At 44.4% G+C, this 576,716-nt stretch overlaps 4 protein-coding genes and 1 long non-coding RNA gene across 27 annotated transcripts; 1 reads left to right on the top strand and 4 right to left on the bottom strand.

The window, feature by feature from the left end:
- Positions 1-27,529: 27,529 nt before the first annotated feature.
- Positions 27,530-49,104, bottom strand: LOC128351347 (uncharacterized). The gene is made up of 4 exons (XR_008319725.1): positions 49,010-49,104; positions 39,375-39,594; positions 28,049-28,109; positions 27,530-27,692 (listed from the first exon to the last, which is right to left on the bottom strand). It is a non-coding gene; the product is annotated as an uncharacterized LOC128351347 (long non-coding RNA).
- A 13,048-nt stretch (positions 49,105-62,152) lies between these two features.
- LOC128352249 (uncharacterized) lies at positions 62,153-67,247 on the bottom strand. Its single transcript, XM_053312667.1, has 2 exons — positions 66,778-67,247; positions 62,153-63,233 (listed from the first exon to the last, which is right to left on the bottom strand). The coding sequence occupies exons 1-2, from the start codon at positions 67,220-67,222 to the stop codon at positions 62,602-62,604; spliced, it is 1,077 nt and encodes a 358-aa protein (XP_053168642.1). The 5' UTR covers positions 67,223-67,247; the 3' UTR covers positions 62,153-62,601.
- Positions 67,248-159,929: 92,682 nt separating this feature from the next.
- SH2D4B (SH2 domain containing 4B) lies at positions 159,930-472,244 on the bottom strand. Of its 5 annotated transcripts, XM_053309718.1 has the most exons (9): positions 373,108-373,212; positions 370,274-370,445; positions 319,054-319,213; positions 309,484-309,631; positions 274,502-274,649; positions 255,212-255,422; positions 248,400-248,527; positions 172,199-172,419; positions 159,930-161,181 (listed from the first exon to the last, which is right to left on the bottom strand). In XM_053309718.1, exons 2-9 carry the CDS (start codon positions 370,428-370,430, stop codon positions 161,089-161,091), a joined length of 1,266 nt encoding a protein of 421 aa, XP_053165693.1. In that variant the 5' UTR covers positions 370,431-370,445; positions 373,108-373,212; the 3' UTR covers positions 159,930-161,088. The 5 variants fall into 5 exon arrangements, with proteins under 5 accessions (XP_053165693.1, XP_053165695.1, XP_053165692.1 ...); XM_053309720.1 differs by lacking the exons at positions 370,274-370,445; positions 373,108-373,212 and adding an exon at positions 472,117-472,244; XM_053309717.1 differs by lacking the exon at positions 373,108-373,212 and having other exon boundaries at positions 370,274-370,923.
- On the top strand, positions 329,385-487,659 carry LOC128350875 (rap1 GTPase-GDP dissociation stimulator 1-like). Of its 16 annotated transcripts, none has more exons than XM_053309705.1 (15): positions 378,710-378,732; positions 424,000-424,067; positions 438,808-438,918; positions 446,395-446,517; positions 447,531-447,656; positions 452,335-452,463; positions 455,871-455,996; positions 458,904-459,047; positions 465,664-465,795; positions 467,947-468,081; positions 472,153-472,278; positions 478,263-478,402; positions 481,807-481,933; positions 482,760-482,888; positions 487,429-487,659. In XM_053309705.1, the coding sequence occupies exons 2-15, from the start codon at positions 424,064-424,066 to the stop codon at positions 487,569-487,571; spliced, it is 1,695 nt and encodes a 564-aa protein (XP_053165680.1). In that variant the 5' UTR covers positions 378,710-378,732; positions 424,000-424,063; the 3' UTR covers positions 487,572-487,659. The 16 variants fall into 16 exon arrangements, with proteins under 16 accessions (XP_053165691.1, XP_053165680.1, XP_053165675.1 ...); XM_053309703.1 differs by lacking the exon at positions 378,710-378,732 and adding an exon at positions 382,208-382,248; XM_053309699.1 differs by lacking the exon at positions 378,710-378,732 and adding an exon at positions 392,733-392,773.
- A 9,485-nt stretch (positions 487,660-497,144) lies between these two features.
- Positions 497,145-567,204, bottom strand: TSPAN14 (tetraspanin 14). 4 transcript variants are annotated; one of them, XM_053308570.1, is made up of 9 exons: positions 566,873-567,204; positions 530,908-531,010; positions 516,700-516,750; positions 507,547-507,693; positions 505,518-505,688; positions 504,163-504,288; positions 503,911-503,955; positions 502,530-502,649; positions 497,145-498,026 (listed from the first exon to the last, which is right to left on the bottom strand). In XM_053308570.1, the coding sequence occupies exons 2-9, from the start codon at positions 530,986-530,988 to the stop codon at positions 497,955-497,957; spliced, it is 813 nt and encodes a 270-aa protein (XP_053164545.1). In that variant the 5' UTR covers positions 530,989-531,010; positions 566,873-567,204; the 3' UTR covers positions 497,145-497,954. The 4 variants fall into 4 exon arrangements, with proteins under 4 accessions (XP_053164545.1, XP_053164546.1, XP_053164548.1 ...); XM_053308571.1 differs by lacking the exon at positions 566,873-567,204 and adding an exon at positions 541,534-541,778; XM_053308573.1 differs by lacking the exon at positions 530,908-531,010 and having other exon boundaries at positions 566,873-567,198.
- Positions 567,205-576,716: the final 9,512 nt, after the last annotated feature.

Raw genomic sequence — 576,716 nt, 5'->3', positions numbered from 1 at the left:
AGAGCTCTATTTCAAGACCAGCAGAGTGGCCACCATTATGATGGGTGAGGAAGGATAGAAAGAAAATGCTTATATTGCAAGGAGTACAGTGGGGTAAAGTCTGTCTCTGTGTGATGCTCTGCTCTGAAAGACTCCTGTTCATAGGAACTGGGCCACTTAGTATCAGTCAGATAGGAGTAGTTGTGTCCACACTGCATCCTTGTCAGTGCAGTGTGTTACTTTTCCTCATAGGAGTAAATGGCATCCATTCACTGACATAAAAGAAGTAAAGAGGTTCCCCCAAAGACACCATTGCTTTAGAGTGTGCTGTCTCAGAGTCTGCAGTGGGTGGGTGTTACCTTGGGGTCCTGAGGGGGAAAGCTTGAGGAGCAACTCCTCACTTAGATTGAGGGGGCAATTTTCACTATTGTTATTGAAATTTGGAGGGGGGTTCTTTTGAAATTCCTCAGATATTTTACCAGAAGAGGAACCCCTAAACTTTACTTTAAATTTCAATGGCATGTAGTTGCAATAAAATAAAATAAAATAAAATAAAATAGCAGCATGTTTGGGGAATTGATAAATTAACAGCTCAGAATAATTTTTAAAGGGACCATCTCATACTGCCTGGGAGGAGGCAATGGTAAACCCCTGAATTCTACCAAAAGGAAAACCACAGGGATCTGTGGTCGCCAGGTCACACAACTCCCCTTCCAAGTTTAGCCCAGCTATATTCTTATCTTAGCTGTGGGGGGTGGGGGGAGAATAATCTTGGTTCTCAAACACCTTCTGTTTTGCTTTTTTCTATTTATGTGCACACAGAACATCAGTTCTTCCTTTCATACGCTCTTAACATTTCTTGAATTATCTCCCGCAATTGCTCACCTGGGAAACCAATGAAAGGGAAATAATGCCATTTTAATTGGTTTTTAATACTATTTATCCCCTTGGAAAGAGAGGTGTAAGCATCACATCACTCTAGAGCTCACTTCACCAGAAGCAAGTGCTAGTTCATGGAGCAGTGTAAGCACAGAAGAGAGAACAAGTAGTGCTCCACTCTGATGCTGTTCAACATCTTCCTTAATGACATGGATGAAGGAGTTGAGTGTATGGCCCACCAAGGTTTGTGGATGAGATCAACTCTGAAGGAATTGCAAGCATCCCACTGGATAAGGTTCAAATGGAAATGACAGGGTTAAATTGGAACACTGAAGTATTGTACAATAATATTCAGCAAATGTGAGTTGACGCACTGGGTAAGGAATCTAAAAAGAAGTATGAGCTGCTAGAGTGGCCGTTCTTCAGATTTAAGCCTCTCACCCATGGGTCTCTAGAAGTTCAAGCTCTGTAAAATGCTAGATGCATCACTAGGGTTGCCAACACTCCAGGACTGGCCTGGAGTCTCCAGGAATCAGCATCATTTTCCAGGTTACAATTGAAAGCTGTAAGGAGAGCTGGTCTTGTGATAGCAAGAACGACTTGTCCCCTTAGCTAAGCAGGATCCGCCCTGATTGCATATTAATGAGAGACTAGAAGTGTAAGCTCTATAAGATATTCCCCTTGGGTGATGGAGCCGCTTTGGGAAGAGCAGAAAGTTTCAAGTTCCCTCCCTGGCAGCATCTCCAAGATAGGGCTGAGAGAGGTTCCTTCCTGTAATCTTGGAGAAGCTGCTGCCAGTCTATGAAGTCAATACTGAGCTAGATAGACCAATGGCCTGAGTCGGTATATGGCAGCTTCCTATGTTCCTAAAGCAATCCTGGAACTTCAAATACGAATACAGATTCAAATACAGTGAATATTTACATTTTTGATACTGTGGGGAATATTGAGGGGAAAATATTCAAGAATAGCTTCAATTAGATTTGGCAACCCTAACCTTGGCTACTGTCCAGAAAAGCACACTTAAAAATGAATGCACATGTACACAAAATACCAGCACATTGCTTCCCTTCTAACCTCCCAGTATCTACCAAGCCTGATAGTAAATGTTGCTCAGTGTGTGCTGGAGCTCTCCTCAGATCAACTTAAAGTTTAAACAACCTTTTTTAAAAAAACAAGTAAATGCCTTCACAGCCTATCAGGTAATTCCAGAAACTTACTTATTGCAGAAATGTTCTACTGCCTGCCCATGAACACCAGTTACATTTCTAAACCGCTCCTTCCAAAGGCTCTGGGTGGTGTACAACAAGTTTTAAAAGACACAAACACCCCACCATTTAAAACACAATGCTCAAAACAATTAAAAAAATTAAAAAACAATTCAACCCCATTAAAATACTTTAAAAACCCATTTTAAAATCTTGGAACACCAGGCCAAACAGATAAGTATTTAGGGCTCTTTTAAAGGCCAACAGTGAGTCTAAACTGTGGATATCTTTCGGGAGTGCATTCCATAGGCCAGGAGCAGCTACGGAGAAGGCCCAGTTACAAGTTGCCACCCGAAGTAACTGGAGACCATTCTCTCCAGATGGCCTCAATGTGCGATGGGGATCATACAGAAGAAAGCACTCTCTAAGGTAGCCCAGACCCAAGCTGTTCAGGGCTTTAAAGGTATAATCAGCACTTTGTATTTTGCCCAGAAACATATCAACAGCCAGTTCAACTGTTTTAAAGCAGGCATAATATGGTCTCTCTGGGTTACCTCAGAGGTCAATCTGGCTGCCGCATTTTGAACTAACTGAAGTTTGCAGACTACATACAAAGGCAACCCCATGTAGAGTGCATTGCAATAGTCAAGCCTGGAGGTTATGCACCACTGTTTTGAGATCGTTCTCTTCAAGGAATGGATGCAGCTGTTGAATCAGCCGAAGTTGATAGCCTCCACCTGACATACTAGGGTAAGGTCTGGATCCAAGAGCACTCCCAAGCTGTGTACCTGTTCCTTCTGGGGGAGAGTAACCCCATCCAGCACAGGAAGATCTAACTCAACTTGTTACATCAGCATCCTGAAACAAAGAAGAAATCAGGGGCATAGCTGCAATTGAATGGGGGGTGGTAAATGTGCCTGAGCCCATGAGGGGTGGTAAAGGTGCCCACTGGCTGGGAAACAGCCTGCTTCGTGCTCTCCTATCCTGCCTCTTTGATTAATTGACCATCTGCTGGCTACTACTTGGAGTGTGAGGAGTGTGTGACATTGTTTGCATAGATGAGAAGGAAAAGGCATGCGGAGAATGCTTTGGCCACATTCACACATAGCACAAAAATTTAAATGGGGCAGATTTAAATTTAAATGGGGCAGAGATTGGAATTTGTGAACATCTGAATGTGTGCAACCATGGTTTCACAACAAGAGTGACCTGCGGTTTGCCTCCCCAAACTCTACTTTGAGCCACTCCATATGTAATGAATTGCGTTGCCCCAACCTGAGGTTTTGTGGTTGCAGTGTTACATCCTAACTCAGCCACCACCATAACTGCATGTTCATGCTCTTCCTCTAATCATAATCATAGAGAGGATGGCCCAGACCCACTCAGGATTCACCTGCTCCATGCCTGCAGCGTTTCTCACTGCCCACTTCTCTGAGCCCTTGCCCCACCCCCTATCTCCAATCTAAGAAATCCTGGCAATAGGGACACCACCATGTCACATCTCAAGCTTCCAAGCCTGTCAAATGGGAAAGTCTCATGGGGGCATGCCCTCTTCCCACTGTCTCTTGTTCCTCCCTCCTGGCAGTCAGGAGAGAAAGGGGATGGGATGGCAAGATGGGCACTATGGGCTTAGCTCTCCAAAAATGATCAAGATGTATGTTCACAAGCACATGCAGTCATGGTGGCAACATAAACAGGGCAACCCCATTATATCACTGGGACGGGAACACATGGCAGGGTGGTGATACCTGGAGTTGCGTTTAAAGGGCATCCCCAACCAGGAATTTGTGAATGGCTCTACTCTATTTTTTCAGAATGATGTTGTAAAAGGGGCCCCCAGCCCCTTCCCCTTGGGGGAAAGTGTGCAATCCCTGGACTTACTCATGAGAAGGGCCGGGCACCAGGATCAGCTTTGCCCCCAGTGAGAGGAGCAATTCCTCATATGTGATAAGGATGGATGCTGTTCTTGAGCAGACTGCTCACTCATAAGAGTGTAAGGCCATGGGGATACCCCTTCACAACTTATGAGAAGAACTGTCTGTGGGGACAGATGTGAGATGACATCCCTTCTCCCAAGGACTGCTCTCTCACAAGAGTGTCAGGCCATGGAAACATGCATGCAGGCTGGACGTCAGATGCCAGCCATCCTGGTTACTCTATACAAGAAAGCTGAAAGGATGGAGATGCCAGCAACAACTCTCTCTGTCTTGGTGACTGCCATCAAGAAGCAGTCAAAGCAGGCCCTTTGCCAGCCCATCTGCTCATTTGAACATATCTGACTTTACAAGAGGAGCAGTGCAATCGCTGTCAGATTAAGGGCTTGCATGACATTTAAAGGGATTTAAATGCCCTCTCCCTGCCGAGGGCTGGGCTGGTGGACCATTCCAAAAAGGCATGATCGTGCTCAGCATACCCCCTTTAAGATCGTGGCCAATGTCTGCCACCCTGGAGACATTCTGATGCTTTGCCCACAGTCTGGTGACAGGAGCACTACAGAGCTTGCTGGGATGTGGCCTTGGCGGACCAAGAAGAGTGAGTGGCTCCCCTGCCCTGAAACTGGAAGTTGCCAGGCTGTGGTTGGACATCTGTGATGTGATTCATGGATAGAAAAATTAATCGTGGTGTTGGCAACCTCCGGTTTTACGTTATGTGCAAATGTTGCCTTTGCTTTTACCATGTCCATATCATCTTTCAGCTGCAAAGATATGAGGGGAGAAAGCAGGAGACCCAAGGACCCATATTCTCTTCTTGTCCCCGGGCCCATTTCAACCTTGTTATGCCCCTGGAAGAAATCAGTTCTTAAGTTTTAGAAAAACCTCCCTGGCTGATCTCTTGGAGATTGCTATTACTCATCATAGGTGACTTGTTTTGCCCGGGATGGTGACTCCACTCTACTGGGTTTGCAGACAACTGGAGCTTACCTCTCCTGCGATTCCCTGTGGTAACCGATCTGCATATGCTGCAACACCAGTCTGAACCTGGGAAATTTGAATGAGAGTTAAGATCTATCCCCGATCCTGGTGTTTCCCAAGTCTGCCTACCCGGAGACATGGAGCATCAAAATCTCCTTTGGGTGCATCAAAAGCTTCCATGGAAAGGAGGAGGTTGCTCGGCAAAAGATCTATCATTAACCAGAGAGAGGATGGGGCAATTATCCTGTTGTGATCTTTTTATTAATGCCCCTTGCTTCAGAAGCCTGTGTAGGATAGGCTGTTGCAGAGTAAATGAATGCAGAATATGTCTAGTGGGCAGACATGCCGCATTGTGCCTCAGCAGGATGGCAGCTAAGGCAGCGATTCTTCATATAATAATTCAGTGAATTCCAAAACAGACAAGTGGTTCTTTTCATTTTGGAAATTTTGAAAGCAATGTTATCCTAAACATATTTCCAAGAAGTAAGCTCAATCAATTTCAGTGGAACTTACTCTCAGGTAAGTGTGCTTAGGCTCACATTCTATTTTATTTCTCTTTCCAAAGCATCGTGCCTCTAAAAGTAATTTATGAAATGCCTAGAGATCTCTTCCCTGGGATGACCTAGGAAAGGTGTCTTATTTCACAGTTTAATAGAATTCATCTAAGGTACAGGGTGAGTTACTGTTAGTGTTCCTTCCACTCCTAATATCTTGTGGGAGCGAATCCCCACTTATCACAGGCTTGCATCTTGACTTTTATGTGTTGGCTTTCTATAGGAGCTGATAGAACGATGCACTAGGCTGTGTGCTTTTCTTTTTAATTAGATTAAAATTTATGTTTTATTGTTCAGCAATTCTCCATCTCAGTTATGTAAGGGAGGTGGGAAACCAGTGTGGCAATTATTTATGTCTTACCATATGGTGGCAAATCACACTTCCTGTTGTTTAAGGAAGTGTTTTCTATTGTGACAAGAGTGTTTTAAGTTGGACTTTACTGAAACCAAGTGGAAGTGTGTGTGTGTGTGTGTGTGTGTGTGTGTGTGTGTGTGTGTGTGTGACATCAATCACTCCTATCCCTGGTGCATGGAACCCACACTACCGTCCCACAAAATCTGCATTAAAAACAGAGCGGGACTCACAAAATCACATCCCAGATAATTTTTTTCCTTAAGTTCTACTGAAAGTCATTGAGGTCATCTGAGGAGGTCTGTCTCCAGCTGCTGCCAACTCATTTGGTGGCTACACAGAGACAGGCCTTCTCGGTTGCTGCCCCGGGATTGTGGAATGCGCTCCCTGCTGAGATATGATCCTCCCCATCTCTGGCAATTTTTAAAAAAACACCTGAAGACCCATCTTTTCACCCAAGCTTTTTCAGCTTCCTAAATTTTGGGGGTTTTGATATCTGGTTTATTTTAAAATTCAAAACCCAATTTGGGGTTTTTTAATCACTGTAATTGTTTAATTGTTGTTTTAAAATGTTTTTAAATTGTTAATTGTTATGTTGTTTTTAAATTTGTTTTAGCTCTTTACTGTTTTAGTGGTTTGTTTTAATTGTAAACCACCCTGAGCCATTTTGGAAGGGTGGTATACAAATCCAATCCAATCCAATCCAATCCAATCCATCCATCCATCAATCAATCAATACATAGAGTTTATGTAACTTTGACCAACTAGTTTCATTAGTTTCAACAGAGCTTAGGCTCGCAAATAGCAGATGAAATGCAAAACCAATGTCTGGACTCTATTGCTTCAGACTGCAGGTGGGAGTTTATATGACTGAATGTTCCTCCATACAAAAGGGAACTCCCTCCAAGTAGAAAATTAGCATGTAAGGGAGAAGGCTAAGTTGGAAACCTTCTTTACACCAACTTTTCTATGTATGGAGATTTCTTATAGATGGCGGAACATTCCATCATGTGATTAATGCAATCCCTCCATTATTTATTTATTAAATTATAGAATTTAATCAGTAATTAATTCTGTCCAAGAGGAGAGAGAGAGGCTGCATTCACCCATAACATGAAACTGGAGGTGAAGAAAAACTGTATGACCAAAAGTGGGCAACTGCAGATTTGCCACAAAATAGACACAAGGTTTCAAAGAGATTTGCACCTTCAGTCTGTAGTGAGGTCTGCCACCTAGACCTCCAGTTCTGCAGTGCCAGTTTTACATCCAAATGACTGCCACCACCATCTGATTGCTTTGCTGCAGTCTCACTTTGCTTTGTTGACTGGCTGTGGTCCATATTAAGGCCCCCCCCCCTTCGAATATGGGACACAGCTGGCCAGAGCAGTCATTTGTGAGGGTTGATGAATGAGAAAAGTAGCTCTTGTCACTGCCTCTGCCATTCCTGGGAAGGATGGGTGGATGGAAGAGGCATTTGGGAGGGCAGGAGGAAGCCTGGGGGAAGGAGCTTCCTCCACCTCCTCCTCTGAAATGGACTGCTGCTGCCAGCCCGGACTCTCATGTGGGTGGGAGGAGGGATGGAGGAAGGAGTCCCTGCTGCCACGGCCACCCTAGCTACTGCTGCGGCCACTGACTGATTGGTGGCCTCTCTTCATTCCTCACTCTGTGCCACACAGTGGTGCTTTTTAAAAAGTAATTTTAAAGAAAGACTATTTACTTTCCCTCTGACACTTCCCCCAACATCCAAATTTGCTGCTCCGACAAATTTGCCGCCGTAGGCCAGTGCTTACTTTCACTCCTGTAACTACTTCCCTGAAAATCCTGCATGCCATTGATATGCCAACCGCAAACAGATTGCTGAGTGTCAGGTAGTTCACGTTGGGGGCCAGCTTGTACAGCATGGTGGTGAGGCACTTATGCACTGGCATGACATGGGACATGGTGGTCTCCTGGTGGAGGAGGATTGGCTCCATTTAGCTTGCAGGAAAGTTGAAGGTCTCTTTGGACATTCTGAAGCTGCCGATGGACCACTCTTCACCCCACTCTGAGACACCTTCCATGGACTTCCAGGTGTTGTCCTGCCTTTGCAGTACCCAACTCCATGGACCAGTCCTCCTTCAGAAGGTGTGCCAAGGAGGAGAGTGCCCCTGAACTACTTTGCACACTTGCAATGGCAGCTCTGGAGTGCACAATCAGCATGTTGCATCTTCTTGATACATCACAGAACTTCACAGCTTCCTGCAAGGCAGTGGCTGCCCATGCACTCCCCAAGCTTCCAATAACCCTCAGTAACTCCCTCCACTGCTGAGATCTATGTTTGGCTTCCTCCTCTATGCTGTGAAGAACCATCTCCACTGCACTGTGCACAGTCACACTGGGTGTTGTGCCCACCATTGCAAAACTGTTAATCTATGACTGGAAAGGAGGTGGGATTTGTCCGCACACAACCTGGAGACTTTACAATGTGCAGGTCCTTGGATGGGTGCCTCCTGTCTCATGGCCGTGGGTGGGCATGTGCGACCAACCACCTCCTTGCCTAGCATATTGCAATAGGATGTTTTCCTGAAGTGGAGGGAAATCACTTGGCAGATGCCCGTTGCACCTGTGGTGGGTGGGGATGTATTGCCCATTGTGAGTGCAGAACAGAGCTTCAAAGGAAACTGTTCTGGGGTGTGATGGGCTTCTGAGCACACCGCCTGCCCCTGGGGGGGTCATGAGCACCCACACAGTAAAATATTAGTCCTGGGGTTCTCCTTTTGGCCCATAAAATATTAACCTGGGGTGGGCGAGGTATTTTCTGGTAGCTGCTTCTCACAAGAGGGCCACTGAGACCACAGTATTGTTCTGCTGCAACCAAGTTACACCGGATGGCTTTGGTATCAAAATTAGGACACAGCTTTGCCCTGGTACCCCCAACAACTACCACCCTGTTTCTTGTTTGGGGAGGCATGGGCATTCACCAGGTATGTCCTGCAGCTGATGGTGGCCCACCTCACAAGTATTGTTAGAAGCACCAGGCCCTCATCTGGCAAGGCACCTGAAGGTTCTTCCACTACCCATTCCAGACAACACATCTTCAAAACTGTGTATGAACAGTTCCTCCAAGTGCTGCATGTCCAGCATTTTGCCTGGAGAGCTGCTTGTGCTGAGCGTGGCACTTTGCACGTGCTCCCACTCTAGCAGGGAACCCTAGCTCTTCTTGTCATAGTAGTGGGAAGGTATGAGGTGATCTATCGACTCTATTTGTATCTCATCATCATCCTCCCCTGAGTCCATGGAGTAGAACCCAGACTGGAGGGTCTGCCCTGTGGCATCCACAAATCACATGAGTACAGGCGCACTGCATTCTCTGACTTCCCTTGTCTGGCACTGTGCATCTGCTCCTAGCAGTGGTCCAGGGAGTCACGTCCCGCCTATCCAGGAGGACTGGTGCCAACTGGTAATAGTGGGACATGGTCCTCTGCTCCACACCTGACAGCTTGTTGTGGGTATAACCTCTTTGAATGTCTTTTTCAGGTGCTGGAGTCTCTCTTTGCACTGGACACCTGTGCATTGGTATCCCCTCTGTGCCATCTGCTGGGACATTGAATGTTGACCTGATTCTGCAGTTATGATTGCACACCTTCGGAGGTCCATAAGTCCATGGACACCCCTGTCTCTACATCTGTGGGTGTGTGTCACAAGCCTGTTCTCTTCACACGAGTGAGAAGGGGGATCATAGGCAGAACTGGGGGGAACTGGGTGGGCAGGCAGGGCACGTGCCCTAGGCGCCACTGAGGTGGGGGCGCCATGCCAGTTCCTGGCACCCCCACCCCATTGCCCACCTGCCCAGCCCCAGGGCCCCTCAGCCACTTGCCACCAGTTCCGGCCTAGAATCAGCAACGAGGCCTAGGATGAGAGAGGCCTGCAAACTGCAGATCATTCTCTCCCCACCTCTCAGCTGATCGGCGAGTGGGCGGGGCTTCCAGAGAGGCCTCCAAGTAGGCCTCCCTGAAGCCTGTACTCGGCAGGCCCCAAGGGAGGCAGGAAGCCAGGAAGGAGGCTGGCAGAGTTCCCTGCAGCAGACCCTCTGCCCAGACCATCCAGTACAGCCTTTGCCAGGTAGGCTGTGAATTCCTTTTTGTGGTTACCCACCGCCCCCAATATAAGGATCTGCTTGCCATCGGGCTTTGATATGGGGGGTGGGGCGAGAAGTCTCTGAATATTTAATTTAAAACAGACTGAAAAATGTGCTGGCTTTAAAAACAAAAACTATCTAAAAAGGCCTATAAGTGTGTTCTAGGCATTAAAAGTAGCACAAATATATAGTACTCAATGTATATCACTATATACTGTGAAGTGTGCATGTGTGTATTCAGTGAAATGTATTTCCAGGCAGCATACTTATATTGAAATATCAGACTTAAATCCTTGGGGGCCTGGGATGTGTGGAGGCCCTGGACTTTGAGGGGCTGGGGGCCCATTTTAAAATCTCATCTTGTCCCATTCCAACCTTGCTATGCCCCTGGTGGTCACTACACATGGGTTTCTGCACAACACCTGCACAGAAGAAACTTCCATGTAGAAAATGTTTCTCTTGTAAATTGACCCTGAATTTTCCATCCATGACTGGGATATTTGAGAGTTAGAGTCAATAATAAAAGAACAGCATACTGCTTGTGACAGGAAGGGGCAAATTACAATGGTTTCTTAGTCTGGCAGGGGCTGGCTTTGGCCCTGGCAGAACTTGGCTGTCTGCTCCTGTTGCAAATGCCTCTGTCTAGTGTGGCAAACTAATGTATCCTCCTCCCTCTTGGTTTCAAAGTAAGCACTGGTGTGGTGAATGCACATATACCCCATCATGAGCCAACAGTCATCATAAGACAAAGGCTGGCAGGAATCATTCACTGGTTTATAGACACCCACCACCACCACCACCACCACCACCACCTTCTTCTTCCCCTATTTTGCTAGTGGCTATTTGGGCAGGTGATCCTCTAGGACAAAGTTATGATTTTTAAAAAGAATGAGATGAGAAGGAGAAAATGACACTTGGAATCCTTGCATAACTCCTGACTGTTGTTCTAAGTCTTTTACAGAGATGGCTCATGTTTTCAGATTTTGATCAACAACCATGTCTAGATGGTACAGTGTTCCTTTTAAAAGGGATTTCCAGATATTGTTGACTACAAGTCCCATCATTCTTGCTTGGACAGGGGCGCAATTTCAGTGCTTGCCCTAGGTGCTATTTTCCCTAGTTACGCCTCTGAGGGGGATGGATGATGGCATCTGTCACATGCACACATGGTCAACACTGCAAGGGAGGGATGTGGTCAGAAACCTCAAGCATGCACAACAGTTGTGGTGTGGAGACCAGCCCTCAAGGCCTGTTTAAAAGTATCAACTTTGCTGTACCCATGAGAGTCTTAAATTGGGCATTGTTCAAACAAACAGCTGCAGGGCAGGAGAGAGCATCAAGGACACTCAGTGTGAACAGTGCTGAAAGATTCATGGCAGGTCTTCTGGAGGACAGGCCTGGCCATGCAAGCTGTGTAGGGAAATAAAGGAGCCATGTGGGATGCATATATTTGCCCTTTTATGGAACCAAGGCCTGGTTCTGGGCCATCCCCTTCCTCCTCATCCCATACACTGTCATTGGTGTTAACAAGTAACCTTTATGACCATAAAGGTTGAGAGGAGAGCTGGTCTTGTGGTAGCAAGCATGACTTGTCCCCATAGCTAAGCAGGGTCTGCCCTGGTTGCATATGAATGGGAGACTTGATGTGTGAGCACTGCAAGGTATTCCCCTCAGGGATGAAGCCGCTCTGGGAAGAGCATCTAGGTTCCTAGTTCCCTCAGAGAGATTCCTGCCTGCAACCTTGGAGAAGCCGCTGCCAGTCTGTGAAGACAATACTGAGCTAGGTAGACCAATGGTCTGACTCAGTATTTGGTAGGGGTGTGCATTTCGGGTTTTCGGTGATTCGGCTCGGGACCCTAGCCGAATCACCTTTGTTCTGTTCTGTGTCCGAATTTTGCTGACCCGAATCACCCCCGATTCGTTTCGGATTCGGATTTAATCCGAATCCGAATCCGAATCGATTCAGATCAGCAAAAAGGACTCTGGAGCCAAAAGAGTGGGGTGGGGTGGTAGTGCCTAATGGGTGTAGGCTACCACCCAAATTTCAGGGGGATGGGACAAAGGGCTGATTTTTTGTGATTTTTTGAAGTTTTTGTGTCTTTGGGGCAGATTGGGGGCAGAAAGCGTATCTGCCCCAAAAGAGTGGGGTGGGGTGGTAGTGCCTAATGGGTGTAGGCTGCCACCCCAATTTCAGGGGGGTGGGACAGAGGGCTGATTTTTTGTGAATTTCTTAAGTTTTTGTGTCTTTGGGGCAGATGGGGGGGCAGAAAGTGTATCTGCCCCAAAAGAGTGGGGTGGGGTGGTAGTGCCCAATGGGTTTAGGCTGCCACCCCAATTTCAGGGGGGTGGGACAGAGTGCTGATTTTTTGTGAATTTCTGAGGATTTTCTTGGGTGCAGCAGAGTGAGTGAATGATTCATTCATTCATGCAGCATATAGTACTCTCAACTCTAGATGACCCTAACACTCTCGCTTTTCTCTCACTTTCTCCTTAATTACTATGACGAGTATGGGAATGAATCAATCTAGCACTCTGCTCTGCTGCACCCAAGAAAACCCTCAGAAATTCACAAAAAATCAGCCCTCTATCCCACCCCCCTGAAATTGGGGTGGCAGCCTACACCCATTAGGCACTACCACCCCACCCCACTCTTTTGGGGCAGATACACTTTCTGCCCCCCCAGCTGCCCCAAAGACACAAAACCCTCAGAAATTCACAAAAAATCAGCCCTCTGTCCCACCCCCCTGAAATTGGGGTGGCAGCCTACACCCATTAGGCACTACCACCCCACCCCACTCTTTTGGGGCAGATACGCTTTCTGCCCCCAATCTGCCCCAAAGACACAAAAACTTCAAAAAATCACAAAAAATCAGCCCTTTGTCCCACCTCCCTGAAATTGGGGTGGCAGCCTACACCCATTAGGCACTACCACCCCACCCCACTCTTTTGGGGCAGATCCACTTTCTGTCCCCCCCATCTGCCCCAAAGACACAAAAACTTCAGTAATTCACCAAAAATCAGCCCTCTGTCCCTCCCACCCCCCTGAAATTGGGGTGGCAGCCTACACCCATTAGGCACTACCACCCCACCCCACTCTTTTGGGGCAGATCCACTTTCTGTCCCCCCCATCTGCCCCAAAGACACAAAAACTTCAGTAATTCACCAAAAATCAGCCCTCTGTCCCTCCCACCCCCCTGAAATTGGGGTGGCAGCCTACACCCATTAGGCACTACCACCCCACCCCACCCCACTCTGCTGCCCCATATCCCACTCTAAGTCCAGCAACAGTGCCCTGCCCTGAACCTCACCTCATCCAAACTTCTTTCGCCCACTACAGTCAACAGACAGGCACAGCCAGGAGGGAACACACATAGGACGCACGCAAGACAACAACACTCCGCAAGTGGAGCAGCAAGTCTTGGCATGTTGTTGTTGCCCCCTCCTCGCCCACACAGCTTTGAAGAGTAACGGATGATGATGGCAGATAAGAAGAGAATGGCAGCACGCACGTGTCTCTGGACATTTCTTTTCCTGTCTGACTCTGTGGCATGAGATCGCCGCATCTATGTATCGGCAAGCACAGTCCTCTCTAATAAAATGCTTGGTGTCCGTCCGTGGACGGACACCAAGCGTGCGTTCGTGCCTGGCCTGTTCTGGGCATGCCCAGAACAGGGCAAGGGAGGCACGAACGGCAGGACCCGGCGGCCATGTTGGGGCCGGGAGAAGGAGAAGTGGCCGCCGCCTACGCCAGGAGGAGAGTGCAGGAGAGGCGGTGGCGCAGCCGTGGCCACGGCCAGAGGTGGCGGTGGCCGCGACGGGGCAACTGGCGGCGGGAGTGTGGGTGAGGCGGCGGCGGGGCCAGAAGCGGCCGCCGCAAATAAAGGAGAGAGGCGCCGGGGGAAGAGGCGGCGGGGAAGCTGGCCGAGGTGGTGGCGGAGCCGCCGCCGAGGCCTGGCGCCGCCAGTAAAGCCGGGCGGGGGGGGGGAAACCTTGGGGCCCGATCCCACCATTCCCGTCCCCCCGCCAAATTACTAAGGGCCAAATTGGCCCTGAAAAATGCCGCCGCCGAACCGCCCTCCCAGCTGCCCGATCCCACCATTTGTACAGGAAAGAGGAGCTCGCCAGCAGAGCTCCTCTTTCTGCAAAGGCTCTTCTCAAACTGGCGCTTTGAGCGGAAAGGGCGTCCTTTCCGCTCAAAGCGCCAGTTTGAGAAGAGCCTTTGCAGAAAGAGGAGCTCTGCTGGCGAGCTCCTCTTTCCTGTACAAATGGTGGGATCGGGCAGCTGGGAGGGCGGTTCGGCGGCGGGGCCGAAAGCATTACTAGCGCCCGTTTTTCAACGGGCTAAAATTCACTTGTCTTCAAATAAAATGCTGTCAATCAACTCGCAAACATGACCCGATCTTCATTTGGAAACATAATGCAATGATGCATCTCCCCACACACATGCACAGGCACAGTGAATTGCACCTGTCCTGTCCTTTACCGGGCCCCACACGGACACACCACTCCACACCACATCACACAACAACACCACATACCACGAAGAGGTCTCTGCAACAAAGCAAGCTAGAATTTTTGCAGGCTTTTTCGGATTGCATCCCAATGCATGCCGCAGATACTGGGCAGAAAGACTGTGCAATCACATGATATGACATTACCACTAGTTCGGAGTCTAGAAGATGCCTTTATTCCCCTGTGTGTGTGCACTGTGCGGGTTTGCTGCTCAAGTCACTCACTCTCTGCAAGAGGGTTAGGGCTGAAAAGGGCTGTGTCGCCTCAGGTTGCAATGTGTGCTCTCTCTGTCTGCGTGAGACAGACATTTGTGTGAGGGCTGCACCAGCATCAAGCTCATCATTGGCAACACAGCTTTTCGGGGGGAGGGGAGGGGAGGTTGGGTGCATGTGTGTGTGTGTGTGCCGCTTCAGGCACAGCAGTAGTACTACTCCCATTGTGGCCAGAAAAAGCAGGCAGCAGCAGAGCAGACCATCTCACTCAGCGGCGGCGGCGACAACCTAATAGCTCAGGAGACCAAGGCAAACCACATATTTGGATTTGAACAGAGGAGAGCATGAAGAAAGAAGTAAACTAGACATCACCTGACAAGCAAGCCGAAATCAGAAATAATTACATCGCATTGAGAAAAGCAGCAGACAGACCTTTTTTAGATTACAGCTTCAATGCAATTGTTCATGGGAGGAAGCAATGATGACAGTTTTAGCAGGCAAGCAGGCTAGCAATTAGCGGCAAGCCCACTCAGTGACAGTGTGTGTGTGCCCCCCTCGCCAGGAGGCACAGGCCCATTGCACAGAGCCACTACTCTCCCCCAGGGATGTCCCTTCCAATCCTGACTGTGGCCCCCACACACGCACACGCAGCAGCCTGTCTCTGAGGTTGTGGATGGATGGTGCGCTGCCCTACGGCCCAGCCTTCAGCACTGGGCAAGTGGGTGCTCCCAGCATCAGGGGGGGGCCCACCACAGATTTCTTCTGCAGAGACAGCGACTACAGCTCCCATTGTCCCTAGTCTTGATGGTGGCCAGCCATCAGGACAGTGGGAAATGGGAGTTGTCGTCTCTCTCTGCCACATCTGTGGTAACCCCTCCCTCATGCTGGGAGCACTCACCTGGCAGTCCACCATCCCAGGCTGACAGTGCAGCGGTGCCTGTGTATGCATGCGTGTCTGGATGTGCCAGCAGCACGGGGCATGTTTTAGTGGCAGGGTGGGCTTAGAGGGATGGACTGTGACACATCTTCTGGCCGGGATGAACTGCCGTGGCGTGGGAGGCGCTACATAGGGGGGGTGACGCGAGTCACTCGCCCTCCACGGCCAGTTCGGGGTAGCCCAGCAGGGGGAGGTTGGCCTTCAAGAAGACGAGCTGCTCTACCAAATCAGCATCCAGGCGTGAGCGCAGAGGAGTCACCACGTCCCCGGCCATGGAGAACAACCTCTCGCTCGAGACGCTGGTTGGCGGGCAAGAGAGAAACCAGACAGCAACGGATGCCAAGTCCGGCCAGACTTTGCGACGCGTTGCCCAAAAGGGGAACGGCTCACTCTCCTCGTCTTCCGTCGCCTCCTCCAGGTACTGCAGAACAGTCTGCTCAGCACGGCTGGGGCGAGGGACAGGCTCCTCCCGTCTCCCAGGCATGAGACTAGCATAGCCCCTGAGCCACCGGGTGGTGGTTCGAGGTCGCACTGGCTGCTCTGCTGGTCCCAGTGCCGGAGAAACCACGCCGCTGGACTGGGAAGAAGTGGGGGTGGTGGCAGTGCTGCTGCTGCTGCTGCTGGGGGTGGGATGCGCAGTGCCAGCCTGCGACCAAGACCCCTCCTCCTGGTCGTCTGCTGCACCTATCCCTAGCCTCCTTTCCTCTTCACGCTTCACGTGTTCGACCAGGAGGCCCCTCCACCTGGGCAGCTCGCCAGGAGGCACAGCGCTGCCCTTCATCCTTGGGTCACAAATGCATGCCAGGACATGCCATGCAGATGCGGCCCATGGTGTCTTGAGCCGCTCAACTACCCCAGTCCTCAACCGACCTGCCAGGGCAATCGCAACCCCAGTGGTCAGAGTGGTCTGGAGATCGCTCATTGCCTTCTCCAGGAGAATAGCAGTGGGCAAAGCCAGGCTCAGCGTGGCGGTCTGAGTACACAAGTCGTTCGTTGCAGAATAGAACGGCTCTAGTACTAAGACCAGCTCGCGGATCACCGGCCAGTCATCATAGAGAGACTTGCACAGATCCAAGCAACCACGCGTCCCCAGGCTGTTGAGTGCTCCCTCTTGCTCATGCATGCGCCGGAGCAAGAGAAAGGTGGAGTTCCACCGGGTAAGAACATCCTGGGGGATTTGGTGTTCGGGCAGGCCCAGCTCGATCTGTCTGGCCTTGAGCTGGCGCCTTGCCTTTTCACTCCGGTGGAAGTGGCCCGCTACCTGGCGGCAACGCTCCACCAGGGCGGCCACGGGAGCAGCAGGATCCTGACCTAAACTACTGGAAGAGCCCCGAACACGCTGGTGCTCCTTGGCCTTCTTCGGCGCCTCCTTGAGGCCAAGCGCACCCTTCACTACGAGGTTCAAGGTGTGCGCAGCGCAAGCGATGTTCACACCGTAAACCCGCCTAGCAGCCTTGGTGATGTTGGCTGCGTTGTCCGTCACCATGAAGCCCCGGCGGAGGGTTGGCTCCCCGGCCAGCCACGCCCCCACCTGCCGCTCCATGACGGCAGCCAACTCATCTGAAGTGTGGTCTGTGTCCATCGCCTCCACATGCAACACTGCCCAAGAAGGCGTGCATGCATGGGAGGAGCTGGATACAGCACCAGCAGCGCCAGATGTCCCCTCACCCCCATGCCCCCACCAATGGGCTGTCAGGGACATGAAGGCAGTGTGCAGCCCACTGCGGCTAGTCCAGATATCCGCAGTGAAATGCACACTGGTGTTTGGCCCAGCTGCACGCAGCTTGGCCAACACGGCCCCCCTGCACGCACGGTACAGGGAGGGGACCACCCTCCTGCTGAAAGTGGTCCTTGAGGGGATCTTGTACTCCGGAGAAAGCAGCTGGAGCAGACGCCGGAAGCCGACATTGTCGACAATGGAGAACGGCTGGTCATCAAGAGCGATCATCTCACCAATGGCCCGAGTCACGAGATGAGGCTTTGGACGATCAGACCGCTTCCCAAGAGATTGCACCCACTGATGATCGGTCAGCTTTTCCTGCCTGTGGGCAGGAGCCGCTGGCCGCTTGCTACTGCTGCCACTACTACTGCTTCTGCTACCAGGTGAGGCACCGGGCCTACTGCCAGTGCCAGCAGAGGTCTCCACACCTGGGTGCCACCGACGCATGTGCGACCACAGCCCCGAGGTTGTGAAGTGCCTAGGGTCCTTGCCTCTGCTGACCAGTGCCTTGCAGTGGGTGCACACAGCATGGGTGGGATCACCAGGGCTAAGCTCAAAGTGATCCCAGACCACACTGCCAGACTCCCCAGCGACACGAGGTCGCTTTGTTGGTGGAACTTTTGCTGGTTCCTTCTCAGGCATACCACCACCAATGCCCTCAGCGCTGGCATGGGAAGGCCCAGGGGCAGGAGAAGATCTTCCCTCCTCCTGAGCCCCCTCAGATGCCAGACTGAGCCCCCCACCAACCCCCATAGTGACCGTTTGGGGGGTCCGCAAGGTGGATCTGGCTGGACTGCCAACCTCCTCCACCAGCACCACCTCCTCAGCTGCCACAGGAAGATCTTCTTCCCTGGCAATCTGGGAGCCCCCCCCCCCTAAATCCTGCCTGGACGCAGGCCCTGGCATAGGGCCAGGCTGACCCAAGAAGAAGTCAAGCCTGCGCGCCGAAGCAGGGCCGGGGGTGACTTGGGGAGTAGGCCCCTCTTGCCGCCCCCTGCCACGACCAGCTGTAGGGAAGACAAGCCTCCCACTTACTTGCGCCCTCCCTTTTCCTGCTGTCCTCCCAACCATTGCTTTTTAAAACTTTTTTAAAAATTTCAGAATGTGAAGAAGGGGTAGTTGTATCGAACGCACTCCACCACAGGGGAAAGTTACTCTCTCTGTGGTCTGAAAGTAGCACACAGTTACAAAAATGTTTCAAAAAATTATCTCTGTGTCAATTACACAGGCAAACAAGATGGAAAAGTAACTGTGGGCAGACTAGGCCCTTAAAAAATATTTCTGCAAAATACACAAAAGCAGCAACAGAAATATAAAGTTGCAGCACTACTAGGCCAGGCCACTCTTACAGTCTACTGCTACTCTACAGTTGGACCTCCTCCTAATAGCTAGCTACCGGGGAAGGTTACACACAATCCCTAGTTATTTAGAACCCTATTTATTTAAAACACTATTTAAAACCCAATCTTACAACTATCACAACACTTTAATACCCTATTTATTTGAAACACTATTTATTTAAAACCCAATCTTACAACTATCACAACACCTTGAAACCCTATTTATTTAAAACACTATTTATTTAAAACCCAATCTTACAACAACTATCACACAACACTTATAGAGAAAAGTGAAAACCCCAAAAACCTAAAAACAGGGAAAAATTAATAAACCCCAAGCGCACAGTTAAAGAATGGAACACTACAGATTAGAACGCCGTGCGTGACGTGCGTGTGTCTGTGTGTTGTGTGCGTGTGTAAAATATAAAATGGCTGGGCCAATCTCACTCAGGTGTAGGCTTCTCCAACGCCAGGTCTCTGGCGTCCACCTCTGAGGGTCTGGTCTGGTGGCTGGTCACACAGGTGGGCCTGGAGTGCAGGCAGGCAGGCAGGCAGCAGGCACAGGCAGCAGTGACTCTCCGCAGAAAAAAATTGCCCAAAAAAGTGGATTGGCAAAAAATAGGGTGGGGGGATTCAAAAGGAGAAAAAACACCCTCCTTTCCCACCAAGGGCTGCAGGCTGGCAATGCTTGCAGGCAGTCAGATGTTTAAAAAAAAAATCTAAAATCTATTCCTCTTCTTCTCTTCACAAAAAAGGATTAAAAAAAATGGGAAGAGGAGGTTTGCTCTGCAAGGAAGAGGTTTCCTTCCAATCCTTTCCTTAAAAAAAATCTCCCCCTCTTCTAGCCCCAACAAGGATTAAAAGATGAGCAGAGGGTTTGCCTCTGCAAGGCAGAGGTTTCTTAAAAAAAAAAAAAATCTCACCCTCTTTTAATCCAGAAAAGGATTTTAAAAAATGGGAAGAGGAGGTTTGCTCTGCAAGGAAGAGGTTTCCTTCCAATCCTTTCCTTAAAAATAATCTCCCCCTCTTCTAGCCCCAACAAGGATTAAAAAATGAGCAGAGGGTTTGCCTCTGCAAGGCAGAGGTTTCTTTTTTTTAAAAAAAATCTCACCCTCTTTTAATCCAAAAATGGATTAAAAATTGAAAAGTGGTTTGCCCCTGCAAGGAAGAGGTTTCCTTAGAAAAAAAAAATTCTCCCCCTCTTCTAGCCCCAACAAGGATTTAAAAATGAGCAGTGGGAAACCTCTGCAAGGCAGAGGTTTCTTTAAAAAAAAATTCCACCCTCTTCTCTCTTTATTTTAAAAATTGCTTAAATAAAGCAGAAAACCAACCAACAAGGCAGAGCACTGGCGTCAATGCAGAAAAACAGCACCCACAAAAATCCAAAATCAAAATGGAGGCAAGACTTACTAAGCAAGGCAGCAGATCTCTCTCTTGTGTCTCTTCTCCCACGCAAGGCAGCAGAAAGGAAGAAAATGGGTACTGGTGGCCCCTTAAATACCCTCCTGCAAAGCCCTCCAAAAATCACCCCCACCCTTGACCCTACCTCCACCTGTACCTGGCCAATGGGAGGGTGTGATTTACTATCCAAACCTTATTTGGTCATTTTCCTCTGCAGGTAGGAACTTTTATTTTCAATGGAGGTGAATGGGAAAATTTTTCTGCATTGAAGTCAATGGAGAAAAAAGGCGGGAAATTCAAAGAGCTGTCAGAATTAAAATGGAGGGGGAAGAAGAAGGCAATTCTGCAGCCACAAAATGGAGGCTGCAGACATGCCCACGGAGGTCCGAATCACCCGAATTTTTTTTCACGAAATCGGGGTGATTCGGATCGGGCACAGAAATTTTCGGAGGTGCGCAGGGGTGATTCGGATCGGCTCCGAATCACCCGAAATTCGTTGTTTCGGGCACAGAACGATCTGTGCCCGAAACGAAATGCACATCCCTAGTATTTGGCAGCTTCCTATGTTCCTATGTTCCCTATGTTCCTACCATAGAAAGGGTAATGGCAAGCAATGGCTCCTTGAAGGATGCCACTGAACAAACTGATCCTCCTCCACCACCGCTTGACCATCGCTTCCTCTCAACCATAGATTGACTCCCTTCCTCATTGCATCTGAAGGGATGGCTCCTGCATAGACCTGCATAACCCCTGCTAACTGGGCAAAGAGGCACCTCTTAAACGTAGTGATGCTTTTTATTTAGCAGGGGGAGAATAACTGGCCCTATCCACCTCCAGCACAGGACCTCCAGTGACTGTTGCCGGGTGTCTATCTTATGTTTCTTTTTAGCTTTTGAGCCCTTTGGGGACAGGGATCCCATCTTATTTATTATTTTTTCTCTATGTAAACCACTTTGGAAACTTTTGTTTAAAAGCAGTATATAAATATTTGTTGTTGTTCATAGAAGGGGCAGGCAGTGCTTTGCATTTATTCAAACCTGCTCCACCAAATAAAATCCACAGAAAACATCCCTTCTGCACCCCCATGTGATCCCCAAAATATCCACTGCCTGGCCACCAAAGTTGTATGTTTCCCCAGGATGCATTGGCAGATCATATTGATCCCCAGGTTCATGGCGACGTCACACATTATTGCCTTGGTCCAGTGGCACATTGGCCAGGTGTCACATTTGTTGAGTCTCGCAGACCAGCGTCACATAGCACAAATGCTATGGAAAGCAGGAGGAATGTAGGTGGGGAGGAGAGCAGCCTGCATTGAAATACACCAGCATGAGTGACCACCTAAGGAGGGGAGGTCAGGGCTCCAGAGGCCATAGAGATGTGAGTGCTGTATAATGCTCTTCATGATTTGTGCTACAAGGATTGCATGCTTTTTTTCATGGAGCATCACAGTGATGGATCTCTAGAGAACCTCTCCTGCTTTCACCATCTCAGTCTCACATTCCTTTCCTGCCAGGGAACACCCAAGTCCCAAAACAGCAGTAGACAGAGGACATCCGCCAATGTTTTTCTTTCCCTTTAAATGTGGGAACTGGAGGGATGGGGCATCCCTGTTGCCAAGCAGAGGTGGGCGGAAAAAAGAGATGGTGTGGGGCAGGACGTCAGCTCCAAGGGGCAGACAGCAAGAATTGTGTCCACCTTAGAACTGATGCATTTCTGGGCTTCTCTGAGCTGGCCTCTCAATGGTAGTGGAGCTTGTGCATGAGACCCCGAGACCCAGGTTTCAGTGCCAGCAGAATTCAGATGACACAATGCCACCTTCAAACCTGAAGTTTCAGCAGCAAACCTCACTACAAACTGAGGGTTCAAATTATGGTTTTGGGTCCAAAACCAACCCAAGGTTGGGTGATGAAGCCATGGTTTCATGCATTCGGACGACCACAAAATTGAACCAAAGACTTGTTCACCTCCAATTAGCCATTATGTCCAAAGGCAGCCAGAAAGAGAGTGAGTTTGCAGTCTAATGTGACACTCTTTCACTTTTAATTAAATTTCATTTCAATCTCACTAGAGGACAATTCACATAATTCCATGCAACCACCCCAAATGTCTTTGGGTACTTTCTACTTGTGTGGAAAAACATATTGCATGAACCAAAAGATTGGTTATAGAATAAGCTGCAATTACTGTAACCATTGAGACAATTTCCCTGGAAGATTTTAAAAAAAAGTTGTTAATAGAGATGGGTGAGCCACCCATGTCACATGGTGACTTGGACTTGGACATAAGCCACACGATTTCCTGTTTGGGTGGGAAGTGGTTGCTTATTTCTGAGACTATGCCAAATTAACACACATCCTATAAAGCCCAAATGCCACCAGTCTGGCCATTAAGTGGGTTTTAAAGAGAAGGGGGTTGAAGGCTGGGTTAGAGGATCCAATCTGCAATTGGGGAAGAGCTTGAACTGGAGATGAATTTGGATCTTGTTATGCTGAAGAAGTGATCACTGTAGTGAGCATTATTTGAGGTGAGTATTATAAGCCCCCCAAATTGTGTCTGAGTCCCAAATGAACAAGTCTTGACAAGATAAGAACATAAGAACAGCCCTGCTGGATCAGGCCCAAGACCTAGCAAGACCAGCAAACTGTTTCTCACAGTGGACCACCAGATGCCCACTGAGAAGCCCATAGGCAAGAGGTGAAGGCACGCCCTCTCTCCTGCTGTTGCTCCCTTGCAACTGGTATTCAGAGGCATGTTGCCTCTGAGTTGCAGGTAGCCTATCATCACCAAAGTGAAACAGCCATTGGTAGACTTGTCCACCATGAATATTTTAAGCCCCTTTTAAAGTCATCCAAGCTAGTGGCCATCACCACATCCCGTGGCAGAGAATTCCAGATGACCCCTGGCTCTAGTGTTGTGAGAGAGGGAGAAAAAATTATCTCTGTCCACCGCTCCATTCTATGCATAATTTTATACACCTCAGGTAAAGAGCCCCAGAGGCTGTAGCCTTGCCTCATAAGGAAGGTGCTCCAGGTCCCTGATCATCTTGGTTGCTCTCTTCTGCACTTTTTCCAGTTCTACAATGTGCTTCTTAAGTTATGATGACCAGAACTGTATGCAGTACTCCAAATGTGGCCGCACCATATATTTGTATAAAGGCATGATAATAATAGCATAGATTTGTACAAGGGCATGATAATAGCTTTTTTATTTCCAACCCCCTTCCTAATGATCCCTAGCATGGAATTGGCCTTTATCACAACTGCTGCACACTGAGTTGACACTTTCAACGAGCTGTCCACCACAACCCCAAGATGCCTCTCCTGGTCAGTCACCAACAGCTCAGATCCCATCAGTGTATATATGAAATTGGGTGGGTTTTTTTCCTCCAATATGCATCACTTTACACATGATTACATCGAACAACATTTGCCATATTGTCTCCCACTCACCCAGTTTGAAGAGATCAGTTTGGAGCTCCTCACAATCTTTTTGGATTTATAAATCCAAATTATGTTTTATAAATTTATAATTTATATTTATTTAAATAGTTTATTGTCATCTGCAAATTTGGCCACTTCGCTGTTTACCTCAACTTCTAGACTATTTATGAATAAGTTAAAGAGCACAGGTCCCAATACAGTTTCCTGGGGGACTCCACTTCTTACTTCCCTCCATTGTGAAAACTGTCCATTGATTCCTACCCTCTGTTTTCTGTCCTTCAACCAGTAACCAATCCACAATTGAACCTATCCCCTTATCCCATGACTGCTGCGTTTACTCAAGAGTCTTTGGTGATGAACATATTTAGTTCTGAACCAACTCTAATAGCTGAAGGGAAATAAGATAATGGAAATTTAGTTCTCAAGGGTTTTCTGCCTCCTCAAATTTAGCTCTGCTTACTGAGAAAATAAAAGAACAGATCTTTGCCAGGAAATTCTTTAAACATTTTTTATTTCATGAAGCCTAAATAGCAATGTCATAAAACCAACAAAAAAGGATCAGTAAGCTGACAGATTTCACTGGTGAAACATTACATTAAATTTGATAGGAACCCACAGCTGTGGTGCTGTCACCTTAAAATATGTACGCTCCTGCTTTCTAACTTCATCCATACAGGGGCAGACAGATTCTAGCAAAATTAAACTCTCCTGCTGCTCCCAAATGGTGTAGAATCTGGGGTTGATGTTATTTTAAAGAGCCTGGCTGCCATGTCTGATATTTGCAAACCTCACCTGAAATCAGCCAAGCCCTGTTTGTTCATAGGTACTATGCTAAATAATTCACAGCAAAGAGGCTAATATAAGCCAGCTATTTGAACATCAGCCATAAAAGCATAAAACAAGTTCTGTGCTTGCACATTGATACCCTCTGAAATGTACTGCATTTGCTTTAATCAAGGATGATTTTGACATTATTTATGTATTACTTGCTAATGTGCAAATGTGTTAAAGGTCTTCAAGAATCCAGTAGAGGGAAAGTAGATTTCTTTTATCTGAACAAAATTGAAGACAGACACACACTCGTTTTGGGAATAATATGGAATCTGCATATACTTAATTGTTTCATTCTGGACTGCACTAAATGTTGTCCAGTTTCAGTGATGAGTCTGAAAGCGATGCTTTTGGAAGGGAGGGAAGTACCATTTCATTGTGAGAAGATTCACCTTGCTCCCTTTGCTTCCCTTATCTATGGCTGTATTGAAACATTTTTTTCTTTAAATGACAGCTGCTGCTGCTTTCTATACTAATTACCTTGATGGTCTTAGTCAACTGGGGATAACTTAATGAATTGAATGATGTCACAAAGCTATGAAGCCAATCGAATTTGGTTATGGGATGATATCACTGAGCGAAAATATTGTTAACTGAGTGAGGGCCATGCTTCTTGAACAAGCAAATATTTTCAGAGCAATCATGAAAGAACTGCCAAATAGCGGAGTAGCAAGTTTCAACACTACTCAAAATGTTCATGAAAAGCAGTTAATATTGCCAGCTCCGCCATAGTTTGACTTCATTTATTTTTGTAGAACCAATGGTTGTTACAGAAGAAGAGACAGAACATATCCATAAAACATGGAGGCTGTTCACACGAGCAGCCTTACCTGGACTTGCTCAGCCCTACTCAGGTAGGGATGCTTGTGTGGAATGCCAGGATCAGTCCCGATCCTGGCACTCCTGCACGGGGTAGCCCAAACTGTTCACTCAGTCTTTTACCGAGGTAGAAGGGTGCATGTGCACCCTTCCATTGTAATCCCCAGCTGTGTGGCTGCTTGAGCTGCCTGCAGCCCAAGGAGCCATAGAGCCAGGCAGCTAGAGCTCCCAGCAGTGGGGAGACACCCCCCCCCCAATGCACCACAATCTTCCTGCAGTGCATTGTGGGATTTCTGGAGCCTGGGCTTTGTTTCCCCGGCCTCCAGATGGCTGTTCTGCTCCCATGTGAGCTGAGGGTCCAAAAGGAAGAGGAGGATCATCTGGGGGGGAAATAGGTGTGATCCTGCCTTCCCCTCACCCTCCCCAGCCCCACACTGTTAGGTCATGTGAACAACCTTATGATCTTAAAAGATACTCTCGATAGCTGTTGGCAAATTTCTCTCTAATTTTCTGGGCTGCAACTGCATAGAAGGCCATTTTATGTATTACACATTTATTCAGATCTAAGTGGATGTATGCATGTATGTATCTATATTTTTATACCACCCAAAACTTACACGTCTGGGTGGTTTATAACATGTTGAGCTGGAAACAAGATAAGAGCTGGAAACAAGATTTTTCGCTGGCAATCTTTCCTGGAAGTTACATACAGTGGGCAATATAACCTATAGTGCAGTGTCTTCTGTTTGTTGTTCAGAAATATACGAACACCTTTTTATGGGGACCTCTACATACTGGTACCTTTCTTCTAGGTAAGTCAATGACAGTGTCTGAAACTCAAGAGTTGTGAAGGTCTTATTCAGAGAGCAGAATACCAGGTCATAACAAATAAGTTTGCTGAACATGCTGTTTGTTTGCTTGCTTGCTTGCTTTATTATATTTGTACACTGCCCCAAACTTCCATCTCTGGGTGGTTTACAGCAAACAATACCACTGCAAAAACCACAGGCTGTAGATGCATTCCAGTTCTATTTGAATATTCCTTTGTGATTACTCATCTTCTAGATGGAAATACACTCTGATCTGATCCTAAGAACATATGCAATTAAAATACTCCATCCTGATCTCATTATGGATTATTATTTCTTTATCTTTTGCCATCTGTGTACACAGTGCTTTACAGAGTAAAAGAAACAAAAGACAGACTCCTGCTTTGAAGAGTTTAATACAGGAGTTAGAAAGGTAACAGAGGGAAGGGGGAAAAGAGGGAGACGCAAAGGTAAACCAAGCATATTTACAAGCAAATGCAGTTACAAAGTATGTTAAAAAGGTGGAATCAAAGGAGAACTTCTATAATAAAGGTCTTCCCATAGCTTGTTACTGAAATTACAAATGCTCTATCGTATCAATCCCTAATAATTGTCTTTGCATATTTGAAATGGTGACATGTTGTCCTTATTTGGTTTTGCTATATGTGTATCATATTTCTTATTAAGATTACACATTAAGATTTTCATATATGGAGGAGCTGAATGGTTGCAAAGAGTTTTGGCATGGTATAGCTGCTCAGCTTTTGCAAAGTTTCTCTTAATGGATCCCCCCCCCCAACACACACACACATACACCAGAAATCTCATCAATATCTGCACAAGTAAACCTGTAGCTAAGATCTGAATAAGGTACATAAGTTGAACTGTGGTGATCGTGAAGAGTTAGAGCTGGCAGATCAGATTAAGCATGTGTTTGCAATTGCCATGTGCTGATTGCAAATTCAACTGCTCACACACAAGGACAAGATTGTATCAAGCCAATGGAGACTTCTTATTCATTACTGACTTCTGTTTTAATTAGCGACATTTGAATGCAAGATTGAAGAGCTTGATATGCAGGGCTGAATCCATGAGGAAGAACAGGCTCCCTCCCTCCACCCTCCTGTTTAACCCTCCTTTTGCATCCAGATGGGAGTGTTGATGTGGGTTTTTTTGGCCACAGCTAACCAGTTCATAGAATCATGGAATTTTAGAGTTGGAAGAGACTTTGGAGACTTTCCAGTCCAACCCTCAGCTCAGCACAGGAAACAGTTACAGCATCCCTGACAGATAGCTGCCCAGCTTCTTTCTAAAGACTTTTAGGGAAAGAGAGCTCACCACTGCGCAAGGTAGGCCATTCCACTGTTGAACAACTCTGGCAGGTAGGAAATTATCTTGAATGTCTAACCTGAAACATCTTCCATATATATATATATATATATATATATATATATATATATATATATATATATATATACATACACACACACACACACACACACACACACACACACACACACACACACACACCCATCTGCTCCTCTTTCTATGGGGCAGCCATTTAGACATTTGAGGGCATCTGTCACATCTTCCCTTAGTCTTCTTTTCTCCAGGTTAAACTTATCCAGCAACTTCCACCATTCCTCCATATTAAGGATTCATCTGCACTATGGAGAAGATCACAGCCATCAGTGGAAAACCAGTGTATAACATCTTTGCAGAAGCAATAGAATCAACATCTGCTGCATTTTTTTCCTTTTACACCTTTATGCAGAACACCTGCAATCAGTCCACATTGGACAACTAAACACTTTTTATTTTGGAAAGTCTCAACACACAAGTTTTGTTTTTGTATTGAGAGCCACCCTGTAACCCACCCTGTGTAACCCACCCAAGAAGCCTACCCTGTAACCCACCCTGTGGCCTTGGGATAGCAAGGGGCATCAGTCTAAATAAATAGATAGATCTGATCATCATAGTTGTGGACAAGTTGGATCTTTGCCCTCTGTGTTGTGTTGCTTACCTTTTTTTACTGACCTTGATCCTCAGCTCTTCATGGTGACATTAAATGCATGAAGGATTTCCTGGAATAGAGAGAATGGCTGCATTCACACATAACGTGAAACCGGAGGTCCTTTCACCTCCAGTTTCTGAAGCTGTACATCTGAATGCAGGGGACCACAGTTTTGACCCAAAAATGGACCCATGGTTTCCTTCCCAAAACTGGAGTGAACCTAAGATTATCAGTAGGTTTTGCTGCCTCCAACTATGGTTACATGGTGCCAGCATTACATCCAAATGCTGGCACCACAGTTTCACCCCTCTGAAACTGGAGTTGAGGGTGGAAGCTCCTCCCTCACTTCAGCTCCTATTGGCTGTGTGAACTATCCTTCATGAAAGAAGAAAGCCTGCACAGCCAGTTCCCCCCTCCTCTCTTCAGTCAGTGAGACTGCAGAGAGGTAGCTCTCCATTTTGTCCAAATGTGGAGGGGAGGGGAGCACGGAACCACAGGTTCATTGGACCCACAGTTCTGCATTATATACTTACATACAGTATATATATAATATATACTGTATATATAATATATGCATTATATATACCCTGTATATAAGTATATACAGGAGCTCTGTATATACTTATATACAGAGCCCCTGGTGGCACAGTGGTAAAACTGCCGCCCTGTAACCAGAAGGTTACAAGTTCGATCCTGACCAGGGGCTCAAGTTTGACTCAGCCTTCCATCCTTCCGAGGTCAGTAAAATGAGTACCCAGAATGTTGGGCGCAATATGCTAAATCATTGTAAACCGCTTAGAGAGCTCCGGCTATAAAGCAGTATATAAATGTAAGTGCTATTGCTATTGCTATATACTAAGGTGGCAAATGTTATTGGAAGAGCCTTAGCAGCTTAGTTTCTGCAGTTCAGAAGGTGGGGAAAAGAGAAGATGAGAGATGGGTTAAGTATCCTCCTCCATCTCAACACTTCTCCCTTGCAAATTTCTTTCTCATCTAGTTGTTTTGCTAGAATATATACATACTGCTTTTCAACAACAAAAAAGTTATCAAAACAGTTTACATAGCAAAAGTTATGAGAAAGTGGTTCATAAGAACATAAGAACAGCCCTGCTGGATCAGGCTCAGGGCCCATCTAGTCCAGCATCCTGTTTCGCACAGTGGCCCACCAGATGCCGCTGGAAGCCACAGGCAGGAGTTGAGGGCGTGCCATTGCTCCTGCCATTGCTCCCCTGCAACTGGTACTCAGAGGCACACCCTTGAGGCTGGAGGTGGCCCACAGCCCTCTGACTAGTAGCCATTGATAGACCTCTCCTCCATGAAGTCATCCAAACCCCTCTTAAAGCCATCCAGGTTGTTGGCCGTCACCACATCCTGTGGCAGAGAGTTCCACAAGTGGATCACGCATTGTGTGAAAAAGTACTTCCTTTTGTTGGTCCTAGACCTCCTGGCAATCAATTTCATGGAGTGACCCCTGGTTCTAGTGTTGTGTGAGAGGGAAAAGAATCTCTCTCTCTCCACTTTCTCCACGCCATGCATGATTTTATAGACCTCTATCATGTCTCCCCACAGTCGTCTTTTTTCTAAACTAAAAAGCCCCAGGTGTTGTAGTCTTGCCTCGTAAGAAAGGTGCTCTAGGCCCCTGATCATCTTGGTTGCCCTCTTCTGTACCTTCTCCAGTTCAACAATGTCCTTTTTAAGATGTGGTGACCAGAATTGTACACAGTACTCCAAGTGTGGTTGCACCATAGTTTTGTATAAGGGCATTATAATGTTAGCCGTTTTATTTTCAATCCCCTTCCTAATGATCCCTAGCATGGAATTTGCCTTTTTCACAGCTGCCGCACATTGAATAGACACTTTCAACGAGCTGTCAACCACAACCCCAAGATCCCTTTCCTTGTCCGTCACTGACAGCTCAGATCCCATCAGCATATACTTGAAGTTGGGGTTTTTCGTCCCAATGTGCATCACTTTACACTTGCTAACATTGAACCGCATTTGCCATTTTGTCACCCACTCCCCCAGTTTGGAGAGATCCTTTTGGAGCTGCTCACAATCTGTTTTGGATTTCACCACCCGGAAGAGTTTGGTATCATCTGCAAATTTGGCCACATCGCTGCTTATCCCTGCTTATCCCTATCCTATCCATCGCTGCTTATCCCTATCCTAAAAGCACTCACAATGCAACACACACACACACACACCACCACCACCACCACCAGCAACAGACATTGTAAAAATGTTCTGCTGGGCTGAATAGGGATAGTTGCCCTCCCCCTGCTTAATAAAAGAAAGCCACCACTTTAAAATATTTACATGTATTTGCTTAGTTAGTAGGTGTTCTAGCATGAAAGACTGCAATCTAGAAAAACACAATTCAAAACTGGGGCCAAAAGTTGTTGCTAGAGAGTTATTCAGATTAGTTTATGTTTCCTTTTAAAGACTCTCATTATTGTCACACTGAAAAGCAATAGCCACATCACACGTCCCCTGTTATCAAGGGTACATTGATGTTTGACAGGTGTTTGCTGTTGCAAAGAGGGGCAGGAAACTTACACATCTTTGAACACTCAGAGCATATCTACCCCTACATCTGTTTTTACCAGCAACACTGAGATAAATAATCTTGGGGGTGGGGTGGTTTGCTGAAGGTACTGGGAATTCTTTGTAAGAGACCCCCAGCTCCTCACACAGAACTGCAGTTGCTAAAGTTATTTGGCAAGAGGGAGAGTGACTATAACACCATTTTAAATCAGTAGTGCAGATATGTCCTTAAAGGCAAATATGCATATGAAGAGTTGTCATTAGCTTTGACTTCCTGGCACATGTCTCCAGCATGTATGAGGATGGACATCTCCTCTTCCCATTTTATCTATTTACCAATCAATGTATCCACTATACTATGTGAAGCGGCTCACATAGAGTCTCAAAGGACCATGCCAATCCTTTCTTGGACCTCATGGGCAAAGCTATACCATACGCAATCCAAACATTAGTTTTATGTCTTACCGTACAAACCCTGATAATCCCTAACAGACATTTTACTGTAATCAAACCATACAAGCAGAAATTCCACAACGTGCTGTAAAGGCAAACAGTCTGCAAACCCACAGGATAATTTGTTTTAATGAGGAGGTGCTTAACATTCAAATCAAAATTGCCTATCAAAACAAACTTCCCACAGAGCCAATTATATGGAAGGGAAATGTACTCCATATAATAGGAGGGCAAAACTCAGTGCTGTGTGCAGCATGACCAGTAACCTGGAAAATTCACCTCTCACTAGACTTTTGTGTATCTGATCATTGATCATAAATAAAGTTTCTTCTTTACTTCTCACTAGTAAGACTAAATGCTGAACCTAAACTGAATTATGCAGGGCTCATAGACCCACCTGGCTGGAGATCTTGCCTACATTTTGGAAGAGCAAGCACATTACCCCCTGCCTGGAACATGTGTAAGGTAACATGATGTGTGTGCTCTATGCTCAAACATCCATACATGATCAAGCCACATTTGTGCAGCCCTTGCCTCCACATCTCTTACAACAATTAAAAAGGCAGTCAAGACATCACCCAGGCTTTTAATTAGATATTGTTTTAATTGTTTTTTTAATAGTTTTAATGTTTTAAATTTTGATCCATGAGAAGAGCATCTGTTGGGCTTGCGGAGAGAGTGGGCTTAGCCCGCTCTTCCTACAGATGAGCAGCCGCTTGTAGCTGGGCAGCCGGATTGGCCACCCACATGGCTGTCGGTTCCGTCATGGAACCGGCAGGGGCTGCGGGGATCGGGGGCCACGTGGCCTCTGGAAGTTCCAGGATGCCCTGCGTGAGCGCGTGGGGCATCCTGGAGAGATCCCTGAGCCCGGGAGGCTGCTTGCAACAGGTGGGGGTCTATTCATGTGTTGCCGTGTGCCGCAGTGACACATGAGCAACCAAATGAGGTTAACGGAGCGCTCGCTCCGTTAACCTCATTTAAGAGGAGGGGGAATTAGGTGGGCTAGCCACCTTGGGAGCACCGAGCTCACTTGCAAGCTCAGTGGTTCCCACGATCCCTGGAAAGCGGGCTATGCTCCCTTAGCCCGCTTTCCAGGGATCATGGGAATAGCCTCTTTTTTTGTTGTAAACCACCCAGAGACTTGGGTTTGGGGCGGCATTCTGGAACTACTTCCCACATTCTGGGACTACTCTATAATCTCAGAAACATGTCACTGAGGATCAGTGACATGTTTCCAATCTTCCAGAGCAGTTCTGGAGCATGGGGAGCACTCTGAACTCTTAGCCCTCTTCCACAACAGCATATGTGCTAGAAGCTCTGGAGAGTAGCGCTATTTTGAACACCCACATTTTTTTTCCTGTTGTGTTTTTAAAATTTCATCTTCTGCCTTCTTCCAAAGAGCTGAGGGTGGCATATGTGTTGCCCACCCCTTTAATTCACACAACACCCCTGTGGTGCATTTTAGTTTGAGGCAGATTTTGGCTGGTTCAAAGTCAACTAGTAATATTTATGAGTGAACACTGAGCAGGGATTGACGACATATTATTTATTATTTATTACCTTACTCATACCCTTACTTGTATCACTTCCTTCACGGAACTCAAGGCAGTGTGTGTTGGTGGGGGAGGGGGAGGGAGTTTTCTTATTTAATCCTCACAATATTCTATGAGGTAAGCTGAAATACAGTGATTAACCCAAAGGTTCACTAGTGAGCTTCAAGCAAGGACTGGAACCCCAGGTATTTGTTATGACATGCTGGTTTTGGCTTTCCCACCCCCTCCCCCATCTCCTAAATGTCACAAAAACACACAGTAAACAGCTGGGACCATTATCAGCTCCTTGAAGCATGTTAGTGTATATGAGGTTAGAAGAAATGTATCTGTTTCAGAAATACCTGTTTTAATGGTTAGTGGTTAGGGTCACGGGGGCGGGGGAGAGATTCCCCCTCCCCCTACTATCCTCCATTAAGTTCCAAATAGCCCAGTTTGGGCAGTTTTCGGCCCATTCCGGGCCTTATCTCCATGGCAGTGGCCATTTTGGAGGCCACCATGAATGCCAGTTGAAGTGCAGTATATAACTACTACTGTAGCAGTAGTCCTAGTAGCTGTACGAGAGCACATTTGCACAAGTGCATGCTTGCAATTTTGCAACATGTGTGTTGCATTGCACAGTATGTGGGCCATTGGTTTCATTTTGGAAACAAGCCCAGATCACTCAGAACTACAAAATCTGGGTAGAAATTCTGAAGAGAATTTCAGAAGTATGCCCCTTGAAGTGATAACACACTCTGGGTGCCTGCTGAGGTGAAACGAGGGACAACACAATGTAAATAAACACTGAGGTCCACATTCACCAGAGCTCTGCAAAGGAAAGTCACATCTGCCCTTTGCATGCACGTATGCCTACACCTCGGGGTTGCAAGCATAACAAGCTGATTCCTTTACTTCCACTTTTGATGTATTATGCAGTTCATCTCTTTTTTATTGTATTATGAAATAGCTGTAATTGCTCATGCACAGATGGACTGAGGTTTTGAATCGAGCAATGGTCTGCTCTGCTGAAAGTTTATGTCCTGCTTTCATTAGAGGAAAGGTCGGGAATTTCTATGGGGGCAGGAGCACAGGGGAGGTAGTTGTCCCAAGGTAGCTAGTGCTCATGCAAATCTGCGACTTTCTAAGAAGATCCGGGGGGGGGGGGGGAATCCCCAGTTGGCAACTGAAAATCAAACACAAATGGGCATTTATTATTGATGTTAAATGATGAAATCATTGCAGTGGAATAATGCATTACAGTTACTGAGATGCCCAATGAGTTGATATGTTTTAAATGGCAGAAATGAATACCTAAAGCATGTGGGATTCAGAGATGCCAGAGTAGGTTATAGCAACCGCAGTGCTAAACATTTTATATACAGAATATTCTGTGTATATACCCTCTTGTTAGAAACTGTCACACTTCTGCAGCTTCCATGTGCCAAGCCTGCCCACAGCAGCATGGTGGCATGACCTACCAGGTCCTACACAAGAGGAGAAGGGCTGGCAGTGGGCCCCGGTGGAGGATTGCTTGGAGGGCATGTCTGTCTTCGAGATCTCACAGGAGCCTGGGAGTAGGGATGTGTGAACCAGCTCAAGGTTGAGCCAGTTTGCCATTGACCTTGAGCCGAAACTACCACCACCCTCAAGCTGGGGGTTCTAAGTTTTTTAGGGGTTAAAAAAAAGTTTTAACCTGGGGCCGGGTCGGTGGTGGTGGCCACGATGGGTGTGTGTGTGTGTCTGACATCTCCCTCCCACCCACCAGCCTTCTCCTGCTCTAAAAAGGGCCAGTTCGGCCTGTTTTCAGGCCGTTCTGGATCTTCCTCTGGTGGTGGTGGCCATTTTGAAGGCTGCCACACATGCCCAATATCCCAGGCAATGCAGAGGTCCATTGGACATGCACAGCAGCCTCCAAAATGGCTACCGCCCTCAGAGGAACGGCCAGAATGGCCTCAAAATGGGCTGAACTGGCCCTTTTTAGAGTGAGAGAAGGCCAGTGGGGAAGGAGGAGATGGCAGACACACACACACCCTGTGGCCTCTGCTGACCCAAACCTGGCAGTTAGTCTGGGTTTGTTTTTTTAATTAAAACTTAGAACCACCAAACCTGCTCGAATTCGAGCCAAGCCAGGGGTATTTTGGGAGGGGGACACAAAACTGAACATGCCCAGTTCGTTTTGAGTCTAGACTGGACTCAAACTGAACTGGGCAAACTTCTTTTGTACACACCCCTACCCAGGAGCCCACGAAATGGGACCTCAGACTCTCATGAGACTTGCCAAGAGTGTGCAGAGGCATATAAAGCAGTGGTGATGATGAGACAGCCACGGAGGTGGTGAAGAATGGGGGAATCCTCACTGGGCTGTAAAAGAGAGAGAGAGAGAGAGAGAGAGAGAGAGATATCAGCTGAGCCCCACCCAGCCATGATAGAGGGAGGCAGGGGGAAAATGGTGACTTCCACTGCCCCACTCCCTCAATTCTCCATTGCCTGCTGGTCTGACAGCTCCTGGCACTCTCCCAAGGAGGAAGTTCCAACCCCAGTGGGGGCATCACAGAAACATTTATTATTTATTTATTGTTTGGCACATTGCTATACCACCTTATATGCAAATCTCTGGGTGGTTCACAATCAAAAAACACAAAAGCAATTAAAACATTAAATCAATTAAAATAATTTAAAATATAGATAAAAACTATGAAACTTAAAGCTTTAAAACTATAAATTAAAAGCCTGATTAAACAGGTATATTTTCAGATGTTTCTTTAAAACATCCAGAGAAGGGGAGGCTCTAATTCTGGTAGGAAGTGCATTCCAAAGTCCTGAAGCAACCCTAGAAAAGACCCGGTTTAAAGTCGCATCAACTGAGTTGGTAGTAACCACAACCGGACCTCTTCTGATGATCTTAATAGGCAGTGGAGTTCATAAACAAGAAGACATTTGCTTAACTATCTTGGGCCCAAGCCATTCAGGGCTTTATAGGTAATAACCACACTTTGTATTTCACCTGGGAACTTACTGGCAGCCAGTGTAGTTCTTTTAAAATGTGTGTAATCACTTCAGGTAGCTGAGAACCAGGAAACAGCTGAGAACCAGGATACTTAAGGAACTGTCTCTTACCACGTGAGCCTGCCTGTCCTTTCAGAGCAGCTGGTCAAGTCATCTTGTGTGTCTCCTGCCACCAACTGAAGTTTGGTTGGCAGGAATGCATGATAGGTCCTCCTCTGTTTCAGTGCCTAGGCTAGGTTTTGGAAGTCTCTGCCTCAGGAGATCCATCTGGTTCCCTCCTGGTGGCACTTGAAGATTTTCCTGTTCCAGGAGGCCTTTGACTTCATGGATGTCTGATTTGCTTTTGTCTGGGTCTCTGATTATTATAGCTTATTTTTACTGGCTCTCTTGTGTCTTTATTATTTATGTCACTACTGTTTTTGACTTCTGATGTACATCACCTTTGGTGTCTCTAATATGATATGGAAAGGTGGGACATACATATTTTAAAGAAATAATTATTATATCAACCAACAGCCAGACTAATGCAGCACCAGTGCTAATGTGGGGAGGTACGATTTCCACCTATCCCCCCTTCCCTCTTATGCCCATTGTGTCTTCCAAAAATATGTCCCAGAGTTGCACAGCCCACTGAAAGTTCCCAGTTTAGTGGAACTAGCTGCTGCAACATGTTTGCACTAGTGTTGCAGCATTAGTCAGAATATCAGCCAATCTCTTTTAGGTCCCATTGATTTCAAGGTGAGAGATAAACACATGCATAACTCTCTCCCATTGAAATATATGGACCCAAAGTGCTTGTCTCTGACTAGATCCTGATCTTTGGTAGTGGTTGTTAATACTAATTATTATGATGGTCATTGTTAATGAACAGCCTAATGTTACACTAAGTACATTGGCTTTTATCAAAATGAGCAATTAATATAAACTAGAAAATGTATCATCTTCCCAGCATCGTTACTTATACTAGCAGTGTCTTTGGTTTGTGCAATCTGGTAACAGGCCCCATGCGCATGTAATGGGAATCCAATTAAAGGGGCCAGAGGTTGCCTAACCTGTATGTCCGAAAGCATGAAACTCCGGTCCTGCACAGAGAACAACCCGAGGTTTTGCTCTCCAAACTCCTATTTGAACCCTTGGGTTGTAGTGAGTTTCACCATTCCTACCCAAGGTGAACAGTATGTCCAAATGCAGGCTGGGCTGTCTGAAAATGGAGTTGAGGGAGGAAGCTCCTCTCTCTCTCCAGCTGTGATTGGCTGTGTGGACTGTCCTTCATGGAAGAAAGAATCCCACACAGCCTGTTGCCCCTCCTCTCTGCAGTCTCCCTGACCACAGAGAGCTTCCTCTCCATTATGTCCAAATACAGACAGGAGAGCGGGGTGGGGTGACCCGCAGTTCTGCGTTACGTGTGAATGTGGCCATGGTCATTTTCCTCATTGGTCTGAATAGTAGCTTGACGGGACCATCGAAATTCATTCATTGTGGTAGGCAACTGTTTAGCAGCCTGACAACAGCATTGGTGTAGCATGGTGTCATATACAGAAAAGTGTGAAGGGCTGATCAAGAAGCAGTGTGTCTTGCGCACAAGCGTTTGAGCCAACTAGATTGCACTGAGCAAGCAATTTAGCAACACGTTATGTGTCTGAGACATTTTAATTTCTTGTTATTCTTTCAAGGGATTGTTTTGACCCTGAAGCAGTACGAGAAACGGACAAGATGGCTCCTGCTGTGATAATCCATATGATGTTAACAGACAGTGGCATGCAACCAAAATAGCTGGTAGTAAGGCAGAAAGAAACTTTTAATAATTGCTAAGATTGACACCATTTTTAAAATTCATGGCAAAGACTCTATAACCAACAGCTGCATTCAACAAGTGCAGCTTTCCCCTGGCATGAAGATACAGTGATAGGAAAAGTTGTACCTATTGGATTTTTCCAGTAATGTAGCTGTTAAAGGCACAGGGCCACTGTCAAAAAAGAAAATATTGCCATCCTAATAACTGTATTCTTTTCAAGCTAAGGGGAGGGGCGGGAAACACAGTTTACTTCTGCTGTATTGATTTTTCCATTAAAATGGGAAGTGTGATAGTAAATCGAACAGGAGACCTTTGACAAGCAGGGTCTTTCTTTATAGGCTCAAGAAAATAACTAATTCTTGTTGCCAAAAGAGGTGACATTATCATCACTAGACTGAAATCATTCACATCCCCGAAATTGCTGGATACACTTAACCTTAGCATAATAAGCTTTAGTCTAAGACAAGGATGGTCAGATTCTGTGTTCTTGGGGACCACTCTATTCTCCAGACAGCGATCCCTGAGCCAAAAGTGTATTTTGTCACACAACCAGAACTTGTGGTTGGGCTCTATAATATCGTTGGTGCCATCTAGCAGGAAGTGCTTGACATTTTTTTAAACAAAATATATTTTTATTGAAAATTTCTTCATAATATTATAACATTATACACAGTGCACCCTCCTACCCTCACTCTCCCTGTCAGAAAACAGGGAAAGCTGCCTCTCTGCAGTCAGCAAGACTGCAGAGAGGTGGGACTGCTGGCTGTGTGGGCTTCCTTTTTGACAGAAGGACAGCCGGCACAGCCACTTGGGCTGGTGTGAGGAAGGAGCTTCCTCCTTCAACTCTGGTTCCGTGGGGCCCCAACTGTGGTGCCAGCATTCAGATGTAACACTGGCACCACAAAACCAAAGCTAAGAGTGGCAAAACTGCACTCTGAGCTTCAGAGTGGAGTTTGGCAAGGAAAACCACAGGTCCCTTTTCGCCCTTAACTCCAGTTTACTGAATTTGGACATGCGGCTTCGGTAATTGGAGGTGAAGGGACCTCCAGTTTCCTAGCACATCCAAATTTGGTCATTGTCTCACAGTTGTGGGATATATGTGCTCAGGCATAGCTGGGACATTTCATATAAAATCCAAAGAGGTGTGGGACTGGGTCTCATGATCAGTGAGACCCAGTTTGGGGAGGTGAGTGGGGAGGGAGCCCTGATCAGCCACCCACATGATTGCCAGCTCCGTGATGGAGCCGGTGGGGGCTGGGGGCTCCAGCATGCCCTGCGCAAGCGTGTAGGGCATGCTGGCGAGACCCCTGAAGCCGGGAGGCAGCTTTCCGCCTCCCCTCCAGGGGTCTCCTCATGAGTAGCTGTGGCGCAGAGCCACACTGCTGCTACTCACGATCCAATAGCCCAGGTTTGCGGAGTGCTTGCTCTGCAAACCCGGGCTAAGGGGCAGGCTACTTGAGTGGGTTAGCCGCTCAAGAACCACCAGGCTCACAGCCGAGCCCGGTGGTTCTCACGATTGAAAAAAATTGGGCTAGTGGAGGCTAGCCCAGTTTTCTTCAATCGTGTGAATAGATCATAGAATATTAATGTGTGGACTTACTCTACCTCTTACAACATGGATTTCTTTAAAAATTACAATATAGGCTACATAATAATTAATACACAAATGCCAATTTTCACTAAAGAGATTAAATTTTCTCATCTTCCTTTCATCTGTCTCACAAAATGTGTTCATTTAATTATAATTGCATATGCCTTATTTTTTCCTCTTCCATCCTTCAGTTGTGAGAGTTCTGTATTCCCTCCAATGCATAGCATAACCACTGTTATCATGTATCACAACAGTGCTTAATGCCTTCTTATTTATAGGTTTGATATATCAATACAAATGTTAGAGGATAAGGAAATATTTCCATTTTAGTAATTTTGTATTGCTTTTAAAAATATTAAACCATAGCATATGGACACATCTACACTAGATGAAAATAGCAGGATGAGTGGATACCTTTAGTTCCACTCCATTATTGTTCTGCCTTTCCAATATCCCTTGGATTCCGCTCCATTTGCCTTCATTTCTCCTCCATTCGCAGGAACTGTGGATTTCAGAATGTCCATAATGGATTATGTGCCTGTACTCTCACACAGTATTTAAAAGGGGGTCCATTTCCTCCAAAGAGTACATTCTGAACACACTTGAAGCCTTCCGGCAGAAGCAGAACTGTGGTCTGTCAGGAAGAAAAACAATTAAAAATATCAAAATCCCAGGTATTGGGATTTGAAACAGGGGACTGTGGGAGGGCTAATTTTAAACTACACTGTTCTGATTTAAAATAGCCCCCAGAAGCAGCAATTTCTGCTACTGAGAGCTCTAGATCATTTGTTCTTTATAAAAAATAAAACCCACATGAATAAGGGTTTCCCCCCCCTCTATTGGCCATGGAGAAAGAGGAAAGTGTGGGGCGGGGGGAATCCCAGGTGTCAGAATAGATTTCTTTAATTGCCAATACCCAGGATTCTAAATGGGTATTTTCCCCTTCTTGTAGGTGCACAATTTTGCTTTTGTTATATATATATATATATATATATATATATATATATATATATATATAAAAAACACATATATACATATAAATCAAGACTTTAGAAAAAGATTTTATAATCACTTTTAATATATAAATGAAGTATACATTACGGAAACACAGTGTCTGGATCCTGGCATTGATTAACTTTTCAAACATATCTGGTAACTGAAACCAGAATATCTGGGCAGAATTTAGCAGAGGAGAATTCTATAAGCATCCCAAAGGAAAGATACCTGCCTCTTTTTGACATCTCCAGCATAGAGGGATACAACTACCTGCAATTTTATGTCATTATTGAGGGATTATATGACATTGAATCCTACACTGTATCTTAAATTTTAAAAATGTAACGGGTTCATACTATCTTCCCAGTTAATTTCTCAAACATCAACACATATGGAATGATCTAAATCATATGGAATGTTTCCTTTCACAATTATATTCCAACATTTTATAATTTTCTGATACTAAACTTCTTTTTTATTCCCAGATAATATAACTATTTCAAAAAGCAGTCAACTCCATAAATTAGAATTGTTTTCTTGGAATTTATATACCTTTTGTCTGCAGATGAGAACAGCATTCAGGTTCCACATCTTTTCTGACTTTTTCTTTTAAGTGAAAATGTGCCCCCCTTTTTAAAAAAAAATCTGGTCCCACAACTGGGAGCCAGATAAATTTGCTCTGGATTTTTGACTGGCTAGCTCTTATCTCAGGGTTGTAAAAGAAGGAGAATGCTATCCAGTGCTGTCCTTAATGGGGGTAGGGGGCTGGGGGGGGATCAGCATGTGCAGACTAGGGGTGTACAGGAATGGTTCAGCACTGAACCAGTTTACCTCAAACCAAGCCAGTTTGGAGGTTTGATTGCAGACCAAACCAAGGGCGGAACGGTTTGGTGCCAAATGGGCAGCCAGGTGGTGGGGTGGTGAGAGAGGAATTTAAAGGGTCTGCTTGCCCAACAAGCGCACTGCCCATGCCACTGTTCACCCACCTGGTGCAGCCCATAGCTAAAGCATGCACAATCCTCCCTCATTTGCCAAGCCAACTGTTCGGAGGAGGCTCAGTTCTGGTGTCTGCACGTGTGTGAGTAATTCGCTGTGCTGGGGGGTCGAGCGGTTAGGGTGAGTGCTTTATGGGTAAGCACACCCACATTCACTCCTCTCTCACCACCACCCCTTCAACAAGAACAACAAGAACAAATATTTATACACCGCTTTTCAACAAAGGTTGTCAAAGTGGTTTACATAGAGAAATAACAAACAAATAAATAAGATAGTTCCCTGTCCCCTAAGGGCTCACAATCTAAAAAGAACCATAAAATAGACACCAGCAACAGTCACTGAAGGTACTCTGCTGGGGGTGGATAGGGCCAGTTACTCTCCCCCTGCTAAATAAAGAGAAACACCACGGTAAAAGGTGCCTCTTTGCCTAGTTAGAAGGGGTTCACAGGAGCCAGGGTCCTGCACCCTCACCGGATTCCACTTTACAAGTATTAACCACTGAACCACCAAACCGGTTCGGCAGTATGTGGTTTGGCTCAAATTCTATTTGAATTCAAGCCAAACCATGATTTTTGTTTGTTTGTGTACATCCCTAGTGCAGGGCCGCATGGAGAGGTGGTTGTGGGGCGGAGTGCATGTGCAACCCCAGATGATTGAGAGGAGAAGTCTCCTCCCCAGGGACAGTCCAGGGGTCAGGGGCTCAACAGGCAAAGTCCACTTAGGCGCCCTCATCTGCCCCATCACATGCCCGGGTGCCCCACCACCACCTCATCACCCGCCCAGGCACCCTTCTGGCCATAGCAGGTGGTGGGCCGGAGGGTGGGTTCTGAGCAGGCATCAGGGAGTACATGCCTGCCCTGCTTACCACCACCACCACCTTTACAGGCAGCCTCTGAGCCTGGTGTCAAAGGTTTATCCGAGTCCGGGGACACCTCCTTCGAGTGGCAGCTGCTCAGGGGACAGGGTTCAGGAGGACCCCAGACCCCTTGCATTCACTCCGCCACCTGCCCCAACCACCCAATGCAGCCGAGCACCCAGCAGCAGCAGTGTGGCTGCCGCTTGGAGGAGGAATGCGAGCCAGGACTGAGAGGAACTTTTAGCACCCTCCTCTAGGAGGAGGGAGCACCCAGAGTTCCTTCAAGTCCTGGGCCCAGCCCACACATGCATTTTCTGAGTGGCAGCCACTCCTGAGAAAGAGAGAAAGTGTGTGCAGCCACAGGTGGGGAGAGGAGGACAGAGTGCATGTGCAGCTCATGCAGGGCCTGCCAGCCATGCGCCTCCTCCAAGCAGCAGATGCCCTGCTGCTGCTAGGCTGTGGGCGGTGTGGGGGTGGGCAAATGTGCATACTGGGCTTGGGGAAGCACAGGGCTGGGGGCAAACGCCCTGGTTGTCCCGCCCAAAGGATAGGCCTGATGTTATCTTGATAGAATCCAATTCTGTAGCTCTAAGATTATGTAAATTGTAGGGTTCACATAATTCTTCTGCCTGATGTCATAATGAAATCATTAATAGTCAGCTCCTTAGGACCTGAGGAGCCATATGCCTCAGAAGCAATGTGTTGCCATGATCCCTGCTAACTGGATAGGTACCTATCCAGTCCCAGTGCAGCATCTCTCCAGTGGTGGATGCTTGTGTCTGTTGCTGTTGATGTTGTTGTTGTGAACCCTTGGCAGAGAAAGAGTCTTCATGTGTTTTTTTCCTATCTAAACTGCTTTGAGAACTTTTTTTGCTTAAAAGTGGTGTATAAGTAAATACTACTACTAGTGATGTGGATGGACCGGTCCGGAGGCCATTCTACAGGCTTCCGGACTGTTCTGAGCATGGGGCAGTTTGCGGTTTGAGCGGACTGGGGTGGGGGTTCCTTTAAGGGCGGGGGAGGGTGTACTTACCCCTCCCACTGCTTTCCCCCCACTGGTGCACCTTTTTTTGTTAGCAAATGGGGCGGCAGGATACCTCCCTGCCGCCCCTTCCCCCTTTCAGCTGCAAAAGGCTTCAGGAAGCCTTTGCATATGCGCACATTGCACGTGTGTCACGTCTCTGTGATGTGCGCGCGCACATCATGCAGAGACATGGCACGTGCATGCATGTCATGGAGACGTGACATGCACGCGTGACGTGCGCATGCGCAAAAGGCTTCCTGAAGCCTTTTGCAGCTGAGAGGCAGAAGGGGCGGCAGGGAGGTATCCTGCCGCCCCAATTGCTAACAAAAAAAGGCGCGCCGGTGGAGGAAAAGCAGCGGGAGGGGTAAGTACACCCTCCTCCTGCCCTTAAAGGAACCCCCACCCCAGTGCCAGACCGCAGCTCTGCAGTTCCGTGCACATCTCTAACTACTACTACTACTTTGGTGGCAGTGGAGGCAAGAGCAGAGCTGGGGCGGCAGTAGTCTCGGTAGTGCACACCTGGAGAGTGACTAGCAATGCCTGGTGCAGACTGATGATGTAACTGGCCTGTAATCCCATTATGATGACTAGTTGGCATTCTCTGGCTAACTCTACCCACTTGTGACCACCCTGCCCCCAAACACATACATCCAAACAATGCTTTCTAAATCTATTATTCATTCATTCATTTAAAATATCTATACCCCACCCCTCCAGTACACTACTGGTCGGGCTGGTTCACAAAAGAAAATAGATACCATGTAAATAAAACTGATAACATCAAACAAATTAAGTAAATAAGTTAGAAGTCAAGGTAAACCCACAATCTGAATTAAGTTTCAAGTTAAATATTATCTTAATAGCTAAACATTAAGAATTATAAAAACTAAGAATGAAAGACCATAGAACCTCAATCTAAAGACAAAATGACCTCATTCTGGTCAATAAGCAGCTAAGCACTGCTTTCAACCTCATCCCATCCTTTTACATCACCACTGGAATTGGACGGAATTTGCCACAAGTGAGAAGTATGCCCTGGGTTAGAACAGCATCTTACCTGTTCCTTTTGTCCTAGACAATAGCACAGACCCCAGTCTAGGGGATGCTTTCAATTCATGTAGGGCACTGTGCTACCCTAGTCCAAAAGGACAACCCATCACAGAGATTTCTGCTGAGGCCCCAGAGTCAACCTCCCACTTTATACTGTCAACAAAAGGAATCAGAGTGAGGCACAGAAGCTACCTCCGCTGGCTATCCTTGAAATAAACAAAAAGCTAAAGTGTTACTACAAATGTTCAGGGTTACTTTTCTTGGCTTTTGTGGATCTAAACTAGACCTTTCCTATTACTTACATAAATGCCAACTTACAACTATAAAATTCAATAATAACCTGCCTGTATGTCTGTCAGGAAAATAATAGCTATTTGGCTATACTTGTTACTATCTGGTATTTTTCTGAATGACAAATTCATTTGTTGCTGTCAAATAAACCCACTAGTCCTTCTGCTGCATTTTAAGTCAGTCAACATGGCAGCTAAAGAAAGAAATTCCAAAAACATTTTTGTGGGGGGATCTTAACATTTTGCCAAGGGTTTCTTCTTCTTTTGCATTAAAAAAAACTAATTCTGCCTGATCCCTACTGCTTCTTAAGGCCTTCTTCTGCATGATCCCCACCACTTACTAAGTTTATCTAGAGAGGTATGCCATCAGTTACTGCTGGTTTGTCTGGTCGTGACTCAGGGCTGGGCCTTCTCTGTAGCCGATTCTGGTGTTGGAATGTGCTTCCAGTTGAAATAAAAGTCCTTATCTTAAAAACAGAATTTAAGCCAGGAAATTAGTTGCTTTTAATTGTTGTAGCTGTTTTAAATGTTTAACTTCTTTTTAATTGCCTTTAGTTGTAAACCACCTGGAGGTGTTTTGTTTTGTTTTAATCTGATGCTACAGAAATGTAATGAATGAATGAATGAATGAAGATGAGTATAGTATACTCATAGTAGGAGCTGCCTTATACTAAATCAAAGTAATCCATCTGCTTCAGTCCTAGAATTAGGTATGTTTTATTGGTAAAACAGATTTGTAGTAATGATCATCTGCATTATAGTGCAGCAAGGGGTTTAGTAGTTAGTAATGGTAAACCCTTTTTCAGTGATTGGCTAAGCTTCCCTAATGCAACTGGCTCAGATGTCATGCAAGGAGCCTCCTGTCTAAGCAGACACAGAGGATCTGTGCCGACTAAGGATGGGTACTTGCACCACTGCTACTAACCCCAATATTCCCAATAGGAATAGCAACAAGAGGGCGAGATCACACTCCGTAGTATTCACAGAACATCCATTCCTTTGCAAGTTGTACAGGCAGAGTTTAAAGTAGGGGTGTGCACCAACCATTTGATGTAGAATCAATTCACATCAAACTGGGCTCGTTCGGCGGTTCGGTCACAAACTAAACCAGGGCCTGTTCAGTCCATGATTGAACCAGACCAAGCTCGGTTCGATGAGAACTGGTTCTGCATCAAGGGGGAATGGGGAAGCGGTGAGAAAGATTGCTTAAGTCTCTTACCTAGCTCGCTGCCACTCCCCGGCACTCCCTGCCCCCATCCAGAGCAGATTCACAGACTACCCATGCAGTGGCAGTGCAATTTCAGCCTCCATGCTGGAAGTGTGTCGCTGCCATGCAGGCAGCTTGTGTTTTATGAGTGATCCAGCTGGCAGTTTGGCTGGGGATGGGGGCAGGGAGCGGCGGAGAGCAGCGGTGAGCCAGATAAGAGACTTAACCTTTTTTGCTGCTCTCCCACCCCTTTACTAGTAAAACGGAATCTTCACTGGATTTCTTTTTACAAGTATTACTGCCCAAACCACTGAACCAGTTTGATTGAACAGACTAGACTGGCCAGGTCAGTTCAACTGAACTGGTTTGGCACAACAGTTTGGTTCGAATTTATTTGAATTTGAACCAAACTGCATTTTTTGCTTCGTGCACATCCCTAACTTAAAGTGCCACAGATGCAGTGAGCACACCTGTCGCTTAGACAGGTGGCTCACTGTTCAGGATGTGAGCCCCTGAGAAGCAAAGCAGGAAGAGGAGATGCTCTGTCATTGTCCAAGATGGCCAGATCCTAGGGAGAGGTAGGGCAGGGAGAAAGGCCTAGAAAGGGAAGAGCAGAAGCATGAGCCTAGGAAAGCAGGAAGTCAACAAGCCAAGCGAAGCAAGGGGAAGAGAAAAATAGTAAGTGCAGGTGGTCTGGAGGAATGAGGCAAAGATGACAAAAGGTGGGTAGAGACATGTGAGCAGAAAAGGAAAACAGAGAGAGAATGAAAGGAGAGGGGATCTGCAATGCAGAGGTAAGAAACATCCAAAACATTGGATCCAAGCCTCTAATAGGCTAATAGTGGAAATAGAAAAAGAAAAAAATGAGATAGATAGATAGATAGATAGATAGATAGATAGATAGATAGATAGATAGATAGATAGACTATCATTTTTTTCTGTTTTAAAAAATACTAGCTGACCCTGCACAGAGCATCTGTGCGTGCACTGAGCCTGTGGCATCCCACCACCACAACTTCCTCACTCGTTCTCGCTGCACAACTCCCTCGCTCGTTCTCACTGCCCCCACAACTCCTGCGCTCGTTCTCGCTGCCCCCACAACTCCCTCGCTCACTCTCACCACACCCCACAACTCCCTCGCTCACTCTCGCCACCCCCCACAAGTCTCTCGCTTGCGCTCTCTGTCCTCCATCTTTCTATCTCTGTCTCGCAGTCCTTGCTTCCGCCTCCCACTGCCAGGGACTGTCGCCCGCTCGCCTGACAGCCTCCAAGCTCCCTCCTCCCTCCCGCTTCACAGCACAGCTCAGCCAATCGTCTGCCGCCCGCAGCCTCCAGAAACCAACTGTCCATCTCCTGAAGCCACCCCTAGCCTCCGAGCTCCCTGCTGCTTCACAGCGCCCCGAACCCACTGTCAAACTGCTTTCCAGCCATCCCACAAAACTCCATGATGCTCCTGGACTCTCTCCCCCTCTGTCAGCCAATCGCCTCCTTTCTACCACATCCCCACGCATGGCCCATCTTGGATAATTAATAATATAGATAATATACTGTATTTCACCTCTCATCTTACTCCAAACCCCTGTTGGGATGTCTCTCTGGTAAGAGACACCCTTCTATTACACCAGAGTTCCCAGAGGCAAAACACAGCGGAGTCTGCCCAGGCATGCGTGTTTGCTGAGAACAAAAGAAACTCAGAGCCAGTTCATAGTTTCAAATCAATATGAGTCTTCTTTATTGGAGAACTCAATTCCAGATAGGAAAGTGGAGAGATAGGATCTTTAATCTAGCTAGCTAGCTGCATGCAGAGAGATGCTGTTTGCCTCTCTGCACACATGGTGCAGAGAGAGGCAAGCGTGTGTGTTAGAGGGAGGAAGGAAGGAAGGAAGTCCCTGAGAGTAGCAATCTACATATCAAAGGGATAGTGTCAGAGCAGTAGAGCAGAGGAATGACCAATGTCTTGACCCCTCTAGCCCTCTGACTCACTAGTCTGTCCCCCTCTGTCATTGAGGCATGAGGCAGCGCAGAGTCCTTCACTTCCAACAACCCCCAGCTTCTGGTTTCTGAGCCTCCCATCTGATACTTGCCCAACATTTTTCACCAATTTGTGACCAACATTTGAAGTTGGGTAGAGAATGTCAAGCGAATGTCAGGAGGAAAGCTTGGGAACCAGAGCTTGGAGGATTTGGAACAAGCACTCCCTGGGAACCGGATTTTGTTAAGGTCATCTCAACCTGCTCTATAAGTCAATGTTGGATAGATCATACATCATAATACATTTCCAATCTTTAACCAGTGGTCTGAGGCTCCCCCCCACCCAAACCCTTATTCATTTTATATCCTAATTCAGTATTATTGCCCAAGGAGCCAGGAGTTTGCAAACCATTGATTTCTTTTTCTGAGCTAAAATTTGGATTTCAGTAGTATTTCCTGGCACTCCAAAAAGCTCAGACCATTTCTCCCCCACACAGATCTTTTTCATTTGTGATATTCAGTGCAGGATCACCTAAAATTAGAGCAGTGACCAAATCTCACATACAATAAAAAAGAGATGAATTTGGATGGCCCCACTGTGGAGAAATATCTGCAGGCATCTCAAGGGAAGTTATGATAATGGTTAAGTAAAATCAATGAAATTTCATTGCAGTGGTAGTGGTGAGCTCTCTCATCTTTAGTTGTTAACACATTTTGCGTGAAGTGAAATGGGAAGTGAAATTCAAGGGCCTTGTTTAGAATAAAATGTGTGTAGGAATCCAAAGGGAAATTAAAAGAATTTTGCTAAATTTCTTAGGGTGGGGGCAGGGAGATGGTGATTTACACATCTCTATCTAAAATGAAATACTGAAGTCGTGCCAAGCAGCAAATGTTTGCTTTGACCTATCAGAAAACATGGGTGATCAAACCTTTATTTGTTGTGGGAACACTTAGGGAGAACTTCGGGAATGGAAGTTCAAGGATGGGAAGGAAAACCTCCCTTTGTTTCAAATTGCTATGTTTTGTATCAATAGAGGGGGGGAAACCTGTCAACATCAGTTTTGTAATGTTTATTTTTGCCACTGCTGCTGGCTTTTGTCATGCAAATACTAATCTTGTAGGGAAATGTCAGCCCATGCATCTTTTATACAGACTTGATTTATTTCATGTAATAGAGAGTAACTTGTCATTGTGTTAAAAATTAAATGTGTTTTTTAGGCAATGCACAGGCTTATGCAATATTCTTAAAGGAGCACAGTCAGTGTTGGGATGTACAATTATACCAATGATTTGTTCTCTCTTTCTCAACGTATCCCCACTGCCTTTGGTAAGTAACTGAGGGGGAAAGTCCCTGACTCATGAGGGTAAAGTCCAGAACAGCTCCAGTTCTGGAACCTGGGCTGAAGATCCCAATGGATTTCTGATGCATTTTATTTATTTATTTATTTATAATATGTATACCCTGCCCACTATTGCTCGGGGTGGCTCACAACATTAATAAAATAGATACAATGTAAAATAAAAGATCAATGAAGCTAAACAAGTTAAAACACTAGGCTAAAACCATAGATAAAATTACTTTTAAAAAATAAATATTTCAAATTAAAAGTTATTAATAAAAGGCTAAATACTGAGAACTATAAAAACTAAAGAACCTACTAGATATACGGAGCGGAGTTCCAAGACAGAGTCCAGAAGTTTTTGCCACATTTAAGGGTTGGAGCTCAGCACTGCTCCCTCTAAGAGGGATTCCCAGATGTTGTTGATTACAACTCCCAGCATGCCCAGCTGCAGTAGCCTTGGACTGGGGATTCTGGGAGTTGTAGTCAACAACTTCTGGGAATCCCTGTTAGAGGGAAAACTGAAGACCAGTATAAAATTTATCTATAATTATGGTATAAAGATTGAAGGCAATGGAGAATGACCCTAGGCCCATTCAGCACTTGTATGATGAGTGTATAGTGTACGCAGGTACAGATCTGTACACAGGTACAGACATTCACATGTTATTCTGAACTCAGGTACAGCAGTACACTTCCTATCTGTACCATGCATTTGAAGGGCCTGTATCTAGGTTCACTTTTAAAATGAACACAGGTACAGTCTTTCACACAAACACATCTGTACACTCATACAGCATAATGTCTGAATCTGGCTCCTCTCTCTTGCTTTTCTGCCAATGTCATGGCTGATTAGGGATATGAATTCACGTCCCCCTGGTCCACATTCACAACATCATCTCTCGTATCCTCAAGATAGTTTCCCAAGTGCTGTGTGGGACAATTCCACCGTTGTTTCGATTTTGCAAGGTTTTTGTAGCCCTTCAAAAATCTGCAAAACCTGCTTGACCACAGATGACAGCAGGACCAGAGCAATTAGTGTGTTAACACCACATGAAATTATGCCTATATCATACCACTTTCAATTCTGTTAAATACTACTGTCTGTCTCCAGACTTTATACGGTGATCAGTCAAGGCGGCTGTCATCCTCAGCCAGTCGTGGCTCCATGAATAAGAAGCAGCTAATAATGAATGCTTAGGAGATCTTAATATAGCAACTCTCATATTAACTGTGAGTTCCTTAGGGAGAGCAACTGCTGCTGAGCCTGGACAGGGATTCTCACTGTCCTTGACACCAAATGGGGAATGTCAGTTTCCTCCATCATAAGGCAACTTTTAACCATCTCTTTAGCTTCCTTCATATATACACATACAGTGGCATGCTACAACACTAGGTACTTTGGATGAGTTAAATAAACCTTTGGGCCAATTATGTTGCATGAGTCTTTCCATCCAATCAGCTCTCACCCATCAAGTGCTGATCTGACAAAAAAAAACCACACACACACACACCACAACTGGCCCTGCCCAAATGATCACCTCATATGCCTTTCCTAGTGGTGTGTAAACTAGTCATTTAATAAAAAATACCTCAAATAAGTTGCCACAAAAATATTGAGATCCTTCACACAACTGGGCAGGTGGGGTAGCAAGTGGGGAGAGAGGCTGGTTAAACTCACCTTCCCCCAAGACAAGCACTCACATATTCCTGGGAGCATGGACTGCACTCCCAGATGATCAGCATGGGAGTTCTGGAGGCTGGGACAACATGTCCCAGCCTCCAGAAATCCCACAATGCACTGCTCATTGAGGCTCTAGGCACCCATCTCTATGTGCAGTTGAGCTGGAAGCAGCCTGAGCTTGCACACAAGTAGCAAGCCCAGGTTAAGGGAGCACTTGCCTGGCTAAAAAGCCAGGGTTGTTGGCACTGCCCTGCCAAGATCGGGCCTGATCCCAGGAGTTCTCACAGGCAGCCTAACCCAGCTGGGCTTTCCTAGCCTGGGTTCGGCTATGCGTGAGAAAAGCTTCAATAGGTTTTTCAGACGTAGAACAGGCATCCTGATCAACATATCCAAAGCTTACTGAAACTGAAATGGAAGAAGGCCACATTTAGAGATGCCAAGTTTACTCAAAGTGACATGCAAAAATGCACAAAACTGGATCTCTGTTGGTTCAGTTCCCAGGGCATGGACTGAAGACACATGATACAGCCACTTTGCTGAATCTAAGCAGATCTAGACCTGGTCAGTGCATAGAAGACCAGCAGGGAGTCCATTGTACTCTGCTTGAGTTCCATGATGGCAGAAAGATGTGACAGAAATAAAGAAATAAAATCACTTAAACATACTTTAGATTAAATTAAAGGTGAAAAAACACTTACTGACTGTGTCTGTGCATAACATGCTATCTCCAACTATTTACTCTGGAAATGGACAAAATCACTGAGAAAGCAGTTGTGTAATGGTCTCTAACTTGAGTTTTTTCATTATACTTCAAATCCGCAGCAGATTGCAGAAAGTTGTATGAGCATCAGCTGAACTCTCTTCTAATACCTTTGGTTCCACATACAGTCAAGTGAATTTGTCCCACAAGTTGGTGCGGAGCTTTTAAAGTAAAATGGACCCACAAGAAAACTTGAAATAATCTGTTTTTGTTTGAAGATACAAATGGAAAATCAATGCAACAAAACCATGGAACTATCTATTGTTGGAATAGGGGAACTATCCTATTCTTCAGTGTCATCATTCAAAGTTAGTGTAGGCCAGGGCTGCTCAACTTTGGCCCTCCTGCAGATGTTGGCCTACAGTTCCCAAAATCCCTGGCTATTGGTCACTGTGGCTGGGGATTATGGGAGTTGCAGTTCAAAAATAGCTGGGGGCCCTAAGTTTACCAGACCTGATGTAGGCACAACTGTGACATTGTGTATATACAGATGTGCATTCCAGGGCATGTTTACAGCATGGACAAAGTACTTACCTTTCTGCAATCTATTTTGCTTTTGTAGCCAGTGACCTCAGAGACAGATTGAGGTACAGGCTGCAAGTCTGTACTGGTATGAACTGACCATCAGCTATTTCCCAATCCCTTCTCACAGGCAGGATCAATGTGTTGCCATGCCAGATCTTAACTTAGTAACAGAACTATAAGTTATTCTTGGCTGCACCTGATGTGGGCAGAAATGACCAAAGTTACGCTGATATTGTATTTTGTGTCACTTTTCCCAAGAAAAGCTTTGTACCAAAGAACATCAACAGTATCTGAAGGCATCTTGAATGATAGTAGTATGGGTGCAAATCATTTTCCATCCATCTTTCAGGGCTACTTTTAGTTGAGTGGAATGAAATTATGATTGTGCATGTGATTGAACTTTATAAGTGAGTGGGGATTTCTGCTTGGGTATCATATATTCCGTTTCAGCCTCATGCCACAAATATACGTGTGCAAGGTTGCAGAAAATGCATCTGAAAAAGTCAGACAAGCAATCATCACAATACTGTATTTCACTTCCCAACTTCCAGATTTAACCCTCTCCACCAGAGAAGTGTATCTTCCCCCTTGATTGCTGTACACATTATGGAACTGCACAACTCCAAGAGGCCTTGAACTGCAAAAAAGGCTTCTAATTCTGCAGGATCAAAGGCTGCTTCAGTAATGAAAAAGCAAACACTGAGTAATTTTTCTGGCTGCCAGTCTTGTTAGATGATTTTATACATTGCTTGAAGCTCCTGAATTACTTTGTTTAGAATGACATGGCAACTTGTGATTAGATAGCACATTTACTGTTTGAATAGGATGAGCTTCAGAAAAAAAGGCCAACAGCGGCGTTCCAAATTCCAATAGAGTCTGGCACGCTTCATTGCTCCTGAGCATCTCTGAAGTAAAGCACTATAGTTAAGCTTTTGCTTGGCATGAAGGGCTAAAATTCTCAAGAAGAATAGGAAGGGAATTATCATCCAGGCCCCCAACTATTCACATTATTTCAGCTTTGTCCTCTATGACAGAACCCACTTTTGAAGAAAGAAAGAAAGAAAGAAAGAAAGAAAGAAAGAAAGAAAGAAAGAAAGAAAGAAAGAAAGAAAGAAAGTTCCTCATCTTAAACTATTTTCAAGAATGAATGTGTGATTTTTAAAAGCAACAACATATATTTGTTCCCTTTTTATTCTGACACTCCATGATATCTCCTCCTCCTCAATGTTATCCCTCACAGCAACTTTTCAAGATAGGCTAGGTTGAGAAATAATAACTGATTCATGGTCCCCCAGTGAGCTTCATGGCTGACTATGGATGGCAGCTCAAATTGCCCCAGTAGAAGTTTAACATCCTAGACAGAATGCCACACTGGCTTTCTGATACTTAGCATTTATATGGCACTTCGGAGTGTTCCAAGTGTTCCACATACACAGGCTGCCTTTGGACATAACACCAAACCGCAGGCAACCATGCCAGAGGTTTGGTTGTGGTTGTCCAAATGTGTGAAACTGTGGTTTCGTCACAAAAGCGACTCAACATTTTTGACCCCAAACTGTAATCTGAACCTTTGATTTGTAGTGAGTTTTGCTGCTGAAACCTCAGGTTTGAAGACAGCATTGTGTTTTCCTAATTCTGTCACCTACGGCATTGTAGCCCTATGACCTGTGCATCATAGCCATGTGAGTCTGGAAGGGTTGTGTGGAGAGAGGAAGGTGTGCACTGCAAGTTTGTTTGTTTGTATGTATGTTTGTTTATCAGTCATAATTTTATACCTCCTGATATGTATATCTCTAGGCAGTGGCCTCAAGAGTGGGATATAAACTATCAACTTTAAACCAGTGAAATATTTAAGTGAGGTATCTCTTCTAAATTTAGGCGTGCTCTTACTTTAGCACGTCTTAATGCACTACCTACGGCGGTTCTTGACGGCAGGTTTGGAGGGATACCTTTTTCCTCCCAACTGTGCCCTTGTGGCACTGGGGCCAAAGAAACCACTTCACATATTATCCTGTATTGTGTTTTCTGTAAGGATATTCCCTTAAATTTAATTTCCCCTGTACTGGAAAATCTCCCTGGACATCCCAATTACTTTTATTTAAATTTTTTATTAGCAAACACCAATAAGGAGATTATTTTCAGAATGGATAAGTTTTGTTATATTGTTTGTAAAATTCGTTCTGAGTCTATGTAACTGTATTCTTTTACTGGTCAATGACTGAAATAAAAATTTGTCTGTCTATCTATCTCTAGGTGGTGTACAAAATTTAAAATAATTAAAAGTCACAAATTAAAATACATGACAATAAAAACAATAGAATAAAAATATTATTATTAACCAGAAATACCAGGAGCCCCACATCAGTGGAGCCCTCTATAGTTAGATGGGCTAACTCATGAGAGTGTAGTCCAATGAAGACCTGAAGCTCATGGAGCCTCTGGTCCTCCCCAGTGGACTGGCCCTCTCATGAGAGGGCTAATTCCTGGATGGCAAGCCGACATGGGGCAGGAGTGTATTGTGGCTTCCTGGCCTGCTTAGCTCTGGTCTACCATTCCAAAAACATCCTTTGACACAGTGGACCAAACCCCAGGATCCTTTGCCTGCCCTCATGTACATGTTACTTCCTAGGAAGTCATCATGTCCCCTTCCAGGAGTATCAGGAAACTAGTGCCACTCTCCTTCCCCTGGTACCAGTAATTGTACTTGTGCAAGATTGTGTGGCTGCTGAGCCCTTGCAAGAGCAGTGGTGCAAGTGGTGTGAGGAACAGGTTTAAATGCCCTTTCCCTGCTGAGGGTGGCCGATCAATACCAAAAAGGCACAATTGCACTGGGCACGTCCCCTCAAGGACCATGGCCATTGGTCACCACTGTACTGATGTCCTGATGCCGTGCCCACAGTCCAGCGATGCAAGCACTATAGAGCTTGCTTGGATGCAGCCTCAGTGGACCAGGAAGACGGGGGATCTGCTCTGCCCACAAGCCAGAGACTGTGAGACTGCCGCTCAATGATCATCTAGGGGAAGATTCCCAGGCTCACACAGATTAACCACAGGTTCGTCTACCTGAGGTTTCATGCTCAGTCAGAAGGTGGCCACTATCTTGTTGCAGTTCATACAGCAACCCTGTAAGGTAGGTCGGTCAATATAATTATCACCACTTCACAGACAGGGGGGATTGAAGCAGAGAGTGAAAGTGGCTTTGGTATAGAGTAATGGGAGGGCAGGGGCTGGCAGGAAAGACACATGTACTTGACCGTGATTTAATGTAAGTAGGGATGGGAGGGGCTTGAATAGATTTGAGAGATCAGGTTGTCTGAGTTATATACAGACAGCTGAGTGTCTGTGAGTTTTTCATTCAAATGACAAAAATGGGAATGCTTTGGTGGAAAGTTGTTCTGAGGTTTTAAAAATAACTACTTTATTGTAAGCCATTAAGGGACTAGAAGGGCAACAACAGGGCAGGTATAAGGGTAAAAATTCCTAATGTGGCCACTATATCATCATATTGGCAAATTACTGGTATCGAGGTCTGAAAAACAGAAAAAGCCAGAGCTGGTCTATTAAAGAATTTTTGTATTGACCTCACTCCTGAATCCTATTCATAAGTTATGTTCAACACAGGTACAGATCTGTATAATAGCAAGCTTTTCAAACATTATTTCGAGCACAGGCTATCACATCCTGTCTGCACTATGCATTTGAGGGGCCAGCTTCACATTTAAAATGATGCAGCTCCAGTCATTCACACAAAAACAAGTGCGAGTGTACAGAAATCTGTACACTTGTACAACATCATGGTGGAATAGGGCTATGGAGTCACCCAGTTCTAATCAGGACCTGCTGGAGGCTGACCTGCGCAAACCAACCAGATCCCATCCAGATTCACCTTACAGATTTTGCCCAATTCCATCCATGAACCATTTCCAAGATTCTGGCAAGCTTCAGCTCTGCTTTGCAGCTCTCACCCTGGCTTCCAGCCACACCAAGTATAGTCCCAAAGGGCAGCTCTAGGTTTTTGGGGTGTCCTGCAGTGAACTCCCCTCCTACCTGGTTGGGCCCTGAGAGTCACTTCATCACCATAAGAGGATGATGGCCACAGAGGGGGTCTCAAGTATCCTCAGTGGGCACTGGGCCCTCAGCAGTTGTCCGGTGATGCCGAATACTGACACTAGCCCTGAAACTGTGGCTCTACCTCAGCCTCAGTCTCTAGCTCTGAACAGAAGGGCAGTATTACTGTAAGTCAGAAGTTTGCTACCATATCTAGAAATCCGATATGAGATCGGTAAAGAATAAACCTGATAGTCATATGACCCTAAGCACTGAAGATCGAACAGAACCCAGATGATTGCATTAACCTCCTTTAAGCCTTCGTACCCGGACGAGGCACTGTCATTGCTGGTATGAGGGGAATAACTCTGTCTCTTTTGGCTTGTGTATATGGCTGTTGATGGGTAAAGATACTGAAAGTCCAGGAATCAAGAGATGTTAGGTTATTATGAGACTGTAAAGAGCAGCGAGTAAGACAGTAAACCACTGGGCTTTTTTGTTTTTATAACTGATTCATGTGATTCTGTTAAGGAAATCAATGCGACTTCCCACTTTTTTTTTTAGTAGAATAACATTTCTCAACCCATCCTAGCCCACAGAATTACATATGATACATTAGCCAGTGAGAATTTATGCAAGCCCAAAAGACAGACAGACAGATACCCATCTCCAAGTTAGTGTGACCAGGAAACAGAACTTATGGTAGAGCTATGCAAAAGGTTGCAGCTAGACAGATAGTTCAGACTTCATGGTTTGCATTAAGTTGTATGCAACAAAATAAATGTGTTGTAGTAGCACAGTGTGGAAATGCTTGACTAACAAGCAGAAGGTTGTCAGTTCAAATCCCCACTGGTACTATATCTGTAATCAGCAATATAGGAAGATGCTGAAAGGCACCATATCATACTGCGCAGGAGGAGGCAATGGTAAATCCCTCCTGTATTCTACCAAAGAAAACCACAGGGATCTGTGGGCGCCAGGAGTCAAAATCGACTTGACAGCCTACTTTTTACCTAATCAACACTACTGTTGAAATCTGCTTCCCCCTCCCTCAAAAAAATAAAATAAAACTGGGATCAGAAGGAGCCCTTTCTCTATCACCACTCCACCTTTCCAAATGATGGACATTCTCATTGTCATTTTTCCCCCCTGATACATATTCTGTGGACATTTCTCTCACTGCTGTTTTAACCATCTGAAATAGCAGTAAACCTCAGCTGCCCTTTATCTGCCATAAAAGAGGTCTCGAAGTCCCAGAGAATTCATTGGCCTACAATTTCAGCTACTCAAGGAGCCAATTCAGATGATACTTTATCCATTGGCCTAACAATAAATGATATGGCCCTGGGCGCACTCTAAGCGTGCATATCCTTCCCCAGTTTCTAGGGTGCCAGGTACCATTTGTTAATCACATGGTGGGGGTTGTTTGTCCAAACCACCCTCTCCACACACTAGAAATAGACACACATAGAGCAGCAGTTCAGATGAACCACTACTCCCATATAATTAGGGAAGGGCACCCCAGTGTGTCCATGTTGTTATAGCATGTGGCTGGGCCAGCAGACAAAGTATCATTTATACCAGCTCAAGGTTTCCAGATTGACCTCTTACTCCATACAGTGGTCCTTCTAATTTTTTTCATCTCTGTGCAAAATGAGTTTTGTTCTCAGTGGCAGTATCAAGGCAGTGTGTGCACCTGCATTTAGAATGGGGCCTTCCTGAGCAAGATCTAAATTGAACTGACCAGACATCCCAAAACTTGTGAGTGCACACACCCGTGCGCACGCCTTAGAGGGATCAGTGACTCCATAACTTTTCATCTGGGTTCTGTGATGGGGCTAGACCTGTTATAAATCTGAGCCTCCATTTCAGATGACTGATACGATAGTGGCTTCTCTAAGTAGCCTGATCATTAACAAATGGGAAGAAGGGCGTTAAAAGAGGACAGTGTTAGTGCTGTGATGAATAAAAAATTGGGGGTTAGCATGAGTTTTTCAGAAGGCCCAAAATGCCCACTGGGGGTAGATGGGTGGTCTGAGATGTACTTAATTTTCATGGTTGTTTCCAGCCTCTGTGTTTTCCCTCTCAGCTCGTTGAGGTACGATTTTTTAATGCTTCTCAGTGTGATCCCAGCCAATCAGGGAACTTGTCATAAACCTTGATGATGGATTGAGCTATATGCTGACACAGTATAGAATAAATTAAGCCCTCACATTGAATGAAGGGAAGAAAGGGAATGCATCAATCCAGTGATGAGACAAGTGGGCCAAAGAGCCCATTCCACCTGCATTGGTAGTTTCATTGCTCACCAGTGCAGCGTATGAAAACAGAGGATCGCCTGGTCTCAATTTCCCTCCTGTCCACATGAACACTTTTGTACCTTTCACACACACCCTTGAAAAACAGCTGTAAGAAGGATTATTTGGCAGGGGGAAGAGACATGTTTTGCAAAACTCAGTCCCTACTTTCAGCTCAACATGAGAGGGTATTTAGAGGCCTTGCACTACTGTAATAGCAGCTCACAGTGTATGAAGTTCACAAGAAATGTGAAATCTATACATTTACAGGGAGCCTCAGTAGGGATGTCAGGCATTCTGGCAGCTAGGGATCTAGGATGCTACTGACAGCATACACAGCAGTATTCCAAGCACAAGGAGCCCTTCTGCAATGTGCTTCCAGGGTAAAGACATCCCTTCTGAGGAAAGCACCCTGGAAAAATATATATTTCAGTATACCTGCCATGTAGGTCGCTGCTGTTTCAGTGTTCCATGAACCAGGAAGGGATGGAGGCATCACACACAGAAATGCTTCCTGGCTGTTGTTATCGTTGTTGTTGTTGTTGTTGTTGTTGTCATTGTCATTGTTGTTGTCATTCTTGTTGTCACTGCTGCTTCTGTTGCTGCTGCTATTGGTGTTGCTGCTTCTAGATAAGTTTGGAGTGAGGGCATGCTTTCATCTCTTGCCTGTGGGCTTGCCAGAGGCATATCATGGGCCACTGTGTGAAACAGGATGATGGATTCGATAGGTTTAGCAGGGCTGTTCTTATGTTCTTATGGAAGGAATTCATGGGACATGGGGAACAAAATGGGAAGTGGAGAAACATGTTCAGGTCCTTTTGTGCTACAACAGAAGGTCCTGTTGGCTTTCTCTGTGGTTGCCTCGGGGCTCTGGAATGCACTCCATGTCAAAATAAGAGCTTCTCCATCTCTGGCTGTTTTTTTTAAAAAAAAAACCTTTAAGACACACCTCTATTCTCAGACTTTTAATTAATTGATTAATTTCAAATGGCTTGTTACATATAGTGAAATTGTTTACATTATTTTATACTGGTTTATATTTGTTGTATTTTAACATGTACACCGCCTAGGGTTGCACATCAGACAGTATATAAATATGATAAATAAATAAATAAAGTGTGTTATTCAGGAGTACATACAATGGAGTTTCCAAATTCTGGAACTGGGTGTGGAGGAAAAAATACCTATTTTCTGCTACTGGGAAGGAAGCTTATAGCTGACTCTGAACTGGGAAAATATCCCATTCTGAATTGAGTTGAGGAGGGTTAGCTAGTCAGAGCTAGAAGGCCTGGAGTTATGCCCCTATTTCAGGCAGAGCCTGATAGTGAAGAGTTAGCCTAGGCTGCCTTTGAACATAATGCCAAACCGGAGGCGAGTGAGTCAGAGGTTCACTTCCATGGTTGTCCAAATGTGTGAAACCATGGTTACATCACAAAATCAATCCGAAGTTTCACTCCCCAAACTGTGAATTGAACCTTCAGTTTGTAGTGAGTTTTTGCTGCTTATACCTCAGATTTGAAGGTGGCATGTCATCCAAATTCTGCTGCTGTCGTAATCTGGGTTTTGTGTTGTGGTGGCTGGCAAAACTATAGGGAGGGTGGCTTAGACCAGCCCAGAAATGCACCAGCACTATGCTTGCTGAGCTTCTCGCTGGCCACCTCTCCAAGCACTTGCCCCTGACCAGAGGGATAATCCATCACCACATCCCAAGTTTCAAAGCATGTCAAAGGCAAAAGCTGCATCAATGAATGCCCGATCCCCATTGTGTCCCATATCCCCCCCTTTGGCAATCTGCAGGAAAAGGGGATGGGATGACAAGATGGGCATGTTGGGGAGAGGCCTCTACAAATAAAGTATAAAGTGATGGGAAAGTATTTTCACAAGCACGTTGAGTCCTGGTTGCACCATGAGCCAGGCAACCTGGTTGTTTCCTGGCAAAGAAAACACATGCCAGGGGGATGATACCTGGAGTTTGTGTTGAAAGGCAGTCCCTGGAATTCCTGAGTGACTCTGCTCTATTTTTTGTACAAATTAATAGACAAAGGGCAGCCCAGCCCCTTGGGTGCAAGTATGGCATTAGTCATGAGAAGACCCAACCACCTGGAGCATTATTCAATCCGATCACAGGAGAGATTCTTCCTATGTGATGATGACGGGTAATGCTACAAATTGGACCACTCTCTCATGGGAGTGAAAGGCAATGGACCCACACATGTGCACCAGAGGGCTGTCACTCCCTGGCCTGTTGTTAGATCTATGCAAGCTCCAGGGAAGCGTACCACACCAACACTTTTCCAGGTTGCGGCAACTGGTGGACGGCAGGAGTCAAAGTGCTCACTATGGCAGTCTGGTCACCCTTTGCATGTATGTATGTTTATTTTTGCCCATCACAGCATCTTGGCTTGCCAGGGATCACTGAAAATAGGGCTCCCCTCACCTGTGATTCCCCACAGCATCCGATCTACATAACGCTGTAATGCTGGTCCAAGCCCAGTAATTTTGAATGTATACTAGGAGCCATCACCAATTGTGCCAGACTCAGCCCACAGGGAAGCAGCTGAACACATGGAGCGGCCCAGACTCCTTGGGAGTCCATAGGGGTTGAGTGCAGAGGGGATGGGAAGGTGAGGAGCAGGAGTTCTATTTTTTAACAGTTATACCAAGGGCCACACATCAAAAGGGGCCCCTATAGCTGGATGGGCTATCCCCTGACCCAAAGCTCATGGAGCCTCTGGTCAACCCTAGTGGACTGGCCTTATCATGAGAGGACTAAGCCTTGGCTGGCAAACTGACACAGGGGCAGGTGTGTCTGTCTGTCTGTCTGTCTGTCTGTCATTAGAAGAGCATCCTTTGCCACAGTGGGCCAGACCCCAGGATCCTTTGCCTGCCCTCATATACATATTCCTTCCTAGGAAGCCATTGTGATCCCTTCCTGGAGTAGCAGAAAAATAGTGCCCCTCTCCACCCCACCCCACCCCCCATTACCAGTAATCATGGTTGTGCTAGATTGGCTGTGGGGCTCTTGCAAGGCTGGCAGCACAAGTGTTGTGGGGAAAGGGGTTTAAATGCCATTTTAAAGGGTTTAAATGACCTTTATGCTGAGGGCAGGTGATCCATGCCAAAAAGTCACAATCGTGCTAGGCATGCCCACTTGCAGATCATGGCCAATGTCTGCCACCCTGCTGATGTGCTGACCCAAACTCCGTCACACTTGTGTCTGGCAACACGAGTGCTACGGAGTTTGCCAGGACGAGGCCTCAGTGAACCAGAGAGATGGAGGGGCTCCTCTGCCCTGAAACTGGAGGTTGCCCAGCCCAGGTTGGAAGATGATCTGTGGCATGATTCCCGGATTCAATGATTAACCGCAGATTCATCAACCTGTGGTCTTGTGTTATATGTGAAGGTGGCCCTAGTGAAAGTAACAGCATAAACTGTGGTTCCACCCTCCCCCCACCCCCACACCTGCCATTTTCTCTTTGTGTAAACTGGTTGCTTAGCTGTGGCTGTGCAGAGACTTAATATGTGCAAAATGCCTGGGAGATACAGGCTGTGATTGTCACAACCACCTTTGGGAATCTCATCTTACAAGTATCACATCCCTGCTAAGTGCATGATTATTTCCCACCTGCTAGAGAACTGCTTTAGGCAAAATGACCTTTCATAGGAAACAGAGCTTGCTCATGTTGTCTTTCCCTCTCAGTGTGTGTGTGTGTGTGTGTGTGTGTGTGTGTGTGTGTGTGTGTGCAGCTGTTTTGTGATTGAATTATATATCTCTAATGAGATATGTGCAAAATATTTTCCTATATATTGTAGAACAATTATCTAAATTATTGCTGTGCATTATCTGCATGCTCAGCTTCCACAAACAAAGACATCTCTCTAAGCGTTTATACAGATTAGCAGAGGTCCAATGAGTTCTACCTGTTGCAGGACTGTACCACTTCATACAACACATAGAGGATCAAATATCTAAAGATTCTCTCACTTACAATATTTCTGCACACAATAAATTAGCATATCAAAGAGAAGCTTCTAGGTTAGCTTTTTCATAAAGTATTCATTTTCTATGGCTGTATTCTCACAGTTACAGAGATCCTGGTTCAAGCGTTTACCAGGATTGCTAAGCCCTGCAAAGCTGGTTGTACCCAGACCCCAGCCCAAGAAGACACAGAGACATTTTTTAATGGGAGAAACGGGCCACGCTTTATTAATATAACAACATTTGTGGCGGACTGGAAACAAGGTGATTAATCACCAACATAAAAACAGTGCGGGCACCTAGGCGTGGGCTAGGATTCAAAACGTCCTACCCATCGCCTGCAAGGGCGACACACCCTGGCTCAGGAAAGAGGCAGGTAGCTCCCGCCCAATTCCTTCAAAGCCAACCACCCCTTTTAGAAGAGGGGATCTGGACAGCTTCAGATCTTTACCTCCCCGGACCGCACAGCCCAAAGGTAGGTGAAGTCCTGAAGCAGGTTTCTTGGCAATGTAATTCTTCCCGTGCCGCACAGGCCACAAGGAAGCAATTGACCAATCCACCTTAAAATGTCCAAGGGTGCTCACCGAAATCTAGACCTCCTTACCCACAGCCCGCACTGTTACCGCCACCCAGGAAGGTTAGCCCTCGCTTGACCTTCCTGCCCCACCCCCTCCAAACCTACAGCAAGCACTTCCCGGATATTATGCAGATACAAATCACAACCTTTCTCAGACAGGTGGACCCCGTCAGGGCGGAATAACTCGGGAAAGCGAGCAGCTATATCTGGCTGCCGCACCACAGACCCCCCGGCCGCCAAAACCACTTTACCTATTGCGGCTGAAATCTTCCTGCGTGCCTTTTCCAAGCTAAGGCAAGAATGAGCACCCCGCCACACCCTGCGCTGGAGCCAATTAACCCATATTATGCGCACGCCAGGCATCCAGCTGCGCAAAATAGACAAATCCGAGGAGGCTTGCTGAAGGATGGCGAGGCCAGGCCGCCGGCCCAAATCATTCTCCCCTAAATGAAGAACCAGGATGTCGGGAATGGGAAACCTATCTAAATGCTCCCTCAATGCTGGAAGCAACTGATTCCAGAGCATGCCCCTCATGCCCAACCAATAAACTGAAGCCTTGCTTCCTAAACCCAACTGGGATCCCCAGCGGGTGGTGCTGGCCCGCTTGAAAGCCCAGAAGACCAACGAATGGCCACACATCAGGACTCGGACCGGGACCGCCGCCCCGCCAGCACCTGCCAAAAGAAAGCAACAGGTCAGTAGAGCCCACACCTGTCCGCTGTCAGCGCACATAACGCCTGACCGCCACGGACCTCCAACGTCCAATCCTCTGAACTTCGACCTCCTGAAGCCCCATACGTGTAGCGGTGGTGGCCGCACCAATACGAAATGAATGTAGAGTAAGCCCCTGAAGCGCAACCCCCGCGGCCAACAGAGCCTTCCTCACCACCGCCAAGAATTGATACTGCGTCAGAGGAGTCTGATTGCTGTGGGTAAAAAGACATCCCCCCGAAAAGGGGCCCAGCCCAGCGTACTGCCTCAGGGCCACCACGGGGCATACATTGATATTCCCGGCCGCCGCGAGGCGAACCGTCTGGCCTCTGCCCCTCTGATCCGTCTTGGAGCGACGAAGGAGCAAACGCACCTCCCCGTCACCGAACGATAAATCAGAATATTGCAAGCAGCGGTCCCTGGGGGAAGACCCGCTGCGGGGAAGCAACTCCCCTGGACGGAAGGCCCCAAAAAAGGCAACCAACAGTGCAGCCCTAAACAGCGACACCTCCCATGGGCCAGAGCAGCACCCCACTAGGTGGCCCAGCGTTGAAGCCACCAACTCCAGAGTAAAAGGGCGTCTGGGGTCCCTAGTCCTCGGCTCCCCCCTAGCCCAACCCTCCAACATGCGCCGCACCCGCGGGTCGGAGGAGGAATCACCAACCCCACGAACCTGGGCTTCAAAAGCTAACGCGGCAAGATAGCCCCCCAAAGTGGATACCGCACGCCCCGCCCTGCGGAGGAAGACCAAAAACTGCTGAAGTTGCTCTACAGGGACCGGCCACACCTCCGCCAAACCTTCAGTCTTTCGAAAAAGAGAGAAAGCCTCAAGCTTGGCTGTGTAGCTCACTCTGGTGCTAGGCGCCAGAGATGCCGCTATGGCCCGCTGTGCCTCCGCCTGCCAAGTTCCCACAGAAAAGCTGGCATGGGTTCCGGGTGAAGGGCGGCCTCGGGCGCTAACGCTCTGAACCTGTTTAACTGAAAACGAGACAAAGCGTCAGCTATGTCATTCCGGATACCCGGAACATGGCGGGACCGGAAAAGGATGTTAGCCCGCAGACACTGCAATACCAATGCCCTAACCAAAACCATGACCCTCGGGGACTGGGAAGTCTGACTATTGACAATCTGAACAACTGCCAGATTGTCACACCAAAACACAACTGAGGAGTTGGCAAACTCAGCGGACCAAATATGCACGGCCACCACAATTGGAAAGAGCTCTAGGAAAGTCAGGTCCCGGGAAACCCCCTGCCTGAACCAGTCCTCGGGCCACCTGGCGGAACACCAACGTCCCCTGAAATAAACCCCGAAACCTATTCCACCTGCAGCGTCAGAGTGGACCTGCAGGTCGGTTTCCAGAAGTCTAACATCCCGCCAGAAAGACACCCCATTAAAATCAGTGAGAAATGCTTCCCAAAGAGCCAGGTCGGCCCGGGCACCCTCCGTAATTTGTACTCTGTGATGGGGAGCCCTAACGCCCACAGTCAGGTCGCATAACTGGCGCAAAAAGGCCCGGCCCGGAGCCACCACTTTGCAGGCAAAATTGAGGTGACCCAAAACAACCTGGAGATCCCTAAGGGAGACCTTACGGGCGCGACCAAGGGACCTAACCATGTCCAATAAAACCCGCAGCTTGGCCTGAGGCAGCCTGGAGCAACCGGCAACAGTGTCCAACTCAATCCCCAAAAAGGCGAGGCACGTGACCGGCCCCTCCGTCTTATCCCGTGCCAAAGGGACACCTAGCCGGTCTGTTAGCTCCATGAAGGAGCGAAGTAAATGGTGGCACTCCCTCGAATTCCCCCTGCCTGTAAAAAGAAAATCATCTAAAAAATGAGCCGTGTAGGGAAGACCCGCCTGGCGCCTAACTGCCCACTCCAAAAAGGAGCTGAATGTTTCGAATGCTGCGCAGGAAATCGAGCAGCCCATAGGCAAAGCCCTATCAAAATAAAATTGGCCAGCAAATGCAAACCCCAGCAGCTCGAAGTCATTTGGATGTACCGGCAACAGGCGAAAGGCGGATTCAATATCACACTTCGCCAAAAGGGCCCCGGGGCCCCTACCCCTGACCACTTCCACGGCCTCATCAAATGAGGTATAACGTACAGAGCATAAGCTATCAGGGATGCCATCATTTACTGAGGACCCCCTGGGATGAGAAAGGTGGTGAATCAACCTAAATTCACCAGGAACCTTTTTAGGGACCACCCCTAATGGGGAGACCCTAAGGCTGGGGAAGGGGAGACTGGCAAAAGGCCCCATCACCCTGCCCGCAGCCACCTCCTTACCAATTTTCCTAACAACGACTTCCTCCTTACCAACCACTGATCTCAGATTGCGAGAACTGCCTAATCCCCTCCGGGCCGAAGAGGGAATTCTGAAACCATCCCGGAAGCCACATAACAAATAAGAAGCTGCTGACTGGTCAGGATAGTCCAGCAACAGCTGCTCAAGCACCTTCACCTTGATAGGGCTAGGACCCTTTATTCGGAGCGGGTGGAGGAGGGCCACCCTTTTTACTGCTCCCCTGCCTATACTTAGCCCCGGAACCCCCAAACTTGGCCCTGGGGCAGGAGGAACTGGGGTGCCTCGCCCCACAGACCCCGCAGGCATGCTTAAACCGACAAGGGGAACGGGAGCACTTGCCATTGGAGTTAAACTCCCAGCAAACAAGGTGGGGTTGAACCCACTGTTGCCCAGGACTCCCTGAGGGCAAAACCCCCGATGGTTTAGAAAGCAAATGCCCACTGTCAGACCTATCTCCCTCTATGGGCCGGGCTGGAGACATAGTAACCAGCCACAACTCCTGCAACGGAGCATCCCAGGGCAATGTGGGGTCAAGGGCAGCCCTCATTCTAAAACTCTCATCGTACCGTACCCAGGAAGATCCAGCAAAGTCGGAGACCGCCCTGTGAATTATATCCATGTATTTTAACAGGGCAGGGCCCCTTGCGGGCTGGGCTTGGACAATAACCCCCATATAAATCGTGAAGCCAGAAAGCCAATTATTCCAAGTCTTTTCGACCGGCTTTCTCTTGGTGGCTTCGTGCTCCTTACAAGATTCCCCCTCTTTATGCTTAACCTCAGGTTCCCTGAACAACAAGCTAAAAATGTCCACATATTCACCTTTAAGGATTTTTTCTTTTGTAGAAGGGAGTAAGTGATCCCCTAACGGGAGGCCCATGCTACCATAGGGCGCATGCTGAGGTGACGGCAGAATCCCCATCGGATAATAACCCGCCTGCACCCCCGTGGCAGATCCAGCAGAGGAGGCCACCCCCGGGAGTGGGAGCGACCCGCTGGAGGGCCGGTTGCCCAACCAGACCTGCTCCGCAGCGCCTTGTAAGCCTGCAATAACTCCAGGAAAAACCGGCGGGGAACCCGCCACCCAAGGTTGTGTATATGGGGGCCAGTAAGAAGCTGGGCCCCATCCACCCATGGCAGGCATCGTCCAGGGACAAAGCCACTGGCCGGTGACGCCGGGCGGTGTAGGTGCTGCAGGCTCACCCTGGGCCAAAGGAGTAGCCGTATCCACTGGAGGCTGAACAACTGGTGCCGCAGGCGGAGGTAGCAATGGTGAAGGCGACTCCGGAACTGGAGACTCAGGTTCAGGAAGCGGTAACGCAGGAGCAGAAGGGCCCGGTCCAGCAGGGTTCAGCCCTTCTTCCAGCGCAGCCAGCCTACTAGAGAGAGAAGTTAGCAGCTGGCTTTTCACAGAACCCCTGGTCCTCCGAGGGACCTTAGGAGGAGGCACCCCCCCCACACCTGAAGGACCCGCACCTTTGTCGGAGGGGGCTGCTTTTGCTTTCTCTAAAGCTTCCATCCTATTAATTAACCCCCGTATCAGAGTCATCTCCTCCTCCTCCTCCTCCGAGGAGGACTGCGGGGGAGCAGGCCTCTTGGGCTGCTTAACAGGGCGCCCCCCTTTCTTGCCCTTGGCCTTCCCCGGCATACTGCCTCCAAATAGTGGGATTCCAAAAGGGGTTGGAGAAAGAAAAAAAAGGGAAAAAAAAGCGCCAACCACACACAGAATGAAGGTAGCAAGGATATAGAACAAAAGCCAAGCCCTTGTCCTGAATCAAAAACAATACTCAATCCTATCCAGGAAAGCACCAGAGCCCCCCACCCAAGGAGAAGGCTTGAAAAGGCCTTTTGACTCTCAACCAGGCCAGGCCCACCAGGGCACCGATGAGCACAAACACCCACCTGCTACCCACCAAACAAATAAAAGAATGTTGGCATCAAAAGTAGTGCTCCAGGGAACGGAAAAGGGGCCGCTGCCCAGCCACCCAGGCTGATGGAAACCCCCCAAATACCCCACAAACCAAAAGGGCAAACGCCCAGAAGGAGAACCACGCCCAGGAAGCCGAGTGCCGACGCCGCGCTGAAGAGGCCCAAAGACGCTGCTGCTGCAGCTGCAACCCAGCCGGGAGCAGTCCCGGGAGTACCCCCCTACCAGCGGGGCCACCGCTGACACTATGGCCCCCTCGACGGAACGCCGCCGAATGCCGCCTCGCCCGCTTGTCGGGCGCACCCCCCCAACTAAGGCCTTCGAGGAAGGAGCTCCCGGACTGAGCTCCTTCCTAATCGGAAACAAACAGCCGACTGAGAGGCCAGAGCGGGGAAACGCTCGGCCTCTCAGCAAGCCCCGCCCACCACGAGCCAGCCAACCAATCAGGCTTCTTCTTGGGCTTGTGAATCCCGGGCTGGGACAAACACCCTCCCACTTGCACGAGGCAAGGGGAGGGGGATTCTGAGGATGCAGATTTCCCCGGCAATCCTGATCAACCTGCTGTGAATGAATGAATAGCTTTATTACAATCATTGATCAGATGTAGATCAGACTGCTGTGTTTAAACCACATTTAATCGAGATAGATAACCAGGATCAGATCCTGGCTAGCTATCCTGGTTAAATATGATTGTGAGAAGGCAGCTATAACAAGTTTTTCTTTTCTATGCTGAGGAGCCACTATTCAATGATGGGGAGCTGTTAGATGAGTCCTTTCTTCAGTCCTTCAATTGTAGAATGGAATGCCAAGCAACAGATTCCTCATGTGAAACTTCCGCTCACCTATTTTAGCTCACAGTTTGAAATCACTGCCACTGTTCTTCATTCAAAAGTACATCTCAGATTACTGTACATCTTATTGGGGTCAAGCATGTATTATTGGAGAGCATTATCCCTATTGTTGTACATCAGTTTGCACATCCAGTCTCCACTTTTTTTCTCAGAACTGAGAAGAGTTTCTCAGAACTCAGAACTTAAAATTATCATGATATTAAGGTTACACTGACATGTCAAAGCTGTGAAATATGACGTCCCTCCCAAGGAGAAACACTTGAAAACCTTCAAGTTAAGCCAAACAGGTTTCTATAAGACAAGTGCAATTTTTTAGAGGTCCTGGCATGTCCCTATCAAATTTCCTTCCTGTTCAGGACATGTATCTGCAATAATTAATGTGTGGAACTGGAAGATCATTTATAGTTACAGAATCTCTATACATAACAACAAGATTATGAGCAGGGACACCTCTCCTGCTATCTGAGATTGGAAGCCAGCAAGAGTCCAGAGCAAAGGTACTGTAGGTGCAAACCATTAGAGATCAGAACAACCATGAAGGAATGGTGTCCAGGTGCAGCACAACATCCTAAAAAGGATGTGGGATGGGGTTGATCTAAAGTGGTTTGATTAGCTGTCCCCAATGACTAGTGAAGCTATAAAGACTAGAGGCCTCCAAGGTGGATAGAGGGGGATGGGTCCCCACTGAGAGGACTCTGACTCTGAGAGGAACACAATCAGGGAAGAGTGCACCCCAGATAAGGAAGCCAAGCAAGTAAATCTGCCTCAAGCTGCTACTAGATCTGCTACTAGATCTCATGCCCAGCAGATCCCTTTATGCTACAGACTGAAGATAGCCCCGATCCTGAAACCAATGAGGCAACTGCAGGAAAGGGCTACAGACTGGAGGGGAGTAAAACTTCGTAATATTAATTATTGTTGTTATTGTTGTTATTCTGCTTTTCAACCAAAAAATTTCTCAAAATGATTTGGCTAGCAAAAAGAATGGGGGAAATTTAGAGTATTTCAGGATTCCCTCCATGGAGAAACTGAAATTCAAAAAGGGTTTCAGAATTCCTCCCAAGGAGAAATTTTGGGAAATTTTCTCTGGTTTCTCCACAACACTAGGGGAGATGCTATGCCAGGCTGAATAGGGACAAATGTTCTCACCCCACTAAGTATAAGACAGCCACAACTTTAAAGGGTGCTCTTTGCCTAATTAGCAGGCAATATACTTGTATTTCCCACAGTGGCTCAGATACAGCCCAAGTGGGGCAATTTTGTGCACACATAAGAGAATGCTTGCACAACTGCAAGCACATGGTGTTTCAACGTACACAGCAATTTGCACTGTATGTGAGCCACTAAAACTCACCTGCAGCCATTTTCCTGTTTCCACTGAATTTATTGAGCCTCTCTGCCATGAAACCTGAGCACTCCCTCCCTCCCACTTGTGGGGAAAAACCACAGGGATTCTGAGTTATACTGTCTCTGTGTGTGTGTGTGTGTGTGTGTGTGTGTGTGTGTGTGTGTGTGTACGCGCATGCACACACACACACACACACACACACACACACACACGTATGTGTTTCAGCAAGGCTTGCACAAGGCTTGCCTTATGAGATCTGAAGCTTTTCAGGGCCTAGTTTGAATTGGTATCTTTTTACATGTTCAGGACATTCTGACATGTTGTGGGCACTCTCCACAACCGTGATGCTGATATTTTCCCCCAGGAATGAGGTAGTGGTAATACCATGTAAGCAATTCTCCAGAGCACAGACTAACTACACCAGGCTAATCTTACTTTACATATTTGCTGTCCCACAAATACATGTCCGGCGAGATCGGCTGTCCTTACCTCTGAGGACGGAGTGGTGAGGGGGCCCAACGTGACAGGGATGGGTGGCATCTGGGGAGAAGTGAAGGAAAGACTGCCAATGGGCAGGGACTCGGCTCCAGTGGAGGAGGAGCAGAGCCCTGAAAAGGCCGAAGGGGAGGCGTGCAAGGATAACATCAGCAACACGCCTCCCAAAGGGAGGGGGTCTGAGCAGGAGGAGGGAGAAGGGGGAGAGGCATTGGCAACCGCTGTAAAGGGTAATCAATTACAGGGAATAAAGAGGGGCATTGGCCCTGTAATTGGGGGTGGGTGATGCATAGCCTGTGAGGAGGCATATAAGGAGCTGGCTGGGAATGAGAGGCTGGCTGGTGGAGAGTGTCAGGGCCCCCCGGAGAGGGGCAGACACAAGGAGCAAGCAGCCTGGGCCTGAGGAAGCACAGGATGCTGCTCAGTCCCCTCCCTGTCCCTGCTCTTGAGGCCGGTCCCAATAAGCATAGTCAGGCTGGGTAAAGGAGACAAGGACATGTAGCTGGACATACATGATTCATGTTGATCTTGAGGCTCGCTATCAGTTTATGACACACTATAAATTGAATTCTGCCCTTTAAACTGATGGGAATATAGCTGTACCATCCTGTGATGCTAACTGAGCAAAGTGGCACCTTTTAAAGTGGTGATTCTTTTATATTTAGTGTGTGTGGGGGGGGACAATTGGCCCTATCCAACAGCACCCCTCCAGTGGCTGTTGCTGGTATCTGCATTATGTTTCTTTTTAGACTGTGAGTCCTTTGGGGATGATGTTGAAGCTGGACTGGAGATACAACAACTTATACCAGGTCAGGAAAAATCACTAATAATGTATCCGAATGTAACATCTGCCTGCAGTGATGAGCCGAACAGCCTCTCCATTCTCCACACCATTTGTGGGCCTTGTAGTGATTGTGTGGGATAGGGCTTAGAAATTGTGAAGCCACTTTGCAGGTCTTCATTTCCCACCCCCAAAAGCCCCCTCAAGGTAATATTGGGGGGAGGGACTCATGACAAGTCAATGGGAGCCAGCTGCTATGAAGAGTTTCACCACTACTGCTGCTGCCACTGTCACCAAAGAAGTAGCAAGGGAAGCTAAATAGGGAAAATAGGACAGACTCAAGCCACTAGCAACACACCTCCCCTGAATTTTCAAAGAACTTCTCAGCTCCATCCCCCAATTGCCCCAGTTTTGTGCCTCCCAGACTCCTCCCACATAAGTAATTTCAATTTGAAAGTTCTCCAGTGAGAACATTTGGCTCAGGTACTAGCCGTCATACAAAGTGAGTTGATATAAGGAGAAATCTTTCTTAATGCAGAGATTATAGATAATGCTGCTGCTGCTACTATTACTACTACTACTACTATGATGACGACAACGAATACATCAGTGAGAGGCACAAACCAGCTTCCATCCAAGTAGGTGGCATTACCACATAGCATGCAGGTTTACAGTGGGACAGCTTTATTCAGGGGAGGGTTGCTGCCTTACCCTTATACCTGATCTGCATGTAGAGAAGTAGCTCTCTGTATCACTAACTTTTCCTGGTGGCATCAGCAGCACTCTGAAGCCCACATGTTATGTTCAACACTCGTATGATGAGTGTACCGTATACACAAGTACAGATCTGTACATAGGTACAGAGATGAACATGTTATATTGAACACAGATACACCAGTACACTTACTATCTGTATCATGCATTTGAGGGGCCAATACCCAGATTCACTTTAAAAATGAACCCAGGTACAGTCATTCATACAAAAAACATGTACGAGTATACAGATATCTGTATACTCGTACAACATACTGTATTTACCTGAATCCAAGACTAGGTTTTCCAAGTTCTTTGATGTTAGGAATGGGGGAGATCGTCTTAAATTCAGAGTCCTGTTCCATTTGGGTAAATAGGTATAAGTTGCATTTAACCTCTATTTTTAAGGTGGTTGTCTTTAAATTCAATCATTGGCTCCTATTTGGATAAATATGGTAATGTCTGAATGGGATTACGAGCTAAAAACTAAACCGTCCCACATAACTTGGTGGATAATATCCCTATATACAGTAATAAAATTAAAGACCTATGTGCACATACTAGCTTATATCAGTTTTCTCTCATTTTAACTCTCGTAGCTTCCCACAAGAATCATGAACTCTCTTGCAGTCCCGTATCCATAGTGCCCCCCACTGCCACCATGACATTTCTCGGGGTTTATGGGGAAAGTGAATAATTATTCAACCCATTTAAGTCTGTGCTGTAGATAAAACCTCAGCACTTCAGCTAACCTCTACAAAGCTGCATAGAGCTTTGGTCACCGTATCTTAAGAAGAACATTGTAGAACTGGGAAAGGTGCAGAAGAGGCCAACCAAGATGATCAGGGGCCTGGAACACCTTACATATGAGGCTAGGCTACAGCATCTGGGGCTCTTTTTTCTAAGGTAAAGACAAAAGCTGTCGCCTCTTTTCTGAGGAGTCTAAGGGGAGACATCATTGAGGTGTGTAAAATGATGCACAGAGTGGAGAGGGTAGACAGAGAGAAATTTTTCTCCCTCTCTCACAACACTAGAACCGGGGGCCACCCCACAAAACTGAAGCTTGGGAAATTTAGGACTGACAAGAGGAAGTACTTTTTCACACAGTGCATAATTAATCTATAGAATTCTTTGCCATGGGATGTGGTGATGGCCACCAGCTTGGAGTGGGGTTAGACAGATTCATGGAGGACAGGTCTATCAATGGCTACTAGTCTGGTGGCTGTGGGGCATCTCTAGCCTCAGAGGCACGATGCCTCTCAATACCAGTTGCAGGGGAGCAACAGTGGGAGAGAGGGCATGCACACACCTCTTGTCTGTAGGCTCCCCAGAGGCATCTGGTGGGCCACCATGTGAAACAGGATGCTGGACTAGACAGGCCTTGGGCCCGATCCAGCAGGGCTGTTTTTATGTTCTTATGTAAACATGTCCAAGAACTTAATAATGAAGAGTTAGGGGGGAGTTTCATCCTCATCTTGTTCCTAAGAAAATGATGACACATCCTGCATCTGAGTACAAACTGCCATTTCTGTACAAAGATTAATCATGGAAAATACCAGCAGAATTCATGTTTGCAAATTGGGTGGGGGGACCCCTAGCTAATGAGAAGCAAATTGGCCAGAGCCAGTTAAGCAGTGGCATTCCCTTTTAATGTTCCAGCTGCCATCCTTTCTTAAAGCAGTGCAGCTGTATCACATAATGACCTGCAATTTGTAAAATGGGTGTTTATTATTTTTCTTCTTCTTTTAATTTAATAAGGTATCTCTTGTAATAAAATGGTCTGCAGGGAAGGTTAGCTCAATTGCACCACCCGCTGGGACAAAAGTACATGGCATTCTAGCTTCACTTGGACTCAGACAGCCATTCATTCATCTATGTGGAATGTCTCGTTTTACACCATCTGTGTGCTTTGTCACTGTTGTTCTTCTCTCCTAATCTTGCTTTGCATTGCGCACACAGCACAAATTAAAAGAGCTCATCTCTCAGTCATTTGTATTGCTGCACGGCTCCAAAAAAGAGAGCACAAAGAGAAGAGGACGATGCCTACAAAATGTGCTTGGATTTGGGAATGAACAAGGAGAGGAGTCCGGCTTCTATAGAAGAGTTCATCATCCTTTTGTTTTGCTTTTTAACCTTCCTCACATTACAAAGAAGTGATCTAACTGCATTTTTTATTTATTGGCAAGAAGGCCTCCCTTTCTGGCTTCTGTCATCTCCTATTAGTAAACATCAATGGCTCCAGGAATATGCTGTCTCTTCCGTCACCGCAACCCACAGAATCAAGCCATTTGAGAGACAGAAAGAGTGAGCTGTAGTGTGGAGAGAGCAAAAGAAAGGAAGGGAAGCAGACGCCGCTAAGAGAGTTCCCCCTGTCAAGCTCAGAAAATTGAAATGACCGCAAGATGTGCTGAATAGAAAGATCTTGCCTGCTCCACAGACATTGCTGTTTTCATGTCAAAAGAGCTTGTCCCTCCAAACACCATCCGGCTTCCAAGCTGTCTTAAAATATATCTTTCTAATCTTCATGGCACAAAACATCCAAACTACGAAAGGCCAGATTGCAAGGTCACAGAAGTGGGGGCAGTGAGCTTTGAAGATAAATCCTGCATTAAGGGGAAAGGTTGAAGAGCTTCATCTTCCTGTGATCCACCTGTTTTCTCTCAGTTATTTTGCAGTGAAACCCCCACATCTTCCAAGAGCAGCATGCACAGAAGTGTCTCTATTTAACTTGTATTTATTTCTCAAATGGGCCAAGACAGCTTTCTGTATGAAATATTCTGGGTAATAATGACATTTATTCAATTTTTTAAAAGACCAATGAAAGATGAAAGCCAGATACAGAGAAGCATCTTGTCAAAACAGGCTCCGGATTGTAGCAGCACTGTGGTAATATCTCTTTGATAGGCATTGCTAGACTGTGAGGGAAACCCTTTTCTGAAATAGCTCGTTGATTTAAAATATAAATAATTTTGCCTGATGGTGAAAAGAATGTAATGAGGAGGTGAGCTATATCTTTGCGGGGGGGGGGGGAGTCCCACAGGATAGGTACCAAATAAAAGGCAATCTGGAAGTGGACTTGCAAATAACTGGAGTCTGCCGAGGGTCTGGACCTAGTTATGCTCAGCATTCTGTAAGTCCTTGAACAAATTAATAATATCATTAGTGCATATCATGCCATGCAAACCTTTGAGCAGTATGTAGCTGCCATTCTCACACTACTTGCAGAATCATCTAAGGGACTGCAAGGCAGGGGAGAATATAGGCTGCTTGGGTGTTTTTTACACAGCAGGCTTTATTGCAGCTTCACTGTGAGGCTTTAGTGTGAGTCCAGATTTGCCCAAAAAAGCCTATGCATTTTTTTTACCCTGAATCAGGGATGTACATATAATTGATTAGATGGGTTCAAATAAACCGGGCCCACCAGCTCCTGAGAGCCCCCCAGCTCTATCCCTCCCTATTTTCTTCATTATCTCCCTCACTCTGAGGGGCCTCTGGGGAGAGGGGCAAAAACAGGCCCCCTCTCCCCTAGCTACGCCCATGCCGTGGATTAGTATTGGGCTACACTAATGCACAATGAAAAGCTGGACTCAGGTGTGAAGTGCTCCCCGATAGCTTACAGGGACTATGGGGTAAATCTGGCCAATATATGAACACACATCCTCCATTCTGGAGGAGATGCAAGCTAAAATCCATTCCTTAAATGCCTGCCTATGGGCAGTAATGGGCTGGATGAGGGACAATAAATTGAAGCTGAATCCAAGCAAGACGGAGGTGCTCATTGTGAGGGATTGGAATTTGAGAGATGAGTTAGAGCTTCCTGTGCTGGATGGGGTTACACTCCCACAGAAGAAACACGTACACAGCTTGGGAGCGCTCTTGGATCCAGGCCTTACCCTGGTATTTCAAGTGGAGGCTATGGCCCGGAGCACTGCTGATTCAACAGCTGTGTCCATTCCTTGAAGAGAATGATCTCAAAACAGTGGTGCATCAGCTGGTAACCTCCAGGCTTGACTATTGCAATGCGTTCTACATGGGGCTACCTTTGAACATAGTTCAGAAACTTCTACTGGTTCAAAATGTGGCTGCCAGACTAGAGAGACCATGTTATGCCTGTCCTCAAATAATTGCACTGGCTGCCAATATGTTTCTGGGAAAAATACAAAGTGCTGGTTATCACCTTAAAGCCCTGAATGGCTTAGGTCCGAATTACCTTAGAGAGTGCCTTCTTCTGTATGATCCCCACTGCATGTTGAGGTCATCTGGAGAAGTCTGCCTCTGGTTACCACTAGTACGTCTGATGGTGACTCTGAACTGGGTCTTCTCTGTAGCTGCTCCTGGCAGATATCCATAGTTTGGGCTCATTGTTGGCTTTCAAGAGAGCCCTAAAAACTTATTTGTTTGGTCTGGCCTTCCAAGATTTTTAAATTGCTCTTAAATATTTTTAACTGGTTTTAAAGTGTTTGGAACTGTAGATAGATAGATAGATAGATAGATAGATAGATAGATAGATAGATAGATAGATAGATAGATAGATAGAAGCCCTGTGTGAAAAGTGCCCTGGAGACTCAGGAAGGATGCCTGTCAGCACATACCCTATAAAATTAATGGAAACTGATCTATATATTCTATAGAATTAATGGAATCTTATCCCATGAGCTGCAACCTTGCAGCTCACAGGATCGCTGGCCATCACGCTTATGGTGCCATGCCTAACAACAAACAGCACCATGAGCATGATTCAGACAAACAGCACCAGAAGCATAATCATCAGGTAGGGGACAGTGAGTGACAGGGAAGTTGGAACTTCTTCCCTGCTTTCCCCCTGGAGAGGGCTATAGTTTATTGTTGCTGCTGAGCCTTTTAAGATTAGTGCGCTGTCTCTAACAATGACGGTCCATGAGAGAGAAGGGTCTGCTCCAGACCTGTTCCTGATCTGTTTATGTTTGTATGTATGTATGCATGTATGTATTTGTTTGTTTGATTTATATCTTGCTGTATGCATTGGCTCAGAGTGGCTCACAACATTTTTTTTAAAAGCCCTGTCCCAAACGGGCTCACAGTCTTAAAAAACAAACAAAATAACATAAATAAAAAAAATAAAAAGAGCTCAGTTCCAAGTGTCTTAAGCTGCTGTGTCTTAAGCTCTGAGCAGGAGGGAGGAAGATATCCATTCCTAAATTGCTCCTCCTCTTCAGCAACAGCAACAACTACCAGTGGTGACCATTGACATGTGACCACCCCAGCCAGATTCTAGCAAGTGAAGAGTACTTTAAAGAGGGAGGGGAAAGCAGCAAAAATCACACACACACTGATATGCTGCTGGACTGCAGAGGAAAGATGACATTCAACTAGTTTCGGAGCTCCTTGCATCCCTGCAGAGCTCCGTATGTTGCTGGAGCGCTGAGTGGAGTGTCAGCCATTATTTACAAATCGAGGACAAGAAAGAATTGAAGTCAGAAACTGCAGAGTCTTCCAGTAAGGAATCAATTAGCTTCAGTATTTCTCAGCAGGAGAGCCTCCGCTATTTTGTTTAAAATCTGGGTATTAAACCTACAGTAGCCATTCGATGAATGTAGATTTGTTTGTTTAGTTTTTATAGAAATATATAAAAATGGTATGTGGGAGGAGAATCCATTGTTTGTATGGGAGTGAATCTTATTAGGGGCAAATAACTTTCATTCTGTACTCCTAATGTGTACTTACCTGGGATTAAGTCCAGTTGGACACAATAAGAACAGCCCGGCTGGATCAAACCCAAGGCCTATCTAGTGTTTTTAAAAATCCTCACAGCCATGCAGGCAGATCTCCGTTCCCATTTCTCTGTGTAGTACGTGAGCCACTGTACACAGATTGTATGTGCATTGAACATAACATGAACATAGGGCTTTATTCTCCACATAAATGTGTACCCAGGTACAGATGTGCTATACCCATGGAAAGCATAATGTATGAGCAGGCTTCTAGTTCTTGTAAATTCAGAAATAAGAGATAAAATGTGTGGACAGTATTATGCCCAATTGTTTAGGGAGAAACAAGTCTGCTCTTGCCTTCCATTATTCTAGCTAATGAGGGAAATCACAGTTCTCGTTGACATGGAAGAGACACAGTGACATCCTGCTTAGTTTCTCTGTTGCATATGTGACAAAGAAGAAGAAAACAGCACCATTTCTGACCCCTTCCATGTCAATCAGAGCACTGAGGAATGCAGGGATAGTTTTTGCTAACTTATGTGCCCTTCTCAGATTTTCTGCTTCCAAGACTTGAATTGGCTTCTAAAAATAAATCAGTTCTGAGGAAAAATATTTCACGCCTGCTTGTAAAATTCCAAGTTAGTCTAGTTTTATAGGTGACTAAAAAGGCATGTGGATACTAATCTCACAATTTTTCCACTTTCCTGTTTCCAAATCCCACTGTCCCACCCATTATGAACCAGATTCTAAAAGGGCAGGGGTGACAACAGGGGAACGAACAAGAACACAGGCACACACACACACCCCATACTTAGACATTCTGCTTGCACATTAATTGAATGAATACAAAGCCATCTACTGCTAAAAGAACAGAATCAGAGAGAGCAGGAGGACATAACAGCTTGCTGTGGCTCTCCCCAACAAGATGTGCTATTTTCTGAGAAGAAACCATGAGCAAATCCTGGCATCAGCAAACCGTCAGGTAGAAAGGTGTTTCCTCTGATCACTCCCAAACTTTTTGAGGTAGTTGCCAGGAGCAGACTCAAAACAACTGGTAGGCAATGCAACAATTAATGTGTTTGATTAACATAACATGCAAACTGGGCTGCCAGATTTGAGGAACTATTACATGGCAACCTTACATACCGGCCATAATTTGCCCAGAAGCCCCTAGACTCTGGAATGCACCAGCAACATCATCAGCATACCAGTGCCTGCCTATTCATAATTAATTCAATTTGATGTCCAAATTAATTGCAAATTTCAGCCATCCCAATTAATGCTCTGTTGGTATTGGGTATGTTCTTGTGGTTTTGAATTTAATCCATCCTTGGTTCCCTGGGGCGAATGAAACTAGAATAATCTTTGAGGAGAATACTATATTTCTTCAATGTACAGAGCAAGTAATTTCTACTGAACTTTGCCAAACTCCTGCCGTGCTGTTACTGTGATCATAAACACTGAGTGACCTAATGAGGACAGGAAGTATCAGGAAATGCTGTGCAAGTCACAGCTTTGAGAAGCTTATGCTGATCTCCTGAATGTTAGCATCTGACAAAGGTTATGGGAGATTGTTTTAATGTGGTTGTGCCATTTCAAATAAGTAAAAGAACACTCCCCCCGATCTGATCATATCCCCTTCACCTGCCTGCCTCCCATTTTTCTCCTTAACAAATAAACAACCCATAATATAAAATAAACAGAAAAGGGCAGCTAATCTGGCAGCAGAAACAATGAAATACCAAGGGGATAGCAAAAATGATTCCTTCTGTACAAATCCCAGTTTGAGTGATTAATAAATTCTGCTAACCTATCATTCCTCTTTTAGCTTCAAGGGGAAAACATTATGTTTTTAAAGTCTTGGCCTGAAATCTGTTGTGTGGCATTATAGATGCTGAAGCTTACATGCTCAGCATTATAAGTAGAAAGACAAGTTGCTCCTAAGCTGATGCTGAAATTAGAAGTTGCTGGGGCTGTGTTCCTACAAAAGAAAGTAAACACTCTCCCATCCACTTTCAGACATGCAGAAGAGCTGCCTCTCTGCAGTCAGTGAAACTGCAGAGAGGTGGGGGAGCTGGCTGTGTGGGCTTCATTCGTGGCAGAAGGACAGCCTGCGCAGCCAATCAGGCCAGAGTGAGGGAGGAGCTCCCTCCCTCAACTCTGGCTCTGTGGTACCAGTGTTCAGACATAACACTGGCATCACAGAACTGGAGTTGGAGGAACCCAAATTCCACTCTGAACCGATGGTTCACTCTGAACCAAAACTGCGGATCCATTCTCCCCTTCAATTCTGGATCCCCAGATTCAGATGTGCATCCAAGGAAACCAGAGGTGAAGGGACCTCTGGCTTCCTGTTACATCTGAATTTGGGTGCTTCTTTAAATGACATATGTCTAAGTTGCGTGCAACAGCTCCTGCTTTTCTCCATGTGACTCCAAATGGAATTTTGTGATCTGGCCAAACATCCCTCTGTGTTGTGCTTTCTAGAGAGGAAATTGCTCTCTTTCTGTGATAGACAGAGACATCTTGGGAAGGACTTAAAATGGATTGTGTTGTGGGGATGTTCCTGTAAGGTCCTCTGCTTTTTAAAATGACACTACCTACTCTCTTGCGGCATCTTATGCCTGGAACTCTCTCCCAGAATGCCTAAGTAGTGCTACCACTTCCTCTTCCTTCAAATCTCACCTCAGAAGGCACCTTTTCCCTGAAGCCTTTGGCTTAACCCTTTAGTCATCACCCCTTACAGAAATGAGGCCTTATGTATAACTGCATTCACAGGTATTCTTCCCAATGCCCTTGCCTGTCTTTCCTCTCTTCCCTTCTTTCTGTTCACTTTGTTGACCCTGTTCACTGTTGAAATTTAGACTCCAGAGGGCAAGCACTTCTATTTTGTTGATGATATTCTGCTACCATAGTGTACATTGATAGTGCTATATATGTAAATTATGGGAAGGAGCCATAGCTCAGTGGAAGAGCTTGACATGCAGAAGATCCCTGGTCCAATCTGTGGCATCTCTAGGTAGGGCTGGCCTATTGGGTCTGATTGGGCTTCCTTCTCAGTCAAGTTCAACCCAAAGTGAAGCACATTCACTTCAGGCCTAACTAGGTCAAAACTAGAGCTGAATCTGGCTGAATCACCTTAGGCTGAATTGGCATGCAATGCATTGTACATCCCCCACCAAACCCTACACTTACTTGGCAAACATTATTATTATTTAACATATTTTATTTCATTTATTTAACATATTTTATACCACCCCAAACACAAGTTCTCTGGGTGGTTTACAAGACAATAAAAACAACCAAAAAAGAGATTAACATATTTCAACAACGAAATTTAAAAAGTTAAAACTATTAAAACACAATTAAAACAATATCTAATTAAAAGCCTGCGTGAACACATGTCTTGATTGCTCTTTTAAAAGTTGTAAGAGATGGGGAGGCTATTATTTCAGCAGGAAGTGTGTTCCAAAGCCTCAGGGCAGCAATGGAGAAGGCCCATCCCTGAGTAGCCACCAGACGAGCCGGTGTCACCTGCAGACAGACCTCTCCAGATGATCTCAATGGGTGGTGTCATTCATAGCAAAGAAGACATTCTCTTAAATACCCAGGATATTTAAAACCTTTACAATCTCTTTCACTCCAACAGTGAGGGTGTGAGGGAATGGATATGGGTGCAGTCTCTGAAAAGGTGACATTTCCCAGGAGCATCCACACCTCTCCCAGGTTTGCAAAGGGAAAAGGTGGGAAAATATGAAAAGTGCTTTTGAAACAGAAGCGATGTTTGATAGCTGCTGCTCCCTTGCTCCGGGGAGTGAAGATTAAAGAGAGGACTACCCTGTAAATACAGGGGTCTGGGGACTTCATGTGACTCATGATTCAAACTAAAATTAAAGCAACCCCTTTGTTCTGGGGCACAATCAAATATAGGGGTGTGCACAAAACTGGAAAACCTGGTTCAGTTCAAATAGAACCGGACTCAAACTGGGCCTGGTCCAATTTTGTGCATGTCGAGTCGGGCCCCAGTCTGGCTCATGTCCAAACCGGTTTGGGCCTGGCTCAAGGGTGGAGAGATTTTTTAAAAAACTTACTGCCTCCAGCAGCCTTTGGGGTTACTGCTACAGCTGTGGGGTGGTTTCTGGTGGTTCTCTCCCCCCTGCTGGCCTCTCCCCGGTCTTAAAAGGGCTGTTTCAGTACATTTCAGGGCCTTTTCGGGCCTTTCTGCACTGGCGGGGGCCATTTTGGTGACTACCACACATGTGCAATGGCCATTTGCATTCCCAGGTCACTGTGTCACCAGGAGGAAGCCAGTAGGGGCAGGGGGAACCACTGGAGACACCTCCCACAGCTGCGGCAGCACCCCTGAAGGCCACCAAAGGTAGTATATTTTTTAAAATGTCTATCATAGAACTGCCTAACCAGTCCTGAGCTGGTCCGGGTGAATTCAGTTTGCCCTTGAGCCAATCCAGGCCTGGTCCAGCTTAAGGGCAAGCCCTCCAGCAGGGCCGGCTCAATGTAGAACTAGCTCAAGGGCAAGCCAGTAATCAAAGGATGAATACAAAAAACAGCAGATGAGGAATCGACGAGAAAAATGGCACAACAAACCATTGCATGGTCAGTTCTTTAATGACTGACATACAGTCGAAAGTCAACAATAGCACAGCATGGCAGTGGTTAAAGAAGGGGACACTGAAGAAAGAAATAGAAGGTCTCATTTTTGCAGCCCAGGAACAATCATTATGAACAAATGTTATAAAAGCAAAAATGGATAAGACCCAGAAAGACAGTAAGTGTTGGTTATGCAAGGAAGCTGATGAGACGGTTGAGCACATTTTATGTTGTAAGAAAATGGCACAGATTGATTATAAAGAAAGACACAATAAAGTTGCTGCAATGATCCACTAGAACCTTTGCAAGAATAACAAATTGCCGGCAAGCATCCAATTGAGAAGATCACAGAACATGAGGAGGCAAAAATCCTTTGGGATTTTAGAATACACACTGATAGGCATTTGGCGCACAATACTCCGGATCTGACAGTCATTGAGAAGAATCAGGTTCTGATAATTCATATTGCAATCCCAGGGGATAGACGAGTCGATGAAAAACAATTGGAAAAAATAACTAAATACAAGGAACTTCAGATTGAAATTGAGTGGCTCTGGAAAAAGAAAACAATACTGGTGCCAATAGTTGTTGATGCCCTTGGTGCAGTACCAAAAGAACTTGAACACCATCTTGACACCTTGGGCATCAATAAAATTACAACACAGCAACTACAGAAGGCCACATTACTTGGGACAGCACAAATACGACGATGTTATCTTTAATTCTTCTTTAGTTATCCTAGACCCTTGGAAATGGCCCAATAATTAAAGTAACAATTCCAGTCAATAACATCTGGTAGACTATGTGTAAATCATCATCATCATCATCATCATCATCATCATCATCCCCCAGTGAGGCACTACCTTGGCGTGTTTGTGGGGCTTGTGTGCTCTGAGGAAGGTGCGAGCTCTGCCAGAGGTCCAACCATACTGGACAGATCTCACCAGAGGATCCAGACAAAGAGTGCCTCTCCCATCAACAATATGGGGAGACGTAACTTTAATAAATCTGTACCGGATCGGTTGTCACCTGGGTCAACAAGGACCGCGCCAGGTGCTATAGTCCCTGGACATCTGGTGGCAAGTGGGCAACAGGACTCAGGATCTTCAGTTGAGCAACCAGGGCTGAAGACAGCAAAGTTACTGGAAGAAACGTCGCTTAACCGAAAAAAATATACGAAAAATGCCAACAAGGAAATAATGATCTGCTATTACAAGTCTAGTCCAACTAGAAGAGGTTATTTAAAAAGAATGTACCAAATTTGGAAAGAGATAACAACCAAGTTGGACCTGTAAAAAAAGAAAGTAGTGCATCACCTAAAGGGAAGATTAAATTAGAAAATAAAATCTCTAGGCTTAGATCAGATGCTAGTAAACTGAAAGATATGAAAGACAAGAAGCTGAAGAATGCCCCTCCCCTTGGCCTCATGCAGAGGGGAGGGGGATTTGTCCCAGCCTCTCTGCATGAGGCCCAAAAAAGATCTGATTGGTCAAGGGAGAGTTGGGGGCGGTGCTTGCGGCAGTTTGGAGGCCGGCTCCCGCCCAAGTCTTCAGTTCGGGCCAGGCATCGGATGGGGTAGGAGCTCCTTCATGGCGCTCCTACTCTTGCCTGAGGGCCCAGCGTTCGGCCAGCTTGGTGTGCCAGGCCGCGGCGGTGACGGTATGGGGTGGCGCGTTGGGGCTTTCGGTGGCAAGGCAGCCAGAGTCTCTTGGGGCATCGGCCCCATTGGAGCTATTTTCGCTGAGGCAGCAGCGTCCATCGGGGAGCGGAGAGGGCCGGGCATACGACGTGGGCCGGCGGCAGCATCAGTCGCTCCTGACATCGGAGGCAGTTTGGTCTGGGGCTTTGCCTCAGCACAGGGTGTGCTGGCGAGGTGTCACTGGGACTTTGTCTGGGTGGCAGCCATAGCTGGGAGGTTGCTGCTGGGGGTGGGCCTTTGGGTTTGCAGCCGCTCCTGACAGTGGGGGTTCTGGTTGGGTGGAGGCCTTAGCTGGGTGGTTGCTGATGGGATAGGCTTGCGTGCCTTGCATTGCTATCCAGGCTGAGGCCTGTGGGCTCCTTTCCTGGGTAGTGGGGAGGAGTATTTTATTGTCCCCACGGAGGTCTGTGGTCCCTTCCATGGTTTGCTGCCCACCAGGACTGGTTTAAGGGGTTGCATTTGAATTGTTACTATAAAAAGAAAAAAGAAAAAGAAAAGGGGGGAAAGGGGGTGGAGAGAGAGGAAGGAGAAGAGTGAAGCGGGGGACTAGGAAGTTGGGGGCAGCGATTTCTGTCGAGGCTGTTACATTCAAAGATGCCCAGAAAGGCCGGAGTATAGAAGGGTAGCAAGCCTGTTCGGCAGCCCAAGAGGCCTGCGTCCCCTCCCTCTTCATCAGAGGATGAAGATGAGGAGATGATTCTGATTCGGGGCTTGATCAACAGGATGGAGCCTTGGAGAAGGCCAGGGCGGTGCCCTCAGATAAAGCGGCGGGTCCTTCTTGTCTGCCAAAAAAGATTCCTAAACGCACTCATGGGGGAGCGCGAACGCAGTTACTAAAGTCTCTTTCTGATAGGCTTTGTGCTTTGGAGGAGGGGGGGGCACGCTTGGCCCAGTGCCACCTGCAGATCCCACTGTTCCAGTGGTTCCGGTTCCTGCGATGCCTGCTCCTTCACCTGTGATGTCCAGATGTCCCCTTGCCTGCGGATCCGAGTCCAGTGGAGTCTTCAGTGCCTGTGGTCCCGGGTGACCCCGCTACACCAACACCCCCTAGCGGTACTGGCCAGTGGCCTCCCTTACCCTGGCCGGTCCCTGCTTTGGGCGGATATAGTCCTGCCCATTATTGAGCACCTTACATGCAGCCATAGGGACCGGGGTTCACATCTGGGGCTCTTGGGTTCATGCCTAGTTCTCAGGGTGCTGCGGAGCAAGTCTGGTCGGGAGTTAGGCCCCCTCCCGGCCCAGCGGGGTTGGTTGGTTGGGGTGTGGCGGCAGCTGCCTCAACTTCAACTGCAGCCATGGGATTTTACCCCATGGGCATAGTACCATCCCAGCAGCATGACCCCTACGGTGCTATGGGGCTCCCATTAGGGGACCATTTGCTGCCTGCCACGAGGGAGAAGATTCTTAAAGGTGAATATATCGATATCTTTAGCCTTTTATTTAGGGAGCCCGAAGTAAAGCACAAGGAAGGGGAGTCATGAAAGGAGCATGAAGCCACTAAGCGAAAGCCAGTCAAGAAGACTTGGAATAACTGGCTTTCTGGCTTCACCGTATATATGGGAGTGATTTTGCAGGCCCAGCCGGCTAGGGGTCCGGCACTTAAGTATATGGACATTATTCACCAGGCTGTCTCCGACTTTGCAGGTTCATCTTGGATTAGGTATGACTAAAGTTTTCGCATGCGGGCAGCTTTAGACCACTCTCTTCCCTGGGACACACCCTTGCAGGAGCTGTGGCTGGTGATAATGTCCCCTGCTCGTCCTACTGACGGGGACAGGTCTGACAGCGGGCATCTGCTTTCCAAACCGCGTCTGGGAGCGTCTTCTATAACAGCGGGCCAGCAGTGGGTTCAACCCTGCCTGGTCTGCTGGGAGTACAACAACGGTGGCAGATGCTCTTGACCGGTCTGCCATTTCAGGCATTCATGTGGGCTCTGTGGTGCCAGGCACCGAGTTCTACCTGCCCCAGAGCAAAGCCAGGGGATTCGGGGGCAAAGTTTAGGGCAGGGGAAAGCAGTAAAGGGGGTCCCCCTCCCCCCACTTTGGGAAAAGGGGACCAGCCTGGTCAGGCTTGAGGTCCTTTGGAGCTTGTTGCAGGCATACCCATGCGTGGCAGCGGCGGCTTATTTATATTCTGGGTTTAAGGATGGATTTAGGATTCCGTCCTTATCTCGCCGCATGCCAATTATGTCCAATAATCTTCGGTCAGTGGTAGGTATGGAAGAGGTGGTACATAAGAAAATTTCTAAGGAAGTAGCTTTGGGAAGAGTTTGGGGGCCATTTGATAGCCCCCCCTTCCCAAAATTGTGGGTGTCTCCTTTGGGGGTAGTACCCAAGAAGGCACCCAGGGAATTTCGTTTGATCCACCATCTATCGCATCCCAAAGGGTCTTCCATCAATGGTGGGATCCCGGATGCCTTGTGTTCCGTGTGCTACACTTCATTTGATAAGGCGGTCCAGATGGTCCAGGACCGTGGGGTAGGGGCATTATTGGCCAAATGCGATATCAAGTCTGCCTTTTGCCTGCTGCCTGTTCGCCAAGCAGATTTTGATTTGTTAGGTTTCTTTTATGAAAGGAAATTCTATTTTGACCAGGCCCTTCCAATGGGTTGTTCTATTTCTTGTGCGGCCTTTGAAGCTTTTAGCACTTTCTTGGAATGGGCCTTGAGGTGTAGGATGGGCCTGAGTTCCTTGGCTCATTATTTAGATGATTTTCTTTTTGCTGGGAGAGGCAATTTTGCTGAATGCCTGCACTTGTTGCAGTCCTTTGTTCAGTTAGCGCAGGAGCTAGGAGTTCCCCTGGCCAAGGACAAGACAGAGGGCCCAGTCACCCGACTTTCTTTCCTGGGGATTGAGTTGGACACATTAGCTGGCTGCTCCCATTTGCCACTGGATAAATTGCAGGTCCTCGTGGGCCTGGTTTCGGCCCTTGGGCGTGCCCGTAAGGCTTCTTTGAGGGAGCTCCAGGTGGTCACGGGCCATCTTAACTTCACCTGCAGGGTTGTGGTCCCTGGGCGTGCTTTTCTCCGGCACCTTTGTAACCTTATGGAAGGACTCAAGGCCCCGCACCACAGGGTGCGCATCACTGAAGGGGTTAGAGCGGATCTCGCTGTATGGGAATCATTTCTTAGGGAGTATAATGGTGTTTCCTTTAGGAGATATGAGAAGCTCCTAGAGGCTGAGTTGCAGGTCCATTCGGACGCTGCTGGTGGGGTTGGTTTTGGCCTGTATTTCAGGGGTCGTTGGTGTGCCGCCCGGTGGCCAGCGGAGTGGGCAAGGTCAGGAGTCATCAGGGATTTGACTTTTCTAGAATTCTTCCTCCTGGCAGTAGCAGTCCACATTTGGGCCGTGGAGTTTTCCAACTCCACGGTCCAGTTCTGGTGCGACAACCAGGCAGTGGTGCATGTAGTTAACTCTCAGACCTCCCGTCTACACGAGTTATGGGGCTGCTGAGGCTGTTTGTCCTTCAATGCCTTAAAGCCAACATTTTGTTTGTAGCGTGCCATGTTCCAGGGCTTAAGAACGACATCGCTGATGCCCTGTCTCGCTTTCAGGTGGACAGGTTCAGGGAGCTAGCGCCAGAGTCAGCCCTACACCCGGAACCCATGCCGGCCACTCTGTGGCATCTTGGCAAGTAGAGGCACAGAGGGCTATAGCAGCTTCATTAGTGCCCAGCACGAGGGCGAGCTATGCTTCCAAGATAGCGGCCTTCGCATGCTTCAGGAGGAAGGAGGGCCTCAATGAGGTCTGGCCGGTGTCAGTTGTTCAGTTATTACAGTTTTTAGTCCAGTTGCGGGGTGCGGGACGGGCCGTGTCCACGTTAGAGTGGCTATGTTTCGGCGCTGTCCTTTGAGGATCAAGCCAGGGGGGTGGGGGATTGTACCGGTGACCCGAGGGTTCAGAGGATGCTGGAGGGTTGGTCCCGGGGATCTCCTCCAGTTAAGGATCGCAGGTGGCCATTCACACTGGACATGCTAGCAGTCCTGCGTGCGCAGCTCCTGGGGTGCTGCGCATCCCAGTGGGAAGTAAACCTTTTCCAAGCCGCTGCATTGGTGGCCATTTGGGGGGCCTTTAGGCCTGGGGAACTGTTACCTCGGAGTAAGGGCTCCCTTGGGGACCGGTGCTTGCAGTTTTCTGACCTGTCCTTGGGGTCGGGGGAGATGCGGGTTCTTTTGTGCTTCTCCAAGACTGACCAGCGTGGGAAGGGACACAACATATGACTTGTGGCGGCCAGCGATTCTACGCTTTGCCTGGTAGTGGCCTTGCGGCACTATGTGGAGATGGGTCCCTTTGCGGGGGGCCCCCTATTTGTTCATGAGAACGGGGACCCCCTGACTCAATACCAGTTCATGCCTATTCTAAGGAAGGCTTTGGCCACGGCAGGGGTCCCAACAATGGGTCTGACTCTACACTCCTTTTGCATTGGGGCTGCCACTACGGCTAGCCAATTGGGGTTCCAAGAGGATGAGGTGCAAAGAATTGGTCGTTGGAAGTCCAAGGCGGCACAGCACTATGTGCGCTAGTTGGAAAAATTGATGGAGAATGCTGACTTTGTTTGTTTTTTCGGCAGGTGCTGGCGGAGCAGCGGCTCCAGTTCATGTCCTTGTATGCGGCCACTCGTTGGTTTTCTGGGCATTCAAGAGGGCCAGCACCTCCCAGTGGGGCACCCAACTCAGTTTGGGATGTCAGGCCTCAGTTTACTGGTTGGGTATGCGGGGTAAGGTATGGAGCCAGTTGCTTCCTGCCATCTGGGACCACTTAGCTATCTTTCCTAAGCCTGATGTTCTTGTTGTTCACCTGGGTGAGAATGATTTGGGCAAGCGAACTGGCCTCTCTCTTATCCAACAAGCCTCCTCTGACGTTTCTACTCTCAAGGGTTGGCTTCCTGGCCTACGTATAGTGTGGGTCAGTTGGTTTCAGTGCAGGGTATGGTGGGGGGTACAGTGTGTCCGGGGGATAGAGCAGGCATGGCACAAGACCTTGGCTGCTATCGGCAGGCTGGTTGTTGCCAGCGGGGGAGTGGTTCTGGGTCAACCCGGTCTGTCAGCCTGTTTTCCTCAACTCTTTCACTCCGATGGGGTTCATTTGTCTGAGGCTGGATGTGATCTCTATTTCCAGAACATTCAGATGGGGCTTGTTGAGTTTTTGGAGGGGTGTGGGGCAGGGAGGTCAAGCTAGGCTAACCTCCCTGTGTGGCAGGAACAGTGCGGGCTGTGAGGTATCTTAAGGTAAGAAACATCGGTGAGCACCTTTGGACATTTAAAAGGTGGAATGGTCAATCGCTCCCTTGTGGTTTGTGCGACCCAGGGAGAATTGGAGGCCACAAAACCAGCTTCAGGGCTTCACTAACCCTTGGGCTGAGCAGTCAGGGGTGGGCGAAGGCCTAGAAGTGTCCAGGCCCTCTTACGAAAGGGGGTTGGCTTTGAAGGGGAGGGGTAGGTTCCTCCTGCCCATTTCCTGAGCCAGGGTGTGTCACCCTAAAAGGCTCAGGTAGGATAGTGGATTCCTTACCCGCCCTTAGTAGGCCCGCACTGTTGTTTGGTGGTGATTAATCACCCTGTTTTTACAGTTCACTATGCCTTGTTTGCTTAAATAAAGTTGTGGTCCTTTTCACCAAAAGAAATTATGTCTCTGTGTCTCTTTTGGGTCGGGGTCTGGGGACAATGAAAACACCAAAGAGTATCTGATCCAAAAATACCACTTAGATTCAAGGAAAATTAGAGAAGTCCTGGAAATAATAAAGCAGCAAATAACAGCAGTGTCAAAGAAGATTAGCAGATATGAAGCCAGAATTACACAACACAGGCAAAATCTCCAATTCCAGTCGAATCAGAGACGTTTCTATCAAAGCATAGAAGGAGAAACTGCAAGAAACGTAGAAACACCAAATCAAGAAGAAACAGTGTAGTTCTGGGGAAAATTATGGGACAATCCAATAGATTATAATAAAAAAGCAGGCTGGATGAAAGAGGTCAAAAAATGTAACCGACAAATGCAAGATCTAATAATAACACCAGAATTAATAAGTGAAAGAGCAAAGAAAATTAAAAATTGGACTGCACCAGGTGACAATGAACTGCATGGCTTTTGGCTTAAACACCTTACAAGCCTTCATAAAGAACTATCAAAACAGTTCAATCACATTTTGCAAGGAGGTGATAATGAACAATGGCTAACAATGGGGAAAACTCATCTCATAATGAAAGACCTTGCAAAAGGGGCACTTCCAGGTAATTATAGACCGATAACCTGCCTGCCAACCATGTTCAAATTATTAACTGGAACAAGAGCAGATGAAGTGATGCAACACTTATTAACTAACAAACAGTTCCAGTTGAACAGGAAGGAAATTGCCTGAACACCAGAGGCACAAAAGACCAGCTGCTGATTGACAAAATGATTTTAGAAAATTGCAAGAGAAGAAAAGCTAATCTAAGTGTTGCATGGATTGACTACAAGAATGCCTTTGATTCATTGCCTCACACATGGATACTAAAATGTTTAGAAACGACTGGTGTCAGCAAAAACATTCAGATATTTATTTTAAAAAAGCAATGAGCATGTGGAGTACACAGTTAACAATCAATTGTGAGACACTTGGACAGGATAGCATTAGAAGAGGCATTTTCTAAGGGGACTCACTATCCCCTCTGTTGTTTGTAATCGCCATGACCCCACTTTCACAGATACTAAACAAAACAGGCCTCGGATACCAAACATCTAAAACATCCAGTAAAATCAACCATCTGCTGTACATGGACAATCTGAAGTTGTATGGAGAGTCCCAGTCAGAAATTGAATCACTGCTAAACACTGTCCGTATATTCAGTAGCGCTATAGCAATGGAGTTTGGACTAGACAAGTGTGCTGCATTAATAATGAACAGAGGAAAAATAACAAAAACAGAAGAAATAGAACTGCCCAGTGGAAGCAAGATCAAGAACCTGGAAGAGAAAAAACATTACAAATACTTGGGCATTCTCCAGGCTGATAATATCGCACACAATGAAGTGAAAAGAAAAATTGGAAGTGAATACATAAGGAGAGTTAGAAAAATCCTAAAGTCCAAACTCAATGGCGAGAACACCATACAAGCCATAAACACCTGGGCTATACCTGTTATCAGATACACTGCAGGAATAATAGACTGGACCCAGGCAGAGCTAGAGACGCTAGGTCGTAAGACCAGGAAAATCATGACCATCAATCATGCTCTGCACCCCCGCAGTGATGTAGATAGGCTATACCTCCCACACAGCTCAGGTGGAAGAGGAATGCTGCAAGTCCATCAAACAGTAGAGGAGCAGAAAAGAGGCCTTGAAGAATATATCAAGGACAGTGAAGAAGATGCACTTCAAATGGATAATAACAAGAAACTATTGAAAGCCAATGAAACAAAGCAGGCCTACAAGAAAGAACAAGTCAAGAACCGAGCAGAAAAATGGAGAAATACACCACTGCATGGTCAATATTTGCACAATATAAGTGGAAAATCAGACATCACCAAGACCTGGCAATGGCTTAAGAATGGCAACTTGAAGAAAGAAACAGAGGGTTTAATACTGGCTGCACAAGAACAGGCACTAAGAACAAATGCAATAAAAGCAAAAGTAGAAAAGTTAACAACAAACAGCAAGTGCCGCCTTTGTAAAGAAGCAGATGAAACAGTGGACCACCTAATCAGCTGTTGTAAAAATATCGCACAGACTGACTACAAACAAAGACATTACAAGGTAGCAGGGATGATACACTGGAACATCTGCAAAAAATACAAGCTACCTGTAGCCAAAAATTGGTGGGACCACAAAATTGAAAAAGTGGTAGAAAATGAAGATGCAAAAATATTATGGGACTTCCGACTACAAACAGACAAACATCTGCCACACAGTACACCAGATATAACTGTAGTCGAGAAGAAAGAAAAACAAGTCAAAATAATCGACATAGCAATACCAGGGGATAGCAGAATAGAAGAAAAAGAAATAGAAAAAATCACAAAATACAAAGATCTACAAATTGAAATTGAAAGGCTGTGACAGAAGAAGACCAAAATAATCCCAGTAGTAACTGGCACCCTAGGTGCAATTCCAAAACACCTTGAGGAGCACCTCAACACCATAGGGGCCACAGAAATCATCATCAGTCCATTACAAAAAGCAACTTTACTGGGAACAGCCTATATTTTGTGACAATATCTATGATAATAATAACAACATTGATAATAAAATTCAGCCATCCCAGGTCCTTGGGAAGGACTCGATGTCTGGATAAAACAAACCAATCAATAACACCTGTCTGACTGTGTACACAAGAAATAATAATATATAAGTACAAGTATGTTAAAGCCACAACTTGTATGTTAAAAGTATGCAGCCCTAAAATGCTGGACATTTACATATTCTCAGTACCATATATTTATTTATTTATTTTTTGGCATTTGAGGGGAGAGAAGAACAGTAATTATTTTTTCAGTATATGAAAATGTGCAGCTCATTTGGTTTTACCTCATATGGAGCTGAGGAGTGATGGAAACCTAGTATAGAATTTTATTTTTTAAAATTTTATTGCTTCTTTTGTTCAGTGCCAGAGAACTGTCCTCCATCTTTATTTCATCTTTATCATTCAGAAAATGGAAAATCCAAGCATTCAAATGACTGCAAGAGCAAAGCAGTTCCCAAAGTGGCAAAAGATCACTCTGTGAAATGTCAGTGGATGAGGTAGTTGGCCTCACGGATTAACATGCAACATGCAATCTGCTGAATGAGTTCACATCTGGTGATAAAAGTTATAAAATCTTAAGAATGCAAATGCTGAGTTCCTCTCATTGACATGACCTCTCAACTAACTGTAGTGTTCATACAATCAGCTCTTTTAAAAGAGATTCCATCTGGAAAGTGGCCCTTTTGGCTGTCTAGAGAGTTTGTGTATTGTTCAGATAATAACAGCTTGTTACATGGCATGTAGTCTCCAGAGCATGGCATCTCTCACATGTTCAGTAATGGACACATTTATGCTAACTGTTTGTTTAATTTTTCAGGCCTGTACTTCTCTGTGTGATGAGGTCCTTTAACATTTTGTTCAGCTCACATAAAGATGGCTGGTTCCTCATGACTTAATAGGGGAGCAGTAGCAGTGTTGACAACCACAACGGATAAAATGCTGGCAGCAGAGCCTTACACAAAGAACAGAATGATTGAGTTATGTATCCTGTTAGAGGTAAAATATATGAAATAAATAAGCATGACAGGAGAATGTTGCCAAGTGAGCATAAGCAGAAGAAAGGGTATAACAAAGTGTTCATAGAATTGTGAGCCCCAGGATATGGCTTATGTTACATTTGTGAAGGCAGGAGTGCAGGCAGGCAGTAACTTGCGACACCAACAGAATGTGATTGTGCTTCCCACAGAGCTCAGCCTCTGGGAGACACAATCATATTGTGATTGTGCAGCAACTGCTTGCCTATATTTCTTGCCTCAGTCTGTTCATTTAAGGGAAGGAAAGCAAACAGACTACTTCTTCTGAACCATGGTGATCCTTAATCATGGATAATAGTTTTAAGTAAAGAGTTCCAATCCTACTTCCTCAATCATTGCTCCAGGATCTATCCCACTGGTTTCCAAATGTTCTATGGGGAACCTGTTTGAAGATGACCTGACTTCCAAAGGATCCCTATGTGTCTGCCAGGGAGCCCCTGTGTATTGCAGAGGATTCTGGGAATTATTCTAGTGTGGACACTCAGCAGGGGTGGCCCTTCCATGAGGCAAGGTGAGGCAGTCACTTCAGGCAGCAGATTATTGGGGTGCCAGTGAGGCAGCAAGATGCCCTCTTTCCCCCACTTTAAAAAAAAGGGGGGATAAGGAGGGTCTGTGCATGTAGGGTGGATCTGGTGCCATCCCTCCAGCATGCTGAGGCCCTCTGACATTCAGCATTCTGTCACTTCTGGCATTCAGTTCACACTTGCCATTGGCCAGATCTGTTAAGCTCATTTTCACTCCACAAGAACTGCGAGTGCACCTGTACCACACCCAGCATTCCTCTGAATTGCATGGGGGGAGATTGGCAATACTGCACAAGCTAGCTTTGTCCATTATTTCTGATCTTCTCATTGAAGAACCCACACACAATAAGCTTCCGAGGAAGCCTAGGATTCCATGGAACACAGTTTGAAAATTCCTGCTTATCAAGAGCTGCTTACCTTCTGTCTCTGAGTCTGAATATTATATGCTTTGATTCTAGCATTTTACTAGCAGCAAGGATAACTTACTCCTTTTCAGTGTTTTCATGGTGCATCGCCACAATTTCCCAACTCACTAACCACAAAATTAACCAGAGGGCTGTTGAGCATTATTAGTCCATAGGCATCATTCTGAATGATTACTCATATTGAATGGGTGCTCAGCAAGGTGTAAGAAACAAAATCTAAGGGACTGTAGCATGCTAAAGCAGACAACTGCCACTTTTTATATTAATTCAATACCAGGGATTTTATACACACACCATTTCCCATCTGTATTAAACACTAACATTATCTGCCAGGTTATACATTTTCTTTGCTCTTTTTTTTTTAATCCTCAGCAGTTAATTTTAAGAATATGAGATACCAATTTCAGCTCGATTCTTTGGGAATACGTTTTCCTGTTCACTACAGGAAAACAATTAATAAGATTCAAGGAGTTTATCTACACAGTCACAGAGGAGCCAAATTAACTGCATCTCTAATAATGAATTTTCTGGGTTGCTTTTTTTTTTTAATTGACTGAACTTGTATCAACAGAGACCACCTTTTTCAAAATAATTGCCAATACTCATATCTGCAGCATTAAAGCAAAGAGTTACACCTAATTTACAGACTCATTCCAAGCATACAGCCAGGGTGGTCGTTTTGGGGCAATCAGCGTTTCAGAAGTAATGCAAAGAGGTGGTGTGAGCTACACTGTATTGCGTAATCTGTTGATGTTCCTCTTCCTGTTTTTGTCACATGACATCTTGTACCTTGCTAAAGAGTGCACTTCTCTGGCTACCCTGAAGATAGGGTGCGGGGCCAGTGCCGATGTAACACTGCCAATAAGCTGCAGGGATAACTTGTAATGCTGCCATTAAGTTAATATTGCTCAGACATGATTAAACAGTCAGGTGGACCGTATGCTCTCTCCAACTCCTCTTCTGGGGCATACATTGGGCCCATTCACACATAACGTGGAACTGCAGGTCCAATGAACCTGCGGATCCACTTCCCACCCACCCCTGCTCTCCAGACTAAACAGACAGGAGGCTCTCTGCAGTCAGGGAGACTGCAGAGAGAGAGAGAGACTGCAGAGAGGAGGGATAATGTCAGGGTGACTGCAGAAAGGAGGAAGAACTAGCTGTGCGGGCTTTCTTCTTGCATGAAGGATAGTCTGCACAGCCAATCACAGCCAGAGAGAGGGAGGAACTTCCTCCCTCAACTCTGGTTTCAGCCAGTCCAGCCTGTAGTTCTGCATTTGGACATACTGCAGGCAGCTGGAAACCTTGAGTATGAGCAGAAAAACATTACAATCCAAGCTTTCAAACCGGAGTTTGGTTAGCAGATCTTCGGGTCACTCTCCATACAGGACCAGAGTTTCACACATTCAAACATTCAGGTTTGGCAACCTCTGGCCCTTCAACTCCGGTTTCCTGTTACACGTGAATGGGGCCATTCTCTCTCCTGAAGCCAAAGTGCAGTTAACCATGAGCTTTTCTAGACATTAGTTTACAGCGGGCTTTTTAAAGCTTCCACAGTAGTTACTCACAGGCTTTCAAAAGCAATAATGAAACACTGACTTTTATGTGCTGTTCAGCAGAAGGCACTGTGAAAATAGTGAGAAAGCTGTTCTCAGTGTGTGGCCAGAGTGCTGAAAAATGCTACAAGGGAGAACAACTATCTACAGAAGATGACACATTGGCGTGTGAGCAAGAGCCTGTGTGTAACTACTGTGGAAGCTTTTAAAAATCCACTATAACATCTGGAAAAGCTACCTTGCATCATCAATGATACCAACCAGAGCTAGGACTAACCAGAATTCCTGCTTAATCTAGCATTTGGAACGGCCTTCAAACTGATGGGAAGAACTCGTGCTGCAGGAGACATGGCATGACCCTGCTCTCCCAACCTTCTCCTGATTGCTTAGTCATCACTGCATTACATCTGCCCCAGTCATCTCCCTGCACTTCTTAATCACTATCCCACATTTTCCTTCTTTATTAATGCAGCTTCTCACATTCCTCTTTTCTGATTCCTCTGCTGAATTTTCACCATCTCCTAGCTGTTAGCTAGCCCAAAGGGGGAAACTGAAACATACCCAAGGCAACAAGAAATGCACCAAGTTGTGTTGCGCCATCAAATTAGCAGCAAATGGGTCACTTCAGATGGATTTGCCATGTTCAGTGCCACCCACATTATGCAATGTTATGATGACATTGTGAGGACATTATTTGAAATTCTGCCTTAGATAAGAAGAAAAATCTTAATAAAAAAGCATCAGACACAGGCCTTGATTTCACATAATTTTGGATTGGTATCTCCGAGCCCAGTGTGTTAGCCAGGGTGACCACAACACTGGCATGGTGACAGGGACAGGACTGGCATTAATACCTCAGAGCACAGACTATTCCTCCTGGATTCTGCTTTTCTACCTGGAAAGTGGAAACCTTAAGGGACAGCTTTCTAGAGTCTCATACTCTTTCTTTATGTGATAATGCCTAACTTCTTTCCAGCGCTGATGTGCTGATATTGGGGGTGCAATGGGAGCTTGGGTTGTGGGGTGCTGTTTGAAGGGACTCAGGATCTGAGGGTGCTGTTACATGGGACTCTTTCAGGTTTTGACCCCGTGTCAAGGCCAGGGGCTAGGTCCTCCCTCCTCAGAGTCACTGCTCCCATGTGGGGCATCATGAAAGAATGGGCCACGACACAACTCCACAAATGAGGTACACGACCATAACTACCGTTCAAACATGCCTGCATATTTGGTGACTGGACAATCTATGTGATCGTGGGTAAGAACATGCATTGATACAGTCAAGCGAGCACATAGGTGTATGTGAATTTGTATCTTTCAAAAGAATACAGAAGAAAACTCTGAGCATACCTGTGAAGTATTCAAGGATATATCGGTTATTAGGAATATTCTAACTGCTGAGCGGGAATATTCAGTCACAGACTGCTGAAAATTACAGGTGAAACTCGAAAAATTAGAATATCGTGCAAAAGTTCATTAATTTCAGTAATGCAAATTAAAAGGTGAAACTGATATATGAGATAGACGCATTACATGCAAAGCGAGATAAGTCAAGCCTTAATTTGTTATAATTGTGATGATCATGGCGTACAGCTCATGAGAACCCCAAATCCACAATCCCTGAAAATTAGAATATTACATGAAACCAATAAAACAAGGATTGTAAATAGAACAATATCGGACCTCTGAAAAGTATAAGCATGCATATATATTAAGTACTTGGTTTGGGCCCCTTTTGCAGCAATTACTGCCTCAATGCAGCGTGGCATGGATGCTATCAGCCTGTGGCACTGCTGAGGTGTTATGGAAGACCAGGATGCTTCAATAGCGGCCTTCAGCTCTTCTGCATTGTTTGGTCTCATGTCTCTCATCCTTCTCTTGGCAATGCCCCATAGATTCTCTATGGGGTTCAGGTCAGGCGAGTTTGCTGGCCAATCAAGCACAGTAATCCCATGGTCATTGAACCAGGTTTTGGTACTTTTGGCAGTGTGGGCAGGTGCCAAGTCCTGCTGGAAAATGAAGTCAGCATCCCCATACAGCTCGTCTGCGGAGGGAAGCATGAAGTGCTCCAAAATCTCCTGATAGACGGCTGCGCTGATCCTGGACTTAATGAAGCACAGTGGACCAACACCAGCAGATGACATGGCTCCCCAAATCAACACAGACTGTGGAAACTTCACACTAGACTTCAAGCATCTTGCATTGTGTGCCTCTCCATTCTTCCTCCAGACTCTGGGGCCTTGGTTTCCAAATGAGATGCAAAAGTTGCTCTTATCAGAAAAGAGGACTTTGAACCACTGAGCAACAGACCAGTTCTTTTTTTCTTGAGCCCAGGTAAGACGCTTCTGATGTTTTTGTTGTTCAGGAGCGGTTTGACAAGAGGAATACGACATTTAAAGCCCATGTCCAGGATCCGTCTGTGTGTGGTGGCTATTGATGCACTAACTCCAGCCTCAGTCCACTCCTTGTGAAAGTCCCCAACACTTTTGAATGGCCTTTTCCTGACAATCCTCTCCAGGCTGCAGTCATCCCTGCTGCTTGTGCACCTTTTTCTTCCACACTTTTCCCTTCCACATAACTTTCTATTGATGTGCTTTGATACAGCACTTTGGGAACATCCAACTTCTTTTGCAATTACCTTTTGAGGCTTTCCCTCATTATGGAGGGTGTCAATGATGGTTTTCTGCACAACTGTCAAGTCAGCAGTCTTTCCCATGATTGTGATTCCTAATGAACCAGACTGAGAGACCATTTAAAGGCTCAGGAACCCTTTGCAGGTGTCATGGATTGATTAGCTGATTGGAGTGGGACACCTGGAGCCTAGACTGTTGAACCTTTTCACAATATTCTAATTTTCTGGGATTGTGGATTTGGGGTTCTCATGAGCTGTACGCCATGATCATCACAATTATAACAAATTAAGGCTTGACTTATCTCGCTTTGCATGTAATGCGTCTATCTCATATATCAGTTTCACCTTTTAATTTGCATTACTGAAATTAATGAACTTTTGCACGATATTCTAATTTTTCGAGTTTCACCTGTAGTAAAGCTGCTCTATGGGAAGTAGCAGTTTTATCAGATTGGGAGAAAAACATCACAGAAAGTCTAGAGATAGAGGGGGCTTTGTCTTGGTTACATTGAAACTCTCAAGACTTGGTATAGTAGGCAGGCTGAACAGACATGGGAGTAAAAGACAGTAAAGCATGAATTCAGGAACATTTCACGCAAGGTCTAGGTGTAGAAATAGTAGTGTGCTGTTGGTGTGCAATGCAGGGCTGAGTTTTACATATTAATTCGTATGAACCATCAAATCATAGGCAACAAATCTCTCATATTTATATATATTCACTTGCTTAAAAAAAAATGTTAATCAAGCCCACAGTAGGGATGTGCATGCAGGCTCAATTCAAACCATGGTTTGAATCATACCAGCCTTGTTCGGGCAGTCTGAGTTTGATCCAGTACTGGATGGATGAGTTTCCTATTTTTCTCTGCCTCCAGAATAATCCTAGGAAGGAGAGTCCTGTCCCGGTTCCCAAAAGTTCTGTGGTTCAATACCGACCCTTCAGTATGGGAAATCTTTCTGCCCCCATTTTCACTCCTCATTTTCTTTGATCTTTTAATCCCTGTTAACTTGGCAAAGAGGCACCTTTTAATGTGGTGATTCTCTTTATTTAGCAGGGGGAGAATAACTGGCCCTATCCATCCCCAGCACAGTATCTCCAGTGACTGTTGCTGGTGTCTATCTTATGTTTCTTTTTAGATTGTGAGCCCTTTAGGGACAGGGATCCATCTTATTTATTTATTTATTATTCCTCTGTGTAAACTGCCCTGAGCCATTTTTGGAAGAGCGGTACAGAAATCAATCAATCAATCAATCAAACCTAGTAAAATTTATTTAGGTCTTTCTCCATTGTGTATCTTGTCATTTAATAAATTGCTTCCAATTTCCCATTATCTCATAATCTTGAAGCAGCTCTTTGGATCCTGGTTTATATATTTGTGTTAGAGCCATATTATCCTAAGCTATAGGTATGGTCCTAGAATAACAGCACTGGGCTTATTTGATGTTCCTCAGCTGATGTGCCACTGAGCTATGAAGGGGTTAGTGAGCATTTATGGTTTGACACTCACCCATGCTGTTTTGCCTAATTAATTCAGACCCACAAGCCTAAAGGAAAAAGAAGTTATTACGCCATTATTCACTCCAAATCATGCTTTATTGCCATTAGACAATTACATTAAAAATGGTAATTTTGGTGAAAAATCCATATTTCCTTACGTTAATTGATGAGACTCATCAATTCCAAGAAGTGATTGATTACCACTGCTTGGAGGTCTTGTTAACCAACCACATTGTTATTATATTTTTAATTTCTCCTGGCTATTTGTAAGAAAGCATATTCAACCCAAACAATAATTTGCCATCTAACACAGTGAAAATATTTACTGCAAATTAACTAAAAAGAATAACATTATAAAGCAAAAAATAGGATTCCCACAAAGAATTTTTTAAAGTTTAGCTGCTTAATTATGGGATAGGGGTGTGCACTGGACCACTTTTGGCAGTTGGATTCAAATCTGGACTGGATTTTAACTGACCCAGTCTGGTCTGATTCTAGGTTTGGTTGAACTGGGTCTGGACCGTTTGGCTATCAAACTGGGCCAAACTGATTGGTGGGCTGGTTCTCAGATATACTTGGAAAGAGGAATCTGGAGAGGATTCCCCTTTACAAGTAAAGGGGGCATTCCATATCCTAAAGGCCGGGGGAGAAGCAAGAGAAAGGGCACTCTGTACCTTAGCAGAGGCCACAGCAGAGGTGGCAGAGACATTGGTGGCGGCAGGGGCTCTTCCATGCCCCCTGCCAGCCTGGTTCAGGTCTCCATGTGTGTGTGGAGGCCCGAACCAAGCCACAACTGACCCGGGATGTCCTTCCGGAGGCTGGTGGGGGGATTGGAGAATCCCCTGCTGCCTGTGTCTCCACTGACAACAGCCTCTACTAAGGTACAGAGTACTCTTTCTCCCACCCATCCCCGGCCTTTAGGATAGGGAATGGCCCCTTTACTTGTAACGAGGAATCCTTGCTGGATTTCCCTTTACAAGTATATCCCTGAACCAGGCCGTGAACCATTTCTTAGAATAGGGGCCAGTCCAGTTCAAACTCCATCCAGCAACCCCCACCCCACACACTTTTTGGGGGCCATTCCAGTGCAAACGCTGATTGCCCAAACAAGGCTGGTTTGATTCAAACCACGTTTCAGATCAAGCCAGCTCACACATTGTGGGCTTGATTAACATATTTTTTTAAGCAAGTGAATATATAAATATGAGAGATTTGTTGCCCATGATTTGATGGCTCATGTAAAGCTCAGCTCTGCACTGCACACCAACGGCACACTACTATTTCTACCCCTAGACCCTATGTGAAATGCTCCTGAATTCATGTTTTACCTAAACAGTTGTAGTCATGTGACTAATAATGTGTTTGGAAAATGATTTGTGTTCCATATATTTAGGGAAAATAGCAACAACAACAATAACAACAGTTGTCTTTTTAATAGTAAATATTTTCTTTTCAAAAGTACCACTCCTATTTTAATATCAAGCAGACAACATGTTGAGAATGAACCATTTCTTCAAAAGTTCAGCTTTATAGTCACTGGAGTTCTCATCTTCCCAAACCCATTCCTTTCTCACAATATGTGGTCTTTCATCGCTGTTAACTTTGAAAGAAGTCATTTCAGACTTTGGAGAAATACTTTAATGGAATAAATAAGTAAGGCTACACATAAGGACTTCACACTAGTCAATGGGAGGGTGCCACATTTAAGTAGCAAGCATTGCTCAGTATGTTGTAAAAAGAGTATGACATTCAAGCTGCCATATATTTTATAGTCAGACACAGCCCCCTGTTTGTTTTTGATGATAGTGATATGATAATTACTTTTTTTCTGAAGCACTCATATGCCTAGGCACTGCTCAAAACAAATAGCTGGTTTATATTATTGTTGTTGTTGTTGTTGTTGTTTACATAGTCAGACAGGTGTTATTGACTGGTTTGTTTTATCCACACATCGAGTCCTTCCCAAGGACCTGGGATGGCTGTTGTTGTTGTTGTTGTTGTTATATTTACACGCAGTCTACCAGAAGTTATTGACTGGATTTGGTACTTTAAATATCGGGCCCTTTCCAAGGGATAACAAAAGAAGAATTAAAGATAGCGTCATAGTATTCTTGCTGTCCCAAGTAGTGTGGCCTTCTGTAGTTGATGTTGTTGTTGTTGTTGTTATCCTATTTGTGTGTGGGAAGGAGTCAAATTTTTATTTTAATATTATTTTATGTTCATTTTTATGTTGCATTTGGTGAGAAGGAAGGAAGGAAGGAAGGAAGGAAGGAAGGAAGGAAGGAAGGAAGGAATGAATCTTGGGAATTGTAGTTCAACTTAGAATTCATAGATATCCTTAGCATCTAACACAAATCCACAGTTCCAAGGTTTCCCTGAAAAAAGGGGACATGATATAGATCTGACGAACAGCTGGTCAAAGGAGATAATTAAAATTGCCAGCCAAATATCTGGAAGAGGGTGTTCCCATGACAAAAAGAAGGAAGAAGTAAGAGATAAAATTAGACATTTGGGCATAATAGGGAGATTTGCAAAAGGCAAATGGGCACAGAGTATGAGGTGAAAATTAAAGAGAAATAAGAGGAAGAAGTAGAGGTAACATTTGACCTAGTGACTTCCCACTCCCAGCCTCACACTCAACCATTTTACTACTGTAGTGATCAGCCACCCCTCCTGCTAAAGAGTTAACTGGAAGTGGACTCTGTCCTGGCTGACAGGCTGGTGAACTTCAGGACTCAGTCAATCAGCACACCAGGTGGGTGGGACCTAGAGAGCTGTTGGGAGGAAGAAGGCAGTTCTTTGTTAGAGAAGGACATGTGGCCAGGAAGGATGGCTGCAGGAAAATGATTCGGCAGGTCCTGGAAAGCCAGGAGGGCAGGAAGCTTGAATTCTCAAACAGTGTTTGTTAAGTTCAAGAAAATGAAGCCTGATCTTTGGCTTTGGAAGTTTAGGGCAGGAGAAAGTGGTTTAGTAAGACTTTGTGTTAGAGGTTATATTCCTTTTGTGTGTGTTTTGCATATTCCTGATACTGTTTTATTATAGTTTACCTACAACATAACTGAAATAAGAAACACTAGCCTATGCTCCATACACAGGGTGTAGCAAAAGACTCTATAAACATTTAAAATATGCCACCCCAACATCATTCACGGTGTTTTTGAAGTATTCTTGTATTTTTATCTGTAACTAAAAGCTGAGTAAACCTCAGGAAGAAGTAGTCTGTAGTACCTGAATAAAACTGTTTTGCTTTTTGCTCTTTTCTTTTACAAGCCTCTCCGAGTTGGTTTTTACTATAGTTCCTTGCAGAATATACACATGTCCAAAGTGTTGTGACTAGAAGTGTGCACGGAACTTCTCTGGGCAGTTCAGTTCAAGTCCGAATTGGACTCGAACCGAAGCACCCGGTCAACAAGCCAGTTCATTAGAATCAGCTAATGATTCATTTCATGCCATAGAACCAGGTTGACCTGGTTCAGCAGCCACTTTCCTAGTTCAACCAGCCATCACTGGCCCACCTCTTCCCCCTAAGAGCTATGGCACCACTGATAAGGTGACCTCCTCCCTGCCCCCTGCCTGCACTTTTTCAAACTCTTAGGGTTCCCCCAATGCTTGTAAAGGGGAATCCTTACCAGATTCCACTTTCCAAGCAATTAGAACTGGGCCAAACCAGTTTGATCCAAAGCTGGCCTGGTTCGGCTCAAAACTTGGACTGCCCCTCGCCCCTTTTGGAGGGCTAGTCTGATTTGAGCTTGAACCAGTAGGACCTGGCCAGTTCAACATAGAATCCGGTTCAAGTCCAGTTCACACACCCCTAGTTGTGCCTGACATAAGTGACAAAGAGGAAAGTCATTGAAGAAGGCCACACTCTTTTACTTTACACAGCCTTCATTATAATGGAACTTAGTAGTGATGCTAACAGAAGAGAATTAGAAATGCTTTGTTTTTAATAATGCGAAGAGTAAAGAATTTTTTCAGCACAAAAAAGTAGTTGCTGACATTGCCATTCTAGTTATATTCCTTGGTTCATATTTTCAAAAGAATGTGGCTTCAGGTACTAATATGTTTGGAACAATGAAAGATCTCTGAAATATATCAGAGCATGTCTTCCTTATTTGCAAATAGTTCCATATCTCATAACAGTGTATCGCACTTAATATAGTCATAGAATCAAGAAACTGGTTGAAAGACAGTTGGGTGCCGTTCTGGGCTGCTTCAGGCCATTGAGCCATTCTGGTCCATGGCAACTGAAGGTGTTCATCAAAGTGAGCAAAAGGAAATATTAAAGTGCTACAATATTCTTCTCCAGTGTCTGCAGCCCATCCCACTGTTTTGGGGATGCAGCTTTACAGTTTGGGTGCTGGTTTGGGCTGTATCAGGAAATTCTGCCATTCCAGTCCATTTTGGGAACTGAAGGGGTTAATAAAACTGTAATATTGGAAATATTTCTTCTCCAGTTTCTGTAACCCATTCCACTGTTTTGGGGATGCAGTTTGACAGTATGGGGGCTATTCCAGGCTGTTTCAGGCCGTTGTGCCATTCTGGTCCACCTTTGGCACTGAAAGCATTCATAAAAGTGCAAGACTGGAAATGTTTTGGTGCTGCAATACTCTTCTCCAGTGTCTGCTGTAGGGATGTGCAAAATGATTTGAGTTCGAAACAATTCCATCTTGAAACTTCCATTTCAATTTATTCAAGCTCAAAGCAAAACACACTTGAAATAAAGGGCCTGTTTCGAGCCATATGACTCTGTGGTCACCAGGAGTTGACACCGACTCAACAGCACAACCAACCAACCAACTTCAAGCTCAAACCAAAACAACCCTGTTTTGAGCTTAAATTGTCTTGAGTATTTCAAGTGCCATTTTGGAGGGCTGTTTTTCCCTTTCTGATTTTTTCTGGCACTGGCTTCCGATTCGCCTGCGAACTCCTTGCTTCTTGGTTGGCTTGTTATGATCCAAATCAAATGTGGTTTTGGGCAACAGAGGAGAGTTGGTCTTGTGCTAGCAAGCATGACTTGTCCCATTAACTAAAAAGGGTCCACGCTGGTTGCATATGAATGGGGGACTTGATGTGTGAGCATTCTCTTTTTCTGGTTTTGTTTTTGTTTTTCCTGCTTTAAAAAAAAGTTTGGTGGGTGGGTGCCTGACTGGTGTCCACCTATCCTAACCCAAGTTCTTGAGTCTTGGCCCGAGTGCCTTAGGTAGCAGCACTTGGCCAGACTCCAGCAGAAGACTGAGAGAATCTGCTGGGAGGTAAGCCCCCCTTGGTCACTGCTCAGGTCATTAGAAAACTTAGAAAGTTTTAAATAGGGCCTAGTTTAGGGAAGGGATTTTAGGTAGGCACAAGGACTATAGGACAGGAGGGAAGGGTAACTTAGTAGAGGCCACATTAATCCCCTTTCCCTTCCCTTTTCTTAGATTTACTCACTTGTTGCTTGCTCCACTCCAACCCCCCCCCCCCATAAAGCTTGCTTCTTCATATGGGGTGATTTAATTTTTCAAGCTTCTGTGTGTGCACTACAGAGCTAGAGACAGCACTGTGTGTGGCACACACGAAATAAATAGAGCACTCCTGACCCCACACCTCTTTTTAAAATACCTGCCTTAAAGGTGCTTCCTCACCCAACCCCCCATCAGAGCTATGGCTTCATTTTTTAAAACCCAAATATGTCTGGCAGGGTGTGAGGCCGAGCCAGGACCAAATTGCCAGGCAGAGGGAGAGGTGATGCTGCTGGTCGTCGTGGGTAATGGCAAAGGATCCTAGTCCCCAAATCATCCCCACTGCTGTGCTGCCATGCAGGCTTACCTTTCTGGAGGTGCCTGGTCCTGCAGTGCAGCTGTCTGTGGTGTCTGAGGTAGAATTAGTGGGGCGGTCCTCCCTTGTCAGGGGAGAAACTCTTCCCATGGCAGTGATGGATCACTCTCTCCATCCTCCCCAATCCCCATTAGCATTGTGACCCCCCCATCCCCTCCCCCTGACTGAGACTGAGGAGGAGCAGGAAGAAGTACTTCTGCTTCCTGGGCCTTCCCAGTCATAGACCAAGGGTGGCAGTGGTGTGCCTCCCAGAAGGAACCAGCAGCCCCAGTAGTACCACCACCACCAAAACGGTCCTCGACCAATGGCAGCATGTTGTGGGACCACTCTGAGCTCTGCCATGGTGACCTGATGCTGTTGGCATCCTCTATGGGGCACATGTCAGCAGGGAGAAGGACTCCAAGCATTTTATGACATCAAGGATGCTGCAGGACCTGCCGCGGCATCACCCATGGGGGCCTGTTCCTGCTGGCAGCAATAGGTCTAGTGTGCCTTCAGCTACAGGCCGCAAGGCACCTGCTTCTTCTCCCAAAGAAGGGAAGTTGCCTGTGTGGTGGGTACAGTCAGTGGGAAGGCGATCTGGTCTCCCAGAGTTTCATCTCATCACCCAGGCCATTACTAAGATGATGGCTTTCAATGACCAGCTATTCCAGGTGGTAGAGAATTTCAGCTTCTGCAAGCTGCTCCTACTCCAATTATAAAATACCCTCATGTACCACCTTCAGCAGGCAGGTGGGGCCCTCCCTATACCAGTCATGCAGGGAGGCCCAGTTCACACTGCTGCATGCAACAGAGCCTGACATCAGGATATACTTCACCGTGGATCTGTGGACCAGCTGCACTGGGAAGCATTCTGACTTTTTTCCCTGTCCCGCACGGCACACTGGTGGGGGTAGGAGAGTGAGGGGATCTGCTGGTGGTGGCATGGCCAGCACCTCCCATGCAGCAAAGCACAGGTGGGCTGTGCTGCATATGGAGGTGCTGGACACCAACCACAAGGCAGATGAGCTGTCGGTAGCCATGGATCACCAGGCAGAGTGATGGTGTCTGGGAAGCCAAACCTTTGCTGAGGGTTCATGGTGACCCACAATGCTGCAAACATAATGAGGGCAGCCAAATAGATTCATTTTGTGTCCATCCATTGTGTGGTGCACATTCTGAACCTGGTCCTTTAGGATGCACTTTACCTTCTGGGGTTGTAGCCAGGTGAGACATCTCCGCTGAGGGCACTGGGCACCAGTCTGCTGCTGCTACAGCTGTTCTTGTGGAGAGGTGCAGCAAGATAGCAGCTTTCTTCCACCAGAGCAAAAAGGGTAGGGATATGCTCAAGGAGTGGTAACTTGAGCTTGGCCTACCTGAACATCTGATCCCTCAGGCTCTTCTGACCCAGTGGAACTCCACCTTTCTCTTGCTCCAGGGTGTGAAAGAGCAAGAGCTGGACATCCACACCCTGGCAAAAAGTGTGGTTTGGAAGTGTGTGAGTTTTCCAACCATAAATGGGCACTCATTTCCAAGGTTGTCTTGGCACTTGAGCTGTTCTTTGTTGCCATGAATGACCTATGTGCCGAGACAGCAACACTGACCTAGGCTTTGCCTGCCACTCTTCTCCCTGAGAAGACGATGGGTGAACTCCAATCCATGCTGACCACTGAGGAAGCAATCACCTTGGCAGGTTGGCTAAGGATTGGAGTGCTGGATTAGCTCTTGGATTAGCTCAAACACAGGCAGGCAGGGATGCACTCTGGAAAAGAAGAGAAGAAGAAAAATTCTTCTCATAGTATGAATATAGAAACTTTGTTTCTTGTCAGACCATTGGTCCATCAGGCCATGACTGCTCTCTTTCCTTCTGTCTCTCTGTGGTAGGCAAGATTGATTTTTTTTCTCAGCACAGAGTATAATATATCATTGCTGCTATAACTATTTGATTTTGCTGGATCTCATATTGACCAAGGCTGAACTTGGGTGTCTGCCTGAGTTGTGTTTTGTTTTGTTTGTGAGATAGTGCTGTGGTGAGAAATGAATAGTGGCAGTGCAGTTCTCTCTCTATGTGTGTGTACTATTTTCTTGGTGATCGCTGTGAGATGAGCTCCATGTCTGACCCCAAGACTAACGTATGCTTTATTCACTGCTCTGGTCTGCTCTGCAATTTGCATTCTGCATTGCAAGGTTTACTCAGTCAAAATGTGGCTGAAGACATTGCTCTAGTTGAGCTTATGGATCTCCTTGCTGCTGCTAAGGGTGCTGCTGTGCTCTCTCAGATATGGCTGAGAGAGACTCCTTCCTGCAACGTTGGAGAAGCCGCTGCTATTCTGTGTAGACAATACTGAGCTAGATGGACCAATAGTCAGAGGCAGCTTCTTATGTTCCCATTGTTCATATTCTTATATGCTCACCTTTCCCCCAAGCAGTGAGAAGATCAGGAACAGTGCTACAGGTTTAATTTCCTTTGGATGAGAGAGCACTGGAGACTTAATGGTGTGTCTTCACAATATGTGTTTTATTTACAACTATGCAAGCAGAATCTTTTGGAAGCAAATGAGCTCCCACAGGAGGCAACAAAACTGCAGATCTTGCCTCAGGATTTCAAAGCAACAGCTTTGTGTATCACCACAACCCTCCCTTCCTTCCACCCTGGACTGCTTCTCCTGGAGTCAGATCTACCTCAAAAACTCCTGAATCACTTATGTTCTTTGAGTCCAGATTCAGTAGACAATGACTCCCTTACTCCGCACCATTGGAATGGAGGAGAGGTTGGTGTCAGCTGCAGGTTGAATTACATAGTTTTCAATGCATAGAAGCTGGCATTGATTTGCTGATTCACAATACTAACATTCTACACTATTTACCCCTATAGGAGTCAATAAATACCCCCGTTGTATTCTCAACTCTACATGTGTCTTTTTAATATCTGTTTATTTAAAACTATAGCTGTTTGGCATAGGGAACAGGCAATTAACCTGACAAAATGCTAGTCTGTAAAGCATCCATTTCCCCCCAAACCATATAAATCCTCTCATGCAGCCTCCTCCTTTTTAGGCAGCTACAAAACTCAGATTTGGGAGTCTCTCCTCTCCCCCTCTGCCTGCCTACATTACAGTTCCAGACTGCTTCTCCAGCTTCCATGTGAGCTTGTGGGCTGTATCCAATACTCCTATCTCAGTAGACACCAAGCATCTATGCTCACTGAAGAAACATGAGTAGCTACTGAGCAAGCTTCTTCAGGTATATCGACTGCCAGCAGTGTTAATGAACAAGCAATCGAACTGGAGGAACAAAGATGATCATATTTTCACTGCGCACACCAATACTGAATTTCCATTAAAGTTTGAAAACTTCAGTAAGTTTGGCCAGAGCTGAACTGGACCAAACCATGTGGAATCTATGCAGCAAAGATACATAGGAATGGAGGATGCTGCCTTACTTCCAGTCAGACCACTGGTCCATCTAGCTCAGTATTATCTAGAGCAGGGATGACCAGCCTGAGGCTTTCCAGTTGTTGTTGATTCCCATCATTTCCATCATGATTCCCATCATTCCCAGCTGCAGTAAACTGCTACTAGAAATGATGTGGGTTGTCCAACTACAGCTGGAGAGCCGCAAGTTGGCCACTCCTGACTAAGAGTTCTAAAGGTCAACACCAGCACTTTGTATTGGACTAAGAAAGTAATTGGAAGCCAATGGACCTCCTTCAGAATCACTGTTCCATGCTCCAGTCAGTAAGCAGACGTGCACTTTTTGGACTAGGTGAACACTTTTCAGAGGTGGATAGAGCACATTAGGGAAAGCTATAATTGGGAAGCTATCTAAGCTTGAATTATAATGGTTATACTGTTTTCCAGCAAGCAGCTGCTGCGTTTTGATCGTCATCAGTGCCTTCTTCCATTTTTCTCAAAGTGGCTCACCTAGAAAAAGGAATAATTTTTTTTTAAAAGTGGTTCCCTGTCCCCGAAGGGTTCACACTCTGAAAAGAAACACAAGATACACACCAGCAACAGCAAAAAGTATACCGTGCTGTCATTGAATAGGGCCAGTTGCTTACCCCCTGCTAGGGAGAAGAGACACTTTAAAAGGTGCCTCTTTGCCCAGTCAACAAGGGTTACAGCAGGCCTGCACAACTCAAATGACCTGGCGGGCCAAAACCAACCATGACTTGGTTCATGGGGGCCGAGGTCAATTCCCAGGGTGCTGATTATTAGAGTAACACTTAATATCAATCAATCAACCAATCAACTGAATTAAATTGAAATGAATTAAAAATGAATTTAAAATGAATTTAATCAATATTTAACTTTTGATGTTCTGGCAGGCCAAGATTGATTTAAATTAATATGAAATAAGTTGAATTAAAATTCATTCTAATAATATAAATATTATACAATCTGTACAAAATACATAATAAAATGCATTGTTCTTCCTTTCCACCTCTGTCAAATCATCACACAAAACATGGAACACTTTTAAGGGGGAAAAATGAGAACCTCTTCTCATAATTTTGGAAAAGAAGGGAGAAGGGGAAAGAAAGATGGAAAGGATGCAGCAGGAGGCTTGGCCTGAGAGAGAGAGAGAATGGAGCGGTCTTGGAGAGAGAGAGAGAGAGAGAGAGAGAGAGAGAGAGAGAGAGAGAATGGAGCAGTCTTGGAGAGAAAGAGAGAATGAAGCAGTCTGAGAGAGAGAGAGAGAGAGAGAGAGAGAATGGAGCAGTCTTGGTGGGAGAGAGAGAGAATGGAGCAGTCTTGGTGGGGGAGAGAGAGAGAGAGAAAATGGAGCAGTCTTGGTGGGTGAGAGAGGGAGAGAGAGAATGGCGCAGTCTTGGTGGGGGAGAGAGAGAGAGAGAGAGAGGCTTAAGAGACTTAACTGCGCAGGCGCGCCTTGCAGTTGGGAAGCAACACCGGGCCAAATAGCAGACCCGAGTGTCGCTCTGGTTTCTGCCGCTGTGTGCCACTGCTGCCGTGGGGGAGGGTAAGGAAGAACACCCGCACCCCCACAGCTATCTCCTCGGCCGTGCAGCGGCTGGAATTTTTTTTTGGGGGGGTGTTTTTTAAGCAGCAGGGGGAGGAAGAGGAAATAGCCCCGGGGGCCAGGAAAAAAGGCCTTGCGGGCCACATCCAGCCCCCGGGCCGCATGTTGTGCAGGCCTGGGTTACAGTAAGTCACCCAAGTGAAGTTGGTAAAAGGTGTTCCTAGCACCATGTAAGGTGAGCTTCCAGAAACAGAGTGGGGTCCAAGAGTCACCCCAAACCTAGGAATAGCTTGTAGAACTGGTACATCATTTTGGATAGAGGGCAGTTGAAAGTTTGGCCTTCAGCACACCTTCCTTGCCATTCCCTAATGAATAAATATAGGGCATCTGCACAGTTTTTCATCTCGTGATCCATTGTCTTCCACATTTTTTAGTCTGCGTTTCATGCATACCTCATATTTTAGGTTTTACCTGGCTTTAAAATAAATTTCTTGTAAGTTCCCCAGCAAATGAAATTACTGGCTGGAAAACTGCAATTTCATCTAGAGAGTTTTATTATGCTAATAAATGTCAGGATTCTCAAATAAAGGAATTGCTTTTTTTTTCCAGACTCCCAGAGAAATAATGAAAAACAGTCAGCCAACTCATAGAGTACCAGCAAGGAAAACCTCGACAATATATAACCAGAAAGAGCAGCCATATAATAGAGTAGAACTTAACTGAAGATAAATTTCAAAGGAAACAAAAGAAGATCATAGCAGGAGGAATTTAAAAGAGGAGAAGCCTTATAAGGGGCAAAAATGCACAGCCATCACCAACACCCTGAAGGCTGGGGAGCAAATAAGAAATGGAGGGGGGGTGTCTTTCTCTAAGCCTATAAGCATACCTTGTCAATTTGAGAAAACAGACAGGTCATTAAAAGGTAAACAGTGTGTGGTGTTGGGAATTCTCTCTGGTAGGAGAAACCCTTTTTCATTATAGCACAGTGCACAGAGGCACAACATAGCAGAATTTAGTTAGGCATGCGTGTATGCTGAGAGTAAAGTAACTTGGAGCCAGTTCATATTTTCAAATCAATATAAATGGTATTTATTAGAGAACTCCATTCTAGATAGGAAAGTGAGGAGTTAGGATATCTAATCTATCTATCTAGCTGGATGCAGATGGATTCGCATCTCTGCACACATGGTGCAGGGGAGAGGAGCTTGCATGTTACAAGGTAGAAGGAAGGGAAGAGGAAGTGCAAAGCAGGAAGTAAGTAAGTTAGTCCCTAAGAGTAGCAATCTGCATTCCAAAGGGATAGTGTCAGAGCAGTAGAGAAGAGATGACCATGTCTTGACCCTCTAGCCCTCTGACTCACTAGTCTGTCCTCCTCTGTCACTGAGACAAGAGACAGCACAAAGTCCTTCACTTCCAACATGTGGGAGGTGCATGAAGAGAAAAATAATTTTCCCAAGGTATGTGCATGTTTATCTGAGTTTTTAAAAGTTTTTATCTTGTCTCCACACTTATATTTATCTATCTATAGTATGTACAAAGCTGACTTACATTGAACGAGTGCATCTAACTCAGTATTTTCTGTTCTGACCAGCAGCAACTCCCCAGGGTCTGAAGCAGAATGTCTTTTTCAACCACTACCTGAGATCCTTTAGCTGGAAATACTGGGGACTCAACTTGGAATTAGGGATGTGCATGAATTGATGCTTTCGTTTTGATTTCTACTCAGATTGAAACACCCCCAATTTGTTTGGGGTCCAAATCTGACACACACACTCCAAATCACCCCAGATTCGATTTGTACCCGAATTTTCCAAATCTGAATCTGAATTGATTCGGATCAAAAAAAGGGTCCTAGGGCCAAATGAGTATGGGGGTGGTAGTGCTCAGTGGGTGAAAGCTACCACCCACATTTCCAAGGAATTGGGCAACGGGCTGATTTTAAAATGATTTTTGAAGTTGGCATGTCTTTGGGGCAGATTTGGAGCAGTTGGCACATCTTTGGGGCAGATTCAGAGCAGAAATGTGGTTTTGGGGCAGAAGAGTGGGTCAGATGGTAGTGCCCCAATGGGTGCCTGCTACCACCCAGATTTCAAAAAAAATCGGTGAAAGGGGTGATTTTTAAAGAATTTGTGAAATGTGTGCATCTTTAAGCTTTCCCCCCATAGGGAATAATGGGGATTTCAGCAGCTCCATATCTCCACTTGGGTGGCACTGGACTGGCCCAGAGTAAGTGGTGGTGTAGTGCAGGGATTCTCAACCTTGGATCCCCAGATGTTACTGGACTTCAGCTCCCATAATCCCCAGTCCTAGTGGCCTTTGGTTGGGGATAATGGGAGTTGAAGTCCAATAATATCTGGGGACCCAAGGCTGAGAACCCATGGTGTAGTAGTGCACATAGGGTGCCAACCACCCCCATACCCGCAAGCCCATGGGGTACTGGGTTTTGTTGTTTTTGAGGTGTTCTGAGAGTATATTATCTGGTAGCAAATGAGAGTGGATTCATTTTCAATGACATACAATGAATCCACTCTCATTTGCTACCAGATAAACTACACTCAGAACACCTCAGAAACAACAAACCCCAGTACCTCATGGGCTTGCAGGTATGGGGGTGGTTGGCATCCTATATACACTACACCACCACTTGCTCTGGGCCACCCCAGTCCCCCCCAATGGAGTTATGGGGCTGCTGAAATCTCCATTGTTCTCTATGGGGGGAAAGCTTGGACGCACAAACGTCACAAATACTTTAAAAATCACCTCTTTCACCAATTTCACCACCCAGAGTCTTCGGAGTGGGTGGTATATTAAATGTTTCTAATAAATAAATATTCCTTTGAAATCTGGATGGTAGCAGGCACCCATTGGGGCACTACCACCCGACCTACTCTTCTACCCCCAAAGCCCCCTTTCTGCCCTGAATCTTCCCCAAAGATGCACAAACTTTAGAAATTCTTTAAAAATCAACCCTTTGCCCAGTCACTCAGAAACCTGGATGGTAGCAGGCACCCATTGGGGCACTACCACCCGACCCACTGTGGCACTCCTAGGAGGCACCCAGAGGCAGAAATGAGCACTGTCTATCCCCATTGTCCCATACGGTGGATGCAACACACATCAACAACAGCAGAGCTTTGCAAAGAACAAAGTTTTCCAAAGGTCATGCACATCCACTGTGTCACACACTCACCACATCCATTGTGTCCCACCATCCCCCCAGAAATGCAATCGATCTACACACAACAGTGTGAAACAACAACAATGAAATGTACTGCCCCACATGCCCCCTGCCAATGCATGGTAACAGCAGCAGCCAGCAGCAAGCAAGCAAGCAAGCAAGCAAGCGTGATATCACAGATGCAGCAGACTAGGGCAGCAGACTAGGGCCAACAACAGCATCAGATGTGCCCTGCCCTCCCTCCCCCAAGCATTTTTCATCCACAAGCAACAGACAGAACTACATCTGTGGCACCCGGCTATAAAAGCGAGTTAAGTAAGGAAGGGTGCAAAACAACATTCTGCCAGTGGAACAGCGAGGTCCCCCCCCCCCCCACACACACACACCTTCACAAGTAGAAGAGTGATGATGACAACAATGGCACATATTTTGGGGGCACTTTTTTTTGACATTTCTGCAACAGATTGGGGCCTGTAGCACCAAGCACAACCTATTGTAGATGCAAGCAATCTAGTCTGAATAAAAATGATGATGATGCTGGAAGTCACAATATCACCCAATCTTCATTGCAAAGAAGTCCAGAGAGAGGGAGAAAGAGAGGGAGGGAGAGATCCTGTCCTGTGCCCATCCATGAGGTCCCCAAAATACAGGCACAACAACAGACCACCCAAGGCATTTGAATTGCATTATATATATATATATATATATATATATATATATATATATATATATATGTATATATGTATGTATATGTATATGTATATATGTATATGTATATATATATATATATATATATATATATGTGTGTGTGTGTGTGTGTGTGTGTGTGTGTGTGTGTGTGTGTATATATATATATATATATATATATATATATATATATATATATATACACACACTGCTAGACTTCAGATTATGTAGGGGGGAAGCATAGTGTGTGTGTGTGTGTGTGTGTGTGTGTGTGTGTGCGCGCGCGCTCTGTGAAACCGTTAGTGGGCTTAGGGTTAATTTTTGCCATGGCCTCGGAATGCTGCAGTTGGGGGTGGGGTGGGGGGTAAATGGGTAAATGGGTGCAGAGAGGAGGCTAGAGTCTGTGCTTTCCTGCCCACTCAGAGCCTGTAGGCTGCTGGGCAGAGAATATTAATAGTGATGTATTATAGGCACAGAGGGCTGAATGGGCACAGGACAGGGCTCTCTTTTTAAAAAAAATAATGCCAAAAACAATCTTTGGAAGGGGGGGGGGAGACAGATTTTTTTAAAAAAACCACGAGGCTGCGCTACCCTTCTAACCACTTACTAGTACTAGCTAATGAGGATCCCTCTAACACAGAAACCCTGTTTAAACCTATTCTAAACTAAACAACACACAACCTTTTAAATTCAATTGCAATGCCAAACCTCCCTCCAAACAGGAAAAAAACCCCAAGAATACAGAATTCCAGAGGGGTGTGTGTGTGTGAGAGGGATAGAGGGAGGGAAGGAGGGAAAATTGGTACACTCACTCCGTCTAGGGCTTCACCCATGTTGTGTGTCCAATTGTCCACTTCTGTGGTCTGGTCTCTGAGTCTACTCTTTCTTCTTCAATCTTCCCCTTCAGTCTTCAATTGGGGGGGGGGGGGGCAAAAGCCTGGAAAATCTGGGGAGGAAGTGGGTGGCTGGGGCTGGTAGCTGGCACAGACACAGCAGGTACATTCAGGCAGTGATTCTCTCAGCAGCAGGAAGGGGGTGAAAAAAGAATTCTCTTCTTCTCTGGAACAAAAAAACAAGCAATGCAGCAGGTATAATCCATTCCCAGGTTGGCATGCAGCAGCATGGGCAGGCAGGCAGGGCTCAGGCTGGTGAGGCAGAAGGCAATAGGTATGGCATGGCAAGGCAAAGCAAAGCAAAGCAAAGCAAAGGTCTCTCTCTCTCTTTCTTTTCCCATGAGGCAGAAAGGCAGAATGGTGGCTGCTGCCTCTTTAAATCTCATTGAAAATCCCTCCTTGAACTCCCCCCACCCTTGCCCCTTCTTCGACCCTTCCCCTGGCCAATGTGTGGTCAGTCAGGAGTGGCAAGAACCAAAAGAGCCAGTCTGCAACTAGGAGGGAATCATCAGCAGATCAACCCATGCTTTCGTCCACTGATCTGAAGCTTGGAAGGGTGGGAAATTCAAATAGACGTCAAACACAAAATGGAGACTACACAGAGATTGCCACAAAATGGAGGTCCGAAACAACAAAACATTTGGCTCTGAAATTTGGGCGACTTGTTTTGGAGCCGAATCTTTTGGGACTTGCAAAGGGGTGATTTGTTTTGTGCAAAAATAGCCCAAAACAGGCAGATTCGGGTACAGATTTTTCTGTACCCGAAACATTTTGCACATCCCTACTTGGAATATTACACCTATTAACTCTTAAAAAAAAAAAAAAACCTTTCAGTTTAAAATGAGGGTTCAGATGTCTAAAGTTTCCACTGGTGCATTAAAAAGGGTAGAAATCGCACATTAAAGCAGTCCCTTTAGTATCTCGTCCGTTCTGCTAGCTTTACAAATTGGACTCCATGCACTCATACTTTGCCCTGAGCTTTCAGCTTGAAATTGGGCTGCTGGGGAGGGATGTGTCCAGGCAGAAGTTCAACAAGGGCAGAGCTTGCTCAGTCACTTGCCACAGATGCATGATGAATGTCTGCCCGATGCATTGTGATTCCCACAGCATCTCACAAATGGGCTGCTAGAGGAATATGCCATCAATAGCATGCAATAGAGCTGCATTCTCATAGCATTCAATTGTGGTCTTCAAATAACTTTCTGGAGCAGGGCTGCTCAACTTCAGCTCTCCTGCAGATGTTGGCCTACAACTCCCATAATCCCTGGCTATTGGCCACTGTGGCTGGGGATTATGGGAGCTGTAGTCAAAAACATGGGGGGTGGGGTGGGGAGTTGAGCAGGCCTGGTCTAGAGGCACTGTCAAACCAGTGTGACGATAATTGCTCTCACCTTAGTCAAAAGTGGTGTCGTATCACGAGCAATTTCAGAGTGATGGATCAAGTCTTTCAACCCCCCCAAATAATCATATAGTAATAGCCTGTCTACAAATGAAATGGATTCAATATCCATAGCCATTTATTTTGCTTATTGATCTGTGGGACTCAGTGACACATTAATGACATATCTTTTGATTATGTTCAAGAACAAAACCAAACTGAGGCGGCATCTCTGATTGGAAGTGGAGGGATAGAAGAAATATTGAGCAAGAAGGGCAGCAGCAGCAGCCAGCTATCCCAATTAAAGTGAAGCATAGAAGGAGTGAAGCACAGTTCACAAATATTTTCAAGACCACCCCAAAATACCCTGAATTGTTGCTGTTATGAGGGAAAGAATGTGTCAGCATATACTGAGCAAGTGGGCAACATTCTCCATCTTCTTGTTCTGCACTGGCAGGCAAGGAAATGCAATTAAGGGCACAAAGCTAGTATGAACCGCAAACTGGTGATGGGTTTTTCTTAGAGGGAAATATCTGAAGGGAAACCAAAGTTTCTATACATTCTACAAGTTGGAGCTGGACTTCAGAATCAGTCTTAACAAATCAGTTGTAGTCTTCAATCTTGTTGAAATGCTCAGCCCCCGTCAGTTCATGCACCTACCTGTCCATTGCACTTTCATGTTCTTGATTGTCTGGGTTTATGATATTACAGCAGTGACCTTCAGATCCAGCTTTATAATTTACTATTCCAGTTATAGCTGCATTGTGTCAAAGGAGCTTTGCATGCTGTGGATTTCCATTAGAAGCCTTCCTGCCAATAATTCGGGTCAGCGAGGCTTCTGGGAATTGATTACAAGACACTTGATGTTCTTCTATTTTTACAAGAAAACAGACCCTAGTCATAAAGGAGAATGTGTTAATTCTTACAGGCATGGGCAATTCAATTAAAACTTGACTCCACCCTTCTTCACCCTCCATTTTTGGTGTGCATTCCACCTTTGTCCTGGGGTGAACCGTGCTACTCCTTGATGCCTTTAGTTTCACTGGCCCATCGCTGATTGCCTCTCTCCATTGAAACTGTAGGCAGCCTAGGCTGTCTGATACAGCAAAACAAGAAAACAAAACAAAACCCCAGTGCATGCTCCATCCTTGTCTTGGGTCTGACGCATTCCACTGCTTGCTCCTTTCTGCATCAGGCTGTGCTGGCTACAGTTTCCCCGGCTCTTTCCTCCCATTGTGATCATGTTCTTCACTCCAGCACCAAATTCTCCCTGCTGCAGGGGGTCGACTCTGCCACTCACCTGGCCACCAGCGGGGGATTGGCTCCGCCACTCAGTGGGCGTGGCTTCCGCGGAGCTGATCCCCCACTATAAGGAGTGGGCAGTGCACTATTACTCGAAGCAGCTTGCAGGTGCGGCCTGAGTGGAGGTCAGCACCTACTAATGTATGGCTAAAGGCACCTCTCGCTGCTCCTTAAGAGAGGGTAGCCCCTCCCTGCTGCTCAGCTGCCGCTGCCGACGATGGGCAAAGTGTTGGCACGTCAGTGGAGCAGCCGCGATTGGCCACAATGTCAAAGGGGATCTGCTGAGTGTAACCACGCATTTTGGGAGTGCTCCGCCCACCCTTGGCAGGGAAATGGCATTTAAATCCCTTTAAATGCCCTGTCATGCCATACCATGGCAGCACTTATTTTGGCAGTGATGCCACCAGTGGCCCCCCCAAAGCCCTGCACCTGCTAGTCCCTCACAAGCACACATTGGGGGTGTGTGTGTCTGGGGGCAGGATATTTCCTGGGGAGGGGAGGAGAGCATAGAGGAGGAGATATGTAGATGAGGGAGGGCAAAGGATGCTGGGGGGGTTCTGTCCCACTGTAACCTAGGATGATGTTGTGAGGGGTCACCCCAGCAACGCAGTCTCTCCAGACCCAATGGACATCCTGCTTCAGCAGCAGCTTACTGCTGGCGGGCTCACCCTCTCATGAGAGGGCCAGTTTTCTGGGGAGACCATGCAGCTGTGAGGGTGCTGGTCAACCCATGGACTGTGAGCTCATGGGTTGAGCCACCCTACCCACCCAAGGGCCCCCTGCTTGTATGGTGCCCTCAACTTTCAATGATAAACAATGCAACAGAACCTCTGCAAATCCCACCCTGCATTCCCTGTGTAGACTTGCACACACCCAACAACGCTCAGTGTGCCTTAGACTGGCCATGTGTGCAGACGGGGATAGACACTGGGAAAGACCTTTAAACCCATTTAGAATTCCAGGGCCTGGTCCAGCATTGTGCCATATGTAGATCTGCTAGCATGGAGAATCGTGGGAGAGGGGACCCCCCATTTCCCAGTTACCCTGGAACAGCGGTGTCACTGTTTTGGGGTGCAGGCAAGAGTGCACATGTCCACATGGGTGGAGAGACTGGCAGGGGGCACACGTTGACAGCAATTTGGTGGCAGTCACCAAGACAAGGAATGTAATCTCTGGGTTCCCATGGCTTTCCTCCACACAGCAACCTGGCTCGATATACAGCCCCAATGATATAGAGCCTGGCTTGACATAGCACCTCATGAGAAAGCAGGCTATGGGAGAAGGTGATGTTTTGCCATCAGGTGAGTTTTTGCTAGCCAATTCTCTCCCCTCCACTTTGCTGGTCCTTCTCATGAGTTGGAAGGGGATGTCCCCATGGCCTGGCATCCTCGTGTGTGAGTGGTTCATCCTGGGTTGGACAAATCTGCCTTCATAGCAGTTGTGCATTCTCCTAAGACTGGAGCACTAAGGACCCTGGTGACTAGCGTTGCTCATGAGTAAGCCTAGAGAGTACAGACCCACAAAAGGGAAAGGGGCTGCCCTCTTCCCCAACCTTTCCGTGAAAAAAATAGAACACGGCTGCTCCAGAATTCCTGCTTGGGGCTGCCTTTTAAACCCAGCCAGGAGCACCTGCCATCAACCATTTTCTCCCCTCCCAGTGATGGGGTGCTCTTCTCATGTTGGCTATCCCTCCCATGAATGGAGCTATCTACTGGGAGGAGCAAGGGATGTGTGCCCTAGGTCTCTCTCAGGACTGCACACTAACAGGACAATCTAATCCCTCCATAGGGGGCCCTACTTGTGGGGTGGGGAACCAATTCTCAATGGCCAAAGATTGAACTTTTGCTCTGCAACACCCCACTTCTCTGTTAAGCCTTGTGCATACCCATAGGGGATTTTGATGCCCCATGTGTCAGAGCCTGCCTACATGCACGGATGGGGGAGAGACCAGGTTCTGGGATGGACCTTGAAATCCATTCAGAATTCCCAGGCTCAGTCTGATGGTGCACTGTATGCAGATGTCCCAGTGTGGGGATTGGTGGGAGAGGGGAGCCCTGGTTTCCAGTGACCCCAGGACTGCAGGGTCACTGTTTTGGGGCACAGGTAAAGGTCCACATGGGCAGACAGGTTGACAGAGTGCACAGTTTAACAGATACTTGACAGCAGTTGCCAAGACTGGGATAGCACTCGCCGAAGTGCCCGTCTCCTTGGTTTTCCTCCACAGAGTATGCTTGCTTGGTTCAGAGCCCTGATGGCTGGAACTCTTGTGAGAGAGCAATCTGTGGGATAGTGGGTTGCAAGCATTCGGGTACAACCTAGGACATTTTAAATTAGTCTCCACAGATGGTCCTTCTCATGAGCAAGCCTAGGGACTGATAACCCCCAAGGAGAAGGTGCTGGGGCCCCCTTCCTCAAGCTTTCAATGGAAAAAAATTGAACATGGCTGCTGAATAATTCCTGCTTGAGTCTGCCTTTTAAACCCAACCACGTACACCCACCCCTTTCCAGTGCCATGATGGGGTGTCAGTGCTGTGACAAGGTACCCTGTTTATGTTCCTCTCCCAGTGGTGTGATGGGGTGCCCTGCTTATGTTGCCACTTGGAGTGTTTGTGTTTGTGCACATACATCACTGTGGCACCCTTTTGGGGGAGTGAAGCACTTAGTGCCAGTTCTATCATCCTGTCCCCTTTCCCTCCTGCTTGCCAGGTGGGGAGAGCAAGGGACAGACTGGAAAGAGGGAATGTCCTGGAGTGACTGTGCCGCTTGACAGGCTGGCAATTCTGGGTTGGGGTGTTGCAGCGCCCCTGTTGCTGGGCAACTCCATAGCTGCATAGGTGATAGGAGGGGTGAGGCTGAGAGGCAGCCAGAGAGATGTGCCACTGGCATAGAGCTGCCATATCCCTGGGAGGGTCTGCCCCACTGCCTCTATGATTGTGATTTGAAAATCGGTGTGAAACCATGGTTATGGTGGCATCCAGAGTTGGATGTAACACTTCACTGGCTGAACTGGAGATCTTGGCAACAAACCTTTGTGCCAAATGAATGTTCAATTTGGAGTTTAGCAAGCCAAACTGGAGATCGCTTTTGCGTGTTTGGAGGTAATGGAGTTCCTACCTCTGTCCTGTTTAACTCCGGTTTGGTGTTATGTATGAACCAGGCCTATGTGCCTGATTGGACATGGAAGACTGAGGCAACAGACCCACAACAATAAACCATGAATCTAGAACAAAACAGAACAAAGAAAAGGGACACGTCTTCAACTGGTATACATTAACTTCCCATTTCTTCATGTGCAGTTGAAATCCCCTCATTTTGAACCACCTGAGTCTCTGGAGATAGTCGCATCTGTGATATAAACAGACCTTTATATACTGATACACTGTAATGGCGTCTCCATGTACCATTGTGGCTTGAAAACTAATATATCTTTTTCTTCTGAGATTGTATAGTCTATCACATTTCAACTTTGCAGGATGGCGCAAAGTGGCTGCTATCATCCTGGGAGCAATTTTCTTTTCCCCCTTGCTCATTTTTATGTGCATGTATTCATTTGTATCATTTATGGGCCAGTGTATGTGCTTCACAGGTGGAGAAATATTTACATTCTTAGATCGTTTCTCTAAGGCTCAGACTTCCCACCCCAAGGATTTGGGTTAGTGCACCAAAATACTTCTGTATACATCTGGCTGGGCTGTCACATTTAAGAAGGCGCCTCTGAGGGATGGTCTGGGATTTTCCTGGACTGAGCCTTGCTTTGGGTGGAGATGAACTGCAAACTGCTTGGTCATCGTGATGTATAATTGATTTTCCACCCACCCCCCAGCTAAATTCTTACCATGCCTGCACTCTGTGAAAATCTCTTCTTCAAATATTTGCTTGCTTGTGTTGATTAGTCCTGCAGCTTATTTACATTGTGACCTATGGCTAATGCTGACTTTCCAGTAGGCCGGAGGCTTTTGCTAGCAAGCACTTCCTCTCTCTTGGCAGCTACTTCAATTGTTTCCAATTAAAGAAACTGTACGATGTGAGAAATATTATTTCAACAGTGAAGACTCAATTAATATGAAAACACTGAGCGTATTTTAAAGCCCAAGAGCTTTTTCACACATGGGACTGAAACTGTCTTTGAGCCGCTTGTAAGTTATTCAAATGGGTATTAGTAAGAAGGCAAAGAAAGTTTCGGAACAAGCCCATTTGGATGGGCATTGAGCTATTGGCCTGAGGAAAGTCATGTGAGGATTCAGATAGCATGCCACCACCAAACTCTGCAAAGAATTGCACAATGACCAGCCAGGAATCTTAACTTTGTACTAATAGGTAAGAAGAGGCCGGGCAATATTCTCTGATCCCTGTTGAGTTTCCAGGCATACTCAGTGGTTTGTGTGCCTAGGAGACCTGTTCTTGCTAGTTATGGACTGCCTTTGCCTTGCTCCCCTTCCTTCTTTACCTCACCCATGCCTCCCTTCAACTTCATAAGAGCCAGAACTGATAGAAAGGCATTTATTTCTAATATTTTTAGACACTTTTCAGCTTAAACTCTCAGAGCAGCATATAAAACAATACAATAAAAAGCAATACAACTCAACAAATAAAACATGGAGCAGAGCAGAAGATAAAAAGAAATTCCAGCAAGGAGGGGGCCCGAAAATATTTGGGCATTTGAGATTAGGGGGGAAATACCGCCTCACCTTGGCCCCCCGGCCTCCGAAGCATTTTTAAAAGGAGTGGGATTGAGAGAGAGCACTTTCTTCCTTGTCTTGGTTACCTTTCAGAAGGGGACTGAGCAATGAGAAGAAGTTGCTGTTAGGGTTGTGCATTTTGTTTTATTTTCTGTTTTGTTTTTGGCCCAAATCCGAAACACCCTCATTTTGTTCTTTGTTCAAAATCAGCCAATCTGAAACATCCCAATTTTGTTCTCTGTTCGAAATTGCAAAATCTGAATCTGAAATGTTTTGGATTTTAAAAAATGGCCGTGGGGGAAAACTATTGGGAGGGGGTGGTAGTGCTCAATGGGTGGAAGCTACCACCCAAATTTCAGAGGAATTGGGCAAAGGGCTGATTTTTGGTGAATTTTTGAAGTTAAAGATATTTTCCATAGGGAATAATGGAGGTTTCAGCAAAAATATAGTTTTCACGTTGGGGGGAAAGGGGTGGCTCAGAGGAGGGTGGGTGGTAGTGCCCAGTGGGGGCAAGGAAACTGCCAGAATTATTTCAAAGGAATTGGGCAGAGGGCTGATTTTTAAAGATTTAATGGAGTTTACGTGTCTTTAAGGTTCTTCCCCATAGGGAATGATGGAGGTTTCAGCAGCCCCATAACTGCACTTGGGGGGCACCTGGGTGGCCCAGAGTGAGTGGTCATGTAGAGCACATAGGGTGCCAAACACTCCCATGGGTTGCTAACCCATGGGGTACTGGGTTCTGTTGTTTCTCAGATGTTTTGCGTGTAGATTCTCTGGTAGCATATGAGAGTGGATTCATGGTTTGTTGTTGAAAATCTCATTTGCTACCTCAGAAGCAACACCTCAGAAGCAACAGAACCCAGCACCTCATGGGCTAGCAACCCAGTGTGTGTGTGTGGGGGTGTTGGCACCCTATGTGCACTACACCACTACTCGCTCTGGACCACCCCAATGCCCCCCAAGTGGAGTTATGGGCTGCTGAAACCTCCATTATTCCCTATGGGGAAAAATCTTAAAGACATACAAACTTCAACAAATCACAAATAATCAGCCCTTTGCCTAATTCCTTTGGAATCTGGGTTGTTGCAACCTGGCAGGCACCCATTGGGGCACTACCACCCAACCGACTCTTTTGCCCCTGAATCCATTCCCAGGCTGGCATGCAGTAGCCATAGCAGGCTGGAAGGCTGGGCTCAGGCTGGCAACAAGGCAGGCATAGGCAATGGCATGGCATCATGGCAACTTGAGGCATGCAGTGCTGCAAACTAGTTCTCGTTCTCGTTCTCGTTCTCTCTCTCTCTCTCTCTCTCTCTCTCTCTCTCTCTCTCCAATAAGGCAGAAAGGCAGAATAGCGACTACTAACTTGCTGAATGAATTGAAAACCCCTCCTTGAACTCCCCTTGCCCCTTCTTTGTCCCTTCCCCTGGCCTATGTGGTCTGTAAAGAGTGCAAGAGGGAAAAGTTCCAATGGGGAACAAGGAGGGAATTGTCAGCAGGTCAGCCCATTCTTTAGGTCACCGATCAGAAGGCTGGAAGGGCAGGAAATTCAAAGAGATGTCAAACACAAAATGGAGACTGACTCAGAGATCGCTACATAACGGAGGGCCGAAACAACAAAATATTTTGTAGCTGAAACAGGGACATTTTTTTTTTTTTGTATTCAAAACTTTTGGATCTGGAAAATGGATGTTTTGTTCTATCTACAAAACACCCGAAACAGGCTGTTTTGGGTACAAAACATTTTGTATCCGAAATGTTTTGCACATCCCTAGTTGTCATCAATCAGGTTTGACTTCTTAAAAACAAACCAACCACCTTGCAAAGGTCAGAACGGGAGTCCCCAGTCCAACTTTTGCAAGGCTTTGCAAGGCCTTTGTGTGTAGAGGGAAGGTTGCCAGCAGCCAGGTCTGTAGCCAGCCTAAAAATAAAATAAAATGGGTTTGTTGTTTGTTGTTGTTGTTGTTGTTGTTGTTGTTGTTGTTGTTGTTGTTGTTTTGCAGAAGTCAGGGGAGGCAGGTTATAAATTTTTCAGTGAAAACAGTGAGGCTGGGGAGGAAAGATAATTTTTTGGTGTGACAGTTACACACCATGCCACCAGCTGGCTATGGGCCTGCCAGCAGCCTCCCTCCTCATACTGAGCCCTTGCAAAGGCTTTATAAGGGTAGGATCTGGAGCTCCTAGCAGTCCGCAAAGGGGGAGAGAGAGAGAGAGAGAGAGAGAGAGAGAGAGAGAGAGAGAGAGAGAGAAGAAAAAATAAACAGAAAATAAGTTCTACATGGGAGTCTAAAATGAAAGTAGACTCACAAATAGTTGTTGACAGGCTTGCTCTTTCACAATTTGTTCTTGCTGTCCTTTTCCCACAGCTGAGTAATTGCAGATTTACATGCAGGAGACCGTATCTTTTTTTCTCAGGGTCGCACTGCCATGCATCCCACAAAAATAATTTACTGCTCTCCACCTCTTGTTTCTTCACTGACCGTCTAAGAATAGCTTTTAACCGTGATAACTGATGGTGCTGGGGGTGTGCCTGGCGGTTTGGGGGCAGCTATTACTGTAGTGATGGGGAATAGAAGAATTGGTGCTGGCAGAGCAGCTGGCCAGGGAAATCAGTAATTTAGAAACTTTTCCCACTTCCAACTGCTCTGTCAATTCTCAGGCCTTGGGGAGCAGCTCCAACGACCCTTCTGACCTGCTTCAAAAATGGCCCCTTGGTATACTGAGGAGCTGCAGGGGCTGAAGCGGTTGGGTAGGCGACTAGAGTGCAGGTGGAGGAGAACTCAGTTCGAATCTGACAGGATTCAACATGTGACCCATTTGAAGGCTTATGCGGTGGCAGTGCGCATGACAAAAAAGAGATTCTGGTCTGCGCGCATTGCGGCTGCAGGTTCACGCTCGGCGGAGCTATCCCGGGTGGTGAGGAGTTTGGTTTCTCCTCCTTCTACTTCCAATCAGTCCCCGGAGTTGTTCTGCTGTGATGCCTTTAATGGGTTCTTTGCGAATAAGATCTCCTGTATTCGGGCCGACTTGGACTCCACTATTTCTGCAAGGTCTATGGAGGAGGTGTCCAGCAATCCTTCTTGCAGTATTAGATTGGATCAGTTTCAATCTGTGACTCCTGAGGATGTGGACAAGCTGCTTGGGGTGTGCAGCCTACCACTTGTTCTCTGGATCCTTGCCCGACTTGGCTGCTTTTATCTAGCAGGGAGATTGTTGAAGGTGGCCTAGTTAATATCATAAATGCATCGCTGAGGGAGGGTAGGGTGTGCCCCTGCCTGAAGGAGGCCATGATTAGACCACTCTTAAAGAAGCCTTCCCTGGACCCCTTAGCGATGGACAGTTACAGGCCAATCTCCAATCTCCCTTGGTTGGGCAAAGTGATTAAGAGGGTGGTGGCCGACCAGCTCCAGGCAGTCTTGGAGGAAACTGATTATCTAGACCGATTTCAAACTAGATTTAGAGCTGGCTATGGGGTTGAGACAGCCTTGGTTGGCCTGATAGATGACCTTTACCGGGAATTCAACAGAGGGAGTGTGACTCTGATGGTTCTTCTCGGTCTCTTGATGGCGTTCGATACCATCGACCATGTTATCCTTCTGGATCGCCTGGGAGAGTTGGGGATAGGGGGCACTGCTTTGCAGTGGTTCCGTTCCTATCTCTCAGGTAGATTCCAGATGGTGGAGCTTGGTGACAGTTGCTCCTCAAAACAGGAGCTGTTATATGGAGTCCCCCAGGGCTCCATTCTGTCACCAATGCTTTTTAACATCTACATGAAACCGCTGGGTGAGGTCATCAGGAGGTTTGGTACTGGGTGTTATCAGTATGCTGATGACACTCAAATCTACTTCTCCTTTTTATCCTCAGGAAATGATACTCATTCTCTAAATGCCTGCCTACAGACAGTAATGGGCTGGATGAGGGATAACAAATTGAAGCTGAATCCAAGCAAGACGGAGGTGCTCATTGTGGAGGCTCAGAATCTGAGGGGTGAGTTAGATCTTCCTGTGCTGGATGGGGATTACACTCCCCCGAAGGAGCAGGTGTGCAGCTTGGGAGTACTCCTGGACCCAGGCCTCACCCTGGTATCTCAGGTGGAGGCCATGGCCAGGAGTGCTTTCCATCAGCTTCGGCTGATTTGACAGCTGCACCCATTCCTGGAAGAGGATGACCTCAAAACAGTGGTGCATCAGCTGGTAACCTCCCGGCTCAACTATTGCAATGTGCTCTACGTGGGGCTACTTTTGTACATAGTCCGGAAATTTCAGCTGGTTCAGAATGCGGCAGCCAGATTGGTCTCTGAGGCAACCCGGAGAGACCATATGATGCCTGTTTTGAAACAGCTACACTGGCTGCCGATATGTTTCCGGGCAAAATACAAAGTCCTGGTTATTACCCTTAAAGCCCTGAATGGCTTGGGCCCGAGATATCTTAGAGAGTGCCTTCTTTTACATGATCTCCACCACACATTAAGGTCATCTGAGGAGGTCTGTCTCCAGTTACCACCGGTTCGTTTGGTGGCGACTCAGAGGCGGGCCTTCTCTGTAGCTGCTCCCAGGCTGTGGAATGCACTCCCGGCAGAAATTCATAATCTTAATTCCTTATTTTCCTTTAAGAGAGCCCTTAAAACCCATCTGTTTGGCCTGGCCTTTCAGGGTTTTTAATTTGTTTTAACTGTTTTAATGTTTGCCCGGGTTCTCCAGGGTTTTTAGCAGTTTGAATGTTTTAATCAGTTTTATTCTGTTTTTATAGTTTTGATTTTAATTGTTAACTGTTTTTACTTGTTATTATTCTGTTGTAAAACGCCCTGAGCCATTTTGGAAGGGTGGTATATAAATCTCAGCAAAAGTGAGCCCCCCTTCTCACCAGTGGGTGGAGCAGCAGCAACTGCTGCCACTCCTGTTCCATGTGTTCAAAAAGCAGAGGGTGGGAAAGCTGGAGTGGCATAAATGCACATGGCGGAGGGAGCAAGATCTCTCTCCCCATCCTCACTCTCCTATACTCACTGAACCCAGGGGCGTAGCTAGGGGAGAGGGGGCCCGTGTTCATCCCTCTCCCTGGCAGCCCCCTAGAGTGAGGGAGACAATGAAGAAAATAGGGAAGGATGGAGCTGGAGGGCCCTCAGGAGCTGGGGGCCCATGTACTTTGAACCCTTTCGCTCAATTATAGCTACGCCCCCGACTGAACTTCTGAAAGAGCCTGCGTGTGTACAACCTCCCCCCTCAGCATGTGCATTCCTCATAAAGAGGAATGCACATGCACATGGAGAGGAGAGCTGGTCTTGTGGTAGCAAGCATGACTTGTCCCCATAGCTAAGCAGGTTCTGCCCTGGTTGCATGTGAATGGGAGACTTGATGTGTGACCACTGCAAGATGTTCCCCTCAGGAGATGAAGCCGCTCTGGGAAGAGCAGAAGGTTTCAAGTTCCCTCCCTGGCTTTTCCAAGATAGGGCTGAGAGAGATTCCTGCCTGCAACCTTGGAGAAGCCGCTGCCAGTCTGCGAAGACAATACTGAGCTAGATAGACCAATGGTCTGTCTCAGTATATGGCAGCTTCCTATGTTCCTATATTCCTATGTAAATGTGTGGAGTGTTCTGAAGAAGTTACTGAGCAGCATCCAGACATATTACCTAGCAGTACTATTCAGAAGTTGCTCTGCTTTATTTCATGGAGCAATTGAGTCTGGATGCTGCCCATTGTTTCCTATGGAGGCTGACTTCCTGTGGTTCTTATGTTAAGCTCTGCACTTGTTGCCAATGGTCTTGTTGACATCTTTACATTATGCAAAATTTATTTCTCCTTGGGGCTTCCTGAAATCACAAGGACTGACCAGACAACTAAACTGCTTGTTTGCTTTGCAAATGACAGTGACAACATACTAGTAAATGAATATTACACACACACACACACACACACACACACACACAACTCACCTCAGAGAACTCCCCACCTTCCAGCACGGCGGTAGAAGCAGCCATGGTTCTCTCCATTAGCTTCAACCACCAGCTTCCATTGCCCTGCTGAGGCTCCTCGTGAGGAGGATGGCTGAGCCGGGGCTTCCCATCTGGCCTGCAAGGATGGGGCCCCAGCCATCCTCCTTGCAAGGAGACTCAGTGGGGCGGCGGAGGCCAGCAGTTGATGTTGCTGCTCTTTCTTCAGCCCTCCCTCCACTGCTGCCCTCCTGCTTCTCCTCGGCAGAAGCTGCCCCTCCATCCACTGCTGAGCCCTCTTCCGTGCCTTCTCTCTCTCGCTGTTGTAGTCAGAACTCTCATGAGATGTGCCACGTACGTACCTCCCGAGATGTGCTATGAACGCCCTTAGGCTTATATATACAGATATTCTTTGCAGGTTCTGTCCATTTTATTGCTTCCTGTTCTGAGGTATTAGCTGCTGAGATGCCTTAGAAAGTTTTTGAACATCCCAACTTTTCAGATGTTTAAAAACACTAAGTGAACAGAAGGCCTAGGTATGGATGAGCCTGATAGTGAGAAGGAGAGCACAGAAATTAGGAGGCAGTGCTATCATGAGTGAATGGTGTGTAGGAGAGTGGCAATGTTTGACCAAAGGTCTATTTATATGGTATGTTCATCACTCATACAATGAGTGTACAGCATACACAGTACAGATCTGTACACAAGTACAGTTAATCACATGTTATGCTGAACGCAGGTACAGAAGTACACTTCCCACCTGTACCATGCATTTTAAGGGCCTGTATCCACTTTTATTATGAACCCAGGTACAGTCATTCACACAAACACATGTACAAGTGTGCAGACATCTGTACACTTGTACAGAATAAGGTCTGAATTGGACTTAGCTGTTCACTAATTCCAGGTGCTGGATTCACTTTAGCCCAATTCAGACATTATGCTGTATGAGTGTACAGATGTCTGCACACTTGTACATGTGTTTGTATGAATGACTGTACCTGAGTTCATTTTGAAAGTGAACCTGGATACAGCCCCTTCAAATGCAAGGTGCAGCTAGGACGTGTACTTCTGTACCTGCATTCAACATAACATGTGAATGACTGTACCTGTGTACAGATCTGAACCTGTGTATAGTGTACATTAATATGCGTGTTGAACATAACATGTGAATGGGCCTTTTAAGAGCCAAAAGAATCACCCCATTATTGCTTTCTTTGTCTCATCCCATCTGCCAAGGCAATTCCCATCATGAACCATAGGGAGGCCCAGGTAAGAGGATTCATGTAGGGCAATTTGCTGAGCGCCCCCTCCCCCAAGACCTGGAGCCAGCCCTATCTGCCAGGTACAGTTTACTGATAAACTATAAGCATCCTTTCTACCTCTACTGCTCACCCACGTTCCACCCTCTCAGTCTATTAAATATGAACCACATTCACAATGGTGAAAATTGCTACTGTAGCTGGCTAATATCCTGTTTGTAAATATAATACTGAGGAGCTGAACATTTCATTCTATTCCCTTTTCTTTTTTGTTATTGATTATCACTTGTATTGTCTTTTATACAGTTTTTAAAAAATCAGTGTCCTGTATTTCATATTATATCCACAACGAACAGATGCAAGTTTAATACTAGTGTGAGTTTTGCTTCAGTCTGGATTAATGCCCCTTTTCTTTATGAGATCCAGGTTTCAAAGTCAGGAAGCTGAAGGACCTTCAAATTATTTTATTGTGATTGCTTCCCTCGCCCCCTCTTTGTCTTGAAAACAATCCACAAGCTTTTAGGATTGGCTACAGCAATATTCATACAGGTTAATGAGTTTTGTTTAACGGTGTCATTGCCACAATAGAATTAAAATGGAAGCCAGGGCCAATAACTGGATAAAAAGCTACCTAGAAAATAAATAACTTCTTGGAAACCTTAATGTGTGAATCAAAGTCTGAAAATGTTGCTACGCAGCAGGGATTCAGACCAAACCAGAATCTCAATTCCACAACCAGTTCAATAGAGGTTTTTCAGTGAAGCAGAAATAAACCTGAATCTAAAATCTCTTGGTTGTGTTGAATTTGAAGCAGAACTGAACACACACAAAAAGCAGTTCAAAACAAGTGGTTAAATGATTTGGCACTTAGCTTTCAATTAATCATGGTTAATATCATCTCATACTGCACGGGAGGAGGCAATGGTAAACTCCTCCTGTATTCTACCAAAGAAAACCATAGGGCTCTGTAGGCACCAGGAGTCGAAATCAACTTGACGGCACACTTTACTTTATTATCCTGATTTTTACCCTGTTATATTATTTTGTTTGTAAAAGGAACATTTAATCAATTGAACAAGAAATTCTGATAAGAACTAATCTGTCTACATTCCTTTCACTATAATCTTAATTGATAATTACTATCTTCACAAGTTAGCCCACTTCCACCTCAAACATTCATGTGTCTGCCATCTTTAATTGGGGTGAATGACATCAGCACAAAATACACCATAGAGGTGTCTATACAACTGTACCAAATTTGGTTCAAATCAGTTCCCACTTCCACCTCAAATGCTCAAACGTCCACCATCCTAAATTGGAGTGGATGACATCACCATAAACTACAGCGTTGAGGTGTCCCTATCAGTGTTCCCTCTAACAGGGATCCCCAGATGCTGTTGACTACCGCTCCCAGAATCCCCAGCTGCAATGGCTTTTGCTTTGGGATTATGGGAGTTGTAGTCAACAACATCTGGGAATCTCTGTTCGAGGGAACACTAGTCCCTATATGTCCCTACAACTGCACCAGATTTGGTTCAAATCAGTTAGGTGGTTCACAAGTTAGCCCACTTGTGCCTCAAATGTTCACATGTCCACCATCTTGAACTGGTACATCACCACAAACTGTGCCATTGAGGTGTCCCTATGTATCCCATACAACTGTAGCAAATTTGGTTCAAAGTGGTTAGGCGGTTCACAAGTTAGCCCACTTATACCTCAAATGTTCAATCATCCACCATATTGAATTGGGGTGAATGACATAATCATAAACTACTGTTGAGGTGTCCCCATGTGTCCCTATAATTGTACCTAATTTGGTTCAAATTGGTCCAAGCATGAAGCTGATAGGGGCACACAGAGGGAGGGAGAGCTGGGTGATCTCATGAGCTTATTTTCCTTAAGGAAAATAGGCTACAAATTCATCAGTTTTAATAAATCATACTTTCCCCCTCATTAAATAGCTCTATCCATTTTGTAGGAAGATTTGGAATTACCCTATTCAGTAATTCCCAATTTGTGTGCCACGAGAAATAAATTCATTAAGTAATTAAGGTGTGCTCAAAGTCCTCCACCCACTCACTCTTTCTCTGTATGATTTGCTGTTCTGGTCTCACCACTTTCCAGTCAACAGCTATATCCTTAACAAGGACTATTCTCTTATGCTAGATAAGCTATCAGAAGTTTCTGGGAAACATGGAGCTAATTGTAACTGTGGGCAATGGGCAGGGGCAGACCATACCTCTACACATTCCTTGGCAGCTGACGAGGGCAACATTTTGTGGGATGTAGTACTGACATGTTGCTTACTGAGGCATGCCTCTCTTTTGCCCACATAGAGCTTCCTGTATTCAGAAAACTAGCATACCAAGAAGAAAAGCTAAGTACCGCCCTTTCTAATGTGTTAGTTTACTGGATGCATTGAGTTTTTAAATGGGTGAGCATGCAAAAATATAAATCCTCCCTGCCTTACCCCGCCTATAGAATGAACAGCAATAGAGCATGAACTCTCCCCTGTTGTACTTTGGCTGCTTTCTCCTATTTGGCACATTACCCAGAATGACCCATTTGACACATTCTGGATTGTACCACTTCAGTCATGTTCTCTCAATGGTATGGCAGCTGCAGTTGTGTCATTCCTTATTGTACAACTGATTGATTGATTGATTGATTGATTGATTGATTGAAGTGCCATCTTACTGACCACATAGATAGATTCTCTCCAGGATGATCTCTCTTCAACCTGGCCTAAGGTCTCTCAGTGGTGCATTCATTGCTCCTGTAATCGAGTCCATCCATCTTGCTGCTGGTCGTTCTCTACTTTTTCCTTCAACTTTCCCCAGCATTATGGACTTCTCAAGGGAGCTGGATCTTCGCATAATGTGCCCTAAGTATGACAGTTTGAGCCTGGCCATTTGTACCTCAAGTGAAAATTCTGGATTGATTTGTTCTAGGATCCATTTGTTTGTTTTCCTGGCTGTCCATGGTATCCTCAAAAGTCTTCTCCAGCACCAAAGCTCGAAAGTGTCAATGCTTTTTCTAGCTTGCTTCTTCAAAGTCCAGCTTTCGCATCCATAGAGTGTCATGGGAAAAATCATTGTCTGAACAATTCTAATCTCTGTAGGTGTAGACACTTCACAGCATCTAAATATCCTTTCCAAGGGCTTCACTGCTACCGTACCAAATGCTAGTCTGTGGTGTACTTCTTGACTGCTGGATCCTTTACTGTAGATGTTCCTACAAGCTATTAGGGATGTGCGAACCGGCTCGGATCTGAACCAGGGCGGTTCGGCGGTTCAGCAGTTAGGATACCAACCGAACCAGTCATCAGGTTCGGGCTGCAGGTTCGAATTCGAACCGAACCAAGTGTGGTTCGATTCAAACTGGTTCAGACCTGTTCGGATCGGTTCGGACACCCAAAAATTGGTACGATGGTAGCTGGCACCCAGGGGTACCTGTCACCCAAACCCCAAAGCAATCGGACACTCGTACAATTTTTTATGTACCCCATGGGGTACAGGGTTCTGTTGTTTCTGAGGTACTGAGTGTGGATTCTATGATAGGATATTAGAGTGGATTCATGGTGTCTCATTGAAAATCTCATTTGCTATCATAGAATCCACACTCAATACCTCAGAAACAACAGAACCCTGTACCCCATGGGTTAGAAACCCATGGGGGTGGTTAGCACCCTATGTGCACTACACCACCACTCGCTCTGGGCCACCGCAGCACCCCCCAAGTGCACTTATGGGGCTGCTGAAAGCTCCATTATAACTTATTATGAGGAAAAACCTTAAAGACGCGTAAACTTCAACAATTCCCCCAAAATCAGCCCTCTGCCCAAATCCTTTGAAAAAATTCAGGTAGCTTCCTTGCCCCTACCTGGCACTACCACCAACCCCACACTGCTCTAGGCCACCCCTTTGCCCCCGACGTGAAGCTATACATTTGCTGACACCTCCATGCTTCTTTATGGAGAAAAACCTTAAAGACGCGTAAACTTCAAAAATTACTTAAAAATCATCCCTTTGCCCAATTCCTTTCAAGTAATTCTGATAGCTTCCTTGCCCACCCTAGGAACTACCAGCCACCACACTCCACTCTACGACACCCCTTTTCCCCCGACATGAAGCTATACATTTGCTGCAATCCTAATTATTCTCTATGAGGAATTCAAAAATACTTTAACAATTCACCAATAATCAGAGGAGTGGAATTGCCTTGGACTAGGCACCCCTGTCTGTCTACCACCCACCCCGCATTTGTGCCCCTAGGTGCTCCACAATAGGGGGTATGGACTGGTTCGGGTTCCATTATACTCTATGAGAAAAATAATTAAAAATATTTCAAATATTCATAAAAAATCATAGGGGTGTCTGATTGGTTCAGGGTTTGCATGGTTGTTGGCACCCATGGGTGCTCCACAATAAGGAATAATGGGCTGGTTGGAGTCCCATTATATCCTATGAGAAAATAATAATAATAATATTCAAAAATTCATTAAAAATCGTACGAGTGTCCGATTGCTTTGGGGTTTGGGTGACAGGTACCCCTGGGTGCCAGCTACCATCCTACCAATTTTTTGGTGTCCTAACCAGTCTGAACCAGTTACCAGTTCAGATCCTAATTGAACCAGGGGGTGGTTCGAACAAAACCAAAACTGAACCACCCCCTCCTGGTTCGGACCCGGTTCGGATCCGAACCGAACCGGGCCAACTGGTTTTGTGCACATCCCTACAAGCTATCCACCACTTCAATATCTTCATTGTCAATTCTGAGGCTGGTTGCTGTACCCGTTGTCATTAGTTTAGTCTTCTTGACATTTAGTGGTAGTCACATTTCTTCACTGTGCTCCTTGACTTTCATTACTAGAGCTTGTAGATCATTTGCATTCTCAGCTATCAGAGTGGTGTCATCAGCATAGTGCAGGTTATTGATGTTTCTTCCTCCAACTTTAAAACCATGCTCATCTTCTTCCAGTCCAGCTTCTTTCAGTATATGTTCAGCATATGTTGAATAAATAAGGAGAAAGTATACAGCCTTGTCTTACTCCTTTGCCGATCTGGAACCAGTCTCTTTCACCATGTTCTATCTGGACTGTGGCTTCCTGTCCTGTGTATAGGTTTTTCTTGAGAACAATGAGATGTTCTGGGATGCCCATTTTCCTAAGGATATTCCACAGCTTGGCATGGTCAACACAATCGAAGGCTTTTCTGTAGTCAATAAAGCACATATTGACTTCTTTCTGGTATTCTTTGGCTTTCTCAGTTATCCAGCGTGCATCAGCAATGATGTCTGTTGTTCCTCAGCCTTTTCTGAAACCAGCTTGAACATCCGGCATTTCCCTTTCCACGTAGGGCTCTAATCTGCATTGGATGATCCTGATCATTATTTTGCTCGCATGTGAAATTAAGGATATTGTGCGATGGCTTGAGCAATCTGTTGTCATTATATTTATATACCACCTTTTATTTTAACAATCCAAAGGCATTGTACAAAACATTTAACACAATATAAGGCTACAAAACTTACACAATAATGAAATTAAATTGGAATATAAAAATACAAACTTAAAAAAATAAATACACAATATGACCATAAAATACAGAGCGTATGGAACACTAATTGTTACAGAAATTGACTCAAAAACATATGGTATCTCTTGTTGTTAAGAAAGGACTGTCTGCAGGGCTGGATTAACGTAGTAGCAAATTAGCATTTGCTACGGGCCCCGCGCTTTCAAGGGCCCCGCATGCTCTGCCTGCCTGCCTGCCCCTTCTTTCTGTTCTGTTGACTCTCAGTCTCCACACTGCATTGCATTGCCTGCTGCTGGCTGCCCATATATAGCCCAACTAATCTCCTGTTGGGACGGGACTCACGGGAGATGGAGGAGATGATGAGAAGAATCGGTGGCAGCACAGCTGCCAGCAGGCAGTGAGGAGGAGAGTTCATCCTGAGTTGGCTGCGAGGCGAGCGTCCGAGCGTCAGCCATCTGACCTTCTCATCTCTATTCTCTAATTCTAATTAGCTGCCAGTGCCAACCTGAGCCTCTTGCACACGCGCCTTCTTCACTCGCTTCTCAGGGCTGCTGGGGCTGTGTGCAGGCAGCCTTCCCGGCACGCGCATGCGCTCCCTCCTCAGGTTCCATTTCGCTGTCAGGGCTTCACACAAAACATGCCCCAACTCTGCAGCTACGTTTTCTATTGACTGAGGATGGGATTCCTCCTGACAAAATAAGCAACCCAAGAAAGACTACTCATCTGTGGCAATTGCAAATCAAGTCCATCACTAACGATACAGATGAGATCTAGTTTGACTGGGATATCCTTACGGAGAGAAGAGCCATCTATCTTCTTCGGCTCCCTGTGTGAGAGCTGCAGTAGACAGAGCTGGCCGCTCCCATTCGTGCCTTTCCAGGAAATTTCCCATTCCCAAGCACGAAAAGGAAAGCAGAACTCAAAAAGAATTCAAACGCCTCGCACAGACTGCCGGAGACAAAATGCAGCGTTCCTGCTGCCGCTACTCCCCGCCCCTCCATTCTCGTCTCCAGGCTGTCTCATCTCCTCCAGTCCAGTCCCAGTTCCTCTGAGTGATTCTAATTAGCTGGCTGCCTGCCTGCACTGCAGCCTGCCTTCGCTCTTCGCCCATGTGCTTCTCGTGGCTGGGGCTGGCTGATAGGTGCAGGTAGCCCAGCGCGCGCTCCCTCTCCTCATGCCTGAGGCACCGCCTGCACATGGCACTGGCAAAATCACTCTTCCCCCCTCTATTCAGCGACACACACTGAATCGCACGCACCACGTGCTTTCTTGTGATCACAGCTGCTCCGTGGGTGTGCGTGCTTCAGCTTCCCTCGCTCTCTCACGCGCAACACCTGTGACCACCAGTGACCAGCACCACACTTTATGCTCACAAGAGTGTGTGTGTACCCATTCCCGCAGGATGTGCTGCTGCTGCTGCTGCTGCTGCTGCTGCTGCTGCTGCTGAACCCACTATAACCACGAATCCAAAACCGGGGCTGCTGCGGGTCGGGCAGGTCAGGTATGTGTGTGGAGTGGGCCCGGGGAAAGAGACTCTCAGCCCTCCAGCTCCTGCCATGGCTGTCTCTGCACACTGAAGACTGAACATAAAAGGGGTGGGGGGAATGCATGTTTTGCAAAGTTTGTTGGCTGAGTGGGGGCATGGTAGGTGGCAGGGCTGGGGCGCTAGGCAAGATCAAGGGCAGAAATGCAGAGTGCTTGCTTGCTGCTTATATATTATATATTAGTCTTTTCCCCATCTCTCTCTCCCAAACGTATTCATCATTCTTATAAACACTGAAAGAAACTTAAGTTGCCCAATAGCTGCTCCATGCGTGGCGTGGGCGCTTCTCTGAGAGAACGTGTCTATCCTCCACTGCCCACCGCACCATTCCCGCAGGGTGCTGCTGAACCCACTAACCACCCCCACCCCAAAGCATATCCTTAGATCTGGGGCTGCTGCTGGGCTGGCCAGGTGGGGAAAAGAGCGTGCTGAGAAGTGGGCTCAGCCCTCCAGCTCCTCCTGCCAGCAGATTGAACACAAAAGCGGGGTGGGGGGGGGATGTTTTGCAAAGTTGGTTGGCTGGCTGAGTGGTGGGGGCATGGGGTGGTTGGTGGGGGCCCCTTCATAACATATGCTACAGGCCCTGCACTAGCTTAATCCGGCCTTGACTGTCTGATGCCTCTCCCACTATCCAAACTCTCCTTTACCAGCTTCAGCTATAACAATAGTTAGCATTTGTATAGTGCTTCGATGTTCAAAACATTTTGCATGTGTTATCTTCTTGTAATCCTTCCAACAGCCCAGTAAGGTTAGCATTATTATATCTGTATTGAAGTGGCCCATCCAGTTGCAGGGGAGTAACAGCAGGAGAGAGGGCATGCCCTCAACTCCTGACTGTGGCTTCCAGAAGCATCTGATGGGCCACTGTGTGAAACAAGATGCTGGACTAGATGGGCCTTGGGCCTGATCCAGCAGGGCTGTTCTTAGGTTCTTATGTTCTTATTTGGAGGGCTGAGATGGACAGTTTAGACAGTCTAGACAGTTTGTGGCAGAGGTGAGATTTAAATCATGATTCAAAGCCATTCTCTCAGGGCTAGTAGACATGAGCCAACTTGTGTTATTGAAAGTGCCCCCCCCCCTTTAAAAACCATGGGGGAGCTGTTTTCATGGGATCGTAGCACGTGGGGAGGGGGCCATTAACCCTTTCCATGTGCCATTTTCCCACTGAAAATCATTCCTTGAACCTGATATATGACCCTGAAGTGGCTGGTGGCAGCAAATAACTAATGGGGAGGAGAGGTTGGTGCAATGGGAAAGGATTGACCCATCCCTCTTCCCCATGCATCATGGGTCCCAATGAGAATTACAGCTCCCTGCCCCCAGTTGCAGGTTCTTTCTTTCTTTCTTTCTTTCTTTCTTTCTTTCTTTCTTTCTTTCCTTAAAAAAGGCACTTCTGGTAATAAGCATATCTAATAATAATAATAAGCATGTAATAAGCATGTACCAACTAATTCAAGTTGGCACACATTTATAGCCACTATGCTGCTTTAGCTCTCAATATGATGTAAAGAGTAAAGAGTAAAGGTAAAGTGTGCCATCAAGTGATTTCGACTCCTGGAGCCCACAGAGCCCTGTGGTTTTCTTTGGTAGAATACAGGAGGAGTTTACCATTGCCTCCTCCCGTGCAGTGTGAGATGATGCCTTTCAGCATCTTCCTATATCGCTGCTGCACTGCCCGATAGAGTAGCAGTGGGGATTCGAACCAGCAACCTTCTGCTTGTTAGTCAAGCTTTTCCCCACTGTGCCACTTAAGGTGACTCAATGTGACTTAACTATTATATATATGTTAGGAAACAATCTGGTGGTGTCAGAAGCATCCAGGGCATTTGACAATTCTGTCAGAGGAAATGATGAGCCATTTGATGTTATCCATGCCAACTTGACAGAGACAAGCTATACAGTATCAGAGGAAAAAATGTGGCAGGTTTGTGCACAAGTCACAACAAATGGCATCACACTGCAGCCAGTAATCAACGGTATCACCACAGGCCAGAGAGCAGGTCGCTGAGAAACTGCCCTGTAATTTTTAATTTAAAGCAGGCCTATCTAGGTTGATGGGGTTTTGTTTGAGGCCATAGATACATAATGGCCCTCCATTTGCTGGGCACAGATTCCAAAGATATGCCAGGCAGTCTGTCACATCAAGTCCAAATTGTCTGTAATCATGTGGTCTGGAAAATGGGATCAGGATTGTAAAAGGCTGACAAAGAAAGCTGTGGTTTCAGGTGCCAATCCTTATCTGGCATTGCTGAACTTCAGAGCACCACCCTGGGTACATGGACAGTCTTTGTCTGAAAACTGTTCCACAGGAAATTGAAAGCCTGAACCACAGCAGGCCTGGTTCAGTTGATGACAAGGATTTATAGGCATGTAAATTACAGGAAAAGTAAATGAAAGCTATGTTGTGTTACTAGCAAAGCTTTTCTGTTGGCTCCCAGGAGCCCCCTCATTAGTGTTTGAGTCTCCAGGCTTGGAGATCTCACACTGTATATGCTCAGGAGTCTCACAGCATTGTGAGCTCTCCATTTATACACATGAGGATAGGTCATTTAGTGACAGTGGGCCGGTCGCCCCTAGATTTGGCCCCTAACAAGCAACTTGTAAAGGGGAGCAGATCTCTCTCGCTATCCATTCAGTCATGTCCAACTCTCGGTCACTCTGTGGATCACTGCACTCCATGCCATCCTATCTCGTAGAGCTTCCTTTAAGTCCACCATGGTCATTCCAGTATCATTTTTTATAATATCCAGCCACCAAGTACAAGGCCGTCCCAGTCTCCTTCTCCCGCTGATCATTCCCAGCATAATTGTCTTTTCAAGTAAGTCAGCTCGCATGACATGATCAAAATATGTCAGTCTGTGTTTGGTAATCTTCGCTTCTAGCGATATTATTGGTTTAACTCGATCTAAAACTTCCTTATTTGTAATTCTCGCTGTCCATGGGATACGCAACAATCGCCCCCAGCACCACATCTCAAAAGCCTCCATCCTTCTCCTATCTGCCTTCTTCAAAGTCCAAGTTTCACAGCCATATGTGACTATTGGAAGTATCATTGCATTAACCAATCTGCATTTGGTTAGGAAACTAATATCTTTGCTCTTCCAAATTTTACTCATGCTGATCACTGCAGTTCTTCCAGCTGCTATACGCCTCCTGATCTCAGGGCTACAGTCACCACATTAATCAATTTTAGAGCCAAGAAAAATAAATTCCTTTACTACCTCAATTGCCTCATCATTGATCTTCACTCTGACTTCTGTATTTTGTGCAGGGAAGCAGATACGCACCCCTAATTCTAAGTAGACCCCAGAAGTTAACTGAAGCAGGTTTACTCTCTGTCAAGGCTACTCTGCACTCAGAGTGAACTGCCTTGTCTTCCCCCTCCTTCCACCAAAAGGATAACAGCCAGAGTATAGCTATAATTGAGCAGTTGGGTTCAAAGAACCCAGGCTCCCCAGCTCCTGAGGGGCCCCCAGCTCCACCCTCCCCTAATTTCTTCATTATCTCCCTCTCTCCGAGGGGCTGCTGGGGAGAGGGATGAACATGGGCCTCCTCTGCCCTAGATATGCCCCTGGATAACAGTCAGCTAATGGGCCAATTAGCTCAACAGGAAGAACATAGATAAAGCTTACATAGGTAAAATCCCCCCCCACACACACACACACACAAAGGATGTTGAGCAAGCTATACTCACCTAAGAGATGCACCCATCAAAAGCCCTGATTAGATTACTGGACTTTTCCATTTATGCAGATCCCCTGTCTCACGTCTATACATTCTGTTTTCATGACAGAAGCCTTGACATCCCTCAGCAATTCCCACATTGTTACACCCTGGAAATGTGATAAGCAACAATGCATTCCATGTAGGTGCATCCTGACATCTCTGTTCAGAAGAAAAGGGCAAAAGGAATTCTGCCCCATGATATGAATTTGGCTATATGAGCCAGTGTGCTCCTGCTCCCACTCATAGGATCCCATCTATTCTACATACATTGGAGTCACCATCCGTTTGGGCAATCTGCTGCTTGCACACCATTACTCCAGGCAGTGTTCAGCTTTTCACACCCCTCTTTATATCAGTCCTTTTGCTGATCAGGAACAGGGGAAGGGGCAGCAGGAAGGTACACTGCCACCCCAAATGTTTACAAAACTGGGAGCACTGGAGGGGGAAAGTGTCAGGAGGGGTAAGTAACCTCCTCCGCCCGTAAAGAGCTCCCCTCCCCAGTGCCAGACCATGGAGGTCCTTTCTGTGCACACCACTACTGGGTACTGAGGGTTAACTCTTTTAACCCTCTTTGCTACCACAAGACCAAGAGAACTGGTCTTGTGGTAGCAAGCATGAATGGTCCCCTTTGCTAAGCAGGGTCCACCCCAGTTTGCATTTGAATGGGAGATGACATGTGTGAACACTGTAAGATGCCCCAGAGGATGGGACTGCTCTGGGAAGAGAAGGTTCCAAGTTCCCTTCCTGGCATCTCTAGATAGGGCCGAGAGAGAGACCTGCCTGTTAACTACACAGAGCTGGTGCCAGTCTGTGTAGACAATACTGAGCTAGATGGACCAATGGTCTGACTCAGTATATGGCAGCTTCCTATGTTCTTATGCCATTTTCCTGATCTGAATCATCCCCTTGAAGCTGCTATTTGCCCTGCTGTTGAAAAATTATGGATACTCCAGTTTGTTGCTGGCAAACAGCAGCTTTGGGAGGCAATTTAGATTGTAAAATCAGCTGGGCAAAGGGTTTATCCCTCTCCACCCAATTGTGCAACCTCAGTTCAATGCAGGAGGCCCCCCACAAGCCTTTTTAAAAAAAGCCTTTTTAAAATTAAACCTATTTCATGGTCATCAGTGGGGATGCACACAAAATTTGCAAAAATCAATTTGAATTAGAATTGAATTAGTATTGATTCAATTTGGAACCATTGAATATAGTGAAATTTCATTCATATTGATTCAAATTCACCCAAATTCAAATCAAATTTGGGTTAATTCACTCAAATTCTATTTGCATTTGGGCAATTTGGGGTGTCTGGCCAATCACTTTCTATTCAAATCTGGGCAAATTCATATTGATTCAAATGAATTTCTACTTTATTCATTGGTTCCAAATAGAATTGATTCAAATTTGAATTGATTTGTGAAAATTTCATACACATCCCTAGCTTCAGAATGAAATCTGAGATAAATCATTATGGGAAAACAAAGATCCAGCAATCTGTCAGCTTTGTTTCTGGTTGATAAATCTTGAGAGATTAGGGTTACTCAAAGCACCACAGAAATAATTAACAGTAATACAGTGTGCAAAAGCATCAAGTACTAAAATGTATAATAAAATAAAAAGCATTGCAAAGCCTCATTAGTGAACTGTTAGGTGAAATATCTGTGCTATTTTGCATAATGAAGATGAAGGAACTATCACCTTAAAAGAAAACATATTTAAGCAGTATGGGGAATCCAGGCACACACACATATGACTTCACTACCAAGTATTTCATGCAAGAAAAACTATTTATTGCATTTTAGTTTTCTTCCTTTATATTATATCAAGGGAAAATCTAAATATCAGCTGTGCTTGCATAGGGATGTACAACCACCTCAACACATTTCTTTAGTCTTATTCCCTAGAAATCCTTTAGATGTTTTATCTGAGCAGAAACCTCCAAATTAACCTTGAAATTTGCTTTAAGTGGAATTCTGTGACAACTTGTTATTGACAAGAAGCAAATGAGAAGGTGCACCAGTATTGTGCCACAGAGTTAGATGTACCATAAAGTTAATCATCCACAATATGACGTGGTGATGCAGAGACCTGCTTTGAAACCATTCTGGATTAACTCAGAAAAAGGCAATCAGCCAGAAAAGCTGGCTCAGGGCAAGGTATATCTGTATCCTAAGACAAGTAAGCATTTATATTTTCTCCAGTTTTAGAAATCATTTATCCTTAAGTGGAGCACTGAATTGAATTGAAGAAGGCAACACAAATAGTGTCAACATCACTTTAGCTTTCATTTAACCATTGCATCCTCAGGTGTTATAATAACCTAAGCATTATAGGGTTAAATTTAGATGAATTATTATGGTGTGGAGCAAGACTCCATCTTGAGACTTTTCTTTCCATTTCCTTCCATTATCTGTCCATTGTTATTTCAACATTAAAGAGCATATTAGTTTGCCTGCATATTCCCATACCTTACCTTAACTTTAACTTTATTGTGGTCTGCAACCAGTATTGCCTGCACATACAGAGTAGCATCCACAGACAGAACAAAGACCTCCGTCTGGAACAGGAGAACCTACTCCAGGGCACATATTCTGGAGAAAGTACTCCTGTTCTAGACTGCTCCAGAGTCAGGACAAGTGTAGATGCTACCCACAGTAAAAGTGTTGTTTTTATATAGTCAAGTACTATACAAAACTACATTTTAATTAATTAATTGTTACTACTATTCAGCCTTATTGCCAAAGGTCCTGAAGCTGCTCACATTTGTCCCAAACTAATTCTAAACCCTCAGCTTATTTCACTTCCAACCTGATTTCTGTGGGGCATATGTCCAAATTATAAAGAGTGACAGAAATAAAATGGGCCTGGGTTTGTTATAATCCAAAAATAACAGCCAGATTCATCTTATTTGTGTAGAAACAGCATATATGTGTAGAAAGAGCATTGCAGTCTTACAAAGGAAATTGCTGGCTAGTTCCCATGGAATACTAGGAGGTGGCCAAAAATGCTTGTGCAGCTTTCTTTCTTATTCATTCAAATGTGTATTCTATTCTTTATTTTTAAAAGATGCGGGGGGACGACCCAATATTGCTATTGCAAGAAATATATATTACAATTCATCCTTTCAGAGCAACTGAAGTTGACTTGCTGTATAACCCTCAGCTCCTGGGATCTTCAGGGTAGCTGTCCTGAAATGAACTCTGCTCTGCTCTTTACTTTTGTTATGCAGGTAAGTCCCTTGGTAACAGAGGAAGTGAAACAGTGGCCGTCTTTACACATAACACCAAACTGGAGGTGAACGAGCCAGAGGTTCCATTTTGTGGTCATCCAAAACCACGGTTTCATCACAAAAGCAACCTGAGGTTTTCAAGCCAAAATCATAATCTGAACCTTCTGTTTGTAGTAAGTTTCACTGCTCCAAGTAGGGATGTGCATGAACCTGTTTGGAAGCCCTTTTACAGTTGGTGCAAAAGTGCATCGACCTTTTGCAGCAACTATCCTAATGACCACTAGGGGCATTGGGAATAGAGATAGTGAGTAATGGTCTCCCTAACTGTTCTACCTGTCTCTACTCTATGACCCCTGATCTGACTCTTCAGCACATCTTGTGCTGAGTCACAATCCTTCCTTTCTTCCTAGAGAGCAGATGGAAACATCTGTCTCTCCTTACCTATTCATTATGTAGTCCTTTAGATTAGGATTAGGACTTTCCTTTCCAAATGTACTTACCCAATAAATACTTAGTATTTAGTTCTACAAGAATCTCCATGTGTTTTCTCTAAAGAGCTGCAACAACGTAACCATCCTCTGCTACCTACTCTGAAACTGCTCTCTTCCTTTGTGCTCTGCTGTTTACCTACTGGGGTAAAATTAAGAACTCCCAAGAGGGATTTTTGCTGTGGCTGCTGGCAAAACAACAGAGAGGTTGGCTCAGGCCAGCCCAGAAATGCACCAGCTCTATGCCTGCAGAGCTTCTCACTGGCTGCATCTGTGATCACTTGCACCACTCCTCCAGCCGTTGCCCAGTAACAGGGAGACCACATTGCTGTGTCCTAAGCTTCAAAGCATGTCTAAGGGAAAAACCACACTGGGGGATGCCCACTTTCCACTGTGCCTCATGTTATCCTCTTCTGCAATCTGCAGGAAAAGGGGATTGGATGACAGGACAGGCACTTTGTGGAGAGGTCTCCTCAAATCAAGTGATGAAGAAACATTTGCAGAAGCACATGGAGTCCCGGTGGCACCATAAACCCGGCAACTTGGTTGTTTCCCAACAAAGATCATACATGCCAGGGGAGTGATACCCGAGGTTGAAAGACAGCCCCTCGAATTCTTGAGAGGCTCTGCTCTACTTTTTGTACAAATTAGTGGGGGAAGGGGGCCCAGCCCCTTTCCCTTGGGTGTAAGCATGCAGTCTCTGTCGTTACTCACAAGAAGAACCATTTTGGGGTACACCAAGATGATGTTTCAGGAACTGGATCACTAATAATATGTGATGACATCTCTTCTCTCAGGGACCACTCTCTCATGAGAGTGGCAGGCCATAGAGACACGGATGTGGGCTGGAGGGCTTTCACCCCTGGCCTGTTGCTAGATCTGTGCAAGCCCCAGGGAAGGGTAGCACTCCAACACCTTTCCAGGTTGCGGCAACTGGCGGACAACAGTACAACCACCCAGCTTGCCAGAGATACCTGAAAATAGGGGCTCCTCTCACCCATAATGACCTGCAGTGGCTGATCTGCATATGCTGCGATGGTAGTCTCAGCCTGGGAGTTTTGAATGGTGGTCCCAGCCCAGGAATTTTGTACTAGGAGCCATCCCTGATCTTGCCAGGCTGAGGCAGGAAATGGCCAGACCCAAGGAGTGGCCCGGATGCCTTGGGAGTCTGTAAGGGTTGAGTGTAGAGGGGAAGGCAAGGAGTATGAATTATATTTTTAAACAGATACACCAGGGGCCCTACATAGTGGGGGGGGGGCATATAGTTGGATGGCCTGACTCATGAGGACACAGTCTGATGGAGACCCAAAGCTCATGGAGCCTCTGGTCCTCCCTAATGGACTGGCCCTCTCATGAGAGGGCTAATTCCTGGCTAGCAAACCAACACAGTGGCAGGAGTGTTTGGGGGGTTCTTAGACTGCTTTGACCAGGTCTGCCATCACAAGAGCATCCTTTGTCACAGTGGACCAGATCCCAGGATCCTTTGCCTGCCCTCATAACCATATTCCCTCCTAGGAAGTCATGATGATCCCTTTCTGGAGTAACATAAAAATAGTGTCCCTCTCCATTCCCCCATGCACTACCAGTTATCATGCTTGTGTGGCAAGGCTCTTGCGAGGGCAGTGCTGCAAGTGGTGTGAGGGAAAAGGTTTCCTCACACCTTTTTCCTGCCAAACGTGGGCGGTCCATGCTGAAAAGGCACAATTGCTCTGAGCGTGCCACCTTGAAGACCGTGGCCAATGGCTGCCTCCTTGCTGACATGATGATGCCTTACCAACAATCTGACTACGCTAGTGCTACGGAGCTTGCTGAGATGCAGCCTTGGTGGATCAGGGAGAGGGAGGGTCTTCTCTGCCCTGAAACCAGAGTTTGCCTGACCTGAGTTGCAAGATCGTCTGCGTGACGATTCCCGGGTTCAAGAATTAAGCTCAGGTTCATCAACCCATGGCTTCACACTATATCCAAACGGGCCACTGAAGTGCAGTACAGAATTGAAAACTAACAGTGAGTTCACATTCACATATCAGTAGTATATAGCATTATTGTCAAAAGCAACCAAGCTGCTGTACATGATTAGTGGTCCAGTTGGATAGAGATCCATACCCAATAGGAATGTGTCCTTCCTCTGTAATGTTAAGAGAGATAATGATTTACATACCATGAAGTGAATGAAGGAAGACACACACACACACACACACACACACACAGCTGTAAGGGTGTGAAACACATACCTGTGTTACTGCATAGATAGGTTGGTTCCACTTCTAAGAACTATTGTTAAATCACACGCTATGCAAATACTTCTATTATTCCCAATGGAAGTGTCTTCTCAGCTTGCAATTGCATAGGAGCAGAACAGACCCACCTACTCAAAAACCCTGGTCTGTTTTTACATTTCCATCAGCAGTGCAGCTGGAGTCTGTTCCTGTCCCCTCTTCTCTGCGTGGTATGTAAGCCATTTTGACTTTGAATGTGCATCACTATAGGAATGCAAGTTCAGATGTACATGTAGGTGTATGTTCACAGATCCAGCAAGGAAACCATTGGAAAGGCAATTTCTATGAATAGATCTTCCTTGCTACATCAGGGCATATTTGCTTCCTTGGACTTCCTTTTCTCATATTTTTAAAACTCAAGTGAAATAAGGTAATAGTGGCACTAGTAATCTCTACAGTTAAGGTGAACATGGTAAATGAGTCCACACATGCAGTTAGCTGGAGAATGAGGTTAGTGTAAAATTCTGGGCCTGTTGAGATATGGCTGGCTGGGTTACAACAAAAGCAGATGGCAAAAAATGAGTGTAAAATCATATGAATCCTTCAGGAATCCTTCAGGAATAATGATCTACCCTTCCTTCTGCCGCTACCTGTGCCACCTGATTATGCTAGCCACAGTCTAAAATTCCTTGTTCTGGAGGATGTGCATGTAAATTAGGATTCACTAAGACATAAATTGGTTATGTCTGTAATGTCAAGTTTGAGTATGTTGGGTTTGGGTATGTCAAACATGAGCTCTGGCTGGAGAATCTTCCATTGACTTCTCTCAGATCAGATCACACACTTTGGGTGGTGTGGCTGAAGATAAATTTCCGACCTAACAAGAATCATGAAATGCAGAAATGTCATCCAAATCTTCCTTGTTCTGTAGGTGTTTTGAGCAATTTTGCTAGACTCAAGAGGCTCGTACTTTTCAGAGAAGTTTCCAAGAAGCATTTGTACTCTTCTGTGAATAAATGAACCCTTGAACTTTTGGAGATTAACCAGACTCTAATAAAAAATGTCCTTATATATTTTTTAATCTACTCTGGCAGAAGTATGGCATGAAGATGTTAAGTTCTTAATATCTCTTGGGAAAGCATCCAAATGTCAGGTTGTGCAGTATAGTCTCTTTCTTTGTAAAACACAGAAGCCTAGTATACAAAAAAGAATGTAATACAGACAGAGATCATTGTGGATTACAAGGCAGCTTCTGAAAATGTCAGCGGTAAATAGCCAGCAAATCCCTTTATTATCAATACCATGGCATTGATATACAGTAGAAAGGCATATATGATACTTGCAAATCCATATCACTGAAAACATTTTAGTCTGTAGCAATCCCATCATACCCAAGCAAAACAGAGTTCTAATACATGTGGGATCTGGGGCTTTATTAATAGCTGAGAAACTTGTATTAAGTTTCAGGGACTCCTGGTGTAGAAACGGACTTTATTTTAATTTAGTAAATTTGCCTTTCTTCTTCTTCTTTCCTTCTTTGAACATCCCCAAAAGAATTATAACCCCCTTTGGATTTTCTCACAATTGAGAAATGAACCCTGTAAGGACAGAATCAAACACTGAGGCTCTCTACATGAGCAGTGTGGAGAGCCTTACCGGGCTCTGTGGGGAGAGTGGGCTTAGACCGCTCTCCCTGCAGACGAGCAGGGAGCTGTCCCTGGGCAGCTGAATCGGCCATCCACACAACTACTGGCTCTGACACAGAACTGGTAATGGCAGTGGGGATCGGGGGCCGTCTGGCCCCCGAAAGTCCCAGGATGGCCCGCTCGAGGGTGCAGAGCATTCTGGGGAGACCCTTGAGGCCGGAAGGCTGCTTGTAGCCTTCCAGTCAGACATCTACTTGTGTGTGTTGCTGCAGCATGGAACCGTGCTGTGGCAGCACATGATCAGTAAAACGGGGTTAGCAGAGAGCGCACTCTGCTATCCTCATTTAAGGGTGGGGGACTTAAGTGGGCTAACCACCCGGAGTTGTACGGCTCCCAGCAGTTCCCACGACCGCAGGAAAGTGGGCTGGGCTCCCTTAGCCTGCTTTCCTGCAGTCGTGAGAATAGCCTCACTTTCTCCTTAGCTGGAAGTCTATGAAGCTATTCTCACGACCAGGGGAAATCGGGCTAAGGGAGCCTAGCTCGATTTTCCTTGGCCGTCTGCTGCCACGGGAGCCACATGGCTCCTGGGAGCAAATCACAAAAACCACCCCTCCCCTTAAATGAGGTAAGCGGAGTGAGCACTCCACTACCCCCATTTTGCTGATTGTGTATTGCTGTGGTGTGGCTCTGTGCCACAGCAACACATGAGGAGACCCCCGACGGGAGGCTGAAACAAGCCTCCCGGCCCCGAGGGTCTCTCCAGTATGCCCTGCGCACTTGTGACAGGGCCGGCAGTCGTGTGGGCGGCCGATCTGGCTGCCCAGGAATGGCACCCTGCCCGTGTGCAGGGAGAGTAGGCTAAGCCCTCTCTCCTTGCACTACCCCAAATGTTGCTTCACACCAATCATGCGACGCGCCTCCATGTCTTGAAGAGGCAAGTGTCCCACCCTGGCAGTTGCAACACAGGTGGCTATTGAGTCACAACTGCATTGCCCTGAATAGGGGGAAAGAGTTGGTCTTGTGGTAGTGAGCATTAATTGCTCCCTTTGCTAAGCAGGGTCAGCCCTGATTTGTGTTTGGCTTGGTGACTGCATGTGAATGTTGTCTGCTTTAAGGTATTCCCCATAGGAGATGGGGCCATAGCTCGTTGCTAGGACATCTGCTTGCATGCACAAGGTCCCAAGTTCGCTCCCTGGCATCTCCAGGTAGGACTGGGAAAGAATCCTGCCTGAAACCTCAAAGAGCCACTGCCAGTCAGTGTAGAAGGGTCTTGGACTAGAAGACTTTTGTGGATGCCTTCTCCCATATTTGTTTTGCTAGGTGCTTAACTGTGCTCAGTTGTGCTGTCTCCACAATTTTAGCATTTTGATATGAGATGTCTGCGTGCTATTTTTGACTTTGTTTTTATCTTTTAATTGAATTTTTAATGTCCTATAGGGCCCTTATTTAGGCCATACTGTGAGATATAAATACTTTCTCACTAGAGACTTAAAAGCAAGGATCTAAGATGAAATAACATGCCTTCCTTTGTGGAAGAGAAATAGGAAACAAGTACACTTGAGATATTTGTTGTGGGGGCTCTAGTAAAAAGATGACACCCTTTGCTGTTGTTGTTGCTGCTGCTGCTGCTTCTTTTTAATACTGCAGACATGGGTTTCAAAAGGCAACAGTTGCTCAAGAAAGCAGTTAAGAAGACACACTGCCTGTGTGTTCTTCTGCACAAGGATCTGTTATCCTAGTAACATTGCATGCGTGCAAGATGCACAACTGCACAAATGGCAGGGCTTAATGGGATTAAATCTTCTGTAATGTCATTCGCACAATTTTGGCATTTGCTTAGTTTGCACAACCTGTGTGCATGTAGCATTACTGGGCTGATGTAGCTTACGTGGTATGTCAGCAACTCTCTATTAAGTTAACTGACCTGGATCTCTTATGACTTCTAAGCCTGTAGAATAAGATTTTCAGGGGCTGACATATGAAACCTAGTATTTTCAAAATAAGACTATTGTATACATCTACAATGAGTACAATGGCTGACATGATACTCAGCATTTCATAAGAACATAAGAACAGCCCTGCTGCATCAGGCCCAAGGCCCATCTAGTCCAGCATCCTATTTCATACAGTGGCCCACCAGGAGCCTACAGGCAGGAGCTGAAAGCATGTCGTCTCTCTTGCTGTTACTCCCCTGCAACTGGTACTCAGAGGCATCCTGCCTTTGAGGCTGGAAGTGGCCTATAGCCCTCTGACTAGTAGTGATAGACCTCTCCTCCATGAAGTTATCCAAACCCCTCTTAAAGCCATCCAGGTTGCTGGCTGTCACCACATCTTGTGGCAGGGAATTTTACAAGTTGATTATGTGCTTCCGTTTGTTGCTCCTAAATTTCCTGGCAATCAATTTCATGGGATGCCCCCTGGTTCTAGTATTATGTGAGAGGGAGAAGAATTTCTCTCTATCTACTTTCTCCACACCATGCATGGATTTATAGACCTCTATCATGTCTCCCTGCAGTCATCTTTTTTCTAAACTAAATAGCCCCAGGTGTTGTAGCCTTGCCTCATAAGAAAGGTGCTCTAGGCTCCTGATCATCTTAGTTGCCCTCTTCTGCACCTTTTCCAGTTCTACAATGTCCTTTTTTAGATGGAGTGACCAGAATTGTACACAGTACTCCAGGTGTGGCTGCATCATCATTTTGTATAAGGGTATTATAATATTAGCAGTTTTATTTTCAGTCCCCTTCCTAATGATCCCTAGCATGGAATTGGCCTTTTTCACAGCTGCTGCAGACTGAGTCAACACTTTCAACGAGCTCTCCACCCCAACCCCAATATCTCTCTCTTGATCAGTCACCGGCAGCTCAAATCCCATCTATGTATACCTGAAGTTGGGGTTTTTCATCCCGATGTGCATCACTTTATACTTGCCAGTACTGAACCGCATTTGCCATTTTTTCGCCCTCACTCAGTTTGGAGAGATCCTTTTGGAGTGCCTCACAATCAGTTTTGAATTTAACTACCCGAAAGATTTTGGTATCATCTGCAAATCTGGCCACTTCACTGCTTACCCCTATTTCTAGATCATGTATTAATAAATTAAAAGCACAGGTCCCAGTCCAGATCCCTGGGGTGCCCACTTCTTACTTCCATCCATTGTGAAAACTCTCCATTTATCCCTACCCTCTGTTTCCTGTCCTTCAATCAGTTAGCAGTCCACACATGTATTTGTCCCCTTATCCCATGACTGCTAAGTTTTCTCAGGAGTCTTTGATGAGGAACTTTGTCACAAGCTTTTTGGAAGACCAGGTACACTGTGTCAACTGGATCACCTTGATCCACACACTTATTGACACTCTCAAAGAACTCCAAAAGGTTGGTGAGGCAAGATTTCCCTTTGCAGAATTTCGGACACGTAACACTGTGCTACAGGGCTGCTGCACAGTTCAAAGGCAGCATCGGGACTGTTCAGAATCGGTAGCTATGCAAGCAGTGCTCCCATCAATTTCCCCATTTTGGTACAATGGGGAAACTTGTGGAAGTGCTGCTTGTTCAGTTTCAGCAGCCCTGACCCTGAAGTGCTCTTGTGACACAGAGTTACACGTCTATAATGCTGAGCATCATGTCAGCCAGTATGTACACCCATTGTCAATTTTGCTTCTGCCATGATGGGGACATTGATTAACATCCTGACTAAAATATTCAACAGAAGTCCCATTGAAATTAGTAGGGCAAGATACTAATGACACCTGTTCTATTTAATAGTATTTAGCCAATTTTGTATCAGTTCTTTAAGCACAAATACTGTAGTGTCGAGCCAGCCAGCCAGTAGAGATATGTGCAAACAGGTTCAACAATTTGGGGTCGAACCGAAACACTGCCTGTTTGGTCCCCACCAGGCCATTTGAGGGGTTCGCATGTCATTTTTTAATTTAAAAAATTCATGACCCAGGCCACTCAGAGGCCCATTGCACATATATGGCGGGCTCCAAAATGGCTACTGCGAGGGGGAAAGGTCCAGAAAGGGCTGAAGAATGCCCAAACCAGTTGATTTTAGGCTTGAGGAAGGCCGGGGGGGACACCCTCCCGCAGCCTCAGATAAGCCACCAAAAGGTACTAAAAAAGTACTAAATTATTTTTAAAAAATCACTTGTGAACCCTCCTGAACTGAACTGAACTGAACTCGGAGGGGGGAAGGGTCAGGTGGGGGGAATGAACTGCCCTGGTCCTGTTCCATTCCAGTTCAGATTTCAAACATCCAGGCATCATATGGTTAACCCAGTTTTGCTGGGGTTTCTTCAAGGCCAGGTTCTAGCTGATGGTAATGGAGGCCCAGATGCAGTAAAGGAGAGGTTGCACTTGGCTGAGGGTAGAGCCAGGGAGATTTATAGGGCTAGGGAGAGGAGAAGAGGAATGGAGTTGGAGGGGCTGGGCTTGAGATAGAGCCTTAGGTGATCAAGCAGTGGTAGTGTTGATTCATGGAGCTTAGGAGACATTTCCATGTGAGAAGCTCTGGATACCAGGCCTCTTTTTGGTCAGGGTGGGAGCTGCAAGTGGAAGAACTGGCTCCTCTCTCTATGGATCAAACACAATTGTAACCCACAGACTGAGTGCACTGTACAACTTAATTGCTACATGTCTAAGTTCTACTTAAAGGGATATGAACTTCTGTAATATAGAGCGTTCCTCTTGGGTTCCAAGGACATCTGGTCAAACATAAAGACTGGCAGTGTTCAAGATGAATTTCTGCCATACCCTTCTGTGGCCAAACAAGTTGCTGAGCTCTGACACAGAAGGATGGGAAGCAGGTGCATAGCAAGGTTGGAGTGGGCCCAGAGACAAGATTTTAAAATCCCCCCCCCCACCCACTGAAGCTCAGCTCATGAAGTAAAGAAATCTTAAATGAGGCTGAATAGTGGTAACAAAAAATATAGTAAAATATAACCTATGTGCCACAATAGAACATCATCCTAAATGATTTTTTTAAAGGTTTTGTAAATTGTGGACGATGCAAGTCATTTAATGGTACTAGAGAAAGACACGCTGTTCTGATAGCTCCAGGTCTTAACACTCACATCAATTTCGGAGGATGAATACAACTGAAGAAAGCCCGGGCGGGTGCGCGGCTGGGAGAATCAGTCATGTGACTTGCCTCTGGGCTCCCCCACCAAGGCAGTGGGCCCCCAGACAACTGCCTCCCCTTGCCCTATTTTAGTTATGCCCCTGATGGGAAGAATGAAAGTTCAAGACTATGGCCACCTTTGGGCATAACACCAAACCAAATGCAGATGTTTGGGTTTGTGGTCATCCAAATGTGTGAAACTGTGGTTTCATCACCCAACCACGGCTCTGTTTTCAACCTCAAACCAGAATTTGAACCCTCAGTTTTTAGTGAATTTCACTGCTGAAACCTGAGTTGAGAAGGCAGCATTGTGTCATCCAAATTCTGGTGCCACTGTAACCTGGGTTTTGTGCACAAGCTCCTCCCGCCATCATAGAGAGTTTGGCTCAGAGCAACCCAGATACGTGTCAGCTCTAGGGCAGCCATGTTTCTCACTGGCCTCCTCTCAGAGCTGATGCCCTTTCCCGGCCATTTCCTTGCTGCTCCTGGCTGCTGTTTGACAACAGGGATGCCGCTTCCCAGCAGTTCCTGCATTTAAAGAGTCAGATCAGCATTGGGAAAAGTGCACTTTAAATTAAAGGAAAATAGATACACATGCAGGGAACCCTTCCAATGACCCCAAACCCCATTTAGCCTCATTCCTATTGCTTTTAGATGTTATCAGTGGAATTTGGTTTATTTGGTGGCAATGTAAACAGAGGTGGTGTTGGGAGAGCAGAATGAGGGACATGCCTGAGAATCCCGGAGGACGACATTGGTTGCCAGACCAGGTAAGGTCCAGGGCTAGCCTTCTGTTACTCCAGGAACATACCTTATTGACTTCCTAGAATGAGACATGTATATTAAGGCAGGCAAAGGATCCTGAGGTCTGGTTCACTGTAACCAAGGGTGCAACTAGGCTAGCAGTTCCAGGCAAAGCAATGAGAAGGATCCAACACACTCTCATCCTCATGCCAGCTTGCCTGCCAGGAGCAATAGCGTTCTCATGAGAGGGCCAGTCCACTAGAGGAAACAGAGACACCAATGTGTCCCAGCTCTCTGTTTGACTGCACTTCCATTAGGTAAACTTTACAATTATAAGAGAAGGTTTGCCATTGTGGAGATCCCATCACCTAACAATTAAACTCATATTCTGTACCTTCCCCCTTCCACCCCACCCTTCCAGACTTCAAAGTAGTCCAGACTGCTTCAGGTGTTTGAATGGTTTCAGGTTGCATTGGCAGACAAGGAGAGACTGGGTATTAATCCTATGTTGTTGTTGTTGTTGTTGTTGTTGTTGTTGTTGATTAATTCAGTTTTATACCACCCTTCCAAAAATGGCTCAGGGCGGTTTACACAGAGAAGTAATAAATAAATAAGATGGATCCCTGTCCTCAAAGGGCTCACAACCTAAAAGAAACATAAGACCGACACCAGCAACAGTCATTGGAGGGGTACTGTGCTGTGGGTAGATAGGGCCAGTTACTCTCCCTCTGCTAAATAAAGAAAATCACCATGTTAAAAGGTCAATCAATCAACCTTTATAACGTTTGTAGACCAGCATAAAATTACAAGTTAAAAGAAAGTGACACTAAGGGGGCTAATAAAAGGTACAAATTATATGTTACATGTTAAGAATAAAGGTGATTGCAAGTGCAATGCAAAATATCATGAATAGACTGAAAATAAAAGTAATTGCAATTTAAAAGAGATAAGCTAAAATAGATTAAAAATACATATATTAATACTAAAAAAATTAAAAACTGCTAAAAATAAAAGAATACTATATCTGTTATAGAAAATGCACAGAGAATATAAAATGGTAAAATCCAGTTTAAAAATTAAAAAGCAATAAAAACAATAAAAACAATAAGAGAGGAGGCAAGGGCAGGCCAACATCATCAGAAGTTGGATAAAGGCTAAAAGGGCTCACAGCCTATCATCCTCCTACGAATGCCGATCGCAGCCGCACAGTATCTGGCAACACTATATGTGATGGAAGGCTTCATGTCAGAGAGTAGCCAGAAGCTGTAGAATTGTCTCGTACATCCCGGGAACTTGTTTAACAATGGGAGCATGAGAGAAGCAGCAATGTCTCTATAAAATGAGTATTATAGGAGGTCATGCTCAGTAGTTTCAATTGGTCCTGAGCCACAGGGGCATAGTCGCTCAGCAAATGGGCTCCTTCTAAACTGGCCCTCTAGCACTGCTGAAGGGAGGCCATGGCAGTGAGCCAAGGTAAATGCCCTTCTGTGATTATAGGATCTCCAATTGGGTAAGATATGCTGCAGGAGAGGCAGTATATCTAAGTCCCTCACTGATGTAGAATATTGGGACACTATTGAGATCAGCTTGGCGCTCAATGTCCGTAATGCACTGCTTGATGGTTGCTTTTGCTTGATCATAGCCCATATTGAGCAGGGTTGGTGGGGAGGCCCAGGGTCACTAATTTTGCCTCGATTGACCAAGCCCAACTAGATTGGTAGTCATCGTGAAGGGTTAGGAGGGCAAGACCAATTGGGCAAAAGCAAAGTCAAAGCCAGTAGCAAGGAGTGGCCATCCACACCCTAGCCTCAATCTTGATCTGGCCTGTCTCCAGACGTAGAGTAGCATTGGAGACACATCTTGGTACACAGAACGCTGCCCTCAGGAACTTAGATTGTAAGCGTTCCAGAGTCACAATGTTGGGGAAAGGACCATTGAGCACCATAGAGGAGTTGTGCTAATGAATGGCTTTAAACAGTTCAAGAGCTGCAGGTAGATAGTGGCCTCCTCTAGTACGCATGAATTGAAGGATGACAGAGGAGCTTCTCTGAGCATTTGAGGCCACGTGTTCTCCATGGGCTTTTCTAGAGCCTCCAGATGGAAAAATTACTCCCAGGTACTTGAAATGAGCCATTTTGTTCGATCTTATGTCAATCCTCCAGGAGTGTTTCTTAGGTCTCCTAGCAAAAACCATGATTTTAGTTTTGTGATAATTAATTTCCAGGCAGTCTTCCTTGTGGTGCAATGTCAAGGCCCTCAGTGCTCTTCTAAGGCCAATGGGAGTTCTTGAGGGGATGGATGCATCATCCTTATATAGTAGGATGGCAATATGTCTCCCCTCCAGCTTTGGAGGGTGGAAATCTGTGTTGCTAAGCTGGCCCACCATTGAATTGATATAGAAATTGAATAAGATTGGGGCCAGAATGCATACTTGTTTGATGCCCTTCTGTGTTACAACAGCACTAGAGAGGTGACCAAGTGGGCTACATCTCATCTTGAGTGAAGTGTCTAGATGCAGGGTTCAAAGGAGAAAAAGCAGATGCCGGTCAATAGAGGAGGCCTCCAGCTTCTCCCATAATTTGCCATGTGAGATGGAGTCGAATGCTGCCTTAAGATCAATGAAGGCAGCATATAGGGAGGTCACCCTGAGGAAGAGTATTTCCCAATGACGTGCTGTAGTACTAGGCATTGAACAATGGTGGTGCATCCCTCCCTAAAGCCTGCTTGCTCCTCAGCAAGGGGATTTTCAATCCCTAAATTTCCCATCTAAGTGTCTTGCATATAGTTTGCTAATAGTATAGAGCAGACTGATGGGTCTATAATTGGTGGGGTCATCCCTCTTGCCCTTTTAAAATATGCGGACAATGATTGCTACCCCCCAATCTTTAGGGATTTGGCCATTCATGTCGATATAAGTGAAGAGCGAAGCCAGAAAGGGGGCCCACCATTCCAGATTGTTTTTGACAGCCTCCGGTGGAATAAGGTCCTCGCCTGGAGTGTTTCCCAGCCTTAGTTGGGTGACAAGACTGTGGATTTCTGAAATAGACACTGGAGCCCATGCTGGAGTGTCCTTAATGGCACTGGAGGAGCTTCTGCACGTTAAAAGGTGCCTCTTTGCCAAGTTCAATGCTAATTTCTGTTTGGCTTTGTTTAATGTTTTTGTGAATCATCCAGAGGTGGAAGCTTGGGGCAGGGTACAAATACTTTTTATTAACTAATAGACAGACAGACAGATAGATATAGATAGAGGTGGCTTTGCCCAGCACTGCTGTGAATGCAAACCAGCCACCGCAAGGCACTTCGGAACATGACACCCATGATTTCATATGGTGCTTGGCTAGCCAGGTGACTGAGCAGCAAAAGCAAGCATGGAGATGTGTTCAAGGGAGACCAGACTCCTTGAAATGGTGTTTTTATTCCCCCTGCCTTGGCAGTCACCAGGACTGTGAGGGCTGTTTCTGAGGGACTTTTCCCAGGGCTTTGGTGGAACTGTAAATTGGGCTGGGTGGTAAGAGCCCTCTAGCCCACATGTGTGTCTCTATGGCCAGACACTCTCATGAGTGTCTGCTCTGGAGCAGGATCAGTTATCGTTGCACAAGAAGAATCAGATATTTAGTCCTGCTCTAGATGGATGGTTCTTCTCTGAGGTTTGGTCATGACCAAGCATGCTTGCACACACAGGAAGGAGCTGGGGCCCCTATCAACCAGTACAAAAAATGGGGGGGGGGAGAATACCATATACCAAAGGGCCAAATCCTAAGTAATCTTAACTATTCCCAGCTGTCTCCTCCTATTCACCCATACATAAGAACTCATACATGGGATAGGGAAGGGGGGTCAAAACTGGCCATTGCCCGTAACTAGCTCATTCTGTGTACATGTGAAAAAAAGTAGAAGGAAAGCTTGTGCAGTCTATCTTTACAAAATACAAGTGACGAGAGGGGCCCAATCCTCTCTTCCCAGGGGAGGGAGGGGGGGCCACAAGACCCTTCCTCCCCAACTGTGGAAGACAGTTGTGCAAGTGGTGGAAGGAAAGGGTTAACATGTCTTTGCCCTGTTGAGGGCAAGCAAGCAATGCCGAAAAGGCATAATTGCACTGAACACACCCTGGGGCTATTCTCACGACCAGCAAAAATTGGGCTAGGAGAGCATAGCCTGATTTGTACTGGTTGTGTAAACCACTTAATTGGCCCTGCACTTAGCCGAGGTTGGCAGAGCAAGCGCTCCGCTAACCCCATCTTTGTGCTCGTGTGTTGCCGCGGTGCGGCTCCGTGGCAACTCACGAGTAGACCCCCAACTGGGAGGCTAAAAAGCAGCCTCCTGGCTCGGGGATCTCTCCAGTATGCCCTGCGTGCTTGCGCAGGGGATGCTGGAGCTTCTGGGGGCCACGAGGCCCCCAATCCTCCCAGCCCCCGCCGGCTCCATAACGGAGCTGGCAGTCATGTGGGTGGCCGGTTCGGCCACCTGGAGCAGACTGCCTGCTTGTGTGTGGGGAGAGCGGGCTCGCGGTCTCCCCGCTAACCCACTCCAGGCTCTTCTCACTGATCATGAGAAGAGCCTCCCTGTCTAACATTGTGGCCAATGGTTGTGGCTTCACTGGCATGCTTTGTCCACAATCTGGCAACACGAGCAGGATGTAGCTTGCTGGAATTCAGCCTGGGTGGACTAGGAAGAGGGAGGGGTTCCTCTGCCCAGAAGCCGGAGTTTGCCAAACCACCGTTAGTCAATCGTCTGGGGCATGATTCCTGGCTTTACAGAATAACCACAGTTTCATCTACCCGAGGTTTCACGCTATGTCCAAAAACACTCTATGTAAGATTTAAAACAAAACCCAAGTTTCAGATACCCTAAATTTCCCTGGAAATTTAAATACTGGAAAGGTGACTTCCTAACATGTACAGGGAAAGGAAACACAAGTAGGAACATAGGCAGGTGACTTACTCCATGTCAGACAATTGGTCCATCTTGTTTAGTATTGTCTACCCCAGACTGCACAACATAAGGCATGGGGGCCAGATCCGTCCTGCAGAGACTCTTGCTGGCCCCCAGGTAGGCATATCTTGCAGCAACAGCAGGAGCCGTTGGAACTCTTGGTCTTTCCCACTGAGGAGCAGCAGCTCAATGCAGTTGGCTACTTGAGTCCAGATGTCCCCTGCCCCTGGACTGGAGCCTACTGACACCATCCCACTTTCCCCTCACCTTTCTCTCAGACTCCAACCCTCTGCCCCTTCACTTTTATTAACATTTTAAATAATTAATTTTAATGTAATAATTAATGTGCTGAATATTGTCCTCAGCCCCAGCAAGGCATGGTTGGTTCCAGTTCAACCCTGGTCTACACTGACTAGGGTATCTCCAAGGTTTCTGGAAGGAAATGCCAAAGATTGTACCTGGGACCTTCTGCATGCAAAGCAGAAGCTCAACCACTAAGTTACTGCCCCATCCTCAAGAGATTCATGCATCCTGCCTTTTACCAAGTTGTGTCACCAGTTATGCCTTCTTGCAGAGAATATCACCTGACCACACATATTCTGGCAACTTCCCCAAAAGAATACTGTAATAAACTTCTAGTTTTCAGTTCAAGAATGATCACATCCCTTTCTGCTATAAGATGCATGAGATGTACCCACATCTGGAGCATGCCCATCTTACTGCAGAGCAGTTGTAGCTTCTTATTTGTGCTGCAGATGGTGTGTTTGTTTTATGATTTCTGTGTATAAGGGTTGTACTGTCCATAGAATGTTTTTATGGCTCTAAGTCACCTCCAGGGTTCTTTGAGTGCAAAGCGAGGGTAAAAATGAAAATAACTCCCTTTTATAGTCCAGTGGCAGACTCATTCAGCGTATCAAACAGTCATCACAGTTGTACCTTGTACCTGATCTTGGTACAAAATATCACCACAAGAACACACTAGGCCACCTAGACCTGAAATGGAAAATAGAGGGTTATGGGGAGAGATTTCCCCAGCTATATAAAACAAAACAAAACAAAAACCAATATGTTTCCATGTTTCAGCAGTATTTATTGTTCCTTATAAAAAGTTGGTAATGAGTGCAGCTTTAAACTTGATATGTTTTTACATCCTCCAGCATTTGCCAGATGACAAAAGGTAGGCTTCTTTATTTAAGGATTCAATCTAGCATGCAGTTAAGGATGCCTAAGGAAGTCCCTCTTTGCCATGAAAGAGCAGGCAAGCAGCCTGAGCAAGCCGCTTCCAGGGAGGAAAAGGAGGGTCTAATGGCTGGTACACCCTCTTCTTCAAGAACTTTGGAACCTATAGCTTCAGTGTGCCTTTCCCCATTCACATATGTACAAACTACACACAACAGCAGCAGACCATTGGTTTAATCCTGGATCTGCCCAAACCACATGTAGAGAAAGGGGCATGGGATCTGAATTTTAGAGAACAAAAGAAGCTTTCCACTGCCTGTGGCTTACCTCTGTGCAGTCTATCCTGAGACCAGGCAATTTTCTCCACAGCCAAGCTGAGAGCCTGGATGGGAGAAAAGTCTACAGCAATGGAAGTGGTAGGTGAAGTTTTCCTCACCCATCCACCCTTTTTGCTCCAAAAATCAGAAAACTGGACCTCCACCCCACCCTACCCCACCCACTCTCATACATACTCTAGGTGATCAGTGCAGCAGACCCAGATTGAAACAAATGGATGTGCTGCCATCATGTGTAGTTTGAAATTCAAAAAACACCTATTACTACATTTTCATAGCACAAACTATATATTTTGCAGCCATACATCTAGCTCCCAAATACTATAATTTGGAGAATTACAAAATTCATGCTATGCTAGCTAAATTGTTAGTTCTATCATCATTATCATCAATCATCTCCTTTGCTATTTGTTATTACTGTGAATCAATTGAAAAGTTATAATCTGATTCTTGATCATCAGCAGTGGTTTAGCTATATCTTGAAGTACAATGGTAAAGAAATTGTCTTCATGTTCTTCCAGGTTTGCTTTCCTAATGATAGAAATTACATGTGCAGATTAAATTTTGGATAGTCTACCTAAGCATTTTATTGATTAAAATGTGCTGGTCATTAGCTGATGACTATTGATACCTTATTTCTTAAGGCAGGGTTGTTTGACTAATTAGTTCTATTCTCCAGAAACATTTGCTACAGTCTTAATTTTAAAATGACAGTCATTCAAATAAAGGACTATAGTCAGGTGGATTCTTCATCTGGCTGCAAGGTTCCAGGAGTAACTCTCCACCAGAGGATGTGATTATTTCCTCCTAAAAAGATAAAATAAATTGCATCAACAATGCAAAAAGTGATCATGTTGGTTCTGACTATAAACTTCACTTCTAAGCACTAATGCACACTTATCAAGTCACACTGAATTAAGTGGGTCTTATTTGTGAGTAAACATTTATGCTCACTCTGTAAAAAACATTTTCTTTTGAGTGAGTTATGTTGGCTGCAATTAAACCTATGGGAGGGAAGGATACTAAAATGTTTTTATGTATGTTTGGGAAGGAAACTCGCATGATTAGGTTACTAGTCTGGTGGCTATAGGCCACCTCCAGCCTCAGAGGCAGGATGCCTCTAAATACCAGTTGCAGGGGAGCAACAGCAGGAGAGAGGGCATGCCTTAACCTCTTACTTGTGGGCTTCCCAGAGGCATATATTGGGCCACTGTGTGGAACAGGGTGCTGGACTAGATAAGCCTTGGGCCTGATCCAGCAGGGCTGTTCTTATGTTCTTATCTGTAAGGAGGAAGCCCCCAAATCCAGAGAATAGCTGAATGTCATGATCAGCTGACTTGTATACTTAGTTGTCACTGGACTTTGTTGTCAATGGATGGATAGATGGATAGATTTCAAACATCTGCACCCCCACCTGCAGTTTGAAATGGTACATTCCATCAGTGGACAGTCATCTAATCTGGACTGCTGATCATGTAGCTGAGTTCTTAATGTGCACATCAAAATTTCATGATGTATGGGTAGGAATATGCAAAAACTTTCAAACAAGATGCACCCCATGGCAAAGAGGCTTGAACCTGCTCATACACATGCTTTCACATTGTTTCTTTTCAGTTCTTGTGGGAAGGACAAATACACACTAGGAAATAGCAGTTTTTGTCTTTCTCCATCTAGGATGTGACCGTAACTGCTCATAAAGATATCAAAGAATTTATTATTAACCCATTCTCATTCATCTTCGACTTGGGTAGAGGATTCTTTTTCCTTTGCAAGACTCTCATCCATTTATGTAAGTTCCATTGCTGCATGCTTGCAGTTGATCATTTGTACCTGGCTCATCTGGTGCTTGTACATAAAATGTAATCATTAGAAACATTTTTAAAATGGATTTATTTTCTTCAGCCTTAGCTTGCAGGCCATTACTCATTGAAGAAATGATTTCTTGCCATGTCTGGCATATTAAGATTGCTCAAAGGAACTGAAAAGGGGGTTCCCCTTAATTTTGGGTGTTTTTTTTTTTTAAAAAATTACAAAACACAATGCCACCGATCAGAAAAACTCAGAGTTAAAAGTCAAATGGCATGACTTTTTGAAATCAATAGCAAAACTCTCATTGATTTTCATAGAGAAAGAGGAGGCTCTATAATCACAGCAGCAAGTGTACCAATGTGTAATTGGATCTCATGCTTAGCTCCAGGCTTGGCTCTATGAACATCTCATGTGGCAGTTATACACAGGAGAACATCCATGGCATGGGCGACCCATCTGGGACATGCATGCTTATAATGAACACATGAAGCTGTTGAATTTATACATGAAACTGCTGGGAGTGGTCATCCATGTATGGTCTGTGGTGTCATCAATATGCTGATGACACCAAACCTAAACCCCAGGTCAGGAGATACCAGGGAGATGATGGATGAACTGAACCAGTGTTTGAAGGCTGTTCTGAATTGGATGAAGGCAAACAAGCTGAAACTTAATCTAGATAAGATGGAAGTGCTCTAGGTTGGTAAACCCAATTATCCAAATGATGAGGTAAATCTGGTCATTGAAGGGGTTGCACTCCCCCTTAAAGACAAAGTTCACAACATGGGGGTTCTCTGGGACCAGATGCTCTCCTTGGAGGCACAGATGACGGCAGTGCTCAGGAGTGCCTTTTACCAGCTTTGGTTGGTACCCCAGCTGTGACCCTGTTTGGAGAAGTTGGACTTGACCTCAGTCACCCCACTTCAAACCTCAGGTTCAAGTGGGTTTGGGAGTTCAGGTTTTCTAAAGCAAGTAGATTAGAATAAGCCAAGATTGGTGGGTTTGGATGCTGACACCAGTTTGGGCATTTCCTATAATCTAGAAAGGAAGCAAGTAAATGTGCCCTGAGAGGAAGGCAAGGAAGGGGGTGCTCAGGCCAGTGAACTCTTGTTCTCCGCTCCTGAAAAGACCAACAGCCTGAGACAACAATGATTTTAATCTTATGTAATTTCTTTGTTCTTTAATATTGTAAACTGCTTTGGGTGCCTTTGTCAAATCAGAAAGGTGGTATAAAAATGCAGTAAGTAAGTAAGTAGATTACTTAGGGGAGTGCACACAGAGTTCAATGTTAACAGAGGTTCTGTACAACATATAAAACCACCCTAGTCATTATGTATTTCTATAAAACAACTTATTCATATTATTTAGTTTTTAAAGAATGGTTGCCTTCTTACTATTTTTGTCTGCCTTGTAAGTTTTATTTTTTCAAATAAAAATTGGATCTGATAGCTGGACTAAGTGAAATTTGTTCAGACACTCAGTTCTACTTTCAAAGAAGAGAGGACAAACTCTTGTCCATTGTATGTTTTCTGCTCACGGGCACAGGCCCTGAAATAGGGGCAATCTACACAAACTAAGAACTGGTGGGAAGCCTACAATACAGCTGTGTCTGTAGAGTTGCATGGAAGTGGGATGGCTACCAAAAGAGCCACTATGAAGATTGCTGGGAGTAGAACCACCAGAACTCTACTAGGGATGTGCATGAATCAAGTTTTGCTATTATCTTCAGACTCTAATCTGATCAGATTTGATTCACGTTGGATTCAATTCATTTTGAATTTGAATCAAGTCAACCCTCTTTTGAAGGTCCAGGGGGCACCAGGTGGGGTTGTGTGTAGGGCCCCATGAGTGCTACCTACCACCCAGATTTCAAGGCAGTGGGGCACTCCATTGATTTTTAATGGTGGTGAGTTTTTGGGTTTTTTTTAGTTTTTAGTGATTTTGTATATTTCCACCACAAGGAATAATGAGGATTCAAAACAGTCCCACTAGTCTCCATAGGTTGCACCAAGGTGGTCAAAAGTGGGTTTGGGGTAGGTCATATTGGGTGCTAACTACCCCCAACCAAAAAGGCAGTGGGGTACACCGATTATTTTTTAGGAATTTTTGAAGTGTTTAGATCTTTGGTGTGTTATGACTTTTTATCATAATGAATCCCTATGAAGATTCATTAAACACCAAAGAGTCTAAACCAGGCCTGCTCAACTTAGGCACCCCAGCTGCTTTTGACTACAACTCCCATAATCTCCAGCCACAGTGGCCAGTAGCCCAGGATTATGGGAGTTGTAGGCAAACATCTGCAGGAGGCCTGAATTTGAACACTCCTGGTCTAAACCATCGAAAGTTTCCTTTTTTAAAAAAACCTGAATACACCACTGCCTTGCGGGTTGGGGGTGGTTGGTACATGGGGTGCCACAAATCCCACCCCCCTTGCAAGCTAGTGGGGTATTCAGATCATTTTTTAGGAATTTTGAAGTGTTTAGACTCTTTGATGTGTAATGGATCCTCACAGAGATTCATTATGAGGAAAAGTCATAATACACCAAAGAGTCTAAACACTTCAAAAATTGAGCAGAATAGTGAATGCATGTTTTGCTCCATAACTCCACTTTCTACAAGGGCTAGAGCTTAGCTTTTTTGTTTTTTGTTTTTAATGAAAGCTGAGAATCTGGGAGAATGAATAAGGGAAACTCAAATCTCGAACTGATTCGAATCTGGGGAAGATTCAATTCGAGCTCAAATTTGGCCAGGGGTGACTGGACAGATTCATTTTGAGGCTGAATCACTTGAACTGACTGTATTTGAGTCAGATTGATTTGGCCTTGAAACAATTTGCACATCCCTACACTCTACCTACTGATCCAATAAGACAGCTTGCCTCTTTTCTGCTCTGCTTTACTCCCAAAGGATGCCCACCTTCCATGCTGGGAATCAGGGCTCTAATTGCAGTAAATGAAAAACCAGTTATCTTATACATCTGGGTTCACATCCAAATATAATAAGCGGATTGAGGGCCTGTGCAAACATCTAGTGTGTGGGGTGCACTTTTCTTTTTCCCACCTGACATGCCAATGCCTAATCATGTGATGGGGCCATTTGAATGAATAATCCAAACTGTCCTCAATGCACACTTTTACTACTACTTTAAAACAGTATTAAAACTGTGCATTGAAAGGAGTGTTCGCACAAACTGCCCACACAACATGCCATTAAAGTGTGGTGTGCTGGATGTTGAGAAGATGTGTTCTCCAACACTGCTTCCCCACATGTTGAATTGGGCCAGTTGGAGGATAATCCATATCAGTCCACAGAAGACTTTTTCTGAAACTAACCAGAGAAATTAAATAAATAAATAAAACCTAACAGAACTAGGGCATATGTTTGCACCACAGACAAAGTGGTCATTCACAAAATCAAAAATTGTACCCTCTCTAGGCTTGGGAGCTGTGTGTACTCCCAATTTTTGGATATACAGTATGGAAGCAAGGTAAGAGGGAAACCTGAATAGATATGATTTTCCTCCTATCTTGCTTCTGCACAACCAAAAATTGGGAGCACACACAGCTCCTAAACCTGGGTAGAACAGAGTTTTTGATTCGGTGAATGACTTCAAAGTGGGTAAATACTCATTGGACAAATTCAGACATAACATGAAACCAGAGTTAAATGGGGCAGAGGTTGGAACTCCATTAAGTCCGAATTCGTGCAACTGTGGTTTTGAGCCTAAAGCGACCTGCAATTTGGCTTGCAAACACTATTTTGGTTTGGTCTCCCACAATTCCCTGAGCCGGCAGATCTCCATTCAGAACAATGCTGGACTGAACCTGGGGATTTTGAATGGGAGAAAAATCCGTCCCCACACTTGGTGTCCTCCCATCCACACACGTGGCCAGGCTCTGATATATGGAACTTCAAAATCTCTGACATGCAAGGCTTCTCAAGGGAGGAGGAGATTAGACTGAAAAAGTTCTACCTTTTACCAGAGAGAGTGGGAGCCCCCTTTGTTCAGTTAGCTCAGCTTGTACGTGCATAGTCTGACAAAAGACCTAGAATTTACAACCCCATGAGCCTCCCTAGTAGACTGGCCTTCTCATGAGAGGAATAGCCGAGCAGGAGTGTGGTTTAGTCCTCATGCACTTCTATGCTGGGGTGATCCCATAAGAACATAAGAACAGCCCTGTTGGATCAGGCCCAAGGCCCATCTAGTCCAGCATCCTGTTTCACACTGTGGCCCACCAACATCAAGGGATCCTATCCCTTGCAAGAGCATTCTAGATCATGACAGGATGGACCCCTGAGACCATTTGCCTTCTCTCATATACATATCCCCTCCTAGGAACTTTACATTTTCCCTTTGCTTTCCGAAATGAAAGGGAAATAGTGCCCCCCAGCCCTGAAATCGCACTTGTGTGGGACTATTTTGGTGCAGGGCTCTTAGGAGAAGAAGTGCTGTCATGGCATGGCATTTAAAGGGATTAAAAAGCCTGTTCCATGCTGAGGGCAGGAGGACCTCTCCAAATATGCACAATTGCGCTCAGCATGCCCCCTTCAAGATCGTAGCCAATCATGGCCTCTCTGCTGACATGCTGATGCTTTGCCCACAATCTGGCTGTAGAGCTTGCTGGGATAGACCTCAGCGCCCGAGCAGCAGGGAGTGACTCCCTTCTCCTGTAACCGGAGTTTGCTGGAGTGTGGTTGAATGAACATCGGCGATGCAGTTTTACAGTTAAAAATGGAAATCACAGATACACCAACCTCCAGTTTCATGTTACATGTGAATATTACCATTCTCCTTCTCCAATAAACTTTGAACTGATATTCTGGGGCAAGACATCTAGGGATCCCTGCTAGAAGGTTAGTGCTAGCAGTGATTGTTCCATTTAGGAGTAAAATTGCAGCTCTGATCCAGCAAGATGGACTACACACATATACACACAAACACAAACACAAACACATACACACACCTTTGTACATCAGCCTTGGTATGCACAGAGTCCAACATGTGTGTGTATTGGGGGTGTGTGAAATCTACATGCAGAAATCACATATCTGCATATGAACTGACTTCACTGCATCAGGAGGACAACTGCCCGTATTGCTTTGCTTTCTACACTGCAGTTAAATGCACATGACTGTTTTTGGTTTTGAAACAAAAAAGCAGAGTATAAAATAAGATCTAGACTGGCTGGTGCCTGTACCATTGTGGTCTTCTATCATTACTAGAGCTGGCTCTGACATATTCAGTATTTGTTCTTACAGTGCACTCAGATTGAAAAGGCACCAGCATCAATGGCTGGGGAGATAAGGAAGAGGCAGTATCCCAAGATGACACTGTTAAAACCGTTTCCCATCTGACCACAGACAATTAAGCGAAAACTACCTGCTCACTTCAGGGGCAAAGCAAGTCCTCTAACAAGCTTGTCATAGCTGCAGCCATTGATTTTTCTCATCAGGGGACATCCCAATCTATTTTATTTTGAATGTCAGAGGCTAATGGACGTTTTGCTTCTGACAGGTGTCCCTGTGCTTCCTCCCATGATGGATGGGCTTTTCTTGTGCTCTTATTGCCTATGATGAGCAATCAGGGAGCAAGAGAAATAGAAAACTTTGAGTTCAAGCTGGACATCTCTGGAGAAACAAGTGGGTACTGAAGTTGTTGCTGCCTCTGCATCTGGTACTCCATAACTGAGCTCCACAGGACTTTGTAGGTGGTTCTGTAACTAGTGTATAGCCCGTGATTCTACAGGAGTGCAGAATCTAGTTTTGGGGCACAGAATTCAGCTTCCCAGCCACCTCAATCTTCATTCAAAAACACCAGTTTCTAGTCCTTATGGTGGTGATTAGGAGTTTGAAAATGTGTGGTCAACAACACCTGCTGAAACATCTGCTCAGAAGCTGGGGTGGGGAACTGGAAATGATTTCTAGAGATGGTCCTGTGGTAGCAAACATGACTTATCCCCTTAGTTAAGCAGGGTCCACCCTGGTTGCATATGAATGGGAGACTTGATGTGTGAGCACTGTAAGATATTCCCCTCAGGGAATGGAGCCGCTCTGGGAAGAGCAGAAGGTTCCAAATTGCATCTCCAAGATAGGGCTGAGAGAGATTCCTGCCTGCAAACTTGGAAAAGCTGCTGCCAGTCTGTGTAGACAATACTGAGCTAGATGGATCTATGGTCTGACTCAGTATATGGCAGCTTCCTATGTTCCTATGAATTCAGAGCCCTCATAGCTGTTTTCCCTCCCCCTTCACTAAGAAAGCCAGTGGAGGAAAGAATGCAAAACCATTTAAGGATACAGAATAAATTATGAAAGAAACAGAGAAGTTATTTAAATTTACTTTCAATTTACGCAATTTCTATAGGTTGGATAATTCAGTCTTTCTTGCATACTACCTCTTCCCCTCCCTTTTCTCCCATATGAACGATACCCAAATGGAAAATTTCTCTGTAGGCATTGCAGGTAACTGAGTCCCCACCTTGTAAGGCAAAGGGGAATGGATTCCGTGAGCAGCTGCAAAAGTTGTTTCAATGATCACTTTTGAAAGTTTTGGCTGAAGGCCTCTGACCAGCTTTACAAAGTGTCTTTATATATAATGCCTGCCTCAAGGGGTCAGGACATGACCCATGTTTCCCAGGGTGCTGCCTTCCCCATCCCAGCCAACTTTGACAGGGTTGATTCTGGCTCCCAACTGGGGGCCAGCTGAGATGAGCCTCACATGAATGCCCACAAGCCACTGTCCAAATTCTGTGAGGTTCTTTTGTACACATATAGCTCTGTGTGAGTTACCCCAATCTCTTCAGTGTTTGACAATGTTACACATGCAGTTTGTACATGGTACATTCCTGAAACAGAGCTTCTTGGCCACACCATGAAGCCTGATCCTATGCACATTTACTTGGATGTAATATCTCATGGTATTCAATGGGGCTTCCCCTCCAAAATGCATAGGATCACAGTCTGATCCCCATATAGCTCAGTGGTAGAACACTGAGCCACTTTTCATGTACAATGTCCCAGGTTCAGTCCCTGACATCTTCAGAAGACCTTCTAGAAGAAAGGCCAGGGAAGATCTCGGAGTGTTCTACCAATCAAAGCAGACAAACTAGGCGAGATGGACCATGGCCTGACTATTAGGCAGTTTCATATAACTGTTCTGAAACTTAAGTGGAGAGGAGATATGGCTCAGTCTTAAAATGCATGACTTGCAAGCATAAGTTTCCAAATTCAATCCCCAGCAGTTCTAGTTCAAAGATCACAGGTAACCAGAATGAGAAAGATCTTGGCCTGAGGACTTGAAGAGAGTAATTTCGAGTTTGATTAGGCAATAATTGGGCAATAATTTCCATTTAATATACTACTCTTCACTTAATAGGGGTGTACATTGAATCGGAATAATAACTGCATCCAGTTTGATACAGCCCCTATCAGAAACATTTTGTATCATAATTGTTTTTGATGCAAAACTGCTAATGTTGGTACCACCCAAAACAACATTTTCTGTTTTGTATCTGACACAAAACAGATACTTGTATCTGTTTTGACTAGTATCAAGTTGCATCAGAGGATTAGATGGCTGTTTTCATGCTTTTCTTTGTTGTTTATGGTCCACCCAAAACCTTTTTCTTTTTGAATCTGGTGATATGCCATATATTGAACACACCGAGGGGAGGAAGGAGACAATTATGTGATTGACATCTCTAGCTGCACATTGCTTCAGTGCCTCCTCAGACTTGCAGGAGGTCAAAGCATGCTGCAATTGGTTCATTTGTGTTGCTGTTCTCTTCAAATCACAGTGCTTGAGGGTAGGGATGCAGAAATAATATATTATCATTAGGAGATTTTGACTGCCTGCCTGGCTCTTCCACTTCACTACACAAAGTACCAGCAATACAGGTCTCTTCTGTGTTCTTACTTCAGCACATCCCCCCAGGTCTTAGTTTAGCCATTATGAGGGGCTTTGCTGCTACTACCAGGAGCTTGATGCATCCCTCTCTGACTGCACAAAAAACTTGGCACCTATCTTCCTGTAACTTGGTGATCTAAATAATGTTCTCTCCAGTGTTCCCTCTAACAGAAAATCCAAGATGTTCCTGACTACAACTCCCATTATCCTCGGCCAAAGCCCACTGCAACTAGGGATTCTAGGAGCTGTAGTCAACAACATCTGGGATTCCCTCTTACAGGGAACACTGGTTCTCTATTTTTTCCCATCTATGTGTGGAATGAGTTTTGTTCTGGATGGCAGGATCAAGGCAGTGTGTGCACATGTTCATTTAGAATGAGGCCTTCCTGATTCAACCTGAGCGGGATCTAAAATTAACTGAGTGCACATCAAAAAACTTGTGGGTGTGCATACACATGCAAGCCTTCGTGGGAACACTGGAACTAAGTCCATGCAGAAGCAAAGAATCCAAGCAAAGCAGAAAAGTGAAAAGTGGGCACCTCCTTCTTGGAAACCCTAGCACATATCAGCCTAAACTTTGGAGGACAAAAACTTCTCAGAAGGAGCTACCAAAGCCCCCAAGCATCCAAGCAAAGCAAAGACCCAAGCATCTAAGCAAAGAAGAAATGTGAAAGGGGGAGGTGAGCCCGATTCTTAGAAACCTTGGCTCTTCTGCATGGAAGTGGGGTGGTATCAAGCCCTAACAAGGGTTCACCATCAACTCTAAGAAAGGTCTACCAACTCTTAGAATGGTACATTCCATTCTGACTTAACAATAATATATTTTATTATATATATTATTATAGATGTTTATATAATATATAATTATTGACATTTCAATGATTTCCCATTATTTCCATTGACCATTATACCCTATGGGATGATGCATCAACCCAATAATGATGCATCGAACAATTCAATTGGGGCTGGTATAATTAACAAATTAACAATTCAATAATCACTTGCATATTAATTGAACTGGATCCAATAATTTCATTCACACACAGCCCTACCACGTCATGATCCCAAGGCAGTTTACAGAAGTAGTGAAACATTGAAAAAGAACTGTAAAGTCACAATAACAGAAATATATATCCTGAAAGCAGAAGGTCAAAACAGCAATCAAGGGCATAGTAATGTCACAAGTATTAGCTAAGATGATACAATGGTTTTGCTCAGTATAAAGCAACTGCATTTGTTCAGATTTATACCAGAGCACTTGATTCGGGGTGGGGTGAGGTTATTTAATGTGTAGACTACTTAGGAGGCACAACTCCTAAAAAGTTTGAACACACATTTTCCAGGAAAAGTGTGAGCTTCTTCCCCTATTCAGACCTTAATACCTGCACCTTACAACTCAGAAAGCAGTCCTAGCATTACATGCATGGTTGCAGTAGGAAACAGAGTAACTATGATTAATCGTGCCCTTTCCTTCCCCAGTCATGTTTTTTTCTTTGCCCTTTCCTCACCTGCTGTGGCAAAAACAGGACTTCAGGTGTGCCCCATGGCAGGTGAGGGGGAAAGTGGGAAACAGGTGGGAAGAGCTGTAGTATATTCATTCCCATTGCATTGGAACATTTAAAAGGGTTTTTGTTTTGTTTTTGGGAGCTTGTAAAGTGGCAGTCCTTAGAACCCCAGTCATGTGCATCTTTTGACTGGGATAAGAACTGGACTTTCAAACCATGGGACAGCATGCCCTGGAAAGGCACAAGCTACCAGAAAGGGCATGGGTGCTGAGACCCTGTGAAATTAACCTGAAAGGCTGAAAATCATTTTTATTTTAATTGCATTTAAAAATATCCCTAATAGATTAAGTGGTATAATAATTTTAAAAATCAAGTGTTATATTAGTTTGTTCCTGAGTTGAGTTCTACTTCTTGTTTCTTGTAATTTGTTTTTGTACATTTTTGCAAAACTTAAAAATAAAAAGTATAGAAAAAAATGTGTATACCATAATGCTTAGGCAAACCATTTCATTATTTTTTCCTAAGGTTTCACTTCGCTTTACATAATCCCTCTTTGAATTATTCATCTCTTAAATTCAGTGACTGATCTGTGCACAAGTAATAATACCTTGTGGAAATCAATAAGGTCCGTGAGTGTTGCATGCCGGTTGGGATCCACCCCTAAGAAACTGTAGAAATCTCCAGAAGCATCTACCAGGAAATGTTTAAAACCACTCTGATGGCGATAAGACAGGGCATATCCCCATATTTTTTCACTGACTCGCACTAGAAACGCTCCCTCAGATTTGTTCAGCAGCAGCTCTTCTGCCTCCTGGCGACTAATAATACCTGCCAAAAACCAGAGCAAAAAATAGTATTAAGCAGTTAATGATCCCTAGAAAATGTGAAAATCTAAGCATGATCTTTTAAATGGGGAGATTCAGTCATCAGATAAAGCAGGTTGCTGCCTACAAATGCTGATTAACACATCAACTTCATCTAAACACACACACACACCAACCATCTGTATGGCACCACTAGACATTTTGTCCTTGCACATCACCTTTGGCTTCTGACCCTTTAGAATATCAGGCCAGGGCCATGGGCAGCCACGCCTGAATCTTGACTGGGTATGGGGCATGGGGAGGTATGTTTTCAAGTTCAGAGACTCAAGGTCAGAAATTCAGGAGGCAGAAGGTCTTGCTCTGCAAAGCAAAAGAGCAAAAGGCCAGACTCCTTCTGGCCAACCCAGAGTCTTCATACTGCCTGCCAATCACACAGACTGGTGTTGAATGCCCTGTTGTGCCTGAACAGCAGGGCTGTGAATCACATTGACCCAATAACTGGGCCTGAGGCAATTCAAACCCTATTGGAGGAATCTGCACTGGAAAAAGATTTGGATGAAAAATCCCTCCAATATTGGCAAGCCATTTGATACACTATTGCATCATATTGGTATTGTATCAATTAGTATCAGAGGTTGGCGCTTACATGTACTGAAAAGATAGCTTCCTTACTGTACTGGAGCCACTCAACTACAGGGTGGGGCTTTCCTGGACTGAAGAGAAGGCAGCTTTGGTTGCCTTCTGGACAGCATTTAAAATCTCCATCTTTCCTTGCCTGGTCCTACCATATAATGTGGCAGGAAAGGAGGCAGCATCATGACACTGCATCCTTCCTCATGCAGTACTGGCCATAGCAGGCAGGAGGGAGGGTGGGTAATGGGGAGCATGCACCTGCCCTTGCTACCCACCGCTTGGTGGTGGTGGTGGGAGGAGGATGGATGGACAGGTGATGAGGAGCACCCGCCCACTCACTCACACCCGCTGCTGTGAAAACTGTGGCTGGAGGTGGTAGCAAGGAGGGTGGGCAAGAGGATAGGTGTTCCATTTGCCTGCCCACCCCTTGCCCACTGTGGCAGGAGTGTAGTGGGAAGCACGCGAGCAGGCTTTGCCTGAGGTATCCCTGAGCCTTGGGCCAGCCCTGGATGTGACAGTAGTTGAGATCTGGCCAAGAATAGGTTTTGTGCACAGTCCTGCTGAAGAGAGTTCCAAGGCTTGATCTCTTGCAGACCAGCATCAGGTTTCTGGTCCAAACCCAGGAGACCCTGCTATAATGTTTTCAGTGTTTTCTTTCCAACATGCTAACAGCACAGAAGTGGTATAGTTGTTAGAGTGCTGGACTAGGACCAGGGAGACCCGAGTTCAAATCCCCATTCAACCATGAAACTAGCTGGGTGGCTCAGAGCCAGTCACTTCTCTCTCAGCCTAACCTACTTCACTTGACAGGGTTGTTGTGAAAGAGAAACTCAAGTATGTAGTACACCGCTCTGGGCTCCTTGGAGGAAGAGGGAGATATAAATGTAAATCATCATCATCATCATCATCATCATCATCATCATCATCATCATCGCTAGAGATGCTAGATCATAAGACCAGGAAAATAATGACCATCAATCATGCTCTGCACCCCCGCAGTGATATAGATAGGCTATACATCCCTCACATCTCAGGTGGAAGAGGAATGCTGCAAGTCCATCAAACAGTAGAGGAGGAGAAAAGAGGCCTTGAAGAATATATAAAGGACAGTGAAGAAAATGCACTTAAAATGGTCAATAACGTGAAACTATTCAACACCAATGAAACAAAGCAGGCCTACAATAAAGAACAAGCCAAGAACCGAGCAGAAAAATGGAAAACTAAGCCAATGCATGGTCAATATTTGCACAATATAAGTGGAAAATCAGACATCACCAAGACCTGGCAATGGCTTAAGAATGGCAACTTGAAGAAAGAAACAGAGGGTTTAATACTGGCTGCACAAGAACAGGCACTAAGAACAAATGCAATAAGAGCAAAAGTAGAAAAGTCAACAACAAACAGCAAGTGACACCTTTGTAAAGAAGCAGAAGAAACCGTGGACCACCTAATCAGCTGTTGTAAAAAGATCGCACAGACTGACTACAAACAAAGGCATGACAAGATAGCAGGGAAGATACACTGGAACATCTGCAAAAAATACAAGCTACCTGTAGCCAAACATTGGTGGGACCATAAAATTGAAAAAGTTGAAGAAACTGAAGATGTAAAAATATTATGGAACTTCCGACTACAAACAAACATCTGCCACATGATACACCAGATATAACTATAGTCGAGAAGAAAGAAAAACAAGTTAAAATAATTGACATAGCAATACCAGGGGATAGCAGAATAGAAGAAAAAGAAATAGAAAAAATCACAAAATACAAAGATCTACAAATTGAAATTGAAAGGCTGTGGCAGAAAAAGACTAAAATAATCCCAGTGGTAATTGGCACCCTGGGTGCAGTTCAAAAAGACCTTGAAGAGCACCTCAACACCATAGGGGCCACAGAAATCACCATCAACCAATTACAAAAAGCAACTTTACTGGGAACAGCCTATATTCTGCGACGATATCCATAACAACAGCAACAACATTGACAATAAAATTCAGCCATCCCAGGTCCTTGGGAAGGACTCAATGTCTGGATAAAACAAACCAGTCAATAACACCTGTCTGACTGTGTAAATAAATATTTAAATAAATAAATAATTCTGACATTGCTGCTTGTGCCCCAACAGAGGCAGGAATAAAGAGATCCAAATTATGAATATACTATATCAAGCAAACTCTTGGAAAATCAGGGCCTCCAGAAAAGTGCATTCAGCATCACTAGCAAAACAGCAATATCAAGCATCAGATTAGTTCAAATTGTCTTTTCCACCACCACTACCAGACAAACATAACTAGTCTTCCACAAAGCATATAAATATGCAATTACTAGATGAAGAATCAGCCAAAACTGTTAATTATTAATTCATTCCACAAATGCAGAGGAAGTATCCAGATCTGCATAATTATGGTTGAATATTTGCAAGGCAGGCTGGAGCAGACTGCTTGAGAACCCTCATGCAATACTCATTGTGTGAAGCTGACTCATTAGATCCTAATACAATATGCCACGTGTCAAGAAGAATCATACTGGAAATAAGCTGTTTTTAAGGTGAGCGTTCAAGTCTCTGCCTGTTTGGCACCTTGACTTATCCCTCACTGAATATGCTAATAGAAGAACTGACTGTGCTTTACAGAACATTTCCTTTTACAGTTGCAGCCTCCTTTAGAAAACACAGATAGATTCAGTCTGTTTGTTCTCAACTAAGATTCTTGCATTGGGTGCCCAGGGTTCTGATTTGCAAGGGAGAAGTGTCCCCAGACTTCACAACTACCCTCCTCCAACAAAAACTGAACCAAGGGAGAGTATGGGACATGGATATGGAGTGTGTAATGCTGGGGGTAGGTCAACCCAAGGTGCTCCTGATCCCTATCCAACAAACCACAGTATACCTATTTCGGTAATGCCTGAAGAAGATGGCATCTTCTGCACATTAGATCTGTATTGTATTTATATAAAATGTTATTTATTATATTTGTATTCAGACTTTCCTTCAAGGGACTCTTTCCCCAATTTATTATCCTAATAAACTCAAAGGATACTTTAGAATGGAAAGCCGTAGTCACACATTATGCTGTACATCCATTCATCTCAAAAGCAAAACTGAATGTAAGACCCCTCAAATGCAGGGTGCAGATAGGAACTATACTACTCTACATATGTTTGACAGAACATGTGAATAGTTGCACATGGTTGCAGTTCTATATGCGAGTACCCTGTACACAGATTGTACATGTGCAGAACGTAATAAGGCTGTTCTCATGAGCTGCTTAACCCAGGCTAAGGCAGCCCAGTGTTCATGTGGAGTATCAGGATCACTCCCAATTCCAGGCTCCCAACCAGCCTAACACTGATTCCCCCCGCCCCCGACTCTTAGATGAGGTTAAGGGCGTGAGTGCCCTTACCGAGCAGACACTGAGATGGGTGCCTTGAGCGCTTGTCTGATGGAGGAATCCCCCAATGCACCGGGCTTGGCTCGCAGTGCATTGTGGGATTCCCAGAGGCCAGGACACATTGTCCTGGCCTCAGGCAAGCCGCACTGCTCCAGGGAGCGCCACTTGTGTATGCAGTCAAGCTATGTGGCCAGGCAGGCAAGGAGATCGTCTAGGGGGAAGGTAAGTACAGTACAGCCATTTCCCCTGCCCTCCCTGCCTTCCAGTCATGTGAATAGCCTTAATGTGTGGATCTGAACATAGCAACCGGTCTAAGGGTGTTTAGGGAAATTCATGGCTGATGTGGAGGCCTTGAACTTGAGCTTCCCCAGCTCAAAGCCAACACTCTACTCCCTATACTACACTGACCCTCTTATGTTCTTAGCGACATTATTCTTCTGTAGTTTCCTTTGGGGTTGACATGATTAGAACAAACACCATTCCGTGTGAGTTGCAGATGGGAACCTTCATGTACCACAGGAATGTGGAGTTGACTGTATAGTCAAAAATCTGTTTGCTTCATTCCAAACAAGCTGTTCACCTGCTCCCAACTCCCACCACTGGAGGAAGAGCACTGCAAGCTTCAGCAAAGTCTCTCTTCCTTGCCAGAGCATTTTTTTGCTCCCAAGCACCGATGCTGTTTCATAGGTGAGAAATGATGCATAGCTGATGGCAGCATTTTCATTTGCTTTAATTTTCTTCCTTCCCCCCAAAGTTGTAATGAATTCTCAGGCAGCTGGTTTCGCCTTTTGATTTCTTTTTTGCTGTCCTGATACTGTCAACAGTTTGGAGAATGCCTCTTGCCCTCTCAGTTTTCTCCTCTCAGCCCTCCCCACTCTATTTTAGTTTTTGTCTACCATTCATTTGCTTAGCGTGTGTTAATTAGAGCAATGGAAATCCTCATCCTTCTCACTTCAAAAAATACCATACTGTTCTCATGACAACAAGAAGGCAAACAGAGAGAGGAAAAAACTCACCAAAGCATTGCCCCGCACTTCAGGATATTTACTGAGAATTCAACAACATCTGGGAACTCCCGCTTGGATGTTTGAAATCATCTGAATTAAAGTCAAGTAATTTAGCTTTCCCTGCCCCCCTCTCTGTTTCCTGTGGCTACTGTTCTGAATCACCAATGCCTTTATTTGTTATTTAGGATATTATATCTGTGGAGATCTGCAATATTGACCTTTTCTCTTCCATTGTTCCCACCAGTTCCACATATCCTCTCTCATACCTTTTTTGCTTTGCAAAAGGTACACATAGGAACATATGCACAGCTGGTTTAAAAATGAGGAAGAGTATGCCTTGAACAGGAGTATGGCCCTGTTCGGGCATGCCAAACCAGAGGTAAATGTGCCAGAGGTTGGAGTTTGGGATTGTTTGAAAGTGTGAAGCCATGGTTTCATCTCCCAACCATGGCTTTGTTTTTGTTCCCAGACCTGAATCTGAACCCTCAGTTCAAGGAGTTAATATGATTCTGAACAGCTTTTGCCATCATGGACCAATCATGGTTCACAGGATGAGACACAGGCCAGCCATAACATTGGGCATCCTTGAGGGAACTCCCCAGAAGGGCTGCTTGGTGTATCAGCTTTTTAGGAATGCAGCCAACATTTACACATGCACCACCGAGTCCCCACTTTTTTTCCTGTAGGAGAATAATCCACATAATCTAATACAACTACCTTATTACCAAACTGGGATGCTTCTTTTGCACATGCAAGGCCACCAGATCCTCCTCCAATGACCAGGAGGTCATACTCACTTTTCCCTGAGAGGGTCTGCACTGTACCATTTTGCTGCTGAAAACTGATATTTTAAGGTGGCATTGGAATTGAATTCTGCCACCACTATAATCTAGATTTTGTGTGCAAGCTCCACCTGCTACCATCAAGAGGTTGGCTCAGAGCAGCCCAGAAATGTATCAGTTCTAGGGTGGTACATTTCTCATAGGCCAGCTCTTGGAGCTGGTGCCCTACCTTTGGCTGTCTCCTTTCTCGCTACTTGGCAACAGGGATGCTGCATCCATGGAGTTCATGCATTTAAAGGGACATAAATATATTGGGGAAACCCCACCTTCCCTTGCAAGTTTTGGACCTCGGGTGTTTCTCAGCAAGAAAAGGATGGTTGAACAAGATGGAGACAGGGAGAGAGGTCCCCCGCAATTCATCATTTTGGTGCTTTGTTACCAAAGTTGAACAATCATCTGCGGCATGATTCCTGGCTTCTGAGGTTAAGCACAGCTTTGTCTACCCAGGGTGTCACACTATGTCTAAATGGAGCCTGTCCTGTCTCATTTCATTTTTTGTCAATAAGCAGTATTTCCATTACAGTGTGCTTTCAATTGCCCCCCCCCCGCCCCACTTAACCAAATCCTTACCAAGGCACAAGAAGGAAGTGCATTAAAGCCCCCAAAGACTGGTTTATAAGACTCCAGCAAACTGTGAGGTCCCTGAGCTAGTCCTAGTGCACAGCTGACTGTTAGCCAGGAATCTCACTAACAAAGAACTGGCTGACCAGCAGTCATTACAATATTGTTACACAAACTCCCCACTTTCTGGAGTGAAGAAGGGCTTCAGAGTCACTACTCAGATTCTGGTTTGCTTTTGTACAACAGATTACTGAAAGCTTATGGTTTGTTTCTAATTTTTTGTTTATTTATTCATACTGTTGTATATAATGAGAGTATTAGGTGGAGTTGAACAGCACTGCACTCCAACAGGCAACAACAGATTACACCAGAACATCAGAGAGAGACTCTTGCATCCTAAGGTGCTTTCCATCCACCTTCAGCTCTGTCTGCCTCAACTTCTCCATTCAGTCTTTCTGAAACTCAGTGTTTTTCACCCCAAAACTGCTTATAATGTTTCAGATTGCTTCTTTGGTTCAATACACAAACCTAGCTGAAAGAGGCAAAGATGACTAGTATTTGCTGGTGGCTCAATCTTACATAACAATGACAACGAATTTACATATACTGCCACCCCATAATATAATATTTTCTGGGTGGCTCACAGAACAAAGCAAAAACAAAACCATGCAATTAAAACATACATATTAAAGCAATATTTTAAAAGATCAGAACGATGAACTTCAAAACTTTTTTTAAAAAAAGTCTGGGTGAATAAAAAGGCACCTAAAAGGTCACAATGATGGTACCCAACAAACCTCACTGAGGAGGTTATTACATAAATGGGTGCCACCACTGAAAAGGACCTCTCCCTTGTAGCCAGCCACCTCACCTCCTTTGGTGTGGGCACTCTGAGCAGGGTCTCCAAAGAGGATCTGAAAATCTGGGTAAGGACTTATGGGATTAAGGCACTCTTGCTTATCTTGCAGATGAATTTCCCATTAAGGAAGCACTTTGGACTAACATTAATTCTTTTGTCAAAAGTCAGATTCAGACTAGACATTGGGCTCTTCCAGATGGTGATTTATTCCAGCTTCGTGAAAATTCTGACAGGAGATGTAACAACACATCCAGATGACATTCAAGGACGTTGTAAAAGTTCTTACTGCCATCTGTTGACAATCCATGAAAAAGCCATGTCTTCTCAATACTGCATTCATTTTAACTTGAAAAGACATGGTTTCTTCATGGATTGTCATCAGATTGTGCTAAGAATTTATGTGACATCCTTGAACATCATCTGGAAATGTTGTTATATCTCTCATCAAAATTTGTCCTGAAGTTGGACTAATTACCAAATGGAAGAGCCCATTAGTCATAAATTCAGCTGCATGTGTTCACAGGTGACTGTACAGATGTACATATTTTCTGTGTGAATGACTATCTGTATTTTAAAAGTGAACCTTGATACAGGCCCTTCAAATGCAGGAAATGTACTACCATACATATGCTCGACATAATATGTGAATAACTATATGTGTATACAGATCTAAATGTGCATACATTGCACACATATTATATTATTTTACTTTATTGTTACATTTATATCCTGCTCTTCCTCCAAGGAGCCCGGAGCAGTGTACATGGTTATATTTATCCTCACAACAACCCTGTGAGGTAGCTTAGGCTGAGAGATACGTGACTGGCCCGGAGTAATCCAGTGAGTTGCATGGCAGAATGGGGACTAAACATAACATGTGAACAGGCAAAACCGTAGTGCCAGGCTCATTCACTTGACTTAAATCTTATGAAAATATAAAATATAATCCGACTTAAATCTTATAATAATATAAAAGAACTCTGAATAAGCTTTATTTCAGGACAGGCTAGCCTACACAGCTCTTTGCTCTGTATCCTAGCTCTGCTCATGAGTCTCCGTACCACGGCATCTTGCAATCGAAAAAATCATTCTGCTAACCTCGTTTTTGAGGAGGGCTACCTTGGCAGGCTAGCGACCATTGAACCATGAGGTTCACCTGTGAGCCGGGTGTTTCTCACGATGGGGGGAAACCAGCCTGGGCTCCCTTAGCCCGGTTTTTCCCCATCGTGAGAATAGCCTCTATATTTACCCTAATGTCACAATAGCACTTCAAAATATTACACGGTATCTGGAATGAGTTAACTGAGGAATTTGTTGCTTTCTTACAAGAGTGTTGCTCTCTTGGCCTTTCCCTTTAAAGATACTTTCACCCCCTTGAGTAAGTGGCAGAACCCAAACAGAGAAATTGTATCACGTTTGTATCCCACCCTTTTATGAAGAAGGTCAGGCAACCCCATGAGGGTTGTTGTGAGAATAAAATGTCTCTGAATCCCACTTGCAGGGGAGCAGTGGCAGCAGGGCAGGCATGCCTTCATCTCCTGGCTGTGGGCTCCCCAGAGGCATATGGTAGGCCACTGTGGAAAACAGGGTGCTGGACTAGATAGGCCTTGGGCTTGATCCAGCAAGGCTCTTCTTATGAGGTAAATTAGGTTGGAAGATAGGGATGCCAAGAGCTATCTAGTGAGAACTAAAACACATGATCAAGGAGTGTAATGTGGTGTAATTCAGCTATTCCATTTTAGACTGCAAGAGGGGTGGGGGTAGCATATGATTGAATGCTATCCCATTTTTATTTTATTTTTTTAAATCCTGCATATTCAAAACTAACAGGTCACAGAGAAGAAGACTTGTATCCTAGCCTTGTGTGTGACATGCTAGTTTTCTACATTTAAATTCTCTTTTAATATGCATAAGTATTGATCCTCCGGTGGAATGGTCCAGCCCAGAAAAACTCGCACCATGTGATTTCCTGACTCCAAGGTCCTTCATGCAACCAAAATATACCTAACTTCTCCCATATGATCTTCCTGGTCCTGTTGCTGTGCCGCACCGCCGTGCACACCATCACCGCTGCCGTGAGCGGTGCCGCATTCTGGAGGCCAGGGAAACGCTGCCTGGCCCCCAGAAATCCAGCAATGCACTGCACGAGGAGTGCGGTGCATTGGGTATTTCCCTCAAGCCGAGCACTCTAGGCACCCGACTCTGTGTCTGCTCGTGACCTTCTACCTGGATCATAGCCCAGGGGAAATTCCTGGGCTACCTGGCGGGGCAGCGTCAGGATTGTCCATGATCCCAATGCTTCACATGAGCAGCTCGTGTGAAAAGCCTTAAAGAATAATTTTGTTTTGCCTATATTTTAATGAAATAGCACATTGAAACAACAAGTGAAGGTTCATCCCCTCTGCTAGAGAGTGAGGGAGGGAGGGAGGGAGAGATCCTATTGTTAAACACTGCTCACCTAAGTAATATGGAAAACAATACTTTATCTCTCCCACACCCATGCCTAGCCAGTAGGCTCATTCACACAACCACCATTAGAGTAGGAGGACTGTGCACACTCCCTATTGGTGGTTGCATGGTAGGGCTGCTTGTGTGAACAGCTTCTCTGTGACTGGCTGTCAACATCTTGGCTGAATGGGTAGTTGAACCCAGATCTCCTTGGTTGAAGTTCAAGTCTCTATGAATTGTTGTAGCTATACATATCACAATACAAATATGAATACAATGAGTATTTCTATACCACTTTTCAAGAAAAGTTCCCAAAGTGGTTTACATAGATACAGTATAAGTAAAGTGGCTCCCTGTCCCCAAAGGGCTCATAATCTAAAAAAGAAACATAAGACAGACACTAGCAACAGCCACTGGAGGAATGCTGTGCTGGGGCTGGATAGGGCCAGTTGCTCTCCCCCTGCTAAATACAAGAGAACCACCACTTTTTAAAAGGTGCCTCTTTGCTCAGTTAGCATGAGATCTATTGTTTAACTTGAAGCAATTTTTAAAAATAGACATATTGAAAAACAGTGCAAAGTAAATTAAAGACAGCTGGCCCTGGAAACTAAACTGCTGTAGGGATTCACCATCTGCTGGTATTGCAGGTTGAACGCACAGACTCACTAGCAAGTTGTCACCATCTGCTGGTATTGCAGGTTGAACGCACAGACTCACTAGCAAGTTGTGCCAGACGTGCTTGTACTGCTGGTAGCAAAAGGACAATTTGCAGCTGGGAACAAGCAAGAAGGATGAATTGACATGAATAAAAAGTAAAAGGAAGCAATTCTCTTAGGCAGTGGAATATATAAATTAGAGAAAGTGCCCAGAAAAGATTGTTCTATGCTCAAGGATGGCTTAAATGCTTCTGAAAGTGTGAAGCAGATTTTCCAAGGTATACACGTGAGCAATTGACTACAAAGCAAACTCCTCTTACATACTCATAGAAAACATTTTATGTCTCTCTCAAAAGAGGCAACCTTTCCCTCATCCCACATCTTCCTCACATCCAATTAATATGATTTTGGTAGCTGTGTGGCCAGTTGCCAGAGAAAAGGCTCTTCAGAAGGAGTGCGGTTGGCAGAGGTGCACCTAGGTAATTTTGGAGCCTGGACCTAAAGGCCTTTGGAGGCCCCATACTGTGAGTTAAGTGTTATTTTTTTAACACATAGGTTCTTGAGGGCACAAACCACACCACCCAGGACAGCCTAAGGAAGATTTGGGGGGCCCCAGGGGATGTGGAGGTCCTGGACTTCGGCCCTGAGGTCCAGGGGTAAGAGCACATATGGCAGTTGGACAAGAGGGGAAGGAAAGCAGTAGGGCAAATGAACTTGCTGGAGGAGGAAAGGGACGTGCAGGAGGCAGAAGATAGGTGGGTTCTAGCTAGGAACATGGAACGTATCCAAGAAATGCCCCCTCCAAGGCAGGTTTGGACATGAACAAGACAGCACAGCATACTTCCTGAACTTGGGCTTGTGTCTTATCCAGAGCTCACTGTTGCTAATTCTTCTCTACCAGCTAGTAAATTCTCTTTGACAAATGAGTCAACTTCTCTTTGACTGATGACAAAACTGGAGGGAGAAACAAAACAGAAGGGGAGCTTTTCCTGATATTCTCCTTCTGCAGAGAGGGCCCCAAAATCCTATGCCCTGATGATAGCCTGGTTGCTTTCACACTAGCATCCTTTAGAGCTCTTGAGACATTGCTTCCTCACAATTAGCTAGATGTGGAATTAAACAAAGATTCCACATAGCACACTAATATAGTGCTATGTTAACCAGCAAAGCCTTTTCCCATTGCCAAGATCCTTCTATAATGTTTACTCACCAGTTAAATTGTACCCAGTAAAGGTCACTGACAACCTGAATGGAAATTTTACTGTTTATGGCTTCAGCCCATTTTATTGCTTCCTGTTGAGCAAAGCTATGGGATTAGTGATGAACAAGTCTGTTAATTACCTCTTGAACCACCAGAACATCAGTTTCTGTTCCTGTACGGGGGAAGTCTTTAATCACTAGTTTCCTCTCATTATTTTTCTTTTCTTTTTAAAAATAGAAGTAAAAGAATGAGAGGAAACTAGTAACTAACCCCCTCCCTAAGAACAGAAACTGACACTGGGAAACTTAAGAGAGACTATTCATTACTAGTCTGCCGTCCAGCTCAACAGGAACCTGCAAACAGGACATTTTTTAATTATGTCACACGTATTTCATTATGACACACAGTAATCCTGAAAAGCCTCAACAGCATTTTGCCTGACTACATTGGACAGGCTGGTGCTGGAATTGCATTTTATTCAAAAATAAATAAATAAATAAACAAACAAACAAACAAACAAACAAACAAACAAACAAACCTCTAATCAGGTCTGAAAAAACTTGGGAAAACAATGCAGAAAACACTGGAGTGCAACGGGCTGAGAACAACATCATCTGGATGCCCATGAAAAGTGAGTGAACATTGTGTGTGTCTCTTATGTTGAGGAAAAATTGAATAAAAATTATTGCAATAAAAGTGAGTGAACACTAGGGATGTGCGAACTGGTTCGGGGGATCAGGGGTTCGGTTTGGGGGTTCAAGGTCAACCCACCACCACCCCCGGTTCCATCCAGACTGGAACTGAACCCCCGCACCAGTTTGCAATTTTTTTAAAAATTAGAACCTCCTAGCCCCTGGGGGGGGGGTCCTAAAGGCCATGGGGAGTCCATGAATGTCCCCCTCCCCCCGCCAGCCTCATTTATCACTGCTGCAGCCCATAAAATAATCCTTTTTGGCTCATTCAGGCCTCTGTTATTCGGTGTGGAGGCCATTTTACCTGCTGCTGCACAGGTGCAAATGGCCTCTGTGAGGGCTGGCATGGCCCAGGCATGGGCTGGCATGGTGGCTCCGCCTCTAGCAATATCAGCCAATGACGCTGACTGGGAACAGAAAAACACAGGGAACCAACACAAGTAAGCCAGACCCAGCATTGCTGGGGTGGAGAACTTGATTTCAGGATGCCATTTTGGACAGCAGCTCTAGTTCCACCCTTTGATATCAGTAGTTCTTAGAATAGCATTATAGCCCTGTCCATCATATCTAATGTCTCAAACTTTCTATCCAGATGTGGGTTTTTTTTTAAAGAAACCTATAGGGATTTATCTGCCTTAATGATATTGAAATTCAGTAGGAGTTGTGTAGCAGACTCTCTCTGAGAATGAATTCTGTAGCTAAGGAATGTATTTTCTAGCAGCTTTCCTGCGAATTAGCTGTGCTACGCCCACTGCTGTGACATGCGGTTAATACCTTCATTGTCTCCTTGAACCTCTTACTCTATCTAGACTATCAAGTACTGTAAACCTTTTTCAAATTGCTGTCAAAATATTTTCCCTGCGCTCACTAACAAGCTGTGCTACACCAGAAAGGTAGGCCGCTCTATAACTTTGTCAGAGTACAGGGCTTGTAATGTGGAGCTGCAAATTAATATCTCTGAACTGTACTATTGGTTTCTTCCCTTTGCCCCCACCCCCACCCTGCCACCTTGTGTCCCATTTCAGTTTACACAAAATGGCAAAAGGCTCCAAACAAAGATCTCAAACTCATAATTTATGCCATTATACTGCTTGCTGACCAAACACAAAATAAAACCAGGGGCGGACTAACCCTTTTGCCGCCCGTAGGCTGCCAAGGATTTTCCACCCCCACCGCCACTGAGAGGAGGGTAGGGGTCGCCAGTGGTGAGGATGAAGCCCCCCTCCCACTTCTAAACGCCACCGCAGTGGCAGGGCTGCAGCCAGTGACCAGCATCTGCACAGCAGCGACTGCCAGCAGGGACAGGAAGCACCAGGGGATGAGAGGCAAGTCCCCTTTTCTCATTAAAATTCTGCTGCCGTGCAGTGGCTTAAAGCGGGGACTGGGAGGGAGGGTTGTATGTGGGGGGAGAGAGAAGTTCCGCTGCCATTTTACCTTAAAGCAGCTTCTTCCGCTGCCTGGACAAACTGATGAATGGCGAGGGAGAGGTCCGTCCAGCTCCCCTCCTCCCTCCCAAATGAGTGTATGCCCCAACCCCAAAGAAGACGTCTTCTTCGGACACTCATTTGTTTTAAAAAAATTTTTTTAAGAAACAACTTTTTCCCGCCCCAAGATCTGCAAATCTCCCAGAATTTGCCGCCATAGGCAATTGCCTCTATTGCCTCAGCGGCGATCCACCTATGAATAAAACACAGCCCACTTTTTAAGACTTCTGCATATATCCATCATGAACATGCTTATCCACCCCATTCTTTCAGTTGAAAATAGTGGTCCACTCTCTTAATGTTTCTCGTGATGATTCCTGCATTGCCTTGCTGATAGGTCTCCCCATTTCTCTCTCTAGCTACTTTTGTCTCTACTCAGCTTGGCTACTCAGCTCCTCTTATTCTGCATGTTACTCTATTCACTTCACTACTGTTCATTCATTCATTCTATTTATATACCAAACTTTACATTTGTCACATCTACTGCAGGAGTAGGCAGTCTTGCCTCACCCTGCTGTTGTTGAACTACAACTCCCATCATCCTCAATTCCCATAATCCCAGCTCCCATCATCCCATCATCCCCAGTCACAATTTAGTGTGTTAGATGATGGGAGAGCCAAGGTTGCCTACCCCTGTTCTACTGTATCTTGCTCTGTTCAAGTTTTGCCCACTCACTTTCAAGTGTCTCCACTATCCTGCTCCTTCCTAGCTATCTTCTTTTGGCTTCCCTTCTTCCTCATCCTCTGCACTGATTTCCCAGAAATCTTATTTTTAAGCACAAGGTTTCCACTTCTGTCTTTCATTTAGATGCAGTTTCTTGAGCTGGGCATTGCCATAAGAATGTGCTCTGCCTTGGACACTTTGCCCATCACCATCTTCAAGTAGTGATTAAAGTCTCATCTTTTTACTCAGGCCTTCCACATATGACTCTACTCCTTCCTTGCATGCCATACCACCACCACCCCTCTCTTTTGGATAGCAAGTTTGGGCTCTCAGCTTTTAATATGTGTAAGATGCTGCCTAGTCTCCTTGTACATGCCTAATAAATAAGATGTGTGCGTAATCTCATCCCCACATTACATGGCAGGAAACCAGGGTTTTGCCAATCCGTGCATATTAAACACAGGAACACAGCCAGCACAATGATAATTGTACCTGTACGATGCATATCTGCACACACGTTTCTGTTGCACTCACATTTAGCTTTTTTAGAAGAACACTTAAATGGCCAAACTCTGACTGGAAGAGCATGAGAGAGATTTTTCTTAAGATCTGTGTGTATTAGAGGCCAACATATATGAAGGGCCAAAGAGGGATTGGCCCTTGCCCTTTCTCCTCCCAGCTCACATTGGGACATGGGAGTACAGGAGCAGCAGCAGTAAGCAGCAAGCACATGATCTTCATGGTCGTATGCAGCTGTCTTACACCGAGTCAGACCATTAGTCCATCTAACTCACTATTGTCTATGGACTGGCAGTAGTTCTCCAAGTTTTCAGGCAGGGGTCTTCCCCATCTCTACCTGGAGGTTGAACCTGGGATCTCCTATATGTAAAACACAGCTTCTACCACTGAGCTTTGGGCCTTCACATTTTAGAAGAACACTTAGAAAACCACAGATTTACACCTAAAACTTCAATGTACAAATCATACTAATTACAAAATGAATGGACACATCCTCTCTGTCCCAACCTGCATGCTCATTCACATCTGAAAACAGATGGTGATGCTATATGAAAGACACAATGAATGAGAAACCTGGGTATTGCAAATAAGGAGGTACTTCTATATTTCTACAGTCTCAGAGATTTTCTTTAAAAACTAGCCCTAATAAAAGTAAATAAATTGCATAAATGAAAGTAAATGAATCACATGAATGGTCAGAAATTTGGGACAACTTCCTTGAACTATTCTTAAAATAAAGGCCCCTCTGATTTACCCACATCTACTGGTGCAACGGTGTGTGTCCCTTCTCCCCTTCCCTCCCTCCCTCCCCTTCTGCTCTTCTTCTCCCTCTCTCTCATTCCCTCTAACTCTCCTTTCTTTCCTCACCTTCCTCCAGCCAGTGCTGGTTCGGGGAGGGGAGGTCAGGCTCAAGGTGTGGGGGAAGGGATGCATGGGACTGGGAAAGATGTTTGTAAAATACAAAATGTCAAAAATAAATAAATAAATAAAAACCAGTCTAGAAACCAACTCAAAAAGTGTTTTGTTTTTTTTAAAAGGTTTGCAGAAGGCCTTAGATTATCAAGAGGTTGGAAAGAGTGGAGGCTGTAAGGGAGGTTAGTCCTTCTTTGTTAGTGTGTGTCATATAGGAGTCAAAAGGGTTGGGGTGTGTGAGTAGCATATGACAAGTTGTGACATTCACCAGCACAGCAGTGCATTAAGTGTGAACAACAAATATAAGCGCAGAAATAATGACATCCTTCTTGGACATAAAAGTCAGTTCTGGAGTTCTGCCACACTATAGCATAGCTAAGAAACAGAACCAAGGAGGCCAGCGATATGGAGATGAAGGTGCAGGGTGACCGGCTCAGTTCCCAGTGGCTCCTACTGACTGGAATCTTGACTAAGCTTCTAACAACAGCAATCCTCAGGGATGTGTTTCCACTATTATAGGGCTTTTGGAGAACAGGGTAGCTGCATATTTGTGCAAGGCCCTCTGCGGTCTGAAAGTGTGGCAGCTAGTACTGTGTGTATGCATACTGTGTTAGTCAGGATGTCAGCCACTGAGTTCTGTGAGACAAAATAGATGAACTACCATCTGAGGCACCACTGAGAGAGAGCAAAACCTGCCCTGCACCCTGACACTGGGATCACCAGAGGCAAGTTTAGCCTTCTCTCACCCCAGTGGTGAACCCAAGAGAATCCCTCTACTTTCTCTCATACAGATGAATAGCTGCTGGCAGCTGAAGAGTGGAGGGGGGGGGGAATAAGTGCTGGGGGGCATAGTTTGCCCATCAGTTAACAAAGCAACATAGGAAGCTGCTATATACTGAGTCAGAACTTTGGTCTATCTAGCTCAGTATTGTCTTCACAGACTGGCAGCGGCTTCTCCAAGGTTGCCGACAGGAGTCTTTTTCAACCCAATCTTGGAAAAGCCAGGGATGGCACTTGGAACCTTCTGCTCTTCCCAGAGTGGCTCCATCCCCTGAGGGGAGTATCTTACACAGTGATCACACATGTAGTCTCCCATTTATATGCAAGCAGGGTGGACCCTGCTTAGCTAAGGGGACAAGTCCTGCTTGTTACTGCAAGACCAGCTCTCAGCACAAGACAGGGTGACACCCCCCACTCCAGAAATGCACACACACCAACTGACAGGGATGCTGTGATGAGCCACAATAAGTCTCTTGCAAAGTCACCTTAACTCAGTGGGAGAGCATCTGCTTTGCATACAGAAGGTGCCAGGTTCAGTCCCTGGCATCTCTAGATAGGGCTGGGGAAGGCTCTTGCCTGAAACCCTGGTGACCCACTGCCAGTCAGTGTAGACAATACTTAGTGAGCTACATGTATCAATGGTCTAACTCGGCATAAGGCAGCTTCCTGTGCTCCTATACTCCACTCTACTCGCCACAATATATGTTCCTTCACTTATCACAATGATGGACATTTTACTAGTGCTAAGAATAAAGATTGAGTCCTTATATTTATTTCATTTGTGATCTACAGAAGCCTGAGGAAACAACTTGTGACAATTTCAGATGAGTGCAACTTCTATGCAAATAATTAGCCCCATAATGAATACCATTATGGACTTCAGCCCAAAGACATTTTGGAAAATGCAAATGGGAGTCACCCCCATTAATTAGCAAAGGAAACATACCCTCTGGGGAAGAGTCTTATGCAAGCTACGCTGAAATGAACAGGAGCTGCACAAGCTCCTATTCATTTCAATGTTGCTTGCACAAGATAACTTTCGAGTGGATTCGAGGCCCTGCAGGGTCAGGCCTGCAAGTAGTCTATTAGAGGTACCTTTAGTGAGTATGCAGTTCATAATAGGCCAAAAACAGAATCCAGAACAGCAAAAAGAAAGCAGATGGACTGGAAGCAGATACTTAGGATATGGGAGGTGGTCAGGTTCCAAAAGGAGGCAGGTGAAGTATAGCACCAGAGTCTGTGCGGTTGCTCAGAACCAAGGAACCATACCTGAGGCAAAAGCTCGAAGGCAGTTAGGGCTCTATTGGTGCCCCAAATCCCCTTGTCTGGCTGGAATAATGAGCTGCAGTACCCACTCTGGCCATTGTCTGGGTGGCACTGCAGCACAGCAAAGATCAAGCCAACAGTGCCCTCTGCCCGAGAGCTGTCCTGGGGGGTTAGGGAGTAAGGCTTTTGGGATCTCCTGCCAGAGCCCCTGGTTTGGGTCCCCTAGGCACCTTGCAGTTGTGTGTGGAGAGGAGAGCTGGTCTTGTGGTAGCAAGCATGACTTGTCCCCATAGCTAAGCAGGGTCTGCCCTGGTTGCATATGAATGGGAGACTTGATGTGTGAGCACAATAAGATATTCCCCTTAGGAGATGAAGCCGCTTGGGGAAGAGCAGAAGGTTTCAAGTTCCCTCCCTGGCTTCTCCAAGATAGGGCTGAGAGAGATTCCTGCCTGCAACCTTGGAGAAGCCGCTGCCAGTCTGTGAAGACAATAATGAGCTAGATAGACCAATGGTCTGACTCAGTAATAGACAGTTTCTTATGTTCCTATGTTCCTATGTTCCTGGGCCAGATCTGTGTGTCCCTCAGTCTCAGTCTGACTGCAGACAGTCACATCCCCTAGGAACATAGGAAGCTGCCATATACCAAGTCAGATGATTAGTTCATCTAGCTCAGGATTTTCTGCACAAACTGGCAGTGGCTTCTCCAAGGTTACAGGCAGGAGTCTCCCTCAGCCCTGTCTTGGAGATGCCAGGGAGGGAACTTGGGACCTTCTGCATGCAAGCATGCAGGTACTCTTTCCAGAGCAGCCCCATTCCCTAAGGGGAATATCTTACTGTGCTCACACATGTAGTCCTCCATTCAAATGAAAACCAGGGTAGACCCTGCTTAGCAAAGGGGACAATTCACGCTTGCTACCACAAGTCCTTAGTGTCACAAAATCTGACACCTGAGGCAGCCACTTTACCTTGCCTCACAGTAAGGCTGCCTCCGCATTTTGATGGGTTCTACATATGTCAAAACCACCTCATTGTAAGCGCTTAATGCCAAAGCATTAATAATACGTACTATTATTTGATTGATTGATTGATTTGATTTGATTTGATTTGATTTGATTTGATTTGATTTGATTTGTATACCACCCTTTCAAAATGGCTCAGGGCAGTTTACAATTAAAAACCAATCAATAAAACAATAAAGAGCCGGAACAAAAATTAAAAACAATATAATATCAATTAATTTAAAAAAATTTAAAACAAGAATTAAACAATTGCAGTAATTAAAACCCCTGAAACTGGGTTAAAATATTAAAACCGATTTTAAAACCCTGGAAAGCCAGGCCAAACAAATATGTTTGAAGGGCTCTCCTGAAGGCTAATAGAGAATTCAAATTACAGATTTCCACAAGGAGCACATTCCACAGCCCTGGAGCAGCTATAGAGAAGGCCCGCCTCTGAGTCACCAACAGACGAGCTGGTAGTAACTGAAGACGAACCTCCTCAGATGACCTTAATGTGCAGTGGGGATCATGCAGAAGAAGGCACTCTCTGAGGTAACTCGGGCCTAAGCTGTTCAAGGCTTTAAAGGTAATAACCAGCACTTTGTCTTTTGCCCAGAAACATATTGGCAGCCAGTGCAATTGTTTCAAAATAGGCATAATATGGTCTCTCCGGGTTACCCCAGAGACCAATCTGGCTGCCGCATTCTGAACTAATTGAAGTTTCCAAACTACGTACAAAAGGCAGCCCCACGTAGAGTGCATTGCAATAGTCAAGCCAGGAGGTTACCAGATGTTGCACCACTTTTTTGAGGTCATCCTCTTCGAGGAATGGGCGCAGCTGTCGAATCAGCCGAAGCTGATAGAAAGCACTCCTGGTCACGGCCTCCACCTGAGAAACCAGGGTGAGGCCTGGGTCTAGGAGTACTCCCAAGCTGCGCACCTGCTCCTTCTGGGGGAGTGTAACCCCATCCAGCCCAGGAAGATCTAAGTCACCCCTCAGATTCTGAGCCCCCACAATGAACACCTCTGTCTTTCTGGGATTCAGCTTGAATTTGCATTTAGAGAATGAGTGCCATTTCCTGAAGATGAAAAGGAGAAGTAGATTTGGGTGTCATCAGCATACTGATAATACCCAGCAGCTTGTCCACGTCATCAGGAGTGACAGATTGAAACTGATCCAACCTAACACTGCAAGAGGGATCACTGGATACCTCCCTCACAGACCCTGCAGAAATAGTGGAGTCCAAGTCAGCCCAAATACAGGAGATTTTATCTGCAAAGAACTCACTAAAAGCGTCACAGCAGAGGATCTCCGGGAGCTGATTTGGGGCAGAAGGAGCAGAAATGATACTCCTCACCACCTGGGATAACTCTGCTGGACGTGAACCCACAGACGCAATGACAGTAGATAATAGACAGTAGTAGATCTAATATCTAATATGTAGTAGATAGTAAATATCTAATAATATGTAGTCAAAGTTCCCAGTGAAATGGGGCTTGGTTCAAAAGTGGAACCACTAAGAATTACTACAATATAAATATGATTAAACAGTAGCATTGTTCCAATAGCATCGCAAAGCATTCTATACTTTCATCACTACAGCGGGGGAAAATCTAATTACTAACACACCGAAAATATAGCTTCATTTATTCAGCTCTTTCTTAAGCACCTATGTATTTCATCAGCATTCAGAGAGAAAATGGCATGTCATATTATGACTGGGAGAAAATGGCCTGGGAAAGGAAAAAGAAACATTGAAGTCTTAGCAACATTTTTAAAAGACAGAAAGAGATGACATTTACCTATATCTCACATTTCCTTTTAAAAACCTTAACAAATGGTTGTCATGATTATTTTGGATGTTCTCTTTTTGCAAAAAGGTTGTACATAATTTGTGCCAGTTGGATTAGATTTTACTGGAATAATGGAGCACAAGTATAGCGAGACATCTTATGGAGTTGAATACAAATTTCTTTGCAGTTATGCATTGCTATGGAATCCCTCCAAAAGGAGGCATTCTTGCATCAATATCCCACAGAACTGAATGGGAACTTCAAAATAACAAATACACTGATACAATATAGTGCAAAGGTTATAGTGGCTGCATGGCATATATCATTTCAAATGATAGTTAATCAGCAAAAGAGGTGCATGGATATATTATCCCTGTAGAAAGGGATCTTCAACTGGCACCCTATGGGCCCAAAGCAATGTTATCTGGCCCCTGGTGAGCCTATCCAATTTTAATTAAGATTTGTTAAACATTTTCTCACAGTTTCATTCTAAATTAACAGCAAATGTTTCAATGTGTGTGTGTGTGTGTGTGTGTGTGTGCGCTCTGGTGATAGCTGTGGCTCCGGCTGTGCTGTGCATGCATGGGGCGGGGCTAGGGGGGATTCGGCAGTGGCAGAACCCAGGCTGCCCCTGGCCTCCCCCCACACCTCGTCTTCCATCTTGGATCGTGGTGGATGGCATCATCACAAACTACACTATTGGGGCATCCCTACAGCTGTCGCTACAGGTGTCGTGGAATTTTGAGTGCAATGCTCCAACCATGCCTGAACTTCCATTATTGTGAAGCATCTTCTGACCTTCTGTAAGGTGATACTGATTTTATTAGAGAGAATGATCCCCATCCTACCCCCATCTCATTCTGTAAGGGGGCTGAGTTGTGCAGCAAAATCTACTTCTAGCCTCCCATATCAGTGCTGATCAGGGGCGTAACGAGGCTGGAGTGGGCCCGGAGACAAAATTTTAAGATGGGCCCCTCGCTGATACACACACACTCACTTCACATGTGACTTGCCTCTGGGGGGCCCCTCGAGGCGTGGGGCCCCCCAGGCAGCCGCCTCCCCTTGCCTAATGGTAGTTACACCCCTGGTGCTGATAGAAAACAGTGCACTCACCCATATACATAATTTTCCCACCTCTGCCCCTAGGGACTAGCAACTACCTTCAGAATTCCAGAGAACGGGTGGAACTAAACTTCTGCATTCCAACCATGATGAGATCCCCTAAAGGGAACAATTAATGTCCTTCAGTCATTTTACACAAACTGAACTGGTGTTTGGGTTTTAAAGTGCCCATGGGTCACTTTACTTAAGCATTCATCTAAAACTTTGAACGTAAGGCACATGTTTGGATGCATGTGTATCACACAAGCACATGGCATGAAAACAGGATTGTCTGTAGCTTCCCACTGAGAGTGAATGTGATGTTAAAGGGTTTAATGTAATGTAATGTGTGAACTGTTCCAGATGAGTCACTAGAGTTCAGATGGCATAAAGCTGAAAATAATGTTGAATTCTGAGTTGATCAAACTCCTTACAGCCTTTACATTAATTAAGGATGCCTAAATGAGTGGCTGGGGGCGGGGGAGCTACTGCATAAATCCTTCTGCAATAATACATATACCTAAGTGCTGAGGGACAGGAAATTTGCAAGTACTCTTGAATCTAAGAACCTGATACTGTAAAGTATAAGCATTGATGTATAAGCAGATGTTTAATGTGTAAATTATTTTTTTACTCAATCTGAATTGTCTGACATGCCCCAAAGGACTAAGAGATATTTACAGAAGGGACTTGGAAGACCATCTATGGATTATGGTGAAATTAATAAGCATGTGCAAGAATATCTCACTGCAAATTCTTGCTAACCATATTTGATGAAGTTTGTAGGAGAGGAAGGATTACAGGGGTTAAAATGCTAGGAAGAACAGAGGTACACTTAAAATTCAGACAAGTTTCAAAAAAGAGGATATTAAAGGCTGAGGCAACACATTACATTCACTACAAGATGCCAATCTCTGTGGTATGTTTCTCAGCCAAACAGCATTCATGGTGTGATCTTCGTATAGTGAGTTTCCCCATCCACTCTGTATCACTGGAGGCTGCTGGCAAGATGGGGAAGCATATCACTTGACAGCCTGAATCATGCAGTAAGTGATACTCAGAGTAATGGCCGAGAGGTAGAGATGCTACTGAATAGGCTTGTGCATTTCGATTCAGGTACAAAATGTTTTGTGCCCCAAAATGGCAATTTTGGAGGTTTTGTAACCAAAACAAAATCAAGAATTAAAAAACAGAGATTTTTGTTTCCAAATCGAAATGACTGTGTTTTGGACAGAATGCTTTGTCCTTCGGAAAACATTGCAATTCAAATTGACTTCTCTGACTCTCTCCACTCCAGCTGAGGCACTGAGTGATTAGCAGAAGACAAGATATGCAAAAAGCTTTTGAGCTTGAATGGTTTAGTTAAGTATGTATTGTATTCAGTGTGACTGAAATGCAAACTGACCTTGCAAAGGGATTTGGAAGACAGCATTTTGAGACAGAAATACCCAAATATCTTTGGGAGCTCAATGCTTACCAAAGTTTCCAAAGCTCTTGCTAATAGACATGGTATAAATTGTGTGGAGAAGCTTTTCGAGAAGCTGGTTAGGAAAGTTCTGAAATTACACAGGTTTTTCTTTCCAAAGGTTTAGAAAGAATCTCTTGACTTGTTCAGGACTCTTTTGAAGAACTATTTTGTTTTTCTCCTGATTTTTATGAGTTATAGTGGTGTCTAAGTTTTGTTGCCCAAGTTGAGCAGTCTAATGTAATTTAGGCCACAATGTAATTTGGTGGGACATGATGTCTAAGCCAGTGGTTCACAACTTTTGCCATTGCAGGGACTGGTCATTCACATGGGACTACAGGAGACAAAAGGAGGGGGGGGTGAATATCCCTGTCAATTTATTGGCATCCCCAGGAATCTTAGTTGCTTCTCTCTTTCTTGTAACCATGATCCATGGTTTTGCACTTTCTTAAATGCAGTGATGATAAATCTCAACAATTCTGAAGAGTAGGCTGACTTGTTTGGGCTACGGCTCACTCCACTTAAGTTAAATGAACATTTGAAGCTGTTCCATAGTACCAAGGCAGTTTTATTTTTATTTTTATTTTTATTTTTATTTTTATTTTTTACATTTTATATCCCGCTCTTCCTCCAAGGAGCCCAGAGCGATGTACTACATACTTAGGTTTCTCCTCACAACAACCCTGTGAAGTAGGTTAGGCTGAAAGAAGTGACTGGCCCAGAGTCACCCAGCTAGTATCATGGCTGAATGGGGATTTGAACTCGGGTCTCCCCGGTCCTAGTCCAGCATTCTAACCACTACACCACACCGGTTCATTGGTCTATCTTACTATCTCAAATGACCTGTGGTCACTGTTCCATGGGGAGGGAGTGTTTTTATTGAAAGATTGCTTGAATCCACAAATTGGTTGTGCTGCTGTGCTAGTGCCACAGGGACAGGCTCACGCCCGCTGCAAAATTCTCAAATAACTGTGCCAAAAAATTAAGTGTCATTGTTGTTCATCATTCTCTTCACTCTTTCAACTTGTTTATGTGGAGCTTCAGGGGCAAAACAGTGGGTTAGGTGGCAGTGCCCCAAGGGTGGTGCACCCAGATTCCAAATAGGGCAAAGGAGTGATTTCTTAGGAATTGTTGAGGTTTACATGTCTTTAAGATTTTTTTCCCATAGGGAATAGTGGAGGTTTCAGCAACCCCATAACTCCACCTGGAGGGCACTGGGATGGCCCGAAGCGAGTGGTGGTAGAGTGCACAGAGGGTGCCAACCACCCCCCTGGATTGCTAACCCATTGGGGTACTGGGCTTTGTTGTTTCTGAGGTGTTGAGTTTAGATTATCTGGTAGCAAATGAGATTTTTAATGAAAAACCATGAACCCACTCTCATATGCTACTAGAGAATCTACTCTTAGAACACCTCTAGAACAACAAAAACCTGTACTTCATGGGTTGGCAACCCATGTGGGTGGTTGTCACCAGGGACGTAGCAAGGTTGGAGTGGGCTCAGAGACAAGATTTTAAAATGGGCCACCCCCTCACTGAAGCTCAGCTCATGAAGTAAACAAATCTTAAATGAGGCTGAATAGTGGTAACAAAAAGCATAATAAAATCTATTCTAAATTGGTTTTTTTTTTTAAGGTTTTGTAAATTGTGGATGATGCAAGTCATTTAATAGTAACAGAGAAAGACATGCTGTTCTGGTAGTTCCAGGTCTTAACACACACATCAATTTCAGAGGATGAATACAACTGAAAGAAGCCCAGGCGGGTGCACAGCTGGGGGAGTCAGTCATGTGACTTGCCTCTGGGGGCCCCCCAAGGCAGTGGGCCCCCAGACAACTGTCTCCCCTAGCCCTATTATAGTTACGCCCCTGGTTGGCACCCTATGTGCACTACACCGCCACTTGCTCTGGGCCACCGCAGTGCCCCTCAAGTGGAGTTATGGGTCTGCAGAAACCTCCATTATACCCTACGAGGAAAATCTGAAAGACACGTAATTTCATTAATTCTTTATAAATCAGCCCTTTGCCAAATTCTGAAAAAATTGTGGTAGCTTCCTTGGACCAACTGGGCACTACCACCAACCACACTCCACTCAGGGCCACCCCTCTCCCCCCCTCCACATGAAACTATACTTTTCCTGAAACCTCCATCATTCCCTATGGGGAAAATCTGAAAGATGCGCAAAATTCAAAAATTAACCAAAAATCAGCAGTTTACCCAATTCCTTTGAAATTTTTGTGGTAGCTTCCACTCATTGGGCACTATAACTCCCACCCACTCTTTTGACCATGTGACCCATTTTTAATCTGAATTAATTCAGATTCAGATTCAGATTAATTTGGATACAAAACAAAACTGGGGTGATTCGGAAGGCTTAATTTTGGACAAAATACAAAATGGGGTTGATTTGGATTTGATACAAACTGAAACAGAAAAAATACAAAACATGCAAACCTACTACTGAATTCTAGCCCAGTTGGCACCAGGACTGGAAGTCTAGGTGCTGCTGGGGAAGAAGCCTATTCAGGATTGAATTCTGAGCCTTTTCCAAAAATAATGTCTCTGATGTTGCTAGTGGATAGTTAGGACTCAGTAGGTCTGATCTTGTATGCTCTGAGGGCTTCCCTTTCCCTACTCAAGGCCTCAGGATATGCACAGTGGCCTAGCAGTGCCAGGCCTCTTTGAACACCCAGAATAGTTTGGAGTATAAGCTCCAGTTTCCTCAATGCACTCCAGAGTTTAGGCCGATCTATACTCTCTGCCAAAACCTTTTAAAACAGAACCAAGGGGCTCTATTCATTCCAACTGAGAAATTTGTCACAGGATGCCAGTATTCATAGCAAACCTAATGTGTGGCCCCTGATGCAGCCTGTTATAGGAAAAACAACAGTAAATCCTGTGGCACTTTAAAGGCTAGCAATTATTTGGCGGCATGAACTTTATTATCCAACAACAACTTCCATCTGACAACACTTGAGGATGTTTCAACCAATGAATCATGCTATTGCCAATGAGAGCCATAGGCAGATGAGTTCCTCATTAAGGTGTCTCAGGAGTTTGTTGTTAAATTCGGGGATTCTCCTCGCCATGCAAATTAAAGAGACTTCAATTCTAAGCAATGGAGAGAATAATCTTTTGGCACATTTCGAACGCACAGAACAAGCGAGCAATGCTAGGTTTAATTTCACAGCTCTTTCTTAAGTGTGAAACCAGTTATTAACCTAAACTATGTGGCCTGTTGTGCATCTTGTGTTATTTTCCTTACAAGTGTGCATAAATATGTAATTTGTGATGCCACCTTTATTATGCTTTGTGTGAAGCTGTCAAAGCCTTTGTTCCAGATAATTAGTTTATCCAGAGGAAAGGAGGCCATTTTATTTCCTCTGCTCACACATTTGGATGCAAATGTTATACAGTTTGCTAATGCCTCCCCTTACTAATCTACATATGAAAATGTAATAATCAAGACAGGTTTTGAAGATAGCTGGTCTACACCTTAGCTAAGGAAACAATGTGGTATCCCTTTCTTTTGCTGCTCTGTGCTTTGAGTTCTCCCTGGGCTCTAGTCATTCTCCCTTCTTGTTTATGCAGACTTGCTTCAAGTATGGTATGAAGATAGCTGGGCATCATGTTTCGTGATTGCTAAGCAACCACAATTTGCTTCCCCCTCCCCCCGCCCCCGCAAGCAAAATAGCTTGGCATGAACTGCAACTGACAGCTAAGAGCAGCACTGGAAATACCTCTGAATTGCTTGCTACCTGCAGTGCAGGTATGCCAGGATTCTGGTGCTTCAACCAGGAACTTCAAAGATCTAAAGGTAGGCACCAGCCTGATGTCCTGCCAGAGGCAGTGCATGCTCTGAGCTCATCAGGTGAAGGAAGAAGCAGACTGCAAAACATCAGGCTTTGCTATTGATAGGTAGTAGCAAGTGCCTGGATTGGCCAAGCCTGGTATAAATACCAGGAGCTTGGTTCTTTGCCTGTGCCTGGACAACAAAGTAATATTTTGTGTTTGCTACACCTCAGACTCCAGCTTAGACCAAAATTGACCCTAGGACCCTGTGCTGGAAAGCCTACTCTTGAGATTTGGATTTGGGTACACCCACCCACAACCCTAGCTTTGCCCTGATAGAGTACTCCATATAAATATATTGTGTGCTTTTCATACATCGTTATGAAATTGGTATTTGTCAAAAAGCTCAAATCAGCTTCACATTTCTCCCCCATGTGAATATGCCACACACTCTAAATATTCTATGTTCTGCTGCCTGGAAACAACTGTGTGCCATGGGACTAATGAGTACATTATAAATTAGTTGATTACTTATTAAGGAGTACTCTTTTAAAAAGGAGAGAGAAAAGAATACATGCCTGAAGAAAGAAAGGCAAAAACTGAACAGTGTGCTCATTTCTTCTAAACAAATTATATTAAGTTATTCTGGGTATAAAATTACTCAAATTGCTATGGATGAAGGAATTGGATTCTTCTATGGAGTTCAATAATTGTGACTTCCAGCAGTTAGGTAAGAATGACTGAATGTGGCCCTGAGTAAACCGAGTACATCTTTTGCTTTGTTTTTGAAGAAGAAAATGGTAGTACGAGACTAAAATAGTTTAATATTCCCTATAAAAATGTCTAATTGTTTTAAACCCTGGCAGTAATGATGCCACCCTTTTTGACTGAGCACAGAAGTCATGCTTGAAACTGCATCATGAACAAGTAGATTGGATAGCTGTGATTTTAGCAGACCTGGAAAGCTGGGGGGGAAATACCTTGAACATGATATGGACATGCGTGCACTGCAATTTAAGCCCTGCAAAGCTATTATTGGGGTGTCATAACTGAAAAGGCTATTGGTGGCCCTCTTTTACATGATATTTGAAGCTTCTCCTATCAGCTGTGAAGCATCTCCCATTAAGAATGTGCATTGAACCGGCTGGCCCGGTTCGGTTCAAGTCTGGAATGGAATGGACTTGAACCCGACCAGGCCAGTTTGGTCCGGCACTCCCTCAAACCACCACCCCCCGGTTCAGTTTGGTCTGGTGGGGTTTGCAGACCATCTTAGATTTTTGATCTCTTTTTTTTCCTTATTCCCTCTCAGAGGAGTTCCTGGAGGCAGCGGGGAGGTCCACGGAGTTTCCCCCTCCCCCAGCTGGCCTTTGTTATGCCCCCCTCCGGCCAGTTCACCCGGTTCTTTGCCTGTTTAGGAGCTCTTCGTCCAGTTTTTGGCCTTCACGCGGTGACCATTTTGGAGGCTACGTGCCTGTGCACTTGGCTTCTGTGAGCCTCACAGAGGCTGTGTGCAGGTGTGTGGCCTCCAAAATGGCCACTGTGCCGCCAGGTAAGGCCGAAAATTGGCTGAAGAGCTGGGTGAACTGGCCAGAGGGGAGCATAACGAAGGCTGCTGGGGGAGGGGGAACCTCCATGGACACCCCTCCCGCTGAATCCAGGAATTGCCCCGAGGGGGAATAAAGCAAATAATAATTAAAACAAAAACAAAAAAACTAAAATGGTCTGTGAACATCCGGGTGTGTTTGTTCTGGGGTTGGACCGAACAAGGGGTAGTTTGGTTTGACCCTGAACTGTCGAACCAAACCTGTTCAACGTCGAGTGTGTTTGACATCAAACCTGTTTGCACACCCCTATCTCCCATCACAAGCTGAAGGACACTCGATACAGAGCTCTGAGATAGACTGTGAAGGCCAAATTAGACAATAAACCTGACACATGATTGGAGCCTATGCTTGATTTTTCAAATGTAAATAGCAGCTACACAAGACTTTGATCCAGAGCATAATTGTGATGTGGGAGGAAGTGAACTTTAACCCTTTGCCCTCCAAGATGCTGATCCAGATCATGGCCTTCCTGCACCTTAAAGACTAACACATTTATTATAGCATTAGGATAACTATTATTTCATTAAATGTAGGGAGAATTAAAGCGTTAGGATGTTACATAAAATTTCTCAGTGGAGGCAACCTCTCTATGGAACTGTTTCCCACAGGGAATCATGCCAAGCCAGCTGACTTTCAGTACTTAAAAAACTGATTTAAACAGTTTTGGAATTTATCCCTATGGAAGATATTGGTTTTAGATATAACATGAAAATACATATTCCCATGGTGAATCACCAGCAAATGGTACATTTCTATTCCAGTCCGAACAATGGTAGATCAAATAAAAAAGGACTTGGAAGACACATTTGGAGAATGAAATTATGTCTCCTCTTTACATCATTAAAACATACGAACAGCCCAGCTGGATCAGGCCCAAGGCCTATCTAGTCTAACATCCTGTTTCACACAGTGGCCCATCAGATACCTCTGAGAAGCCCACAGGCAAGAGCTAAGGGCATGCCCTCTCTCCTGCTGTTGCTCCCCTGCAACTGGTATTTAAAGGTGCCTTGCCTCTGAGGCTGGAGGTGGCCCATAGACACCAGACTAGCAGCCATTGATAGACCTGCCCTCCATAAATGTGTCTAAGCCCCTTTTAAAACCATCCAGGCTGGTGGCTGTCACTACATCTTGTGGCAGAAAATTCCATAGCTTAACTATGCGCAATGTGAAGATGTACTTCCTGTTCTCGGTCCTAAATTTCCTGACCTTCAGTTCAGTTCATCATCATCATCATCATCATCATCATCATCATCATCATTTCCATCACCACTACGCAGCATGATACTAATTTGTATTGCTTTCCTTGCCTGAATTTAATAATCTAGGCCTGGAATATTCAAAAGACCCCAGCAAGTCAAACTTAGTTTTCAACAGAATCTGTACCATTCATCTTTACTTATCAATTGCCTTAAAGTATTACTCCACACTGAACTAGGAAAGACAACCCTATCAGCTACAAGCCAAATGTATACAAAAACTATAGTTTTAACTCTTAAAAACTCAGAGAAGTTTTATCTAGGAAACCCCACTGAGATCAGTACAGTTCCAACATTTTTATTCTTGGAGACATACTAAAGAGTTATGAATGCATGCCTCAGTGGCTGACTCTTCACTCTGCAGTTACATTATTCCTCAGCAGTGTTCTACTATGATGGATTAACTCAAAGGAGTTTGTGTGTTCTGTGATATAACCTCAGTCACTACATACCCATGCATTGATCTTTTTCTTTCCCCCTACAAGGCCCAAGGGGAGATCATCCCTAAGGGATGTCATATGCCTTACTGTTGCTAGTGTGAGAAGTCCCACGAGTTTTTATCTCATTCCAGTAAATAAATTAGCAGATCGGGTGATTTTGAATTACAGCTATGTAATACTTTTGCTTGACTCAGGGCAGTTTACAACAAATAAAAACAATTTAAATCAATTAACAGTTAAAATCAAAAATAAATCAATTAAACAACTAAAATCATTTAAACATTAAAAACATTAACATTAAAATCATTTAAAACCAGCATTAAAATTTTAAACCATAAATCTAATTAAAATCTGGGGTGAATAAATGTGTCTTCAGTGCCTTTTTAAAAGTTGCCAGAGATGGGGAGGCTCACAGAGATCACATTCCAAAGTCCAGAGGCAGTAACGAAGAAGGCCCATTCCCGAGTAGCCACCAAATGAGTTGGCAGTAACTGCAAACAAACCTCTCCATATGATCTCAACAGGCAGTAGGGCTCATGGTGAAGAAAACTTTGTCTTAAATACCCAGGGCCTAAGCTGTTTAGGGCTTTATAGGTAATAACCAGCACCTTATATTATGCCCAGAAATGTATCAGCAGCCACTGTAATTCTTTCAACACAGGAGTGATATGGTCTCTCCTAGATGATCCAGAAACCAACCTGGCTGCTGCATTCTGGACCAACTGCACTTTCTGGACTATGTACAAATGCAGCCCCACATAGAGCACATTGCAGTGATCCAGCCTAGAGGTTACCAGCATATGTACCACTGTTCTGAGGTTGTTCATCTCAAGGAACAGATGCAGCTGGCATATCAGCCAAGACAGTCTCCACCCCACAGCCCACCTAAAAGCCAGTTTGAAATGGGTCTAGATAATCAGTTTCCTCCAATACCACCTGGAGCTGGGAGGCCACCACCTTCTCAATCACCTTGCCCAACCATGGAAGGTTGGAAACAGGCCTGTAGTTGCTTAACTCTGAGGGATCCAAGGCAGGCTTCTTCAGAAGTGGTCTAATGATTGCCTCCTTCAGACGAGGCGGCATCCTGCCCTACCTCATAGGAGCATTTATATTTTCTACCAGGCCCTCTGCAACAGCCTCCCTGCCGGACAGTATAAGCCATTTCAGGCAGTGATCAAGAGAACAGGTGGTTGGCTGCACCATTCCAAGCAACTTGTCTACATCCTCAGGAGTCACGAACTGTAATTGATCCAGGGTCATCACATAAGAGAAGCTGCTGGACACCTCGGCATCAGATTCTGTAACAATTGTGTACCGATTCAAGGGGGAAGGGTTGCACATTACCCCATGCACAACCCTGGACAATTCCACTGGACATGAACTTGCGGACACGATACAGGAGGAAAAGAATTGGTTCTATGCCGCACGTATCACCTGAGCATAGATCTTCAAATGCGCTCTATGTAATAATATGTCGGATTCAAGTTGAGTCTTTTTCTACTTGATCTCTAGTCGTCTAACTCACCCCTTCAGCACCCATTGTTTTTCTGTATACCAAGGGGCCAGTTTCGAAGTGGATCAGAGAGGACACTTAGGAGCAATCATGTCCACTGCATTGGTGAGTTGATTATTCCAATTCTCCAGAGTATTTATTTATTTATTTATTTATTTATCAAATTTGTACACTGCCCCAAACTTTTGTCTCTGGGTGGTTAAAAATAGCATAAAACAGTTAAAATATATACAAAAACTTAAAACAATTTAACAATTTAAAAATCACCTACAAATTAAAACTTTAAATTTTTTAAAGAACTAAAAAAGCTTGGGTGAAGAGGTGAGTTTTCAAATGCTTTTTAAAAATTGTCAGTGATTAGGAGGATCGTACCTCAGTGGAGTACATTCCACAGTCTTGGGGCAGCAACCAATAAAGCCCGTTCCCATCTGGCCACCAGCTGAGATGGCGGCAACTGGAGACGGATCTCTCTGGATGACCTCAATGGGTGGTGGGGCTCATAATGAAGATGTTCTCTTAGATACTCAGGGCCTAAGCCATTTAGGGCTTTATAAGTTATAACCAGCACTTTGTATTTTGCCCAGAAACCTACTGGCAGCCAGTGTAACTCTATCAACAAAGGAGTAATGTGGTCTCTCCGAGATGACCCAGAGACCAACCTGGCTGCCGCATTCTGTACCAACTGAAGCTTCCGGACTACGTACAAAGGCAGCCCTGCATAGAGCACATTGCAGAAGTCAAGTCTGGAGGTTACCGATATATGTACCACTGTTCTGAGGTTGTTCATCTCAAGAAATGGACGCAGCTGGCATATCAGCCGAACTGATAGAAAGCCCCTCTGACCACCACCTCAACCTGAGAAACCAGGGAGAGGTGTGGAAGCAAAAGTACTTCCAGACTGCGAACCTGTTCCTTTTGGGGAAGTGTGACCCCATCCAGAACAGGGAGATCAAAATCATCTCTGGAGTTCTGAGCCCGCACAATAAGTACCTCCGTCTTATCTGGATTCAGTTTATTCTCCCTCATCCAGCCCATTACTGCTTCCAGGCAAGCTTTTAGGGAAGTTATGCCATCTCCTGAAGAAGTTGACATGGAGAAGTAGATCTGGGTGTCATCAGCATACTGATAACACCCTGTACCAAATTCCCTGATGATCTCTCCCAGCAGTTTCATGTAGATGTTAAAGAGCATTGGAGAAAGTATGGAGCCTTGGGGGATGCCATACTTGAGCTCAGATTTTGAACAGCAACAATTTCCAATTGACACCATCTGGAATCTGTCCAAGAGGTAGGAGCAGAAACACTGTAAAACAGTGCCTCCCACCCCCAATACTCTCAGACGTTCCAGAAGGATACTATGGTCAATAGTATCAAAAACCGCCAAGAGATCCAAAAGGACCAACAGAGTCACACTTCCTCTGTCAATTCCCAATTGGATATCATCCATCAGGCCAACCAAGGCAGTCTCCACCCCATAGCCCGCCCGAAAGCCAGTTTGAAATGGGTCTAGATAATCATTTCCCTCCAAGACCGCCTGGAGCTGAGAGGCCACCACCCTCTCAATTACCTTGCCCAGTCATGATTGGTTGGAAACAGGCCTATAGTTGCTCAACTCTGAGGGATCTAATGCAGGTTTCTTAAGAAGAGGTCTAATAAGTGCCTCCTTAAGAAAAGGAGGCATCCTGCCCTCCCTCAGAGAAGAATTTATTATTTCTACCAGGCCTCCTACAACAACCTCCCTGCTAGATAGAGCAAGCCATGTTGGACAAGGGTCAAGAGAACAAGTGGTAGGCCTCACCATTCTGAGCAGCTTGTCCACATCCTCAGTAGTCACAAACGGAAACTGATCCAGTTGAACCACATAAGAGGAGTTGCTGGACAACTCCAGTTCAGACATAGAATTAATTTTGGATTCACCATCTAAGTCAGCCCAAATCCGAGAGATTTTATCTGCAAAAAATTCTTTAAACACATCACAGCAGGTAACTGATGGCTCCAAATTCTGATTCAAGGAAGGGTGAACACAAACTAGCCCCTAACAACTCTGAACAACTCTACTGGATGTGAACTCACAGATGCAATATGGGCAGAAAAGAACCGCATCTTTACCGCCCGTATTGCCTGAGCGTAGACCTTCAAATGTGCTCTATGTCGTAATCTGTCAGATTCGAGTTGAGTCTTTCTCCACTTGTGCTCCAGTCGCCTACCTTGCCGCTTCAGCCCCCGTAGATCTTCTGTATACCAAGGGGCCTGTTTTGAAGCGGTCAGAGGGGACGCTTAGGAGCAATCGTGTCTATTGCCCTGGTGAGCATGTTATTCCAATTTTGCACCACGGCATCAACAGGATCACCTGCAAAGCCAACATTAAATCCCACCAAGGCTTCTTGGAATCCTATTGGATCCAATAACCTCTTCAGGCGGCCCATTCTAATAGGCCCCTCACCCCTACAGAGATGGAAAGTGGTTGTAAGCCTAACCTTAACCAGATGGTGGTCTCTTCATGACAATGAGGAAATCACAGGAGTCCCCACTCTGGAGAATACCACCCTGATCAGAGTAAAAGGTCAGATCAAGTGTGTGACCTGCAGTGTGTATCAGTCTGGAGACCACTTGGGATAGGCCCATAGTTGTCATGGCCGCTATGAACTCCTGAGCCACCCCAGACAAACTGGTCTTGAAATGAACATTGAAGTCCCCCAGCACCAAAAGTCTTGGAGACTCCAACATTCCGCTGGTCAGCAAGGCAATCGGTACACCAACAGAAGTCCCAGTCTATCCCTGGTCCCCAAACGTCGGTAAACACATTCAATATGGTCAGATACTTCGACAGGGACCCTGGTAAGAGAGATGTTATAGACCACAGCCACTCCACCTCCCCGCCCACATCCCCTCACCTGCTCCTCTACAGAATACCCTGAAGGAAGAAGCTGGGAGCAAACTGGGCCACCAGCCTCCCCCAACCAAGTCTCGGTGATACACACCAGGTCAGCCCCTACATCCATGATCAAATCATGGATTATTTATTATTTTGGACCGACCTGACATTGCAGAGGAGCAAGGTAAGGCTATGTGGGTTGTTGGCAGTGCTCCCTGAGGTCAAAGAGCTGGCAGGACAGCCGTAAGGGGAGACAACTATTAAATTTCTGACTACCCTTCCCCTTGAACAGCCTGCTGACCTGCCAACGTTACTTCTTCTATTCCCCACCACCACCGGAATAGCTGCCACACATTCAACAAAGGCACCCCCGTCTCCCCATCTCTAGATGAACCCAGACACATTACAGGATTGTGTACTGACAGGATCACCAGTAGAGCCAACACTAAATCCTTCCAAAGCTTCTTGCAATCCTATTGGGTCCAATAACCTCCTCGGGCGGACCATCCGAATAGGCCCCTGAAACCTGAGGAGATGGTTCGTGGTCATGAGTCCAACCTTAACCAGATGATGGTCCATCCATGACAATGGGGATATCACAGGAGTCCCCACCCATGGAACACCACCCTGATCAGAGTGAAAGACCAGATCAAGCATGTGACCAGCAATATGGGTCAGTCCCGAGACCATTTGGGATAGGATCATAGTTGTCATGGCCGCTATGAACTTCTAAGCCGCCCTGGACAAACTGGTCCTGAAATGAACTTTGAAGTCGCCTAGCACTACAAGCCTGGGAGACTCCAATGCCAAGCCCGAGACCAAGTCCATCAGCTCAGTTAGGGACTCCGTCGAGCAGCGGGGTGACTATTCCCTTTGAATGAACCAATTCAAACCTTGAAATGTTTTAAAGAAGTTAGAATAAATGGAATATTCCCCAAAACAGAAGGATCTCACACCTTGTCCTAGACATTGTACTTGCTTGTACTCCAAGATCTATCTTTCAATTCAACTTGCAAAGCACATCATAAAATACATGCACTGAAACATACGTGATAATATTATAATATCCCTCCCCCCACATACACACACATCAAAAATTAATCGGTACTAGGGTGAACGATAATACTGATTAAAACAAATTTCTCTTTCACTTATAAAGAGAAAGTCTCTGACAACTTTTTAAAAGTCCTTAAAGACACATCTGTTCACACAGGCTTTTAATTTAATATTTATTATTATTATTATTTATTTTACATTTTATATCCGTTTTTCCTCCAAGGAACCCAGAGCGGTGTACTACATACATAAGTTTCTCTTTCACAACAACCCTGTGAAGTAGGTTAGGCTGAGAGAGAAGTGACTGGCCCAGAGTCACCCAGCTAGTAGAATGGCTGAATGGGGATTTGAACTCGGGTCTCCCAGGTCCTAGTCCAGCACTCTAGCCACTACGCTACGCTGGCTGTTTTAGAATTTTAAACTGTTGTAACATTTTAACTTTTTTAGCCTACCTTCCAGTATGCTTATGAGATCACCTGGCATTCTGTGTGTCTCTGTGTGTGTCCCGCACTATCAACTTTGCAACGCCTGGACCAATATGAACCAAATTGGGGGCAGTTGTAGGGAAACATAGAGACACTTCAATGGCATAGTTTGTGATGATGTCATCCACAAGTAGGCTAACTTGTGGACTGTCTAACCGATTTGAACCAAATCAGGTACCATTGTAGTGAGTGATACACAGGGACCCCTCAATGGTGGTGTTTGTGATTATGTCATCCAGCCCAATTCAAGATGGCAAATACATAAACTTTTGAGGTGCAAGTGGGCTAACTTTTGAAATGCCTAACTGATTTGAACCAAATTTGCTGCAGCTGTAGGGATGCCCCAGTGGTGTAATTTGTGATGATGCCATCCACCCTGATCCAAGATGGCAGACAAGGGGTGGGTGAGGCCAGCGGCAGCCCGGGTTCTGCCACTGCTGCATCCCCTAGCCCCGCCCCCTGCAAGTGCAGCACAACTGGAGCCACAACAATCACCATCACCTTCTAGTTCTTTACAGTTTGACTGTAGCCACTTACATAATAATTTCCCAGCATTCATTTTGATCAACATTTACAATTTTCACTTTTGTTAGCAATGTCCTCCAAACCCAGACACAGTTCTAAATGCTTCTAGTTATTTTTGTATAATGATATTATTTTGGCTTTAAAAGGCAGGGAGAGTCACTCCGACCTCACAGGCACAGCCCCTGAAGGGCAGGAGCCTGGGCTCTTTGAATCTGTCCACTCAACAGTGGCTCTGCCCCTGTGGCAGATGTGTGAATCTTTGAGGCACAAGTGCATTAACTTGGGGACTGTCTAACTGATTTGAACCAAATTTGGTACAGTTGTAGTGAGTGACACATAGAGACACTTTAGTGGTATAGTTTGTAATGATGTCATCCATCCTGATTCAAAATGGTGGACATGGAAACTTTTGAGGCACAAGAGATCTAACTTGTGGACTCGATTCGAACCAAATTTAGTCCAGTTGTAGAGATAGTGAAAGGAAAATAGGCAGATTAGTTCTTACTAGAACAACTTGTTTCTGTTGTAGTTGGTATTGTTTTACTGTGGGCCACCCAGGGATATGGGTTTTGGGTAGTATACAAATATGTTTGTTTAAGTAATTAATTAATTAATTAATTAACATTGGCTGAAATCCATATTAACACTGCACCAGTGCAACAAGCAAAGATGCATACACGCAGAAAGGTCATGTGACTGAACGGATACTCAGAATTACACAATCTCTTGCATTCTCAGTCCACTTGTGCAAGCATTGTGCCACACAACAAGGAAAGTGGATAGCTCCACATCATTCCCTGCAACATGTATGGACTTTATGAGGAAGACGCTCTAGAGCAGGAGGTACCCCACAGGCTTGCAAGCGCACCCTGTGACACCAGTGCAACACTAGTCTGGAATGTAAGCTCTCAACTTAACTGAACAGAACTAATGAGTGCAACATGTTTGCATTGTGCAGTGTTAGTCTGGATGCCAGCCTCTGGGCAGAAATCACATTTTGTGCTCTCTACAGAGCCTAAAATATTGTTGACATAAAACAGATGTTGAATAGTTACAGCAATTTTGCTTTTCATGATACTTATTATTAGAACATCTGAAGAGACATATATAATGAGATAACATTAGACAGATTTGTTAATCAGCCACAGAACCAGTGCTTTCAGGAGATGAGGACTATGTGACCAAGGAAACAGATCTTGTTTGTCATTAGCCAAAACAGGCAGAAATTTAGGAACATAGGAACATAAGAAGCTGCCATATACTAAGTCAGACCATTGGTCTATCTAGCTCAGTATTGTCTTCACAGACTGGCAGTGGCTTCTCCAAGGTTGCAGGTAGGAACCTCTCTCAGCCCTATCTTAGAGAAGCCAGAGAGGGAACTTGAAACTTTCTGCTCTTCCCAGAGTGGTTCCATCCCCTGAGGGAAATATCTTACAGTGCTCACACTTCTAGTCTCCCTTTCCTATGCAACCAGGGTGTATCCTGCTTAGCTAAGGGGACAAGTCATGCTTGCTACCACAAGACCAGCTCTCCTCTTTAATACAGTGTTCAATTTAATAGAGTATTCAAATATTTTATTCTCTACTTATTTAACAAGAACCTCTGTGTCTACACAATAGGTCTATTGTAGAAAACGATTCAGATTCTGTATCATATAAATGAATATTAATGTAACTAGGGGTAAAAAATCTTCTCATAAGAAACAAGCAGAATGATAAAGAGGAAGTTTTATCCATGTCCAGTTAAAACAAATTCCACATCTTCACTAATGTAAACTTGAAAGACTGGAATTTTCTTGGTGACCATTTTAAAAGAAGTAAGCAAAGAATAATGGCAAAGAAAGGGAGAACAGCAATCTACAAACAGCAGTTTTGCATGAGCAGAGGCTGATTAACATAGCCAGAGGCTGGTTTCCGTGCTGTACAAAAATGCATTTACAGTGCCAAACTATACATAACTATGAGTGTGATAAAAATGGAGTCTTCACATAAGAATAAGAGTAGTGTGTGCTGTATTTTTAAAAGGGTCCTTCTGTTCTAGCATTCTATCACCAAATGTGGCCAGCCAGAAGCTTATAGCACAGCTGAAATAGGGCATGGTGATCACATGATCTTTCCATTTGGTTTGTCTCCAGCATTCAGCACCCTACCTCTAATATGGGGGTTGCATTCAGCTGTCATGGCTAATTGCCATTGCTACTTACTCTCCCTTAATTTGTCTAATCTTTTAAAAAAATCAGAGCAAGAAGTTCACACAATCTCTTATGCTAAGGAATTCTATATCTTACATATGAGTTGTGTGAGGTACTGCTGTCTTATTGATTGATTTGATTTGATTTGATTTGATTTATATACCGCCCTTCCAAAAATGGCTCAAGGCGGTTTTTCTTCTTTTGTACCTGAATCCAATGACCAGTTATTTATTCAGGGAAGGGATATTATTGATTCAATTGTCTGTTTCATCTTTGTTTTGTGTTGACTTGTCAACAGAATTGAAATGTTTTGTTGACACAATTTCACTTATTCAGTGATAAATTTACTTGACATAATTTCAGTTATTCAGTGATGGAAGAATAACATTATTAGTCCATCTTCTGGGTATTGAATTGTCTAAAGGTTAATTGGGCAATCTGGTAGAAGACAAAATAGTACTGTATTTGACAAGTTACTAATTTAGTAGAAATACTGATAACATTTTTTTAACCCCTTACTGCTTTTCTGTTGGTGGCAACTTTATATTGGCCAGGTTCAGACGCTTAGGATAACTGCAGTTATAGCTGGCCGACGTTGTAACTGCAGTAAGCCCAAAAAAGCGAAACCTAACTGAGGCTGAAAGTTAACTCTGTTTTGCCTCTCCAAACTGCAATTGGAACCTTCAGTTTTCTCTAAGCTTTCCCACCGACAACTGCAGTTTTACCACCAAGGCATTACACCCAACTACTGATCCAGCTATAACCACAGTTTTGTGCCCATTTCCAAACTGCAGTCATAGAGGTGGTGGCACAGACTCACCCAAGGATGTGGCTGCTCCATGCTTTCAGCACTTCTTGCAGGCATCCTCTCAGAAAACCACCCCTCCTGTCATCCGTGCAGCTGTGGAGTTGCCAGGCTACAGGGATACTGCTGCACTCCATCCTGGACTGGCCAGCCTGTCAAACCACACAGCTGCTCAGGGGTACTCCTGATTACCACTCCATCCCTTGCTCTCCCCACCACCACCTGGTGAGGGCACAGGATGACTGGATGGACACTCAGTGCTTTGCTCTCCAAGAAGGGAGCAACTGTCATATAGGTTCACAAGCACAAACACTCCAAGAGTCAGCACAAGCAGAACACGCCATCATGGCATGGTGGGGGGTAAGTATAAAAGGCAGACCCAAGCAGGGAACCTGGAGCAGCCAAGTTCTATTTTTTTTACACAAAAAAGGTGGGGAAGGGGGGACAGCCCCTTCCCCAGGTGGGATATTTGCTCCCTAAGTCTTGCTCGTGAGAATAGCTGTCTGTGGGCACTAATTTGAAATTTACCAGATGGTTCTCTAGTTGCATGAGGTGGTACTCTTGATGTATACTGCACAATGCCCTATTATCCAACAGACCGCTCTCTCATGAGAGTGGCAGACTAAGAGGAGTGAGGGAGGATGCTCTATGCAGGAAAGATGCCTGGACATGCACTTGGGCAAGTGCTGTCCCGGTCTCGGTGACTGCTGTCAAATGCCGTTGTCAAACCTTGCACCTTGCCGGCCTGCACACCAATGTGTGGGTTTGTAGCACTGCAAGTAGCCCCAAACAGTGAGCTCACCGTCCTGGGCAGCTGGAAACCGGGGCTCTCCTTTTCCGGAAATCCCTGCACCAGGAGATCTGCATATGGTGCCATGCCAGGCTGGGCCCAGGAATTTTGACTGGGTGTAAGGGTCCATGCCACATCCCCATGTGCACTATCCATGCACATGCTTTGGGTGGGTGGGGTGCTAATGGCAGGCTTTGAAAGGCAGCCCCCCAGCAGGGATTCCAGAGCAGCCTAGTTCTATTATTTTCACAGAAAAGCTAGGCAAGTGGGGCCCAGCCCCTTCGTGCCCCCCCCCAAGCATACTCATGATCAAGACCGGTCAGCAGTGTCAGGCTTGGGTCAACTGAGATTCTTCTTCAAGGATCCAGCTACCTGACTCAGGGCTCACTGGCCAGGCTTGAGAGTAAAAGGTCATGGGGAAACCCCCAGACAACTCATGAGAAGGACCATTGCGGGGGTGGGGGAAAGAAATGCTCAGAGGAATCTGAAATGATACCAGATGGCAAAACATCTTCCTTTCCCAAACACCTCCCTCAGGCCATAGAGGCTCTGAATGGAGCCAGGTTGCTGTGAGCCTCAGGAAGACTGCTCTCCTTGTCTTGGGAACCGCATACAGGCTTCTGCGAAACCATGGCCCCTGCCAGCACGCCCGCCCATGTGTACATGTGCACCCTTGCTAGCACCCAGGAATGGCCACTCCACTGTCCTAGGGTAGCCAGAGAATGGGGGCTCCCCTCTCCCATGAATCCCCATGCTGACAGATCTCTATATGGTGCGACGACGGACTGGGATCCAGGAGTTTTTAATGGGTTTAAAGGTCCATCCTGGTGTCTACCCCTCCCCGCCTCACATGCCCAGGCAAGGACAAAGAGGACCTCTAGATGCCCTTTGGGTGCATGAAAAAGTCTGCACAGGGGAAGAGGACGGGGAGGTTTCTGGGAGATCTGTTCTAATTTTTACAAAGAAAGGGTGGGGAAGTAAGGCCTAGCCACTTCCCCGGGGGGATTACAACCCAGGCTTAGTAGTGAGCAGGACCAGAAGGATCAGAATCACTCCATGTTCTGGACCGAGTCAAGTCAAGTCAAGTTTTATTTACGGTCCTAGACCAAACGATCCATACATGCAAAAGACAAAACAAATTTATAAGAAAATCTATAGGTTCTCATTATACATCTTAAGAGCAATGTAACAAAATTTGGCTACAGAGTTAAAATTTAAAACATCCTCATCAGAGAGTAGAAATTTAACAAGTTGTTCAGCAGATTGATCCGGCTGTTTACAGACCAGAGGTAAAATTAAGTGTTCCCTCAATTGCCTATGAATTTTACAGGATAATAGAATATGCTCAATGGATTCTATTTCCCCACTGCCACATCTACAGAAGCGTTCTTCCAGGGGAACACCATTGTATCTCCCAGCTAATAATGCAGAGGGAAAAGAATTTGTTCTTGCCCTTGTAAATGCCCACCGGAATTTGCTGAGTGTAATATGGGATAAATAGTTTGCTGGTGAAAGATCCCATCTAGTTCTTACTGCTTTATAGAATTCTGTTAAAGAGGCCCGGTTATTTTGCAATTCAATATCTATCAAACTTGTTTGTCCACAAGTTGTTGTAGAATTAAGCAATGGTCCATCCTGGTGTCTACCCCTCCCCCCCCATCACATGCCCAGGCAAGGACAAAGAGGGCCTCTAGCTGCCCTTTGGGTGCATGAAAAAGTCTGCACAGGGGAAGAGGGCAGGGAGGTTTCTGGGAGATCTGTTCTAATTTTATTTATTTGTTTGTTTGTTTGTTTGTTTGTTTGTTTGTTTGTTTGTTTGTTTGATTAATATACCACCCTTACAAAATGGCTCAGGGCGGTTTACAATTAAAACAAACTTACAAAACAATGAAAAGCTAAAAACAAATTAAAAACAATAACACAACAACTAACAATTTAAAAACATTTTAAAACAAAAATTAAACATTGTCCCCAGACCCCAGCTCAAGAAGACACGTAGACTTAGTATGGAAGAAAAGGCCCACAACTTTGTTAAATATTACACAATGCATGGCAGACTGGAACACCAGGTGATTAATCACCCTTAGAGAACAGTGCGGGCCAATAGAAGCAGGTCAGAACTCTGAAGTCCTACCCAGCACCCTACTGGGCGACACACCCTGGCTCGGGAATGGGCAGGTACACCCCACCCAATTCCTTCAAAGCCAACCCCCCCTTCTGTAAGAGAGGATCTGGATACTTCTAGACATTCGTCCACCCCGGACCGCACAGCCCAAAGGTTGGAGAAGTCCTGAAGCAGGGTTCATGGCAATCATTCTCCCCATGCTGCACAGGCTACAAAGGAGCGATTAACCAATCACCCATTTGACATATCCAAGGGTACTCACCGATGTTCTAACCCTCAAATTACCACCCCGCCCGCACTGTTCCTGCCATTGTGGCCGACCTAACTCTAACTACGCACCCAGGACACAGAACGGAGTAGGCGAAAAAAAACCCAACAGTGGCCAATGCGTTGGGAGCAAAAAAATCCTACTCGGCCCCTTCAGGCGGCCAGTCTCTAGACCCGCTCTGTACCGGGGAGGGACAGACTTTCTTTACAAAGAAGGGTGGGGAAGTAAGGCCTAGACACTTCTCCGGGGGGATTAAAACCCAGGCTTACTCGTGAGCAGGACCAGAAGGATCAGAATCACTCCATGTTCTGGACCGATACTTTCTCTGTGTTGAGGGTGGCTACCAAAAACCGCTTGGACTACGCCCGCTCATGAGAGTGTCGGGCCATGGGTGCTCTAAGTAGAGCTGTGCTGATGTGTTTTGGGAAGCAGTGGGCAGGGGCATCCCAGAGACTGCTTTCCTGATCCCCAGGACCTCCGGAATGATACCGCAGGCCAGTCTGCAGCTGGCTTTGGGCCATTCTGTGAGTGCAGAAAGGCCCAATGCCGGCTGTAGACCGGCCCGCGCTGTCATTCAGGCAGCAGAAGGGAAGCTGGAAGGAGCTCTCATCACCCACCATCCCAGAGGTATCATTCCGGAGGCAGGAGGGGAGCTGAAAGGACCTCTCACTGCTGCCTCCACCATCTTCAGGCCTTTCTACATGCACAGTATGGCCCAAAGCCAGCTGCAGACCAGCACGTGCTATCATTCGGGCAGCACGAGGGGAGCTGGAAGGAGCTCTAACTGCCCCTCATCCCCATCTTGCATCTGCTGCACCAACTGCTGCTGCTTCTCGCTGTGCACAGCAGCTGTTTTTAAAGGTAAGAGGGGAACCTTTCCCCCACCACAGCTCTTGCCACCCGCCCCACAATGGCCGCTGCTGCCATCCTGCCACGCAACGCTGTAAAAAGATAAAGGGGGGAATATTCCCCTAGCCCCCTCCCCTTCAGCAGCCCTTTACATGTAAAGGGGAATCCTTCCCGGATTCCACTTGACAAGTATGTTCCATTGAGAATGTTCCATTTGGAATGTTGGGTTTGAAGTGTTCCGTATGGAATGTTCGGTTTGGAATGTTTCCTCCGGAATGTTCGGTTTGGAATGTACCCTCCGGCATATTCGGTTTGGAATGTTCCATCCGGAATGTTCCTTCCCTAATGTTCGTTCTGGAATGTTCCATCCGGAATGTTCAGTTTGGAATGTTCAGTATGGAATGCTCAGTTTGGAATGTTCCATCCGGAATATTCGGTTTGGAATGTTCCGTCCAGAATGTTCGTTTGGAATATTCAATATGAAATTTTCGGTTTGGAATGTTCATTTTGGAATGTTCCATTCGGAATGTTCCATCTGGAATGTTTATTTATTATGATTTATTTATTTAGCACATTTTTATACCGCCCTAACCCAAGGTTTCAGGGTGGTATGATCCGTTTGGGATGCTCCTTTCAGAATGTTCGGTTTGGAATGTTCATTTTGTAATGAGAGCCAGAGTGGTGTAGCAGTTAGAGTGCTGGACTAGGACCGGGGAGACCCCAGTTCAAATCCCTATTCAGCCATGAAACAAGCTGGGTGACTCTGGGCCAGTCACTTCTCTCTCAGCCTAACCTAATTCACAGGGTTGTTGTGAAAAAGAAACTCAAGTATGTAGTACACTGCTCTCGGCTCCCTGGAGGAAGAGCGGGATATAAATGTAAATAATGATGATGATGATGATGATGATGATGATGTTCCATTCCGAATGTTCCGTTTGGAATGTTCCATTCGGAACGTTCCATTTGGAATGTTCAGTTTGGAATGTTCGGGTTGGAATGTTCCATTCGTAATGTTCCTTTTGTTATGTTCCATTTGGAATATTCCATTTGGAACCTTAGGTTTGAATTGTTTCGTTTGGAATGTTCGGTTTGGAATGTTTCGTCCGGAATGTTCGGTTTGGAATGTTCCATTCGGAATGTTCCGTTTGGAATGTATCATGGGGGATGTTCCATGCGGAATGTTCTGTTAGCAATGTTCCATTCGGAATGTTCCATTCGGAATGTTCCATTCAGAATGTTCAGTTTGGATTGTTCTATTCGGAATGATACATACTGGAATATTCGGTTTGGAATACTCCGTGTGGAATGTTCCATGCAGAATGTATGGTTTGTAATGTTCCATTCGGAATGTTCCGTTTGGATTGTTCAGTTTGGAATGTTCCATACGGAACGTTCGGTTTGGAATTTTTGGGTTGGAATGTTCCATTCGTAATGTTCTGTTTGGAATCTTCCATTCAGAATGTTCCTTTTGGAATGCTGGGTTTGAATCGTTCCATTTGGAATGTTCCATGTGGAATGTTCCGTTTCAAATGTTCCATTTGGAATGTTGGGTTTGAAATATTCCATTTGGAATATTGAGTTTGAAATATTCCATTTGGAATGTTGCGTTTGGAATATTCCGTTTGGAAAGTTCCATTTGGAATGTTGGGTTTGAAATATTCCATTTGGAATATTGAGTTTGAAATATTCCATTTGGAATGTTGCGTTTGGAATATTCCGTTTGGAAAGTTCCATTTGGAATGTTGGGTTTGAAATATTCCATTTGGAATATTCAGTATGGAATGTTCGGTTTGGAATGTGCCTTTCGGAATGTTCCATTTGGAATATTGGGTTTGGAAAGTTCCATCCACAATGTTCGGTTTGGAATGTACCATCCGTAATATTTGATTTGGAACGTTCCATCCGGAATGTTCCTTCCGGAAGGTTCATTCTGGAATGTTCCATCCGGAATGTTCGGTTTGGAATGTTCTGTATGGAATGTTCAGATTGGAATGTTCAATCCGGAATATTCGGTTTGGAATGTTCCATCCAGAATATTCGGTTTGGAATATTTGGTATGGAATTTTGGGTTTCAAATTTTCAGTTTAGAATGTTCCAATCTGAAAGTTCTGTCCGGAATGTTCCATTAGTTATGATATGTTTGGGATGTTCCTTTTGGAATGTTTGGTTTGGAATGTTTGTTTTGGAATGTTCCATTCCTAATGTTCCGTTTGGAATGTTCCATTCGGAATGTACGGTTTGTAATGTTCCGTTTGGAATGTTCCATTCGGAATGTTCCGTTTGCAATGTTCCATGCAGAATGTTCCGTTTGCAATGTTTCATTTGGAATGTTCCATTTGCAATGTTTCATTTGGAATGTTCCGTTTGCAATGTTTCATTTGGAATGTTCCTTTTGCAATGTTCCATTTGGAATGTTCCGTTCGGAATGTTCCATTTGGAATGTTCCGTTTGAAATGTTCCATTTGGAATGTTCCATTCAGAATGTACGGTTCGTAATGTTCCGTTTGTAATGTTCCGTTTGGAATGTTCCAGTTGGAATGTTCCATTCAGAATGTTCCATTTGGAATGTTCAGTTTGGATTGTTCAGTTTAGAACGTTCCGTATGGATAATTTGGTTTGGAATGTTCGGGTTGTAATGTTCCATTCGGAATGTTCCTTCCAGAATGTTCCATTCAGTATGATCCGTTTGGGAAGTTCCTTTCGGAATGTTCCATTTGGAATGTTCATTTTGGATGTTCATTTTGGAATGTTATAGCAATAGCAATAGCACTTACATTTATATACCGCTCTATAGCCGGAGCTCTCTAAGCAGTTTACAATGTTTTAGCATATTGCCCCCAACATTCTGGGTACTCATTTTACTGACCTCGGAAGGATGGAAGGCTGAGTCAACCTTGAGCCCCTGGTCAGGATCGAACTTGTAACCTTCTGGTTACAGGGCAGCAGTTTTACCACTGCGCCACCAGGGGCTGGAATGTTCCATTCAGAATGTACAGTTTGTAATGTTCCGTTTGGAATGATCCATTCGGAATGTTCCATTTGGAAGGTTCCATTTGGAAGGTTCCATTTGGAATGTTCCATTCGGAATGTTCCATTAGGAATGTTCAGTTTGGATTGTTCAGTTTGGAACGTTCCGTATGGAATGTTCGGTTTGGAATGTCGGGTTGCAATGTTCCATTCGGAATGTTCCGTCTGGAATGTTGGGTTAGACATATTCCATTTGGAATATTAGGTTTGAAATATTCCATTAGGAATGTTCCGTCCGGAATGTTCAGAATGTTCTATTTGGAATGTTGGTTTTGAATTGTTCCGTTTGGAATGTTCGGTTTGCAATCTTCCCTCCTGAATATTCGGTTTGGAATGTTCCGTCCGGAATGTTCAGTTTGGAATTTTCAGTATGGAATTTTCAGTTTTGAATGTTCAGTTTGGAATGTTGCAATCGGAATGTTCCGTCCAAAATGTTCCATTCGGTATGATCCGTTTAAGACGTTCCTTTCTGAATGTTCTGTTTGGAATGTTCATTTTAGAATGTTCCATTGTGAAAGTTCCATTTGTAATGTTCCATTCGGAATGTTCTATTTGGAATGTTCCATTTGAAATGTTCCGTTTGGATTGTTCTATTTGGATTGTTCAGTTTGCAACGTTCCGTATGGAATGTTCGGTTTGGAATGTACCGTTTGTAATGTACCATTTGGAATGTTCCATTTGGAACGTTCCATTTGGAACGTTCCATTTGGAAAGTTCCATTCGGAATGTTCCATTTGGAATGTTCCATTCGGAATGTTCCATTTGGAATATTCAGTTTGGATTATTCAGTTTGGATTGTTCAGTTTGGAACGTTCCGTATGGAATGTACGGTTTGGAATGTTCGGGTTGTAATGTTCCATTCGGAATGTTCCATTTGGAATGTTGGGTTAGAAATATTCCATTTGGAATATTAGGTTTGAATTCTGAATGTTCCATCCGGAATATTCAGTTTGGAATGTTCCGTCCAGAATTTTCGGTTTGGAATATTCAGTATGGAATTTTCAATTTCGAATGTTCAGTTTGGAATGTTCCAATCAGAATGTTCTGTCCGGAATGTTCCATTCGGTATGATCCATTTCGAATGTTCCTTTCGGAATGTTCGGTTTGGAATGTTCATTTTGGAATTTTCCATTCCAAAAGTTCCGTTTGGAATGTTCCATTCGGAATGTATGGTTTGTTAAGTTCCGTTTGCAATGTTCCATTCGGAATGTTCCGTTTGGAATGGTCCATTTGGAATGGTCCATTTGGAATGTTCCATGCAGAATGTTCCTTTTGCAATGTTCCGTGCGGAATGTTCCATTTGGAACGTTCCATTCGGAATGTTCCATTTGGAATGTTCCATTCGGAGTGTTCCGTTTGGAATGTTCCGTATGGAATGTTTGGTTTGGAATTTTCCATTCGGAATGTTCGGTTTCAAGTGTTCCATCCGTCATGTTCGATAAGGAATATTCAATATGGAATATTCTGTTTGAAATGTTCCATTGGGAATGTTCGGGTTGTAATGTTCCATTCAAAATTTTCCATTTGGAATCTTCCACTCGGAATGTTCCGTTTGGAATGTTCCTTTTCGAATGTTCCATTCGGAATGTTCCGTTTGGAGTGTTGGGTTTGAAATATTCCATTTGGAATACTGGGTTTGAAATATTCCGTCGGGAATGTTCCATCCGGAATATTTGGAATATTCCATTTGGAATGTTGGTTTTGAATTGTTCCGTTTGGAATGTTCGGTTTGCAATCTTCCATCCGGAATATTCGGTTTGGAATGTTCCATCAGGAATGTTTGGTTTGGAATGTTCCGTTCGGAATGTTCGGTTTGAAATTTTCTGTTCAGAAAGTTCCATTCGGATTGCTCCATTTGGAATGTTCCATTCGGAATGTTCCATTCAGAATGTTCCTTTTGGAACATTCCTTTCGGAATGTTCCATTTGGAATGTTAAATTCACAATATTCGGTTTGTTATGTTCCATATGGAATATTCGGTTCGGAATGTTCCGTTCAGAATGTTCAGTTTGGAATATTCAGAATGGAATTTTCAGTTTCGAATGTTCCGTTTGGAATGTTCATTTTGGAATGTTCATTTTGGAATGTTTCATTCGAAATATTCCATTTGGAATATTGGGTTTGAAATATTCCGTTGGGAATGTTCCATCCGGAATGTTCGGAATATTCCATTTGGAATGTTGTTTTTGAATTGTTCCGTTTGGAATGTTCGTTTTGCAATCTTCCATCCGGAATGTTCGGATTGGAATGTTCGGTTCAGAATGTTCGGTTTGGAATGTTCTTTTTGGAGTGTTCCATTTGGAATGTTCCGTTTGTAATGTTGGGTTTGAAATGTTCCGTTTGGAATGTTACCTTCGGAATGTTCGGTTTGTAATGTTCCATCTGGAATATTCGGTTTGGAATGTTCCATCCAGAATGTTCGGTTTGGAATATTCAGTATAGAATTTTCAGTTTTGAATGTTCGGTTTGGAATGTTCCAATCGGAATGTTCCGTCCAAAATGTTCCATTCGGTATGATCCATTTGGGACGTTCCTTTCGAAATGTTCCATTTGGAATGTTCAAGTTGGAATGTTCCATTGTGAAAGTTCCATTTGGAATATTCCATTCAGAATGTACGGTTAGTAATGTTCCATTTGGAATGTTCCATTCAGAATGTACGGTTAGTAATGTTCCATTTGGAATGTTCCGTTTGGAATGTTCCGTTTGGAATGTTCCAATTGGAATGTTCCATTTGGAATGTTCAGTTTGGATTGTTCAGTGTGGAATTCTCAGTTTTGAATGTTCAGTTTGGAATGTTGCAATCGGAATGTTCCGTCAAAATGTTCCATTTGGTATGATCCGTTTGGGACGTTCCTTTCTGAATGTTCTCTTTGGAATGTTCATTTTAGAATGTTTCATTGTGAAAGTTCCATTTGGAATGTTCCATTCAGAATGTACGGTTCGTAATGTTCCGTTTGTAATGTTCCGTTTGTAATGCTCCATTTGGAATGTTCCGTTTGGATTGTTCAGTTTGGATTGTTCAGTTTGGATTGTTCAGTTTGGAACATTCTGTATGGAATATTCAGTTTGGAATGTTTCGGTTGTAATGTTCCAATTGGAATGTTCCGTCCAGAATGTTCCATTCGGTATGATCGGATTGGGAAGTTCCTTTCAGAATGTTCCATTCGGAATGTTCATTTTGGAATGTTCATTTTGGAATGTTTCATTCGAAATATTCCATTTGGAATATTGGGTTTGAAATATTCCGTTGGGAATGTTCCATCCGGAATGTTCGGAATATTCCATTTGGAATGTTGTTTTTGAATTGTTCCGTTTGGAATGTTCGTTTTGCAATCTTCCATCCGGAATGTTCGGATTGGAATGTTCGGTTCAGAATGTTCGGTTTGGAATGTTCTTTTTGGAATGTTCCATTTGGAATGTTCCGTTTGCAACGTTCCTTTCGGAATGTTCCGTTTGTAATGTTGGGTTTGAAATGTTCCATTTGGAATGTTACCTTCGGAATGTTCGGTTTGTAATGTTCCATCTGGAATATTCGGTTTGGAATGTTCCGTCCAGAATGTTCGGTTTGGAATATTCAGTATAGAATTTTCAGTTTCGAATGTTCATTTTGGAATGTTCCAATCAGAATGTTCCGTCCAAAATGTTCCATTCGGTATGATCCATTTGGGACGTTCCTTTCAGAATGTTCCATTTGGAATGTTCATTTTGGAATGTTCCATTGTGAAAGTTCCATTTGGAATGTTCCATTCAGAATGTACGGTTAGTAATGTTCCATTTGGAATGTTCCATTTGGAATGTTCAGTTTGGATTGTTCAGTATGGAATTCTAAGTTTTGAATGTTCAGTTTGGAATGTTGCAATCGGAATGTTCTGTCAAAATGTTCCATTCGGTATGATCAGTTTGGGACGTTCCTTTCTGAATGTTCTCTTTGGAATGTTCATTTTAGAATGTTTCATTGTGAAAGTTCCATTTGGAATGTTCCATTCAGAATATACGGTTCGTAATGTTCCGTTTGTAATGTTCCATTTGGAATGTTCCGTTTGGAATGTTCAGTTTGGATTGTTCAGTTTGGAACGTTCCGTATGGAATGTTCAGTTTGGAATGTTCGGGTTGTAATGTTCCAGTCGGAATGTTCCGTCCAGAATGTTCCATTCGGTATGATCCGATTGGGAAGTTCCTTTCAGAATGTCCCATTCGGAATGTTCATTTTGGAATGTTCCATTCGGAATGTTCCATTCAAAATGTACGGTTCCTAATGTCCCGTTTGGAATGTTCCATTTGGAAGGTTCCATTTGGAAGGTTCCATTCGGAATGTTCCATTCGGAATGTTCCATTTGAATGTTCAGTTAGGATTATTCAGTTTCGATTGTTCAATTTGGAACGTTCCATATGGAATGTACGGTTTGGAATGTTCGGGTTATAATGTTCCATTTGGAATGTTCCATTTGGAATGTTGGGTTAGAAATATTCAATTTGGAATATTAGGTTTGAAATATTCCGTTAGGAATGTTCCATTCGGAATGTTCGGAATGTTCTATTTGGAATGTTGGTTTTGAATTGTTCTGTTTGGTATGTTCGGTTTGCAATCTTCCATCCTGAATATTCGGTTTGGAATGTTCCGTCCGGAATGTTCGGTTTGTAATGTTCTGTTCGGAATGTTCCATTTGGAATGTTCCATCCGGAATATTCCGTTTGGAATGTTCTGTTCAGAATTTTCGGTTTGGAATATTCAGTATGGAATTTTCAGTTTCGACTGTTCAGTTTGGAATGTTCCAATAAGAATGTTCCGTCCGGAATCCTCCATTCAGTATGATACATTTGGAATGTTCCTTTCGGAATGTTCAGTTTGGAATGTTCATTTTGGAATGTTCCATTCCAAAAGTTCCGTTTGGAATGTTCCATTCGGAATGTATGGTTTGTAAAGTTCCATGTGCAATGTTCCATTTGGAATGTTCCATTTGGAATGTTCCATGCAGAATGTTCCGTTTGGAATGTTCCGTTCGGAATGTTCCATTTGGAACGTTCCATTCTGAATGTTCTGTTTGGAATGTTCTATTCGGAGTTTTCCGTTTGGAATGTTCCGTATGGAATGTTCCGTTTGGAATTTTCTGTTTGGAATTTTCTGTTTGGAATGTTCCATTTGGAATGTTCGGTTTCAAGTGTTCCATCCGTAATGTTCTGTTAGGAATATTCAGTATGGAATATTCGGTTTGAAATGTTCCGTTTGGAATGTTCGGGTTGGAATGTTTCATTCGAAATTTTCCATTTGGAATCTTCCACTCGGAATGTTCCGTTTGGAATGTTCCTTTTGGAATGTTCCATTCGGAATGTTCCGTTTGGAGTGTTGGGTTTGAAATATTCCATTTGGAATATTGGGTTTGAAATATTCCGTTGGGAATGTTCCGTCTGGAATATTCTGAATATTCCATTTGGAATGTTGGTTTTGAATTGTTCCATTAGGAATGTTCGGTTTGCAATCTTCCATCCAGAATATTCAGTTTGGAATGTTCGGTTTGGAATGTTCCATTTGGAATGTTCGGTTTGGAATGTTCTGTTCGGAATGTTCCATTCGGAATGTTCTATTTGGAATGTTGCATTCGGAATGTTCCTTTTGGAACGTTCCTTTCTGAATGTTCCATTTGGAATGTTGGGTTTGAAATGTTCTGTTTGGAATGTTACATTCGGAATGTTCGGTTTGGAATATTCAGTATGGAATTTTCCGTTTTGAATGTTCCATTTGGAATGTTCCATGCATAATGTTCCATTTGGAGTGTTGGGTTTGAAATATTCCATTTGGAATATTGGGTTTGAAATATTCCGTTGGGAATGTTCCGTCCAAAATGTTCGGAATGTTCCATTTGGAATGTTGGTTTTGAATTGTTCTGTTTGGTATGTTCGGTTTGCAATCTTCCATCCTGAATATTCAGTTTGGAATGTTCCGTCTGGAATGTTTGGTTTGGAATGTTCTGCTCGGAATGTTCCATTCAGAATGTTCCATCCATAATATTCGGTTTGGAATGTTCGGTTTGGAATGTTCCATTTGGAATGTTCGGTTTGGAATGTTCTGTTCGGAATGTTCCATTCGGAATGTTCCATTCGGAATGTTCCATTCGGAATGTTCCTTTTGGAACGTTCCTTTCGGAATGTTCCATTTGGAATGTTGGGTTTGAAATGTTCTGTTTGGAATGTTACATTCGGAATGTTCGGTTTGGAATATTCAGTATGGAATTTTCAGTTTTGAATGTTCCATTTGGAATGTTCCATGCAGAATGTTCCATTTGGAGTGTTGGGTTTGAAATATTCCATTTGGAATATTGGGTTTGAAATATTCCGTTGGGAATGTTCCGTCCAAAATGTTCGGAATGTTCCATTTGGAATGTTGGTTTTGAATTGTTCCATTTGGAATGTTCGGTTTGCAATCTTCCATCCGGAATATTTGGTTTGGAATGTTGTCTCAGGAATGTTTGGTTTGTAATTTTCTGTTTGGAATGTTCCATTCGGATAGTTCCGTTTGGAATGTTCCTTTCGGAATGTTCCATTTGGAATGTTACATTCAGAATGTTCGGTTTGGAATGTTCAATCCGGAATATTCGGTTTGGAATATTCAGTATGGAATTTTCAGTTTCGAATGTTCCGTTTGGAATGTTCCATTCGGAATGTTCTCTTTTGAGTGTTGGGTTTGAAATATTCCATTTGGAATATTGGGTTTGAAATATTCCGTTGGGAATGTTCCGTCCTGAATGTTCGGAATGTTCCATTCGGAATGTTCCATTCGGAATGTTCCATTTGAATGTTCAGTTAGGATTATTCAGTTTGGATTATTCAATTCGGAACGTTCCATATGGAATGTATGTTTTGGAATGTTCGGGTTATAATGTTCCATTTGGAATGTTCCATTTGGAATGTTGGGTTAGAAATATTCAATTTGGAATATTAGGTTTGAAATATTCCGTTAGGAATGTTCCGTCCGGAATGTTCAGAATGTTCTATTTGGAATGTTGGTTTTGAATTGTTCTGTTTGGTATGTTCGGTTTGCAATCTTCCATCCTGAATATTCAGTTTGGAATGTTCCGTCTGGAATGTTCGGTTTGGAATGTTCTGCTCGGAATGTTCCATTCGGAATGTTCCATCCATAATATTCGGTTTGGAATGTTCCGTCCAGAATTTTCGGTTTGGAATATTCAGTATGGAATTTTCAGTTTCGAATGTTCAGTTTGGAATGTTCCAATAAGAATGTTCCGTCCGGAATGTTCCATTCGGTATGATCCATTTGGAATGTTCCTTTTGAAATGTTCGGTTTTGAATGTTCATTTTGGAATGTTCCATTCCAAAAGTTCCGTTTGGAATGTTCCATTCGGAATGTATGGTTTGTAAAGTTCCATTCGGAAGGGAGCACTTAATTTTACCTCTGGTCTGTAAACAGACAGATCGATCTGCTGAGCAACTTGTTAAATTCTTACTTTCTGATGAAAATGTTTTAAATGTTAACTCCGTAGCCAAATTTTGTTATATTGCTTTTAATATGTATAATGAGAACCTATAGAGTTTTCTATAAATTGTTCTGCTGTTTGCATGCATGGATTGTTTGGTCTAGGACCGTAAATAAAACTTGACTTGACTTCCGTTTGGAATGTTCCATTCGGAATGTATGGTTTGTAAAGTTCCATTTGCAATGTTCGATTCGGAATGTTCCGTTCAGAATGTTCCATTTGGAATGTTCCATGCAGAATGTTCTGTTTGGAACGTTCCGTTTGGAATGTTCCATTCGGAGTTTTCCATTTGGAATGTTCCATATGGAATGTTCGGTTTGGAATTTTCGGTTTGGAATGTTCCATTCGGAATGTTCGGTTTCAAGTGTTCCATTCGTAATGTTCGTTTAGGAATATTCAGTATGGAATATTCGGTTTGAAATGTTCCGTTTGGAATGTTCCGTTTGGAATGCTCCTTTTGGAATGTTCCTTTTGGAATGTTCCATTTGGAATGTTCCGTTTGGAGTGTTGGGTTTGAAATATTCCATTTGGAATATTGGGTTTGAAATATTCCATTTGGAATATTGGGTTTGAAATATTCCGTTGGGAATGTTCCATCCAGAATACTTGGAATATTCCATTTGGAATGTTGGTTTTGAATTGTTCCGTTAGGAATGTTCGGTTTGCAATCTTCCATCGGGAATATTCGGTTTGGAATGTTCTGTCCGGAATGTTCGGTTTGGAATGTTCCGTTCGGAATGTTCCATTCGGAATGTTCCTTTTGGAACGTTCCTTTCAGAATGTTCCATTTGGAATGTTGGGTTTGAAATGTTCTGTTTGGAATGTTACATTCAGAATGTTCGGTTTGGAATGATCCATCCAGAATGTTCAGTTTGGAATATTCAGTATGGAATTTTCAGATTCAAATGTTCAGTTTGGAATGTTCCAATCGGAATGTTCCATCCAAAATATTCCATTCGGTATGATCCATTTGGGATGTTCCTTTCGGAATGTTGGGTTTCGAATGTTCCATTTGGAATGTCCCATGCGGAATGTTCCATTTCAAGTGTTGGGTTTGAAATATTCCATTTTGAATATTGGGTTTCAAATATTCCGTTGGGAATGTTCCGTTTGGAATGTTCGGAATGTTCCATTTGATATGTTGGTTTTGAATTGTTCCGTTTGGAATGTTCGGTTTGCAATCTTCCATCCGGAATATTCGGTTTGGAATGTTCCGTCCGGAATGTTCAGTTTGGAATGTTCAGTTTGGATTGTTCGGTTTGGAATGATCTATATGGAATGTTCAGTTTGGAATGTTCGGTTTGCAATCTTCCATCCGGAATGTTCGGTTAGGAATGTTCCGTCCGGAATTTTCGGGTTGGAATGTTCCATATGGAATGTTCATTTTGGAATGTTGGATTTGAATTGTCGCGTTTGGAATGTTCGGTTTGGATGTTACATTCAGAATGATCTGAAATGTTCGGTTTGGAATATTCAATATGGAATGTTCGGTTTGGAATGTCCCTTTCGGAATTTTCCATTTGGAATGTTGGGTTTGAAATGTTCCATTTGGAATGTTTCATTTGCAATGTTCCATTTGCAATGTTCCATTTGCAATGTTGGGTTTGAAATATTCCATTTGGAATATTGGGTTTCAAATATTCCGATGGGAATGTTCCATCCGGAATGTTTTGTTCGGAATGTACGGTTTGGAACGTTCCATCCGGAATGTTCCATTTGGAATGTTGTGTATGGAATGTTCGGTTTGGAATGTTCAGTTTGGAATGTTCCATTTGGAATATTGGGTTTGGAATGTTCCGTCCAGAATGTTCAGTTTGGAATGTACCATCCGTAATAGTCGATTTGGAATGTTCAATCCGGAATGTTCCAACCAGAAGGTTCGTTCTGGAATGTTCCATCCGGAATGTTCGGTTTGGAATGTTCAGTATGGAATGTTCGATTTGGAATGTTCCATCCGGAATGTTCCATCCAAAATATTCCATTCGGTATGATCCATTTGGGATGTTCCTTTCGGAATGTTGGGTTTCGAATGTTCCATTTGGAATGTCCCATGCGGAATGTTCCATTTCAAGTGTTGGGTTTGAAATATTCCATTTTGAATATTGGGTTTCAAATATTCCGTTGGGAATGTTCCGTTTGGAATGTTCGGAATGTTCCATTTGATATGTTGGTTTTGAATTGTTCCGTTTGGAATGTTCGGTTTGCAATCTTCCATCCGGAATATTCGGTTTGGAATGTTCCGTCCGGAATGTTCAGTTTGGAATGTTCAGTTTGGATTGTTCGGTTTGGAATGATCTATATGGAATGTTCAGTTTGGAATGTTCGGTTTGCAATCTTCCATCCGGAATGTTCGGTTAGGAATGTTCCGTCCGGAATATTCGGTTTGGAATTTTCGGGTTGGAATGTTCCATATGGAATGTTCATTTTGGAATGTTGGATTTGAATTGTCGCGTTTGGAATGTTCGGTTTGGATGTTACATTCAGAATGATCTGAAATGTTCGGTTTGGAATATTCAATATGGAATGTTCGGTTTGGAATGTCCCTTTCGGAATTTTCCATTTGGAATGTTGGGTTTGAAATGTTCCATTTGGAATGTTTCATTTGCAATGTTCCATTTGCAATGTTCCATTTGCAATGTTGGGTTTGAAATATTCCATTTGGAATATTGGGTTTCAAATATTCCGATGGGAATGTTCCATCCGGAATGTTTTGTTCGGAATGTACGGTTTGGAACGTTCCATCCGGAATGTTCCATTTGGAATGTTCTGTATGGAATGTTCGGTTTGGAATGTTCAGTTTGGAATGTTCCATTTGGAATATTGGGTTTGGAATGTTCTGTCCAGAATGTTCAGTTTGGAATGTACCATCCGTAATAGTCGATTTGGAATGTTCAATCCGGAATGTTCCAACCAGAAGGTTCGTTCTGGAATGTTCCATCCGGAATGTTCGGTTTGGAATGTTCAGTATGGAATGTTCGATTTGGAATGTTCCATCCGGAATGTTCGGTTTGGAATGTTCCGTCCAGAATGTTTGGTTTGGAATGTTCTGTCCGGAATGTTCGGTTTGCTATGTTCCGTCTGGAATGTTCAGTTCAGAATTTTCCATTCGGAATGTATGGTTTGGAATGTTCCGTTGTGAATGTTCCATTCGGAATGTTCCATTTGGAATGTTCCATTCGGAATGTTCCGTTTGGAATGTTCTGTTTGGAATGAGCTGGATGGGGGGGGCTCATCCCTTGAGCTGAATGTGGGGGGGAGGCTTGGTGTGCCAAGCCAAACCCCCCCCCACTTGTGAGCCAGCTCGAGGGCCATGTAAAGGGAAATCCGGCAAGGATTCCCCTTTGCAAGTAAAGGGCTTCAGCGAGGAGGGGGGGAGTTTCTCCTTTTATCTTTTAAAAAGTAACATGCAATTAATGTCAAAATTATGAGATGATCTTCCCAAATTCTTGTTGAAGTCATGGGAGCTAGGGTCTTGGCCTGATAGTCAGGAATATAACAGGTGAGCCTAGATCAGGACTGCACAATAAAGACCCGGGGGCTAGCAATGTGCACAATGGGCATGCGGTTCCACCTGTTCAAAGTTGGGGGGGAATAGTTTTAAGGATGGGGGAAGGTACACTTACCCACCCCATCCCCCCTGCACATCCCGCTCCAGCACTCTGTGTAAAAATAGTCCAGCAGGGCAGAAGCATACCTCCCTGCCACCCCATTGATCCCCTGACTGGAAGTGGCCAGAAGTGCCCAGCACACGTGTGCATGTCGTGGACGGGCACACACATGTCATGGATGGGCGGGCGCACATCACACACATGCACTACTAACACCTTCCCTCTTTCCTCTCACTCCTACCTCTGACTCCAACCCTCTGCCTTTAATAATTAAGTTAAATGTAACAATTAATGTGCTAAAATTAACCTTGGCCCCTGCACACCAAGTCATAGTTTATTCTGGCACACCAAGGCATCTGAGTTGTGCACCCCTGGTTTACAGCATGAAGGCTGGACTAAGTTAGGCACCAAGAATTTATCTTGAGTTGAAGATAGCTCTCCCTAGGGGTGACATCTATATCTTCATCATAAATATGTAAATCATACCATAAAAATATGAACCCAGGACCTTCCCCATGTTTTTACTTGGTGGCATCCAGATTAAAGAAGCATTGGTGTAGCGAATGGACAACATGCACTTTGGAGAAAGGGTAATTTTAATCACTCTCTTCTTCACTTTTAAGTAGACTGTGACCCCTGAAAATAGATCCCTGAGGATTCAAGTACATTTTTGGGAGGGCCCACTGTCCACTTTAGAGAGAAAGGGGGATCAACACAAACCAACTCTCCCTTGACACATGTGGATACCATCAGTGCATTAGTGCTTCCTTAGTATGGATGTTGCCTACTGCATATATAGCTCTACTGTGGCCAAAGCATCCTCTTTGTTGAATCAGAGGATCCATTTTGTACAGGTGAGACCCTCACATAGGCACATGTCAGTGCTGGAAGAGGCAGTCTTGGAATGGTGAGAAGCAATCCTTGTTTCCAAACTTTGAATTTTAATTAGAGGTTGCCAGGCTAGGCATCCAATCACCGAAGACAACAGAAGTCCATACAGTATTTCTTCATACAGAATCTCTCAAATCAAGTTTGCCCCTGATTGACTGGCTCATCATTTCCCCACCAGCTAGTATGGTCTCACCTACTCAGCACCCACAACCCTTCACTTAGCAATTAGCCTACCCTTGTTCTTTTCTCATCCCCAAAACTCCCTTTAAGAGCTTTTGTTGACTTGGTTTTGACCCTTAAAATTGCCTTTGGAATCCAGAGTTCTTCTGAGAGTAGGCTGTGGGCACACACGTTGTAACATCACCACCACCACCCCTGCCCTGGCTACCTTTTCCCTCAATTTCAGCTTCTGAGGCTTCTAATTGTTGTTGTTGTTGTTTATACAGATGTAGTATTATTATTTCTTGTTTACACAGTCAGACAGGTGTTAATGACTGGTTTGTTTTATCCAGACATTGAGTCCTTCCCAAGGACCTGGGATGGATGAATTTTATTATCAGTATTGTTCTTGTTGTTATTATAGATATGGTCGCAGAATATAGGCTGTTCCCAGTAAAGCTGCTTTTTGTAATTGGCTGGTGGTGATTTCTGCAGCCCCTATGGTGTTGAGGTGCTCTTCAGGGTCTTTTGGAATTGCACCTAGGGCGCCAATTACTACTGGGATTATTTTTAAGTTGAAGGACCCCTTCAGGGTCCTTCAGTCTACAAAATTCATTGCTCAAACTGAGCTACTCTCAGATTGCCTGTCCCCACTTTCCTGCCCTACTGCCCGCCTTTTGGACTGCCTGCCTGCTTCCCTCCTCAATCAGCACCTTGCCACCAGACTACTAGCCCAGTCTGACAGGAAGGAAAAAATGTCAGCAAAGCTTCAGACTCTAAACTGGCCTCCTTTTGTCCAACCTGTACTGATTCTGACCACAATACTAATTCAAAGCACTGATTTCAAACCTGCAAACCACTTAATCTGAATCATTAAATTCTGGCAACGCCATTGAGGGGGGAAATAGTTGTTTAAATTAGGTTATTAATTTTTTATGGTGCCCAGCTGGGGGTGGGGACTAAAATAACTAAAAATTATTTGTGGCTTACAATATTTCAAAAGAGCATCCACTATACTGTACTGTAATACCAATTATCCATACTGAATAGCATTACTGAAATATATTTTAAAATGCATTGGATAATACAATCTGTACTTAACTAGTAAAAGAGGAGTAAATGGATATTAAAACCAGAATATCATAATTAATTCTCTTAAGGCCACCCTAAGAAGGAAAGCCTTTGGTCCGTTTGACACGTTACATGACTGGAAACTCAGGGTTGTCACAAAGTGTATACTCAGCAGTAAGATGCAGCACCCAGCCTAATCAAATTATGATTTTACCTGTATGATGCATGCATCCACGCTTTACTTGTTTAGATGTAGGCTTGAAATGTCTTAGGTGCACACCTAAAATGTAATATGTGCAGAAGCCTTTCCATGAGGGAAATTGAGAACTCCATCTATTCTTTGAAATACTTTCAATCATATTGCAGTACTCAAATATATTGCATGCATTGTGATCTTTGATTATTTTAAATCTGTTCTGGATCAGGTGCTGTGAGTTTGATACTGGTCCAAAAATCCATCCCATGGTGAAAATTTTACAGTTCACAGAGACGTATCTTTTCTCTCACATTAAAGGCAAACAAATTAGAAATAAAAAATTTCTCTGGAAACTACTTTTCAATTAAAGATTAAAGAGCTCCAGGGAATTTGAACTGGTGTTCCCGTCTCTTCTAAATTGCTTCAGCTAAAGTGAGAACTTTCTAATTAACAAAGTTAACTTAATATTTGTCTAGTTGCTTCTGATGTATTTACATATTGATTTTATTTAATGGCTGCTGAAAACAGAGTTTGTCTTTTTAGCAATAAGGAAGTGATAATTAGGCAATGTTATGCTGGAATGAAGGAAAGCTGATGGGCAAGACAAGGCAAGGTTATAGAGCATCACAAGACTTGAGGCCCTGTTCAAGCCATCTTCTCATAGCTAAGAATTGAGTTCATCTCTTCCATCACTTGCATAACTTGTGTGGTTTCAGCACTGCCTTTGTTGCTCTGGTCGATAGACTATAGTGAGAGAAAGACAGGGCAAGTGTGACCCTGTTATTCTACTGGACCTCTCAGTAACTTATTGTGAACGGTTGAACTTAATAGCACTTACATTTATATACCGCTCTATAGCCAGAGCTCTCTAAGCGGTTTACAATGATTTAGCATATTGCCCCCCAACATTCTGGGTACTCATTTTACCGACCTCGGAAGGATGGAAGGCTGAGTCAACCTTGAGCCCCTGGTCAGGATCGAACTTGTAACCTTCTGGTTACAGGGCGGCAGTTTTACCACTGCGCCACCAGGGGCTCTCCATTTTGTGTTTAGTGGTGCTTATGTTGTATTTTTTTAAATGGCTGACTGGGAGAAAATAAAGCCCCCACCCCGTCTGTTAGTCAATTACAAACTAAGGTCAAAAGGTTACCACCGGAAATTGTAATCGAATGAAGAAATAAAACTTAAAGTCCTGACAGAAAAAGAACTAAGTGTGTCCCAGTTCATACGTAATGCCAGACCAGAGTTAAACGTGTTAGAGATTGGGACTCCAGTATGTCCAAACACAGAAAACCAGAGTTTTGCAGCAAAAGTGGCCTCCAGTTTGCCTCAGCAAACTCCAGTTCAAATCTTCAGTTTGCACAAAGGTTCGTCGCTGAGACCTGAGGTTTGGCGGCCAAGTCATTATGTCTGACTTCAGATGGCACCATAACCATGTTTTCCTGCCGATTCTAAACTACAATCATCAATCAAACTACTAGAGAACCAGCCCCACCCCTGCCATCCTCTTCTTTCAACTCCATTCTGCCAGCCAACAGTGATGCAAGCAGGGAACATTAAAAAGACACAACCCTCCTACTAGTGGAGCAAGGAGGTCACTGTGGTTGTTGCCACTGGACCATCAGCCTGTCCAGAGGTGGATGGAGCTCCCACAGAAGGGGTGGCATGCTGTTGCCCAGTCCCAAAGGTGCAGGTGGGCACCCTCCTCACTAGAGCTTGAAAATCAGTGATGGACCAATGGGGGGGTGGCCTGTGGTCATTCTATGGTCACTGGTGCAGCAGTGGCCAGTGCTGCTTGGCCATTGACCATGGTGGAAGATGGTGCAGCAGGACTGCTAACCCCTACATGGCTGAAAGAGCAGCCATCTGGCTGGCTCTTGGTCTCTTGTCTGGGATTGGTTGCCCGTTGCCCGCTGTGGCCCACTGTGACTTGGGATGACTCACTTTATATGACCTTTTACTATAGGTGAAACTGCAAATCATCATGGAAAGGGTGGCAATTATGCTGTCTCTCTCAATCCTGTGAGAGAAAGGAAGCATTCTTATTTACATTTACCATAGGCTTACATTTTCTTACCTGATCCCTCTGGACTACAAAAATGAATTCATGGTGTGTGGTGTGTGTGTGTGTGTGCGGATGCACATAGAATAGCTAATAGAAATCTACAAAAGGGAGTCTGCTTTATTTTCTAATCTGTTATCTCTCCATTGTAATGTCAGTAGATTAAGTATCACCTCCCACTGCTTCCTAAGTGACAACATTTTCCAGTCTGATCGCTCTACATATTTTTGTCTAATCACGTGCTCTCCCCTCATATGATTGCTGAGTGCAAGCAAACAACCCCACAGAGACCCCATATATTTTGCCTTGTCAATCCCCCAAAATATCATAATTCCAGAGAAGTTTTCAGACTGACATCTTCTGTGGCTTCCACCTAGAGGCTGAATCACTAATGACTGTAGTCTCAGTATTTTGTGTATCAAGGAGATGGGTCAGTAAAAAGGCTATTTGAAAAAGCGTCATCTGTAGGGTCAAAACTGTACCATAATGCCATGTCTGATTCTTTGAATTCTACACAAACATTGTGTTTGGGTCCAAATCCATGTAAACATGTTCCATACGGACGGATGCCAAACTAATGGATTAAGTATCAGACACCCATCTGCTAACCCATTTAAATTTATTTCAAAATAACTCTTCAATGGCTTTAGTACAGAATATAAAATTAATCTAAGAAAATATTACTTTGTGGATGCTGGAAAAGATATACTTAAGCTCATCTATTAAATGACCCAACATCATCATCATCATCATCATCATCATCATCATCATTTCTTGTTTGCACAGTCAAACAGGTGTTATTTACAGTTTTGTTTTATCCAGACATTGAGTCCTTCCTAAGGACCTGGGATGCCAGGATTTTATCAATATTGTTGTTATTATAGGTATCGTTGCAAAACGTAGGCTGTTCCCAGTAAAGTTGTTTACCTCGCTTGCAGCTCAGGTGGAAGAAGAATGCTGCAAGTCCATCAAACAGTAGAGGAGGAGAAAAGAGGCCTTGAAGAATATATAAAGGACAGTGAAGAAGATGCACTTCAAATGGTCGACCATGAGAAATTATTAAACACCAATGAAACAAAGCAGGCCTACAAGAAAGAACAAGTAAAGAACTGAGCTGAAAAATGGAAAAACATCATCAATACTTGTATGATATAACCGGAAAATCAAACATCACCAAAACCTGGCAGTGGCTCAAGACAAGTAAATTGAAGAAAGAAACAGAGGGTTTAATAATGGCTGCACAAGGACAGGCATTAAAAACAAATGCAATAAGAGCAAAAGTAGAAAAATCAACAACAAATAGCAAATGCCACCTCTGTAAAGAAGCAGATGAAACAGTAGACCACGTAATCAGCTGTTGTAAAAAGATCGCACAGACTGACTACAAACAAAGGCATGACAAGGTAGCATCAATGATACACTGGAACATCTGCAAAAAATACAGGCTACCTGCAGCCAAAAATTGGTGGGAGAAAATGAAGATGTAAAAATATTATGGGACTTTCGACTACAAACAGACAAACATTTGCCACACAATACACCAGATATAACTGTAGTCAAGAAGAAAGAAAAACAAATCAAAGAAATTGACATAGCAATACCAGGTACCAGAATAGAAGAAACAGAAACAGAAAAAATAAAATACAAAGATCTACAAACTGAAATTGAAAGACTGTGGCAGAAGACCAAAATAATCCCAGTAGTAATTGGTGCCCCAGGTGCAATTCCAAAAGACCTTGAAAAGCACCTCAACACCATAGGGGCCACAGAAATCGCTATTATTATTATTATTTCTTGTTTACACAGTCAGACAGGTGTTATTGACTGGTTTGTTTTATCCAGACATCGAGTTCTTCCCAAGGACCTGGGATGGCTGGATTTTATCATCAATACTGTTGGTTATTATAGATATTGTCGCAAAATAATAATAATAATAATAATAATAATAATAATAATAATAATAAATTCTATTTCTATACCGCATTTCCAAAAATGGCTAAGAATGGTTTACACAGAGAAATAATAAATAAATAAGATGGATCCCTGTCCCCAAAAGGCTCACAATCTAAATTGCAGAGGAATAGTAAGTAACCTTTTTATAATAAAGCAAATGTCATGAAATGGAGGCAGTGAATTATCATGCTTCCATCATATACTGGCAAGGCTTAAATGGGAGTTTGTTGTCTTACTTAAGATTAAATTCAAATTTTACATTAATACTGAAAACTTTCATTCCCTGGGCAACTTGGGCCCAACATGCAAGCCCTCCTTGTTAAAGCCTTCATCATTCTTCAGAAGGCAAGTCTCTCTCCACATCTGTGCCAACACCCTGTGCGATCACATTCCCCCCCCCTTTGAATCAGTTACAACTGCCCAATAAAGCAATTTTTTTCCATCCATCATCTACAGCCTTAAAATATAAGCACTTGATTCCCAGTTATACACAAAGCTAAGATGTACAGTGTATTGTGGAGGATTAGCAAAGCCGGTTTTCACATTAACAATTAGACCATCAGCATGAATTATTCAGCCCCATGACTCTCCGGTTTCAAAGCAATAGCAGCACTGGCCTTTTTTGCTTCCTTTCTCCTTGCCACATGCCCCAGCTCACATTACCTTACTTGGATGCTCTACTTTCTTCCTCCAAAAGGCTGTGGCTCTAAAACATTTACTCTGTTTACTAATAATGTCTTGGCGTAGACACTTCTTAACTACAGTGGCTCTAAAACAACAATCACAAGGTCTTCAAAGGACCGGACGGACTTAAACAATTATTAAAACCTAAAGTGGGGTGACATGCTGCATGAAGGATCAAATTATTGTAAGAACAGAGGAGGGAACAAAAACCACTCCCATGCCTTTCCAAGGGAGGTGAATTAGAGTTGATAAGGCAATCAGCTTTCATTGTACTACTGGACTGACTGACCAACCTTGAAGATGCCCATAATCATCTCCAGATAGACTTGTACACCAACAAACATTCAGCTATTACTGGAATAATTGTACAGCTACAGAGGCACTAGTTCTAGATGTATGCTGGCCATCAACCTTGGGTCGTTCATAGATTTATTGCTGTTAAAATCACACATGCCCAGCCTGAGTTAGGCTGCGTATGTGAAGTGCCAGGATCTGTGTGGATCACAGCACTCCCATCCACCTGACCCAGCTTTTTATCCCAGCCTTTAGCCAAGATTTAGGGCATGAGCCCTAACCCCAGTGCTGGGGCTGTGTGTGGGATATGTGAAGGTTTGTGTGGGATACATGGTGCCTGGGATATGTGGAGTAAGGTTCAAAACTGGTTCGACCTCAAAATGGCCCAGCCCTCCAAAAAGTAGGGGCCAGTCCAAGGTTGAGCCAAACAAGGCCTAAGGTTGCCATATCTCCCGGATTTCTGGGTAGTGCCTGGATTTTAATCAAGTCCCCAGCGCTCAGTTAGACAATTAGCTTGTCCGGATTCCCAGCTTTCATTTTTTATAAAAGCTTCTCTACCCTTGTAGAAGTGGAGTTATGGAGCAAAATGTGCGGTCACTATTCTGCTCAATCACTGGACTTTGAGTAAGGCAGGTAAAGTACAGGAGGCTGGCTTGGAGAGGTTCACAATAAGTAATCCCTGGAGTTGTTTGGCTTATGGCCGTAAATAAAATGATTGACCGAATCCCCTGAGGAATGTTGCCTTTGTTTTTTTATCAGCAGGCAACCTCTATGGGGCAGTTGAAAGGATAGCTTGATTTTGATGTAAATCACTGCCTACATGTGTATTGTAATGTTTAAGGCTTTTGGCTTTATAGTGCAATCCATTCTATGTATGCCTACTTGGAAGTACTATTGGTTTCAATCAGATTTTCTCTCAAGTAAGTGTGTATGGGATTGCAGATTTAACTGAAAAGCTCAGTGTATTTGTTTGTTTGTTCTATTGCTGCTGTTAATATCTCAAACTTTGTGTGATCTTCATTTATTTTCTATAGATATTGTTTTATTTTACGTGTTTTTAGCCTACTTTTCAGTAGGCTTATGAGATCACCCGGCATTCTCTCTGTGTGTCTGTGTGTCCCCCGCATCAACATCGCAATGCCTGGACCAATTTGAACCAAATCGGATACAGTTGTAGGGACACCTCAATGGCATAGTTTGTGATGATATCATCCACACTGATTCAAGATGGCAGATGCGTAAACTTTTGAGGTGCAAGTGGCCTAACTTGTGAACCGCTTAACCAATTTGAACCAAATTTGCTACAGCTATACAGGTATGCCTTAATGGCGTGGTGTGTGATGGTGTCATCCACTCCAATTCAAAATGGTGGCCACCTGAGGTGCAAGCAGGCTAATTTGTGAACCACCTAACCCATTTTGGGTACAGTTACAGTGAATGCCACACAGGGACACCTCAATGGAGTAGTTTATGATGATGTCATCCAACCCAATTCAAGATGGTGGACACATAAACTTTTAAGGTGCAAGTTGGCTAACTTGTGAACTGCTTAACCAATTTGAACCAAATTTGCTACAACTGTATGGACACATAGGGATGCCCCAATGGTGTAGTTTGTGGTGATGTCATCCACCCCGATCCAAGATGGTGGATGTGTAAACCTTTGAGGTTCAAGTGCACTAACTTGAGGACTGTCTAACCAATTTGAACCAAATTTGGTACAGTTGTAGTGAATGAAATACAGGGACACCTCAATGGTATAGTTTGTAATGCTGTCATCCACCCCAATTCAAGATGGTGGACACATTAACATTTGAGGTGCAAGAGGTCTAACTTGTGGACCTTGATTTGAACCACATTTAGTTCAGTTGTAGAGACAGTGAAAGGAAAGTAGACTGATTAGTTCTCACTAGAACAACTTGTTTAATTTTGCTTTAAGCCACCCTGAATTATCCTTGCCTCCAGCTCTTTGCCAGTCTATAGTCATTTTGGTGTTACATTTTAAGGACTTATCTCACAATGTAAATGGTGACTGTGCCCAGGCTTAAGCATGAAACTCATAATCCCTAGTGCCAGTTTTGTAGGGTCAATCACAGAATTCAGTGGTGATGAAAATGCACTCAGCACTGCTCCTCAGCATGAGATTTAATTTGGTATCTTCACCAATCTTATCTGGTATCTTCAAGTTCATCTATCTATCTATCTATCTATCTATCTATCTATCTATCTATCTATTTCTCCTGGGTGTGCCTTCAAATGTGCGTCCCGGCCGCCCAGCTGATTGGCTGGGCAGCGGAGGCACCTGATTGGCTGGTGCACCCAGGAGAATTGGCCACTGGGCGGCCACGGAGGCAAGGCGGCGGGCCCAGCCATGGAGGAGGTGCACCCAGGAGGATTGGTCGGCTGTGGAGGCAAGTGGCAGTGGTGTGCCCACACGGCCAAGAAAGTGAGGTGGCAGTGACACGCCCAGCGGAGCCCAGGTGGCAGCAGCATGCCCGGCCATGGAGGCCTGGTGGTGGCAGTGCACCCAGCTGCCGAGGCTAGACAGCGGCACTTACCGGCCCGAGGAGAGGCCACAACAAATGGACCCGGCAGCCAGGGGCGCTGGAGCCAAGCTGCTGGACCCCTCAGCTAGGGCCACAGCAAGGAAAGGGTGCCCGGGCCAGGCCAAGGAACAGCAGCACATGGGAAGAGCACAGGGGGTAAGGCCGCTTAGTGGCCATGTGCAAAGAGGGTCGGGAGAGAGAGCCAGTAGGGAGACACGTGACCCGGTTGACAGGCACGTGACTAAAGGGAACAGTTAACCAACAGTTGGCTGTCCACCGTATCTGCCACAGTAGAGATGGAGACTGAGGGACCTGATGAACAGATTGCTGAGCAAAAATGACCATGGTAGGGAAGGGGAAGGTGGGGGGGGGAGTGAAGTGCTGGGGTGGGGACAAAGCTAAGGAGAGCCAGACTGTGAGGAGAAACAATCACCAGACTCCCCCGACCCCCTTAAAAGTACTGAGTAAAAAAGGGGGGGCAACAGTAGCCTCACACAATACTCAAGTACTGTGTAAATCTAAAGCAGCTGACCTGCCCCCCCCCATGAATAAATAAAAAACCAGAGGGAGGGGGGAAGGTGAAACAATGGGGCAAGAGGGAGGGAGGAAAGTACTGTGTGATTCCACAGCAGCTTACCTGCCCACCAAAAAAATAATAATTAAAAAACACTGGGGCAAGACGTGGGGGGATGGAAGGCAAAACAATGGGGCAAGAGGAGGGTGGGATGGAAAGCAAGACACTGGGGCAAAAGGTGGAGGGGATGGAAAGCAAAACACTGGACTATGAAGGACAATAGTAGCCAGTCTGACAACCAAAAAACCACCCACCTAATAAATAAAAAACTAGCTGACCCGCACTGAGCATCTGTGCGCTCTTTGAGGTGAGAGTGGGGTGAGGTAAAATGTTCAGTGTGGGTGGGGGGGAGGGAGGGGGGAGGGCAAGAGAGAGTGGAGCAGGAGAGAGGGGGAGGGATGGCAGGAAGAAGAGGGAGGGATGGCAGGAGGGGGAGGGAGGGCAAGAGAGGGTGGGGCAGGAGGGGAGAAGGAGGGTGAGAGAGTAGAGCAGGAGGGAGGGGAAGGAGGAAAGAGAGATTTGGGCAGGAGGGAGGGGGAGGGGGGCAAGAGAGTAGGGCAGGAGGGAAGGGGGAACAGCCAACCCCAAAGAGCGCACAGATGTGGTGGCGGGCCTGGTTGTGGAGGCCAGAGGGGGTGGCCGGCCCGGCCCACCCATGAATGCAAAGCCCGGGGGGGGGGAGAAAGTGCAGGGGCAGAAGTGGCAGTGGGGAAGAGACACTGCTGGACCTGGAAGCGGAGACTGGGGCAGAAGGTGGGGGGGAAAGGTAACTGCCGGCCCCAAAGAGCGCACAGATGGTCTGTGTGGGGTTGGCTAGTAAGAATATTTATTCACCAACAAACAGCATATACAGGTAGTGGAAAATGGAATGGGGTGGTAGTCTGCAATTGCTGAGGAATCCATGACAGCACTACACAAATGGTTAACAACTGAATCTGTATATTAGAAAGTGCTGAGACATAAAGTGTTTAATGCTCAGGTAAATGGTCAGGTAAAGAGATCCTCCCCAACTATTGTTGGTAGATACCCAGAGCAAATACAAGTCAACTGGACAGTACATCCATTAATTTAAATAATCTGCATAACATGCAAATTATTTACAAGCTCTTTTGCATAATATGCAAATTAGAGCACCCCAATTTGGAGATCTTGAATATGGCAACCCAAACTGGTTGCCATATCGAACCAGTTCAGCCCAGTCTGACTGGTTCTTCATGCTTGCAAACTCATTGGAAAGGGAGTGTGTGGGGCAGGTGGGAGGTCACCTTAAGCTCCACCATGGCAGCAGCTCCTCAGTGGTGGACCGGCAATTATGGTAACTCCCCTAGGCCCCGCCAGCACTCAGTGCAGGCCAGTGGGGCCTGAAACTGGGCCTCTGCTGGCCCACAATGAGGAGGAAGTGTTAGCAGGGCCTAGGGGAGCCGCCACTGCTGGACCACCACCACCACCTCTGCCCTGCCGCCAAGGAGCCACCACTGCCATCATGTTGATTAAGGTGACTACCTGTCCACCCTTTTTAATCCTATAAGGTTCACACTTTGCTTGTAAAGGTGAATACAGTACAGATTACACTTTGCAAACATAAAGAATCGGTTTGACCAGTTGTAGAGCAGAACTGAAATACCAGCCAGTTCAAACGAACTGGCTCTTGGACTGGGTAGTTCAGTTCAAGTTCAGTTCAAACTCGAACCAAGCTGCCTGTAGCAGTTCCATGCAGACCCCTAATGTGGAGGCTGGGAGAACAAGTCCTGGTCTCCATTGATCTGTGCTGCATGGAGCAGCATGGATTGTCTGGGCTCCTGTCAGAGCACCAAAGAGTCGGCAAAAGATTGTCTGGAGGGAAGGAAGGTGAAACCCTGCCTTCCTCCCTGCCACACTCCCCTCCCCAGTGGGATAACTCTAGCAAACAACTTAAATTTAGAAAGACAGCTCCCTTGGTATAAATTTTATCATTTCAATACTGTTATTTTATTCTCAATATCTACTGTGTATAATGACTGACTTCATTTCAGATGACAAGAAATCATTGAGTTTGAGTTCTCCACCAATCTGCCCCCGCTGAACCTTATTGGGCCAGTTCAGATGATACTCCAACCAGCTATATCAGATTAAGACCCTGCAACTAGGTGGAAGTCTTCTCCTCTGCCACCAGTGCGCTGTCCTGCTACCACCTAATTGCAGGGGCTTAATCTGAACTGCCCACTGAGTGATTAGGCAGGCTGAGGGATGTGCTGTCTGAATAAGACCACTGTGAAGAACACAGATCTTTACAAATGCTTTCTGGGAACATCCAGCTGAACTACTAAACTGCAATTAAATGCTTATTTTTTAATTTTTGTTTTGGTCTTTTAAAAGAAGTGTTGGTGATTAGTGATATTTGATTCAAATATTCCCTCATTTCTAGATACTTTGGATGAATCCCTTTTCCCTGTTTTCCACAAAATATCTCTTGTTTAGAAAACTTGAGATATTTTACTCTGTTCTCAAGCAGTTTAAATAACCATAACTGAAATGAAGGCAGTATCATTAGTTTTAATTTCATCTCACAATTAGAACATACATTGTGATTCAGCTTTCTACCACTCAGAAACTTCATCTCCTTTTTTCTAGGTTCTAATTTGCTCAACATCCACATCTTTACATGGCCACTTGGGAATTGTAGTGTGGGTGTGATGGAAAGCAGTTTAGGCAACCCTCAATGTTCCCTTTCCTCTCCTCCTCCTGGAGAGGAGGTCCATCTCCAGTTACCACTGGTATGTCTGGTGGCAACTCAAAGGCAGGCCTTCTCTCTAGCTGCTCCTGGGCTGTGGAATGCACTCCCGGCAGAAATCCATAGTTTGAGTTCATCGTTGGCTTTCAGGAGAGCTCTTAAAACCTGTTTGGACTGGACTTCCAGGGTTTTTTTAATTGTTTAAAATGTTTTCATTGTTAATAGTTTTATGTTGTTTTTAAATTATTCTGTAATGATTGTTTTTAAAAGGATTGATTTGTGGGTTTTGTTTTTGTTGTTGTGCACCACCCAGAGCCATTTGGATGAGGCGGTATATAAATGTAATACATAATTAATAAATAAACAAATGCCAGGAGAATCAAATCTGTGGCAAAGAGGGAACCATCCATCCCCCAGCATCACAACTGATGGTCCACAGCTTCCTCATGGATGTACTCAACTACCTGCCAACTAGGGTGTTTGGCTCGGGCAGGAAGATTAGATCAGTGGGAATCATCCCCCACTCCCACCACAACTCAGAACAAGAAAATCCATCCACTGAATAAAGACATACAGGACAGGAGTCCAGACCCAAGAGACAAGTTTTTTGGGGGGTAGGGAGAACAACTTACCAAGATTCCTTGGAAAGGATGTAACATTAGGAACATATGTCTGGAATATAGGAAACCACCATATACCAAGTCTGACCACTGGTCCATCTAGCTCATTATTGTTTACTCAGACTGGCAGTGGCTTCTCCAAGGTTGCAGGCATTAATTATAAAATGTTGTTGTTGTTCAGGACTTTATTTTTGTTGTTCTTGTTTCCAAATAGCCTGGAAGGGACTAGCACATAATACCCTAGTGTACTATTTCCCAATAGTCATTTGTTTTTGTAAAGGTTGCCCTATTTACATGACATGAACACATGTGCTGCCCTTGAGGCATCAGCGACTTTTCCAAGCCAGGCCATTCTTCTGTAAATTATAGAAGAGATGCTGGAAATAAACTCAAAAACATCTTATAACTAATTGCACAGAAGTTGCAGATATTTAGGGGCAGGGTGCTCATTCTGCAATAAAACAAGTATTGGAAGCATCATGAGTGCAATCTTTGTGATCCTCATTATCATCCATAGCTATAGCTGAATGCAAGAGCACATGACTGGCTCAGAATGATCTGTAGTCAGATGGAGCTGCATGATCAGCCTCAAACAAATGTCAGGGTACCATTCAGTTGCTGGTTGAACTTCCTCACTAAGGTAATTTGGATCATGGAGTTTCTTAATTTTGGGATGTTTCCTGTTTTGCACAATTATTTTCTGGCACACTGTTTGTTTGTTTGTTTGATTTCTATAAATAAATATTTAATTATTTATTCAATATCCATTATCAGCCTTGTACATGGAAGTGATGAGTTTGTAACTGAGGCCACATTTGCACGTAACAGGAAACTGTAGATGAAGGAGCCTGAAGTTGAATTTCTTGTATGTCCGAATTAATGCAAACACAGTTCCGTCAGAAAAGTGACCCAAGAATTCCCTTCCCAAACTCCAATTGGAACCCTCAGGTTATAGTGAGTTTCGCTGCTCCTACCTGAGGTTTGTGTTCAGCAGCATTACGTCCGAAGGCAGAATGTGAGTTATAGCGAGTTGTAACCAGAGTTGAGGGAGGAAGCTCCTCCCTCATTCTGGCTGTGATTGGCTGTTGGGGCTGTCCTTTATGCCAGAAGGAAGCACACACAAACAGTTTCCCTACCCATGCAGCAAATTCTCAGAGACTGCAGTTTTGAATGTCTGCAAAGCACTCCTCCTGTAGTGGTAGGGGAGGGAAACCGTGGGTCTAGTGGACCTGTGGTTTCCCGCTACATGTGAATGCGACCTGAATTTACCTTTGAATTTATAATACACCAAAACCTTAGAGACTTAACTGTTACGGTATTGTTATGCATACTGAAACCTTTCTCTTCCACAGAAAAAAATTAGACAGAGGTTCTAAAAGCACGATTCTACTACAAACGTCCACAAACGTCCTCAACATGAATTCAGTGCTGAAAGGTTTAATTTGAGCCAGGACCCACTGGGAGCTGGTTTCAGGTCTTGTATGAAGGAATTTCTTGTGCTTTGCTTAGTCAGAGCAAGAAACAGTAAGCAATCGATAGAAGCTGAACATCTCAAGTGCTACTTAGAGCAGGATGATCAGCAGAAGCAGTCTCTGCTTTAAATCAAGTGCTTCACAAATCTCTTCACGCAGGGGACCACCCAGTGGTTTCATGAATGAGGGAACTTCACCCAGGACTTGCTGCCAATACTTTCTGCCCATGTTTCACTGGGATATAAGTAACCCTGCCCTTATGCAGAATGCACATTCACAAATGGAAGAAAACTAAGTCTGAGCTAAAGTTACCCACCAATTTTTGCCCTGCCCCCCAAATCCTCTCTTTTTAGCCATTCTGTAGCACTCTTTGTGAAGACATTTGTTCATATATTTATATTGCTCTCACTGCCCAATAATTCTTACTTGCCATCAGTGACACCATTGCACAGCCAGATTTGATTGGCTACATATAGGTGAGACATCATCCTGCTTAATGTCTGATCCTGAATGAGTGGGGTTACTCATGTGACTAACCCGGGAAAGGAGGAGCAGAGACATCTATAAATAACATCAAAGCAGTAGCAGCAGCCAAGAGATAAAACAGCACTAAAAGGGGCTGTGGGGGGGAAATGTGAATGTTGGTACAATCTAATTATTTTGAGGAGAAATTTTTGCTGCGTTGAAATGGTTTCTACCTGAAAACCAACATTGGTGAATATTTGGTGCAATTCTAAATAAAACTAAACATATGAGGATGCATTTTTAGAATTGGAGGCAGCCAGACTAAATTTCTCATGAGTAATCCCACTAAAACTAAAGGGATAAATTAGTCATAACTAACTTGGGGCTACTCATGAGTGAGTCAGTCTGGAGTCAGTCAATATTAATAGCATTCTGAAAATATTTCTGATTAAAATATATTTTTCCTATTCCAAAAATGTTGACTTTCTGTATAGGGATAGGTAGTAGATTTCTCTACATAATGGCTGGATGGTTTGCTTGTGATAACAATTTTCATTAGAATTAATGCAGTAAGACAACATTGAGATGACATCCTCCTCCATCAAATGATATTGAGGGCAACAGATACATTAAAAACTCCAAGATTTCTTATCTTGGATACAATAAGAATCCTTGTCTTAACTGAAGTAATACACTTCAGTTGTATGAACTGCAATACTAGGGCAAAACAAAAGCAATGAAGCAATCAGTGTACAAATTTCTGGGCCTTTGTGTAGCATTCTCTGAGTAATCTAAGTGCTTCACATCCATTATCTAAACAGTACAACAACCTATAAGATAGGCTATGATTATTATTAACGTCATCATCCACTTCATCATAAAAGGCAAGAGCCTGAAAATGTGATACAAATGCATTTGCCTAATGCTACCTAGTAAGTTCATGGTGGGCATGAGATAGAAATCTGAAGATTTGTTGGTTCTCAGCTCACACTTCCTGGGATGGTAAACCTGTGGCTGAGCAGTGTCATTACAGATTGCAGGTAAGGTGGAGTCATGAGTGTTGCTAGCAAAATGACTTTTTAAAAAATTCTTTCCACAGTCAGGGAGAAGGAGTCTTCCCTGCCCCCCCCCACAACACGCTAGATTTATTTGTGAAGAGACTATCTGTCTATCCTCTATAATAAAAGCCCTGGGTGTGCACCTGTGTCTCTGCGCCCGTGTCTTCCTCAGCCGTTCTGGGCATGCACGGAGCGCATGCCCAGAACGTCCGAGGAAGATACGGCCACAGGCACCAGGCGGCCATGTTGGCTGGATGGCTGGCCCGGCCACAGGAAGGCCGGAAGCGGCGGCCACGGGAACTGAGGGACTGCGGGGAGGGCAGAGGCGGCAGCAGCGGGTGGCACTCTTGGCGGCGGCAGCGGAACTCTCCGCCCGGCCACCCACAGCGATGGCGGCACTCTCCGCCCGGCCACCCAGCGGCCCGCAGTGCCGGCGGCACTCTCGGGCCCGGCCACCCAGCCACCCGCCTGCCCACCCGCCTGCCTGCCTGCCTGCCTGCCCGCCCGCGGCGGCGGCACTCTTTGAGGCGGAACTCTCCGCCCAGCCGCCCACAGCGACGGCGGCACTCTCGACCCAGCCACCCAGCCGCCCGCGGCGCCGGCGGCACTCTCGGGCCCAGCCACCCGCCTGCGGCGGCGGCACTCTTCTTGCGCCCATGAAGGCAACGGGCGTAATGACAATGTGGGAGGGAACCGGGCAGCGGGACTTTCCTGATCACCGGACTGAAGCAGGATGCTGAGAGGGAGGGGAGGGTGAGAGAGAGGGGTGGGAGGGGAAGAGAGGCAAGAGTGTGGGGCAGAAGGGAGGGAGAGAGAGTGGGGCAGGAGAGAGAAGGGAACAGCCAGCCCCAAAGAGCGAGCCGCAATAGCGGTCTACTAGCGCCCGTTAATTTAACGGGCTTAAATTCACTAGTATATATATATAGAGAGAGAGAGAGACAAAGAGAGAGAATGAATATTCCATCATGGGGGTCCACAATCTGAGCTGACAAAGTCCAGAAACAGGTTTACCACCTCAATGAGATCCAGGCCTTAGCCATCACTCTGCAACCCCAAATATCTAAAACCTTGATGACACACTTATCATATTATTTCATCTCATAGAAAGACAGTTCTGATTTGGGAGTTTAGGCTGAGCACATTTCATCTGTTCCAATTCCCTTCAGGAGAAAAACAAACCTCTTGAGAAACCCATCACACCCGCCTCCCCAAGAGCTCCATGAAAAAGCACTTCACACATGCCAATAAAGATCAGCTTTACCATGAAACCAAGGAGCAACAGTATTCGTATTCCTTTCAAATCCAGCACGCCGGGGCAGCTGCTCTTCTTTGAACCACTGAATTATGACTTCTTTGGAGAAAGGCCTTAGAGGCCGTTCCCAAGCTTTGCTGTATTAAAATAAAATAATAATTTGGGGTTAAAGCCATGCAGAGGTTGCTATGCAAGGAAAAACACTTGTACCAAGGTTACAAAATAAGAAAGGACTCTCCCCGTCTTTTTTAACAAGTCAAACAAGCAATGATTGAGTTGAGCTAATGAATGAGTAAGAGCTATTTCCTACCTTCAGCAGAACTTGTCCTCCAACCTTTGAGACAAAATAAAGCAGAAACTGAGTACTAAATCTAAACATGAGGTAAATAAGGGTCAGCAAACCCTCTGAGTCAAAGATATTTATAGTATCTCTTTTCAGAAATTTTGTATGTCTGGTTATTATTTTCTTAATGGTTGGCAAAAACATTATAGTTACGTTGTGGGTGTCACCAAAAATGGCCTCCCCAAGATGCGTGCCTGGTTGGTTTAGAAAACGCTTTAGAAAACACAGTGCTTGGTAAGGCTGGATTTTATTCTAGCAAGGAGTGGTAGCTCACATTTACTGAACTGTCATTTATTTTAACATCAACATAGATTATTGTTTACCAAATAGTAATTTACCATGGTCTGCACTGAAAGATATGGAAAGTTAGTCACCTAATATTCTGCTAAGAATGTGTAAAACCATGCAACACATCTGCATCTGATCAGAAATCCAAAGAAGCAGCTGGTTGATTAGATCTGCATCTCCGTAGGTAGAATATTACCAATATTAGCTCACCAAGTACTTACATGGTAAGTTACCACATAGTAAACTGTCAGCTGTATTCATCCTTATGCAAAGGAAAGAATTTTACTGTTCATAAAGATTTGCAATATGTAAAGTTTTGCAATTAGTTAGAAAACAACTAATCCACTCAAAAGTTTGTACTTGGTTTACATTTCTAGTTCTCCCTGCTCCAGCTAGGTGTTCATTAGTTTTGAATAACTTAGCCATAATTTTAGTTTTACCTATATTTCAATGAAATAACACATTGAAATAACATGTGAAGTTTCATCTCCTCTGAGAGAGAGAGAGAGAGAGAGAGAGAGACTATTACACACTGCTCTCCTAAATAATATGGAAAACACTGTTTTATCCCTTCCACCTCCATGCCTAGACCGTAGGCTGATTCACACAACCATTATTAGGGTAGGAGGAGTGCCTGCCCAAAGAAAGAGATGTGTGCATGCTCCCAATTGGTGGCCACATGTACCCAAACATCAAGGTAGGAGGTGGGGAGCATGATTGTGTGCAAGGTGGGAGCTGAGTTGGACATGCACACTCTACCTAGATTCCATCCCCAGCACTTTACCAAGGTGGATGAAAAGCTGTTCCATCCAGCTCGTGCCTCACAAACAATCATGGTCCCTGCCTCCTACCTTGATGTTTGGGTGCACACGACTGTCAATTGGGAGCGCTCATGGTTCTCCTACCCTAAAGGTAGGTCTTCTTGGTGTAAAGCACTAGCTAGGCCTGTTGAGCCTTACCATCACCTTGCAGAAAAGGGCCATGTATTCTGAGAACAGAACCAACTCCCCTTCCCTTGTAGCTATACACTGCAGAAGATCAGTGGTGATGATCAAGCTGCTTTCCAGGAAAGCTTCTCTGCCATTACTGATCTTCTCATTGAAGAACCTGTGACAATATCCAAGGAACCAAAACAGGTTCCTAGTGTGAAAATAAGTGATCAAGAGGCTCCAAACCAGAATGTTATGGTACAAGGCAGACCATCCACACATAATTTGGGGTGCCTTCATGGAAATTGTGAAGGGCACCATTTCCATATGAGCATGTTATGATAATAGAAATACTAAACAGCAATCCTCATATTCCATTGAGATAATTTTTTAAAACCTGCATTATTTAAGCGGACTTTTAGTCCTTACTGTCTTGTGTGAGAATGAAATCACATTCACTATCTAGCTCTGCACAAAAATCAAACTAACAATGCTACCTACGCTGACTCTTTGATCTGGGAACAATACCACTTAGATAAACAGGTCTAGAGATCTTCTCGGCCTCACTTGAGAATGAAGAAAGCATTCACAAGCTGAATTCAGCACTAAATGGCTCCACTAGAAGTTGAATTATATTCAGCTAGAAGTAGAAGTTGAATTATATTCAACAGTCCTTAAATTTATTGCTTTTATTAACATTTTTATGACTTTATTTCAGAGAAGCCTCCTTGATTTAAGTGGCTGGGAATAACAAAAATAATGAGAAGATTGCTTTGACAAGCGACTCACAAGCAAAACGTAGAAAATCTACTGTCTTTCTGAGAGTGCAGTTCTGATTTCCTAATCAAGCTGGGAATGCCAGCAACCATTAGAGGCAAGAGTCTGTATCAAAACACAGCAAGACAAAGAGATGGCTTGTCAAAGCAGAACACAAAACGCCAAGCAGGAAGGGACCAGGCTTCCTTTTGTCCTGCTGGGCTGCCAGACTTCACAAGAGCAATGGCTGACAATTGCAAGCCGTAGCATTAAAAATGAAAATACAAATCGACGCAAAGAGACTCGTTCTTACTTAGTGGAACTTTTCGATGGTTGTAGTTTAAAACAAAAAGCAGAAACTAACAGCATGTTCGGGTTCGCACTGGTTTGTTCATAATACCAAGACTAATTAATAATATCATATGGTGCCATGTAAACCCAGGAGGAGCCACTGATAAAACTTTGCCTAACTCCATCTGCTATGCTGGATTGTTTTTCACTGCTGGAAATCCACAGGATTTGCTAGACAGGCCAGGGATTAACAAAAATACATCAGAGAAGGCATTAATTTTGCCCAAAGAAAACTCAAAACTAATGCTGAAATTAATACTGGAGGGAAATTTCTGAAGCAAAGTATCCTAGTTCATATTTGGGGTTTTTTTTCGTGTTTTTAAAACAGAATTTAAAATCTTCTAATATATTTTTCATATTTGTATACCACCTGGGTGTACATAAAATTAAACAGAAAATTGAAAACATCCAGCAATAACACTTTTTTTAAAAAAAATTAAAATTTAACTAAAAGACTGAAGAAATTGATTGATTGATTGATTAAGTGCCATCAAGTCGGTGTCGACTCTTAGCGACCACATAGGTGTGTCTTAAGAAATTATCTTATCACCATTCACAATTACTGTATGAACATTGGGAGTTTTAGGGAACCAAGCTACAAAGTATTGAACTGTAGGGTACATGAGTTCTCAAGCCAAAGACTTCCGCAGGGAGACCCAGGTACCTTGCATCCTGCACTACCAGAACAACTTGCTAAAAAGAGGAAGTGGCTTCCATACCCATGGTAGGTAAACAGCAGAGCACTAAGGAAGAGAGCACACACTCCTGTTACAGAGTAGGTAGCAGAGGATGGTTTAGTTTCTCTTCCCCTGCTATATATAAGAGAATCACCATTTCCATAAGTGCTTCTTTGCTCTAACAGAGTTCCTGCAGGGAATGGATTGCATCCCAGGGGTTCTTTTCAAGGCTAGCCTTGTCATGAAATAGGATAATTCACATGGCAGATTTTGGCCAGCTCTCAGGGGCAGTGCAGCAGCTCCCATGAATGCCCTGCAGAGAAAAGAAGATCAAAGGGCACATTTTCTTTTCTTCTTCCCTTCCTACATCATGGAAGAGGAAGGGAGGAGGAGAGATCTGAAAGAAGGAAGATGCTGGAGATGTAATTCTAAAAAGGAAAAAAAGAGAAAGGAGGGAAGAGGGGGCGGCATTGTGCTCTGCTTCAGGCAGCAAAATGTCATTAGCTACCACTAATGGGACTTCATTGCCCTGGGATATTGTGATGGCCCAGAGCAAAATGCTTTTCAAAGGACTAGAAAAATACATAAAGACGAGGCCTGTTGGTGGCTGCTGCTAAGTGCAGCAGCCAGAAGCACAACTTCTGATAGTATATTCATATCTGATAATAAGATGCAGGGGCTTAAGCTTGGGGATCTATCATTCATTGACATTATGCCCTCGTTATGAGCTTCCCTGTGTATCTGAGCCATGGGAGCCGACTCCTGTGCCAAAACAGAAAGCTGAGCTGCTGCATGGATCTCCAGTCTGACCCACCACCATGAACCCCTGATGTTCAGTTCTGAAAGGTATGTTCAGAGCAACTCTGATAAATATGTTTCATATTCAAAGGCCAAACACACCTTTTTCTACTACATGAAGCACACATTCCTTATCCTTACATTTAAATTTCTCTGTGTTCATAGCCTAGTATGGCAGTTTCACAACCATCACTCTTTCCATTAGGGATATGCCCAGAGACGAAAGTTTGGGGCGGTGTACAAATGTTGTAATAATAATAATAATAATAATAATAATAATAATAAGAAGAAGAAGAAGAAGAAGAAGAAGAAGAAGAAGAAGAAGAAGAAGAAGCATTCCTTTTAGTTTGTTTTTTTTAATGGACCAAAACAGTCCTGTTCTGATCTTCTTTTTATGTGTTATTTAACTATTGCAGAGAGGTCCCAAATGAAACAAATTGCATATATGTCATTTGTTTCATTTGAGACTCACATGTGTTTTCATAAGGGGAGGGAAAGGTCTTACCTGTAGTATGTCATGGTGGTAGGCATTTGCTTATCTTTAAAACCCATTTAAATGTTAAGCAAGATGTCCTTTCAGAAGCTGCCCCCCCCCAAGACACACACAATACCCCACCCAGCATGTTTCCAGGGCATTCGGGGGTGGGGTATTATAGTTGCTAGTGAGATCCACCATGTTTTTGTGGCAGCCATCATTTCCCCCGCACAATTCCCCAGAAAGATACAATATTCCACAATATAAAGGGCATTATGGGGGAAAATAGCAGCCACTAAGAGGCAGCCACTGAATGGAGCTCTGCCACTGAAAGGAACTCCTTTTAAATTTCAAAATTATTCTCAAAAACACTACCATACTACCAGTAAATGTCCCCTTACAAAAATAATGGGGGTAACCAAAACAGGTAGCATTCATTATCCAACAAGTGTAATTTTAATGAATGAGTAACCAAATGAATGAGGGTTTTCATAATTTTTACGAAAAGGAATAACAAAATGAAACAAAAATCCCTTGCATACCTCTTTCACCCATCTCTATTCCATCAGCTACTTGAAGATATTGTGTCCTTTAAATTACTCCAGATGTTATTCCTTACTGCACTTCCTCCCAGAACATGGGCATGGCACCTCCTCTTCCTTTTCCTTCAGATCCAAACTCAAAATCTACCTTTTCTGTGACTCCCCTGCCTTAGGCGCTTAGTCCTAATCCTCAAGTAAAACAAAGCGGCTTAGCTGTCTGTGTCTGCATTCATCTATTGCAGGCCTGCTTAACTTAGCCCCCTCCCCACTGTACAAAGTATGTTGACAGTCTATATATAGAGAGGGGGGGCGGAATAAGTTTGGTTCTGCTTTTTATATTCTACAAAGACTGAAGACACAGCTATCTAAATTATATTTATCTAGCAAGGGAACTCTTGCAAAGAGCTCTAATTTGACTAGCCATTCAGCTTTTACAATGTTAATTTTGCTGATTGTCCCAAGTTAATCAATTTTCCGATCAGCTGCAATTGTACCAACTGAGAAAAACACTGAGAAGAAACTGACCCTATGTGAACAAAAGGAAGATAATAAAACAGTATAGACAGACATATTGTGTGGGGGGTGGGGGGCAGAGGTTCACCTAGATAATTTTGGAGTCTGGACCTAAAGGCTTTTGGAGGGCCCACCCCCACTACAAGTTAAGCATCATTTTTTTTAACTCATAGGGTCTTGAAGGCACAAACCACACCACACAGGACAGACTAAAGAGGATATTGGGGGTCCCAAGGGGTGTGGAGGCCCTGGGCTTTGGCCCCTAAGTCCAGGGATAAGAGCGCCTCTGGTGGAGGGCAGTACTCTACAGTTTGATCCTCCATGAGGGTCACCAAACAAGCTTAGGTATTATGGCAACTCCATGCTAGGTCTGTAATGTGTAGTGCTGCTTAACACATGTAGAGATACTGCATTGTATCAAGAATCTCAACACCAGCTCTAGCTGCAATGCCATGTGATGTTAATGTGGAGATGCTCCATGCATTGCTGAGACATGTAAGCAGTACACATTTCAACTAAAGGCACCATATTGATTGTATTTACCATGGCTAATGACACCAGAGCCACCTTGCAACGGCTAGTGACACCAGGGTCCCCTCTACTCAACATGTTTTTACCTACATGTTTCTACATGTTCAGACTACATTGGCCAGAAATATAGGATCACTTATATTTCTGGCCAAGACATTGGCCTGACACATTTAGGCTACAATCCTATGCACATTTACCTCAGAGTAAGCTCCATTAAATGCAGTGGGACTTCCTTCAGAGTACACATGCATAACATTGCGCTCTCAATGACTTCTGTTATAAACAATTAAATGGGTCTATTTCACTAGGTATGTGCATGTCAAAGGCACAGATCTCTCTGATTTCAAAAAATGAATTTTAAAATCTTCTGGATATTATTATTCTAGGTATTATCAGGTATCATAAAGTTACAAGAACAAATGCTCTTGAAATAAATTTTGTTGTTTTTAAATCACAATTTAATCTCAAGCATATCCAAGAGCAGTTCTTTAAACCTTGTTGAGAATCTTGCCGATCCTTCTCCACAACAAATCTGGAAGGGCACTTCTGGCAATGGCCTCCATCTGGGAGCTACAGCATGTACATCAGACCTGGGCCATCTTGTTAATGTAAACAAACCTGGTTGGTCCCACCATGGTCAAAGGTAGAACAGGACAGCCACTGGTCAGCTTTCCTTCTTGTTCAATATTCAGACCAGCTGCTTGGAAGAGGTTGCTTAGACCGGCCACTTTACCCTTTCGGATGGCTCGCAAGGATTGCCGCCGATACTCATCCCGAGCCCGGCGTGCTTTATGGCTCCTTTCTTCATCAGCAGCTTTTGAGCGACGTACTGTGGCAATGAAGAAGAAGATAATCAAAAGGATTACAGATCTTTACTCTTTCTGCACATCGGGGTATATAGTTCTTGAGAACTACCATGTTAGCACCCCAGAAAGTGGTACATCTACTACACATCATGTGCAACATAAGAACATAAGAACATGGTGTACCTAGGTATAGATCTATAAAAGTAAAGTGTGCAATCAAGTGGATTTCGACTCCTGGCTCACACAGATACCTGTAGTTTTCTTTACAGGAGAGGTATTTACCATTGCCTTCTCCCACACAGTATGAAATGAGCCTATATCGTTGCTGCCCAACATAGTAGCAGCAGGGATTCAAACCGGCTACCTTCTGCTTAGGAACATAGGAACATAGGAAACTGCCATATTCTGAGTCAGACCATTGGTCTATCTAGCTCAGTATTGTCTTCACAGACTGGCAGCAGCTTCTCCAAAGTTGCAGGCAGGAATCTCTCTCAGCCCTATCTTGGAGAAGCCAGGGAGGGAACTTGAAACCTTCTGCTCTTCCCAGAGCGGCTTCATCCCCTGAGGGGAATATCTTGCAGTGCTCACACATCAAGTCTCTCATTCATATGCAACCAGGGCAGACCCTGCTTAGCTATGGGGACAAGTCATGCTTGCTACCACAAGACCAGCTCTCCTCTCCTTGCTTGTTAGTCAAGCATTTCCCCACTGCGTCACTTAGACAGGTAAAATTATTCACACATTATGTTGAACACACATACAGCAGTACTATCAGTACTACGCAATTCAGGGGCCTGTATCCAGGTTTTCTTTTGAAATGAATGCCAGTTCAGCCATTCACACAAATACATGTACCTGTGTACAAACATAACACCTGAATGGGGCTTAAAACAAGGATGGAAGACCTGGACCTAGTAGCAAGAGGATATAACGTTCCATAGACGTGGTGAAAGTGTTACATTCCATAACATTTAGTCAGAATTTTGGCGCTATTCAGAATATAAGAAGCTAATTCAGAATGACATCCTCATCTCACATCACCTGCTTTGTTTTTATGTGTACAGACTTGTTTGCTTGTATAGTGTGGAGTGGGGTTGTGGATAGTAATAATAATTGTTTTTTTTTAAAAAACTTTCAAAAAGGGAGTTTCGTCCTTTGTTTGTAGGCCAGTGGCTGAAGTCTTTTCCATTCTTTTTCCTCATTTTAACACACTGAGGCTGGCTCACATATACAGCATCTTACTTTAGATATCTTTAAAGGCTTTGACCATTTACAATGGCCTTACTTAATTAAATTAGTTGAGAAATTACAAATGGGCACAGGATTTGTCAACATTATCAAACAATTTTATTGTAAATCTTCAACAATAATTTGCATGAATTCTTGCAATTCTAAACCCTTTAGTATATTTAGAGGCGCAAAACAAGGCTGTCCCCTTTCCCCTTTATTATTTATACTCTCTATCGAGCCTTTGGCTCAAGCCATCAGACATAACTAGATAATTAAGGCCTTATTATAAAAGATGTAGAGCATAAAATTAATCTATATGCAGATGATATTGCATTAATTTTGACGGACCCTTTGAGGTCTATCTTTGCCATACAGGAAGAGTTGGAAAGATTTGAACAAATTGCTGGTTTGAAAATAAATTTGACTAAGTCAGAGCTTTTGTGTTCCAGAATGGGTTCTAAATCTCAAGATTGTTTGGCAAAATCCTTAGGGGTTTCTAAAATTTCTAAAGTTATTCGATATTTAGGGGTATTTATATCAATGGATTTATCACAGCTTAGAAGACTGAATTATTCTCCAGTGATCAGTCAAATAAAAAGGAAAATTAGGAAATGGGAAGGTGATAGGCTGTCTTTGATAGATCGGATAGCTGCCACAAAGATGCATTTACCTCCAAGATTATTGTTTCTATTTCAGGTACTGCCAATTAAACTTTCAAAATCTACTATCGATAGATGGCAAAAGATTTTAAACCTTTTTATTTTTGCGGGGGAAAGATCTAGATTCCATAACAATGCATTATATAGGAAAGTACAACAGGGTGGTACCGAAGTTCCAAATTTAAAGGCCTACTAGGAAGCATTGCATCTTAGAGATATTCTGTGGTTAATAGTAGACCCGGAAGCTAAATACTGGGTGAAGATGGAGGTTCCTGAAGAACATCTCAGTAATATTAACAACTTAGTACTGATATTTGAATTTATTAAGAGTTCTAAATCTGTTCTAAATCTGTTTTTAAGAATCACTTTTAAGATCTGGAGGAAATGGCATAAAATCCCCCCTCCCATATTCCCCCTTGTTATCCATTTGTAGTCATCCTACATTTCCAGCTTTAGACTCACCCTCTCGATTTTTTGGTGTCTTTGGAGGTGTTGCAAATAGATTAAAGGATTTTTATTATTTGAATAAGCCAATTGATTTAGAACCAATTCGGGATAAGTTTATGAATAAGCATTACTCTTGGTTAAATTTTCTTCAGTTTCAGTCCTTTATTTTACATCCTGATATAGTTAAGCAGGCTAATAGGAATTTGACTATGTTTGAGGAATTAATATTAAAGGCTTCAGAAGTTTCTTAGGGATTTATTTCTAGATTATATGAGATTCTAATAATGCAAACATCTGATCCTTTAATTGTCCTTAAGTTGGCCCGGGAAAATGACCTACAACAAACTATTAGCGACTCACAATGGAATGGAATACTGAAATGGAAGCCGGTGTTTTCTACCTTTTCTCAAATTAGAGATAACTTTGTTAAGCTCTTTCACAGGTGGTATTTGACCTCTTCTAGATTATCCCACATTAATAAGAGTTTGTCCCTGCTGTGCTAGAATGGCTGTGGAAATAGGGGACCACTAGCCGACCCCACACAGAACATCTGTGTGCTCTTTGGGGCCGGTTGTTACCTCTTCCCCCCCACCTTCTGCCCTAGTCTCCGCTTCCGGGCCCAGCTGCCTTTCCTCCCCACCACCACTTCTGTCCCGTGCCCCACTTTCTTTCCCCTCTCCTGGGCCTTGCCTCCGCAGCCGGGCCCGCCTCCACCTCTGGCCTCTGCGGCCGGGCCTGCCGCTGCCACAGCAACCAATTCTCCTGGGTGCACCTCAGCCAATCAGGCGCGTCTACCACCCAGCCAATCAGCTGGGTGTTGGGACACACATTCCAAGGCACCCCCAGGAGAATTATATATATAGATACTTCCATCTATGGTGGTCTTGTCCCAGTATTTTCTGCTTTTGGACAGAGGTATTTTTAGACATGGGTAAAGTTACACAACAGAGGTTAGATATGAGACCAGAGTTGGCTCTATTAAATGTATTTTTGGGAGCTAATTTGGCATTATTGTCTAAGGATCTTATAGTTTTTATGTTAACTGTGGCTAGATTATCCATTGCACAATACTGGAAGTATAAAACCATGTCTCTGACATCCTGGTATCAGTCTATGTGGCATATTACCACATCTGAAAAACTGACCCATATTATTCATCTTCGAGCGGGTCAAGCTAATTCTAATGATTTTTTTCATGATATGGTCAGATTTTATTCTGTTCACAAATCAAGATAATTTTAGTCATTCTCCTCCAACTAATTATTTACATATCTGGAAGGATGGTTAATGAATTTCATTATGTATCAGTTTTACTATTCATGTTAATGTATTATCTTATTAAATAAAATTTTAAAAATCAGGGGGGGAAACACATATACAGCAGAATTGTTAACCAGAGTGCCTGAACTAGAGTACTGAAGTTAGGTCAGGGAGACACAAATTCAAATCCCTCATCAGTCAAGTAGCTCAAGGAGAGCTTGGGCAAGTCATTATTAAATGTAATTGATATATTGTTCTTATTGAACTATTGTAAGTTTGACTGGTTATTATTAGCCGCCCTGATTATTTTATAAAAAGGTGGGATATAATTATCATAAACAAACAAACTTTCAGTCTAATCTCACTCTCAAGGCTCTTGGGAGGTGAAAACTGGATGAATTTTGCATACCCTGTCTTCTGCCCCTAAAAGAATGGGTGGGGCACAAATCAGTTAGATAGATATGTAAACAAATCAAATTGTATCAGCGCAAGGGAGATGAGTGGGGGGGAGACAATGGTCTGGGGTGCACAATTGGCATAGGACACAGACATGCAGCATCATTCTATTATAACAGCAAAACATATTGGCAACTCTGACAGGATTTTCCAGCTCCAAATACTTTGATAAAGATATGAATGAATTCCTGCTGTACTGGGAATGAAGTTGAGCTAGTTGCTTCATTTGGGATAGATTATGAGATCTCCATATTTTATGGCCTCCTTTACTCTTCTGAAGAGCTGTGAGTCACAGACCCAAGGCTGGGTGTAGATTCTAAGAATGCCCCATGAATATGCATCTCAGTTTAATGATTTGCTCCAGCTGCTATCTTGTTAATAGTTTTTGGTCTGTGGCTAATTTAGGAACAACTTGCAATAAATATTCAAGATTCAAATGGTATTTGAGTGCAAACATTGCATGGTGTGTTTTTGTTCTGCAATTGAGCTTGGAAAATATGCAACATGTGATCAACCTGAGGAGCCCATGGCCAATATTCAAGCACTAGCAGAATGCCTATCATTAAGGCAGGTGGGGTGTGTGCAGAGGGAGGGCTTGCATGCTGCAGAGACTGGGAGGGAGAAGTGCACCCCTGAGACCTCTTTGCATAGGGATGATCACATGCTTCCCAGCAGAATTAGAGAGGGAGGGCAATCCAGTGACAAGTAGGGATGTGTAATTCATGGACGAATTGTGACGAATCGGGCGATTCTAGGATTTGTCCACAAATTGTCCTAAACGAAGGGGCTGATTCAAGTGTGAATTGAATCTCCCCTGATTCACCACAAATCAGTTTGCATGCTTAATGTCATGGTCACCATTTTGTCTCCATGTTTTTCAGTTGCTGATTGGCTTTCTGGCACTGGCCACTGATTGGTTTGAGATCTCCTTGCTCCTTGATTGGCTTGCTGTTATTCAATGAAAGGGGGAGGGGTGGTTCAAAAGAGAGACCCATTGCTTTTTGTGCCTCAGGAGAGGATCATCAAAGAGAAAGTGCAGTGGCACTGAGAGCAGATTGGTGGTGGTGGTGGTCTGGGCCTGTCTGGCCGCCACACTGTGAGTGAAGAAATAGCAGAGGTTTATCTGACTCAATTAAAAAAAATCTTTTAAATTTGCAGTCCCAAATGTTCTCCCCCCCCCCCAATCTTTTTTTTTAATTGTACCAGTGGCACCAGTGCTTTAAATGGGTGGTGCTTGGAATTTTATTTTATTATTCCTACCTAGCCCACCCCCAGTGTCTAATAACTGGGATGCTACATGTGCTGTTTCCTTTTCCTGATTATTCAAAATTGTACCAGCAGCCCAGTGGCTTAACTGAGTGCTGTTTATAATTTATTTTCTTAGTTGCTTCCCCCACCTTCATTTCTTGTAGCCAGCCCCCTTTAATCACTGGGATTCCCCACCCCCTAACCTTACTTAAATTGTACCAGTAGCCCCCAGGCTTCATCTGAGTGCTGCCTGAAATTTTATTCCATGTTTATTTGTTTTTTCTCAATAACTGGGGTTCTGTGATTGTTGTTGTTATTGTTGTCATTGTTGTTGTTATTACAGCCCTGATGCCACATTTGCTGCTGCTCTCTGTGTGCTGCCTGTGACTGGTGGATTAGTTTTTGGTTTTGGTAGAGTGGTCTGTAGTGCCCAGCCTGCCAGGCTCCTTCTGTTTACCTTTTTTCAGGTTGTTTTGTTTTGTTTTTATTGATTGGGTGGGTGGCTGCCTGACTGGTGCTCACCTACCCTACCCGCCCCCGGCCCAGCTGTTGAGTTCCAGTGTCTGCTTGGCCCAAAAGTGCCTCCGAGACACCTGGCAGACTCCAGCCAAAGACGCTGCTGGAAACCCCAGCCAAAGATGCCAGATATATGAGACCCCTCTCCCAACCTCAGTCAGGTTATTAGAACTTAATAGTTCTTTAAATAGGGCCTAATTTGGGGAAGGGAAGAATTAGGTGGCAGGACTGTAGGAGTGGGATAGAGAGATGCCACAGTAGTCCCCTGCCCCTTTTTGCCTTCGCTTCCCCATTGTTGCTCAGTCCCCTTTGTCACCCCCTCCCCCAAATAAAGCCTGCTTCTTTATTTGGGGGGATTTGATTTTTCTGGATTATGGGTGTGCACTACAGTGCTATAGATAGAACTATGTGTGGCACACAGACCATAAATAGACCACCCCAACCCCACACCCCCTTAAAGATGCTTCCCTCCCCCCATCGGTTAGGATTTAAATTTTTTTAAACCCTAAGATGTCTGAAATGGTGCAAAGCAGAACCAGGAGTAGAATGGCATGAAGAGGGAGGGGTGATGCTGGTTGTGGTGACGATGGCAAGAGAGACCTTCTCCCTGAGTCATCCCCATCACTGATGCGGTGCGCAGGCTCTCCTATCTGGAGGAGCCTGGCCCTGCAGCATAGTCACCTATGGAAGCTAAGGCAGAAGTAGTGGGGGAAGTTCTTCCCTGTCAGGGAAAAAGCTCTTCCCATGGCAGTGGAGGATGAGGTGTCATTGGCTGCTAACTCAGCCAGATTGCTCTCTCCAGCCTCCCCAATCCCCATTGGCAGTGCAAACCCACCCCCATTACTGAGGAGGAGAAGGATGAAGTCATTCCAGTTCAGCCCTGGACCAAGGGCAGTGATGGTGGTGGCCCCCAGAATGAACCAGCAGCCCTAGTACCACCACAACCAAAACAGTTCTGAAGTGAGAGCAGCATGGTGTGGGGACACTTTGAGCTCCATCACAGTCAACCACACCATGCTGTCTACAGCCACTGCAGTCTGCATTCTGCATTGCAAAGTGTACTCACTCAGTCAAAATGTGGCTGAAGATGTTCTAGCTGAGCTTATGGCTATGCTAGCGGGCTGCTAAGGGTGCTGCTGTGGCATCTATTGTAAGGAGTCATCATAATTGTGTGTGAGAGAGAGTGACTTATGATGTTACTGCTGTACAAGCATTGTGACTGGCCGTAGAGTCTTGGTCAACACAGAATCCACTGAACACAGAATCCATTCAACACAGTTTGGCAAAATGTGCTGTTCTTTTCTGTGTTGGGAGGGACTGTGTCCTGCTGTTTTGTAGTGTTGTTTATTTGCAAGACAGGGTTGCAAAATATGTGCACTCCGCTTGTTTCACCATAGGGAACAATTGGGAACTCGAATTGCCCCATTCAACACAGACACACATGCATGCCACTGCCATGGCTGATGATGAGATATGGACTGGTGCCCCTGACCCGTGTGGCAGGCTGTCAGCCGAGGCCCAGCACCAATATGAATCCATGGTGTTATCCAGACACAATAAGATCCCCACCATGTTATGCACAAGCCATATAATGAAGTGTATATAACAAATTAGTTTAATATAGTTGTATCATCTAAGATACACTCAACCTGAGAGAGAACCAAAGTTCAACCAAATATTACAATTGGAAATCACATTGGTGAAGCTAAATGTATTGAAGTTGAGCATTTGGCCTAGTGCAGTCAAGTTTATGGAATTTTCCTAAAACTATTCTCCACTTGACAAAGACCAAGATCAAAATGAGATCACCAAGTCACCACTATGGATTTTATGACTTGTTTGAAATAGACCATATTACTTTCAATACAATGGACTTCACTATTTCTCCACTGCAATACATTTAGCTTCATCATTGTGATTTCCAATTGTCATCTTTGATTGAACTTTTGTTCTATCTCAGGTTGAGAGTATTTTAGATGATAAAACTATGCTAAATTAATTTGTTATATAAATTATATGGCTTGTAATTAACATGGTGGGGATCTTATTGTTTCTTATTTGCTGGATATAAGATATCTCAGTATGCATTATTTATCTTTTGTTATCCAGACACAGGCAGGCCCTGCCTGCCTGCCTTGAGTTGTGGTTTGGTCTGTTTGTGGGATGGTGCTATTGGTGCCAAGAAATGGACAGTGGCTGCTCTGCTCTCTCACTCTTTCTCTGAAATATTTTTCTTGGTGATTACTGTGAGTCTGCATTGCAAGGTGTACTCACTCAGTCAAAATGTGACTGAAGACGTTGCTCTAGTTTGTGTTTGTTTGTTTGTTTGTTTAACATATTTCTATACCATCCAAAACTTGCATTTCTGGGTGGTTTACAATTAAAATCAATTAAACAATTAAACTCATTTAATCATTAAAATCATTAACATTAAAATCATTTAAAACCCAACATTAAAAGTATTAAAACTATAAATCTAATTAAAAGCTTTATAGTTGAGCTTATGGCTATGCTTGCTGGCTGCTAAGGTTGCTGCTGTGGCAGCTGTTGTAAGCAGTCATCATAAATATGTGTGAGAGAGCAACTTCTGCTGTTACTGTAGCTCAGGCACTGTGGCTGGCAGTGGATTCTGGGTCAGTGATTCTCTTTTGGCCATCTTTGGACTATGTATTTGGCAAAATGTGGTGTTGTGGTTTGTGTTGGGAGGGATGGTGTGTGCTTCTGTTCTGAAGTGTTTTGTTTTGTTTTGCAAGACAGGGTTGCAAAATGTGTGCATTCTGCTTGTTTTGTCCATAGGGAACAATTGGGAACTTCAATCATCCCACTGTGTCCCATGGGTAGGTCCTAGGGACACGAAAGTGGGTTGGGTGTTAGGGCATGACCCTACCTACCTACCACCTAACCCACAAAACAATCAGACAATTTTAAATAAATTTTAAACCCTAGACTTGAATGTATGGATCATGGGAACTGAAAGACAGCATCTGTTGGAGAAACGGAAAGAGCATAATATCATGGTGGTATATTTTTAAAAGAATCTCCAGCTCTTCTTCAGTTGGTCTCCTTTGCAATAATTTTTCCTCTTTCCCATATGTTTTCAAAAACACAGTGGCTTTTGACCATTGTGGCTACAGATGATGTAGTCCAACTCCATCTGAGGATCCAAGGTTGGGAACCCTTGATCTAGATAGACCTTGATTTGACCCAGGAAGGCAATGTTTGCATTTGCAATGAAGTACTGGTGTCCACGTTGAGAAATGTGCACTAAAGGGCTATATTTCAATTACCTATAGCAGAGTGGTGTTGTTATTTGTTTGGCTTCACTAAAGGAACCACGGCAGCGAATTAAGCTGAACACTAAAATTAGTAACGCATCGCCTATTGACTTGGCAATAAATAGCGATGGGATAATGAGATGAATCCTCATTCTGTTGGAAATTCCATCTACTAAATAAATTAGTAGTGTCATCAATATCATTGCAACATTCACCCTCCACAGCAGCTGCACTAGCAATGCGCTTCTTTGACCCCCAACCCCCAACCCCTGGCATTGCTGAGCACAGCAGTTGACTTGGTGGTGGCAAGACATGATGGGACCTGGCTCTGCTCCTAATGGATAATTTGGCTTCTGCAGTCAGCACATAATAGCAAAATGATGCTAACGCTGACATCTCCGCATCTCCCTGGCCTCTGAATCTGATGGAGAGAAGCCAGGCTAGCAGCATGACATACAGCTGAGAGGTGACATCAGGGCAGGATATGTGCATATTCTCTTGGCCTATGAGAAGGCATAAGGCTGAGATACAGAAGTACCAAGGGTATCATTTCAGTAGATGAGGAAAATTCACAGCAAGGCTCCAAGCATGCTCTTGGACCCTCAAGAATAAGTGTAAAAACAGTGCATTTTCAAAGCATTTGTAGTTATTCACTTTTTTATATCTCATAATAATTATAGTAATGTTATAACAAAGAAAAAAATCCTGTCCCCTCTTTTATTTATTTATTGTGGAAGCACTCCCTAGCTGAACTCTCTTATCTCACCAAATCCTCATGAAGCATGGGTGTTTGGTTTCACAACACATGCATGGGGGGGGGGGAGGGTATTCCACTTATTCAGAATGTCTTCCCTACTAGCACCTCCTCTAATATTAAAACTTTCAGTACCCACTTTCAATAGAAAGCCCAGTCCATGGTTCAATATAATGTAATAGCTTGACGCTAAGCGTCCTACCAAAGTGCTTACAGATATACATGTGGATGGGGGATCAGAATTGCACCTGCTGATTCTGCCCTGACTTCCAAACATTTGAGATCCCAGTTGCACAGGGACTTAGGCATATATGTTCTTGTTGAGCTATCTGTGTCCTGCAAAAATGGAGAATATAAATCACAGGTACAGAACCTACATGTATGTAGGTCTGTGCATATGGACTTCTATGCCAAATTGGACCTTAACTTCATAGAGCTTAGGACTGTGAGAGAGCAAGGCAAGTGAGAGGGGTCCCACCCTCCCCACCACATGTGCATCTTGTAGGGCTATTCATAGCATCAAACCAATAACCAGGTCCAAAGCAATACATGACTTGTCAGGTGTAAAGATGTGAACAAGACTGGTTTGCCCAGTTCGGTTCAAATCCAAACTAGAGTCAAAATGGTCCGGGCATGTTCAGTTACACACACACACACACACACACACACACACACACACACACACACACGTTTCCCCCAGTTCAGTTCAAATTCAAACTGGTTTGGGCCTAGTTTGGGGATTCTGGGTACCATTAATTTTTTTTTAAAAAAAAAAGTTTGACTTACCGCCAAGGGCTTTGGCTGCATCAGAGGGGTGCTGCTGCGGGGTGTCTCCAGTGGGCCCCCTCCCTCCACCATAATCTCCCTGGGACGTCATGGGCAGAATTGGCCCTGTTTGCCTACACAGTGGCGATTTGGGGGGCCACCGTGCATGCATGTGGGCCATTTCTGTTACTGGGTCACAGAAATGGTCACCATGTTCATAAACAGGGCTGAAACGGCCTGTGGAGACTCAGACAGAGGCCAGTGCGGGGGAGCTACTGGAGATCCCCCTGCGGTCACAGAAGCACACCCTGAGGCCACAGAAGTCCCCGGAAGCAGTAAGTCAAACTTTTCTTTTTCTTTTACAAAATTTAATGGCACCCAGAAACCCCGAACCTGGCCAGTTCAATTTGAGATCAAGCCCTTGAACTGAACTAGTTTGAGCTTGAACCAGCTCAAGATTGTGTCAGTTTGCGTATCCCTAGTCAGATAGTTCTTCACTGGAAACTACGCCAATGAAAAATTCCTCTGGTACCTGGAAGCCATTCAGTATAATACCACATTATATTGGCACTGTATAGAATAAGGTAGGGGGCTTATATTTATCAATGAGGAGTTGAGGTAGGGGGCTTACATTTAGTGCAGATCCAGCTTCTGTGATGAAATTAGCTACTCACAGCAGTGGGGTTTAAAATCCCCACCTTTCCTTGCCTGGTTTCGCTTTTGAATGCACCAGGAAAGGATACAATGTCATGATGTTGCATCCTGTTTCTGGTGCATTACCAGGGGAGGAGGGTGGCTGCACCTTATAGCTTAAAGGCACAGCCATTTTTACTCAGTAATGCACCAGGAAAAGGATGCAACACATAATGTGGATGAGACCAGACAAGGAAAGGCAGGGACTTCTTTTTTCAAGTCCAAAATGTTTAATTATTACAAAATGTTTTAAATGTTTTAATTGTTTTCTTTTGTTTCATCTTTGTTTTGAAGTGCTTAGAGCTATCCCTGTATTGAACACAAATAAATGTCAGTGGGGCCCGCACCTGTGCTGCAAAACATAGTTTTATTACAGCTTAGGCACTGCTACAGCCAATATCACAAGAGATACTTCTGGAGCCCTTTCTCACAACCCTGGGATCTATGGACACAGTTCCTCAGACTGAAGCCGCGAACACTGCCACTAGTGCTAACCGCACTTTCTTCTCCCTTCCACTTCCCCTTCTGCCCACTTCCTCTTTTGAAAATAAGACAAGGAACAGAAGGAAGAGAAGATGGTGTAGTGGCAGTAGTTCTCATACACCACTGGGTAAGAAGGGGGAGCAATTACACTGGTGAGCCACTGGGAAATGCAAGGGTATGCATGCACTGCTGGGTAGGGGGAGCTCTCTGGTGTGGCAAGGCACCACACAAGAGCGGATACCTTGCCAAACCTTCTCAGACACTGGGAGTGTTTGCAACAGCCCTGTGGGTGGAGTACGCACACTAGTGTACACATAGGCAGCAACTGCTCCCAAGCCCCAATCACATGTAGAGCGCAAATGCTGGGGGATAGTGTAGCCTGACTTTAACCCTAAACCATAGACAGTGAGAGATGCAAGGGCACCAACTCCCATCTCCCAAATCATTCTGGTAATGTGTACAGTGAGGGAAATAAGTATTTGATCCCCTGCTGTTTTTGTCCGTTTGCCCTCTGACACAGAAATGACCAGGCTATAATTGGAATGGTAGGTTTATTGTAGCTGTGAGAGACAGAATAACAACAAACAAACCCTCAAAAGCCCAGTGCCCAAAAGTCAGCGATGGATTTGCATTGTAGTGAGGGAAATATAGGGCAGGCTAGCCCAAGGGCCTGGGGGAAGAAGACAGAAGGAGAACAGCTTGGGTGGGGCACTGACTGACTGCTGTCTTTGCCCCTGCCCCACCTTTCCTCAGGTGTGTGTAACATCTCCTTGGGCTGCTGCTGGGGCTTTGGCTGCTGCTGCTGCTATATAGGGCAGGCTAGCCCAAGGGCCTGGGGGAAGAAGACAGAAGGAGAACAGCTTGGGTGGGGCACTGACTGACTGCTGTCTTTGCCCCTGCCCCACCTTTCCTCAGGTGTGTGTAACATCTCCTTGGGCTGCTGCTGGGGCTTTGGCTGCTGCTGCTGCTATATAGGGCAGGCTAGCCCAAGGGCGCGAGCCTCTTGGCGAGAGCACAAGGGCTCTCGTCCTTGTGGCTCTCTGCCGTGGGGCGAACTGCCTGAGGACCAGAAGATCTCTCTCCTTCCGCCCTGAAGAGCCATCTTCTCACAATTAAGAAGTCAGCAGGAGACTACGCAAGCCTGGTTTTGTTTTGTTTTTAATTAAGCCAAGAAGCCGTGGTGGGTTAGTCTGGGGAGATGTGTCTGGGGGAGCAAAAAAGTGGGTCTGGAGCGGGGGTGGCAATATCACAGGTAGCGGGCAGAGGGAGGTATGGCGGTGGGAGTTGGGCAGGCCATTACAGGGGAAAACGGTCCAGGCAATTGAGGCCTGTTCCTTTTTCCGGCCCTTCTCCCAACCCTCTGACCCTAGGGAGCTCTGGGAACACTCCTTCGAGGATTAGGGTGCTGCTGCTGAATGCCAGGTCAGTTAACGCAAAAACATCTCTCATTCACGATCTGATTGTGGATGAGCGTGCTGACCTGGTATGTGTGACGGAGACCTGGTTGGATGCGCTGGGCGGGGTCGGTCTCTCTCAGCTTTGTCCTCCAGGTTTCCAGATCGTGCAGCAGCCCCGCCTCGAGGGTCGGGGAGGAGGCGTTGCAGTCATCTTTCGAGAGACCCTCCCCGTTTCCAGGTGCCCGGTCAGGCAATCTCAGAATTTCGAGTGTTTGTCCTTGAGGGTGGGCCTCCGAGATAGGCTGGGGATTCTGTTGGTGTACCGACCACCCCGCTGCACTTCAGTCTCCCTACCTGAGCTGGCGGGGGTGGTCTCGGAGGTGGCCTTGGGTTCCTCCAGGCTTATTGTTTTGGGGGATTTCAATGTCCACGCTGAGGCCCCCCTAGTGGGTGCGGCTCAGGATTTCATGGCCTCCATGGCAACCATGGGCCTGTCTCAATTGGTATCGGGCCCTACCCACGTGGCGGGACACACTCTGGATCTGGTTTTTGCCGACCGGGAAATAAATGATCTGGAGGTGGGGGAATTTGAGATCACTCCCTTGTCATGGACAGATCATCACCTGGTGGGGTTTAGTTTGACTGCTCCGTCTGCCCTCTGCAGGGGTGGTGGGCCGATTAAGATGGTCCGCCCCCGGAGGCTTATGGATCCGCTTGGATTCCAGACGGCCCTCGGGGAGTTTCCAGTGTCCAGAGCTGGTGACCCTGTCGACGCCTTGGTTGATCTCTGGAATGGAGAGATGGCCCGGGCTGTTGACACGGTTGCCCCCAAGCGCCCTCTCCGGCTTAGTGAAGCCCGTTCCGCTCCTTGGTTTTCCTCGGAGCTTAGGGCGATGAAGCAACTCGGACGACGGCTGGAGCGACGCTGGAGGAAGAGTTGTCACGAATCCGATCGAACACGGGCTAGAACCCATTTTAGGGACTACGCCGTGGCGGTGGGGGCGGCGAAGAAACATTTTTTCTCCGCCTCCATTGCGTCTGCTCAGTGCAGGCAAACAGAGCTGTTTCGTGTGGTGAAAACATTGCTCCACACATCCCCCCGGACAATGGGGGAGGAGCCATCTACAGCTCTTTGTGATCGGTTTGCCTTTCACTTTGCAGATAAAGTCGCTTGCATCCGTGCTGACCTGGACTCCAGAGTTTTGGCAGTTCCGGCAGACGTGCCTTTGGTACCATCTGGTCCCGTTGTGTTGGATTCTTTTCGGTTGGTGCGGCCTGAGGATGTGGACAAGATCCTGGGCAGTGTGCGGGCGACTTCGTGCGCTCTTGACCCTTGCCCTTCATGGCTAATAAAAGCTGCCAGGGAGGGGACAGGCAGATGGCTGGAGGTGATGGTTAATGCTTCATTAAGGGAGGACAGGATGCCATCGTGCCTTAAGGAGGCGGTGGTAAGACCTCTATTAAAAAAGCCCTCCCTTGATCCCTCCAGCCTGGACAACTATAGACCTGTGTCTAACCTGCCCTTTTTGGGCAAGGTGATGGAGCGTGTGGTGGCGTCCCAGCTGCAGAGGGTCTTGGATGATACGGATTATCTGGACCCTTTTCAATCTGGCTTCCGCCCCGGGTATGGGACTGAGACTGCCTTGGTCGCTCTAGTGGATGACCTACGCCGGGAACTAGACAGGGGGAGTGCGTCCCTGTTGGTTCTGCTGGACCTCTCGGCGGCGTTCGATACCATCGACCATGGTATCCTTCTGGGCCGCCTCTCGAGTATGGGAATCGGAGGCACTGCGTTGCAGTGGTTCCGGTCCTTTCTTGAGGGGAGGGTCCAGAAGGTGGTGCTGGGGGACTACTGCTCGGCCCCGTGGCCGTTGGCCTGTGGGGTCCCGCAGGGTTCGGTCTTGTCCCCCATGCTGTTTAACATCTACATGAAGCCGCTGGGAGAGGTCATCCGGGGATTTGGACTGAGTTGTCAGCAATATGCGGATGACACTCAGCTCTATCTCTCCTTGTCATCTGATCCTAGGGAGGCGGTGGATGTCCTGAACCGGGGACTGGAGGCCGTGATGGGTTGGATGTGGGCTAACAAACTGAAATTGAATCCGGATAAGACGGAGGTGCTGTTGGTCAGTAGGAGAGCCAATCGGGATGTGGAGATTTTACCAGTTCTGGATGGGGTTGCACTCCCCTTGAAGGAGCAAGTACGCAGCTTGGGGGTACTACTGGACCCGGCTCTGCTCTTGGAAGCTCAGGTGGAGGCGGTGGCCAGGGGTGCCTTTGCACGGCTTCGGCTGGTGCGCCAGCTGCGTCCCTTTCTCGAGAAGGCAGATCTGGCCACAGTTACCCACGCCTTAGTCACGTCGCGGCTGGATTACTGTAACGCGCTCTACGTGGGGCTGCCCTTGAAGAATATCCGGAAACTGCAGCTAGTGCAAAACGCGGCAGCGAGGGTGTTATCCAGAGCTGCCCGTTGGGAACATATCACCCCCATTTTGAAAGAGCTGCACTGGCTACCGGTTCGTTTCCGGGTCCAATTCAAGGTGCTGGTTTTGACCTTTAAAGCCCTAAACGGTTTGGGCCCAGGGTATTTGAGGGACCGCCTGCTCCCAAGGGTTGCTGCCCGCTTGACGAGGACATCTGAGGGGGCCCTGCTCCGGGTGCCGACAATGAGAGAGGCCCGGCTGTCGTGCACTCGGGACAGGGCCTTCAATGTTGCTGCCCCCAGACTCTGGAATGCTCTCCCAGTGGTCATTCGCTCCTCGGACTCCATCATGGCTTTTAGAAAGCTTGTAAAGACTTGGCTTTTTACCCAGGCTTTTACATAATCGTTTTTACTGCTGCTTCTGGGTGTTTTTATTTCTTGTATTGTTTTATGCCTGTTTTTATATGTTTTTATACTCTTAGCATGTTGTTTTTATTGTGTTTTTATCATATGTTTTTAACTTTTGTAAACCGCCTTGGGGCTATATTTTAACGAAAGGCGGTATAAAAATGTAAAAATAAATAAATAAATAAAAATAAGTATTCGATCCCCTATCAACCAGCAAGATTTCAGGCTCCCAGGTGTCTTTTCACTATACGCAGGTGACGAGCTGAGATGAGGAACACCCTCTGTAAGGGAGTGCTCCTAATCCCAGCTTGTTACAGTACCTGTATAAAAGACACCTGTCCATAGAAGCAAGCAATCACTCAGCTTCCAAACTCACCACCATGCCCAAGACCAAAGAGCTGTCGAAGGATGTCAGGGACAAGGTTGTAGACCTGCACAAGGCTGGACTTGGCTACAAGACTATCGCCAAGCAGCTTGGTGAGAAGGTGACTACAGTTGGCACGATAACTCGCAAATGGAAGAAACACAAAACAACTGTCAATCTCCCTCAGTCTGGGGCTCCATGCAAGATCTCACCTCGTGGAGTTGCAATGATCATGAGAACGGTGACAAAGCAGCCCAGAACTACACAGGGGGAACTTGTCAATGATCTCAGGGCAGCTGGAACCATAGTCATCAAGAAAACAATTGGTAACACACTACGCTGCGAAGGACTGAAATCTTGCAGTGCCCGCAAGGTCCCCCTGCTCAAGGCAGCACATGTACAGGCCCGCCTGCAGTTTGCCAATGCACATCTGAATGATCCAGAGGAGAACTGGGCGAAAGTGTTGTGGTCAGATGAGACCAAAATCGAGCTCTTTGGCATCAACTCAACTCGCCGTGTGTGGAGGAGGAGGAATGCTGCCTATGAGCCCAAGAACACCATCCCCACCGTCAAACATGCAGGTGGACACATTATGCTTTGGGGGTGTTTTTCTGCTAAGGGGACAGGACACCTTCACCGCATCGAAGGGACGATGGACGGGACCATGTACCGTCAGATCTTGGGTGAGCACCTCCTTCCCTCAGCCAGGGCATTGAGAATGGGTCGTGGATGGGTATTCCAGCATGACAATGACCCAAAACACACAGCCAAGGCAACAAAGGAGTGGCTCAAGAAGAAGCACATGAAGGTCCTGGAGTGGCCCAGCCAGTCTCCAGACCTTAATCCCATAGAAAATCTGTGGAGGGAGCTGAAGGTTCGGGTTGCCAAACATCATCCTCGAAACCTTTCTGACTTGGAGAGGATCTGCAAAGAGGAGTGGGACAACATCCCTCCTGGGTTGTGTGCAAACCTGGTGGCCAACTACAAGAAACGTCTGACCTCTGTGATTGCCAACAAGGGTTTTGCCACCAAGTACTAAGACATCTTTTGTGAAGGGATCGAATACTTATTTCCCTCACTACAATGCAAATCCATCGCTGACTTTTGGGCACTGGGCTTTTGAGGGTTTGTTTGTTGTTATTCTGTCTCTTACAGCTACAATAAACCTACCATTCTAATTACAGCCTGGTCATTTCTGTGTCAGAGGGCAAATGGACAAAATCAGCAGGGGATAAAATACTTATTTCCCTCACTGTAGTTGGGGGTGGGGGGAACACAGTGACATCACTGTCTTTGCATTTCCCAACTTCCCACAAAGCAGCAGCCAATGAAGTATTGGGTTCCAATGAATGGGAACTGGAAAACACTAACATTATGTCATATCATATCACATGATTTTGAAGTATGGAGATAGGGCTGTAGCTCATTGGTAGAGCATCTGCTTTGCTCACAGAAGGTCCCAGGTTTAATCCCTGGCATCTCCAGTAGGGCTGGGGAAAACTCCTGCCTGAAAACTTGGAGATGCTGCTGCCAGTCAGGTAGACAATTCTGAGCTGGATGGACCAATGGTCTGTCTCAGTAAAAGGCAGCTTCCTACATTCCTAAGTACACTTGCGAGGGTAATACAGGTTGATGGTACCCAAGCCATATAACATGTAGTATGGACCAGAATGTGCCTTGCAAAGGATCAAAAACTCACTTCTCTCAAAGTAGAGAGATGCTGTGCTTTGCTATTTTTGACATCATAGTTACCAAATTTCTCCCCCCACCACAGGATTATAAAAACAGAAAACCCATTCCACTGCTATGTTGCTTGTCCCACCCACCTTAACAAATTCATAGTTCAAAAGAATAATATCTAAACAATAATATCAGATTTAAAACAATATTAAATTATTATTTCCCTTTTTTTCTGCTAATTTGTCCAGATTTTACTTTACCAGAAGTGTTAGAGGCCAGGTATACTCTTAGTTAATAGTTTTACACTTGTCACATGTAAAATTAATTTGGTGTGATGTAACTTGGTCTCATATGAATAGCAGGTCACAGACTTTGGGCTGTGGAAGGGTTTACCATTGCCATCTCCCGTGCAGTATGAGATTATGCCTTTCAGCATCTTCCTATATCGCTGTGGCCCGATATAGGTGTTTCCCATTGTCTGGGAAACGTACCAGCGGGGAGTCGAACTGGCAACCAGTTGCTCCCTAGGCAAGTCACTTCCGTGCTGTGTCATTAGGTGGCCTGTCTTGAATATTAAAGTAAAGGTAAAGTGTGCCGTTGAGTCGATGTTGACTCTGGCGATCACAGAGTCCTGTGGTTGTCTTTGGTAGAATACAGGAGGGGTTTGCCATTTCCATTTCCTGCGCAGTATGAGATTATGCCTTTCAGCATCTTCCTATATCACTAATATTACTGATGACCAAATTAAAAAGAAGGTTACAAACCACCAATATGGTTGATATTTCATCTCCACCATATCTGATCAACATCCTATGCATGCTGAGAAACTTTATAAAATACAATCAAAGGTACCTTTTCCCTTTTCAAGTTATTTAGAAAGGCATGACATCTCATCCCTCCATAAACCTGCTGTGTCTTGATAGCAGTGCTTTCATGAAAAGATGGCCCGGCTTACACATCATATGCCATAATGTTGCAGTTTAGACTGACTAAACCAAGAAATTGGTGTAACTTAAAATTCTGCTATAGGTGAAAGTTTACTCACGCTGTTCTTCCCATTCATGGTCTTCCTTTTCATTGTGTTGGCTATATTGATGCGCTTGCTTGAGGCTCAGGTAGAGCTCTTGAGCTCTCCGTCCTTCCTGTTCTCGTATCTGCTCTTCACCTCTTTGCCTCTCTTCTTCTTCCCTTTTCTAAACAAAAAAATTAGGAGAGCCTCACAGACAGGAAATATTTATTGTTAATTTTTATTTTACAAATTTTTATCCTGCCCTTCAAAAACAAGTATTTCTAAGGGGGCTCTCATTAAGAAAAACCAATACAATCATAAAACAACAAATATTGCATGAATAAAATAGTAGATCCATTTGCAGCACTAAAGCTAATATCAGCATAGATATAAACAGAATATAAACAAACCCCTGCTAACTGGGCCAATTCCTGTCAACTGGACATAGAGGCACCTTTTAAAGTGGCTTGCTTATATTTAGCAAGGGGAGAGAAATCCAGCATAACATCCTCCCTAATGGATGTTGCTGGTGTCTCTTTTATAATTTAAGACTGAGAGCCCTTTTGGGAAAGAAAACATTTTCTTAAACATTTTGGTATGCAAACTACTTTGAGAATGTTATGTTAAACAGCAGTATATAAATATTGTAAAATAATAGCATAATACTGATGATGGTGGTGGTGATGATGATGGTGATGGTGGTGGTGGTGGAGTGCAATTAGTGGCTATCAAGAAATTCAGAAAAGCTCTAATGGATGCTCTGATAGGTGTGAGTTGATAACCCATGCTACAAATGGGTACCTAGAACAAAAGCAGCTGTAGCCCCTGGTTCAAGTTCCCCTCAACCATAAACTTACTAAGTAGTCCCTGAATCAAGTTAATGGAAACCTCTAGGTTGGACTACTATAATGAACTCTATATGGGATTGTCTGTGAAGGATATTTAGAAGCTTTAATAGGCTCAGCATGCAGCAAGCCCACTCTCCCTTCACATGAGCACCAGCAGAGCCATGGGCGGCCAGGTTAGCTGCCCACACAATTACCAGTTCCGTCACAGAGCTGGTAAGGCCTGCGGGGATCGGGAGCCGTCTGGCCCCCGGAAATCCAAGGATCTTGGGGAGACCTCCAAGACCCAGAGGCTTGTTTTAGACTCCCAGCGGGGGTCCCCTCACAGGTTGCCGCAGCATGGAGCCACACTGTGGCAACTCACAATCACCAAAATGAGGTTAGTAGAGCACTTGCTCCACTAAACTCATTTAAGGCGGGAACTTAAGCGGGCTAACCGCCAGGAGCCTCAAGGTTCCCGGCAGTACCCGTGACCACAGGAAACTGGGCTGGCCTCCCTTAGCCCGCTTTCCTGCGGTTATGAGAATAGCCTCAATAGCTGTGCAGAAAGAGCTGCACTGGATCCCAATAAGTTTCTGCATGCAATTAAAAGTGCTGGTTTTAATCTTTAAACCCCTAAGTAGCCTGGGCAGGAGTGTAGCCATGATTGATTGAGTGGGGCACTGTTTTATGGGGGCCACCTGGGGGTCCCCTTGCTCCACTAGGCATCCAGCCAGCAAACAAAGCACTTGCTGGCTGGGAGAGGCCGTTGGGCAGCGTATCCATGGCCTGATGCCAGTAACGACCCCTAATGTCAGCATGTTGGTGTGCTTCTAATTCCACTACTTCAAGGGGAGTAGCCCATTGGCCTCTCTCAGCCAGGAAGCACTTTGTTCACTGGCTTGGTGTTTGCTTTCTCTCCCTCTCTCTGAGCAAAGGAAAGAGAAAAAGCACCCATTTGGTGAACAAAGTGCTCACTGACTGCGAGAGACTGAATAGCCATGCATCTATGCTAGATGTCATCCACACCCCTTGTTCTGCATGCTGACACACTGAGTCAAGGGCGTGGCTGGTGTCAGGGGCCCATTTTTGAGGCTAGCTATTCCAGGGCTGCATCCAACTTTCCTATGCCAGTGGGCCTTGGTTCAGGATACATCTCTGAGTTCAGTAGTAGAGCATATGCTTTATTTGCATAAGGACCTGTGTTAGAGTTGCAAATAGGCCTGTGCTTTGGACAGGGGTGAAGAAATGATGGCTCAGTTTATCAGCCAGACAAAATATTTTACTCATCAAGCTATGTTGGTACACTGCTCATCAGGACATTTTTCACTCATCAGGCATCATTTTTCACTCGTCACAGACTAGTAGATCTCTGCAGCCCTGGCACTGGAAATACTGTATATCAGAATGATATCGGTGATATCAGATACAATCGGAAATAATACTGATCTGATATTTAGAGGCCAATATCAGATTGGAGTTAGCTGATAAGATTACAGAAATATAAAGAAATAAGTCAGCAAATATCATAAAAAACAGTCAGCAAATCAGAAAACAAAATAGTGGCAGAAATTTAAAATGGCATCTACAACTTTCGGCAGTTCCAGACATTTCCCCCTCTAATTGCCATCTACCTGCCTGCCTTCCCACCTGTGTATTTGTAAATTTTTATTTAGGCAACTTAATTTGCTTACCAAAGTAAAAAGAAACTGGTAGATTCTCAGATGTGACATCACGTCCCCTGTGATTCTCAGATGGTATATCATTTTTCTGCCACAATTCTCAGATGTGAGTACAATTTCCAGATTGCTTTTAAAAATTAATCAAAAACCAATTGATGGGAAGATTTAATTTAAATTAATTACACAGATTCCTGCCACCCTCCACTATGTGTCTGCCACATTTTAGAACTTGTTGTCCAGCACGTTTCCCCCACAGATTTTTTTAAAATTCTCTCATAGACCTCTATGGGATTTCTACCAATATTTCAATTGGATTTCTGATCAGGCTTCTGAACAACCCTGCATTGGATCCCTCGGAGTTAAGCAACTACAGTCCTGTCTCCAACCTTCCATAGCTGGGCAAGGTAATTGAGAGGGTGATGGCCTCCCAACTCTAGATGGAGGAAACTAATTATCTAGACCCATTTCAGACTGGCTATTGAGCAGGTTATGGGGTGGAGACTGCCTAGGTAGGCCTGATGGATGATCTCCAATTGGGAATTGACAAAGGACGTGTGACTCTGTTGGTCCTTTTGGGCCACTTGGCGGCTTTCAATATTATCTACCATAGTATCCTTCTGGAGCGTCTGAGGGGGTTGGGAGTGGGAGGCACTGCTTTGCAGGGGTTCCACTCCTACCTCTCGGGCAGGTTCCAGATGATGTCCCTTGGAGACTGTTGTTATTCAAAATCTGAACTTCAAATTTTCTACATGTGTTAATTGTAGCAATCTGTTGCAGCCACCATTACTGCTCAAACTCACATTTTGTATTTAAGAGTCTCCTCTTCCTGTGCAACATTACATAATGGTCTTCTGGTCAGTTACCTTCACTTATGGCCAAGTCCACAATTTGCACTTCCTCATTCTTTTGTGCACAACCAAAACCAACCAATAAATTGCACTGTTTTATTAAAGTCAACAGTATTTGCTTGAGAGAGAGAGAGAGAGAATGGAAGTAACATTATTTAGAAAAGACATAACATACCATCAGAGTTTAACATCACTTTGGTATGGTATGGTATCCTCAGGGTACCATATTGTCTCCATGTTATTTAACATCTAATGAAACCACTGGGAGAGGTAATCAGGAGATTTGGTGCAGGGTGCTATCAGTATGCTGATGACACCCAAATCTATTTCTCCATGTCAGCATCATTAGGAGAAGGCATAACCTCCCTAAATGCCTGCTGGGAGGTGGTGATGGGCTGGATTAGGGATAACAAACTGAGACTGAATCTAGATAAGACAAAGGTACTCATTGCGCAGGGACAGAACCTGGGAGATCAGTTTGAGCTCCCTGTTCTGGATGGGGTCACACTTCCCCGGAAGGAACAGGTATGCAGTCTGGGGGGGCTTCTGGATCCAAGCTCTCCCTGGTGTCCCAGGTTGAGTCAGTGGCCAGAAGTGCCTTCTATCAGCTTCGTCTGATATGCCAACTGCATCCGTTTCTTGAGATAAACAACCTCAGAACAGTGATACATATGCTGGTAACTCCAGACTGGACTACTGCAATATGCTCTATGTGGGGCTGCCTTTGTATGTATGTGGTCCGGAAACTACAGTTGGACCAGAATGCAGCAGCCAGGTTGGTCTCTGGGACATCTCAGAAAGACCACATTACTCCTGTATTGAAAGCGTTACACTGGCTGCCGCTAAGTTTCCAGGCAAAATACAAGGTGCTGGTTATAACCTATAAAGCTCTAAACAGCTTGGGCCCTGGGTATTTAAGAGAACGTCTTCTTTGTCATGAACACCACCACCCACTGAGATTATCAGGAGAAGTTCATTTGCAATTGCCACCGGCTCATCTGGTGGCTACTTAGGGACGGGCCTTCTCCACTATTGCCCTGAAGTTTTGGAATGCATTCCCTGCTGAAATGAGAGCCTCCCCATCTCTGACAACTTTTAAAAAGTTTTTAAAGACACATCTGTTCACCCAGGCTTTTAATTAAATACTGTTTTAATAGTTTTAACATTGTTTTAAAAAATTAAAATTGTTGTAATGTTTAAATTTTTTTAAATTGTCATTTATTTTGTTTTGTTTTAAACCGCCCAGAGACGTAAGTTTTGGGGAAGTATAAAAATATTTTTAAATAAATAAATAAAGTGATATTGACATTTTTAAAAGGGACAAAGATCCAGTACCTATTGTATCATATCAGATTTTTAAAAAATGGTAGTCTACAGGCCTAGTTTCCAATTCAGAGTGAAGCTATTCCTAGATATATCTACACACACACACACACACACACACACACACACACACACACACACACACACAGCTTTCCACAATACCAAGACCCATTTTTTTTAGCCTGGCTTTTAATGATATATGATTTTAATTATAATTTTAATCTGCTTTTAATTGGGTGTGTGTTTTTTAAAAAAAATTATCATGTATTTTTCATTTTTGTGTAAACTGCCCTGGGCCATTTTAGGAAGGGTAGTATAAAAATCAAACGAATGAATGAATGAATGAATGAATGAATGAATGAAAATCTCCAGGGTTGTTTTCAATAGTTACCTGGATATTGATGCCCAATTCCTGAAGACTCCAGGCCGGTCCTTGAGATTTGGTAACCCTATTCCACATTCAGACCCTGTCTTCTCTTATTGAAAGAGCAGGATTGGAAAATGCCCCAGTCTGAGACTCAGGAGACAATACTAGGATAGATGGACCAATGATCTGATGCAGTATAAGGCAGCTTGATACATCCTGTATAAGCACCCACACACACACACATACACATGCTGAGATCATCAGATGGGGCTCTGCTCCAAATGCTTTTTCTGTCTTGAGTTCAGATTGGCAGGAACAAGGGACAGACCCTTTTCAGTGGTGGTGCCCTCATTATGGGACTTTCTCCCCAAGATGCTTGCCAGACCAGCTCTATTTTAAGATTTAGCATAATGGACAACAAAGATGATCTTTTTATTCAAGTGAGCATTTGGGGACAATGTCTGAAAGTTTAAAATCCTTAATGTATTTTTTTAAGCCTGCGAAAGGGTTTGGTTTGTTGAGAATATAATATTTTATGGTAGTTTGTTGCTGCTCTCCTGTTTTTACTATGATGTATTTTATCAATGTGTTGCAAACCATCCTGGAAGCTTATGAACATGTTGTAAACTGCCCTGATAACTCTGCAGAGCTATGTAGAAAGATAAAAAATACCCCAAATATATAAATAAACCCGCAGCCTCAGCCCCAAGTTTGCAATACAGGAAAGATAATAATACTAGACTACTTTACAGAAGATAATTCATGTGAACACTCAGAAAAACTGCTATATAAATGTAAGTTGTCATTATGTTTAGTAATAAAGTATGCCAACCTAGGTTTGCTGGGGAGAAATGGGAGTACCGTATTTTACGGACTATAAGACGCTACAGACTATAAGACGCACCTTAATTTTAATCCAGTTTTTCAGAGTTTTAACATATTAAACTGTTAAAACATATAAGACGCTCCTGAATTTTGGCGGATATTTTTCGAGGAAAAAAGTGAGTCTTATAGTCCATAAAAAGAGGATTTTTTAAAAAAAACACCTAGCAATGAAGAACAAGCATACTTTGTTGAATGTGAAACAACTGAACACCTTCAATATGATAAGCTTTAGCCCTTTCACACATTGTTCAACACTCATACTATCTGTGTACAGTGTACAGATTTGTACAAATGTACAGGTTTGTACACAGGTACAGTTATTCACACATTGAGGTCATTCACACAGTCAAAAACTGTGTTCTACATGGGTTTGGGAGCTGTGTGTGCTCCCAGTTGTTGGCTGTGTGGAAGCAAGGTAGGAGGAAAACCTGGGTAGAAGTGATTGTATGGAAGCAAGGTAGGAGGAAATCCTGGTTAACTTTTCTTCTTACCTTGCTTCCACACAACCAAAAACTGGAAGCACACAAAGCTCCCAAACCCGGGTAGAACACAGTTTTTAATTGTGTGAATGACCTTGTTATGTTGAACATGGGCACAGCAGAGCAGTACACTCCCTAGCTGTACCATGCATGTGAGGAACTTGTACCCAGGTCTCTCAAGATGATCGTAGGTACAGTCATTCACATGTATAAGTAAATAGACACCTGAAAACGGATACAACATAATGAAGCCTTTCTCACAATCAGTGAGAAGGGCTACCCTCTTTTGCGGGGCGGAAGCCTGAAAGTGCTTACTTCCCTGAAGACAATCAGATGGACATTGCTGGGCAGACACATTGCCCACCCAGATGAGTGGTGGCTCTCCTGCGGGCTGCCTGTGCCTCACCACACCTCACTTGGCCGTTCCAGGGGTTGGGCTCAGGTAAGCACAGCTGTGTGCCCCTGGAGCCCCAATAAAGCACCATGCAAGTGCTCAGTGCATTACTAGGAGCCCCCCTCCCCCTCCAAGTGTGTCTGCAACACAATCAGTAAACCCAGTGTTTGGACACACTCACACCCAAAACCTGGGTTAAGTTGGAGGCTACATAAGAGGGCTTGCTGCTGTGCCACCACCGGGAGCCACACGACTCCTGGCAGTTCTTACGAGCAGCAAAAACTGGGCTGGGCTTCCCAAGCCCGTTTTTCGCTGCTCACGAGAATAGCTTCAATGTCTGAATAGGGTTCTTGACTCTCACTAGTTTCTGAACACTTTCCAAGACTGACAGATATATGCTAAATAAATAAATAAAATATATGTTGAAGAAGCAATATCTGGCCTAATTCACACACATATCGAGGTATCCATTACTTGATCAGAATTCATCAAGCCAGGGTTATAGCAAAGTTGGAGTGGGCCCTGGGACAAGATTTGAAGATCACCCCCTTCCTGGCTTTCTCCCCCTTCTATTCCCTATAAAGCTCTTCTCACGATTGGTGAGAAGAGCTTTTTTCAGGTTTGTGGGGAGAGCGGGCTTAGCCCACTCTCCCCACAGACAATCAAAAGGCAGCCCTGGGCGGCCAGATTGGATTGGCCAGATCGGCCGCCCACATGACTTCCGGCTCCGTCATGAAGCCAGTGGGGGCTAAATGGATCGGGGGCCATGTGGCCCCCGATAGTTCTAGGATGCCCTGTGCGAGCACGTGGGGCATCCTGAAAAGACCTCCAAGCCCAGGAGGCTGCTTGCAGCCTCCCAGTTGGGGGTCTACTTGTGTGTCACTGCAACAACACAGGAGCAAAAGGAAGAGGTTAGCGGAGCACTCGCTCCATTAACTTCATCTAAGGTTAGGGGTAATTAGGTGGGCTAGCCGCCTTAGGAGCACCAGGCTCGCCTGCAAGCTGGTTCCCATGATCCCTCAAAAGCTGGCTAAGCTCCCTTAGTCTGCTTTCCAGTGATCGTGATAATAGCTTCAGTGTGTAACAAACAATAGTGCACCAAACTGGCAAGTTAAAATAATGCCTCATTTTGCTTAGAGAATGCATGTACAAAAAATATTTTATAATATTTTTCCTTTGGTATTTCAAAGAGGTGGCTTCACTGGAGTTGATACCATCTAAGAGGTAGTGACTTGTCCAAGGCTTTTCAGAGACAATGAATTAAGCGCAATTTGAGTTTCAAGCTGCAAGTCTGTCTGCACTGATATGGTAGTAAGTCTCATTGAATAAAGTGGGGCTTACCTCAAAGTTAAAATACACAGGATTCAGCTATAGCATTTGCTGGCCTATGCCCAACACTCCTTTTATTAGACAAATAAAGGAGCTATGTTTACCTGCACTCACTGGGTAAATGTGATGTCTAGAGTGCACCTTAACTCTGTTCATTTTGTTATAAAAGCTTCCACAAATCATTGTATCCACAGACGGTCCAGATGAACAGTTGACAGCAGAGGAAATCCAGGAGGCATTCCATGAGACTTAAGAAATCACTGTTTCCATGAACTGTATTGCCTTTTTGTTTCTTAACAGCTTTGTGCTCAGCTCCATTGCACCTTGAGAAATGCTAGGGTGCCTTGTGGGAGTTTCAGGACTGTCAAAATCTGAACGTCTTTCAGAAGAAGATTCTCCCACATTTCTTCATGACCTTTAAGATATTAGTAAGGACTCTGGATGTTTGACTGTTCAGAGACAAGATATGGCTTCCCTCCCCCTCCCCCACTTTCTTAAGGAGGCATATAAGGAGAATTGACACATTCTGTTAGTTAGGAGAGGAAAAGAACAGACATACTTTGTCAAGTGTAAATAAACAAGGACAGGTGTCTTGGGCTTCACAAATATGGTTTGCTTAGTCGTGTGCTGCCAGCTGACGATCTAAAACCTTTCTGTCCATTGACATTTCTGAAATGACTGAAATAAAGTAAGCAATTTGCTAATTACAAGCAACTATCATATTTGGGGGATTTGAAATTGGAGCAAGTGCAGGTTTCTGCCTTTAGCAAGTAATCAAGGTGCTTTGCCAGGTGGTCTGAAAAAAATTTATAAGGACAGCATCTCATTCAGCTAGAGTTAGGTAGATAATGCTAAATTCTGTGTTTACTGTCTATACAGCAGGGAAGATGGTACTTTATTTCTCAAAGGATTTTGGTGCACAAGACCCTCCAGAGCACTCTGTAGAGTTTTCAGGTCCAAACTCTAACAGGACTCCTATTCCTTTTGATACCTAGGGCAGGGGTTTTTTTGAGGATTAAAATTAGAGCTACACTTCACTCTTACACTTAAACATTTGCGAGAAAGATGCCTGCCAATTGTCTTGTGATCTTGTGTGTATTTGTGCATGTGTGTAATAGCCCCCATGGCAACCCCTCTCCCATGCCTGGTCAGTCAGGACACTGGGATATCACTGTTGCACTTTCTGGGCCACTCTGGACAAAAGTTATGCTTTGGGGATTTCCCTACACCAAGTGTGAACAAGCTTCAGGCATGCATGATCTATCTTGGGTCAATTCCAATGAATAATGGCTTCTACATGTGTTAATGTCCCAGCCACAGCAAGAACGTGCACAACCCAACATCACTCAAGGACGTGCTGACAGGCTCTTAGCAGAACCTATAATCGCATGTGTGAAGGAATGAGGCCCAACCCTCTTCATTATTGTAAATAGGATTTCAGTGCTTGCAAGTCACTATGTTTTGTTTTGTTTTTTAACTGACAGGGTCACAAGTTGATGGCTTCTATGAAGCAAGTTTTAGTTAAGGATGATGCAATGCACTGGTTGGATTTTGGAGGGAAAGGGAATTTTAATTGTATTGGTTATACTTTGAAAAATGGAGGGAACTTTGCATTGTACTAATTGGATTGTTTAAAAACCTGTTGGGGCAAAAATGTGTATATAGAGAGTTTAAGAGAGTTAGTCAATCAGAGTTGGAGCTGGAGCTGGAAAGAGTTCAGTTTGGAAGCTTTGAGAGAAAGAGTCCTGGAGAGAGAGTGTGTGTGTCTAAAGTGACCAGTTGAAGAGTGAAGTTGTTGAGTTGGAAAGAGTTGAAGAGTGTCTTGCAGAATGAGAGAAGAGTTCAGCTTGCAGTAAAAGCTGAAGACATGGAGAAAGACAGTCTGAGAGAGGCCACAGAACTAAAGAACTACTGGCAGAGAGCTGTAAAAATCACTGGCAGAAAGATGAAATCTCTGCAGAAAGGAAATCACAGAAGAACCAGGCTGGATTAAACCCCAGGTCTGTACTATGACCAGGACAAAAGACTGCAGAAGGGGAAAAAAGAACTAAGAGTTGCTAAAGGTGTTCATCAAGTTAGGGATCAGTGAGAGTCAGGTTAGGGGATGTGTTTTTGCCCACATTTTGTCTGTTCCATATGCTTTTTTGGTTGATCTCATGAGAAACCTATACACAAGACAGGAAGCCACAGTCCAGATGGAACATGGTGAAACAGACTGGTTCAAGATTGGCAAAGGAATAAGACAAGGCTGTGTACTTGCTCCTTCTTTATTCAATGTATATGCTGAACATATACTGAGAGAAGCTGGACTGGAAGGAGATGAGTGTGGTTTTAAAGTTGGAGGAAGAAACATCAATAACCTGCACTACGCTGATGACACCACTCTGATAGCTGAGAATGTGGATGATCTGCAAGCTCTAGTAATGAAAGTCAAGGGGCACAGTACAATACAATACAAAATGGGACTACAATTAAATGTCAAGAAGACTAAACTAATGACAATGGGTACAGAAACCAGCCTCAGAACTGATAATGAAGACATTGAAGTGGTCGATAACTTCTGGCTTTTAGGATCGACCATCAACAGTAAAGGATCCAGCAGTCAAGAAATATGCCGCAGACTAGCACTTGACAGGGATGCAATGAAGGCCTTGGAAAGGATATTTAGATGCCGTGACATGTGTATACCTACAAAGATTAGAATTGTTTGAACAATGGTTTTCCCTGTGGCACTCTATTGGTGCGAAAGTTGGACTTTGAAGAAGCAGGATAGAAAAAGCATTGAGGCTGTTGAACTTTGGTACTGGATAAGACTTTTAAGGATACCATGGACAGCCAGGAAAACAAACAAATGGATCATAGAACAAATCAATCCAGAATTTTCACTCAAGGCACAAATGATTGGCAAAGGAATAACAAATTTTCACTCAAGGCACAAAGCTCAAACTATCATACTTTGGACACATTATGCGAAGACCCAACCCCCCTTGAGAATTCCATAATGCTGAGAAAAGTTGAAGGAAAGAGAAAACGAGGACAACCAGAAGCAAGGTGGATGGACTCGATTACGACAGCAATGAATGCAACACCGAGAGACCTTAAAGGCCAAGTTGAAGATAGATCATCCTGGAGAGAATCTATCTATGTGGTCTCTAAGAGTCTACACTGACTTGACGGCACTTAATCTATCAATCAATCAATCAAAACTTGAGAAGTAACTTTTGATTGAACTAATTGCAAAGTAACATCTCTTTATAGAAAAATTGTAGCTTCTGCTTCTCCACACCAAACCTTATAGGCCTTACCACTCTACCAAAGTTGTTTTTGCAACAGAAGTTTGAAAGGCTGTTGTTGTAGACTCAGCCTAGAACACAAAAGTCTACTTGGTGGCAATGGTTATAATGGTACTTTATTCTACCTACCTACCTACCTACCAGGGAGATCCATGTCTTGTGTTAGCAGCAAGGTGGATCCTCCACATGTGGTAATAATCAGTAGAATAGACAGCTATTCCTCAACACGTGGTGGCAAGCAGTGGGATAGGCAGTGGAACAGACCACAACATGTAAGGGGAGTTTCTCAGAACTGCCACTCCACACACTCTAAAACCCTGTTTAAACAAAGTTTTGGAGCGTGTGTAGGGGGGCAATTCCATTTAACACCTCTCACACACAATTATAGGTGGTTCTGAGATTGCATCAGCTGCTGTCAGCACATCCTTGAGTGACATCAGGCTGGGCACTTTCCTGCCGTGGCCAGGGCATTAACGTGTGTAGGAACTGTTGTTCACTTGAAACAACCATTTGTCTTTATATTGTTGGAGAGAAGGACGGGGTCAATATTACATACTTACATACTTAATTTGACTTACACACTCAAAGAGACAGGGTGGTAGATACAGTCAACATGGTAGCTTAATTTTTCAAGGCATTCGCCTCAACCCCTCTTGTAGCATATCAGTGTCCCCTGACATACCATTTGGGAATCTGTGCTTTTAAGCGTTACTTAGAAGAGAAGCTTTCATGAGGAAAGACTTTTCTTTATCACAGTGATGAGACAGGCCACCCTCTGGCAGTATTTTCCCTTCTATACAAGTCTTAAAAGAATGAAAGTGTGGTCCTTCCAAGAGTCTACATTTTTAAACCCCAAATCTGTGTTAGCTGAACTGCAAGCAGCTCCAGGTTTGGGGAAGTGGGTTAGTTGTATCCTATCTGAAAATCACAAGAAAATTCCTGCTGGATCAGGCCCAATGCCTATCTAGTCCAGCACCCTGTTTCACACAGTGGCCCACCAGATGCCTCTGAGAAGCCTACAGGCAAGAGGTGAGTGCATGTCATCTCTCCTGCTATTGCTCCCCTACAACTGGTATTTAGAGGCATTTTGCCTCCAAGGCCGGAGCAGACCTATAACCAGTAGGGATGTGCACGGAACTGGTATGGCCAGTTCAGTTCAAGTTCAAACCAAACCAGTTCGGTTCTGGCCAAACTGGGCCTGGTCCAGTTCAACTGCCCAGTTTGGGGCAATGCTTGTAAAGGGGAATCTGCTGAGGATTCTCCTTTACAAGCAAAGGGGGACTCCCTAAGTGGGGAGGAGAGGGGAACTTACTTTCCTGGAGGTGGCAGGATGGCAGCAATGGGACTGTGGTGGGGGCTTCTCTAAGCCCCCCACCAGCATCCCCAATAGCAGCCCAGCTGGTGGCTGTGACCCAATTCAGACCTCTGGTAACTGCAAAGCATGCAGGGCCTCTCTGCACATGCAGAAACTATCAGAATAGATAGCCCAGTACTCAGTTCGAACCGGGGCCCATCCTTTTGGGGCTGGTCCAGTTTGAACTTGAACTGGTTGAACCAGGATGATTCGACTCGAACCAGGGTTCAAGTTGAACTGGTACGCCACTAGTCACCAGACTAGTAGACATTGATAGGCCTGTCCTCCATGAATTTGTCTAATCCCCTCTTAAAGCCATCCAAACTAGTGGCCAGCACCACATCCCATGGCAGAGAATTCCATAGATTAACTATGTGCTGTGTGAAAAAGTACTTCCACTAGTCCTAAATTTCCTGGCCTTCTGTTTCATGGGATGACCCTCATTGTAGTATTGTGAGAAAGAAAGAAAGGTCTCTCTACTCTCTCTAAAGTAAAGTGTGCTGTTGAGTTGATTTCAGCTCCTGGCACCCACAGAGCCCTGTGGTTTCCTTTGGTAGAATACGGGAATGGTTTACCATTGCCATCTCCCATGCAGTATGAGATGATGCCTTTCAGCATCTTCCTATATCGCTGCTGCCCGATATAGGTGTTTCCCATAGTCTGGGAAACATACTAGCAGGGATTCAAACTGGCAGCCTTCTGCTTGTTAGTCAAGCATTTCCCCACTGTGCCACAGCTTAAGGTGGTCTAGTGTCTCTACTCCATGCATAATTTTGTCCACTCTCTCTACTCCATTCATAATTTTATACACCTCTATCATGCCTGACTGTATGGACAAGTTACATGTTTTTGCTAGGAGATCAGCAAAATTTTACATTTGAGTTCCTTCAGAACTCTTGGGTGGATGCCCTGTGGCCCCAATGATTTGTTAATTTTTAATTTTTCAAGGCAGTTTAGAACACCCTCACTCATCACCTCAGTTTGACCCAGATCTCCAGCCTCCAAGCCTGAGAAGCTCAGTTCTGGAACAGGTATATGGTCAGTATCCTCTGCCATGAAGACAGATGCAAAGAACTCATTCAGCTTCTCTGCAATCTCCTTATCCTCCTTAATAACCCTTTTCATGCACATCATCCAAGGGTCCAACAGCCTCCCTGGAAAGTTTTTTGCTTCTGGTATATTTAAAGAAGTTTTTGTGATTCCCCTTGATACTTCTAGTTATGTGCTCCTCAAACTCTCTTTTTGCATCCCTTATTGTCTCCTCACATTTCTTTTGCCAGAGTTTATGTTCCTTTCTGTTCTCGTCATTTGGGCAGGACTTCAATTTTCTGAAGGAAGTCTTCTTACTTCTTATAGCTTCCCTGACTCTACTTGTTAGCCGTGCTGGCATCCTCCTGAACTTGCTGGTACCCTTCCTCCTTCTTGGTATACATTTCAACTGAGCTTCTATTTTTGTTGTCTTAAATAAATTCTATGCTTTCTGATGTGACCCTCCTTCCCTTCCCTTCCAGCTTCTTTTTTTTTACCAGTCCTCTCATTTTTGAGAAGTCTCCTCTTCTGAAGTCAAACACATCTGTGTTGGTCTTCCTTGGCAATGCTCCACTCGCTTATAAGCTGAACTGGATCTCACTATGGTCATGGTTCCCTAAAGGTTCCACAACACTGACATCTCACACCAGGTCCTGGCACCACTCAGGAGTAAGTCCAAGGTTGCCTTCTCTCTGGTTGGTTCTGCAGCCATCTGTTCTAAGGAACAACCATTTGTCATCTAGAAATATATACCCACATGTGAATTGACCCAGTCTATGTGAACCACCTTAATTGGTACAGCGGGGAAATGCTTGATTAACAAGCAGGTGGTCACTGGTTCGAATCCCTGCTGGTATGTTTCCCAGACCATGGGAAACACCTATATCAGGCAGCAGCAATACAGGAAGATATCATCTCATACTGTGCAGGAGGAGGCAATGGTAACCCCCCCCCCGTATTCTACCAAAGAAAATCACAGTGCTCTATGGGCACCAGGAGTCAAAATTGACTCAGTGGCACACTTTACCTTTATGTGAGGGTAATTGAAGTCACTCATTATTACAGCTCTGTCTCTCTTTGATGCCTCTCTGATTTGCTTCTCCAACTCCAGGTCACTCTCCACAATTTGATGTGGAAGCCGACAGCACATCCCTAGTAACATTTCCTTTCAGTAGTCGTATTGTCACCCATCATGATTCTGTGGAGGACTCTGGTCCTCCTAGGTTTTCTAGCTTATTGGATTCTATCCCTCTTTAATATACAGTGGTATTCCATACCCAATCCCCCCATCACTGTTCTTTCCGTAGAGCTTATACCCAGGAATAACAGTCCTACTGGTTCTCACGATTCCACCAGGTTTCTGTTATGCCCACTATATGTTTTCATTAGCAACCTAGCACTCCGGCTCACCCATCTTGGCTCGGAGGCTTCTGGCATTGGTATATAAACACATATACACTGAGTCTCTTACCTGGCATTTGGGTGTGCTACCTCCCTCACTTCATTTGACCTTTTTGACCATCTGTTATGTGTTTTGATCTGCTCTACTCCTTGTTCTACTCTGTTCCATTCTGGTTTAGCAGAAACATTACACCTTAGGGGATTTTGCTTGCTGAACCAGATACCACCCAGTGCACACAATCCCCAATGCACTGTTTTAAAAACTACTCTGCGGCCTTTTTATTTTAATCAGTTTTGTTATTCAGAAGTTTGTCCTATTACGGTTCCTGCAGTAGAGTCAGGGGAGAATGAGAAGAGTAGAGAAGAGAGATAAATTAAAATGGAAAGGAGTGAAATGGGATTTACTTAATAAAGTTCTTCATTAGACTGTGCTTACAAGGGAAGCAGATACTAAAGAGGGCATGGCAGGTGACCTCGAGTTGGTTTCCCTCCCCTTACCTTGAAGTGCAACAGGTCTTTATTTTATTTTTTGCTTCTGTAGAAGTAATGCTGGCATAGGCGACTCTAGGGTAGGGCAGCCAGGGCACGTGCCCTAGGTGCCACTGCGGGGGCACCAGTGCTATGCTGCCCCCAAACTCCCTCCCCAATTCACAGATTTATTTTTTTTTTAAATTAAACTGTAGCCCCTTCGGGGGGCTTCCTAAAGGCCATGGGGGGGAGATCTGCAAAGATTCTCCCCCCCCCAGCCTCTTAGATCACAGCCGCGGGCCTACAAAGATCAGTGTGGCTGCCAGTTTGAAGGTCACCGCACATGCTCAAAAGGCCTTTGCGAGAACAAGTAAGGCATAGGACTTCGCAGGGACCATTTGAGCACATGTGGTGGCTATTTTTAAAAATAAAAAAGGCTACTGAAAACAAAAATGGCTGCTACACATGCTCAAATGGCCTCTGCAAGACCCAAATCTAGATTTTTCCCTGATCAGAAGAATACAAAGTTGTTGGCAAGGGACCTCAGCATTTAAAAAACAGATTTAAATGGCACAAAATTAAGTGGACAAAACAGCCCTTAAAAAGACAATGAGGCGGGTCTCACAATCAGTGAGACCCGGTTTAGCAGGGTGAGCAGGGAGAGAGCCCTGGGTGGCCGCATTGGCCGCCCACACGATTGCCAGCTCTGTGACGGAGCCGGCGGGGGCTGGGGGGAGCGGGGGCCAATTGGCCCCCCAGAAGGTCCATCATGTCTTGCTGGCGAGACCCCCAGAGTCAGGAGGTGGCTTTTCACCTCCCCTCCGGGGGTCTCCTCATGAGTAACCATGGCACGAAGCCGCACCGCGGCTACTCACAATTATTAAAACCAGGTTTGTGGAGCGCTCGCTCCACGAACCTGGTTTAAAGGCCAGGGTACTTAGGCGGGTTACCCACCTAGGAACCACCTGGCTCATAGCTGAGCTAGCCTGATTTTGCCCCATCGTGTGAATAGCCTCAATGTTCGTTTAATACCTTATAAGCTGGCAAAACTGAAGGGTGGGCAGGGAGGAATAACATGGAAATATTCACTCACCTGCTGTTTAATTCTCTATACAGAGCTCTATCTTTATCTGCATATTTGTCAAACAATCAGATTATAAAGTTTGTGGGATTTCAAACTTGGAAAGTGCATGCCTTTAACTTGTGTGGTGCTTTAAAAAAAAAAACTGTTTTAAGAATTCACACCCAGAAATGTTGCATTTGCAATGTATTGCCATCCCTGTGTTGTGCAGTCTTACCATACTGAGAAATGGCTTGTCTTTTGAAATAAGTGGTTAACGTGCTGCAAATTATCTCCTTCAATTTAGCTGAGTTGTACTCGGGTTTTTATTGCCTGTGCATCCCAAGTAGATTTATTCAAGTTTCCTTGCCTTCTAAAAAAAGTTATATTTTAGAATGTTGCTTTTAAAAAATCAATGCAACTCCCTTTTTTACTTTGAACACAATTGTTTTTAAAAGATGAATTGAATAGTCATGCTGTGTTTCTGATTGACTAGTGCATTTGATAAACTAGACATAAAGTTTATTGTCCAGTCTGCCTGTTGCTTGCCTCTGTATTGAACAAGGGAGGTGTAACTTATCCAAGGCACCATATTTGTGTGCCTACTTGGTTCATTTATGGCAGAGCTCACTTTTGAAAGGTATGTAATGCTATGAAGGTGGCTGGTGTCCTCCATCCGATACATACTATCACAGGCCATATGCACTTACTACCTAAGTATCTGTCACAGTGACAGATAGGAAATGGAATATGTGTGCAATAGAATTGGGTTTTTTGTTTTGTTTTTACCTTTAAACCTAGGAACTTGAGGGGATGGGGTAGGGGCAACCTTTTACCAAACCTTTAGAGTGTGGCAGAGACAGAAAATTGGTGACGGTAGTGCGGGGTAGATTATTGTTTTAAATTCTTTCTCTCTCACAAACACACACACCATTTTTCTGATTTGAATTTCACACTGTTTTGCTGTTCTGTGGCTAGTTGCAACTTCCACCTTCTTCCTGATCAGGCTGCTGGATCCAAGCCTATTGTATGCTGCTGGATAATTTCAGATTCTTTGGGGCCCTTAGGATTTCCCATTGCAACCATCTCCCTTTAAGGCAAAGGCTGTTTGGACAGAAAAACCCATCCCTGAGTTTCTTGGAGGCAGCAACCTGTAGTGAGGTGTGCTGAGGTGGCAGAGCATTTGCTAAAGAGAGCTTTCACTGCTTAGCTCTATGGAGGCATGCCCAGCACATGGATGTGCTGTGTTTCCTTGGGAAGGTGACTGGCACATATGTGCCACATGTGTGGTTGTGTGTGTGTGTGTGTGTGTATGCATGTGTGTTTTGCTTACAACCTGTTTCTCCTGAAAGTGTTTGAACTTGTATTTTTGAGCTGGTATTATGGTAAGGTTATCTGAAAGATGGGTGTCAGATGTTTGGACAGGGGCGCAATTTCAGTGCTTGCACTATTTTCTCTAGATATGCCCCTGAATGCTGGTCTAGCAGGCAAGCACAAAAAACACACTACCCCCACCCCCCAAATAATGCCTTCCTGATCGAGCCTGGACAGGACCCTCCCTATCATGTGTGAGAGGAGCACAGGCTACAGAGAAGTCTTTCAAATATTTTCAGTCCTGTGTTGGAGTCAGTGAACAGAAATTTCAATATGGAGCCAAAAAATGGAAAGGCAGGGGGACCAACCCACTTGGGAGGTCCAGGCCTGGTCTGATAAATCCCATTACTAGTAAAAACCTTCAAAGCACTCCTGACTGTGTGTGTGTGTGTGTGTGTGTGTGTGTGTGTGTGTGTGTACACATGTGTGTGTTCATGCATGCACATGCATCTTGCCCCAGTTTCCACTCCAGGAGAATGGCTATCTAGGATTACGGCTGTGAGCATCAGTAAAAATAGCTAATCACTGTGAGTCTTTGAAAAAATATTTTAAAAAATCAATTATGGCAAAGATATTACACAGTTTTTGAGCCCAGAACACAATTGGAGGGGAGGGGAATGCCAGTTCTCAGCCTAAGCATATTACAAGAAAATAAATTATTTATTTGAGGGGCAGAGGAATCAACAAAGAAAGGCCTTTGAAAAGACAAGATAATTCTGCTTCACTCACCAAGACATTAGTACCCCTGTAGTGAGAGCATTACACCCATTTTACAGTCCCAAAACAGATGCAATCTGCTACCTAGGACGATGAGACCTGTCACATAATAGACTTGTCCCTGCAGGATTCCCTTATATTTGTTATGTTAATCAAGTAACAATAGTGCAATAAAAAACTATGGCAGAGCCCTGCAGGGTTGGAAAAGAATTCTTTCCTAGTGAGAAAACAATTTGCCTTTTTCAAGCATGGAGAGAGTTTTAATTAAAGTCAAAGGAGAAATGTAGAGAGCAAAAAGGGAAAAAAGAGTAATAAGTAGAAGTTTTTCTTTGTAACACGTAACTCAGTTTGATGCTGAAATCAATTGTTTCCTGTTCCTTCTCTAGCATAACAAACTGAATATTCACACATTCCATCTACTGAGGTCAGCTGGCAACATTCCTCCTCAAAATGTGTTGGCTGGTTCATATATACATGTTTGTTTATTTGTATTTTTTTAAAAAAAAAAATCCCCTGCTAACTAGGCAGAGAGGCACCTTTTACTGTGGTGATTATTTAGCAGGGGGAGAGTAACTGGCCCTATCCACCCCAGCACAGTACCTCCAGTGACTGTTGCTGGTGTCTATCTTGTGTTTTTTTAGAATGTGAGCCCTTTGGGGACAGGGATCCATATTATTTATTTGTTATTTATCTGTGTAAACCGCCCTGAGCCATTTTTGGAAGGGTGGTATAGATATTGAATAAATAAATAATAAATAAATAAATAAATATAATCCCAGTGAGGCACTACCTTGGCGTGGTTGTGGGGCTTGCGTGCTCTAAGGAAGGTGAGAGCTATGCCAGAGGTGCAACCATATTGGACAGCTCTCACCAGAGGAGCCAGATGAAGAGTGCCTCTCCCATCAACAATATGGTGAGACGTAACTTTAATAAATCTATTCCAGATCGGTTGTCACCCGGGTCAACAAGGACCACGCCAGGTGCTGGAGTCCCTGGACATCTGGTGGCAAGTGGGCAACAGGACTCAGGATCTTCATTTGAGCAACCAGGGCTGGAGACTGCAAAATTACTGGAAGAAACATCGCTTAACTGGAAAAAATATACGAAAAATGCCAACAAGGAAATAATGATATCCTATTACAAGTCTAGTCCAGCTAGAAGAGGTTATTTAAAAAGAATGTACCAGATGTGGAAAGAGAAGCATCCAGATACAGAAATAACAGAACAAAGGCTAGCAGACCAGAGAAGATTCATAATAAGAAATAAAGTATTCACAGAAGTTGAGCTGGAAGAACTGCAAAGAACAACACAGGCTCAAGACATGGAAGAATTACCACCAACTGAAGAATTTGCTCAGGTGGACGAGGTGTTGGAAATAGAGGATGCCACTGCTGCTGAACTGTTTCAAAATCAAAACCAGGCAACCTCCCCTTTGCCATCACCTCAAAAACCCGAATGCCGTTTAACAGAAAAGCAACAAGAACTAAAGCAAAAAATAACTGAGCACATGAACCAAACAACCACCAGGGTTCGACTTCCAGCTCTAAAAACAGTTGCCAAAAAACAACTTGCTCAGGCATTAAAAGATGTCAATGCTGCACTTGCAGAAATAACAACCAATAATTTGCAAGAAAGAAAGGTACAGTGCAGCAACAATAGCAACACAAGAGTCGGATATAAAATCAGTGGACCTTTAAAAAAAGAAAGTAGTACATCACCTAAAGGGAAGATTAGATTAGAAAATAAAATCTCCAGGCTTAGATCAGATGCTAGTAATTTGAAAGATATGAAAGACAAGAAGCTGAAGAATGAAAACACCAAACAGTATCTGATCCAAAAATATCATCTAGGTTCAAGGAAAATTAGAGAAGTCCTGGAAATAATAAAGCAGCAAATAACATCAGTATCAAAGAAGACTAGCAGATACGAAGCCAGAATTACACAACACAGGCAGGATCAGAGACGTTTCTACCAAAGCATAGAAGGAGAAACTGCAAGAAACATAGAAACAGCAAATAAAGAAGAAACAGTGCAATTCTGGGGAAAATTATGGGACAATCCAATAGATTATAATAAAAAAGCAGGCTGGATGAAAAAGGTCAAAAAATGTAACCAACAAATGCAAGATCTAATAATAACACCAGAATTAATAAGTGAAAAGCAAAGGAAATTAAAAATTGGACTGCTCCAGGCGACGATGAACTGCATGGCTTTTGGCTTAAACACCTAACAAGCCTTCATAAACAACTATCAAAACAGTTCAATCACATTTTGCAAGGAGGTGATATTGAACAATGGCTAACAACTGGGAAAACTCATCTCATCATGAAAGACCCAGCAAAAGGTGCACTTCCAAGTAATTATAGACCGATAACCTGCCTGCCAACCATGTTCAAATTATTAACTGGAATAATAGCTGATGAAGTGATGCAACACTTATTAACTAACAAACAGCTTCCAGTTGAACAGAAAGGAAATTACCCAAACACCAGAGGCACAAAAGACCAGCTGAAAGCCTTCAATTCATTGCCTCACACATGGATACTAAAATGTTTAGAAACAACTGGTGTCAGCAAAAACATTCAGATATTTTAAAAAGCAATGAGCATGTGGAGTACACAGTTAACAATCAAAGGCAAGACACTTGGACAGGTTAGCATTAGAAGAGGCATTGTCCAAGGGGACTCACTATCCCCTCTGTTGTTTGTAATCGCCATGACCCCACTTTCACAAATACTAAACAAGACAGGCCTCGGATACCAAACATCTAAAACATCAAGTAAAATCAACCATCTGCTGTACATGGACGATCTGAAGTTGTATGGAAAGTCCCAGTCAGAAATTGAATCACTGTTAAACACTGTCCGTATATTCAGTAGCGATACAGCAAAGGGGTTTGGACTAGACAAGTGTGCTGCATTAATAATGAACAGAGGGAAAATAAGAAAAACAGAAGGAATAGAACTGCCCAATGGAAGCAAGATCAAGAACCTGGAAGAGAAAGAACATTACAAATACTTGGGCATTCTCCATGCTGATAACATTGCACACATTGAAGCTAAAAGAAAAATAGGAAGTGAATACATCAAGAGAGTTAGAAAAATCCTCAAGTCCAAACTCAATGGCGGGAACACCATACAAGCCATAAACATTTGGGCTATACCTATTATCAGATACACTGCAGGAATAATAGACTGGACCCAGGCAGAGCTAGAGACGTTAGATCATAAGACCAGGAAAATCATGACCATCAATCATGCTCTGCACCCCCGCAGTGATGTCTATAGGCTATACCTCCCTCGCAGCTCAGGTGGAAGAGGAATGCTGCAAGTCCATCAAACAGTAGAGGAGGAGAAAAGAGGCCTTGAAGAATATATCAAGGACAGTGAAGAAGATGCACTTCAAATGGTCGACCATGAGAAATTATTAAACACCAATGAAACAAATCAGGCCTACAAGAAAGAACAAGCCAAGAACCGAGCAGAAAAATAGAAAAATGAGCCACTGCATGGTCAATATTTGCACAATATAAGTGGAAAATCAGACATCACCAAGACCTGGCAATGGCTTAAGAATGGCAACTTGAAGAAAGAAACAGAGGGTTTAATACTGGCTGCACAAGAACAGGCACTAAGAACAAATTCAATAAGAGCAAAAGTAGAAAAATCAACAACAAACAGCATGTGCCGCCTTTGTAAAGAAGCAGATGAAACCGTGGACCACCTAATCATCTGTTGTAAAAAGATTGCACAGACTGACTACAAACCAAGGCATGACAAGGTAGCAGGGATGATACACTGGAACATCTGCAAATAATACAAGCTACCTGTAGCCAAAAATTGGTGGGACCATAAAATTGAAAAAGTTGTCGAAAATGAAGATGCAAAAATATTATGGGACTTCCAACTACAAACAGACAAACATCTGCCACACAATACACCAGATATAACTGTAGTTGAGAAGAAAGAAATACAAGTCAAAATAATTGACATAGCAATAACGGGTAATAGCAGAATAGAAGAAAAAGAAATAGAAACAATCACCAAATACAAAGATCTACAAATTGAAATTGAAAGGCTGTGGCAGAAAAAGACCAAAATAATCCCAGTGGTAATTGGCGCCCTGGGTGCAGTTCCAAAAGACCTTGAAGAGCACCTCAACACCCTAGGGGCCACAGAAATCACTATCAGCCAATTACAAAAAGCAACTTTACTGGGAACAGCCTATATTCTGCGACCATATCTATAACAACAGCAACAACATTGACAATAAAATTCAGCCATCCCAGGTCCTTGGGAAGGACCCGATGTCTGGATAAAACAAACCAATCGATAACACCTGTCTGACTGTGTAAATAAATAATAATAAAATAAATAAATCTTGCACTTTGATATTTCCAGGAATGAAACAGTACTTACCCCCGAAGCAAAGAGCCTCCTAGGAAAACTAGCTAAGAAAGGAGACTAACAACTCCCCATTTAAGGGCAGCCCGGTCTGGGCACCCCAATATTTTGAACTAGCTTTCCCCTATGGAACTATTAGCCATCCTCATGACCTAAAGAGCCAAGCAACCAGAGTTTACTTTTTTTTCCCCGGTTGAACTCCTGACCTGTAGTCCTCAGTAGAGTTCCCTCTAAGGCGTGCACACGTGTATGCACTCACAAGGTTTTTTTTATTTCCGCTCAGTTAATTTTAGATCTCACTCAGGTTGAATCATGCAGGGCCCACTCTGAAAGCTTATGTACAAACATACTGCCTTGATACTAGGAGTATGAATGGAACCAGGAAGCTTGGTTCAGTTTGATTTGAACCAGACTTGGATTGAACCAGGCCCGGTTCGGTTCTATGTTGAGCCGGGCCCAAGTTAGGCTTGAGGCTAAACCTATTCAGGCATGGCTCGAAGTGGGGGTCACGACCCAGGCACACAATTGGCCAGTGTACACGTGCAGCGGGCTTCAAAGTGGCCACTGCGAGCAGGGAGAGTGTTGAAATGGCCTGAAAATGGGATGGAATGGCCCTAAAAAGACCAAGGGAGGCTGGCAGGGGGAGTGGGAGTTGTTGGAGACCCTCCCCGCCATGGCAGCCCACCCAGAGGCCGCTGGACCCGGAGGCAAGGTTTTAAAAAAATGTTTAGATGTAGAACCCATGAACCACCCGGGGTGGTGGTGTTGGCTTGAGGTCATGCCAAACTGAACCAGGCCTGGTTTGGCTCAAGGGCAAGCCATCGAACCAGCCCAGTTCGATGGCAATACACCTCAACCTCGAGCCAGTTCACACATCCTTACTTGATACTACCACCCCAAACAAAACTCATTCTGCACAGAGATGAAAAAAATTAGAGGGACCAGTGGTCCTTAGTAACTCATCCTGGAGGATACAAATCTTCAGAGTCAACAGGCCAAAATCCTTAGGGTAAACATTCAGCTTCCAGCCCCAGGAAATCTCATCATTTAGTAATGGCTAACTTGGAAACCCATTGTTATCAGCCAGATGTGTTCACAGGAAACCATTAACCTCAATGCTTCACTCTTGCACACAGCTGTCCCGTCTAGAAACATGTTTTTTCTCCCTATAAGAAGAGCAAGCCAAAAGGCCCACTTTGGTGGCCAAGTGGTTCACCTAGGCAATTTGGGTTCCGAACCATACCTGCTGCGAGCCCCCTCCCACTGCTGTGAGCCCTGCCACCAATACCGTGAACCCCCCCCCCCCCCCCACCGCCGCCACTGCCGTGAGCCATCCCCCTACTGCTGCGAGGCTAAACTGCTGTTCTTTCAAAGTATTCTAGTCTCCATGTGTGTTCCTGGGGGGTGAGGGATAAGCTGAGTAGGCCTCTCCCCCCCCCCATGGTGGTGGTGCTAGTAGGCAGATCAGGAGTGGCCGCTAAGCCTGATTGTCCGGCCCAGCAGCCCTTGAGAACTGTGTGGCGCTCCTGCTCACCTGCACAGTTTGAATCTATTCAAACTGAATGTATTCAAACTGCGCAGGTGCGCTGGAGCACCTCACAGTTCTCAAGAGCGGCTGGGCTGGACAGTCAGACTCAGCGGCCACTCCCACTCCTCCTGCCACCACCAACACCACCAAGGGGGGGGGGCTGCTCTGCTCACCCCTCAACCCCTGGGCACACACATTGCAGCTAGAATACTTTGAAAGATCAGCGGGCCTTTGGCGGTCCCCACGGGCCTTGGAGGCCCCCACAGACTGGGGCCACAAGGTCCGGGGGTAAGAACACCTCTGCTGTAGCCACCCTTCTTCTTCCAGTCATCAGACCCCAGCAGCACCTCCAAAGAACATACTGCCTTGGACGGGGGTCTAGTCGTGAGTAGGCGTGGCACGAAGGCGCACCGCAGCTACTCACGATCACAAAAAGCAGGTTTGCAGGAGCGCTCGCTCCACAAACTTGCTTTTTGCCAGGGGTTCTCGAGCGGGTTAGCCGCTCCAGAACCACCGGGCTCGGCTGCAAGCCTGGTGGTTCTGACGACCAACAAAAATCAGGCTAGCCTCTGCTAGCCCAATTTTTGTTGGTCGTGAGAATAGCCCCATTATCTAGACCCTTTTCAATCTGGCTTCTGCCCCAGATATGGGACTGAAACTGCCTTGGTCGCTCTTGTGGATGACCTACGCTGGGAACTAGACAGGGGGAGTTCATCCCTGTTGGTTCTGCTGGACCTCTCAGCAGCTTTCGATACCATCAACCATGGTATCCTTCTGGACCTCCTCTCGAGCACAGGAATTGGAGGTACTGCTTTGGAGTGGCTCTGGTCCTTTCTTGGGGGGAGAGTCCAGAAAGTGATGCTGGGATGACTATTGCTCCCCTCCGTGGCCCCTGGCCTATGGGGTCCTGCAGGGCTCGGTTTTGTCCTCCATGTTGTTTAACATCTACATGAAACCTCTGAGAGAGGTTTTCTCTCCTCCATTTCTTGGAAACCACCTCTCCCTCACTTCCGTGTGTGTGTGTGTGTGTGTGTGTGTGCGCGCGCACACACGCGCACGCGTGTGCTGCTTGTTACTTGTTAGACTAGGCTGGAAGGTTTTGTTAGCTCTAAAAGGCTCTTTTGTCGGGAGCCCCAGTCCAGGGCAGAAGCCCCAAGAAAGCAGCCTCTAGTGGAATCCACCAGCAAGGGACATCCATTGCATGTTCCTGCTAAACACACACAGCCCTTTGCATTCTCCTTGTTCTTTGGCACTGGCCCTTAGCAAATTCAAATCCCAATCAACTTTCCTTTTGGGGCAGCTTCCAACAACAACACAGGGAGCCACTTCTCCAGTATGAGACTCCCTGGTTCTCAGCAACCACCTAACTCTAGTACAAGTTCAGCCCAGATGCATCTTTCACTGGAGAGTGGGCAACCACTCGCCTCCACAGTCAAGGAAACTGTTTCTCCACCAGTCAGTTTCCCTAACCCACTCCATTTGCAGTTTCAACCCTTTCCTTCCCCCTCCTTCCATTTTGTGCTTGGTCAGTTCTTTGGAGTGGGTCATCCTTTTTAAATCCAGATTTACTCAGATCTTTTTATCTCGCCTCTCCCACTTCTTTCCCAGCCCCCCTTGGACTGATCCTTCCCTCTCTTGTCACCCAAACTTGCCTGGCCGCTTTTTGCTCTTGTCCCTGCTCTCTTACTAGTTCTTTTAACCAACTTGCACTCTCTCTGCTCCCCAAACCTAGTCAGATTTGTCTCTTGCTCTATCCCACTCTTCTGCCGATTCTTTTGGACCATCCCTTCCCTCCAATTCTATCCAAAATCACTCAGGTATCTCCTGTCCTTTTCTCTGATCCTTCTCTGGAGCTCTTCACTGACCCTGCCTTTTCCTTCTCCCCAGTTCTGCTTGGGTTCTACTCAGCTTAGTCTTCCCCTGCTGAATATTTACTTAGGATCTCCAATGGGGATCATCGTAGGGCTCTTTCAGTGGCTGGACTTAACGCCCTTCATACAGCAGTACTGGAAGGACGCTTCGGGAAGGTGCCCTATGATCAAAGATTATGCCCCTGCCAGAACGGTGAAGTGGAGACTACGGAACATCTGATGCTGAAATGTAGATTTTATACTGAATTAAGGGGAAAGCTTCTCTCCCCTTTATTAAATCATTTCAATTCTAATTGCCCTTCTGATGGGGACAAGGTCCTTTTTCTGTTTACTGCTAAGTCAGAGTACGTTTACAGGAGGGTAGCAAAAAAAATTTTCATAGCAAGCAAGATTCGGTTCAGAGTGATTGAGGCACGAGATGCCGGGCTGTGCATTTCAGATTAACCAGTTTCATTTGAATGAAATTAGTCATGTATACGGTATTTGAAGGTATTAATGTTTTATGTATTTTGTTGTTGTTGTTATTTCTTTTTCTTGTATTTATGCTGGCCTTGGGCCGAAATAAACAAATGCATACATATTCAGCTTAGTCTGTCTCTGTTCTCCTGCTCTCCCCACCAACCCCAATGTGTGTTCTGTAGATGAACTTAGTCGGAACTCTTGCAGCTGTCGCTATGGATTTATGAGGTGGTGTTCCTTATCTCCTCTACCATCCCTTCTCCACTTCCCCCTCCCTCACTCTGTAGGATAGTGTACTAAGTGTACTTAGTATAGCATGTCCCTTCACATGGGCAATTTAAAAAGCAGAGGTTAAGTAATAGTGCCTAAAGGCGTGAACCATCTTGCATGTTCTGTGTCATATGGGAATGCCCTGCATGTTCATATGATTCCAGCTTCACTCAGTATTCAATAAAATATATATTCTAATTGGATTCTTACACCTGTGAGTGTGACTTTTCTGGGAAACCACCTGGTTTAATACCATGCCAACAAGATCCCAAAGGGGCTCATTAGTGCCCCCCTTGTAACAGGGTCACTGATAGTCACAGGGCTAGCCCTAACACCAAGGCCCGCCTGTCTTGCTTGCTTTTCCTCATCGGCCAGCCCTTACTTAAAGCCTGCTCACAAGTGTCAAAGCCTTCACAGAGGGTGGGCCCATGACCTGACAAACTTCTGCCCAACTGTAGGGGTGGTAAGGCATGCCCAGCCTCTGGTTAGGGCACCTCAACTATGGGAGGATGGCCCCATTCACCCCTGGTTCATAGCTGGTGCACATGGCTCCACATAATCAGTTAGGAATGGCATGCACAGCAGCAAGCATGCTCAACCAAGTTTTGGGGTAAGTTCCCCCATCTGTTTATTTCTGTGGGCCACTGTCTCCTAACACTGGCCAATCAAGAATACTAAGTCAAGCATCTGATTCAATACATGTATTGGTATAGTGACTTCTTGGCATAGTCCCTTGGCTTTCATGGCAGCAATGAAGTTCTGAGTCACCCCAAACAAGGCAGCCTCAGCATGAATCCAAGAATCCTGGGAATACTCAGTATCAACATCACCTCTATGAGCTCAGATTAGGGAGATGGTGTGGCAGCAGGTCAGCATACTAACGATCCCCAATCTGTCCCAAGTGCCCAATACCAGATACAATACACACTCTGGGTCTCTACACATTCAACATTTATCTCAAAAGAGCAGCATCAAATGCAGGGAGGATTCCATACTGTGTGGCGGAATTAGGCACTCTCTTTATCACCCTATCCTTGTGAGAACATAATGAGATAATCTCATGTTCAAATGTGATAGAAAAAATGGACAGACACCCAGTATAAGGTGACAAATTAAAACGTCATCTAGTAATATGCAATTTAATTATCTTGGGGTTTCCTACCCCTGTAAATTAAAAAAAATAAAGAGTGTTGATTCAGCTGTCTATAACCAGACTTGAATGTTCCAGACATTTGTACCTACTCAGCATGTTAGACGAGGATTGCCAGCAACAAAAGCTACAGCAACATTTCTGCTGAAGAAGCAGTGCATGATCTTCCATTCTTCTAATGGATTAGCAAGCATTTTGCAAGCAAATGGCTCGCTCACCTACCCACTGCCCCAAAAATAAAAGGAATGAACAAATGAGTTCCTAAACCACCAAAAATAGAGTTGGCTGCACTTAATCTGGCATCATAAATTAAATCCACCTCTTCTTAAGAAACGCCTAGGGTAGATTAGTATTGGCAAGAGGAAGAAGGAATCATTATTCACTCTGATAAGTGAAAATATAATTTTTCTCATCTGGCCAACTTTGGAGTCCTGATATATGTCAAAAGGAATAAAAGTTATTTCTAAAAGTGGGACCTGATGATACTGTGTGATTAAAGGTTAGACACATCAGCAAAATGGATGGCATACTTTAATTTCCAAAATCAAAATCATTCCAGATGATGAAACTTTAATGGAGTTCATGATTTTCTTCCTCTTTTTTCTGTGACTGTTTCAAATATGGTCCAGGAAAGATAATTAATGATGTATTAAATATTTTAAACTTTGTAAAGTGTGCTTGTTAACTGGTCTGCATCTCGTTCTATCTCCTGAATCATTCATAAAAGTTACATTTCTTCAGGATTTCAATGACTTCAGTCAAACATGAATGGAGTTTTAGCTGAAGCACCTCTATATCCTTTCAATAATATTTGTTCCTGTAGATGGAGAAAGAGTTAGAAAGTTAAGAGATAGAGAGGGAAAAGTTTGTGTTTGGAGAAACTGCAACTCTTTCCTCTGGAAAGATACCCTTAAAAGTCCTCTCCCCAATGAAGCATATAGGGGAATATCACGGCTTCCCATTGTTGCCAGGTTATCAATTTAGAAAATTCACCTGAAAGGAACATGCCCTCTTTGACATCACTAAAGGATGTGCCTATGCAATCTTGTCATGTCCTTTAATTGTGTCTGAGGAGCATTTATTTGAATTCCCCTTCCACAACACAGGGTTTTGTAGCTTCTGTAGAGCAATTCTTATGAACGCTACTCACACGTGATTAAAGAACATGCTGAGATCACATCAGCATGTCTTTTAGTGATGTTGGGGAAGGTACATTCTTCCCACGGCCCTGACATTATAGCATGTAGCAGCCTCTGTTTATCTGAACTGGCCCAAAGACTCAATAGTCTCAACTTTTGTTCAAAATTCCTGCACAGGTGGGGCAACCTCCCCTTCTTTCTCTCGCAGCAGCACTTCACTTCAGGAAAGGGCCCGGGAGCACACTCCTCAGTAATTACTCTTTTTTATTTAAGCAGCAGATTTTGCCTTCCACTTAACCTAATTCAAGTTTCCCTCCTTCTCTTCTCTTCTCTGCTCTCTTCTCTCACATTTGTTTTGATTGATTCATTCATTAAGTGCCATCAAGTTGGTGTCAATTCTTAGAGACCACATAGATAGATTCCCACCAGGATGACCTGTATTTAACTTGACCTTTAAGGTCTCTTAGTGGTACAGTCATTGCTGTCATGATTGAGTCCATCTACCTTGCTGCTGGTCATATTCTTCTTCTCTGTCCTTCAACTTTTCCCAGCATTATGGAATTCTCAAGGGAGCTGGGTCTTCACATAATGTGTCCAAAGTATGATAATTTGAGCCTGGTTATTTGTGCCTCAAGTGAAAATTGATTTGTTCTAGGATCCATTTGTTTGTTTTCCTGGCTGTCCATGGTTTCCTCAAAAGTCTTCTCCAACACCAAAGTCCAAAAGCATCAATACTTTTTCTGTCTTGCTTCTTCAAAGTCCAGCTTTCACATCCATCAAGTGTCGCAGGAAAGCCATTGTCCGAACAATTCTAATCTTTGTAGGTATAGACACGTCATGGCATCTAAATATACTTTCCAAGGCCTTCATTGCAACCCAATAATTTCATTTCCCCAGCAACATTATCACAGTAGAGAAGCTGCCCAGATTCTACCCTAAAATGAACTGAGAAAGAAGTGAGAGGGAGGGAAGCCCCCTTCCCCTCATGTCATGGCTTTAGACGTTGTTACAGCAAGCACATGTAACTCAAACTCACCTTTGCACAAATCACCGCTAACTGGGGCAACATAAGTAGCAAAGCAGACTTATTGGCCATAGTAGTGTTACTGTGCTGTCCCAGTTAATGCTACACTAGGGGACAAAACTACAAGTTACCTTAAGCACTTGCTTCTTTTTCCTTCCCTAAATAGCAGATCTAGCGAGATCCAGATTGTAACTATGGGGATGGTGAAGATAGCTTTTACCCTTTGCCCCCACCATGGTCCCTGGCCCCAACCTGGATTCAACCCCATCCACTACGGCCAAAGAGCAAAGCTCCCTTTGGCGCCAATGGGAGTTTCCCTCCTGTGGCAAATTCCCCCAGAAGACATCTAGAAGATCCAGACTGGGACCGTGGAAAGGGCCAATGGCAAAAGCTCCACTTCCCCTACTCCCAATCTTGATCAGACTCCCCTCCTCAGCTGCCATTTAGGAAATTTAAAAAGCATGTCAGGATCAGATGCCTGCTTAAAGTAATATGTCATTTGGTCCTGAGAAAGCCTGAATTTTCACATATTTTTGTATGAGCTCTTTCAAAAGAGCTCATACCTCATTCACAAGCCTCTGCTACTCATTGGTTTGGCTTGTCCTACTTTAAAGATCTGCCAGGGTTCTTCTGAAATATCAGCAGGCATTACACTCAGTTCATTTCTCTCTTAATGCCTACCAAACCACACATCTGAGGTTGGAGGAAAGAAAGAAAGAAAGAAAGAAAGAAAGAAAGAAAGAAAGAAAGAAAGAAAGAAAGCTCATTCTCTGAGGATATTAGCTATTGTTGCACATTGTACCAATCTGCAGCTCTCAACTCAGAACCAATGTGCATGCCTAGTCACCAGCACATTTAAGAGAAAGGACAGAGAGAAGTGGGGATTGGTGTAATGGCTGCTGATGTCACAAAGGTACTACTATTCCTCCTGTTATTTATACGCCTTGTACCCATAGTGAGCATCTTACTGACAGCCACAAGGATGGGCTGCAGCCAATTGGGACTGAAGAGAAGAGGGGAAAGTGACAGAGATCTGAGGTAAAAATATAGTTGAATCAGTGGATAGAGGAGAAGATTCAAAGGGCCAGAGAGAGGAAGTAAGGAACAGTGAAGAGAAAGAAGTGGGGTGAAGCTGGCTCAGAAGGGAAGCCAGAGCTGGCATTCTCCCACCCCCAAGACTACAGCTCAGAAAAAAAGATTAGGGCATGGTGTAATTCTAGAAGTAGGTGAAATCGTTACCTTGGTCTTTTTGTAATCTCACCGATGTGTATGTGTTATTTGGACAGGGCAATAGACTCCTGGATGGTAGCTTGACAGGGGGCTGGTTCAGATCAACCTCACCCGCTGCCGCTTTTATAATGATGAAGCTGGTGCCTCATCAATCAAGAACATGCCAACACGTTCTTGGCATCAAATCACCCCTCTACATGCATCATCCAAATCACCCCTCTACATGCACTGCAAACACCTTTTTAAACATTGCCTTAAAAATTGGTTGCCCCCATTTTAGAATTTGGGTTATGGCTAGCTGTGTACAAAAGAGACAGTACTCATAATGTATGATTAGTTCACATATGTATTTTTCAGTGGGCAACATCTAGTTAGTTTTGACTAAGTGCAATTGAAATCAATGAGATAAGTTAATAATGACTAACTTAAGTCCCATTAATTTCAATGGGACTTACATGACCAACTTAGTCTGATGTATGCATTTTTTAAGATACTTGGCAACAGGTAGGGACTTGAACCAGCCCCGATTACAATCCACATGTAGTGGAATGAGGCAAACAAAATACACACATGCACTTTTCATGTTATTGACATGGTTACAATACATTGTTGGTGGGCTACAATTGGCTTATTAGATCAGAAGTTGGGCCAGCATGCCACAGTTGGATCTCTTTAAGTTCAAAGTTCCTTTAATGAATTCTGTTTAGACTAGGTCCATCACACTAAGCACTAAGTACTGGCAGCATCTGCAGTAAATATATGCAAAGCAGGATTGGGGCTCAATAAGTGGTTGAAGGGTCCATAAACACAGATATCAATATGGGCCAGCCTGCCACAATGACCTACTTTTAATGAAGCTGCACAGTTTCTTCAGCTGATATAATCTCTGTACAATTTACATTAGCAATCAACTTTTTCATAGATCCAACAATTCTGCTCACATCAGGTTCACAGTAATTCTTTTCAGTCATTTAAATTTCAGCAAAATCATTTCAGACAATTTGTTGTTATGGAGCAAAACAGGGTTGCCATTTCTGTCACTGGCCCTGCTCCTCATGTGCCTTTAACAGGAGTATAGCATGCAGAAATTAAGCAGGTGAAATATCCCCCATCAATTTATCTCCATGCAAGGAAAAGCTTCACCTTCTAAATTTCTGCATATCAACATCAGTTAAAAGCACAGGAGCAAGATCAGGAAAAAAGATGGTAACCCTCAAGGACAAAACCCAGCAATTTTTATACTTTACACTAAATCTTTCTACAGTTCTTTTTACTTTAGTTATGAACAGAAGCAGGGAGGAAGCTGCCATTGGACATCTGAAATTGGGGGTTGCAGAAATTCTGCAAGGCAAATGACTCCTAGAATAAACCTGAAAGAATTCCCTTGACCTCAGAACTTATAGTGACATTTGACCTTTGCAATTTTTTGCAGTCAAGGAAATTGTCATGAAGTTTTCTGTTGAACCTTTTCCAGTTTCTCTGTATGGATCACTAAGTATGAAAAGTCTCCATCTGCTGTGCTTGCAGTGAGTGCCGTTTGATTCTAGTACAGAGACTTGAGCAGAGGCTCTTAGGGTAGATAGGTCAAGAGGTTTTTGCACTTTAGGAAAGCAAAGCTGTAGTGCCACTAGAAAGTGTTCATTAGTACAGTCTTAATGAAGCCACTCAACAGGTATGATGCTATTATTTGACCCCTTATTAAAAAAAAAGTTACAGTATAATTGAAAATCTATTGAACAGACCAGTCATGTGCATAGGAACAGGCACAGATACTGTTGTGTCATATCTGTCCGTCGGATTCCAGTTTTAAATTTGATATTTTTTAAATCCTTTGAAACAAGTGATTAGCAGTGAGCAGTCTCCCTAACTACCTAATCCCTGGTTAGGATTGTTAGATTTTAATCCCAGGGATTCCTCTTGTGCCTTTAAATGTCACTTAATTGGAATATGATGCGGCTACTCACTCTCACTCTGTTTTTATGCATACTTCTCCCCTGACTGCTGTACCAAGCAGGACTCCAGGTATGCCAAACCACCGGTGAGGGAGAGGAGCACAAAAGAGAACCAGGGCGGGGGGAGAAAGTAGGGGAAATGCTTGCCTAATCTTTTGATTAAGTGGTGGGTTTAAAGATACAAGGGGAATCTCTGGGATGCAACCTGGCAGTCCTAACATTCCCCACATCCTCTTTGCTAGCACTGCTCAACACACTCCAGGCCAATCCTCCTATATTCATCCAAGATTCACAACTGCTGCAATGGGTGATGAGCCCAAGTCCACATATTTCAAAGAAATATATAGAAAGTATACTGAAAGGAGGAGAACTGCATCCCAGGATAGCTGGCTAGTTGATGCACATTACTACAAGTTTTCTCACATTTGAGATTCATAGGAAATATTTAGGACTTTAGAATTCTGGGGTTGGTGTGCTGGATGCTTCCAGTCCCCACCCTAACTGAGAATGGTCATCTAAATCAATGGTTTTCAAGCTGTGCCTGTATTCCCCCTCCTCCCTGGTAGGAAAGCAGCTTGGCGAAAGAGGTTTTGACCAGAAAAATGCCTGGCAGGAAAATTAGTTAAGCCTCCTTTCATTTTCTCATATCAAATTTGCAGCCCCCACTACTGTTTTTAATTTATGTAAAAACCAATTGGGATTAAAGTATATCTGTCATCTGAATCTTATGTTAATTTTAAACTTCAGACACACCCTGTGGGTGAAACTAGATGTGATGCTTAACACATGGCTACCATTTTCTCCATCTCTTCCTGTAAAATTTACTCAGACTCACCTGGATGTCACCTACCCTGCATTGTAAATTGATACTGGCAGGGGTGGAAAAACACAGGGGAGTAACATGGGTAAACTTGGGAGGAGAATGTTACCCAAAGCTTTTTTTAAATGACACCTGCCTTGCCCCACTGTTGAGTACAGCAACCACTTCAGTGCTTAATCTGCATTTTTGCCACAGAGTCCAAATATATAATTGAATTGCACATAGTTTCTTAAGCAGAGTATGTCTTCAGCATGGGTGAAAATAATGCAGGCTTCTGGAGGATCTCCTGATCACACCAGGTTCAATGGTAGAATGCAAATGCATAGGCTAAAGGAGTCAACAAACCTTTAACTCCTCCTGGATTTTCTCTTCCATCAGTTTGGCTGCTTTGCGATCTTCTGTCTCTATTTTCCACTTCTCTGCCACTATTCGAGCTTTTTCCTTTGCCATAGCATCCCGGAACTTCTTTGTAATTTCAGCTTCTTTCTGCTTCCTTAAAAACAAGACGGCAAAAATAGATAAATGTAGATTGATACTGCTGTTTAATAAATCAATGAAAAACTTCCATCTGTAACAATTCAATTGAATAGTTTATATAGACTAATACTCATCAAATGATAAGACAGACCTTGTAAGATTTCTCAAAAGTATATACAAAATTGAGAAGAAATATTTGCAACATGAGAGCCTTCTGGAATTTTGGCCTTGGTATTGAAAAAGAGTTCCTGTTAAACTTATTTTTGTGCATTGATCGTATTTAAAATAACAACAACACCAATACCCTTAAAAGCAGTTTACATAGCAGAAGAAATAAGAAAAGGGTTCCAAAAGGGCTCATAATCTAAACAGAAACAAAAGGGAAAAACAAGCAATGGTGTCAATCTATGATGAATTGAATAGAGTTGCTATGCTGGATTGAATAGGGGCAGTTGCGAACTGAGACCCAAATAATGACAGGACATGCATAGTTGGAAGAAACTAGGACCACTTTATTAAATAATTACAAAACCTGCAACAAGGAATTGAACAAAAGTGCCAGGTATCCCCTATGTGGGTCAAGCTCATATGAGGTATGCCCACAGGAGGGCGAAGGACTGGGCTTTGATTTGGCTTGGTACACAGTCCAAACCTCTTCTCAACCACAAGGTTACCCCTGATGAGGGAATGCATGCCAGCACACTTCAACCCAGGTCACGAAGCACTGAGCTGCATTCGCTGGCATGCAGCCGAGGGGAAGCAGATCCAGCTCAAGAGTCACGAGATCACTAAACCTTCCTTCATATCCCCACTCACCATAATGGCCCTTCATCCCAACACGAGTGCAATTAACCTACCCTGATCCGCACTCATCTGCAAAATGACCAAATAAACCCAGTGACCACCTCAATAAAGTCAGTGAGAAGCAGGCAAAACAAAGACCACGACCATAACCTATCAGATGAGACCCAAAAAATCCCTGCTTGTCCCCAAAAGGCAACCAGAATATCCCTCACTAAAATAAGAGATGGGCAGGAGGGTGCCTGTCCACTGAGCAACTGAAGGGGAAAGTGACGGAGCAGGCTGCTTATGCAGGTGCTCCTAGAATTTGATTGGTTTGCCAGTAACACGTGCCGGGGGACAAAAAATGGTGGCCTGCATATCCATTGCTCGGGCCAGGCCAACAACTCCACCCCCCTGCTCACCCAATATTGCCGCTAGTGCAGCAAAAAGGGCAGGGAGCGGCTTTACTCTTATATCCTGCTGAATATAAGAGAGCCATAAATTTAGAAGGTTCCTCCTTGTCCAGTTAGCAGAGATTTCTAGAGGGAAATTGCTACAAAAGGCAAGGCCCTGAAATTTGCCCTTGCACCTTGAAACATTATCAATTTTAAAAAAAAATTACAGGGAAAGTAGGTGGACCAGGTAGACTGGCCTAGATAGGGTGCCCATAGGGATGCGTCCCGGCACTGAGCAGATTGGCTGGGTGGCGGAGGCACTGGATTGGCTGGGAGGCAGGAGCTCACACGCAGCAGGAGGCCATTGAGCTGCTGCTGGTGAAATAGCAGTGGTGGCCCCAGCCGCGGTGAGGCAGCGGCATGCCCACCAGGGTCAGGAGGCGGCGGCCAGAGGGGTTAGAGAAACCACAAGGGGGGAGAAGGGGCTGGGTGGGCATCAGAGATGCCTGCCAGGTCAGGGAGAAGGGGCTGAAGGGGGGAAAGAGTTGAACTAGGGGCACAGAGGCTATGCGCCCGGTCAGCTAGTTACTAACTAAAACATAGGCACAATATCCTTAATTTCACATGCTAGCAAAATAATGCTCTGGATCATCCAACGCAGATTAGAGCCCTACATGGAAAGGGAAATGCCGGATGTTCAAGCTCGTTTCAGAAAAGGCCGAGGAACAAGAGACATCATTGCTGATGCACGCTGGATAATTGAGAAAGTCAAAGAATACCAGAAAGAAGTCAATATGTGCTTTATTGACTACAGAAAAGCCTTCGATTGTGTCAACCATGTCAAGTTGTGGAATATCCTTAGGAAAATGGGCGTCCCAGAACATCTCTGAGATATCTTAGAGAGCGCCTTCTTTTACATGATCCCCACCACACGTTAAGGTCATCTGAGGAGGTCCGTCTCCAGTTACCACCGGTTCATTTGGTGGAGACTCAGAGGTGGGCCTTCTCTGTAGCTGCTCCCGGGCTGTGGAATGCACTCCCAGGAGAAGTTCGCAATCTTAATTCCTTACTGACCTTCACAAGAGCCCTTAAAACCCATCTGTTTGGCCTGGCCTTTCAGGGTTTTTAATTTGTTTTAATTGTTTTAATGCTAACCTGGTTTTCACGGTTTTAATTGTTCTTATAGTTTAATTGTTTTTTAAGATGTTTTAATAGTCAATTGGTGTTCATATTCATATTTCTGTTTTAATTGTTATTGGTTTTAATGGTTTCTGTTTTTAATTGTAAACCGCCTTGAGCCATTTCGGAAGGGTGGTATAAAAATCAAATAAATAAAATAATAATAAATAATAAATAATCTCATTGTTCTCATGAGAAACCTATACACAGGGCAGGAAGTCACAGTCCAGACAGAACATGGTGAAATAGACTGGTTCAAGATTGGCAAAGGAGTAAGACAAGGCTGTATACTTTCTCCTTCTTTATTCAATTTATGTGCTGAACATATACTGAGAGAAGGTGGATTGGAAGAAGATGAGCGTGGTTTTAAAGTTGGAGGAAGAAACATCAATAACCTGTGCTATGCTGATGACACCACTCCGATTGCAGAGAATGCGGATGATCTGCAAGCTCTAGTAATGAAAGTCAAGGAGCACAGTGAAAAAAATGGGACTACAACTAAATGTCAAGAAGACTAAACTGAAGACAATGGGTACAGCAACCAGCCTCAGAATTGAGAATGAAGACATTGAAGTGGTGGATAGCTTCTGCCTTTTAGGATTGAGCATCAACAGTAAAGGATCTAGCAGTCAAGAAATATGCCGCAGACTAGCACTTGGAAGGGTAGCTAGCTACTGTATATGACATCTGTACAAAGAGACTACTCTTGTTACTAGTTTGTTTCTGTACCCAATTCATGGTAGGTACAATTCAAAGCCCTAAATGGTCTCAGTCTGGCTCTCTCAGAGAGCATTTATTCCTCATACAAATCTCCCTAAAATGAAGATCATCTAGTTACACCCTGCTTCAGGCTACAACTAGATGAGGGTTTCCCAACCTGAGTTCCTCCAGATGTTGCTGAACTACAACTCCCAGCACCACCAGCCAGAAGTGTTATGGCTGGGGATGCTGGGAGATGTAGTTGGGCAACATCTGGAGAAACCCAGGTTGGGAACCATAGGGATGTGCAAACAGGTTCAATTTTGAACCGGTTCAGTTCAGCGGTTCGAACTCAAACCCAACTGGGCATTGGTTTTGCCCTGCCAGTCTGAGTTCGAACCGAACTGGGCTCGTTTCAAACCAAACCAGTTTTAACAGCTTCGAACCGATTTGAAGCTCCTAGAGTCCATTTCAGGTCTGTCGGCACATCAGCTGTTCTCCATTTTGTGAGACTTGTTTTGCTCAATTTGTTGACTTTGCATTGGTTGAACTATTGATTCTCTGATTGGCCATAGATGAGCCTGGCTCTCTGGTAGGCCGTGCACTGTGCCAGTTTTTGAAAGCTGGCACCCTGTTGGCCAGGGGGAGAATGCAAAAGTGGGGGCTCCTCAAAGGAGGGAGTTTCAAACCTATTGAAACCCAAGCCTCTGGCCTGGAAAATTCTCTCTGGCTGCAGTTGCTGCTTGGATCTGGCCTGTGTGCTGCTTTCTTTAGCTGCTGGTGTGTGAGTCCTTGCAGACTAGCTGTGCTTTTTTGGTCCCATCCCCTATGTTCCCTGTTTGCCTTCTCTCTCTGCCCTGTCCTCTGCTTTAAACCTTTTCCCAGTCTGTGTGCTTCTCTCTCTCTCTCTCTCTCTCTCTCTCTCTCTCTCTCTCTCAGTCCTTTGTTTGGCCAGGGCGACCTGGGGCCTGGCCCTCCCTCCACCCGCCCCCCCCCACCCCACCTACATTGCCATGCATCCCTCCCTTGCTCTTCTCCTGTGCTTTTTGATTTGATTTTTAACTGTTTGTGTTTATTTTTCCCTGCATCCTAGAGCAAAGATGTGGTGGACCAGACACAATCTGAGGCGTTTCTTTCCACACAGGCAAAAGGCATGCATTGCACACAAGAAGAGAAGAGATGGGGGTTATTCACATGATGGGACAAAATCGGGCTAGCCTCCGCTAGCCCGATTTCGTCCCATTGTGAGAACCACCGGGCTAGGCTGCAAGGTTCTTAAGCGGGTCACGCCTTAAGCGAGCGCTCTGCAAACCCAGTTTTCCTGCTCATGAGTTGCCGCAGCGTGGCTCCACGCCGTGGCTTCTCACAAGTAGACCCCCCAGCCGTGAGGCTGAAAAGCAGCCTCCCAGCTTGGGGGTCTCTCCAGCATGCCCTGCGTGCTCACGCAGGGCATGCTGGAGCTTCTGGGGGCTGGGCAGCCCCCGAACTCCCCAGCCCCAGCCGTCTCTGTGACGGAGCCAGCAGTCATGTGGGTGGCCACCCAGAGCAGACTGTCTGCTCATCTGCAAGGACAAACCCTCCCCAGGTGGCTCCCACTGATCGTGGGAACTGCCGCATGGAGAACCAGATATGTGTTAAGTTTTCTCCTTCAGCAGCAGAGTGTTGGTGTATTGTATTTGCCTTGCCCCTAAATTCTTTGCAGTTTGTGTGCCGGGTTGGTTTTACTGCCTTGCGCTGTCTAGTTAGGTCTTGTTGGTTTGTGGCTGCTGTTGTGTAGCTTAGTCTGTGCTGTTGTGGTGTCTGGTTTGGTCCCCTTGGCTTTGCAGTTCTTTCTGTGGTGGTTTTTTGGTTCCCAGTTGGCTGGCTTCTTATTTGTGTCACTGTGTGTGAGAGTGGGTGGCATGCTAGGGGCACAAAAGTGGGGTGCCTACCACCCACCAAGCCCCAAGGCAATTGGACACTTCTCTGATTATTGGTGAATTTATGAAGTATTTTTTATTTCCCATAGGGAATAATGGGGATATGTGGCAGCCCTGCTCCACCCCTTGGGGGTGTCAGGGCACCCCAAAGTGGGTCTGAGGGCATGGCAGGGCTGGCCTCAGCAGCCCCCAGGCACCCCCAAGTTGATAGGAATTATTGTTATTTATTTATGAATATTTATTTATTTATTATTATTACACTTTTATACCACCCCACACTTGTGTCTCTGGGTGGTTCACAATGATAAAACAGTTAAAAACACATATAAAAACACATAAAAACAATTAAAAACTAACAATTTAAAAATCAATCACAGAATTAAAAACCTATACATTATTAAGAAGCTGAAAAAGCCTGAGTAAAAAGATGGGTTTTTGTTAAACATTTTTTAAAATTGTCAGAGATGGGGAGGATCGTATCTCAATAGGGAGTGCATTCCATAGTCCCAGGGCAGCAACCGAGAAGGCCCATCTCCCTGTGGCCAGCAGATGAACTGGCGTTCAGCCACCAGACGACCTTTAATTAATTTAAAGAATTAATTTTGGGCTGCATAGGAAACCATTGCTCAACCATTCACCTACTGACCTAGTTAATTTAAGGTCATATAGTACAGTGTGTTCTTATGAATGAAAAAGGCTCAGCAATGGTTTCCTGTGGAGCCTGAAATTAATTCTATAAAAATTCATAAATAAATAACAATAAATCCTATCAACTTGGGGGTGGCTTGGGGGAGCTTAGGCTGACCCTGCCATGCCCCCAGACTCACTTTGTGGTGTCCTGGCACCCCCCAAAGGGGTGGGGTGGGGCTGCCACAAATCCCCATTATTCCCTATGGGAAATTTAAAAAATCTTCAAAAATTCACCAATAATCAGAGAAGTGTCTAATTGCCTTGGGGTTTGGTGGGTGGTAGGCACCCATGGGTGCCTATCACCACCACCCCCTTTTGTGCCCCTAGGTGCTCTACATAGGCGATAATGGGCCAGTTTGAATCCCCATTATAGTCTAAGGAGAACATTCCAAAACCAGTTTGAACTGGGTTCAAATTTGAACCAAACCAAAGGAGGGTTCGAGCAAAACCAAACACCCCCACCCCAGATTCAAACTGGTTCAAATTTGAACCGAACAGGCCAAGCCCATTTTGTGGGAACCACATCCCTAGGGAACCACAGAACTAGATGCTAGATTAGGTTACAAGAAACAGGATCTTTCTCTTATAGCCCCAGAACTCCAGAACACATTTCTGTGGGATGTATATTTATCTCCTTCTCTCCCACTATTTTGTAAATAAGCAAAAATGGTTCTGTTCCATTATCATACTTTGGGGAGATAATAACCTTTTTTTCCTGCTGCACTGCCTTTTGCAGCTGATTTGTATTAAAACAGTCTTATGGTGTTGTTTTGAAATGTTTTTGTACACCACGACATGAATGTGTTTAAAAGTAGTATATCAGTATCATAATATATATACAATATTTTAAGGTGATAGGTGTGCTGTAATGGTAAAGCTGATTTCTTTCACGTGTGAGGGCTCTAAACAGTAGTAGTTTTGGGAACATGGTAAGTGAGATTTTATCATAAATGTTAGGCATATAAGTTTTATTTGAGTCATGGATGTTGGCTTAATTTTCTACAACAGGCAATACCTGAGAGGGCAGTCACAAGGATGGGAATTTTTTATACATACTGAAAAGTAAAAACCATTCAGTCAAAATCTGAATTTTGAGTGCAAACAATCTGGGAGTTAATGCACCTTGTTAAATTAAAAGCTTATCAAAGATCACAAGCCATTATTATATGCTTAAAAGAAGCTTGAATCTCAGTTGCATCATTTATAATGAACTATTTTCCTATCATTGATAATCCTTCTGAATGGTTAGATTTCATTCAAACATTGGAAATCATTATGAATTATGTTTTATATTCAAATGTTATGTTAATATAAGGAAGTTCCCCTCTATTAGCTTTATGTATTTATACTAGCAAAGGCTACATAAATATTTTAATACTCAAATAAAAAAATTGAAATGACAGAGGAGAAAAAAATAAAACATCTCAAAGTGTATTTAAGAATCCATCTAGAATAAACCCTTGTGCAAACAAATGCACCATGAGGATTGTAGTAAGCAACTTAAAAGAGAATTTTCTACTCTGTAGTCTTGCATATGCTGAACTACATATGTAACAAGAGACTCAAGTCTGGGAACTGAGGTCTCCACTAAACAATTGCAAAGTGGTAGAGGGGGGCATTAAAGGACTGGGGAGGGGTGCTTGTCCTTTCCCATACCCAATGTTTTCTCTTGGACCCCCTCACCCAGAGCTGTCTTTCCATGGGCTGGCTCAGACAATGGCCCATCTGATATCCATGTGGCAGAAGTGTAGGTGCATCCCACTGGCATACTGTTCCTGATCACATGAGGCAAGTTCATGTCAACTGTCTCTAAACATGTTAATTAAATACGACTGTCAGCAAGCTGTAGTAGTGATGGGGAAGATGTGCACACCTATGCTCCTCCCTCACATATTTAAGATCGGCCAGCCAAGGTATCAAACATCTAGCCAGAAATCCAGTTTAGGACCGGAGCATGATTAGAAAAGGGGAAAGGTTAAACAACCCTCCTCAAGTTGTTATGTCTCTGCTACCAATAACACACACAGAGGCTCTACACACGATTTCTGTGTAAAGCCTAAACCGGTTCTGCAGGGAGATGAGCAGAGAGCTCGCCCTGGGTGGCTGGATCAGCCGGCCACATGACTACTGGCTCTGTCACGGCACCAGTAAGGGCAGCAGGGATCAGGGGCTGCCTGGCCCCTGGAAGTTCTAGAATGCCCCATGAGAGTTCATGGGGCATTCTGAGGAGATCCTCTGAGGCCGAAAGGCTTGTGGGAGCCTCCCAGTCAGGGGTCTTCTCGTGAGTCGCTGCAGTGTAGAGCCACACCATGGTGACTCACAATCACCAAAACGGGGTTAGCAGAGCGCTCGCTCCACTAACCTCATTGGAGGGGGGGGGTGTTAAGTGGGCTAACTGCCGGGAGCCACACAGCTCCCAGCAGTTCTCACTACTGCTCGAAAGCGGGCTGGGCTCCCTTAGCCCACTTTTGAGCGGTCACGTGAATAGCCTCACACAGTTTTGTAGGTGTTTGCTGTAGACCAAGTTCTGCCAACCACTGAAAATATAGTTCACAGAATCTCACAACAGTAAGCTAAAGCTCCAGAGAGTTCTCATCAAGCCACAAAGCAACAAGTGGCCAGGATATCTCCATTCATGTATAGAGTCGTGGGCATCAGAGACTCTGAGCCAGGTCTCACCATCAGTGAGACCCGGTTTGTAAGAGTGAGCAGGGAGTGCAGGCTAAGCCCACTCTCCCCACACACAAGCAGGGCAGGAGCCCTGGGCGGCCGGATCAGCCGCCCACACAACTGCCGGCTCCATGATGGAGCTGGTGGGGGCTGGGGAGTTCCGGGGCCGTGCAGCCCCCGGAACCTCCAGTATGCTTTGCACAAGCGTGCAGGGCATACTGGGGAGGCCCCTGAGCCGGGAGGCTGTTTTTCAACCTCCCGCCAGGAGTCTACTCATGAGTAACCATGGCACAGAGCCATGCTGCGACTACTCACAATTTTTAAAAATGCCCCTGGTTTAAGGGACAGGCTACTTGAGCGGGTTACCCAAGCCCGGTGGTTCTCATGATTGCAGAAAATCAGGCTAGTGGAGGCTAGCCTGATTTTCTACAATCTTGTGAATAGCCTCTCTGTGTATGCACTGAACTAGGGAGACTTCCTGAATAAAATACGAGACCTAATACTCTTAAGTATTTTCCAAACCCAGCTGCAAAACGAACAGTCATTGTGAAGAAGGTGCTTTTTAAAAAGCACTTTTCTTTTAGCAAACTATATCACCTCTGGTCGAACAAAAGTGGCTACATCATCCAAAGAAAGGTAAGAAAAGCTGGGAGGAAACTGTACTAAATAGTTTGATATCAAAAAGAGGAAATGGCTTTGGAAGGAAAAAGTTTCTGTACTGGAAAATATTGCTGAAATGTGAGAATCCTCATGCATTACTACGTGTGCCAGTAATTTCTGGATTTTGATTTTGCCAGCTCAGGACATTTAACTGCCTCAAGTGGGAAATCAAATGTCATCTTCCTCCACCAAAACTTCTGTGAACTATGATGGTACTTTTGAAAGCAAAAATTGAGGTTGTGGCAGAAATTTGGCTCTATCTGAAAATAAGTACAAAATCAGGCTGCTAAAGATAATGCTTCACCACACACTAGCAATTTTTACAGCATATCCAGCAGCTGCCAATCAATTTATATGCTTCCAGCTATGTTACTTAACATGAAGCTTTTGACTACTGCTTGTGACTTTAAAGATTTGTATTTAAAGTGCCAAGAAATGCTCACCATAATTCTTCTGCTTCCTTCTGGGCTTGTTGTCTTGCTCTTTCTGCCATGAGTTCTTCTGAAATCTGCTCATATGGTTTATCTCCAGGAGCTTCTCCCATAATCCAAACCCAGACCTCACCATCAGTCCCACGATGCCACTGCACATGTTTGCCATTATCTGTAACAGCCACCAAAAGAAACACAAAAGGGTTTGTGGCAAGGGAATAATGTCATAGTTAGTAATTCATAAGCATTGGAATACAAGTCACAGACCTAAGCCCATGAGCTGTTTCATAGGGAGAAAGGGTCAACCTTAACATGTTACACCATCCTTGTACCTGTTTGTAGCAGTTCATGTGTTGCACTGAGGTGGCTGCAGAATGTCTTGAACTAGCGACATTCAGGGAGCTGGCGTTCTGCTTCTTTCCTCCACAAAGGCCTGTACTCTTTCCTCATTTGAAAGACTACAGGCCTCTATCAGCTTCACCTGCAGGCCTCTGCCAGTTTCACCTGGAAGCTTTTCACACGGGGCTCTTGAAGCCTTTTAACTCACATCTTCTCCAGAATGGAGGGGGTGCATTCACATATCGGTTAGATTTACCCCCAAGTCCCTGCGAGTTATCAGGGAGCAGTTCATACACAATCCAGGTTTTTCACTGTGCATTAGAGTATAACATGGTTTATACACGTGGTGAAAAAAATCCTCTTTTTGTTTCGGTTTTTGGGGGCAACTTCAAGTTCGCAGTAAAGCCTCCCCATAAACTTGCAGTAAAACCTGCTGTGTGTAAAAGCCCCTGGAAGTTTTTCACACCTGGCTTTTAGTTCGCTTCTCCTTCGGTATGGAGGTATGCATTCATGTATCGGCCAAATTTACCCCAAAGTCCTTGCAAGCTATCAGGGAGCACTTCACACACAATTCAGGTTTTTCACTGTGCGTTAGAGTGTAGCGCAATTTATATCTGGGGTAAAAAAAATCCACTTTTTCTGTCGGTTATTGGGGGCAACTTTGAACTCGCAGAAAACCCACAGTAAAGCCTGAATCTGGGCAAGCTCCTGCTTTCTACCTTGTTCCTTCTCTATCTTATTGGTCACTGCCTTTTCTTTCTCCTTTATGAATGTCCGTTTCCTTTTAACAGACTTTATCTTGTGCAATATAGCCCCTCACCACTGATTTCAGAATACTGAGTTCTGATCAGGCAAGTTAAAATCACGACACGGCACTGAGGTCATAGATGAGACCATTTTACCATACATCTGCAGGTGGTGTGCAGTAAAATTGGCTTACACGATACACAGTGATGTAATGCACCACCCCAGTGCTGCTGTGGACTTGTAAGGCAGCACTGACGTTGTTCAGAAGTAGTGGTTGTGTGAGAAGAACTACCAAAGTTTTCCTCATTTGTTGTAAAGAGGAAAACTGCAGTAACACTGCTTGTTGATCCCCTGTGTATGAAAAGTGTCAGGGCTGCTTTACGAATCTGCAGCAGCCACAGGGTGGAGCGTTCTCTCTTTTTAACACTGCTCATCATGTAAACTAGTTTCCGTATTGATTGACTAAGCTTTTCCAGGGAGAGCAAGACACTCTAGCCCTATTAACACGTAACTGTGTACACAGGTATAATTATTCACATGTTATGTTGAACACAGGTGCAGCGGTACACTTCCTATCTGTTCACTGATTCACACACACAAAAACGGGTTGCTTACCTGTAACTGATTATCTGGTAGTGATCCGTTGACATCCATTAGAATGGGTTCTGCGCCTGCATGGAAGCCTCTCAGTGTCGAGTTCTACAGCTCCTCTTCGGCGCCTGCGCCCCACCCCACATGACCACGTGGCTATTTAAGGCGGGAGGAAGAGCAGGCACCTCAGTTCCTTGGAGACCGCCGAAGCAGTCAAGTAAGCAGGTAAGTTCTACTATAAGCAGGTAGGTGCTACTGCGGAGGGGAGGTTCGGGAGGGTCTAATGGATGTCAACGGATCACTACCAGATCATCAGTTACAGGTAAGCAACCTGTTTATCTGGTTCGTGATCCGTTGAATACATTAGAATGGGTGTTTAGCTAGCTCCAAAAGGAGGAGGGAGCAGTAGAGTTATTGTAGCACCCTTTTGAGAACAGCTCTCCCAAAATTCGCCTCCTCAGCAGACCGCAAGTCTATGGCATAGTGCTTTATAAAAGGTTGTTCAGAAGACCACGTTGCTGCCCTACAAATGTCCTGAAACGATATGCCAGACAGATGAGCAGCAGAGGCCCCATATGCTCTAGTGGAATGCGCTTTGATGGAGCCCGGCGGTTGAACCTTCTGTATCGAGTATGCTAGACGGATGGATTCGACAATCCAGTGGGACAGTCTCTGTCTGGACAATGCACGTCCTTTGTTCGTTCCCTTATAGGCGACAAAGAGTTTCTCTGATGAGCGGAACGACTTTGTTTTTGAGAGATAAAAGAGAAGAACTCTTCAAACATCCAAGGAGTGCAGAGCTTTTTCCAATGGGGTGGTAGGCAACTTAAAGAAGGTCGGAAGCACTATGTCTTGGTTGATGTGGAAGTTCGATACAATCTTTGGTAGAAAGGTGAGATCCGGTCTGAGGAGAACTTTATCCAGATAATATCAGGCATAAGGAACATCCATGCGAAGGGCTGTGAGCTCGCTCACCCTTCGAGCTGTGGTGATGGCCACCAAGAAAACTGTTTTAAGTGATGCCAGTTTTAAAGTCATGGAATGCATGGGTTCGAAGGGTGGCTCTGTTAATGCAGAGAGGACCAGCGATATACTCCATTGCTCAAGAGGCTTCTTGACAGGAGGGTACAGATTAGTGAGGCCTTTCAAGAAGCTCTTACAGGAGGGGTGGGAGAACACCGTCTTTCCATCCCAGCCCGGGTGTCGAGAAGAAAGTGCTGCTAGGTGTACTCTGATGGACACATTCAATAGCTTAGCTGACTTCAAGGAGGTCAGATAGAGCAGGACTGCGTGGATTGAGGCCTCCTTGGGGCGGAAAGCATGTCGAGAAGCGTAGGCAGCAATTTTTTTCCATTTGCTAGCATAGTTTTTTTCTCGTACAGAATTAGAATATTACATGGAACCAAGAAGACAAGGATTGAAGAATAGAACAATATCGGACCTCTGAAAAGTATAAGCATGCATATGTATTCAGTACTTGGTTTGGGCCCCTTTTGCAGCAATTACTGCCTCAATGTGGCGTGGCATGGATGCTATCAGCCTGTGGCACTGATGAGGTGTTATGGAAGACCAGGATGCTTCATTAGTGGCCTTCAGCAATTCTGCATTGTTTGGTCTCATGTCTCTCATCCTTCTCATGGCAATGCCCCATAGATTCTCTATGGGGTCAGGTCAGGCAAGTTTGCTGGCCAATCAAGCACAGTACACTGTATACTTTTCAGAGGTCCGATATTGTTCTATTCTTCAATCCTTGTCTTCTTGGTTCCATGTAATATTCTAATTTTCTGAGATTGTGGATTTGGGGTTTTCATGAGCTGTACGCCATGATCATCACAATTATAACAAATTAAGGCTTGGCTTAGCTCGCTTTGCATGTAATGCATCTGTGTCATATATCAGTTTCACCTTTTAATTTGCATTACTGAAATTAATGGACTTTTGCACGATATTCTAATTTTCCGAGTTTCACCTGTAGATGTAGGCAGCAGAGTCTGCATGGACATACTTGACAACATTCTCGGTTGCAGAGGAGAGGTATAGCAATAGCAATAGCAATAGCACTTACATTTATATACCGCTCTATAGCTGGAAGCTCTCTAAGCGGTTTACAATGATTTAGCATATTGCCCCCAACATTTCTGGGTACTCATTTTACCGACCTCGGAAGGATGGAAGGCTGAGTCAACCCTGAGCCCCTGGTCAGGATCCATCTTGCAACCTTCTGGTTACAGAGCAGCAGCTTTACCACTGCGCCACCAGGGGCTCTTAAATCCCCTATATGGTATCCATATATGGTATCCATATGGTATCCCCTATATGGAGTGTTCGTATCGGCAGATTGGTGGTAGATTGAGGGATCGCAGGAGCAGACATGGCTCGTCTCCAAATACGATCCTCTTCGTAATCATACGTCATTCCAGGTGACAATGCTCCAGGTAAAGCCATCTCCTTGGACGGGGAGACTGCGTGTGAGAACCCGCAAGTGTGCCAGGGGGCTGTTGTGGCTAAGTGCGTCACGGATAGTAACTGTGGAGCGCCATCATCTGGCCGAGGAAGAGCTGGAAATGTAGATGGGGTGTTCGCTGCAGAATCCAGCATTGTCAAAAGCGATTGGGTGCCTAAGGCCGTGTCGCCATTATTTGAGAGGTCAGCATCCTCAACCACGAAAGTCAAGGGTGCTCGAAATCGAGGAGTCACTGAGGTGATATTTGCTGGAGTATTCAATGCCGAGGGCTGCACTCCCTCTCCCGATGTCGATGGGGACCTTATCGGAGTCGGTGCCTGCTGCAGGTCTCGAAGATTCGGAAGCGGCAGAGTTGGGAGTGGAGGAGAAAACAAGGCTGTCACCTTCGATATCAACGGTTCTACTGGTATCGAGGCAGACATCGATGTAGCTGTCCCAGCTATCGGTATTGAGGTAGATGCCGATGTAGCAGTTTCAGGCCTTGGTATCGAGGTAGAGGTCGATGTAGTTGTCTCAGCCATCGGTATCGAGGAGCTTCTCGGTGTCGAGAGCGGCTTCGGTATCGAAATTTCATTCAGTGTTGATGCCACGACCGGCGTAGGCTTATCGTGAGGCGCGGTGTCGATGCTGATGGGGCCGTCGGTGTCAAGGGCTTCGATACTGACACGAAGATTACATCTTATACAGCCTTCAGCGACAGAGTCGAGTCCGATGTCGACTGTTTCAGCGTCTTTTTGGCGGGCTCTCCAGCCGTCGCCATTTTGGAACCCGACCTTTTCGAGGATTTATGGGTTTTCTTGACGAGCAACGGGGTTTTAGACTGGGTTGATGCCAGGGCCCCCGAGCTATGAGCCTGAGGAGACTTCTTTGAAGCAGAAGAAGGCCCTACCAAAACATCCTCATAGATAGCCGCCCTCAAACGGAGTTCTCGATTTCTCCAGGTTTGTTTGGAGAAGGACTGGCAAATACTACAGGATGAGGGAACATGCGCCTCACCCAAACAGAGTAAACACAGATTATGCGCATCTTGTGAGGGCAATTTTGCCTTGCACTTTTCACAGCGTTTAAAGGTCTTTTTTCCCCTAGGGGTATCCATAGCCAGAATAAAGTCCGCTACTTACAAATCCGCGGTCATTAGCCAGTCCAAAGGTCAGTCACAGTATAGCAGTCCAATCAAGTAACAAAGTAGAATTGCAAGGCAGAAGATTAAACAAGAAGTCCAAGTTAAAGTCCATAAAATCAGTTAGAAGAATGTTGAAGAACTGAGGAACCAAACGAGGAGCCGCAGAAAACGGGAACCGATTTCCACGGTGGTTGCAAAGGAACTGAGGTGCCTGCTCTTCCTCCCGCCTTAAATAGCCACGTGGTCACGTGGGGCAGGGTGCAGGCGCTGAAGAGGAGCTGTAGAACTCGACACCGAGAGGCTTCCGCGCAGGCGCAGAACCCATTCTAATGGATTCAACGGATCATGAACTAGATCATGGAAATGTGCATAGATATCTGAATGCATTATGTCTGGACTGGACAGCACCTCTCAATTTAAACTATCATACAGGACTGTGCTAAAAAACTAAAATTTTGCTCTGAAGTATTGGGGTAAGATGGGATGCAAATGTAACTAACAATGGTGGACATGATGAAGCAAATTAGTCAAATTCGTCCCACTGTAATGACAAAGGACAAGCTACGCAAAAGGTCTTTGCCTGGCACCAGAATGATACTGGAATAGGCACTGGGTGATCCTCCTCGTGGAGAGTGTTCTGTGAATGGAGCACCACTGGCAATAAAGCCCTCTCCTCACCCACCTCACCTCAGAAGACAAGGACACCTTGAGGAAGCCTCTGATGATGACCACAGTGTCTAGGCTGGCAACGATCTATCAGGTCTCAAGTCATGCAGAGCTTTAAAGAAAAGCAGCAACACTTTGGACCGGGTCTCACGATCAGTGAGTCCCGGTTTAGGGTGCTGAGCGGGCAGGGAGTCCTGGGTGGTCGGATCAGCCGCCCACACGATGCCCGGCTCCAAGACGGAGCCAGTGGGGGCTGGGGAGCTCGGGGGCCACGCAGCCCCCAGAAGCCCCAGTATGGGGAGACCCCCGAGCTGGGAGGCTGCTTTTAAGCCTCCCAGCCAGGGGTCTACTCATGAGTAGCCACGGTGCGAGCAGTTAGATACTCATGAGCAGATAGCCTGGGTTTGCGGAGCACTCGCTCCGCAAACCCGGGCTAAGGGGTGGGCTACAGGAGCGGGTTAGCCGCTCCAGAACCACCGGGCTCGGCTGCGAGCCTGGTGGTTCTTATGATCACAAAATTTTCCTAGCCCGATTTTTGTGATCGTAAGAATAGCCCCTTTGAATTGTGTTCAGAAACAGGCCAGGAGGTAGTGGAACTATTTAAATGCTAGCAATTTCAGTTTGTGAGCCCTTTGGGGACAGGCAACCATCTTATTTGTGTATTTTCCTATGTTGAGAACTTTGGTTGAAGAGCAGTATATAAATATTTGTTGTTGTAGTAACAGCAGCAGCAGCAAGATCTTATCCCAATCCCTGGACCTGAGTTAGTAGCCTAGCTGCTGCATTCTGAACTAACTGCAGTTTCCAAACAGCCTTCAAAGGCAGCCCAACATACAACACATTGCAACAGTCTAGACTGGGGATTAACTGTAGCCAGGCTTTCTCTTTCCAAGAGGAGACTGTAGTCTCAGCTGGTGAGCGTTTTCTAAGCTACAGAAGCCACCTGAAGCATCTCTACCGGTGGCATCTGTAGCTTACAGATGCCTCCGGTGACAAAGTTGGATCTATGAGCACTCCCAGACCACAAATGTTATTATTTAGGGGGAGTGCAATGCCATCCAAAATAGGCTGAACACCAGCTCCCTCAAAAAAGATTAACCTAAGCCTCCCAGAAAGCTGATATCTGGCTTTTCATCGGCCATTGTGAAAGCATATCTAATCATTCCAACTGGGAAAGTAAGGCCTTTGTAATCCAATATTATTTTAAGAATCATCAGTTATATTATCTTTCCCCACTTTTGTACTCCAGTTCAGGTTCTGCCCATAGCAGGTGCCCCATATTTTAGTCCAGTGCTATTCCGCCCCCCCACCCTACATTTATCTTGGAGATTGAAAAGTCATATCACAATCTGCTAGTTTCCTATTTTTAGAGAGCAACATACAAGTAGCCAATTGGTATGCCATCATCCGCTAAACTAGTTCACACACTAAATGTTTCCTTTATTTCAAGGGGTTTAAAAATAATAATATTCAGTGTGTGCGCTACCAACCAGACAGTACAATATACTACTAAAAATGCTTCTCTTGCAAATCTACCACCATCCAGGACTAGTAATAACCCCTCCATAAAATTGCCAATGGGCTTTGGTGGCCTGTTAGATCATATACCTTTGTAGTTTCTCAGCAGAGAACAACTTTCTAAAGAAAATATGATGAGTGAGCAGCAAAAGAAAGACAGAATAGCCAGCATTGCAGAAATAGACATCCTACTTCAAGAAGTATATTATTATTAATAATAATAATAATAATAATTTATTTACCCATTTAATTTATACCCTGCTTTTCTATACTTGTGCATATTTAAAACAGCTAAGAGAAAATACAGTTAAACAATATTAGCTGTAGGCGGTATCCAGATTAATGCTGCCCTCATGTTAGAATGTTTTGCACGTACAACCATTTTTGTTAATTCCCACCTTTTCTCTGCTGACCCCGATGCCCCCTGGAAATAGGTCCCTGAGGAAGGGGGATTCTCAGGGACACACATCAGAGTTAGGAGAATCAGCAAAAGTAATTCGGGTGAAACAATCTAATGTGAGGGTAGTATTAATCTGTATGCTGCCTTATAGCAAGTTAAAACAATGTAAATCAGAACAAAACAAAGACAAACACTTACCCCAGGCAGTTTGTGTTGTCTGGAGTGCTGGTAGCCCTGTGGCACCGGCTGCTCCAGTTCTGGGTAGCCCTTCTACCAAGGGCCTTAACAAGGTAAAACGAACCTATGGAACCTAAGGCAATGGTATGCATGATTCCCCCCGAGTAGCTGGGTTCCCTATCCCTCTGGGCCCGCCACCATTTTTGGCAGTGAGCCAGGTGAAGGAGTGGCAGAGTGGAGCAGTTGCAATACTAAGAGCAGCCACTTGGCTGCTCACGCTCTGAATTCTGAGTCCATGGAGGACCCAGCACGAGCTTCTCCCTCCTGCTGGCCCTCTGCCAATCGCCACCCCAGCGCACGTGTGGGCGCGTGATTGGCGAAGATTTGGGCATATGTTGATCATTTGTGGGGAGGCAGGTCAGAGCCTGTCTCCCCTCCAGCCCTCCGGAGCTCAAGGGTAAGTGGTCATGTGAACAATCTTTGTGTCTTTGACTTCAAACTATAGAACATAAACATCAGAAAACAACCAGCTTAAAACAAGAGATAACTACGCACTGTGTGAATAGATGAGTTATCAACACCTGCCTAAACACAAAAAGGAGAATCCTGAGTAATCTCACCAGGGGAAGTCATCCAAAGCTTCAGGGTCACCACCAAAAATGTCTCTGGCTCCTGTACCTGCCCACTAGACAGGACAGTGATCATAGTATTTGAAACTGATCTTAGGTGGGTTCATTGGAAGTATACAAGGCTGAGCCACTTCTCAGAAGTATTATTTCCTTGTTAATAAAGTGGGTGTCCTGCCTGCAGCAACAGGCACAGGAGCAAGCAGGAATGGATCCCTGCTGAAAAGGAGACCCTGGAGATATGCAGCAAAATTGTGGGTTGTGGGGGAAAGTTCCATATTGTTTAAATAAGCCCCAAATGGGTTGCACAGTTGGAGGATTTTGAAGGTAAGCCACAGCAATTGAGGGTGGTGGTACAAAGAGAGAGAACATGTCCAGTGCAAAAGAGAGGGAGAGGGAGCCCCCCCCCTCAATTTTGGGAAGAGCGAAGAAAGGCTAAGCAGAATGCAAGTGAAATGTGCATTCCACTTGGCCTCACTGTTTGTCAGAGGTAGGGGAGTGGGGAAGGCCAACCCCTTGGAAAAATAGTCCATGTGAGTCAGACTGTCATTTGATAATATTGCCAAATATGTCCACCAAATTTAAAGAAATGGAAAATAGGTACTGGCACATATACTCAGGACAGCATATTTCTGAACATGCATGGAGGGTTAAATGGATACGACAAGATACAGAAGAGGAATATTTGGCTATTCACTGAAAGACAAATGATGGTAGAAAGCTTTGGCCAAAGATAAGGGCAAAAATTAGGATAATGGGAAAGTGATAGTGTATACATTTGTGGGGGGGGGATGCTAAGAGTCAAACTAGACACTGTGTAGGAGTTCCATTCTTAAAACTCTTGACACTTTATTTTCAAAAAGCAGTTGCTGGTAGAGGTCAATCTGGGTCAGAGTCATGGTACAAGACGAGAGTTTAACCCTCCCATGCCAATCTCTGACTTAAATTGCCCCCTCCACTGAACCTGCTGCTACAAAGGGGGGAAACTTCCAGGCATAATCTATTCCTCCAAATTTTCACCTCCATGGAGCTTAGGGGCACAGATTGTGTCTGTAGGTAGCAGTAGCAACATTGGGAGGCAATCTGATTCAAGGCCCCTCCCTCCCCTGCTCATCCAAATCAGGACCTGCAGTTGCTTTTTAAAAAAGATGTTTAAAAGTTCCAGTCAGGGAACTGTATTGCATCTAGTTTGGCCCTAATTGATGTACAGTTTGTGAGAAAGGATGGTTGCAGATTAAACCAAAGACCAGTTTTTGAGATCAGTGGGAGGGGGGACAGCAGAGTGATGCAAATTAGGCAATAGTTCAGGGGGGGGGGAATCCACAAATCAGGCGCGTAACAACGATCGGGCAAGGGGAGACAGTTGTCTGGGGGCCCCACTGCCTGGAGGGGCCCCCCAGAGGCACCTCACGTGACTCCCCATTGCCCCCTGCCCAGCCCCAAGGCCCCTCAGCCACTTGCCCTGTTCGCCGTCTCTCCAGCTTGTTCTCCTGGCCGGCAATCGAGGCAGCAGGCAAGCTGCAAAGAGCTCCTTTTCTCCCGCCTCTCAGCTGATTGGCAGGTGGGCGGGGCTTCCACGGAGGCCTCGTGTAGGCCTCTGTGAAGCCTGAACTCCAGTAGGGCCCAAGCCAGCCAGGAAGGAGGAGGCAGCCAGAGTGGCCACCTCTACAGCAGACCCCTTGCTGCCCTGCCCAGCCCAGCATTTGCCAGGTAGAGTGTGAACTCCTTTTTGTGGTTACCTTCCCCGCCCCCCCCACCCCGGATATATAGGCATCTGCTTGCCATAGGGCTTTGATATTTGGGGGGGGGGGCAGGGACTGAGAAGTCTCTGAATATTTATTTTTAAACAGCTTGGAAATTTTGCTGGCTTAAAAAAAACTATCTAAAAAGTCCTATAAGTGGCTTGTTTCATGGCAGAAAATTACAAAAACTTCTGGAAGAAACAGTATTATATTTATTTTATTCATTCATTCATTCATTCATTCATTTATAAATGCACTTATGTTCAAGTTGTTTTGCAACCCAGAAGGTCTGAGTGAGAACTGTGAAGCATGTCTTGTGCTTTTATTTTATTTTATTTTTCTTGTGTGTGAACTGCTCCCCAATAACTTGCAGGGACTTCAGGGTAAATCTGGCCAACATGTGAATGCAGCACCTCTATTCCAGAGGAGATGTGTGTTAAAGGGCTTTAAAAGTCTCCTGTGAAAAACCTCCTGGAATCAAACTTGACTGAATTGGTTCAGAATTCTGAGAAAACAAACATAGGTTCACCCTGCATGGTTGAAAGTCTCCTTTGCTAATCTGCAGCGAGGGGCCATTTTAATCATTCATCTTTCTAGTGTGTTCTAGGCATTAAAAGTAAAACAAATGTATAGTACTCAATGTATATCACTATATATTGTGATGTGTGCGTGTGTGTATTCAGTGAAATGTATTTCCAGGCAGCAATCTTAAATCCTTGGGGGCCTGGGGTGTGCGGAGGCCCTGGACTTTGAGTGGGGGGGGGCCATTTTAAAATCTCGTCTCTGGGCCCACTCCAACCTTGCTATGCCCCTGCCACAAATAGAGAATGTCTGAGGCTGATATCCTAACTAATGAAGCACACAAAGAAAGAGGGGCTGTGGGGACCCTCTTTATGCATAAAGAGAGCCAGCAACATATTTGATCTCTTCCAGAATGCAGGCAGAACAGGGATTTTTTACCCACTTGTGCAACACAGAAAGATTGAGGGAGTTGTGCACAGGCCCCAGTTGCATCCCTACAGCCCCTCTTTATGCATGCACTTAATTAGGCAAGCTGTCAACCACTGGGAGCAAATTTTTAAAAGGAATAAAGATGGCAGCTATTCATTGAGGGCAAAAAGAAAGAGAAGAAATGGCAATATTAGCAGGGAGAAAGCTATAGATAAGGTGTCCGAGTTAGGAAAGTGGTAATTATTGACAGTTGTAGGGACGTAAGAAAGGAGAAATTAAAGATAGGACCCTGGAGCGGTTAAATGGAAATCCTGTGGGGAGACATTGACAGCAGTGCATATCTTGAAGAAAAGGAACAGCTAGCAATTTAGAAGGCTAATATAATACATTTAATGAAAAAATAATTGTATAAATAAAGCATGAAAGGGTGTTCAAACCATCCCCTCCCACATGGGAACTGTAGAAATATTAAGTGAAGTTGCAAATTACCACTACATCAGTGAGTTTTTGTGAAATATTTGAAGAACATTTACAAGGGCATGACACGGCAACTTTGACATTCTCGCTATTGTGAAACAACATTAATGTTAGATACATTGTGCCTATTGAAGCTATGTAAATATGTATATTATTTATGTATTTTAAAATGTATAATCCGCTTTTTTTAATCCCAGCCAGTTCTCCAGGAGACTTTTAATAATCTAAGTCACCTTAAGTGGCACAGTGGGGAAATGCTTGACTAACAAGCAGAAGGTTGTCGGTTTGAATCCCCGTTGGTATGGGAAACACCTATTTCGGGCAGCCACAATATAGGAAGATGCTGAAAGGCATCATCTCATACTGTGTGGAAGGAGGCAATGGTAAACCTCTCCTATATTCTACCAAAGAAAACCATAGGGCTGTGTGGGCTCCAGGAGTCAAAATTGACTTGACAGCACACTTTACCTTTAATCAGAATTCAAAAATCACAAAATTAAAACAAAAACAGACCAACAACAGCCTGCATATCTAGCAATAGCAACATAAGATAGCAGCTGCAAATGCCATTAGCTCCCCAAAGCCCTCTGAAATGCAATGGTTATAACTTGGCATCCAAATGTCAAATATTGCTGAATACCCTTTACATGAAATGTTGCATTCAGTACTTAGATGGCCTATTCTAATGGAAAAGCAAATTGTTTTCAGATAATGTTCTGAGAACTTGACTCTAGACAAAGTACAGACATCAGGAAACATGTTAATCACATTTCATAAGTAATCAATAAAATGCAGGAAGCAAAGCAAGTGCAGAAGATTAGGAGTGGAAGATGCTATGATATTCTAAGATATTATCTGAACCAGAAATGTCTAATCACTACCACTGAAATGGTGCAGCCAAAAATGGGGAAAGAGAAAGGATAAGACAAAAGCAGTAACTGGATGGAGGTATGCTATACCTCCCACAGATACCAAGTGATTTTATTTCAGGCTTGCTACTGCATGCTTCAGATGTTAAATCATTTGAAGATCTGAGAACTGTAGAGGGCCAGCTCTGCAAAACACTTGAGGACATAGCTATAAAGAGGGATCTTTTGGAACAAGAAGACACTGAACAGGAAGGGGCCATGGAAGACATAGCAACTTTCAGAATGCTTTTCCAATTAAGACAAATGTTTGCATACATCTATGCATATGAGCAGCCATCAAATGCAGGTGACCTGTGGGGGAAATTAAAAAATGAAATATGTGAGACTTTTAATCCAAAATATGTCTCAGCATGACAGTTATGACTATGGGCTCAAAGAAATAAGTGACATTTTGGGAACACAGGGTTTAACAAATGAGTCCATGAGGTTCATGCAAAACTTGAAGCTTGAATAACAGGGGAGAAGAAGAAGAGGCAACAACTCAAGAAGCTAAACTATACATTGGACTTACTGTGAAAGCACAAGCAAACCCAGAGCAAATGGAAAGCCTTCGTGCTGTTGATTTGCTATGACTGCAGAGCAAATACATATTTTTGGATGTTCCAGCTGGCTGTGGGGGGAAATTTGTTCATCAAACTTCAATAAACACATTATTTGACAAGGAGCAAAAAGTATTGCTGTAACATAGACATAGGTCTGGCATCACAAGTGGCATCCTCAGGCAATTGTGGAGGGTCCAGGCCCTCAGGAGGGCCCATTACCTGCTTACTGCTACAGGAAGCTGCACTCCCCTTCCTTTCCATTTGAAACTGAGCACATGCTGTTGAGATGCACCTCTTCACCCCCTCTTAATTTGACAGGTTGGGGGGAGGGCAAGGAAGGAGCTGGAATGCACAATTGTGGATGAACTAGACACTTTGTGTCAGGAATTCCAGAAGAACAGAGAGTTTTGACCTTTCCAGACTGCTATGCCTGCACTCTGTGTTTCCTGTCATAGTGTTTGATGAAAAGGCATTGGCTGGTAGCATTGATATTTCCACTTGCCAAGGCAGTATATTCCCTGCTGCTGTTGCTGCTGCTTCTGCCACCCAATCACCTGTCTGTCCTGCAGCACCCAATCAGAGGTGCGCCTAGGTAATTTTGGAGCTTGGACCTAAAGGCCTTTGGAGGCCCCCTGCTTCAAGTTAAGCATCATTTTTTAACACATAGGTTCTTGAGGGCACAAACCACACCACCCAGGACAGACTAAAGAGGATTTGGGGCCCACAGGGGGTGTGGAGGCCCTGGACTTCAGCCCCGAGGTCCAGGGTTAAGAACCCCCTCTACACCAAATCAGTCTGCCATGGGGCCAAATTCTACATGTGAAGAGAAATGCTTTATTAAGATACCTGCTTAAGATTATAAACTTCTTTCCTTTAACAAAAAGCAGCCTGGAAGAGGAGTCCAAACTGGGACCATGGAAGAGAGAGGAGGTTAACCGTTTTCCACAGAAAACTCTCTGAGGCTCTTCTCATGATCAGTGAGAAGAGCCTGGAGTGGATTAGCGGGGAGAGCGGGCTTAGCCTGCTCTCCCCCTGCACACAAGCAGGCAGTCTGCTCCGAGCGGCCAAACCAGCCACCCACACGACTGCCGGCTCTGTTACGGAGCCAGTGGGGGCTGGGAGGATCGGGGGCTGTGCGGCCCCCGGAAGCTCCAGTATGCCCTGTGCAAATGCGCAGGGCATATTGGAGAGACCTCCGAGCCAGGAGGCTGCTTTTTAGCCTCCCGGTTGGGGTCTACTCATGAGTTGCCACAGCGCGGAGCCGCCCCGCAGCAACACACGAGCACAAAGATGGGGTTAGTGGAGCACCCGCTCCGCTAACCTCAGTAAAAACCGGGCTAGGCTCTCCTAGCTGGATTTTTGCTGGTCGTAAGAATAGCCTCTCCCTTCCTCCCTCCCTCCCCCCCGCGCTCTCTCTCTCTCTCTCTCTCTCTCTCTCTCTCTCTCACACACACACACACACACACACCACACAACTATTTGCCCACAAAAGGGTTATTTGCAGCAAACAGCTGTTTCAGGGTTAAGTAGCAGTTTGTGAAGAAGTAATTTTTGGCCAGGAACTGTTATGTCTCTGTGCCATGGACCAATCTAGATCAGGCCCCTGTGGCCGCTTCTCTTTAAGGAAGAGAAGTTTCCTGCAGGCCTCTTAATAATATATTTCTCATGATATGTAGTTTGGTCTGGTAACACACTGACTTGGTGGGCAAGTGGACAGATAGGTAAATGGATGTTGGCAGCAGGAAACATGCTCATAATAATGCATTTCTCTTAACATGAAGTTTGGCCCACATGAGGAAACACAGCTGTCACACAGAGAAGATGGAGGAATGGGCATGTCTCCTAAATCTCATATAGTATTTTTAGTAGTACTGTTCCATTAAGCAATTCACCATCAGAATGTGTTGCTTTTTTACCTTCATCCCACATGAAGTAGTTTGTTTTAAAAATCTGTTTAAAGATTCACATTTCCCTGGCAGGGCAAGAATGCTCTCCCATTAGCTGAGGTGATTATGACATCAGAACTGCTCAACCTCCCTGTTCAGGGCAGGCCAGAAGCCTCAATCAGTCCTGTCTGTGACTTGTTTTGCACTGATTGTTTAAAATAACTGACAAAAAGAATTGTGAAAGGAAACCTGATATTTCTAGATTCCTGCATGATAGCATCTTTGTTTGCTGGCAATGAAGATTACATACATAGGAGTGGAGATTAGGGGAGTGAAGGCCAAAAGTTTACTAGTAGAGCTGGTTTTATCACTCAAAAATCCCCCGGGTTGGCATAGGGATGTGCGAGCCGGCTCGCTTCGATCTGGGTTCAACATTGAGGCAGCCCAGTTCAGCCAGTCTAAGGTTATAAGTTTATTCAGTCATTGACCAGCAAATCCAGTCTAAGTTTGAATTGGACTGCCCCCTCCCCAAAGTGAGGTGCCAGTCCGAGTTTGAACTGGACCAGCCCCCCATTTGAAGAACCAGCTCATAGACCGGCTCAGGTATACTTGTAAAGGGGTATCCCTAACCTAAACATAAAGGCTTCTGGGGAGGGGGGAGTGAGAGAAAGTGTCTTCCATACCTTTAGTGGAGGCGGCGGGATAGGCAGTATAGGAAGACATTTAGGATAAGACATATAGGATAGGCAGCATAGGAAGATAGGCAGCATAGGAAGATAGGCAACATAGGAAGAGGGTGGCGGGTGGTGGCGAAGTCGGGGGGCTCCTCCAAGCCCCCCACCAGCCTCCCAAATGACAGTCCACAGCTGCAGCCCAGTTCCAGCCTCTGCATGTGCACAGAGGCCATTTCTGTGACCTCTGCATGTGCGCAGAGGCCATTTGCATCACCAAGCAATTTACCACCTACTAAGTTTCTGCCTGACATACAGCTGCTAAACACATAATTACAGACAGAAACTCAGTAGATGGTGTTGCCCTAGCATTTAGTGACTACAACTTCACCAGGTGAAGTTCTGTCATGCAACTGAAGTACAGGCAGAATATCAACAGGTACTGCTTCCATCCTCATATGCTAGGTAAGGTTGCACCTATTGAATGTCTTTCTGTCCTACAACTGTTAAAAATCATGGACCCTCTGGCCCTTACAAGGAATATAGCAGCTCCTTCCCCTTTGGAGACTGGAAGGTGGTAAAAGCACTGAGGCTAGCCCGATTTTCTTCAATCATATGAATAGCCTCACTGTCAGAAAATAAAAAACCATTGTGTCACCAATCAAATATAGTCAGTTACAGCTGTATTTCTCAAATACAAATTCCATTGCACAGAAGCCATAACTTTCTCCTAATACACATACCCAAATAATTCTGGCTATCAAATACTGAAACTCATTGGATGTCAAAGATATCAAGTATTCAGAGAATATCCACAATCAACATTCACACCAGAAGAATTTTGAAGAGAAGTCTTAGGAGCAAATTTGTTTCAACCATAAACACAGCCTTTTGTATGTTGGGATTGCCTGACTCCATAATCAAGAAATAACAACTTCTGAGGCACAGTTATTAAAAATTTAGCATTTGATTAGTGCAAGAATGACTTATTAAGCTGCCACTCTTTAATTCTTCCATTATTTTCCAAGTTGGTTTATGAATAATTTTCACTTATTAGAACAGCAAAACTGCATTTAAACATGATAACATCAAACATCTAAAACAGTGTCCCATTCTGCTTCTAGCATAAGGTCTCACTGAACTCACAACCCTGCAACCTGTGTGAGTAGAGACCTGACTGTGGAGCAGCTCCTCATTTGATCCTAAATTAACAACCCTTCCCTTCTGCCAGACTCCCTCTACATCCAGTGCGCTGCTGCCATTCATAAGAACATAGCATAAGAACATAAGAACAGCCCTGCTGGATCAGGTACAAAGCCCATCTAGTCCAGCATCCTGTTTCACAGTGGCCCACCAGATGCCTCTGGGGAGCCCACAGGCAAGAAGTATGTGCATGCCCTCTCTCCTGCTGTTGCTCCCCTGAAACTGGTATTGAGAGGCATCATGCCTCCGCGGCTGGAGATGGCCCACAGCCACCAGACTAGTAGCCATTGATAGACCTGTCCTCCATGATTCTGTCTAAACCCCTTTTAAAGCCATCCAAGCTGGTGGCCATCACCACATGCCATGGCAAGGAATTCCATAGATTAATTATGCGCTGTGTGAAAAAGTACTTCCACTTGTTGGTCCTAAATTTCCCAACCTTCAGTTTCATGGGGTGACCTCTGGTTCTAGTGTTATGAGAGAGAGAGAGAGAAACTTCTCTCTGTCTACCCTCTCCACTCCATGCATAATTTTATACACTTCGATCATGTCTCCCCTTAGTCGCCTCTTTTCCAAGGTAAAGAGCCCCAGATGCTGCAGCCTAGTCTCATAAGGAAGGTGCTCTGGGCCCCTGATCATTTTGGTTGCTCCACTTCTGCACCTTTTCCAGTTCTACAATATCCTTACGATACAGGGGCCAAAGCTGTACGCAGTACTCCAGATGTGGCTGCACCATAGATTTGTATAAGGGCTTTATAATATTAGCATTTTTATTTTCAATCCCCCTCCTAATGATTCCTAGCATGGAATTAGCTTTTTCCCCAGCTGCCGTGCACTGAGACGATGCTTTCAATGAGCTGTCCACCAAGACCCCAAGATCTCTCTCTTGGTCAGTCACCGACAGCTCAGATCCCATCGACATATATGTGAAGTTGTTGGTTTTGCCCCAATGTGCATCACTTTTCACTTGCTTACACTGAACCTCATTTGCCATTTTGTCACACAGTCCCCCAATGTGGAGAGATCTTTTTGGAGTTCCTCACAATCCACTGTGGATTTCATTACCCTAAATAGTTTAGTGTCATCTGCAGATGTGGCCATTTTGCTGGTCACCCCAACTTCTAGATCGTTTATGACCAAGTTAAAGTGCACTAGTCCCCGTGCCGATCCCTGGAGGACCCACTTCCTACCTACCTCCACTGTGAAAACTGTCCATTTATTCCTACTCTCTGTTTCCTGTCCTTCAACCAGTTACCAATCCACACATGAACCTGTCCCCTTATTCCATGTCTAATAGGTTTGCTCAAGAGCCTTTGGTGGGGAACTTTATCAAAAGCTTTTTGGAACTCCAAGTATACTATGTCAACGGGATCAGCTTCCTGGTGTGTTGTGACTGTTTATTTTAAACCAAGGCTCTCCTGAGCCTTTTTAAAGTATCCAATAGCCATTTCCTCCTCGATGATTCAATGCCCAGATTTCTTTCAGCAGGAACTGGGGCTGAACTATATGTCAAGGTCTGGCAAGTGCAGACTTCTAGATACCATAATGGGAGGTACACCATGTGGAACTGTAGCACACATAGCAAGACAGGGTCACACCCAGCACAGAGGAGGCCCAGGGAGAAGAGAATGTAATGGCAGCATAAATCAAGAGTGTGCTATGGCAGCCAGAGTTGAAGCCAGGCACTGAAGGCACTCCAGGAGGCCTGGCATCAGCACATTATGTCCACTGGACATGTGCAGGGGCCCCAGCAGAACCCACAGCACTGACACATCTCAGACTCCACCTGTAGGAAGGATTGGACTTTAGCAGCTGCAGTTCAGTGAACAGCTGCCAGTTCATTTTTCTCACAATGCCTTGGCATCTAGGGCATTATTGGAGTGGGGGAGGGTGGGTTGGAAGCTACAGGGCCATCACATATGGAGTGTCTTATTTACCAAAACACTGTGGACTCCACGACATCTAAGGCATTGCAGGAATAAAGTTATTTCCACCAATTGGCAATCTTTGGGAGGAGCTCTGCTGCTCTTTTTCAATTCAGTTATTTTTTTAAAAAGAATGGCCTGTTTCATACAGTTTTTTAAATCTCAGTTTAATTTTGTTTACCAACATTAGCATGTTTGTGTGAAGCCATGACAAGGAGAAACCTCAGATTCATCTTGGGCCATAAACCACCTTGGCGTGGGGTCATACAATTGTGCTAATGTTGGTAACCCACAGTAAACCTAGATTTGAATAACTGTGTGAACTCGGCCAATAAAAGCCAGCCACACAACAAAGTAGACTGGCCCCACAAACCCTAGGGACGCCCACATGCCTAGGAGAGGGACTACCAGGAGGCACTTTGCTGAAGGTTCCCTCAAATCTGGAGCCAGCCCTGAATTCCAGTGTTAGTAAACATGATAATGACTGCAGTGGGATCCAGCAATCACATTGACACGTGGTTAACGACAACAGGTGACTTAATACAGTAAATTAAACAGGAAAAGTTGAAGCCACCTAGATAGTGATAGATAGTGAGGCTATTCACACAATGGGAGAAATTTGGACTAGCAGAGGCAAGCCAGATTTTCTCCCATTGGGAGAACCACTGGGCTCGGCTGCGAGCCTGGTGGTTCTTAAGTGGGTAGCCTGCTAAACTACCCCTGACCTTAAACCAGGTTTGCGGAGTGAGTGCTCCGCAAACCCGTTTTTTTTTAATCATGTGTTGCTGCGGTGCGGCTCCGCACCATGGCAACTCACGAGGAGACCCCCGACCGGGAGGCTGAAAAGCAGCCTCTCAGCTTGGGGGTCTCTCCAGCATGCCCTGCATGCTTGCACAGGGCATGCTGAAGCTTCCGGGGGCTGCACGGACCCCAAACTCCCAAGCACCCACCGGCTCCATGACGGAGCTGGCAGTTGTGTGGGCGGCCACGGCGGCCGCCCAGAGCAGACTGACTGCTCATCTGCGGGGAGAGCAAGCTAAGCCCGCTCTCCCGGATAACCCTCTCCAGGTGGCTCCCACTGATCGTGGGAAACGCCTCAAACCCTGCATCCAAAATATAATATGAAGACTTTAACCAGGCTTCAGAAGTTGCCATTTCAAAGAAGACTTGCACAGGTTTAGCAATATATTAGGCCGTGGGTTTTCAAACATGGTTCCCCAGATGCTATTGGACAAGAACTCCCATCACCCCATTACCTTCAGCCATTGTGGCTGGAGATAATGGGAATCCCCAGCCTTAATGGGGATGCTCCCCTCCAGTAGGATGATGTTGTACTCCAACAACATCTGGGGGACCATGTTTGAGAAGTCCTGAGGCACATCACACAATTAGTGTGAAGCGCCAGGAGGGTTCGTGCGAGGAGAACAGGCTTAGCCTCCCACCCAACCCCTGACACAGGAGCAGAAAAACAAGCAGAAAAACAAGGTTAATACTCCATTAACCTCATTTAAGAGGAGGGGTTGTCAGGCAGGCTAGCTGCCGTGGAACCACCAGGCTCGCCTACATTCCAACGATCACTGAAAACCAGACTGGGCTCCCCAGCCCAGTTTTCAGTGATCGTCAGAACTGCTTCCCTGTATTGTGATATTATTTGCCATAACATTCCCAGCACAATCCCTGAGTCACCTTTGTTTTTATTATTCTAATAAGGAGAATTGTCTAATAAAGAACTAATAAGGTGCTTCAGCCCTCACAGAGCAACTCTGAGATCTGGACTTCAGAGACTGCTTTGCCAGCCTTCAAGTAGTCAGCAACAGCAGGAGCCATGAAGAACTCTTGCTCTGTTCTGCCCATGAGGCATGAGGGAAGAGTAATGTGGTTTTCATTCTCGGCAAAAGGAAAGGCTAAGACTTGAAGCTCAGGCAGGAGCAATTGAATGTCATTCTCCTTGACGATGGTGGGTGCTTTGAAAGGGCAGCTGGAGGAGTCAGCGTGAAGAAAGGCACCTGCCAGGTTGCTGATGGAGCTTCAAGAGCCATGCTGGCTTCCTCCCCCCACCTTTTTTTTTCTGCTGCCTCTGCTCTGCCCCCTCAGTCTGCAAAGCCAGCACCAGCATGCTCTCTTTTTCTCTCTTCTGCTTTTTCTTCCCTCCAGCAGGAGAGACAGAAAAAGAGGGAGCTAGTGCTGCTTGCACACCAATGCAACATGGGTTGGCATCTCTGTTCCCACAAAGCAGGAAGCAGTTTGCTCCCTCACTTGCTTTCTGTCTTACCCCTCCAGTAGGGCCTCAGCCTCCTGCACACACATCAAGTAATGGTTAGTTTTTTATTTTATATTAAATGAATTTATCTATTGTTAAATTTATATACCACCTTTCATTAAAAATTTATATACCACCTTTCATTATTATTATTATTATTATTATTAAAATCAATAATAATAATAATAATAATAATAATAATAATAATAATAATAATAATAAACACATTAGGCTTAAACACCTAACAAGCCTTCATAAACAACTATCAAAACAGTTCAATCACATTTTGCAAGGAGGTGATATTGAACAATGGCTAACAACTGGGAAAACACATCTCATCATGAAAGATCCAGCAAAAGGTGCACTTCCAAGTAATTATAGACCGATAACCTGCCTGCCAACCATGTTCAAATTATTAACTGGAATAATAGCAGATGAAGTGATGCAACACTTATTAACTAACAAACAGCTTCCAGCTGAACAGAAAGGAAATTGCCCAAACACCAGAGGCACAAAAGACCAGATGCTGATTGACAAAATGATTTTAGAAAATTGCAAGAGAAGCAAAACCAATCTAAGTGTTGCATGGATTGACTACAAGAAAGCCTTCAATTCGTTGCCTCACACATGGATACTAAAATGTTTAGAAACAACTGGTGTCAGCAAAAACAATCAGTTATTTATTTAAAAATCAATGAGCATGTGGAGTAGACAGTTAATAATCAGTGGTGAGGCTCTTGGACAGGTTAGCATTAGAAGAGGCATTTTCCAAGGGAATCACTATCCCCTATGTTGTTTGTAATCGCCATGACCCCACTTTCACAAATACTAAACAAAACAGGCCTCGGATACCAAACATCTAAAACATCCAGTCAAATCAACCATCTGCTGTACATGGACGATCTGAAGTTGTATGGAAAGTCCCAGTCAGAAATCAAATCACTGCTAAACACTGTCTGTATATTCAGTAGCGATATAGCAATGGAGTTTGGACTAGACAAGTGTGCTGCATTAATAATGAACAGAGGGAAAATAAGAAAAACAGAAGGAATAGAACTGCCCAATGGAAGCAACATCAAGAACCTGGAAGAGAAAGATCATTACAAATACTTGGGCATTCTCCAGGCTGATAACATTGCGCACACTGAAGTTAAAAGAAAAATAGGAAGTGAATACATCAGGAGAGTTAGAAAAATCCTCAAGTCCAAACTCAATGGCGGGAACACCATACAAGCCATAAACACCTGGGCTATACCTGTTATCAGATACACTGCAGGAATAATAGACTGGACCCAGGCAGAGCTAGAGACGCTAGATCGTAAGACCAGGAAAATAATGACCATCAATCATGCTCTGCACCCCCACAGTGATGTCGATAGGCTATACCTCCCTCGCAGCTCAGGTAGAAGAGGAATGCTGCAAGTCCATCAAACAGGAGATGAGGAGAAAAGAGGCCTTGAAGAATATATCAAGGACAGTGAAGAAGATGCACTTCAAATGGTCAATAATGAGAAACTATTCAACACCAATGAAAGAAAGCAGGCCTACAAGAAAGAACAAGTCAAGAACCGAGCAGAAAAATGGAAAAATAAGCCCCTGCATGGTCAATATTTGCACAATATAAGTGGAAAATCAGACATCACCAAGAGCTGGCAATGGCTTAAGAATGGCAACTTGAAGAAAGAAACAGAGGGTTTAATACTGGCTGCACAAGAACAGGCACTAAGAACAAATGCAATAAGAGCAAAAGTAGAAAAATCCACCACAAACAGCAAGTGCCGCCTTTGTAAAGAAGCAGATGAAACAGTGGACCACCTAATAAGCTGTTGTAAACAGATTGCACAGACTGACTACAAACAAAGGCATGACAAAGTAGAAGGGATGATACACTGGAACATCTGCAAAAAATACAAGCTACCTGTAGCCAAACATTGGTGGGACCATAAAATTGAAAAAGTTGAAGAAAATGAAGATGTAAAAATATTATGGGACTTCCGACTACAAACAGACAAACATCTGCCACACAATACACCAGATATAACTGTAGTCGAGAAGAAAGAAAAACAAGTCAAAATAATCGACATAGCAATACCAGGGGATAGCAGAATAGAAGAAAAAGAAATAGAAAAAATCACCAAATACAAAGATCTACAAATTGAAATTGAAAGGCTGTGGTAGAAAAAGACCAAAATAATCCCAGTGGTAATTGGCACCCTGGGTGCAGTTCCAAAAGACCAGGGGCGTAACGATAGGGGGGGCAGGGGGGCACGTGCCCCAGGCGCCACCTCGTTTGGTCACGTGGGGGGCGCCAAAAAGTGCCCCGCCAATCCCCTGCCTTTGCAGAAATTTTTATTTTATTTTATTTTATTGTGATGTTTGTGTGTGTGTGTGCAGCAGTCTGCAAGGAGCAGTCCCCCTCCCCCGGTCCCAGCACGCCCCCCCCCCCATTGCTTATCTCAATTCTCCGCTGGCACTGGGCAGTGCAGGGCGTCGGCGTGCACCCTGCATGCCAGCCAGCGAGCGGGGCTTGCTCCGCCTCCACTGCTGCCCACGCCGCTGCTATTTTGCAATGCAATGCAATGCAAAGCCAGGGAAGGGCAAGGGCTGCATGCAAACTCCCGGCGCCGCCTGCTGCCTTTGCCTTTAGAACTCTGCCGCCCCTGTTGCAGACAGCTCACACGGCTTGAGTGAGCACGGAGGCCTTCCTGCTCCGGAAGAGAAGAGAGAGGAAGGAACAGGCTTGCAACTGCAGCAAAGCCTGATTAAAACAGTTTTTTTCCCCTAAACCTGCTTTCCCGCCGTGAACTACAACTCCCAGGAGCCCTGGGAGTCCGGTGGTGCGGGCCAGGCTGGGGGTGGGGCTGGGCTGGGCGAGGCTCCTGCATTCCTCTGCCGGAGAGTGCTGCTGTTGCCTCAGAGTTTGGGTAAGTTGTGCTGTTTGGCTAAGGAACAGGGAGCCCAGTGCTGCATACAGTATTGTGAAATTTAATGCAGATCTGGGGAGGAAGAGGATTGGGTGTAAATGCATCCATACATCTTGCCTGAAATGCATTTCTCTCTTCCTTTTTTTGGGGGGGGGGGTTAATTAAGGGGGTGTTTTTCAAAGGTGGGATTGAGTCTTTTCTTCCTCTCTCTTTCCAAGAGGAGTGGGAATCTGCTAAGGCAAGCACATATGACCAAATTAGCCCTCCCTCCATTTCTCCATATAAGCACTGCACTCATAAGGATAGCAGTAGATTTCCTTATGGTTACAAACAGGTATTTCATGGGTGAAACTTTGGTTGTCACCAACTGAATGTTTGTGCCTTTCCAGCAGTGCTCCTGTAGTTTACAAAATCACAATTTGGATTCAGACCTTGGGTTGGTGAGGCAAGCTGTATTGTCATTAAAGAACAGGTTCTTTTGCTATCTTGATTGAGGTTTCTCTGTGTGTGCTTTTCCTTTGTCTTAGTGGTTTAATTGGTTGCAGCACCTACTGTCCTTTGCAGCTCCTGCACGGTGTGTGCATATAAATCTAAAGAGATGATTGCAAGGGAGTGATTGTGAGTGAACCAGCTATTTATCCCTATAGGGGGCAATGAAGGCAAAGAGCTTTCCTGCTTGCCTCCAGGGCCTCCCCAATGGCACCTTAAGCCTTGCCTCAATGATAGTGTGAGGGTGATATGGCTTAATCCAACCCAGGTTGTTCTGGTTCCCTGTAGCAAAGGGGGCTAGAGTATGAGATTTAAAGAGTTGAAGGAGTGGGAGAAACGGAACCCTTTCCTCTCCCATACTTCCTCCACTCCCAACTTCTCTCCAGTAGTTTTTCTCTTGGAAGGGATAACCTCATGGACTCCCAGTGGGAGAAAAGTAGCTGGAGAGAAACACTTTAGGTGAGAATACGGGTTGGGAAAGTGTTCATTTGCCTGCCTATGCTGTACTCTAAAATCTCTCCCCTGCCCCAAGCAGTGCACTGCTTTGCACCCCAGCTGTGCGAGACACAGGTTTGCCATCGTTGTATCTAGTGTGGCCCTCTGAAACAGATGAGCTGGGAAATTAATTCAAGCTGTGTTCAAACGAGAGCTTTCCGGAGTACAGAATGTGCACTGTCCTGCTGTCATTGCCATAGGTCCATTTTTTCTGTCTCGTGACTATGATGGTCTCTGCTCAAAATGGGTTCCACATAGTATGAAGTGTTGCCTTTCAGCAGCTTCATATATCACTGCTGCCCGATATAGGTGTTTCCGTTCGAACCCGGAACCTTTTGCTCCCTAGGCAAGTTACTTCCCTGCTGTGCCATTAGGTGTGGCTTGTATTCCTTGTAAATCTAGGAGTAGGCAGTTGTGGTGTGTGTGTGTGTGTGTGTGTGTGTGTGTGTGTGTGTGTGTGTGTAGGATCTTGATTATGGAAGTTGGCTGAGTGTCAGGATGGGACAGGTGTCTTGTGTGTGTGCTGCAGTAGTATTTAGGAACATAGGAAGCTGCCATATACTGAGTCAGACCATTGGTCTATCTAGCTTAGTATTGTCTACCCAGTCTGGCAGCGGCTTCTCCAAGGTTGCAGGCAGGAGTTTCTTGCAGCCCTATCTTGGAGATGCTGCCATGGAGGGAACTTGGGACCTAGATGCTCTTCCCAGAGTGGCTCCATCTCCTGAGGGGAATATCTTCCAGTGCTCACACTTCTAGTCTCCCATTCAAATGCAAACCAGGGTGGACCCTGCTTAGCTAAGGGGTGGCGGGGGGGCGCAATTTCAGTGCTTGCCCCGGGCGCCGTTTTCCCTAGTTACGCCTCTGCAAAAGACCTTGAAGAGCACTTCAACACCATAGGGGCCAAAGAAATCACCATCAGCCAATTACAAAAAGCAGCTTTACTGGGAACAGCCTATATTCTGCGACAATATCTATAACAACAGCAACAACATTAACAATAAAATTCATCCATCCCAGGTCCTTGGGAAGGACTCAATGTCTGTATAAAACAAACCAGTCAATAACACCTGTCTGACTATGTAAACTAATAATAATAATAATATAAAAACAATCCCAAAGGAAATCCCCAGTTCTGGTCCACTGGGGTATTTCAGTTGTACACCCTGCTGTAGTCACCTCTCCATCTTGGTGTTTGTTTCCCCTCCTTTCTCCCTCCTTGTTTCCCTCCTTGTTTCCCTCCTTTCCCCCTCATTTTTAAGCCTCTAACTCTCTTTCTTCTTCAGGAAGAAAAGAGTTCTCAGGTCAAAGTCACAGGTCACAGCAGGAGCAGTTGGGTAATATGGCCCATAGACTCAAAATCAAACATGATGGTGGATCAACATCAGGATCACAAGGGAGGGGGGCATTTCACTCCCCCCCCCGCATACTATAGTCAGTTGGAAAGCAGTGAACATGGAAATGGTTAAGCACTCCTCCTCTCCATGCAAATAAGTTCCTTTAAAGCCAGTTGCTCTCTATGGTCATTCAGGGTTTTTTCATGTAATGTTTACTTTTACCTTCAACTAAACCATTTTTAATATAGTGATATAGTGATTTTTTTAAAATATAGTGATATCAATGTAATCTGTGGGTTTTACATAACGCTCTGCTAGGGTTGCGAACATTTCATTGCCAGAATGAGGGACACAAGTTCCAGCATGAGGGACACAAGTTTGTGGGCGCTGGGGGGGGGCTGGGAGATGTATGCCGTGGTAATTAAGAGCCTGAGTATCATAGACGTATATGTAATTGAATTATATGCTATTGAATAAATAAGGGACAAATGAGGGACAAATGCTGTCCCTATAAGGACTAACATTTCATCCCTGACATGAGGGACATCCTGCATAATGAGGAACAGTTGGCAACCTTACACTCTGCTCATGATGCATTCACAAAATGATGCTTTCTCAGGAGTCAAATATGGGCATAATCCATTCGAAAGTTCTCTTGTGCAATCCCCATTGAAACTATTGGAAAATGCACAAAAATGCAACCACGTTCTTATGCAACATTCTTATTCATTTTAATGTGGTTGTGCAGGAGAGCTTCCCAGTGCATCGTGCTCTTTGGCTATTACTTCCACGAAACCAGTGTCCCTAAGAATTACTCTGATTACATCCTCAATGCAACTGGCTCTGGGCCTTGCCTTTCAGATACGGATATGGTATATTCTACCTTTGCAGCTCCAGTGGCTCCAATGGCAGCTTTCCAAGAGGCAGAAGGCTGTGACTAATATAACACTGAAAATGTATGCTCATAAACATACACAGCGCTAGCACCGGAACCATAATATTTGCTCCTGCTTTTCCAGTGGCTTCTAGATAAATAGAATGCGCTTCTGGCTGAAGTTCACAGCAATGAACTCAAGAAAGAAGACCTTAGAGAGCAATACTAAGCTTAGGATTCTGGTCTATAAGAATCATTAGTCTCCAATGAACTGAACTGCCAGTCTAATATATACCATAGACTCAAGCGGTTGTTCCCAACCCCACTCTCTCAAAAGGCTAGCAAAACTAAAGAATTCAGATCATTAAGCAAAATAGGAAAATGCACCTTCTATACTACAGATGGTTGGAAGACAGTTGTTAAGAATATCTCTGACTCAAAACCCTATGGACTAAATAGAAAACAATTTAATGACAGCCACTCTGCTATGAAAACCACTTTGTGAACTTTTTGAAGTGGTATAAAGGAGACCCTCATTCTTCTCGGGGTTTACGGTCCCACCTACAACCATGAATGCCAAAACCATGCTATTAGAAACCTTGCACCTATGGGAATCTTGAGGTTTGAGCACGTTTTAAGGTGCTAAAATCCCCCCAAAAAAGCAGGGGAGCAGGAATAAGAGTAAAGCACAGTACCTTGAACTTCACAGCTCCTCCAATAATGGCCCCCCAAACGCTGAAATCCTTGGAATTTCACCAAAAAAACAAAACCGTCTAAATACAGGGGGAAGCCCCAACATGGCTCCATGCTGCCTCCTAGCCGTAAATGGCACCAGAAGTGTGAAACACATGTGCAGGAACCATGAATAGTCAAAAATCACCCCTGCAATAATGGAAATTGGGTATCCATAGCCTGACCACAAACAGCTGACACCACAATGGGAGAACCTATGGGAAATGAGGATCTCCTTTATTGCTTTTTGAAAAGTGTATAAATATGCATAATAATAAACAGCGTCGTCATAATCATATGCTTTGAATCCATACACTTTGACTCTGGAAATAATTTCCAGGTGACACAAACCAAAATCTTCTTCATGGACATGTTTAAGATAATCTGTCTTTATTCCTGGTAAATGTCAGACAGGTAGGAAGAGATGTACATCTCTCATTCGATGCCTAGAGTTATTTGCATTCATGTTGCTAATTAAAAGCCATTTAAAATAACTGGGGCTGCAGTTGATGGAATATTGCTGGAATCAGCTCGTTGCACGCAGACTCATTTATCATTGTTTTTAGCAATTATGGCATCCCTTGACAATTCCCAATTGTTAGCCATCGCCACAGCCTTTAAAAATTGATTCATTTTCCACGGAAGCTACTCCAAAGTCCATTGCAAACCAATTTGATATCAAATTTCAGAGATATACCATTAGTTAGACAAGAGTTGCAGCATATTCAGCCTAGCAAAGTACTCAGGTAGCTCCAGTCACTGAGTTGTGTGGCAGATTAATTGCTAATTAAATTATGATTTTAGTGGATCATTGCTTTGAAATCTCAGACAGTAAAAGACTCCCAAACTCTTTGTACTCTTACTATTTCCCGACAAATTCCTTTTCTTCCACCAGATGTCCCATACATAAAATGCTTCATCTCTGTTGTAAACTAGCAGGCAGAGAGAGGACTACTCTATTTCCTCTACAGTGTGAATTTGCTACTTTGAGAGGTTTTTTTATAAAAGTGAGAAGCATGAAAAAATATGACTCACCCAAACCTTATATTGGTACAATCCAGAATTCTGCCATCTCAGCTTGTATAATGTGTTGATTGGTATCCAGCAGTTTGTTCCACAGTTATGGATCTCCACCTCCTGGAGTCTCCATCAAAAGAACTGAGATCTGTTAGAGCTGTCTTTTGGTGACCAGAGTTCTTGTTAGAAATTAACTACCTATCAATCAGTTGGTTGGAAATTTTGGAATGTGTACAGAAATGTGACCGTTTCTGGCTACATTCCTTTTGAGCTAGCTTTAACCGCCCTTTCTTTCTCTCTCACTATCTCTCAGGACTCTTACTTCTGTCCACTGCCTCAACTCATCTTTACTCAAGGCCAAGAAAAGGAAAGAAGGGCGGGGCGGGGGGAGGAGGCAATGGTAAACTCCTGTATTCTCCCAAGAAAACCACATGGCTCTGTGGTCGCCAGGAGTCAACAGCGACTCAATGGCAAGATCTTTCCTTTCCTACTGAATGGATTAAACAAATTTAATATTCAATATTTTCTGGCATGTTTTGATCAATGGGTGCTTTTCTTCAGAGGCAAATCTTTTTCTCCTGTCTTTTGGGGCTTTATATCTCATACCAGCAGGATAAAGACACAGATATTCCTGATGAAATACATTTGCCTCTGAATAAGAGCACCCATTGCTCAAACATGTCAGGCAATATTGAATAAACCATTCATTTAATCCACTCAACACCCTTTCCTTGTGACCTTTTCTCAAGACCCCTATTTCCTTCTTCTCCATTCATCCCTGTGTCCATGTTAGAGTAAAAGGTGGTGCCTTTGTGACATCATCAGTCATTATACCAATCCTCACCCTTGTCTCAGAGCTCTTTGCTGCTTTCCTTAGCTGGGCTGGCTAGGCATGTGTGGAATTGTGTGAGGGCTCCTGGTGTCAGAGAGACACTCTTTCCCCCAAATGCAGCAGAAATCAGCCCTAGGGGCCGGGGCTCTTGGGGTGCTCTGTCCCCACAATCACTGCAGCCAGGCAGCCTTGAGAGTGCCGCAGTGCAGAGCAAATTTTGACATTTGCTCTTACATCAGAAGTCCACTGTGCCCCCCAAAAATATGTTCCTGAGGCCTGCACAAGCTAGAACAGCTAAGGAAGCTCTCCATCACACAAGCGTCTTCCATGTGCACTACCGGGTAGGCTGTTCAGCCTGTCAGCCACTGTCTGTTACCTTCCCCTCCCTGTGAGCTAACCAAGCAGTTCAAGAGGAGAAGCTAGACCAACACACTGTCAGATATATGAAACATTAGAGGATGCAGTTTTATTATTCCTTGTAACTCCAGGCTTTATTGGGGTAGTTTATGAAGGCTCTTAATAATAATAATTAATCTGACTCTGAGCTCTAGAGATGGGTGGGCCAGGAACAAAAATAAATAATCAAGGCAAACAAACTGCCTGACCTCACATTTAGGAAGTTGCATTCTCCTCCTTTCTGTTTAACAGATTTCAAACATTTTTAAAAAATCTTCCTCTCTGTTAAATTTTCCTTGCAGCTGTTGTGTTCATTTCAAATACGCTTCATCAGCATTCAGTGATCCAGCACAGACCTAATCATCCTTCTTTGTAGTTTTGCAGACAATCTGTAGATTCTGAAGAATTGTTTGCTGCTGCACCCCCCCCCCCCGCCACCCCCGCTCCCAGTTTAGCAGCCTGGTGTATCTTTAGTTAAAACACATTGTGTTTGGCATAGGAATTAGGCAATGGCATTAATTACCACATAAATTTCCAATCGTTGCTCACTGTTAGTGAGCTTTTCAAGCTGCTCCAAGCATTCTAGCCTGTTGGAGAATCTGCAAGATAAATACTGATCACTCAGTTTCTGTAACAGATGGGTTGAGAATTTTATCATAAGTGCTGTAGCAGTGTGTGTGTGTGTGTGTGTGTGTGTGTATTAGATAATTCTGACCTACCTGCCAGTTCATGGTATAATGAGAGCTAGTGACTTTTCCTGAATATATCCTGCTTAAGATTAGTAAATACTCCTCCAATGGCCTGTAATAATATATTGACAGCATGCATATCTGTGTTTACATATCTGTACACAAGAGTTCTAGCCAGTATTTTCTAACCCATGGCTGCATAACTTTGGCCCTTCAGCTGTTGTTGGACTACATTTGCCATTATCCCTTGCGACAGTGGTGAATAATTAGGGATGATGGGAATTGTAGTCCACCAACAGCTGAAGCCCTGTTCTAACCAGAGCAAGATAAAGGGGGAGAGGGTTGTGCTGCCTTCCATGTCCATTACTCATACGAACCTATAAAAACATCACAGTATGGACCCAAGAGACCATCTCCAGTCCTGCGTTCCATCATGACCTTTAAGATCAACCAGAAATAGTCTCTTATGGATGTCATCTGTGCACCAACTCAGGTCTGCAAGGGCATGAAAAAAAATGTTTCAGCAGCTGCACTTCAGTTTTGGAATTCTTTTCCCCTGGAAACTCATGAAAGCCCAAGCCTGCAGTAAAATTAAATGTGTCTGGCTTTGAGGGCTGGGGTAGTGAGATAGAGGGTATAAATATTTTTAATAAATAATAAAATATTAATATTAATAATGATAGAGGACAGAATAATAAAGATAGTATAAAAGTGTACCCATTCAGACATAGTTACTAACTGAACCCACAGCTCACTGAACCCGCCATTCTCTTCTCCATTGCCCGATGCACTCCCAGATGAGCTGGAGATGCGCTCACCAAGCCCAGAAGGAGGAGAAAACTGGCTGTGTGGGCTTTCTGGGTCCTGGGAACGAAAGCTGCACCAGCCCATGAATCTAAGCAGCGGGAAGAGCTTCCTCCCTTAACTCCAGTTTAGGAGAGTAGCCCAGACAGATGACACACTCCAGCCTCGGGACCCTCAGTTTGGTAAGTGAACCTTACTTACAACTGAGGGTTTATCTGGAGGCTGGGGGTAGGAATCAGAGCCATGGTTGCGTCCCAGAACTGCAGCTCCAGTTATTAAGGTGACACAAGGGGCAAACCTGAGGTGAGTTTGCTTCAGATTTCTCATGACGTCCAAACACGGCCCATGTGTTTCAAATTTGTTTCCTTCTTCGGTACAATATTGTTTATTCAGATGGTCCAGGAGACATCCAGATAATGGATCTCCTACTTAGAAATTCAGATTACGAATATATGGAGCTGCCTTATACTGAGTCAGACCTTTGGTCCATCTAACCTGGTATAGTCTGCACTGACTGACAGTGGCTCTCCAAGTTTCAAGCAGGAGTTTTTCCAAGTACTTTCTGGAAATGCCAGGAGTTAAACCTGGGACCTTTTGCATTGAACTATGGCCCACTCTGCCTTGCTTTCATCCTCACTGCCAATAAGAAAATTAACAGTACCATAGCTAGGTATGCAGATTCCTATGCCTCCTAGAACCAAAGCGGAGTTTAGGAGAACTGCTGCTGCAGTTATGAGTTCTCATCGCTCAGGAATTCCTGCTCAGAATCTGTTGTGCAAAAAACCCTGCTGGCTGATGATGTTGAGAGTCATGTGCCTGTTGTTTTTGTTTGTTTGTTTGTTTGTTTAGTTTAGTTTAGTTTAGTTTCTCCTCCTGCCACACACAAGTATGCCAGCAGTATTCAGTGTCCGCATGTGCTTCCTTGCCTTAGGCACAAGGCCAGTGATGAGTTGCAATGGTGCCTCTCTGTCTGGCCTGCTGCCCTCAGCAAGCAAGCCGATACCTGGTTTTTCATCCGCTTCCCTGAAAATGCTGCATCATTGAACATTAAGTTAATAACTAACAATATGTTCCATGGTGTTTAATGTCAAATTTTAACCCTGCCCAGGCTGTCCCCAGAGTTGGCATACCCCACCAGTTACACCAGAAATAGTAATGCATCCCCCATTTCTTCCCTTCCAAAATGCAATCTGCGTTTGCTCATGCTACACAATGCTTTTTCCATCCCTTGTAAGATTGGCTGATAGTTCTTGCCCAACTTCCAATTCATTAAAGCTTGTAAATTTGTCTTTCAACACAAATCATTTATGAATACTTGCACAAATTGCCCAGTTAGGGTGTGTGGACCTTTGGGAATCAGGATTGCTAGGTGACATGTTTTAAAAGACATTTCTTAGGGCCAACTCATTATTATTTTCCCGATTGGGAAACCTATTTCTGAGTACAAAGTACATACAGCATTATTTATGAATGGCTCACGCATGTATAAATTATGACTTTTGCTAGCAAAGTACTTGCAAGCAGTGCCCTGATAACAGTTAGGTCCTGCTTACATGTATTTTCCCAACAAACCCTTGCAATTTATACACATGCATGCTGTTCATAAATGATGCTATTATCATGCTCAGAATAGGTTCCAAAACAATGTCTAAAATGGTCCTGTTAGTGTGGCCTCATATATGTTCAGAGCATAATGGATGTTATTAATTCCAAACACAGGGATGGCAGAGAGCAAGAACCATATCTCCAAAGTGACTGGACTAACTTCATGGTTTTTTTCAGTAGACAGTAAACACAACTAGGAAATCACCAGCCTAGCAATGTAACATTGATTCCCCTCCCCAGTACCTAAGACTTCCAAAACCTGCTGCCAGCATTGGAAAAACAATGAATCTAATAAAAGACAAAGGAACTTAGGAAGCTGCCGTATACTGAATCAGATCATTGGTCCATCCATCTAGCTCAGTATTGTCTACACAGACTGGCATCAGTTTCTTCAAGGTTGAAGACAGATCATCCTGGAGAGAATCTATCTATGTGGTCACTAAGAGTTGACACCACCTTGATGATACTTAATCAAGCCATCCATCAATCAAGCAGGCGTAGCTATAATTGAACCAGAGGAAAGAGGGAGCAAATGTTCCTGGGCCCCTGAAAAAGAGAGGGCCTGCCAGCTGCATGGCAGCTTGTACTTTGCTCTCCTCCCCCCACCTCTCTGAAGAAGAAGCCAGGGAGGTGTGCAGAGGCAGGGACCCAACTTCACTTTCTGGCGCAGGGACCACTCCAATCTTGCTATGCCCCCAGTTGTCTACTCTTAGCCAAACCTAACTCAGGGAACAATTGTGAGGTGGTAGAGCTGGTCTGGTGGTAGCGAACATGAATTGTCCTCTTTGCTAAGCAGGGTCTGCCCTGGTTTGCCTTTGAATGGGAAACTACATGTGTGAGCACTGTAAGACATTCCCCTTAGGGAATGGGGCCATAGCTCAATGGAAGAACACCTGCATGCTTGCACGCAGAAGGTTCCAAGTTCCCTCTGTGGCATCTCCAAGATAGGGCTGAGAGAGACTCCTGCCTGCAACCTTGGAGAAGCCATTGCCAGTCTGTGTAGACAATACTGAGTTAGATGGACCTATGGTCTGACTTGGTAGAAGGCAGCTTCCTATGTTCCTATGAGAGGCTTAAGGGACTGTCACCCCACTTCCTCACCCCATGTTCATTGCCAGAGGTTCACTTTGGAGGGCATTACCAGGTAGAAAGCCAAAGCCTCACAGCTTAGTATCTCACACAGTATCAGTGCCAGAGCCACTGGTTGTTTTTTTCCCTAGTCCTCTTCTTTATCTCTGGATTGACAGCTTAGCATGGTCCACTCTGGTTGCACTTGAATGAGAGACCACATGTGAGCACTGTAAGATCTTCCCCTCAGGAGATGGAGCTGCTCTGGGAAGAGCAGAAGGTTCCAAGTTCCCTCCTTGCCATCTTCAAGATAGGGCTGAGAGAGATTCCTGCCTGCAACCTTGGAGAAGTCACTGCCAGTCTGTATAGACAATACTGAGCTACATAGACCAATGGTCTGTCTCAGTATAAGGCAGCTTCCTATGTTCCTATGGTCCTATGTAATTGGGCATCCAGGCTGTTCCCTTCAATGAATCAGCTTTCATCCATGGGTGTAACTATAACTGAGTGGACAGGTTCAAAGAACCTAGGCCCCCCCAGCTCTTGAGGGCCCCCAGCTCCACCTCTCCCTATTTTCTTCATTATCTCCCTCACTCCAAGGGGCTGCCAGGGAGGTAGGTGAACAGGGGCCTTCTCTCCCTTAGCTACGGCCCTGTTTTCACCCGAAGGACTGCAATTGCTGACTCCTACCATGGGAGGAAAATTCAAGACTGTGACCACCTTAATGTTGACCGTGATCCACTTTCCTCTTTTCTCTGTCTGCTCCCAGCTCTGAAGTTAAGTGATTTGGACTGGTGGCAGAGGAGGGTGAAAGTCACCATACTATGGAGGTTAGACTAGCCCAAAAGCAAGGCTTTATAATAAGCCCTGTGGTGGCCCAGAAATTACAACATGGTAGTTCCTCTATTGTAAAATTGCAAACTATGGGCTATCAGGGAAAAGTGGTAGTAATAGTAGCTTCTGAGGCACAAAAATAATGCAAATGCCAAGCTGTCAGCAGTACATGTTCAGCACTCCCTGTGTGGACAGCACCAAGAACCTGCAGCAATAATTCTGAGGCGTTTGTTTCTGCCTCTGTCTACTTTCTAGGGCAAAGATTGTGGCACACCTACTGCACACAATTCCTATTTCAACACAATGAGCAGCAGCTCACACCAAATAAATATCAAAGTAAGCATTTGCAAACCAATAATCTCTTCCATCCTACAAACTTGTCATTCAGCTGTTCAGGACCCAGTACAGTCTGAAACCTCATTGCTGCTATGCTGTCAGCTCTAAGGCTTGGCTTCATATTTTGCAGTAATGTCTGCATGTCTACTAAAAGGTCCCTCTCAAAATCCTGTTTCAACCAAACTATTCAAGATTAGTGGAAGGATGAAAAATCACATAGCTGCTTGCATCTGAAGTATATAAAATAATTTCTAAAAATGCCTGTTTATTTATTTATTCTATTGGATCTTGATATTTAAAAAAAAACAAACCCTGAAACTTTGACATAACAAACATTGACTAAATTCCAGGTAAGGAACATCTGTCATATGGATATATTTGTTTGTGAATTTGTTAGTTGCTCTTCTGCTAAAAACATTAAAAACAATTTTAAAGCAAAAGATAAAACACAGAACAGTAAAATGCAACTTAAAAATCAATAACAATCTGATTGTTAGAAACAAATTGCAGTTTTCAAGAGCCGTCCCTGGTCCTTGATGGCAAAGTCTTTACCTGTTGAAAGAAACTGTATAATGTGGTAAATTGAGTGCTATTTTTAATCAATTATAAGCTATCTTCATGGCCTTTCTGCTGTTTTTCAGATGTAGGCAAGCCCTTAGCTTTATTCACACATTGAGGCTATTCTCATGATTGCCCAAAAGCGGGTTAAGGGAGCCTAGCCCGCTTTTGGCCAATTGTGTGCTGCAACGAGATCCTCGCGGCTCCCGGCAGCAAACCTCCATAAATACCCCTCCCCTTAGACAAGGATAATGGAGCGAGCGCTCCATTAACCCCTTCTTTTTGGTTGTATGTTGCCACGGCATGTGGCAACACATGAGTAGACCCCTGACCAGGAGGCTGCAGGCAGCCTCCTGGGCTCAGGGGTCTCTCCAGAATGCCCCACGCACTTGTGTGGGGCATCCTGAAACTTCCGGGGGCCATGTGACTCCCATCCCCGCTGCCCCCTCAGGTTCCGTGATGGAGCTGGCAGTTGCGTGGGTGGCCGATCTGGCCACCCAGGGCTGCCTTTGGATCATCTCTGGGGAGAGCGGGCTAAGCCCACTCTCCCCGCAGACCTCCTTTCAGCACCTCACACTGCTCGTGTGACTCGTCTCATTGTGTTCAACACACAAAAGTGTAAAGTGTTCTAACCTTCTATACAAGAAGTAATTTTTCTGAGGAGTGGGTTTTCACAGCATGGGGCAAATCAGAGGGTCCAATCAAAGTACAAGAAGTCTCCCACTGATTTTTCTTTAATCCAGTGTGGTATAATAGATAGAGCACTGGACTTGGATTGGAGGAACATGGTATACTTAACTCTGCTCAGCCATGGAGCTGACTGGATAGCTTTAGCTAGACATCACCTCTAAGCCTTACCGTCTATACAGGGCTCTTGTGAAATAAAATAGGATAATCCTATTTTTATTTTATTTTATTTTACATATTTTATATTTTATACCACCCAAAACTTACATCTCTGGGGAGTTTACAAAATAAAAACAACATTAAAACATTAGTTAAGAACAAAAACAAGATATTTAAAATATGACAATTTAAAAATTTTAAAACAATATTCTAAAACAACATTAAAAACAATCAAAACAGTATCAGTTAAAAGCCTGGGTGAACAGGTGCGTCTTTAAAGATGTTTTAAAAATTGTCAGAGATGGGGAGGCTCTTATTTCACTAGGGAGCACATTCCAAAGCCTTGGTGCAGCAACAGAGAAGGCCCGTCCCTTAGTAGCCACCAGATGAGCTGGTGGCAAATGCAGACGGACCTCTCCTGATGATCTCACAGGGCAATGGGGTTCATAGCGAAGAAGACGTTCTCTTAAATACCCAGGGCCCAAGCTGTTTAGGGCTTTATAGGTTATAACTAACACCTTGTATTTGCCTGGAAACATTTCAGCAGCCAGTGTAACTCCTTCAATACATGAGTAATATGGTCTGTCCTAGATGCCCCAGAGACCAGCCAGGGTTCCCCTGCATCCTCTGAGACTAATGGAAGAAGAATGTGATATCATTCTGATGAATGAATGAATGAATGAATAAATAAATAAATAAATATCTTTTATCAGAAGAATCAAGACAAAAATTGCTAATGCTAATAGTCTGGTGGATTAGCATTCACTGTGCAGATTGTCATGTAGAATACAAATGTACAAGTTGATAGGCAGCTAAGGAAAAATTCCATTTGACTAACAATTTTGGTGCAGAAATGTAAATGCTTATTTTCAAGTCAAAAAATCCTGGTGGACATGTTGTCTGAAAATGGAGCCCCTGTGGCCACAATAGAAAATTTATAAAGATGAAAGCGGTTTTCTCAGGCCAGGTCCACCTTCTGAGTAATCAAAAGGGACATTGCCAGATGCCTCTAACTTCCCCAAGATTGCATTCCAGAACAGCAGTTCGCTTTACATCAATAAAGGTGCTTTGATCATCCTGGAAGGGGATCTTACATTATCACCACTCGGGGTCATTTTTTTTACCCACCCTGCAAATTTGTCATTTTATAATTGATGAAAGAATGCATTATCCATTATTGATGAACACAAATGCTCTGTTGACAAAGAAGAGTGTATGTGAGTTGCTAATGAATGACATACTTGGGCTATAATCTGAATCCTGCTATTTTCGTGTGAGCCTCCAGGTCACGTAAAAGTGAATGGCATGTCAGTGACCTAAACTGTCTGAAACCTCCTCTGCAGTGATTGTCCTGTGATATGCTCCCTGTTATTTCAGATGAAATCTTTTCAGAAAGGTTGTAGGATACTATAACTATTTGATTGATTGATTGATTGATTGATTGATTACATTCGTATACCGCCCCAAACTTTCGTATCTGGGCGGTTAACAATAGTATAAAACCAGTTAAAATATATACAAAAACTTAAAACAATTTAACAATTTAAAATCAACCACAAATTAAAACCTTTTTTGGGGGGTGGCCATTTCAGTCACATTTAAACCATTTTTTCCAGCCGCCACCAACCATCCATTCAGCATACAACCTGGGAGCAGCACTGAGGTTGCACTTGTGGCCTTGGTCAATGATCTCCACTGAGAGATCGACAGGAGAAATGTTCTCCTATTGATCCTGCTTGCTCTTTCGATCATGTTGATGTGGCAACTGTTCAACATGTTCTTTTCATTCTTGGTAGGGAGAGTCTAGAGATTAGTGGTGGAGATTTTTTTGCTTTATCTCTCAGGACGTTCACTTCAGAGACCCCACAGAGTTCCGTCCTATCCCTCTTCTCCTTTAAATTGAAAAGGTGAAGCAGCTAAATGATATTATGAAGAGTGCTAACCTCCATACTGTGTGCCAAGGTACACAAGTGTGCCTCCAGAACTAAATACATTAAATAATCAAATACTCCTTTGAACCCCAAGTGGCCACTCATCTCTCCATGACCATCTCTCCATGACCATCTCATCTCATGATCCATCCATCCATCTCATGATCAGATCTGGATCCTTTCATCCCAGATCTCTAGATCCATCCATCTCATCTCTAGTTCCATCCATCTCTCCATGACCATCTCTCTATGACCATCTCTCCATGACTCATCTCTCCACTCATCCCCAAGTGGTCACTGCATCTCTCCGTGATTTCCTGCTTTGGCATTAGCCCCATTCAGACCTTGTGCTGTGCATGTGTACAAATGTCTGTATTCATGTACATGTTTATGTGTGAATGACTGTATATGCTTTCAGTTTATAAATGCAACAAGATATAGGCCTCCTCAGATGCAGGCTACAGATAAACGAAGTACTACCGTATGTGCACTGAACATAATGTAAATAACTTTATGTACATACAGATGTGTGCATATGTACACTGTACACAGATTGTACAAGCATTGAGCATAATGTCTAAATAGGACTCATGTCTCTTTCCAATCAGCCTGGAATCAGCAGTGGCTTATTCTGCCCCATTTCTTCATTGGTGTAATGGGAGCATTCAATCTTCCCTAATGCAAATACAGCATAATTAGCTGTCAGTTGTCCATGAATGACGGAAGAAGCTCTCCAGGGTTTCAGACAGGAATGTTTCCTATCCCTACCAGGATGCCAAGTATTGAACAAGGGATCATCTGCATGTAAAGCACAAGCACTACTACTGAGCCATAGCACCTTCTGTGTTATCCACCTGCCAAATCTCAAGTGGCAGGGCGACCCTCTGAATGTACACAGTTGCACAAAACGGGGGTAGGGGATATCATTTGGGTTGTCAACCAATTAAAGAATCTTTAGCTGATTGGACATCTGCCTTTTAACCAATTAGTCTATGAAACCACAATACAGTTGCCTTCTTGAATTACTGAACAAAGTATGATATAACATAACAGAGAAAAGTTACTTCTCATTGTTAGATGAAAATATGTCTTGCATATATTTCATGTTTCAGTAATCAGGTATCTGCAGTATCAGAACTAATCTACCTCAAAAATAAACAAGAATGCCCTTAGCTCACAGACCCACATATTAAAAGTGAGTCTTACCAGGAAGCTTTTCAAATGGGGCTTTGGAAGCTCTTTAATTTGTATCTCCTCTGGAACGGAATGGGTGCGTTCACATATCAGCTAGATTTTCCCCAAAGTCCCGGCAAGTTATTGGGGAGCAGTTCACACCAAATTCCAGTTTTTCACTTTGCATTAGAGTGTAAACCAATTTATATCTGGAGTAAAAAAAAATCACTATTTGTGTTTGTTTTTTGGGACAACTTCGAGTTTGCAGTAAAGCCTCCTCGTAAAGTCATAGTAAAACCTGCTGTGCGTAAAAGCCCAAGTTATTCAGCTAAACCTTTAGTTGATTAATAATCTATAAAATTTGCTGCCCTAAAAAATTACAGAAGAAAAACATTATGAAATGCAGTTATCTTGAGCAGCTGGGACTCAGTCCAGCAAAACTCAGTCACAACAGAGTGATAGCTATAAATCTCTTTCTCGGCAAGGGTGCTGATAGTTCAAGAGCCTCGCTGATAAGCAATGCTCTGCTTCTCAGCTCATAACCAAACAGCCTGAATTGTCATATCTTTCTCAACGATATTTAGATAGGGTTGTGGAAACAATGCTGAAAACAATAAAATAGGATATAGCCATAGCTACGTTCCATTGCTTTTAACTTGGGAATGCCACCTACTATTAGACCAAGAGCTGTGCCAAAATGTTTGCATGATAAGGTACAAAAGGTTTGACTGTCTAGAGTTGTTAAACAAGTTCTAACATTTCCAAAAGCACCACTCTTATGAGCGGCTGATGGGGCATTTAGGGAGTGCACTCCAAATGCCTTCTTGGGGCCATTACTTACATCAAAAGGTACATGGTTGAAACAAGCAATATTATCCATGAGTTTGGGGTGGGGGTGGGCTGAAAATAACTTTTTCAAAAAGAACTTTTTTAAAAGTTCTATAAGTGGTTTGTTTCTTGGTAGAAAATTACAAATTTCTGCAGCTGAAGCCCTCCCAACTCCACTTGAACCATAATTCCACCCCACCCCCATGTGAAGGATTCTGCCCTTTGCTTTTATAAAAACGCAATATGCTCCCTGCTTTTGCCCAACTCTTTACATGTCCAGAATGGCTGGGCTTAGAGTTCTGAAACTGGGCACACATGTGACCCAAGATCGTGGGATTCTGTTTATTTTCATTTCAAGGAAATTGGTTGATCCTACAGTTTATTAAATGAATTTTTTCCTACTGCTGTAAAGCTGCCAGAAAGAGTTATCTCTGTTTATAGAATACTTCACACCTAGCAAAAGTGGTTCCATCTGAATAAACAGACAATTATTTTTGTTTTATGCACTGTGTTTCCAAGTTGGTTTTGTGTTTGAACTGTGGAGCAAGGGACATGTGTTGAGTCCCAGTTAGTTTGTGAATGGTCAGGAAGCTGTGTAAATCCATTTGGGCTTGTGTAGTCTTCCTCCCCCCACCCCAAATGCACTCTGGCCCAGATCTGGGAGTTTGTGGTGAAATGCATATATACAGAGAAGGTGCTTATTTTGCAGGGGTGAGGAGAGCATAAGCTTGTTAGGTCTAGGGACCAAAATTACCTAGCTGCACCTCTGACAGTGATGGTGGAAATGATTCAAACTATAGTGAGAAGGAAGACAAGTAATTGTTAAATCATTTTTACTCTGTGTGTGTTTGTTTGACTCTACATATCATTACTTCCATGTACCATTTATTTGGGGCTGAAGCATGATGGTGGAACAGGAAGTTTGTGGAGTTTTCTGAGGTTTGCATGTTGATGGTTTTCAACGTTATCACAATTGATTAAAAAAACCAAATAAATATAAAATGTGTATTCCTGTAGCAAAAAAACCCCCAACCTTTATTTTTGTATGTACTTTAAATAGTTATATCCCATCCCTCTGGTGCAATGCTGCTTGGGGTCACTCACAAAATAAGCAAAACAATATAAAACACTACAAAATTAGTAAAATTAATCAAAACTAAAAACATACCTAGCTAAAACCAAATTTAAAAGCTGAAGTTAGTAAGCTAGAATGTTAAAAACCCACCAGTTATAAGCTGTATTTGACTTTATTGCTAAGAGAACTCAGGATTTCAGAAATGATGTGTACATTTCCATATCAGTACAGTGGAACCTCTCTGTGCACTCACTCCCTTCCCATTCCCCTTTTCTCCCCTGAACATGCTTCAGGACAGTGGAAGTGGTTATGGCCCAGAGCATACTAAATTGTCCGATTTGGGAATGGCCCTACGTAAGGCAGTCAGATTGCAGATTTTAAGATGAAGGAAGGTCATCTCTACCAAAGGTATCAGTTTCAGCCATGTACCTTGTGACATAATTCATGGCCCCTGTTACCGCTTTATGGAGTGTTCTGAAAGGGGTTAAGCCTCAACAAGGTCAGTCAGATTGGACAGTTTGGAATTATGCACATTCTTCCCCAACAGATATTGCTTGTTTCATGCATGTACTTTATGATGTAAGTCATAATGGCCCCAAAAAGATGTGGGGGAGGAAAACTTCCACTCCTAAACACCCCATCAGCCACTCATAAGAATGGTGCTCTTGGACATGCCAGAACTAGTTTAACAACACTAGATGGTCAAACCTTTTGTACCTTATCACGCAAATATTTTGACATGGGCTCTTGGGCTATATATTGAACATCCAAGCAGAAATTCAAATGGTCCACAATTAATCTGCAATTGCTTCTGTAGATAGATCTGATATATTCCTGCCTGATAATATACTAATATACACAAATGAACAGAGTTTTTAAGATAAGACATGGAAGCTCAGGTGACCATCTTAATTTGTAATTTACACACTTTTTAGGACATGAATGGAAACTGTAAACACATTCACTATTATCTGAAACTGAAGGCTTTTCGATATTTTAATAAATATTAAGAGCCTGGCCTTTACCTTTGCCACATCAACCATATTTTCCATTTGCTATACTTAAGCTTGGAAGAGGTTAGTCTACATACCCATATCAAAGAAAGGAGACTTAACAGATTGCACAAACCATCACACAATATCCTTAGTTCCACATGCTAGCAAAATAATGCTCAGGATCATCCAACGCAGATTAGAGCCCTACATGTAAAGGGAAATGCTGGATGTTCAAACTGGTTTCAGAAAAGGCCAAGGAACAAGAGACATCATTGCTGATGCACGCTGGATAATTGAGAAAGCCAAAGAATCCCAGAAAGAAGTCAATATGTGCTTTATTGACTACAGAAAAGCCTTCAACTGCATCGACCATGTCAAGTTGTGGAATACCATTAGGAAAATGGGCATCCCAGGACATCTCATTGTTCTCAAGAAAAACCTATACACAGAACAGGAAGCAACAGTCCAGACGGAACATGGTGAAAAAGACTGGTTCCAGATCGGCAAAGGAGTAAGACAAAGCTGTTTATTTTCTTTTTATTTATTCAACTTATATGCTGAACATATACTGAGAGAAGCTGGATTGGAAGAAGATGAGCGTGGTTTTAAAGTGGGAGGAAGAAGCATCAATAACCTGTGCTACACTGATGACACCACTCTGGTAGCTGAAAATGCAGATGATTTGGAAGCTCTAGTAATGAAAGTCAAGGAGCACAGCGAAAAACTGGGACTATGACTAAATGTCAAGAAGACTAAACTGAAGACAACGGGTACAGCAACCAGCCTCAGAACTGACAATGAAGACATTGATGTGGTGGATAGCTTCTGCCTTTTAGGATTGACCATCAACAGTAAAGGACACAGAAGTCAAGAAATATGCCGCAGACTAGCAGTTGGTAGGGTTGCAATGAAGGCCATAGAAATGATATTTAGATGCCGTGACGTGTCTATACCTACAAAGATTAGAATCATTTGGACAATGGCTTCTCTCAGTATATGTTCAGCATATACATTGAATAAAGAAGGAGCACTATACAGCCTTGTCTTACTCCTTTGCCGATCTATCTATGTGGTCGCTGAGTCGACACTGACTTGACGGCATCAATCAATCAATCAATCAATCAACACCAAGGAGTATCCAGTCTGTGACCCTAAGCATACATTGACCATACAGGACCACCTGTTCCCATGTAAATATGCTTTGAGAATGGCTACAGAGGCCCTGCTGCTTGTTCCACCAGATGTGTGTTTGGTTACTAGCCAAGGGCTTTTTTGGTGGCAACACTGCAACTTTCCTCTCTAGGGAATTCAGGCTAGTCCCCTCTTTTCCCACATTTTAGTAAAAGCTGAAGTGTTTTGTAAGGCTTTTAGCTCTGAAGTGAGATTGGTTTTATGCTGAATACTATTTATTTATTAGGAAACTGCTCTGTTTAAATGTACTGGTTTATAATTTGCTACCAAGCCTGGATAGGCTTATTGGGTCTGGCCTCAGAGCAGGGACAGGGAGGGGATTGAGCATCACCCTGTGCCTCCTGTGCCCCAGGCTGCTTGCTCGTTGTATCTGCCCCTCTCCGGGGGCCCTTGACACTCTCCACCAGCCCCCTTCTCATCCCTGGCTGGTTCCTTATATGCCTCCTCACAAGCTATGCATCACCCACCCCCAATTACAGGGCCAATGCCCCTCTTTATTCCCTGTAATTGATTACCCTTTACAGCGGTTGCCAATGCCTCTCCCCCTTCTCCCTCCTCCTGCTCAGACCCCCTCCCTTTGGGAGGCGTGTTGCTGATGTTCTCCTTGCACGCCTCCCCTTCGGCCTTTTCAGGGCTCTGCTCCTCCTCCACTGGAGCCGAGCCCCTGCCCATTGGCAGTCTTTCCTCCACTTCTCCCCAGATGCCACCCATCCCTGTTGCGTTGGGCCCCCTCACCACTCCATCCTCAGAGGTAAAGACAGTTGGCCTCACCAGACAGGTTGCATTTGGTTTTACCTTGTAAGCCACTTTGAAATGTTGTTGGGTTTTGGTTTTTTTAACTGAAAAGCAGAATAAAAATGCAGGAAATAATGAACTGTGCCCTGTTTATAGGGGGGGAAACCTCGGCTTTGTATTTTATACACCATTAAATATCCATTTGACAGTTTCTTTGTTGCTCTTCCAGCAGATCAGCTGGCCCTACCTGTTTTCAACAGCACAAAAATCTTTATGCGGCCTTGCTTTACTTCTAACAAACTAAATATAGCTTGTGCCATTTAATAGCCCTCATGTTCTGCCACATTGCCTGAGCTTGGAAAGTTACTTTGATTGCACAGCAAGGTTGCTTATTTTGAGGCATGCATTGTTCTTTTGTAAACGACATTCTTCCAGAAGTGAATACAATTCTCTTGATGAAGTCAAAAGCACTACACTAAGCCTATGAGCCAAAATGAGGTAGTGTACTGAGGAATCTCTATAACATAACAGGACACAGAGAGACTTGCCTCCTTCTGGGAAGAGATCTTGTTTATGAAATGTCGTCAGATGCAGCAAAGAAATGTTTCTCCATTTGAAATGAGATTTATCCTTCAAAAGGAAGGATGAATATAAAGGTTCTCAATAACCTCAGATTTACATAGTTTGGCTTAGTGACTGGATCATCTAAAGCAAGAAAGCCAAGACCTTAGTGACTGGATCATCTAAAGCAAGAAAGCCACTACCAGCCTTGGAAATATCTCTAGCCTATCATAGAACAAGGGTTTCTAGAATGGGATCACGACTAATTAAGCTGGCTTGAAATTGGTTTAAATGTGTAGTGCAGACAAGCGCAAAGAGATAGGTAAGAATGTTCCTTTTCAAACAGATCTGGGGACACCATTACTGACAGGCAGCTGCTCAGGCTTTTAGTTTCTGGCTGCATTCACACATAACGAAACCAGTGTTGAAGGGGCCTGAGGTTGAATTTCTTGTATGTCCCAAAAGTGACCAAAGTTCCACTCCTCAAATTCCAAGTTGAACCTTCAGCTTGTAGTGAGTTTCACTGCTCCTATGCTGTAAACTGCCTAGAGACTTCGGTAGAGGGTGGTATACAAATTTATTATATAAATAAATAAATGAGGTTTGTGTTTGAGGTTGTTACATCTGAATGCTGCATTGGAGTCTCAGTAAGCTCTCTAACCAGAGTTGAGGGAGGAAGCTCCTCCCTTGTTCCAGCTGTGATTGCTTGCTGGGGCTATCCTTTATTGCAGAAGGAAGCCCACGCAGCCACTTCCCTTGCCCATGCAGCCACTTCCACCTCCTCTCTACAGTCTCCCTGACTGCAGTTCGGGTCCTGGCGGTTACATCCAAACATGGACAGGTAACCATTGGGGAGTGGCAGAACCACAGGTCAGTTGGACCCTCCGTTCCATGTTATGTGCAAATGTGGCCTCTGTTCATTCTTATTGTGTTATTGCATATTATCTGTGTATTTCCTGTCATGCCTTCAAACAGGAACCCATGAAGAGGAATGGGACATTAGGAAAGTATGGCAAGACCAGAGCTCCAAATAAGCATCTTATTCTGAAAGGATCCAGAGCTCAGCTGAGGCCTTCAGTGCCCTGAGACTTCCTCTTCCAGGCTCTGCCCACCTTTTTTGACAGAGGTGTGTCATAAAGGGGCAGCCTCCCAGCCTGGAACATTACATTCCTTTTTTCCAGCAAACCTTTCCTGGCCCATGGCTGCTATTGTGGAGTGTTGGATGGAGCTGGTTTTACAAGGAAGTCAAGCTCAGGGGTTGCAAAGGTTTTCATAAAATTTAATCCCGCCCCCCTAATATCAGAGCACACATTTCCAGCTTTCACTATTTCACTATTTACCACTATCCCTATGTTTGGCTTTGAAAAATACACTATGAAAACATTGCCGATGTGAGTTGCTAGTTCTTGCCATTCTCAGCTCCCAACCCCAGCTCCCTGTGAGTTAAACGGCTGAGTAGGGGCTGTTACATCTTGTCTCCAGTGCGCACAGAGGTAAACACATGCATATGGACACTAGGGATGTGCGAACTGGCTTGAGTTCAAGCCAGTCCACCATTGCACCTGACTGGTTCAAGGGCGCACCCCTGGCTCACACTTGAGCCGAACTAGGCCCGGTTCGGCTCACCCTCATGCCGAACACAAATCCCTGGCCAGTCTGGGGATTCTAATGAAAAAAATGTTTTAAAGAAACTCACTGCCTCTGGGGGGGTGCTGCCGCAGCTGCAGGGGAGTCTTTGATGGTTCCCCCTCCCACCACTTACCTTGCCCAATTCGGTCCAGTTCCGGCTCTTTTGGGCTGTCTTCTGCCCAATCTGAGCCTTTTTGTGCTGGCAGTGGCCATTTTGGAGGCCATTGTGCATATGCACTGCCCACCTTAATGGCTGGGTCATGACCAAGACCACACAAATGGCCAGTGTGCATGCACAGTAGCCTCCAAAATGGCCACCACCAGTGCAAAAAAAAGCCCAGAATGGGCCAAAGACAGCCCAAACCAGACCAAATGGAGAATGGAGAGAGGCCGGTGAGGGGAAGGGGGCACCCGGACCAGCTCAAATTCAAGCTGAATTGGGGGGGCGGGTCTGTTCAGGGTAGGTGCTGGACATGCCTGGTTCCATTCAAGTCCAGTTTGGACTCAAACCAAATCAGGCACGCCTGTTCCATGCATACTCATAATGAACACTAAAGCATCACATATTGCATTGCACAAGCCTGCTATTTCACACACTGCAGTCTCTGAAGTATTTTTTGAACTGTTGCTAATGTATTGTTTGCATGCTAGTTATGAGGGTTTGGGCAGCATTTCTTTAACTAAAGAATAACCATCCACTTGGTGTTTAGATTAATGGAGGGCAGACTATTGCAGAGTAAACTAATACAGCTCAGAGTGGGTCTCAGCAGTATATTACAAGCATGTCCCTACTTTCATCCAGGAAATGTCAAAGAGTTTGTCAGAGATCTGGGGGGGGGGCACCTTCAAGTATTATAGGTGACAAAAAGAGAGAAAGCTCCAAACTGCATACAGCAAGTAATTTCCTTGCATAAGAAGAGGGAGGAGAGATTACAAAGGAGACTGCAGAGTATGCAAGTGAGCTGAAGGTTCATTTGCAAAACTAAAGACTTCTCCCAGCATATTACGGGCTTCCTTTTTATTTAGCATTTGAGGATTCAGCTGTACAGCACTCTGGTATACAATAGTGTGTCAGAATAGCCCAATGGTTCATTTCCTTGCTACAAAGCAGCAAGAGAAGAGGCAATCTGAAGTCAAAAAGAAGCAGGAGTGCTGAACTTCTGCAACCCACTATGTCATTTCCATAACCATTGTAGGTTTTTTCATGTATATCCCACCCTTCCTCCAAAGAGCTCACAGCAGTGTTCATGATTCTTTTCTTTCCACTTCCATTTTATCCCCACAAGAGCCCTCTGAGTTAAGTTTGGCTAAGAGTAGACAACTGGCTGAAGGTAGTTGTAGCTGCAATGTATGGGGATCTGAACCCAGATGTTGCTAGTGCAGCATTCTAACCAGCACATCACATTGACTTTCCAATTAGCAAAATTTGCATAATATGCAAATTGGGCTGCCCAGCATTGAGCGACTGGAATATAGCAACTCTGCCACCAAGGGGTTAGCAGTGGGCCTGTGGCCTAAATAGACCAGAATATGATGCTAACATCATTTGTGAAAGTAAAAATCTGTGTTCAGCTGTCCGTGTCAAAGATCAGGTGAAGTTGGGTCCCTGCCCCAGCAGACCTCCCTGGCTTATTCTTTAGGGAGGCGGGAGGAGGAGAGCAAAGTGCAAGCTGTCACACAGCTGGCAGGCCCTCTCTTCTTCAGGGGCTCAGGAACATTTGCCCCTTCCCGGCTCCAGTTCAATTATAGCTACATCTCTGGCACAGAGACATAGAGCAGGCTAGAGAGACAAGGAAGCAGCAAAGGGGATAATTGTCAGCAAGCATTGCAGGAATTTCCAGGCAGGCTGAACATGATAGGAAAGGAAAGTGAGGAAATCTGGAAAGGTGGGTAAGTAGGAAAATCTGGGCACCATAATGACAAGGAGGTTATATGTTACTTCTTCACCTGGTGTAGAAGGCTTTATATGTTTGTGTGAGAAACCAACCATTCAGGATTTGTCCTATCAGAGTATTGCCTCTCCCTGCCTCAGCCTGCTTGCAGTAACCCTGAAAATCTACAAGGGTACCCAATTGGGAAGTGAAATGAATGTTCTGTTGTCCGTGATGCCGATTTGTGACTCAGTCACACACTAAACCAATCACTCAGTGTTGGAAATGTGCATGTGGACCAGCCCTTGCCATTCCTAAAACTCTTGATAGTCAGCAGGATCTTTAAGATTACTGACATGGGCTTTCCTAAGAACGTAAGAAGAACCCTGCTGGATCAGGCCCAAGGCCTATCAAGTCAGCATCCCGTTCTACACAGTAGCCCACCAGATGCCTCTGGGAAGCCCACAAGCAGGAAATGAATGCATGCCCCCTCTCTTGCTGTTGCTCCCCTATAACTGGTATTCAGAAGCCTCCTGTCTTGAACCTGGAGGTAGAGGTACAGAGCTGTGGTTAACTCCTTTCTTCCTACAATGCAACCTGTGATGCCAATTCAAAGTCACATCTGAATACTGTGTGGCCTGCCCATAGTGCTGGCATAGCAGCACCATTACTTTGCCAATAAAGGTTAGGCCTCCCATTGCACCAATTCAATTCAGAGTTGATCAGACAGATTTTGTCTCCATTTGAGAGGTGAAAATATACTCCCCCTGGTATATGCAGAATGGAGGTATTTTGTTTTGTTTTTACCAGCCACCTCTTTATTTATTTATTTTTTTAAAAAAAACCTTACAGTTAAAGCCAGGGGCATTGCAGTAGGGGCAGACTATCATAAATCAATAAACATAGGTGCTTGTGTTAGATAGAAAGGCAGATAGTCTATGGTTTGCTGTGATAGTTTTCTCTCCTTTTTCATCATTCTTTGTAAACCAGAAAATTAATTACCCGGAAAACAATTCCGAGCACTAAAAAGCAGAATAGGTTTAATGTATAATTTATATATGGAAATGCAGCTGTCAAAAGGGTGACAAATTACTATATAAAAATGTTGCAGTTACATTTTTCAGTGTTACCATGCATTATGTTCATCTTCAGCACAAAGAAATCTCCATCCTCTAATGTTGTTTTGGTGTGTGGAGCAGAGTGGCATTCTTAGTTCTTTATCCTCCACCCCAACAAGCTACAAATCAATCAAAACTGAATGAGCCTTTCTAGGGGCAAGGGAGGGATTATAGAAATGCAAGAATTCAGCTGTAGTTCTTCTCAGGAGTGACCCTTCATGCTATATTTTTTAAAAGTGGGGAATAGACAAAGGAATGAAATAGGATATGGGCTTCTAGTCTCTGTGTGAATTTTAGACACTCTTGCTGAGATCTATGGGTTGTGTCTGCATTTCCCTGCACATTTTCTCTCTGTGTATAATATTAAATCTTAGACACTACCTCTTTTAAATGTTCATGCTTCTGTCCCTGGCTTACTGTAGCCTTTGGTCATCTTACAGTCTTCCCTATGTTTCTTGCCACTTAAGCACTCTATCTCCATGCATTGCTGTATGATCATGTCCTGGATGAGAAGGCATCCATGGTCCACTTACAGATTTACCCTCCACCCCACACCAGTGATTTAGAACAAAGGTAGCTGCTTCTCAGCTTCACCTATGTTTTTGGCCCACCACTTTTATGCACGGAGTGTCTAGCGTTATAAACCAGAAAACAGGCCTATGAAATAGGTGTGCATATCAAAGGCATAAATCCCTTTGCTTAAAGAGAGAGTTAGTTGTGCTTGCCCACTGAAGTCACTGGGAGAAATTAGTCACCATTTCTGTCCAGTTCCATTAATGTCAATGGGCCTGAAGTGCAACTAACCTTCTTTAGACTGGAACTTGTGATTTCCTGGCTGAAATGCCAGACCTTAATTTGGGCAGCCTTGACTCAAGTCCAATCCATACATACATTCACTAGGCTGCCTTGGACAAGTCTTACATTCCATTTTCACTGGGATTTACTTCATAGGCCAGCTACAAAGGAAAACAACATAAAGAAGATATAGATTTTTTTTTTTACATTAATTGATATAGAAATGACTGTTGCTGACAGGAACAGTGGCCAACTCTTACTCTGCCTCAGTCTCGCTGTCTTCTTCAGTGCAGCCTCTTCTTCTTGGGCTTCCTCCCTCTCCCTCCACCGCCTGACCTGCTCTTCCCTCATCTTGTAGAAAAGGATGTGCCTCTGTTCTTCATTCAGTTCAGTCAGTAGCTCCGGATCAATGTACATATCCCGCAGAATTTGCTGCAGCATGGCAAACTTGGAAATAAAGCCCCGCACAGGCACACGAACACACAGTTGCAAAACAAAAAACAAAAAAACAAAAAAAACCCTACAAAAGTATTACTCAAGCCAGCATAATAACACCTTCAGCACTCCTCAAAACAACCTGAAGCAAAAGAGCTGTTCCTTCTCAGGAGAGATTGGGTTCTCTTTCATGCTCTGATCGCATTCCCTTAATGACCACAAAAATAATAGCTTGTGTCACCTATCAACAGGTGTTCAGTAGAAAAGAGGGAACAGGAGATCAGCAGGAGGAAGGCGTAGAAACAAGGACGTGCTGCTTGAGTGATATTAATGGCGAATTGGCCCCTCAAAGTGGGGAGTAATTCTTGACAGCTGCCACTTAGATAACTGGGGGCACCTCAGTATTTTTTTAAAAACACAACCCAGATCTGATTATGGCACTCTGTTCTTGCTTTCTGGGTTCTCGCTCTCAGGGCAGTGTGTTCCCACTGACGTAGTCCCAACGTAGTGTTATACATTTCAAGGTTTATTTTTAAATCTGTGATGTCATGGTTAAAAAGTAACAAACTACACCAGTGATATCTGTGTCACTCCAGTGCCCTTTGGGAACTGATCTCCTCTGATAAGAGGCAAAATATGTTTACACATTAGCTCTTGCTCTGCTTACCCTCACCCATCCCACTGCCCAACTCTATCAGGGGTCATGTTTAGTTACTGCCAACAGACATGGCGTTTCACCATTAACTAATTAAAAGGGATTTCAAACTTGTAAAGAGAAATGAAAAAGCTCAAAGCTGCTGCGAGGAACCTCCCAAGGCAGCTAATTAATATTAATTCGGAAAAAGTCTGTCCTCGGCAGTTCAAGCAGACTGTGTTAACCCTCCTGCCATCAATGCATTTTCCATTCTATGGTGGGAGAGAAGAGATGAGATTGCTTTTTAAGCAGATTGTGACCTTTTGCTGTTTACTGGCATTTCCCTGCTCTCCATGAAATACTATTGTTAGCTCTTCAGGGTTCCTATTAAGATAATTTATATGTAACTATAAAAATTGGGGGCAGTGTTGTACATATAATAGGTGCATCCAATCCCAAAAAGTTCAGGATATGTAAAAATAGATTTAAAAGCACATATAATGCACCCTGTTACAATTCTGTTAAAATCCAATTTAAAATAGCTAAAAGTATAACAACCAGCCCTCTACCAGTTGAACTCAGACCACTAAAAGCCACTGAAGCATAATAGTCTCACCAGATGCTTAGGCTACTGTTCAATATGCGAAAAAATAACTTTACCTAGTATGTTCTTCCTGTTTTGCTTCTTAATAGGGATATAGAATGTTTTGAGCTCGAAACAGAACACCCCTCAAATGAAGAGCCTGTTTCAAGCTCTGAACAGAACGATCCCATTCCAAGTTGGAATATTTCAAGTGTTCCGACTGCCATTTTAAAAGCCTGTTTTTCCCTTGATGACTGGTTTTGGCACTGGCTTCCAGTGTGCTTGCAATCTCCTTTCTTCTTGGTTGGCTTATTATCATACACATCAACTTGATTTGTATGATAACAAGTCAAACAAGAAGCAAGGAGATTGCAAGCCAACTGGAAGCCAGTGCCAAAACCAGTCATAAAGGGGAAAACAGGCCTCCAAAATGGCACTTGGAACACTTGAAATGTTCCATGCTTGTTCCATCAGAACAACTGGCTCGACCAGTTGTTCCAATGGAATGTTCCAAGTATTTGTGTTCTGTTTCAAGCCTGGAATGGAACACAAATGCCATTCTTTGCACATTCCTACTTCTTAAGAAAAAGATTCTTTGAACATAAGAGCTCTTCTGGATCAAACCAAAATGTTCATTTAGCCCACTACCCTGTTTCTGGATACTTTTGGGAAGATGTCTCAAGACACCTGGTAACTCATAGGATCATAAGTTAGTCTGATCATAACCTCATGAAGTTTATCTGGTCCCTCTATGCACATCTCAGGTGGGGTGGCACATGAACCACATATTAACCTTTAATCTGGAGCAGTTCTAAGACCTCTAAGTAGTTTCAGCATTCTTACTAAGCAAAAGCTTTCCAGTTTGACATCGTCATCTAAATTCCATTTGAAAGCAATTTTGGAGTGGCACCTGGATTTAAAATGGGCAAAACTCCCCTCATCGAAGTTCAGAAAGCTTGGGCTTTTTCCAAGGCAGAAGAATGAAGGGAAAGGGCAGGGAGGGCTCAGGACTGGCAATGCCAAGATTAGCTAATTATGAGTCAAACCAAATTTCAGAAGGGGGCTTGACTCACCTTGTAATTATATCCACACTGTTTGAGCTAATTTCTTCCCCTCCTCTCATTCTGAAATTCAGTGCCATCCCTACCATAACCAGAGCTTAACCTTTAGCATGGAATAATTCCAATGCCTCTAAGTAGCTAGCTCTAGATCAGCAAGCAAGAACATTCCAGCTTGACCTCTTCATCTAACTTCCATGTAAAAAAATAAATCCCTGGCCTTCATTGTCAACAAAGTGAAAACTACAGTTGCAAAGCATAGCTGTTCTAGCCTGTAAATTAGCCAAAATATCTGCTACTAGTGGGTCCGGGCACAGAGCATCTGTGCCTCTAGTGCGGCCGGGCCCACCACCGCCTGCGCTGCGGCCGGGCCCGCCGCCTTACCTCCACGGCCAGGCCCGAGAGTGCCGCCTCCGGGCCCGAGGGTGCCCCCGCCGCCGGGCCCAAGGGTACCCCCGCCGCTGCCGCCGGGCCCGAGGGTGCCCCCGCCGCCGCCGCCGGGCCCGAGGGTGCCCCTGCCGCCGCCGCAGCCGGGCCCAAGAATGCCGCCGCGGCCAGGCCTGGCCAGGCCCGCCGCCTCGCCTCCGCGGCCAGGCCCGCCGCCTCGCCTCCGCGCCTCCGCGGCCGGGCCCTGCCAGGCCCGCCGCCTCGCCTCCGCGGCCGGGCCCGCCTGGCTCCGCGGCCATGGCCGCCGCCGCCATTGTCCTGGGTGCGCCAGGACCAATCAGGCGCCCCAGCAGCCCAGCCAATCAGCTGGGCTGCCAGGACGCATTTCTCCTGGGCACACCCAGGAGAAATATATATATAGATAACCACAACACAAAGATGACTGGCCTTCCATGTTCTCCCAACAACCTGGTATTCAGCAGTATATTGCCCTGGGGCTTCAAGATTCCACTGAATTATAATGGCTAACAACCACAAATAGATCTATCTCCCATGATAGGGACATGATAGATACCTCCTCCTCTTTCATATTATTTCTGATGTCAGTGGGGATGCTGCAAACCAAGGAACTTGTTTGTTTTATGAACTGTGTGTTTACTGATCATGATTCAAGGTAACAGAAAAGGGCAAATTGCTTCCAAAGCACTCTGCTGGTCAAAAGGCTAGTTCAGGCAATAGTTTCCAACCAGTTCTGCTTTATTTAAATTATCGGGGGGAGGGGGGCAGCCGCTGGACAAATCTCAATCTCTCTCTCTCTCTCTCTCTCTCTCTCTCTCTCTCTCTCTCTCTCACACACACACACACACACACACACACACCAGCATCCCAGAGCCTTGGGAGGGAGCAGGTTGAGAGTGCTCACAGCGTGCTCACATCCCTAATCACATAGGTTATGACCCAGACCATGCAGGCTCCCACTGCGCAGGCATGGCAGCCTCCAAAATGGCCACCGTATCAGGGAATAGGCCCAGAAAGGGCTGAAGACGCCCAAACCGGGCAATTTATACAAAAAGGAAGGCAGGTGGGGGGAAGAGGAACCTCCGTGGACCCCCACCACCACCTTTGAGAAGCCCCCCAGAGGAGGTTAGTTAAAAAATTTCAAAAATGTTGGAAGAACCCCCCCAAAACCAAACTGGGGGAGAGTCAAAGAGGGCAAAACCCGAACTGGCCCGGTGCAGTTTGGATTCGGTTCAAACCGAACCAGGCCAGGTGGTTTTGTGCACATCCTTAGCTCAGCAACATCTGGAGTACCACAGATTGGGAACCCCGATATCATCCAAGGGCCAGTTTACATCATCAGCTAAGTCATGTGGCAATTGTCACAGAGACCAAGATCGGTGTCGGGGCTTACTTTGCAGCTTTGCTGCATCCCCACACAGTCAGTCAAAGTTTATTACAATTGCAGACCAGCACACATCCCCACATGGAGACTTACAGCTTCATTCGACTGTGCATCATGGCAGCCACTGGAAGGACAAACAGGCAAAATACTGGCCATGAGAGGGAGGGCCACAAGATAGGAATGTTGTGTTTTTTTAAAAAACAAAACAAAGCATCTCTCCCCAAAACCCATGGGAACTGAGGCTGTATGCACATACTGCCCTCAAGGTGTCAGTGAACATTTAATTTAATTTAATTATTTATCTGTCTATCCATCACATTTATATACCACACAATATACACATCTCTAGGTAGTGTACACAATCCAAATTACAATAGTTACAGGACTGGCTGAATGGAAACAAGAAGCATGTTGCTTATGTCCTTTCAGCCTGGGGCCCAAAGGGGAAGGATGGGGCTGTTGCTCAGTGGCAGAGCATCCTTTTTGCATCCAAAAGGTCCTAGGTTCAGTTCCTGGCATCTCCAGGTATGGCTGGGAAAGAGTCCTGCCTGAAACCCAGAGAGCCACTGCCAGTCAGTGTAGACCACACCAAGCTAGATGGACCAATGGTCGGACTCAGAATAAGGCAGCTTTCTATATTCCTGTGTTCCAAAGTGTGTGGCCTTCAAATACCATAGAATCCTTTAAGCATCCTGCTCAAAGCATAAAGAACCAAGAAGGGGAACTGTGTTGGCTAAGGGTAAATGAGCACATTTTGATTAACCTTAGCCAACAAGATCTTATTGGGTCCTCTTTAGGGTTTATTTTTATTTTATTTATTTATTTTATTTTTACATTTATATCCCGCTCTTCTTCCAAGGAGCCCAGAGCGGTGTACTACATACTTGAGTTTCTCTTTCACAACAACCCTGTGAAGTAGGTTAGGCTGAGAGAGAAGTGACTGGCCCAGAGTCACCCAGCTAGTATCATGGCTGAGTGGGGATTTGAACTCGGGTTTCCCCGGTCCTAGTCCAGCACTCTAACCACTACACCACGCTGGCTGGTTGCCAACTGTCCCTCATTATGCAGGACATCTCTCATCTCAGGGATGAAATGTTGGTTCCTATAGGGACAGCATTTGTCCCTCATTTTGGTGGCGGGGTGAGTAGCTTCTTATTTTGAGAAGTTTTTGGTTTGAAAAGTGGTATAACTTGAATATGTTCTAAATAATAACAATGCTGGCATTATTCAATAGCATATAATTCAATTACATATACATCAATAATAGTCAGGCTCTTGATTACCACTGTATACACCTCCCACCCACCCCCAGCCAGCCCCCCAGCCCCACCAAACTTGTGTCCCCATTCTGGCTATGAAATATTGGCAACCCTAGTCCTCTTGCCCACTCGCCCCATGAAGCTGAATCTGAGGAAACCCACCAGAACTCCTTGACGTGAGATTGGCAATTCCCAACCCGACCAGAATGGTCACATGTGTTGTCCTTAAAACCAGCTCCATACGCCAGGAAATGTGGCTTGTGGGGGTCAGGGGAGAAAGAGGAGGCGTGAGAAAAAACTTCTCTTCTTGTCCAGTCTCTCTTCTCCCTGCTCCATGATTGTTTTTCACAGGGCTTGTTTATACAGAAATACACTAAAGGATTTTGTGTGTCGGCGGTGACAGAGATTGTGGTGAAGTCTCTGGCACTGCCTGCCTGAGGTACCTTGATGTCATGGAAAGGCGAGGCAGACAAAGGGTCTCGGGCTGACATCGACTCTGCTCGAATCCTACAGAGTGGTAAGGCAGCCAGAATAGCCTAATGAAAGGAGGAAGATGGGAAAGGTGGAAAGGGAAAGGGAATGTAATGGTCCAGAGGAATGAAGAGAAGAGGGAGGGTGCAGAAGTGAAGCAAAACTGGGAGAGAGAGGAGTATTGCACAGGCCTTGCCCTGCAGAAGGGATGAAGGCTGAATTTCACATATTGATTTAATATAATAACCAGCTACATTTCTGGCTTCCAGGGTTTTCTTCTACAGTAGTATGGTGTCATTGCTCAGCATTTGACAAGCTCTGAATCTTTATCATTTGCTGTATAATTTCTCTTTCTTCACAAAAGAGCCGCTTTCCCAGAGCAATAGTTAGGAATGATAACTGTGATGTGCAGTGATAGCTTGGCTGCTATCACAGCACATCGCACTTATAATGAAGTTGTGATGGCTGTTTATGTACCACTTTTCATTGGCTGAAAGCTGACTTGTGGTGACTCCAGCCCTATATAAAAACCTGCCTTAATGAATTCAGGAAATCGTGAACAGATGCTCATGTCTGACAGCCGAGCGTGAGAAGAGCCAGTACGACTTCCTAAGCTCACCTAAATTCTTAAATCGAAGTGACTCAGGAAAGGCAGCAGATATTTTGTGTACTGATTCTAACTGGGCACAGCATAACTGTGCAGTGATAATTGTGCAGCATAATGGTGTCGTGTTGCAGCTGAGGGTGTGAGAAAGGAGTGGGAATTTAAATCTGGGTCTTCCTAGTTTCAGTCCAGCACTCTAACCACTACACCACACTACCGTGTAAATTATCAGTGGGCTCTCGGTGATTGTATATCATAAATCTACACTGAGAGAGGAAGAATCTTTTCTCTAAGCATCTTGAAAGTATGACAAGATAGTTAAAGTGTGTTAAGGAATAACTAAGCCACTTGACTGAACACCCATAACAGCATTTTGCTTAGCATATTTTAAACACGCGTCGCCTTTGTGATTTGGCAAATTTTAGATGCATAATTGCTGTGTCAGTGAAGAGCAGCATGGAATCTGAGATCAAAGGTCAAGGGGCTGAGCTGGTGTTTTGTTTGAGGCTGCCTTCCTACATGCCAAAGTGTCACTAAGGGAAGTGTTGCCTGCCAGCCAGCAAGGCAACAGTCCTCCAAACAAATCTTTTCTGGATCTGATCTACACAAATGTTACTACCTTCTTTTTAAAAGAGCTTATTTTTTCATCCGTAATTATGGGTCATTTGTCTCATCCTTTTATTTTCAATCTCATATTTTCCCTTCAGAGGCCATAGTTAAGTCTATGGTGCCCTCTAATGGCCAAATGGGGTTGTGCTTCCAAAAAAGGGGTGGGGAGGCCTCACAACAACAAAAATGAGGGCCTTTTCCATCTTTAATCCCTTTAGCATAACTGAGGCACTGCTCTTCCACTATCATTTGGGAATGGAACTAAAATTGTAGTTCTCTACAGCACTTAATGTGGTGTAAGCTGACCCAGAAATTATAAATGAATATACGGTTGCCTTCCCTGTTATAATCCACAATGCCAGCCTGCCAGCAAAAGTGAGTGACCCCATTACTAAGTTAGGACTGCGGTCTTAAAGCACGAGTTCTTCCAGACAACAATAAAATGTGGAATATGCAGCATTTCCACACAAACTCCAAACACCACCTTTCCCACAGGCCACACGTGCTCATGTAGGCTTCCATACTCCTTCCCAGTGTGACCTTATCCTCTGGCCACATACCAAGCAGGGGTCTCGTGCAATTTGCACAGTGCCACCTGCCAGCCAGCTCTGCATTCCGAGAATAACCCACCCACTACTTTTGTACTGGGGGAAGCGATGTGTTCTCAGCAATTCAAGAGTTAACTGGCAGGGGGCGCTGCAAAAATCACATTATCCCTGGGTGGATCCCCCCTTACCATGCTAATTTGGAGGAATCTCAGGCATGCTCTGCTTCAGGGGTTCCAAACCAATGGTACTCCAGATGTTGCTGAATGACAACTCCCATCATCCCCAGCCATGATAAATTGTAGCTAGGGGTGGTGGGAGTGGTAGTTCAGCGACATCCAGAGTACTACAGGTTGAGAGACCCTGCTTTACTTATCTGTATTCATGGATAATCAAACTGAGAAAGGAACTCTGCACTGGGAGTTTAGAGGGGAAGTGGGCACCATCAGGCTCAGTGTTGACCCCAGCAGCTCTCATGAGAGCAGCTCTCATGACCCCAGCAGCTCTCACTGCAACTCTCATGTGATCTTGGGCTGGAACGAGATCTCATCCTGAGATCTCACAAGCCTCCCCACATATCATCCAAGGCCCCAGTCCTGGCCACTTATGGGCATCCCTCTCTGTTTGGGCCAGTTCGGCCCCAACATGCTCCCATCAGAGGTACCATACCCCACAAAATAGGACAGCAGATGTGGTGCACGATGGGCTAATCAGGCTCTCCCCAACAACAGGGTAAGTTTATGTGTCTCTTCCTGCCCTGCAACCCCTGTCTCCCAACAGCCAGTAATACACTTCTGGGCTAACCTGCCTCGCAGGGTTGTTGTTAGGATAAAATGGAGTAACCCATATACACTCCTGTGAGTGCTTGAAGGAAGGATAAGATATACATGTGAAAAATAAACACTGACCACCATATGGACTGTTCCTTCCACCAGGCCAATAACATCAAGAGCTCTTTGCCAGTCCACATTACAATGCACTGGCTGGAGCTGAAACTATTGTCAAAATCGGAGCGGGGCGGGGGGGGGGGGGGAATAACAACAAATGAGCCCTTTAAAAAGTCAAGGGGCAACAGGGAAAATACTTAATGCAACCAAATATATGCAAGTACAGCTAGATTATTATGAGAGTACACATTCTATTAAATGTTCTCAATTTTTATGTATATAAGGGGAGACTATGCTCTGTTTACTAGCACACACCTGCTGCTGCTTTCAGAGCCAGGGCAGGGCAGGCTTCTGTAGAACATGTCAGTACAGCAGATGAAGAAGAGCCTAAAGCAATGTATAATAGTGTGGGGAAACCCTCAGGCAGTGATTCTTAGTGGGTGTTGGAGGGGAGAACATCCTTATTTTCCTCTGCAGAATACTGGAGGGTACTGTATGTGATATATCATCATTCTTTGACACAAGGAACCATTTTCTACGAATCAGTTCCATATTACCCCAGTAATGAAGTCTAATACTCTGCCCCAAGTGGCAATTCCATGAGAAAGACCCTGCTCATGTGGTAATGGGTAGTGGAATGAACCCACAGAATTGGGCCTCCCACAGCACAAGTGTAACATTTAAAGGCCACTAGAGATTCACGATGCAGCCGGGCACCTGGGCCACATGAAGCAGTTTCTGAATGTGTCTGTTTGTGTCCCTTGATGCCCTTGTACTACATATGATTCCTTGGGAGTCTGGCGAGGCCTGCGTAGTTCAGCAGAATTTCTTAAAGCTTTGACAAGCCGGTCAAAAAGGGCACAACTCCAATTTTTGTTTCAATTGGTAGATGGTGTTTGAAAAAGTTGACCCATATTACAGAGGGCAGAGGTTAATACATCAGGGTGAACTCTCTAACTGTAGTTTACCAAGTTCCAGTAATTTTCTCTTTTTCTATACCAAGATATATGGGCTCCACTTTAATAATATTTATTAGCTATACCCCACCATTAGCCCTATTCAGTGTTGCACAATGGATGTATTTTTCATGTAGCTGGGAAGATATAGATTTCATTTTCTCATGCTCATAAAGCAACATCCACAATTAGGCAACTATCCAGACAATTATCTGAGGTGCCGCCAATGATCCAAAGGGTGCCGTCTGATTTGGGGGTCAGGGGAGCAAAATCCCGTATCACTTTATAAATTTTGTGGAAATGTTTGTGAAGTTTCTACATTTTTCAAGACAGTATACATGTTTCCTTAGTCCTCCCTTAGGAAAAGACTGTAGCTCAATCGAAGAGCATGAGGCTATTCCAACTATCAGGCGAAATCGGGCTAGGAGAGCCTAGCCCGATTTTGCCTGACTGTCGAGCCCGGTGGCCTCCAGGCGGTTGACCCACCAAAGTAACCCTTGCTTAAACTGGGTTTGTGGAGCGAGCACTCCGCAAACACGGGTTTTTTGCTCATGAGTTGCCACGGCACGGCTCCATGGCACGGCTACTCACAAGTAGACCCATGACCAGGAGGCTGAAAAGCACCCTCCCCGCTTGGGGTTCTCTCCAACATGCCCTGTGCACTTGCACAGGGCATGCTGAAGCTTCCAGGGGCCTCACGGCCCCCAAACTCCCCAGCCCTGGCTGGCTCCATGACAATCTCCCAGAGCAGACTGTCTGCTTGTCTGCAGGGAGAGCGGGCTACGCCTGCTCTCCACGCAAACCCCCTAGAGGCTCTTCACACGAATCGTGTGAAGAGCCTCCATATGTTTTACATGCCTAAGGTCCCAGGTTCAATTCCTGCCATCTCCCGGAAGCTTTTCACACCTGGCTTTTGTTTATTATTATTAGTTTAGCTTTTATTTATTAGTTTGTATCTCCTCTGGAACTGAGGTGTGCATTCACACATTGGCCAAATTTACCCCAAAGTCCCTACAAATTATCAAGGAGCACTTCACACCCAATTGGGTTTTCCATCATGTGTTAGTGTGTAGCCTGATTTATATCTGAGGTTTTTTAAAAAATCCACTTTTTCATCTTTTGGGGGGGGACAACTTTGAACTCGCAGTAAAGCCTTGCAGAAAACCTGCTGTAAAACCTGCTATCTGGGAAAGCTCTGGATAGGGCTGGGAAAGTCTCCTGCCTGGCACTGGGCTGTCAGTCCCTGTAGACAATACTGGGCTAGAGGGACCAATGGTCTGACACGGTATAAGGCAGCTTCCTATGTAGCCGCAACCCATGTTGAAGAGGTGGAGGAAGTTGCTCCAGAATCCACCTTAAGCACTACATAGTTTTGTTAGTAAGTGTGTAAGACTAAGAAGCTGAGACAGTGTTTATTCATCTTATCCTATTTGTTGTGCTACAAGTGAGAAAGGTTATTCCAGTTTCTTGGATAAGAGTTGAGAGGCAGTGATTTAAACAAGACCAAGGGCATCTTCACACATGCACTCTTTATTACTTGGTTACTCCGCACTCTTGAAGCAACTCTCAGCTGTAATTGTGAACTTCTCTCCACTGAAGAGTATTTGTGTTTAAGTAGACCTTGGATGATATGAAATTTTTATCTGCATTTATTAATCTGTGATGGTTTATTTAGACATACAACTCATCACTGCTGCAGATAGCATGTGTGAAGGGAGCCCAAATTCATGTAACTGAAATCTGAGCTAATTTCTTTCAAGTGCCACAGAATCATGATCACACTTGTGTAATTATTAGGCAGGGGAGCTGCAGTCCATCAGTCTATTGTGTAGAATCACAGCCTTTGCTTGCTGTTCCTGTTTACCTGACAAATTGTTTACCTGACAAATATGGTTTTGTTTTTTAAAAAATCCCGCCATGCTACAGCCCTAAGCTTGGAACAGAAGCTTCCTTTGGAACCCACAGAAGGGGAGGAGAGCTGGTCTTGTGGTAGCAAGCATGAATTGCCTCCTTTGTATTTCACAAAGCAAAGAAATGAAAACAATATATATCAACCATGATTCTGACTTTGCATAGGTTATGCTGCAGAAAAACACACATGCAGTGTGCCCAAGTTCCCATGGCATGCCAACCCAGCCCATGAGGGAGGGGGTGACCCAAGGAGGGAGCAACCATGTAACTATCATTTCCCAGTTGGGAAATATAATAATGCTGGAAGCCCCCAACCCTCTTAAATGCTTTTAAGACTCAGTATTGATTCCAGGACCATGATAGTGATTTATCTGTGGGTTGATCTTGCAGAGATCAACTGGGGAGACAAACTGCAGAGTTGCAGAGATAAACTGTGGAACTTATGGAAGACAGCAGTGTGGAAGACAACAGTGTGCTGAATTTGCCCGTTGAAGGTGAAAAGGAAATGATGAGTTTGAATTACTCTTGGGAAATTTTAAAAAAACAATTATTTCTTTTATGGTTAAATTTGAACTGGCATCTATCTAACTCAGCAGCATAAATACTCTTTCCTCAGTGTTGTAAGGAATTTAATGAAGACTGCAGTCCAAAGTTCATATGCTAGGAAGAGTTTCATTCAAGACAATGATCCTTCCTTGCCATTGAATAAATAAGCTTAGGATTGCACTGCATAGAGAGAAGCTTGGTTTTCACCTAATTTTGGTTCCAATTATTATACATTTTATGGAAAAATATGTCTGGAGAATAAATGCTTCTTTAGAGGTAGCTATGGTAAGCAAAACTTCAAAGTTAAACTGAATGTCTACTACATATATTTTCTTACTTGAATAACAAAATACATATATAATGAGGAATTCCATTAAAAGTGAGGGTTAAATAATACAGAAATTTAGTGTTTTCTAGGCATTAAAAGTCACACATATAGTATTCAATGTGTATCATTATATATTGTGAAATGTGTGTGTGTGTGTGTGTGTGTGTGTGTATTTTTCTGTGAAATGTCCTTCCAGCTAAATGTGGAACAGACTAAAAAGGATTTGGAGGCCCCCAGGGGATGTGGGGGCCCTGAACTTTGGCCTCTGCGCATACATTGATTCTTCCTATTTCACTTACACTAGAGATGGAAACTCCAAGTGCTAGTAATGACAAGAGGTGTAAATGAAAGAGAAGTGTGGTGCTCAAATGCTTGAGTTAAAGAAAGCAAGGTTTTAGAAGGAAGCCAAGCTACCAAAGATTACATCGTTTTTCACAAAGAGCAGCCAGGGCACTTCATGATTCAGGTGACTCAGACTGCAGAAACTGCAACAATGAATATCTCCCATGGTGCAGGTCCTGAAGAAAGTGATGAACAAAGTGAATATGCAGCAGATATGACAGCATACCAGTTAATACCTACTGAACAAAGAAAATTTATTCAGATGAGAGGACATGAAGGAGAGACCAGAGAATGTGTTAGCTAGAAGTTTAATGTGGATTTGCTCTCCAAAAAAAGTCCTACTGACAAAGAACTCTTCAGATGAAAGAACTTAGATGACCCTTAGTTCAGATGAAAAGTGCTTCATTATTTCAAATGGATCGTGCCAGCTACCAGGTCCATTTCCACAGCATAGCAAGTCCAACAGATGTTTTTCAAAACATTTTTATTCAGCATTTAGTAAAAGTGATCTGAAACTGCTGCAGACATGGCTGTGCTACTTGCCAACATCAAACCAAGCCTACTGTCAACCATGCTGGCTTTTTCTCCATGACAGAGAGGGAAGATAAGTGAAAGGAATTAATGATTGGCAGCATCCGAGAAAGAAAATAGAAATCCATGAAGGCGCTGTTGGCCATCAGGAGTATAACACTGTTCTGAATCACTGGTGGTTAAAAGAACAGTGTCAGCACATGCAGAAGCTGTGATTAGGAAAGAAGCAAACTTCTGGAGGCCGGTACTTGATAGAATTATCAATGTTACACTGACCTTGGCTATGTCTAACCTGGCATTTAGAGGTCACAGGGAAGATGTGAGCTCCAGTGGAAACCATGGAAATTTTCTCTCCATCATCACATTAATTGCAAAATATGACCCTGTATTGCAACAGCTGCTAAGTATTCTAGAGCGACAAGTAAAGTACCTGAGTCCTGATGTGCAAAATGAATTGATTAATATACTCTCACACAGCATCAAGGAAGGAATAAGAAAGGATGCCAACAAAGCTACATTTTTTTCTCTGTCATTATAGACACAATGCGGGATGCTAGCAAGACAGATCAGATCAGCCAGGTAGTCTACTTTGTTTCTGTTGAGACCAACGAAAATGATTGGCCAGTTGAAATAAAAATACATGAAACATTCTTGGGCTTTCTGGTGGTGGAAGATCAGTCTGCATCTCACTTCACACAGAGTATTCTGGGCACTATGCAAAGCAATAAACTGAACATCTTAAAATTGCAAGGCCAAGGTTACAATGGAGCTGCAACCATGAGTGATGTCTACAGTGGTGTGCAAGCTAGAATTTAGGCTTTACAGCCAAAGGCAACTGATTTACATTGTGCTGCCCACAACTTGAACCTAGTTATGAATTATGTTGTGTCCAATGTTCCAGAAGTAAGGAACTTCTTTGGAGTCATGGAAAGAACCTACATCTTCTTTGCACATAGCATCAAGTGATGGCATACTGTATCCCTCTTAACATCTTGATCAGAAACCACACTGAAGAAACTTTGACCAGATGACCTTCATGTTATGAGGCTCTGGTAGCCCTTCATGCCTCTTCACAGATATTCTCAAAGTGCTTGCTGAAATAATTCTTGCTTTGCTATCAACTGAAGATGAACAAGCAAAGAAAGTGGATGTACAAAAGATCATAGACAACTTTGCTGAACTGAAAGCACGAAAGAGGCCATTGCATTAAGTTCTGAATGGTGATGTGAGATATCATAGTATATGAGTGGTGGTGAGATGTCATAGTTGGGATATGGGCAATTATTAAAGTTCTTCATTGATACTGTTATATTATTTGGTTCTGCTGTTGTTTACACCTTGTAACTGTAGACTCCTGTCCTCTGTTAATCTGCTACACTATATTACACATGCCCTTTATGTTCTTCTGCAGCAAAGACATGGGGCCAGGAGAAGGAGAGGAAGGAAGTGAGGGGCCCATTTTAAAATCTCATCCCTGGGCCCACTCCAACCTTTCTATGCCACTGACGGTGAGGGAAATTACTCAAAATAGCCCCATTTAAATTAAAAGAGGCATTGCCTAACTTTATTTTATTTATTTATTCAAAATATTTCTATACCCACCCAAAACTTGCATCTCTGGGTGGTTTACAATTAAAATCATTTAAAACATTTAAAACCTAGTATTAAAAATTGGAATTATGAATCTAATTAAAAGCCTGGGTGAATAAATGTGTCTTCAGTGCTTTTAAAGTTGCCAGATATGGAGAGGCTCTTATGTCAACAGGAAGCACATTCCTGGTGGTGACTAGCTGGTGGTGACTAGCTAGAGAGTTGGTCTTGTGGTAGCAATCACAACTTGTCCCCTTAGCTAAGCAGGGTCCATCCTGGTTGCATATGGATGGGAGACTAGAAGTGTGAGCACTGTAAGATATTCCCCTTAAGGGATGGAGCTGCTCTGGGAAGAGCAGAAGGTTTCAAGTTCCCTCCCTGGCTTCTCCAAGATTCCTGCCTGCAACCTTGGAGAAGCCACTGCCAGTCTGTGAAGACAATACTGATCTAGACAGATCAATGGTCTGACTCAGTATATGGCAGCTTCCTATATTCCTAAGTTCCAAAGTCCAGGGGCTGCAATGGAGAAGGCCCGTTCCCGAGTAGCCGCCAGATTAGTTGGCGACACTTGCAGACGAACCTCTCCAGATGATCTTAACAGACGGTGGGGCTCATGGAGAAGAAGACATTCTCTTAAATACTAGGGATGAGCCCGAAAGTGCTTTGGCGCCAGTAGGGGTGGTTCTTTAAGGGTGGGGGAGGGTGCACTCACCTCTCCCACCACATTTCCCCCACCGGCGCTCCATTGCTTTCAAGCCCCTCGAAGCGGCAGTGTTCCTCCCTGCCGCTCCATTGGCCGGAAGTGGCCGGAAGTAGTGGCCGCGCATGCACCTGTTGTGTGTGTACGCATTTGTCTGCTGTGCACACGCGAATGCTACTTCTTGCCACTTCTGGCTGATGAGGGCAACAGGGCAGCAGGGAGGAACACTGCTGCCCTGAGGGACTTGAAAATAACAGAGCACTGGCAGGGGAAATGCGGCAGGAGGGATGAGTGCACCCTCCCCTGCCCTTAACGAACCACCCCCACCGGCGCCGAAATACCAAGAACCACTTCCCCAGAGCCAAAATGTTTCGGAATCCTTTAAAATGGCCTCCAAAACGTTCCGGGCTCAAGCCTATTAAATACCCAGGGCCTGGGCTGTTTAGGGCTTTATAGGTAATAACCAGCACCTTGTATTTTGCCCGGAAACGTATCAGCAGCCAGTGTAGTTCTTTCAACACAGGAGTAACATGGTCTTTCCTAGATGACCCAGAGACCAACCTGGCTGCTGCATTCTGGACCAACTGCAATTTCCAGACTACATACAAAGGCAGCCCCACATAGAGCACATTGCAGTAATCCAGCCTAGAGGTTACCAGCAGATGTACCACCGTTCTGAGGTCGTTCATCTTAAGAAATGGACGCAGCTGGCGTATCAGCCGAAGCTGACAAAAAGCACCTCTGGCCACCACCTCAACTTGGGACACCAGGGAGAGGTTCATATCCAGAAGCACCCCCAGACTGTGTACCTGTTCCTTCTGGGGGAGTATGACCCCATCTAGAACCAGCAGATCAAAATCGTCTCCCAAGTTCTGACCCTGCACAATAAGTACCTCCATCTTATCGGGATTCAGCCTCACAGAGGAAGAAGGAGCAGGCAGGTAACAGCAGAAGGAGCCAACAGCACACACACGCACACACCTGATCTCTCACGCCAGGCAGCACTGGATGGGAAGCAAACGGACTCTTCCTCTCCTCTGCTGGGCTTGTCTTTTTAATTTTAATAGGACTACTTTGAGTAATTTTTTTCACCATGTAGGCCAGTATCCTTATTGCTCTCCCTGCTGTTGCCATGCTTGGGAATTCTGAACTCAGAATGACAAGCTAGGCCATGCTGCAGATTTCAAACATTCCCAATATGATGGGCCTCTTGCTAAAGTTAAAATAACAGCAACCCAGTTTCCAGATAACTGACATGTTTCATGTTTATTTTCACACCATTCCATCCAGACCAAGTTACCTACAGGGAAGTGTCTCCCCAAATTAGGCATCTTTCCTTTCTTGGTTAGGTATGTGTAGCATTTCCATCTCCCTCTAAATGCATCAAAGTATGTTCTGTGAGTGCTAATTTTCTTTAATACACTCTCTAGCACAGTTTAGCTACATTATGTATAATGCAACAGTCATGTTGCATTAGCCTCACATCATATTAGGCAGCTGAATTGATTACTGGTGTAATTAGAGGCCACCAATGGTGGGGGGAAGGTTAATAATCAAGATGACCTAGCAGTTTTATGTAAGACATTTACTGAATTAGTCATGTGCTGGGCTACATTCCTGTGCATAAGATTTTCTCATCCAAGCTGTTAGAGCCTCTTTCTTCTCAATGAGGGTTCGAGTCTGCTGTAGACTGTTGAGCTCAGGTTATATGCTTGGGATGGGCAGAAATTCATGGTGGTCTATTTCATATCATATGTAATTATATAGATATGTAATTCTCTCTTTTTCTTTACAAAGTAATCCTGCTAACTGGGCAAAGAGGCACCTTTCACTCTGGTGATTCTCTTTATTTAGCAGGGGGAGAGTAACTGGCCCTATCCACCCCAGCACAGGACCTCCAGTGACTGTTGCTGGTGTATAGCTTATGTTTCTTTTTAGATTGTGAGCCCTTTGGGGACAGGGATCCATCTTATTTGTTTGTTATTTCTCTGTATAAACTGCCCTGAGCCATTTTTGGAAGGGCAGTATAGAAATTGAATTAATAATAATAACAAGCATAAATGAGGTATTGGGTGAAAAGGTCTGCTTTCTAACTGATTTATTAGTTTTTAAAGCACATTTCTAGTCCATATGGCTGTAGAGCTATTTGTGAAAGTGTGTGGGCAATAGCTGCTGTTGTCTCAAAAGCTGGAATGGTAGAATAAGGTTTCTAATTGTTGGGGGTGGGCCTTTAAGGCCTGACAGAACTCCTGGCTCCTCCAATGACTAGCAAAACCAGAATATATTATGCAACATGTGGCACCTGTTTGTGGAATTTCCTCCCCATAAAGACTCACCTGGTGCCTATTATATAGTCGCTCCCAGGCTTCTTAGAAACAGCTGCTTTGGGTGTTATTTTAACTGCTGTTTTTACAGGTAAAGTGTGCCATAGAGTTGATTTTGGTTCTTGGTGCCCACAATTTCTTTGGTAGAATACAGGAGGGGTTTACCATTGCCTCCTCCCATGCAGTAGGAGATGAGGCCTTTCAGCATCTTCCTATATCGCTGCTGCTTGATATAGTACCAGTGGGGATTCAAACAAGCAACCTTCTGCTTGTTAGTCAAGCATTTCCCTGCTGCGCCACTTAAGGTGATAACCGCTGTTTTTAGTGGTGATTTAATATGTCAGGCCTAATGTTTTGTTATTTTTATTATATATTGCACTGTGTGTGTGTGGTTTTTTAAAATAGAACAGTGGCCAAAAAACATCTTAAAGACAACTAAAAGTATAAGAGACACAGTGTGTGGATTTGAACTGTTTGCATAAAATATACAGGTTGCAGAATTAAGATTTTCTTAGCACAGAATTTTGAATGGGTGCAGACCTTTAAAAAAAAAAAAGCCAATGCTCAATTCAAATGATTCTGTGCTTTTCTTCCTCCCTTTTTGTTATGACTAGAACTCCTCTCATAACAGCTATGTGGTGCCACCTCCCTCTCTTTTCCCTCAAAAGTCTCCTTAGAACCCACCTTTTCTATTAAGCCTTTGACTTTTAACTCATATAGCCATCTGAAATGAAGACTAGATAAGTGTGACTGCACTCACTCATATTCATCAGTGGTTACCCATCCCTTGATGTCATCATTCCATTCACCCCCTTTGATTTCCCCATGGTTGGAACTGAGTGCCACTTTATACCATCAGTAGAATCAAGCTTTATCTAGACTGAATCCCGTAAAACTGCATATGGGGTGTTGCATGTTTGAATGCTCTCACCAAAAGAAATTTTAAAAACCTCTGCACGTAAATTACTAGCCTATCAGAGGGAAGAATTCTAGTCTTTCTCTCTGACATCTACTAGCCAGAGTGTTTGGGTTTAGCAAAACCTGAAATAATACACTACAGAAACAGCTTTACCATTTGATTCTATTGATTGTATAAATTAGCCCTTCAGGGCTAGGACCTCTCTCTTTTTTGTTATGCCACTCTGTAGGACGCTGTATGCATTGGCAGCACTATGATACAGAACATCCACCAGAAGTTCTACTGTTCACTGACATGAATGGGAACAGTGTGCTATAACAGGCCCCTAATTTGCCACACATTTCACTCATTTCCCTCTGCTGTCTCATCACATGCCTTTCCTTATGACATCACAACCGTTTGCTTCAAGTATGAATTAGTGTTTATATATTCCAGCTCTGCTCTGAGCTCCCACTGAAGCAAGGCAGACTGTTTCCAAACAGAGATGTCACCAAACAACACAGTTGCCAGCACTTAAAGGCAATCACTGCCAGGAGGCATGGAGATAATGCAATAGGCTTGGGCTGGTAATTTTATTTAGTTTTTATTTTGGTCTCATAAAATGATAAGACTTGTCATCATAATATTGGCTATAGCAACAGAAACAAAGCCGTTTATGAGCCACTTTTACAACTCATCAGATTTGTTTGCAGATTCATCAGCATCAGCACTTTATTTTTTCCCCTGTACAGTTAGGGACAAAAAAAAATAAGCACTATGGAATACAGGTCAACTTTACTCATATTGAGCTCTGTGCATTCTTTATTGTTTTGTGATGCCACTGAGATCCCTCAGCATATATAAATCTGGAAGCATGTAGAAAACAGATACTGAACAACCAGGGCATGTAGGAACAGAGTGCAAAAGCATAAATCTAAAGAAGAGTCCTGCTGGATCAGTCCAAGTTCCATCTAATGCAGGCCGGCACAACATAAGGCCCAGGGGCTGGATCCAGCCCTTGGGGATCTCCTTGCTGATCCCAGATAGGAATATCCTGTAGCAACAGCAGGAGCTATTACAGAGTTCTTGGTCTGTCCAGCAGCGGCTCAGTGAAGTTGGCCACTTGAGATCAAATGTCCCCCACCCTGGGCTGGAGCCCACTACTAACACTACCCCTCATTTTTATTCCAGATTCCAACACTCTGCCCTCGCACTTTGATTAATAGTTTGTTTGTTTTTTTAAAAAAGTTCAATCTAATGTGCTGAAAATTGACCTTGGCCTCTAAAAACTAAGTCATGGCTTATTCTGGCCCACAAATGCATTTGAGTTATGCACCCCCGATCTAGTGCATCCTGTTACTGCAGTGGCCAATCAGATGCTTTCAGGAAGCCCACCAGCAGAGCATTAAGGCAACAACTATACCCATTATTTTATATGTCCCCCAACAACTGGTTTTAAGAAGCATCCTGCCCCGATAATAGCGCTTCCATTTTATTTAGCTATTATGACCATTGATAGACCTATTCTCCAGGAATTTGTCTAATCCCATTTTAAAACTAACTAAACTGGTGTCTACCACTATATCCTGTGGCAATGAATTCCAGGCATTAATTGTGTCCTAAGGATGTGCCCAAACCTGTTGGGTGCCTCCTTAGAGAAGCGCCGAACTGGCTCAAGGGCCTGCATCCAAACCAGTTTGGTGGGGTGGGGATTGGTTCCTTTAAAAACCAGGTAAGCAGGTCCATACCTGCTCCTCCACTGCCCCACTAATTTTCTGGGCAAGGTGCTCACTGTCCAAATGGCCCAGCATTGCCGCAGTGCTGCTCCCAGCAGCCTGTGTGTGGCCTTTTGAACAGTGAGCGCCACTCCTAGAAAAGTAGTGGAGCAGCGGAGAAGCAGGTAAGGACCTGCTAACCTGGTTATTAAAGGAACCAATCTGCACCAAAGCTGCCCAAACCAGTTCGGGCACATCCCTATTATGCCCTTTCTGAAGAAGTACTTTCTTTTGCTTGCCTTTGCATCTACTTCCAATCCATTTCCATAAGTGACACAGAATTCTAGTATTATAAAAGAGGAAGAACAGGTGGTTCCAGTAAGAAATAATCTGCCTACTTTCCTTTCACTATAATCTTAGTTGATAATTACCATCCTCACAAGTTAGCCCACTTCAGCCTTAAACATTCACACATCCACCATCTTGAATTGGGGTGGATGACATAATCACAAACTATGCCGTTGAGGTGTCCCTACAGCTGTAACAAACTTGGTCCAAACCAGTTCTCACTTGCACCTCCAACATTCATGCATCCGCCATCTTGAATTGGGATGGATGATGTCATCACAACCCACACTGTTGAGTTATCCCTTTATGTCACTCACTGCAACCACACCAAATTTGGTACAAATCAGTTAGGTGGTCCACAAGTTGGCCCACTTGCCCCTCATGTGTCCACCATCTTGAATTGGGGTGGATGACATCATTACAGACTATGCCTTTGAGCTGTCCCTATGTGTCCCTATAGCTTAAGCAGTTTTGGTTCAAATCGATTAGGCAGTTCAAAAGTTAGCCCACATGTGCCTCAAACATTTTTGAATTGGTGGTTCATAAGTTTATTAAATTATGCTGCAAATGTTCATGTGTACACCATCTTGAATTGGTGTGGATGACATGGTCAAAAACTATGCCATTAAATTATCCCTATGTGTCCCTACAACTGTACCCAATTTGGTTCATATTGGTCTAGGCATTGCAAAATTGATAGGTAAGGACAGACACAGAATGCCGGGTGATCTCATAAGCTTACTTTCATTGAGGCTAAAAATGGCAGGAATGCTGAAAATATCTGCTTTCTTTCTAATTAAATACAATATTTGTCTAAGCATCTAAACCAGACTATTACAACAACAAAATCAATACAAGAATAAAACCATATTCATATTTCCTTGTTAGAGGGGCCTGCCACATGTCTTGCAGAACATACTGAGGCTATTCACACGATGGGAGAAAATTGGGCTAGCGGAGGCTAGTCCAATTTTCTCCTATCGTGAGAACCACTGGGCTCAGCTGCAAGCCCAGTGGTTCTTAAGTGGGTCACCTGCTTAAGTAGTCCTGCCCTTAAACCAGGTTTGCGGAGTGCTCCGCAAACATGGTTTTTCTAATCGTGTGTTGCCGCGCTGTAGCAACCCACAAGTAGACCCCTGACCGGGAGGCTCAAAAGTTGCCCCCTGGCTCAGGGGTCTCTCCAGCATGCCCTGCATACTCACACAGGACATGCTGGAACTTCCAGGGGCCACATGGCCCCCAATCCCCCCAGCCCCCATCGGTTCCGTAACGGAGCCGGCAGTCATGTGGGCGGCCAGTTCGGCTGCCCAGAGCAGACTGACTGCTTGTGTGTGGGGAAAGCAGGCTAAGCCCGCTCTCCCCGCTAACCCTCCTGAGGTGGGTATCCTTTATTGTGAGACCCGCCTCACTTAGTTCATAGTTGCCCTCATAACAATCTGTTGCATGGGTATCCCTATAAATTTGTACACTGCCATGAAGGCTTAATACGTGATAATTTTTGTTATAACTCTGCTAATTTCTTGCTCTGGTCTTTCCTCTTTCCAATTGCCCACCCAGTGGGAAACAGATAATTCTGCCACACCTCTGTCAATTAGGGTGTTCCAGCTGTCTCAATTCAGAGATCCAGCAGGATTACCCAGCCTCCTACAAGACTGTCCATTGCATCCCTGAATGAGTGGCTGCTCTGGAGGAACCAGGTAGCCCATTGATCTTCACTGTTTTTCAAGCGAGGGCCATTTTTTTGGTTGGGGGAAATCTTCATAGTAAGAGTCATTTCACATTGCAAGCACCACCGCATAGTACTATGCCTTTTCCTTAGTGCTGGGGGGGCCCTTTAAGAGAGAAGGAGTCTCTCTTATCAGCTCTGTGGGGAAAGTGCTGGGAAGGGTCCAACACCCCATGTACACCTTCCAAGACGGTGCAGCAGCCTAAAAGGGCTCTGTGTCCCCTAAAGGAACCTCACCAGTGCACGGCAAGGCACAACACTGCACAGTGAGCATGGTCATCTCGGGGGTGGGGGGCTGTGCAGAGTATTCAGCTGTGGCTGAAGCTTCACACCAGCCCAATAAACAATTAGCCAGGGAGCCACACTTAGGGTTGATGATGATTGGCCCCAGGGCCTTACAATGGAGAGCAGTGAGATAACCCAATCAATTGAAGAAGAACTGATCACTGACTTAGGCAGATACACAACTCACGCAAGAAGCAGAGGTAGGATTCTCTGATTATGGGGGATTTATCTTTTGAGTTTTTCCTCTTGCACACAAAAAGAAAACATTTCTGGGTGTAAGACTGAAGCATGCCTCCATTTCAATTCTTCTTAAAACAATTTCCTAGAAACACTGGATTAGTCAGGAACAAGGTGAGGCATTTGTATTTCCACTCCTTGTGCAAAGGGAGCAGGAACACATTGCAGAGAATATTCTGTAGGACTTCCTCCTTTCTTTTCTTTTTTAAATTAAGAGTGGATCAGCATACACTTTTCAAGATGCAAAAAAAAAGTATACTTTGGACATCAACACGGCAATCAAATGCATGCAGAATGTATTCACAGAACCTACTTCCATGGGGATCTTCACAACAGGATGATGGCACATAATCACAAGGCAGTAGAAAAATAAATGTTGTGTGATTCTGCCAGATGGGGGCAGTGGGGAAGGGTTCACACATGAGCATATACTTGCTTGAACTCCTTAATGCATTAGATAGTTCAAGTTCAAGAACTTGAACTTGAAGCATTAGGTAAATATACATGTCTATTTTGCTAGACGTACACTATAGGGGGAAAATACTCCAGAGAGCCATGATCGACTCTGGTCCTTGCAATGTGTTTTCTCAATGTGTGTATGGGAAAATTTAACTGAGTTTTATGTTAAACTATAAATTTATATTGTTTTACTTTTGACTGAGCCTTTTAAAAAATTTGATGGCATTCAAATTAAACATAGAAATAGATAAACTTAATTGACCTATCTTTGCTCCCAGCGTCATGAGATTTACAAGGGGTACACAATGCCTCTGTAACATGTACTATCCCAAACTGGTACACCTTGCAGAAATGTGTGAAACCATTTTTGCTTTAAGCTAAGTTAGCCAAAGCTCCTGGATTCATTTTGATTTGTGTCCACTGATGCTAATGAAATGAAATGTGGATAGTGCTGTTAATGTCTAGACACATCCAGAGGCCTATTTCTGAAGCTATTCCAATACTGTTTCAAAAATGTTATATGATACTGTGATTTTCCAAAAATAGAAGTTGCTGCACAGGGGGTGCGGGTGCGGGGGAGCTGTAGCATTGTTTCCATTTTTTCTATATGCAGTTTATTATATGTAGGCCAGTGAAATATTTAAGCTGGAGTCTGGCAGATGGTTGATAAGAAATGCTCTACAATTCAGAGCTGCATAAAAATAAATACTAAGATGCTTTCTGTTACCGGACCAACTTGTTTCAAAAAGCAAACCTGGGCCACATTGGTTTTTATTCGTCAAATGTCTTATATTAACATCATTTATACAGCACCTTCTACATATGTAAAACTTTCCAGAGTACCATAACTAAAGAAAGAGAGCCAGGTCCTTGCCCTAATAGCATACAAATAGCATACAATCAACATTTCCACAGTGGGGGAAGCTACAGTGAAAGTGAAGGCAGGGAAAGCGTGAAACCGAAAGGATAAGTGTGAGCAAATGTAGTTGCATGCACTGAGACTTGGTTAGAGCTGGGATGAGGAATGAAGGTTAAGCCAAAGGCTTCAGAAAAGAGACCAATGTTTAGAGGAAAACCACAATCAGATAGATTATGTGCTGGATCATATGCTCAGCTGCACTACCATAGCCCTGGCGCTGAGAGCTGGTGCATCAGCTACTATCAACACTGATTTGCTGGAAACAGGATAAAGCTCCACATTGGTTCAAAAGCACAGTGCAATTGGCTATTGGGTAATGTAGGTGGCAAAACAGGGTCCATTGCAATATGCTAAGGCCCATGGAAGAGACCCTTCTCACACTATGTTTGCACCAGCAAATACTTTGTGCATGTGTAACAGGGATTTTAAAAAGCACACTGAGCACAGATGTCTGCCTGCTTTGCCTCACACAGGATGGCCTTCTAGCTAGTCAGAATTGGGCTAAAACCATGGACTAGACTATACATCAGATTGGGAAGCTGACACTTCTTGGGGGTTGTGATGAAATGAGGTTGGAGATTAAAATGTGTAGAGTTGTCTGGGTATGAAGGGGTTAAGTCTAAGACCACCCTCTCACATAACAGCAAACCCACAGCTTGCCCCCATTCCCCCCGCCGTGCTCCCAAATGATACGATCTGGAGTCTGAGAGACTGAGCCGGGGGTGGAGGGGAACTAGCTGTGTGGACTTCCTCCTTCTCATAAGGACAGCCAGGACAGCCAACCAGATATGTAGAGAGGGAGGAGCTTCCTATCCTCAACTCCAGTTAGAAGCAGCAGCAGCCTTCAGACAACACAATGCTGCTTTCTAACCGAGGTGATTGCCCACGAAACCAAAGAGCACAGACAAAGGTGGCAATTCAGGGTGACAATTCAATTCAGGTTTGTGACCTGAAACCTTAGGTTGCTTTTCAGACAGAACTGAGAGTTCCTGAATTTGGATGACCAGAAACCCCAGCCTCCGGCATGGTTGCCTGTTGTTTGGCGTGATGTCCGAAGGCAGCCTAAGTGTGGCTGGCAGAGACAAGCCCTGCAGCTGAGGATGGAAAACCCTCTTGCGGAGAAAGGGAGAAATTGGAATCTTTGGAAAGTGACAGTTGGAACTAGTGGTTGACAGAGAGAACCTAGAACCTCCTGGACCAGGTCTAAGGCCCATCTAGTCCAGCATCCTGTTTCACTCAGTAGCCCACCAGATGCTTCTGGGGAGCCCACAGGCAAGAGCTGAGGACATGCCCTCTCTTCTGCTGTTGCCCCCCTGCAACTGGTATTGAGAGGCCTTGTGCCCCTGAGACTTGAGGTAGCTCACAGAGAAGGTGTCTGGGAAGCAAAAAGAACCAGGTCATGTTCTGATAGTGAATCACTTATATTAGCTTGTCAAGGAAACTACTGTAAAGTCAGGACTCTTGAAGGTGTTGATTTTGCCTGAAGTTAATGTAATGATACTGTAGCAACAATCCTGTAGGTAAGCAAGCAAGCAACCCTACTTTCTAAGTATATAATCATGACCTTTGGAATTGTAAGTAATAAATTTTATTGTTATTCAGCTTTAAAGAAACTGAGAGTGACCTACTCCATACCACCCATGCCTACAATAGTATGCTACCAACACAGATGATCCATACTTAGGCAGATCCTGTTTATGCAGAGACGTCATTAAAGTGGCAGTGAAGAAAAGTCATGCTGGCAGATATAGAAAAAGCATTAAATAATCACTAACAAGAGTTTAAAAAAAAAACCCTCTCATGACAGGGGTGGTATATACATGTGCATTATGTGACCTGTTAACACTTGATAACTATCAAGTAAATGTCTGAAATGTCACCACTGTGTTATATTTGTCATCACATGACGTCAACTCAAAGACAAGTTATTTATGTGATGGCTCATTCACACATCCAGTAGGGATGGGCGAACTGGTTCAGGGGTTCAGTTTGGGGGTTCAGTTTGGGGGTTAGTTTGGGGATTCAGTTTGGGGGTTCGATGGTTCTAGGTCGAAACCCGCCCCCACCCGTCTGTTCTGTCCAAACTGAGACAGGACTCCCCGACCAGTTCGTGAATTTTTTAATGTTGTTATTAACCTTTCTCCCTTCCATGGGAGTTCGTTGGGGCAGCAGGGGGATCAGTGGCCATTTAAAAAAAAAAAATTAAAAACCAACAAAAATGCCCATGCCAGGCCTCACAGAGGCCATTTGCACATGCACGGCAGCGTCCAAAATGGTTGCAGTGCAAATATATGGAACCGGCCAGAACGGGCCAGAGGGAGGCATTTTGAAGGCTGGCAAGGGGAGGGGGAACCTCCGCAGACCCCCCTCTCCCACCCCAACGAACTCCCCCGGAGGGGAGAAAGGTGTCCCAAACCGAACTTGGGAGGTTCTAGGGGGTGCAACACCGAACTGGGCCTGTCAGGTTTGAGTCCAGTTCAGACTCGAACCAAACCAGGCCAGCCAGTTACATGCACACCCCTAACATCCACGTCATCATTTCATGCCATGGTCAATGAGAGACAGACACGTATAATGGCAATTCTGGAATACGATGAAGTTCAATGTGCTGATAGGCAATAATAAACAACCATCCTACTAATTTAACCACAGACATTTTATCTAGCTGAAACAAGACTGAGAGGGGATTCAGTCAATCAGAGACTAAACATTCTAATGAATTCCCTTTAATTTGTATACATGACAGTTTTTGTTTTCTGGTGGTTTAATATAATACATCCTGCTTGTTTTCCCCCATCATATGCAAACAACAGATGCATTCATTAACAAAATGTAAATAAATTGCATTTGACTGTAGTGTACACCTAGTCCTTACATGACCTTCTGCATTCCTTCAGCTCAGGTTGTTTGTTCTGGACAGTTAATTCCATTCTCCTAATTGAGAGTACACATTTTGCTTCATGCTCTGTTTTTTGTTTTTGTTTTTAAAAGAATAGAAGGAGGAACAATTATGAACAGGCCTAGACCCAGACAACATTCGGGCCTCTGCATGGCTGCCATCAATGGCAATGTCTCCACATCTCAGTAATCTTTAGTAAGGCAAAAGGCAAATCATTTGTGCTTCTGTAGGCAAAGGGGAAGTCCAATGCAATGGACAGATTTGGACAATACTTTGTCAGCCCAGCCACAACATGCACTCTGTGAGTGTACACATTCTTCCCTTCTCCTGGGCACTTTCCGGATTAGACCCTGCAATGGGGTCACGGCGTATCTCTGAAGTGTGCTTCCACACTTCTTGTGTTGTGACACTGCAGTACCTACACTGACAGCAGGGTGCCATTCACGCTTCCGATGACTTGTTTTGGATTTAATTGCTGCGATTTATTGATAAAGCATTGTATGTCTGGTGTAAAAAGGTTGCTGTTTTGGGGGGTTATTAGTTTTCGCAAGACTGCTCCCCCTGCTGAGCATTTTGCTATTTACGTTTTGAATGTGATTCCCCTGAACGGAAGCATTTTGCTGCTGTTGAGCGGAGAGTGCCCTGGCAGGCAGGGAGCCTTTCCCTCATTGTGGTGGGGGTGGGAGGGGGGCTAAACATGCTAGAAATATTAATTTAAGTTAGTATTTCTAGTGCGCATAGAGGAAGAGAAAGCAGAGGAGACACATTCCGGCTGCAAATGAGCACACTGATAATGCAAGTTTTATTTTTCGGTTACAAACCCAACTGAAACAAGAACATGACAGCACCCTTTGTGAAGTACATTCTTGGGTCATAGCAGGCATACAAGAATCAGGAGACCAAGAACTCAAGAAAGAGCTGAAACAGAGAAGGTATACTGTATGTAGTTTTGGCTGAGAAAGATCAGAAGCCATTTTAGAAGAAACTATACTGAAGAATCGTCCCTCCCCTCCCCTCCACCCCAGGAAGGCAGACATTCCTTTATTTAACTCCATCTCCTCACATGTTAAACCCTTAACCCTTTACATGCTACACACTATTATGCCACGGTATACAACTGGATCACACATGAGCCCTGTTTCAGCTTTCAGAATCAACATACTAACAGGGCTGAATGTGGCTCAGAAGTTCCTCCCCCAGCCCATTACTCTCTCTCCACCGTGCTCTTCACGCTTAGAGACATGTTTGTCTGAAGAGACTAATGCTGTAAGCATGATTGCCTCCATTTTCATTAACAGAGTGTGTGAGTGTGTTTGGCATTCTTTTTGAATGCCTGAATAGGACTATGATATTTATCACTTGATTACTTAACACTTGAATTAGCACCGCATGTATGAAAACACTGGGGGGGGGGAATTAAAAAGCATTTCATATTAAGTGTGAAAGCATTAGAAAGCATGTGTTTGATGTGCAGCAAAACAATACATATTTCTCGTGGTATTTAATCGGTATGTGTGAATGAACCATCATAAGGTATCCCTTGATGTTATCACATGTGGAACCAGACTACAGGATGATAGATTTGCTTGCAATGCTGAACAGCGGGGCTTCACTGTTGCATAGCTAGGATCAACAGACTAGCTTGATGATTATATGAGACTGGATAGCTAACTGGGAGCTTTCCCAGATGGGTGGCGTTACTGTGACAGGAAGTGCCTACAGTTAAGCCATTTTGAGCAGTGCACCAAAGTGCTACTTTTTAAGGACTATAATGTGCAGTAACTCCAAATAGTCTGGAGCAACTCTACATAATGCCATTGGCTGCATGAATGGCACTTTCTGTCACCATCCTGACATCACTGTAAATGGTTATCTCATATGAACTGCCCAGCCCCAGCCTAAGTGTAGCAAAGCTGCGTTCAATTGCCATTTCGAAAAGCTCCAGGCAGAGAGGTTTGCCAGCCAACCAGCCCTTTAGAACCTGAAGTGCGGACATCATGGAAATGTCGTCTCAGCAGAAGGATAACTCTCTGAGCCAAGGAACTGTTACAGAACCAGCCAAAAGGTCACAGTAGGGGTGTGCAAACCGGCTTGATGTCGAGCCAGTTCGACATTGAGCCGGTTCAGTTTAATGGCTCATGGTTGAACTGAACCACCTCGTTTGGTCCGACCCCGGAGCAAACACCCCCAAATGTTCGGGGGATTCGTGGACTTTTTTTTGTAAAATGAAAAAAGAGGCAGAGGTGCAGTGCGCAGCCTCCAAAATGGCCACTGGGCTGCTGGGAGAAGGTCAAAAACTGGCTGAAGAGCCAGCCGAGCCAGCCAGAGGGAGGCATATCAAAGGATGGCGGGGGAGGGGGAACCTCCGCGGACACACGCACACCCCGCTGCCTCCAGCAACTCCCCGGAGGGGAGTACAGGTAAAATATATATATTATTTTTTACGAAAAAAGGCCTGCGAACCCCCACCCCTGGGACTGGACCAAGCCGGGGGGGGGGGTTCAAGGGGGTGCCGGACTGAACTGGCCTCGTCAGGTTCGAGTCTAATCCAGACTCGAACCAAACCAGGCCAGCTGGTTCCATGCACATCCCTAGGTCACAGGTCAAGAGAGGAAGCTTTATTAAACAATAAGTGCCACTAGAGGTCTAACACTGGAGCCCTGTTCAGACACTGAGGTTGTAGGCAGGCTAGCACCTCCCCCCCCCGACTATCTCCTGTCCATCTGGTCACGTCGCTCACGCACCCACATGAGCAGCTTTCCTGGGAGCCATGCAGCCATCTAGAGGCTGGGCTGCATTTTCCCAGCTTCCAGATATCCCTAAATGCACTGTGCGAGCAGCACAGTGCATTGAGAGATTCTCCCTCAGCCAAGTGCTGTAGCAAGCAGCCCGAGCAGATACACAGCCGGGTACCTGGAGGGAAGGGAGCACTTGTACCCTTCTACCCAGGGAAAACTGGGGTAAATATGCCTAATCCTTACCCTGGGGTACCCAGCCCTGGGCCACACAAGCACCCACAAAAACCCTGGGCCACACAAGCAGCCCTACCCCAGTGGGGCTGCACAGGCCTGGGTAGGGCTGCTTGTGTGAACAGCCTCGTTATGTCATATGTACATACAGGTGTTTGTACACATTCACATATTCTTACGTGAATAATTGTACATGCATTCATTTAAAAAGTGAACCTGCGTACAAGGCCCCACAAATGCAGAATTCAGATAGGAAGTGTACGACTGCATGGCCCTCCTTCAGATGTTACGAGCGCTGCGGGCCTCACACTTACAAGGGCGAAAGTGGGGATGAAGTCCTGCTGCCTCGCTGTCAAATTTGTACAAATTTGATAAATAAAAATAAATAAATAACCATCCTCTTACGCCCAACAAAAATGCTTATGGCATTATTTGTCTGGAGGGAAAGGCAGCGCAAGCGTGTTCAATTTCATGAGCTGCAACCTTAAGCACAGAATAGCTATTGAACACACTTATGGTGCCTCCCCCTTCAGACAAGCAGAGCTGTACATGTGTTTGTCGGATTCAAGGGGGTGACTGACAGCAAGGCAGCAGGACTACCTCCCCACTTCTGCCCTCATAAGCATGAGGGTCTGCACCGCTCCTAATGTCTAAAGAGAGCTTATGTGTGCTGAACAGAATATGTGAAAAACTGTATACACATACAGATCTGCATATGTGTACTGCCAGACTCCCAGGGGATTAGGTGGGCTACTAGCCCTTCTTGAACTCCAGAATGACTGGGTAAGCACACACAAAAAAGAAAAGGTCAGCCTCAGGAACAGCCAGGGGAGGAGGTTAGTTTGTCACCCGAGTCCTCCTCCTGGCTTGCTGCATTCAGCCAGTTCCCTCTCCTGGAGAACTCCTGGCTCCCATACTCAGAAGCAGCTCCTCATCATCAGCTGCCTTGTCTTTAAATGCCCCCCAGTACAGAGCTGACAGGGCTTAAAGCCTACTTCCAGCCCCACCCCCTTCCTGACCTTGCTTCCTGTTTCCTGCCACACCCAACCTAGCTGTCTCCCTGGAGCTGTTTCCTGCAGCTCTCCCTGCCTTGTTGCCCTTTGGAACGAAAGCCCCACAGGAGGGATGCCACACCCTTCTCCAGACTCCACAGGGCCACACAAGCAACCAGGTAACATGGCACCCCAACATGTACATTGTACACAGATCGTATGTGCACTGAACATAACATTTGAACAGGGTTTGAGAGATGAAACAAGCAAACAGAAGGCCCATGTGAGGTCTCCTGTTGGGCTGTACCATTTCACATTGCAAGTCAGAATAGGGTTGATTTTAAATTGTTTAAATGTCCCCCCCCCACACACACACACACACAAATACCTAGCATGTGAGGGCTCTGTCAGCCTTGCAGTGTCATCTATACATAATGACTGCTTTATTGCCACTGTGATGCCATCTTAATGTGAAAAATGTGGGGGGGACGCACTATCCACCACACTATCTGAAGAGGAAAAATGCATTGAAGAGAAATTTAGGTAGTTCTTTCCTCCCTCCAAAAATGTAATTAATAGATTATATAGAGGACACCAAATCACTGGAAAGAATCTTTGGAGAGACATAGTAATAAATTGAATCTGACATCTAGAGTGCCAAATGCGACTCTGAAGGACCTGATAGAGATAAATGGGAACCAATAGAAACTGACATTTGTACTCACACTTTCCCCTTGAGCTATAAGTGGGCTAATTGCCAAAAAGCAGAATGTATCTTTTTTTCCTGATAATGCTTGCTGCTACACACAGAGGCATCTGGGAATAACATTCATCCAAGCTCTCTGCAGTGCTCTGCTTCAGAACAGCTTTTAGCTTAACCTTTTTAGTCCTCATCCACAACCAAAACAAAGCTTAAGTACATATAGCTGAATTAGCTCATGTGTGTCCCTTGTGTACCCTTGCCTTTCCCTTTTCCATGTGTCTTTGAGTTGGGTCACCCTGTTGTGTCAAAATCCAGACTGCAGTCTCCATAGGGAAGGGATGTGTCATTTTTGCATGCTGTAGTGTAAAAAGCCATGTACACTGAAGATGCTGAAGACATGCATGTATATGTAAATGTGCACATGTCTGGATAAATAAATGGTGATTGAAACAAAATAAAATTACAGTAGCACAGGGAGCATGAACACAAGTTATTACACATACCTTAGCACTTAAAATTGCTATGTGATTTTAAAGGAAAAGGGGTGGGTAAGTATGAGTGATGATGCAGGGGAAGTAGCTGTGAGCATGAGCTGTTAACCAGAGAGTTCCTTCTTCCAAATCCCACAACAGCCACAAATGCACTAAGTCAGTGGTTCCCAACCTGGGATCATCCAGATGTTGCTGAACTACAATTTCCAGCATTCCCAGCCACAATAAATTGTAGCTGGGGATGCTGTGGTTTGCAGTTCAGCAACATCTGGAGGACCCCAGGTTAGGAACCATTGCACATAAGGTGCTAAGCAAACTACCATTTGCTTGATCTCAGTTTTCCCCCACCATCTGCAATATGGGGATAAGTTGCAAGTCCACCTTTCAGCGCTGTAACAAAGATGACTGAAATTATATGCAAAATATTTTGAATACTCTAAAAGTGCAATAAAATGCATATACTTTCTTGCTTTTATCATTCTCCATAAGGAAGTTGGACAGACCCCAGCCAGGCTGTCAATTACTTAAGTGTGCCGTTGAGTCGGTTTCAACTCCTGGCGACCACAGAGCCCTGTGGTTGGTTGTCTTTGATACAATACAGGAGGGGTTTACCATTGTCTCCTCCCGTGCAGAGTGAGATGATGACTTTCAGCATCTTCCTATATCGCTGCTGCCCAATATAGATATTTCCCATAGTTTGGGAAACATACCAGTGGGGATTCAAACCGGCAACCTCTGGCTTGATAATCAAGTCATTTCCTTGCTGCGCCATTAGGTGGCTAACGTCAGTTACTTAGCTGCCCTTTAAGATACAGGTGTGTCTTAAGATATGTCTACATTAGCAGATGATATGAATCATCAGTTGACATCCATTTGATTGACAACTTCACCCAAACTTTGCTGGGGATGTGGCCTGTACAAATAGAAATTGGTGTATGCATGTTGTAACGCAGCATTACCATGCTGTGAACCGTACTCAGTATACAGTCAGATTTGTTGGAAGTGAAGGACTATGCGCTGTCTCTTGTCTCAGTGACAGTGGAGGACAGACTAGTGAGTCAGAGGGCTAGAGGGTCAAGACATTGGTCATCTCTTCTCTACTGCTCTGACACTATCCCTTTGATATGTAAATTGCTAATCTTAGGGACTTCCTTCCTTCCAGCCACTTCCTTCCTCTCTCCCTTCTCTTTCCTTTCTTCTACCTTACAACATGCAAACTCCTCTCCCTGCACCATGTGCGCAGAGATGCAGAATCCATCTGCATCCGGCTAGATAGATAGATTAGAGATCCTAACTCCTCACTTTCCTATCTAGAATGGAGTTCTCTAATAAATACCATTTATATTGATTTGAAACTATGAACTGGCTCCAAGTTACTTTACTCTCAGCATACATGCATGCCTAACTAAATTCTGCTATGTTGTGCCTCTGTGCACTGTGCTATAATGAAAAAGGGTTTCTCTTACCAGAGAGAATTCCCAACAAAATTTACCTCCTGAAATTTATGAAGTTACAAAAAATGTGTGTCAATAGATGTTTTCCAGATCCAGCACTGCAGCTACCATTTTGACAATCATTTTTGCTAACTCCCTAAAACATAAGGAGCACAATCTAGCAGAACTTGCTAATGACTGTGTCCCATTAAATGCAATAATGGGACTTCATTGGATGAAGTCACAATTAACTTAAGCCCCATCTACATAAGGCAAGTCTACATATACTGCTCATCATATAATAAAAGCATTACATAGACTAATTCTTTATGTATGGGGATCTATTTTCATCGGGTGAATTCAAACTTGTCACACACAAATACCGAGGATTTGTGTAGACTGGGTCTTGGCCATGACTAAACCGAGGATTTGTGTAGACTGGGTCTTGGCCATGACTAATTTTTGTGGGACTGTACCCCTTTAAAGTTTGTATTCATTCTCCCCCATCAATCATACTTTGCACAACTGCAGAACTTCAACCCTAGCAATCTGAGAAACAACTCAGGGGAAATCACTCCCACCACTCCAAGGCAATAAGAACATAGGAAGAGGATCGAAAGCAAAAACAAGGCCCTGCATCTCTGTAGACAGTCCAGTTACTAAAACATCCAACTATGTAGTGAAACAAGATGTGATTCCAGTACAGCAGCACTTAGAGGAGCAGCCCGACAGTTACAAATGTGCTGCAATACCAAACAGAATGAAATTCACTGAACTTAACACAGTGCATCCGGCAGAAGCAAATGCACTTGCAGTGTAAGTCATGGTCCTTAGCAGACCTCTCTTGGGACTCCAGAGCAATGGCGATGCCGTACAGGAGTGGCTGGAAATAGTGCAAGGACCCTGTTATACTGCTATGAATGCTTCTGGGAAACAATGAAACGCAGCCAGATGCCAGAATGAATCACAGCGACAAGCCTGCCCCAGAAAAGGCCTCTCTGTAGAGCTTCTTTAATGGGAGAGGGAAAGAAAAAATGAAATACAGTAGGAAAAAGGGACTGTACTTAAAATAGGAGTTCGTCTTTCACACTGAGGCTAACGATGCTCTTACCTTTAATAAAGATGCTCTGAGCTTCTTCAGTGACATTCTCAACATATCAGTAAGTCAAGCTAGGGAAAATGTTGTGACAACTCTTAAGAAAATGCCAGCATGTGGGCCTTGTAAAGGAATGAGTCACCCAAGATGAGAAATCAGTGCAGGCCCAGGATTTCGCAGCTCCCAGCACCTTGAACCATTATGGACTATCCTTCTGGCAAGAGCTAAATTCAACACTGCTCAAACCCTCTTCTTGTTGCACAGATTATTTTAGTCACTTCTTTGCCCTTGAAAATCATTGTTGGCTTTCTGGAAGGGCAATTCTCCTTCAAAAGGAAAGATTCTCACTTCCTCAGCTGACTTTATTATTCATGCCAACAATCATCAGCCAATCACTTAAGGTTCCCAACTGTCTTGTTATGCCTCTGGATAAGCACTTCTAAGTATTCCAAGACTGCTCATAAAGACTGCATGGAAAGAAGGGGTGGGTGGGAGGTTTTCTGCTGTAAAATACATTCAGTTAACTAGTAGAGCACAATATTTAAGAGACCTCACTTTACAATGAATTGTGTGTCTCTCCTCCCTCTTCCACCAAATGAGTGATCAAGTGTGGGTTTCACCTTGAAACAGAAAATTATTTTGTTAGCAAACATATCTCATTTCATTATGATACGTCAAGGGAGGTATCATGTTATTGTATGTTTTCCATCTTTCTTGCTGCCCTTGAAAATAGACGTATTGAGCTTGAATCTTAAATACAGAATGACATTCTGAACATGAATACCAAACTTCATTCCCTTGAGCTACAAACAAAACACATATCATCAACACAAACGAGAGAATGCCAAACAGGTGAATTAAACCAAATACCTAATTTTGCTCAACCAATAAGGTTGTTATGCATCCATTGCACCCCCAGGCCCCCAATGAAGACAGGACACGCTCAGTTGGAGTAAATAAGGGCCACTTTTATTATTGTACAGAGGTAACAACACTTGCAACGGGGTCCCAATTAACCAGAGTGTGGGTACTCATCTTGCATGGTGGCCCTTCCTAGTGAAGGGCACCCCACACCAGGGTGAAGGGCAGTGTCCTGATTTGGTCAGGCTCCAAGTCCAGACCTCCTCTCACCACGGGGCTCCACCCCGCCGAGGGGGGGTGGACCTACACCCCCCCAACCCAAGCCGTCAACGCTCTAAGCCGGTGAGTCGCGCCCACCCCCCGAGTGGGGGCCAGTCCCAACCTTACAGGCCGTCAAAACCCTGACAGGCTGTTTCTTGAACCCCCCTGACCCAACTGGTCCTCCAGCCAAACACCGATCCCCGAATCTACCTACCCAATACCTGCACTCTCCTGCCACAGAAGTGGGGCAAACCTCTGTTTAGCCCCGCTTTCCCCACCCTGCTAGTACCTCTAGGAGACCGTGTTGCAAGTCCCAGAGGAATACCTCATTCACCTGGTTGGAGAGATGCACTCTTTCCCCTTTATACAGGGTCGCATCCTGCACTCGTATGTCAGGGTGCTGTACTACTCTCCCCCCTAAGGTGGTGATCACTATCCCAACCGCCCTATTTACTTTCCCTATTGAAGCACGGGGGGGGGGGGCTGGCTCCTCCAGCATGTCCATGGTTGGACCAGACCAACAGCATCTGCCTGTGGCCAACTCTTAGACCAGACGCCCCGCAGGGTGTGAACGGACTAAAAAGGAGTGGCCCACCATTAGAGTGAAATCCCCCCTACTGCAGGAGGGAAGAGCATACCACTCCCAAGGGCTGCACAGCACACTGCAGCGCCAAGGGCAGCTCCGAGCAAAGGCCGCTCAGAACAAAGGCCACCTGGGCCAGTGATGACAAGTCCACACAGGGGCTTCCCACTTCGAATGGAAGCGCACCACTTCCAAGGGCTGCTCACTGCTGCACAGGCTGCTCGTGACAAGGCAGCTGCACACGGAGGGGAGGGAGAAGAGTATACTGCTCCCGGGTGCTGCACGGCACGCTGCAGCACCTTGAGCCCTGTGCTCAACGCCCCACGGCATTCCAAGCCACATCCGTGTCCCAGGCCACTGTGCGTTCTTTACCATACCACTGAGACTCGCATCCCAGGACCATCCGTGCTCCACACCCCCATGGCATTCCAAGCCACATCACTGAGACCTGCGTCCCAGGCCATTGTGCGTTCTTTGCCATACTGCTGAGACTCGCGTCCCAGGACCATCAGTGCTCAACGCCCCGCGGTGTTCCAAGCCACATCGCTGAGACCCGTGTCTCTGGCCACTGTGCATTCTTTTACTGTACTGCTGAGACCCATGCCCCAGGGCCATCTGTGACCTGGTCCAGTCACCATGCAGGTGACCGTGGCAAACCCCAAGGGTTTAGAACTAAGCAGCATTGGGCAGGGGGTATGCCCCTGTAGGGTCACACCACCCTTTAGGTTCGCTGCCTGGCAAGAGAGGGTCGAGCCCGTAGAGTGGGGATCTGAACAATATTAAACCTGTGCAACTGCATGATATTGAATTATTGCTATCCTCAATCCTTATTTATGTATTTATTATTGTTTTAACATGTTAGTCACCCAGCAAGAATTGTGGCTGTTACTCCTCATTACTTATTTATTTATTATTGTTAACCTGTTATATCCTGCCCTTCCTCCCGGGAGCCCAAAGGGTGCACTACACAACTTTGTTCCCCCTAACCTGCCCTTCCTCCCGGGAGTCCAAAGGGTGCACTACACAACTTGGTTCCCCCTCCCAACAACCCCCTGGGGCGGGTTAGGCTGCGAGAGGAGTGACTGGACAGGAGACACCAAGCAAGAATCATGGCTGAATAGGGATTCAAACTCAGGTCTCGCCCATCAAGTCCCCCACCCACCTACAACCAGGGCAGACCCTGCCCAGACAAGGGGCAAGCCACCCAACAGCCCCGTGGAGCCGGTTAGAAAAAGGACTGGCCAACAGTCACCCAGTAAGAACCATGGCTGAGTGGGGATTTGAACTCGGGTCTCGGTCTGTGTACATTTAACTGATGCCCGGACTAAATTGCAAGAACAGCGTTGCAGCCCTGCAGCCCTGGGCCAGCCACACACCAACCCTGCGGAGCAGGTTGTGCCCAGAGAAGAAACCGGCCCCCGTCTCCCAATAAGAACCATGGCTGAATGGGAATTTGAACTCAGGTCTCACTCTCGGCACATCCCACTTCTGTTAAGATTAAATTTGCAAGAAAGCCACTGCAGCTCAGCATCCCTCAGATAGGCAATCTAATGTGATTATTATCGCTATTATTATTATTCTTGCATTTTTCCCACCCTTCCTGCAAGGAGCCCAGAGCGGTGCACCACACACTCAAGTTTCTCTTTCACAATGACCCTGCAAAGCAGGCCAGGCTGAGAGAGCAGCGTCTCCCCGGTCCTACTCCGCCACTCCAACCACTGCACCACGCTGGCTCGTAATACTATGGATGCGTTTTAGCAGCAATTTATCAAAGGATCGTTATAAGGGTCTGGCTGCTAACTCTTGCATAACCTGCATAACATCTGCTGATGTGGCATGTTCCTGACCCTGAGAACAGAGAGTATGCTAATCCATAAACAGTAATCTGAACAGCATTCATCCTGCTTATATATATAAAGTGGTTGGAAGTAGCTTGATGACAAAAATTTGGGGCCAGGCTACACATAGGACATACCCAAACAATATTCCAGGGGCAGAGCATCTGCCCTGCCCGAAGAAGGCCCCAGGTTCAGTCCCCGGCCTCAACAGCCAGGGCTGGGGAAGACTCCCGCCCGAAAGCTGCTGCCAGTCAGTGCAGACAACACTGAACCAGACGTGTTTACAGGCATTCAGATGGAATGACTAATCAAACTATTTATAAGCAGACTAGTTTTCTCAGTGATTTCCAGGCACACCTAAAGTGTAAGCAGTATTGGATTTCAATGGCTTTTCAACCATTATCATTTGCTCCAAGATCAGAAGTGACTTATGTGGGTCAAATGAATGTCTGGACTTCGACCTATAGGTGATCTCTTATGAGCTGGCAGTGCAATCACAATGCCTTTACATAAATGGGAAGACAATCAGGTTCAGTCCCCGGCATCAACAGCCAGGGCTGGGAAAGTCTCCTGTCTGAAAGCCGCTGCCATTCAGCTCAGACAACACTGAACCAGACGGACCAATGGTCCGACTCAGGACAAGACAGCTTCCCATGTTCCCGTGAAAAGCAGCACTGGAACTGCAATTAGAAGCAGAAGAGAGAGAAAGAGTTGTGTAAACCTTTAGATCTGTGCCACTTCTGTGCGATTTCCACCATGAAAATAACATCCTCCCAAACTTGATTTCTACCATGCGGGGGGAAGGTCCCCCTTATCTTTACACCTGCAGGAGAAAAGCAGTTTAGGGGAGGGGCTATTTAGAGATGACAGACTGTGGGAGGGGAAAGGATGACATGTCTGTCACTTTTTGTTTGGCTTTCAAGTATTCTTAGTGCAAACAGCTTGAAACTGGCTTAAGCAGTGACCCACAATCTGCACGTCCTGACCCAAGTATCTTTCAGGGGTGGGGGAATAATATTTAAGGGAGAACCATCATCTGAGATGGTTGATCTTGATGTTACTATGTTTTTCATTTGTGCAGACACTAGGGGGGTCAGGGTCACTGTCATGATAGCACCTTGGCAACACTGGAAGATTAGAAGAGATGAAAAATTTCTCTTAAAGCTGCCTCCCAGAAGGCACGGAATCTCCCAACTCTGCAATACAATCCAGGCACTTTGCCCGCATGTCAGGTTTATCTGCATGAATTCAAAGATGTAATTTATGTAACTAGGAGGAGTTAGAACTGGAGGATATTACCAGGCATTTGTAATAATAATTTCATAAGTTTAATAATAAATATGGAGTTTTCAGATTTGGAAAAAAATTCCAACTACCCTGGTGGGGAATTGAACCCCCAACCTTTGACTTCCCAAGCAGATGCCTACCACACTTTGCCAGTAGGTTTGTTGAATGAAGGGTGCAACCAGGAATGGCACCTACAGTTTAATTTGGTTAATCTATTCCTTTGGGACATCACAAGCAGGGCATGAAGATGAGGCCATCTGCTGTTGCCTTCATCTTTTCACAATAAGCAATATGTCTCCTCCGAATATGCAGGTTCCATTTAGTGGTCATGCCCCATTGCTATTGATAGATTTGTCTCCATTAGTTTGTTCAGTCCTTTCAAAAAACCATCTAATTTAGAGGACTTTGTCGCATCTTGTGGTAATGTATTTCACAAGCAAATTAGGCATTACTAGCTGACCCCGCACAGAGCATCTGTGCATCAATACACTCCCCCCCAACCTCCTGCCCATCTCTCCTGCCCTCCCCCCCACCGCTGCGGCTCCTGCCATCCCACCGCTGCGCCTCCTCTTCAGCCCGCCAGTGGCCTCCCTCCCTGCTATTTTCGGGCCACCGCCTCAGCTCCTGAGCTCGCTCCCTCCCTTCCCACCATTTTTGAGCCATAGCAACAGCTCCTCCTCAGCCTCCCGGCTTTGGGGCCAGCGGTTCCCCCTTCCCCTGCACCTTCTCGGCCACCTGACCACCACCTCTTGGCCAGCCACCCACCGTGGGCGGGCTGCCTCCATTGCCGCTGCCGCCTCCATTACCCCACAGCCGGGCCCAGTCGTCATCCTCCAATGTCCTCCCGCTTAATGCTGGAACTCTCGCAGCGTGTCGCGAGAGTTCCGCCACTAAAGCCTGGGCACGCATGCTAACTAAGAGAAATAAGTACAGTGGTCCCTCTACTTACGAAATTAATCCGTTCCGAATGCACATTTGTAAGCCGAAAAGTTCGTAAGTCGAAAAGCGGTTTCCCATAGGAATGCATTGGGAACGGATTAATGCGTTCCGGAGCCTAGAAAAAAGACCCAGACCCCCAGTAAGGCTTGCAAACTGCACAGGAACATTTCTTTTCAAGAATAAACAGGCAGTAAACAGGCAGGCAAGTCAAGGAAACCGCATGTAAAATTCGTAAGTCGAGGAAACCCCATCTAAAAATTTGTAAGTCGAAAAAACCGCATCTAAAACCGGATCTAAAACTGCCGTTTGTAACTCGAAAAATACTTATGTCGAGTAGTTCGTAAGTCGAGGGACCACTGTATATAGATGTGGAGAAGTGATTCCTTTTGTTTGTCCTAAAGTTCCTGCCAATCAATTTCAAAATATGGAAATATGGAAATATGGTCTTGAAACCTAGAGTTATGAGAGAGGAAGAGAGAGAGATGTCTCTGTTCAACCACTGCATATTGTAATTTTGCAAATATCAAATCATGTCTCTTCAAAGTAGTAATATATTTTCCTAAACAAAAACAGGGTCTTTTGGGGAGATCCAATTGGCAGTGAGGCAGACTAGAGCTTTTTCAGTGGTGGTGCCTAGACTGTGGAACCCCTAGATGCTCCCTCATTGAATATGTTTCACTGTCTGACCAATGCTTTCTTGTTCAGGCAGGCATTTGCTTGTTGGGTTTGATCTGTTATTTTAGCTGCTGTGGTACTCTGTTTCATTTGAGGCTTGTAAATTTTATTTTATTTTTTGTAGTTGTACTGAATTTGTGTTGTTTTTGTTCTTATTGTATGCTGCTTTGAACATCATGTGGAAAAGAAGCATTAAAAACAATATATATAGCCAGGGACATAGCTAAGGGAGAGTAGGCTTGTGTCCGTCCTTCTCCCCGGTGGCCCTCATGCATGCCAACCATACCCCCTGTATGTGATGTCACATGAAGGAGGCATGGCGAGAACCGGAAGGGCCCATGCCACCCTTCACACTTCATTTCCCAGATGGCTTCATTGTCTGCTGGGTATTTTCTTCATTCTCTCCCTCGCTTCAAGTGAGGTAGAAAACAAAGAAAAACCCAGTCATCTTCATTGTAGGCTGGGAAATGAAGTCCAGAGGGCCACGCTGGCCCTTCTAGGTACTGGCCACCCCCCTGCCTTTGACGTCACATGCAGGAGGCATGCCTGCACCTGCAAGGACCAGTGTTGCCCTCCAGGCCTCATTTTCCCGCCGACAACAAAGCCAGATGGATGTTTTCTTCGTTCTCTTTATATTTATTTATTTATTTATTTATTTATTATCTCTCTTGGATAGAACAAAGAAAATACTCAATAGACAATGAAGCCATCTGGGAAATGAGGCTGGCCAAAGCTTGTGGGGCGGACCAAGGGGCAAGCTGGGTGGCTCTCAGTAGGGATGTGCAAACAGGTTCAAATTTGAAATGAAACAGTTTGAATTCAAACTGGATCAATTCAAAGGATCAAACTTGAATCAAACAGGGTATTGAATTGGCAAAGCCAGTCTCAGTTCAAACCAAAGAGAGCCTGGTTCTATTCAAACCAGTTTGAACTGGTTCAAAGGTTCAAGCCTCCAAAACTGGGTTGGGGTGGTAGGCACCCATGGGTGACAACTACCACCCAAACCCCAAAGCTATCGGACGCTCCTGCTATATTTAATTTTTTTGAAGATTTTTTAATTTTTTGCATTTTTTCCATAGAATATAATGGGGACTCAAACTGGCCCATTATTCCCTATGAAGAGCACCTAGGATCACCATGATGGGGTAGGTGGTAGGCACCCGGGGGTGCCTACCACCCATCAAACCCCAAAGCAATCGGACACCCCTGCAATTGTTAATGACTTTTTGAAGATTTTTCAATTTTTTGCATTTTCCCCATAGGGAATAATGGGGATTTGAGGATGCCCCAACTGCCCCCCTGGGGGGTGCCTGGGCACCAAAGTGGGTTTGGGTGCAAGGCAGGTATGGCCACAACTCCCCCGGGAGCCTCAAACCAATGGGGTGCATAGGTGTTTAGTTCTTTAAAAAATAATATTTTAGCATGTTACAATGCAATGAAAAGGAATCCCTCCCCCATTCAGAAAAAGAAGAGTGTGTGACCTGACCTCCTTAATTGCTGTAAACTCACTATGAACTCAGAATTCACAGCAATTAAGGTCACATATTGTTCTTTTTCTGAATGGGGGTGGATTCCTATTCATTGCATTGAAACAGGCTAAAAAAAAATTTTAAAATATAAAAAATAAACCATGAACCCCACCGGCTTGGGGCTCCTGGGGGGAGTTGTGGCCATACATGCCTTGCACCCAAACTCACTTTGTGGGCAGTTGGGGGTCCCTCAAACCCCTGGGTGCCTACCACCCACCATGGTTTTGTGCCCCTAGGTGATCTGCATAGGTAATAATGGACTGGTTTGGGTCCCCATTATACCCTATGTAGAACCTTTTAGAACTGGTTCAAGTTGGGTTTGAATTCGAACCAAACCAAGGGGGGACTTGAGCGAAACCGAACCTATCCACTCTGGTTTGAATTGGGTTTGAATTCAAACCAAACAGACCAAACTGGTTTTGTGCACATCCCTATCTCTCAAGAGCTGGGCGGCTTGGGTTCTTTAAACCCATCCATGCAACAGAGGTGTATCTAGGGAAAATAGCGCCTAGGACAAGCACTGAAATTGCGCCCCCTGTCCAAACATCTGACGCCCATCTTTCAGATAACTTTACCATAATATCAGCTCAAAAATACAGGTCAAGCTCGTTAGTCTTTTAATATTTCAAAAACTATTTAGCAGTGGACATAGCCAGACCAAAAAATGCTAGAAAACCACAAATTTCAGTATGCCAGGGCTCATGAAATACCCAAATACTATGTGGAGGAGTACTTGGAAAACTAAACAGAAGTGCCTGTCTAATTCTCTACTATGCATTGTAGCATCACTATTACATAAGTTTTAAAAATAAATGGAGAATTTGACTTTTCCCACATACTCTGAAAATAATTAAAGGATATGCAGAGTAAACTGTGTCACTGCTTGGAATATATTCTAGTATTTCAGAAAGACAGTTAAAATGAGAGAAAGAGAGCAAGAAACTCCCACTGGGCCTTAATATTAAGGATTTCAAAGACAAACTCACCATTAATAGCCATATTAAGACATCACATTTAACTCACTTATCACAAGAAGCAAAGTAAGAGCAAATGAATACAATCCTAGCTCATAAGCATCAGCTCAGTATTCACAAGCCTTGATTCTCTGTACATAGTGCCAATCTGAATATGTGTACAGTGCATAGACCATTTGAGCATGTGCGGTGGTCATTTTAAAAAATAATCTTTTTTTTAAAAAAAATGGCTGCTGAAAACAAAATGGCCACTGCACATGCTCAAATGGCCTCTGTGAGGCCTGGTATGGCCTAGGGCTTCACAGAGGCCATTTGAGCATGTGCGGTGGCCATTTTTTTTTTGGCAGCCATTTAAAAAATAATAATTTTAAAAATGGCACACACCTCTTTGAGTGGTGCCTGGGGCATGTGCCCTGCTTGCCCCACTGTAGATACACCCCTGCCATGCAATTTTAGCTCCGCCCCTGAATAAAGTCTCAATTTCTACCTTTTTCTTATACAGAAAGTGCTGAAACTCCTTGATCATTATAGTGGGTCTTTTCTGCAGCTCTACACTTTTGAGATAGCATGATAAGAACTTTACACAGTTTTCTGTTTTTAAAAAAACACGTGATACCACACTTGGGGTTCACAACATGCATTAGGACTTGATTTGACTATTTTCAAATTAACTGATGCTGAATCCATGGAGAAAGTATGTAGGTAGTGTTGGTGATGATGTAATTTCCAATGCCAGCATGCCCCTTTATTTCTTTCCGATCTTTCTTTCTTGGAACTAATGACATAATAGTGATATCTTGGAGGCTGAAGAACTTCCTCTCCTCTATCACATGTTACATTTTGTTATATCCTCATCCCCATACTGCTTAGCAGCTATTCAGAGGTGACTGTCTAGTGTTCCTGGATCTGTGTGTGCCAGAGATGTAGGTTTCCCCCCAAATACTGAAAGAATGGAGACACTGCATGTCCCACACTCTTGCAGTCCCTCAGAGGTCACATGCTTCATTGGGATGTCAGCCAGTGTATCCTGCCTGTCACCCACATTATATCTGCTGGATTTTATGTTTGAGATGGAGTGAAAACTGATCTGAAATGGAGATTCACAGATATTCTGAATTTCCTGACTCAAATGTTCCCCTCATTTGCCTAAAATTTGACTTGATACTCCTCCCAAAATAAAATGCTATACAATTATTCCTGATGCCCTAAATAGATTGTGATTTTATTTAGCATGCCATTTAACCATTCATACAGTACAAAAGCACTTCACCATATTAATTTCCCACACTATATCGATCTCAAAGGTTTTTCAAGTAGCCAAGTAGATGAACTGAAATATTTAATGGCAGGGAATCAGTAGACACAGCACGTGCTTTAATTGTTATACTGAAACAAAACAAAATTTCCTGGAAAATGTTCCAACAACCCACATCTCTGGTGTCTGCTGCTAAATATCAGCTGAGCTGTGTTTATTGCCCCCCACCACACTTTTTGTAACTGCACAGTAAAGAACCAGCCCAAACATATTTGAACAGGTAGTTTAGGAGGATGAGAAAATCTGAGTGCATTCTGGTTATAAAACAGGCTGCTTTTCTGCTCCTAATTTTAGTTTTTATAACATATAATTAGGCAGGTGATGCCACATCCCTCTCTTTTGGAAACAACTGTAAAAACTTAATCATTACTGTTTTACAGAATAACTAGAAGAACATTTTAGATGTTTGTTTGTTTTTTTAAACTCACTATTATGTCATTAGTTCCAAGAAAGAAAACTTTGCCCCCCCCAGCTGTTTTTGGACTATAACCCCCATAATCCCTTGCCAGAGTGGCCAATAGCCCAGGATTGTGGGGTTGTAGGCCAACATCTACAGGAGGGCCAAGTTGAGCAGCCCTGATGTAGATCCTGTGATATCTCTACCCTGGATGACTAGCAGCTCAGGTGATAAACTTACAAAAAAGCTACAGGCAGCAGTGCTCATCTATTAGAAAAAATCCAGGAAACAACAATAGCACAATACCTTTATTAAGACCAAATGAACACCACAAAGTAGTGATCTGGCTCCAACTCTCACATAATTCTTCCTCAAGATGAATATTTTAAAAGGGGGCGGGGGTAAAGGAATAGGATTAAAAGGTGTTGCTCAAAATGGTTATGGTGGGAACCAAAATTCTGCAGACTAATTAAATTAGTGTGTCCAAGTCTCAGGTAGCACCAAGGCATTCACTATTCCACAAAAAGAATAAAAGTATTTGTTTTGCCCCTTAAGAAGGTGATGGGGCACTTGTATTTTCCTACTGGATGTTGCTACTTCCAGCACCCTTTGGGGGCGGAGGCTGCTGCTTCTTCCTCTTCCTCTTCTGTTTCCAGTTCTATAAGTTATTGACACATGTAATTATCAAGTGATGGACATACATGTGTGAACCAGCCCAGTGACTGGCTGGCCAAACAGCTGATGTTGGCTGTTACTTGCATAGAAGCACCACCCTATATGGTTTTCCTGTCCTGGGCCATCTTGCAAAACTGAGTGCAATCTTCACTCATTTCCTAGCACAATGGTTCATTTCTCAGAAAGCATTATTCAGAATAAGTAAAAGGAGCTAATTGCATGTGGCATGTATCAGCCGTTATTGTAGCATATTGTGGTACTGTCTCTTTATTTATTTATTTAATAAATTTGTATGCTGCCCACTACCAAAGTCTCTAGGCAGTTAACAGCATAAGACAAATCAAAAATAAAACAAACCAAGAATTTAACAGTTAAACCATATAAAGACCAGATTAAAACATCCATAAAAATACCAACTATTCTTTAAGAATAGTTAAACAGAATCAACAGAGAGTGTACTTCCTGTAATTCAGGCAGAACAGTGTGCAGCAGGAGCCATTTTCTCTGCATGTGCTGAACTCTCAATAAAGAACAAAGGTCTACAACAGACTGTCAGTGGCCCATCACTGAGTGAATGTCACCCACAGCATATGACAACTATGTCCATCTCTGATGCCTCAAAAGAATGTAGAAATGAGAAAATCCATCTTGATTACCTGTCTCCAATTGAATATTACTCACAAATTTATCTGGCTCATTTTTTATACTAGTATGCTTCCTTGCACCTGTGACAACTCTAAGAATGTTATTATAGGAGTTTCACTTGAACAGTTTCGCTCAAAAACCCCTCCTGATTTCCTGTCTAAAATTATACTGTTCAGCTGCTTCTAACCTTCCTGCCCGCTGTGTTATTTGAACATAATTTTCAGGGTGTCCTGCCCTGTCCTGCGGACCAGAACACACAAGTTTCAATAGTGGCAAAGCAGAGCTGGGCAGTCAAGGCTTGCAGTACCCTGGAGAGCTCCCAGTGAACCACTTGCTCCAACAAAGGCCAGAGGTGAAATGAGGACTTAAATACCTCCAGGATCAGGCTACCTTCTCCCAGGCTCCACTTCCCTACTTAAACAGCTGGCATCCTGCCCTCCACCTCCACTCTTTCATGACCTTCCTGGCTCATTGCTGATGCTGTTGTGCAGTCTTGGGGAAGTATTGAGTGTGCAAGGGGTTGGTTTGTCTGGAGGCAGAAGCTCATGCTAAGGCTTGGTGAGTTCTGGCTCCAGGGCTCCAGTTCTAGCATTTCTGTTTCTAAAATATCTTGGCTGGAAAGTCCAGGCTCCAACCTGGTGTCAGGGAATGGGAGTGGGTCCAGAACTGGCTCCTCTGGTCTGATTGCTCCTCCCACTCCAGGTTTGGAATCAGGATGATACCTCAGGGCAGGGGTCATGATACAGGGCTGGTGTACAAGAATGCTAAGAGGTTAACATCCAGAAGTGCAAAATAGCAAGAATTTTCCAGTAATAAACACAATAATAAAAACAGATTTATTCCCACCTTGCAAATACACCCACGTGAGTTACTTGCCCACACATAATTTTCATCATCCATCATCAGGGGCTGGCTCCTGTCAGAATGTTCTACTGCCCTCTTCTGGCATTGTTCTAACTTCTAGAACCATTTGCCTGGGGCGTCCCCTCCTTGCCCAAGGCCACAGGACTCCATTGAAAATTATTGCATTGGGATAGTATGTTACACCCAGGCTTGACTACTGCAATGGACTCTAAGTGGGGCTGCCTCTGAAGACAGCTCAGAAACTGCAGTTAGTACAGGATGTTGATTGGGAGACAAATGGCCCATATCACACCTGTATTATACCAACTACACTGGCTGCCTATTTGCTTCTGGGCTCAATTCAAAGTGTTAGCTATGACCTTTGAAGCCATAGCTTCAAAGTCTCAGGTCATGTTACTTGAAGGACTGCCTACTCCCATATGAATCTGCATGGGCTGTTGTATCATCCTTGGAGACCCTGCTTTCTATTCTGCCTCTAACAAGAAGAATATGCTTGGCAAAAAAGAGAGAGCAAGCCTTTTCTGTGGTGGTGCCACACCTGTGGAATTCTCTCCTGAAGGAGATATACCAGGCTCCCTCTTTTGCAATTTTGAAATGGGAGGTTGAAGACTTTTTTTTACTTTATTTGGCATTTAGAAGGTAATTTATCCAAGGAATGAAACTTCTACCTGCTTTTTAACTGCTGCTGTTATATCGTTTTACTTGCATTGTGTGCTTTTAAATTGCTGCTTCATATTGTTTTTAGCTACATTGTATTTTAAAATTTATATTATAGTTTTAATATGAGTTTTATTGTTTTTAACGTTGTGAGCTGCCTCATGCCTTTAAAAGGTGGGGGGGTGACCTATAAGCTCTGCTCTCTGGGCAAAAAGGCATCTTTTAAAGTTGACTCTCTTATATTTAGAAAGGGGGAGAGCAACTGGCCCTATTTCTACCCAGTACAGTATCTCCTCAGTGGCTGCTGTCTGTATCTCCCTTATGTTTCTTTTAGTTTGTGAGCCCCTATGGTCCAGGAAACCTTTTAAAAATGCCTTTTGCTATGTCAATTGCTTTGTGAACTTCTTGTTGAAAAGTGGCATCTAAATATTTTTAATAATGACAACATAATTAAAATAATAAATAATGTATGTGATAATCCATCTGCATATCAACTCATCACTTGATGTCAGTCATCACTATGAACAAGCATGTATGAACTAGCCCTCACAGCAGGACTGATATGGTTGCTGCACTCTTGTCTTCTTTGGCAATGATCTTTACAACTGATTTTGACAGTGTGATATTCTTTTACAGAGGTTGTTTGGCTCAGACCTTCTCTGTACCTGCCACTGGTTTGCAAAGCATCTTGAGTTTGCCATTTGTATTCACAGCACTTGCAGAATGATGTATGGAACAGAAGATGAGTTTATCGCATGCACTTTCCTCTTTGTCTTTACCCATAAACTCAGTATTTCATTCTCTTGCTTCTACAGCTTGCAGCCTTTTGCAAGGAACAAGCTGTTCTGCTTATACAGATCACCCTGTACCTAATCCAGGACTCCATGTAGTCAATTGGATTAGACTTGCTATATTCAGGGGCTGTTAAGTCAGCCCTCCTAATATAATGGGCATGCTTGTTAATTTGCTTAGCAGTACTTAGACTTCCTACTTTTATTGTTTTCTACTAACATTTTTAATTGACCATGTAGTTTTCCTGCTGGTTTATTATTTGCTCTTTTCTTTAGAGAAGGTCTTGTTTTGAGGAGGAGTGTCTGAAAGGGGAGGCAGGGAAGGACTATTTTTGTCAGAGTCCATGCAAGGATGAGCCCATGGAAGGGTATGGAAGAAGCAAGTCCGCAGCAGTCTGGAGCACTTAGAAGTGGATGAGAAAGGTAGGAAGCTGATGTGCACAGGCTGCATGACCACTCAAAAGTCAAGGACTTGAAATCAGCAAATAAGAGTGGTTCTTCAGAACCATGGACAGTTCCCAGGCAGCAGCCACTTTGGCCGCATTCACATGTAATGTGGAATTGTCGGTCCAATGCACCTCTAATTCCACACACACACCCCGCGCTCTCCCGTCCACATTCAGATGTTCAGGAGAGTGTTCTCTCTGAAGTCAGCAAGAGGGGAGCTGGCTGTGCAGGCTTCCTTCTTGCTTGAAGGACAGCCCACACAGCCAATCAGAGGGAGGGGGAGGAGCTTCCTCCCAGTCCTGCCAAATGCAGCCTCCTGTGCTGCATTTGGACAAAAAGGAGGACCCTTGGTTTGGAGCAGCAAAATCAAATTTGAGTCTTGGCAGCAGGACCTTGGGTTGCGCTATGGATGGGCCCAGAGTTGGCTAAGTTCTATGTAACATTAAGGAAACCATGGGTCCCTCCAACTCTGGTCCCCTGTTACATCCAAATGTGGCCCTTTTTAAAGTTTTAAGTCTCAGCTAAGCCTTTTTATACTTCCTGGGCCTGACTCCCCACCCCTTAAATTCTGTCCTCTTCCTGGAGAGTGCAGAGCTGCTCTCTTCTTGCAAATTATAAGAGAGCCAGCACTTGTCTGGTGTCTCTTTGCCCATTTAAAAAGGGTTATATCTGGCCGGCACCACCTCCTCCTTTCTCTCTCTTAGCTCCTCCTTATCATCAGGCATTGGGTTGAAATTTTGGTGAGTCAATTTTTATTTATGTTAACTCAAAATATTGCCATTGGGGCAGGTCGTATGATATTTTGTCCACCAGCCTGACGGCACACAATCAACACCATAAGCACATATGTCCTTCCCCCTTCCTGGCAAACCAGGGTACCTTTCCCTAATCATGGGATGGACCAGTTCATTCAAATCCCTCTTCTGCACATCCTGACCATGCATATTAATAGCATGGTTGTTCTGTTTTCTAGGAACCAAGAAAAAGGTTCTTCATTGTGCTGACATAAAGAAATGACCACTTTTTAAAGAAAAAAAAGAACCTCAAAGATTTCCTCTAGTGTCAGGAACATCAACCCGCAATAAGCAGAGGGACAAGCAGGTCAGGTTGTATCTGTGTGATGAGTTGCTCAAAATTGGGAGCTAGAGCAGAGTCAGCAGTTTGGAAGACCAGTCAGGACCTTCCTGTTTCCTTGTATTGACTGTTCACCAGCAGCTGTACCATCCTCTGGACATTTTATTTTATTTATTTATTTATTCAATTTCTGTACCACCCTTCCAAAATGGATCAGGGCAGTTTACATTTACCGTGTGGGTGCTATAGAAGAAATTAGGTCAGCAGCTCCTTCAGCCTGCAAGTTCCCACAGGGATATAGGATGTAAGTTGACCAAATTCTACCACCAAGCCCTTGATTCAGGACTCCTGGTGCCTTTCAGTCAGGGAGGCTGTTCATGTTGGAGCTAGGACCCTGGCATCATCAGATCTCAGCTGCAATGTCTCATAGTGACCACTGGGGGATTTTAGGGACATGGATAAAAGTGCTGGACTCCTCCCCTCTTTGTCCTTCCAGTGTTAGTCTCCATTTTGTCTCTCCAGAGATGGCTGTTTGTTTTGGTCTCTCTCTTCAGCCATGAGCTACAGCTGAAATTAAGCTGCAGTTTCTTTCACTTTTTTTAACCTTTTCTTTAAATCAATTCTTGTAGTTCTTCAATACTAAAGAATTGCCTCAAGACCTCTTGCTTTGCTGCTTTCTCACCAAACTGGTTTTGCTCTGCTGTTTGGAGACTGAACTACCATTCTTCCCCTACAGTTCACACATGCAGCCAAGAGCGGGCTAAGAAAGCCAAGCCCTCTCTTGGCTGTGTGTGTGTACTACCAGGAGGCAAGTGGCTCCCAGCGGTGGTGTGGTGGCAAACCCACTTAGGGAGCCCGCCTCTTAGTAAGGGTTAAGGGTGTGAGGGTGTCCTTAACCGAGCTAAGTGCTCAGGTGTCGGTGCTGTGCAATGCTGACAGAGCTCCCAGCCAGCACCGGGCCATCCCCACAATGCACTGCACACTCACACAGTGCATTATGGGAGTTCTGGGGGCTGGAACAACACGTCCCAGTCCCCAAACCTCCACTCTTCCAGAGGCAGCTAGTATCCATTTAGGCGCACGATCCATGGATAGAGGATCGTCTATGGGGAAAGTAAGTCTAAGCAGCCTTCCCCACCTCCCACCCGGTAGCCATCTCACTTAATCATGAAAATGGGCTCAGAGATTGAATCAGAGGAGGTCATCATAAATGCTCAAGTTATCAAAAGTCTGTAAGTAAGTGATTTCATTTTTATTGTTCCACATTACCTGCTCCAGTACTATACTATGTAATCAGCTGAAGGGCCCACTGAATTGATTGTTGAACTTTATTTATTTATTTTACTTACTTACTTGTCACATTTCTATACTGCTTAAATCCATTCTCTCAAGGTGGTTTACAAACATAAACAACATAGGAAGCTGCTTCCTTATACTGCATCAGGCTCTAGGTCCATCTAGACCAGTATTGCCTACATGGATTAGCAGCAGCTTCCCAGGGTTTCAGGCAACAATCTCTCCCCAGACTTTATGGGAGATGCCAGGAATTGAACCTGGGACCTTCTGCATGCAAAACAAGCACTCTGTTAAATGACCCATCATGCAGTCAATTTTTCATGAACCCCATTCAGCTCTATTCAAGCTGATCTGAACTGCCTCCTGACAAGCCAGATACTAGGGAACAATTCAGATGGGGACATGAGAACTTAAAGAACATAAGAACAGCCCTGCTGGATCAGGCCCAAGACTTATCTAGTCCAGCATCCTGTTTCATGCAGTGGCCCACCAGATGCCTCTGGGGGGACCACAGGCAAGAGTTGAGGGCATGCCCTCTCTTCTACTCTCCTGCAACTGATATTTAGAGGCATTTTGCTTCTGAGGCTGGAGGTGGCCTATATCCTTCAGACTAGTAGCCATTGATAGACCTGCCCACCATGAATTTATCTAGACCCCTCTTAAAGCCACCCAGGCTGTTGGCTGTCACCACATCTTGTGGCAGAGAATAACATAGGTTGATTATGCATTATGTGAAAAAGTACTTCCTTTTGTCAGTCCTGGATTTCTTGGCAATCAGTTTCCCTGGTTCTAGTGTTATGCAAGAAGGAGAAACATTTCTCTCTACCAACTTTTCCCATACCATGCATGATTTTATAGACCTCTATCATGTCTTCCCTAAGTCGTCTTTTTTTCCTAAACCAAAAAGCTCCAGATGCTGTAGCCTTGCTTTGTAAAAAAAAAAAAAAAAAAAGGTGCTCTAGGCCTCTGATCATTTTGGTTGCCTTCTTCAGCACCTTTTCCAGTTCTACAATGTCCTCCTTAAGATATGGTGAACAGAACTGCATGCAGAACTCCAAATGTGGCCACACCATAGTTTTGTATAAGGGCATTATAATATTAGCAGTTTTATTTTCAGTCCCCTTTCTAATGATTGCTAGCATGGAATTGACCTTTTCCACAGCTGCCACACATTGAGTTGGACCCTGCAGCTTGACCCAGATCTGCTACCGTCCAAATGGTTCCCCTGTGTTAAGCCATGTGTTAGGTTAACGCCAAGGTCAGTTAGAGCTGGGTAGAATCAGCTGTGTGTAGATGCATCCATATATGCGCAGGAATAATGTCTAAGAACTTACAGTACCCTAGATGAGAACTTAAGTAAATCCTATCAAAATTGCCATGAAGCAACACATTTGGGTTTCTTTTCTCAGTATGATAATTGCTACTATGCTTCCTTTTCTCTTAATGACATCTACACTGGAAACACAAGCAGGGCTGAGGATTAAGTAATTAAGCCGTATTAGAAGCATTTGAAGAACAGGGTCATGGGGGGAGGGGGGAGGGAAAGAGAGGAGCTGTGGGCTGCCTGTCTGTCAGAAGAGCTATAAAATATTCTCCTTACTCACAGCTTGCTAGCTGTAAAGGAGAGAGCCTCACAGACCCTGTGTTCCGTCTGGAAAGCTGCAGCATCCATGGGTGAGTAAAGAAATGCTAAATATAGAAGGAGAATTGGGATATTGTATATGGGAGCTCATTTTTCCATCATACTGTAGGAACTACAAACAATTATTGTAAAATGTATATGTACTAAAGAAAATCCATTGTAGTTGTATATACAAAGGCTGCCATAGTTTTCATTATTATTGGCTGATTCATCATCTAAGTTTTAATTGATTAAATTTTGAAGTCACCAAAACTGCTATATACATGTGGGGTGTTGTTGTTTTTTGGAAATGCAACAAAATGTTAGGTAACTTTTAATTTAATTAATAAAATGCACCTCTCACTGTTGGAAGGAAAAGCAATCTTTTAACATTTTGTTTTTCATTCCCATCTACAGTAATATGCCAGAAATAACACAGTCTCAAAAACAAACAAGTGTGCCCTAATTTTCAGTCCCACCAATTAATCAACTGAAGCTGTAGTTGATTAAAGTTGATTAAAAGTTGTACTCAAAAAAAAAGTGTCCCCAAATTTTCAGCCCCACCAGTTAATCAACTAAAGCTGTAGTTGATTAAAACCATACTGATTAAAGCCCCTCCACTTATCTTAGCAGAACAGTAATCTTTGGAAGCAGAATGACTGGCATGACCTATTATGTTTAACAGGATATCACCTACAAGTCCAGCAATGTAATATATGTCATATACTTTAAATGCTCTGGACACCACATGCAATATATTGGAAACATTACAGACCTTCATACTCATTTCAGAAACCACAAGTCAGCTTTTGCAGTGAAAATGCTTGAACAACTTGTTGCCAGACATTTTGATTTAGACCAGAATCTTTCCAACTTGGAAATATTCATCCAATCCTGGGACAAAAGAAGCAAAATAGAACTTCCAGATATGCAGTCTCTGTATCTCTGAACACCCTAATACCCATTGCCATATGCTGGAGGTTAATACTTAACCTATGCTTTTAATTCTTTCTTGAATTCTCTTGCTCTTAGATAGCAGATAGCACCTTCTCAAGGATCCTTTCTATCTCCAGCTTTCTTTGAGCAGTTACTTTGTCTCTTGGTCTGAAACTGAGCTGTGTTTCTGAAAAAGGCAGAGGCTGAAACATTTAACTAAGTAATTTCAAGCTTTTTTCTGCTTTATCAATTACTTCTTCATATTTACATTTTTGTGGTTGACTGCATCCTGCTAGGATCCAGAACCTCCTGAAATGCCACACTATTAAATTGCACCTCCACCCCGCACCCAGATCTTCTACACATGGTTGCAAGCCAGTGCACCCATGCCTGGGAATAACCCTTACTGAGTTCAGTGGGACTTATTTTCAAATACGCTGAGCATTACGTATCGAAGGACTGTATGTAAATGCATACATTCATCGGATCAGACTGCACATTAAACAGATAGACACCATCTATTTATTTCTCCGCAAGATAATCAATAGAGGAACCTACAATTAAAGAATGCTAGTAATAATAATCATCTCAGTTGCAATCCCCAAGAAGCACAAATGTAGCTGGTCATTTAAACACAGTTACAAAGTAATTAGCTGCATTTCAATAAAGACTGAAGGCAGAGCTATGGACTGTGTGAGATGGCATAAAGTGCCAGTTTTCTGGAGACCTGTCAATTCACATCGTCAACACTGCTTTAAGAAGCACTGTGCAGGTTGTTCAGGAGCAGAGATTAGCTTCCTCTGCCCACATTCGGTGCACAGTACAAATGCAAAGCATCCCCCACATGGCTGAGGGAAATCATCCTGCTAAACCACTTCTGCATGTAAATGCTCCAGCCATTCTGTAGATGCTTCATCTTAATTATGCTCAGAATTAAGCATCTAGGCAAAGATGAATGAAATCACTCATTTAGTAGGTTTCTAATTTTTTGTTAGACTATATCAATACTGAGGTAGAATTTATTTATTTAACATTGTGGCCAAATTTATGTATATCTTCTTTTTTGGTTACTTCAGATTGAATTTCAAATAACTTCAGTGTTGCATACTTTGCTTCAATATAGTATATATTCTTCAGCTATTGATATCCTCCCTTTTTGGCAAATGTTCCCAAGGCAGCTAAAAATAACTTAGCACAATAAAAACACAACATTAAGAAATAATCAGATAAAACATCTCTGATGAAATAGCAACAGACCACATCTGCAATAGCCTAACCAAATATGATGGTTTTTGACTTGCCACCAGAAAACAATCCAGGAGGCAGCCAGATTAACATCTCTAGAGCTGCCACCACAGAAAAGGCCCTGCCTTTGATAGACATCATAGCATGCAGGCAGGATCTTATGGGAAGTGTTAGTGCATCTCATCTGATGCTAAACTACACATTTTGTTAAAATACCTAGTTTGATGCTGCATGCTTCCTTTTCCTGGCTTTAATAACAGACACACGGGGGCGGGAGAGTTGGTTGGAATCAGAACCATGGCATGAGAGAGAATGGAATTTAAGAGGAAAGTAAACCTTTCCACCCTCTGCATTCCCAATCTGAATTGGGGACACCCTCTGGCTGTTTTCTGGGAGGAAGCCCCAACTAGTGCCTATCCTGTTATCACATGCTTTAAACACTTGCTCATTTTAACTGCCAGATAACTTTAAAATGCTAAATCCTACTACTACTAGCTTTCAAATATCAAATACCAAAGCCGATCTATAAAATATCTTCTTGTTTTAAAAGACTGTTATCAAATACTGAGTGACTGCTTAATATTATGTGATTATTTGACATCAAAATGCACTTGCAGAATATTTCGGGGAACAACTTATTCACCACCACCAACTGAGCACTTTCCACAAAAGGCACTTGTATTGTTTTCCTCTGTCAGAATGTATCACTTTATGTGTATTCGAATGTCAATATGTTTTCACATTTGAGAGAACCCTTTCCTGGTGCAAAAGAGGTCATAAGCTATGTTCCTCAATGGCAAAAATAGCCATGGGGATCTTTAAGATGACATCTATTCATAACACTGGGAAAACAAGCATCCACAGATAATTTGAATCCTTTGTCCACAGTTATAGGGTTTATACTGTGAATTAACAACTATATTCTCCACTGAAATTATTATTAATTTCGAATTAATACCATATTGACCATATTCACAAGTACAAAGAAAAGCATTGAATTCAAAGATGCATGATAACATCTGGGGAGGTCTGGTTGCAGTTGCCATTGGCTTGTTTGGTGGCAACTTGAAACTGGGCCTTTTCTAGGGTTGTTCCAGGACTTTGGGACACACTTCTAAGGAAATTAGAGCCTCCCCTTTTCTGGATGTTTTTAAGAAGGACCTGGAAACATATCTGTTTAGTCAGGCTTTTCATTTTTAGTTTTAAAGCTTTAGAGTTTTTAATCTGTATTTTAAACTGTTTTAATAGTGCTAATGTTTTAATTGTTGTGTTTTTAGATGGTAGACCAACCAGGCACTTGTGTATGGGGTGATATAAAAATATGTTAAATAAATAAATAAAAATAACTATCACTTATGAAATCACCTGTGTGGGATAGATGCAGCCAGAGGCGTAACTATAGGGGGGCAGGGGGGGCACGTGCCCCGGGCGCCATCTTTTCTGGTCACGTGGGGGGCGCCGCCATGACCAATTTTTTTTTAATTTTTGTTTTGTTTTGTTTTGTTAATACAAATGTTTCCTGCTCAGTGCTGCAGTGCTGCAGCAGTCAAGGGAGCGCGTCGGTGCCCCCTTCCCCACAAGCGGTCCCTTCCGCGCTGCCTGCGGCCCCCCCCCCCATTGCTTTGCTGGCGCCTGGTGGCCAGTCAGTGGCCTGGCTTGGCGGCGGCAGCGGGCGCTTGTGAGGAAAAACCTAAGTATAATGTAGTATGTTGGGAGGGTGGTGGGGGGGGCCATTTCAGTGCTTGCCCCGGGCGCCGTTTTCCCTAGTTATGCCTCTGGATGCAGCTGGATGTGTTCCATTAGGATCAGGCAGTTTGCTCCTCACCACAAGTCCTTCTCTAGGCTCTGTTTTTTCACTGTACCTTAGATGGGTCACCTCAGCCCTGCTACGAGCTGTTGTCATTAGGTATGAGATATCAGAATTCCGACAGGGGCATTCCCTCCCCTTTACCACGTGGAGGCAACTGATCACGGGGTAACTGCCCCAGGTAGTGTGATGGTTGGGGGAGGGTGGGAGCTCTTTAATTCTCAGCCCAGTACAGATGTAGGAGTGGCTAGGTGGGTGGAGAGAATGCCAGGAGGGTCTGTGGGGAGTCACACAGGGGAGGCTGGGAACAAGCATAGGGAGGATGCGGGGAAACTCAGGGATGCCTGGAAACAGTAGTTCCTCCCATTGCCCCACAATAGGCTGCCTCCACATAATGGGGGGAGGAAATGTCCCCATCGGAGTTCTGATAGTTCCAATAGCCCAGACCTAGTTGTCATAATGGAAATGTCCTTGCAAAAAACCAAGTCCTTTGTGAAATATTTTGTCCCTCATCGCAGTCAATCACACCAAGTGTGTGGGCACACAACCTACACACACTGTATTTTCTCAGTACACAAAGAGATGTTGGTAGAGTTCTGACCAAATAAGAAAGAAAAGTATAATGGGATGGGAAGGGGCAGAGAAAGACATGCATCTCCCATAGCAACTGTCTCTGTCACACACTCCAGCTTTACACTGTGAGGTTGTACAAGCAGAATACACTTCAGTCAGTTCCCATGATCCTTTGGAATCAACATACTGCTACTGATTTCATGGGAACCTAATCTGTCAATGATGTGCAATAGGTAACCATTTGGTCTTATATCTGTGAATTAAATTTCCTTCATGTACTCTTAGAGAGAAATAAGCTTGGTTGACAAACATCTAGCACACCCAAAGCACTTTGTGAAACTCTTATAAAAGACCAGTTCAGGCTGAGGTGACCAATGTTATCAAACATTTAACTGAAATAGTATGAAAGGGATGACGCAGGATAGGATACAGTGAATATGAGCAGCAGTGAAGGCTCAAAAGTAATCTATAAATCAGACTCAAGTACATACTGTTCCAGACATTTAGCATCCAGGAACTGTGGGGCACTTATATGACCAGTATATTACTGCAGCAAAAAAAATGTTGTTGTTTTTAAACCCACTGGCTGACATAAGGAAAATTACTCAGAGTAGTTCCAAGGAAATTGAAAGGGCAAGTTAGGTATTGCCTAGCTTGTCCTCTTAATTTCAGTGGGACTACTCTGAGTAATTTTCCTTATGTCAGTCACTTCTTTCCATCTCCTCCTTCACATTACTCATTGACAATCCCTAGCTTCTCCACTACTACCACTTTGCCAGACATGTTACCCATATTAAACTACCTCACAGGGTTGTTGTGAGGAGAAACATAACTATGTACTCTGGGCTCCTTGGAGGAATAGTGGAATATAAATTTTAAAATAAATAAATAAATAAATTGTATCCTACTCTTCCTAAAAAAAAAAAAAAAAGAGTCCCAAGTAGAGATGGTGAAAAATGCAAACAAAAAAAGTGAAATTCAAAGAGAATTTCCAGGTTCTTCCAAGAAGACATCTGAGAATTTTCTCAGACAGTTTTGATGCTTCTCTACATCCCTAGGTCAAGGTGATGGACATGATCTCACCATATTTTATCCCCACAGCAGTCTGATGTAGGTTTGGCTAAGAATAATAATTTGCCAAACAGCCACCTAGTGAGCTCCATCACTGAGTAAGAATTCCTTGTTGAAGTCCAAAACACTGCCCACTACACCATATTGGCTCTCACAGCGTATTGTACCATGTGAAGAAATGACTGGTTAAGAATTGTTTATTTGTTTATACATGTTGCTTGGTCTCGAGGTTTAGTGTGATAAGCATGGAAACTGTTGTTGGGCTCTGGAATTGTCAGGAAACCAGTTCCTATGATTGGAGAATGGGCTCGGATGGGGCGAGAGGAGTAAGCCGCGAAGGGTTTATCGACCCCGCAGACGATCCCATCCATGTTGCTGGGCAGTAGGATTGGCCACCTAGATGATTGCCAACTTCTGCCGGTAGCAAGGAGGGAGCAGGGAGGTTTGGGGGCCAGGAGGTCCCTGGAGCTTCTATAATGCACCATGTGAGTGTGCAATGCATTATGGGGAGCTTTTCATCACCAGTCAGGAGGCTACTTCAGGCCGACCTAGATGGAGACTCCACAATTAATTTGATGTCTGAGCTGGAGGTGCCCAACGACTCCTCTTATGTGATTCGACTGGATCAGTTTCAGTTTGTGACTCCTGAGGACAAGCTGTTTGGAGCGGTGAGGCCTACCACTTGTTCTCTTGACCCTTGTCCAACATGGCTTGTTTAATCTAGCAGGGAGGTTGTTGTAAACAGTCTGGTGGAAATCATAAATGCTTCTCTGAAGGAGGGCAGGATGCCTCTGTGTCTTAAGGAGATAATTATTAGACCTCTTCTAAAGAAGCCTGCATTAGAAGCCTCAGAGTTGAGCAATAGGCCTGTTTCCAACCATAGGCCTGTTTCCAACCTCCCATGGCTGGGCAAGGTAATAGAGAGGGTGGTGGCCTCTCAGCTCCAGGCGGTCTTGGAGGAAACTGATTATCTAGACCCATTTCAATCTGGTTTTCGGGCGGGCTATGGGGTGGAGACTGCTTTGGTCGACCTGATGGATGATCTCCAATTGAGAATTGACAGAGGAAGTGTGACTCTGTTGGTCCTTTTGGATCTCTCGGCTTTCGATACTATCGACCATAGTATCCTTCTGGAATGTCTGAGGGGGTTGGGGGTGGGAGGCACTGTTTTACAGTGGTTCCGCTCCTACCTCTTGGATAGATTCCAGATGGTGTCGATTGGAGACTGTTGCTCTTCAGAATCTGAGCTTAAGTATGGTGTCCCTCAAGGCTCCTTACTTTCTCCAATGCTTTTTAACATCTACATGAAACCGCTGGGAGAGATCATCAGGGGATTTGGAGCTGGGTGTTACCAGTACGCTGATGACACTCAGAGCTACTACTCCATGTCAACATCTTCAGGAGCTGGCATATCCTCCCTAAATGCCTGCCTGAAAGCAGTAATGGGCTGGATGAGGGAGAATAAACTGAAGCTGAATCCAGATAAGCCGGAGGTACTTATTGTGTGGGGTCAGAACTCTAGAGACGATTTTGATCTGCCTGTTCTAGATAGGGTCACACTTCCCCAAAAGGAACAGGTTCACAGTCTGGGAGTACTTCTGGATTCACACCTCTCCCTGGTTTCTCAGGTTGAGGCGGTGGCCAGGGGTGCTTTCTATCAGCTTCGACTGATACGCCAGCTGCAACTGTTTCTCGAGATCAATGACCTCAAAACAGTGGTACATCTGTTGGTGACCTCCAGACTTGACTTTTGTAATGCGCTCTACGTGGGGCTGCCTTTGTATGTAGTCCGGAGACTTCAGTTGGTTCAGAACGCGGCAGCTAGGTTGGTGTCTGGGTCATCTCGGAGAGACCATGTTACTCTTTTAGTGATGGAGTTACACTGGCTGCCAATAGGTTCCTGGACAATATACAAAGTGCTAGTTATAACTTACAAAGCCCTAAACGGCTTAGGCCCTGGGTATCTAAGAGAACGTCATCTTCATTATGAGCCCCACTGCCCATTGAGGTCATCTGAGGAGGTCTGTCTCCAGTTACCGCCAACTCGTTTGGTTGCTACACAGAGACGGGCCTTCTCGGTTGCTGCCCCGAGATTGTGGAATGCGCTCCCTGCTGAGATACGATCCTCCCCACCTCTGGCAATTTTCAAAAAACACCTGAAAACCAATCTTTTCACCCAAGCTTTCTCAGCTTCCTAATATTTTGTGGGTTTTAATATCTGTTTTATTTTAAAATTAAAAACCCAATTTGGGGATTTTAATCACTGTAATTGTTTAGTTGTTTTAAAATGTTTTAAAATTGTTAATTGTTATATTGTTTTTAAATTTGTTTTAGCTCTTTACTGTTTTAGTGGTTTGTTTTAACTGTAAACCGCCCTGAGCCATTTTGGAAGGGCGGTATAATAAAATAAAATAAAATAAATAATACTTGTGCATAGGTGTTGTGCAAAGCCGTGTAGCACCAACACATGGGCATTTAGCCTGCTTTTTGGGTGCTGTCACATTCAAAACCTGGGCTAAGCAGCAGGCTCCCTAAGTGGGCTTGCTGCCACAGCAAGCCAGGAGCCACATTGCTCCTAGCAGTACACAAATACACCAAAATCTGGGCTGGGCTGCCTTAACCCAGTTTTCAGTGTGCATGTGAATAGCTTCAGGGAGAGTTCCATGGATGTCAAAAACTAGGAAGCAGGGACAGTTGGAAGTGCACTGCTAAGGAAGAAGCTGGGAGAAAGGGACTCAGGTTGAAAGACAGTAAACTAGTTGTGCTTTGAATGGTGTACTGATTGGAAAGGACCATCATTTTGTTTGTGAAACAATAAATCCTCTTATATTTGGACTTTCTCTATTGGAGTAACACCCATGCCTAAAGCATTTATCCGCTATCAAGGGCATATTCAAGAGAGGACTACTGAAAATAAATGATAGCAAGGGATACAGGAACCATTACATACTGTGGTGTTTTTGGTTAATCCATTCATTTATCCAGGTCAGCTTAGTATTAGGGATGTGCACGATATTTATCGGCGCCGGCGGGGGTAGGGCTTTAAGGGCGGGGGAGAGTGTACTCACCCCCCCCCCGCCGCGTTTCCCCCGCCGGCGCTCTCCGAATTTGAAGCCCCTCGGGGCGGCAGCGTTCCTCCTTGCCGCCCCGTTTGCCCCCTCGGCCGGAAGTGGCCGGAAGTTCCAAGCGCGCGTGCGCCCGTCGTGCGCGCGCACGCGCGCGCTCGGAACTTCCGGCCACTTCCGGCCGAGGGGGCAAACGGGGCGGCAAGGAGGAACGCTGCCGCCCCGAGGGGCTTCAAATTCGGAGAGCGCCGGCGGGGGAAACGCGGCGGGGGGGGTGAGTACACTCTCCCCCGCCCTTAAAGCCCTACCCCCGCCGGCGCCAAATCACCGAATCTGCCCCGACACCCGAAACGTTTCGGCGGCCTTTTCAATGGCTGCCGAAACGTTTCGGGCACAAGCCTACTTAGTATGGTGCATTAGTTACTTTTATTCCAGTCCCAGAGTAGAGGCGGGGCTGCCAGCAGCAAGAGCACTGAAAAGCAGTCTGCACTTGCCTTTATACATAATATCTATCACATTTCCATTAATATTCCTGATTCAACTCCACTGCCATGTCTTTGCATACAATTCTCTCCTCTGGATTCTACACATACCACATTGCAGGGGCATAACTATAATAGGGCAAGGGGAGACAGTTGTCTGGGGGCCCACGGCCTTGGGGGGCCCCTCAGAGGTAAGCCACATGACTGACTCTCACATCCACACACCCGCCCGGGCTTCCTTCAGTTGTATTCATCCTCCGAAATTGATGTGAGTGTTAAGACCTGGAGCTACCAGAACAGCATGTCTTTCTCTCGTACCATTAAATGACTTGCATTGTCCACAATTTACAAAACCATTAAAAAAATAATTTAGGATGATGTTCTATTGTGGCACATAGGTTGTGTGTGTGTGTGTGTGTGTGTGTGTGTATACACACACACACACACAATGCTTTTTGTTACCACTATTCAGCCTCATTTAAGATTTCTTTACTTCATGAGCTGAGCTTCAGTGAGGGGGGGCCATTTTAAAACCTTGTCTCTGGGCCCAATCCAACCTTGCTACGCCCCTGCCACATTGATTTTTGCACAAAACATCTTCTGGCCAAGAACTGTACCGTACTCTGTACAGTACCTTGAACACAGAACTAAATAGTTTTAGGAAGGACTGTATCACGTAGATTAAAAGCATTAGCTGATTAATGAAAAAAGAGACTTTTTAAATTCAGTGTGGCTGAAAATTAAAGACATGCTTTTCCAGGCTATTTTAGTTCTGGAGTGTTACTATAATGAGGAATGAAAAAGAAAATATTCAAGACTAGCTTAACCCATGCAGAGCATCTGCACGCTAGTACTTGATTGCTCCCCTCACCCCCTTCCACAGCCCCCATCACCTCAGAAATCTCTCCACCCTCACCTGAGCCGCACTCCTGCTCCTCCTCCTCCATCTGATTGCTTCCATCCCCCTAACTCACCTTGGTTGCAGCTGCAGCATTGCTGCCAATAGGCACCACCATGGTTGCTCGTTCCCCTCAGGCCGCTGATAGGCTCAGGCCCACCCTTCGCCCTTCCTTCTTTCTTTCTTCCCCTCCCTCTTTTTCTCTCTCCTCCACTCACTCTTCCCCTTTGTCTTTCTTTCTCTCCCTTCTTTTTTTCTTTCTCTCTCCCTTCCTGAGGTAACAGACTTTGTTCATCCTGTTTCCACATCTAATTCACACAATGGAAGACTTCTTCTCCTAAATGGGCTCTTTCCTCTCTCACGACCCCTCTCTTCACAGACTCCTGCTCACTATCCTTTTATATATAAAGATTTCTCTCCTCTACAATCAAGAACATCTTCCGACCAGTAACAGTTGCATTCCAGCTGTCCTTAAACATCACAGGCTCCTCCTCCCTATCTGCATATGGAATCCCTACTGCCCAATCACCATGGTACTTCTGCTCTCACAGGCTCCTCCTTGCTGTATCTGCATATGGAATCTCCACTGCCCAATCACCACGGTGCTTCTGCTCGTGAACTTTCACGAGAGCTGCCATGCACAGGATTAGCCATGGGTACACCTTAGAAAATCATATATATATAGATGGACTTTTTAGCAAAATTTTTGTTTATTACATTGTAATTTGCATACTTCACTTCATTATCTCTAAAAGACACCTATATTCAGAATTGTGTGGACTCTGTGCTTTGAAATTGTTCATCCAGCAAAGCTGACCAGAATAAAGTATGTAAACTGATCCAATCTGCATTATTCCTGATTTTCATTGTTATTCCACATCATTTATCCTGGTTTTCAATTCATGGGAAGAGACAAAGAAATACATAGGGCACCGAATCTCCACCTCAAACCTCTGGAAACCTTCAGCCACCTCTCTGGTTTCTGAGACTCCAAGCACTTCTTTGTAGCCATTATGGCTAGCAATCAAAAAAATAAATTCAAGATTGCGGAAGTGAATTATGCATCTACATTCTGTGTTGTTTTTTTCTATACAACTTGTGGAATCACAGCATACACACAAGTCTCCCTTTATTGAGCTGTTAGCACTTGGCAAATTTAATGAATCAGTTAAGGTGCAAATAATTTCTTACGTAAACATTATTTAATCAGCAGACAGCCCTAATTTTAAGTAGCAGCAGCACACCAATTAGGCCCTCAGTTCTCATCCAGTTCCAGTGGGCTTAGCTCTCATTCACTTCCAGTGGGCTTTGAAAACAAACTCATCTTCCTCTGAAAATCCATGCCTTAATTATCAGTGAGCTATCATAAAGTTCACTCTTTGGATGCTCAGGTGACAACTGCCTCCGGCTAACTATTGATTGGTTATGAAGAAGCTCTCCTAACAAGAAGCAGTCCTAACCTTGCTTAACAATTCTGTATTTGCAGGCTGAACAACTGCTTCAAGGGCCATTGTAAAGCCATCATAGGAACATAAGAAGCTGCCATATACCCAGTCAGACCCTTGGTCCATCTAGCTCAGTATTGTACACAGACTGGCAGTGGTTTCTCCAAGATTGCAGGCAGGAATCTCTCTCAACCCTATCTATCTTGGAGATGCCAGGGAGGGAACGGAACCTAGATGCTTTTCCCAGAGTGACTCTGTCCCCTAAGGGGAATATCTTACAGTGCTCACACTTCACTGCTACAGAAGTACATTTTCAGCCTCATTATACCAGCTACAGGGGATGCCAAATATTCTTCCTGTTCCTCTGTGTACCTATATATGACCTTCCACTTTTCACTTGCTTCCACATAGCAGAACTATTTCAAAGGCTATCTGTTCTCATTGTATTCTCACAATTCAGTCACAACTTTAGAGGAATGGAGTGTGTATGCCTACCAGGATCCACAGTATGCTCATCCCAAGAGGATCCGTACTCCACTTCTGTCTTGTGAGCTGGTGGTGTCAGGGGTGGCCCTTTCATGAGGCAGGATGATGCAGTCATCTCTGGTGGCAGATTACTGGGGTGCCATCAGGACAGAAATCCCCCCCCCCGAAGCCATTGGAGCAGCTCTTTGGGAAAGATCTGAACCTACCAATCTTTGCAAGGTGTATAGGAAGAAGAGAAAAGTTTGCCCTTGTCTCCTAGACATCTTGCAAAGCTTGCAAGAAGCATGAGAAGAAAAGAGGAGGCTGCTGACAACCTTCCCTCTTCCAAACTTGCAAGGGTCAGTTTTGAAGGGGGACTGGCCCCCACCAGGGTTGTGGGGCAAGGCATCATTTGGAACCTCGCTTCAGGCTCTGCACACCTGCGCCACACATCTGGTCAGTGTTCCTTTGAAGATTTGATTAATAAAAATAAAAACCACTCTCTGGCTCCAACATCTGCCTTACACCTACCCTTCAGCCCTGGAGTTCAGGCAGCCTTGTTTTAGGTTGTGGTGTTTTGGGTTAATCCATTTCTTGGTCCAGGCCAGCTTTTGAATAGGGCTTCAGTTACTTGTATTCCAGTCCTGGACTAGTCCTGGACAGCCAGCAGCAAGAGCACTGAAGGCAGACTGCATTTGCCCCTCTGTAAATAATACCTGGGGCCACCTAATGGCTCAGCAGGGAAGTAACTTGCCTAGCCAGCAAGAGGTTGCCAGTTCAAATCCCCGCTGGTATGCTTCCCAACATCTATATCAGGCAGCAGCAATATAGGAAGGTGCTGAAAGGCATCATCTAGAGGAGGCAATGGTAAACCCCTCCTGTATTCTACCAAAGAAAAACACATGGCTCTGTGGTCATCAGGAGTTGACACCGACCCAACAGCACAACTTTACCTTTAAATAATACCTATTTCACTAAACCATTAATATTCCTGATTCCACTCCACTGCCTTGTCCTTGCATATCACAACTCTTTCCCTTGGATTCTACATGTTACACCACCACCCCGATAATCTATGCCCCCTCTCCCTGCCTCCAAGCTGAGTCCATTTGTGTTAGTCCAAATGCTTTCTTGTTGGGCTTTACAAGTCCTGTAGGGATGCCCTCCTCTTCAGCCAGGCACACATTAATTTTTCCACAGGGGTGCCACAAAAAAAATGTGTTTCCCTAGTTTTGGGAAAGGTTCATGAAACATGAACCTTCCAGGTTGAGAGTCTCTGCTCTGATGATATAATAACAAGAAATCTATCTTGTAGAGAAGAAATCCTGGAAGGTTTGGGAAATCAGAGTGTTGCTTAACTTCCTTCAGGCATGCAGGACTATAGGATTATTTGCTTATTCCTCTTCTAAATTCCTAGAAGAGGAATCTAGACTTCACTGTTCATCTGCAAGAAAGAACCCCCTAGATTTCAGGGGGGGATACATTTTTTCCTATTTTACTTTTGGAAATCTTAGCCCAACTTGCTATCAAGGTTTTGTAGTCATAAATACAAGTTCTGAAGTAGAAGAGCAAATGGATTAAAATCTGTACATTTTGAAATGTTCACATATCAACTAACCTTTCTTCAATAAACCCTCACTCTGATTATTCTATTCTCTCCTGTATATCTCTCTGTTTTCATACTATAAGAAGATAGCCTTCCATCTGGTCAATGTCTTTCAAGGACTCTGGAAATCACTGTGCATATGGTGTTATTTCAGTGATCCAGTCCACAGGGAAATAACAAAGCACCTGGATTTTTTAAACATATTAACACTATATAAATCTAATGATTGCCTGGGGTCTTGTTTATTCTGTATCTTTCCATTTGTAACAACTGTGAGTCAAGAGGATTTCATTGCCTTGTCTTTCCCTGAAACAAGAAATGTGGATATACATTCCGAATAGGATTGATAGTAAATTATGTATGAGGTAACTGTGTGGGGAGGCCCCTAGTAGCTCTTCTAAAAAAAATGCTTGCAATTTTTCATGGAAAATTGGGAGTTTTGGGGTACGTGGCTGGACAGCTAGATACTTCATTGTCACACTCCCAACAGAGTCAAGTCCCTGTATGATTTCATAGTTTTGTTAGCCACACCTTTCCTTCATTCCAGTACCTTGTAACCCCATATCAAGTCAGAAAAATATGTGTATTTCTTGAACAAAGTATGGCTAGTTGAGATACTTACCTAGGACTCTCCTTGTATGGTGGAGGAATAGACATTAAGCAGACATGACTCCTCAGCTTCATCAGACACCTACAGTAATCATGAGTGTTCCCTTCAAGGCACATAAATATGATGAGCAGATTAGAATCTTTCTTCCTCCTCAAAAATGGGGGAAATAGCACATATCAGGCACCCCACATATAAGTGGTATGCCTGTGCCACACAATTCCAGGTAACTGAATTTGGATCTCAATGTATATGTTATGTACATTTACATGATATCTATAATTTATGGTTTGCAAGGAATCTAGGTTATTTCTGTAGAAAATCTGGAATTCACCCCCCGCCCTTCAAATGCTGAACACACATGCCTATATATTTCTGACAGTTCTGTATCCTTTAGTAGCTGGTAAATTTGATGCTTCTGAGAAGGGGAATGAACTTGTGGGTAAGCTTTGTAAGTTATAGCCATTACATGGAGTCTTGGAGGTATGTTAGTTTTTTTCAAGGAGCCACTCATAGAGACATCCCATATATCTTTAACAAAGAGCTAACTGTGAAAACAGATATTTCATCATTTATATTTGTCTTCTGAACAGAGTCACTGAATCGAAACCTAGAACATCTCAGATTTGGTGGAGGAGACATTGAAGATGAAGACCAGCTTCTTGAAAGTCTAAACGGAATTCTTCAAGCTTTGGCGGAAGATAGTTAAGTATTATTGAAACCTAATTTCTGCTGGCTCAGCCTCAGCCCCCCACAGATTTGTCAAATGTGCTTCACTCTAACATTTCATGACAATATGTTTTAAATAATGTCTTTATTTTTCAAACCTGTTACTGCCAGGACAACCCTTCCATGAGGCAAGGTGAAGTGGTCACCTCAGGAATGGGTACAGGGAGGATTGCAAAGGGACAGCAAGTGCTGAGTCCTGTCACCACGGGAGCCATCCCACTGTCCACTACCATCACCTTTCCTCACCCCACTGGAGTGCACTACTTCTTTCTCTCCCCACCCCTGATTAACTAGGAATATTCCTGCCACCATTGCCTGGCTTGGTGACATAGTCTGGGAGTGCTGTCATGTCACTGCTGCTGCCTTAGCAGCTTAAGCTGAGCAGCCACCCACAGATGGGAATGGGTCTCCTATTATTCTTCACCACAGCCAGCAAAATGTCTCAGACCATACTTGGTTAGTCCCCACATCCCTCTTTGGAATATATTCTTTCTTAGTATGCACTGGCATATATAGAATATTTTTAACCTGCCAGCATACTTTATTCATAGTCTAGATAACTGAACTTCAACCAGGTGATCAAGACCCACAGTTGGGTCACAGCTTGATCAATAGCAGATCATTCTGTTGATATTACCCATAAACATAAACAAAAACATAAGAAGTGTTGTTGTTGTTATTAATAATTTGATTTCTATACTGCCCTTCTAAAAATGGCTCAGGGTGGTTTACACAGAGAAATAATAAATGAATAAGATGGATCCCTGTCCCCAAAGGGCTCACAATCTAAAAAGAAACATAAGATAGACACCATGTGAGGGCCCAACTAGACAATACAATAGGCTGCCATCACTGCTTGTCTAATTCCCCCATCCTTACTTGTGTATTGTGCAATCTTACCCTGATGTCGTAATACTGTGTATGTCCCCACCCTCACAAGCAACTGCCAATGTTGTGGAGCAGGGCAGAGACATTGCAGAGTAATGACATCAGGATGAAGATATGTTCTATAAGACATTGAGGAGAGAGAGAGAAGATACTGTTTTTGGTGGCAGCTATATGTTGCTTGAAATGTCTAGTTTGGGCTTGAGTCCGTTTGTGCTGAGGGAGGGAGAGGGAAAGAGAGAAGTGGTATTGTGGGTTTATTTCATGGGACAGGAGAATGAACTTCAGGACCTTTTCTCTTAATCTGGGCCATCCCAGCCCTATGGTTCTAATTAAGAAGGTCTGTCCCAAACCAACTGACTCTTGTTGATAAGCAATATGCAGTCATAGGGGAGCACACATATTTCATTCTGTTGATGTAATAACTAAAACAAAATGAGCTGGTTTCCTCTTTTCTTATATTTAGTTTTAGTATTATTCTGGGTGCTGCCAACACTTCTATGCACACCTCCATTATCACTATCTCTTTTGGTGCCAGGCTACCCTATAGTAGTTACTGTAAGCTGAAACCCTAGAATAGTTTGGGTGCTTACTTGCCAACCCTTTTGCTCTCCTTGCCTGCTCTTTCTCTGCTCACATGCTACTGCCCATTTCAGCAAGAGGGACATTTGTGGCCCATGCTCCTGCTGCTTTCCTCATAAGACAGCCTGTACTCACTTGCTCCTGCCTCTGCCTGCCTTGGTGAGAGAGACTTGTGCTTCTGCCTGATTCAATGTGGGGGAGAGAAAGAAGCCCCCGTGCTAATGCTGCCCACCTGAAGAAGAGAAACTGACCCACGTGGCCTGATGTTGTTGCTGCTGCTGTCTGCCTGAAGAAGTAAAACTGGCCATTCTGACCTCTGGCTAATGCGGCACGTCTGAAGCTGAGAGACTGGCCATTGTGATTTCAGGCTGATGCCTCTGAAGAAGCCTTGTTGTGACATCATGCTGATGTTACCTATCTATAGAGGAGACACTGCCATTCTGTCCTCATGATGATGTTTTTTGCTAGAAGACTGGCTGTCTATATGTCCTTGTGCTGATGCTACCCACCAGAAGGAGAGAGACACTGGTCCTCATATTCACACGTTGTCATCCACTTTCATGAGAAAGGTGATGTGTGCACACTCAACTAAACAAACTGCCCAGATGCAAGTTTGTGGCGGTATAAAGATAAGTCAAACAAACAAACAAACAGAGATTTCATATTATTCTCCCATCAAATGTAAGTTTTGCCTCTCCTCAGGCAGACAGGCACAGTCTCACAACACTTTTGGGCTATGGGATACCTTCCCTAAACTCCTACTGGCTGCCAGTGAGAGCATCTCTCTGTGCCAGGTCTACCTGCTGCCTATTAGTCATTTCTCTAATGAATGGGAGTCACTGAAGAGTTATCAGCTCCTGGATGAGAAGGTTGGCATCAGCCAGCTTGAGGAGCATTGTTGCTGTTCTCACAGGAAAAAAAACTAATTTTAAAAAATAAAATCAGAATCACAACTAAATCAAATTAAAAGGATCTCCTAGAGCAGGGATTCTCAACATTGGGTCCCCAAATGTTATTGGACATCAATTCCCATAATCCCCAACCAAAGGCCACTGGGGATTATGGGAGCTGAAGTACAATAACATTTGTGGACCCAACGCTGAGAATCCCTGTCCTAGAGCATATGCTCCAACAATTGGCAATTACCAAGGTCAATTCTTATTTTCTAATTCCTAATTCTATTTTTTTTTTAATTTCTAACCCAAACCCTGTTCCTCTTCCTATTATTTCTATGCCACTTTTCAACAAGAAAATTCTCAAAGTGGTGTGGATAGAAAAAACAAATTCCCTTCTATTTTCATCCCACTGTTGAACAAAAATGAATTAAGGGATTTTTCTTCAAAAAAATTAAAGTTTATTATTTAGAAACACTATGCACCTGTTTATTTTAAACTTTACAGGCTTCATGTCCACTTAAGGGGGTACCACCCCTATGTTTTCACCCATTTGGCAAAGAAAGGAAGACAATATGGGCATTTTAGGGATGCTCCCCATTATATCCCATAGACAAATATTCAGATGAATTGAACATCTAGATCTAAATAATCAAATCCAAACTGAAGGGGAATCTGAAGCATCAAATCAAATAGTACATGCTCCAAATATGGAATCCAAACACCACACTGAATACCTGCTTATTTTCACAGGCCTAATGTACTCTGGTATATCATGAGGCAGAGTTTCAGCATGGTTAAGGTGAGCTCTTGTGGATGCTGTTGCAGGATACATCATCCACAAGTGGAAGCATGCTTGAATAGGGCTCAGGAACTACAATGAAAGCATTTGTACTTTCTTCTCTTTTTACACTCACACATAAACCCCTCCCATCAAGTGAAGGTGGATACATGCCATCTTTCCATACTCTAATAGCTTCCACTTCCTTCTAGAGAAATTTGGGTGTGTTAAATCATTATCAACACTCTGCCTAATTAAGAGTTGGAAGACCAGTAGCCACTACCCAATCCTGTCACAACAGAGAGTTGGAAAGCCACTGGCATTGTGGTAAGGTTGGTCCAGTCATCAGTCAGTCATCCCAACAAAAAAGAGATGACATTATCCACAGTATCTTCCCTTAACTTTTAACTAATATGAGCTTCAAGTTAATCCCTTAGTTATGTCAATATCAGAAAGCTACAATATGGTGGTGTAGCTATAATTGAGCAAATGGGTTCAAAGAACCCAGGCTCCCCAGTTTCTGAAAGCCACCCAGCTCCACTCCTCCCTATTTTCCTTATTATCTCCCTCACTCCGGGGGGCTGCTGGGGAGAGCAGGCCCCCTCTCCCCTAGCTACACCGCTGCTACAATAACTAAGGATTTAAGTTGGAGTTGAAATTCCTGCCAATACTGTGGCCTTAGTTTACCTTTGTTCCATGGAAAACGTAATAGAATAAAGTCATGCATCTTAGTATGTAGTTAGTAGGGAGATTTTGCTAAGGCAATTCAATTACTTATTGTTAACTGCAGTTCTGTTTAGGCTTCATTAAGGTGGCAGCAGGTTATTGTACCTGTCAGCGCTCACTAGGCAGCTGTCACCTGCTCCTCAGAGGAGGGAGGTATTTGTATGGTTGCCATAACAACATAACCTGGGCTTGAAGGTTACAAAGTTGCCTTGCACAGCACAAGAGCAAGACTGGACAACTTTTAGGTAAGCAAGTGCCACTTACAGCAAGCCCAACTTTTACTATTTGACAGCCATGGGAAACGTGGTGGCCACACCATTCCCTTTGGAGTGGGACCAAAGGGAAATGGACTCTGCCTCTTTCTAGTGACCAGAGATTTACAAAGGTTATCCTGCACCCATGCAGTGGTTTCCAGTGGCCTGTGCAAAATGGTGAGGTCATTAGTTTACACCCATACTGTAGCCAGAGGCTGTTGAGCAGGTGAGACATGGAGAAGCACAACCCTCCTCCAGAATCCTCTATCATCACTGAGAAGTCCCTTGTCTGTGTCAAAACACACACACCCATGGCTAATCCCATGCGTGGCAGCTCTTGCATGATTTTGCGAGTGAGGGGAGGGGGAGAGGAAGGTCCCACTATTTATTTAATCCAAAAAGTTGCTATAATTATGTTATAATGTTTTTGTGAGTTGCTAGAGTTTCTGTTCTTCAGACTGCTATGCCTACTGTGATGAGGGGGCAGATACATTTGTTTTCATCTCGTATCTAGTGCCTGTGCATGTAAACCCACACACATCCCATATCTGTGTACAGCTTGTCATTTCACACACTACATCTGTTGCAATTGATTTGGAATAATTAATAAATTATGGGTCCATTACATAACTTCTCAGACTACATTTGGGTGTAGAATAAACACACAGTGTGGGGAGTGGAACTGCAGCAGTAGGGAGTAGGAATGTGTGAACAGGTCCAATTCCGTACTTGTTCAACATTGAATCAGTTTGGTTCGATGGCTCATTATTAGACCGGACCCCCCAGCCTGTTTGGAGGGTTCTAAGAAATATAATTCAGCACTGCTGCTCTGGGTGGCTTCCCCGAGGCCAGCTCTGGAGAGTCCCCCTCCCCCCGCCAGCCTCCGTTAATGTCCAGATCTGCCCTCATGACCCGGCCAAGCAGAGGCCTCTTGGGCATGCACGGTGGCCTCCAAAATGGTCACTGCAATGGAGGGCAGTCCCGGGATGGGCCAAAGACCACCTGAACCAGGTGATTTGGACATTAACGGAGGCCAGCAGGGGGAGGGGGAACCTCCAGAGACACCCTTCCCTGCATGGCCTCAGAGAAGCCCCATGGAGCAACAGCAGTGAGTTATATTTCTTTTTTAAAAAATTAATCATGAAATCCCCGAACTCAAACCAAGCTGGGGGGTGGGTCTGGGTGCAGAAAACCAACCACGCCTGGTCTGGTTTGAGTCTGGTTCAGACTCAAACTGAACCAAGCAACCTGGTTTTGTGCACCACCCCTAGTAGGGAGAGTGGATTCATTCATTCATTCATTCATTCATTCATTCATCAAACTTATATACTGCCCAAACTTTCATCTCTGGGCGGTTAACATAAAACAATTAAAATACATATAAAAGTTAGAAACAAATAGCCCAAGCTAGACCTTGATGTGCATGCCCAGACTTGGGCCACGAGATACTGAGGTTTAAGTGCAGCCTACGGTGGGCTGCACTTACAGTGGGCTGCACTACGGTAAAGAGCCCCTGGTGGCGCAGTGGTAAAACTGCCGCCCTGTAACCAGAAGGTTACAAGTTCGATCCTGACCAAGGGCTCAAGGTTGACTCAGCCTTCCATCCTTCCGAGGTCGGTAAAATGAGTACCCAGAATGTTGGGGGGCAATATGCTAAATCATTGTAAACCGCTTAGAGAGCTCCAGCTATAGAGCGGTATATAAATGTAAGTGCTAGTGCTAGTGCTAGTGCTACGGGTGGACTAGATCCCTGCCTGTTTTAAAGGAAACTCTTGGGATGTTGTCAAGAGAGGACTAGACAGCACAATTTTGAAAAACAGAGGCACTAGGGCTCAGAGCTTTACGAAAGGCATGTTATGTGCCCTGGAAGGATGTTTTGCTCCTTCTTTCCAAGGGCTAAGATACATATTCCCTCAAGCATGTCATAGGCTCTTGCATTCTCTCCCCTCAACTAGCTGCAGGGGGACCTAATCTAGATGGGGACTGCCACATTGGGGGAAGAGGTTCACTCTTTGTCCCCACTGTGATCTCAGTCCAGATCCTGCTCTCCCCCAATAGCTGCTCTTTGTCCTGGAAGGGAATCTGCTGTTTGCAACAATGGCAGCTTCCCTCTCAGGGCAAAGAGCAACTGTGGAGAGGGGCCAATCCATACTGGGACCATGGCATGGGCAAACAGTTAAAAAAAAGAACCACCACCAGTCCTGATCGAGATTGGGTCCCCTCCAGCTGCTATTTAGAAGGGGGGGGGATGCCAAGCACACTAGAACCAAATATGTGCTTGATGTAACATGTCGTTTGGCCTCGTGTGTGAGGAGAGGCTACAGTTGCTCAGCATTGAGGAAAAGACCCGGGACTCTATAAGGCTATTCACATGAGCAACCTAGCCCAGGCTAGGGCAGCCCAGTCTGGGCTAGGCTACTCATGTGCAGCTCCTGGATCCATGCTGACCCCACCACTTCCCACCCACCTAACGCTGCTTTTAACCCTGACCTTTGGCAAGGGTTAAGGGTACAAGTGTCCCCTTAACCCCTGTGTTGGGGTTTATGTGAGTGCTCAGGCTGATTGGAGCCCGAGTACACACAGAGTCAGGTGCCTGGAGCGCTCAACTCCTGGGGGAATTCCCCAGTGCACTGCACTCACCGCATGGTGCATGGTTGGATATCCAGAGGCCAAGGCTCATGGTCCTGGCCTCTGGAGATCCGTGCTGCTCCAAGCAGTGCAGATCAATGGGAGCGCAATCCACATTCCCACCACAAGGGAGGATCATCTGGAGGGAAGGCGGGTTCCACGCAGCCTTCTCCCCCACCCACCTGCACAATCATGTGCATAGCCTTGGTGAGTGCTCAGAGGTACTGTTCTTTATATTATGTCCATATGTGTTTCTTTAAGGAAGGGACATGGCCACAGATGAGAAGGATGTGCAGAAAAGATAGGTTGAAAAAAGTGAGGCAGGAGACTAACAACAATCCAACAGTCCAACAATACTAACAAGAGCTCTCCCGCCCCCGCCGCCCCCCATTGCAGTGACTATGCAAAAATCTTTCTTCATAACCAGTGTCTGGCAGTTTTTCCTATGGGGCAGCAGTTACCACCTGAGCTGAAGTGACCCACGTGGCAATGCAGACCAATCAGTACTAGAGGGCATCCTATTAACCTAGACCTCCCTCAGCATGTCAGCCAACATGTTTCAAGCCATAATCAACAATTAAATTTGCTGGGTCACAAAGAGCCTATCCTTCCTCTGGATTGCATCCCAGCAGCCTAGTTTCCTATTTCTGAGACTCCCCATTCCCCTGTCCCTCAAGCCAATCATGTTCTTTATCATTGCAGAGCATAGAACATCCAGTCTTCTTTCAGAAAGTGAGGTTTTGCCAGCCTTCGCCCGATATCTACAAAGCAGCCCGCATTGTGGAGTGAAGGCAGCTCAGGTGCTTGCAGAGATAGCTAAAAATGGTATGTAGCATGTCCTTTGAACAAGAGCACTGATTGTTCAGGGTTCCTGGACACCTACAATGAATGTACTAATCGATCCATTAATAGTGTAACTGTGAAGTTTACAGTTGCCTTTCAGACCTGCTTGCTCTTTGCTCTTCTTCAGAGATGATAAGCTGCTATTAAAGGGCACGAACTTCCAAATTTTTGTATCTCTCTCTCTCTCTCTCTCTCTCTCTCTCTCTCTCTCTCTCTCTCTCTCTCTCTCTCACACACACACACACACACACACACACACACACACACACACACACACACGACAAAATCTTTTAAATTGCTGGATGGGGGTGGGGATGGTGGGGGCGATTTAGAACTGGTGTGAAATGCCACACTTTTACGTTTCTGCCCAAAGGTTAGAAACAGCTCAGGTCTTCCTGAGGCCCCTTTGTATGCCTAGTGGCATACAAAGGAACATAGAGGCTTTTGTGCATCCTGTGTCCCTCATAGCTAAATTGGGGCTTCTTCATGCATTAGGTAAGGTGGGGGCAGTAAAGAGGGTCCAGTTTGGAAAGGAGAAACACATAGTGAAGGAGGGCTTTTAGGTTCCTTTGGATGTCTGATACTTTCATTGGGTATGCATAGACACCTAGCCACTCTATATCTGAAATTAATTTTAATATGTCTGAGACATGCCTGGGTAATTAATCTGGTTTTCCCAGATTACATTTTTTTAAAAACCAGTCTGAGGGGGACACCTATATTTACTTATATTAATGTGCATAAAAAATGTAAGTTTCACAAAGTTTATAGAGCACAAAAATATGATCTGCTTTTCTCCTTAAAACACGACCAACAAAGTGTTAGAGTGTCTGCTTTTATAATATTCCAGGATTGCCATCTGAATAAGTCCAAATTTAGAACACCTGCCCTAGTTTTGGCAGCTTTGCTTTCAGAGTCGTTAAGAGCCAACTTCTTTGAATTGTAAATTCTGCCTTGCAAAATCAGAACATAACCTCTCTCTTCTGTTGGTGCAGAGGAAATGAAGACTCCCTGTATAGATGCAGGTTTGGTACCAATTTTGATACCATTGCTGGACAGCACAGACCAAGAGATGTTGCTTCACGTAGGAAGGGCTATTGGCCGTATCTGCTATGATAACAGTAAGTAGCCATAATAAGGCGTAGAGAGCACAAGTCAATGGAACAAGTGATTTATAGACCTGTCCATGCTATGAGATTATATATTTGAAGGAGTAAACTGTGCTTTTTCGTGGATCAATACAATCCCACCCCCCACCCCTTCCTTTTTGCAAATAAGAAACCTTTGAGTCAGTACTTTCATCCCTATGAACCTACTTTGTGTGTGTTCTATTTAATGAATCTTGACTTATTTTCAAGTCAAGGCAAATATCTTGACTTGTTTTCATAGTAATTTCATTACTATGTTGTGAACTGAGACTGGTCCCATGACACTAGTAACCATGGCTTGCATGCCAGTTTGTTTAGTTGACCCAGAAGGTCTTCTTTACAGATGCCAGGTCCAACACAGTCATCAGTCCTGCTGTTTGTTTGTTTGTTTGTTTGTTTGTTTGTTTGTTTTTTAAAACAAGCCTACAGCTATGACTTCTCCCACTCTGTTCTTTGTCTGGTCTTGTTGCCCACCTTCCATCTGCTCTGCAACAAAACAAGGGTTTTTGTTTGCTGTAGCAGGAAGGAAAGAAGGGTAAGCAATGGGAAGAATATGGGGCAGAAGAAGATGGACTTGGAACTTTCTCACTGTTGTTAAAGGGATAGAACAGCCTGGCAACTTTAAGCCCTTTTTTGATCATTTGATTTCCTAAATTCTCATGTGACTTTTATCAGTGCCATATGAAAGAGGATTGTGGATGACATCACCAAATGAATTAGTCACTGCTTACCAATGTACACTGATATCTTTTATGTTGTTCCATAGTGTAAGGGGGTTAGATGATAAGATGAGCAGGAGTGATCCATGATAGCTGAGCAAGGGTATAATGCTTTCATGTATTCAAGCACTCAGTTATAAGCCTCCAATATCATGGGATCATCATGTAATCAGAGGCTTAGCCAGAAATATTTGTGAGTGGTGCTTAAAAGGTATATTGATGTGGCCATCATAAATCAATGCAAACAGCAAAAACCTAAATTCAAGTAGTCTATCTGTTTAATTAAATGTGTTTAATTTGATTAAAATTTATTTATATTTAAAGTGCCAAGTTGTAGAAAATTCAGTTTCAAAAAGCGGGTGCAGGAACCCTGATATTGTATGAAACAAACAACTGCCACCATCTAGCAATATTCAGATGGCTAGTATGACACTTGTAAAAGAAGCATAAGAACATAAGAACAGCCCTGCTGGATCAGGCCCAAGGCCCATCTAGTCCAGCATCCTGTCTCGCACAGTGGTCCACCAGATGCTGCCAGAAGCCACAGGAAGGAGTTGAGGGCATGCCCTCCCTCCTGCTGTCACTCCCCTGAAACTGGTACTCAGAGGCATCCTGCCTTTGAGGCTGGAGGTGGCCCACAGTCCTCCGACTAGTAGCCGTTGATAGACCTTTCCTCCATGAAGTTATACAAACCCTTCTTAAAGCCATCCAGGTTGTTGGCTGTCACCACATCTTGTGGTAGAGAATTCCACAGGTGGATTATGCATTGTGTGAAAAAGTATTTCCATTTGTTGGTCCTAGATTTCCCGGCGATCAGTTTCATGGGATGACCCCTGGTTCTAGTGTTATGGGAGAGAGAGAAGAATTTCACTCTCTCCACTTTCTCCAAACCATGCATGATTTTATAGACCTCAATCATGTCTCCCCGCAGTCATCTTTTTTCTAAACTAAAAAGCCCTAGGTGGTGTAGTCTTGCCTCATAAGAAAGGTGCTCTAGGCCCCTGATCATCTTGGTTGCCCTCTTCTGCACCTTTTCCAGTTCTACAATGTCCTTTTTTAGATGTGTTGACCAGAACTGTACGCAGTACTCCAGTTGTGGTCGCACCATAGTTTTGTATAAGGGTATTATTATATCAGCAGTTTTATTTTCAGTCCCCTTCCTAATGATCCCTAGCATGGAATTGGTCTTTTTCACAGCTGCCGCACATTGAATCGACACTTTCAACGAGCTGTCCACCAGGACCCCAAGATCCCTCTCCTGGTCAGTCACCAACAGCTCAGATCCCATCAGCATATACTTGAAGCTGAGGTTTTTTGTCCCAATGTGCATCACTTTACACTTGCCAACACTGAACCGCATTTGCCATTTTGTCACCCACTCCCCCAGTTTGGAGAGATCCTTTTGGAGCTCCTCACAATCTGTTTTGGATTTCACTACCCGAAAGAGTTTGGTATCATCTGCAAATCTGGCCACCTCGCTGCTTACCCCTGCTTCTAGATCATTTATGAATAAATTAAAAAGCACCGGTCCCAGTACAGATCCCTGGGGGACCCCACTTCTTACTTCCCTCCATTGTGAAAACTCTCCATTTATACCTACCCTGTTTCCTGTCTTTCAACCAGTTAGCAAACCACATATGTACTTTTCCCCTTATCCCATGGCCACTAAATTTCCTCAGGAGTCTTTGATGAGGAACTTTGTCGAAAGCTTTTTGGAAGTCCAGGTATACTATGTCAACTGGATCACCTTGATCCACACACACTTGTTGACACTCTCAAAGAACTCCAAAAGGTTGGTAAGGCAAGATTTACCTTTGCAGAAGCCATGCTGGTTCACTCCCAGCAGGGCCTGTTCTTCTAGGTGCTTTTCAATTTTATCCTTGAGGATGCTTTCCATCAATTTGCCTGGAACGGACGTTAGGCTAACCGGCCTGTAATTTCCCGGATTGCCCCTGGATCCCTTTTTGAAAAGCAGTGTTACATTTGCTACTGTCCAGTCCTCTGGTACAGAGCCCGATTTCAGGGATAAGTTATATATTTTGGCAAAGAGGTCGGCAATTTCACATTTGAGTTCTTTGAGGACTCTTGGATGGATGCCATCCGGCCCTGGTGATTCATAAGTTTTCAGTTTTTCCAGACAGTTTAGAACATCATCTATTGTCATTTCTATCTGACGCAGTTCTTTAGCCTCCATCCTTAAAAAGCCTGGTTTAGGAACAGGTATATGCTCAGTATCCTCTGCCGTGAAGACAGACACAAAAAACTCATTTAGCTTCTCTGCAACTTCCATATCCTCCTTAATAATCCCTTTCACTCCCTCATTGTCTAATGGTCCAACTGCCTCCCTGGCACGTTTCCTGCTTCTGATGTATTTAAAGAAGTTTCTTTTATTCCCCTTGATACTTTTGGCTAAATGTTCCTCAAACTCTCTTTTTGCCTCCCTTATGGTTACCTTGCATTTCTTTTGCCAGATTTTGTGTTCCTTTCTGTTCTCTTCATTGGGACAGGCCTTCCAATTTTAGAAGGAAGTCTTCTTCCCTTTTATGGCTTCCTTAACGCTACCCGTTAGCCATGTTGGCATCCTCCTGTACTTAATGGTACCTGCTGGGCATAGGCCTAATCATTTGTTTATTCCAGAGGCATTCAAATTGCACAAAACCGATTGGTCAAGGGTCTAGCCAAGTTCTGAGAGGCAGTTGGTGGTGTCAGTTGGTCAAAGAAGAAGATGCCAACAGAGAAGGGAGGTTATATTTGGAAGGACTGAGGCCCAAGTAGAAGCAGAAAGAATTAAACCACTGGACAGGAAACAAAAGGAGAAGTTGCTAAAGGGCAGACTGGTGATCTGCAGCAGTCTTCAAATGGGTTTCCTGGGAGTGGAACACTGCCTGCCAAAAGAGCCTGTGCCTGCACCAAGGGAGAAAATGCCTATCTACTGGGAGAGCCCCCCAGCAGTGGGAAGTTGCAGCTGGCAAGGAAAGGATGACCAAAAAGGAAGGCAGAAGTTATTTAAGAGTCATCAACTGTCAGTACTACAAACCACCGGTTTAACAGAACCTAGTCTGCCTAACAACAGTTGCAAGAGGAAGAGAAGATTCCAAAGCCACTGCTGGACCTGGAACCTTTATAGTGGCACCTGAGGCTTGAGTCCTCAAATCTTCAGCAACTGAGATTCCTCATTAGAGTGGAGACTGGCAGGATGATTGGCATAAAGGTTTGTTAGGGCAATGAACAAAACCTTTTTTAAACCTTCGACATCAAACTTTAACATCAACATAAACCTTAGGGCTTAATATCTGTGTAATATCTGAACAAGAAGAAAATAATTCAGCTACAAAATTTGTAATGACCTAACGAAGAGTGCACCTCCTACTATGCGCATGTGATGGAAGCCATTGTGCAACTCCCCCATTTCCTCTGTGCATGTGTGATTGCACACGAGCCATTAGAGTTCAAGTGTTCCCTGCACTCTGGAAGGTCTCTGCAAGACTGGAAACATGACCCACAAGAGCAAACGAGGTTCTTTTGTAAGTCCTCTTCCCATGTCTACCAGAGTGAATATGTTCAAGAGAGGGAACAGGATCACAACAGCAGGCTCTGCATTTCAGTTAATCAGTGAACAGACCCTATATGTGTGCACAAATATGTATATGTATGCACAATTCCATATGTATGCACAAATAGCATACACGTATGCTTATTTGTGCAATCTGGGATCCTCCCTTTTGCCTCGTTTGTCAATGTGGTTTACTAAGAATATAGCCAATACAGCTAGGCTTGAAATTAAATTTCAGCAGTTAAGAGCCTCCCCGGTACATTGCAATCCTTTCCATACTGTACAATACTCCTATGTACTATTAGCACAACTATTTTGGCTCACAGCAGTATGCAAGAGATCAGCATTGGGTCCTAACTGATGTGCTTGCCTTTTCTAGATGAACTTCAGGAGCAACTGGTGGCAGCAGAAGTTATCAGATCACTGGTCAGGATAATGTTGGACTATCCAGATAATGAGCCACTTGTCCGTGTCAACCTGCTGGCTTTATCCAACCTTGCAGATCTTGGTGAATATTACAGTACCTTGCATTTCAGCATGTTTGCAGTTGCATTGCTTTTGTCTTTATTCTGAAACAGTCTTCATTTTAGGTATCACTCTGCCCCCACCCCCAACCCACATACAGAAACAAAGGTCTCAACAAGTGAAATCTTTTGTGGCCTATCAAAGAAAACAATCTGTAACTGAGGGAGATGTCTATATGCCATCTCACAATATTGTGTTGTCCCTTGCCTGTTACCGATACACAGAATATTCCATCAGCAATCCCATTAGGTTAAAAAATGCCTGTGTATACCTCCAACTGGATCAGTGCATCAGAACCTTGGATGCCATAAGGAGAAGTGGTTCTATCTTCTCTCACTTTAAAGTACCCTATTAACCATATCTTAGTAGGCCAACAAAGCTGAGTAAAACAAGGTCAGGAGAAAGTAGACATATTTGTCCCATTCTGGACTCAGAATGTTATTTGAGAAGAAGAATAAGATCTTGAACTAGGGACCTCTCACCTTTTTATCCCATTCCTCTCCTCTAAATTAGACCCTTTGGGTGAAGCTGGGAAATAAACGGTCACCAGAAAGATCTAATCCAATGCACTATATTTTCAACTTTATTGGATTAAATCATTTGGAGTGGGGAGAAATAGTCCACATTTTCCATTCAATCCAATGAGGCTGTCCAACAGGCAGCGCTGGCATTAGCACAAGGCATCCTGAGGGCTAGCACCCCAGAGGGTGCTCTGACTCCTGGGAAGGATTGGACCCAGCCAGCAAGTGGTGGCTACCCTTCCCTTACTGAAGCAGCAGATATGGATTTATTTCATTCTCGGCAGGCCAGCAGCAGCAACAGCATTCTAACCAGCAGAGCAGTTGCTGACTCCTGTTTGTTTGTTTGTTTGTTTGTTTGTTTAATACATTTCTATATCACCCAAAATGCAAGTTCTCTGGCTGGTTTACAAAACAATAAAAACAACCAATAAAAGATTAAAACATTTCAACAATTAAAATTAAAAAGTTAAAACTATTAAAACACAATTAATGGAGTTTCCCCCCACAATGGCCCATGTAACACGGTAACATGACTTGGTATGTCTAGGTGAGGGGCAACATGGCGGCAGCAGTTGCTGCTGGACTACTGAAAATGAAAGAAACCTGGGTCCACTGCCATAGTAAGGAGATGGAGACCCACCACAGGCAAGCAGGACTCACCTGAGGTCACCTTGCTAAGCGTCTCCTCAAATCCAAAGGCGGCCCTACCTACATGTACAAAAGTGGCCAACCTTTCCTCATTCCTGCTCATTGTACATCATATTCTACCAAGTCCAGCTATACCACTAGGCATGCTGTGCAGTCTCCAGTATTTTAAATTATGATAGGAAACCAATTAAATCTAATCAAAAGCCTGAGAAAGCAGGTGTCTTAATGGTCTTTTTAAAAACAGCCAGGGATGGAGAAACTCTGATTTTAACAAGGAGTGCATTCCAGAGCCCCGGAGCAGCCACAAAGAAGGCCCGGTTCCAAATAGCCACCAAACGAGTCAATGGTAGCTGTAACCAGACCTCCTCAGATGATCTTAATAGGCGGGAGGGTTCATTAAAAAGGAGGTGCTCTCTTAAATATCCTGGACCCAAGCTGTTCAGGGCTTTATAGGTAATAACCAGCACATTGTATTTTGCTCGGAAACGTATTGGCAGTCAGTGCAGCTCTTTCAAAATTGGTGTTATATGGTCTCTTTGTGTTATACCAGAGACCAGTCTGGCTACTGCATTCTGCACCAGCTGTAGTTTCTGGACTATGAACTAAGACTGGCCCATGTATAGTGCATTACAGTAGTAAAACCTGGAGGTTACCAGGATATGTACCACTGTTTTAAGGTCATTTTCCTTGAGAAATGGGCATAGATGAGTATTAGCCAAAGCTGACAAAAAGCACCTTTGGCCGTGGCCTCAACCTGAGAGAATTTTGGATCCAGGAGCACTCCCAAGCTAAGTACTCTTCTCACACACACATGTTCTCAGATAATGTTACAGCAAAGGGCTTCATTCTCTTACACACTTACCTTAATAGCTAATCCAGCCCTTTAATCTTCACACTTTCACAGTGCTGCAGATCCATGTATTGCATATAAGAGTACCTCAGATTTCTGCTAGCATCTCTCAAGAAAAGAGACTGAAGTTAAAATAAAATCTCATGTCATTTCAAAATTTGGTAAACTTTAACATTTCAAAATTTGGATTTTCTTACTCAAAATTTGTTTTGAGTAGCTTAATGAAGTTACTATAAAATTTACTTCTTTCTCTTGGAAATCATCAAATAACACAAATGCAGATGGCAATTGCATGGCAGCTGTCTTGACTGCTACGGCAAATTACTTGACTAGCAATCCAGAGGTTGCTGGTTCAAATCCCCACTGGTATGTTTCCCAGACTATGGGAAACACCTATATCAGGCAGCAGCAATACAGGAAGATTCTGAAAGGCATCATCTCAGACTGCGTGGGAGATGGCAATGGTAAACGCCTCCTGTATTCTATCAAAGAAAACCACAGGACTCTGTGCTCACCAGGAGTCAACACCGACTCAACGGCACACTTTACCTTTACTTTACTTGTCAGATACTATCAAACACTAACAACTACTACTGACTACTACTTTAAAGTAGGTGACTACTACTTTAAAATCTTCAGGTGTCAAATGTTGACACCAAACATCAAGCATATAGAGAATATCTGAGTATTTTTAGCATCAGAATTTTGAGGAGAGAGTTTTCATAAATTCTGAGGAAAGGATCAGTTCTGCTCTAGCTGTTCTTCTAGGTCTGACATTATATAAGATTTCTTTTCTGTTTCCATTGCATATTTAGATTGGATTAATGTTACCTACATATTAGCCCCTCTGAGTATGGAGGGAGAACATTACTTTCATGCTTGTGACCTCCCAGAGGTACTGGATTGGCTGCTGTTGGAAATAGGATTCAATGGTCATTGGTCTGATGTCTCAAAGCAGGTCCTAATGTCTGCCATGATTTAGAGAACGATGGCCTGTGCTTATCTCACCACATGACAGAAGAGTAGAGGGGTTGCCAGCCTTGTCTTCCAAGAAGCAAGATGAATGCTGGTGAAAGGCTAGAGGCTGGTGGAAGCTTAAGGCTACCACTGGGGCACTACAAAATGAAGTTTCATGCCTTAACTCCCCTTCTTCTGATCCTGAAAGGAGCCAACATGAACAGCTCCTCTTGTCCACCTCCTCTAGTGCTCTTTTCCTTCCCGCAGAGCAGGAGCCTCTTGGCAATACAGCAAACTTTCAGAAAAGTACCCAGAATCAAAGCAGCAATTTCTCAGCTCACATCAGATAGGAATTATGTTTTCCATCATTTGTATTTAATCAAGTAATTCATACAAATCTGATGTTTTATGCAGACACAGCTAAAGATGCCCTCAGCAAGACCAGAATAGCAGAACATTTGGTACATCAGCTGCGGAAGGCAAACCACCACGAGAAGGTCGAAATTATCCTGGAGGTTCTACAGACTCTAGCAGAGAATGGTAAGAATTGTGACTGTGTCCAGGTGGCCTGTGATGGTTTCCCTTGTACCCACGTGTTATCCAGGTTGTAACATGTAGATACAAGTGAAACCACCATGCTGAAGCAAAGAGAAAAGAAACAAAGAATTCTCTTCTAAAAGCATACTTTAAGCAGATATTTTTAGAGCTCTGTCACTAGAAGTATAAGAGCAATTCTTGCTTTCTTTTTAATTCAGCTATTTCTAGAAAATTCAGTTCACCATCTGAAAAGTCAATAACTGCATTTAGTAGCAATCCTACGATGAGTAGGAAAGCTAGAAGCCAGTTTTGTCATTTTGGAAACCTGAGTAGTTTGTGTGGGTGGTGTATGCAAGAACCACCACCCCCAGAGCAGCCCAAATGTCTTCCCCATGTTAAATCAATGTGAATTTGGGGGCTGGTTCACACATTACACTGGGAAAACATGATGGAGCTAATAACCAATAAGGGATTTCCATAAAAGGTCTAAATGTTTTGCACACGAGCCTTAAAAACACATTTTTGAACCACAGCTGCTATGTATACCACATGTATAATGTGATTACTTGAAGAAAAAGAAATGGTAATGTAAAGCAGCAATGGAGTAGGAGATAATGTAGGGATGCAAAAAGAACAAGTACTCAAGGGGCTGTCATCTTTCTTTGGATGTCTGGTCCATAAAATGTTTTAAAAGCTCCAAAAGCTTCTGTTTTGATAAGATCATAGTAGACATCAGTGGTCGATTAATGCAGCATGGTCAACTTCAATTAACAAAATTAAGATTAATGCAATAAGTTAAGGGAAATGTCATGGTTATTCATATCTGTAATTTGAACGATTTCTCTTCCACCCATTCATTTTTCCTTCTATAATTAAAAGGAACATGATGTTCTGATTCTAATGAACAGTCTGCTTTTGATTTTTTTTAAAAGTCTCTCTCACAGGGCCAAACTACGTGTTCTATTAAATATGTAGTTTGACCTTGGATTCCCCCATTCCCGCCTTTAAAAAAAAAAAAAAAAAAGCAGCTATGGGGCAGGTGAGATAATCCAGTACAGGATCTCAGAGTGGGGAGGGGGACTTTTAACTCTTTGCTCCTACCATGGTCATAATCCAGATTGCCCCGCACAGGTATTTGCACAAAAGGAAAGCTCCTAGAGGCATCAATTAAGTATGCAAGGATCAAATTAAGCATTTAACAGAACCTGCGATTTGTCTTTAGAATCCTTGATGAACACGATTTATTTTATTTTTTTAAAAAAAGATAAACTATAGTTATAAAACCTGTGTGTCAACATAGCTCCCTTTCATTCACACTCACTCACTCACACACATTTCTGTATTATGTAATATCACACATCAGTAGTCACCCTGTGAATACTGTTAGGGCCTGAGCCTGCAGTGAGTTTTGAATTGACAACCTACCACCCCTCTTCTCTCACCAATAGAGGGAACTGTAGGGAGATGAGCCACACCAGCAAGGCAGACACTTCCTCAATAGGCCAGATTGAATCATGTGATACTCCCCCTGAGACTTCTGGATGAAGGTTGCTGACTGGTCTCTGCAACTAAGAGACTCTGCTCTTCCTGGCTATGGATCACTTTCACAGTGCTGTCTCTCAGCCATGCCCAACCTCCAGACTAACAGAGGCAAGGCTTGACAGTACCAGAACCACATGGGCAGGGTCAATCGCACCTTTCTCACTCAACTATCACCCAGTTGGAGCAAAAGCAGTGATCAGGTGGAAATGATATATGCATTTGACTCCATCTACTTGGCTCCAACATTCACACAGAGACCACAACCATGTGAGATCACACTACAGGGAAGCAGATCTCACAACATTGTAGGTAGTTATTAAGTGGGTCACATTCTGTTGCTTAATAGTGAAGTGGTAACTCCAGCAAAATGAGTAATAAAATGCAACAAACACTGTCTAAAACTGCAAAGGAAAATCTGCGGCTTGAGGTAGACCACTTTACTCTGCCTAATGCTAGAGCTGGTTCTGTGGTCCACATCTCTGAACAGCACAAAGCTACAGATTCTTCTCAGAGGTGTTCCTTGAATAAAGCAATAGTCTATATGAGAAAAATTACTCCAAGTAATTCCACTGAAATTTAAAGCTGTTAATTTCAATGGAATTATGTTAAGTAATTTTCCTCATCCTGTCAGCCACTTTTTAAAAAAAGCAAAACTCTGAAACTACCTGCAGTGTTGCCCTTCTGAGCTGAAAGGATCACCTTTTGTCCCAAATCCTTTCACATATATTAGTTGCTGCTCCTAACACTTCACAACTCTTTTAGTTGGCTAATAGGTTCAATGTGTAGGTTTTCCAAGCAGCACGGGTGTCTCTTCTCTGTGGCTGCATCCCACAATACACCAGTAATGTAGGAGGTGAAAATCCTACCTGTGCTACAGATATGACCTTCATCTCATACATTACATGGGCACAATAGGATGCAAGATCTCTTCTGATTTAATAGCCAGTCTTTCTAGCCAGAGCACTCTGAGAATTGGTTCTGTGAGGGGAATTAGAGATCTGCAACCGGGTTCTCAGCACTAATACCAAGCTACAATTCCCAGGATTGTTTGAGAAAAGCCATGGCAGTTATACACATATAAAGCTTATACAACTTTATAGCATAGGTGTAGATGTGCCTGATCATGTGGAAGGGGTTGATTACATGGGCATTCCTACACCAGAGAATCCCCAGCTTTGTCATCAGAAACCACATGATCTGTTGCATGATCCGCCTTTCCCGCCAGAACGACTCATTTCATATGTTAACCAGAATGCTGTGGAATCAAATGCAAATCATAGCGAGGGAAAGAGCCGTTCACCTATTTAATCTACTTACCAAGTCCCAGCAAGAAAACTCCAACATGTATGTTTATGATGTCCTCTGCAGATGTCCTGAAATTGCAGTTGGCAGAAGCTGGTATTCAGGATGCTGTGGCAGAGCTTCTGCTGAGGCTCCAGGATAGCTCCCAGCCAGAAGACATGTGTAGCTTGAAGGCTGCATCAGATCTAATTGTGTCACTACTTCTTGGAGGTAAGAATAAGGGCCAAACTACATGAGACATTAAATGTGTCAGCCTGTGGTTGCAGCCTTAAGCTTACTTGTGAGGAACAACTGCACCGAGCCATGATCCAAACTGGTTAAAGATTATTGCATGAATAAACATATAAGTCTCTCCTATTAAGTCAAACCAATCATCCATCTAGCTCAATTCTGTCTACCCTGGCTGGCAGCATTCCCTGAGGGAGGGTCTTTCCCAGATCTGTTCTTTGCCATTGTTTTTGCCAAGCATGTCAGGGACTCAATTCAGGCTCTTTGTATGTAAAGCATGTGTTCTACTCCTAAGCTGTGGCCTTGCCCCCACCCCACCCCACCCCCAGTCAGACTTTGCTAGTTTGACGCATCTCCAGGTTAATCCTTATATTTTTATGCCTTTTCTTCAAGGAGTTCTGGTCATCATGCATGGGGTTATCCCATTTTATCCTCACAACCCACCTACGAGTTAGACTTGGCTATATTGATTCTCTCAAGGGCACCCAAAAACGGATGTCTAAATGGATATGTAATTTAATAGTGTGCCATTGAACTTTAAATCCAAGTCTCCCCATTCCAGATCAAACAGTGAGGCTGTTAACACAAGCAGCCCTACCCAGGCTTGGGCAGAAGTGTGAAGTGCTGGGACTGAGGCCAATCCCGGCACTGCCTCACAAGTTACCCTGGGAATTTAACCTCATCTTTTACCCAGGTACATGGTCTTGGGTATGCTGGGGCTGCATGCAGCCTGAGCAGACACCAAGCTGGGCACCTAGAGTGCCCAACTCATGGGGAAATACCTCAATGCACTGCACTCATCACACAGTGCATTGTGGGATATCTGGAGGCCGGGATGCATTTTCCTGGCCTCCAGAATGCCCTGCAGCTCACAGCAGTGCTAGTCATGTGAGCACATGAGCCACCCAGCTGGGATCGGCCTTGGATCATCTGGCGGGAAAGGAAGGTGCTATCCTGCCTTCCCCCTGCCCGTCCTCCCCAACCCAACCCAGCAAAAGGTCGTGTGAACAGCTTTAGTCTGTTTTCTATACCACATCATCTGAGAAAGACAAATAAAATATGCTGGGCCAAATGTGGATCCAGTTTTATATTATGACAATACACAGTACGCAATCCTAAACACTCTTATTTGATAATAAGACCCATTAAAATCAGTGATACTTACTTCCAAGTAAATATGCATAGGCTCAAGCAACATAGCTGTTTTCTCTTCTGCCTGTATGCAGATGTGGCCACAAGCACAGATGCCCTTGCTCTCATTTTGCCCCTGAAATCCTATGCAAGATGGTATTCCCATTTCTCATGCTAGCCAATTTACCAGTGCACCACTGGCAATATGACAACCCAGCCTTGAGATATTAACACTGGAGGAAGAAAGACAGCAGAAGACACACATCAGGAAGCACCCAGCTAAGCAGGACTGACACGATCACAGTCCTACTTACATTAATAACTCATCCAGCCCCATTAGAAAGTGCTGCATGCAAGACAAAAGACCCAGCTAGACAAGTTAATGATGCTTCAAGGTTTCTGTGGATCTCATATAGCTTCCTTCATTTGAAGATATTGCTCATATAACATTGTTTCATGCATCCCATTTTCCAGTGTGGTACAAAATCTTCAGGTAGGCTTAGGAGAAGAGAGTGCTAGTGACTTATTGTGCCTTTTGTAGTGAACTGATTGTTTACAAATGCATAGATTGAATAGATGGGAAGCAGGCAGCCATGCAAACAGCAGTAATCCCAGGCACCATCAGTGTAGGGTTTTTTAAAATATATTCTAGGAACTGCTCCGGTCAGCCACAAACCTCCTAGCAACCTTCTCCTGAAAGCTCCAAATGTAACAAAATTGTTTGTTTAGCCCATGCTCAGGCAAGTAGAATATGACAGACACTCCAGTGGTTTGGAGTAGCCATTGCCATCAAAGGGCATTAATCCTTTATCCACCATCAAGTGCCAGGCTGCTCAAAAACCTAAGAAGAAAGGACCACTAGACATAATCGAGGAGCATATTTGCAACAGTATAATTATGGAGGAAGCAAGGGCGAGTTTATGCAATTCTAGGTTGTGTTAACAGAGGCTTAGTGCCCAGATCATGAGAAGTAATTACTCCATTCTGTTCTGAAGGAGATGCTGGGTGGACTTAATCTATCACCCAGAGCACCCATTTATCCTTGCTTCATCATAGGGGCAGCCCTTCTCATCCCTATTCCGCTTCACACTACTTGCCAAAGCCAGAAGGGAAATGATTTCTACTGGGGCATATAGAGGCTTTGACCATCCTGATCCATGTTCAGTGGATCTCAACTGGCTGGTCATGAAAGTAATGGATGTATGCGGCTTTAAGTCCAGTGGTACTTGTGTGCAATGCTTGCCTGTACAATTGTAAACATTGCATTACAAAAGGCCTCACAAGTCTCCTACTTTTACCTCACAAAGAAACTTGGCCTGTTTTAAAAAAAACTGACCCTTGAATGTTCTACAGCTTACAGAAGTGGAAACGGGTGTGTAATGTGACCATAAACTCTGTTTTCTGGAAGTCTTGAAATGACACACAAGAAGACTCAAAGGACAGCCTGGCTATGCCCTCTTGTATTTAAGCTTAGCATCAGTGGGTTAAAGGTTACTGGTCTAACAAAAATATGTTCTCAAAAGAAAGGATTTCGTTTGTGTTTCATATTGTTTTGTCTAACTAGATTGAGAGGAGCCTTGAAGTCTGTTCCAAATATAAACACTGGGGAATTGCTGTTAATTTTTTCTATGGTTATGAAATGATGGTAATTACTATAAACAGCAGTTCATGTAAAACAGGCATCCTCTTATTTATCCAGTTTATCCAGTTGTTCACTTAACATTTTGCAGCAGCAAGGTGGAGTGGGAGTACAGTTGGCAACACATCACTGTAAGGGATTATTATTATTATTATTTTGCCGGGGGTGGTATTCTAATTGACCCACAAGAGCAAAAGAAAAGCCCTGCTTGATCAGCATCCTGTTTCCCACAGTGGCCAGATAGATACCCCTGGGAAGCCCACAAGCAGCAATACACCATTGCAGCCCACCAGGTTCCTTCTTAGCAATCCACTTTGAGGCTTCAGCCACCCTCCCACATTTGCCTCCACACATCTACATAACATATGGAGGGGGAAGACTGTCTGCATCTGTAACTATGAAATACAAAAGTATTTAAGCCTTCCTCATCCCATTGGTTTCGTTCCCACCTCTGCAAAAGATCATGACTTGCATTTCAGGGTTCTAGGAACATCTGTTGACCATCAGTGGCTATTCAAGTACTGTACTATAAGATATTCCCTTCAGGGGATAGGGCAGCTCTGGGAAGAGCACCTGCATGCTTGCATGAAGGAAGTTCCAAGTTCCCTCCCTGGCATCTCCAAGTTAGGGCTAAGAGAGACTGCAGCCTGCAGCCTTGAAGAAGCTGCTGCCAGTCTGTGTAGACGATACTGAGCTAGATGGACCAAGGGTCTGACTCGGTATACGGCAGCTTCCCGTGTTCCTATATTAAAAGTATCTTTAGCTATCAAGATGTACAAAAGCCTAAAGCAGGGGCGCACAATTTTGGCCCTCCAGCTGTTGATGGACTACAGCTGCCATCATCCCTGACAGCTGCCATCATCCCACAGCCAGCGTGGTGTAGTGGTTAGAGTGCTGAACTAGGACTGGGGAGACTCGAGTTCAAATCACCATTCAGCCATGAAACTAGCTGGGTGACTCTGGGCCAGTCACTTCTCTCTCAGCCTCACCTACTTCACATGGTTGTTGTGAGGAGAAACTCGAGTATGTAGTACACCGCTCTGGGCTCCTTGGAGGAAGAGTGGGATATAAAATGTAGTAATAATAAATAATAATAATAATAATCTGTCTGACTGTGTAAACAAGAAATAATAATAATAATAATTAATAATAAGCAGATGAAGTGATGCAACACTTATTAACTAACAAACAGCTTCCAGTTGAACAGAAAGGAAATTGCCCAAACACCAGAGGCACAAAAGACCAGCTGCTGATTGACAAAATGATTTTAGAAAACTGCAAGAGAAGAAAAACAAATCTAAGTGTTGAATGTATTGACTACAAGAAAGCCTTCGATTCATTGCCTCACACATGGATACCAAAATGTTTAGAAACAACTGGTGTCAGCAAAAACATTCAGATATTTATTTAAAAAGCAATGAGCATGTGGAGTACACAGTTAACAGTCAATGGCGAGGCACTTGGACAGGTTAGCATTAGAAGAGGCATTTTCCAAGGGGACTCACTATCCCCTCTGTTGTTTGTAATCGCCATGACCCCACTTTCACAAACACTAAACAAAACAGGCCTCGGATACCAAACATCTAAAACATCCAGTAAAATCAACCATCTGCTGTACATGGACGATCTGAAGTTGTATGGAAAGTCCCAGTCAGAAATCGAATCACTGCTAAACACTGTCCGTATATTCAGTAGCGATATAGCAATGGAGTTTGGACTAGACAAGTGTGCTGCATTAATAATGAACAGAGGGAAAATAACAAAAACAGAAGGAATAGAACTGCCCAATGGAAGCAACATCAAGAACCTGGAAGAGAAAGAACCTTACAAATACTTGGGCATTCTCCTGGCTGATAACATTGCACACACTGAAGTTAAAAGAAAAATTGGAAGTGAATACATCAGGAGAGTTAGAAAAATCCTCAAGTCCAAACTCAATGGCGGGAACACCATACAAGCCATAAACACCTGGGCTATACCTGTTATCATACACTGCAGGAATAATAGACTGGACACAGGCAGAGCTAGAGATGCTGGATCGTAAGACCAGGAAAATCATGACCATCAATCATGCTCTGCACCCCCGCAGTGATGTCGATAGGCTATACCTCCCTCGCAGCTCAGGTGGAAGAAGAATGCTGCAAGTCCATCAAACAGTAGAGGAGGAGAAAAGAGGCCTTGAAGAATATATAAGGGACAGTGAAGAAGATGCACTTCAAATGGTCAGGAATGCGAAACTATTCAACACCAATGAAACAAAGCAGGCCTACAAGAAAGAACAAGTCAAGAACCGAGCAGAAAAATGGAAAAATAAGCCCCTGCATGGTCAATATTTACACAATATAAGTGGAAAATCAGACATCACCAAGACCTGGCAATGGCTTAAGAACGGCAACTTGAAGAAAGAAACAGAGGGTTTAATACTGGCTGCGCAAGAACAGGCACTAAGAACAAATGCAATAAGAGCAAAAGTTGAAAAATCCATCACAAACAGCAAGTGCCGCCTTTGTAAAGAAGCAGATGAAACAGTGGACCACCTGATCAGCTGTTGTAAGAAGATCGCACAGACTGACTACAAAGAAAGGCATGACAAGGTAGCAGGGATGATACACTGGAACATCTCCCAAAAATACAAGCTACCTGTAGCCAAAAATTGGTGGGACCATAAAATTGAAAAAGTTGAAGAAAATGAAGATGTAAAAATATTATGGGACTTCCGACTACAAACAGACAAACATCTGCCACACAATACACCAGATATAACAGTAGTCGAGAAGAAAGAAAAACAAGTCAAAATAATCGAAATAGCAATACCAGGGGATAGCAGAATAGAAGAAAAAGAAATAGAAAAAATCACCAGATACAAAGATCTACAAATTGAAATTGAAAGGCTGTGGCAGAAGAAGACCAAAATAATCCCAGTGGTCATTGGCGCCCTGGGTGCAGTTCCAAAAGACCTTGAAGAGCACCTCAACACCCTAGGGGCCACAGAAATCACCATCAGCCAATTACAAAAAGCAGCTTTACTGGGAACAGCCTATATTCTGCGACGATATCTATAACCATTGACAATAAAATTCAGCCATCCCAGGTCCTTGGGAAGGACTCGATGTCTGGATAAAACAAACCAGTCAATAACACCTGTCTGACTGTGTAAACAAGAAATAATAAATAATAGCAGCTTTACTGGGAACAGCCTATATTCTGCGATGATATCTATAACAATTGACAATAAAATTCTGGCATCCCAGGTCCTTGGGAAGGACTCGCTGTCTGGATAAAACAAACCAGTCAATAACACCTGTCTGACTGTGTAAACAAGAAATAAATAATAGAAATATAAAAAATCACCAAATACAAAGATCTACAAAGTGAAATTGAAAGGCTGTGGCAGAAAAAGACCAAAGTAATCCCAGTGGTAATTGGCGCACTAGGTGCAGTTCCAAAAGACCTTGAAGAGCACCTCAACACCACAGGGGCCACAGAAATCACCATCAGCCAATTACAAAAAGCAACTTTACTGGGAACAGCCTATATTCTGCAACGATATCTATAACAGCAACAACATTGACAATAAAATTCAGCCATCCCAGGTCCTTGGGAAGGACTCGATGTCTGGATAAAACAAACCAGTCAATAACACCTGTCTGACTGTAAATTAATAATATAATAATATAGACAACTGTGGCCAGGGTGATGGGAATTGTAGTCCAACAGCAGCTGGAGGGCTGAAGTTGTGCACCGCTGACCTAAAGAGACACTATAGCAAAAAAGGCCACAACACTATTATGAATCTCTCTCTCTCTTTCTTCATTCTTTGTACTACAGATGAGTCCATGCAGCAGCTGTTTGCAGATGGGCATGGTGTGATCTACCAGAGTGTTGGTACATGGCTTGCCTCCAAGCACACCCAACTGCAGCTGACAGGGGCTCTGGCCATTGCTAACTTTGCCAGAAATGGTAAGGATGCCTACTCACTTTCATACCCTTGACAAAGCCTGTGATGGAATCTAAAAGCGCTTGCTTGAAATTAAGTTCAATTAAAAACACAGGAAATTGCAAGCAAGTTGTTTGAGCTGGAGGGATTTAGTACCTTGTATGTGCCATTTGTTTGTACAGCCTGGCTACGTGAAAATAGATTTCATGGTTCTCCCCCAGCCCCACCACCAGTTCTTTTCCCCATCCAAATGCAATTTAAAAATAAAAATAAAAAAATTATGGACGTTTCCACCAACTGGAGCTCTCCATAAGGATGCATCATCTAGAATATTGGTCTCTGAAGTGTGTGGGCCTCTACAACAGGCGTGGGCATTTGCCATGGAAGGAATGAGTTCTGCCCAGCCTTTTTCAGATTTTTTTACAGTCTGCCTCAAAGTCATGGGGTTTTTGTTTGTTTAGTTTTGAGGTACAGAACAAGGGGCTAAAGAAACAAAGAATCTTGTGGCACCTTGAGGACTAACACATTTCTTGTGGCTCAAGGAGCAGAGCCATAACACCAGTACCATGTTGAGATCACAAGATGACAAACCGGGCATGGTGATATATTTCTTCTGCATGCTCTGCATGCTCCATCACAAGTCAACCCCAACTCACCATACCCAGTATAGGGTTTGTGTGTTTTTCATAATTGATTTAAATGTCTTCCTGACAGAGTGTTCAGAAGTCTACTGCACCACTTCAGAATCTGTAACAATGGGCCAGTTCAAATGATACTTTTAAATGTGCAATTAGTATATCTGTTTTATTTTTATACCCACCTGGAAAACAAATTCAGATGAATAGGCCAATGTGGGTAGGGTGAATGATCCTATCCTGGACTCTGTTGTGTTTGCAAGTCGAACTCCATGGCTGGTGGGCAGGGGGAGCATTCTGGACAATAATCTAACCCCATGATAGTGACTCACACACATTTTCAATCCTACATTATATCTCGTATTTAAATCCTAGGTAGAAAATGTCTGTCTTTCAATGTGGATGATCATTTGTACACATATAGAGGAATCTAATCAAATGTTGAAAGTATTGTCTGAAGTGGCCCAATGTCATTTTATAGCACTCTGTGAAAATTGGTAAACTAAAAGATTCCATAGCAGCGATTAGATTTTGTGTTATAAGCAGAGCCTCTACTACACTATACAGTGGTTGCCATAGAGATCCTTAGATCTGGTTCACACACCTTTCTCCATTCTGCAGAAAACCTTCAGGGAACTAACGCCCTTACAAGAGGGCCTTATAACTCACATATAAAGGCATTTGTTTCCTCCTTGTCCTCACCCCTCCAAAAATAAGAAATGAAAAAAACTGGAAAATTTGAAAAAATGAAAAAGTGTCTTATAACGTATTTTCTGTCTTTTGGAATGATGCATGAAATACTCTCAAAGGCATGGTTTTAAAATATTGTATGTTTTATGCAAGACAATGGAAAACATAAGATAATCACAATTCCAATCCTGTATACTCCAGAGTTCCATGTAACTCTCAAATCCCAGATGCATTTCATCCCTTGCCTGCCTTGCGAGGGTGCCTTGTCATCTGAACGAGGCATGCACAGGCCTAGGGACCTTCCTGGCTTGTGAGTTGTGCATCTTTCACTGGCCCAGAGGTGGCTTGTTGCCTGTTGCTGCTTGGGGTAACTTGCAACACACTGTCTCACACACTCTGACTGGCCCCACCACCTGGGACAACCCAGCACAGATGCTGCTCTGCCCCAGCAAGCTGACCCACTGCCCGACCTCCTGGAGTGGAAACCAAGCACTGATTGCTACCTTTCCTCTCCTCACTTACCTCTTTGGCAGCACCTCTGTCTGGTGACACTGCTCACTGTAGCAGACAGCAAGCATCTACCTTTGCTAGCCAATCTGTCTCTCTCTTCTTCCACTTTGCCACTGTTCCAGTGTGTGCTCTCACTCCTGCCCATGAAATTGTCCACCTTGTCTCCTCCATTGTGGTTACCTTTGGAAAGGTGGAAGGGTGGGCAACACTGAAGCAGAGCTTTGCCTCTTTCACACAGAAGCATCACCACCAAAATCTGGTATTTATATTCTCAGGATCACCTATTCCATTCTTCTGACTTTGCTTTCCCTCTCCTCTCCCATTTCCCACTTGTTCAAGACAGCAACTGTGTCCGAATGGTACAGCTGGGAGTGGTTCATAGGCTTCTGGATCTTTTAGAACAACACGTGGAATGTGGAGACGTCTCTGTTCAACATGCTGCACTTAGTGCTCTCCGAAACCTTGCTATACCAGGTACAACAAAAGCCGCTAGGAAAGCTATCTAACTAGATGGCCGGGGAAATGCAGCTGAAGCCACACAAATGTATCTGCTGATGTGGGGAAGAAGAGGAGGGAGGGTGAGTGGTAGGGGAAAGAGGAAATGGTGGAAAGTGGTATGAAAATATTAACAGCCCAGAAACAGCTGTCCCAGTTCTAGCCATAGGAAAGAAGGACTATGCTTTTGAAGCTTCCCTCACTGCTCTAAACATACTGTCAATGGAAGTCAAACATTCATGAGAGTCAAACTAGACATGGTAGGGATCAGCCAAGTTTGCTTGTTCATGGGTCTGCCCCTCTGTTGAATAAAGTGGGGGATGGGGTCTTGTTTTAACATCAGAAGAGTGCATAGATGAAGGAACCTGGACCCTCACCATACACTACTGCTTGAAGCACTTTTCTCCCCAGCCTTAAATTACCTTCAGGCCCAGCTTTACAATCATGCCCTTCTACAGATCTTAGCCCACTTTTTCTGCTGATCTCTCAAGTGCTGGAAGAACAGCAATGATCTATTAAGATATCACTGAGATGTGGGAGGGGGCATTTCATTGTGTTGAGGAGGGACCCCATGCCCACAAATGTAGTTTTGGAGGGCAAATCCAGAACTTCTCTCAAGAACCAAGAACTACCCCCTATGAAGCAGCAAGCACACACGCTTTGCAGCCACTGAATGCTCAAACTAAGTTCTGAAAGGAGGTTCCTCTCCTTCTGTCAATCAACAGGGCACAGCCGATAAAACTGGAAGTTTGGCGGGGAGAGAATTGGGAGAATTGAGGGAGGAAAGGAACAAGAAAAACCATTGACAGTTGGTGTTAACAGGTACATGATACAGGCTATATAAAAGGAAAGGGGGGGAGAAAGTGCCAAATGCATGAACAAAAAGAGGATGTTCTAAAAACAGACTGACAAAAGCCTTAACAAGAAGGTGGCAAGGGGTAGACACATGATGAAAGCAACAAAATATACTATGTCAAACAAAAAAACCCTACTCTGATAAGACCCTCTCAGCCCTACAACTCACCCTCCTCTGCCCATCAATGCCCTATTCTGCCCCTTCCTAACCAAACTAATACTTGAGATTTCAGAGCTGATGCAACATTTTTGTTGTGGGTTCCACTTGTAGATTATTGTTTGCACTAGGTCTGGAGCACACTTTAACTACTGCACCATGCTGGCTTTATTTACCGGTAAAATCCAGAACAGCCCTGATAAAGGTGTTTTTTGCCTGGCTGTCCCTTTTAAATATTTGTCAGATCATTCGTACCAAGCTCTGGCTTGACTATGACAACCTGCATCTTGCTTCCCAGTTCAGCTGACCTGACCTGTGAATCAGAATTCAGATTCTGTGAATCAGAATCTTGAAACCATTTTTCACTCACATATATATTACTTGATTTTTCATCTCTATTACTCAACACTTGAAGAACAGATTACTACTTGATTAGTAAAATCCTGTCCTTATTTTGCATTTTGGGGAGATCTTAAGAATGCCTTTAAAAATGTTTCCAGTGTGCACTTGTGTGCTCCATAGTTCTGTAGATATCAGTCCCTTCCTCATCAAATCTGCAGATGATGTCGCAGGGGAAGTGTATCTTGACTTCAGTGCTCATACATGTGAAAGTGTTTTGACATTTTGGGTCTACTGGTGTATACAACATTCCTGCCATTTCCCATCCATAACCACCTATATATTCAGACAACAAATATGAGTTGTAGCTATTTTATAATCAATGCAACCAGATATCTTGTGATCCTTTAAAACAAAAGGATACTGTTGTTTCACTATTGCAGAACAGAAAAATACAATAGGCAGAGATGAGCCCACAACAATGTGTAGTGGGGAGAGGGGTAACAGCTGGTGATCCTTGGTGTGAGAGTGTTATACACATGTCCCTCTCTTCATCTGTAAAAGGCTGGAGATTATGATATTGAACTCAAGAAAATACTGGACCAAAATGTTTTTTTGAAGCAATGAACTTTTATGTCCTGACATCTGACAAGGCACAAGTTAGATTTATTCTTCACTCACATTCAATTAATTACCATGGGAAAGTTGAAAAGAAATTATGAAAATGAAGCAGAGACCAAAACACTTGAATTGGTTTAGCTAGAGGAGAAAGATGTTTAAAAAAATTAACCCTGCAAAATCCAATTTCTGCTACCCAGATGTGTTCAAATCTGCACCACCTAAAGCAATCTTGCAGTACAATGTATATTATCAGGCTTGTGTAGAAACTGTATTCCCCACTGATTCACTAGATATCCTTTTAAAAATGAGAAAAAGCAAACACACAGCCACAGATGAAAAGTCAAGCTGAACATGAAATGAAATCAATTAGATACAGTATTTTAAAAATGTATGGATAGACACAAAGGGTGTTATTAATTGATTAAATCCTCTGAGTCCTGCCAGGGAACTCTCTTTGAAAATTCTACCACACTCAAGGGTCTGCAGTTTGAACTTTCTGCTACCGAAGCCCAAGGAAATTACAAACAAGCTAATTAATTGTTGGCTCCCCAGCATGATCAAGGTGCCAGCAAGGGATGCCCGCCTGCTGCACTTGCCCTAGGCAAGAAGGAAACACACAGTGTCAGGAAATTGCTTGGTAGGTAGCAGACGTTTGCTCTTAATTATTACCTGCTTCACCAAAATAGGCTGGTATGAGGTAGTGAGAAGGAGAATGTGTTCCAAAGTAGAAGTGATAAATAATCAGGCAAAAGAGTGGCATGCTGACTTTGAAACAAAGACAACGGTCATTTATCATGGGATGCATGTGGGGGTGTAAGGGAGAGGGAGAGTTATCAGACCAGGCATGGGTTCTTTATCATTAAGAAGTTATAAACATAAATGTTAGAATTTCAGCTAGCATAGTTGCCACCACCCAACAGTTACGGCTGGTGACTTTTTGAGTTAGTGGAGCTGCAGTTTTTAAACCCCACTCCCTTCCCTGCAGCATAACTTGTATAGCACTTTAGAAGGAAAGGATGCCTTTAAACATGTGTAGAGTGCCAACGTGGCTCAATTGAGATACTCTTAATATACAGTTCAAACTCCGATGGTAAGAGAGAAGTTGAGCCACATGATGAGTCAGGCTGCCCTGTCTTTCTTAGGAATGGCTTCAACAAGTCTCTTTCACACAGAAACCTACAGGCACTTGGTAGGGTTGCAAAGAAAGCCTTGGGAAGGATATTTAGATGCCGTGACATGTCTATACCTACAAAGATTAGAATCATTCAGACAACGGTTTTTCCCATGACACACTATGGATGCAAAAGCTGGACTCTGAAGAAGCAAGATAGAAATAATATTGATGTGTGTGGGGTTTTTTAACTTTGGTACTGGAGAAGACTTTTGAGGACACCATGGTTATAGCCAGGAAAACAAACAAATGGATCATAGAACAAATCAATCCAGAATTTTCACTCAAGGCACAAATGAACAGGCTCAAACTATCCTACTTTGGCTTATGTGAAGACCCAGCTCCCTTGAGAAGTCCATAATGCTGGGGAAAGCTGAAGGAAAGAGAAGAAGAGGACGACCAGCAGCAAGGTGGATGGACTCGATTACAACAGCAATGAATGCATCACTGAGAGACCTTAAAGGCCAAGTTGAAGACAGATCATCCTGGAGAGCATCTGTCTATGTGTTCTCTAAGAGTCGACACCGACTTGACGGCACTTAATCAATCAAACAGTCAATGTAGATCAAATGAGACAGATTGGACTGACTTCACTAACATGAGAAGAAACTGATTTAAGCCACTGATAAAAATCAAATTTTCCTTTTGTACTTCAGATTGTACACAGTTTTCTTACTAATTAAACCCATATCAGTATGAAAACATGTTAATATACACTTAGCAGAGCCTTTATGCTGCTTAACAAGAAATCCAAAACATTTTGCTCAAACAGCTATTCTATGTGCAGACTCTGTAGTGCATCAGTTGCACCTTCTGTTGCTTTTAGCAGTTTAACAATAACTTGGCTTTAGAATACTGAGATCAAGCTCACCAATCATAACTCCTCCCTTCTTGTCCCCTTTTCCAGTGGCTAACAAAGTTCAGATGCTGAATGAAGGGGTCAGCAAGAGGATCCAGATGCTTTTGAGATCAGAGATGCCTCCAGTTCAATTTAAACTTCTTGGAACACTACGAATGTTGATGGATGGTCAAGGTAGGAACATGCCAAGGACAGCCAAGCTAGACACATTTTAGGATTTATTCACAAGCTGCGAAAGGAAGGGAATGACATTGTTGTATTATCACTGGGAGAAGGACTATCTCTTACCAGTGTGGCTGGCTCAAGTTCAGCATGTCAGACCGACAACATAAGGGTCTTTTTGACAGCAATGAAAGAGATAGCTATTTTAAAATGTAACAAGAACAGCAGGCAAATGCAACACTTGTCAAGGTAAAAAGACAAGGCATTGGAAAGAGTGTTATAAAACCAGAGCAATGGAAAGGAGAGCCCAGAATCTGAGAGAGACATTGTAATAATGTGGCAGTCCTTCTTCCTTCATGCAGAGAGACCAGATTCTAGAGCAGCTCCTTATAGAATCCAAGTAGAACCCTTCACTCCCTCGTCTTGTCACCAAGCCACACTGTGCCTGTGCACCCCCATGTCAGCAGGTAATATATCTCAAGTAGAGGCCCTCCTACATCTCACATAGGATAATCCAGTGGCCGTACCAGCAACCCCCAAGGCCGCCAGACCCGTGGCAGTGAGTTAAAATTTGAGCTGTGCCAGACCATTTCAATGGCAAACTGGCTTGACCTCGAGCCGGTTTGCACATACCTGTTATAGTCAGTTTCCAGACTGACAGAAGCCAGTGCAAGACAGGCTATTATGAAGTAAATCAGCAATACAGCATGTAGCAGGTGGAGAAGAAGCTTCAACTATGCAGGCCTGACCTTTCCACTAGGCAGAACTGGGCAGTCACCTGGGTTACCAGTTCTTGGAGGGCACATAAACAGTGCCAAAATATAGCACTGCCAATTATTCCGTCTCTCCCTCTGTACTGCACCTCTGAAGTGGTTTAAGAATGAGGAGGGCTGGTCTTGTGGTAGCAAGCATGAATTGTCCCCTTTGCTAAGCAGGGTCCACCCTAGTTGCATTTGAATGGGAGACTACATGTGAGCACTGTAAGATATTCCTCTTGGGATGGGGCCGCTCTGGGAAGAGCACCTGCATGCTTGCATGCAGAAGGTTCCAAGTTCCCTCCTTGGCATCTCCAAGATAGGGCTGAGAGAGACTCCTTCCTGCAACCTTGGAGAAGCCTCTGCCAGTCTGAGTAGACAATAATGAGCTAGATGGACCAATGGTCTGACTTAGTATATGGCAGCTTCCTAGGTTCCCAATGTAATACTGCCCCCCAGAAGACCTGCACATTCTGCACCCCAAAATACAGTCTTCTTTGCTCACAGCACCTCAGCCACCAATAAACAGCTAGTCCCAGAAGCTGCACTCCCTCTTGTGAAGATGAATTGCCTGCCTTGGTATTCATAAGAACATAAGAACAGCCCTGCTGGATCAGGCCCAAGGCCCATCTAGTCCAGCATCCTGTTTCTCACGGTGGCCCACCAGATGCTGCTGGAAGCCACAAGCAGGAGTTGAGGGTGTGCCCTCACTCCTGCCATTTCTCCCCTGCAACTGGTTCTCAGAGCCATCCTGCCTTTTGAGACTGGAGGTGGCCCACAGCCCTCCGACTAGTAGCCATTGATGGACCTCTCCTCCATGAAGTTATCCAAACCCCTCTTAAAGCCATCCAGGTTGTTGGCTGTCACTACATTCTGTGGCAGAGAGTTCCACAAGTGGATCATGCATTGTGTGAAAAACTACTTCCATTTGTTGGTCCTAGACCTCCTGGCAATCAATTTCATGGAGTGAACCCTGGTTCTAGTGTTATGTGAGAGGGAAAAGAATTTCTCTCTCTCCAAATTCTCCAAACCATGCATGATTTTGTAGACCTCTATCAGGTCTCCCCGCAGTCGTCTTTTTTCTAAGCTAAAAAGCCCCAGGTGTTGTAGTCTTGCCTCATAAGAAAAGTGCTCTAGGCCCCTGATCAACTTGGTTGCCCTCTTCTGCACCTTTTCCAGTTCAACAATGTCCTTTTTAAGATGTGGTGACCAGAATTGTGTGCAGTACTCCAAGTGTGGTTGTACCATAGTTTTGTATAAGGGCATTATAATATTAGCCATTTTATTTTCAATCCCCTTTCTAATGATCCCTAGCATGGAATTTGCTCTTTTCACAGCTGCCACACATTGAGTCGACACTTTCAACGAGCTGTCCACCACGACCCCAAGATCCCTCTCCTGGTCAGTCCCATCAGCATATAGTTGAAGTTGGGGTTTTTCGTCCCAATGTGCATCACTTTACACTTGCTAACATTGAACTGCATTTGCCATTTTGTCACCCACTCCCCCAGTTTGGAGAGATCCTTTTGGAGCTGCTCACAATCTGTTTTGGATTTCACTACCTGGAAGAGTTTGGTATCATCTGCAAATTTGGCCTCATCGCTGCTTACTCCTGCTTCTAGATCATTTATGAATTAATTAAAAAGCACCGGTCTCAGTACAGATCCCTGGGGGACCCCACTTCTTACTTCCCTTCATTGTGAAAACCCTCCATTTATACCTACCCTCTGTTTCCTGTCTTTCAACCAGTTAGCAATCCACACATGTACCTGTCCCCTTATCCCATGTCTGCTAAGTTTCCTCAGGAGTCGTTGATGAGGAACTTTGTCAAAAACTTTTTGAAAGTCCAGGTATACCATGTCAGCTGGATCACCTTGATCCACACACTCGTTGACACCCTCAAAGAAGTCCAAAAGGTTGGTGAGGCAAGATTTACCTTTGCGGAAGCCATGCTGTCTCACTCCCAGCAGGGCCTGTTCTTCTAGGTGCTTTACAATTTTATCCTTGAGGATGCTTTCCATAAATTTGCCTGGAACGGATGTTAGGCTAACTGGCCTGTAATTTCCCAGATCGGCCCTGGGCCCCTTTTTGAAAATCGGTATTACATTAGTTTCCAGAAAGAAAGAGTCTCAAACTGGATTTCCAAATGAATAGAAGCATCTTAGCATCTCAGAAGTGTTAGATTTTTTGCCCCCACAATAGACTGGAGACTCTCTCCCACTGTATCTTCTAACCAGCTTGGGCTAGTCTTTTGCTGTCCATCTGTGTGGGCTGGTCATTTGGCCTCATGCATGAGCAGCCTGCATGGCTCAGGATAAGCCAGGGCTCTGCACTTCTTGGCTGGAGGGGTGCCAAAGTCAAGCTTCACCTAGGGCCCCAAAAACCATAGGGCCAGCCCTGCAAGCATGTACAACAGTGTGAGGGGGATATGATGGGACTCCCTCAAGCAACACCAGTACCAGGTCTTGAGTATCCAGGGATGTGGAATGCTGAAGATAGAAATCCCAGCAGAACTGGACTGCAGCTCAGAAGGAAATGCTGTGGTACATTTTGCAGGAGATCTAGGCAGGTTAGGGAAGGGAGGCAGGCAGGCATCGAGATGCAGGAAAGCTAGAGAAACATGCCTGAGAAACACCATCCTCAAACAGCCAAGGTCAGACAAAGATGCAGGGCTAACCCATAAATATTTATAGCCAGATCAAGAGGGACACATGGACTGCTTAGGTGGGTGGAACTATGCTGGAACCCAAGAGAATACAATTCTTCCAGTCCTTTGTAACTTTAAGCGCCTTGCTATAAGGCGTAGCAGCTTCTAGTCCTGGCAGGCAGCAATTCTTGGCCAGAGAATTAGGGTGTTACAAAATAATTGTTTCTAGTTGCATTTGTGAAATTTTGGAGCATCTGGAAGGTTTGTTAGAGGAAAAAACATGAAACGGGTGGAAAGCTGAGGCAAGAAAAAGGGCACTTCCTTTCCATATCCAGGCGCTTGCTAAACAGAAACTACCTTTTCCTTTAACTAAACATTTGTTTCCGATGCTTCACATCCAGGTCTGGATTCTAGCCCACCAAATTTTACTTTTGGAATCAAAGCAACATAAGCCATCCTGCCTAGCATGCAACAGCCCAACTTTCTATAAAGATTTAACCTTCCGTGGCAGTGAGCTCAGAAGCCTCGCATCTTAATTGCCGTCTGTTCTATTTACCTGTGAGTCAACACTGGCCTTAATTAACACAGCACAATACACTCCTGTGAACATATGTCTACTAACAAGTTCCTGCTAAACTAGCCGATTGCATTATCTAGTGTAAATTCATTACCGTGACAATCACACGGTGTGTTGATGCCTGCAGAATTTAGAAAGGCAGGTTTCTTTTTTCAGATTCTAGAAACCTAAACCCTTAGTACTGATAACATTTCAGTAGCACCAGCATAAGAAGACAGTTGTTTACCAACAGGAGTTCTGAATACATCTGCAACAGAGTTCCCTGCTATGTGCATATAGCCATGAACTCTTTTTGAAAAGTATGTTCCTGTGAAAACCACGTTCAGTCAGGTACAGCTTTCCATAGGTGCCAGTTCACATGAGCACTTGCTGACTGCAGGCACAGCATTGGAGTGACCACTTGCACATGGGAACAGGAAGTCAGACATAAGACTACAAACCAAACTCTGTGGAATGTGTGAATTTCCTCAACTGAAAAACATCTACTGTGTAGCATTTAATATCCTGCCCTCCAGTTATCTTTTTATGCAGTGCTATCCATATACATGACACTTATTTACATTTTATATCCTGCTCTTCCTCCAAGGAGCCCAGAGCTCTGTATTACATACTTCAGTTTCTCCTCACAACAACCTTGTGAAGTAGGTTAGGCTGAGAGAGAAATGGCTGGCCCAGAGTCACCCAGCAAGTATCATGGCTGAATGGTGATTTGAACTCGGGTCTCCCCGGTCCTAGTCCAGCACTCTAACCGCTACACCACGCTGGCTCTCTTGACACTTGACAAAGAATAAGATGGGTCCCTGCCCCAAAGAGCTTACCATCTAGATATCAACTTTCCCCTGTGACAATCTTGAAATAATGATTAAACACTTAGGGAGAGAACCATTTGAGGAGAGCCCTAAGGCACAGAAGGTGTCAAGAAAGAGAGTGATCAGCTGTATCTAAAACAGCAGGATGAGGACAGAAGAGAGAACTTCCATCTGGGAGTAACTGGTGGTTTCTGAGAGGGCAGTTTCCTGAAGTGTATGGGTGGAAGTCAGATTGGAAGGGGTCAAGAGTGGTGTTGCAGAAAAGAAAGTCCAGGCAGATAGGAGCAAGCAGGGGTGCACGTAGGTAATTTTGGTGCCTGGACCTGAAGGGCTTCAGAGCCCCCCACTCCCCTGCCGCGAGTTTTTTAAAAAGTTAAGGTGTGTTTTTTACTGCGGCACCAAAAACTTCAATAATTCCAGCTGCCATGTGCACGGCTGGAGGGGGGGGGAGCCGAGCAGGCCTCCCCCACCCCTGTGGTAGTGATGATGTCAGGGCTTGCGACACTCTATTTTAACCGAACAGGCACGCTGGAGCAGCTCACAGTTCTCAAGGGCCACTGGGCAGAACAGTCAGGCCCAGTGGCCGCTCCCTCTCTGGCCCCCCCACCAGGGGGTGAGGGAGGCCTGCTCGGCTCACACCCCTCACCCCAGCCGTGCTCATGGCAGCTAGAACTGTTGAAGTTTTCAGCACTGTGGTTTTCAGAGCACCGCAGCAGGGCGGTGTGGGGTGGGGTGGGATGGTGGCATGAGCCCCCCTTAGGCCTTTGGAGGCCCTGGACCAGGGCCCCAAGGTCCAGGGGTAAGAACACCTCTGGGAGCAAGCAGTATATTCCAAGAGTTTTGAAGCAAAGAGTAGAAGAACTGGGCAGAAGTTGGAGAGGGAAGATGGGTCAAGAGATTTAATTTTTTTTTAAAAAAGGATAGAGGCATCAGTGGTGCCTCTATGGGGGTGGTGGGCATGGGATAGAAATGGATCTGCAATGGCTCACCCACTCATGCAAGTCATCACCTGACACTGCAGACAGCAAGTGGAAAACATGTGGCTGTAAATAAATGGGTCTTCTTAACCCCGTATGGATGTATAACTGAAATGTGAAAAACCCAAGCACACCTTCACCTGAAGTCATCAACTAAAGTAGAATATGGAGGTGATAGCTGTTGCAATGTAGTCCATCCACAAAAGTGTTCCAATCTTTTGTCTTTTACAGCTGATGCAGCACAGGAACTGGGTCAAGATCCCATGCTACTCAGCAGACTGGTGCAGTGGTGTGATTCGAAAGACCATGCTGGAGTCTGCGGAGAAGCAAACCGCCTACTAGCTTCACTTTTACGTCACAGTCAATCACAAGTATGAAAGGCATTGTGTTTGATTAGGTTTTGAGAATCATGATGCATATTTAGAATTCTTTCATGAAATATTTCCATAGAGTATTTCAGAGACTGTTGTTTCACAAAATATTGTCGTTCACATGTCTAGATCTACTCAGGCTAGCACAGCCCTACTTGGGTAAACCTGGTTGTGAGAACTGCTGGGATTGGTCCCGGTCCCAGCACTCCTCCACCAGTCATGTGCAGGAAGGTAGGAAGAATCCTGCCTTCTCCCCAGCCCTCTCTGGCCCCATGTAAAATGTTGTGAACAACCTTATTCTCTTTATTGGCAATATCCCTGTGTCCCTAGAGTCAAATAGCAGCTTGTCTCACCCACCACCCCATAAGCAACTAATTTTAATGGACATCATCAGTTTTGAAGAGAGGATGAGAGGGGCTCCAGCCCCCACGATTTGGATCCGAGTCTGTCCGTCGCCAATCCCTACGCCAAGGATGCCTCCAAAACCCCACAGACACATGCTAGAAAACTAACCACACATTCTACCCCTATTACCAACAGGTAACCAATGAGTGCATAACTCCCCTCTCCCCTCTTAATGGCCACCCTTGCATTTATTGCGTATCTACCCAACAGAAAACTAAGTGCAATGGGCAGGAGGAAGTGACACAACTTCACTTTTTCATTAGCTGTGTTTTATTCATGTGCTCCATGGTATCCAGTGGTATTCAGGTTCAAATGTGAGCAAACAAGTACTTCCTTGGCCATCTTGTGAAAGGGCAAAATCAGTGCCTTCCCCGTGCTCTCCTCAGAATGGTTGCCATCATTCCTTAGGCTGCAGAAGTGTTTATAGAAGAGATATAGTTTATCATCTGTAGGTTTCTGGAGCAAAAATACATCACCTAGCAATATCTGTGTTTCTGTAATACGGCACCTACTGATGCATTTGTGTGGTGTTTCATCTGGCAGTTTTTACTATCAGGCATATACACACACTGTATACTTTTCATTCAATATTACATTCTGGAGCAGAGGTTTTAAATGTTGTAATAGTCAACCTTCCCAAAAGGGGAAACAAAAATAAGTACTTCCAAGAATAACAAAACGAATACCAGCAGTTTGTATTGCCTAGCAATAATGCTCCTTCAAAGCCCAACTTATTTTTATTTATTTAAAATATTTCTATACCACCCAAAACATGCATCTCTGGGCAGTTTACAATTAACATCATTTAAAACATCAAATCAATTAACAATTAAAATCATTTAAATCATTAAAAACATTTAAAACCCAGTATTAAAAATTTTAAAACTATTAATTTTAAATTAAAATTTTTAAATTTTAAAAACTAATTAAAAGCCTGGGTGAAATAAATGATTCTTCAGTGCCTTTTAAAAAGATGCCAGAGATGGGGAGGCTGTTATTTCAACAGGGAGTACATTCCAAAGTGAGGGAGGGGGAAGGACTCTGAAAAAAAGTCACATGGGTTCTTAAGAGTCCCTTCCCCCCATTTTCTTGGCATGGGGGTGGGGACAAAGAAAAATTGGAATAAAGCTATTATTACCAACTTTAAACACACAGCCACTGCTCCTGTGCCTTTAAGAGGCAGCTTGATCTGCAGACATTCACTGGTGATGCCTTGCTGTAAAAAGCATCACTTGTTGATTTTTGTAGATCAAGCAGCCTTTGAAAGGCAAAGGAGTAATTCTAGCTGAAACATACATCCTTCTTTATGCCAGTTGAGGTGAAAGGAGCACTCTCTCCTCTTCAATGAAGAAATGCACTGGAAGGAATCAAGAGATACTCTGCTGCTTCCCAGATAACATAAGAAAATAAGAACAGTTCTGCTAGATCAGGCCCAAGACCTATCTAGTCCAGCATCCTGTTTCACACAGTGACCCACCAGATGCCTCTGGGGAGCCCACAGGCAAGAGGTGAAGGCATGCCCTCTCTCCTGCTGTTGCTCCCCTGCAGCTGGTATTTAGGGGCATCCTGCCTCTGAGGCTGGAGGTAGTCCACAGCCACCAGACTAGTAGCCATCGATAGGCCTGTTCTCCATAAATTTGTCTACAAGAACATAAGTACTACAATGTTATTTTTCATATTCAGTCTTCTTGGGTAATTCATTGGGTTTACGTTTTAGACTTTAGTGATCAGACTCCCCTCCCTCTAAAGAGTTAACTGGAAGTGAACCCTGTCTTGACTGACAGGCTGGTGAACTCCCGGGTTCAGCCAGTCAGCACACCAGGTGTGTGGAACCTAGAGAGGAAGAAGGGAGGTCTTCGTTAGAGGAAGAAGTTAGGAGGGAGGTGCACAGGAGTACATGCAGCCATGGAAGTTGGCTGCAGGAGAATGACTCTGCATATCCTTGAAAGATAGGAGGACAGGAAGCTTGAATTCACATCTTTGGCTTCAGGAAGATTAATTTAGGGGAAAGTTTGTTTAATCAGACTTTGCATTACAAACTTATATTTCTTTGGTGTGCATGCTTTTGCATATTCCTGATAGTGTTCTATTATTGTTTACCTGTAACATAATCAAAATAAGAAACACTAGCCTACACCCATCCTACCTAGGGTGTTGCAAAAGACTCTATAAACATTTAAGAGTGCGTTAAGACAACTTCTTTTTGTAACTTATTACGTGTTTTAACTGTATATAAAAGCTGAGAAAGCTTCAGATAGAAGCAGTCTTTAGTAGTTGAATAAAACTGGGGTGTTTTTTTTTTAGTTCTTTTCATTTTATAAGCCTCTCCTAGTTGGTTTTTAACTCAGGACAAGGGGGGGTGCCAAAGGAGGGGTTTTTCTGGTGTAATCACATCCTCAAATGGTCAGATGCTATCAGTTTTCTCACCACATGCAGGGTTGCACATGGAAGATTTTTGTACTTGCCCAAGAGCAAAATAAAGAATTTTCTCTGGGATTCCACCCCAAGCCCTGGGAGGTTCAAGCAATGTCAATACAAGGGGTGGTGGTGGCAGCAATTTAAACCTACCAGGTATATAGTATAGTTTTAGGAGAAGCCTAGCCAGGCATCTCAAGCAGAGATGATTCAGCATTTTTCCCCCTCACATGTGCTTGCTCTGAGACAAAGGCTTTAAATCCGCTACATAGAGCAAATGAAGCAGGACCAAGAATTGGAAATTTGAGGGGGAAGCATTTGAGAGAAAAGCTCTCCTGACATTCAAAGTGAATCAATCTACATCCATGCAAACAGATCTACATTCAGAAGTAACTTTCATCTCCAGCTGGGAAGACATTTATCTGGGTAGGAGGGAATCAGACCCTTTTTCATGTTCAGGGGCAACATTCCCATCCATTTCTGAGCTGTCAGGAGGGAGCTACCATTCCACTAATACCCAGAAGAGCCTCATTTTTCTGTGATGTTTTAAATGAGCTAATCCATCCCTCTTGTTTTGTAAACAGGAAGTTGTCAAAGCCATTCAAGACGCCCAGGGAGTGAAGCACCTGGTCTCTATGGCAACCAGTGAGCACGTCATAATGCAGAATGAAGCTCTGATTGCTTTGGCCATTGCTTCTGCAATCAATTTAGGTATTCATACCCTTTCTAGATGTTTTTCCTTAAATGGGTATTCCAATTATCCCTGTTTGGTTAAATGACCCAATTCATTTACCAATACTTTTACAGATAAAGCAGGTTTGTCTGTATGGGCTTTCTTATGTCTTGGGGCCCAGTGTCTCCCTGCAGGAACTGGGGTCTCTGGTAATGGGACACTAGGGCAGACAGTTTTGGATGGGTGTATCTTCCCAAAAGTGTGGGGTGGGAGACTGATCAAGGCACATGAATAAAAGAACCGTTGCTAAAAAAAAACAAGGTCAGTTCTAAGAAAGGTAGGTTTTAACTACCTAATGTGAGGTAGTAAAAAAGGAGAGGTATTGTATCTGAGCTATTTACAGATACTTTACTTCACAGAATTGGCAGGAGCAGCAGAGTGGGGGGAGGTAGGGGTGTGTGTGTGTGTGTGTGTGTGTGTGTGTGAGAGAGAGAGAGAGAGAGAGAGAGAGTGCACAAGCATGCAGCAATGTCACATTGGAAGAGGTGGTCTAGCTTGAGCCCAGGTAGTCTTAGTTCCAAGGGGAAAGTGGTGATCACCCTGAAAACAAGGCTCCAGCTCAGCTTCTTGAAGAGCTCCAGTCTGAGACTTTTGAAGACATGTCACACTATCCACTTTTTGAAATGAAAGCTACCAAAGAGGCCAAACTATCTTAATTAACCAGGGATGCTCCACCCTTTTCACACAAGTCTGGTTTCCTGGAAGTATAAAATATATAGGAGAGTAAGGATCTGCATCTCCAGAAATGCCTTTAAGGAAACACAAGTTTAGTTTATTCTATTAAATGTGTCCTTTCCTTTTCAGAAATAATCAAAGCAGCATTTAAAGAGGCCAAGCTTGTTCAGAATATACATAAACTTCTCCAGGATGAAAGCACAGGTCCAGAGGTGAAATATAATTCAATAGGTCTGTTGTGCAGCCTCTTTAATTCAGGTAAATCTCAATCTGTCTTGAATTGTGTCATTACAAAATGTGAAAGCATGTTATGTTACTAAGTTTGCAGTCGAGAATCTGTAGAAATGACCGTGTGAGGTAGCAGGGATCTTCTCTCAAGTATGTTTCAGTATTCACCCACCAAAAAGAAGTGAATTAAGATCATAGAATGTGCAACTATTTCACTTACAACAGTGTTAAACAATTGTTCCAGAAACTTTTTGCCACCTTAAGCAAGTAATGATCTGGCATTACTATATCTTAAAATGGATTTCTTGTGATCCCACTAGCAGCATGCCTCTCTAACTCAAATAGTATGGTAAGACATTATTTTGCACGGCAGTGCTTCAGATAGGAGTCGTGATGCTTAAGAACACCTTGAGCTCATTCACAAAACCAAAAACTGTGTTCTACCTAGGTTTAGGAGCTACATGTGCTTTCAATTTTTGGTTGTGTGGTTTTGGTAGGAAGAAAAGCTACCCAGGTTTTCCTCTTACCTTGCTTCCACACAACGGAAAATTGGGAGCACACAAAGCTCCCAAACCCAGGCAGAACACAGCTTTTGATTGTGTGAATTAGGGATGTGCACGAATCTGTTCAGAGGCCTTTCTACAGACCTCTGAACTGATTTGAAGGTCCAGCTGTTCAGCCAGTTCAGCAGGGATAATGCTCTTACCCCCACACACACATTTCTCCCACCAACGTTGTGATTAAAAATGGTTGCATGGGGGAGCAGCGTACCTCCTTGCCACCCCGGTGCGCATTGGGCCGGAAGTGGGCATGTCACACACATGCGTGTACACTGGGCACTTTCAGTGTGGCGTGCACCAGGGCAGCAAGGAGGTATGCTGCTGCCCCATGGGACCATTTTTAATCACAGCGCCGGTGGGGGATAAAAGCACCCTCCCTGCTCCTGAAGATAAACACCCCACTACCGAACCCAGCATCACTGGTTCCATGCATATCCCTAGTGTGAAATACCTCCTTGTATCCACATACTATAATCTGCCCTGACCCATGTCACTTTACAGAGTGATACAAGCAAAAACCAACAGGTTCCTGCCCTAAAGAGTTTAGTCTACAATTAGGCAGTAGAGAACAGAGGGAGGAAAGGAAGTAGCAAGTGTAGCAAGGGATAAATACATGCAAATACAATTCCCTTCTGCTCTGGGATGAAGACTAAGAGGTCTAGTCAAAGGCTTCACACAGGAGACAGGTAAGAGCTGGCACAGGGCAGGGAGAAGAGAGAAAGCAATGATAGCAACATGTAAGGTATTCTAGCGGGGAGGTCCATGCAACTATTTTTAAGTGGTAGAATTGTTTTTAAGAGAGCAGGACTTGAAGCAATTCAGGGCAGATTGGAAGGAACAAGGGTTACAGGCAGGGGCTCCTGGGAGGACTTTGGGAGTTTAAGCAGAAAAGGGGCGACCTTGGGGAGTTTTAAATGTCAAGACTATGAGAGTTTGTGCTGAATAAAGGATGAATAGCCCAGATCACACAGAGTGAGTCCCTCCCGCCCCCGTGCCAACACACACTTATAGTATATGGTACTAGGGTAAAGACTCCATACAGCTGGAGGCAGGTATCCAAATGATGAGCTGTTTTTTGCACTGGCTTCCAGGAGGGTGTTTATAAGGTTCAGACTGCTCCACAGGTGTTTGTTTTTCTTAATAGATCAAGATGAGACACTGCCTAGAAGTCAAACAAAATGCTAGGAGGTAGAGGAGATTAAAGTATGGCATGAAAGCAGATAAGCTCTTCGCAATAGCCGATCTCTCAGAGGGGAGTCAGCAGCTGGATTCCCCACAAGCTGATTGGCTCTTCTGGTGGGGTACTTTGCATTTGGCCAATGTGCAATTTTACTTCCAATTATATGTTGTCTTTCTGCCAAAGCTGAAAAGATACCATTTTCCAAAGCAGTTTACAATGTAAAATAACGGCTTAGAATCTAATAAAGACAATGCAAATGGGAAGGAGAGGGAAGAGGATAAACAACCAAATTCAGGTATCAGCTTTTGCATAATGATTACATAATGAGTAGGCAGAATGGCTGTTGCAGGAAATCATTCTAGGGAGAGAGGAGCCAACTGGCAGTTGGTCTCAGCCAAGGCCTTGATGTCTCACCACTCCCTTTGAGGCAGGCAGATGGCATGGACTAGTCTTTCACTCTCAAGTTAAGCCAATGGCTCACGTTTTAAAGTCTGCAGTGCTCACAAACCTATCTCTTCTGTTACAAGGGTGCAATTGGGCCATTTAGGGCACAATCCTTACACATGATATAAACACCCCACAAAAAGCTGCTTCCTGCATTGTGCCTAGTATCATTTCTGAACCCACACCTGAAATTGGGGAAGGACGTGGACAGAAGTTCCCCTGCTCATATACGTCTAACCATGTGACTATCTAGATTATACTGTATCAGAGCCCAGCTTCCTTCATATAGTCTAGGAGCATATGTAGTTTCATGGCAAAGTTTGCGAGAAATTTAGATGGGTGGTTTTGTTTGGTTTGAACTCCTCCCTAGATGAAGAATTACCATGGTGTCACTCTTGCATGTGTGACGCTTGGCTATGATGACATCAAGATGGCCGCCATCACACACATCTTAAACCTCATTATCTCAGTAATTATTTGGCCCATTTTGTTATGTAAGGTGTCATTGGAAAGGGATTTTCACAAGCTACAATACAGTATAATACCATATCTTTATTCCAGTCTTTGACCAGCATAAGGTAAAAGAAGAAATACAAGCTGTGAAATTAGCAACTATTAACATAAAAAGTAATAGAATCTATGCCTAGAAACTGTGAGCCGAACTTGGATGCGAACTGCATGCATCCGGCACACGCAGGCATGTTAGATACACAGGCATGTTAGATACGTCTGCCTTTTTCCGGTAAAGGCGGCAACAGGGCAGCAGGGAGGTACGCTGCTGTCCTGGTGGCCTTTCGAAACACGGACTGCCGGCAGGTAAAAAGGAGAGGGAAGGGTAAGTGCACTCTCCCCCACCCTTAAAGCAGAACTCCCCCCCCCCGCATTTGAACCAGTGGAACCGCCCACTGTTCGAACTGACCCGGAGGCCCATAAAGAGCCTCCGAACCAGTTCTGTGCACATCCCTAATAAAAGCTGTAAAACTTAAATATAAGTCTCTATGTATAAAAAGCTACAAAATCCATAAAACCTTGCAAAAGCTATAAGACTGAACGATGACTATAAACTATAATAAAAGTAATAGGATATACTCTGTGCTATCTAAGAAGCTGTGGCAGTAAAATCAGTAGGACTGAGTAACTGGATAACAAGTATGAGCTATGTCTTGTCAGGCCTGGTTAACTTTTGCTGGCGATCAGATCCCAATGAATATTACACGCTGCCATGCAGAACTTGGCAACATTGTATGTTATGTGGATGTTGCAGTCAGAGAGTAGTAGAGAGACATAGAATTGGCCTGTACGGCCTGGCCACCTAGTGAGTGGTGGGAGGATAAGGGTGTTGTGGATGTCTCTGTAAAATAAGCAGCGTAGGAGGATGTGTGTGATGGTTTCAACTTGCCCAGCCTCATAGGAGCACAGGTGTTCTGGCAAGGAGATCCGCCTATATTTTCTGTCTAAAGCCCCCGAAGGGAGTGTGTTGTAGCGGGCCAAGGTGAAAGTCCTACAGTAGTTAGGGACCTCTAGCCATGTAAGATACTGTATGCAGCTGGTGTTACTATATACAGATTTTCAGCGATGGGGAAGTTTGGAGCCCTGCCTAAATCAGTTTGGCACTCAGTATCCATAATGCACTGTTTAAGGAGTGTTCTGCCCTATTCATGACCCGGGGAGAGCCCGAGTGATGATATTTTCACCAGCAGGGTTTGCTTCCATGTGGATTGATGTCCATCCTCCAGCATTAAGGGGACTAGTCACATTGGGAAGGATAGTCTTAGCCAGTAGTTAAGTATGGACATCCAGTCTCCAGACTCCACTTTCAACAGGCCTGCCTCCAATTGCAGACTGGTGTTAAAAGACAAAGCGGGAAATACTACTCTTAGGAATTTGGACTGCACTAGCTCCAGAGAAGCTACAAAACATGACATATGATTCCTGGTGATCTCTCCCCTCTCTTTTTTAACATACATTTTTTTACATACCAAAAACAAGAGAGAGTTATTTTTAACATGGATTTTGAACTAATTGGCCAGGATCCTGGCTTAATCTTAACCAGAGTAGACCCATTGATCCCTATGAGGGGAAATCCACTTTGGCAGCATTTCCAGCTGAAAGCGTGACATGATCAAACTATACAATATTAAAACCATGGTAGTTTTTCATCTAGGGAGGATTCAAACCAAACAAAACCACCTGTATAAATTTCTTGCAAACTTTGCCACCAAATAGACTTTGTGTACACTATGCTCCCAGACTAGTAGTGCAGGAAGTCAAATCCCATAATTATTGTGAGTCTTCTCCTAATAGATGGACCACATTGCTTACTAGCTCAGAGTCCTTATTGTTGCAGGCCTGGCTGTCCCATTAAAATATATTTGATCTCTTTTAGGTGACCTGAGACAAGAAGCTGAAGAGGACAAGGTTAAAGAAACCCTGGAGAAACTCTGTGGCCACATCAATGGTAATGTAGCCAAACAAGCTCTAATGGCTCTTCAAATACTGAATGAGGAGCACAGCATCTTTGAACAATAATTGGTGGCATCAGTCTGTTTATCCATTGCAATTTTCTGCACACAGTGTACTGCTGAAATTAAAGTATTGCCTTGGCTAACAAGTGGCACTTCAGGTTTGATCTCTTGTCTCCAAGTATACACCTCTCTTTCTATTGCTACAGCAGGTCTATTTTGAAAAAATATTGAAAGGTTTGCCTGTAATTTAAACACACACAGACACACACCTACCTAGTGTGTGTTTAAACACTAGTTCACAGAATTCCTGCACATACTGCTACTAATGTTACATTTCTGCACCATCCAAATGAACAATGCCTAGGTGGTTTACAAGATTAAAAATCAGCAATTAACACAAAACAGAACAAAGACAGTTAAATAAGAGGACCAAATGGATGATTAAGAAAGCGTTAAAAATGCATCTTTTAAAAGGTTGACAACAAGGTCATCCTATGCATGTTGGGAGGAAGTGCATTTTAGAGCCCAGGGATGGTTACCCCAAGCTGCTGCCAGGTTGCTGGCAACCAGAGGCAGCAGACCTCCACAGATGACCTCGGTAAATGGTGAGGGTGCTATAGAAGGCAGGATTTGCTTACATACTCAGTCCTAACCTATTTATGACTTTATTTTTAGGCGATAACCAGCACCTTGCACTTCACCCAGGAACATATAGGCCAGTCATTTTATAGTTAAATGTCAAACTAATTGCAATAAAAATGTTTTAGTTTTTATATTTATAATTTTTTGTATTGAAGAAGGTATCCCAAGAAACATACCCAAGGTCTACCAAAATCTGAGTGTGGCATTTTTTGGGAGGGAGTGCTTTTTTTGGACAGCACTTCTGGTTTTCACTCAAAGTGACATGAACTTAGAAAAATGCACATATCTGGTCTTCTGTAGGTCCAATTCATTTAAAACTTACCTCAGATGAAATACTTTAAGAATTGATTGTACCATTAAGTTAAAATGCTTTCTCAGATAGCTTACACTAGGAATATGCAGAAATATTGAGTATATCTTTAAACAAACAAGGAACTGATGCCACTAGCAGATTAAGGGAGAGGCAGTAGAGGCAACTGCCTATGGCGGCAAAATCCCCCCAGCAGCAAATTTTGTTCAATTTTTTTTTTTAATGTTTAAAACTCCTGCCGTGCAGGAGCGCGGCAACGAGAGCTCTCTCGCACCCGCCCACCAAATTATGATGGCGGCGGGTCAGGGCAAGACAAATTTGTGGGCGTGCAGCACAAAGAGAGCAGCAATACCCGTCCTAACCCAAGCCCGCCCACCTCCCAAATGACTGCAGTCGCCCAACTTTGGGCCTTTCTGCGCATGCAAATCTCTGTGTGCCCACAAATTTGTCTTGCCCCTACCCACCGCCATCATAATTTGAGAGATGGGAGGGCAGGTGTGAGGGAGCTCTCGCCCCCACACTCCTGCACCGCAGCAGTTTTAAACATTTTTTAAAAATGCTTTAAGCTCCCCTCTCTCCTTTCTCCCTTGCTGCTGGGGTGGCAAATCTTTGGCTGTCTACAGGTGGCAAAGAGCTTAATCACCCCTGACTGATGCTGCATGCCCCAAAGTGATCCTTGGGCCACCTTGAAACCCCCCCCCCCCACACACACACCCCTACCTACCTCACAACGAGAAGATTCTCCCCTACAAGATATTGTAGCATTAGCCTGACCCAATGCTATGTTTCTGCACAGGACATTGCCAAGCACACTGCTCCTCTGGTCAGAAATGTCTAGTATATATTTAAACAAACAAGGATCTGGTGCTGTATACCCCAAACCACAGGATTAGACGTCTCTCCTCCAATCAGGGATCACTTTCATGAAAAGAGCAATTTTGGTGACATTTGACAGAATTATTCATCCCCGTCCCCTGCCAGTTTGGTTGTGCTGGTGCATTGCAGTTTCCCTCTTCTACAACTGCAGTTTGATCTTCATCCAGAAGAGCATCCACATAGTGTCATCTTTTCGGCAGAGTGAGTGGGGTCACACTCTACCAGGCCCTGCAGCCAGGCCCCCTGCGCAGAGGAGGACCCACTCCCTTGCCTGCTCGAGCCTCCACAGGATTGTGGCATAGGTGTAGCGCCCACCCCAAATAGCCTGCAGTCTAAAATGTGCCACCAGGAGAAACAGAGAAAGAGACCCCTTCGGTTGTTCATTGCCCCACAGTAGACTTGCAGCCTTACCCTGACTTCTGAACTAATCCTCCCTCTCCTTGTTCTGCGGGGCTTCTTTCTAAGGAAGGAGGGGGGATTGGAGCATGAGCGCTAAAAGGAGGAGTGCCCAGGTGTGGGTCCCCAGATTTTGTGTGACTACCAACTCCCACCATCCCCACTTACCCCCAGCCCCACACTGTCCTAGGGACAGCCCTGCATCCACATGTGAGGAGAGCTGGTCTTGCGATAGAAAGCATGAATTGTCCCCTTTGTTAAGCAGGGTCCAGTTTCTTCCATTTTCTAATTGACCTTTTTGCCTGCCTCTCATACTGGCAAAAACCAAGAGATGCTGGATTCATTGGAATTCAGCAGCTTGTAATCCATTTGTAACAAAATTTAAAAATATTTAGAAGTAAACTCAATTAGTATCTTTGTACATATTGTCTGTATAAACTGTACTTCTACATGTATTATGCCAAACAAGATCAAGTAAAGCAGGTTATATATAGTAAAATTTATGTTCCCCTGCTGGCATGTTTCCCATGTTTCTACACGGGCCACAGTACCCATAAGCACAATTGCACAGATTACTACTTGCAGAACCTCAGTTACAGATGAGAAACCTGCTTTTATCAACAATAAGGTCATTCTAATTATAATTCTAATTCTAATTGTAAGTTGGGTGGGTGGGTCCACTATCAGCCCTACTGTCCCACTACATCTCTTCAGACCCCTTTCTCTTCCTCTTTTCCCAGCTTCCTCCTTCTGGTTTGTTTGGCAACCATGGATTGGATCCCAGCTAGTGCTTCCACAGACTGAGGAAGCTCCAGTCACAGAAGGTGGTTGGAGCGGTTTCTGTCGATCCCCTTTTCTTTGCAGATCCCTTGTGCCCTCCCTTGGGTTTTCAGGGGGTAGAGAAAAGGAGAGGGGAAATCACCCCTTATTCCTTGTGCAAAACACCTTCCACTCATGGAAGCACTAGTTGGGATCCAACCTCGATACCCATCATCCAAATACTGGAGCATGACTGTCTTATATACATTCCTTTAAAAAAGCAAAATTAGTACCAAAGCTATAGGTTTATTATTTTGCCTAGAAAATGAAATTGGAATGAATACAGCTTCCCAAAGTATTAGAATCTGCCCTTGTTGAGTGAACCACACAGTTGTTCAGTTTTAGACTCAAGTGCTTCACTAATCCAAAAGATGAGCTCCATACTCCTGAGACCTCACAATTGCCCCCCGGGCCAGTTTTAACTGGGGCCCTTGAGCCCCCTTCCCCTGAGTCATTTCTTCCACTGGGTAAGTAGGAATGCCAATGTTGTATGGTGGTTAGGAATCTGAGCCAAGTCAGGAAGTCTCAAGGATTGGTTTTGCCTCTGCCATGAATTCACCTTTCTCTTCACACACTTCCATCTGCAAGAAGGGTAGAATACTGGCCTCTCCTGCACACTCTTCACATCCTATACCATAAAATGGTTAGGTGTGCGGCCGTGCTGCCCGTGTCTTTTTGGCCTGTGCTGCCTGGGTCTTTTTGGGCCGTTCTGGGCATGCGCAGAGCGCATGCCCAGATCGGCCCAAAAAGACACGGCCGCCCAGGCACAAGTGGCCATGTTGGGTCCCGGTAAGAAGAAAACTGGATCTTTACTCTTTATTTACTCTGGAAGAAAATCACGCGAAATAAAAGCCAGCAGGCGGGGAGAATTACAAAGAGCAAAGACTGCTGTCTTTGCTGCCGCCTTTGGTTTCTCGGAGAAGACGCCACCGCCCGACTGCGACTGCAGTCAAATAGTAGATTTCCTCATGACTTCTATCTATGCCCCGCCAGTGGGGGAAAGTAAACACACCCCAGACCCTGTCCTTCACTCTAGGCTTCTTTTCCTCCCTAAGACTATGATCGTACCCGCCGCCGCCTCCTCCCCACCGCCGCCCCCCCCCCATTTCCGGGGCTATGCCACTCCATGTCCGACCAGCCAGCCCATAGGAGGTGGAGCCGTTTCGTGGGCAGACAAAGGGCCTGGCGTGGCTTATCGCCGCTGCAGAAGTGATCCCGGGAGGGACACAGGCACAAAAATTTCCGCCTGAGAAGCGAGACCCGGGCAGCTGCCTGCCCGGGACGGTGCGTCAATGAGTTGCGAGGTACCAGAGCTTCCCCTGTCGGGCCAGCGGGAGGGGGAGGCCAGCCACGGACTGCCCTGAAACCGGGTCTTCGATCACCTTGGAGGCGCGGGAAGGCAGGCTGCGGAGTTCTCTATCTCCCCCCACCCCCTTGCTTTTCTCGTAGTCTGCTTCCTCGGGGCCTTCTGATTATGGGCGAGCCGAACACTGAGCCGGCCCTTCCCGGGTGCACGCATTCTGCTGCAGAGCGAGTCTCTGAAAAGGCGCTGAGCTCTCTCTTGCCTGAAAACCGCGTACACCGGACTGGAACCCCTTAATGAGCTGTAGCGTTCCCGACTCTGACTACAGCTGTTCTTGACAGACACCCCCCCCCCCATTATTCACACTATCAAGCTATTAAAATATCTAGGCAGGTAAAGACGGAGGAGAGCGTTGCTGGTGTCTTCTGCGCTCCCTGATCCTCAAGGTTGGGGGGAATTGATGAAAGCAAAGTCTCCAGTCTCTGGGGCCTTTCCCTAACAGCCCCACAGGAGGAGACACGTCCATGGAGGATAGCGGAAATGAAGAGGGTTTTTGGCAGTGCTCTCATCCAATGATTTAATGCTGCTAAAATATAGCAACCCCATAATGTATGCCAACAAACATAGTTTATATTATCAAGCTTCCAATTAGCATGTTTTCTTCATCAAGGAAGAAGGCAGAGAGAGAGAGAAAGGAAGGAGTGAGGGAGGGAGACAGGACAATAGAAAGAAGGAAAGAAGGAAGGAGAGAAAAGAGAGAGAAGGGAGGGAAAAGGACAAAAGAAAGAAGGAGGGAGGGAGGGAAAGAAGGAAAGAGAGAAGTAAGTAAGGAAGGAAGGAGAAAGAAAAAGGAGAAAGGAGTGAGGAAGAAGGATAAAAGAAAGACGGAAGGGAGGGAGGAGCAGCCAGCTTCAAAGAGCGAGCCCGTTAAAGGAAGAAAAGAGGAAAAGAGAAAGAAACAGAAAGAAGGGAGTGAGAAGAGGTGGAAGAAAGGAAGGAAAGGAGAGAGAAGGAAGGGAGGAGAGAGAGAGAGAGAGAGAGAGAGAGAGAGAGAGAGAAATGAAGGAAAGGAGGGCGAGAGGGAGGGAGAAGGAAGGAATGGAGAGAGAGAGAGAGAGAGAGAGAGAGAGGAAGGAGAGAGGGAAAGAGAAAGAAAAAAGAAAGAAGGAAAGGAGAAGAGGGGGAAGAAAGGAAGGAAAGAGAGGGAGAGAAAAGGAAGGAATGAGAGAGGGGGGGGAAGGGGGGAAAGGAAGGAAAGGAGGGCGAGAGAGAGAGAGAGAGGGAAAAGGAAGAAAGGGCGGGGGGGAGGTACTAGCGCCCGTTATTTTAACGGGCTTAAAAATACTAGTGTTATCATAACATGTGAAGTGTTCTGCACTTCCAAAAGTATTCCATTCATTACAAGTATCAGTAGTAGACTGGTGAAATGCACATGTAAATACAAGCTACCAAAAAACTGGACCTGACAAGCATGCACTATAGAGATAGCTTCAAGAAGAGCGGTAGAACACATTTCATGTGATTTCACAAATGACAGGAAAGTTGTTGCGGTGGTCGATGACTTAAATAACAAGTTGTTCTAGTAAGAGCTAATCAGCTTACTTTACTTTCACTGTCTCTAAAGGATGAGACTTGTCTAGGAGAAACTTCCTCTGGATTGTGTCCCGAAAAGCCTTTGAGCAAGTAAAAGGTCACTGGGGAGGTCTCCTTAGCAGTACTAGCTCTTTGCTGCTAAAATCAACAGTAGTACTAGATATTCATCAGCCAGTGAATTTTGCCTGCTGGCTTTTGTACCCTTAGAGGCTGTTGCTGCTGATTTGCCAGATTGGGAAACAGAAATTATCCTCTGGATGACTTCTGTGCCTTATCATTTACAAGCCTCCTGCATCTTTTTCAAATTCTATGCTCCAAACAGATTATTACAAGGCTGTAAGTGGCAGAGTTTGTTGATGTGAGTTTATTACCTGGGGCAAACTGAAGTGTCAGTCCAGTGCAAACACACAAATCAGCAACCAGGAATCCTGCTGTTTTCTAAAAGCACAATGGGCAAGTTGTAATATTTCTGGCTGCAGTAACAGAGAATGCAGCAGACCACACACTGAGTCTCGTTACCATTCTCTGGAAGGAGTTTGAGCTATCAGAGACAAGTCATCATATCAATTTTACCAGAAGATTATGTGGGTGAAATATCACAACACTGTCCATTGCCTCTTTGGAAAGAGATCAGCCCTCTTAAGAAAATGGACAGCCTACACTTCATCTACATAGTCAACTGGTAATATTCCTGTTGGGCCTACCCTTTGCCAAAAAACATCCCAGGGAATGCAATGCACATCTGTAACGATCAGCCCCTCCTTTCCCTTAAAGAGTGAACCGGAAGTGAACCCGGTCCTGACTGAGAGGCTGGTAAAGTCCAGGGATCAGACAATCAGCACACCAGGTGGGTGGGACCTAGGGGAGCATGAGGAGGAAGAGAAGGGTTCCTTTGAGGGAAAGCAGCTAGGCTAGGCTTGTAGCAGGACATGTGGCCATGGAAATGACTGCAGAAAGGAGGACTGCACTTCTTTGAAGATAGGACTGCAGGGGCTTGTATTCTCAATCCCAGAGTTTCGGTAAGTTTGAAGGAGAAAGAAACTAGGGCTTTTTGGCTTCTGGAAGTTTAGCCTAGGGAACAGTTTGTTAGTCAGTTTGTGTTAGACTTTTTAAATTTATTTATCACATTTTAATACTGCCCAAAATACAAGTTCTCTGTGTGCTCCATATATCCTTGCATCTGTAATGCAACTAAGCTAAGAAAGCCTGTGCTCACCCATCCAGGGTGCTGTAAAAGACCAGGTTTTTAAAGGTGCTTTGTGTTTTCCTTCATCCCTGTTCCTTGTAACTGGATGACTTTTTTTTTTAAGTATTCCTGCGATTACTGAGTGTTTCTTATACCTGTAACTAAAAGCTGAGAGCGCCTCAGATGAAGCGGTCTGTAGTATTTTGAATAAAATTTATTTTTATTTTTCTTCTTTGCAGTTTTAACCAGCCTCTTTGAGTGGATTTTTTAAACTTAGGAAAGCGAGACTGGGAAGGTTTTTCTCTGGTGCAAAACATGACTGATCATGCAGAAACCTACCAGTTTTCTCACCACATGTAAGCTTGCATGTGTAAGGCTTTTGAACTTTTCCAGTAGAGAAGAGTTTCCCTGTGAATACCACCCAGGCTCAGGGGGGTGGGGGTCAAAGTCTGTTGATAATTCAGATGGTGGTGGCAGCAAACAAACTACCGGACATATCAGAAGGTTTTGGGGGAGCAACCTTTGTTCAGGAAAGCATGGAGGGAATGATTCAGCATTTTGCTTCCCCTCATGCAGGCTTGCTCTTAGACAAAGGCTGGTAAATCCACTACAATGTTCTATGGAAAACCTTGCATATTGTGTGTACAAATTTGAGTTGTCAAATCACTAAGGGCTCAGTTTGGGATTTTTTTTTGCACAGAAGCAACCCACTTTAAACACAAAAGAATCACACAAGCAATTTTTCATGTGCTACTGCTTATTTTACATATAGAAGAATACAGAATTACAAAAATACAAACCTCAGAATGTATATAAGGCAGTGTAGAAAAGTCTGCAGTCCCTGAAAAATAGGGCACTATGAAAGGCAGAAAGCCATTTAGGCACAGTCCAACCCAAGTTAGTACTTTAAGTCTCATTAATTTTTACTGGGACAGTTAAGCACATGTTTCTGTATTCATGTGTTAAGAGACGCAAAGCGCTAAACACTGATTGCATTGTGCCTTTCGTTAGGAAAGAGTGCAAACTAGAATTGTTCTTGGGGTCCCTGAAACACATTGTTGATTTCATGGCGCAAAGTTATGTTATACAGTGGCATTTAACTGGAATGGATGAAGGATGGTCCAAGATTCAGAAAGCATTCAGTGAAGTTCAGATTAAACTACTTGCATGAGTGAAAGATCACATTGCCTACAGGCCAAATGCAACCAGTTTTAAGAGGAAATGTAACACTTTTTAATCTTCAGTGAAAATACCATTTCTTTGTGAGAGACTCTAGAGATGGCTGCATTAACTTATGATCCAAACAGAATAGAGCCCACCATCAATGCGCTGTGAACTGCCAGATGCTTAACTCCTCTCCAGCTTTAATAGTCCCAGTTAGGCAGCAAAAGCAGGAGTTTGACCAAGCTGCTGATGAGAATGAATACATAGCCGATGGGCTGCTATAGAGCCTTGTAAAGATGTGGCGAGTATTCAAGGGGAGCTTGAAAATGTGGCTACCAGTGCTCAAGAAGGCATCCTCAATTTGATTCAGGCACAGCTTCTTCAAGCAGGACCAACTTGAATTACAGCTAGTATCCCACTTCTACTGCTCTCCATCTCTCCCTCCCTTACCCTACCCCACAAAAAAGTTTTGCTTTGGCAGTGGGGGAAGCCATTGGTGAAGGGCTCCCATCAACATGGGCCCCACATTAGCTGCTAATGATGCATGGGAGTCATTTCCTCCTGGGAACCATGGTGCTTGTAGACATGCACACTGTCATTTGTGAGAACAGAGAGACCCTACAAGGCCTTGAACTACTTTGTGCTACCCCTTTTGCCAAAGTTAGATTTCCTTGCCTTGGAGAATGGGGAGTGGTGATGAAATTGGGATATTAGATTATATTCAACATTTGAGAAGTCCTTCAAGACTGAGTGATCAATGTGAACATTCAAAAATCCTAATTTGTTTTCAGGGCAAGGAGAGATAAACAGCATCTACAGAATCTCCTTTTAGACACATGCCACAATGATACAAGTCTAAGCATATATATGTGCCAGAAGACTTGTAATGAGTGAAGATTAATGAATCCATTTTTTTTTAAGAGCCAGACCAAAAAAAGTGCATTGTTCTAAATCTATGCTGTTAAAAAAAAAAGTGTGTGCACTATCAGATACATTTAAGTAAGCTTTAAAGTCTGCCTGAATCCACTTGGACCCCACTGTTTACATACGGCCAGAAAAATGGTATAAGATACCTATCTCAGAGGCCAGCAAACAGATGGGTTATTTTCCAAGGGATATGCATCAGTGTATCTAGTGAACCAAGTAACTTCAGTGCAGCAGATAAATGATTTTAGAAACTAGTTACTATGTCAAACATTGTTAGCAAAACTATAAGAACACACATTTTCTTGTCCAAACATCCATAAATATTGCCATATTACAAAGGTCTAAAAGAAGAAACACCATGGGAATCCAGTCTTGACCTTCCCAAGTAGGTCTCTGGTCTGATTAAAAAAAACATACAAACTACGACTACTTCACTTTTACTTCTTTGTTATGTAAAGATTTTCAGTACAATGTGGGTCCTTTTTGAAATATCTCCAGTGTTCTTGTCAGATATCTAGCATCTAAAATGAATACATTACATCTGGCCCAAACATGAAGAACTCTTTACTTCTGTACAGTTGAGTTTCCTCTTAAGATTTTAGGCACCTTTAAAAGTCTCCAAATCTGTACAAACATGGCTCTCTGTTTAGACACTCACAGACTGTACACTTGAATTCATCAAAACACACACACACACACACACACACACACACACACACACACACACCCATTCCCTGAACAAGTTTTCAGTATTCTTAGAGGCATCCGATAAACATTTCTCTGCAATCCCTCTCTTCCTTAGGATCATTTGGCAACATGGGACCTTCTTCTAGGTATCAGTGAACACTTGGAATGTAACAATTCTAAGTTCTCAATACTGTAAAGGAGAACCAAGACAGTATCCTTATGACAGCAATAGCTTCAAAGAAAGAACTTTTAGCAGTGTCCACTGCTTCTTGCTCACGTCTTCTCATCTGTGTAGAGAGGCTGAAGATAAATATTCTTCCCTTCAATAGATTTGATTAGAGTTGTACAAATATTCATGAGGTGAAGAAAAAGGAGCAGAATTGCTCAGCTCCAGCTTCTGGCTAAGCAGGATAGCATCCAACTATACATTTAAAGAGAAATATTATGGCTTTAAGTTCTAGACGTATCAAGCCTTCTATAGCACTCGGGTTTCCTCTCTTTGCCATCAAGGCAACTTCACAAAGAGAGATCGCTACTTTTATCTTCAGAAATGGAGGCCTGCTTTCACAGCTTCAATATCAGAAATCAGTGTCCTGGCCAGGTAAATTCCAAATATCTAAACAAAAAGACAACAAAACAAATACCTTTTAGAAGTGAGAAATTGTTTCACAATTTGGGGCTCCACCTTAAAATCAATAAGAAAGGGACAGAACTTGCCTCCTTTGTTTTCCCAATTGCAGACTACCTGTAGCTTGGAAGGAACTAAAATCTCCATAACAGTGATAGAATGTTACAGAATCCAGCTGCAGGCATTATTAGCATGAGTTAAACCAGAGTGATTAGGACCTTTCAGTCCTATGTTTCAGATTCAATGAGGTTTCTCTTGTTTAATCCATTGAAAAGTATTACACACATCATCTCAGACTGGAAAGGTATTACAACTGATTTTAAGAGATTTATAAGCTTAACTTTATGAGAAGCATTTTTCTGTTTAGGTCTACAACATGAATTTATTCTTCTACTGACACGATCAACTGCACAGACACAGCAGGGGAGAGGGACTAGCAATGTGGCCCCACTTTTCTCAAAACAATGAATCACACACATCCCTCTGTAATCCTCCTGAAATGAGGAAAAAGCAGAACTGGTACCAATTTGCATGAAGGGTAGCTAGTCAAAGTCCTCCCCCCCGCCATCCATAGTTAGGTTTACCAACCAGTCAGTAATTTACTAGTCCAGTCAGTGAAACGATGTTATATCAAGTAGCCAGTGTTAGAGTGGAAAACCAACAACATGGTGAGGCTTTGCAGAACTGGGGCCCCAGGGGGTGACTTGGCAGTTTCCTGGACTCCTCCTGCCTAGAGCTGCCTGCTCATGCCTACTTAGGGTGCTGCCAGTGACTTCAGCCCCCCAGAAGCCTGCAGGAGAGAGGAGGAACAACATCTGCTCCCAGGCAGACCCCAGGGTGAGGGATTGGGTGCTTGCCTGCTTCTCCTTCTGCCCCCATTTGCTATCTGTCCCCCAGGACTGGCTGCTGTACTGTGGTGAGGCTTTACAGGACTGAGACCCAGGGGGTGACGTGGCAGTTTCCTGGACTCCATCCACCTAGAGCTACCTGCTCAGGACTATTTAGGGTGTTGCCAGTGGCGTCACCGAAAGAGTGACCCCAAAGTTGCCCCTTTGGGAGAGCCACTTTGGGGGACAGTGAGGGAGAGGGAAAAAGTGGAAAGAGTGCATGGGAATTCTTCTCTCTCATACGTAACACTAGAACCAGTGGTCATCCCATGAAATTGATTGCCAGGAAGTCTAGGACCAACAAGTAGAAGTACTTTTTCACACAACACATAATCCACTTGTGGAATTCTCTGCCACAAGATGTGGTGACAGCCAACAACCTGGATGGCTTTAAGATGGGTTTGGATAATTTCATGGAAGAGAGGTCTATCAACGGCTATTAGCCGGAGGACTATAGGCCACCTCCAGCCTCAAAGGCAGGATGCCTCTGAGTACCAGTTGCAGGGGAGTAACAGCAGGAGAGAGGGCATGCCCTCAACTCCTGCCTGTGGCTTCCAGCGGCATCTGGTGGGCCACTGTGCAAAACAGGATGCTAGACTAGATGGGCCTTGGGCCTGATCTTATGATCTCATGAGGACCAGGCCTCCTGGCCCAAGAACTTGCATGTGGGGGGGGGGGCATTTATTAGTTTGGCTTCTGTTTTTAATTGAGACCTGGGTGAGATTGTTTTATAATGTGTCTGGATTTGGCTGGAGATGGGGAAACCAGGGGCGTATCCACTGCTTATGGGGCGGCAATTCTGGTGTTGGTGGGGAACAGAAGTAGTAACATTCAGCGATTCATTACAGGGGAAGGGGAATCAGAAATCTAATAGTTGTTTCTCCTTCCAGCTGCCGAGCCAGCTCTTTGACCTTGGAGAGCAGTGCCAACCACCCTTGGAACCTCACCTTGCTCCTTTGTAATGCCAGGACAGTCCAGAACAAATCAGAACCCATCCATGATCTGATTCTGGATGCAGGAGCCGACCTGGTTTGCATTACAGAGACCTGGTTGGGGGAGGCTGGTGGCCTGGTTTGGTCCCAGCTTCTCCCTCCAGGGTACGCTGTTGAGGAGCGGGTGAGGGACCACAGGCGGGGAGGTGGAGTGGCTGTGGTCATACTCTATAAGAACATCTCCTCCCTTACCAGGATCCCTGTTGCGGACTGATGCACATTGGTCTCAGGACCGACTCACATTGCTGGTCACATGCTTGATTTGGTCTTTCACTCTGATCAGGGTGGTGTTCCATGGATGAGATTTCCTCATTGTCATGGACGGACCACCGTCTGGTTAAGGTTGGACTCACGATCACTTCCCACCTTCACAGGGCTGAAGGGCCTTTTAGGATGGTCCACCCAAGAAGGTTATTGGATCCAATAGGATTCCAAGAAGACATGGAGGAATTTAGTGTTGACTCTGCAGGCGATCCTGTTGATCCTCTGGTGGAGAACTAGAACAGCAAACTCACTGGGACAGTAGACATGATCACTCCTAAGCGTCCTCTCTGACCTGCTGGAAAATTGGCCCCCTGGTATATGGAAGAACTACAGGGGGCTGAAGCGGCAAGGTAGACGACTGGAGCATAAGTGGATAAAGACTCGACTCGAATCTGACAGATTAGAACATAGAGCACATTTGAAGATCTATGCTCAGGCAATACGTATGGCAAAGAAGTGATTCTTTTCTGCCCATATTGCATCTGCAAGTTCATGTCTAGCAGAGTTGTTCAGGCTTGTGAGAGGTCTAGTATGTGCCCAGTCCTCCTTTGAATCGGAATCTGGAACCATCAATTACCTGCTGTGATGTGTTTAATGAATTCTTTGTGGGGAAAATCTCTCATATTCAGGCCAACTTAGACTCAGTCTCCACAATTTCTTCAGTATGACCCCATCCAGACTTCCACCAACCAGAAGGAACAGGTACGCAGTCTGGGGGTGCTTTGGATCCAACTCTCTCCCTGGTGTCCCAGGTTGAGGCGGTGGCCAGAGGTGCCTTCTATCAGCTTCGGCTGATAACCCGGCTGTGACTGTTTCTTGAGATAAAAGACCTCAGAACAATGGTACATATGCTGGTAACCTCCAGACTGCAATGCGCTCTATGTGGGGCTGCCCTTGTATGTAGTCTGGAAACTACATCTAGTTCAGAATGCAGCAGCCAGGTTGGTCTTTGGGTCATCTCGGAGAGACCATATTACTCCTGTATTGGAAGAGCTACACTGGCTGCCGATAAGTTTCTGGGCAAAATACAAGGTGCTGGTTATATCCTATAAAGCCCTAAATGGCTTGGGCCCTGGGTATGTAAGAGAACATCTTCATCATGAACCTCACTGCCCACTGAGATAATCATGAGAGGTCTGTTTGCAGTTGCCACCAGCCCATCTGGTGGCTACTCGGAGATGAGCCTTTTCTGCTGCTGCCCCAAAGCTTTGGAATAAGGGTCTCCCCATCTCTGACAATTTAAAAAAAAAAACTTTAAAGACACATCTTCTCACCCAGGCTTTTAATTAAATACTGTTTTAATAGTTTTAACATTGTTTTTAAATTTTAAATTGTTGTAATGTTTTAACTTTTTACTTTCTACTGTCATTTATTTCAATCTTTCTTTAACAACAACAAGTAGTAATAATAATATTAATAATATAATATTAATATTTATATTTATTATTATAATTATTAATATTAATAATTCGATTTCTATACCACCCTTCCAAAAATGGCTCAGGGCGGTTTACACAGAGAGAAAAATAAATAAATAAGATGGATCCCTGTCCCTAAAGGGCTCACAACCTAAAAGAAACATAAGACAGACACCAGCAACAGTCACTGGCGGTACTGTGCTGGGGGTGGATAGGGTCCGTTACTCTCCCCCTGCTAAATAAAGAGAATCACCACGTTAAAAGGTGCCTCTTTGCCAAGTCAGCAGGGGTTTTAATTTCTCTGTTGTCATTTTTTGTTGTAAACTGCCCAGAGACCTAAATTTTGGACAGTATAAAAATATGTTAAATAAATAAATAAGCATCCAGACTGTGCAAAGCTCTACCCTGGCTCCACCCACAACAGTGGTACTTGTATCTCTGTTCACCGACCTCCAACTGATGGGACACTCTCCCCTCATTTCACTGATACCATGATCTTTGGCCTTTGTCTGGTCTGGTATGAAGTGGGTAGCGCATGCCTTCTGGGGTCACCTTTGCAGCAATGGGTCCTCACAAAGTGCTCTCCTCTTCCAGTCTCATCACTGTCAGCACTGGAACTAACATTTAAGGGGCATAATTTCATCTTTCCAATTTGGGAGCGGGGGAAATAATCCAAGTTAGCTTTTTTCTAAGTCTAACGAAGAAGATGTTTATGAAGCAATGATTTCCAGGGCTGAAAGGCCCATCAATAGAATTTTGTTGATGAATGTGTTGGGCCAGGGCTTCTTACCTTGGAATGGAGTTGTTTTTAAGCCCAGTCAGCTTCCTTCCCACCCTCTCCCAAGCTTAGTGAAGGAAGAACAGGATGACACTCACCCACCTGCAAGTTCAAACCCCACTCACGATTTCAATGGGCCAGCAGCCACTCACCTGCAATAATGAAATTACTACAAAGACTCCTGCCAAAATGTAAATGTTTCGAGGCAACCAGGCTTCTAATGCTGGGATGCAGCCCCTAGTGAAGATCCGTTCACCCCAATGGGTTTTTTCCTAAACGGGGGAAAGTGCAGGGGAGGGGAGGTTATGCACGTTCTTTGGTGGTTTTTTTGTTGCTTGCTCTAGTCCCCTCCCACCCCTGCCAATACATGAATGGGAATCTACCAGCTATGGGCAAGGCAGCACTAAAAATAATTAAAACTCTGGACCAAGGAAAGCTAGACTCTGCAACCTGCATAATTATGCATGCTAACTGAACAAATGCATAATTTCTCTTACTGTGCAATGCTTACTATTTTGCATTATTTAACTCCTGCCCTGTTTCCCTGCCCTTGCATTGGCTAACAACCCACCAACACCAGATACCCACAACACAAAGACACACATTTGGGTTTTGCTAGTCATGGGAGAGGCAAGGACACTACAGCCCTGGCCCTACCCATAAGCAGCCTTTTTCAGCCACCTCTCTGGCTTGTGGAACTTTAGCAGGCAACTTTCACACACTTTCCAGCAGCTCTGCAGAGTCTTAAAGAAACCGACTCTTTAAATTACAAGCCAAAAGTTTAAGAAAACTGAATTTTGAGCCTGCTACTATTACCTGGCTTTTTCCACCCAGATCCAGCAACAAATACAGAACTTGTGTATCACAAGAGTGATGATGCTTTGTTGGAATCAGTTCACGCATCAAGCTGCCAGTCCTTGGGTGATGAGTAATCCATTTGCTAGGTTGTTTGGAAAATACTGTCTCACTTTAGGCAATCTACATTGGCTACCTATTAGTTTCCAGACTCTATTTTCGGATTCTCACCTTTAGCGCATTAAACAATTGGGCCAATGTATACGAAGGACCACATTCTCCCCTACATGCTTTTGGTGCCTTTGCCATTCATAGGTTCAGCAGGTACCATCAGGAGCAGGGCCTTTTTAACAGAGGTTTCAACCTTGCTAAATGCCCTCCCATGGAGGCCCTTCAGACACTAGTAAAGACATGGCTTTCCCAAGAGGTTCTGGGGAGAGCCTAGTTTTCTCTTGCAGTAAAGGATGGCTTGTCAGGGCTGGCTTTGGAGTTTTTCTTTTTCTTTTGGGCAATTGTTTTGTGCATGCTACCATTTCTTTGGTCGTGAATTTTGTGGTGGTGGTTGTTTTAAATAACAAGTAATGGGGAGACAAATAAGTTACTGAAGGTTACTCAATTACTCTATGATTTGCATTGCTTGATGCTTCCTTTTCACTTTGTCCCAGCTACTAAGCCACTGTGGACCAGAAAAGCAGGGGGGAATCAATCAGAAAACACATTAACACAGAAAATGCTCACCATACTTCTGATGTCATAGCCACACTGTGTGTTCAAAACCTTTTGCTGAAGGGAGAAATAAAGATAAAGATTTAATGTAGCTTATCAACTGTAACAGGAGGTGTAAGCATTTCCTATTTTAACACAGGATCCCACTATGAAAGGTCTTTTGGGGGAGTCGCATGTCTTTAAAAGACACACACTGTTCAGGAAGCACTTCCCTTCCCACTCTCTGGTATTAATATAGAACTAAGAAGCCAGGAAATCACTCACAGCAGGATCTGGGATGCAGCAGGAAAAAGGGACTCCACACTTTTCACGGCTTTTACTTGTTGTACTGCAGTTGAAGTATAAGTTACTGTCCCAATCATCTGGATTCTGGGCACCACAGCATTGGTTCTGCAAGAGATAAATGGCTCTGTGTTACTGTAGGATCACCAAAGCATTCAATATGCCCAGTCTGTCCCTGGGACTGAAATCAAGCATATCTGTATTTATAACGGGAACAAGTACTTGGGTTTTTAAGCTTTTATATCCTGCTTTTCCTCTGAGGAGCTCTGAGCAGTGTACATGGTTATTTTTTATCCATGCAGAAGGGCTGCTGAAGGGCTCTTCAGTGCAACACCAGAACTGATGCGTTTGATCCAGAGTGAGAATTCTAGCACCCCTACTACCACAAGCAGGCCACAAGCACTGTTTTTTCTGGATTATTTGGTTGATCTGATATGGCTACTGGTGGAAGAGAGCGACATACCAAGAGGCAGAACAAGCAATCTGCAACTTCCCATGACATGCTTAATTCCAGACTACAGGAAGAGAACTGAAAGTTTAAGTACCGGTACTCCTCCATGTGAAACGTTGCCTGAGAATCCAGAGCTGGCATGTCAAGGACAAATTTCTAGTCTACAACCTCCTCCTCAATTTGCTCATTTTGTACATCCAAGTAGCACAGATACATCATGAGAGACTGCTCGTCATGTATCTTGGTTCCGAGTGTAGTACCCATTTTAAAAACAGTCTGTTCATTATCTTTTGTTACATTTTCATGCCATTCTTCAAAGTGCTCAAAAGACAAAATACAGCGGTTATCCAATTTTTTCTCTTACTACAAATCTGTGAAGTAAATGAGGCTATTCACTACTTCAACTCAGAGAGCTTCATGGCGAGGAAATGAAGTCAGGTCTTCTCTAGATCATGAAAGCACACTGGCTCTCGAAACTGGATTTAACAACATATAATCTTTCTTGTCTCATGGGTAGAGGCTTTAGCAGGATTCAAGTCAGTTACCACAGCAATCTAAAGTGACAGAGGCATTACCCTGCGCAGGTATGGTGTGACATGTACAGCATACTTCATAGCCTGAGGACTAGAAAATTGCTGCTACCTTAAAAGGGCACAGAGTAAGACAGCAGTAATTTTCTTGTCCTTAGGCTGACGAAAGGGGTTACGAACATGTGGACAATGAAGAAAAAGCTTTTGCATCCTCCATAGCTATCCATCTCTTCTTTGGGACCTGCCATCATATTGCCAGCTCACCCCACCCATGCTCCACTCCTCTTACCCTTTGCTACTGGTTTTACAATGTTAAAAAGTACGCAGGTCAAATATGACCTATCAAAAGGGTTTACCATTTTCTGCAAGGAATCTATGACGTTCTGCAGATCAATGTCTTCTCGGTAAGATTCAATGTTGTTTTTGAAGAATGTCTCCACTTTGTCCCTTACCCAATCTTGGAACAAGAAAGCCAGCACAGCTCCCGCCAGCTCCATGACAAAAATCAATACAATTGTGCCGCAGAACTGCAAAACAGACACAAGGAAACACCACACACAATCCTGAAAAGAGGAATGTACTCAATAGAAGTAGGCCAGTGGTTTCTAGACTGTTCCAGATAAGCTTCTAAGGGACTCAAAAGCTTATCAGGGGGTCTCAGTGAGGAGATCAGCAAAACTGTATTTCAGGGAAACTTGACCACACTTTGCTTTCAACTAATAAATAGAAGTACCGAGGCACACACTCAATTTCATACAGTACAACTGCAAGGCCAAACAGATCCAGATAGCTCACCATATGTATCCTAGAATACAACCCAGAACCCTCAGCAACAAACATACTAGGATTCCGTGACAAATGAGCCAGTATGAGGACTCTCTTCTGAAGAGCAGTAAGTCTGAAAGTTTTTTTCCCCCCAGGAGGTGAAATTTTTCATTTAGAGCACTTCTCAAGCATAAATCTAGTCAAGACAAGAATAACTAATATGGGGTCTAAAAAAACATGAAAGGTACTGTGTTGCCTTGTTTGGTTGTAACAATTTGTAAAATATATCAGGACACAGTGCCACAATTCACTGTACTCATAATAAATGAGCAAGCTAAACAGATAAAATTGGATCTTCCAAAATATAAGATTTTGAAAAGAGAGATAACACTTTTGTGGAAACATCTGTAATGTTTGTTTAAGGAAGGAAAGAAAGAAAGATTTAAGTATCATGGATCTTCATTTGCTGTTTGCTTGGTAATGCCACAATTATTTCATAGATTTCCAATATCTAATGTGTTATTGGTGAGATTTGTATGTGCTGTATTGTGTTCTTTAAAAATTCAGAAAATATAATTAGCATAGAAATATATACCCACTTATGTTACTTTACAGACTTCTAAGGTACCACATGGATAAATGAGTGACCTCAATCATTCACAGAGCTGAAAATGTGTTTCAGTTCCTACTCGCTGAAAATGTTTTGATTGTTTATATCTGATAAACAGGTGACCATCATTCTAACATGTTATTAACTTCCTCATCATTACCCATCATTCTTCAGTGGGAGGAATTCTTGGCAACTTCCAGTACCTTGCAGAAGAGTGAATACGGAGAGCTAATTCAGACAATACATTTATCACATGATTGACTGTTTCAAGTTGCCAACCCTCCTGGAATGGCCTGAAGTCTTAAGGAATCAGCATCAATCTCCAAGTGACTCTTGAAAACATTTCTGGAGATCTTAATGGCCTAATCGTGTGAAAAATACTGGGGGTGGGGAATTGTCTCCAGAAACAGCTTTTGTCATATATTTAGATTCTCTGCACCTAACATGATTTTCCAGCAGGCGCACTGGTTAACCCTATACATTCCCTTTACTCTTTGGTGCTATGGTTTGGGGTTTATTCAATACGCTGTCTACGATGTTATCAAAACCTCAAAATTGCTTTGTTGCAACATTATAAGAAGGAAAGGCTCTCCTTAACATTTAGCTTTTCATTACACTCATGTCTCTAGCACAACACAAAAAAAAACCAAAACACATACAATTAAATCACAGCCCAGCAACTAAAAGAGACCTTCATTTCTAGGGTTGGGTTCTCTGAAAGCATCCCAAACTGCAACAGTTGATTCAATAGGTTAATCAACTCAAGGTTGAATCTAGCCTACTGACTAGACTGCTGTGATTTGGGGTGCTTTCACAGAACCTATTTCTACAAGAATTGCACAGAGAACAAGTTTATAATGTATTCCCCCCTGAATGGATGCTATATTCAGGCTAATGGTGACAAAGACCTGGTCTGACTCCTTGCATTTCTTTAACACTATCACAATCGCGCTCATCCTTGTCCCAAAGCAACAGGATGTTTAACACACACCCATAAGACATCTACTTACAAATTTCAGAAGGCAGATGTTCTCACGCAGGGCTCCCACACAGCCAGCAAATCCCAGAATGAACATCACCCCTCCAACAAACAAGACAAGGACAACAGGGTCAAAGCCATTGAGACGGGTCATCTTGGATAAGTCAGACAACACACCCTGAAACAGAATTTTGAAAGAGCAAGTAGTGAGGACATGTGCCAATTTTACTAATTAGCTCTTTGAATTAAGTTGTATACATCTTCAAGTATACAGTGTTCGCTTGCTTCACATGCTGCTGCATGACATGTTACTAGAAAGAGCATGACCAAAAGAATGCACACATTTCTAGGAATACATGTTGAACACTCAGAAGCCAGAGAAAAAATGTTCAGTAAAGTTTTCCATCGTTGGTGGTGGAACTTCAGGGCTTTTGCTTTTCTAACCACTAGCAAAGCCTACATTTAGTAAAATAAGTTGATCAATTATGCACATTTGCAAAGGCTGCATTAATTATACATGTTACAGAATTCAGATTTCTTAACATAGATTTTTTAAAGGCATATACTACTTGTAGTCCTTGCTCATAAGCAATGTATTTATATTCTGCTCCAGCCCACGCCAGAGAACTCAAAGCAGCTAGCAGCATAGAAATCCCAAATGATCAAGACAATATTAGAATACAGATAAACTTTATTACAGTCAACAGACTAGCACCAAAAAATACATAAAACAAAACACAGAAAAGGCATAAATAATAATTCAAGGGATATTCAACTTTATCATCTTGCACTGGATACCAATAGCAACTGCCAGGAATTTTGCAACTTTATCAGTGATGAAAAAATCCCAATATGATATGAAGGTAAAACAAGAAGTTCTGGTAAGAATTAATCTGCCTACTTTCCTTTCACTATAATCTTAATTGAGAATTACCATCTTCACAAGTTAGGCCACTTGCATCTCAAACATTCATGTATCCACCATCTTCAGTTGGGGTGGATGACATCACAAACTATGCCACTGAAGTGTCCCTACAATTGTACCACATTTGGTTCAAATTTGGTCCAAGCATTGTGAAATTGATAGTGGGACACACACACACGGACACAAAGAGCTGGGTGATCTATTTTCCTTAAGGAAAGCAGCCTAATAAAACTCATCTCAACTATCTGGATAATTGGTTATAATGGGCATAAAAAACAGAACCTATTTAACAACAGAAAGTGCACATGTCACTGTTTTCAACATAGGGACAAGTACACTCATTGTAAAGAATACTATATTCCGAAATCTTCCCTCAAGGAAAACATGAAAGAAAGGTGCTACAAAAATAGAATCAGCAGTCAGAAGAGAGACCAGCATCTCCCAAATGCCTCTTCAAGGAGCCAGGTCTTCTCACCTGATGCTAAGAGGCTTATCTGGCATATATGACACGTGTGTGTGTGTGTGTGTGTGTGTGTGTGTGTGTGTGTAGGCTGAATCTGGTTTGAATCAAATTGGCCCAAACAGAAGCATTGTCTGGTTTGGGTCAAATCAGAACAATTCAATTAGGACCCAATTTGACTTCCAAACTCCATACTCCCCCAACCCCTGTACTTACTGGGTAGGTATAAGCATTGTATTTTCTAACCACATTTCACTCCCAGGAGCCATTATGGTGAAAATTTGATTATTAGAAGAAACTTGCAGAAGAGAATCCCACACCTTCTTATATGTGCCTTTCCCAGGACTGCAGGGGATCTTGGGAACATTAGTCTTTTTAATAGTAAGATCTCCATTGTAGCTCATTGCTCCCTCACTTCCAGGAGCAAAATAAACTTGGAAAAGAATGTTTCTGCCTGCCCAAGAAGCATTGGGGAGGGGGGTTGGGAAGTGGGTCCATCCCACTTAATCCCAATAAAGCAGTGGTAGAGGGAAAGAGTGGGCTTGGAAGTTCTGAAGCAGGCTCAGTCTAAATAGATGCAGTTCTGCACATCCCTATTAAATTGTACATTTCAGAGAGTCTATTTTTTCAATATTTAGTTCTTGGAGAATATATTCTTCAAACAATTTAGAGCATGGATATAATTGCATCCATTTGGAAAACCAGAATCCTCTCTAATTTTCAACTGAAGATATTCTGCTCTGCAAACAATTCGGTCCTTAAAAGGGGCATTTCAACTTGCACCCGGAGCACAATGCAATTCTATTCCCTAGAGAGGCAGGAGTGGGAGAGAGAATTTTTAATACATTGTTTCAGTCACTTGACGGGGTTTCATTGCAAAAGGCCTGCATATTGTAAAGAAACATATTCTAAAATCAGAAGACAAGGGTCACTTCACACATTAAGTTTTCAAGGTGCCTACATACTTGAAACATCAAGTATACAACTAAATGTGTAATGTGAGAATGCAACTAGCATGAGATTGGAAACACATGCACCATATATAGGTACATCACAGACCCAGGAGTGGCTGCAGCTTCCTGTCAAGTATACATTCAGTGGTAATACCAGGTTTGTTATTGTTAGCCTACTTTCCAGTAGGCTTATGAGATTACCGAGTATTCCATGTGTGTGCCCCCTATCAATTTCACAATGCCTGGACCAATATGAACCAAATCAGGTACAGTTGTAGGGGCACATAGACACCCCTTAACGGCGTAGTTTGTGATGATGCCATCTACCCCAATTCCAGATGGCGGATGTGGAAACTTCTGAAGCGCAATTGGGCTAACTTGTGAACTGCCTAACCGATATGACCCAAATTTGATGCAGTCGTAGGGATGCCTCAGTGGCGCAGTTTGTGATGTCATCCACCTCGATGCAAAATAGCAGACTTGTGGATGTTTGAGGTGCAAGAGGGCTAACTGGTAGACTGCCTAACCAATTTGAACCAAATTTGGTACAACTGTAGTGAGTAATACAGGGACAACTCAAGGGCATAGTTGTCATGTTGTCATCCACTCCGATTCAAGATGGAAGATGCATGAACATTTGAGGCGCAAGTGGGCTAATTTGTGAACTGCCTAACCAATCTGGACCAAATTTAATCCAGTTGTAGCAAAGGTGAGAGTACGCAGATTAGTTCTTACTTGAACTTGTATAATAAATGAAATGGTCTTAAATGCATCAGTTTTGCGAATCAGTCTTCAAATTTAACATAAGAAAGGTCGGCTGGACCAGGCCCAAGGCCTATTGGGTCCAGCATCCCATTTTATGAAGTGGCTTGCCAGATGCCTTTGGGAAGCCCACAAGTAGATGAAGGCACGAAGTCCTGCTGTTGCTCCCCCACAACTGGTATTCAGAGACATCCTGCCTCTGAGCCTGGAGGCAGCCTATAGCCATCAAGACTAGTAGCTATTAGAGACCTGTTTTTCAGATGGAGGCCTATCCTTTGCATCTTTCAGCCAAAACAGGCCTCCACTAGATGGCACTATCAGGCTGAAAAGCGCTGCAAGGTTTTTATTTCTGTTTTGAAAATGAGAACATTTGCAGTGTAGCCGTAAGCAGCAATTTTAGAGTACTTGAGGGAAAGCAGTAAGACAGCATATAGAGTTTCAAGGCCGATAAAGCAGTTATCACTGCTTTCATGTATCAAACATGTAACAGAATTTGACAAAGTCAGGCTGAGGGCTTTTTCTTGCTTTTAGATACCTAAATGTTTACTGTTGAAAGTGTTTTTAGTTGTTCTTCAAGCAGCTCTATTCAGAAATCTGCCCGCAAACATCATTCAAGAAACTTGGGAGCCAGCATATTATAGTGCCTGTGCATAATGGGAGGAATTCAAGAAAAAGGCCAGAGGTGGTGGTAACCAAATTGTTCTGCAGCACCTTCCAAAGATGTGCCACTCATCAAGGCGTTCTTGTTTAGCAGGAATCCTAGAACTGCTTTTAAAAATCAACAATGCCAGCCAGCAGTAGAAGGAGAAATAGTCACCCATCCAAAAGAGAAGAACGGAATGTGTACTAGAATGCAGTAGCAAGGCAGGATTGTTAAGTGTTAAACTGGCACATGGAACATTAACACATACTTGCAGCTGGATCTAAAGAATAGTGAGCAAAAGGAAAAAATAGCCCACCAGTGCTGCTGTGCAAACAAGCAGAAACATCTGCATGATGCTCCAATAGATTCTATAGCAGTCCTTCTGTTTCTGCTTACAGAAGCAGCACATCTTTTACTTTAGTTCCATTTTTTCTGCGCAGTGCTCTAGGATGAACTTTAACACAGTCCTTCCATGAACTTGTGCTTGCAGAAGGTCACCTTTCGATTCAACCCAGAGTTTACTACTAATCGATTATGCTTTAGAATGCAAGTCAAGCTCTTTATTTGGGGCAGAGGTCCTATCTGCAACAGTTGTACCAGTTATTGGGGTAGGGTCAGAAACAGGGCACTTAACACTTTCTGCAACCTTTAGGCAAAACCTTTTGTACACAAAAAGTTACTCTCATTTTGTCCCTTTCATTTATATCCCACCCTTCCTCCAAGGGGTTCAGGCTGGTATATATGGAAGCGGTTATTCCACTGTATCCAAATTCAATGCAAGGGGTTTTTAAGAAAGGGACTGAAAATAAAATTGCTGGGAATTGCTAGGGGTGTGTCCGAACCGGTCCGGAGGCCATTGTAAAGGCCTCCGGACTGTCCAGACCGGTTCGGATCTGGCTGGTTCGGGTCCGGGTGGGTGGGTTCCTTTAAGGGTGGGGAGGGTTTACTTACCCCCCCGCCGCTTGCCCCCGTCCAGCGCGCGTATTTAATGTAATAATTGGGGCAGCAGGATACTTCCCTGCTGCCCCTTGTCCCTCTGCAATGCCGCCAGCCGCTTTGACTCACAGTTTTGAAAAGTTATTACTGCTGCCCAGTGCCAATAATGAAGTCGAAGAAGCCGGCCTCTCCGCCCGGCGGCTCCCCCAGGAGCCGCCGCCGCCTCCCAGCAGCCACTGAGAACGGCTCTGCCATGGAGGACGCGCTGACGCGCCACGGCAACCCTCACTTCCGGCTACCATGCGACTTTCCCCCACATATAGAGTGGCTGCATTCTGCCACTCTGTATGCAGGGGAAAGTCGCATGGAATCCGGAAGTGAGGGTTGCATCACTTCCGGATTCCATGCGACTTCCCCCCGCATACAGAGTGGCAGAATGCAGCCACTCTATATGTGGGGGAAAGTCGCATGGTAGCCGGAAGTGAGGGTTGCCGCGGCGCGTCAGCGCGTCCTCCATGGCAGAGCCGTTCTCAGTGGCTGCTGGGAGGCGGCGGCGGCTCCTGGGGGAGCCGCCGGGCGGAGAGGCCGGCTTCTTCGACTTCATTATTGGCACTGGGCAGCAGTAATAACTTTTCAAAACTGTGAGTCAAAGCGGCTGGCGGCATTGCAGAGGGACAAGGGGCAGCAGGGAAGTATCCTGCTGCCCCAATTATTACATTAATAACGCGCGCTGGACGGGGGCAAGCGGCGGGGGGGTAAGTAAACCCTCCCCGCCCTTAAAGGAACCCACCCCACAGTGCCGGACCGCAGCTCTGTGGTTCCGTGCACACCCCTAGGAATTGCAATGCCACTGAAACAAGCAATGAGTGTGGCCACACTTTGTGTAAAGTCCTGGTTACCTTTTCTCAAAAAAGACACTGCAGAATTGGAGAAGGTGCAGAAAGCAACAACCAAAACCGGAGGGAAGCAGAACACTTTATCTACAAGAAAAAACTAAGTAATCCATAGTTCTTTATTATTATTTAACATTTATATCCCACTCTTCCTCCAAGGAGCTCAGAGCGGTTTACTACATACTTAAAGTTTCTCTTTTCACAACAACCCTGTGAAATAGGCTAGGCTGAGAGAGAAGTGACTGGCCCAGAGTCACCCAGCTAGTATCATGGCTGAATGGGGATTTGAACTCGGGTCTCCCCGGTCCTAGTCCAGCACTCTAACCACTACACCACGCTGGTTTAAAGCACTACTTTTGCATACAAATTGGTTCATAGCCTTGAAGGTCGCTGCTGGGCACAGCTGGCTACTTTCCTCCCATGGCAAGTCCCTCACAAACAAGTCGGCTGGCAATCTGCCACTCATATGGTAGTGGCTTTACAGACACTACCTCTTCTATAGGTTCATTCCTCACTGCCCCTCCACTCCAAGAGTGCTGTCCTTCTAGACTCTCAGGCAGGGAGTCTCATGCAGAGCCTCTGATCACACTCAACGGCTCATCTTCAACTGGCCTCTCCCCACACTAACATTATCTCATCCCCCCCGGTAACCAGCCACTCACTCAGGTTCCACCCAACTGGCCTCTCCCCTATACCACTTCTTCCCACAACACAAACATTAAAGGAATTCACTGCCACAAGATCTGGCAATGATGAGTAGCTTAGAGGATTTTAAGAGGGTGTTTGAAAAATGTGTGGAGGACAAGTCTATCCCTGGCTATGTGGATCCTCCCTATTGAGAGGCTGTATACCAATGGATATCAGTTCGGGGGGAGGGGGGCGCGGGCAGCAGCAGAGATAAGCTATTGCTTTTATGTTCTGCTTGTGGGCTTCCCCAAGGCATCTGATTAGTCACCGCAGAAAATAAAGTGCTAGATCTTTGGCCTAATGCAACAGGGTTCTTGTGCTCACAACTACCCTGTGAGGTTAGATCCAGAGCGTGTGACCGGCCCAAGGTCATGCATCAGGTTTCTTTAACAAAGCAAGATAGCCATTACACAATACTGGCTCATAACCCCCCCTCTCCCAAACATTTTGCAGAGGAAAAGAGGGAAGCACTTCCCTTCTTCTCTCAACTTGCAATCACGCATCAATATATCCGCTGCACAAACGTACTTCACTGCAATTTCCTTGATTGCTGTTAGTCTGGAAAGTGCCATTCAGAGAGTAAACACATTTTACAGCCCTCTTCAAGGGCCAAATGGAACTTCTGTGAGTTTTTCCCGTACTCAGCCTGTTAGAGGGAAAGGGAGAGGTTGCCATAGCAACTGTTTCTCCAGCCTCTGGAACCTTCTTTGTTCTCCACGAGGCTTCAAATATAACCTCTAATTTAAGTTAAACGTAAAAAAGCCAAGTATCCCTTTGCCTGTTCTTTTCCTGTCCCAACCCGCAAATCCTACCATCACCCTATGGTTAATGGGACAACAGCCATCATGTGCAACAACCTCAGAGCCTACAATCATGTCAGAAGAAGCCACTTGATAGGGGGTTGCCTTAAACACAAGGGAAGCAGAACTCTACTGTAAATATAGGCCAAGGGTTGGTGTTTTTTTTTTTGTTTAGGTTATTTTTGTGTGTGCAAACGGAACCCCACAGCCAGATATTTAAAATGTTTATATCCCACCCCTATAGTACACTGATGAGTAACCAAGATGGCAGTCAGAGGGATAAAGGAGAAAAAAGCAAGTTGTTCTAGGAAGCAGTAATCTGTGTACTTCCCTTTCACTATCCCTACTACTGGTCTAAATTTGGTCCAAATTGGTTAGGCGGTCCACAAGTTAGCCCAATTGAGCTTGAAACGTTCATGCATCTGCCACCTTGAATTAGAGTGGATGACACCACCAACTATGCATTGAGGTGTCCCTACAACTGTACCAAATTTGGTCCAAATCGGTTCCCACTTGCACCTCAAATGTTCACGTGTCTGCGATCTTCAATCAGGGTGGATGACATCGTTACAAGCTACACCCTTGAGCCATCCCTATTTATTTATTACATTTTAATGCCATCTTTCTGCCTTGACAAAGGCACCCAAAGCAGTTTAACCATATTAAAACAAGCAAGTTACAGAAGTTTAATAAAACATCTCAGGCTGTTGGTCTTTTCAGGAGCCGAGGACAAGAGCTTGCTCGCCTAGGCACCTCCTTTCTTGCCTTCTCAGAGCATACAGGTCTTTCAGTACTCCTGGGAAGGTGGGGGAGAGTCTGCCCCAACAGTCCTCACAGGCCAGAGGTGGCCTCTGTGAGAGCCAACGTTATGCTCTCCCCTGGCCTGGGTGCCTTCTTTTTTATTTGCCCCTACACCTGTAGCAAGTTTGGTTTAAATCAGTTAGACAGTTCACAAGCTAGCCCAATTGTGCCTCAAATGTTCACGTGTTTGCCATCTTGAATCTGGATGGCATCATCCAACTATGCCGTTGAGGTGTCCCTACAAATGTACCCAATTTGGTTCATATATTGGTCCAGGCATTGCAAAGGTCATAGGCAGGCATGCGCGCACACACACACACAGAGCACCAGGTGATCTCATAAGCCTGCTGGAAAGAAGGCTAAAAAAAAAAAAGAGAGAGAGAGAGGAGGGAGCTCTGCTTTTCCATTCTAAGGACAGACTTATTTCTTCTCCAGAGGTAGTTTATTGCTGAATAATGGCTCAAGTCTTTCTGGTGGTATTTAGCCAAGTGATTTGAGTCACACACAGTTATTTCATTTTGCTGAAAATGACCTCTAATTTCCAAATGTCTTTCAAGTATGTTTTGCAGCACCTCAGGAAATATATATATATATTTTTAAATAAAAAATGCAGCCATAGGCAAGTAGTTGGAATTAAGAATATAGCAAGTTGGACAACAACATGTGAGGATTATTCTGAGATGCGAAACAGACTTCTGTTCAGATGAATCCTTCCTCAGGCTTAGCAAACAGATTAGGAGGGTGAGGTTGCCCTCACTAGCCACATCCTCAGGACCCACACACCTACTGACCATGCTTCCAGTCACCACATGTTCAGCATAGCCCTTTCAAAACATCAATCTCATGGCCACCCTGGTCAATAGACACATGATTGCTTTGGACATGGTTAGCAGGCATGATCCTATCTACTCCTCACAAATTTGCTAAACATGAAGAGGGGTTTGTCTCAAAAGGGCTACTAGCATCATGTAGTACAGAAGTCCCATTTTATTGGCAAGATATCATGCTGCTCCAGTAACAGTTGTGTGTGCAGAACATGTAGAAGAGAAGTTATGACCTCCCACCAACAACCTAGATTGGAGGTAGGGAGAAAGCTGCATGTTAAATACATGAATGAGACCCAATTCTCTGAATTTCCTGAATGAGAAGCTTGGTTTAGGACCAATTTAAAGTAAATATGGAGGTGGACAAATCTGCATTTATCATTTCACCTTTCAGAGAAAGTGACACACACACCGCTCTCTTCAGTGTGGAGAACCCCCCCCCCCTTTTTTTTTTAAAGTAACTGATTCAGTTTGATACTAAGCAGTCACAAATTTCTTACCTTTTCACTCCAGGCCCAAAGCCCAACTGCAAGTAAGGCAACTCCAGCTAACTAGGAGAGGGAGAAATACAAATTTATTATTTGCTGGAAAGCATGATTTAGTCATTGCTCCCTACCCATAAACAATCCCTATGATACAATACATAAACATAAATTCTAATGAAATGGGATGAGATGCATGGCCCTGAAAGACAGGACATTTGGTACACGTGAAAGTTTCATCCCAGATGACATTCTTACAACTGCTACTGCCTTCATGTAAGGAACGATTCAAATCAACTGATCTTGATCATCAACTGGTAACATCTGAAATGACCAAGATTATCCAGGAAAGAAACCTCGGACTGAGAGTGGATAGCTCTATTTAGAGTGTCAATTCAGTATGCAGTGGTGTTTAGTTTTAGTTTTGTTTTTTAAGAAAAATTCTACATCTGGGGTTATTAGTAAAGGACTGAAAGTAAAACTGCTTGTATAAATGCTTTCAGATACAGGCATGCAGTTGAATTTGGAATATTGAGTACATCTTTGCTCAAAAAAAAGGTGTATCAAAAATGGGAGAGGCACAGAAAAGGACAACTAAAATCAAAGGAGTTGGCACAATTTCCCTATTAGCATTAGCAGCCTATTTTCAAAATTGGAAATTTAAGTTAATTCCATCAGCTCCTAAAGAGACCAGCACTGGTCAGAAGAGTCCCCCCACCCCAATAGCTCCCCAGGCATTGCTTAAGGTCTGAAATTCCCCTCAGGACATTCAGAGGAAGAGAACCCTGGCCAGGGAGCTCTGATCATCAGCTCCTGACCAACTCTCTTTCTTGTAACACTTTCATATTGATGTCAGCATTTTAATATTTATTTATTTATGTATTTATTAAAAAATTTATACCGCCCTTCCAAAAGGCTTCCAAAAGGCTCAGGGTGGTTACAATTTTAAATTGTAAGCTGTGTTATACACAGAAATGTATATAAAGGCAAATTAGAAACACAATTATATAAAATAAAAAATCAAAATAAAGTGGGTCCTCTGCATGAGAATGGGAACATTGGGAAGGTGAAGGTTCCTGTCTAAGAGCAGAGTCTGATCCCCCAAGCTATACTGGAGTGTGATGCTTTTAGAAAACCCATATAAACATATACATTGTCACTTGGGAGTAGCACACTGAGCACAGGGGCTGGCAATTAGGCTGAAGGGAGACAAGGGGAATGGAAGAAAAGCTCCAAATTCCACACACACCCTCCCCTTGCCAGAGTTTAAAGGATTGGGGAAGGAATTGTGTTGGCTGAGGCCAAGCCAATATGGCCCCAGTTGCTTCCACAAAACTCCTGGGAAGTCAAGTCCCAGCCCGGCAGAAAGTGCCATGTCCCTAAGGTTGACAACTGTCCCTCAGTCATTACACAGGATGTCCCTCATTGTGGTGGCGGGGTGAGCAGCTTCTGATTTTGAGACATTTTTGGTTGAAAAGTGGGATAACTTGAATATGTTCTAAACAACAACAATGCTGGCATTATTCAATTACATATATGCCAATGATACTCAGGCTCTTGATTACCACTGCATACACCTCCTGCCCCCACCCCCAAGCCAGTCCCTCAGCACCCCCAAACTTGTGTCTCTCATTTTGGCAATGAAATGTTGGCAACCCTACATGTCCCAAGCTCATGAGGCAAGACTGCCCCATGTTCTCTTGACCACCAATGCTATGGAGCTGACCCCACCCCCACCCACTGCCCTTCATATTCAAGCTAGGATGCACTGACTTGAGTGGAGGGGCTTAAAGGTCTATCTGTAGCTTGAAATGGTCTTTGCGTATGCAATTTCCTTTTCTGTGCTACTGAGCATTCGCAAATGCAGTGGCGCATGCTCAGTATCAGATGAAGCTGCTTCCTGTTTTCTGCCCACAACTCCTGTGGGATTTTCTTTCTTCAGAACAAGAAAATCTATCCCAATTTCTTAGAACAGCATTGGATTTTATTGCTTGTGTTATTTGAACCCAAAGAAGAACTCTTAAGTGCATTGAGGAAAGAAATATAATGAGGTTTATTATGGGAAACTTAAAGTGCTCTGAAATGCCTGTAGAACTGGCAAGGGAAGAGCATGCTCAGTCTCTCCAAATGTAGCCAGTGCCCTTACCCTGAAGATATAACTGTGAGAAACTCTTGTGCTTCTGAAATCCAAGCTCCTCCTACCTATACTCTATCTGCAGTGCTCTCCTACCAATGCCTTGTTTGCAGTGCTATTAAATTCCACTTACATAAAGGAACTTTTCCTTTTCTATTTCTTACGTTAGATGGGTTTTTCGTCAGTGTTTGCTACTGAATTGTAAGCTGCAGTGCACATGCATCAAGACAAGGATCTTCCGCATGTCCTGAGAACAAAGCCTCTATGTGCTTATGGCAGACTCAACTAGTGATGATGCTTGTATAGTTCACAATTTTGCAAGTGCTTGTGAGCTTAGCAAAGCTACTGGGGAACAGTTTTGTAAATCAGAGGTTTCTTAATTAAAATCAGAAATTGTTTGTGCTCACATTACCCATTCTTTGCAAAGGATCTCAGGGAATGTCTGAATTACCTGTGTAGTAATCATTTACCTTGGAACATAGGAAGCTGCCACATACTGAGTCAGACCATTGGTCCATCTCGCTCAGTATTGTCTACTCTACATAGACTGGCAGAGGCTTCTCCAATTGAGCAGAGCGAGAACAACTGGCCCTATCTAGTTGCTCTCCCCCTGCTCAATAAACATAACCATCCCTTTAAAAAAGTGCATCTTTGCTCATTTAGCAGGGCGTAAATGATTACTATGGAGGTAATTCAGCAATATAAACAATTATGTTTCAATAATGGTCCATGTGAACCCACAACTGCCCTTTTTAAAAACGCTGCACATGCAAACAGGGCCAAAACAGCCGGGGGACAGACTGGTAGAGGGGAAGGGGAGCCACTGAAGACCCTCCGTGGCTGCTGCACCACCCCACAAGATGGCCAAAGCCCTCAGCACCAGTAAGTCAGTCTTCAACCACACTCATAACCCTCGAAAAGGGCCCAAACCAGTTCTAATGTGAGCTGAGCCAGGTGGCCCATTCGAGGGTGCAAAACCAAATATGCCCAGGTCTGGTTCAAAACCAGTTCAGATTTGAACCGAACTGGGCAAACCACTTTTGTGCACAGGCCTAATAACGTTGATTTAGGAAATTTGTCTGTCTGCAATGATCTTGGGCTCACTTCAATTCATAAACTTGCCGATTTTTATGAACATGCCAACTTTGCTAACTGAAACTAGATCTCTCTGGAGATGCAAACACAGGAACACAGGAAGCTGCCATATACCGAGTCAGACCATCTAGCTCAGTATTGTCTACAGACTGGCATCGGCTTCTCTAAGGAGGGAACTTGGAACCTTCTGCTCTTCACAGAGCAGCTCCATCCCTTAAGAGGAATATCTTACAGTGCTCACACATCAAGTTTCCCATTCATATGCAACCAGAGCAAACCCTACATAGCTAAGGGGACAAGTCATGCTTGTTACCACAAGACCAGCTCTCCTTCTCCTAAACCAGAAGCCTACACAAAGAGCTGGAACACAAGTAGGGGTGGAGCTATAATTGTGTGCACTGCTTCAGAGAACCCGTGCACAGCTGCTGCCAGAGCTCCACCAGTTCTTTCTGGAGCCACTGCACTCACCGTCACGGGCACCCAGTGGCACCCCCTCCTGTGTGCAGTGCCCCTTTTCTCCCACATGAGCGTTGGCAGCCTCCCTGATGAACGAGCCCAAGGTAGGCTGCCCTGCCCCGGAGCGGGAACAGCTGAGTGGTGGGGGCAGGGCAACACACCCTGGGCTCCTTTGTCAGGGAGGCTACTGCCGCTGTGCATGCATGGGAAAGAAGGGGCACAGTGGGGAGGGGGGAGTACCGCTTCTAGGCTGCGAAGCATGTGGCCTGAACACGGGCCACCTATGCCCTCCCTACGCCACTGTACACAAGTTGTGCTGTCCTGTTAACAAAAAAGCTGTTTATCCTTAGAATTCGATGAGTCTGAATGCTTCTGATTATTCAACGTTACTGCCATAAATGTGCTGTGAAAAAGGCAAATTCCATGCTAGGGATCATTAGGAAGGGGAGTGAAGATAAAAATGCTAATATTGTTATGCCCTTATACAAATCTATGGTGCAGCCACATTTGGATTACTGCATACAGTTCTGGTCATCAAATCTTAAGGAGAACATTGTAGAACTGGAAAAGGTGCAGAAGAGGGCAGCCAAGTTGATCAGGGACCTGGAGCACATTCCTTATGAGGCAAGGCTATAATACCTGGGGCTTTTTAGTTTAGAAAAAAAGACATCTGTCGGGAGACATGATGGAGGTGAATAAAATTATGCACGGAGCTGAGAGAGTGGACAGAGACATTTTTCTCTGTTTCTCAAGGCTAGAACTAGGGATCATCCCATGAAACTTAAGGCCAGGAAATTTAGGAGCGACAAAAAGAAGTACTTATTCACATAGTGCATAATTAATCTATGGAATTCTCTGCTAGAAGATATGGTGGTGGTGACCACTAGCTTGGATGGCTTTAAAAGAGACTTAGAAAGGTGGCTTTAAAAGAGACTTGGATATAATTCATGGAAGACAGATCTATCAATGGCTACTAGTCTAATGGTAGGCCACCTCCAGCCTCACAGGCAAGTTATCTCTAAATACCAGTCTTACCAAAAGCAAGAGAGGGGGGATGCCCTCACCTCTTGCCTGTGGCCTTCTCAGAGGCAACTGGTGGGCCACTGTGTGAAACAGGATGCTGTACTAGATAGGCCTCGGGCATGATCCAGGAGGATTGTTCATATGCTATAGATCTGAAGTTCGTCAGAGTTAAAGGATCTTAGGTTTTCTAATCCCCCCGCTCATCTGTTTCTACAGCTCTGATCTTTATTAAAGCTTTATATTCTTAGCTGCACAAAAACCTGTTTCCCACTGTGAAAACTGTAGCCCACTGCAAAAAAAATGTGTCCAGGTGCACATTACATTGAAATAAACCCAGAGGATAATGAAAAAATCATCATCTTGTCCATGAGAAGACTATGTTCCTCTAAATGAGAAATATACAAGAAAAATCTTACCTCGGTATTGAAATCTCACAGGGTACCCATAAAAAAGGCTTCCCTCAGTCCTCAAATGTAACAGAGTATGGATAATTATGAACCTTAAGTGGTGCAGAGGAGAAATGCTTCACAAACAAGCAGAAGGTTGCCGGTTCGAATCCCCAATAGTACTATATCGGGTAGCAGCGATACAGGAAGATGCTGAAAAGTATCATCTCATACTGTGTGGGAGGAGGCAATGGTAAACCCCTCATTTATTCTACCAAAAAAAGCCACAGGGCTCTGTGGGCACCAGGAGTCAAAACTGATTTGACAGCACACTTTACTTTACTGATAATTACAGTCCAACTATTACATAAAATATGTAGTTGAAGGGAGAATATATTTCGAACAGGCCAACTTCTGTTCCAGCTCTGTGTAGGCTTCTGGTTTGTGCATCTCCAGAAAGGTCTAGTTTCAATTAGAAAAGTTGGCATGTTCATAAAAACTGGCAAGTTTATAAAGTGAAGTGAGCCTAAGATCATTGCAGACAGACAAAAAATTTCCTAAATCAAAACAATGTACTATGGAGGTAATCCAGACATTCCCTGAGATCCCCTTTTTTGCATTGGAACATGAGCACAATCCATTTCTGTTTTAATTAAGAAACCTCTGACTGCCAAAGGTGTTCCCCAACAAGTGCTAAAACTTACAAATGCTGAAAAATAATGTTCTTGTGTATGAGACAGTGATCGCAGAAATGAACAAGTACCAACTAGTCTGTCTAGTATGGGCTAAAAAAATCTCACAAACAAGAAAAGATCGTGTGCTTGTCTATGTAAAAACAGTACCAGAAAAAGAAAAGAAAAAATCACTTTCTGATCTGTGAGAAATTTCACAAGTAAGGGCATCTCATGCTACACATCTCCCCAGAACTGACTCTATAGAGCTGAGAAACCGGGGGGGGGGGGGAGGGGGGAGACAAGAAACAGAAGGGAGGAAAAAACCTCCCTCTTGCCTTTTCCCTTTCTCTCTCATGGGAGTGGGGGGGGGAGCCCCTCTAGCATAAGCACTACAGTAGTTCATAGGAACAACACAGGTTTCAACATCAAATTGCCCAAACATGGAATGGGGCAAGGTTGAACCCTTAAACATTCCAAATGGAGAGTTTCTATTGAGATGATAATTCCCCCCTCCCCATTTTAGCTTGATTAAGTGAGACAGATGGGGGCGGGGGGGGGGGCGGGAGAGGCTCAGCACCAATTCATAATGAATTTCTGAACTTGTTTTTGTGCTGTGTGAGGACTGATCACAGTTTTTCTCCCTTCTAGCAAAATCAGATCTTGATTTCCTGACTGAGAGACAGTATTCATCTAGATTTCCATCACATAAATTGCATTTTACCCCCTGCCTCTGCAGAAGCAGCCAATTTTGAACTCCCAACAATTAACAGTTAGATGCTCTTTCTGCTATTTACTGTTGTGCAGCATGAGCCCAAAGAGGGAGACAGTCAAACATTCACAGAAGAGAAACGCCTTGATGTACTCTGAAATTTAGTGTGTGGGTGTGTGTGTGTGGGGGGGGGGTATTCTGAGTCACAGGAAGTCTAGGTGAAAAGCAGGATACAATATGCCATGACAGCTAAAATCTCATTGTGCAATCATAGGAGGATCCAATGTTGGATGCCAAATTAAGATCCCCCAAAGGCCTTTTCGACCCCAGCATGATAAAAAAATCACTTTACACTACTCTTTAACAGCTTTACTGGTTAACTTTGGTCTTCTAAACATTTGCCATTTCCCAGCTCTGAGAAACATGTGTTTGCAAGAAACAATACTTGTATTCAGCTTTTGATATTAAGGTTTAGGCTTCACAGTAAAGGTAAAGTGTGCCATCGAGTTGGTGTTGACTCTTGGTGCCCACAGAGGCCTGTGGTTGTCTTTGGTAGAATACCAGAGGAGCTTACCACTGCCTCCTCCGATGCACTATGAGAGGATGCCTTTCAGCATCTTCCTATATCGCTGCTGCCCGTACTCCATATTGAAGTACCAACTTCATGTGTATTTTTCAAAACATATACAGACTAGTTAGAACCCCATGAAAGGGAAGTGGGGAAGAACAGAGCCCAAAAGGAAGTGCTTCCTCAAAGAATCATTTGTACCTCCAAAACCCCAAAAAATCCTTTTGGGAGCAGAGGAACACGGCCCCCATTGTGCAAATGGGTTCAAAGAACCCAAGCCACCAATGAAAAGGGCCACCAAAACCCGCAAAAAGAGGGGGTGGCTCGGGCTCCAGAAGAGCCCCATGCAAACTCCCCACAACCGGGCTCCAAAGAGCCCCATGTAAGCTCTCCCCTTTCCTTTTCAGGCAATGCTTTCTGCCTGACAGCATGTATTGCCCTTTCTCTCCCTTGCTGGAGGAAGACAAAGGGAAACCACAATACTAGAAGCCCAGTTAGATTGTATACCCAAAAGGAGGCAAGGTACAACTAAGTCCAGGAGGATGCCAGCATGGCTAACGGGTACCGTCAAGGAAGCCATAAAAGGGAAGAAGACTTCCTTCTGAAATTGGAAGGCCTGTCCAAACAAAGAGAACAGAAAGGAACACAAACTCCGGCAAAAGAAATGCAAGGTGACAATAAGGGAGGCAAAAAGAGAGTTTGAGGAACATTTAGCCAAAAGTATCAAGGGGAATAACAAAAACTTCTTTAAGGGGATTGAAAATAAAATGGTTATATTATAATGCCCTTATACAAAACTATGGTGCGACCACACTTGGAGTATTGCGTACAATTCTGGTCACCACATCTTAAAAAGGACATTGTTGAACTGGAAAAGGTACAGAAGAGGGCAACCAAGATGATCAGGGGCCTAGAGCACCTTTCTTATGAGGCAAGACTACAACACCTGGGGCTTTTTAGTTTAGAAAAAAGATGACTGCGGGGAGACATGATAGAGGTCTATAAAATCATGCATGGTGTGGAGAAAGTGGAGAAAGAGATTCTTTTCCCTCTCACACAACACTAGAACCAGGGGTCACTCCATAAAATTGATTCCCAGGAGGTCTAGGACCAACAAACGGAAATACTTTTTCACACAACGCGTGATCCACTTGTGGAACTCTCTGCCACAGGATGTGGTGACAGCCAACAACCTGGATGGCTTTAAGAGGGGTTTGGATGACTTCATGGAGGAGAGGTCTATCAATGGCTACTAGTCGGAGGGCTGTGGGCCACCTCCAGCCTCAAGGGCAGGGTGCCTCTGAGTACCAGTTGCAGGGGACTAACAGCAGGAGAGAGGCACACCCTCAACTCCTGCCTGTAGGCTTCCAGCGGCATCTGGTGGGCCACTGTGCGAAACAGGATGCTGGACTAGATGGGCCTTGGGCCTGATCCAGCAGGGCTGTTCTAAATACATATTGTCGGGCAGGAAGCGCTGCCTGAAAAGGACAGGGGAGAGCTCACTTGGGGCTCTCCAGAGCCCAGGCATGGGCAGGGGGAGTTCACTTGAGATTCTTCTGGAGCCTGAGCGCACAGGACGTAACTAGAGGGACCACCAAGTAGGGCCAGACTCAAGCTGCTGTTCAGCTGGCTCTGCACCTGGATGAAATAACTGTATATTCATCTCTGGTTTACCCTGCCTCCACCTCAGTTGCTTTCCTCCCATCTCCTCTATGTCCATTTAGGTTTCACCATTTCTCAATGGATTTACAATATCTCCCCCCTGACACCATTTCTGGCTATGGGTGTGATAGGGAGCAGGCTTTCTGTGGCCAGAGCGCTATCTAGTGACACTCAGGCAAGACCCACATGTTGTGTGTTTGCGCCCCAAGATTGTATGTACCGAGTCATCATTCATGTCTCAGAAGACAGAAAAAGCATGTGCACTTACACATTTATATTTAATACATTATATCCAGAAATTGTGATGAGCGCTTTAAACTACTAAAAGAGGGCAAACTGTCTCCTCTGTTGCTATAATCACAATTTTATCCCACACATGGTAATTACAGGCAGTGTAGTATGTTGTAAGGCCTTCTGGCCAGAAAGAGGCTAACCAATAGTTGTAAGAGTGAGTGAGTGAGTGAGTTAAAGCTCACTGGCCAGCACATAATACATCTCCTGCTGCATTTGATCATCTATCTCCAGTTGTACACCAAATAGATGCATGTATGTCTCTACCCAAGTTAAACCATGTCTTGACAAAACTGAGATAAGCTGAACATGATTTAAACAGCCATGTTGATTTCCAGGATCAAGAGCCATTGGATTTCACACACAGACACACATGAAGCCAAGGTGACAATTCTATAAAAGGTGAAGGATGGAGAGAATTCCCAGAAATTCCCATTGCAATTTTTGAATTCCTAAGCAATCTCTCCATCCTCCACATTCTTTAGCATGATCAACTTGGCTCGGCTCTCAGTGCCTGCTTGGAATTCCAAACAGCAAAATGTTCCTGATAAAGGTGGAAGCCAAAATATCTATCATTTTAAGGTTAGTTCCATCAAGAATTCTGTAACTCCCATGTGACCAATACACAGAGGAAAGGTTGAAAGATAAAGTACATGAAGGGTTGGAGCTATGAAAACAAAAGCAGCCTCCAGTAACTCAGGTCACCAGATGCGGGAAGCAGCATTAGCTCCTGGCCCAGAAGGGCCACAAGTGCATGCCTTATTTTCTGAACATATGAAACTCACTTTATACTGAATCAGACCACTGGTTCATTTAGATCAGATCTGTTGACTAGTCGCAGCAACACTTCACACAGGGGCCTTTCCCAGCCCAACCTGGAAATGCCAGGGACTCGAGCCAGGACCTTCTGCATGCAAAGCAGATGCTCTACCACAGAGACATCCCCCCGCTTTCTTGAATAGTTGCCATTGGTTTTTATTAAATGAAGAGTAAAGCACTGAACTGGAAGATGATATGGTGGTGATGGTGAAGGAAAAGCCTACCTTCTAATCCTGACAGTCAATGGGACAATTTTTAAATTTTATTTTTACTGCTAAGGATCCCACAAAGATACAGTGCTTCCTGCATACAGCACGCACAGACACACCTTGTACTCTGATATACTCCAGAAATATAATCCAGGACAGATTATTCATGAACAATGACTGGGGTCCCAGAGATAAATCAGGAAGCAAATTTGGCCCCTCTTCCTATGGTGTCACCAAGCAGACATCTTTACTCCCCGCCCCCAGGTGCAAGCACTGACAATAGTACTAGAAGCATGGACCTGCAATAAAATGTTGCTATATGCCCTACTGTGCATGTGTTACCACAGTCTGTGTCTGAGCATGGTAAAAGCTTTAGGCACCTTTCTCTCTTGGAAGCAGAAGGGGTTTTAAGAGTCTTGAGGAAATATTATTCATGCTGAGACATTTCCTGCTGTTACTGTTCAAGCTGTCTTCCCCACATATACCATCTCTGGGTGAGGGGTTACGCCAAGTCCATCAAGTACCTCCCTCTCACCCACAGGTACTCCGGTTGCGAGTCCATAAGGGCCATAACATTTCCAGCTCTTTCAGAAATAGATATCAGTAGACAGATGGGACAAAGTGAAGTGCTGCATTCTAGTATGTCAATACGCTGAAAGCGAAACCTATCCACCTCCATCCCTGGCACTGCCCAGCATTCAATGACAGAGACCCTGCAAGGGTTGCAATGTGTACACCTGAGCATGCAGAGATAGCCCTGCAATATGTAACTCCTCTGTATATACACGCTCTACTCAGGCATTTTGCTAGTGTTCAGACATTTGACTCTCAAAGTCAATCCAGTTATATTTTCTAGTTATCCATTCCTCCGTAGCCAAATCAAACTGGACTGTGGAACCTCAAAGACTAATACATTTATTGTAACCTGAGCTCCTGTCACCTGCTCCAGGCCATTTTAATTTCCATATCTTTATTTCTCTCCCTTCCCACCACAAGGCACAATTTCCAATCCTCTCCAAAGGCCATCAACCTTTCTGAAAGCCAGAGCTATTACTAGTACCTTCACCAATGCTAACTTGCACATAAAAACATAAAAAAACAGGAACACAACAGGAAATGGTGACAGTGTGGTATCTTTGATAATGGCGGGGAGGGGAGCGGAGAGAAAAGCAAAAACAACACACTTCTGTTTGTATTAAGCCCAAAGAGTCTCCACACCCTGCAACAAATGCACAGATGTGAACCTCCGGGTATGATGAGGGGAAAGGAAAACACATACAGGAAAACACTGAGAACATCTGCACACAGCTCAGTTCACAGCTTTTCAAATTTAAGCAGCCAAGACCAGCAAGAGGGTGGAGTATCTTTTGCAATGCAGAAATTTCTCTTCTTAGTTTTATTTCTCAAATGGATGGACAACATGGGATTTTTCTACTCTTGATGACTAGAAGCTAAATTTATAAATGGACTCTAGGAAAAAAAAAATTGCATCTGAGGCTTGACCGAAGTTCTCTGTGGTGTTATGCCCTTTCACACATACAAGCAGACATCTACAGATCTGCTTGTTAATGAGAAAGGACATTCCTCCTTTAGTGAGCACCTGCACTTGAGCGCCACAAAGCATCTCCCTGTGCATCTCCCTCCTGTGCTCTCTGTGCTGCTTGGGTGAGAGAGAGAGAGTACAGACAAGGCAACAACTGTTCTACAGCTGGGACCAAGCAGAGAGACTAGAGCAAAGAGTGTGGTAGAGGGGAGAGAGACCAGCAGCAACAAGTCCAACCAGAACTTCTGTGCATCATCTCTTCTCAGCTGGAAAGGAGGAGGTGGTGAAGAGTGATATACAGCGCAGCTGGAGGAGGAGGATCCTCCTTCCATGGCTTGAATGCTTCTTTCCTCAGATCCAAATGTGCCTTAACAAATGCTGAGGGGAAGAGGGATTTGCATTTGTGCTAGGCAGTGTTCCCTCTAACAGCAATTCCCAGATATTCTTGACTACAACTCCCAGAATCCCCAGCTGCAATGGGTTTTGCTTGGGGAGTATGGGTGTTGTAGTCAACAACATCTGGGAATATCTGTCAGAGGGAACACTGGTGCTGGGGTGGAGGCTGTTCTTCTCAGGGTGCCAGATTCGGCACTGGACATTCCAGTTGGTGAACTGATGGATTCCCCTTTAAACTAAAATAACCAGGCAGTCAACACCCCTGGCCATAATTGGCATGAAAACCTCTCCCTTTACATCTTATTTCATGATATTGCCCAACTGTATTTATGGAATGCTTGTGTTTTCTCCCATAATGAAATCAATACCCAAATCCCTTTCTTCTAGCTAACTTAAGATTCACTTGTTTACTAAACACACATACATGTATAGAGATATCTATACACATATACAACAGCATCCGAACAGGGCTATGGTGAAAGGAAAGATAAGTAATTAGAAAACTTTATTTTTGGATGAACTTCCTTATGCATGATCATCTTTCTTGGTCAGAATCCTTTACTGGATATATTGCTAATAATTTCATTTGAAAAACAGGTTTTTCAATTGCATGCCTGTAGAGTGAAAGCTAATAAAAACAATATTCCCACAGATGCACTTGTTTGCTTGAAAACTGGGGTAGTACTATGCTTGACTAACAAGCAGAAGGTTGCCAGTTTGAATCCCCGCTGGTCTGTTTCCCAGATTATGAGAGACACCTATATCAGGCAGCAGCAATATAGGAAGATGCTGAAAAGCATCGTCTCATACCACGCAGGAGGCGGCAATGGTAAACCCCTCCTGTATTCCACCAAAGAAAACCACAGGGCTCTGTGGGCACCAGGAGTCGAAGTCAACTTGATGGCACACTTTACCTTTATATGAACTAGGGGCCTCTTCATAGATTACATTTTCAGGTGTACACATGCAAGTCTCAAGTATAAACAATAATGGGCACGAAGAACAGGTTTTGAGAACACTTCTATTATGCAGTTGCAGTTCCCTACTGAACGTACAGTTGGGAGTAGTTCTGCATAACACATCGAAACAGTCCCCAAAGTGCAAGCTATAAGGTGAGAACTTTCTGGCTCACATCTCACCTTAGCCATGAACTTACTAGGTGGCCTTAAGCAAGCCCATTGTTCTCTCAGCTTCAACCCTCCCTACCCCATATCGGAATCTTAATACCAACCTTGCTTTTAATGTTGTAAAAATACCTTAAAGTAATGGGCACAAACAACTATGAATACTCTAAAAAATTACCCTTTACATACTATTATAAATCAAAGTGGATACCGATACAACATCCTTTCCGGGAAGTATTTCGATTCCCCCTAAACAAACCAAGAGAAATAAGCACTACTCTGTGCAATCACCTTTTCCCTTGCATATATATTTTATACTCCCCAACACATTCCCAGTGACTAGAACAACCTTTGTTCAGAAATTCTGTCTCAATGTTACTTGATCTCTGTTCTTGTACAGAACAGGTTTCTGTTGGTAAACAAAAGGTAGTTACTAGGAAGGGCTGCTTCCAGATCCATTAATATACAGACAAAGGGCAAATGGAAAGGATATCTTTTAGCAGATCAAACAGCCGCTTACAATGCCATAAACTTTTGAACTTTTGTAAGAGTCAAATTCATGCTGACTTGGTTAGGCCTACCATTCTTAGTGCAGAGAAAGAGAAGGTAGAGGGATCACTTTAAGTGGCTAGGCCTTGCCCAGAGAAACGTTTAGAGGAAATGGGGGCTAATTCTTCAAGCCAGGCCTATGCAACTTGTGACCAAGTTCTCAGAGGCACAATAAATGTTCTGGTTTTGCTGCCTGCCTGGGACTGAAAGAAGAGAGCCTCAAAGAGTCTCCTGTCTGGTAAGAAAATTGACTTCTGGGAACCCTACCATAGGGTGCCACCACAATGCATACCACCTAAGCAAAGGAAACATGGCTAATTGAGCATTATTTATTTATTTATTTATTTGCCGCCCCATCCAGAGGCTCTGGGCGGTGTACAACAACTTTTTAAAAAGACAAAACCCACAATTCAAACATAATGCTAAAAGCAATATAAAAACAATTCAAAAATGATTAAAACTATTTAAAACCAATTAAAATACTTTTAAAAACATTAACACTTTACAAGCCTTGGAAGCCAATATGACCATATGACCTTACAAGCCAATATGACCATTATCCTCAGAAACATGAGTCTCTGTACTTACCCAGAAGATTATGTTGTAGCTAAACAGCAGGTATTTGTACCAACAGCTGACTTGAGCAGAAGAATACCGGTAATAGTGCATCTTTTATCAAGCTGTGACTATACTGTATAGAACAAAGAGGGGGGGAAACACAAATCAGTTACCAAGAGAAACTGAACATGACCTATTCCCTTTCTCACAACACTAGAAAGAGGGGTCATCCCATGAAACTGTAGCCAGGAAGTTTAGGACCAACAAAAGGGAGTACTTTTTTTTACACAGTGCATAACTGATCTACGGAATTCTCTGCCACAGGATGCAGTAGGGGCCACCAGCTTGGGTGGCTTTAAGAGGGGCTTAGATAAACTCATGGAGGGCAGGTCTATCAAGGGCTACTAGTCTGATAACTACAGGCCACCTCCAACCTCAGATGCCTCTAAATACCAAGATGCAGGGGGGCAACAACAGGAGACGAGGCATGCCCTGACCTCTTGCCAGTGGGCTTCTCAGAGGCATCTGGTGGGCCACTGTGGAAAACTGGATGCTGAACTAAATAGGTCTTGGGCCTGATCCAACAGGGCTGTTCTTATGTTCTTAAGTACTCAGGTCACTCCAATGCAATGTAGTTACCCCTAATAATGGGCAAAGAGATTTTTCAAAAGTGGCAATTTGCTTTATATTAAGGAGAGCAACTGGTCCTATTCATGCCCATCACAACCTGGAGGTTCTATTCACCTTCCAGTGGCTACTACTGGCATGTTTTCTTTTAAAGGGAACCATATTATTAGTATTTCTATGTAAACTACTTTGAGAACATTGTTTTGGTCAAAAAGGTATATAAAGAATTCATAGGTCAGCAAACAATAGTTCCATCTAGCTCAGGCTCCTCAGAAACAAGTCTCATTGAGTTAAATGAGACTAATTCTCAAAGTGTTCATAGAATTAAAGCCCAAAGAACATACATTAAGCAGCAAGTCCTACTGATCTCAAAAATCCGAATACTGCATCAGGCTGTCAAACTTGGTACATACAGAAGATCTATTCTCCAACCAATACTAGTATTTGATGACTCCTCAGAGATTGCTTTGGCTTTTTTAAAAATCAATAACTCTTTCCTCTTCTTGCAAGTTTAAAGATACAGTAAGGAAAACAAGAACTAGGTAGCTAAAAATTAAATACAAAAGATCGGGTAAGTCTCTGTATTGCTAGCTGCTAATCCCTCGTTTTCAAGACTTTCAATGTTAGCTTCACAAACTAACACCTGTAACAGAAGTCAGCTTCAAGAAGAAATTTGTTTCACATGTTCAACGAATGCCTGAAAGGGGCCCCTTCTTATACAGCTGTATACACAGAAGGCTGTGTCCATGTGTTTGGGAACCCTGGAAAGACTAGATTCATTTGCATGCGTGAACTCCTAATTTGCATGCATGAAAAGGGTTAAAGATGAACTTGCAGGAAGCCACCAGCAAATACTGTTGATTAAATTAGTAGCATACACATCTACTTGTGCAGACAGGATAATCTTTACCTGTTAACATCAAATTAGAGCACACTTCAAGAGTTAAGAGCATCTCTCCCCACAGGTCTGATTAACCCTACCAACAACTTCTGAAGGCTAAAATATTCAAAAAACATTTTCGTCTCTCAACCACATTTACAAAGAATATATTTTATTATTGTTGTTGTTGTTTACACAGACAGGGGTTATTGACTGGTTTGTTTTATACAGACATCAAGTCCTTCCCAAGGACCTGGGATGGCTGGATTTTATTATCAATGTTGTTGCCGTTATAGATATCGTCGCAGAGTATAGGCTGTTCCCAGTAAAGCTGCTTTTTGTAATTGGCTGATGGTGATTTCTGTGGCCCCTATGGTGTTGAGGTGCTCTTCAAGGTCTTTTGGAATTGCACCCAGGGCACCAATTACCACTGGGATTATTTTGGTCTTTTTCTGCCACAGCCTTTCCATTTCAATTTGTAGATCTTTGTATTTGGTGATTTTTTCTATTTCTTTTTCTTCTATTCTGCTATCCCCTGGTATTGCTATGTTGATTATTTTAACTTGTTTTTCTTTCTTCTCGACTACTGTTATATCTGGTGTATTTTATGGCAAATGTTTGTCTGTTTGTAGTCAGAAGTCCCATAATATTTTTGCATCTTCATTTTCGACAACTTTTTCAATTTTATGGTCCCACCAATTTTTGGCTACAGGTAGCTTGTATTTTTTGCAGATGTTCCAGTGTATCATCCCTGCTACCTTGTCATGCCTTTGCTTGTAGTCAGTCTGTGAGATCTTTTTACAACAGCTGATTAGGTGGTCCACTGTTTCATCTGCTTCTTTACAAAGACGGCACTTGCTGTTTGTTGTGGATTTTTCGACTTTGGCTCTTATTGCATTTGTTCTTAGTGCCTGTTCTTGTGCAGCCAGTATTAAACCCTCTGTTTCTTCAAGTTGCCATTCTTAAGCCATTGCCAGGTCTTGGTGATGTCTGATTTTCCACTTATATTGTGCAAATATTGACCATGCAGTGGCTTATTTTTCCATTTTTCTGTTCGGTTCTTGACTTGTTCTTTCTTGTAGGCCTGCTTTGTTTCATTGGTGTTGAATAGTTTCTCGTTATTGACCATTTGAAGTGCATCTTCTTCACTGTCCCTTATATATTCTTCAAGGCCTCTTTTCTCCTCCTCTACAGTTTGATGGACTTGCAGCATTCCTCTTCCACCTGAGCTGCGAGGGAGGTATAGCCTATCTACATCTATAGAAATTGTTGCTGTTGCTGTTATTATTATTATTAATTCGATTTCTATACCGCCCTTCCAAAAATGGCTCAGGGCAGTTTACACAGAGAAACAACAAACAAATAAGGCTTTTTAATTTTGTCCTTGTCTAACACACACACACACACACACACGCTTTGCAACAGCCCCTCCATCAAAGCAGTTTCACCAGCAGAGGTCAGACAATTGTGCAAACCATAATCCTCATCTGTCTTTAGTTAAATGTATAAATGCAAGCTTTCATAACAGATAACAGTTAACAGAGCTGTTGACTCTTCCTTCCATGCCTGACACTCTGAAATTCCAAGAATATAAGAAAAAACATACTTGATATTTGCATTTTTAGTTTTATAGGGCAAGGAAGCTCACACATTTTTCAAAATTACTACCATACAATAAAAGCAGTTATCAAGAACACTGTAGAGATAGCATTAAAACAAACAAATCAGACCATCATGATGAAGTTACACAAAGAGTGCCCCATTCTAGAGAATCCCCAAGGGCAAATGGAGTTTTCAGTAGTTCTCTGAAGGCCAGAGAGGAAGAGGCAGTACAAACCTCCCAGGGGAAGAAATCTGAAAGCCAGGGGGTTGCCAATGAGAAGGCAGCACAAGGAGCAGGACCTTCTTTGATGATACTGGTTTACTTGATCCTGTAAGCAGCATTAAAAACCTCTCACTATAAATCAGTCTTACGACAACCAGACGAATAAAGCACAACAGCAAGGCAAGAGGACAAATTCAGAGCCACACTATGTGGGCTTGACTACAAACTCCTTTTCTGTACACACTGAGAACACTGCTGAAGCTAAAAGTTGCAGTGATCATTTGTAGGTGTTTTGGAAAAAAGTTGGTTCTCTGTATTAGCGTTAGTAACTCTTGAGAGTACAGCCATGTTTTACATGTTTTTGCACAGACTTAAATCCTTGCTTAAGCATAGAGAAGATTCAGCTATATTCAGCTTTCAGGTTACATCATGCAAGCTTCTGCATTCACACCTTGCCCTTTGAACAAGATATTGTCAATTTAGTGTTTCCTGGCAGACAGCACTCTGTGGATTCCAGACATTTCCTTCCTTTCTCAGGGCTCCCAGCTAAGATCAAATGTACATATTGATATTTTAAATGAAGGTAATAATTTAACACCACCACAAACACCAGTTATCCCATATCTTGCCCTTCAAAATGAAACACAGGGCTAATCCACAATATACACCATAAACGTATTAAGTCAGAGCAAAAAGGTTACCTCAAGACAGACTATCTATAGAGTCTTGTTTGAGCAAAAAAATCAAATGCCTCTGACTAGTTGTATATCCTAAACCAGATACTTCACAGGGGTGTAGCTGTAATTGAGTGGATGGGTTCAAAGAACCGGGGGGGCAGCCCCTGAGCAGCCCCCAGCCCCACCCCTGCCCATTTTCTTCATTATCTCTCTCTCTCCATGGGGCCTCTGAAGAGAGGGGAGAACACAGGCCCCATCTCCTCTAGATATGCCCCTGAGGATGTAGTTGATTTTAACTTCCTTTCTATAAAGAAAGATGTGGGTTTTACGGATGTGCTAATTGATTCAGGTACAAATAGATTTGTACCCGAATCTAGCTGATTTGGGTGATTTGGAGACAAAACAGATCACCCCTGTGGTCCATTGGCTAGATTAGGATACAAATCGAATCGCGCCTGATTCAATTCGAACCGATTCAAGATTCAGATCCTTCCTATTAATTTCCCCAGATTTCATCTAAAAAAAAAAAAAGCTAAGCTCTAGCCTTTGTAGAAGTAGAGTTATGGAACAAAATGTGTGGTCATGGTCACTATTTTTCAAGTGTTTGGATTCTTTGATGTATAACAACTTTCCCTCAATGAATCCTTAAAGGATTCATTACACACCTTCATTTCTTCTGTTGGCTGTCTTTTGGACAGTGGAATATAGGAAGCTGCTATATACTGTGTCAGACCATTGGTCTATCACAGACTGGCAGCGGCTTCTCCAAGGTTGCAGTCAGGAATCTCTCTCAACCTTATCTTGGAGATGCCAGGGAGGGAACTTGGAACCTTCTGATGCTCTTCCCAGAGCAGCTCCATCCCTTGAGAGGAATATCTTACAGTGTGCACACTTCTAGTCTCCCATTCATTTGTAACCAGGGCAGACCCTGCTTAGCTAATGGGACAAGTCATGATTGCTGCCACAAGACCAGCTCTCCTCCCATGACAGTGCCAACTGTCAACTCCCAAGTACCAACTACACCCCCCTCTCACCCGCAAGGCAGTGGGGTACTACTCAGGTTATGTTCTAGGTTTCTCCCCACCCCCAAGTTTTTAGGCTCTTTGGTGTCTAATAACGTTTCCTCATAATGAATCCCTATGAGGATTCATTACACACCAGAGTCTAAATACCTCAAAAATTCCTAAAATATAAACTGAGTACCCAGTGGCTTGTGGGGTAGGAACATGGGATGCCACTAATTCCCCACCCCCACCTGCAAAGCAGTGAGGTCAAAATGAACAGAAGATATGAAGGTGTGTAATTAAGACACAAAAGAATCTAAACAGTTCAAAACTACCTAAAAAATAAATTAAGTACCCCAGAGTGTGTGTGTGTGTGGGGGGGTAAGTTGACACATGGCAGTTGACAGTTGGCACTGTCCAACGATAGTCAAAATGAACAGAAGAAATGAAGGTGTGTAATGAATCCTCATAGAGATTCATTATGAGGAAAAGTTATTATGCACCAAAGAATCTGAACTCTTGAAAAATAATGACCGCACATTTTGCTCCATAACTCCACTTCTACAAAAGCTTTTTTTTTTTTTTTAATGTAAGCTGGAGATCTGTGTTAGAGGATATGGCGATGTCGGATCCCCATTATTTCCTATGGTGGAAATGTTTGAAATCAGTAAAAACTAAAATAATTCATTAAAAATCAACCAAATGCCCCACTGCCTTGGAGTTTGGGCACACATGGGGACCTACCTACTACCCAAACCTGGTGCCCCTAGGACCTTGTTAAGTGATCTGAATCAATCCAAATAGAATCTGCGGTCATTTGGGGGGGTAGATTTGGACATAAAACAAATCAGGGGTGATTTGTTTTGGGGAAAAATTGAATTCAAAAAATCAATTTGTGCACATCCCTAGTGGGTTTTACTTGTGATACAACTGAGGCACACCTTTTTCAAGTCCCTCATAACATTTTGTAAGGCAGCTATCTATGCTGCCAACAATTGCCTAGTAACTTGCTTAGACACGTCACAACCCCTCCCCCACCCTGCAAATTGGCATCAAGATGGGGCAATTTGCAGGGGAGAAATAGCAGGTGAAAGAAGAAATGTTTAACTTTTTCCTTGCCCAAGAGTTTCCCCCCTGCTACTGCTGCTTAGCTGGGATTTCAGAGACTCAATGCAGCTGGGGGAGGGCATTTCACAAGGAAAGCAACAGTGAGGGCAAGAATGAGGCACCCCACCCCACCTGGCACTTATCCCCTGAAAGTTGCCCCCCCCCCATTTTCAAAGAAAAATGGCAGGTGAGGGTTCCAGGCACAAGGTGGAAGCAGAATGCGTAGCTCAAGCATCAGAATGTTTGTCCTTTATTTGGGGCAGTAGAGAAGATCCTGAAGTAGACAAAGCAAAAGGCAAGGAGGAGATATTCTGAAGCTTAACAGTAGGGTTTGATGATCTCCTAGCAAACCCTTTGTCTTTTAGACAATACACCTTTGCAGGGCAGCTTTTAATTTTCACCACAACGCAGAAGTCACAATTGCTCAAGGTTTCTGAAAGAACCAGAGCCATGGGCAACACAGAGTCTAGCCGATCTGTCTGGAGAATTGCAGAACATGACTACAAACAGAAACCAAAGCAATGCGTCTCAGCAAAAAGGACAAGTTGAAAAGTGTTCCCTCAAAAACTCAAGCTTGTGGGAAAGACCACAACCTGTGCTAGTCAGACTGTCCAGAAGTGGGAGGACACAAGGCCAACCACATCTGTGCATTAACCCTTCCATCTAACAAGTCAAGGGTCTCCTTTATAGGCGCTTTGGGAATATCTGCACTATAAACAAACTGGTGTTACAGTCATTCCCTCTCTCCAGAGAATCCTGGGGATTGTGGTTCCATAAGGCAGCTATGGAACAGAATGATCACCACCACACTCAAACTACAATTCCTAGGATTCTAAGTGCCTCTAGCTGTTGTGGATTTCTGGGATATTTTGGCTTTCCAATGAGATAATATAGCTGCCTTGCAAGCACACCCACAAGGCCATTCATACCTAAAAGACTCTATGGTCCTGAATGGGGGTGGTGAATTCATACACCATTCACATACAAAACAATTTTCATAAAGCATCCTCACCAATCAAGCAAGCAAGGTTTTATTTAAGAGCTTGCAAAATGCACTTGCTCCCTCCCCAAAATGTCTGTGCAACCAGCCTTGTGGGTGTATTAAAAGAGCCTGAACTTCCCCCACCTCCAATAAACCTTACAAGAAGTTGAAGAAGTTCAATGTGGCCTCAAAACGTCTCAGAAATACCAGTGCAAAGCTGAACACAATACACAAGTTCACAGTTGATTGTGAAGTGTCACAGTTGACACAGTTGTGTCACAGTTGACTGTGAAGCCCCACATCCATGGACTGGATTCCATCATTCTATAGTTTCTTTGCTGTCATCACAAAACGATTCATTGACCTTGCATTTCAGCTACTTAAGCACACACAGATCAGGAAGAATAAATCTTTTACACTTTCAGAGTTGCTCTTTGAGATAACAGGGCAATTACTGCTGAAGTAATGGATGTTGCAGCTAAGTCTGGACTGCAGAAATTGTGATGAACGCAATTACCCTAAAGGTAGTTAACAATGGGTGGACATAGGAAGCTGTCTTACACAGAGTCCAACTACTGATCGATCCAGGCGAGTATTATCCACATGACCAAGCAGGGGCTCTCCCAGATTTCAGAAGGTTCTTTTCCTGTCCTATCTGGAGATGCCAGAAACAGAACCTGGGGTGATCCAAAGCACATGCTCTACCACCGAGCCACAGCCCCTCCCCAAATCAGATATCGAATTATTACAATCATCTACAGAGTGGTATTTCACCACAGGTGGTCATATAAACACAGTCATATGCAACATCATAGAATTTTACAGTTGGAAGGAGTCTTGGAGTTCTTCTAGACCAGTCCCACGCTTAGTACAGAACATTGTGACAGCATCACCAACAGATGGCTATCCAGTCTGCTTGAAAGTGTTCAGTAAAGGAGAGCAGACAGTTACAGTTAAGTTCAAGGACAAGGGGAAAGGGAGGCTTCCAGATGCTCAGTTATTTATTTCTTAAATTTCAATACCACCCCATACCAAAAACAAAAAACAAAAAACCTGTGCAGTTCACAGCTATACCACACCCAGGGACTCCAGACCTCCTGATGGTAGCTGAGATCTTTAACCTAAGATGGAGAGTAACACCACAGTCAGTATGCTGAATAAGGCCTTGTTTATTTGCTCACAATAGGTCGAGAGCCCAAGGACAAAGTACATCACAGGAGGACTTTCTTTTCACCCTTGATGTTCGTAAGTCAAACCAGGAGCATCAATCTAATCTAGTTATCACACACCCACCACTGATCTCTTATACGGCCAATTAACTCATCCATTTAACTTAAGATGGACCTAATCTTGCCCACTATGTCTCACTGCCTCCCACAACAGTGCTGGACAGGCTCTGAGTGAAAGCTGGGGTCCTTTCCTTGTGGGTAAGTTGGGCTTCTTTATTCACTTGAGCATCATGGACATCTTGAAGAGGGGTGATGTCTTCCCCAAACTAATCCTAAATGTGGGACTTTGATAAGTCCCCTTTTTATAGCCTAAATGTCCAAACATATAGGTGTGCTCTTCTAATTGGTCCAAAATGACACCAAATATATGTTCTCTATTCAGAAGTTGGTTTTTAATTAGAGTGTCACTTGTTTACCACATTCAAATGTTCAGAACTCATTTTGGTTCCATTATCTGCTTTATGCAGTGCACCCCACTCAAACTCTTGTCCCTTATCTCCTCTTTACATACATATGGTCAAAAGCTCACTTCAGCACACAATATACTATAGATTTCAAAGCAAAGAAGAAATGGATAAAGGATTAGCTTCAGCAGGTTTCATTATCCATGGGAAATTCCTTGTTATAATGTGTTCTCTTATCCCAATTTAGTACTTGCAATAAGTTTTCTACAGAGTTTTTCAGTCTTTTGGTCAATGGAGCAAGACCATAGCTACTGGTATTACTCAAGGACTCACCACCACTGCACAAGGCAAACTGTTCTACTGTCAAACAGCACTTACATTTAGGAAACTCTTCTTAATGTCTAGTCTAAACCTACTATTTGAACCCATTGGTTCTAGTCCTGACCTCAGGAGCAACAGAGAATAGGTCTGCTCTTTCTTCTATGGAACAGCTATTCAGATATTTGAAGACAGTTATATCCCCCTTAAGCCTTCTCTTCCCCACATTAAAAAAAATAAGTATCTCTTTCTACTGTAGCTCATAGGACTTTGTTTCCTATGGTTTTCCACTCCAACTTAGTTGTGGTTCTCTGAACCTGTTCCAGTTTATCCATGTTCTTAAAATGCAGTAAAGTAAAGTGTGCCGTCAAGTCGATTTCGACGCCTGGCGCCCACAGAACCCTGGGGTTTTCTGTGGTTTTCATTGCCTCCTCCCACCCAGTATGAGATGATGCCTTTCAGCATCTTCCTATATCGCTGCATAGGTGTGATGCAGTACCCACAACAAAACAAGTGAGATCCAACCAGCAAAGAATGGAATGCAACAGTTACTTCAATTATCTCGACACTATGCCTCTGTTAATCACACCTAGGAACAAATTAGCTTTTTAGCAGTTGCCTCACAATGCTGGCTCATATGTAGCCTGTTATTTACTAGGGACACAAGTCATTTTTACACGTACTGCTGCCAGGTCAGGTCTCCCGCATCCTGTACTTGTACACCGATTCCTGCCCAAATGCAGGACTTTACATTTGTCTGCACTGAACTTCATCTTGTGGCTTTAGGCCCAGTATTTGGGATCTGGAAAGAATGCACTCTCTCTTCCAAGTCATTTATGAAAACAAAACATGGTCCAGGACAAAGCCCTGTAGCACTCCACTCAATAAGCCCCTCCAGGATGATGTGGAGCCTTTTGTGAGCACTTGTTCGGCATGCTTGTTCAATCAAGTAGTCTATAGTGAACTCCCACTACTACTATTAATATTGCTCTAGTGGGCCCGGGCACAGACCATCTGTGCCTCTAGTTGGGCCCAGCTGTTCCCCCCTCCCACCTGCCAGCATACCCAGCTTTCTGGCTGGCCGACCAGCCACTCCCCCCCCACCGCCGTCCCCTCGGGCCAGGCTGTCCCGCCACCGCCAGCCAGGCTAGGCTGGCCCGCTTCCTCCATGTGGCCGGGCCAGGGCCCGCCACTGTCGCTTCACCCCAGAAGGTGGGCGGGCCAGGGCCAGGCTGTCCCACCACCGCCTCCCACTTCCCCCTCCCGGCCAGTGGGGCTTTGCCCGCCATCCGCCCACCTCTTCCAGCCGCCAGGGCTTTGCCTACCGGCCCTCTGCCATCATTTCTCTCCCCTTCAATGCTGGAACTCTTGCGTGCTCTAGACCCTTGCGCGCTAGTACTGTGCGCTAGTACTTGATTGCTCCCCTCACCCACTGCCACAGCCCTCCTCACCTCAGAGATCTCCCCTCCCTCACCTGAGCTGCACTCCTGCTCCTCCTCCTCTATCCCATTGCTTCTATCCCCCTCACCCCTCTTGGTCATGGCTGTAGCATTGCTGCCGCCTACTGGCCAAGCTGCAGCCCCAGAGATCTCCCCACCCTCACCTGAGCCCTGCTCCTGCTCCTCCCCACAGGAGCGGCAGCAGTGGTTGACCAGGCTGTTCCTCGCTGCTGCCACCACCATGACCGCTCGTTTCCCTGAGGCCACTGACAGGCTGGAGCCCATCCCCTGCCTGCCTCCCTCTGACAATGGCCTTGGTAGCCCTAAACAGCAGCAGTGGCTGACTGGGCCCTTCCTTGCTGCCAGTGTTGTCATGGCCACTCATTCCCCTCAGGCTGATGAGAGAACATCTTCCGACCACTAACAGTTGCACTCCAACTGACCTTAACCATCACAGGCTCTTTCTTCCTCCCTATCTGCATATGGAATCCCCACTGCCCAATCACCATGGTGCTTCTGCTCTCACAGGCTCCTTCTCCCTATCTGCATATGGAATTCCCACTGCCCAATCAGGTGATTTAGCGGGGTGTGGCTTGCCACATCCCCATGCATCCCCCTGGCCCGTCTCCAGGAATTAATAATATAGACTGATAGATACTGCTCTTCAACAAGAGTTCATAAAGCAGTTTACAAAGAAAAATACATAAATAAAATGGTCCCCTGTCCCCGATGGGCTCACAATCTAAAAGAAACAAAGCAGATAGCAGCAACAGCCACCAGAGGGACACTGTGCTGGGGCTGGATAGGGCTAGTTGCTCTCCCCCTGAGAATCACCACTTTAAGAAGGTGTCTCTGTACTAGTGGGCAGAAATATTGCAGATTTAATCCTATTTGAACCATTTCAAGAGACCACAGAGCTAGTAACAATGATTTAAGCAAAAAAGTAAAAATATCAAAACCATGGGTTTAAAACAAGGAAATAATACAAAAATATTTAACAAAAAGCAAGAATACTTAAAAACCAAGAACAATTAAAATGTGATATTAAAAAGGGAACATTAAACCTCCCCAGAGATGAGCCCTTACATTTTGGAGTCACCATAACAATCAACCCCAATCGACTCTGAGTATTGTTCTCTTAGCCGTGAGGCCTTAATGGCATAGGCAGCCACTCTGTTACATATTGATTTGTTCCCTGCAATTTAAATAGTCAATTTTGCTTTTACATCCGAGTATTTCTTTTTCTTTTTCTAAAAGGGTCCAGATACTGCTCTCTAACACTGACTTCAAGTTAGCATTCAAGGAAGTAGTGGGCCATATCTTCCAAGGCAGTTGCTCCGCAGACAAGAGTCTTTCTTGAGCTGGTATACATACCCAAGAACCGGCCAAGTTTCACCACTGTGTCCATTTGCTCAAAACGCAGCCAGATGAGTTTTCTCCAGCGCTCCATTTCATATTAAAGTGTTAGGTGATTTTCCATTTGAAACTGCAGTTTCACACTTACTAACCAGCATACAGTTCTTGAGGCTGTAAAGGCAGCTATATCCGTTTGGGCACTCATGTCTAAAACGTTTTGTTTAAAAGCTACCCTTGAAGCATTTCCAAGAGTGTGCAGTGCCTGGACTGAAAAGCCATGGTACAATACTGCTTTTATGAGGTTTTGAAGCCATGAATTACCAAGAGCTGATCTGTTCTTCAAGGCACAACTTGGGGAGCCTATTTTGACCCATTTGCAATGCTGTGGTCCAATAGTTAAACATTCTGATAAGTATTCAACTTTTAATTGCCTCAATCCCTAACTCAGCTCTAAGTAGACTGGTGTAGATTTAGCTACCCCCAAAATCATACACAGAAAACATGTCTGAATTCTTTTGACTGGAAAAGCATTGGTAAAACTCCATATTTCTGCACCACAGATTAACACTGGAATGGCCTTAGCACTAAAAAACCTTTAAAATTGGTCTTACTGAGCCTGGATATTTTCAGATTAAAAGATTAGTTAATGATTGGAAGCAAGCAGCAGATCTCAAAGCACAATTCTCTAGTTGTGAAGACCAGGAACCTGAAGCAAAAAAGACCTCTCCCAAGGTAGCAATTGTCCAGGCACCATTTATGTAAGGGCTTTTTCTTGCCGAAAACTACAACCTTGGATTTAGCATTGTTAATGACCAAATTGTTTTCTTTATAGTAGGTACTAAACTTTCTTGGGAGTCTTCTCAAACCCACCTGTGAGGTTGCCATTAAAATCATGTCATCAGCAAAGAGAAGGATATTTACAAATCTTTCCAGACCCTTGGGCATATGAAAGCTTTGAGTATGTAGGGCAGAAACTATGTCGTTTACATAAAAATTAAATAGGAATCATGCCGAAAAGCAACCTTGATGCACTTTATTCGTAGGGATTTCTCAGGGTAGGGCCCCACTGGCACCTGTACACACCCTCAGGCATGTTTCTAAGTTCAGGGCCTTAAATTGACAATAACATGTCTACGTTAATATTTGACCATTTCTCCCACAAGCGGCCCCTGTTTATTAAATCAAAAGCTGCACTTAGATCAATAAAAGCTGTGAAAAGCTGCCCTTCTTTAGAAGTGTGTTTAAATATCAGGTGATGCAAGACCAAACAAACAGTTATGCATAATTGATCGTTCTTTTCCCAAACCCACCTGCTCTTCAACCAAAATGTCATTTCCATCTGCCCAACTTTCAAGCTTATGAAAGACATACAAGCTTATGAAAGACAAATCTCTGGTGTAGATTTTTGCAGCAATATCAGTCAGGCTAATAGGCCTATTATTCATAGATTGTTCCCTTTCTCATATATGAGGACTCTAACACTAAGTTTCCAACCTTTTGGAATACGATCTATATTATTTATATGGGAAAATAGTCCTGCCAACAATGGGGCCCACCAATTCAACTTACTTTTAAAGATTTCAGGAGGGAGGAAATCCTCCCCTGGGGCTTTGTTTTTCAATAACTGTAACAAAGATTTAACCTCTTGGACACTGGTGGCCACTGGGGAACAGAATTATCATCCAGCACATTCTCCTTTCTACAAGCTTCTCTTGCTTCAGTAATGTTTCCATTAAATAAATCCTAATAATAATAATAATAATAATAATAATAATAATCCCAAACTGATATCAAAAGGAGAATCTTTACTTCCCTCAGTTTACCTGACACAAAATGCCAGAAGAAAGCTGAATTTCTTTCACTTGCAGGCAGTTCTAGATCTGCTCAAAGTTTAACATTTGAACTAGATTCCTTGGCTGCAATTATTTTTTATGTCCACGTCTATGTTTTAGCATATGGTTGTAGACAGTCTTGTCTAGTTGACCTGAGCTCTTAGCATTTCTTTTCTTAGCCTCCTTCTCAAAATTCTACATTCCTTGTCAAACCAGTGTCTTCATTTGCTTCATCCCATACGGTTTTGGATTAGATATTTTAAAATGCTTTAATTAAGGCACAATATGCTGATAGTACTAGATTAGTATCTAAAAGTATCTAAAAAATGTATCCCATTACCCCAACATCTAGCCAGAGCAGATTTCTAGAAAATTTTGGATTTTCCTTACATCTATCTACCCGATGTCATTTTAATCTTCTCTCATGATGAAGTTATAGTTTTTGTAGAACCCAATGCTATAGATACAGATTTTACATCAGAATACCACACTGAGTTTACAGAAAACAGTTGGTGGTCATTATCTTCTCTAATATTAACAGAAATATCGGAAAAATAGGCTTTTTCTTTCGAGACAGATATAATCAAGGGCACTACTGGAATGGGGAGAGCAATAGGACATATTTGACCCCCTCCTAAAACCACATGCATCCAAAGATCAACAGAATCTGCCAGGCTGGCCATGGCAGGAAACAGGATGCTCATCTCTAATCACCAGATCACCTCTAATCTGATCTCTTATGCTCTGAACCGTGCACCCTAACCCCTTCACATTAGGTAAAAGTGTCCAATATCAGAAAGAGGACCAACAGGCTAGTAAAAATGGCTATTGAGGGACATTTTTAATGGCTTTGCAGAGACCTACTTCCCATTTGTCTTTTTTAAAAGATCAGGTCTGACACACTCCCCACATCGTATTTTCAGTTACACTGAAATACAGAAAGAGCTCTCCATAGTGTACTTGAGTACAATGGCCTTATAAGTCAGACCATTTGTCCATCTAGCACTGTATAGTCTGGCTCCTCAAAGTTTCAGACAGAGCTCTTTTCCCAGCCTTACCTGGAGATGCTACAGATTGAACTTGGGACCTTGTGCATGCAAAGCAGGCGCTCTTCCACTGAGCTACTGCTCCACCCCCTCCAAGTATGAATGCGAGAATCAGCTTGAAGTGAATTGGCTCAGATGCAAGTCCAACTTGCAAGTATTCCCTTCTTCACAATACAGAAGACCAGGATTTCAAAGATATTTAACCAGCTCAAAATAACCTAGGCAACATGAAATTTTACGAGACAGATTTCTGAATGGGAAGAGGAGAGCCCAAAGAAATGTTTAACCTGCAGACAACAGTAACACTTTTTGCATAGGACCGTTAAGCACTTCATATGAACCAACTGGCTATAACCTTTCCAACAACCCTGTAGGATGAGCAAGTATTCTTATGCCCATTCTGTAGGCTGGGTTGCTGAGGTTGAGAGAATGCTCAGCTTTGGCCCTCCAACTGCTTTTGGACTACAGCTCCCATAATCCACAGCAGTCAATAACCAGGGATTATGGGAATTGTAGGCCAACATCTGCAGGAGGGCTGAAGTTGAGCAGCCCTGATCTAGTGCATGGGTGGCCAACCTAAAGCTCTCCAGCTGTTGGACTACAACTCTCATCATCCCCAGCCACAATTTATTGTGGCTGCAGATGATGGAAATTGTAGTCTAAAAATAGCTGGAGCCTGAGGTTGGCTATCCCTGATCTAACGAGTTCATGGCAGAGGAGCAATTCAAACTGAAGAAGTCCCAATCCATAGCTCAGCCTCTTAGCCACTGTGCTGCCCTAGCCTTCAAGGCAAATTAAAAAGCTGCCTCACCGCTGGAAGCCTTGTGTAGAGGGAAGGAAATCAGAACAGAAAGAGATGATTCAAAGTCAATATTAGTGTTGGGCTTATAAAGGACAGGGAAGTCACTGCCAGTAATTCAAGCATGTAAAGATATTTTTTGTTGGTTTTTGTTTTGTTTTTTTAAAGAAGTTTCACAGTTTAACATTGGAAATCTAACCACTGCAAAACTCAGAGCCACATCTCATGTCACTCATATCAGGAAAAAATATATACGGTACAAGCCATACAGCTCAATTCCATGGCAGGTTTGCTGGGAATAAGTCTCAATGAATTCTGTGGGATTTGCTTCTCAGGCGAGCACAAGATTGAAGCCTTGACGCAAGAATCATTCCGTGTTGGTAGATTTCCCTTCCGGCTTCACAAGAAAAACAGCTTTGAGAACAAGACTTTCAGGAGGTAACATGGAAAATGTGAGTTTTCAACAGCACATTGTCACACGCTTCAGTGAAGGATTAGAAACTTGGTAACACTGCAGCAGGCTACAAACCAGATTGATTACATGAACATGAATGAGAACTATGTGCAAGATAAATTATTGAACAGGGGGGAAATGACTCGTTCGTCCATTAATTAGCCCTGTAGTGAAAACAGGGTCCGGCGGTGCATATCACCAGTTTCCAGGTTCTGGCAATGCCCATGAGCTCCTATATTGCTTAGGACTAGGTATCCCATCTGTTCCAAAAAAAGGGGGAGGAGAGTGAACACTGAAGCTGATGTGAGGGGCAAGTGTTCTATTGACTTGGAACTTCCTGAGAAGAGCTATCATGAACAAATACTCAGCAAAAATCCATTAACAGCTGTTTGTTCCCTCCTCCCTCACACATAGCACTGGAAGAGTTACATGTTTTGCATGCTGAAGGTCCTAGTTTCAATCCCCCACATCTCCAGTTGAGAAAGGGCTCTCTGGTAGCAAGGTTCAGAAAAACCTTGGAAAGCTAGTGTGGAGGAACGAGGCCTAGAGTTCTTGTGCTTCTGTAAATAAGTCCCTGTATTGTATCATGTATTAATATTCCCAAACCTTTTAGCCCTGATAAAAGAACTGTGTTATATTATATTCCTAAAAACCTCTGTATTGTTGTAAATAGGATTTCTGTGCTTGCAAATCCCTATGCACAAAGGTGGTATGGGGTCAAAGGTTCATGCTTGTTTTTCTGTAGTTTCACATTTGGTTTAGCATTCTGACATTTGGTTTTTGGAAGGAAAAGAGAATTTTAAAAATGGAGGGGAATTTTTTTATCTGTTCCAATTGGCTGGGCTGAGGAACTGATGGACTAGAGAAACTGTATATATTGGGAGTGTTTTGAGAGAATCTGTTGTGGGGCGGGGGGGGATTGCTGCAAGAGTAATGTTTTGATTAAACCAATTTTTCCAAGAGTAAATTTTCTTGTTTAAAAAAAATTAGAAGCTTGTTGATTGTCTCCATCCAACACCTATAAGCCTTTCCACACTACTGAGGGTTTTTTGTTTGTGGAAGGGCTGTTGTAGTGGACCCAGCTATACCAAAAGTCCACTTGGTGGCCATGGTAAAAATGTTAGGAAGAATAGAAGGCTGTTCCTCCACAGCTAGTGTCAGTCAATGGAGACAATACTGACCAATGGTCTAATGCCAAGACAGTTTCTTATTCTCTATTTTTGTTAGACAAAGGACAAGAAAACCTTGGGTCAGATTCAGGCCACTCAAAGAAGTGAAAACTATGGGGTAGGTTTGTTTTTGGGTTTTTTTAAGGCCCAATATATTTTCTTCCAAGTATATGCTTCTAAGGCAGGGAAGTCAAGCAGGTATACAGTTTTGAAAACTAATTAAAAATGTATCAGCAGAAAGGGGCCAAGGCAGCCAGCTGGACCATCATTCAGCTTTTAAAAAGTAAAGACACAGCACAGTGAAGACATTTCATTTAGAGAATATTGGGGTGGGGGACAGGGACTACCAGGTATGTATGGAGCATGCCCGAAGTTTTAATTGACACAGCCAGGAACTTTCACCAAGTTGACCTCACTCCTGACCCATATGAATGAGCAAATAGGGACATCCCCTGAAGAAGATCAGGTTACAGATATCAGCTGTGCTCAACTGCTTCCAGAAAGCTGCTTCTTTCAATATGTTGTGTGGTATCAATACAGGCAATGAAAACTTGCATCAAAATTCATTAAGTTCACTGAACTTGCACCTGCTGCTCTGACAATTAGGAAATAGATCTTGCAATACAAGACTTACTCATTTGGAGAGTTTGAAGGAAAACAGGCAAGTAAGTGCTATCCAGAAACAAAAAACAGAGTTGGCTTCAAGGAAGAGGACAAGGCCATACTGTATACATGACTGATAGAAGTTTGCACATGTTTAGTGTATAAGTGTGTACATTCAGAACTATGGAGAAGAAGTTTGCAGATGTTTAGTATATACATTCAGAACTATGGAGAAGGAATTCACTAGAGATTCTCTTGTGCTACCAGTAGCCCTTCTGGCTTCACCCACTGAAAGATATGGTGGAAGATCATGGCCCTTAGTTGCCAATGTCAGCTAGAGCTCAGGAAGCAAGAGCACAGATGATATCATCCGTTTGGCTGCTGCAACTTTACTTTTTCGTCACTGTAGCTTAACAAAGTAGTAGGTGAAACTCCCAAGTAGAAGCCTTCAGAGCAGTTTTATTCTCAGCCACAACTGGCAAGGGCAGAGGAAAGATGACAAGGGGAAAGGCTTTCATCTTGTATACAGCCATCTTCTTTCACCTTCACTTGTTATTACCACCACCACAAAGTCCCAGTCAGCTGCACCTTCTTTCCTCTATAAACACCCTAATTAAATCCCATTTCCCCACAAATACATGCCATGAAAGAATAGGGTTCCTCCATTTTCTTTAGATTCAAGAAGATGTTATTAAAAATATTTGTATCTATATCCATTTCAAAGAAGTTGCCAAAGTTCACAGAGCACAAGAAGATAAAGATGCCCTGTCTCTCATGGGCTCACAATCTAACGAAGTAGACACCAGCAACAGCCACTGGAGGAATACTGTGCTAGGGTTGGTTAGGGACAATTGCTCTCCCCCTGCTAAATATAACAGTCAACACTTCTAAAAAATGCCTCTTCCCTCAGCTAGCAGTTTTACTAATTTCAAGATGAGGTGCATTTTGAAAAACATGGCCTTTTTCCGAGTTGATTAGTTTCAGCCCGATAAGTTCCATCTAGAAGTCAGTAAGTCAGCTCCGGAAATAGGAACTTAAGTTATTGAGCAAAACAGGAACTTAAGATGCCAGGTGCAATAATTTTTTATTTTTTATTTGGAAAGGATAGAACCATAGAGGGGGGATCAGAATTACACTAGATGAATGGAACCCATGACAAAATGTCACATCTGATCTGAAATCTCATGTGTTATACTGGGGAAGGGAGGGACAGACTGGGGCATTGACAATCAGCAGGATGGTGAACTGTTGGATTGGGAGGGTCTTGTCAGAACAGTTTTTTGGTATAGTCTATTTTGTTGCTTTTGTGATGTTATGGTTTGTTTTTTAGTTTTGGGATGTTCTTTGTTTTTATGTTTGGCATTCCTTTATATAGCCCGTGTCTTGTGTAACCATTAAAACCAATTGCCACCCACTGTCAATGGTTTGACAGTAGGTGTCAAACCATCTATTTCTCTATGTAAACTGCTTTGGAAACTTTTGTTGAAAAGCAATATATAAATATTTATAGTAGTAGTTTTCCTTGCTCCTTCCCTCCCTCTGGTTGACTGCAGAAGAAAAATCTTCTTTTGGAATCTTCATTCCGTGCCTGCAAAGCATGTGCACACCCTGCTTCTTCTAGGGTGGTTTTTGGTGCCAGGTGGAGAGGTTCAGGTTTTCTCCCTGGAACTTACATTTTTGAATAATAATAAACTTTGTTAGCTGCCCCATAACAAATTGTTTTCTGGGTGGCTCACAACACACAACACATTAAATCATAAGCAGGGGGAGAATACAATACAAAGCAGTTTTAGATCTCTAAGAATTGGTTTTTAAAAAAATCAAAATTGTGAAAGGGCCGAGGGAACAAAAAAGGTCTTTACCTGGCATCTAGAAGAACAAAGAGATGAAGCCAGATGAACCTCACTGGGGAGGCTATGCCTTGTGATCCCTCCCAACACCCCCAGATGCCTCCTCATCCTTAACAGGAGCTTTCAGAAGGCTCTGTTCTTATCCACATGCAGCCATCAACATATTAATAAAGTCAGTCAGATGGTCAGGGAGTTAAGATAATATAGTTGTTTCAGAGAATACTTGTCTACCAAACCTAGCACAAATAAGGCTGTGAACATACCGTGAGTGTGCATGTCATTCCTCCTCCAGGTCAGCTTTCTCTAACTGAGTCTCCAAACTGCCCCTCTACATGAGCTACAGAGACCAGCACTTGGTAGTGTGGGAGAGAACTGTCCTCCCATGCAAACAGGGAAATGTGTTCCAATGTGCTAGAAGTGTGCACTCATGGGGTGCACCCATCTTTAGCACATGTGCTAGGGATGATGGGATCATTATTGTCCAGATGAGCTCACAGAGGGAACACAGGGTGGTATAGAAAGATCTAGGTCAGAGAAAGCTGAAAAAGGACCTACTGGAAAAGAAAGATGTGAGCCAAATGAATTGGCTGGTTATGGAACTTAGCTAAAGTAGGGGACCAGTCTAATTAAGCTTACCTGGATGCGTTCATCCCATGTTATTTCAATACTCAATTGCTCTTATGGTTGGGTTGTGAGGAGGGTGTTTTAAAAATATTGCAGTTTTTTTAGCATTAGTAAGAATTTGGCTACGCATACTATAAGTCTCCGATTCATTTCCAACCGTCAGCTGGCTTGGCTAAGTCACTCTTCCATACTCTGTTAAGGTAGGAAGGATTTGGATGGCATGACGTGGGTGTAGTATGGTGGCAAGAGCTGTAGTGGAGGTTTGAGCACCACCACTATGGAGGCTCACCAGCTGCTGCAGAACACAAGAAAGGGCACCACATTAGGATGCTCAACTATGACTGTCTCGAGAAGACACATTCTTCTATCTTTCCCATGAATGTCTAGCAAAAAAATTTGAAGGACAAAAATAAAGAAAACAACAACTTTTCAGCAAAGTTGCATAATGCCTGAATCACAAGATTCTGCTTTTCCTTTTTTTGCGCTATACTGATCATCAAGACCACATGTTCAAAGAAGTAGCTGTTGGGTTCCAACACACAGACACCTACCCCTCCCAAGTCCACAAGGGCAGAAAAAGGAAATACAAGAAAGTATGCTGTGTGTTAATTCTCTAGCTTTAAACTATGCACTTTTAAGTGTATAATATCTAATGTTAGTAATGCGGACTTTTTCACAAGATGATGTATCAGAAAACTCAAAATTCTAAATTGTGATCCGATTGTCTGCACGTGCGCGCGCACACACACACACACACACATACACACAAGACATAGACAGACAGTAATACTTCCTCATTTTAATCATCTGGAAAAAACCCAATTGAGATCACTTGGCGTCAGGCAGCAGGGGAGAGGCGAGAGCTGCCGGTGGCGGCCAGTCTTGGGTCGGGCAACAAAACAGGGCACGCGTATGGTGGTGGGCATTTTGTCGGTCGTGAGTATTTGGTAGATGGGAGGGGATACGTTTTTCTACTCTTTCTTGGTGTGGTGGTTTTAGTGTCTCCAGTGGGGAAGGTTTCATCTGAGTTGACTCAACTTTTCTTTGAATCAGCTTATGTTTTGATGGCGACGAAGGAGAGGTGTCTGTTCATTGCTTGTGGTGATGGAAGAGGGTATGGAGACTGAGGGGGTGGGTTCAGGAAAGGGGAAGGGACGCCGTTTGGTTGGGGAAATGGAAGGTGGTCTTCCTATTGAAGAAGCTCGTGCCAAAAAGAAGCATAGTCTTCTGTGGACTATCAGTCTGGGGTTTTGGGAAGATGGGAAGATAATGGGCCATCTTTTTCAGCTGTAGTAAAAGCAATTAACAAGCATGTGAAAATTGGAGATGCCAGCCCTATTAAATTAGCAGAGTGGCTACGTAAGGCTTTGGGAGATATTTCCAGGGCTAAGCACCTTCAGTCCAGTGACTTGTTGGTGGAGTGTGTTCATAAAGAACAATTAGACAAACTCCTCCGTTTAACGTCTCTGGGTAAGATTAAGATTTCTTGTCAGGTTCCCAGGTTTCAGGCTTTGAGGAAGGGAGTAATATTGGGAGTTCCTATTAGTCTTTCAGATGATGAAATCCAAAAGTACTTAGGGGATGATGCTATTTCTGAGGTAAAATGTTTGCCCTCTAAGAGGGAGGGTAAGGTTTCTCCTTCTCTCACGGTTTTTGCTCTGTTTGGGGGTCTAGAGTTAGGCTATCAAGTCTTTAAGGTTCGCCCGTTTATTCCTCCTCCTTTGCGTTGTTACAATTGTCAGCGTTTTGGTCATGTGGCTGCAGTTTGCCGTGGTCAGATTCGCTATGGGAAATGTGGAGGCGTGCATTCCATAAAGCAATGCGAGAGCCCCCTACCTGTAAAATGTTGCAATTGTGGTGGTGCCCATACCCCAGGGTATCGTGGTTGTGCTGTGTCTAAGCAAGCCTGGGAAGTTCAAGCACTTAGAATTGAGCAGGGCATTTCTTATTCTGCGGCCATCAAATGGTATAAGGAGGTTAGTGGGATGATGGAGAATGTTGGGAATTCTCTTCCTTCTTCCCCTCTTCCTTCTCCTTCCATAGCTTTCGTTGGAGGTGAAGCTTGTCGCTTCTCTACAAAAGAAAATTTTTTGGCTTTCATGGTGGAGGTGTTAAACTGTACTGCCCAGGCTGAGCACCGTTCTGAAAAGATGGCAATAATTTTGAAGTCTGCTGAGAAGTACTTGGGTATGGGTTTGGTTATGGCTGGCCAGATATGTGCAGAGTTGGGTCACCCTGAAACCTAGGTTGCGGCCTTTAACAATTCTTAGTTGGAATGCTCATAGCCTTTACGTTCGCGGCCAAGAATTAAAGCATGTCTTGTCGAAAACTTTGGATCCCCCTTTGGTTGTTTGTATTCAGGAGACTTGGTTGGTCCCTTTGTTGGCCTTCCAACTGCCAGGATATATTTTTTTACATAAGGACCGGAAAGAGGGGAGGGGTGGTGGTGTAGCTTTTGGAATTTTAGAGGGTTTGAATTTTTTGGAAGTTGATCTCAGGATTGATGATATTGAGGTTTTGGCTATTGAAATTCCATTGGAAGGTTCTTCAGTACCAGTTCAGGTTGTTAATGTTTATAACCCATGCCGGCTTCTGTCTAGACTTGTTTTGGATGCTTTGGTTGATGGTGTCCGAGGTCCGGTTATTTTTTGTGGGGATTTTAACAGTCATAATCCCCTATGGGGTAATTTAAAGCTTGATCCCAATGGGAAAGTTTTGGAGGCTTTTTGTGCAGATAAGGGTCTTGTGGTTCTTAATGATGATACACCAACTAGGTTTAATGCCAGTACTGGATTAATGTCTCCTTTGGATTTGGGAATAGTTTCTAGCTCTATTGCGGGGAAGTGTTCTTGGGAGGTTTTGGCTGAATTTCATATGGGGAGCGATCATCTTCCTACTTTGTTGCGTTTTGGGGAACAGGGACGTTTTAAGCAGGGATCGTTTGGCCCTCGATGGAACTACTCTAAAGCTGATTGGGGTTTGTTTCAGTCTTTGTGCAAGCAAGAATTGGCGTTGGTTCCTGGATCAGCTTCGGTTGAGGAGTTTTCTGATGTTCTTTCCAGTGGGATTTGTAAAGCAGCATCTCTTGCTATCCCTAGGACTAGGGCCCAGGTTGGATTTTGTCGCTCAGTTCCTTGGTGGTCGGAGGAATGCAGATTGGCTGTGAAAGCTAGGAATCGCGCTTTTAGGCGGGCTCAGTGCTCTTTATCTGGGGCTGATTTGCTTTCCTATAAGCGTCTAAGGGCGAAAGTTAAGAAGATTATCCGTTCGGCAAAGAGGAAGAGTTGGAGGTCTTATTGTGATAGGTTATCGGCAGATGTTCCAGTTGGGAATGTTTTTAAGCAAATTAAGAGGATGAATGGGGTTCATTTAAGATCTGTGGGTATCCATGCTCTGGTGTCAGTTGTAGGTTCTGATTCTATTTCGAACATGGAGAAGGCTGAAACGCTTGTTACTGTGTTCCAACAGGTTGGTAGTTCGGAAAATTGGCCGGATTCCTTTAAACGGCATCGGGTAGATTTCCTGGATTGCCATAGGGCAGTTTTTAATATGTCAGCTCCCTATTTAGAGGGTGAGCTTGATGCTTTCTTCTCTCCTTGGGAGCTTCAGAGAGCTCTGAGTTCGGGTAAAAGGTCTGCTCCTGGGGAGGATGGGATTAGTTATGAGATTCTTCAGCATTTGCCTGTGGAATCCTTGGTGCTTTTGCTTCGCTTATATAATTTAATCTGGGAAATGGGTATTGTCCCTAATTCCTGGAAGGATGCTGTTGTAATTCCTGTGGGTAAGCCGGGTAAGAACTTGTCCGATCCGACGTCTTACCGTCCCATTGCTTTGCTTTCTTGTTTATGCAAGCTCATGGAACGTATGTTAAATGATCGTTTAGTGGCTTATCTTGAGAAATACCATTTATTTACGGACTTTCAGAGTGGATTTCAGAGAGATCGTCTCCAAGTGGTCAGATTGGAGACTGACATCTGGAAGACCTTCTGTTAAAAGGGGTTCTTGACAGTGGTATTTTTGGATTTGGAAAAGGCTTATGATATGGTGTGGAGGGAGGGTTTGTTGTATAAGTTATATTGCTTCGGTGTTCGAGAGAGACTTTTTCGATGGCTGAAGTCCTTTTTCGCGGGAAGGCAAATTAAGGTTCGGGTCCAGGACTCTGTTTCCAAGCCTCAAGATGTTCAAAATGGAATTCCTCAGGGCAGCGTTTTGAGTCCCACACTGTTTAACATAATGGTAAACGATCTGCCTTCAGTTTTGCCACAAGGTGTGGTTTGTAGCATGTATGCTGATGATTGTGCAATCTGGTGTAGGAGTAGGAATCTGGGTGGAGCTGTCGATAAGATGAACAAGGCCCTTCTTGCCTTGGAATCTTGGGGTAATGAGTGGGGCTTTAAATTTTCGTCTTTAAAGTCGAAGGGAATGGTCTTTACGCAGCGGAAGGTTCTGGTGGCTCCTTGTTTGTTTCTGTATGGCTCCCAAATTGAAGTTGTTTCCGAATTTAAGTTTTGGGGGGTTATCTTTGACTCTAAGTTGTCTTGGGTTCCTCACATTCGCTATCTTGAGGATTGGTGTAGACCGTGTCTTAATTTGTTGAGGAGTATCTGTAACCATTGGGGTGCAGACCGAAGGTCTCTTTAATTGATTTATTGTGCCATGGTTCGATCAGTTTTGGCTTATGGTTGTCAGGTTTTTTCTTCCACTCCCAAATCCGTTTTGCACAAGTTAGACGTGATTCAGTCTACAGCTCTTCGAACTATTTGTGGGGCTTTCATTACTACACCATGTAGCGTGCTTCGGGGCGTAACTGGTGAAATGCCAGGGAGCTTGCATTGGAGATATTTAGATATAATGCTTTGGAATCGACTACGTGATTCGTTATTTGGGACTTGGGGTAATGTGTATGATCTGAGTTGGGAATTTAGTGATCCTGGGAAATTCTCGGGAGACCGCTATCCTCATGCAGTTAGACTTTCTTTATGGTCTGGATCCGATCTTCTTGAGGGTTTACAGCGGGTGAGAGTTGTGCCTTTAATATATCCAATCTGGCTTTATCGTCCTCCTGAGGTTCTGCTTGATGGTTTAGAGGGCGGACCTTTTAATAGGTTTTATGCTGAACTGAAGTCCCTGACTCTAGAAAGATTGTCTGTTGATTCGGATTTTTGTAGCATTTTTACGGATGGTTCTAAATCTGCTCAGGGTGATAGGGTGTCTGCTGCTTTTGTTATACCCAGTCTGGGTATAGAAAAGGGTTATAGGTTGACCGGAGGCATTAGCATTATGACCGCTGAATTAACTGCGATGCTCCTGGCCCTGGAATGGGTTCAGGACATGCACCCTGGGGGATTTGTGATCCTTTCGGACTCTTTGTCGGGTTTACAAGCCATCCAAGGGGGTAGTTTTTTGAACAAGTCTCCTGTTGTTGCTGACATCTGGAATTTGAATAATCATCTTCATTCAAGGGGCTTTTGCATTAGATTCTGCTGGGTTCGTTCTCACATTGGGATCTCTGGGAATGAGCTCGCGGATACAATTGCGAAACGATCTCTGGATCGTCTGGCAGTGGATTGTAAAGTTCCCTTTAATGGTATGGAAGTCAGGTCTTGGGTTGGGTCGGAGATGAGGAAGATTTGGCAAAAGGCATGAGATGTTGATTCTACGGGTCAGAGGGTTTATGCTTTTTGTCCGAATCTAAATGATTTTCGACTCTTCAGTATTTTGGGTAGGACCCGACAAGTCTCTTTATTCAGGACATTAACGGGCCATTGTTCGACTAGAGACAAGTTGTTTCTCCTTGGAAAATCTGAGAATGATTTATGTTTGTTCTGTGGAGTGTCTGAGACCATAGATCACCTTTTGTGGGACTGCATTCGGTTTTGTGATGATCGTGAGCGTTTCCTCCTGTCTCTTCAGTCTGCTAATCTTTGTGGCAGGTCTCTTCAGGCGTTATTTTCGGACCATCGAAAATGGAAGATTGCTACCTCTCTTTTGTGGAGATTCCTCAAGTCAACACATCTTTTTGAATCTTTATACCACCATCTCTTTTTCTGGACATTTGTGCTCTTTTTTGGACTTCCAGTAGGTGGCGTTAGTGGGACCTTATGGTCCTGGTATGCCATTACCTTCCACAAGAAGAAGAAGAAGAAGCCAATTAATTAGAAACTGCCTAGTTTAACTGATATTGTGCTAGTATCCATTAACAAGCTGAAAACATTCCAGAGAAAAGTTAACAGTGGAAAAATTTTCCACCCTACATTACTACCAAAGATGAAAACCCTCCTTATCCCAAGGTAAGCCCTCTCCCTAGAGATCTGGAGTTATGGAACATGGTCTTCTGATAACATGTCAGTACCGCCCCACCAATTTACTAATTTGCAAAGTGGCCGCAAACACCTTGGAGAAACTCAGTCCCCAATTAATAAAGCCTCTCCTGGATTTAGGAAGCAAGTATCAAAAGCCATTTTGCCACCCTACTCTGATGCTTTGAAATGTAACACAGCTGTATATATGTTCTCATGAGTTCCAGATTCCCAGCAGCCTCAGGATACTGAAAGCAGGAGGCAGCTGCTGGCAGTTTGGCCAAGATCTGCTCGCTCTGAAGCACCTCGGCTATGCCTTATCCCAGGGCTTGACAAACCTCAGGCGCAGGAGTCATGGTGCCTAGAAATTAAACTGTGTTGCTCAGAAAAGGGATATTCAGAGGTACTTACTAAATAAAATGTTTATTTGTTCCAAGTAATCCTATGTTACTTGTTGTACTTCTCTTTCTCCCCTTTACAAGTAATATATTTGCGTTTATCAGTCACAAAGTCCAGTAATTGTGTCAAGTGCCCATTGTCTGGCTCCCAAATCCAAAGCAAGTTTGTCAAGGCCTGCCTTCTTCCTTTTTCTGAAGAAAGAGGCACAGGCAAGGGCACAGCTACAATTCAACAAGAGGAGGACAAATGTCCGTGGACCCTTGAGAGGGGCAACAGCTCGCTCTTAGCTCTCCCCCTCGTGCCTCTCTGAAAAAGGTGCAGGGGCCCATCTTCCCTTTTTGTCCCAGGGCCCACTCCAAATGTGGGCACAGGGTATGGAGGTACAGAGCACAGCAAACAGAATGAGAAAGCGTGACAGGCAGCACCCAAGCCTGCCCTCAACCCTGATCTTGTGTAGTCTTTTCTGTACCCCTGTCCCTCTGCCTGACCCTAGGTTTTTCCAGGCCTTCAACCTGAAATTGGTATGCGAGGATAAACATAACCATGTTTAACCAAGCTCCTCGGAGGAGAAAGCAGGATATAAATGTTTAAAAAATATTTTTAAAATACCAATTTAAACACAGATACCCCAGAATAAGCATTCCTGTAGGAGAGTTCCGGAGAGCCAGTTTATATCCATCAAATGGTAGTCCTTGCTGTCTCCTCCCTGCCTCTAGGCACTGAACTATACTTCTGTACCCAAGTGTTTGTGATGAAGCACCATCAGCCACTATTTTAAACAAAAGCCACTTCAGGAGGAGACAATACAGAGAAATGGTGGAGGCTTAATCTTGTACCCACCAGTTACTCCCCCTCCAACCTCCAAGTTCTCTCCACTCCAGTTTTCAGACCCAATTGTGAGTAGGAACAAATATCTACAACCCCATCGAGGAGAGAGAGAGAGAAAGGATTGGGAGAGGCACGATTTGTACTTGAAAAGCAGCCAGCAGGGAAAAGATTAAGCCTTCCAATTCTGAAAACTGCCACCTCCCCAAATGGCTTAAAAATTTAAACAAAAAAAGATGGTTACTAGAGCTTTGTTGTAACATGTGGATTGGTGCAGGGGAGACAAGATGAAACAGTATGTGGGAGGGAATTTTCCCTTCACTGTGAGGATGCTGTACATCCCATGTGTTCCAAATATAATTGCACAAACTGTGGTTATTTGAATGAATATTTACCAAATGATAACTTACTACCATGTGCATGCAACCACTCACTATTTTGTACGGACTTGACAAACTGAAGAAAACCTTACTAAAAACTTCAGTTCCTAATCAAATATTTGGGATAATTAGTAAAATTTGCCTCACCACTTGACAGGATGATCATATAAATCACCAGCTTATCAAGTGGCTGCATGCACACAGTTATAAATTATTATTTGGTATATGGTCATTTATGTTTGCCCTATGTATGGTCTTTTTGTATCCTACTCCTTGGCCATATTCCAGGTTTGAAAAAAATATTAAGTAGCTTTTTTTAACACACTGTTGCCTTTAACAAGAATGTAAACTTGAACACTGCTGCCTTATTTACCTGGTGCTATCATTACTCATGGCAGACATAGGTTACCATCTCTTTAGTCTATTTCTTCCAGCTTGCCCATCACTAGCAAGTCACATAGGAGTCCAGTTGTGTGGGTGCAAAGGAGGAGGAGAGGGGTTTTTTTAAAAAGGAAATTTCTTCCTTACTATCGTAAGGTTTTTTGTTACCAATCTTGTATTTGCATATCATGATACCGTTTCTCTCTCTCCGTCAGCAAATCGCACTGTTTCTGAAGTGTTCAGCCTACACTCTCTGCAAGCACTTCAGAAGTTTTCTGCCACAGAGCTGCATTAATAGGCCCAAGAAAGGCTCTGCTTTGCATATGATCAACGAGGGCTGAAAGCACATGGCTCACTAACAAAAGAAAATTGTCCTTTGCAGCCAGCGAGACAGCTTAATGTTTCTGGACAGCCATTATTCCACCTACCAACTAAGCCAAGTCTGAGGAGAAACATGCTTGAAAGAAACTACAGATGGGCTATGTACTGTGCAGATCCCAGAACACAAAAGCATGGAAAATGCACAGAATAACCCAAGGGCATATTCTAGGCTTCCATGAAGGAACAACATTCATTCCTATGCAGAATCTCCCAGACACTGAACTCTCTGCCCAGCTTTCACCATGAATGCAGAATGGAATCAGAGGTGTGCAAGGAAAAGCTTTCCACCCCTCAAATTATAGGTCTAACACACCACTTGACTGGGATTGGGTCATGAGAAAATTTTGCCTATTGATAGACGAGAAAGTTTTGAATCGTTCAAGTGAAATCCAGACAAGCACTTGCTCCCCTCCCCACCCCCCACAGGCCAAGCCCAAGATGGGAACTGTTCTACAGCAGGGCTGCACAACTTCAGCCCACTAGCTGAATTTTGGACTACAACTCCCAACAGTGTTCTCTTCAATTTCTCATCTGTGCGCAGAATGAGTTTTGTTCTGGGCAGCAGTATCAAGGCAGTATGTGCACATGTGCATTCAGAATGGGACCTTCCTGATTCAACCTGAGCGGGATCTAAAATTAACTAAGCAGGCATGAAAAGCGTGTGTGCGTGCACGCATGTGCATGTCTTAGAGTGAACACCTACTCCCATCATTCACAGCCAACCACAGTGGCCAATAGTAATGGGAGTTGTAGTCCATGGGAGTTGTAGTCCAACAACCTACAGGAGGGCCAGAGTTGTGCAGCCCTGTTCTGCAGTCATCAGGAGCCCTTCAAAATGCAGATCTTGTGAAGTTACCCCTGGAGCAACACTTCAAATATATGTTTAATAAGTTTTGAAACAATAAAGCCGCAACCACCTCATATGCAAAATGCATCTGGCTCAGCCAGCTGAAGTAAAACCTGTTGATATGTCACAGGAAAAGAAACCAAGCCTTTTTGACCACAAGTGCTGGAGGAAATGTTTGCTTTAGTAGACTTTTAAAGAGCTAGATATTGTCCACAGAGCTGGGACATAAGCCGACTGGGGTGGATGGTACCATCTAAACTGATGGATCCTCAGTGTGGTTTTTGACAAGGTCTACATCCCTAGAGATGGAAAATAGGTGATAGCATTGCAATACTTTCAGCGTCCTCTGCGTTTATTGGCCTGAACATTGGGCATGCAGAGGCTAAATTTGCAAATTGTGTTTTGTAATTTATTCATTTCACTTCTATACTGCCCTATCCAAAGGCTCTGCATAGAGCCTTTAAACATTTATATACACAAAATCTAGTATAAAGTGTTATTGATTTTGTCAGAGGAATTGGCAATGGAGTCCTCCAAATATTACTCCATGGAGAGAACTTGTTCATTGTTACCCTAATCCTGACCCTAACCCTTTCCGCTGTGCAAGAGAGACTGCAATTTTACCCTGATCATTTGGGGGTAGGGATAAAGAAAGGGTGATAATACACAGAAAGCTGTAAGTGTGACAATGCTATCACTTGTTTCCCATCTCTAGCAGGGTAGCATTGCCCAAAAAAATCACTATGAGCAGCATTCATCCCTAGAGATAGTACAGATGGCCAAAATTTGTGGGCTTGCCTCATCAACTAAACAGGAAAAATCCCATTATATATTTTGGCATCCACCCCACCCCACAAAGTGGGAAATAATTAGCCAGGTTGTCCTTTCACGTGACAATTAAGCACCCTGGGTGCATTGAGAAGCCTGGGATTTTACAACACTCTTCAACTTGTATACTACTTAGTATTTGTATACCACTTGCAAGACTATATATGCTAAGTGCTTTGAATACACAAGAGATCTGCAATTTTCCCCACACTGCAGGTGGGGAGCTGAGACCCAAGCGAGCGGCAGAGGTGAGTTTGAACTGAGGAGTTCCTCATGTGCAGCTCAGTCTCTTAACCACTGTGCTACATCAAAGCCGAACTACTATTCTGAAGTATCCGTCACACTGGTGTCTCACCCTTCCTCTAAGTTAGTCACATTTTTTATCCTCACTACACACACACGCACACGCACACACGCACACACGCACACACCGTGAAGCAGATTAGGCTGAGTGACTGTGGTTTGCTATTAGTTTGAGAAACAGGAGGGTGCGATGCTGAAATGAGCTAGGTAGGCAGAGTATCAGTACTTGAAGGCTACCCTGTCAGCCTCGAGGCAGCACATGTTTCCCTGGTCCAACTCTGTCCATTATGCCATGCTGCTGGTCACGTGATTGGCAACAACATTTTCAAATCAAACTAGGTGGTAACCTTTTTCTACCATGGAACTCGTCAGCCATGACTCACTTGAACTCTTCTATTGTACTAAATAACATGAAGAACGGAATGAGAGACTTGAAATGAGTGGCTGGTGAACATATTGCTGTGGCAGAGCAGTGAGTCATTTGCATCACCACAGAGAAGGCTGACGGTCACAGTCTCCCAGTACCACACATGAATGGGAGTGTGTGTTTGTTTTTCTGTGTCCAGTTAAACAAGGCCAAACAACTGTAGGCAGGCAGAGATGTGCGAACCAGCTCAGTTTGAGGGCTCAGCCTTGAACCAAACCTGGTTCAGCTTGAGGTCGAGCTGAACCCTCCTCCCCCCGCCGGCTGGTTGAGGTCTGCTTTGGGGGTGCCAAACATATTGTTAGTTTCTTTTTAAGAGATGGACTCACCACCACTATCACATCCAGCAGCCCCAGTGAGTCAGTCTTCCCCCCCTCAACTAATTTCAACATGGATGGCAGCCCCAAACTGGGCCTGGACTCAAACTGAACCGGGCCCCAAGTTCAAGGGTGTCAAAACCAAATATACCCGGTCCGATTTGGACTTGAACCGGACAAACCGGTTTTGCAGATCTCTATAGGCAGGTACACAGAGCAGAACTTTGTAGAAAGTTTGCTGGAAGAGACTTTCCTAATCCTGTGCTTCCTTGATAGGCAGGCTGCTTCTGCTCAGCTGGGGGCTAAGGAAGGCCCAATTCTATAGGGAAGAAAGGAAGAATCGGGTAGGCAAGTCCACCAGTAGCACAGGGTGGGCGGGGGGAGAGTTGGGTGGTCTTTTTGGTCATGTGACCAAGAAGAGACGTGGCCATGTGAACAATTGCTATTCATGACCACACTCCTACTCTATTCTGCAGAAACTCAGTGAAGAACACACACAAGCATTCCTACTGAAAGCAACCGACACATGGATAACAGCCACAAGACTGCAGTGGCACTACTGCTATGGAATGAGTCAACACCTATTTTTTATGCCAGGCATTCTGAAGCTGCTCATTGTGACCTTTTACATGGCATTTTAGTCAATTATTGTATGGATGGGGTGGTTTTAAATCCTTTTCTATGGTAAAACTCATAGTTTCCCAGAAAACTTGCATCACTGCTCTGCACCCACTCTCCAGCTTCCTGTTTCTTTGTTGCAGACTAGTAGGTCAGTGTCACCCAGTAAAGTAGCCAGAGAGGCATGTTTTAAATAATATTTTTCATTCTGTTATTTATCCTTTGAGTGCGGATCCCATCTTTCTTTCACAAACAAATATTCAAAACCTGGCTTTCCAAAGTTCCATAAGACAACAATGACGCACCTATGACACAGGGTCTGCATGTGTGCATGCTTTAACTACAGTCAGTCAAAAATTCCTAAAGGCCAAGCAGAACAAATGCAACTTGGCAATTTAAAAAACAAACATACATCCAGCTGTGTATGGCAGAAAGGGAGACTGAAAAACTTAATTTCTATTGATGATAGAAATTATAATGCTGATAGAGCATTATCCTGGGTCACAATCAGTCTCAAATCGCTGGAAACAGCAATACATGGAATTAGACCTCATCAGAAAGTTAAGGGGATCACACAGGAATAGGTCTTCTCCAACACCTTTTTAAAATCATTTTAAACATCCCAGCACACACACACACACACACACACACACACACACACACACACACACACACTTACTTCAAAGCAGAGCCTCGAAAGCTAGGCAATGGGTAAATCTAAATATATGCAGATGAGTAATAGCTTCTACCACTACATTTCTACTTGGGGTGTGGCAATCCTAAACAGTCCCCTGAAGCAACTGTGCTCTGACCCTTGGCTAACTTCCCAAATCAAATTACAACAGAAAATGTCAAAGCCACAACTTCCACCTGTTCACTACCACAATCTCCAATGCATTTCAGCAGACACCCTCCCCTAAACCTAGTCTATCAAATCCTACTACTTTTCATTCCCACTCCAACAGAACTAAATGGAGCCACAGACCAGGACAGAGTTGCCTCCACCTACTAGCTAGGAAATAACCAAGATGCTTGGTGACTCAATCAGAAGCAGGGAAGAGCTGGATTTAAGACACCAGGATATCACTGCCAGGAAATTCAGATGGGTAATTCCACCAGTGGCATTACCTTGCCTAATGAATCCACATTTTATTTATTTATTTATATACCGCCTAGTAAAAAAATCTTTTTAAAAGTCTAGTATAAAAGTCTCAAGTAGAGCCATTCCAAGGAGTAGTGAAGCCTGGCAAAGGGCACAGCCATTTCAATAGTAATCTAAGAGAGCGCCTTCTTCTACATGATCCCCACCGCACGTTAAGGTCATCTGAGGAGGTTCATCTCCAGTTCTGGTTGCGATGCAGAGGTGGACCTTCTCTGTAGCTGCTCCTGGGCTGTGGAATGCACTCCCGGGAGAAATTCATAATTTGAGTTCATTACTGTCCTTCAGGAGAGCCTGTTTGGCCTGACCTTCCAGGATTTTAAATGACTGACTAACTGTTTTAAATTGTTGCCTTGATTTCCAGGGTTTTTAGCTGTTTAATTGGTTTTATTGTGTTTTAATAGTTTGATTTTAATTGTTAACTTGTTTTAATTGTTTTTATTGTGCTGTAAACTGCCCTGAGCCATTTTGTAAGGGCGGTATATAAATCTAATAAATAAATAGCACCATCACACTGTCTTTTGCACACTCGGAAATTCAGTGTAAACATGAGCAATTTTGTCATTTTCCTATTAACCTTGTTCCAGGTTTACAGATGCTTCCAAGGGTGTTTTACCCAAAGCCCTTCACCTGGAGCCAGCAGCATCCACAGCAACACTCTAGCTGAGGCTGCATTCAGTAGCATGAGTACACCAGCAAGAAATCAGTTTTCCATGAGAAAGGAGATCTTATTTTTAACATGAGGGAGCACTCCATTCTGCTATGAATTCATCTGTAGTCTGTTTCTTTTCTGCATGTTTGATTTTAGCAGGTCTCTTCAATTTCTGTACTCACAGTACCTATTAAAGAGGACAATTTCAGCACAAACCTGCACCTTACTTGGTGAAATTCTCTTCGCCACAAGACAACCAAACTCAACCCAGTGTTATTTGGTCATCTACATGGGTTCTTATCCCAAGTCCTGCCTATGTCTCAGACAGCAGTGAAGACACTGTTTTAATCCTTTCCATTTCTCAAAATGGGCCATGGCAATACATATAATAGTTTAATGCTGAAAATTAAAATGCACCAAAATAACTTTGGAACATAGGAAACTGCCGTATACCATTAGCCCATCTTGCTCAGTACTGTCTACCCAGATGAACAGTGGCTTCTCCAAGGTGACAGGCAGGAATCTCTCTCATCCTTACCTTGGAGATGCCAGAGAGGGAACTTGAAACAATCTGCATGAAAGTATGAAGGTGCTCTTCCCAGAGCAGCCCCACCCTCTAAGGATAAAATCTTACAGTGCTCACACATGTAGTTTCCCATTCAAATTCAAACCTGGGCAGGCCCTGCTTAGCAAAGAGAACAATTCATGCTTGCCACCACAAACCTTTGTTTTTGATTTTGGGGGTGGGGGGAAGAGGATCATGCTTAAGACACCACAAAAAACCCACCAAAAACACACTTATTGTACTATACGCTTTCATGGCCTGCAGGCCACTTCATCAGATGCATCTGATGAAGCAGCCCAAGTCCACAAAAGTTTATACTACAACCAGTTTGTCAGCCTTTAAGGTTCCAGTTCCACAATACTCTTCTTTGTGGTTTTTTACTCCTGTAGAGGGAATACAGCTACTGCTTTGGAAGATAAGGCCAGTTAGCCAGAGGTTTCGCCTGAGTGAGTAAGCCAGCTCAGAAAGCCAAAGGGATGAGACAGGGTGGGGCAATTAAGTGGTAACTTTCTATTCAAATAATTTACAAAAACAAAACGCCCTTATGCAAAGGCAGGACATTTTCCCTCAGGAAGTACTACTGAAGGAATAATGATATTTGGGGGGGGGGTTGGGGGGCAAGCAGCTATATCAAACATCTTCATAAAACAAGAGGCTCTACTTAGCCAAAATATGCTATTTTAAGTATTTTAGGTGAAACTCAACCAAACATATAATGCAACAAACATGCATATGCGATAAACCCAAGTATTTATTTTCCATGATGCAGAAATGGCCAAGTTAAATACCACCACTTAAGTTTCAGTTTCGAAGTGGGGCGGGGGGGGGGGTAGGAAGAAAGGAAAGGAGCTTTCACTAACTGAAGCCAATATGTGCAATTAAGTAACTAGTAGCGAGTTTATATTCGTTAATCTGAATCGGATAAAGGGGGGGGGGAGGTGACAGCGCTCACAAGCAACACGCTTAACAGATCACAAAATACGAATTTTAGTTCGATTTCCTCTGCTTTTGAGTTCGGAAAGCTAACTCTCTGTGCTCCAGCGCGTTTATTATACTTATACCGTCTGAAGACCTACCCGTTTTGAGAAAAGCCCCGCAGATTACCAACGGGGGGAATTGTTTTTCATATATTCTAAGCAACTAAATCCCAGGGGAGAAGGATCACACAATAGAAGGCTTGGACCAGCCACGAGAGAACAACAAAGCAAAGGAAAGGCGGTTGGCCTTTTAGAATGGCTCGAGGGAAAAATCGCTGTGAAGACCCTCCGCAAAAAAGGGAGGAGAAAGAAAGAAAGAAAGAAAGAAGCAAGCAGGCGCGGGGAAGGGAAACAACACAGCGCCGAGAGGAAAGCTAAACACGGGTGCACTGGGGGTGCAGGAAACAAGACTTACCAAAGAGCAGCCTTGCCGCAGACTGGTGAGAGAAGTTTCCACCAACTTAGGAGAAAGAACCCAGAGCTGCTCTTCCAAAGCAAGACTTTTTAGCTTCTTTCTTGTTTTAAAAATTCCATGAGCTCGAGCTCCTCTGATACAGACCTAAAACACACACAATCGCAGGCTGGAGGAAACTGATTCAGGCGAGAAACTGCGAAGTCCCGGAGAGTAAACGGCTGTTATTGGCAGGACAGGAAATCTACTCATGTGCTATACTGACCACGCCTATTTTACTACCCAGACGCGCCCTCAACTCTCCGGCGGAGGAAGGGCAACAAGTACAAACTCCGCCCTCTTCAGCCTCGGTGAACCTGATCAGACAGCTTCTCGAAAAGCGGCTTTTACGATGGCGCTACAGCTGGAGCGATGCGGAGTTAAGCGTGCCTTAATCCCGCTGAAAGCAGTGCGGGGTGTAGCTATAATTGAGCGAAAGGGTTCAAAGAACAGAGGCCCCCAGCTCCTGAGGGCCCTCCAGCTCCATCCATCCCTATTTTCTTCATTATCGCCCTCACTCTGGGGGGCCTGCCAGAGAGAGAGATGAACACCCTCTCCTTCTCCCCTAGCTATGGCCCTGAGTAGTGCGTTTATTCTGCCAAATTCAGCACAAGATCAGACTGTTGATATACACAGTGGCAGGGTCATTGTTCTGCAACTGCTTTTGACTTCAGGGCTCTGCTGGAGGAAACTGTTCCAAGAGTTAAGATTTCGTTCCTGTATCATAATTTGCTAATGGTACATTAGCAAATTATGGGAGGGGGGAATCTATGCCCTCAGCGATAAACTTATTTTTAGAAATCTTAGTACACTAAAGACCTAGTAGCAAAATACGAACATTAGAAGAATCACACTGCATCCGATTCCAGCATTCTGTTCCCAACAGCAGCTGCTTCCTCATTTTTGTCATTTTTGTGCCCCAAGATTTGGTATTCAGGAGTCTACTGCTTCTGCACATAGCGGTTCTGTGTAGCTATCATAGATGCTGATAGACCTACCCTCCATGAATACATCTTGTGGTTTTAAAAAACCCTCTAAGCCAGTGGTTCCCAACCTGGGGGCCTCCAGATGTTGCTCAACTACAACTCCCATCATCCCCAGTACAATATTTGTAGCTGGTCCACAGCTCTAGGTCAGGGATTCTCAACGTTGGGTCCCGGTGTTATTGGACTTCAACTCCCATAATCCCCAACCAAAGGCCACTGGGACTGGGGATTATGATAGTTGAAGTCCAATAACATCTGGGGACTCAACATTGAGAATCCCTGCTCTAGGTTATCTCCACATCTTGTGGCAGTGAAGTCCATGTTAATTATGTTAAAATAAAAGTCAAGACACAGAAAAGAAGAGCAATCTGAGACTATGCATCTTTACTCAGAAGTAAAGACTGCTAAGTTCTGTGGCACTTGCTCCCAAGTAAGTGTGCATAGGGATTGTAGTCTTAAATGGAAAAGGGCAAAAATGCATAAGATAGTGGATAATTGATGAGGGCGGGGCTAGAGCACCCCAACAGGGATTAGAGGGATTATAAATTGTGTGACTTCAATCCCTAGTGAAAGTTGTGAGTAAAGGCCAGATTCTCTCCATGTATTTTCTGAAGCAAGACCCACTGTGTTCAAGAGGGCTTCCTCTCGGGCAAGTGAACAAAAACTTGTTGATTGATTCTTTGCAGAGCTGGGTGGGCACAAGCCCATAGCTTTCAGTGAACTCTGCCTTTATTTATTCATTTATTGTTAGATCCTTATACCACCTTTCATTAACTCCATCTCAAACTGCCTTTCAGTACACAATATCTGAAACAATATAAAACTATAAAAGTTACACAATAAAATATTAAACTGGAATATACAAATACAAATCTAATAAAAAGTTTTTAAAACCTACACAATGAGACTATAAAATACAGAGCAGCAGCAACAAAAACTGTCATATAAAAGCCCGGGCAAAAAGCCAAGGTTTCACTTGCTTTCTAAAAACTGTGAGGGAGACTGAGGAGTGGATGTCCACCAGGAGAGCATTCCAAAGTCTGGGGGCAATAACTGAGAAGGCCCTGTCTTGACAGCTGAGATTCCCTCATTGTTGGCACACAGAGCAGAGCCCACTCCAATGACCTTGGCAAGCTGGCAGGAACCCTTAGGAGCATGCAGTCCCTGAGATATCCCGGGCCCAAACCATTAAGGGCTTTAAAGGTCAAAACCAGCACCTTGAATTGGACCTGGAAACAAATTGGCAACCAATGTAGCTCTTTCAAAATGATGTAAAATCCTTTGTAGCTCTTAAAAATGGTGTAAAATCCAGATAAAATCATAGCTGCCAAATTTTGCACTAGCTGCAGTTTTTGAATATTCTTCAAGGGCAACTCCATGTAGAGTGTTACAGTAATCCAGCCATGACATGACTAAGGCATAGGTAACTGTAGCCAGATCTGCTTTCTTGAGAAAGGGCGTAGGTGGCGACCAAGCTGAAGCTGTGCAAAGGGATCCCTGGCCACCTCCTCCACATGAGCTTCCAAAAGCAGGGATGGCTGTGCACCTCCTCTTTCAAAGGGAGTGCAGCCCCATCCAGAACTGGTTGAATCCTCTACAATTGGCTCCCTGAGTGACCAACAGCACCTCCATCTTGCCCAGATCCAATCTCCGTTTATTAGCCTACATCCAACCCATCATGGCCTCCAGCCACCAACTCAGGACATCCACTGCCTTCCTAGGAGCAGGTAATAAGAAGAGATAGAGCTGAGTGACTGTCATCTGCATATTGCTGACAACTTAGTGCATGTCCCTGGATGACCTCTCACCGCACAGCAGTTTCATGTCGATGTTAGACAGCATGGGGGACAAAAATGGAACCCTGCAGACCTCACAGGCCAATGGCCAAGCAGCTGAGCAGTATTCCCCCAGCACCACTTTCTGGATGCTCCCCCTGAGAAAGGACCAAAGCCACTCCAAAGCAGTACCTCCGATCCCTATGCTCGAAAGGTGGTGCAGAATAATACCATGGTCAATGGTATCAAACGCCACTGAGAACTCCAGCAGAACCAACAGGGACACACTAACCCTGTCAAACTCTTGGTGTAGGTCATCCACTAGGGCAGCCAAGGCAGTTTCAGTCCCATATCTAGGATGGAAAATGGATTGAAAAGCGTCTATATAATCTGTATAATCCAAGACCCTCTTTACTACATTAACATAAATATAAATATCTATATATATAATTCGCTTACGGATGAGCGAGTTGAGGACTATGTCCGGAGCCATGTGGATGCCTGGAAGCATTGCCTGGGGAGGGAGCAGCAGCAAGGGAGGCTGGCGGACCCGGGATTAGCAAAAAGGATTTGGGGAACAAACAGAGGCAGAGGAAGAAGCGAGGCCAACAGAGGATGTAGGGAAGGATTCAGAGGCAAGAAAACAGGGAAGGGAAGGAAACAGAAAGAAAGGTGGCAAGAGAAGGTATGAGGGGGCGGCTGGGGTGGAAAGGCAAACAGAGGGCAGCTGGCATATTCGGGGGGGGGGAGAGAAAGAAAGGCTGCAGAAGCAGGAACAAGGGAGCGGCTGGGGCGGGATGTGGGGAACAGCAGGCGGGAATCAGCCGGCAAACTCAGGGTGGCTGGGGTCAGTTATCTGCTTTGCAAGTGGCGGGAAATGTGCGAACAGCAGAAATGGCGTGTGTGGCCTTCAAACGGGCCCATTTGTTCTGTGCAGGACAGGTACTGCTAACAAGGCTGCTAGCGGCTAAGCTAACAAAAGGAACGGACTAAGATGATGTTGCAGACAGCTACAGTAAATCTATTGCATTATAACAGTGGGTGATCGTCTGAGAGGGCCATGTGAGGGGCGTTAAAACCATTGGAACTGTGAGGGCGTGCTGTTAACCTTCTTCCCGCCATTGTTCCCAGCCCGCCTCCCGCACAGCCACTCTGATACACCCCACACCTCAAAGAAAAAAACCAACAACTACAACAAAAAACCATCACTCCCAGTCACTCCTTCAAAAAGCTGTGGGAGGAGACAGAGCGAGCGAGCCGGGGGGGGAGGCCGAGCGAGCAAGAGAGCCGGGGGGGGAGGCCGAGCGAGCGAGAGAGCCGGGGGGGAGGCCGAGCGAGCGAGAGAGCCGGGGGGGGGAGGCCGAGCGAGCGAGAGAGCCGGGGGGGGAGGCCGAGCGAGCGAGAGAGCCGGGGGGGGAGGCCGAGCGAGCGAGAGAGCCGGGGGGCAGGCCGAGCGAGCGAGAGAGCCGGGGGGCAGGCCGAGCGAGCGAGAGAGCCGGGGGGGAGGCCGAGCGAGCGAGAGAGCCGGGGGGGAGGCCGAGCGAGCGAGAGAGCCGGGGGGGAGGCCGAGCGAGTGAGCCGGGGGGAGGCTGAGCGAGCAAGAGAACCGGGGGGGAGGCCGAGCGAGCGAGTGAGCTGGGGGGGAGGCCAAGAGAGCGAGAGAGCCGGGGGGAGGCCGAGAGAGCGAGAGAGCCGGGGGGAGGCCGAGAGAGCGAGAGAGCCGGGGGGGAGGCCGAGAGAGCGAGAGAGCCGGGGGGGAGGCCGAGCGAGTGAGAGAGCAAGACAGTTGGGGGGGAGAGAGAGAGAGGGGAACAGAGGTGGATTAACGTAGGGGCGGGATGTGGGGAACAGCAGGCGGGAATCAGCCGGCAAACTCAGGGTGGCTGGGGTCAGTTATCTGCTTTGCAAGTGGCGGGAAATGTGCGAACAGCAGAAATGGCATGTGTGGCCTTCAAACGGGCCCATTTGTTCTGTGCAGGACAGGTACTGCTAACAAGGCTGCTAGCGGCTAAGCTAACAAAAGGAACGGACTAAGATGATGTTGCAGACAGCTACAGTAAATCTATTGCATTATAGCAGTGGGTGATCGTCTGAGAGGGCCATGTGAGGGGCGTTAAAACCATTGGAACTGTGAGGGCGTGCTGTTAACCTTCTTCCCGCCATTGTTCCCAGCCCGCCTCCCGCACAGCCACTCTGATACACCCCACACCTCAAAGAAAAAAACCAACAACTACAACAAAAAACCATCACTCCCAGTCACTCCTTCAAAAAGCTGTGGGAGGAGACAGAGCGAGCGAGCCGGGGGGGGAGGCCGAGCGAGCGAGAGAGCCGGGGGGGGAGGCTGAGCGAGCGAGAGAGCCGGGGGGGGGGAGGCCGAGAGAGCGAGAGAGCCGGGGGGGGCAGGCCGAGCGAGCGAGAGAGCCGGGGGGGGCAGGCCGAGCGAGCGAGAGAGCCGGGGGGGGCAGGCCGAGCGAGCGAGAGAGCCGGGGGGCAGGCCGAGCGAGCGAGAGAGCCAGGGGGGAGGCCGAGCGAGCGAGAGAGCCGGGGGGGAGGCCGAGCGAGTGAGCCGGGGGGAGGCTGAGCGAGCAAGAGAACCGGGGGGGAGGCCGAGCGAGCGAGTGAGCTGGGGGGGAGGCCGAGAGAGCGAGAGAGCCGGGGGGAGGCCGAGAGAGCGAGAGAGCCGGGGGGAGGCCGAGAGAGCGAGAGAGCCGGGGGGGAGGCCGAGAGAGCGAGAGAGCCGGGGGGGAGGCCGAGAGAGCGAGAGAGCCGGGGGGGAGGCCGAGCGAGTGAGAGAGCAAGACAGTTGGGGGGGAGAGAGAGAGAGGGGAACAGAGGTGGATTAACGTAGTAGCAAATGTAGCATTTGCTACAGGCCCCACATTTTTGAGGGCCCCGCATGCCCGGCTTCCAACTGGGAATTAAAGTTAAAACTTTACCTGTTTTATTTGGTCCATATTAGATAAAATATCCCTCTTCTGCTAAATGTGCCTTTTAAGAGAAGGCCCAGCACAGCATCTGTCCAGGGGCTGTTGCTGGTACCTACCACATTTTTCTTTTTAGAGTGTGAGCCCTTTGGAGACAGAGAAGCATCTATTCACTCTTTATTTTTCTGTGTAAACCACTTTGAGAATTTTGATTGAAAAACGGTATATAAATGTTCACTGTTGTTGTAGTAAGTGTGAGTTTGTGGCTTGGTCTCCCATACTCCAAAATATAGCAAATGAAAAAAATTGAATTACTTTACTATGCAAGTAAATAATTTATGTTTTAATATTCATGTGCATTTTAAAAAAAAATTAGGGCCCCTTTATAACATATGCTACAGGCCCCACACTGGCTTAATCCGGCCCTGGAGGGGAACACGGTGTAATGCATGGCTACAAAGGGAGGAACAGCCAAAAGAATTATCCCAACTAAACCCTAAAAAGTAAGTAAACTACCGCACAGTCTTCTTGACCACCCATAAAAAAATAATTTTAAAAAAGGCCCCCAGTCAACCCATCAAAAAAAGAGACTGTATGGGCCAGCATTGCCTACAATCCTGGGAACTGAGGGCTCCCCTTAAAAAACAAAACAAAACAACAACCCAAAGACCAGGGGACTGTGTAGGCCAGCTGCTGGCAGTTCCCCACTTAAGCTTGGAAAAGATCCCCCCCACCACAAAAAAATAAAAAAATAATGGGATAGAAACAGGGATAGCTCCACACAGCAACTCTGCCAAGCAGTAGAGACCCACAGATCCCTGTCATCCCACCCCTGTGTGGGCCAGCATTGACTGCAAAACTAAAACTGGGGACTGTGTAGTCCAGCTGCTGGCAGTCCCCCCCCAAAAAAATCCCACACAGTCTTCTCATCCAAACAAGACACATTGGAAACTCATCCAAACAAGACACGTTGGAAACTCAAGAAACAACTGAACAACCAACCAAATTCTCACAACAAATCTCCAAAAAGTAAGTAAACTACCACACAGATGCTCTGTGCAAGTTCAGCTAGTATGTGTTTATTTCTCCAAATATTCCTGTGATGGAAAACATACCATAGCCAGGGAAAGAGGCACTTGTTAACATGGTGGCTCTCTTATACATAGCAGAGGAAGAAGCATAGTCTCTCTTCAACCCAGCATAGCATCTTTCCAAGGAATGTTGCTGATGCCTATCTTGTGTATGGGGTTTGTTTTTAAGACTGCCAACACTTTTAGGACAGAATCATCTTCTGTATTCTTTTGCTATATAAACTGCTTTGAGAAATTTGTGTGTGTGTGTGTGTGTGTGTAACAACATTAACCATAATAATCATAGCTATTAGTACCAGGCAGTGCTATTTCAGACTGCAACACTTCGCAAAGATTTGTTACAGCTTTAGCTCCATCTTTTTAAAACAGTTGCTTCTTCCATCTGTCTTCCCATGAATTTTCCGCTGTGGCCATCATAATTTATTTTTTGTTGTTGTTTTACAGAAGCAAATCCAACCTAACTTCTGGAGGACATTTGTTCCAGTTTTATCAAGAGACGTAATGCACACTGTAAGATCAAGTTTTCAGAAGCAAATTCTGATGTGGGGGCATTCTTACAATGCAGGGCAGCTCTGGGGAGGAAAGTGCTCTTTCTTTGGGAATGGGGTGGCAGCTGTTATGGCCTGTTGCCCAGGGTCCATGAAAATATACAATAGCTTAGATGGCTTTTTAAAAGGATGAAACAAGTTCATATAGGATAAGTCAATCACAAGCTATTAGCCATGATAACTAAAACAGGACCTTCAAGGCCAGAAGTAATCGCACTCGCAGATATTGGGGGCAGGACTGCAAAGAGGATGCCAGATTTTAGGATGTCAGCCTAGAGGCCACTGTGTGATCCAGAAGTAGCCAAGCAGCAAACAGCCCTGGGTCAGGGACATACATGGCTGGGAAACAGAACAGATTGCCCCAGTCAACGTTTTCCTCTCTGCTGCTCCACCCACTTCTGCTATCACTTCACACACCCAGGACTTTTGCCATCATGGTTCCTCTTTCTTTGACCGCAGGCTCAGCTGTTCCGGTGGACCTTCAAGGCCATGAACCCACCCAGGGCCAGCCACATGACAGCAGAAAGGTAGAAACATTACATTAACTAAATTGTTCCCTTTTCCCTTAGCCAGTCTTCTCTTTCTCTCTATCTTCCCCTCTGCCTCCCAAGCAGATCTTAACATGAGCCTTCACTCGCTGAGGCGGGCTGTGTGGAGAAGGGAAAATGCTTCTCCTTGTAGACCTCACTGCGAGTACGCGGCTGCTAATGCCCAGAGATCTATGGCAGTGATATTAAAATTCTTCTATACTAAAGGAGCCCATTATATACCGGCAGTGCTTAGGGTTTTTAAAGCTAAAACCGTGGTGCAGATGCTGTATGGAGCTCAGATATTTTCCTCAGGCAATTTACAATCCCTTGAAGTTGTTCAGGCGAGCTTTTTCCAAGCCATTTTCCAGCTGTCTAGATGTGTCCCAAATGCAGCCTTATGTTTGGAATCTGGAATGATTAGGTTTGTGGCGCAGGCGTGGTTGCGTACAGTCACCTTTTGGCTCAGACATCATACTTACTCTTCAGGCCTTGTCCCACTAGTTTTGAGGGATGACTTTTAGTCTCCCTGGACAAAGAATGTCCAAACCATCCTAGGTAAATGTGGCTTCTCAGAACAATTTATTCGTACTTTAAGTCACGATGTAGTTAAAAAGATTTTCAAACAGAGAGTGTTAGATACAGAGAAGCAAAGAGACCTTAGTTTGATTGCTCCTAGGAATATTTGTGGCAGTTTTTTAAAATTACCCGGCACCTGCCGCTTATTTAACCCAACTGTGTCCTTTAAGGTTGAGAAGAGTTTTTCCCCAGGCACGATTTAATGTTCTTCCCTTGGCTGTATTAGAGGGAAGACATAAAAGAGTCCCTCTAAGGAATCGCCTCTGCCCTTGTGGTGTAGGCACGGTTGAGTCAATAGCTCATGTTTTGTTTCACTATTCCTTTTATAAATCAATTCGTTCCATTTGGATTGAGCCTTATATGAAAAAAAGTTCCAGGCTTTCTGATGATTATCCTGTTGCTTTCTTTCTAGCGGATCACCAAGAGGAGGCTACTTACAGAATTGCATGTTTTTGTGCCCCGGCATGCAAAATAAAATGCTTGCAAATTGGGGTTTTAATTTATTTTATTTGGGTTTAGATTTGTAATTGTGTACTTACTGTTCAGGTGCTGTTTTGTTTGGTCATTGACCGTAAATAAACTAACTAACTAACTTCTCCTTGTCTTGGAATATGCGCACCACAGGATGCATGTCTTCTGAAACAATTTTTCCCCCACCATCAAACTTTAGGTCCGAAGGAAAGCAAGGGGCACCACACTATCCTGCATTCCAAGGTTCCCAGGCAGCATAAAGGCAGTGATGTGTGTAGGCCTTGCCAGTTTGGAGGGTCTTCTTGAGCAAGGAGGTGAATTATTCCTACCACCCACTCAGTATTTGTCTGCAATGTTAGGAGACATCTGCCTTCAGTGGAGACATAGCATACAAGGCAGCTATTTTTTCCTAGAGAGAAGTAATGGGTAGAGGAGGGGCTGGCCCTTCCTCACTCTCCCCACCCCCACACATACATACTCATGTTCCAGGTATGTGTGTTTCCATCACATAACTATTTAACTTGTATTATGGCTTGTCCCTAGGACCATCACTGTTTCTGTTTTAACTGTTCCATTCTTGTACCTTTAACAGCAGTCTTGCATGCAGTAATTTACCATATAAAGCTTTTCCTGAGATGGAGATAAATAATGAGGATACATTTCACCTATTACATGTCTGCATAACTGACTTTTGTTAAAAGGCAGAGGAACTGGGCCACTTTAAAAAGAAAAACAAGTTGTTCTGGTATGAACTAATCTGCCTACTTTCCTTTCACTATCCGTACAACTGGACTAAATTTGGTTCAAATTGGTTAGGTGGTCCACAAGTTAGCCCATTTGCAGCTCAAATGTTCATGCGTCTGCCATCTTGAATCAGGGTGGGTGACATCATCGCAAACTATGCCGT

This window comes from Hemicordylus capensis, chromosome 3, assembly GCF_027244095.1.
Source record: "Hemicordylus capensis ecotype Gifberg chromosome 3, rHemCap1.1.pri, whole genome shotgun sequence".
Classification (NCBI taxonomy): Eukaryota; Metazoa; Chordata; class Lepidosauria; order Squamata; family Cordylidae; genus Hemicordylus; species Hemicordylus capensis.
Note: the sequence above shows the minus strand (reverse complement) of the source record. Positions and strands in the feature narration are given on the sequence as shown.

Bases quoted from the DNA above. Each gene is read 5' to 3' on its own strand.
- TSPAN14 (XM_053308570.1), bottom strand. From the start codon at position 530,988: ATGCACTATTACCGGTATTCTTCTGCTCAAGTCAGCTGTTGGTACAAA. The intron at 516,751-530,907 runs GTAAGTACAGAG...TCCCTCTCCTAG, and splicing joins GCTACAACATAATCTTCTGG to TTAGCTGGAGTTGCCTTACT. The intron at 505,689-507,546 runs GTAAGTAGATGT...TCTGTTTTGCAG, and splicing joins ACATCTGCCTTCTGAAATTT to TTCTGCGGCACAATTGTATT.
- LOC128350875 (XM_053309699.1), top strand. From the start codon at position 392,748: ATGAGTGGCTGCTCTGGAGGAACCAG. The intron at 452,464-455,870 runs GTGAATATTACA...TGTTTTATGCAG, and splicing joins ATCCAACCTTGCAGATCTTG to ACACAGCTAAAGATGCCCTC. The intron at 472,279-478,262 runs GTAGGAACATGC...TGTCTTTTACAG, and splicing joins AATGTTGATGGATGGTCAAG to CTGATGCAGCACAGGAACTG.
- SH2D4B (XM_053309717.1), bottom strand. From the start codon at position 370,454: ATGCTGCAGCAAATTCTGCGGGATATGTACATTGATCCGGAGCTACTG. The intron at 274,650-309,483 runs GTTTGTTGACTC...TTTTTTGTTTAG, and splicing joins AAATCCAGGAGGAGTTAAAG to AAAAGGGAAGAAGAAGAGAG. The intron at 255,423-274,501 runs GTGAGTAAACTT...TCATTGCCACAG, and splicing joins CCATGAATGGGAAGAACAGC to TACGTCGCTCAAAAGCTGCT.
- LOC128352249 (XM_053312667.1), bottom strand. From the start codon at position 67,222: ATGCCGGGGAAGGCCAAGGGCAAGAAAGGGGGGCGCCCTGTTAAGCAG. The intron at 63,234-66,777 runs GTGAGCCTGCAG...TTCTTTTGGCAG, and splicing joins GGCTACTCCTTTGGCCCAGG to GTGCTGGCGGGGCGGCGGTC.